Source organism: Sorex fumeus, unplaced genomic scaffold (genome assembly GCF_029834395.1).
Source record: "Sorex fumeus unplaced genomic scaffold, SorFum_2.1 ptg000128l, whole genome shotgun sequence".
Classification (NCBI taxonomy): Eukaryota; Metazoa; Chordata; class Mammalia; order Eulipotyphla; family Soricidae; genus Sorex; species Sorex fumeus.
The window spans coordinates 26,691,270-27,198,620 of NW_026606185.1; the positions used below are offsets into that span (position 1 = coordinate 26,691,270).

At 44.4% G+C, this 507,351-nt stretch overlaps 4 protein-coding genes and 1 pseudogene across 6 annotated transcripts; 2 read left to right on the plus strand and 3 right to left on the minus strand.

Moving 5' to 3' along the window:
* Positions 1 to 1,557: 1,557 nt before the first annotated feature.
* On the plus strand, positions 1,558 to 21,331 carry RMC1 (regulator of MON1-CCZ1). The gene is made up of 20 exons (XM_056137935.1): positions 1,558 to 1,724; positions 2,232 to 2,308; positions 5,077 to 5,161; positions 6,093 to 6,149; positions 6,861 to 6,947; positions 8,301 to 8,441; positions 8,918 to 9,021; positions 10,545 to 10,634; positions 11,211 to 11,316; positions 11,966 to 12,077; positions 14,599 to 14,643; positions 14,837 to 14,890; positions 16,849 to 16,977; positions 17,639 to 17,745; positions 19,362 to 19,481; positions 19,731 to 19,808; positions 20,191 to 20,295; positions 20,381 to 20,449; positions 20,539 to 20,764; positions 21,202 to 21,331. The coding sequence occupies exons 1-20, from the start codon at positions 1,623 to 1,625 to the stop codon at positions 21,279 to 21,281; spliced, it is 1,974 nt and encodes a 657-aa protein (XP_055993910.1). The 5' UTR covers positions 1,558 to 1,622; the 3' UTR covers positions 21,282 to 21,331.
* Positions 21,134 to 74,123, minus strand: NPC1 (NPC intracellular cholesterol transporter 1). Of its 2 annotated transcripts, none has more exons than XM_056137934.1 (25): positions 73,983 to 74,123; positions 61,568 to 61,690; positions 59,435 to 59,541; positions 56,837 to 57,012; positions 51,152 to 51,319; positions 49,468 to 49,717; positions 48,544 to 48,617; positions 47,751 to 48,121; positions 47,212 to 47,438; positions 44,847 to 44,947; positions 42,230 to 42,332; positions 38,348 to 38,537; positions 36,345 to 36,527; positions 35,557 to 35,671; positions 32,298 to 32,425; positions 32,048 to 32,191; positions 30,317 to 30,406; positions 29,735 to 29,925; positions 28,628 to 28,743; positions 26,701 to 26,830; positions 25,738 to 25,938; positions 24,624 to 24,855; positions 23,719 to 23,832; positions 22,616 to 22,778; positions 21,134 to 21,824 (listed from the first exon to the last, which is right to left on the minus strand). In XM_056137934.1, exons 1-25 carry the CDS (start codon positions 74,034 to 74,036, stop codon positions 21,742 to 21,744), a joined length of 3,834 nt encoding a protein of 1,277 aa, XP_055993909.1. In that variant the 5' UTR covers positions 74,037 to 74,123; the 3' UTR covers positions 21,134 to 21,741. The 2 variants fall into 2 exon arrangements, with proteins under 2 accessions (XP_055993909.1, XP_055993908.1); XM_056137933.1 differs by having other exon boundaries at positions 47,751 to 48,172.
* Positions 74,124 to 95,712: 21,589 nt separating this feature from the next.
* Positions 95,713 to 150,215, minus strand: ANKRD29 (ankyrin repeat domain 29). 2 transcript variants are annotated; one of them, XM_056138156.1, is made up of 10 exons: positions 150,082 to 150,215; positions 137,386 to 137,496; positions 133,282 to 133,380; positions 128,373 to 128,471; positions 125,067 to 125,165; positions 120,675 to 120,773; positions 109,824 to 109,922; positions 107,907 to 108,002; positions 103,234 to 103,332; positions 95,713 to 95,945 (listed from the first exon to the last, which is right to left on the minus strand). In XM_056138156.1, the coding sequence occupies exons 1-10, from the start codon at positions 150,100 to 150,102 to the stop codon at positions 95,862 to 95,864; spliced, it is 906 nt and encodes a 301-aa protein (XP_055994131.1). In that variant the 5' UTR covers positions 150,103 to 150,215; the 3' UTR covers positions 95,713 to 95,861. The 2 variants fall into 2 exon arrangements, with proteins under 2 accessions (XP_055994131.1, XP_055994132.1); XM_056138157.1 differs by lacking the exon at positions 150,082 to 150,215 and having other exon boundaries at positions 137,367 to 137,470.
* Positions 150,216 to 185,746: 35,531 nt separating this feature from the next.
* LAMA3 (laminin subunit alpha 3) lies at positions 185,747 to 456,210 on the plus strand. The gene is made up of 75 exons (XM_056138444.1): positions 185,747 to 186,022; positions 216,387 to 216,539; positions 261,813 to 261,930; positions 264,245 to 264,363; positions 266,173 to 266,343; positions 268,991 to 269,082; positions 272,614 to 272,729; positions 276,015 to 276,133; positions 287,272 to 287,362; positions 290,145 to 290,276; positions 291,337 to 291,399; positions 299,173 to 299,307; positions 305,230 to 305,367; positions 307,762 to 307,808; positions 309,092 to 309,191; positions 309,859 to 309,911; positions 310,122 to 310,227; positions 311,743 to 311,842; positions 314,806 to 314,962; positions 320,036 to 320,168; positions 322,764 to 322,906; positions 325,537 to 325,634; positions 326,048 to 326,201; positions 330,786 to 330,946; positions 334,319 to 334,427; positions 337,848 to 337,945; positions 339,419 to 339,563; positions 341,615 to 341,741; positions 341,823 to 341,962; positions 343,850 to 343,965; positions 345,180 to 345,391; positions 346,607 to 346,811; positions 360,895 to 361,039; positions 361,869 to 362,009; positions 363,396 to 363,557; positions 366,470 to 366,568; positions 368,880 to 368,963; positions 370,870 to 371,100; positions 374,977 to 375,090; positions 378,928 to 379,037; positions 382,132 to 382,212; positions 387,887 to 387,993; positions 395,837 to 395,887; positions 397,115 to 397,266; positions 397,680 to 397,790; positions 397,905 to 398,016; positions 398,235 to 398,402; positions 400,361 to 400,557; positions 403,129 to 403,245; positions 404,262 to 404,416; positions 404,680 to 404,821; positions 406,457 to 406,559; positions 408,387 to 408,503; positions 408,588 to 408,767; positions 409,613 to 409,755; positions 410,691 to 410,861; positions 412,714 to 412,865; positions 413,215 to 413,377; positions 414,344 to 414,477; positions 417,696 to 417,840; positions 420,856 to 420,975; positions 422,016 to 422,149; positions 428,675 to 428,792; positions 430,327 to 430,467; positions 433,041 to 433,180; positions 434,568 to 434,699; positions 435,692 to 435,845; positions 439,518 to 439,672; positions 443,839 to 444,022; positions 446,110 to 446,250; positions 448,780 to 448,939; positions 449,295 to 449,425; positions 453,204 to 453,297; positions 454,614 to 454,733; positions 455,675 to 456,210. Exons 1-75 carry the CDS (start codon positions 185,747 to 185,749, stop codon positions 455,818 to 455,820), a joined length of 9,984 nt encoding a protein of 3,327 aa, XP_055994419.1. The 3' UTR covers positions 455,821 to 456,210.
* On the minus strand, positions 404,975 to 405,111 carry LOC130045600 (uncharacterized; annotated as a pseudogene).
* Positions 456,211 to 507,351: the final 51,141 nt, after the last annotated feature.

Below are 507,351 nucleotides of genomic sequence, written 5' to 3' on the forward strand. Positions count from 1 at the left end.
TGAGGAATGTTGAGGTTCCCTTGGGAATTTTCTCCAGCTATTCCTATTCTCAACTGAAGGACCTGTACTGGGATAGTGAGGGAGATAGATGACCCTAACTGCTTCTTTTGGGGGGAGAGGATGGTGTGGGACATCCAGCCCTGCTCAGGGCTTACTCCTGGCTCCATGCTCTGGGATTCATCAGTCGCAGCAGAGCTCCGGGACCAGATGCAGTGCCAGGACTGAACTGGGGTCAGCTGCATGCAAGGTGAGCACCTGCCCTTGTGCTCTCTCTCCAACCGGAGTCCAGCATCTTCCCTGGTGAGCTGGAAGGCAAAGGTGACAGGTACCAGGGTAGGAGGCTGGAGCACGGCTTTGGTGGGGAGATCAGGGCAGATGTTTCACAGAAGTTGGTTTCCAGGTAGTTCGAGGCATCCAAGTAGAGGTAAGAAGCCTTTGGCTTGTAAATCTAAGAGACAGATTTGCACAGCATCAGTATCTGTGTCATTACAGCACAGATACTGATGCTGCCTGGGCCCCAAGCATCTAACTTGGGCCTTGCCCTTTTAGCTACCTCCCTGGCCCCAAATGATCTGAACTTCAAAGAGGCACTTTTAAATTTCTTTTCACTCGAGGAAAGAGATAAGTCTTTTTTTCTCCTACCTACAAATTTCCCAGTCTCCTTTCCTGTGGATGCAGAAACCCTAAGTGTGTTCTGGGTACTGCCCCATTCTCTCGCTTTCTCCATCACCTTTCCTGTAAGCCTTTCTCACTTCAATACAGGGAAGCTCCAGTTCACCCTTCCTCCTACCCCTGATCCTCCTCCTCCAGAGTACCTGGATTCCAGACTCGCGGGGCCTGTTTCTGCAGGTCCCTGGACGCCGCGGAACCCGGGTTGCGATCACTAGGCTGTCAAGATTAGAGTTCCAGATCCGTGGTACCTGTATCTGCGGGACCTGGGTCTGCAGGTCCCTAGGCTCCGCGGTACCTGGGTGTGCAGGCCCCTGGGCTCCGCAGTACCTTTGTAGCAGCACCAATGCTACAAAGATGTGCAAGCACCAGATCAGTACCAGATCTCTGGGCTCTGCGGGACCTGGGTTCCAGATCCCACACGGGGCCTGTGTCTGCAGGCCCCTGGACTCCAAGGTCCCTGGGTCTGCAGGTCCTTGGGCTCAGTCCACATTCGCACGGTTCTTCGGTGCAGAAGAGCCCGCACGTCCCGGCCGCTGCTCTTTTCCGAAGCGCCGGGCTCAGTCGTGCACGCTCGCACTCGACCATCCTCCGCTCTCCGCAGAGCCGCGCGGTTCCAGCCTTTCTTACTCCTTCCCAGAAGGCAAGGACGCGGGGCCGCAGGCTCGCAATACCCCATGCCATCCCCGGCCCCCACAACCTTGGGGCAGGCGCGCGGGGACTCGGCCGCCCGGATGAGACACAGCCCGGCGCCGTAGCCCAGTTAAGGGCCCGGAGCAGCCGCGCGCCACGTGACCCGGGTGGGCCCCACCCCGACGCCGTCGCCCAGTTAAGAGCCCCGAGCCGCGCGCCACGTGACCGGGTGGGCGTGGCACCCGGAAGCGGCCGGGGCGGCCGATCGCTGCGCCGGGCCGGGGCGCTGCTCGCGCGGCTGCTGCAGGCTGGTGGCCGTCATGGGCGAGGAGCATTACTACCTGGAGCTGTGCGAGCGGCCGGTGCAGTTCGAGAAGGCCAACCCGGTCAACTATGTCTTCTTCGACGAGGCCAACAAGCAGGTCGGCGCGGCCGGGCGCGCTTCCCCGCTGCCCAGGGTCACCCCGCGCCCGAACCGGGGCTCCCAGGCCTGCGGCCTCCGCAGACGGGCGCCGGCCCGGCCTCTGGGGGGTGCTGGGTGACCCCACGCTCCGGTGCCCCCGCCTGAGTGACGGCCAGGGTCGGGGCCGAGCCCAGTGCGTTTGCTTTCCTCCGCCCGGAGCCTTTTGTTTTCTCCTTTGTCGTTCCTTGCACTTGGCTTTGGGGGATTTAGACCTGGGACTTCGCCGTGCCGGTAGTTTGCAAGGGTGTGTGTGTTTAGGGGGGAAGGTGCAGTTGGAAACGGGGTGTGTTTGCTGCAGCCCCTTTTACAGCTCGCGCAACGGGCAGCCTTCGGTTCTCGTATTTCTTGACATTCGTGCGAGCACCAGGCACCTGCAGGTTGCAGGCACCTCCTGGGTGGCGTACACGATCCCGGTGTCCGGGGACTTTCAGAGCGGACCCGTTAACGTGGCTTCTCTTCCCTCCAGGTTTTTGCTGTTCGATCTGGCGGAGCTACCGGCGTGGTGGTTAAAGGTCCAGATGACAGGAACCCCATCTCCTTTAGGTAACTGTTGCCCTTTCAACAGGAAACCGAAGTGGGGGCTTTCAGTTTCTCTTTCAGAGGCGGGTTCCCCCCCACCCACTTTCCCTCTAAATTGTTGTTGATTTTGACTTTGGGTCATTCATTTGACATTCGTGCGAGCACCAGGCACCTGCAGGTTGCAGGCATCTCCTGGGTGGCGTACACGATCCCGGTGTCTGGGGACTTTCAGAGCGGACGCGGGGTTCCCCCCCTCCCCCACTTTCCCTCTAAATTGTTGTTGATTTTGACTTTGGGTCATTCATACCTAGTGGTGCTGAGAAGACTCCTGGCTCTGTGCTCAGGGAGCCACGCGAATGCGGCAAGAACCTGGGACACCTGCATGCAGGGCATGTGCTCCAGCCTGTTGAGCTCTCATAGGCCCTCAGAGGGGCTTTTAGAATTTTGGCCTTTTTCAAAATTTTTTTTTGGCAAATCTTTACTCTAAGAGATCTAAAGTACGTGTGTATAGGGAAGCAGACACCTGTTGTGGAATCCTGGTGGCACTTTCAGCATGAAATATGTGGTGTGGTCTCTTCCCCCCCCCCCCCCTTTGTTTTAATAAACCTAATGCACCAAAGTAGGACACCTACATCCTGGTACTTGAAATGAGCCAGTCAGTGTGTGGAGGTGGCTATTTCTGGTCTTGTGTCTGCCAAGGACTCTTTTTTCCTCGCTGGACTTTGCGAGCTTATGGTCAGTGTAGATGATACCATAAGTCCCGTGACTGCCAGAGAGGAGTGTATAGCGGGCTTCCTCAGTTCTGTGGTGACTGAAAGGCTTTTCATGGTTGGCTTGCAGCAGTAGGAAACTGAAGTAGAAAATGAGTCACACTTCCCCGTTTAGTCCTCTTTTGTCCAGCAAATCCTGCATGCTTCCGCTGTGCTAGGTAGGTGTCAGCCTGTGGAGGCTCTGGGGTGTTGCCTGGTGTTCCTTAGAGAACCCAGAGCTGTAGAAGGGAGATAGGTGAGTGGCTCGCACAGACTGCACATGGGGTCAGGCGTGTTGTGGGCACTTTGTAGAATGTGGGCTCATATTCTGCACCATTCACACATTCTCACATTCACACCAGCTCAGGTATGAGCTCTGCATGCGTGGGGCCCTGGTTTGATCTTTGGCACATCACCCTCATGCCCAGCATTGCCACATCACAGCTGGCACGTCAATCCCCCTACACCCAGCATTCCTAGAGACCCCTTAGCTCTGTTAGACCCTTGCCCAGGAAGACGGGAGGAGAGGAGGCAGCCTGTTCCACATTTGCTGCCCCAGCGGGATGAGCCTGGACGGCGAGAGAGGGAGTCCGTGCAGTGGGCAGGGCCCTGGCCTGGCATGTGGCTGACCTGGGTTACATCCCGGCACCACATAGCATCCCCTGGTCCCTCTGTGGAGTGATTCCTGAGTGCAGACCCAGGGTTGAGCCCTGAGCACTGCCAGCTGTGGTTCCCCTCCCCCTCCAAAAAAAAATGGAGAGGCAGTAAGAGGAGCAGTGAGAAAGCACAGGCTCTGTGCCACCCAACACCAGGTGTCTCGTGCAAGAAAGGGGAAGTGTTGGTCGGGTGGCCACTGGCGGGAGCCAGCTTAAACTTCCATGTTCCATTGCTGAATCGGGGTTTTGGCTTGTTAGTGAATGTTTGGGCCCCCACCTTGATCGTATCAGTGTCTGATCCGTCTCTTGTTGGCATTGCGGCTGGCTGAGTGAGGACCTATCAGAGATAGGGGGCCCTGTTCTGATTCCGGGAAGACGAGACAGGAGGCAGCATAGACTTGAATCACAGGGGCATACAGGAGGGGGTTCACTTGGCTCTTGACTCTGACCTGGTGGTCTATTGGGTATAAAAATATAGGTGAATGGGGGTGGGTCCACGTGGCTGGCCCCAGTTCGATCCCTGGTGAGCCAACCCCTCCTCCTCCGCAGCATGCCAGGAATGCCCCTGAGCTCAGAGTTAAGAGTAATCCCTGAGCACTGTTGGGTGTGGTTCAGCCCCTCTCTCTCCCAGCCCAGTTTCTGATAGCTTTGTTATAGTTTGCTCATTATTAGTGGCAGGTCGTTTGCACAGACAGTGGATGAGTTTTGGGCATGTGTGTATAACCATGAAAGCGTCACAATAAAGGATGCCTCCTAACCTGGAAGTGTCCTTGCACCCCTCTCTAAACCTTGAGGTGAGTGAGTGAGGCCCAGATGGGCTGGGCTGTGCCCTGCAGCCCAGAGAGAGAAGGGAGTGACATGTGCAGGTTTCTGCACCGTGACCACCAGGCTCAGGTGAATGAACATGCAGGAGGTCTTAGGCCTCATCTCTTGTCTATGAGGCCGCTTGTCATTTGTCCAACAGAGCCCAGACCTGTTGCCCATAGGGTTTGTCTTTTTTATTTTAGGGGTGGGCTGTTGAAGGTGCTCAGAGCTTACTCCTGGCTCTGCACTCAGAGATCCCTCCTGGCGGGACTCCAGGGTTGAACCTGGATCGGTCAAATCAAGGCCAGCACCCGGCCTGCCATACCGTTGCTCTGGTCCCTGGAGTTTGCCTTTGTGGTGGCGACTGAGAGGTTCAGAAACGGGATTTTAAACTCAGATGTGATCTTTCTGAATATTTAGCTTTTCCGTTTTTCCTTCTCATAAAGTGAAAGAAACTAGAATTCCATTAGACATCTTTTAATTGTCCTTGGTGTGGGCGGAGGTTGAGCCCAGGGCCTCACCAGTGGGAGGCGAGTGTTGCCTGGCCCACGAGCTTTCATTCTTACCATACTCTTTCTTAAAGGATGGAAGACAAAGGAGAAGTGAAGTGCATTAAGTTTTCCTTAGAAAATAAAATACTGGCTGTTCAGAGGACGTCAAAGACGGTGGTAAGACTCATCTTTAACTGTAATCTAAAGGAAAAGTCAATGAAAGTAAATGCATATATTTAAAAGTGAAAACAGGGGCTGAAGCCATAGCACAGTGAGTAGGGCGTTTTGCTTTGCGCACTGCCGACTGGGTTCGATTCCCAGCATCTCATATGGTCCCCCGAGCACCACCAGGAGTAATTCCTGAGTGCAGAGCCAGGAGTAACCCCTGAGCATCACCGGGTGTGACCCAAAATGCAAAAAATAAATTAATTAAAAAAAAAAACCGTGAAAACAGTTTCTTCCTGTGGCTCTGTATTTTGTCTTTTGGAGTTCTTTGTGAGACAGACATTTAGGGAATAATACCTTATGGCCCTAGTTCCTGTTTTTTTTTTTTTCTGGGGTGGAATCGAATCCAGAGCCTCACACATGCTCATCAAGTGCCCCAGGGATAAGCTACATCTTTATAATTTATTTGACTTAAACTGAAAAACAAAAGGAAACCCTCGGTTGCTAGCTGGCCTAGCACGTTTTGCGCTGCTTCCGTGAATTTGCCTCACCTGGTACTTGAGTCCTCTGAGTGCACTAATAAGGCACTCAGAGCTGCGGAGCTCGGCCTTGCTGGAGCATCCTGGGCTAGGCTCACGTTGCCCTCCGTAGAGAAAGCTGTGAGCGAAGAGAGGCAGAATCCTCTTTCCTTTCATCAGGATTGGTTACTCAAGTATAGGGGTAGCACTTAAACAAAACCAAACAATAAGACCTGTATCTTCTAACTACTGCTAGTCAGGAAAGGATGCGGGTAATACTTTGACTGTCTCCGGCTTTGTCAGTTTTTTTCTGCTTACTTTTTGAATCCACTCTTTCCTTTCTTCCCTTCCTCCTCGTTGGGTCCCAGAGGAGGTTGACGGGATGCTGCCTAATCCAGGCTTCTCTCTGGGCTTTTTTCTTTCAGGATTTTTCCAATTTCATTCCTGATAGTTCCCAGCAGGAGTACACGCAGGAGTGCAAGGTAGGGGCGGGTTGCTTTCCGGGGAACTGGTGTCACCTAGGCAGGCTGGGCTGAGGAACACGCTGGAGTGTTCCGGAATTTTGTACTGAGACAGGCTGCCCGTGGGCGCCGTGACTTTGCACGGTCTGACTGGTTGATTTTATTATATGTCTATTTGTGGGTGCCGGGGCAGGGAGGGCTCCCAGGTGGTGCTTAGGAGACCTCCAGGATAGTACTTGGCCAGTTGGCACAGCAGTTCAGTGCAAGGGCCCAGGAATACGATGCTGCTCGGGCCCGAGTTCTTGGGGACCTCCAGAGCCACACCTGGCAGTGTTTGCGGGGGCAGCTATGAGCTGGCATGCACCCTAACCTCTGTACAGTCTCTTAGCCCCAATTTTCACTGTTTTAAAGTAAAGGCTGTTATTATCTTTTGTGGGGGGTTCGTGGGATGTATTTGTTTGGGCCACACCCTCAGGTGCTAGGGGAGCCCTGGCTGGGTGGATGCTGGGGAGATGGCCCAGTGGTGCTGAGGAAACCCTGAGGTGCTGGGGGTGTGCCTGGACCTCCTGTCTGTTGACCTTGCATCCCAGCCTGGCCCTTTGAGCGATGTCCCAGCCCCAGTAATTAGACCTTTGGGTTCAGCCAATGTGTACCAGAGACCGTATTAAGCTGTTGAGCAGAGTTGTTCTTGAAGCATTCATTTTAAGAAAACGAACCTTTAATTCTCTTCAGACCAAGAATGCCAACATACTTGGATTCTGCTGGACCAGCTCTTCGGAAATTGTCTTCATAACAGATCAAGGAATAGAATTTTACCAGGTATATCTATCCTTCATCTTTGTTCCACTGTGATAGCAGTTTGTCAGCCTTTTAAATTTAGCAATAAGAAGATATATTGAAATTCTAGAGCTTTAATTTATTTCTTTTATGTTACAAGTAATACGTGGGGTTTTTTTTTGTTGTTGTTTTGTTTTGTTTGGGGGCCATACCCAGCGATGCTCAGGGCTTACTTCTGGTTCTGCTTAGGGATCATTCCTGGCCATGCTCAGGGAACTATTTGGGGTGCCAGGGATTGAACGCAGTCAGCCACATTCTGTTTTTTAATTTTTGCCATGCTATTTTCCACCATACCATTGGACAATCCCCTCCTCAATAATCTCACTGACACTTTTCTGTGTTTTCAAGAACAGCCATTAGGGTTGATACCGTCTGTGGTTGTGATTCACATTTGTAGCTCTGGCATCATTAAGATGCTGTGGTCTAGATCGTCTTGAAGTGTTTGAGAAACGTGTTAGAAAAGGGGCTCTAAATTTTGATTTTAGATTATATGCTAATAATGAGTGACTCCTGAACTCAGAGCTAGGGGTAGTCCCTGAGCACTGCCAGGTGTGGCTGGCCCCACCCCACCCCCCACCTCCAAAATATTTATCCTAATATAAGCCCAGGATGATTTTATTATATCTGAATTTCCTAAAAACCAGTGCCTTCTTAGTCTGATTTTCACACCAATTCTTTGGTGCTGTGTTCTATAAGTATTAATGTCTTGGCCGGGTGCTGTGTGCTGTGATTGTGTTTGTGTGTGTGTATGTGTGTGTGTATCACAGGGTCTGTAGAGTGTGCTGAAGTGTCTTGGTCATGCAGTGTGTGGTGTGCTTGAGAGTTCGTGTTGGAGAGGGGGAGCCCGGGACGGGAGCAGGAGGCCTGGGTTCCACGCTCAGGTCAGGTGCGGCCTCTCCCCCCACTCAGTGTGAACGGGGTCCAGGTGGGAACGCAGCTGAGCCTGGCACTGGCTGGTGAGTGTCGGGCAGGGCTGTGCTTTTGTTCTTCCCAGGAAGGACGAGGAGGCAGCTGCCCTGTGCTGTGTTGACTGTGGCTGACCGAGTGGAGGCCCAGAGGGACGGGAAGTGGCCGCTGCGGCACTGAGGGCAGAGCCAGCTTGTTCCTTCCCTCCCTCCCTTGCTGTCTTTCCCACCTTAGTGAGTGGGAGCAGGCCGAGAGTCGGGGCTGGTCAGCACTCAGGCCTGGGTGCAGAAGAGAGAGCTGAGTAACTGCCTCTGGTTTGAATGCACTGGATTTTTCCCTCTTTTTCTTGTTTTCTTCATTCACCACGTCTGTCCTTTGACTCTTTGCTCTTCTCCACTGAGGAGTCTTGTGTCTTGGTCTTGGCCCCAGGTGTTGCCAGAGAAGCGCAGTCTGAAGCTCCTGAAGAGCCAGAACATCAACGTGAACTGGTACATGTACTGCCCCGAGAGCGCAGTGATCCTGCTGTCCACCACAGTCCTCGGGAACGTGCTGCAGCCCTTTTACTTCCGGGTAAGAGCAGGTCTCCCTTGACAAAGTGCCCACTTAGGGCTGGAGCGATAGCACAGCCGGTAGGGCATTTGCCTTGCACGTGGCCGACCCGGGTTCCATTCCCAGCATCCCATATGGTTCCCCCCCCCCCCCCCCCCCCCCGCCAGCACCGCCAGGAGTAATTCCTGAGTGCAGAGCAGGAGTAACCCCTGTGCATTTCCAGGTAAGATGACCCCCCCCCCAAAAAAAAGCATAAATAAATAAAACAAAAATTGTGATTAACCCTCCCCAACAGCTACAATGTGTCTGGTCCTTCAAAGGGGCAGTTCCTCCAGCAAGCACATGGCCACTACTGACCACTAGAGGGCACCCTGCACCGTCCCAGGGGGCCACTGGCAGGGATAGGCGGCGTCTGTGTATGCCCTCGGTGATGGTACAGAGGGCAGGTGAACAAACACATCAGGAGATTTGACGACCTTCTCTCCCCCCCTACACAGGCTGGCACCATGTCAAAGCTGCCCAAGTTTGAGATTGAACTACCAGCTGCGCCCAAGTCGACTAAACTGAGCCTTTCGGAGAGAGACATGGCCATGGCAACAATGTATGTGTGCCTTTGGGGCGGGCTGCCCGCTGGATGTCGCTTGCTTGGGTAGTGGTGGTGCATTCAGTGTGTGCCCTGGAACCCACACCCATGTGAGGTCCCCCTTTCCTTGTGGTCCCTGGGTCTTAGCAGGACCTGTTGGTCTTCCTGACCTCCTCCTTCTGTGGCGAGCTTTGTGATCTAATTTACTGGGGTTTGGGGGCCACACCTGGTAGTGCTTGGTGCAGTGAGACCAGGGTCAGCTGTGTGCAAGGCAAGCACCTTAAACCCCTCTCATTTTTCTCTTACCCCACACCACCCCCTTCCCTATCATTTTCTCTCCCTCTCGCATTCTCGTCCTCTCTGACGCAGTCAGTGTGCCACCCTGGTTTTGACAGCAGATAAAATGAGAGCAGAGCAGCTGGTGGGAGGCAGCCCCCAACCCCCTTCTCTGCTCTCCCCTTCCCTGGGTGCTTGTAGCGACGGGACCGGCAGCATTCGTTAGACGAGACTCAAGGATGAAGTGTGATTATGTTTACCTGTAATTTTAATGAATATACTCGTGAGTACACTCCCATACAAAGCTTGGGAAGTACAGAAAATGGAGAAAAATATTAGTTGTCAGTGATAGCTCTTTTTTTTTTTTTCTTTTTGGGTCACACCTGGCAATGCACAGGCAGGGGGGTTATTCCTGGCTCCGCACTCAGGAATCACTCCTGGCGGCACTCAGGAGACCATATGGGACGCTGGGAATGGAACTCAGGTTGACCGCGTGCAAGGCAAACGCCCTACCCGCTGTGCTATTGCTCCAGCCCCGATCAGTGATAGCTCTTAACATCAGGTATCCAATGTTTGGAGACACACCAAAGTCTGCATTTTTCTTTTAAAATATTGTGACCAGATTATACTTGGCTTTGCATCCTCTGCTTGGTAATAATTTTTTTTTTTTAAGTTTACTGCCGACCCGAGTTCGATTCCTCTGCCCCTCTCGGAGAGCCCGGCAAGCTACTGAGAATATCTTGCCTGCATGGCAGAACCTGGCAAGCTACCCATGATGTATTTGATATGCCAAACACAGTAACAACAAAGTCTCCAATGGAGACATTATTGGGCCTGCTCGAGCAAATCGATGAACAAGGGGAGGACAGTGACAAAAGTTTACTACACTTGGGCCAGAGTGGTAGAACAGTGGGTAGGGCATTTGCCTTGCTGACCTGGGTTCAATCCCTGGCATCTCATAATGGTCCCCCAAGCACCACCAGGAGTAATTCCTGAGTGCAGAGCCAGGGGTAACCCCTTAGCATTGCCAGGTATGACCCCCAAAAGCAAAATAAATAAAGCTTATTGCACTTTGTTAGGTTTTTTTTTTTTTAAGTTTTTACGTCATACCTGGTGTGACACCTCTCCATCCCATGAGTACTTTTGCCGGTAGTGAAATACTGCAGTGAATATCTCCTAACTTAACTATGACCTTAAAATTCAGTGGGTTGAGTGGCAGAATTGCTGATGGCTGACTGTGACCTAGTTGTCTCTTCTCTGTCCAGATACGGGCAGCTCCATGTCCTCTTCCTGAGGCACCATTCTCGGACATCCAACAGCACAGGAGCGGAAGTGGTCCTCTATCACCTGCCACGGTATGTTTATAATGCTGCTTCCCTCTTTCTCTGGTTTCAAAACAGGGACTAAGGCAGTGGTTGAAATCAACCACAAGTGTGTGTGTGAGGGTGTGGCACGGAGGGTAGGTAAGATAGAGAAGTGACCAGTATGACAATAATAGCTGGAAATGAACTGAGTGTTAAAAGTAGGTAAAGGATATAGCCGATAATCTTTGAGTATCTGTATTGCAAACCATAATGTCCAAAAGGAGGGAGGGAGGGAGGAATGAAGGAAGGAAGAGGGAGAGAGAGAGAGAGGAGAGAGAAGAAAAGTGTCTGCCATAGAGGCAGGCTGAGGGGGGGGGATGGGAGGGAAACTGGGGATACTGGTGCTGGGAAATGTACACTGTTGGAGGGATGGGTGTTGGAACACTGTATGACTGAAATATAACTATGAACAGCTTTCTAAGGGTCTATCTCACAGTAATTCAATAAAAAAGTCTTAAAAAATAAGTAAAAATAGAAACTAAGCTTGTCAGTCTATACACATACATGCATGTGTGTGTGTATGTGTGTGTGTGTATTTTTTTTTTTAATCTTTCTCTGACCCTTCAGAGAAGGTACCTGTAAGAAGACGCACATATTAAAGTTGAATCGGACTGGGAAGTTTGCCCTAAACGTTGTGGATAACCTGGTGGTCGTTCATCATCAGGATACTGAGGTACCGGCTGTGGGTGGGTGTCTGGGCTGGGCCCAGTTAGCATTGCCCAAGTGAGCTGTCAAAATTGACACGATCTTTTGAATAAGGCCTAGAAAGTACTCTTTATGCTAAAAATTTTCATCTTCCAGATGGAAATGGATTTGATATGTTAAGTGGTGTGGGAAAAGCAGTGATTCTGTATCAGATGATTTAGGATAATACAAAACTATTTCAGAAGATTATAAATGAGTAGATTTTGAGTTTGGAACCCTGATCTGGTTGAATCAGCTAAGTTGAGAATCACAGCAGAGCCACTGTGTGTGTCCCATGAGCCTTCCCTCTATTCTTCTCTCTGTGAGGATGATGGTTTTAAGCCCCTAGCTGGGAAGAAAGCACTAGAACTGGCCCTGCTTTCTGGAGGGCGGGGGTAGCAGTGTCTAGTGAAGATGCTGTAACTTAAAGTGAGAACGATCCACTCCACCAGCGTGGCACTCTTCAGAAGACCTGTGTTAGGAGAGCCAGGAATATTTGGGAGAGTCAGCAAAAGTGTAAAAGCTAGTGGAGAGGTTACTAAGCACGTTCGTCTTCCAACGAGAACTTGCCTTAGGGATCTTGTGTCGCAGACCACCTGGCCATCTGTGACCTTTCCGCCTTCTCTCTCTCTCTTTAGACATCCGTGATATTTGATATCAAGCTCAGGGGCGAGTTTGATGGCACTGTTACTTTCCACCATCCAGTGCTTCCAGCGCGATCCATTCAGCCCTACCAGATCCCCATGGCAGGTAAAAAAGGAACCAAGTTCAAATTGCGACAGGCAGGAGTACGTGCAGAACTCGGAGATCTGTTAGCTTGTGGAAGGGGTGCTGGGTTGGTTGGTTTTTTTAAAAAGCTCCCACTGATTCTGTATTGTCCAGTTGTTGATTCTGTAACCAACAGTTATGTGGCGGAGAAAGGCACATTTGCAGGACTAATGCATCTTCTTTCGGAAAGGGGAGAAAGATTTCTATTTTCCCGAGCTTTAACATAGAGAGTTGTGATTGCTTAATGAAGTGGGGTGCTTTTGCAATTGTTGAATGAGTCCTTGACATTCTTTGTCCTGTCCATTTGACCGCGGGTGGCTGTTATTTTAACCTGGGATCGCTCTTCCTCATCTTTGGCCCACTTAGTGTCACGGGAGAAAGACTGCTTTCTGCCCTGACCAGAGTTAGTGCTTGAGGCTCTGGCTCTTAGGTTAGTCTTTGTCACTCCTTTTCCCTGAAGATGTGAGAGCAGAAGTTAGAGTCGAGGTCAGGATTTCAGAGGAGTGGAAGAAGAGACATCTGGGTCCTCTCTGCCTAGTGCAGTTGATTTCAAGGTAGAACTTAGTGTTTACCTCTCTTTTACTTTAATAATTTGGGGTGTTGGGGACTGTAGTCCAGAGCCTCATGCTCACAAAGCCTGCCCTGTTCCCCAGGGCCCCGTCCCCTAGCACCAGCTCTTAGACAGACAGACAGACAGACAGACAGGGTGAGTTAGTGCTGTTGCAGAGTGAAAATCATAGTGTGATGATACACACTGGGAACCCCAACAGCTTCTTAAATATATTTTTTTCTTTAACCTGTGTCCTGTGTCCTCCCGTTGTTCATCGATTTGCTCGAGCGGGCCCAGTAACGTCTCCATTGGAGACTTTGTTGTTACTGTGTTTTGGCATATCGAATACTTCTTAAATTTTTTAAAATTAATTTTTTGGGGGCTGGAGCAATAGCACAGCAGATAGGGCGTTTGCCTTGCATGTGGCTGGCCCGGGTTCGATTCCCAGCATCCCATATGGTCCCCTGAGCACCGCCAGGAGTAATTCCTGAGTGCAGAGCAAGGAGTAACACCTGTGCATTGCTGGGTATGACCCAGAAAAAGCAAAAAAATGAAATTCATTTTTATAAAGTTGTTCTTGATGATTTATCACATTCAGTATTCCAACATCAATCTGCCACCATTGCATCTTTCCACCACCATTATTTCCAAGTTTCCCAACCACCCCTCAAGCCTGCCTCTATAGCAGGCCCTGAAATAAGTATAAAATAAATATAAAAATATTTATTTTATATTGCTTGTTATAATTTTCTAAAAATGATCAAAAAGTGTTTCCTTAGAAGAAAGTGTGTGAATATTGTATTTCACCATGGGGTCATTAAGCCCCTGTGGAAGAGAGTACTAACATGTTGTTCCATGTTAAGCCTTGTATGTTTGTATTTTGTTAATCGAGATTAGTTGCCTTCTGCTATACATCCCACCCAGTGCGGTGAGCTACCCCTGGTATATCAATCAGATAGAGTTTGAGATGTCACGTGGACTGCACGCTCCAGGAATTCAAACATTTGGAATGGGCTAAGACAGCTGGAATTAAATTTTTAACTGGGTGTTAACTTTGGAGGCATGGGGTCCAGAAGCATCTCTGCAACTTGTTGATCTCTTTTGAGATTTATTTATCAATCTCTGGATCACGGCCAGTTAATGAGCTTATTTGGTGCCAAAGGCAGTTCATGGCATGACTGCTGAAGCTTCCAGAAGCACAGGGAGATGTGGGGAGGTCACCCATCCCTGAGTCCGTGAAAACCTGGAGATTTCAGTCACAAAACCCGAGAACCTGAGCTTTTCAACAGGTTTGTTTCTGAATGAGGCTCACCTGGAGCTTGGAGTACAGCCGTGAGCATGGCAGCGATTGTGGAGTGTGTGGAGGTTTTCGGCTGCCGGGGCTCTGATTGGGCGGGTGGTGGGCTCACCTGCCCCTCTTTGAGGTGCCCCGGCCAACTCAGCCGGATGAGGGGTCTGGAAGCATCTTTGCCCTCAACAGCTTCAGACCTGGCCTATAGCATTGGTGGGCTGGCCCTGCCAGCGTTCAGGTGCTTGTGAGTCTGTTACAAAGAAGATGCTGATCTTGGCTGATACTCAGCGAGAAGGCCACGCTGACCTGCTGGCCCAGTTTTGCTGGATTAGCTTGAGTGTAATTAGCAATTAGAAGCTTGTGACTAGAAACCTGTGGCTCACTATGGCGCCGCTGGGGAGGAAGGAGCAGGTTCCACAGGTGTTTGATAGGTCTTTTAAGTTTATGGGTTCTTTCAAGCGTCTACCGCCTGCAGCCAGGAGAGCGTTAAAATAATGGATGGTGTGGGGCCAGAGAGATGCTATAGTGGGTGAGGCACTTACCCTGCATGCTGCCCACCTGGGCTGGATCCTGAGTACCCCATATGGTCCCTGGACCAGGAGGACTGGCCCTACTGATGCGGCATCACTGTCCCTGTACCCTTGTGTTTCCTGCCCCTGCAGGCCCCGCTCCTGTGACCAGCCAGTCTCCAGTCCCGTGCAAGCTCTGTATCCTTGACATAGACCGGGATGCTGCGCATGCAGGGGCAATGCACTGCCCCAGAGCCCCATTGGGGGGTGCTGGGCGACCGCGGGGCAGTGGGGGGGAGGCCTCGTGGAGGGGACAGGGTTGGGCGGGCAGGGAGGCTGGACTGGTCCTGCGTCTTTGTCTGCTCCTGGAGTACTTTCCGATAGCACGTGGATTCTTCCTCCTGGATTGTCTTCCAGCCAGACATCATCATCAGTGCCAGCCAAGGTGGGTGCACGGGGACGCTGTGGCACTAGGGAGAGCAGGGCTGTGGGTGTGGAGGGACAGTTGGAGCCAGTGATGCTTTCAGGGTGAACCTGGGAGAAATGGCCTCTTCCTCCAGTCTTGGGAATGGGACTCCTTTCTACTTTATTTCATTTCATCTGGTGTGCCTAGATTTATATATGTATTTTTCCTTCTCTTCTTCTTTTTTTTTTTTTTTTTTTGTGGGAAATGGTGTCACCCAGCGGTGCCCAGGGGTTACTCCTGGCTCTGCACTCAGGAATTACTCCTGGTGGTGCTTGGGGGACCATATATGGTGCTAGGGATTGAACTGGATCAGCCGTGTGCAAGGCAAATGCCTTCCCCGCTGTACTATCGTTCCAGCCCTGTCTAGTGTGTCTTTTTTTTTTCTTTTGGGTCACACCCAGCAATGCACAGGGGTTACTCCTGGCTCTGCACTCAGGAATTACCCCTGGCGGTGCTCAGGGGACCACATGGGATGCTGGGAATCGAATCCAAGTTGGCCGCGTGCAAGGCAAACGCCCTACCCGTTGTGCTGCCGCTCCAGCCCCTGTCTAGTGTGTCTTATCCTGAATGTTGGTTTTGTTTTGTTTTGTTAATTTTTAATTCATCACCTTGAGATACAGAGTTACGGAGTTGCTCGTGATCTTCAGTCGTGCCGTGTACCAACACCTGTCCCTTCACCAATGTGTTTTCCTCTACCACCAAGTCTCCGTCTGAAGAGCCGGGCTCGCTGCACCAACCTCTCCACCTCCCCCCAAGTCCTTGCCCCACTTCTGTCGTTCAGGCCTAAAGCACACCTCACACGTTGGTTGTTTCTTCCCAGTAAATCTGCTATTTGTGTATTTCTATGAAAGAGCTTTTGGATTTTTTATGGTTTTTGGTTGGAGCGATAGCACAGTGGGTAGGGTGTTTGTCTTGCATGCGGCCAACCTGGCCGACCCAGGTTCAATTTCTTCACCCCTCGGAGAGCCTGGCAAGCTACCAAGAGTATCTTGCCCACACGGCAAAGCCTTGCAAGCTACCTGTGACGTATTTGATATGCCAAACACAGTAACAAGTGTCACAATGGAGACATTACTGGGCCCACTCAAGTAAATTGATGAACAACGGGAGGACAGTGACAGTGATGGTTTTTGGTTTGTGTACCACACCCAGCGATACTCAGGGGTTACTCTTGGTTGTGTGTTCAGGAATGACTCCTGGGTCAGGGGACTGTAAGGCAGGCACCCTTCTTGCTGTACTATAGCTTTACCCACCAGGAGAACTTTTTAAAATTTGTTTTGGATCACATCTGGCTGTGCTTAGGGCTACTCCTGGCTCAGTGCTCAGGAGGGACTCCTGGCAGTGCTTGGGGGAGCCATATTTGATGCCAGGGGTTGAACTGGGGTTGGCCACAGGCAAAGCCAGTGCCTTAACACCACTGTCCCATTGCTCAGAAAACTTTCTACATTAATCTAGCCAAGTTTACTTTCCTTGGCAGAGCCTGGCAAGCTCCCCGTGGCGTATTCCATATGCCAAAAACAGTAACAACAACTTGTCTCATTCCCCTGACCCTGAAAGAGCCTCCAATACAGCAGCGCTGGGAAGGACGAGTAAGGAGAGGCTGCTAAATTCTCAGGACAGGGATGAATGGAGACGTTACTGCTGCCTGCTTGAGCAAATGAACACCAGGATGACAGTGATACATTGATAGTTTACTTTCCTGTCATAGCAACTGAGATTCTCAAGGAGAAAAATGTGCTCTGAGGCTGTTGGCTTCAGTGCAGATGAGGAATGTACCACACAGAATAAGCCGGGTTGGTGGAGGTACTGGGGTGGGCAGGCTGGCTGCACTCTGTTTCCTCTGGAAACGCATGACTGTGCTTCCTAGATCCCTGTGTGCAGTTAAGGGGCACCTAGTTCTTCGTCATGCTATTACATTTATTGCCTCCTCTCTCTAGGGTATCTCTGGAACCTCCAAGTGAAACTTCAGCCCGTGGTGAACCTCTTGCCGGATAAAGGGCGACTCATGGACTTCCTCCTCCAGCGGAAGGAGTGCAAGATGGTCATCCTGTCTGTCTGTGCCCAGAGTATGTGGACGGCCCCAGGCCTGCGCTGCTCACACCTTTTACGGGAGAGGGGTCGCATTCTCACGCCTGGTCAATAGCATCTCACCTCGTTCCATACTCGATGAGTTGTTTAACCCACCACAAAGACTGTAGGTATAAAAACGTGGTAGAGAGACTACACATGGGCTGGCTTTGTGGCTGGGTCGTAGACCACTGCCTTATGCGTGTGAGGCTCTGGCTTCAGTTAGCCCCCAAACCCCTAGACTGTTAATAGGTGCTTCTTGATGAAAGCAAATGAGAACGTGGGCACAAGGAGGACAGTGGGCTACTATCCAACTTTGACGAGGTCAAGTGTTCTCCAGAGCACTTGCTGCATACGTCCCTGAGAATCTTCTCAGAGCCCCAAGACCTGTTTTTTTCCCTAGTGACCTGAGGAGGCTGGAGATTCTGTGCTTTGAATCTCTGATCTGTGACATTCTCTGCAGCTGGGGTTTGCTGACCACATGCTTTGTGTGCAGGAGGCCTGGGCTTGGTGCCCTGAGCACAGAAAGTACTCCCCGCGCCCTCTCTCGCAGTTGTTTATGAGCAGCTGGTCTGCACTGGCCACCAGGGGGCCAGCATTTCTCTGACAGCCACTTGTTGACAGAGGCCATTGACCTGGATGCACATTGATTCTTTTCAGTGTTGAGCGAGTCAGACAAAGCAACGTTGCCTGTAATAGCCACTGTTTTCGACAAACTCAACCAGGAGTATAAAAAGTACCTTGACGCCGAGCAGAGTTACACCTTGGTAAGTCCCAGGACTGTGGAGAGGGGTATCTGTGCCCTGAGCCCACGGCTGTGATGGTCGGTCTGCATGATTCTTAAAGAGAAGCACTGAGGTTCGGGCAGGCCACAGCCGGGAGCTGGATTCAGTCAGTCCCCGCATCCCGTTGCTTCCTGCTTTCATCTTTGTGATTTGTTTGATCTGTGTATTGAGCCCTGGCCTGCTTCTATTTTGCGGATCAAAGAAGTCCGTCTCTACCATGCACTGTGGTGCCGGCAGTGATGCAGCAGGTAGGGAATTAATCTTGATGCGGCCAACCTGGGTTCCATCCCGACCATCGCATATGGTTCCCCAGAAATAACCCCAGAGCACTGCTAGATGTAGCCCCCAAATCAACTCTGCATTGTTGTTTTTTGATTTTTGGTTTGTTTTGGCCCTCCCGCAGCCGTGCTTAGGGGACCGTGTGGCGAAGGACCCATGCCCAGGCTTCCTGCATGAGCTGGCCCTCTGTCATTATTTTATACCCCCGACTCCAAGGCAGAAACCAGACTTCGTAAATTGTAATTATCTTGCTGCATCCTCTTCCTTTTCTTTTAGGATGCAGTAAGCATAAAAATGAGACACTACTGGCAATGAGTCTGTCCCATCGGATAGTGATGGTTAACTGAGTAGCGAGTTCTTCATACAGTAGGATTTTTAAAAAATATTTTTTAAAAATTTTTATTTTTTGCTTTTTGGGTTATACCCAGCGATGCACAGGGGTTACTCCTGGTTCATGCACTCAGGAATTACTCCTGGCAGTACTCGGGGGACCATATGGGATGCTAAGATTCGAACCCTGGTCGGCCGCATGCAAGGTAAAAACCCTACCCGCTGTGCTATCACTACAGCCCCTACTGTAGGATTAAAAAAAAATTGATATGAAGGGCTGGAAAAAGTTTGTGAGCAGCTTCTGTCTTCTGAAGCTGGAAAGTTTAGAACAGGTAGAATCAATTGCTTCATTCCGAGATCTTAAGTTTTCTTAGGTTGAAAGCGGCTATCAACAGTAACTGAGAACCCAGAGCTGCACTTCCTTGCATTTTGCACCTCAAAGGGGACACTCTGTTCTGGGGCCTCCTCACAGCCCCGAAGCAGGAAGTGGTTTCTCTCCTGCCTGTTCTGGTCCTGGTCCGTCAGATTCTGTGAGCCTGTCCTAGTCGTGGGTGGGGTCCTCCACCAATCCACCCTGGGGCATCACTGGAAAAATGTAATTTCCCCAGGCTGTTCCTGCAGACTCTGCTGTCCAGATGACTTTATAAAGTTTCAGGGGAAAGAGTCAAGGGCTCAGCTTCTACTGAGAAGCCCTTGGGAGCCTTGCTAATCACCTAAAATGGCAGATCGACACTTATGTTGAATCAGGGCTTCACCGAACCAAGCTGCAAATAAGCGATTTTATTTTTATTAGATAAGAAAACATCACAGGATAATTCCATAAGAAAATTCTTTTTCACTTTTGAAAGGTTAGAAAAGTCTGAAGAGAAACCTATTTGGGGTTCAGAGCATGTAGGAATGGTCTTTATTATTATTATTATTTTTTTGGATGAACTGCCAAAGCCCCGTTACTCCGTGATGACCAGGATCCTGTTTGTCCTGTTACTCAGGCAGTTGAAGCAGGGCAGAGCCGGAGCAGTCCACTTCTCAGAAGGCCAGTGCGGACCCAAGCTGTGATCGATCAGTCGGACATGTACACCCACGTCCTGTCCGGGTTCACAGAGAAGAAGGTAGGTGGCTGCTCGGGGGCTTGTGGACCCAACAGTCTCCACAGACTCATAGGTTGGCACTCCTCAGGCCGTGAGAGCGAGGCGAGGATCAAGTGCTAATGAACCGTTTGCTTCTGCTTGGGCCCACACAGTCGTGACGGGTCTGTGTAGGAAAGCACAGAGGGATGGGTGGGCAGAGTCGCCCCAGAGCTGCCTTTACAGCTCTTGATGTTCCTTAGGCCTTTTTATTCCCCCACCCCTCCTCCGCAGGAGATGCCGCATAAATTTGTGATATCCGTGCTGATGGAGTACATCCGCTCTCTGAACCAGTTCCAGATTGCAGTACAGGTATCTTCTAATCAGACGCGACCATGGGAAATGCTCAGGGCATGCCTGACCCGGGACTCAGGGTGACTCTCCTAACGCTGCCGCCTTGATTTTTGATTTTTTTTTGGTGGGTCACACCTGGCAATGCACAGGGGTTACTCCTGGCTCTGCACTCAGGAATTACTCCTGGCGGTGCTCAGGGGACCATATGGGATGCTGGGAGTCGAACCTGGGTTAGTCACGTGCAAGGCAAACGCCCTACCTGCTGTGCTATCGCTCAGTCCCCTTATTCGCAAGAGTGAGCCCAGCCACAGGGAGTGGGAACCTGCCAGAAGGGCTGCTGAGCAGCACGGGGCATGGCAGGTCGTGCATGGGGACAGCCAGCTCTGCTTTGTGTCCTCAGCATTACCTGCATGAACTCGTGATCAAGACCCTGGTCCAGCACAACCTCTTCTACATGCTGCACCAGTTTCTGCAGTACCATGTCCTCAGCGACTCGAAGCCACTGGTAAGGGTCATCGGGATTTTCCGCCTCTGGGGATTAGGGGTGGAAGACTGGCATGAGCTGGACTGAAATAACTCTATCCTTTCAGGCCTGCCTGCTCTTATCCCTGGAAAGTTTTTATCCTCCCGCTCATCAGCTGTCTCTGGATATGTTGAAGGTAATGGATTCATTGAACTCTCCAACCTCACAGGAGGCCGCTCCTGCTGCAGCCTTTAACCCGGGCACTTCTCTCTCTCCTTCCTTTAGCGACTTTCCACGGCTAACGATGAGATTGTGGAAGTTCTGCTTTCCAAGCACCAAGTCTTAGCGGCCCTGCGGTTTATTCGGGGCATAGGTGGCCATGACAATATTTCCGCACGAAAATTTTTAGATGCTGCCAAGCAGACTGAAGACAATATGCTTTTCTATACTATCTTCCGGTTTTTCGAACAACGAAACCAGCGTTTGCGCGGGAGCCCTAATTTTACACCAGGTGAGACTCCAACCAGCCTTATCCGATTCTTAGTAAATTCAGGGTTCTCTTGGGGGCTGGTGGATGTTCTGAAATATGCAGTGGTGAAGGTGCCTCAGGGGCAGACACATGAGCTGGGTGTCCCTTTAGGAAGAATGGTGGCTGCCTATTCTCCAAAGTTAGGAGATCTAGGCACCTTCCTTCTTAGTGGGGACAGGTAACAGGTTTTTATAATTTTAGGGCTGTAACCTTTTACGCTTAGATTTTCTCTTCAATGGGGGGGTGGGAGAGTTTGTACCTGATCCATTCTGCACTGGTATGCATAGGACAAACAACTTGAGAGCTCAGGAAATAAAAGAAAATTCAGTAAAACCAGGGCACATACACTTGTATGAGCTACAGTGTTTATTTTCTTCTTGTACCCCCACCTAATGCATGAACTTTCTTTTCCTTCATAGGTGAACACTGTGAAGAACACGTTGCTTTTTTCAAACAGGTTTTTGGGGAACAAGCTCTGATGAGGCCTACAGCATTCTGAAATCGCTGTTTATAGAGATATATATATAAAAATGTACAAAGTTAATTTATTGCATCAATAAAGCTCTTTAAACTATAAAATGTTATCATAAAGCTTATCTACAATGTCCTCAAGTGTTACTGAAAATATGGTGTTGAACTTGTGATGGCTTACTCCTAAAAATGGAGAAACATTGCATTGATTGGCCTTCCAGCGGGGCCTGTGAGCGGGTCACAGCCGCATCCTGGTGTTCGGGAGTCACGTTTCAGTCCTGGAGAGCTGGAAGGCGCCTTAGTGTTCCGGGGTTCCTTCCAAATCTAGTAATACTGCTTCACAAGTCAAGTCTGTGTTCCTGAGTTTGAAAAGCACTACAGCCAACGCTGCTGCTGTCTGGTCACGTCCAGGCCTCGCTTGCCTTCGACAGTGGAGCTACTTACTGTCCAGTCTGCACACACAGTCCAGCGCCCCCGGCCTCCGAGGGCTAGAAGTTCAGGAGATGTTCTCGCTCTGTCCCTTTGTATCGTTCCCGAGTGGACAGACTTTTGGCTTTATTTACAGAAGGTCCTATGAGGGAGAGAAATAATTTGTACTGTAACAGAACTTCCCTATTTCCACGGTAAAAAAAACAAAACCAAAACCCACGATGCCCCCAAATTTATTTCAGTGTTTAGCTGGCAAAGCTATACATGAAGGAAATGATCACTGTTCCTCCCCTGCATGGTTTACGGAGGCTGAAGCAAGAGGTTCCCAGGCTCATATGGTGGAATTACCCCCTTGCCAGAATCACGCAACTTTTCCCTGGATATCCACCTTTTTTGGTGGCTGGGGATGCCATATTTGGCAGTGTTCGGGGGATCCTATGGGGTGCCAGGGATCAAACCCAGGTCGGCCACATGCAAACCAAACGCCTTCCCCACTGTCTTCCTGGAACTCTACCTTCTTTAGTGCAGCAAATACAGTACACACACCCCTCCCTGCATTGCGGTACCATCCTGCAGCACACGGGGGGGGGGGGGGGGGGGCAGGCAGTGTCTCACACCCTGGGGGGAGTCTTTGAGCTGAGGAGAAACAGCATTTTTGCAAGAACAGTGAAGGCAATAAAAGCATTTTGCTGACACTGCCAGGCCACGACGCCTTGTCACTGGTTTCTCAGCAGTGTGGGGCACCCCAGCTGACAAGTCAGAAAAATCCCGGACAGTTCACAGTGCCGAGCCTGAGTTCCCCAAGCTAGGATATTTTTTTTCTCCTCAAATTGCTTTACTATTTAAATGACATTAGTTCAAAGTCACTTCAAGTTAAAAAATTTTCCTTAGCAACGGGCACCCCTACCCTATCGTTCCTTCTAGAGTTCTTACCTATATAACTGAGTAAGACGGGCAGGAAAATTAGTCCATGAGTGGCTCCAAGCAAGACCATTGCTAAATACATCCTGAAGTAAAATATCTGGAAAATCTGAGATTTGGCAAAAGCTAATACTACAATTCCTCCAAATTTTGTTAGTGTGATTCCACTGAATACCTAAAAGAAGAGAGACGGTTGTTAAAAGCCAACTTTCTCAACTTGCTATAAAATCAAATACTTCTAACAGCATTTTTAATAGTCAAGGGTGAAAGTACTAAGAATGAACTCCTGCTCTCAGAATTACTGATAAGTATGATGCTTTATCTAAAATTTTTTTATTTACTGCATCTGAGCAGGAGAGAGCCAAGAATAAACGCTGTGTATTCTTCAGACATCCTGAGAAAATGCATCTATATCATCAGTTGAAAACGTTAAAACATTTCAAATATAAGTATGTCAAACTTAAAAAAGTGGCATCGTTCCTTTGTACGGTATCCCTCTATAGCAGTAAAGTAAGACCCTAGAGCTGAGGCAAGAGACCTCTAGATTTCAACTAGAAACTGTACTTGAGCTCTTGAGCCTAACAGCCTCCTTAATTTGGAGAGAGACCTTCTATACTATTTTTTGGGAAAAAAAAAAAGTTTTTTTTTTTTTTGGGCTTTTCTTGGGTCACATTCAGCAATGCTCAAGGGTTACTCCTGCTCTGCACTCAGGAATTACTCCTGGTGGTGCTCAGAGAATCATCTGAGATGTTGGGAATTGATCCCAGGTCAGCCACAAGCAAGGCAAGTGCCCTACCCATTGTACTATCGCTGCTGCCCTGTTTTGTTTCCGTATAACTATTGGGCCATTCCCAGTGGTGCTTTGGGCTATTCCAATGGTGCTGAGCACTGAACCTCAGGGCTCCAGCCCTCCGTCAGCTCTCTGATCCCTGAGGCCTTTATTTCACATGGGGAATGGCTTTTGTAAATTGAACTTCTCTGCTCTCCACTTCAGTCCTGTGATGGCCAGCAAACGCCTTCACCAGGTGCCCGTGGGGAATTCCAGGATGGGGTGGCGGGACAGCAGCTCTGCGGGGCCTGTGACGCGGCTGTCCCGGGCTGGCGGGGCTACTTACGGAGCTGCCCATGTGGGAGAGCGCCTCTTCTGCCCGCTCCACACGGCTGCCTCTCGCGCTCACGGTGAATGCTCTGGTGATGTGGCTGCAGAACTCCACGGAGATGCCACAACTCTGAAAGAGAGTGCGCTCTGTCCAGCTGCAGGTGACAGCTGCCACAGACACCCACAGACACCCGAGCACTGCTCCCAGCGGTGGATGTCAACCTGCGCCGGGAGAGTTGGGGACCCCTCTCGGTGGGTACTGACGCCCAATAGGCCAGTACCAGGGGAAGTTGCTGGAACTCTGAAGGTGACACTGCCCCACGACCCCCAACTTGGCCCATGGTAATTCCGGTATGGGCCGCACTATGCTCTGCTTGCATTGGGACCCCCAGTACCAATGCACCCCAGCTTCTCTTTGCTTCTCTTCTAGACGGGAGTACTTCAACTGTCCCCACCTGTGACCCCTTTTTGCCAAGTGTTTAGGTGTTGAAAGCAGGGATACAAACCAAACATGTACTGATAATAAGCCATAAACTCATTTCTAATAAACAATGCTTTTTCTAATACACAGTGGCAAAGCCGTCTTAGCTTGTCTATCTCTGGGGAATGAGCCCAGGCCTCCTGCATGCAAGCACGCGCTCAGCCAGTCAGCCCTGTCCAGGCCAAAACAAATCTTAAGAGTTACCTGCCCCCGTGCGAGGTTGGGACCCGCAGAAAGCTAATTCTAGGCCCTAATCCATTAGAAGTGCTTGTAGCCTTGTGGCAGGCAGAGGCCCAGGTCAGAGAGCCATGCCGGGGACAGCGAGTTTCCTAACTGCAACCCTCATGCTGCCCTGAGACGCCATGGCCGTGCAGCAAATGCCCCGGGTCCACCAGGGGTCCCAGGCTAACCTGGTCCTCGCACCTCCCCTGGGGACTCACCATCACCAGGTTGACCAGGGACACAGCATTGAGGCTGATGCCCCACAGCCACATAACACCAAACATGTTGATGAGGATCATGGCGATGGTGCTGCACATGATGACGGCGGCCCACAGCTCGCAGCCCAGGAGAACCATGGTCACCAAGAAGATGGCACCCAGGGACACGCTGAGGTTAAAGATGGTGTCATCCACGATGGTCAGGTACTGCTCGTAGAAGACATAGAACACACTGCGGGGAGGAGACAGGACCCCGTTAAAGCATGTCCTCACGTCGGGGCACTCCTCCTGGCCCCTACAGCCTTCCTGCTGGGTCTCACCGCTGACACCCACAGGAAGGGCCAGAAATGCTCCACATGGGTATTTTATACAGTGTCTGTCCCCAGGCCCAATCTGGGCCAACGCTACAGGCACTCAGGAAAAATATTCCAGACGTGTTGGGGGGTGGGGGGTGGGAAATAAAACGAAATCTGAATCTATCCTGAGTAATTTCCTCAGGCCAAACAGGGTCAGTGCATGCACGACTCGAGAAGAGAATGTTCTGATCTGCTCTTCTTGTGCTTTTGGTTTTTAACCTCTCTTCCCAAGAATCGGGGCACATCGTGTGAGAACTGACGCCACAGGAAGAACTGTGCTGATGAGCAGGTCGGGGCTCCCTTTAAAGCAGTATCTCAGGGGCTGGAGTGATAGCACAGCAGGTAGGACATTTGTCTTATATGCGGCTGACCCAGGTTTGATTCCCAGCATCCCATATGGTCCCCTGAGCACTGCCAGGAGTAATTCCTGAGTGCATGAGCCAGTAGTAACCCCTGTGCAATGCCGGGTGTGACCCCCCCCCAAAAAAAAAGCAGTATCTCAGAAATGGGGAAAGGGCTCCCACCCCCATCTCCTCATCTTTTCTGAGCTCACTAGCCCTATGCAGTATTGCCACTGTGCGGCCTCTTCTCCCTCACCTTCTAGCAATGAACGCACTGCCACCAGCAGCCAGGGACACCCCTCAATTACCTGCCAGGGATGTCAGCTGGATCCCTTCTGTGACGCCGAGGCCCGGCCTCCCACTCAGGAGACCCAGGAGAGCAGCCCGGCCGCCCCATGCCCTTTCATTTCTGCCCACCTGTACGGGAACACACGGTAATGACTCTCTTCCAGGCCCATGGTCCTGGTGATGTTAGCAGCGATGAGGCGGGCCTTGGTCATGGCATCAATGAAGTCAGCAGAGGTCTGGAGAACTGTGTGGTACGTCATGAAGTAGGTGGCTCCAACGCTGGTGTCGTTGCCAAGGATGTTCACTGCCGAACCATAAGCCGCGTGGCCCCTGGGGGGAAGACCCACGGGTGTCAGAGCAAGGGCGTGTCCTAGGCGGGGAGGTGCAGTCCAGTCCTCCGGGCCGTCTCCCCGGTCCCAGAAGGACCATGTCTTCCAAAAGCATTTAGAATCTGAATCCTCAAGGGTCAGTCAAGGGTCAAACTGTTTAAGCCTCGACTCAGGTGAGACCCAGAGGGAAACCTGAGTTGATCGGGGCTAGGGACGTGGCTCAGGGGTCAAGTGTGGGCCTCACACACAAGACCAATGCTTGACCCCTCACTCTCCCCAGAGCGTGTTTATGTGCATAAAAACCAATGATAAGAAAGGCACCCTGACTGGGAACAACGAGGGCCTCCCACTCTGCCTCCCTCCCACAGTCTCTGGTTGTGGTACGATGATTTCTAGAAGCCGGCTCTGTGGGTCATCTCCCATCTCCTAAGGTGTCAGAGACGGGTGCTGGCAGGCACAGGCTGGAGGTCACTGCCTGCAGGGAGGCCACACTGAGGGTGGTCACAGCAATGGGTGGGCTGTCCAGCAGGGCTGAGAGGCCCGTGAGCTCTGAGACAGGCAGGCTGGGGCTCATAGACAGGTGATGCCCAGACCCACCTGCCCCTCATGCCCAGACCCACCAGGGGCTTCCCGATTCCTTTAAGAGCCAGTGAGGGAGCGCACAGAAAGGGAAGGGCAAGAAGCCCAGGCTCAGACCACTGTGGTTGCCCAGAGGGATCGCAGGGGCGCCCCCTCCCCCGACCGCGGGCACCGAGGCACCTACCCTTTGCCGCACTTGGGGTTGGGGTTGTCGGAAAGGAACATGGGCAGGAACCTCATGAAGTCTCCTCCCTGGGGTCTCTGCTTGCCCTCCTGGGTCAGAGGTCTGCAGCGCAGGCAGGCCGGGTCCACCACTGAGAGACAGGGGGGCGGTGAGAAGTTTTAGCTTTCCTGTGCACGTTTTAGCTTTCAACATTTAGAAATGCTGACGGAGAAACAAGGGGCGTTATTTCCTTGTGAGACATCTATGTCTGGGGGCTGGAGCGATAGCAGAGCAGGTAGGGAGGTTGCCTTGCATGCGGCCAACCCGGGTTTGATCCCTGGCACCCCATATGGTCCCCCGAGCATTGCCAGGAGTAATTTTTTTTTTTTTTTTTTTGCTTTTTGGGTCACACCCAGCAATGCACAGGGGTTACTCCTGGATCATGCACTCAGGAATTACTCCTGGCGATGCTCAGGGGACCATATGGGATGCTGGGAATTGAACCTGGGTCGGCCGCGTGCAAGGCAAAGGCCCTCCCCACTGTGCTATTGCTCCAGCCCCCAGGAATAATTCTTGAGTGCAGAGCCAGGAGTAACCCCTGAGCATCTCTGGGTGTGACCCAAAAACCAAAAAGAAGAAGAAATCTTACACCTGGAAATGGAAAGGATAGTAGCAGGGGGCGGGTGCTTCCCTTGCACGCCACTGACCCGATTCAATCCCTGTGGTCCCATATATCATCCCTTATGGTCCCCCGAGCCCTGCCAGGAGTGATCCCTGACAGCAGAGCTAGGAGTAACCCCCAAGCACAGCTGGGTGTGGCCCCCAAACAGAAACACAAAACGCAAAGAACATAGAAAGGAATCTGACATCCATGTGATTCTCACAGTCAAATAAATATGGGACATTTTCTTTGCCTCAGATAAGCTGCACATACTTTCTTCCCCGAAGCAGGTCTCCTGTTTTATTTTTATGTTTAAATTTTATTTTAAGAGTTTGGGGGGAAATACGTGGTGGTGCTCAGTGCATGTTCCTGGTTCTGTGATCAGGCGTGAGCCTTGACAGTGCTTGCGGGGCCAGATGTGATGACATATGGGTGCCAGAAACAAACCAGGATCAGCTATTAGTATCCCTCCCCTGCTATGGCTGCAGCTCCAGGGTTCCTGTTTTGCTTTTAGCTTTTTAACCTGAGATTCTGTGATTTACAGTTCTGTCAGTACACACATAATTCCAGCACCACACCCATCACCAGAGTACCCACCTCCCTCTGGGTTTCCTGTTTTATTGTTGGTGTTTTGTTTGGGGGCCACATCCAGTGGTTTCCAGGCCTTCCTCTGGCTCTGCACTCAGGACTCTCTCCTGGCAGTGCTTGGAGAACCACATGGGATGCCTGGGATCGAACCCAGGTTGGCCGCATGCAAGTCAAACACCTTACCCGCTGTACTATTGCCCCAGCCCTTGGTTTCTTGTCTTCGCCATTACTTCACCCAGCAGAAGCAGAACTCAGGGTTTCCTTTCTTTATATTAAATCATCCGCTGGTTGCTTATTTATTTGCTGACTAAGCCACCTCCCCAGCTTACCTAGATTCCTTGTATTTAATCAAGGGAATTCTAGGACAACTTCAACATTCTTACAAACCACAGAAAAATACCGATAAATGAAGGACTGCATGATAATAAAAGCGTGTCTACAACAGGCTTAGGTCCAGGACCAGTCAAGAGAGGCAACCGGTGGTGGGGCGAATGAGGACCGGGCCCTGACTCGGCCTGGTTTGGCCTGAGAGAGAGAGAGGCACACGACGAGGGGCTGACCTAGGAGAGGGGCCGTGACAGGGTGATGGATCCGAGCAACGGAACCCAAATGGGCAAAAACCTCCAGGCTGGACTTTTGCGTGTGGACGCGAACTTCCTCTAGAAAAGGGAAAAGACATGCAGGAGAGAATGTGAGTACCTGAGGCGTTGCAGAACTGCTCGGTGTTGTTGTAGACGCGGCAGCAAGACGACTGTGGTTTAATCCAGTCAAAATAATCATCGATCCAGGACGAGGGGGCAAAGCCTATGCGGGTGCTGGAGAAAGGAGGGGGATGCGGTGACTTGTGGCACGGACAGGAAGCCTTCAGGTTCAGCTCTTTTTCTTGAAAGCTTCCCCTTCAGAACTTCTGCTTTGGTTTTAGGGGCCTTCCCAGCGGTGCTGGAAGCCACCAGGGCTGTACCTGGCAGTGCTCAGGGAGCCACGTGGGCGCTGGGGGTGGGGCTTGGGATCTCTCGCATGCCAGGCCAGACCTATGCCTAAGTGAACCCCTCGGCCCCTTTTTCCACATTTCAAACTGCCCCCAGCCAAAGTCAGATCACATTCATAACCGAAAGCCTTCAAAGTAGGACAGTTAATCCTCACAAAGGTTTTACTTGGGTCAAGTTGTACTAGGTAGACTTTTTTTTTTTTTTTACTTTTTGGGTCACACCCGGCAATGCTCAGGAGTTACTCCTGACTCATGCACTCAGGAATTACTCCTGGCAGTGCTCAGGGGACCATATGGGATGCTAGGTATCGAACCCGGGTCAGCTGCTTGCAGGGCAAAAAGTCCTACCCACTGTGCTATAGCTCCAGCTCCAACAGGCAGACTTTCTGTCGCCGCTGGTTTGGGGCCACGCCCAGAGGTACTCAAGACTTACTCCTGGAGCTGTGCTCAGGATTTCTCACTGGGGCTCCAGGGACCATGTGGGGTGCTAGGCATCGAATCCAGGTTGGCAGCATGCAAGGCAAATGCCCTGCTTGATGAACTTGCTCTGGCCCCTCAGCAAACTTTTTGATTGTTTTGGGGTCACACGCAGCAGTGCTTGGGGGACTTGTCCCAGCTCCTGGCAGGGGCTGAGGGATGCTGCACTGTTAACATAAAACCCAGGACTTCCACGAGCCAAGCTCAGGCTCTGGGATAGCCCCCCACCCCTCAGCAGAGATTCTGAAAGCAAATTTTTCAGGTAAGCTTATTTCCAGGGAGACACAGCCGGTGGCCCGAGTCCTCTGAGGGGCGCCTACAGGCTCCGGGTGGGCACTCACTAGTTGTCCATCTGTGCTGCGTTGAATATCTGCTGCACCAGGGAGTCGTTGTCACAGCCCATGCCCCCGCACACCATGTTCTGCCCCTTCAGGGAGGTGTAGTTGTGCCCTTCCTGCACGACGAAGTAGACAGGTGGGCCTGCGTGCAGGTACTGACTGAGCGACTTGAAGTAATCCACCACGTAGGAGTCCTGCAAGAGCCAACCACAGGCTGGACTGCATACACTGGGGTGCGGGGAGGTTCCAGCCCAACTCTGGGATTCTCAGACCAGCGAGTCCCACTCTCCCTGCTACAGCCTCCCCACAGCCCTCTCCCCTTCCCCGCCCCCCCCCCCCCCCCACCCTCGTGCTCCTCTGGCAGGTTCTACCAGGAGCAGAGCTGCACCCATCCAGGGAGAGAGGGCTCTGCATTCTACAGCTGGGTCTCAAACCGCCTTAGCCCACGGGGCAGTGCCTGGTGGCAATTCTCAGCACTTGTGTGTGCAAGGCGGCACCAGATCCACACACATAGACACAGGCACACTCAGAAACACTGACTCACCCCTGGCCACAGACACAGAAGGAGAGAAGAAAGCCACTTACATCTGGCATGGAGAGCGCCTGGTCCAGTCCGATCTCTACTTTGTTCAGGACGGCGACGCTGAAGGACAGAATGCCCACAAACACCGCGATCTGGAACAGAGGGTGCATTGGGCACAGTGAACGCCAAAAGTTCTCTCCAGGGGGCTTAAGAACACAGCACTTCAAAGGCACAGGAATGGGTGCTTGGCTAAACTGAAAACCGGGTTTAAATGATGCACCAAGGAAACAGGGAGTGTGCGGTGACAACTCCACCAAGAGTCAAGGTACCCCAATCCAAACGGCACTTCGGAAGCTGAGTGACTCTGAGGAAGTCATTTAACAACCTTTAATGTTTATTTCTATATCCCCCAAACAGGAAAAATAAAGACTGCTAACATCAAATAGTCTTGTGGACTTAAGGAGAAGAATCTAGGGATAATTCAGATTTGACTTATTTTGGGGTTTGTGCTCAGGCCTTACTCCTGACTTTGTGCTCATGGAGCACTCCTCATGGGGCTCGAGGAACAATATATGGTGCTGGGGATCAAACCGGAGTTGGCTACCTGCAAGATAAATGCCTTAATCCATGAACTGTCTTTCTGACTCTAGGGATGGTTCAGGTTTTAGCACAGAACCCAACAGCTAATACAATACCCAGTGGTATAGTCATTACCAGCAAATGAGGGTTTTTAGGTACTATTGGAAAATGATTTCTGTTCTTCATAGGGAAGTGACATGGTTACATACTTAAAACTTATTATAAGTATATTAGTAAGTACAAATATATTATAACTTATTATAACATAATGCACACTTAATAACTCATAGAGTGTGAGTTATAAGAAGTCCTTGCCTGGGGAAGGCAGCGGCCGGCTACAAGGGGTGTGATGAGGAGGTGGTAGTTCTAAAACCATCTGCGGTGGCTGTCATGGGAGCTGACAGTGGAGTCAGTGACTCAGACACCTGAACTGTGCCCGTGTCAGACTCTTGATTTTGATTGGTGGCCTCAGTCAAGTACGACTCAGGAGGAAGTGGGGCAAAGCATATCTTTATAGCTTCCCATATGCTAAATTATTTCAAAATAAAAACTGGCAGCAGAAAATCCTTACACTGATGCTAAGAACTAGCGAGAGGGGCTGGAGGCAGGGCAGCTTGGCATGTGGCATGTGCCCCCCACCACCACATAACCCCCCACAGGCACTGAGTGCCGTGACCCTAGAGGACCCCAGCACCGCCAGGAGACCCAGCTAGCCCCCCACTGTGCCCTTTCAGACCCAGGCACTCAATTGCTGGCTCCAATGGTCAAGAATCAGTGGTTGGGCCCTTGGGCCTCCTGAGCGCTGCTTGGATGCCCCCCAGAAGGCAACAAAACCACAGTGCGAGGGACCAGAACAAAAGTACACTGGGCAAGGTACTGGCCTTACCTGCAGCTGATCAAACCCAGATTTGATCCCCGGTACCCCCTAGAGCTCCCAAAGCACTGTCAGGAGTGATCCCTGAGCACAGAGCCAGGAGTAAGCCTGGAGCACTGCGGGGGGTGCCCCCGCCCCCACCAAACAGACAACCCACAGGGAAATAAGAACAAAACAATCCCTAGCTAGGAAAGGTCCGTATATTGGGACATGTCCGCCTTCGTGTTTTTGAGCTGCTAGCAGACAGCCTTCAGAGCCCGCTTCCCAGGAGCTGTCCGAGCTCCAAGACCTGCGGCGTGGAGACCCGAGAGCCTGGAAATGAGCAAGGAGACGCGCCTACCACAATGGGCCGCATCCAGTCCTTGAGCAGAAACGGGGCATAGGACTTTCTGAAGAACCGAAACAAGAAGCTCTCCGAGGCCTGCACGCTTGTGCCGTCGTCATCGGCAATGCTGGTGCAGCAGAGGATGTCCAGGCGGCCTTTCTGCGCAGACAGGAAGAGGGACCATGGTCACACCCTCCCGCACACCCTCTGGCGAGATGTTGGGCTCGAACCAAGAAAAACCCCCTGAATCCTGAGGGCCACTCACCTCCTGACGCTTAATGTCTAAGCCCAGGAGACTCACGAAGCAGCTGATCTGCAGGAGGAAGTCGATGAAGACCGCCATGCCGGCGAACAGCGAGAAGGTGTGCACGGCCGGCATCACCGACAGGGCCCCTGCGAGGAGAGGAAGCTGTGTACATGCCACACCCAGAGCGGACCCTGCAGATGGGTGTCACGCCACTCCTGGGTGTTTCCCAAAGTTCTGCTCCTTCGTGGCTCCAACCCCATCCTGCTCAACCCAGACTGTGGGCGAGCCCACGCCACTGCACGGCACTCGACAGGCTCAGCGGTCACATGAACGCATGCATAAACCTGAGGTCCTTTAGAACCGGTCATTTCTTTTCTTTTTTTTATTTTACTGGTCATTTCTTTTGTTCTAGTTTTTCAGGCCACTCCCGGTGATGCTGGGGACTGAGCCCCGGCCTCCTGCAGGCAGGGACTGCATGCTAGGCCCTGGAGTCATCTCCCTGGCTCCTGTGGGTCCCATCTTAGAAGCGGGCATACAGAACTGCAGACCAATGGAACAGGGTTGAATACACTGACATCTCCCCTCAATCATATGATCATCTAATCTTTGATAAAGGTGCAAGTACTGTGAAGTGGAGTAAGGAAAGCCTCTTTAACAAATTGTGCTGGCATCACTGGATGGCTACATGCAAAAAAATGGGCTCAGAACTCTGCCTAACACCGTGTACAAAAGTGAGATCAAAATGGATTAAAGACCTCAACATCAGACCAGAAACCATAAGGTACATTGAAGACAAAGTTGGCAAAACCCTCCATGACATTGAAGCTAATGGTATCTTCAAAGATGCCACGCCACTGTCTGAGCAAGTGAAAACAGAGATAGATAAATGGGACTATCTTAAACTTAGAAGCTTCTGCACCTCCAAAGAAACAGTGACCAAAATACAAAGACAGTCTACAGAATGGGAAAGGATATTCGCCGAATACACATCTGACAAGGGGTTGATATCCAGGATATACAAAATACTGGTTAAACTCCACAAGAAGAAAACATCCAACCCCATCCAAAAATGGGGCAATGAAATGAACAGAAACTTTCTCAAAGAAGAAATCTGAATGGCAAAAAAGCACATGAGAAAATGCTCTACATCATTAATCATCAGGGAGATGCAGATCAAAACCACAATGAGATACCATCTCACACCTCAGAGACTGGCCCACATTCAAAAGAACAAAAGCAACCGATGCTGGCGCGGATGTGGCGAGAAAGGGACACTCCTTCACTGTTGGTGGGAATGTCCACTGGTTCAGCCCTTCTGGAAAACAGTATGGACGATTCTCAAAAAATTAGAAATTGAGCTCCCATTTGACCCAGCAATACCACTCCTGGGAATATATCCCAGAGAGGCAAAAATGTATAGTCGAAGTGACATCTGCACTTGTTTGTTCATTGCAGCACTCTTTACAATAGCCAGAAACTGGAAGAAACCTGAATGCCCACGAACAGATGACTGGTTAAAGAAATTTTGGTACATCTATACAATGGAGTACTATGTAGCTCTTAGAAAAGATGAAGTCATGAAATTTACATACAAGTGGTACAACATGGAAAGTATCATGCTAAGCGAAATGAGTCAGAAAGAGAGGGATAGACATAGAAAGATTGCATTCATCTGGGGGATATAAAGTAACAAAATATGAGATTAATACCCAAGAATAGCTGAGATCAGCACCAGGAGGATTACTCCATAGCTTAGTGGCCAGTCGGGCATTCTAGAGGAAAGGGCAGCTCAGACAGAGAAGGGAACACCAAATAAAGGGTGTTTGGAGGATCCTCCCAGGAGGGGAGATGTATGTCGAAAGTGGACTATGGGCTGAACATGTTTGCCACTCAATGCCTCTTTTGCAGACCACAACACCCAAAAGGAGAGAGAGAACACAGGGGATTGCCCTGCCACAGAGGCAGGGGGGGATGGGGGGATGGGGGTGGGGGGGATATTATCCATGGTGGTGGAAAATGGGCACTGGTGGAGGGATGGGTATCTGATCATTGTATAATCAAACCCAAGCACAAAAAATTGTAAATATACAACTGTACCTCATGGTGTTTCACTAATAAAAAAAATTAAAAAAAAAAAAAGAAGCGGGCATACTTTACTTGGAGAGGGGCAGAAACTTCACATGCCACCGTCCCCAGAGCTCCCCTCTCCCCGCTGAGGGACTGCCAGTGAAAACACAAGGCTGTCTCAAATGCCGAGAGCTGGGCCTGTGGTCAGCAGTACCAGTTTGCCCACATTATGCCAGCCTATTTGGGGATTTAAAAAAAACAAATATGATTAAAAAATAGTAAGGACCAAGGACAGACACTTAACAATGAGATTCACGGCGTTATATGAGGAAAAACTGGACCTGGCAGCACAGGGCGGGCACCTCTGAAGATGGACCTTCCCACTCCTCTGGTCACAGTCCCCCACCCACACTGCCCATCCCCCAAGTGACCCGTCCTCAAGGTACAGCTGCAGTTGCCACTATCATCATCCTGTTTGGAGGGGAAGGAGGCAAGTGCGATCCTGCACCTGCATCTGTGGAGGAGCCCTAGGGACACGGGGCTTCCATGGCACAACCTGGCGACTGTGTGCGCTGAGAACCTGCGCCCTTGGCTACGACAGGGGCCATCTGTGGGCACCTGCATCGGGATAACCTCTGCAGGTGGTGTGGGGAGCAGTGTCCTGCCACTCAGGAAAGGGACACCTGGTGCCCAGCTTCGGTGTTGGGGCAGGACCGCTGCCCAGTAAGGTGCGAGGAGAATGACGTGGACACAGCCAGGGAGTGAGTGACCGGAGCTCTGTTAGTCAGACTGACTCTGTAGGACACTGGTTTATTTATTTACTTATTTTTGTGTGTGGTTTTTGGGCTACACCTGGAAATGCTCAGGGGTAACGTTATTCCTGGCTCTGCACTCAGGAGTCATTTCTGGTGGTGCTCAGGGAAGGAACCATTTGGGGTGCTGGGGATCAAACCTGGCTGCATGCAAGGCAAATACCTCACCCACTGTATGATCCCTCCAGGCCCTGCAGGACACTCTTTTAATATCTCCACACAGGAGCCAAAGCCAGGCCCAGGAGTCCTAGTGACCTAGAGCCTAGCTTCCTCACTGTCCTGAGAGACTGAGGAGGAAGACTTTTGTCACAGGACACTGAGAAGCATATCCCAACACCCTGGCCTGATTCCCAGTCTCAACAAACTGCGAGACCCACAGAACCCATAGAATCAATTACCTAAGAAAAAGGCGACCGTCTCTGAGAAGGAAGACAGGAACATGCTGGGGGCCACCTCTCCCAGGACCCTGCCCAGCTGCTGGTCCAGACTTTCTCCTTGAAGGCGTTCGTCTCTCTTGAAAAAAAAAAACAGCAATATTTAAAAACTCTCAATACCAATATCATTATTCTGTTTCTCTGCTACCTAGTGTTAAGTCAATAGTAAAGAAAAATTATTTGTAGCTTCCAGTTATTGTATATAAACTTGGTAGGGGACCCAAACCCTCCTGATTCAGATTATTTCTGAATTCCGGAGCGTAACACACACAAGGTGAGAAGTTCAAGGAAAGACTGAACCCTATTATCAGGAAAACACAGAACATGCGAGCTGCAGGTAGCTGGACATGAAACGATCCTTTCCGTCACTGAGTCCCCACAAAGTTAAGGATGAGGGTCTGAGATTCTTGTGAGAACCGAGTGTTCTCTACATCAGATAACCTTGTGGTGGCACCACTGATAAATCTTTCAATTTTTACACTATGATAAGAATTATTTTAACAACTGGGCTTAAAAATATTTTTCACAAATATATTAGTCCTTTACTTTTTTGCATACATGTTGCACATATTCAAAAATGAACTTCTCACTTTCTCTCTCTCCTCCCAGCCAGAAAGAGGTCTGAACCATGCCCAGGACTGGGTCAGTGGCACCAAAAATAGCAGAGGAGGAAACCTCGCCCTCCCACTCCCCGCCACCACGGAGCTCTGTGGAGCTTGGCCAGCTCCAAGCTCTGAATGATGAAAATGTACCTGGTAGGTCTGGACCAGAATGAAGATGTTGTCCACCCCAACGGCCAGTACCAGAAACGGGATCACTTCGATCACAATGAGGGTGAGGGGGATCCCCAGGAAACTGAAGATGCCCAGAGAGCAGGCGACGGAGCTCAGGACAATGAGGATGCCCGCGATGCCCAGGGAGATCTTAGAATCCACCTTAGAGAGAGAAGAGACGCAAACCATACTTTAAGGTGTTCTCAATCCTACCTATCACTAGAAGGGACTCATTTTGACATTGTTAAACGGGCAAGGCCAATCCAGAGTTAGAAGTATAATTCCCAGTTTGAGAAAAGACATAAAAAAAAAAAAAAGCCTACATATTCCCAAGCAATGAATCTCATGCTGAGAACAGCGCAGAGTCTTCTGCCCCCGCGCCTGGCTGTCCTCGCCGGGGCCCCTTGGAGGGAAGCGGGTTGAGTTTTCCTCCCCACCCCAACCAGGGCTCCCGCAGCTGAAGACCTCCAGAACCAGCCACCACCATGCTGAGACTACTCTCCGCACACATGAAGGTACCGGCAGAGGAACAAAGGCATGTGGGTCCCAGGACTGAGATCTCCAAGCCTACTCGGATCGGGGCTGAGCATCCTCCACCCAGATCCTCCAAATTCCAGTAGGCGGGGGTCACACCCACCACCTGGCCCCCTGGCGCCGTGTAATCCCATCAACGGCCAAGACTCAGAGACTACAAAACCCAGCTCCCGGAAGCGCGTGGCCATCTTATTATGACATTTTATTATCTTATTCCTACTTTGGACAAACTTGCAGGCTACCGAATGTAACCTGCCCACATGGCAGAGTCTGGCAAACTCCCTGTGGCGTACCCAATATGCCAAAGACCAGTAACAATGATGGGTCTCATTCTCCTAACTCTGAAAGAGCCTTGAATATGGCGGTTTTAAAAAAATCTCAGGGCTAGGACGAAGGAGACGTTACTGGGGCCTGCTCGAGGCAATCGACGAATAACAGGATGGTCGTGATCGTGAATCTCACGAGTTCACACTCTCTGTGGCAAGATATACTAGTTAGAAAAGACCAGGATACGAGGCTGGAGCAATAGTACAGCAGGTAGGGCATTTGCCTTGCACACAGCTGACCCGGGTTTGATCCCCAGCATCCATATGGTCAGCTCCCCAGGCACCACTAGGCGTGATTCCTCAATGCACAGCCAGGAGTAACCCCTGAGCATTGCTGGGTGTGACTCAAAAGAGGAAGAAAAAAAAAAAAAGAAAGACCAGGATAATGTAAGATAAAAATTAGATAACCTTTTAGTCGGGAAAGAACCAAAACTTCAGAAAAAAAATACATACAATTAAAATAGACATTTACTTGAAGGACTCGCTCAGGATGGGAGATGTGTGCTGAAAGTAGACTATGGACCAAACATGATGGCCACTTAGTACCCATACTGCGAACCATAACATCCAAAAGGAGACAGAGAGTAAAAGGAGTAAAAAGGAATGCCCTGTCACAGAGGCGGGGGTGGGGTGGGGGGTGGAGGTGGTGGGAGGGATACTGGGAACATTGTTGGTGGAGAATGGGCACTGGTGGAGGAATGGGTACTCAATCATTGTATGACTGAAATGTAATCACGAAAGTTTGTAAATTAGTAACTATCTCACAGTGACTCATTAAAAAAAATAAAATAAAAATAAAATAGACAAACACTGTCCTCCCGTTGTTCATTGAATTGCTCGAGCGGGCCCAGTAACGTCTCCATTTTGAGACTTGTTGTTACTGTGTTTGGCATATTGAATACATCATGGATAGCTTGCCAGGCTTTGTCGTGCAGGTGAGATACTCTCGGTAGATTGCCGGGCTCTCCGAGAGGGGTGGAGGAATCGAACCCGGGTTGGCCAGGCTGGCTGCGCGCAAGGCAAACGCAAAAATAATTAAAAAAAAATAAAACAGACATTTAAGTCAGCTTGGACATACTGGAAAAAGATTAAAAGGCGGCAAAAACACCAGCAGATGCTCACCAGCAGCCGCCTGCAGCTCTTGATGTGGCCCAGTGCTATGGAGATGTACAAAAACATGATGGCGTAGCTGATCACCACGGTGTAGACGTCGCTTTGGCTCTCGCGATTGAGCTCATCTTCAATGCTCCGTTCAGCAGTGAAAGAAATGGTCAGGTTCGGATGCTTGTAGTTTCTCACAAAATTAATGAACCTGAAGAGCAGACAGGCAAGATTTTGTGTTTTGAGTTGACACCGTTGACAAACAAGCCATGAGGTTCCCCTCACCTTCTGTGACTCCTATAATTCCTAAATGAAGCCTACATGTCAGATTCATCTATAGACTCAAATGTGATCCCTAAGAGAGCCCAAGATGATGTCTCTGTCGAAAGAGGATTCTGTGGGACTGCAGGTAACAGGCAAAACCTTCCTTTGCAAGAGAAGCCAAGCAGGAGAATTCACACTTCCTGATATCAGAATTAGTTACGATGAAATAACGGAAAATCGAGACTGTGTGGACCCTGCACATATACATGAAAAGAATAAAGAAATCTTTCTATCCAGAAATGTTTCTGCAGTCACCTAATTTTTAACGAGGGTGGCAAAACTATCAAATGGGAGTCTTTTCAACAAACTGTCTGGGACAAGTGAATAGTTGCTTGTGAAAACAAACAAAAAGAATTTGGGTCCATATTTCACATCATATAAAATATGAACGCAGAGGGTCCATATGCATTGTGCAGTCCTGATGGCTCTGCAGGTTAGGGACCCTGGCACCAAAACCAAGTGTGTGGGCACCACTTCCAGAGGGGTGACCCTTTGCAAGTCACATAGCTGCAACGTGCGGTACCCCTGTGAACATCATGACTATGTATGCAAGCGTTGAAACCTGCTCTCTGAGCCCTAGCTATTACAGCAGCAGCAGTGGGGGAACTTTAGGGGAGATGCCCAAGGGCTGCAGCACAAGCCGTGCAGGCGGGATCTCCAGGCCTAATCCCTGGCACTGCATGGTCTCCCTGAGCACCACTGGGAGTGAGCCCTGGGCACAGAGCTGAGAGTCATCCTAGTACACCAAAAACCAAAACCAAACCCCCCCCCCCAAAAAAAAAATTAGCTCAAGGTGACGGAGCAACAGTGCAGCAAACAGTGTGTTTGTCCTGTATGCGGCCAACCTGGGCTCAATCCCTGGCACCACCTAGGATCCTCCAGCCCATCACCGCGGGGTGTGGCTCCAAAACAAAAACAGGAACAATAAAAAATTAACTCAGTGGATCAAAGACATATATAAAAGCAAAAACTAAATTTTTTCAAACTACCATATAAGTAGAAGAGCTCTGTTACTGGATTAGGCAATTTCTCAACTATAATATAAAAATATGTATCAAAAAAGAATATCAATAAATTATTTTTAACCAACTTTGAATTTTTTATGTTTAAAGGATACATCGAAAAAGAAGGGGAAAACACCAAAACTCCACAACATACAAAAAACTCAAAATGGAAGAAATAAAAACACTGGCAAATGTCTTTTTTTTTGGGGGGGGGGGTGCGTGTGGGGGGCGTGTCACACCCAGCAGTGCTCAGGGCTTACTCCTGATTCTACATGCAGGAATCACTCCTGGCAGGCTCAAGGGACCATATGACAGAGATCGGAACCAGGTTGTCTGCATGCAAGGCAAGCTCTCTAACCACCGTACTATCACAGCCCTGTCATATTTTTTAAATTATTGAATTACATGAATATGAACATTAAGAATGTAAGTAATTCAATAATAAAAATACAAATAATGGATAAAAATGGGCAACTGACATGAAAAGGCGCTGCTCCAAAGACATTATACAGATGACCAAAAAGGTGAAAAAGATACGTAAAATGTTATCAAGGAAATGCAAATCAAAACTAAAATAACACTTTATACTCTCGCTAGAATGAAAGGATAACAAGTGAGGGTGAAGATGTGGAGAATTTTAAAGCCCTCTGACATTGCTGGAAGGAATGTAAAATGGGGCAGCAACTGGAAAAAAAAAGCCTGGCAGTTCCTCAAACAGCTTACCACCTTGACTCGGCAAATCTATCCCAGGTGTGTGCCCACAAGAAGTGAAAACACACGTTCACACAAACATCTGCATATGAAAGTTTAGAGTTGGGTTATTGAGAATAAACCAAACACAGAAACAACCCTAATGTGCATCAACCAATAAGCAAACATAATGTGGCATAACTGAAAACAGGAAGTATTAGTAAGCTTCTAGGGAAAAAAAGTGCTAATACACTCTTACTCAGGAACTCTGAAGGATTCGCCCCGTGAGAGAGGCCAGACACCAAGGCCGCAGATGAAGATGAAGCCTTTCCTGAAGCAGCCCAGAAGAGGAAGCAAAAGGCAGAGAGGGTGGGACTGTGTGGGGGTGTGGGAGGAAGGCCAAGAGCCAGGTGGGGAGACAGCTAAAGGACACGGGCTGCTTCTGAGGGAAAGAAAATGTTTTAATACGGGCCGGGGCGATAACACAGTGGGTAGGGTGTTTGCCTTACAAGCGGACAACATGGCCGACCCCAGTTCGATTCCGCCACCCCTCTCGGAGAGCCCGGCAAGCTACCGAGAGTATCTCGCCCGCATGGCAGAGCCTGGCAAGCTCCCCATGACATATTCGATATGCACAGTAAGAACAAAGTAACAACAAACACAGTAACAACAAAGTCTCCAATGGAGATGTTACTGGGACCACTTGAGCAAATCCATGAACAAAGGGAGGACACAGGACAGGACACAGGACTGGCCGGGGCGAAGGTTGCACATCTGTGAATAGTCTCAAAGCTCCTGAACTGTCCATTTCAAATGGGTGAACGGATTCAGAGTCTATCCTAAAAAAGGAGCATGAAAGAGACCCCCGGTCTCTTGGGTTCTCTCCTCTCTTTAGCTACAGCGACTCACTCTAGAATAGCCATTTCCCAGGGGATTTGCTGCTTCTTTTCCAGAGGCGCGAGATGAGCCAGGCATCTACCCAAACATGCTGACCCCGGTGGGTGTCGTTTGCTTCAGTCCAGAGAGCTCTTGTGAAAAGCCCTATTGTGCCAGGAATCCCTGGGGGAATCCCTGGGGGAAGGGGCCCGCAGGCAGCTCAGGCTGCGCCCATAGCTCACAGTGTGCTGCTCGAGTCCGGGAGCCAGCACCTCTGCTGGACCCAAGTGCTCTCTTCGTTGCTCCCTTCTCTTTTTGTTTTCGGTCACACCTGCTGATGCTCAGGGGTTACTCCTGACTCTGTACTAAGGAAATACTCCTGGTGCTGCTGTGGGACCTTCGTGGGTGCCAGGGAACAAACCCGGGTCGGTTGCATGTAAAGCAAGCTCCTGTTGCAGTTCTATGGCTCCAGCCCCCCTTTCTTCTTTTCATGAACACTTCCCTTCACTACTTAGGACAGGGAACATAATCTAGATACAAACATAGGCAGCCAAAGACGTAACTCCTGTTTTCTAAAAGATCTGGAGAATATTCATAGCTGGGACCCCTCCTCTAACACTTTTGATGACAGACAGGAAGACGGTGGTCCTGGCTGGTTTCCATGTCTTGATACTTGACCTATCTTTAGAGGCTATATAAGTTTTGCCGAAATAACCCCTTACATTCAGCCTGCTCCCCAAGTTTGCTGTTAAAAAATGCTCAAAAAAAAAACACATGTTCTTATATACATTTTTATATTTTCATGCAGGCATATCTGTTCAAGTAATGCCCATAGATTAAAATTATTTATGGTTTTTCTTCTTTTTCCCTCTAGACCACTAACTTCAGGTAGGAAAACTAACACAATTTAGATGTGGTGCTTGTCAGTTCTGAAGGTTTATGCGCTGTCTGCCGGCACCTAACTTCCTAGGAAGTATGGCAGGTGGTTCTGAGCCCATGAATGACTCACTCTCTTTCCCAGGCCTCAGTTCTCCGGAGCTTCTCTGTATCATTATAGTAATTATTGACAGGAAAGGTCATCACAAGGGCTGTAGCATTATTGTAGTTTTGATCTAAAAAACAAATCAGACATGAAAAATAAAATTACAAGCGTGTGAAAGTTAGGCAGGAGGAAATTACAAATACAGAAGGTGCCTGATTTCTCACAGGGGACAATTATCCTGGGCTCTGAGAACAAGAGAGGCCATTGAAACTGTGCCCATGCAGTCGGGTGCCTGAATAAAAAGCATTCTCCACGAAGACAGGCAGAGTTTTCATTCAGAGAGAAAGGCCAGTCGCCTTTACCAAGAGCAGTTGCAGGGTAAGTGTCAGTGAACATCTCTCCCCTTCCTCGGCCTCTGTTCTATTCTTAGCTCTCCCCATCCTGTGACCAGGTATGTGGACACATCCAAGCACACAACAGCAGATGAAGTCCCCTACTCTCATTAGATGAAGAATAACACACTTTGCCGCACTGTGTTTTTAGATGCAGATATGGAGATGGATCCATTTATGCACAAACTTCCTACTTTTTTCCTCCCATATATTTTCCGGTACAAATGAACCAATCTCTAGGTGGCTATTTTTGCAACCTTTTAATTATAAGCAAAATTACTACAAAATATCAACCTGCCATTTTTTTTTTAAATTTCTGGGTCACACCCGGCGGTGCACAGGGGTTACTCCTGGCTCATGCACTCAGAAATTACTCCTGGCAGTGCTCAGGGGACCATATGGGATACTGGGAATGAAACCTGGGTCAGCCGTGTGCAAGGCAAACACCCTACCCACTGTGCTATTGCTCCAACCCCCAACCTGCCATTTTTATTTATTTATTTATTTATTTTTTAATGTAGGAGTACTGCTATTTATTCAGCCACTGATTAGCTGATTGAATTGAACCTGCCATTTTTAATGTGAAAAATACACATGTGCAGAATTCCTTATAGCATAATCACTGAAGAAGCACATTTCTAATTTTGATGTGTTCTTCTGAACTGCCCTCCTAGGAGAACTATGCTATTTTCATTCCTTCGCTCAATCAAGTATTTCTTGAGGTTGAGTTTTGTGCCAGCCATTATTCCGGTATTATGGATGCATGGATGGCCATAAGAGAAGACCTCCTGTCTTTTGCAGCTTACGTTTTTGTGACTCAGTAATACTACATTAGTAGCTGGAGTCTCCATGTTTTCACCCGTGCTGTGTGGTTTCATTAAACCCTTAGAGCTTCACTAATCTGCTTAATAGAAAGATTGAGGTGAGATGCATTTCACTAATTAGGGTTAAGAATAACCATTTCCCCAACATGAGTAAGTCACAGAAACTCAGTCAACTGTGACATGACTTCAGTCTCCTTTGGGGTGTTTGTCCTTTTCCCCCCCAAGGCTCTTTACACATTAAAGAAATGCTGTCTTTTGTGTGCTAGCTTTTCCCCCCTCAGCTACTGAATGTCCCTTCAATTTGCTGAATACACCCCTGCAAAAAGTGAAATTCACTATTGTTTTCTTTTGTTGCTTTTGGGTTTTGCTTAGAAAGGTCTTCTCTACTTAAAATTCAGCTTTTCCAACATCCTCTTGCACTTTCTTCTAGTTCTTTGATAGCTCCACTTCTTTAATTTCATCTTTATACTCATCTGGAATTTAGGCTGAAGAATAAGGTTAGCAGCCAATTTTGATGGCTGTGTTACCTTACTAGTTACATCACCCTTCCCCCACAAATTACACATGGCATTTTATGGCAGGAGGCAGGGAATAATTTAAACACAGATCACAACTGACTTCCCCTTTCCCTGAGGAGGGACATCCATTTGGCCTCTTCACTGGGGTGGAGAAAAACCTGTTGAACTGCCCCTAACTAGGCTTCCTGTGGATCCTGATTCAAGCCATATTAATTAGGACTCATGCCACAATGCTGGATGCCACTCATGCCACCCAGTCCTTAGGGTGGGGATAACTCCACTCTGCCTCAGTGTTCCTATGTGCAAAGCAAAACTGCTTTAAGAGGGAATATACTAATGCTAAGGAGAATGTGGGATTCTCTGGAGAGAGAGAGGGGAGGGTGGCGAGAGGGAATTCATTGTAGTCCAGAAGGGCAGAGGCCAGCCCAAGGTGGAAGCGGCTCAGGGCTGGGACCCAGGTGAGCCCAGAGGGGCGTGAAGGTGACTGAGTTCTGACTCTTTGGCTCCCGGAGAAGAAAGCCACCTATTTGGTTTCTTTCCTCCCCTAGCTCACAGACACTCTCTTCTCCATGACAGACTCTGAGGACCCCGCGCTAGTGGGGGTTCTGCAAAGGGCTCCAAGGCTTTCTCCATGCCCTGAAACTGAACGGTGCAAGTGGATGACCCAACGGCAGGTGCTTTTCTGTGGCCAAGTCGTTAGCGGTCCACAGTTTCCCAGAGCATGACCAGAAAAGGCCGACACCGCCCACTTCCTCAGAAACTCAGAATCAAACCCAGCAACACCGGACATGGTGTTTGGGCGCCAGGGCACCACACCACTCATGAACTTTTTGCTATGACCCCGCACGCGGCTGCTAACAACAGAAGTGAGATTGAAGCACCAACAGCCCGTGCAAACCCCTCCACTCACCATCGTAGCCTCCCAGGACAAGCCAGGGGAACACCGGCCCGCCGAACGTCCCCAGACAAGGATCGTGGAGCACACTCGTGTCGTTCAGAGAGGCAGGAGCCCTGCCAAGTTCAGAAAACACCCGGTCAGAAGACGCCTCCTCGGACAGCAGCAGGCACGAAGCTCTGTTTGAAGCACAACGTGGGCGCCCTCGGGTTCCCCCGGGCGAACCATTGTCCGGCCCTCGGCTGGGGAGCTCAGAGGCGGGACGTGCAGGAGAATGTGTCCGACCTGCACAGAACCAGGCTCCTGAGCGAGGCAGAAGGTGCCTGGGATGAGGGAAATGAGGGTGCTCCGGGCAAAGGCCTGGGGAGAGCAAGTGGAAAGAGGCGAGGGAGGAGAGCAGGAGGAGGGTTTGGAGGTTTGCAGAATGAGCAGCCTGTTTCCAGAGCTCCAAGGGCAGCTGGGGGAGTGGAGAAGAGAAGGGTCCAGGGCTCTGCTAAGTCGTTTGGATGTGCATCCTTGCAGACACTAGGGACAGGGACAAAGAAGGTGCGAAGTGGGGATGAAAGGGAAGTGAGGAGGGCCCGGCCAGGGACAGCCAGGAGCATGGTGCAGAGAGACACACAACCGACGGGGGCAGGAGACAGCCTTTCGGGAGAGACATTAGCTACAGCTCTGCCGGCACTCACGGAGAGGGCTGAGGGGTCGGGTCCGCATAAGCAGAACCTCACAAGGTTCCCCTGTACACGAGCCTCTGCTGCCGAGGAAGAATGCAGGGACAGCGCCTGAGGGCTGAGAGAGAGGCAGACAGCACGGGTACGGGACCCAGTGGGCATGTGCTGACTGCAGCTCCACCGCTCAGATATGAAGGGGAGAGGCCAGGAAAGACTGAGGGGTGGCGGGGGGTGGGGGGTGCAACCGCCTGCACATGAGAACTGATGGCCGCGGGCCGCCCCTGTCTGAACCAAGAGCCCTGGCTCTCCTAGAATAAAGCTTGAGTCTCTGGCATCTCCCTCAACACCATCACTGGATCGACTTACTGTGTAAAACAAAAAAAAGTAAATCACTTTTCCCTTAAAGAGAAAAATTATAGGGCCTGGAGCAATAGTACAGCAGGTAGGGCGTTTGCTGAGTTTGATTCCCAGCATCCCACCTGGTCCCCCGAGCACCACCAGGAATAATTCCTGAGTGCAGAGCCAGTAGTAACCCCTGTGCACCGCCGGGTGTGACCGCCCCCCTCAAAAAAAAGAAAAATTATAGAGTTTAAATCTTTTTTTATCTTATACTGTTTTGGGCCCCAGCCTGCAGTGCTCCAGGGCTTACTCCTGGCTCTGTGCTCAGGGATCACTCCTGGCGGGGCTTGGGAGACCACATGTGGATGCCCGATTCACATCCACGGCAGCCTCATGCAAGGCAGGTGGCTTTACCATCTGGACTGTCCCCCCCAGCCCGTATTTCTAAGTATCTGATAGATTCCAAACTGGTCTGTATGGCGTGGTGCCCCTGCTGCCTGGACAATACATATTTGGGGGATCTGTGCCTGTCTACTTTTTACATTTGTAAAGTGCCCATAAAGTGCCTAAAATAAACACAGCCTGACCTAAGGGATAGCTCAGCAACTAAAACAGGCAGAACTGAGGGTCACGAATCCAGATGGGCAGATCCTGGCCTCCTGAGACGTGGCCAACTAGGCCGCATGCCCAGAGGTGGCTGCTCATTGGGGAAGAAATGGCCACAGTCCACCAGGCCGGACGTCAACTACCTTCCCTCAGCTGGCCTTGCCGGAGCAGGCGGCTCGGGGACTTAAGGACAGGCCTTCTGCTATGGGGACAAGCCGACAGGCCACTTCCCAGCTCAGCTTCTCTGACACATCCCAATGACACACGTGTCCCGCAGGGTGCAGCTTCAGTGGCCTGTGGCCAAGCTGACCTGAACCCCCCCTCCCACTCTTCAGTGGAACATGGAATAGCTGATTAACGACTCATATCCGGTTCACATTTGCCTCTGCAGGACCAGAGAAAGCTCTAGAGGCTTCTGTGACTCTTCTGCTGCACATGGAGACACAGTGGGCGGCAGGCCGGAGGCTGCATTCTCAACTCAGGGAGGAGTGAAAGTTGTTCCCTGGTTCCTGCCCTGTGCCTGGAACACCTTCCCCTGGGCTCCCAGAGGCTCCCTCTGCACCCCTCCCTGGGAGCAGGTCACCCCTCCATGGGCAGTGGTGCTTCCTCATCCGGCTTCACTTCCTCCAGGGCACCAGGGCACTCATGCCCACGGCTCTCACGTCTGACCCCCTCTGTCACCAGGACATGGGCTTCCCGAGCAGGGTCCCCCCGCGGACAATCCTGGGGTCGGCAAGCGCCCGAGCGCCAGCCCCGCCACGTACCGGACACAGTACAGGAAGTGCGTGTGATAGTCGGCGTACACGTAGAAGTCATCCTCTATCTTGCGGTCCAGCATGGCATGACTGTTCTGGAAGTAGTTCAGCACGCTCAGGATGGTGCAGTTCCGGTTATACGGGGAGAGAGGGGTCAGGCAGATATCCTGAAGCGTCACCGTCTTGTTGTTGTAGGTGGCAGTAATGTTTTCAATGGCTGTCTGCAGCTCAAGCACCTGGAAGATGGAAAAACCGTAAACCCAGAAACACATGATGACTTCTGTCAGATTCTTCTGCTCTGTGGGGGGTTTGGAGTCTGTTGGGGGAACGCCTTCTTAGGTGGGCCGGAGTGATGCTACAACAGGCAGAGCACTTTACTGCACATGGTTGCTCTGCTTCAATCTCTGGCACCCATTTGGTTGTCAGAGCACTGCCAGGAGGGATGCCTGAGCCCCGAGTCAGGCCTAAGCCCTGAGCACGAAACGTAAATAAGGAACTGTGTCAAAGGGGTCCCCTGGAATTGATTTCTATGAAAATAACCTGATTACCTGGTGCAAAATCTCTTTGTCCAGCGGAGGCCCAAAGGGCACGTCGGATCCCGAGGGATACGGCTCGTAAGTGTGCGTCTTGGTGTTGGGGGCCCGGATGATGAGCTGCTCCGTGCGGAAGAATGGCCCAAAGTGCGTGTCAAAGTACTGTTTCTCCTGGCGGGCCTGGCTGCTGGGGGCAGACCACAGCTCCACCGGGTTGGTGGTGATGCGCACAAACACCAGGCCCGAAGAGCACGCCCCGATGAAGGCCAGGGAGAAGAAGAGGACGACACCGGGGTTGCGGACACAGAAGGAGCCCCACTGGGTGAAGAGCTGCTTCAGACAGCCCTCGAAGGCCGCGCCCAGGGGGTCACAGCAGGACGCCTCCCCTGGAAGGGCGGGAGAGGAAGGGAGGGTGGAGGTTAAGAGCCAAGCCATTCCTGAAAGGCGGAACAGGGAGAGCGTTAGCCGCGGCCCCGCCCCCGGCCCCTGCTCACACTTCCTGGGCCCTTCGCCACCCACCACCACGTCTTCTGGAGGCCACATTCCCTCCACAACGCCCAGCGTCCCCCACCTCGAGTCCATGAGGCCCTGAAGCGAAGCTCTCTCAGTCTGCCCAAAGAAGCGGCTGCCACAGCGTCCTTTCCCACTGCCCCTCTCTTGGTGGCGGCAGCCCTAGCCCCGAGTTATTCCACTGCTAGTCACAGCCCGACAGACCCCAGACCTGCTCAGTCGCAACTGTGCCCATCCCCCCGCCCCCCACAGTGGGCTTCCTCAGGTCAGCACAGTCCCAGCCCAGAAGCACACTTACCTTTGTCGCTGGCGTTTACGGAGAATGCGATGTTGCTGTCGATAGGGGTGTACTCAGAGACAAAATAGCGTTTCCTGCAAGAGAAAAGCCCACTTCAGCATAAGGAGGCATCTGGGCAGCCCCACTGCAGCTCACTGCCTCCTCCCGCCGGCCGCCACTTCCCCCTAAGTTCCTTCACTCAAGGCCCCCAGCACCTCAGAGAGGCTCTTGGGGGTTCCTTGGTACCATGGGGTCTAAGCAGTGCCATGTCTGTGGGCCCCAGCGTTCAGCCATCTACTCCAGCTGGTCAAGGTCGCTAGGAGTGGCCACAAGGTCCCCGGAACACAGCACAGGAGGCTCACTGTTCACTGCAACTTCAATATAGTGCTCACTGGGGGATTTGTCGCTAGTTCCCCCAACGACTTACGCACCCCCTTAACAATGGATCGTCGCACTGTGCAGCCCTCAATTCTATTTAAATTTTTAACCTTTAAAAATCCAGTAAGCACTGTCCTGAAGGAGCAGTGAGCTAACCTGCAGGTGGAGAGCTGTCCTCTAACAGAAAGAACCAGGTTCCTTGCAGAAGCAGCTGGTTTCAGGGCTGGGGTAGGGCAAAAGCATGACCAAATCTGGAATTGTTTGTGATTCCAGAAACGAAAAATTGGCTTAAGAAAGACTGGCCAAAATTGGGAAAACATGAGCAACGAAATAAATGATGGGACTAGAAAAGGCCTGTGGAACTGAAAGGTACGTTCTATGGTCAAAGGACACCAGCACAAAGGCAGATGGTGCCCTGTAGTACACGTGGTCTGTTCCACAAAAGTCATGGGGGCGGGGGGATTGCAAGACTGTCCAAGTTCTCTGTTCTGTTCAACCATCTGCCAAACAAAAGTGGAAGTGTTACTTGGGTCGTTCTGCTCTGGAGGACAGACAAAACCGACTCACCTGTAGCACCACACAGCAAAAAACGCTCCAAAAAACACAAGCAAAAATGCCATGTAGGTGATCCACATGATGACATACATGGCATCCAGGCCCAAGATTCTCCAGGGAGGAGGCATGGGTGGGGGCTGGGGCTTCGGGCCACAAACGACTGAGCAGTCCTGGCAGCTGCACGGTGCCGTGACCTCATCCACAGGCTGGTCGCAGCCTTTGGTGGCATTGTTCATGGGCTCCATTCCGTGGATCGAAAGGTCTGAGGGGGAAAATCATGTTGAGTAGCTCAAGGAAAAACAAAGTCCTTATAAAACTGCATTCAGGGGCTGGAGCGATAGCACAGCAGGTAGGGTGTTTGCCTTGCACGCAGCCGACCCGGGTTTGATTCCCAGCATCCCATATGGTCCTCGAGCACTGCCAGGAGTCATTCCTGAGTGAAGAGCTAGGAGTAACCCCTGACCGTCTCTGAGTGTGAACCCCTGCCCCCCCCCCAAAAAATACCCTGCATTCAAATGCACAACAGGAAGTAAAGAAAGAATCAGAGGGAGAGCTCAGTGAGTAGGGGTCAGCGGCTTGAAGCACCTGTCCTGCAAGCCTCAGGCCGTGAGCTCACGTCCCAGTGCTGCTGTGTGGGACAAGCAGGACCAGAACACTTCCGACACCTGTCATCCCAGCGAAATTCCCAGCCAGTCCTCCACTGCCAGGCACGTGTGAGCAGCTGATGGGGTGGATGCCTTGTGAGCTGCAGGCGTGTAACCCCCAGTGAGCACCGTGAAGGACCGTGTCACCCGGGGAGCATGGCAACTGAGCTGCATGCTGCCCCAAGGACAAAGGGAATGGAAGCAGGGCGACGGGAGCAGCGGGGAAAGGACTGTTGGTTTCTCCCATAGAGGCTGAAACGACCCCAGTAACTTGGGCACAGGGTTTCACCACTGATATCCTAGTGCACCACATTCCAGAAAGAAACTTCCCATCATATCGAATCTTTACCGAAGAACTAGTCTAACACTACTATGGAGCTTCTGAAAAGGCTTTATTTTTAAGAAAAAAATATATTGGGGGGAGGGTGGTTAAAGCTTTTTAGGTTCTTAGAAACAGGTAAGTCTGTTCTTTATTTTTTATTTATTTATTTTTGCTTTTTGGGTCACATCCAGTGGTGCACAGGGGTTACTCCTGGTTCATGCACTCAGGAATTACTCCTGGCCATGCTCAGGGAACCATACAGGATGATGGGAATTGAACCCAGTTCGGCTGCGTGCAAGGCAAACTCCCTACCTGCTGTGCTATCACTCCAGTCCCGGTAAGTCTGTTCTTTAAAAAGAAAAAGAAAAAAATTAAGGGTTCACACCTGGCAGTGCTCAGGACTTATTCCTGGCTCTGCACTGAGGGATCACTACTGGTGGGACATACCAAGTGCCAGGGATCAGAGTGAGCCGCGTGCAAGGCCGGCGCATTCCCCACTGCACTAAGGTCTGGCCCACAAGGCCAATGTTTCAGTTAAGTGCCTGAAGACCTCCCTTCCTCCCCCTCCACTCCCACTGCCCTAACTGGCCAGGGGGAGGAAAAAGGCTCGCGTCACTTCTCTCCTGGAGGAAACTACTACTCTGCATTTCCTGATTTTTGTAATGCACTTGCCACTTCATGGACTTGAAAACGTCACCCACCCACCAAACCTGGGGCTCTGGATTCCTACCTGAGAAGACGGGCGTGATGGTGAAGGGCGCCTGCCCATTGTCCTTGTTGAACATGTACTCAATCCAGTTGGTGGCGTTGCAGGCTTCAGCCTCCTTCCCACACAGAAGCCCCAGGGCCTTGTCATTGCTTGAGGGGGCCTCCACATCCCGGCAGGCATTGTACATGGCTAGCGAAGAAAGAGAAGGTAAAGGGGGTAACACCATGCTGCCATCATTCATCGGGGGAGATCTACAGGAGGCCACTCAAAGGCCAGCTCCGAAACCCACATGCACAGCAATCAGAGGCCCCATCTGAGAGGCAGGAACTCAGCATGGGAATCAGAGAGGGCAGGAGCAGAGATCCCTCTGAACCAGCCTATCATTTTCCAAGTAACAGGCTAAGTCAAATTTCTAGTAATGGAGATTAAAAAAAAAAAACCCAAAAAACAGAAGACACATTATCATCCCCTGTGGTTCTCCCGCAGCTTGGGACTACTATCCCGGGTACAGAAGTGCAAACAAAAGTGGAGAAAAGGGAGGCTAACAATGTAGGTGAATCTTTAGTCAATGAACCTGCTCTAGAAGGCAGAAAGCTCTCAATGAGAGAAGAGGAAGTCTGGGTTCAGGGCAGAGGCCACATGTGAGGGGACCCTGTGTGAGCTCTGCGGCTCTGTGAGCACCAAGATGCCACGCTAAATGAAGAAAGGATCGACGCTGTGCTAATACAGAAGAAACAGGAATGAATACTTGTCATTTACCAGTCTCTGCTTGCTAGAAACTTCCCAGATCTCCTGAACTCTAAGGAGAAGCTTCTAAGTTTACTGTGGACCTTTACTCCAGAAAAGTTCAATCAGAGTGATAATTATTTTCTTTCTGCTGAGTAATCCTTTTAGCCTCACCACTGCTACTGAATCTCCAGTGTCCAAAACCAGGCTGGCAAGTGCCCTACCCTCTGTACCATCTTTCTGGCCCCCATTACTTCTGGAATAATTTCCTAATCTATAGAGCTCCGACATTCTCTGGGTAATACCTCACATTTTCCAGTTTACCATTTGGTTTTCAAAGACTTTTGTTGTTGATGTTAAGAATTTCAAACATATTAAAAACAGAGAGTAAAGAGCTCTCATTTACTTACCACCTAGCTACATTAGTCTTAACCATTTTACATTTGACTCAACATGAAAAAAACATAATGTACTACAGATACAGTTGAAGCATCCTGACGGTCCCCTGCAATGAATATCTACTAATAGTAAACACTGATTTTTTTTCAATATTTTTAAAATTTTATTTATTTTTTAAAATTTTTAAATTTTTATTAGTGAGACATCATGAGGTACAGTTGTAGACTTACAAATTTTTGTGCTTGGGTTTCAATTATACAATGATCAAGTACCCATCCCTCCACCAGTGCCTATTTTCCACCACCATGGATCCCAGTATCCCTCCCACTCCCCATCCCCCCATCCCCCCCGCCTCTGTGGCAGGGCATTCCCTTTTGTTCTCTCTCTCCTTTTGGGTGTTGAGTAACCACTGATTTTGATCGCTGACTTCTCTAGGCATTTTTATGTTCTTTCACGGGACTTTGTAAGCACTGTTTTAAAACTAATACATATTCCATGCATATTCTGCAACTTTAAGTCGATATATTTTTTAATTTTTAATTTTTATTTTAATGAATCACCGTGAGGCACAGTTACAGACTCACATACTTTTGTGCTTACGTTTCAGTTATACAATGATCGAGTACCCATCCCTCTACAAGTGCCCGTTCTCCACCACCAATGTTCCCAGTATTCACTCACCCACCCTGCCCCGCTGCCTCTGTGGCAGGCACATTCCCTTTTACTTTCTCTCTCCCTTTGGATGTTGTGGTTTGCAATACAGGTATTAAGTGGCCATCATGTTCAGTCTATAGTCCACCTTCAATACACATCTCTCATCCCGAGCGGGCCCTCAAGCATCCTTTCCTTGGTGTTCCCTTCTCTATCTGAGCTGCCTTTTCCCCCAGCATGTGAGGCTGGCTTCCCAGCCGTGGAGCTATCCTGCTGGTCCTTACCTCTACTATCTTTGGGTGTTAGTCTCCCATGAGTACAGTCCTTCTATGTCTGTCCCTCTCTTTCTGTTAAGTCAGTATTTTTAAATGACATAAATATAATTCATGTATTTTATTTTTGTTTTTTGGGCCACACCAGGGAGTGCTCAGTGCTTATTCCTGGCTCGGCACTCAGGAATCATTCCTGGCTCGGCACTCAGAATCACTCCTGGCACTCCTGGCATCAATCACCCAGGGATCCAGGGATCGAACATGGGTCAGCTGCATGCAAAACAAATGCCTTACCTGCTGTACTATGTCTCTGGCCCCAATTCACATATTTTAATGGCTTAATTATTACATGGGTTGGAGCGATAGCACAGAGGTAGGGTGTTTGCCTTATGCGTAGCCAGCCTGACCGAGCCAGGTTTGATTCCTCTGTCCCTCTTGGAGAGCCCGGCAAGCTACCGAGAGTATCTTGCCTGCCTGGCAAGCTACCCGTGATGTATTCAATCTGCCAAACACAGTCACAAGTCTCAAAATGGAGAAGTTACTGGGCCCGCTCGAGCAAATCGATGAACAAGGGGAGGACAGTGTGTATTTGTGTTTCAGATTGACTATAGCTTCTATAGACTGACATATCCTCTTCTTTATGATATTTAGTGTTCCCAATTTTGGGGGGAGGGGGATTATGGAAGGCCACACCTGGCGGTCTCAAGGCTTACTTCTGGGTCTGTGTTCCAGGATCATTCCTGGTAGGCTTGGAAAACCAGACAGGGTGCCAGGAATTAAACCCAGGTCGGTTGTGTGCAATGAAAATACCCTACCCACTGTACTACTGCTCCGTCTTAAGTATTTTAAATGTACTTCCATTTTCGGAGTAGCTGTGGTTTATAGGAAAAATGAGCAGAGTACAGTGGTCTCACTGTGCAGTGCTGACTGCTGCATGCATGTGAGGCCATCATCTTAAGTCTTGTATCATCTCTCTGGCCCCAAGGAAAAAAACTAAAAATTTTAAATGAGAAAAATTAAATGTGACATATTTAGAGTAAATCTTAATGTGTAAATTGTGGATTTTGAAAGATTGTGATGTAGCAATATGGATTCATCAACTGTAACAAGTCATCACTCTGTTGGGGACTGGGGAATGATCTGTAGATATGACCCCAAATCAAGAAACTATAATGGTGGAGAGTTCCTGAAACACTAGTAGAGGACTGGTGTAAACTATAAGCAGTGATTTCAACAGTATTATAAATTATGACACTTCAATGAAATTTCTTTCTTCTTAATATTATTTTGTCCCTTTTTGGGGAGGAGGGGGTTTTGGGGCCATACCTGGTAGTATTCCTGCTGGTCAAGGAACCATATATTACTAAGTATTGGAGACTGAACCAGGATTGATGGGATAAAAGACAATGGGATAAAAGACACCACCATGCCTCTGTCCCTGTCCTGAACTATCTCTCTAGATCCTGTACTTTTTGTTTTATGTTTTATAAACTTTAACAAATCACTGCCCACCATTATAACACCACAACTCTCGCAACTAGCGATCTATTAGCTTTTTTCCCTTATCAACACACACTTTAAGGTTCCTTCAGGTCTTTTCATGGCTAGAAAATTCATTTCCTTTCAGTGCTGATTATAACATTTTATTGTCTGGATGCATTCATTCACCTACTGAAGGTACCTGGCTATTTCCAAGTTTTGGCAATTATGAGTTTAATTACCCTAAATGTTTAACCCTAAATGTTTTGGGCTTCATCAGTGAATTGCCCCTTTTCTTCCTCCCAGAGAAGCTTACCATGCTCTTGCTAGCATCCCTGTCACTGTCTGTCACTGTCCTCCCGTTGTTCATCAATTTGCTCGAGCGGGCCCAGTAACAACTCCATTGTGAGACTTCTTGTTACTGTGTTTGGCATATTGAATACACTACGGGGAGCTTGCCAGGCTCTCTGAGAGGGGCGGAGGAATCAAACCTGGCTTGGCCGGGCAGCCAGCCCGCAAGGCAAATGCCCTACCACTGTGCTATCACTCCAGCCCACTAGCATCCCTAACTTAGTTAAAGCTTATCTTTAACTTTTCCTTTGTATTTTCTCTCTCTTCATCACAGTTCCCCAAGTCAGTCTTGATTACTTATAAGCCAAAACTTTCTGGTAATTCTGTGCTTTATATTTGAAGTGCTGTGTATTGGTACCTGCTTTTCTATTTCCCCTATAGCCTTTATATATTTTACTATAGAGCAATGCTCTTAAAATTTGGGAGCTAATTGACTCTGGGCATCCATCATAATTACTTGACTCAGGCTTCAGTTGTTGTAGTTCCTAACACCCCAAAAGGAAGGTCCTTCCATGGGACCGGAATGGACCAGGGGCAAGTGGCAAAGCTACCCTGGCATTGAAATGGGACAGTCTCGGACGCATATATGCACTGTCTTGATGCAAGCAGTTATGACTTAAGAGACAGGACCCCACGGGAAAGGACATGCTGAACCAGCTTTAGGACTTAGTCTGGGATTTATGGTAAAAGACTTGCTTGCTCTCAGAGCCCAGAGAACTAAGAGGTGCGATCTTTGTCTCTTACTGTGTTTATCCAAACAACTGCAAGTACTGATAACATAGACAACTAGAGGGAAAGATAAAAGCAATGCTGTCCTCCTTGGGAGATAAGAGTGCCTCCTTGAGTTAATCTTCCCAAGAGAATTTCCTTGTTTATCTATACAAGTGATCTATGTAAATTTCCAGATATTTTAGCTACGTAAATGATCAATCACACCTATGTTCTTACCTAAACCCCCCTTAAGACAGTCCTATAAGTATACTAGCAGCTCTGCATTAAACTGGCCATTTTCACCATCAGGTGGTGGTCCCCCCATCTCTCTGTCTCTCTGCTGGGAAGGCCTGAAAGGATGGGAGGTGGCACTGGGCCACCCAACGCACATGTGTTGAAGCAGCAGCACCCCAACATTATTTTGTGAACTCAGTTACTATAAACATCCAGGTACAGGTTGTGCGGTCAAAGATTTTCGACTCTTTGAGTATATACCAACAGAATGTGATGGCTACAGTATATGGCCTTTTCCTGAAAAACCGTTTCCCATGCCATGTTCCCTACAGCGTTTTGCTTTCACCAAGTAGTTTGATTTGGCTCCAACTTGGGAGTGCTGTTGGGATTTTACATGCTGGTCTTTCTAATGAATATAGAGCATCTTTTCATAAGTTTATTTATCATACATGCATTTCCCTTGGGTGTCCGGTTCAGGTCGACTGTGCTCTTTACATTTTTACTCTCTAGTTTTAAGTGTTATGTTCGTTATGTTTGTTATGTGTCACATTCTACACTTGTCTTCTCGTACTACAGAAGTCTGCAATTTTTCTCCATCACAAAATGACAATGAATGTTTTTGTATGTTTTCCTATTCACACACATTAAAAATTTCTCTATGACAAGTATCTCTAAGTGCAATTTACAAGGAAAAAGTATAAGTGACCTTCAACACACATTGTAAAATCATTTTTTGAATGACTTTTCAAATGCTTGCACTAAGTTACAGTTACCCAGTGATCTGGTGTATTAGCATCCCAACCACGCCACATCCTTACCCATATTTACACGTGCACAGAGGTGAGTATTGACATACATGATGAGGTTTTCAAAGTTTACTTACCATTGGCGAAACTCTCTCCGATATAGTACTGCAGCTCTATCACGTTCGTCTTTGTTTGGTTTGTAACAGGATCAACATAATCTCCAGTTGCAGTAACATTTAGAAACTGACTCTGTCGAGGGCTACATGTCAGCTCACAAAATAGGTTCATGAGGTTATAAAAGCAGGAAGGACATCTAAAGAAAAGTTAATTATATTCTGCATCAGCTTTATAAAACGGGATCAGCAAAAAGATGTCTTGAAAGAATTCAATGAGTATTTTAAATCTACGAAAGTGACAAATGAATTACCATGAGAATATATTAAGCCCAGCAATTCTAGACCTAAAATCGTATTAAAATACATAGATCTCTTTAAACACGACTCCCGTTACTAAGTGTCCAGAATTAACTTCATAAAAGGAACCATGTTCTCTAAATATGCTTTATAATCCACAGACATGCATCCTTTGTCTTAAGGGGCGCAGGAGAAGGACGATGGAAATGATTCTGATGAGAAGAAATGAAGATACACACTCAAAATTTCATCGTATAACCTACTGAAGGGAGGTCTTCCACACCCTAGATAATCCTTAGGTCTGCTCTGAAAAGGCTTTCCCTATAACTTGAGAAGAACAGCCTTGGCCTGTGTATCTCAGAAGTACACGAATTTTCATGAAAACCAGAACTGTCTCTGTCCCAGAATTCAAAGTTTAAGCTGTTAATGTTCACTGCTCAAGAGACTTCTCCTCTCTTTGGTTCCCTGTTATCTGCAAAAGCGTATTGCTTCATTACACTTGCAGTCTTGCAACACAATCAAATCAAGATGACACTGGCCTCTGCTCTGGTGCAGGGAACTGCACTGGACACAAAAAGGAGGAGGAAGATGGGGTTTCAGGTTCAGGAGCCTCCACTTTGCCAAAGGACTTTTAGGAGTCCCATGACTTACTGGGATAAAAACAGGAATGACAACCACACGGTACGAAGCAAAAAAATCACGCTTGGAGACACAGTTTTTATCACCTTTCATGAATTACAAATCTTCATAATCATCTCTCTGAGGGAAGGGGTTTGGAGTCAAACCCAGTAGCATTCCTGGCTGGGTACTCAAGGGGCCATGCTGTGCCAGGGACCAAATGCAGCCTCCTGCATGAAAAGCATGTGCAGTGTCCCGGAGGCACCTCCCCAGCCAACACCACCATCAAAGTCTGACCACAGCATTAGGCGCTTATTATTCGCTACTGTAGAACTTTGGTCCCTCTGATAACATGGCTATCGTTTGATGTTTATGTTCAAATGCCTCCTCTAGAGTAGGCGCTAAAAATGTATCTTGAGGGGCTGGAGCAAAAGAATAGCAGAGAGGCAGCTGCTTCACATGCAGCTGACCTGGGTTCGATCCCTGGCATTTCAGCTGGTCCCCTGAGTCCCATTAGGAATGATCTCTGAGCTCAGAGCCAAGAGTGATCTCTGAGCTCAAACCACTGCCAGGGCTTAATTAAAAAAAAAAAAATTGTACTTGAAGGCTGAAGAGAGAGTTTAATGGATGGGGTGTACACTCTGCAGGCAGGAGGTCTGGATTTGAGTTGCAGGACCACAGTCCCCAGGAGTGAGCCCCAAGCACAAAATTGGGAAGAGCTGCTGAGCTATACCACCAGATATAGCTCTGTACCTCTGCCCCGCCCCCACCTCCCAACAAACAATAAAACAAAAAGAAAAATGTATCTTTGTCTAGTGACTGCCATCTGGCTCCATGGTACATCCCAGTGGCCCTCTACAGAGTACACTGGCCCAAATTAAGGCATGACTTTTCAATCTATTACTCTGCTTTATGTTCCACTGAAAGAACGTCTGTGGGGTGGCTCTCCCACTCTGCAGCATTGATTTAAACTTCTGGTGAGCAGCAGAGTTCTCGCGTGGAGGCTGGCCTATGCTCCCTGCACAGAGAAGCTCTTCCTGCCCACTCAGCGTGTACAAGCCCCGCCACTTCAGGGAGAAATCACCCACTCTGTTCCAGATGCCACTCCTGTATTATCTGAGAATCGCCAGGTGAGCTTAGAGAAAAACATCTATTATGCGGCCCCTTTTCACTGCTCTGCCCTCGGAGAATAGACTGAACAGCCAAATGAAAGTTTTTGACAAAATGAGCCAACAAAACGAGCCAAGCTTGTGATTGGTGACCCATGGCCAGCTCAGCTGAGGATCAGGGTTCTGAAGCCACCATGCCACTGTGCAATGAGTGAGGAACCAGAAAAATGGAGATGACAAGGGCCGCGATGCAGAGAGATTACTGTGTGATGGAGGCTGGTCAGAGATGGCCGTAGGATCACCAGACTGTCTCCCTCATGGCAGAGAGCGCCGAGTCGCCCTGAAAGACCCTAATCCACAGGGCAGAGACCCCTCGGCAAAGGAGACATCTGAGAGGGAAACCAGGTTATCAACTGGAAGGCAACTAAGAAGAAAACTAAGTCTGATCACTGTTACTTTATCAGTGTTCTTTATCCTGGTGGCCAGAAGGTTGCTTTCTTAGAACCAAAATGACATTTTAAGGGACATCAAAATGTTACAGGGGCAACAGGTACCTAAAGCCCATTTCTCCTCTTGACTGCCTAGTGCAACTTACCTGGACAGGAACTGCAGAGGGAGCTGCAGGTTTTCTTTCAGTGTCTGAAGCTGCCGAACATCACAACAAAGACTGACATCGTTAAAAAAGAATCCGGGACACAGTTCCTGTTGGGTGGAAGGGCACAAATATCAGAGGAGCATGGCTAAATAAGGATAAACAGCTCAGAGAATTTCACTTATGAAGTCTCTTCTAGGTGCATTAGGGTAAGGTTTATTTGCAAAGTTTTTAGCTTTCTTTTTTAAAAAAGAAAAGTAAACTAGAAATTAGCAAGGAAGTGAAATGAATCAGAAAGAGAGGGACAGACATAAAATGACTGCACTCATTTGTGGAATATATAAAATATCATAATATGAGACTGACACCTAAGGACAGTAGAGACAAGGACCAGGAATATTGCTCCATAGTTGAAAGCCAGCCTTATGAGCTGGGGGAGAAGGCAGCTGGAATAGAGAAGGGATCACTAAGTCAATGATGGTTGGAGGGATCGGTCGGGATGGGAGATGTGCTGAAAGCAGATAAAGGACTAAACATAACGGCCTCTCATCTGTATTGCAAACCATAATGCCCATAAGTAGAGAGAGCGAGAAAGAGGGACCACTGTCTGCCATAGAAGCAGGGGGAGGGGCGGGAAGGAGGGGTGGCGAGGAGGTGGTGGAAGATGTACACTGGTGGAGGGATGGGTGTTCTATCACTGTATGATTGAAACTCAAACATGAAAGCTTTGAAAGTGTAGCTCAATTCAATTAAAAAAAAAGGAAAAAATAAAAAAGGAGGGACATTAGAGATAGTACATGTCTTTTTCTCTTATTTGGAAGCACAATTCCTTCCCCTGCCAATCATTTGACCACTTCTTAGGTTTTGTTTTTTGGTTTTGTTTTTTGGCTTGTTTAATTTCAACCAGAATACTACTAAATTTTCCTAGACAGTCCAGGGCAAGCCAAATATCTTCAATAATTCTGACAAAATTAGCAAGTCAGTCTTGAAGACCTACTCTTGCACCAACTTGATTTTGGACAGCTTAAGTGACTAATAAACAGCCTTTTCACCTGGAACTTTCTAGTTCTTTTCTAATCACCCTGTTTATCAGTGATGGTAAATGTGACAACTGAAAACAGAATCCTGGTGGCAAAGTTCATAGGTGCTTGGTGTAAAATGAAGGAATCGTTAAAATGAACACAGGACAAGGGAAACACACCTGCTCAGAGTCTGAGTTCACTCAAGTTCAAAAATCTAGGTTTAAAACCAAAAAATAAGTAAATAAACAAAATTTAGTCACCTATTTTTTTTTGGATGCACAGGGGTTACTCCTGGCTTTGCATTCAGGAATTACTCCTGGCGATGCTTGGGGGACCATATGGGAACTGGGAATCGAACCAAGGTCGGCCGTGTGCAAGGCAAACGTCCTACCCACTGTATTATTGCTCCAGTCCCCTTAGTCACTTATTTTAAAGAAGCTGAGGAGGGCGACATTTGAGGAACCAAATTAAGTCCCTGACAGGGGTGTGTTTACAGGAAACTATGAGGAAAGAATGAAGTCAACTCTTACAACATCTAAGCCTTTGGAGTTCTAGTATCTTCTCTGCCTATGTGTTGTGTGAGAATTTGGGGTAAGATTCAGGTCTATCAAAATGATCTCTCTTGTTATATGGGATACAAAGAAACCTCGGAGGGAAATATCAACTGCCAAAGGCAACAGATATGAAGAGCAGAAGTGGTGTCCAGCAGGAAGCTTGCCACCAGGCTAGGGGACAGGGATAAGTTAGGGAAGGGAACTCTAGGACAATGGGGGAGGGGAAAGGGTCTCTGTCGAGAGATACTGGGGACACTGGTGGAGGGTAGTGGACACTGGCGAAGGGATTTATACTGGAACATTATATACCTGAAAATCATGAGTGTCTTTAAAGAAGCTGAGGAGGGCGACATTTGAGGAACCAAATTAAGTCCCTGACAGGGGTGTAATTCATGATGTTTTAAATCTAAAAATAAGTTTTTTAATTAAAAAAAAAAACTTAGAAACATAAAAAAAGATTTTCAGCTCTACCTCCATCCCACAATTAACACTGAAATAATGATTACAGAGGCTCTCACGACCCGCATTTTGCATTCCCAAAGTCTAGGTCACAAACTTACCTGTACTAAGTCATATCCATCCTTTGGCAGTGGTTTTGGTGGCCCAGAATATTCACAATTGTACCTCTTGTCTCCAGATGCAATTCCACACTCTCCATACCACACACAAGCCTGTGCACGCACCTAAGGGAGCAACACAAAACTTGGTTGGCTAGGGCCTAACACCATTTGCAACAACAAAAAGTGCCTTTTACAGAACCTCCTAGTGGAGTGTGCAAGATGAACTGAAGAGCTGGAGGCATGACTGTAGCACTATAGCACTATTCTCCTGTTGTTCACCGATTTGCTCGAGTGGGAACCAGTAACATCTCCACTGTGAGACGTGTTACTGTGTTTGGCATATCGAATACGCCATGGGGAGCTTGCCAGGCTCTGCCATGAGAGCGAGATACTCTCGGCAGCTTGCCAGGCTCTCTGAGAGGGGCGGAGAAATCAAACCTGGGTCGGCCGTGTGCAAGGAAAATGCCCTACCCACTGTGCTATCGCTCCAGCCCAGGAGACATAACATTTTGAAAAACATTAATTAGAACAAACCAAACGTCTAACAAGGGCTTGTCAGGGAAGCAAGTAACTGAAATCACTCATCATTCCTACTTGCAGTTAGTCTGTTGGTTAAGAGAAAGCGACAATTCCAGGTACACATGAGTGCAGAGGAAAGCAAGTTGTTGGCACATGAGTTTGTGATTACTAAGACATCATTTGCACATACTCTGGCAGGAACCATTTACATTCTAGGTAATGAAAGAACATGTTTGTGTGTATTGAGGTGAACGGATACCCACATACCACCCAAACTACAATCCCCCGGTCAGGAGCAACACCTTCCCCGACACCAGCAAGAGAGCGAGGGGCACGCAAGCTGCAAGGAAATCGCCTCAGCGATCTCAAAAGGTTTAAACTTCTCAAGCAAAGATTTCTTAAGAGTCACTCACTCCCCACGTGAGAGTCACAAGGCCACAGTGACTTCAGAAGGGCGGAGGGCGTTGAAGGAAGCACTGTGACACCACAGCCACCAGTGCTGGGCGGGCCTGTGCGTCTGGCAGACATCCCTGTTGTCCCACAGGGAAACAAGATCCCCAGAGGCAACACCCACACCCACAATATCAGGCGGAAAAATCATCACAAAAATCAGAACAGAAGTGACACCATGAATTCTCACCAGGGGCATGATGACCCACACATACCCCATATATAGCCTCTGACAATTCACGAAGCCCTAAACTCATGGCAGGGAAAAAAAAATAGGCAGGAGGTTGGAGCAAGCAGATGGGAGAATCACTTGGGTAAATATGATTTTTTTCTGAATTCATTCTTCAGGTATAGTATCAATCATTCTTCATTGTGGCATCAGGATGTATAGCACTATTACTGTTTCATGCTCACAGGATTACTGCACCCAACCCACCATCCTTGTGCCCGGGTATCCTTCCTGCCCGCCCAGCTCTGTTGTCATTATCACAGGGCTTGTTTCCATTGGGCATTGTCTATTCCTTTGCTTTCTTTATATTCCACATATGCGTGATCACCCCGCATCTGCCTATTTCTCTGATTCACTTAGCCTGATGCCCTCCATTTCCAAACAAGTTGAAGCAAAATGCAAGATTCCATTTTTTTCTCATAGTTCAGTTAGTACTGCGTATGCATGCCACAATATCTTAATCCGCTTGTTTGCTGGTAGACACCCAGGCTGTTTCCCAACCTCAACTAAGGTAAATGATGCTGCAATGAACAGTCACCATACATATATGTGTACATATATCCTTAGACATTGATGATTCTGTGTTCTTGGGATGGATGCCCAAAAGCGGGATTTCTGGGTCGTTTTTAAAATTCAGATATTTTAAAACAAATGATGAGTTTTTTTCTTGAGCCATTTAAAGTCATATGTCTTGGTCACAAGAGAAGGAAATCATACAAATGAGGAAGCGGGAAGTGCCACACTACCACATCCTAAACCTTTGGCAAGAAGCTGCAAAGTTCTATAATTTTTGTATGAGAATGATCAAAATTATTTCCATAAACCTAGCAGTTCTAGAGACAATGACCCAAATTAAAGCTCACTATCTACTGAAATTTGAAAAAGTGGAAGCTGAGAAAAGGGGCAGGAATTGCTACTGAGATTGAGGTGCAACCTAAACTAGGACCCCTCCCTCAACCTCACAAAGATCTTCTGAAACAACAGAACAAGCAGGTCTCAGACCTTGGGGGACCCTGACAGATCACCCACAGGTGTGGGCAGAAGTCAGCCAACACACCGCAACTTTGGCACGACAGAGGCCGTCTGAAGCTAAATTCCTCTGCTCCCTCTTTGAGCATGAGACAAGGAAACAAAAAGTGCCCCAGACTGCCTGTACCTATTTACAAAGGTCATCCTTTACAACCAACGCCATTTAGCAGGTGCAAAGCTGTTCCCACCCACCAGGAGAGAGACTTCAGGTGGTGGGGGCGGGGTGCTGGTGCACAGACAACTGGAGGCAAGGATCAGGGTTCTGAGCCCCGGGATTCACGAGGACGCTAATAAACAGGTTTGTTGAGTCAACAACACCCTCAAGCACATTACTTAGACATGCTGAGCAGGGTTGTCTCAGTGACCTGCAGCTCAAAACTTCCAGTTCTGGGGTGATGATACAATCTGGAAACCTATGTACGCTATTAGAGCGTGTATCCCGGGGCTCAGACCCACCTGACCCATCACTTACTCCTGGCTGTGCCCAGGGGTCAGTCCTGGTGGAGCTCTGACCATATATGGTGCTGGGGATGTGGGGATGGACCCAGGACCATTTGTAAATAGGTACAGGCAGTCTGGGGCACTTTTTCACTTCTCCTCACAGTCTCCCACTGAAGCCTCCCATGTTGATGGGGAGGGTACAACTTTGGGCCTGTTTTACAGGTGCAGAAACAGAGCAATCTCGTTGCAGACACTTACTTCCGGTTGGACAGAACCAGCTGTAGAAGCCAGGTCCCTGCTGGGTCATGCTGAGGCGTAACAGCTGGTTCCGCTGCCCCTGATTCCCATGCGGGCCAAGGCATGCGCTCTCTTGCCTGTGCCCGTCTGGACAGAGGGGTGGGGGCGGGTCTGTGTCTTCTCCTGCTGCAGATCTCTGCAGATCTCCCCAGCTTTCCTCTTCTCCCCTCTTCTCAGAGAGCCAGTCCCTCCAGAGCCCCCCATCCCCAACCTCACCCTGCTCTGTGTGCGCCCACACACTGCTCTGACTTCCTTCTCTCCAATGACCCCCAACATCTCTCCACAACCCCAGGTGGCCGAGAGGAAACCCATGGTTCCACACCTCCTCTGCCCGTCCAACCGCCTCCTGCCCTGCAGAGCCAGCGGCCTCCCACCTGGTCACCCCTCATCTGGGTCTCTGAGGCTCTGCTGGCACCCCCGCCCCTGCCTCCCTGCAGGGTTTCTGCCAGCCTTGCTCCTTCATCACTCCCGGCTCGCCAAGGCCATTCTCCAGCTCAACCTCCCTCCTGCTCCTCAATGGACAACCCCCGCCACTGCCTCCAGTCCAGCCCCTCCTCCAGGCACCAGCTAACTATACCCCTGTGGTCTCCCTGGGTCCTCAGATCTGCGCGGCCAGCAGCCAGTGTCCACTGCTGGACGGACAAGGACATCGAGGGAGCTATAGGGGATCGTCCGAAGCCACTTCCGAGAAACAGCCTCGCTGGCTCAGAGCTGGAGCCCCAGCACCACACGGCACCCCGGAGTCAGGCTCAGCTCAAAATCCCGTGAAGACTTACAAATTTTTGTGCTTGGGTTTCAATTGTACAATGATCAAACACTCATCCCTCCACCAGTGCCCATTATCCACCACCACGGGTCCCAGTATCCCTCTCACCCCCCATCCCTCCCGTCCCACCCTGCCTCTGTGGCAGGGCATTCCCTTTTGTTCTCTCTCCTTTTGGATGTTGTGGTTTGCAAAAGAGGCATTGAGTGGCAATCATGTTTGGTCTATAGTCTACTTTCAGCATGCTTCTCCCATGCTGGGAGGATCCTCCCCACTCCCTTTATTTGATGCTCCTTTCTTTATCTGAGCTCCCTTTTCCCCTAGAGTGTGTGGCTGGCCTCCAAGCAACTGTACTTCATGGTGTTTCACTAACAAAAAAATTTTAAAAAAATGTAAATGATGGAGAATGGGCACTGGTGGAGGGATGGGTACTGGATCATTTTATAACTGAAACCCAAGCACAAAAAGTTGTAAGTCTACAACTGTACCTCATGGTGTTTCACTAATAAAAATTAAAAAAAAAAATGCCGTGAAGAACCTGGCCGGCGCCTCCCAATCATCAGAGCGAAGCACAAAGGAAAGGTCAGAATGCAACTCGAGACCTTGGCAATGGCAGAGTTGCACAAAATGACAGGGCACTGAGTGGTCCAGGGATTTCAGTGCTGGCCGCTCGCTTCCCTCTCTGAGCAAAGCTCATCCCGTGGATGTCTGCCAGTAAGGTGCCTGGCAGAGATCAGAGAAGTCCTATGCCCATTTGAAACCCACCAGGGGCTATGGCCAGCCAGCGTGTCACCTAACACCCACACTCGTCAGCCCTGACTGCTTATACTTTGCTTCTGTTCCACGATCCTCTGGGACTCGGAGTCACTGGGAACGTGCTCTCCATGGCCTGCGTCTCTTCCCTTAAGGCAGGAAGGGCCTCTGCACTTAGGTTCCGTGGTGCGAGTCCACGGAAAGGGTGCTGTCCAGCGGCAGCTCAGTACAGAAAATTTCTGTGCAACCTTCACCCTTCTACCTCCAAGCTCAGGCCTCGATGGGGAGTGCTTTGGGAACTGGCTACAGCTCATTTTTCAGAAAAAAAAAAATCCACTTAGTGTTGCCCTAGAAAACTATGTTAAAGCTAAGAAACAAAGCAATCCACCCCATCCAACCCCGCCCCAATACACACCTGAGGCTCTTACTCCCCTCACCTCTCAGCCCCCTCCCCAGCCCAGGGCAAGGGTACCCACTTTGGGAAACACTACTGGTCTCAACCCTGAGAAGTCAGCATGCCCACTACTTCTGCCGGGCCCTACCACCTAGTTTCTTCAACTGTGAGCTGCGACCTCGTATGTACGACTGGGGCAGGTGTCCCCAAAATTAATAGCACCAAGGTTTCTGGATGCACACCTACCAAATACTGCTTCAAAATCAACCGTGTAGAGCGCCTGCAGTATTCTGCAGTACTCGGTCATGCGGTGTGTCTTTTTAAATTTTAAAGAAAAATATCTTTTTTTTTTGGTTTTGGGGCCACACCTGGTAATGCTCAGTGGTTGCTCCTGGTGGTGCTTGAGGAACCATATGAGATATTGGGGATTGAACCTGGATCAGCCATATGCAAGGCAAGCGACCTCCCTACCCACTGGACTATCTAGCCCTCCGTGTTGCCTATCGTGGGCAAAAAGAACTGGGGAAAGGTTTAAGGCTGCCACAGAGAAACCATCCTTCGATTCTTCATCCTTCTAACCAGCCTCTCAAAGCTGCCACCACTAAGCCCAACTGAAATTCAACCAAGAATAACTGTAAATCACCATACCTCAATCAAAAAAATGTTAAAGCCCAACTCTGACTCCTTTCCCTTTTCACCTGGCAATTGCATCCTCCCAGGCCAGGTGAGCCATCTCCACACTCTTGAAAGGTAGCCCCAGGCACCATGAGCCTAGAGCTGGGGTGAGGGGGGCGGGAAGGGCAGGCTCACTGCTCAAGCCGGAAGGTGTCTTACACCCAAGATGGGCCATCTGTCTGCCACTCACACTTTACAGGTGCCCAGGTGGACCCTCCAGGATGGGGTGTTAGTCTCCTATTTGTTACTTTATGTTCCCCAGACGAATGCAATCTTTCTATGTCTATCCCTCTCTTTCTGAGTCATTTCGCTTAACATGATACTTTCCATGTAGTGCCACTTGTATGTAAATTTCATGACTTCATCTTTCAAAGAGTATTTCTTGCTTTTTGTCCGACTCCCTTTTAAGACCGTAAGCTCTGTAATTAGGGCAGAGCCCCTGTTATACTCTCTTTGAATTCTCTCTCCAAAGGGCCTCATCCCTCTGTGCACCAATTTAGAAACCACCAAAACTCAGGATGAGCTAAAGAAGTTCGATTAGGTTTTATGGAAATTCAAAGATGAAAACTGTTGGCTTTAGCTCAAAATTTAGTAGTTACAAGGCTAGACTGTCTCCACTTTTAAAGGATGGGTCATTAAGACGATTTCACAATGTGCTCCAGAGCTTAATTATTGGGCTGACGACTGCATGAGATCGTCTTTAAATGGTAACAAGAAGAGTTCGGAAAAGGTTCAAGAAATGCTTCTTCTGTGCTATGCATGTAGCAACCACAGCCACACCACACAATAGAGGCAAACTCCATCTTATCTGGAGAACCTATGACTATAGCAAGAGTCCTACACTCCAGGCTGCCTTTAGAAAATTCCGTCGAAGTATTAACTCATTCAAATCTCACTGAATATCAACTATACGCTAGACACAAGGCAATTTTTATGCTCACTGCCTCTTTTTTTCCCCTCAAACTCCCCATGTGTAGTATCACAGCATCATTTTAAAAGCCAAGTTCAGCATCTCACTCCTGACTGTTAGAACTCCAGCTGAATGTGTGCAGAGATGAATCCTCCAATTTTGACAACGCAGCCACTGTAACCTACACACGAGTCCATCTCTCTGGGCCCGAAAAAGAGTACAGGGGTTAAGGCACTTGCCTTCTTAGCGTGAGACTGATTCGGTTCAATCACCTGAACCACATGGTTCCCAGAGCACTGAAAGGAGCAACCCCATGAGCACAGAGCCTGGAGTAGCTCGCCCAGCACCACTGAACAGGCTTGCAGTGAATGGGGTAAAAATCACCCCCATATTCCCACCCCCAGCCCCTACCCACCTGTTCACATAGAACCAATGACCAACACTCCCACCTTTTTCAGTGATCGCCAGACCCGTCAAGTCACACCTCGCTCAGTGACCACTCTCAAGCCAAGGTCTCTATTCAGCGACCCCATCACAGGTGGGGTGCAGGTCCTGACCCCTAGCCTGTCCCTGTGCTGGCTAACCTGGCAGTCAGGACAATGCGCAGTGGGGTGGGGGAGTAGCTGTTTCCTTCTGTGGGCAGACCAGACCCTTCGAGCGGGCCTGGGCAGAGCGGGGGAGACTGGGCAGATGGCCTCCTAGAGACAGAAATTGCCAGACCTGCTGTACAGGCGGTGAACATGTCTCATGTCTACAGAGCCAAGGAGAATGTGTGTGCACACCAGGTTCATGGTTTCTGCCATACAGTTTTAGTTAGACGGGTTCTACCCACACTTGACATGGAACCCCTCTAACTCAGCTCTTTAAGCAACTGAACCAGGCCATATTATTGGCTAACATTACAGATTCCCGCACCCACGGTCTAAAAAGTAAACCAAAAGCCCAAAGACTAAAAACCATAGCAGCGGGTGGGCAGATGGATCGTGGACAGGACTTTTCCCTGTGGAATGAACACACAGCATGGCAAGTGAACTATGCTTCAGGCCAGCAGGCTCAACCACCTGAATATGGTACTGGTACTGGTGCTGGAGAACTGGAGAATCTCCGCATCAGAGCCAGGTAAAGGCTCCAAGTGAGAGGCCTTATTGGTCAAGGGGAACATCCACTGCAAGCCCCTTCAAGTTAGCTTTATAAATATAAATCTGAGGAATTTTTTTTTTATTTAAATAAATTAGGGCAGAGAAATCGGCTGCTACTACTAACCATGTGACCTTGGGACAAGTCTGCGCCTTAATATTCGTATCTTGAAACAGGAAAAACAAGCTTACACCTGTATTAAAGGGGTGTCGTAAGGTTAAATCAAGGTCAGAAGTGAAACAAATACAGAGTACTATAGAGCACTATGCAAAAACCAGGTAGCTCTTTACTTCATAGACTTGTAATCTAGAATGCCATTACTGAACAGCTTTGTTAAGATTCCTTTTCGCAAAATTCACCATTTCAAGACAGCGTAGAATGCTTTTCAGTGAGTTAGGCAACTTCTCCTATTTTCTCCAGTTTTCCCCTGGTTCACCTAGAATTGACCCACTCCCCGAAGCTCCGTTCAAAGCCAGACTGCCTGATAATATTTATCCTTATCATAATTACAGCACTTTTCTCTGACTGCCATTTTTTCATATATCCACCCTCCCACCAACTAGGAACAGATAGGACTGGTAACTACCAACGTTATATGTCAGGTTTTGTTTTGGAGCCATACCCAGAAGTGCTTGGGGCTTGCTCCTGCCTCTATGCTGAGGGATCACTACTGGCAGTGTTGGGGCCCAGATGTGGTGCTGCAGATTAAACTGGGGCCTCCCGGTTCTTTTAATCTACTCTATATCCTGTATGTGCCCAAAGCAATCACCATGTAGTTATAAAATTAGTGAATGACAGTAGTCTGAGTTCCTCCGTGAGCTATGGAAAAAGTTAGAAACACCCTCCCCCTGTACACAGTATACTTGCACCAGAGAATAGTTTTGTTTTAAATTTTCTTCAAACAAACACACTGTCCTCCCGTTGTTCATCGATTTGCTAGAGCGGGCCCAGTAACATCTCCATTGTGACAATTGTTACTGTGTTTGGCATATCCAACATGGCACGGGTAGCTTGCCAGGCTTTGCCGTGCGGGTAAGATATTCTCGGTTAGCTTGCTGGGCTCTCTGAGAGGAGCGGAGGAATCGAACCTGGGTCGGCCGGGCTGCCTGTGCGCAAGGCAAATGCCCTACCACTGTGCTGTCGCTCCAGCCCATAAATTTTCTTCATTAACTAAAATAAAATATAACTGCTACATCAATGGGGGGGGGGCATTTTCAGAGTTTACTGTGGAAGAAGCTAAGGAAGTTCTGAGGAGCAGCTTCCCATGCTGCAAACTCCAGTTTATGGGTTTATATACCATATGAAGGCTACAGAGGCACAGAGGGAAAATCTGAATAGCTGAAAGTAACAGAGCATTTGTCTTTGGTGTGGAGTCAGTAGCTCATGGCTGAACAAGAAAAATGTATTTTGAACCTGAGGTAGGAGTCATTCTAGATTCTCAGAAAGGCAAATAAGAGACAAGAAACTTCCGAAAATATTTTGGTCACCCAGCTGTTTGGCTGGTCTTAATGGCTACTGTGGGCAGCAGTCTTCAGAACGGTCTCATCCGTGAGGACCAGAATGCAACTGCAGCCCAACAGGGAAGGGCTTTCTTCTCCCTGGCTGACCCAAACTGCCAAATTGCCAAACTGCCTGGCAAACTCAACCCCCTCCCCACACATGCAATTTTATTACACACTTGCCAAAGCAAATATTCCAAAGATAGAAGAGGCATAGTTCAAGCACAGGAGAACCTGCTTGGCCAAGGCTGGCCATTGTTATCACCCAGAAACTCGTGGTGAATGTAATTCTGATCTCTTCTTTGGGGTGGGGGCCACAGCATATCCAGCAGTGCTGGGGGTGGGGGCAGACAGTGCCCAGAGCCCCTGCCTGGGCCTCCCACGTGCACTGCATGTGCTCCTGTCCTTTGAGCTACTCCCCCCAGTCAACCTCCACTAGCACCACCCCCTCACTTTTTTTTTTTTTGCCCCTCCCGTTGATCGTCGATTTGCTCGAGCGGGCCCAGTAACGTCTCCATTGGAGACTTTGTTGTTACTGTGTCTGGCATATCGAACACTCTCGGTAGCTTGCTGGGCTCTCCGAGAGGGGTGGAGGAATCGAACTCAGGTCGGCCATGTTGGCCGCTTGTAAGGCAAACGCCCTACCGCTGTGCTATCGCTCCAGCCACCCCCTCACTATAGCGCCCAAAATCATTTTAACACCCAGTGACCCGGGGAACTCAGGAGAGTGAGAGTGCTGGTCATACGGGAGACAGCAAAATATAGTTCTTACCCTCCAGGAGCCCTGCAACCCTGTAATTCAAGTATTTCTCTCTCTCTTTCTCTCCATAAGCATCTTAAAGTTGGTAACTGATTTTGACAGAAGAGACTGAGGCTGCAGGGAACTGGTTTGTTGGCGATTACTTTTGTCAAGGGTAAGAGCAGGCAGCCAAGATTTCCTCTTTGGAGGAAAGACAAGCTAGCTGGGGCAGCGGCACCATGGATGCCATGGGTGATGAGCACTGGAGGTGGGCCTTGGGAGATGGGTGAGGTGTTGATAGGAAAAATTTAATTTGGCGTCACAGCAGTGGGTGAAAGGGCAGGAAAGGGTGTGTGAGATCAAAGGTGGCCTATCAAAAATTGCCTCTGAGGTCAGATGATGTGTCATCATCCAAATGCCCCAGAAGCATCCATTTCATGAAGTGTGGAGAGGAGAGAGGGGGGGACCCAGGAAAGAGAGCCGGCACAGCCCAAGGGACCAGAGGGAGTCTTTGTTCTGGGGAATATGACAAACACTGAAAGAAGACAAAAGCCCATTCAGCAAGGAGTTTTCTTTCAGCCTACTCACTGGGATAAAATGAGACGACTTGTGTTGGTAACCTCTCATCACAGTTTCAAAGACTGAGGAAGGCAGAGAGATGACACCCATCCAGGGAGCCAAGGCTCTAATTTCAGGCATTCAATGCTCTCTGGCAGATCTGTGTAAACCTCCCTGATCTCCCCAGGAAATGCCACTTTAATGGTTTGATTTCTACCCAGACCTGTGTCCACACCAGTCAAAAAAGGGCTTATAAAAATTAGTCAGGAAATATGTATACGTGTGTGTGTATGCGTGCACATGTGCACTATTTCTCAAACAGCACACATGATTTGGATGACTGTAAGGTTTGAAAACCATGATGCTATTTCATCCCTTTCATCCCTTGTAAAAATTAAAAATGAAGAAAGGAAAAGATCCACCCCCCCCGCTTCCCCCAGTGTTTCTTAAACTTTACAAAAGACTGTAGTTATGCGACAGAACTTTATGAATGCCCTGACTGAACCCACTGGACCAGCAGGTTAGACACTCTCAAAGCAGGGGCTGGAGAGATAGTGTGGGAGTTAAGGCATTTGCCTTGCACGCAGTCAACCCCAATTCATTCCTGGCACTACATATGGTTCCCCAGCACTACCAGGAGTGATCCCTGAGGGCTGAGCCAGGAGTAAGCCCTGAGGATGGCTGGGTGTGCCTCCTTCCCTCCCCCTCCCCCAATAACTCCAAAAGCAGAACCTTCTCTCCCAATATAATTTTGATTATATTGATTAATGTTATATTTGATAATATTATAATATTAATTTTGAAAGGACAGCAGAAGTCTTTGCAGTTGAGATTTACGGGTCTCAGTGTTTCCAAGTGATTTTGCAAAGAGGCAAAGACCAACCCCTGGGCCTACACACAAAGTTCTAGAAGGAGAGGCATTTGCTGGCCACCCCTAACATATTACTTCAGGGTACAATGACAGAGACCAATCAAAGCTACTGAGCCGCAGGAAGCTGATCACAGCTGAAGCTGAAAAGGACCAGCAGAGAAACTTCAAGGCCCATTAAGCACTTTTATTCTTGAGAATTTACTACTGCGAGGAGGAACTCCGTACTTCGTGTTCTGTGATAACCCCAATCAATCTAGGAAGCTGCAGAGGGTAACATGTTTCTGTAGAGCTGCAGAGGGTAATATGCCCAAAGGTGCCAAGCGGGCTGCCCGGGGGTCCCCACTCCCATGCACCGCCCTGAAATCCTCTTTCCTGACTGCCCTCCCTCCTGCCCGGCGCCCTCGTCTGCGCTCAAGCTGGGGCTCCCCATACAGCGGGTGAGGAAGCCACAGCTCTTCTGAGGTCGTTGGGCATCGCTGTGAGCAGACACAGGTGCAGGGTTCCCTGGTCCAGGGACTCGCCCTCCCCGCTGGCACTGCCGCCGTGCTGGAGGCACCTGGGCCGGCTCCTCCATGCAGGTGTGGCCTCCGCAGCAGCCTCTGCACCTGCCTCGGGGTTGCCCGTCCCGGGCTTGGCACCCGACCCGGGCGGGTGTGTGGGTAGGGGCGAGGGCTCAGCGAACCGCAGTGTAGGGGAGCGGGTCACTGACCGCGCGGCCTCCCCCAGCAGCCAGTACCCAGCCCGAAAGGTTTCCTTGTTTACCTCCCCGCCCACTTTCACCTTTCGGGGGCACTCGAGAGATCGAATCTCCCAAACACTGACAAAGTGAGCCCGGCGAGCCAGGCAGCTCTATCAAAGAGGGTGGGATTCCCCCCCCCTTTTTTTTTATCAATTTCTTCCTCGCCCTCAACCCAGATCGCACATCCTAAGCCCAGAAACCGAGTGACCACCTCTGCAAAGCGACCCAGACCGGTCTCGCAGGCAGCCGGCAGCTGTCGCCGTCTCGCAGACCCCAGAGAAGAGCGGAGGACGGAGCGCGAACGCCGAGAGGCGGGGAGGGGGCCGCGGAGGGGCGGCCGTGCCCGCCCCGGAGGCCCGGAGCGCCCGGACACGACCCCACCGCCCGGCCCGGCTGATCCGGAGCCACTCACCTGCGCCACAGACAGCAGCAGCAGGAGGCCGACCGTGCGCCCGCGAGCGCTCATGCTGCAAACGACGGCGGAGCTCGGGCTCCCGGGCTGGACTGGTCCCGCAACCCGTCTGCCGGCGCAGGGGAACGCAGCAAACGCCAGCGGGCGAGACGGCTGCGCGCGCAGCTCACGGGGGCCGTGACGTCCTCGGCTCCTCCCTCTGATGGGCGGTGCCGCCGCTGGGACATTGGGCGGGGAGTGGGCGGGCCAATCGGGAGGGGCCAATCTGGGGCGGGGAGGGGCCAACGTGGGGCTTGGCGGAGCCCATACGGGGAGGGGCCAATCCGGGGAGGGGCGGGACCAACCCTCGGAGGGGCCAATCCGAAGCGGGGCGGAGCCGGGATGGGGCGGACAGGTGTGGGCGGGGCCAAGCGGGTCGGGTGCCAACCCTCCACCCCTCTCTTGGTCCTATTTCTGCAAGCCGCAGGTCTACGACCCCCCAGACGGCGTGGCGTGGGGCTAGGGGATCCCAGACCAGCGTAGCTTAATTTGTGAAACCCAGTCTTGAAGGATGTTGTTGGAGTTGTATCAATATTGAACTAAACTCTCCGCCTCGCCTTTTCTCTATTAGAGGCTGCGGGCAAAAATGTGTTAGCCAAAGTGCAAGGAGATTGTGCCCAATGACGGCAGCATTCAGCAGAATGCCTCGATGAGCACTCTGAGCAAGTTCTCCTCCCAGAGACAGTCACTTGAGAGGCATTCTAACCTGGGCACGCCTAGCGAAGCTTTAGGCGGTGCCGCCCAGTGGCCTGACTGTGTTGTGAGCGCGAGGGGAGGAGCGGTGCCCCAAACACCCGGTATTTCTTCAACTTCCCCGGAAAAGTGCTAGAATCGCACCACCTGCTGGAGGAGCCAAGTATGGCAGCGACCCTCGGAACCCCCCCCCTCCCCCCCCACGCAATCCTGGAAATGAGCTCAGGTGGAACCTGAGAACTTTGACATTTTTGTCTTATACATAAACAGAGCATCGCCAGTTTATACTGTATCAGGTACAAAACTTGTGAATAGTGAGAAGAATGCAGCACGTCTATATATTATAGAAAGCAGTAACTAAAGTGAAGCAAGACAATGCTAAGAAAGCGAATGAACAAATAAATCTTTAATTACTATAGTTAGAGATGATTAGAAAAATGGGGGTGGGGGAAACTACAGCAAGTCATGCTGAGTCCATTTTTAAGTTTTCAGTGGAGCTGAGCGATAAAGATAAAGGAGAAGCATCTTCTTTTTGGAACTCTGCACTGGTAATCTTTTTTGGTCTTGCTCTGATATGCATTTCTGGTTCCATTTCCCCTAGGATTTCAGGTTTTTGTTTTGTTTTGTTTTTAGCATTTCATTATATTTCTTTAAATATTTATTTATTTATTTTGAATACCCATCCCTCCACCAGTGACCATTTCCCACCACCATGGATCCCAGTATCCCTCCCACCCCCCATCCCCTCCATCCCACTCTGCCTCTGTGGCAGGGCATTCCCTTTTGTTCTCTCTCTCCTATTGGGTGTTGTGGTTTGTGAAAGAGTTAAGCCTGATTTTCAGGGAGAAACATTGGATGATTTACTTTCCATTGATCACTTTGTATATAAGGAGATGTCTTTGGAATAAAAGTCTTGGTTCCGCATGCCCGAGCTATGCTTGTAGAGGCTCATGGTCACTGGGGTTCCATCTGGAGAAGGCGGGATGCGGCACCTACCCCATCTGGGACTTCCCGGTGATCTCGGCTCTGTTTGGGACCTGGAGCATTCTCCTGGAGCTGTGGAGCCTCTCCGGTTTTTCTTCTTTGCTGCTGTGTGCTGTCTGGGATTTCAGTTTTTGAGATCCCTTAAAAGCATTTGTATTTCCACATTGAAGGTATAGAAATAAGGATCCCTCTCCAAAGAGTGGAGTCCTTTTCAATCAGAAGACTAAATATCCATGTGTAGCAACAATCAAACCCAGACAAAGGTAGGACCAGGGTGAACACTTAGGCAGTGGCTGACTCATTTACTGCCTGCCTCTCCCACGACTGTCAGCCTTGAGAAGTTCAGCTGGTTGGCTGAGCACTGAAACCCTAAAACACGCAGACTTCCTCTGTACCCTCAGTCCTAGATGGTTCATGATGACCTGGCCTCATCTGAGTGTGTGCTCTCTAGTCCTAGTGGTTCCACTGATGATAAAGTAGTTCTGAAACAGGGACCCCACTAGCTGGCATGATGGGGTCTCCCACCAGTTCTTCAGACTGTAGCTGATGATGCAACAGATTCAGCATAAAGTTTCTGCACCCATCAATGCCAGCTGAATCCAAGATGGCCTCTAGCGACAACCCGAAGACCCACTTTCCCTCATTATAATCTACTTGTAATAGCACATTAGTGACAGTTCACAATTGCCCTGGCAACCCTTCTAAAGCCTGGAAGAGAGAGAACCCAAGTTCATAGGGAGTAAAAAACCCTCCCTCTCTTCAGAAATACATAATTACTCCCCCTGATTTGCATACAATTGAAGATGATTATAAAACAAACAAAAAAACACTTCTACTGTGGACTGAGGAGATAGCTCAATAGGTAGAGAACAAGACTAATACTTGTGAGGCCCTGATTTTGCTCCCTGACACTGCTTGATTCTAGCACCAAAAGGTGTGGCCCATGTTACAAACACACACACACACACACACACACACACACACACACAAAGTCTGGGAGATGGCTCAACGGGCTGTAGCATGTTTTGCATGCAACATATTTTGAGTTCAATCTCCATACTGGCACTGCATGGTCTCCATCGGCTCCTGAGCACCACAATTGTGACCCTAAACCCCACAAATTAATAAAATATTCGATGTCAATATTTATATATGTGTAAAAATATGGTTTAAGCCTCTTTCAGCAGTTCTCAGGGCCTATTTCTGGCTCTGTGTTCAGAGTGACTCCTGGCAATACTTGAGAGACCATATGTGATACTGGGGATTCAAACCAGAACTGAAAGGCAAGTACCATAATTTCTGTATTTTCTCTCTGGCCCAGTGATAGCACAGCAAGTAGGGCGTTTGCCTTGCACGCAGCCTCGAACCAGAATTCGATTCCTCCACCCCGCTCAGAGAGCCTGGCAACCTACCGAGAGTATCTCGCCCACACAGCAAAGCCTGGCAAGCTACCCGTGACGTATTCATATGTCAAACACAGTAACAAGTCTCACAATGTTACTGGGCCCGCTCAACCAAATGGATGAACAAGGGAGGACAGTGCTACAGTGCTACCTATTTCATATATTATAAATGCCACTTAATATTGCCTAATATTAACAGACAAAACAAGGACATTAATTTCTTATATGTGTGTATCTTTATGAATGTGCTGAAATATGCTCCAGAAAACTTTCATGCATTTGAAAACATGCATGTGAATATATGGACTTTGAAATATAGTTGAGAACAAATAATGTACCATTTGCAGCATGCCTTTTACATTCAGCAGTATGCTTATACTAGTTCTACAGGATTCATTCCTTTTTGTATGTGTATGAAAAGCCCATAGCTTGTAGGTCCATGTTTCTCAACCATTTCTGTCTGGCGCACCTTTCTGACCTTACTAACATCCTCTGGCCCCTCTGACTTCAGCTGGTCTTCTGTTTACATGATTTTCACCTGTCGCTCTTTTGGATTATCCTGCTATCTGGTCCTCAGCTGAGAAATGCTGGTGGGGTACCTGCATCAGATCAGTACCTAAATCATTGAAACACAGCTCACAAACCAACAGCTATTTCAGAGTAATTGATTTCAGTTTGCATTTCAAGGCACTGGTAATACTGCATAAATCACCTTTCTTCTTCCATATGCTTCCTCACATTCCTGAGCTTGTCTGAATTTTATGAAGCTTTGCATTTTTTGTGACCTTTTCTTCTCTCATGCTCTTGCCTCACTGAAATCTAAAAGCAACTGAACATTTCCCTGAGGGAGAGAGAACACTGACCTAAGACAAAATTCTCTTTACTTAGCAGATGGATGGGTAATGCTCGAAATACTCATAGAAATAGTTTTGGAGCCATTGCATAACTTAATCAATTCTCTACCAGACAGTTTATCACTTTGTTGCAGGAAATAATGATGCAATAAAAATCTTTATCCCTAGGTCTTTGCAATCATATACACCTATAACTTTTGGAAAATTCATATAAGGTTGGATACAAAAATGTGAATTTTGGTAACTGACAATGCCCTTCAGAGAAATTGCAATACATGCTTTGGCTAACAACAGTTGGAAGTGACTGATTTCCATTTCCTGCCTACAATTATCTTTGTCATTCTGATATGTGAACAATGGCACCTGTGATGTTACTTATTTTATTTAGAAAAATATTATGATGTGGGGCCGGAGATATAATATAGCAGGTAGGGCATAGCTTTGCACATGACCAACCCCGGTTCAATCCCCAGCATCCCATCTAATCCCCCATGCACCACCAGGAATAATTTCTGGTTATTACACCAGAGCCAGGAGTAACCCCTGAATATTGCTGGGGGTGACCCCCAAACCAATGAATGCATGAATGCATATGTATATATACATATATATGAATGTATGCATGTATATATAAGATGCTTGGTATTTTAAGTGAGATTAAAAATATTATCATTTATTTATAAATTATTTGACTTCCTTTTTTGTGTTCTTCATTTTCTAGTAGATTTCCTTTTTTCCTGTTTATTTGTAAAAACTTTTTATTTATTAAGAAAATTAGGGGGGCTGGAGCAATAGCACAGCGGGTAGGGCATTTGCCTTGCATGTGGCTGACCCGGGTTTGATTCCCAGAATTCCATATGGTCCCCTGAGCACTTCCAGGGGTAATTCCTGAGTGCAGAGCCAGGAGTAACTCCTGTGCATCGCTGGGTGTGACCCAAAAAGCAAAAAAAGAAAAAAAGAAAAAAAAAGAAAATTAGGGGCCTGAGAGATAGTACGTGGGCAGGACACTTGCCTTGCACTTTGTCAACCTGGGTTTAATCCATGGCACCCTATCCCCCCCATACCCACCCCTGATCCCTGAGCACAAAGCTAGACATAAACCCTGAGCACAACTGGGTGTTGCACAAAAAACAAAACAAAACTATTAACTTGTTTGTTTAGCATATATGTTTGCAGATACTTTTACCAATTCACTACTAGTTTTTAGGATTTTGAAGGTTATTCCAAGTTTTCTTCAGCATTCCATTAAAATAAACTATAGTTTTAATGATTTTATAAAATTACTGATGCATATGAATTTTTTTTATTATATGTTATAACAAAAGGACTCAACTCCCTTCCTCCATAGAGCCTAAGGCAATCACACGCATACTGGAAATTCAGAAATTATTGTTTATTTGTGTGGTGCTGGATCCAATGACAACTCCTTTGGTCTCCTTTCACTAAACCTCTTAATAAGCACTCAAGACAGATGACCACACTCTTCCATAAGACATGTTTTTTTAACTCAGACTCCACTGGGTTACCTCATTGGTTGAGCATCAACTAGATCTCATCTAGACCTGAGCTTCTCAACCTTCCCTGAATCACCTGGAGACTTTTAAATTCATTATGTCTTTCTAATATTTCTGCTTATTTGGCTGAAAACCAGACAATTACCTCACATAATTATATGTGACAGTTTTATCAGAAAATCTCTGAGGATGGGACTCAGATTTTAGTATTAAGTCTGTTCAATTGATTTCAATGTGCAATAACTTTGAGAACCATTAATCTAGAACAGGGATGTGACTGGAGCAATACATTCATACCAGTATATTCTTACTTCAATGAAATAACTGACATATTCTAATATTGAAGGTCTTGGTTTTTCCTGCTGTCTCGGAAACTTCAGAGTCAGCAGTATTTCAACTAGGCAAAGGAAAGGCAATGCGCGACCACTTTACCAAAAGCTTGCCTAGTTTCTAACTTCAAGGTTTAAGTGCAAAACTAGAAAATGAACAAAGCTGTGCCTTTGGGGTGGTAGGATGTAATCAACTTCACCAAACCTGCCCTGAACCTGTGGCTGGTAGGTTCAGCACTTCACTTTGATTCCTTTTCCCCTTGCATGAATCAGATGGAAAATACTGAAGGCAGAGATGTCTGAACTAACAGAAGTGCGGATCTCATAGTCCTGGAGGCTGATAGCTCCAAATCCGGGTGCTGGCCAATTCCATTTCTAGTGCAAGTCCTTTTCCTGGCCTGCAGACAGTCTCCTTGTCACTGTGTACTCATGTGACCTTCCCTTGGTGCATTTGTGTGGAAATCTGTCTCTCCATCTCTCTGTTCTTGTATAATGCCACCTATACTACTTAAGTAAGGCCACACCTTATGATTTCATTTGACCTTAATTATATCCTTAAGCCAAATCTCTAGTCACATAGAGGCTTTGGGTCTCAACATAAGAATTTGGGAAAGGGAGAGGATACCTTTCATCATTAGCACCCCTTCTTTTGCTCAGGACTGCATTATGAGTTTAGTGAATCCTATACACCTTTGCTTTTGGTGGTCTCCTTCTGAACCAAAACCAAAAACACCACTGAGAATGATATTTGACAACTGCATTGCCATTAAGACAAAAATGATCCACACTGACTTCATTATATTATATATTTTTTATTATATTCGTTAGCACAGCGGATAGGATGTTTGCCTTGCATGTGGCCGACCGGGTCGACCCGAGTTCAATTCCTCCACCCCTCTCGGAGAGCCTGGCAAGCTACTGAAAGTATCTCGCCCACAAGCAAAGCCTGGCAAGCTACCTGTGACATATTCGATATGCCAAACACTGTAACAAGAAGTCTCACAATGTTACGGTGCCTGATCGAGCAAATCTATTTATTACTACTATGGTTTAGCTTTCTTTTAACAAAAATTGAAATTAGGGCTGGAGAGATAGTAAAGGGGTTAAGATATTTGCCTTATATGCAACTGATTCTGTTTCTGTCTCTGGCACCAATGGACTCTTGAGGACCAACAGCCATGGTCACAGAGCACAGAGCGGGAGTTAAGCCCTCAGAACCAAGGGGCATGATCCACATGCTCCCCCCTCGCCTCCATGCACTAAATTATTTTGGGTACTACTTTTATATTTATTTATTTATTTATTTATTTATTTATATTAGTGAAACACCATGAGGTACAGTTGTAGACTTACAAACTTTCATGCTTGGGTTTTAGTTATATGATGATGGAGTACCCATCCCTCTACCAATGCCCATTCTCCACCACCAATGATCCCAGTAGCTATCCCCGCCGCCCCACCTGCCCTGCCTTTGTGGCAGGGTATTCCCTTTTGCTCTCTCTTTCCTTTAGGGTGTTGTTGTTTGCAAAGAGTTATTGAGTGGCCATCATGTTCGGTCTGTAGTCTACTTTTAGCACGCATCTCGCATCCCGAGCGAATCCTCCAAACATCCTTTACTTGGTGCTCCCTTCTCTATCTGAGCTGCCTTTTCCCCCAGCATGTGCTGCCAACCTCTAAGTTGTGTAGCAGACCTCCTGGTACTTATCTCAACTATTCTTAGGTGTTCATCTCCCATTCTGTTACTTTTTATTCTCTTTCTGGCTCATTTCACTTAGCATGATACTTTCCATGTAGAACCACTTGTATATAAATTTCATGACTTCATCTTTTCTAATAGCTGCATAGTATTCCATTGTGTAGATGTACCAAAGTTTCTTTAACCAGTCATCTGTTCTTGGGCACTCGGGTTTTTTCCAAATTTTGTGAACAGTGCAGCAATGAACATACAAGTGCAGATGTCATTTCGACTGTACTTTTTTGCCTCTCTGGGATATATTCCCAGGAGTGGTATTGCTGGGTCAAATAGGAGCTCAATTTCTAATTTTTTGAGAATAGTCCATACTGTTTTCCAAAAGGGCTGAACCAGTCGGCATTCCCACCAGCAGTGAAGGAGGGTCCCTTTCTCGCCACATCCAGCCAACACTGGTTGCTTTTGTTCTTTTGAATGTGGGCCAGTTTCTGTGGTGTGAGATGATATCTAATTGTTGTTTTGATCTGCATCTCCCTGATGATTAGTGATGTGGAGCATTTTCTCATGTGCCTTTTAGCCATTCAGATTTCTTCTTTGAGAAAGTTTCTGTTCATTTCATCACCCCATTTTTTGATGGGGTTGGATGTTTTCTTCTTGTGGAGTTTAACCAGTGCTTTGTATATCCTTGATATCAACCCCTTATCAGATGGATATTGGGCAAATATACCTTCCCCAAGCTCCACATTTTAGTCAGCCCAATTTTATAAATATCTTCACTTTATTTCTTTTATTAAATTTTTTTTTGGTTTTGGGCCACACCCAGCAGTGCTCAGGGGTCACTCCTGGCGGTGCTCAAAGGACTATATTAAGTGTTGGGGATTGAACCTCAGTCATCTGTGTGCAAGGCAAACACCTTGTTATTGCTTTGGCCCCAGACATCTATCTCTGTTTTATTTGCTAATAAGCTACAACTCATGACTTCAGTGCCAGTGGTTAGGAAATAGGGGTCAGAAATAGGGGCATACTTGACCGGAATATAGTAAAACATTACTCACTCTAGAAAGGCACATGAGTAGGTGACTGCCCAGCCATGGGCTCTGGCATGACTTACACTGAGACGGGACGTGGAAATCACTGAAGCTTGGCAGCCAGTGCTCCCACTGGCATTCCCTTTTCTGGAGGACTCTCTCACATGACCATTTCTATGACCATTGGGGGGTTTTGTTTTTACCTACCTTTCTGAAACAGAGCCTGCATCTTCTGTAAATGGAAAAAAGTCCAACTGCAGGCAGTGGGAAACCACAGCATTTTCCTTTGTGAAAATTAGGAAAGGGAAGAATCCCAGTGAATGAGGACGCCAAAGATAGAAGATTTTCTTCTTGATTCCTCCATTTCCAGGCACTAATCACCAACAATCCTCTTCTCCTACTTCCCTATCTGCCACCAGTTTGTTATCTCTTCACCTCAGACTTGGTCTTAGACACATGCAACTTTTCCAAAGGATTTGGTTGGAACCCAGCTCTGGAGAAGGGCAAGGCCTTCCTTGCTCAGGGAATACAATTCGGTAGATCTATGGGACTCCCCCTCCCTACCTGCCTCTCTTAGCCTCTCCCACCCTTCCTCTCAGACCCAGAGAAGTAATTATCCTCCTCATCCCTACCTGCTGGTACTCAGGAAATGTTTCTTGTTCAGGGCTTGGGGGTGTCTCAGGTTGTGCTTAGGGGACCATGCGGTGCTGGAGATTCCACCCAGGCCTCCTGAACACAAAGCATGTGTTCCAACCCACAGAGCTCTCTCCCTAGCCTCTAGACAAGTAATGCTTTTTGTTGCCATAGTTAAAAAAAATTTGTTCTGTTGTCATATTAAAGCCTTTAGTTTCTGGCCATGTAAGAACTGAAGATCTTTAATTAACTCCTTCAATTATTCAAATATGGCCACTCATATTTTTAAATTATTTTAAAATATTGCTAAAAATAATGGTAAGGTCACTAGAAAATGAGTCTAAGGTTTTCCAGACCCACTAATGCATAAATTATTTAGCAGAGGACTAAGTATAGGTATGGATGCTGGAGAGAAAACCTCCTACTGACGTCTCTCATTGTTAAGTAGAGTAAATAGACAGGCCAGGTCTTCATGAATATGAAACCAATGATTCTAATTTTACCCAGAGTGCATATAACTTACATTGTATTTGTTTTTCTCCATATCTGGAAACAAAGATAAGTTCAGAAGCACGAGCTGACGTGGACACCGATGATAAATCCTCCAGGCCTGGTCTATTCACAGGTGGGTCTCAACATGGTTCACTCATATTTTTTTAGCATCTTTAGATGTAAAATTTTCTAAAACCAATTATTATCAAGCACTGATTAACATTTTTTCTCTTTTATCATGAGGTAGTAGTAAACTTTTCTCACAAGGGCACCCCCATTTCCTCATGCAAATCTTGTGTCTATAACATAAGATCATCAGCAGAGACAGACCATATTGATAATTGCCAAACTATTGGAAAATTCTGAGCAGTTTTATGAGTGGTTTCCAAATTCACTTCTAGAGATCACAACTATAATCATTTCCAGACAAATAGTTGAGGAACAGTTGAGTCCAAATAGACATTTACTTCCTTCTAAAAGTCTAGAATTTGGATTACTATTAGCTAAACTTGATGACTATGAAGCCAGTTCCCAACTAATGGGTGAGTGCCTGGAGAGATGATTTAATGGGTGGAGCACAGGCTTTGCATAAGGGAGGCCCGGGTTCAGTCTTTACCACCACTGGTCCTCCTAGCACGGAGGCATGAAAAGCCCTTAAGCACCAACAACTGTGGCCCAAATGCCAAAACCCAAACAAAACAAAAGGCTTGGGTGAATCTTCACTGAGTTTCATAAGATAACAGACAACACTGTTATCTTATCACAATGCACTGATAAAAGACTTAAGCTTGTCCTGTGAAAATCTGGGAAAGGAACAATCTTGGAAGCTTCAACCTGGTTTCTCTCTTTTCTTTGTTTCCCTTTTATTTGTAACATTTGGCTGGAAAATTTGTATTAACATTTCACTGCTACTTAGCCATGAATGTGACTGTCTGTAGAGTTCCAGTCTTCCTAGCAAATCACCGATTATTCCTGATAATTTTGGGAAGCCCTGGCACACCCTAATATAGTGCCTAGCTCTTTTTCTTGCTTGCTAGCTACAATTAATCGCAAACGATCATTAGCTTTCCTTCTAACTTTGGGGAATGTCTCTCAGGAAGTACTCGAGAGCCTTGAAGTTGCTCCCTGAGTGATACCCAACCTACCACACCTGACAGTGCAATGCTAGAGACAGATTGCAAAACTGTTTGGTCCTGAAGAGCTGAAGGATATCCGGGCCACCCAAGGTAACTTGAGGCCTCCAGGGCTGCCCCCGACTGTGCTACAGGAGAACTCAATGCCAGCATCTTCAGGGATCCTGAGCATAAGCCCCTGTCCCCTGTGCTATCTCCCTGGCCTATTTCTAAGTATTCTTTAAAAATTATCCATATTCTATATTTCCATATCCGTATTCTATATTGGCTGCTTCTCCAGGAAGTGAGCATAAAATGAAGCTCCCATAACCATGACACTGGACTCCGTGCCAGGCTGATTTTCACTCAGGGTGCCCCAGAGTGGGGTGTGTGAGAGCCCACCCTGCCCTAGGGGACCCAGCCCCGACAGCCAACCTCCACTACCCAACGGCGCCATGCTCCAGGCTGCTTTCCAGACCACGTGACACACCATAAAACACTTCCTACCCATTTTTCCATAAGTACCACACCATGTTTGATGGGGTTCAGTCATTAGGAAACAAATCACAGAGAGAAATATATGTATCTCCCTCTCAGAGAGTCCGGCAAGCTACAGAGAGTATCCCGCCTGCACAAGCAGAGCCTGGCAAGCTCCCTGTGGCGTATTCGATTTTCCAAAGACAGTAACGATAACAGGTCTCATTCTTCTGACCCTGAAAGAGCCTTCCAATCGTTGGGAAAGACGAGTGAGGAGAGGCTGCTATAATCTCAGGGCTGGAAGGAATAGAGACGTTACTGGCTAATGTCTTGGATAAATCGATGAACAACGGGATGACAGTGATACAGTGATTCTATATTTCACAAGTGTGACTCCATGGAGAGTCACTGTCCAAGTAATGACAGTCACTGACTATCAAGGGAAAGCCTGAAGACTGAGGACACCACCCATCCACTCTGTGATGTGGGTGTTTCTCTAAGCCTGGCCCCTCAGCTGTAAGAGGGCAGAGTAGCAGTGCCTGTCTTATAAGGCTGATGCAGGATAAGTGAGAGACGAGACCACAATTGTCAGTGTAAGGACAAACAAGCTGTTCCTGCTAGTGACAATCTGCGGACTCCTCAGCCCATCACTTGCTGGCACTCACCACTTAGAGCAGCAAAACTACTTAGTTGTGAGCTTAGGACCTCAGCTCTTTATCCCTATAGTACAGGACCAGTCCAAAATGAGGCATCTTTGCCTGGTTCCAAGCAGTCTAACATGTGGGGGTGCTCCTTTCCTCAGATGTTCGGAGATGTAGGTCTGTTGAGGTTGCAGAGGGAAGCTGCAGCAGAGAAAAAGCCAGAAGGGCCCTGGAGTTTTTTTTCCAGATGTCAGATATTCCTGCTGCAAATCACTGTTTCCAAACAAGGCCATCAGTGGTTTCCCAAGACCAAGCAATTGCAAAGGGTGGAAGAGGAGGAGTATTACAGATAATAGAAACAGAAATTAAGATATTCTCTCCCACCCACCAAAAGTTATGAAAGGTGATGCATATGTAAATTAAACGGTTGAGACTGTTGAAATTTTGTCAATTATACTTTAGTAAAATTTATTACCTTTATTTGGTGATAGTGGTGGGGTGCTGGGCCACACCTGGTGATGCTCAGGGCTTACTCCTGGCTCTGTGTTTAGGGATTACTCCAGGTGGGGTTTAGGGATTGAACTCAGATGAACTATGTGCAAGGTAAATGCCTTAACCCTCCAACCCCAAAGCAATTTTCTTCCCCCTCACCTCCTCACCTATGCTGGGGATTGAGCCCAGGGCTTCATATATGCAAGCATTTCTGGGCCAGAGAAGTAATGCAGTAGGTAGGGTGCTTGCCTAGTATGCAGCAGACACAGGTTCGATCCCCAGCACTCCATATGGTTCCCTGAGCCCTGCCAGGGGTGATCCCTGAGTACTACTGGTGCCACCACTGAAAATAAATAAAGTAAGCATTTCTATGTTCAGTGTCTTCAAGTGACACTGTGAGGAATTTTTACTGAATGAAAAATCTACAGTACCATTATAAAAGTTCGCTACAGTAGAAATAATGAAATTGGTCCGTCGGCCCCTCCCCTCCAGGTGGGTAGGGGGCGCCCAGCCGGGAAGTGCTCCTGCCCCCAAGCCGCGCCTCAGATTCCGGCCTGAAGACCAGTGGGGAAAGTGCCCGTCCAGCCTCGGGGGACCGCCCACCAGTCCTCGGCCCCTCCCCTCCAGGATCCTGGGTGGGAGTCGCCTGGGACAGGCTAGGGGCGTGGCCACCAGGAAAGGGGCATGGCCTCTTAAAAGTGGGCGTGGCCTTCTCCTCTCGGCGGGCGGCTGATAATGCGGCTGCAGTTATATCACTCATATCAAGCACCCAGGACTCTCATCCCACAACTTACCGCCTAATACCAACCCAAAATTTCCCACCTCTTCTACTACAATCCAACAACAGCCCACTCGCCTACTCAATTTCCAACAAAGACCTCTTTGAAAATAGCTGTAGAATCTCAGTACCAAATAGCACCTCCTCCAAAAGTTTCACTCAGTGTCGGTTATAAAACAAAGAATAACGCCTGACTGAGAAGAAGGTCAAACTCAGAAACGTAGAAGGGTGCCTACCATCGACAAAACCTTATCCAAAATCCTTTCCCACTATAAAAGGGAATAGTATAATCTGTGCCGGAGGGGAACCGAGGCCCATTGTTCGGCTGCAAAACTGAACGGCTCCTGGCAGTCTCTCCTCATTCAACCAGGTACAGCCTGCCCCCACGGCTTGGAACTCCCCCAGGGAATGCGCAGCTAGCTCGATCCCCTAGAATTGCCTGTTTTCTCCCTTGACCAGCGTGGGATCGGAACTGAGGCAACATCACATCCCGCAGCAACAAAAGCTGAACGGATCCGGGAACTCTCCTCACTCAACCAGAATAGTAACAGTGAACGTGAAGGACTAAAGCACACTGGTCACAATGGTAAAGCAACGCAAAAGCCCACCAAACTTTTTTATTGAAGAGGCTAGCCCAGAAGACACCAACAGTATTGTAGTGTTAGACAACCTCTCTGACAAGGAATTCAGAAGGGAACTACTTAGGATGCTTAGGGAACTAAAAGAAACAATGGAAAGCAATGCCAATAAAACACAAGAGGATTTGAAGGCAGAAATGAGAAGAATGCAATCGGAAATGTGGGACCTGAAAACCCTGGTAGGCGAATTGAAAACCTCAGTGGAAGGCCTCAGAAGCAGAGTAACAGCTGCTGAGAACAGAATCAGTGAGCTCGAAGATGAAGTTCAGAGACTCGCCAGAAAAGAGCAGAAAATGGAAAAGAGACTCACAGTTCGGGAACAGATGGCAAGAGAAGATTGTGATGAAGCCAAGAGGGGTAACATAAGAATTATTGGAGTCCCAGAGGGACAGGAAGAAAACCCTGATGAAGAAGAAACTGTCAAAGACATCATTGCTACAACATTTCCAGAGCTGAAAAAAACTTGTGACCACATTCAGGAGTCCCGAAGGGTACCAGCCAGAAGAAATCCGAACAAAAATACCCCAAGACACATCCTGATCAAAATGACCAAAACTTTAGACAGAGACAAAATTCTGAAAGCAGCAAGATCGAAGAAAGAAATCTCTTACAAAGGAGCATCCTTAAAATTCACAGCTGATTTTTCTGATGAAACCCTCAGGGCCTGAAAACAGTGGTGGGACATAGTGAAAAAACTCAATGAAATAAATGCCTCTCCAAAAATACTTTACCCAGCGAGACTCTCATTCATAATAGAAGGAACAACACACAGTTTCACAGGCAAACAACAGCTCAGGAACTTCATAGACTCAAGACCATGGCTACAAGTACAACTAAATGGGCTACTTTAAGACAGGACAGGCCCCTCAAATACACCTAATTTCAACAGAACAATGGGACAAAATCCCATAACAATAATCTCTCTCAGTGTCAATGGGCTAAACGCACCAATTAAAAGACACAGAGTGGCAGGTTAGATTAGAAAATTGAACCCAACATTCTGCTGCCTGCAAGAAACACCCCTTAATAGTCAAAGCAAACACAGACTCAGAGTCAAAGGCTGGAAAACAATCCTACAGGCAAACAGCTCCCATAAAAAAGCTGGGGTAGCCACCTTAATATCAGACCACATTGATTTCAGAGTGAAGAAGGTCATAAGAGACAGTGAAGGCCATTTCTTAGTGATCAAAGGATCTGTACAACAGGAAGAACTTACAATAATAAATGTATATGCACCTAATGAGAGACCAGCAAAGTACTTAAAACAACTACTCATAGATTTGGAAAAAGACATCAATAGCAACACAATACTAGTGGGAGACTTCAACACCGCTTTGTCACCTCTGGATAGATCAACCAGACTCAAACTTAGCAAGGACATACTTCATCTGAGAGAAACAATGGAAGAAAGGGACTTAGTAGATATATACAGGACACTTCATCCTCAAAAGGCTGAATACACATTCTTCTCAAGCGTACATGGAACATTCTCCAAGATAGACCACATGCTGAGCAACAAAACATACCTCCATAAAATTAAGAAGATAAAGATTGTATCAACAATCTTCTCAGACCACAATGCGCTTAAATTAGAAGTAAATCACACACAAAACAGAAAACTAAATCAAACACCTGGAAATTAAACAGTGCGCTATTGAACGAGTGGCTTAGACAGGAAATCAAAGAGGAAATCAAAAGATTCCTAGAAACGAATGAAAATGAGGACATGAGTTACCAAAACTTATGGGACACAGCAAAAGCTGTCTTAAGAGGAAAGTTTATAGCTCTACAAGCATTCCTCAGAAAGGAGGAGCGAGCCCACGTAAATAAACTAACCTCACAGCTTAAGAGCTTGGAGAAGGACCAACAAAAGGAGCACAACCCTAACAAGAGGAAGGAAATAATAAAACTCAGAGCAGAGATCAATGTGATGGAAACCCAAAAAACAATCCGAAAGATCAATGAAACCAAGAGCTGGTTCTTTGAGAAAATTAACAAGATCGATAAGCCTCTAGCAAAACTCACAAAGAAGGGGAGAGAGAAAACCCTAATAAACCGAATCAGAAATGAAAAGGGGGTAATTACAACAGAAACTACAGAAATTCAAAGGATCCTCAGGGAGTACTTTGAGAAGCTTTATGCCACGGAGCATCAAAACCTCGAAGAAATGGATGAATTCCTAGACTCCTACAGACTCCCAAGTTTGAACCAAGAAGACCTGGAATACCTAACAGACCTATCACCACCAAGGAAATTGAAATGGTAATAAAAAGTCTCCCCAAGCACAAAAGCCCTGGCCCGGATGGATTCACTAGTGAATTCTTCCAAATCTTTAAAGAAGACTTACTCCCAATCCTCTTTAAGCTTTTCCACGAAATTGAAATATCAAAAACACTTCTGAATAGTTTCTACGAAGCGAATATCACACTGATACCAAAAGCAGACAGAGATACCACAAAGAAAGAGAATTACAGGCCGATATCCCTGATGAACACAGATGCAATGATCATCAACAAACTACTAGCAAATAGAATCCAACTACTCATCAAAAAGATCATACACCATGACCAAGTAGGATTCATCCCAGGGATGCAAGGATGGTTTAACATTCGGAAATCAATCAACATAATCCATCATATCAACAAAAGAAAAGATAAAAGCATATGATCATATCAATAGATGCAGAGAAAGCATTTCACAAGATCCAGCACCCCTTTATGATGAAAACCCTAGCCAAAATGGGTATAGAGGGGACTTACCTCAACATAGTTAAAGCCATCTACCACAAGCCTACAGCAAGCATCATCCTCAATGGGGAAAAACTGAGAGCCTTCCCTCTAAGATCACGGACGAGACAAGGATGCCCACTCTCTCCACTGCTGTTCAATATAGTACTGGAAGTACTTGCAATAGCGATTAGGCAAGAAAAAGATATTAAGGGCATTCAGGTAGGAAAGGAAGAAATCAAGCTCTCACTATTCGCAGATGATATGATACTATACTTAGAGAACCCAATAACCTCCACCAAAAAACTTCTAGAAACAATAGACTCGTATAGTAAAGTTGCAGGCTATAAAATCAATACCCAAAAGTCCATGGCTTTCCTATACGCAAACAGTGAGAGAGAAGAAAGCGACATGAAAAAAACAATCCCGTTCACAATTGTGCCCCAGAAAATCAAGTACCTAGGAATCAGCTTAACTAAGGAAGTAAAGGACCTGTACAAAGAAAACTACAAAACTGCTCATGGGTCGGGAGACTTAACATTGTCAAAATGGCAATACTACCGAAAGCATTGTATAAATTCAATGCAATCCCTATAAGGATACCCATGACATTCTTCAAAGAAATGGAGCAAACACTCCTGAAATTTATACGGAACAATAAGCCCCCACGAATAGCTAAAGCAATTCTTGGGAAAAAGAAAATGGGAGGAATCAACCTCCCTAACTTCAAACTCTACTACAAAGCAGTAATAATTAAAACAGCATGGTACTGGAACAAAGGCAGAACTGCAGACCAATGGAATAGGGTTGAATACACTGACATCTCCCCTCAATAATATGATAATCTAATCTTTGATAAAGGTGCAAGAAATGTGAAGTGGAGTAAGGAAAGCCTCTTTAACAAATTGTGCTGGCATCACTGGACGGCTACATGCAAAAAAATGGGCTCAGAACTCTGCCTAACACCATGTACAAAAGTAAGATCAAAATGGATTAAAGACCTCAACATCAGACCAGACACCATAAGGTACATTGAAGACAAAGTTGGCAAAACCCTCCATGACATTGAGGCTAATGGTACTTTCAAAGATGCCACGCCACTGGCCGAGCAAGTAAAAACAGAGATAGATAAATGGGACTATCTTAAACTAAGAAGTTTCTGCACCTCCAAAGAAACAGTGACCAAAATACAAAGACAGTCTACAGAATGGGAAAGGATATTCACCGAATACACATCTGACAAGGGGTTGATATCAAGGATATACAAATTACTGGTTGAACTCCACAAGAAGAAAACATCCAACCCCATCAAATAATGGGGCAATGAAATGAACAGAAACTTTCTCAAAGAAGAAATACGAATGGCAAAAAAGCACATGAGAAAATGCTCTACATCATTAATCATCAGGGAGATGCAGATCAAAACCACAATCAGATACCATCTCACACCTCAGAGACTGGCCCACATTCAAAAGAACAAAAGCAACCAATGCTGGCGTGGATGTGGCGAGAAAGCGACACTCCTTCACTGTTGGTGGGAATGCCGACTAGTTCAGCCCTTTTGGAAAACAGTATGGACGTTTCTCAAAAAATTAGAAATTGAGCTCCCATTTGACCCAGCGATACCACTCCTGGGAATATACCCCAGAGAGGCAAAAATGTGTAGTCGAAGTGACATCTGCACTTGTTTGTTCATTGCAGCACTCTTTACAATAGCCAGAAACTGGAAGAAACCTGAGTGCCCAAGAACAGATGACTGGTTAAAGAAACTTTGGTACATCTACACAATGGAGTACTATGTAGCTGTTAGAAAAGATGAAGTCATGAAATTTACATACAAGTGGTACAATATGGAAAGTATCATGCTAAGCGAAGTGAGTCAGAAAGAGAGGGATAGACATAGAAAGATTGCATTCATCTGGGCGATATAAAGCAACAAAATATGAGATTAATACCCAAGAATAGCTGAGATCAACACCAGGAGGATTACTCCATAGCTTAGAGGCCAGCCGGGTATTCTAGGGGAAAGGGCAGTTCAGATAGAGAAGGGAGCACCAAACAAAAGGGTGTTTGGAGGATCCTCCCAGGAGGGGAAATGCATGTTGAAAGTAGACTATGGACTGAACATGTTTGCCACGCAATGCCTCTTTTGCAGACCACAACACCCAAAGGGAGAGAGAGAACAAAGGGGAATGCCCTGCCACAGAAGCAGGGTGGGGGGGGGGATATTATCCATGGTGGTGGAAAATGGGCACTGGTGGAGGGATGGGTATTTGATCATTGTATGACCGAAACCCAAGCACAAAGATTTGTAAATCTACAACTGTACCTCATGGTGCTTCACTAATAAAATTTAAAAAAAAAGAAATAATGAAATTATTGATCATTTATCATATAGATAATTAAAGATCTACTCATAATCTGAAATATAAAAATATTTACCAAGCCTGCTGAATTATTTACTCTAATATTCCTTGCTATTTGAAATCACACACAATTATCTTCATTTTAAAACAAATAGGGAAGGCAACATAGGCAAATTGGGTAGAATATTGATTTTATTTTGAACCATAACATGAAATATTTTCTTGAACAAATAGATGTAATTAAAAACTTTTGTAGTTAAGAGACAATTTAAATTTGAATTGCTCGTTCTAAACCTTAGAATGCACTGAATTGTGAATTAGAGTAATATAAAATCAGATTCATCTACCTATGTGCAAATGAAAATGAAATTCACTTCAAATAACAGATCTTTGTTTAGTTTTTGGTGAATGGTTAATATAATCTTTTTTGTCAGCATTAATATTGCAATCTCATCTAGGTCAATCTTGATCCTTCGATGCCAGAGCCCTTCTTATCTACAGTAAGATGGCTTCCACTAAATATCACTAAAGCTACTACATCAATTTTGTGGGTGGTGTTTTGTCCACACCTGGTTGTGCTCTGGGTCACTCCAAGTGTTGCTTTGGGGACTATGTGGGGTAAGAAATTGAACCAGGGTCAGTTATGTGCAAGGCAAGCATCTTAACTGTTTTACTCTCTCTCTAGCCCTGGATTCATTGTTCTTGTCTTAAACACTGATCAAGAACATTACCCACTCCAAACAGTCTAAGGAACAGGCCAAGGGCAACGTGTTTTAGTTAAAAACATTAAGTCTGTTGACTTCATCCTATTTTGTTTTTTAGAACTTTGCTATCAGTGCACACAGTACTGTTTAATTTGCATCAGTGACAAGCAACTATTTTTGGCATAATGGCTATTTAAGAGGAAAATACAATGCATTTAAGGCCACATTAGTTTCCTTTTCAAAATAAATCTAGCTTTATGAAATTTCCATTGGGGAAAATATGTGTTTGTACAACTTTGATGAAAGAGGAAAGTTAATGAGAAAATTGGCACTGCTTTTTTAGCTGCTAACATGTTTATATTGAAGTGTTTTGGTAATATGGATGGAGTTTTCCAGTTTTTTTAATCCTGCAATTAAGCTGCAGATTGTTGGCAATTTCTAGGCAGGCTGTAGGCTTCTGTGGGGGATTCTGAGTTGCTCATTACTGGCTTGTGGTATTGTTCAAAGTAAGTTGAATTTTGTTATACTGATTATATATTTAAGAGACTATCTTCTAATTTCAAAAATTATATTCCATTGTTTAGCCAAACAAAATTTAAAATGCCACTTCAAGTTGATTGAAAAATATATTTTGGGATTATAACATTCCATTATATCTATAACATGTCTTTACATAGAACATTATCTGGTGGGTTGGAGGGATAGTACAGCAGGTAAGGTGTTTATCTTGCATGTGATCATCCTGGGTTTGATTCTCGGCATCACATATGGTCCCCAAGCACCACCAGGAGTGATCCCTGAGCACAGAGACAGGACTAAGTCCTGATCTCAATACCCCCCCTCAAAAAAAAAACATTGAAAACCAGAGTATAACATGAATAAGATTAAAGCTATGTTTAAATAACAGAAATACTATTGAGATTTATTATGGTATATTACAGAGAAAAGGTTTAATTTTTATATGTGCAGTTAGGCACGACTGAGGCAATTAGACACCATTGATTATAAAGTACATTGACTATAGCTTTTGACAGCCAACGACCTACTCCTCAAAAAAAAAGAAAACCCAATGAAAAACCAGTTAAATAAACCACATATCTTTCTTGGAAACAGTTCAAGAACATGCACAGATGAATACTTATTAAATACTAGTAACAATCTCTATTATTATACTCCTCCATAAGTAATAGCAATACATTGGACTAGCATATATCATCATTTTATCCAGTGGCCTTAAACCACAGGATGGAGCAATGTGGTGTTGGTAGCCCAAGACTCCACAGCATATTAAACTTACTTGCTGTGTCAAGGGAAATGGATCCCCAGCAACAAAACCAAAATTACAGCTCAAGAGACAAGCCTAAAGTTTTGCAATTTAAAATTTCTAAATTTCCAAACTTGCCACACTTACAATATGGACTTTAGGTAAGAAAAATTTTACAGTTAAGGAAAAACTATGAAGATTAATTAACAAATAAGTAGTATGTCTTTCTTTGCAATAGTCCATCTTTGAAAAGCATATGCCAGTAAGTTATGTGTGGCTTTTTAATAAAAATTATAATTTATTTTATTTATTTGGGGTCTTCCAAATGGTGCTCTGGAGATCCTGTGTGGCCTTCCTTCATTCCTTCCTTCCTTTTGTTTTTTGGGTCACATCTGGTGGTGCTTGGGGGCTACTCCAAGTTGGTGCCAGGGGGAACCATCAGATACAAAGGACCAAACTTAAGGATCCAGCATGCAAAGCCTGTACTCCAGCCCTTGGATCTTTCTCCCAGGTACTTTAGTAAATTAACCCATCATTGATTCATAATAATCATGGCTATGCTCCTTGGATAAGAGAAAACATTTTACATTAGAATGACATACATATGTAAACAATAACAGAACTATATTCTAGCATACATTGAACACCAGAGCCAAAGTGCAGTGATTCACTGAAGGCCAGAGTTGCCTGTCTTTGTTTTTGTGTTTTGGTGATGCTCAGGGCTTACTCCGGGCTCTGCACTCAGGAATGACTTCTGGAAGGACTCAGGGAACATTGTGGGATGCAGGTGATCCATCCCAGGTTGGCCACATGCAAAGGCAAGTGCCCTACCAGCTGTACTATCACTCAGGTCCCCTGGAGTTTCCCTTTTTAAAAAGGAACAAACCATTCTGTCTCCCTGCTTAATACTGAAAAACTGATATCTTAGAGTTTAACTGAGAGCCCAGGTTCCTGCAGTTTAAGGAGCGTCTCTATGGACTCCAGGAATTCGGTGGGGTCCCAGTCCAGTGTGAAGAATCCTATTAGCTCTTCTTGGGACCCTCTTTACTTCGGAGGAGACCCAGTATTCGTTCATTTTTGGTTAGTTCTGCTGGAAGTTCATTGGCCTGGAAGAAGAGGAGAGAAACATTAGTGACTTCCAGGTCTGCATTGCTTCAGGGACTCCAGAGAGAGGCCCCTGACCCAATCCAGCTGCTCTTCAGTGCAGACCCCCTGCTGGACAACACATTTCCTAACTAAGCGGTAAATGCTCCTGACATCGCTAACTGCCATCTGCCACTTTCTTGTTATGAGCCCAGTGTGTGCGCTCATTTCCAGTATAGCACCAACTGTATGTAGAGGGGCTCAATAAATACTGATGACTTACATTTACCATATCAGACCTCTCTCTCCTATGGCCTTGAGACTCTGGTAATTTCTGATGAGAAGGTGAGTTAGAAAACAACCAGACTCTTCGAGATATGTGGGATGCTCAGCGTCAGGAGCCCCCCTCCCACTTTCCTCCTTCTGGTCACAGTGTGTCCTTTCCTATTCTAGCACCACCAAGAGACAGTCTTTCTGCCTTTATTTAATGTGCACACCCCGAATTTATGCAATAGGTACAATGAGCAATGGCTCTTAGAACTTTTTGGTCTCAGTACCTTTTGAATCTTAAAAAAACACTATTTTGATTTATCATTGGTTTACAGTACTATAAAAGTTGGGGAGTATCACTGCAACTTCCTGTACATCTTTACAGTCTTAAAATGTGCTGATGCTGTTTACAATAGCTAGAATCTGGAAAAAACTTGAGTGCCTGAGAACAGATGACTGGTTAAAGAAACTTTGGTTAACTACACAACGGAATACTATGCAGCTGTTAGAAAAGATGAAGTCATGAAATTTACATACAAGTGGTACTACATGGAAAGTATCATGCTAAGCAAAATGAGTCAGAAAGAGAGGGACAGACATAGAAAGATTGTATTCATCTGGGAAACATAAAGTAACATATACGAGACTAAGACCCAAGAATAGCCTAGATAAGTACCAGGAGGTTTACTCCATGGCTTGGAGGCCAGCCATACATGCTAGGGGACCAGCCGCACATGTTAGGGGAAAAGGCAGCCCAAATAGAGAAGGGAACACCAAATAAAGGGTGTTGGGAAGATCCTCCCAGGATGGGAGAAGCATGCTGAAAGTAAACTATAGACCAAACATGATTGTCACCCATTGCCTCTTTTGCAAACCACAACACCCAATAGGAGAGAGAGAACAAAAGGGAATGCCCTGCCACAGAGGCAGGGTGGGATGTGGGGGATGGGGGTGGGAGGGATACTGGGATCCGTGGTGGTGGGAAATGGGCACTGGTGGAGGGATGAGTATTTGATCATTGTATAATTGAAACCCAAGCACAAAAATTTGTAAGTCTACAACTGTACCTCATGATGTCTCACTAATAAAAATTAAAAAAAAAGAAAAATATGAGCATTCAGAAAACTTACATGAACTATACTAAAAAAATTGTTAAGGAGGACAAGTCTGAATTCAGCACATGTCTCAAAAATTCTTTGTCTTGTGAATCTTTTCCCTTTGCTTCTGTTGGCCAAAGGGCTATATCAACGTATTATATTGATATTAAATCTAGGTATAACATAGGTTTACATATGTGTAGGTCTGTTCAGTTATAAATTTTGTTCCTCCAGATAATAAGCTCTGCTAATTTTTAATTCTATCAATTTGCAGATTCTTGTATAGTTTGGATTCATCTCACTTATTTCTATATTAATGCAATTGATCCAAAAAAATGTGCTGATGATCCCAGTGAGCTCTCATCCCTCTTAATTTATTAGAGATGACATCAGAAAAATAATATCTACTAGCTCAGGGGATGCTGGGGATCAAACCCAGATCAGCCATGTGCAAGGCAAACTCCCTACCCTCTGTATTACTACTTGGGCCCAAGATGGATTACCTTCTTAAAAAAGGAAAAAAAAAGGGGGGCCCAGGTTCGATTCCCAGCATTCCATGATCCCCCAAGCACCTAACCCCTGTGCATCACTGGGTGTAACCCAAAAAGAAAAGAAGGAAAAGAAAAAAAAGCCTGAGGGCTACAGAGATAGTACAATGGGTAGGGCGCCTGCCATGTGGCCAACCAGAGTTTGATCCCCTGTATCCCATATGGTCCCTTGGGCCCACAAGAAGACCACCCCTGAGCACAGAGTCAGGAGTAAGACTTGAGCACTGCCTGGTGTGGTCCACAAACAAAAATAAAAGGAAAAACAACAACAAAAGAAAACCTGGGCCCGGGGACAGCTGAGTGGAAGAGCTTCTGCCTGCTATGATATCCAACATACCAGAACCAAGTACACGTCTGCATCATGACCAAAGTGTATGCATGCCCAGCCATATGCAACACCAGCTCGTTGCAACAAGGGGAAAGGAGAAAAAAACAAATAAGAAGGTATAAACTTATTAAAGGTAAATATAAATAACATTTGTAAAAAGAAAACACCCTACATTTTATTAATTCGGCATTAATTTATAAAGTAAAGTAAAGTAAAGTAAAGGCCCTCCTGTTGATCATCGATTTGCTCGAGCGGGCCCAGTAACGTCTCCATTGGAGACCTTGTTGTTACTGTGTCTGGCATATAGAATACCTCACGGGGAGCTGGCCAGGCTCTGCCGTGCGGGCAAGATACCCTCGGTAACTTACCGGGCTCTCCGAGAGGGGCGGAGGAATTGAACTCGGGTCGGCCATGTTGGCTGCGTGCAAGGCAAACGCCCTACCGCTGTGATATCGCTCCAGCCCATATATAATACTATATAAATTATATAATACTATATAAATTGGGGATATACTAGCTCTGTAGGTGCAGAAACCCCACACACTAAGCACTGTGTCCAAGTGCTATTCCTTTATCTCACAGAACCCCTTCCCTGTCATTGGTAACTATATTATTTTTCACAGAATTTAAAAGTGATTTTTGTTGTGATATGATAGTTCATTTGCCATGAGCACCATTTATCTTTCACATATGATAGAAATGAACTGATAACTGTCCTTCATTTCCTAATTTATTCACTGAGCATAAACATTAAGTTCCATCCAGGGTGTTACAAAGATCAGTATGTTATCTTTTAAATTTTTATTTAATAAATCGTTTTTTGTTTTCTGGGCTACACCTAGTTGTGCTCAAGGATTATTCCTGGTTCTGCGCTTGGGGATCATTCCTAGCAGTGCTCAGGGGACCCAACATGGTGCTGAGGACCAAATCCAGGTTGGCTGCATGCAAGGCAAGAGCAATACCCCTATTCTATCTCACCATCCCCATATGTGCAGCTTTTTGAATTAGAATTTACATGTCCTTTGAATAAATACTGCGGAGTGGTATTGCTGGTTTGCATAGAATTTACTTGTTTTAAGGAAACGTCACAATTTTATCATAAAGACTACTGTCACTGTCACTGTCCTCCCATTGTTCATCGATTTTCTCGAGCGGACCCAGTAATGTATCTATCAGAGACTTTGTTGTTACTGTGTTTGGCATATCGAATACATCACGGGTAGCTTGCCAGGCTTGCTGGGCTCTCTGAGAGGGGCAGAGGAATTGAACTTGGGTTGGCCATGTGTGCAAGGCAAACGCCCTACCGCTGTGCTATCGCTCCAGCCCTATAAAGACTACAAATTTACATTTCCACCACAGAGTTCTTTTTTTTCCACCTCCTCACCAACCATGTGAAATAAAGTTTTAAAACCCCCAAACTTAGTGAAAAGAATATCACTGATGGACAGTTTAGCATACTTCTATGAGGTGTTGTTTAAGAGGGCACTCAGAGGGCAGGGGTTATGGCACTTGGCCAACTGGATCCTAAGCACAGCCAGAATTTCCCCCCTCTGCTACACCCCCCAGGCCCAACACAGAACATTTCTAGGAACGGCCCAAGTCTCCTTCCATACACCCTGAAAGAAGACAATTGAATTCCTGTATCTGGGCCTGCATCTGATGCATTATGATGTCTTGGTCAAAGCAGATGAAGAAGATTCAGCCTCTAATAGGTAAGTAGAAGTAGAAGAGAGAACATTTTAGCAGCTTTTCCAAGTAGCTGTATGACTCTAAATATTCTCTCCAATATTGGCCCTGTGGTGGAATCTCTCGTATGCGTCTCCTTCCTCCCACGTTGGAGCCCACAGGCCTAACGCTTGAGTTTGCGCAGTTGTGCTCCTGACAAAGGGCCCGAGCCCCATCCAGTGTCTAAGGATGCGCAGAGAGTCACATGTTCTTTCTCAGTTACTGGTCCTTGGGGGACAGGTTTCCGGGCAGCTGGAGGATCCTCTAAAGTCAGGAAGAAAAGGGGCGCCAAGTATGCACCTCTACTCCCAAGCTTGCTGAGACGAGCTGCCTGTGGGACCAGCTTCACAAAGGCCAACATTACTTTCCTATTCAAAGAACGTTTGATTTTGGTTTTGGGGCCACAAACATCAGTGCTGAGGGACTATTCCTGGGGTCGCTCCTGGTGCTGCTGAGGAGGGGCATGACAGGGATCAAACCTGGGGCTCCCATGAGTAAAGCATGTGCTCAGTCCACCGAGTTCCCTCTCAGCCTCTTTTTTAATTTACTTTTTATTTTTAGTGAGACACCATGAGGTACAGTTGTAGATTTACAATTTTTTGTGCTTGGGTTTCGATTATACAATGATCAAATACCCATCCCTCGACCAGTGCCCATTTTCCACCACCATGGATAATATCCCTCCCACCCCCATTCCTCCCATCTCACCCTGCCTCTGTGGCAGGGCAATCCCTTGTGTTCTCTCTCTCCTTTTGAGTGTTGTGGTCTGCAAAAGAGGCTTTGAGTGGCAAACATGTTCAGTCCATAGTCTACTTTCAACATGCATCTCCCCTCCTGGGAGGATCCCTCTCAGCCTCTTAAAGTGACTTTATAATCTCAAACTACACTGTCACATTTGTGCCAAGCACATCCGAGTTCTGTGTGTTATCAGCATGGTTTTTCAGGCATGCTCTGATTCCTCCTCTGCCCTGGTTGGTTCCCCATGGATTCTCAGGTTGCTGAGTCTGTGAGGATGGTTGGTAGCCAGGTGGACCCCTACCCCTTCCAGAGCAGGACCACGGTCTGCATGGCACCCTGGCACCAGGCACTCCTGTCCCCCCAAAGCTTCTGGAAGACGATGTGCTCCAAGTCCTGTCAGGGATCCTGGGAACAGCCTAGTCTATGGTGTGGTGGTGACTGCGGTGGGCTCTGGTTACCCTCTGCACAGGCATATGAGTCCTGGGGCCCAAATGAGGGCCGGTGTTCCTGTTTGGAAGTCAATTCTGAGATGTCACTGGCCACCTTCTCCACTTTCCTGCAGAGAGTGCTCGTCACTCGGGCTTACGATTGCCCGTTTCATTGGCTTTACTGACCAGTGGCGAAAGCTGAGCCCCATGAAGGCAGATACTAGCGAATCTCATTCACCAATGTGGCACCCAGTAGGCATTCACTAAGCATCTGTGAAATGGGCAAATGAAGCTCAAGGATACCCACCCAAGAGGCCTAGGTGGCTGCTGGGACCCTGATGCCCTGCTTCTGGTGCTGCCTTTAAAGAGATGGGCTTCTATGCTGTGGCTGGTGACTGGGGGAATGGGGCTCCCTAAGAATCTGGAGATTTTCAGGTCCAAAGTTTAGAAATTGGTCATTGGAAATTTCCCATACTCATAAAGGCCAAGACACAAGATTGTATTTTTTTAAGTATCTCCAAGAAGATATGAACGTCTTCCCCTTGTTTTAGTTCAGTGCTGAATGGCTTTAGCAACAAATGTCAATCTCTTTAGGACATCTGTGTCCAAATTCTGAAGGTAAGAGAATAATTGTGAATAAACTAGGTTATCACATAGCCACATGACTGAATGGAAAACAAATCAAAATCCAAAGTATCAGAGAATGAGAGAAAGAGAGAAAGAGAGAGAGAGAGACAGAGACAGACAGAGGCAGACAGAGAGATAGAGACAGAGACATAGAGAAACAGAGATAGAGAGACAGAGGCAGAAATGCTATTTTTGAATGGCTGCAATCATAGAAATGGGAAATAATTTCCTATGTAAATGAAATGTAAAAGAGAGATGCTCTGCACTTCCTTAATTGTACATCTTACTGATTTAGTCTCTTGTGGGGGATTTTGTTGGCCAAGGATTTAAAACAGAGTTGGCCATGTGTAAGACAAGCACTCTAGCCTCTCCCCTTGCTGGCTTCTTTTCAAAATGTCAAGAAGCAGCAGTATTTGTTTTGTCACAAACTCTGACACAGTAGTAGATGTTTATAAAAATTCAAATGGTATATGCACATAAAATGAAAATAGCTTCTCAAATCTCTCCCTATTATGAAGTGCTCTTCCTTCTCCCTCTCCCAAAAGGCAGTCTCGTGTATTCTCAAGACTGTTCCCGATGATTCTCCTGTGTCTGATCTCAATGTCTGCCTGTTTATACAGACGCTGAACAGGGGGAAATACAATCACAATCATTTTTGCTATTACTATAAAGCATTGATCCACCTCCAAGTTTGTTCTAACTGCAAGTGAAGAATTCTTTTATTTTTCTCTATTTTGTTTTGTTTCAGGGCCATCCCTGACAGTGCTCAGGGATCACTCCGGGCAGGCTCAGGGGATTATACAGAGTGCTGGAGATTTACTTGGGGTAGCCTCGTGCAAAGCAAGTGCCCTACCCTCTATTACTATCTATCACTCTAGCCGGCCTCAGATGGATTCTACACTATAAAAATACAGATTGGCTTTGAAAAAGGACAGGTAGAACAAGTTCTGTTAACACAAGAACAAGAAGTTTTCCACATAGTCACAAAGAGAGCATAGGTCAATCCGTGAACATCTCCCATAAGCTGGACAGTCACAAATGGCCACAGCTTAGATACTTTGTTCATGATACAATATTCATAACCTGCCTCCCAACAACTGTCCCATGCCCCCTATGCCTGGGGTGGCATCACTATCAGCTGAAAACCGCCAATGGCACAGGCTTCCTTTGGGCTGGGAGCCACAAGCAATGCTCTGAGTGTGCAGTCTACTCCCTGCAGTTACTCAGCCGATTGGGCTGGACAGTCCAGTGTCTTGGTTCTAGCAAGAAGACCCTTCTAGGGCCCATGCTGGGGGCCTCCAAGTCTTCCCTTGGCAGTGATCAGGGGTTCATGTTGTGCTGGAGTTTGAACTTAGGTCCCTGACCACATAGGTTTCCAGTGGAATTCCCCTGGGACCGAGTGCAGCGCTCATTCCTAACTGACTCACAACCTTGCATGGCCTCACTATGCAGGAGCAGGAAGACGATTGTGAGCCAGAGAGGTACCTTGTCCACCAAGGAAGCCCTAGCCCCCATCTCTTTGCACTGTGACGAGACAGGTGAGATCATACCTTGTTCCTCAGGGCCGGGTCTGCCCCAGCTTCCAGGAGGAGAGCGACCGTTTTAATGTTCCCGCTGAGCACTGCCGCATGGAGAGCTGATGTCCCATTCTATAAGAAAACGACAGCGTGTCACTAAGAAAGGAGGGCTCTTCCAGCAGTGCACACTCAGCGTGCCTTCCCCCGAGATTGGCCTGAAAGGCGAGACTCTGTCTCAGCCTGACATGTCCTTGCTTCCCTTGTTAAGAGTCACCACAAAAGCACCTAACATGCTCTTCTTGGGCCGCTGTTCTTTTGCAAGTCAAGTAAGGGATCTTGCCCAGGTGCCGAGCTGCAGGGACAGCAGCCACGCTGGGTCAGAAATGCCTTTTCCAGTTAGGATAGAGAAGGGACCATGATGATGATAATGGTTGGAAATGATCACTCTGGATGAGAACTGAGTAAAGTGATATACATGATGACCTTTCAGTACCTGTATTGCAAACCATAATGCCCAGAAGGAAAAAGGAGGGGAGAGGGAAGGGAAAGAGGGGGGGGGGGTAAAGAGAGAGGGAGGGACAGAGGGAGGGAGAAGGGAAAGAGGGAGGAAGGGAGTGGGAGGGAGGAAGACACACATAGAGATGGAGAGAGAGGGAGAGAAAGAGGGAGAGAGAGAGACTGAGAGAGAAGATAAGTTCCCTCCATAGAGGCAGGCTGGGGGAGTTAGGGGAGCTGAAGGGAGAGAAACTGGGGACACTGGTGGTGAGAAACTACACTGGTGAAGGCACAGGTGTCGTAATGTTGTAAGACTGAAACCCAATCATGAACAACTTTATAACTGTGTATCTCATGATGACTCAATAAATAAAGAAAAGGGAAAAAAGAAACTCCTTTTCCAGGTAAGGTCAAGGAACAGTGTCTGTGCTCTGGGTTGAGGCACGTGTAGGGAGGCCGGAGCAGTGGCCGCTGAGACCACAGCCGACGGTTAGCAGACCTGGGCGGCAGGCAGAGAGCGGTGGGGTGGGGAAGCCCCACGGGCCCAGGGTCAGAAGAGCCTGGAGGACGGCGCTGAAAGGAAACGCACCTTACTGCAGGCATGTGCTGAACTAAGGGAAAGGTCAGGTGCGGAGTGTAGCCGGACTCTCGCAGGGGAGGAAGGGAACAGACTCCATGCAGGGAAGGGGGGGGGGGGCATTCCACAGCACCTGCTCCAAACGCCACACCTGAAGCTTCTACTATGTGTTAAGAACACATATAAGTCTGTCAAGGGCCGAAGAGTAGCTTCCTTTTTTTTTTTAAAAAAAAATTTTTATTAGTGAAACACCATGAGGTACAGTTGTAGACTTACAAATTTTTGTGCTTGAGTTTCAATTATACAATGATCAAATGCCCATCCCTCCACCAGTGCCCATTTTCCACCACCACGGGTCCCAGTATCCCTCCCACCCTCATACACCCCATCAAATTAAGTTAAAACAATTTTAAAAATCACTTTTTATTTTGTAAGAGTAGGCTAGTCTGAGGCAGGGCACTCGCCTTGCATGTGGTTATCTTGGGTTCAATACCCAGTGCTGATTCCCTGAGTGGCACTAGGAGTGATCCCTGAGTGCAGAGCCAGGAGGAAGCCCTGAGCACTGCCGGGTGTGCTACCCCTGCAAAGGAAATAACAACAAGCAAACAAAAAAGAATAAGCTATACTTAGAACATTTTAGCATTTCCCCACTTTTATTTTCCATTTTCCTTTCCTTCGTTTTTTAAAATTTTGCATTAAGCTGTACCCAAGAGCTATTCCTATCTATGTGCTTAGGGGACCAAGTGGTTTGTGGCTCAAACCTGGAGCTCCTGCATGCAAAATGTATTTTTTTGCCCCTCAGGGCATCTCCAAACCCTCCATATTTGTTTTTCAATGTATATAAACACATATGTCAATTGGCTAATTAAATAATATTTCATTTGCCAATATATCAACATCACCTAATTGCAACATTGTTAGGAGTTAAAGAAAGGAAAGAAAAAAACTAAGCCAGAGCAAGTGTAGCTTGAAGCCAGATTTGTTGGAAAGTCCATTTCTGCAGCTTGTACCTGCTATTCTGAGTCTACCTTCATGGTGGTTTCTATTTTACAAAGTTTTAGCAAGTGTGGTGCAGATGGTGAGGAACCAGCCGATTGGAAAGAGCAGCTCTGAATCAATGGCGGCAAGAACAGAGTCTAAAAATATCAGCTACAAGATAGCCAGAGAGCCTCTGCGGTGATTCAAGAGCCTTCATCTATATTAACCAGTCCCAAGTGCTCATCCTGAGAAGCTGCTGCACCAGATTCAGAAGAGGGGTGTGGCCTCTATTAAGGGGAGCAGAAGCGCACAGGCCAGGGGTACACACTACATACAATGCACAGGGCTCTTGAGCGTGACACTTGATTTCCTGGTCCTGGCAAGTGAAACTTAAAACAATTAAAAGAACTATCTTGCAGAGCCTGGCAAGCTACCCATGGCATACTCAATATGCCAAAAACAGTAACAAATGACCGTCCTCATTCCCCTGACCCTGAAAGAGCCCCCAATATACCATTGGGCTACATTAGCACGTGACAGGGACGGATGGAGACATTACTGGCGCCCGCTTGAGCAAATTGATAAACAAGGGGATGACAGTGATACAGTGACATGAAAATGTGAACTTCTGGAAAAGCATGTCCATAAAATAAAGCTTTATGGAAATGCAGCCATAGTATTTCTTGTTTTCTGTGGCTGTTGTCTGTTCAGCAGAGACAACAGAGGCTGCATGGCTGGCTGAGTCTAAAATAGTTACTGCTTCACTTCTTGCCCTGCTGAGACCACAAGTTGCCCCCCATGAGTGCCTCTCTAGCATGGCCATGGCCCCAGAGGCACACAGACCTATCTGGAACCCAGCAGCTTTTGGCAGAAATGTGAATGGCCTATGCATTAAGCTACGGTGCTGTGCCCCCCCACCCCCCCGGGAGGGAAAGGATGTTTGTCTCTTCCACCATTTTTGCCACCAGGGGCATGGTGGCCACTGCCTCAGAGCTTATCGGACAGCCAGGTATGAGCCGGTGGTAATGGGGCAACTGCGGCCTCATGGGACAGAGGGTGGAACCGGCACGTCCTTCTTGCCCTGCCAAGACCATGAGTTGCCCCCCATGAGCGGCTCTCTGGCATGGCTATGACCCTAGAGGCACACAAACCAATCTCGGAACAATTCAGCTCTTGGCAGATATCCCTCCAGACTTAATTAGTAAAATACCAGAAACCCAAAATCACATGGCCACTACTGTGGCTGCACCACATCATATGTTCTTTATAACCAGCAATAGAAAACAAATTATTTCACGATGCCTTTTCAGCAGGTTTGATTGTTGGAGGAAAATTCCAAATAATAATGGTGCATCTTTTGTCAAAATAATGAATGTAATCAAAGTTAGAGAGAGAGTTAAGTGGAAATCATCTGCCTCACAGGCACGGGGAGCGGTGGCATGGGGGGTATATTGGAGTTCTTGGTGGTAGAAAATATGCACTGGTGAAGGGATGGGTGTTTGATCATTGCATGATCGAGACTTAAACCTGAAAGCTTTGTAACTGTTTTCACAGTGATTCAATAAATAAATTTAAAAAAATAGTTACTGCTTCATCCTTTATGGAAAAAGATGGCCAGGTCCTGGCGTATACTCGAGTCATTTTAATCTGAAACGATGAAAGCACAAACAGGAGTGGTGGTGGTGGGTGCTATGGAAAGACAGGGGGTGCAGAGTCCTAGGTTTGATCCCTGCAGGTCTGTTCGACCACCAGGACTGCTGGTTGTGAGCCCCCTGCCCATGGTCCCAAGCATAGGGGGTTGCTGAACACAGAACCCTCAGACCAGATGCATCATAATCCCAGGTCCTCTGGGTCTTTTCTTTTCTTTTCTTTTCTTTTCTTTCTTTTTATTTCTCTTTCTTTCTTTCTTTTTTTAAATACAACGCATGCACAACAAAAAAAGAGCTTAGGAATTTCTCTGAAAGAATGAGCTCTTTGGAATGATTTTTTTTTTTAAATCTGGGTGTCTACATGTTGGAAAATTTTGGCTTTTTGGGTCACACCTGGTAATGCACACGGATTACTCCTGGCTCTGCACTTAGGAATTACTCCTGGTGGTGCTCAGGAGACCATATGGGATCCTGAAAATCGAACCCGGGTCAGCTGTGTGCAAGGCAAACGTCCTACCCACTGAACTATCGCTCCAGCCCCAATGTTGGAAGATTTTTTATTTCATCTAAGGTAACATTGTGGCTTTTTGTTCCAGATAATTAAGGAGTATTTTTCAGGCTTTTCTTGTGAAAGGAGGATTTCACAAATCCTCCATACATACATTAATATGCTAGACTGTGGTGTAGTGACTTGATCAACATTGCTAATGTTTTTCTGGAAAACCAGATACTAACAGGCTCTCGCTCACTTTGGTTTTTAGGCCACACCAGATGTGCTCAGGGATTACTCCTGGCTCTGTGCTCAGGGATCACTCCTGATGGGGTTCGGAGAACCATACACAATTCTGGGGAAAGAGCCTGGGTTGGCTGTGCTTTATCCCCTCTGTTATCTCTCTGGCCCTGGTTCACACTTTTTAATCACCTCCGCATCTTTCCCAGTGCCACCAGATTATGCATTTCCAACATCTCTGTTCTGCAGATCAATAAAGTTTCTCTTTGGGTCTTACCTTCAAAATACCGAGGGTGGGTGAGAATTTCAGCAATTCTTCTATGACATCACTATACCCTTTATTGGCTGCTTTCAGTAGTGCTGTTGTACCATCCTTAATAGAGGAGAAAAAAGCCAGTCATTAGTATCAGAGAGAGGCAGGGGAAAATAAAATGTTAGTTGAGAACTGGAACTGTTTCTCAGAAACAGGCAAAATGTGGAAATTCAAGCACAGATGTGCAACGTTTCTTAATCTTAGAACAGTTTAAGGAATGCTCAACAATTTAGAAAGAGAGGGAGGGAAGGAAAGTGCCTCCACAGAGCCATGAGGTGGCGGGGGTGGGGGAGGGAGGAAGAAAACTGGAGTCATTGATGGTGGGAAATGGACACTGGTGGAGGGATGAATGTTGGATCATTGTAAACTGAAACCCGTCATGAGCAGCTTTGTAACTGTGTTTCTCACGGTGACTCAATTAATGAAAAAAAATTTTAAAAATTAACATTTGAATATCTTCAAGGATTATATTCTTTAATTACATGCTTGCTCTTCAAAAAAAAAAAGGAATGCTCAACAGTTCTTCATAAAGTCTATCAGACAAAGTATGCAACTTATTATATAATCTTATGTTCTGTTCCTCCAATCTCTGAGAACACTGGGTAAGGGACAAAGAGAATTTCAAGAGCATATTTTTAGGACAAAGGTGAACCAAAGCACAATTCTCTGCATTCACGAGCCAGCAGAAATTGTTGACTTGTATTTACTATTTTTAAATTTTAAACATGCTTTTCCTTTTTGCCTTGCATACAAACTTGCACTGGGTCAGTTGCTGGAGGAGCCATGCACGGAAGAATGGGGAGGAGGCAGAGACTGGAATCTGTGAAGATAACCTCACATTTTAACATTTAGTGTCTTCATAGCAATTTTTTTTGCGGGGTGGGGGGGGGTGTTTGAGAGGAGACTGTTTTCAAATTCCTTTTGCTCCGACTTTAACACATCAATTGATGTCTTTGGAGTACACAGCTCCAATTTCTCCCACAGAAAAGGAAATGCCCTTTTAGGTGTATAGGTTCTACAGGTTTAGCTTGAATGAGGAAGAAAGAAAATAAGATTCAGGGATTTTTCTTTCGTGGTTTCACAGATTGTGGGCAGAAGAGGCAGTGTTAGGGGCCGGGTATCGAGGCCAGGTTGATGCGCTGTGCTCATTTCCCCATTCTGGCTCAAACTCCGTAAGTGCCTGGGAAGTCCCCTAAACCAGGGTAATAATACTAAGGGCAGGGAGGTCAAACCCACAAATAAAGCCAAGGGAGCCGGAGATGCCTCTGCCCCTGAGTTGAGTGCCTGCCTTCCATGCCCGAGACCCTGGCTTCCTTCCTCTCCCTGCATAAATATGAAAACAGGGTCAGAGCCTCATCCCAAGCTGCCCTCAGCTCTGCCTGGCCACAGGGTCCGGTGGGGTGAACAAGGCAGAGTTAGAGTAGAAGAGCAGAAGGGGAAGTGGCCGTTGGCTAGGGGATGTGGTTTGGGGTCTTGCAGCTCTGGGAAGCTGGGTAAGGTGTGGGGTGGGGGATCAACTGGGAGTCCTGGATGGCCCTAAATCCTAGTAACCTCATGCACCGAAGCCTAAATCCTAGTAACCTCATGCACCGAAGCCTGAAAACCCACAGAAAGCAAAACCCAGGCTGCTGGGAACCCATCCCCAGGGGCAGTGCGGGCCCTCCCCCCTGCCTCCCAGGCTTCTTGGGTTCACCCAGAAGTCAGCCCAGGTGGAGGAAGATCTCCAAGGAATTCATCTCTTTGTTTTTCACCCCTTAGAGGGACTGAGTGCAGTGCGTGGTAAGTTTCCACCGCTGCAGTGGTGGAGGATGGGGCCGGGAACCAAGTTTTCCTCCCACCTACTCAGCTCCCCCACCGTGCGCCTGGCTCCCACGCACTCACGTTCCGGGTGGCGTCCCGCTCGGCTCCCCGCAGCAGCATGACCCGCACCACCTCGCTGTGGCCCATCTGCGATGCGATCCACAGCGGCGCCGTCCCGTCCTGCGCGACAGCACACGCTTGCACCCCACGTGCACTGCTTCTGCGCTGCCGCCAGCAAACCCCAGGACCCGGCACCCCCTCACCCCAACAGGGATAGAGGAGAGCGAAGTGGAGGGTGCTCTTAACCCAAAGTACAGACTACTGGGGTGAATGCCACAGGCAAGGTCTGGCTTGTCTAACAGTCACCGCGACAAGCTGCTGCCACACACGGTGATGCCACACTGCTGGGTGGTGGTGGTGGTGGTGTGTGGGGGTGGGGTGGGGTGGGGGGGGAACACGTGGGGGCGAGTATAAACATTGACAGAGAAACCGAGCTTGACAAACCCAGGAGAATGCAGCCAGTCTTTCCCACTAGACTCAGAAAATCAGAGATTTCCCCCGCTGTTCTATTCTGGTGTCCAGAATTCCTAAGGCACCGGGTTTCCTGTTTCTTTTCAGGGTTTACTCAGACTGAAACCAGAAACAAGCCTGGTTAATGCACTATTCACCGAGTGACGATTCTGGGGACTAAGGCCACCTGGACCTTTCAGTTTGGCTTAACCTTCATGGCACAACTAGAAACTATGAAAAAGGAACAGTATTTTGCAAATGACCTGATAGTGAAAAGGAAAGTGCCTTAACCTCTGTGTTATCTCTTTGGGGCTGGAGAGAAAGTACAGGGGTCAAAGCACCTGCCTTGCAAGTGGCTGACCCAAATCTCCAGCACCATATATGGTTCCCCCCTTCCCCACTTCCAAGCCGCTGGCAGTGACCCCTGAGCACAGAGCCAGGAGTAAGCCCTGAGTACAGCCTACAGCCAGGTATGCGCCCCTATCCCTCAATCCTTCTCACCCAAATCAGAAAATTTTGAAGTGTTTTCAAGAGAATTTAGAATATTCTTCAGAAGAAGCAATCCTCTCTCAAATACACTATTGTATCAGCTGATTTTTCTAAGAAAGTTTATTTCTCCCACTGACCTTGTTATTTTCACAAGGCCCTGCCTTCTTCTAAAACTTAATTCAGAGGTATCTGCATATCTAGAAGGTGCCTGGGACAATGGCATGAAGTATCAGATCTCACCTGGTCACTGGGTTCACGGGAGCCCCAGGGAAAATGATGGTCCTGTATTTCCAAAGCCAGGGAATCTCTAACCCCCTACCACGGTGTCTTTACCTGCCTTTCTATGCCCAAGGGAAATCAAAACCTCTGTGCTCCCATTTGCAACCCAGGGTAAGCGACAGAGTCAAACCTGTGAGCTATAAGACTGAAAACGACAGTGAGCGATAGTGAGAGGTCACCACGAAGCCCAAGGTTTGGGACTCTCGCGGTCACTCTCACCAGAACATGCAGCTGGGTCTTTTGCATCAGCAGGAAGTGCTTCAATGGGCATTTTCCGGGTATTATTCTCCTTGTGACCTTTTCCCCAACGATGCTAGGCCATGAGGCTGAGAGGTTTGGGTCCAGAGAAGGAAGGATGCAAGAGAGTCCAGGGATGGAGGTGACGATGAGCCACAGCGTGGTTCTTGGCAGAAAGGCAATGAGAAAACTTGGGCAGGCTGGAAGAAGGGCCAAGAGGCCAGTAGGGAGTTGGGTCACACTGCACTGTTTTCCTCCATCTGGGTTTAACCTGGGTTGAGGGGAAACACCCAATAGAGTCCAGATGGGGAAGGGTTTTCTCTCGTGGCTGGAGAACAAGCCTCTTAGAGAAGCTCTGCTCTTGGCTGGGGCAGGAGCAAGAGAGAAAAAAATGGCCAGAGGCCAGGAAGATGGCTAAGGAGGGGAGCATACAGGCCTGGATCATTCCCTGGTAAGCACAGTCCCCAGAACACCATTGGGAGTGACCCCCGAACTGGGAGTAGTTCTTCCGCATGCCCTGCCTGCCGTGACCCAAAAACCATGAAGATGTAATGGAAAGTGTCTGGGCCACTGGGCCCAAGACATGCCCCAGACTCTCGGAGCCCACAAAGCACCCACAAAACATGTGGTGGTTTAGCTGTGAGGCCCTGGCAGTGTTGGGTCATGACAGCCGAGTCTGGGGGTGGCACAGAAGACATTGGCTTGGGGCTGGAACAATACTACAGCGGGTAGGGCATTTGCCTTGCATGTGGCCAACCCGGGTTCGATCCCTGGCATACCATATGGCCCAAGCATTTCCATGAGTAATTCCTGAGTGCAAAGACAGGAATAATCCCTGAGCATTGCTGGGTATGACCCCCCCAAAAAGAAAAAAAATTAAAAAAAAAGAAGACATTGGCTTTCTGAGCAGGGAGCCCGACAGGGTCACCTATGGGGTGGGAGTGGGGGTGTGTAGCGGCATCTCCCAGAACGTCAGTGCAGGATCCTGGGTACAAGGACTGGCCATAAGTACCCCAACCACAAGCCAGTGTCAGGGTGCAGTCTGGCCTCCAGAAACGTAAGACATGTTGGAGAGAAGGACGGGAAGGGAGGAAGAGGATCCAGACTAAGTTTAAGCTCTGTGGTAAACCAGGCAATAGGAGGTACAGGACCATTGAGTCAGATAAGATGGATGACTCATGGGCAGTGAGGCCCAAGATCAAGAGGATTTACTTCCGGAGGGTAAAGTTCACCTCCCACCACTGCCACTATCAAAGCAACACCAATCACCTGATCAGCCTGGCAGACCAGGGGCCCCGCCCATGGCGGTCCCTGAAGGAATGAAGTGATCTGAGCAGGTGGTGGAAGAGGAATGGCAGGGTCTGGGAGGATGTGGGCTCCAGAAGAGTAGTAGGAGGACGCAGCACCTCCGTGCCTTGGAAGGCACTTGGGGAAACAGGACAGAGGAAGTCTGAGGTTATCTCGCCTTACTGTATACTTTTAAAAGGGCCTCGAAGAAATGTTCTTAGATCTGAGAATATTTTTTGTTATCATGATACGTGATTAGTAATACCAATAATACCATAACTTGCATTTTTAGTTTCCAAAGTACTTATTTTATCCATCCCCAAATCTGTATGTGATGTACTATTTTTTTTGGCACATAGTAGGTATTCAGGAAACATTTCAGTGAATGGATCTGCTGATTACTCAAAAAGCAGTATTAATCATCTTTATTAAGATGGGTTATAGAGAATAGTACACTGGGTAGGGCATTTGCCTTTCACATGGCTGACTCAGGTTCAATCCCTGGCACTACATGTGGTCCCTAAGCACTGCCTGGAGTGAGATCCATGAGTGCAGACTCAGGAGTAATCCCTCTGGTGAACACTAAGTATAAACAGGTTCTGATGAGGCCCTGTTTATCTCCTGATTAAGGGCAACACTCTCCTGATAGATGCCCTTGATTATCTCCTTATTAAGGGTGTGGGCACCTTCATTAATGTTGGGCTCTCTCCTTCGGTCTGTCTGTGAGAGGCAGCATGCCAATGTATTGGTGTCTCTATAGCAACTCTTCCCTGTCCTGATGGGAGTGTGCGGGAGAGAGCACAGTCCACCAGCACTGCTGCTCTATTTACTAAGTGCAGATTCTATTCTAGGCCCTCCAGGTGCTCAGTGCTGGCTGACTGAGTGGATGGTTTCATCCTCCATGGAACACTTTGCACGCAGCATGCCTGGTTTCAATTTCCACCACAATTCCCCTGAGCAGCATCTGGAGCAAACCTCAGGAGCATTAAGTACCACTAGGTGTGGCCCCCGAATAAACAAAAAGAATTCCTAAATGGGGAGACAAGAATTAAAGTTACTTTAAATATTTTTAACATTGGTTGGAGTGATAGCACAGCAGGTAGGATGTTTGCCTTGCACACGGCCTACCCGGGTTCGATTCCTCCGTCCCTCTTGAGAGCCCAGCAAGCTACCAAGAGTATCCTGCCTGCATGGCAGAGCCTGGCATATTCGATATGCCAAAAAAGTAACAACAAGTCTCACAATGGAGACGTTACTGGTATCTGTTCAAGCAAATTGATGAACAATGGGAGGATAGTGCTACAGTGGTACATTACTTCAGTCTCCCCGTTTAGGATTCATCAGTCAATTATTAAGTATTTCCTTAGTCCATCGCAAGCAGAATCCCCAGGACCCATGGCATGTTTCTAGCATTCTGCTTGAGTCTACCTCAGAGCAGGAGAACATACAGACACGTCAGTGTGAGGACAGTAGAGTGCCAGAGCAAATGTAGGAAACAAATGGTGAGAGGATTTCTTTGACTGTGTGGGGGCTGAGGAGGCAGCTTCACCAACGGGGTGGTTATCTGAGCAGGGTCTTGAAGGAGGATTTGGATATAGCTTGGTGGGACAAATGAGGTGGGTGAGCCAGTCACAGTGATTGCAACTTGAATGGGCATGGCAGTGGGAAAGCTGACTGCAGCTGGAGGGATGTGCATGGCAGCCCCCAGAGGGGACCCAAGGGGGAGCCTGGTTGCACAGTTCCTCGTCTCCTCCAGCCCAGGATGTGGTAATTCCCTGACCCTGTGCCAAGCTGTCTTCACTGGGGCATCTTGGAGGGGGGCGGATTGAGTTTCCCTCCCCACTCCAAGAAGCACCCCGGCAGCCAAAAATCTCCAGAGCCCAACTGCCGCCATACTCAAAGCCACTATCCACATGCTCTCAGATGAGCCTCACCCAAGAGGGAACTGGCAGAAAAAAACTAGGTATGCGGGAACCTGCGATTGAGATCTCCAAGCCTGCTTGGATTGGGACTGCGCCTCCTCCCCCCAGCTCTCCAGTTTTCCAGTAGCTTGGCAGTCACACCCACAAACTTGCCCCCAGCGCTATGTAATCTCATCAATGGTCAAGATCCAGAGACGAAAAACTAAAGCTCCCAGAAGAGAGTGATGCAGAATTTCCTGGAGCGCATGGCCGCACTTGTGGCCGTGCAACCTCTCATATTCTTTTACCATTTACGTACCAATAGTAGCACACATAAGTTTGGTTTTAACATACTTGCTTGTATTCTCTAATATACGGGCTTAAATGGCTCCAGAATGAAATACAATAACCTTCACATACTTCCCTCTTATTGTGGTGGGAAGGTGCTTGGTGGTGGGATTGGTGTTTGAGTATTATACTTTATGAAAATAAAATATATAAAAATTGCAAAAAATTGCAGCCCAGGCTGCAGCGCCCACTCAGGGCTGGCTGTTCTCGCCATTATCTCCACCAGAGGGCAGGCAAGGAGAGGCAGTAAGAAAATTAGACAGGGTGGAAGGCAATGGTTGAGAACTGGTTTCCTATTCTCAACCATTGACAGCAACGAGGTGACCCACCTTATTGCATTTCCTCTGCACATGGAGGGCACCCAGGAAAGGTTGACTCCAGAAGGTGCCCCTGGGCTCAGGCACAGCACCTGTGAGGCATGGAAGGCTGCAGTGCATGGAGCTCAATGACTGGGAGCTAGAACAAGGCTCAGACAGAGCTTCCTGAGGTGGCAGGAGCGGGTGCTGGGAGGGGGATACTGGTGGAAAGTGTGGGCTGGAATGCTGGATCCATCCAACTCTGTCATGAATAGTATTGCAGTCACAGTGCATCAAATAATATTCAAATCAAATTGAGAAAGAAAAAGGAGATAGTATACCATGTAGGGCGTTTGTTTGCCTTGCATGTGGCTGGCGACCTGGGTTCGATCCTAATGGTCCCTCCATGAGCACTGCTGGGCATGGACCCCAAACAAAACAAAAATTAGAAAAAAAATTAAAAGGCAAAGAAAAAAGGAGTAATTCCAGTGGGAATATGGGTCGATGTTTCCCTCAAGGCAACAAGGGAAATGGGAAACAGCAGAGCTGTATATTGGTCTTCCATCATCAATGATAGACATGATTTTTTCATTGAATTGCATGGTGGTTTCAAATATTAGAACATTTCCAGAATTTTCAAACTATTAACTATATATTGCCTATAGGCATATTTTAAATTTTAATCTCATTTAAAAATGAAAGGGAATTAAAGAAAAGGAAAAAAATATTCTTTTAAGCCATAGAGACATCCCCGCCCCCCACTTCCATAGGCTCTGCATGTGTGTGCTCTGCATGGAGGAGGCCCAGGTTTGCAGAATCCCCTGAATATCACATCCAGGAATGACCCCTGAGCACCATGGGGGATGTCCCCCATACACGAGGGACAGAGACAGAGAGACAAAACATATTCCCTTAATTACTAAGCTGCTCGCCAGCCAGAAAACTAGGTGCGGCAGCTCAGCTGACTCTTACAGGCTTGCTGGGACTAGCATCCCATCCATGATCCTGAGCCAGGTGTCTGAGCCTTGTTCTAACTCCCAGTCATTGAGCTCCATGCACTGCCGCCTTCCATGCCTCACTGGTGCTGTGCCTGAGCCCAGGGGCACCTTCTGGAGTCAACCTTTCCTGGGTGCCCTCCATGTGCAGAAGAAATGCAATAAGGTGGGTCACCTCACTGCTGTCTGCCCCATTGCTAAGCACTCAAGAAACTGCAACAAGTTAGGGAATGGGGAAATTTGGCCATACCTGGCAGTGCTCAGTGCTTACTCCTGGCCCTGCACTCAGGGATCACTCCAGGTGATGCTTAGGGCTTACTCTTTTTTTTTCTTTTTTTCTTTTTTTTTGCTTTCTGTGTCACACCTGGCGATGTACAGGGGTTACTCCTGGCTCATGCACTCAGGAATCACTCCTGGTGGTTCTTGGGGGACCATATGGGATGCTGGGAATTGAACTCGGGTCGGCTGCGTGCAAGGCAAACACCCTACCCGCTGTGCTATGGCTCCAGCCCACCAAAATAATAATAATAATAATAATAATAATAATAATAATATCAGGGGCTGGAGGTGAGAGGACTCAACAGTATGTTTGCATGTGGGTGTCCAAGTTCCATCCTTGGGACCACTTGGTTCCTCAGCAAGAGTGACCTCAAGAGAGACCCCCTAGCACAGAGACAAGTGTGCCACTTTGCAACCCCCTCTCAAAAAAAAAAAAGGCAAGAAAGACCCAGAAAGTTGCACTGCTGTTCTTCTGCCCCCAAGGAATCCCTATTTTATAACTCACTATCGCAAAAGCACCAATTTCTTCTGAGCCGGCCTCTCCGCCTTCCAAACAATCCCAGCAGATAACAGCCATTGGGAGGGAATGTCACTTGCTCCCAGACCCGAGGCTGGTCCTCCCCACTCCCAGACCAGGTCACCCACTCTGACCACGTTTTTCTCACTGCCAATGGAGGAAGAGGCATGGTGTGCTGTGGCTACCATGGCAATGATGTTCATACTGTGAGTCACCATGGGCTGCTGCTTCACCATGAGATTCAACTTGGAGTTCGGAAGACCCAATGTACGCCACATTCTCCCTCCCCCTCCCTCCCTCACTCTCTTCCTCCCTCCCCCTTCCTTCCTTTCTCCCTCCCTACTTCCTCCCTTTCTTTCTCCCTCCTTCCTTTCTCTCTTTCTCATTCCTCCTTTCCTTCCTCCCTTCCTTCCTGTCTTCCTTCCTTCCCCTTTCTTCTATCCTTCCTTTCTCCATCCCTTCCTTCTCTCTCTCCCATCCTTCCTTTCCCTCACTCCATCTCTTCATCTCTTTCTCCTTCCTTCCTTCCTTCCTTCCTTCCTTCCTTCCTTCCTTCCTCCCTCTCTAGATCCCGTCTCTTTCCTTTCTTTCTTTCTTTCTTTCTTTCTTTCTTTCTTTCTTTCTTTCTTTCTCTTTCTCGTGGAAAGTAAGTGCGTTAACCCCTGTGCTATATCTCTGGTTCCTACTTTTTTTTTCAATAATGGGCCCACTCCCAGGAGTGCTTGGGGGGGACAAACAGTTCCAGGAATCGGACTCAAATCTCACACATGCTCGGCTTACGCTCTACCTCCTGGGCCATCTACTGACCCAAGAAATATTGGAAATATAAATGTAATCTTATATCAACTTATTTTTTTCCTGGAAAACAATACCTTAGCTACAGGTACAATATAACCTATTTTCTGTAGGATAACACTCTTTTGTCTTTCCTCAGGTAGCTTAGGTTTGTCAGGTCACACCCATCTAAGGACACTGAACTTGTATTATAAGCAATGTCCTTTCTGTGTGGACACAGGAAGACAGTTAATATTATGCTTTGTAATTTGGGAGTTGATTGACTCCGAATAATATTTACTCCTGGGCATATGATTTCTTGACTCAGTTGCCCTTAGTTCCTAGCACCCCAAAAGCAGGGTCCCGACAAGGGACTGAATGGACCCAGGGCAAGCTGTGAGCTACTCTGGCATCGAAATGGGCCAGGCCAAAGAGCCACAATACTGAACTATAAGTTGAGGGCATGGTCATGGACAAATGCTGTCATGATCCAAAAGTAAGTAACGATGAGACTAGGACCCTGCTGGAGCTAGGAAGATTAACCTGGCCTGAGGACTGCGGAATGTATAGTGAGATGTTCTCAGGAAGAACCAAACTAAATTTATATCTCTTACTGTGCTCATACAGAATGACATTGCTAGAAATATTAGAAGTAGATTTATTACAACTATTTAAGTAGATTACTAACTGAGGGAAGAACACACCCTTGTTGGGATCCCACCCTTGAGCGGATCTCCTAATAATCTGGAGTAATCTCTTTAGATGAGATTTTATCCTTAATCTCCTAGAGGAGTGGTAAGACCTCTCTTTGTTGATTTGTCAATATTCAACCCACCTTTATGTCACCGCCTTACATGATTGCTATATAAACTAAGACTGTAAGCTCGGAGAGGAGAGTCAGAAGCAAGAGAGCTCAGGCTCCAGAGATCCAGAGTCAGAGCCAGAAGGAGAGAGGTTCCAAGATTGGGGCCCAGGAGAGAAGGAGGCAGAGAAAGACAGGAGTGAAGAGGATTGGAATAAACTACTATTGATATAGACCGGTCTGGCCCTCGTTTCTTCTTCCGTCTGTCCTTGGCCAACAGCCGTTCTGATCCAGGCCACACACAGCGGCTCAGAAGCACCGAACGCAGGCAGTGAGACAGTGTCATCCAGTGAGACCGTGAACACACAACCTTCGGCGTGATAAGATTTTACAATTTTCTAGATTTGTCTAAGTGCTAACAATTCTTTCAGAAGGATGCGTAGTCTGGGAGCAGTACAGCTAGATGGCAGAGTTGCATCTAAAATTCAGGATTCCCAACCTCCAAGGCACTTTGCCCAACGCACTTCCTTTTCTCTCCCTTATGCAACTGGACTTTTATTTTTCTTTCCTCTTTTTGGTTTTTGGGAAATACCCAGTGGTGCTCAGGGGTTACTCCTGGCTCTGCACTCAGAAATTACTCCTGATGGTGCTTGTGGGGATGTATGGGATGCTGGGGATCAAACCCGGGTCAGCTGTATGGAAGGCAAACTCCCTCCCCACTGCAGTATCTCTCCAGCCCTGTCAACTGGCCTTCTAGACTGAAGAAGGCTCTGCCAATCCCTGTGACTGGGGAGACAGCTCAGCAGGTAGGAGTGCATGTTCTGCTTCACTCCAGGCCGTGCCTGAGCACCTCAAAGTGAGCCCGATACTGGCACCAGGTTCCAAGCACTGTCATGTGCCCAGCCCCAAACACAACACTTTCCATCAACCATGGTGTTTCTCGAGCTCTGCATCTTGTTAACGTGAAGGTGCCCACAGGGCAGACTGCCACACAGTGCAGTGAACCTAGTCTGGGGACACTTACTTTTAAGAAGTCAGCCGGACTTTAGAAAACTACTTTTGAGAGAATATATATATATATATTTATTTATATACATAAATTATGTGTATAATTTATAAATTATATATATTTATATATAGCACTATACCACTGTCCTCCTGTTGATCATCGATTTGCACGAGAGGACACCAGTAATGTCTCACAGCAAATTATGAGACTTGCTGTTACTGTTTTAGGCACATCAAACACATCATGAGTAGCTTGCCAGGCTTTGCTGTGTGGGCGAGATACTCTCTGTAGCTTGCTGGGCTCTCCGAGAGGGGCAGAGGAATCGAACCCGGTCAGCCACGTGCAAGGCAAATGCCCTACATTGTGCTATCGCTCCAAATCAGGGGCCAGGGGCTGTTCTTGACTCTGTGCTCAGGAGTTACCCCTGGCAATACTCAGGGGACCAAATGGGGAATGGGGAACTTGAACCAGGGTGGTCGCATGCAAGGCAAGCTCCTTAATCCCTGCACTACATCTCTCTGAACCCAATGATAATCTTACCTTAATCTGAAAAGTTCTGTCAAAAAATATTTGTCAAAGATAGAGTGCCTAGATAAAAAAAGGGAATTCTAATGCTTGATACTTGAAAGGCTTTTTTTTTTTTGGCCACATTTATAAATGTGGCTCGTATTAACCTTAAATTTTTATCTTTAAATATCAATGGATGGATTTGCCAGGTGTCAGTGAATGCTGTGATCATGTTGTAAATGTGAGAGGTGGAGGTGCAGGTGCTATAAATGATCCCAGTGCCATGGATGCCTTGCCTTTGTGGCTTGTGGGAAGAAGGGAGGGCAGAGCAATAGGGCAGCATGTGGCTGGAGGGATGGGGCAGGTAAGGCAACCTGCTCCCCCTCCCCCCCCCACTATTTACCCAGCCCCAGCAAGCTCACTCTCACTGGCGTGGTGCGGCCAGAATCTATTTGAACAGGAGGTGGCAGAGTGTGTACTTGACTTCAAACACCACGTCCTAGGGTTTTAAAGGTAGTGAAAGGTGATGTCAACTGGATTTTACAGGCTTTCCGGTGAGCCCCCAGCCAAGAACAGGAGAAAGTCTGGTCACTGATTAACGTTTCATCCTGGGGTTTAAGGAACACCTAGCTAGCTGGTTAGCTTCTGTGGATGCTACTGCGGCCGGGCCCACCCCCACCACTCCCTAAAGGTGAGCATTACCTGTCTTGGTTGGTTGACTTTTGCTCCTGAAGATAACAATAATCGAATAACATCCAAGTAACCCCCTTGAGCGGCCAGGAAGAGTGCAGTTGCTCCATCCTGACAGAGAAAAAAATTGGAAACGTGAAAAGGGGTCTTTCACATTGATTGTCAAAGACACCAACTATATTGGGCCTGAGAGATAGTACAGTGGTAAGGTGCTTGTTTTGCACACGGCTGACCCTGGTTCAATCCCTGGCACCGCCTATGATCCCCTGGGGCATAGTTTGGAGTAGCTCCTGACATCATCTGTGTAGCTCAAACTGCACCTCCTTCTCCCTTCACATTAGATTCGAATTATGTGCACATTTAACATAGGTTTCCATCCCCCAACCTCAAGAATAGCCAATATTTTATTTTTGAAGAAAGGTTCTAAAGCATCAGATTAAATCCGGCTTTGAGGTTAAGTTTAAAATAGTTTCATAAGGGTAAGTTGTAACATCTGCAATCACTGTTTTTCCACAGAGCCAGTCATTGTTTCTCTTGTCCACACTAACTGACTTCTTTCTCATTAGCTGCCTCCTCTTCTGTTGCATAATCTGGGCTCTCCCCCTTTTCAGGCAGATTAAAAGTACATACATTTAATAGGATTTTCTGTTTCAATCCTTTCGTCAAGTAAAAATTCAGTGTTGGTTAAAGGAATCAGCTTTAATAAAAAAGAACAAACACACTCAGATTCATTTTGTGAGTTCTTAAAAAGGTGAGAAAAAGTGTTATTTTATTACTAGGGTTCTTTCCTTTTCTTGTCTCCTTTAACCACATCTTTTCAACATGTAATTTTATCAAGTTTTAAGACCTAAGATGCTTTCAGAATACTGCCCAAGTAAGATTATTCAGTCATTTCCTTCTGACAACCCCAAAGACACCAACAATGCCTATAAATACAACTAACCAATTAGGAAGAAAAGTCCACGCAAGCTCTCATTTTCCAATTTTCTTATTCTTATTTTTATCAGGCAATGTCTTCCAGGAATCTCACTTTTCTTGACGGCGCTTTATCAGGGAATTTCAGTAAACTCATGGGTCAATGGAGAGCTGGGATCCCTCACTTCACACAGAGAACATTCACAGAACATGAGCTTCATTATTTTTAGCTCACAGTGGAAAACCCGGAGAACATCGTAGTGGAAAACGCTTAGCTAACCCAGCTAATTATCTTCCTTGTCACCAGGAACCCTATCCACCAAGAAACACCATCACTAACATACAAAGCAGAGTTCCTGCAAGTCTAACCAGGCAGAGGAGACTGATTTCCAGTGGGTGTGGGTTGGACTCCCCATGGAGCAATCATTAAAAGCTTAATATCAGCCCACAGAGCTTTCTAAGCAGATGTTCGAGACCCAGACAGTGTTTTCAGCTGCTCCTGTTTTTTTTTTTTTGTTTGTTTGTTTTTTTTCTTTTTGGGTCACACCCGGCAATGCACAGGGGTTTACTTCTTTCTGGCTCTGCACTCAGGAAATACCCCTGGTGGTACTCAGGGGACCATATGGGATGCTGGAAATAGAACCTGGGTCAGCCCTGTGCAAGTCAAACGCCCTACCCACTGTACTATCACTCCAGTCCCTTCAGCTGCTCCTTCTTCCACTGCCACAAAAAGCCTATCAGTTCTCAGTTGCTGATAACTTGGAGGAATTTTCTGAAATGGGTACTCATGAATTGGATTTACTTTACTGTGCATTACAAATTTCCATTTGAAGATGCTTTTAGGGATCACTAAGCAGGATCCCTTATAGCTCAACTATTTTTTTTTTCAACAAAAACACAGTTTTGATAAAGGTAAAAGTCAACATAAAATAGAAGTTTTAGTGCATAAAATTTATTGAGTCACTTTATAACAAGAATAAACTAAGGTAATGCGTCCCTCCAAACTCTAAATTTCTCTCTGCTACCCAGATGAGTCTTAGGGAGAGCTGTTTCTATCAGGGCAAAATCTACTCCACAGGAATTCCCACTCAGAAACTATACCCCTAAAACACAGAGTTAGAAACTAACATTACCTTAAAAAAATAAATTTTTAAAAATATCAAGTAATATTTTTTCAAAAAAATTTTTTTTGGCTTTTCCTATTCAATCTGTACAGACTTATACTAATTCATCATCTCAGGTATAGTTCACTCCACTTTTCATTTCATTTCATTTCATCATCCTGTTATTCGTTGATTGGCTCGAGCAGGCCCCAGTAACGTCTCTTTCATCCTAGCCCTGAGATTATATTCAAGGCTCTTTAGGAGAATGAGACCCATCATTGTTACTGGTATTTGGCATATTTGGTGCACCACGGGGAGTTTGCCAGACTCTGCCCTGTGGGCAGGCTATATTCGATAGCCTGCAAGTTTGTCCAGTTGTTCACTCCACTTAAAGCCAAAGAAATATCCAAGACCTTTAGAACTAAGTTTCCTAGACTCTGGAACAAGGAACAAAACTCTGGGCCTCTGATTCCTCCTAGCTGAGCTATCTCTCTGTCCCAAAGTGGCTTTATTTTTCTCCCCCCACCCTTTTTTTTGAACACTGAACCCTGAAATACTCCATGCTTATTATTGACTCTATGCTCAGAGGTTGCTCCTGGTGGTGCTCACGGTATCATATGCTGTGCTGTGCAAGTGCCTTACCCTTAGACGATCTCTTCAGCCAGTATTTTTTAAAGCTCCCTAAGGTGTTCTCATGGTTGGTCGGTTGGTCAGAGTTAATCATCACTCCTTGACCATTATCTAGTCATTTGGATATTCAACTGGTAATGCCGCAGGCTCAAAGGGTATTCCGAATTTTGAAGTGCAAAAGGTATTGCTAGTTGCTATATACTTCAAAGAAGTCTGTGATTTGTCAAACCCTGTAAACTGATTTGTCAAACCCTGTAAACTCCGGAAAGGATATTCAAATGGAAAAGTTCACACCTACACATCTCATTACTTGTCTTTGAGAGTCTAGTGCCCGAGGCATACATGCTCATGTCTAGTGGTAGGGCCTCTTGAGACCAAGGTTTCTAGATAATAGGAAGCAGGAATTCTTCTATTAACCAGGTGACTCTGTCAAGTCACTTCATCTCTCTAGATTTTATTTTCTTTCCTATTAAAATGGAACAATGTTTGCCATAAATCCTACAGAATTATAGTGACGCTCAATTGAAGTACAGCTGATCAAGCAAACCCTTGGGAAAAGTACTAATTGCCAATTAGCGGCAAACAGACTCACACCAGCAGTGGATGCTCTTCCAAAGTCAGTGGCATGCGGGTATTTCAGTGGTCTACATATGTGCCACCTCATTCAAATGACCCAATCTTCTCATTTTTATGCTTCCCCCTTTAAATGAATGCCACAACAGAATTTATTTTGTTTCCAGCATATGTGTACATTAGACTTATTATATTCTAAATAAATGGGACCTGAAAGGTAAATGGAGGAGTAAAGCTACTTGCCTTGAAGAAAGCCAACCCTCGTTCTATCCATGACATCCCATGTTTCCCTGACCCCTGTCAGAGTGGTGCCTGAGCAAAGAACCCGGAGTAAGCCCTGAGCACTGCTAGTATAACTCAAAAGCTCCCATCCCCCAAGAATGCATTATGTAATGTCTGAAGATTCTAATTGCCAAGGTATATAAAATATCTCAAGTGCAAAAGATTTTAACGGGTAGAATAAAGATGAGCACATAAAGTTAAATGATTTCTATATAGATTTTTTGGGGGGAAGCACGCCTGGTTGTGCTGAGGGCTTACCCCCGGCTTTGCACTCAGAAACCACTCCTGGCAGGACCTATTTTCCACACACCACAGGTGCTTATATCTATCTATATGTATATATGTATATATATATCTTCTCTCTATATATAATATATATATAATATATATATAATATATATATTATATATATATAGCACTGTAGCACTGTCCTCCCATTATTCATCAATTTTGCTTGAGCGGGTACTAGTGACGTTGTCTCCATTGTGAGACTTGCTGTTACCGTTTTTGGCATATCGAATATGCCACAGGGAGCTTTCCAGGCTCTGCCATGTGGGCGGGATAGTCTCGGTAGCTTGCTGGGCTCTCCAAGAGGGACGGAGGAATCGAACCCGGGTCGGCCACTTGCAAGGCAAATGCCCTACCTGCTGTGTTATCGCTCGAGCCATATGTGTGTGTATATGGAGGAATGATGATTAAGTATTTCCCTAACATTCTTTGATTGACTGATTGCTTATTTTTTGTTTTGGGTCAGTCAATAGTGCTCAGGGCTTACTCCTGGCTTGGTGTTCAGGGATCACTCCTGGAAGGGCTTGGGGGACCTATGAGGTGCGGAGGACAGGGTCATACCTCCAGTACTATCTCTCCAGCCCCTTTACCATCCTGTGGGAATGGTACTCACATAAAGTTGGTCGTGGATGTTGGCGCCATGCTTCAGCAGGGTCTCCACCACCTGCATGTGCCCATACTGGCTGGCAGCCAGCAAAGCGGTGCCCCCGTCCTAGACACAGGCAACATGAGACGCATCAGAAAGAGCACCCGCGCAACTCCCACCAAGCAGGAAATAACACAAAACAACCAACTCATTTCTTCTCCCTCATCCTTTCTATGTGTTCCCTGAAATCATGACGGAGTCAGTATCACCAACATTGTTATGTTGTATTCTTAAATATGTTGTATTCATGCTTGAATATGTTCTAGCTGCTTGACTAACTTTTGATTTATTTGGAAATCTCCCATCTTAAATGCAGAATTAGTTTCCCTTTCAAAGTAGGAAACAGAACAGAAAGTCTGGATTAATCAGTTCCACTTTCAAATGACTAGCAAGGTCCCCTGTGACTTCCAGTCAGAAACCCTCTTGACCGGGAGAGGAAGGGGCTTGTATGGAATAATTCTCTGGGACTGTTTTCATGGGGAAAGACCTGCATCCATTAGGAGAGCAGGTTCCTGTACTGGGAGATGGCCCAAAGGGCACGGGCTGTGCACACGGGCGCCCTGGGTTTGATACCTAGCATTACCAGGAGTGATCCCAGAGCACTGAGTGGGATACAGCTACCAAGCACTGCCAGGTGTGGCCTGCAAACAAAACAACATAGAAGAGATAACTCCAACATATTCCACGTACCTCTTACTATTCTACGTAGTACCTTCCTTGAACATAGGCCAATCAGTCTAGATCTCTTTCAACCTGCAGGCTAATCGACACAGGGCACTCTAAATAGAAGTGGGCTGGTGTGGAACAGGACACTCCTTTCTTCAATCGACTACGCTTTTATCTCCATGGCCTAAATTAAAATGAGCTTTGTGCCAACCATATCGTACTTGTGACTCATTGAATTTGTGGTCTACTGAAATCTATAATGATTTTTCTCAAGTGTTACAGCAGAAGCACTGTCTTTCCCCACTGAGGATTGTGATGTGGCTGGAACTGTGAAGTGGTGTATTGTAAGCTCATTGTAAAAAAAAAAGGGACATTAAAAAAATTTTTTTAATTGAATCACCATGAGATATACAGTTACAAAGTTGTACATGACTGGATTTCAGTCATACAATGTTCTAATGAAAAATGAAGTTAAGGTGATTTCTGAGTCTGAACATAGGATGCCGATTCAAAATGCCTCATTTCAGAATCCCATTCTCAGAGAGTCTGAGGGGTGAAAAACAGCCTTTGGACCAGTCATGTTAGGTGATAGTGCCATTCTTTGGAACCTCATTTGGAGTAAAAGCTCCCACACTACAAAAAAAAGTTCCTGGGCCCTCACACAGGCAGGTAAGATGTGGGGATATAACACCTGAATGAGTAAGACAGAGCACACTGTGTGTGTGGGGGGGGGGGGGGAGGCGAGCACTTAAGTTGTGTTTTGTGGGGAGTGGAAGAGACTGAAAGGCATCAGGAAATGGTTTAATAGTGCCAATGAGCATCAATGTGACCATGTTTTTTTCTGTCACTTTTCCCAGCCCTTTGCTTAATGAAGCAAGGTAACAGATAAAATATGAAGACTGTCATAGAAAAATGGCTATCTTTCCTTTTTAAACACACACTTTGGGGAGACAGATGTGATAACAGAACAACTGTTACTACAAAGTCATCTTTGATGGCAGGCTCACCCTAAAACTCAAAGCCTCCTGAAGTGTTCTTCTTTCCATGCAAAGCTCCGGGACACCTGCAGCTGACCTAATGGAAACGTGTGGGACTGCTCCCTCTGGCCCGTGTTCCATGGATCTCTGGAACAGCCCAAACTGGCTCAGGCACAAAGAATTTAAACCAGCGTTAACTTGTCACCCAAGAAAACTGAGGCAGTCATATGGTCACACATGATCATTCTGACTTGATTCAAAGCTTAATGTATAGAAGTTCCTACTAGTAGTTGCATCACTTTTATAATAAAAATAAAGAATAAATAGTACATGTACATGTATGTTTTGGATGATTGCATATTATACTCAGCATATTTGGGGCCATATGCAACTGTCCAATGGCAGATTTCAGAAAAGAGAGAAATCCTATCTGAAATTCAGATTTTGTAACAGAAAAAAAAAACCCCTGGGAGCTCCCTTGAGATCAAAATATCATATAAATGAATTAAGAAAACAAAAAAATTTCCACTGGAGCAATTTTTTCCTTAGTTCCTGAGAATTCCTAAGTATGCATCAACCAGGAATAAGAGAATAACTAGAAAGTGTTACAGCACGGACTGGAAAGGTAGTACAGAAGGTAAGGTACTTGCCTTCCATGCAGCATATCTGGGTTCGATCCCCAGTATCCCATATAGTTCCCCAAGCACTGCCAGGAGTAATTCCTGAGTGCAGAGCTCAGTAACTCCTGAGCATCTGGGTATGCCCCCCCCAAAAAAAAAGATATGGCAGTTCGAGTTCTTCTACTACCACACACTGTCATGTAAAATTATATTGTGAACACAAAGTTGATCTGTTTTCCATCTCAGTTTTCTTATCTATATGTTAAATTTGGAGAATTAATTACTTCCTTCGGGGAAGAATCATAGGTTGGGGCTGTAGCTCAGTGTAGAATTCATGCTTTGCATATGTGAAGTAGAGAGCAGTTAAAATATTCTGGGTTCAATTCTCGGCATAAAAATAATAAAAGGAAAATCCATGATTTCTTTACCAATCATATAAAATATAGTCATATGTTACATCTTTTAGGAGGATAGCTCAGAAAGTAAATGCCTGGTAAATCACCCTTTTTTAGAAACTCTCCAATTCACTAGGATTGGTTTAATACATCCGACATTCCTATCATCCCTGGTATTAACCTTAAAGCAGAAAAAAAGTACATGAAAACAAGAAAAATTAATAAACAGCTGCCAATGCAGTTCTCCTAAGAACAAAATTTAGTGCATCAGAATAGGAAGCTACTAGCACAAGAAAAAACTCTGAGTAATAATCCATAAAATTCCCCAATTGGGAGCACAGAGTAAAACTACCAAGTTTTGCCATGCCAGGGATCTAAGCCAGGCTCTAAATCATGCAAAGTGCCTGCTTTACTGCTGAGATCCAAAGCACCATGTTCTGAATAGAATCCCTAGGGTAACTCATGAATCGGAACAAGCAGCCTCATGAAACTCGTTGCATGGCCTGAAATCTTATTGAAAGAGAAGTACAAATTCACACTACACCTGAAGACAAATGGATTCTCATGGCATGGGAAATTTTACAACAGGGTGTGATGCCAAAAAAGTTGTCTTACTTTGGTTCTGCACTCAGTCGATGCTCCAAATTCAAAGAGAAAGCGCACAACGTCATTGTGGCCTTGCTGGGCTGCAAAAAACAGTGCGGTGGTCCCTGACTGGGAGAGGAAAGAAGGTTGGTAGTAAAAGAAATTGGTCATATTACACTAGGCTCAAACACTGCGAAAACAAAGCAAAATAACATCCTTGCAGAAAAGCCAGGAGAAAACAACATTTGAATTGATTCTATTTTGTGTTAGAAATGATAGAGTGAATGGAAAATTTTAGTCTTGGAATCATAGGATGAATGGTTAATGCACAAAAGATAGGTTACCCATCTTAATTCCCACAAATCATGAATGTAAATTTATATATGGCAAAGATGTAAGTAACTTCAGAATGACAGACTAGCGCCTTCAAGCCTTGTAGGCTTTCAAGCCTGGCTCACATGTCCAGTATCATATATGGTTCTCTGAGCCCCATAGGGCATTACTGAGCACAGAGCCAGGATTAGCACCTGAGAACCACCAGGTGTGGCCCAAATTACAACACCCCTCCCCTCAAAACAAAATAAAATAGGCTTTTTATTAGGTATTTTTTCCACATTTCTAATACTTTTTTTAACTTTACTTTTATAAAGGTATTCATAATAATTTATTACATTCAATATTCCAAACCAATCTCACCACCATTACATCTTTCCACCACCATTATTTTGAATTTTCCCACCACTACCCAAGTCTGCCCCAAAAGGCAGATCCTAAATAATTTATTTTGTATTGCTTGTTATAAATGATCCACTAAAAATGATCTGAAAAGCTTTCCTTAGAAGGAAGTGTGTGGAAATTGTTTTTATCTCACCTTGGAGCCATTAAGCCCTTGTATAAGAGATTACTAACATGTTGTTACAGGTTGAGCCTTGTGTGCTAATACATATGTATCTGATCGAGATAGGTTGCCTTCTATTTTATGCTCCATCAAATGTGGTGTGCTACTGTTGGTACATCAGTGGCACAAAGTATGAGATAAAGCTCCAGGAATTTTTAAATTTTTAATAGGGTGACAGAGTTGCAGTTAAATTTTTAATTGGATGGTGACTTTAGGGTCTGGAGGCATCTCTGCAGCTTGTGGCTCACTTCTGAGATTTATTTGTGAGTCTCTAGATCATGGGCTTTAATGAGCTTATATGCCACCAAAAGCATGACTGCCAGGCACGTGGAAGCACAGGGATATGGGGGGAGGGCGCCCATTCCCGACTCCATGCGAACCTGGAGATTTCAGCCACGAAACCCGCATTGTATAGGTGGTTTTGCCTAGCTACTTACAATCAGTATGCTTAGAGTAAGAGAGACTTTTGAAAGTGTTTTTTACAGAAGTGTGGTGTCCCTCAGAAACTCAGTCTCTTGTAACTCTAGAATCCCTTTGAATGTCATATACACCCAGGACTAAAATTCTTTTTGTGGGGTACTGAGTACTCCCAAGCAGTACTCAGGGGGCCCAAGGGCAATGCCAGTGATTCTTGGCCCAGCACATGAGGACCCAAGGATGCAGTGCTGCTCAGGACTGTGGGATGGGTTCCACGAGGGCCATACCCCATAATGCTTGGAGGCCTCCAAGTTCTATTCAGATACTTAGGGGGGCCGTGTGGATCAAATTGGGATCAGTTATAACCTCTGTGTGATGATGCCAGCCCCACAAAGTCTCAAATTTATTTACTGGAAATATAAACTTAATTATTTGAGAAATAATCATTTAAAAAATGAGACAGGTTTGGCTAAGCTATGATGTTTGGTAAGTTATGACTATTAAATTCATGTTCTTCTTATGATTTTCACTATTTATGAAGGGTTATGAAAGCCCCTTGCAAAGCCGAGGGGAATCTATATTCTTTTACTGCAAAACAAATGGATCTTTGTTCCAAAAGCACACTCCACAATGCCACAAAGGCACCCTCAGCTTCCAAAGAGATAAATCGAGACTGAGGCTTCCCTCTGTCTTAGCAGTTCTATCTAAAAACTTAATCAGACTGGATGTCTTAACTTAATCACTTGACTTGATCACTTGACTTCCCGTTAATCATCGATTTGCTTGAGTGGGCACCAGTAACATCTCTATTCGTCCCTGTCTCGTGCTAGTGTAGCCCAATGGCGTCTGTTCATTCTAGGAACACGAAGAACCTCAAACCAATCGTTTAGGGTCTTGACGAAGAAGTCTGACCATATTGTAGGTGGGCAGCCATGCGGTCTTTTGACGTCCTGTGGAATCCAGTTGGTAATGGCTCTAGTCCAGCGGTTGTCTCCAAATCTCATTATGTGTCCAGCCCATCTGATTTTCGACACCTTGGCAAAGGAGACAGCGTCCCTGATTCTTGACCATCGACGGATTCTTTCTCTCATTTGAGTGAAACGTGATACTCCAAGCATAGCTCTTTCGATTCATCCTTGGGAGACCTGAATAGCGTTCTATCCTATTTTCATAGGGCCCAGTTCTCTGACGTGTATGTTAATGCAGGAAGAACAGTGGAATTGGAGAGATGTGCCCAGAGCCGGAGGTTCTTCATCCTCTTAGCTATTTCTTCGACGCTCTTAAAAGTGTTCCAAGCCGCTCTCTTCCTCCTGTGCAACTCAGGTGCCAGGTCATTCGTCATGTTGATGTACACATAACTAGGTACACATAACTGTTGCATTTGGAGATGGTCGTTTCATTGAGAGCGAATGGAACGTCAGGAACAAGACTGTTTCTCATAAACATTATCTTCGTGAGATTCAGCTGCAGTCCGACCTTTCCACACTCATGGTCGAAGTCGGCCAGCATTTGTGCCATGTGGCTAATGTTAACTTAATAATTAATAAGATTGGTGTGGCTTCAGGAAATTCAGGGCACCAACAGGAACTCATTTGAACCACACTATTTACTTCTAAACTCAGCGTACTTTGGTTGTCAAGGGCCATTATGTTCAATAACTTTCATCTCTAAGAATATTAGCTGAGTAATTTGGGCCCAAATGAATAAAGAACCATTAAAAAAACATACACTGGCTGGAAATCAAACAAATGTTTCTTTTAACCTTCCAACTATTCTCTGTTGCTCTGAAGAGATATTTGTGCCTGTTGCTCTTGCTTTTCAGGACTTTTTTTTTTTTTTGGTAAACAAATTGTGGCTCATACTGCTTTTATTAGGAAAAAAGTCTTTTCTTAGAGTGTTAGTCTAAACAAAACAATGAGAGAAAAGAATAGAGCAAAATGTAAAAACTGGGGGAATGTGGAACTATAATTCTAAATGGCTCCACTTTCCTCCAAGAAAATTTCATGCTGAAATAAAAATAAAAACAGTGATCTGAGGTTATGGAAATTGCTCATGAGAATCTAAGAGAAAGCGTATTGGATTTGTTGCAGTTTCTATACTATTTCTCTTAATAGACCAGGCTTGCTAATTCAAGCAACCAAGAACTGTGCTCCAGATTTTAGCAGCCCAAGGTCATTCTCCCATGAACCACAGTCCAGGTGAAACCCCAAAGGGGAGATGGGAGGGACGTTCAGACGCTCCACGGAACTCAGGGACCGGCTTATGCCTGATGAGGCTCCATCAGGATGGATTGGTGGGCTGTGGTGGCTGGCATGGAAGATGGGGTACATTGCTTGATGAAAGGTTGGCAGATCAATTATTCTTCCTGAAACCACCACTACAGGCCTGTTCCTACTTAAGAGAAGCTCCAGAATGAACTGGAAAAATACATCAGTGGCTTGAGCTCATACTGTGCCTGTCGAAGGCCCAGGTTTGATCCCCAGCCATGCATGTGGGCAACCCTGGAGCACAGATGCAAAAGTAGCCCCTGAATTGGGTGTGAGGGGAGAGTTGGGAGAGAGGGAGAGAGGGAGTGAGAGGAAGAGAGACAGAGAGAGATAGGAGAGAGAAGAGAGGGAGAGAGGAAGAGAGTGAGGGAGAGAAGAGAGGGAGAGAGAGAGGGAGAGAGTGAGAAAGGGAGAAAGAGAGGGAGAGAGAGAGAAAGAGGGAGAGAGCAAGAGCGAGAGTGATTACAGCAGCAAGCCAAGAGCTGTAATCTGTCCTGGAGCTTGCCCCAGCATGACCAACTTGGGGCTGCAGCTGTGGGCTGGGAGGTGAGTCACTACAGGGTGACCTGTGGATGTGAATCCACACAGGCTAATTTATCACTCCCTGGAGAGGCTCAGACATAGAAAAGCCTTCCTCATCTGACTCCAGCCTCTGTCTTCCATTCTTTTTCTCCACAGATTCTCTGGTCAGATGGAACTGCTAAGACTGTTCATAACTGAAGGCAACATGGGAACAGGATCACATTTCTGCCCTCCATTCACCATGAGACTTGTAGGGGAAACAATGAATACGTGGTTAGAGAAGTCCCTTCCAACGTGGTTCAGACAGCTGGAGAGGTGAGCCTCACTCAAAGAGCACCTGAGAACGGAGTCAGGAGTCAGCCCCGAATACTGTAGAATCTGATCCTCCAAGTTGCCAAAAGTTCATAAATAATAATAGTAAAGCTAGAGAGAGCATTGCATACATTAGACCAGAATCATTCATCTGTATGTAACACCATCAATTTTCTGATTCTTGGACACAGTCAAGTCAAAATATGCAATAAGGCAACACAGCATCAGTGTCATATAGAGGAAAAACAGCAAGGACCACTCATCTTTTGGGGAGAAGATACACTTAGCGAAGCTCAGAGGTTACTCCTGGCTCTGCACTCAGAATTACTCCTGGCAGTGCAAGGGGGATCATAGAGGGTGCTGGGAATTGAACCTGGGTTGGCCATGTGCAAGGCAAGTCCCTCCCTGCTGTGCTATCTCCCCAGCCCCAAGGATCACTCATCTTTCTTACCAACTGATTCTTGTGAAAACTTGGCTGACTTTTACATCCCATTCATTGTGATGCAAGGCTAAAGTAACCTACCTCCCTCTGGAGATTGATGTCTGCACCCTGCAGCACGAGCTCCCTCACACAGCCGAAATGTCCTGCGTAGGAGGCGACCATGAGGAGTGTTGTGCCATGCTGATGGAAGAGACACAGGTGACAGTCAGGTGGAAGGGGGGGGGGGGGTATTCTGGAGAACAGCCTGAGTCTTTAGCTCTACTCAGGACACAGCCAAATGCCAAATTTCTGGTAGCAATTAAGGTGCCCATGAATGATCGTATATTGCAGACTAGCCAGGATAAAGCAAAGCAACAAACAGCTGTGATGGGAATCATCCATCACAAAAACTGTCTTCCCTTGCCTTTAGAAATGCAGTCCAAGTAAACCAGGATGATTGCATTTGACGGCTGTGGTGCAGTGTAATCATCTCATTTTATCATTCAGAGCAAATGATTTCTAAGCTAAAACACTATTACTAAAGGACACTAAATGGCCAAGTAGTCCTCAGTGGCTTTCTGAGTTTGGGTGTCTCTACTGTCAAACCCAGGTAAAGATTAAAGGCATCTTGAGGAAATGCGAGGCAACAGAAGAGTCAGGAGTCTGGGGTTCAAGTCTGTATTTGCCATCTACAGGGCAACTTAGGGCAAGCTGTGTCAGTGAAGGGGCTACCTGGTCTCATCTTTAGGAGGAAGGTTAGATGAGGTGATCACTTAAGGTGTCTGCCAGGTCACCCAGCATCTGAGGCATATCCACAGAAGTGGTCTCTCTCCCATAGAAAAGATACAGTTTTTCAGAGGGGTCTGAATTTTAACCTCAACCATTGACACTACATACTCAGCTTTTGAAGAGTGGTTGTCAAGAAAGAAAGACTGTTCCAATCAGAGGAAGGTTCATGGGAAAGAGTGGGAATTGACCCTCAGCTCACCACAGCTTCAGGATTCTGGAGGAAGACAGTAGACTTGAGGTCACTGATAGTATGTTCTGGATAGAGTTTATACCTACCTTCAAAGGCTGCAATGTGAGAAGTAATAAAAGACTCTGATTAAGTTTAATGAGAAAAAAAAAGAAAAAAATCCAGGAAGAATGCTTAGCCTAGTAATGGTAGATATTAATTTAGTAAATGTTACATGTTAAAATAATGGTATGATGGGGCTGGAGCACAGCAGGTAGGGTGTTTTCCCTGCACGCGGCAGACCCAGGTTTGATTCCGGCATCCCATATGGTTCCCCGGGCACTGCCAGGAGAGATTTCTGAGTTCATGAACCAGGAGTAACTCCTGTGCATCGCTGGGTGTGACCCCCCAAAAGCAAAAATAAATAAATAAAAAATGGTATGAAACTTCAATGAATGCTAACACTAGACTTGTATTGATTTCTGTGAATGACAATGCTGGTTTGAAGAAAGTCCTGTTTGCTCTATATAAAAGATAAATGTAGAGTCAAAGAAAAATCTGATAATGCCCTTCCTTATCTTTTCTACCCCATCTGACCACACTTGGTATTTTAATATAAGGCCCTTAGGAAGCTGGCTGTAAGTCCATTACTCAACTGAACATCTTCTTCCTTATTTTCTAGGATTGGTCAGTGACTTTGGAATTTATTCCTCTGGAATGTGAGCACTTTTCATTTTATTGCAAATTAAAAAATTCTTTATTAAAAGTCAACATGAATAATAAATTCTGAACATATCTCTTACACAAAAGGTGAAATTTCTTAAAAATCATGGCCAGGCTGGCCTCAAAATCATGAGCCGGAGGAAGTACAATTTAGTATACATTTAGTATAGATATTTGAAAAAAAAATTGGTTCCTCTGGCTTTTTTTGTTTATGCAGTGCCAGGGATCAAACACAAGTCTAATGCATGCAAGGCATGTACTTTGCCACTGAGCCACATCCTTGGTTCCTGGCTCATCTGTTTTCAAGTAAAAAAAAGACAAACAAGACAAATTACAAATTATTTTGGGAAAATCTACTAAAGTAATACATTTTATAATGTGTAAAATTATAAATCCAGTAACTTCTTTGTGGATTCTATTTTTATTTTATATACCTTATGGGTGTATTTTCATTTTACATCTACTTTCTCATAAAATGATCATATAAAAAAAAAGACAGAGTTTGGGAATAAAGCAAATAAGAGAATAAAGAAGTGGTATCTGTTGACGTATGCAACAATAGTTCCTTTACGCTCAAAACCCATTAGCTTGCTGGTTTTAATTCTCTAAAGATTAACCTCACATAGCTCTGTTGCTGGATATTAAAATATACCTCTTAGAACTAGCTGATCTGGAACAGAAGATACAATGGTATAATGAAGAGCATAACAAACCAAACAGCAACACACACACACACACTGATGCACGTAAAGAGGCTTTAAAAAGTTGTGCTATTGCACATCTTTGTGGCAAATGCGAGTTAGGGAGAGAAGCAAAGCCAAGAACTGTCGCAGCACAGGAAGACAGCATCAGTCTAGGGAGGAACAGCAGGAACATGATGTACTATTGCCGGTGGCAGAGAGAATATGCACTGTTCTTTTCCATGCTCTTTGTTGGAAGAGCCTGAAGCCAGTCACACGTGGGGTTGGCAAGCAGATCTCAGGAAAATCTTCCTCACCTACATCAGCTCTCACGAAAGCTGCAGCCTGGCATCAGTCACCACCGGAAGTGACTCCTCTGGACTCTGTTTAGAGCGGCACGTGGAGGAGGCAGAAACCCACCCAGAAAAATTCCAATGGCAACAGAGGCCTATGTTGCTTCTGGACTTCTTCCTGCTCACTACCAACCTTGGAGGTCCTTTCAAAACCAACGAGATGCTGGAAATGCATACTTGTTTCTTTGAGTAAAAGAATGATTCACCATTTTTGTTTTAAGCAAGGAAGAATGACCTAGAAACATATTATTATCTGGTCATGAAAGTCAAAATTTTGTGTAAGGGCCACACCCACTGATGTTGAGGGGCCTGGGAGCACTCCTGCAATACTGTCTGGGTGTGTGTCTGAAGTTCAGTGCTCATTCTCATTGGTGCTGGGGGGTGGAGTGGGGTGAACATGGGTGTGTGTGTGTGGGAGGGGGTCAGGGATTGAGCTCAAAGCAATGAACATGATTAGACAAAGGTTTCTACTTCTCAAGAAATAACTTTTGAAAATAATTTTGAAGGAATAATTTTTTCTAGGCAGTCCCCAGGGGTGCTTGTGGGGTTCATCCCAGCACTCAGGGCTATTCCTGGTACCTGGAGATTGAAGACTGCTGCCAGTGGTGCTTGGGGAACATGAAGGGCGGGGGGAACTGGGACTCCACAAGCAAAGGATGCACTCCATCCTTATGCACTTTCCACTGATTTCTCGAGCAAGAATTTTAATCAAAGTACTTACTGGACACTTGGACACAGAGTGTGAGTTCTGATATGCCAGGAGGGGTGTTAACAGGTTAGGTGACTTCTGGTGGGAAGGGAGTGCTGAGAAGATGCAGTGTGGGGTGCTATAGGGGTTGGGATAGAAAGTCCTGGGATGGTGAAAATTAAGAGAAGAGGGTCAAAGGGGTGCCTAATAAAGGTGGACTCTAGACAACAGGGGGGAAATGGGCTTCCTCGTGGTCAGGGGGAGGTCACCTTGAAAACTGGCATCTCCACTGCTGCTCAAGCCAGTGGGATACTTCTTCTGCCATCGGCCAGTGCAGACCCAGATGGCTGGTTACCAGATGCCTAAGACAGCACATTGGAGTGGGTCCTGGCAGAGAACTGACAGTCCAGTCAGACCAGAAGCATCAGGAGGAAGCTGGTAGAGATGATGGATAAACTGGGCTCTGGCTGTGGGGGGAAGACTACACACAGGGTAGGGCTGGGAGGAGAAAACAGAGGGGTTTCCCTTTCAGTCGGGGTCTGTAGCAGAGGGGAAGGGGGCGATGGGTTTCCCAGTGGATGGATGCCCTTCTGCCGGATGCTTGGATCCTTGCCAAAGCCAAGATGTTTGTAAGTTTGCCTTAATACCTGGGAGTGTTTGTTTAAATGAAACAAGCCAACACAAGACAAAGCAAAGAGGCAGTGTCAAGGAAGGTAGATTCAGCGAGGAGTTCTCAGGCCAAGGCTGGGGGTGGAGGGAGGTCAGGCGTGCTCTTGGCATGCATATACCGGGGCGGATCGGCCATACACTGTCCCTGCAGTCCACGTCCACGCGGCCACTGTTCAACAACAGCCTGAGCAGTGCCAGGTTTCCTCTCCGGGCTGCCCAGAAGGCGGCATTGGCAAGCGGCGTTTCCTTCTGCAGAAGCAAACGGAACAGCATCTTACAATGAGGCTTGGTTCAGGCCCACGGAGCCACCGGAAAAGGGGGATCTCCAGGGCGTCGCCACACCTCCATGGTGGTGTGGGAAGGGAGCTGTAAGCGAGACGCTTGGAGCCCTGGGTTCTGTTCTTGGTGCCTTATGCTCTGTGGGAGCCAAGCTGCTGCTTACACAGCGCCATTCAGACACAGTTTCCCACAGAGACCCCACTGGCCTGCCTGGGTCTTTGTTCGCCATTTCCTTTTTGCTTGAAATGAACTTCCCCACAGCCTTAAAGGCCAAGGTTCTGCTATACAGCTATTTCCTCTCGGAACCATTCCCAGTCTCTTCCCCTCGAAGAGGAAGCACTCACTCCTGATCCCTCCCAGGACGACCCCACACAGACCTGACACCTTCAACACTTTCTAGCCTGGTCCACCGGAGTGGGGAAAGACCTTCCTTCACCTCCCCCCAATTTTCTGGGCTTCAGTTATACCTGCCAGAGGTCTGAGTGGAAAAGAAAGAACTCAAGGGTGGGAGAGCTGCTATGCAACTTTGTATGGATCCTTTACTGCTGAGTTAACTAAACTTTTTGGCAGGTGCCAGGTATTGAACCCAGGATCTCATACAAGCAAGGCCAATGCTCTTCTGCTAATCCACAGCTAAGCCACACTCACCCCCGTGCAGAGATTTTTTTTTTTAAGCTTCATGTCAATGTGTGCAACCTACCATGTTAATGTGATGCCCTACCACACCCAGTAATGCAAGGAATGATGCTGGAAAAGGTCTCTAAGTGGAGAGGGGCAAAGCTGATTCCAGTGCAAGTTCCTTCTTTTATTTTTTTAAATTAATTAATTTTTAAATTTTTATTAGTGAAACACTATGAGGTACAGTTGTAGACTTACAAATTTTTGTGCTTGGGTTTCAGTTATACAATGATTGAGTATCCATCCCTCCACCTGTGCCCATTCCCCACCTCCAGTGCTCCCAGCAACCCTCCCCCCAACCCCCCATCCCACCCCACCCCTGTGGCAGGGCATTCCCTTTTTTTTTTTAAAGGAAAATAAATTTATTAAATTTAAATTAATGTGTTTATAATATAAAAAAACTTAGAGATGAACTGAAATCAAACATAGGATTATCACACAGAATACAAAGATGCTGTATGCATGTATGCGGTGGTATGCATATCATAGTATATATATAATTATTTTTAAAATTTTTAACATATTCAAACTGTTCATTGTACATTTTTATTTATTTATTTTTAATTAATTAATTAATTTATTCCCTTTTGTTTTATCTCTCCTTTTGGGTGCTGTGGTTTGCAAAAGAAGCATCGAGTGGCTATCATGTTCAGTCTATAATCTATTTTCAGCATGCATCTCTCATCCTGGGAGGGTCCTCCCAACACCCTTTACTTGGTGCTCCCTTCTCTATCTGAGCTCCCTTTTCCCCTAGCATGTGTGGCTGGCCTCCAAGCCATGGAGCAAAACTTCTGGTACTAATCTCGGCCACTCTTGGGTGTTAGTCTTTTATTTTGTTACTTTATGTTCCCCAGATGAATGCAATCTTTCTATGTCTATCCCTCTCTTTCTGACTTTCACTTAACGTGATACTTTCCATGTAGTATCACTTGTATGTAAATTTCATGACTTCGTCTTTTCTAACAGCTGCATAGTACTCCATTGTGTAGGTGTACCAAAGTTTCTTTAACCAGTCATCTGTTCTCGGGCACTTGGGTTTTTTCCAGATTTTGGCTATTGTGAATAGTGCAGCAATGAAGTTCCTTCTTTTAAAGAAATCAATTCGGTGGGGTTTCACAGGATGGCATGTGCCTGGGTCACATTCAGCGGTGCTCAGGTCTTACTCCTGGTTCTGTGCTTAGGGGTCACTCCTGGCTGTACTCAAGGAACCACATGTAGTGCCGGGAACTGAATCTGGGTCAGCTGCATGAGTGGTAAGTGCCTTACCTCCTGTACTATGTCTGTCACCTAAAAGAAATCAATTTAGATGTAGAGAGTCTACGGTGAGAGTGAAATGGAGGTGGGGGGGGTGCGTATTTTTGAACCAGACAAACCTGAGCCTTAACATCCCACCCTGGAATAGTGGGTCTCTGTTTACTATTGTTTTGGGGGAGCACCTCCCCGGCAGCAGCTCTCTTCAGGCTAGCCGTTCAGTGTACGTGCCCACGTATGTGATGCAGATGTGAGTCCTGTAGCACCAGGGACTACTGGGGCCACTTTGGTGGTGCTCAGGAGACCGTCTGATGCTAGGGATCGCAGGCAAGGTGACCTTATTCCCTGAACTATCTTGATGCCTCTCCTTTTCCTTTTGCTTAGATGAAAATTGCATTACCTGCCATGAAAATTATAATTGAGGAGCAAAAGTAAGCTACTTGGCCAATACATATCATGGATGCCAAATTTCTTCCCTCTATTGATTTTTTTACAATATTCAAATCAATAACAATATTGAATTCAAAGTATTTGGCTATACTAAGAAATTTTGCTGGCTTCAGGAAATTTCCTAATAGCAAAGTATTAAATAAAAACTTTTTTTTTGAGAATGGGCTAAAGCTCCACCGCAAACACCTAGCTGACCCCAAAAGCCTGTTGATGCTTTCAGTTTTGTAAGCATATGGCTAAGGAATTAAGCACAATACCTAAACTGACCTCTGCCACGCAAAACTGAAAATGGCAAGCTACCATTTCCGCTCCTCCAGAGTCCTCTGACCGACAAGCACAGAGGCAGCTGCGTTTGATGCTGAGACCATTTCATCTCGGAAGTCCTTGGGCCAATTCAAGACTTAGTGTTCTAGTGCATTCCAGGAGGAGAGGATGGTGAAGAGGCAGAGGAAAAGCAGATTACAAACATACTTTAAATAGCTTCTTGGCTCAGTTAGGAGAGGGGGAAAAATCCCCTCAAATGCCACTGTGTATCTGCTCTCCACGAAGGAGCAAATATGAGGCCTGAGTGTTCGCACCCACGGGCCATGAGGCATTCAGGATCTCAGCTTGGTCAGGGCTTTACCACCAGGCCAGGCCGTTATTATTAGCTGGTCTCGAAGCAGTGAGGGCAGATGGGTTTGACGTGTAATCATGATATAATGCCCTTGAATAAAGAGATTGCACGAGGCTAAAAATAAACCTGGGAGGGTAAAATCTGAGCAAGAATTTAATAGGAACCATGAAACAGCTCTGTTGGCTTTTCCTGGAAGAGGATAGCTTGGGGGGGTATAAATTACCATTTATTTTCAGTAATTGCGTTGTTTTGCTCTAAGCCTTTCAAAACCCACTTGCAAAGCACACTCTTTGTCATGAGAAGCCTCGAGGAGCTGTCCCAGCCTTTAAGCAGCCCCAGAGTTCCCCTCCTGCTCAAGTTAGACATTCCAGCACATTCTAGTAAAGGGCCTTTCTGAGAACAAGCAGATTTCGTTCTTCAAGAGTTTGATTTACTGGGAGGCAGAGGCACAGAGGAGACTGGAGAGGGCTGAGAGGGCGGAGCCCGAACCCTGTGGCTATTATTTCCCAGTTCTTAGACCTCAGGCAGGTCCCTGAGCTTCTCTCTGTTCCTATCATGCCTCATTCTGGAGTTGCTGGAAAATGAAATGGATAGAACATGGAGTAAGCATCCAAGAAATGCTGGCTGTCAATGAGTGGCCCTCACCAGTCTTAAAAATATGTGTGGGGCCAGCGAGAGAGAGAGAGAGAGAGAGAGAGAGAGAGAGAGAGAGAGAGTATAGGAGTTACGGCTCCTGCCTTGTCTACACTAACCCTGTTTGTGCTAACACTGCAAACAGTCTCCCGAGCACTGCCGGGAATCTCTCCAGAGCAGAGTCAGGAGCATCCCCAAGCATCCCTGGGTAAGTCCCAGCCCCTCCCACCACCCTTCCAAACACACCAGCCCCTCAACCAACCTGCACAGGCAAGTAATTTATGTGATCACTAGCGTGAGCTGAGGACAGTGATGCTGGTCAGGGTTAGGACTGCAGGGATAAGTTAACCATGGTCTTAATGACCCGGAAGGAAAATCAGTCTTGTCCAAAAGAAATAACAGGTGCTAGAGGAACCCAGAAGCTTGTGTGAGCAGCAACTAGCCAATCTGAAGCAGATGGTGGTGGGGTGGTAGTAAGGGTCCCGGGATGTGGGATGCTGCCCAGACTCCTGGGTGCAGGGATCACCTGGGCCATCCTGGAGTGTGTGGGGCCTGCATCCAGCAACACTTGGGGGACTATGGGTGCCAGGGATGGATCTAAATTGGCCACATGTTTACTTTTTCTGTCCTTTCTTCTGAACCTCAGAAGATTTGCTTGAGACAGATTTGGAAAGATAAGTCAGGGTCGAGGTTAGAGTACCCCTGCCAGTTGGGGGCATGTGAAACAAGGAACCAGCGTTCCAGGAACCTTCTACCCTGGAGGAAGGAGAGAGGGCCTGGAGGGGAGGGCGGGGAAGAGCCTGCAGGGAAGGAGGCAGGTGCTGGGCTGTGCTCTGGAGTCTGGGCCTGGCTTGGGCACGCAATGGGCATGGTCAGCTGGGGTTTGAAGCGGGAGGAGACATCACATCCAGAAAGACAGAATCGGTAATGGTACTCAGAGGGCATTGAGGCTCAGAGCCCCTTGGAGTGGGTGCCTACAAGGAGACTACTGCACAGGTAGGTCCTCTGAGCGAGGGTGATGTTATTAGGATGGAAGAATCGGACAGAACAGAGAAATTTAAGGTGCCAAAGTGGGCAGTCTGGGGGCAAGGATGTGTGTGGGAGGTCAGGAGGATTCCGTAGTGACGACGACGGGTCTCTGCCCTGCAAGCCTGCAGATTGTAAGCCCTCACAACATTCCTTCCTCTGGGGTCTGCACATCTGCCACTGCCTGGATCCCCAAGATGCACAGAACTGTGGGATGAAATCCTCCTGGGGCAGCCCATCAGCCTTTAAAGGAGGGTTGGAGAGGTAGTATAGTGGGTGTTTGCCTCACTTTCACCCTCAGCACCGCATAGGTCCCCAAGCCCATCAGGAGTGATTCCTGAGCACTGCCAGGTAGAACTTAAACCAACAGAATTCTTGAGAGAGAGAGAGAGAGAGAGAGAGAGAGAGAGAGAGAGAGAGAGAGAAAGAGAGAGAGAGAGAAAGAGAGAGAGAGAATGAATGCCTGCCACAGAGGCAGGTGGGGGTATAGGGTGTGGGAGGGAAACTGGGGACATTGGTGGTGGGATGGTGGGAAGTTGTACACTGGTGAAGGGACAGGTGTTGGAACATTATATGCTGAAACACAATCATCAACAACCTTGTAACTGTGTATCTCACTGTAATTCAAAAAATTAAAAAGAACTCCAAGAGGAAGGTATTTTTTGGGGTGATGTGTGTGTGTGTGGGTGTACCCAGCTGTGGTGTGATCATGCCTGTGGGGCTCAGAGATGATATGCAGTCCTGGAGATTGAACCCGAATCAGGTGCATGCAAGGAAAATAGCTTAAGCCTTACTCTCTCTGGCCCCTTAGTTCCATTTTCAAGGCAAGGACACCAAAGCGCAGATGTCAATGACTCCAGGCCACAGCACTAGGAAGACAGAGCCAAGGTTCACACCCAGGTCTGGAGGTTGAGGTGCGTGTGAAACGGCCTGTATGAAAGTCTCATTATAATAAATGTACAGCTAGACTTTATTTTCTTCTTCTCTCTTTTTCTTTTTTACTGCCAGAATTTTGGCTCTAATGATGTTCATAAACACAAGACCAGAAATTAAGTACAGGAAGTAATGAGAGCAGAAGCACAGCTGGTGAATTGCTACTTGTACAGAACTGGGATTCTAATTATTTTACTATTGACTTTTTTGTTTTGAGAGGAGTGCCAGGGATCAAACCCAAGGCTTAAGACATGCAAAGCACACGTTCTACCACTGACCCCATATCTCTAGTCCCTAGCACAGGAGCCCTGAAGGTCTCTGACAGGGTAGAGAGAACGAAACCATTGCTTTCAAAATGGATTTAGAGGTTGGAGAGAGTGCAGGGGCTAAGGTGCTTGCCTTGAAGGTGGCAGCCCCGGGTCCATACCAGCTCCTGCACAGACCCCCAGCACTGCTGGAAACAGCCTCCTCCTGCCACCAGGTATGGCCTCAAACCCTCCAAAATACAAATCAGATAGATTTAGAAAAATGTGAGCTTCGATTATTATTGTATTGGTATGTTTACTGATCTAATTGAGAGAATATTAGCTTTGCTCTGTAATGAGTTTTTCCAATGTCTGGGGTCACATTAAATAAGGAACTGACGGATTGAGAATCCTTGTACAGAGGATGCTCTTGGTGTGTTTCCGATTTAATTACACAGTGTCTAATTAAACAATGCTGGCCAGACAACAACGTCTAATTCATTGTCCCTCTTGGTGCAGTGGAGCCGAAGTTTTCACAGTGCTTCAAGAACATTAAAGCAACTTCAGGCTGGGGGTGTTGCTCATGGGGCCGCAACAGGCGAGGCTCGGTGCCAGCACTGCCCAGTGTGGTCCCAATCTGGCCCCTGCACAGCACTGGAGTTCCCACAGAAAACAGAAGTTTAGTCCTGATGTTGTCAGCACTGTTATATTTCCTAAGTGTTAGGGAAGGGCTGACAAGAAGCAGGAAGTTTTCCCAAGACAGCGGCTTAGAGACAGCCCATGTAGCACCAGCCTTTTCAAACTTGGCACTCAACACCACGTTCAAAGTGGCCATTATGTGCAGGACACACAGATCTACAGAGACAGGAAGTGGATGATGCGTTCTCAAAAGCTGGGAAGTCAGAGTGGCCGTTGGTGAGTGCCTGATTCCTTGTGGAAGTGACTAACATTCCACAGCTGATTGCACTGACGATTGGCACAGTCCCATAGAGAGACTAAAAGCCACTGAAATGAGCGCTTTAAATGCATAAACTATATCTCTCAATAAAGTTGTGAAAAAAAATAGAAATGACTTCGCTAATTTCGTTTCCTGGGACTCCCTCCAGGTAAGGTGGCAAGCTGGAGTCAATGACGCTCTCATTTATGTACTTTGAGAACAAGGAGGAAGCATTTGGTTTTCTATACATCTGCCTGACGAAGGCATGTGGAGCTTCTACCATTAAAATAGAATTGGGATGGAGAGGCATTATTTTTCAGGGTCAAACATGCTCAAGAAAGACAATGATGCCTCTAACTTTTTAGGAGTCACACCCAGAAGGGAGTGCGGGGGGGGGGGGGGGGGCACCCGGGCTACAGGCACAGCTGGGAGAAGGAGATGAGGTGCTGAGGACTGAATTCAGAGATTCACACGTGCGGGGCTACCCCTGAGCCATAGCCCCATGACTGTGTGGGTCAAGTGCTGAGTAGCTAAAATAGCCTCGAGAAACCTATGAACTTTATTCTACAAAGAGGCTCAGGCCTGAGCTTTGGAGTTTGCTTTAACTAGAAAAACAAGTTGCACGTGTGCTTCATTTCCCCCCGGAGAATCAATTAAGGACTGACAATTTTGAAAGAGGAAGTTTACTAAAGGCAAATCAGTACCAGTGAGAAGTGACTGGTGACAACATAATGGAGAATGGCAAAAAAGTACATGCCCGGGTCTGGGCAGCTCAAAGCAAATATGCTGTATGTGGCCTCTGAGTCACCAAGAATGGGCTGGACTGTTACTCTACCATGGAATTGGCCCATCGCTGGGCTTTTCAAACAAAGCTTTGGGGACCCAGGGTCTGGGAGTCTTTCGGAGACCAATGAAAATAAACAAGGTAGGGGCTAGAGAAATAATAGTACGCAGATAGGGCGTTCGCCTTGCATGTGGCTTCGATCCCTGGCACCTTAAATGGTCCCTGAGTTAGCCAGGCGTGATCCCTAAGCATAGGGCCAGGAGAAAGCCCTGGGCACTGCCGGGTGTGCCCAGACAAAAGAACAAAACAAATAAATAAGTAAATTTAAGACTCCAAAGATCAAAGTTAATAAATATATAATATCCACAAAGTGTATTATTCTGTCAACTTTATTAATTGCTAAATTTTAGTATTCACAAAATATTGATGACACAGAGAAATAATTTGTAGGTCTGATTTTTATTCTATACAAGAATTATGATAGATGACAGCTGCAGAAAAATGATGGGAAATGGAAATCAAATATTACTCATGGCTAAGCAATTTAGAATGCAGCATTATAAAAAAAATCCTTCTAAAGCATACAATAAAACCTCTTTCTCTCTCTCTTTCTCTCTATTTTTGGGCCCAACCCAGTGGTGCTGGAGGGAAGAGGAGGCAATTATGTGGTGCCATAGACTGAACCCAGGACTCCCATATACAAAGCCTGTGCTCCAGCCTTTTGAGCCATTTCCCCGGCACCTAAAAATCATTAATGACTGTGGGTACATTGAGATGTGCTTGCTCCGATGTTAGCTAGAACTAACACAGGCTTAGTTCACTGCTGTGTGTCTGTGTGTGCTCTGCTCTCCTTCCCTTTGGGCCTTCCTGCTGATCTTTTATTGTTGTGGGAGGGCACCAGACCTGGTGATGCTCAGAGAAAGTCCTAGCTCAGAGCTCCGGGATCGCTTCTGGTGGTGCCTGAGAGACTGTTTGTTGGTGCAGAGGTGTAAACTGGGGCTTGTTGCATGCAAAGCCTATGCTCCAGCATATGGAGCCACCAATCATGTCTGGCCTGCAGTCTCCCTTGATGGGAAAGGAGCCCCTCTTCCTCATTAACCTTTCATGGAGCTCTGCCCGTCTCTGTAGCACCCAGCTCAGCAGAGACTGTGCCTTCCCCTTATTAGTCCTAGGATGGAAATGGGGCCTGGCCTCCTCATTGGCCCTCCTTCTTCTCTTCCTGCTGGTACCCACCCATTCGGCAAAATAATCACTGCTCCTTCAATAGTCAGGTCCCTCAATACCTCTCTGCCTCACTCAAGGGAATTGCTGACTCTGGATCATTCTGTCTGGACTGAAAATCTAGCACCTTCCTTTCTCTCCAGCCTAAATTTCAACCCGGTCCTGGCCTTTACTTTACAAGACAACAGTATATAAACTCAACCTCACCACTTTTCTTCTTGCCTGAGTGGAGGAGGTTTTCCTCTACTCTACACTGAGCACTCACCTCTGCTCCTGAGCACTTGGTTGTACACCCTAGGCCTTCTCTGCTTAGCCTCGGTTCAAAAACTTTAATTGAGATATAACTTTATAAAATTCATCTTTTTATGGCAGTGTTTCTCAGCTGGGGCCATATGGCCACAAGTGGGGTTCCAAGATATACCAAAGGGGCCAAAGTGAATATTATGTAAATGGGGGTCCATGACATGAGACCAGAGTTAGGGCAGGAGAACCACAGGAAGGAAATCAGCTAGAAGTAGGCCATGGTGGGGTCAAGGTTGAGAAATGCAGTTTTAAAGCACACATGGTCTTCTTTATTGTTCTCTGGATGTCATACCACCATCACCAGCTTTTCCAGAATAGTTTTATCACCCCTTAAAAGAAACCTTTACCTATAAACAATCACTCCTCCTTGCCTTCCTCAGCTCCAGTCTCTGGCACCCACTGATTTGTTTTCAGTCTCCGTGGAGTTCTGAACATTTCAGAGAAATAGTTTGTATTAGGTGGTCTTTGTGGTATCATTCAATGAATGTGTTTTCAAGGTTATTCAGGTTGTAGTGAACATCCCTGTGTCATTCTTTTTTGGGGCTGAATGATATTCCATAGACTGGATCATTTATGTAAGGGACTGAAGTCTTCTGTTCCCCACTCCTGGTTTACTTCATATGTGGAAGGCCTAACTCCCAATATGATGTTATTGAGAGGCAACACCCTTTGGGGGCAGTTAGGTTAAATGAGGATATGAGGCCATAACCCATACTATGAGATTATTGCTCTTATAAGAAAGGGACACGGGGCTGGAGTGATAGCACAGCAGATAGGGCATTTGCCTAGCACACGGCCAACCCGGATTTGATTCCCAGCATCCCAAATGGTTCCCTGAGCACCACCAGGAGTAATTCCTGAGTGCAAAGCCAGGAGTAACCCCTGAGCATTGCCAGGTGTGACCCAAAATGCCAAAAAAAAAAAAAAAACAACACTAGAGCTTCCTCTTTCTCCCAGGCTGGGTACAAAGAGAAGGTCACTGTTCACAAATCTGGTAAAAGGCACCAGACACCAAGTCCACTGGCACCTGATCTTGGATGCCTAGGCTCTACAGCTGTGAGCAAGGCACGTTAAGCCAGTGTTTCTCAACCGGGGGCCGGGAGGTCCCCCAAGGACCACCAGGATATTCTAAAGGGCCACAGGTGAAAATTGGGCAAATGGAGGTGGCACAGTATGAGACTGGAGGGAACAGCAATCAGTACTGGAGGCCACAGGAAGGAAACAAGATCAGTCAGGAAGGGTTGAAATGCACTGCTTGGAGCTGACTATGGCTGCCAGGCTGACTCTTGAACCCGGCTCTGTCTTCAGTGGACAGCCAGAGAGCCTTGGTTCTAGTGACAGCACATAATTCTGGTTTATCTCACATGCCTCCGGATTTTTCAATGGATTGCTTTTTTTGTAGGGGGTGGGGAAGTCATGGTTTGGGTCACACCCAGCAGTGCTCAGAGATCACTCCTGGCAGGTCTGAAGGACTTATGGGGTGCTAGGGATTGAACCTGTGTTTGGCAAGAACACCTGACCCACTGGACTATTGCTCCAGCCCCTGGACTTCTCTCTTTTTTTTTTTATAAGGGCTGCTATGTGGGCCTCACGGTCTGTTCTCTGGCCAGTGATGCAATGTTGCTCTGTCCTATGGGATTTAGGGTCACCAGGGCTGTGGGGCACAGTGGTACTGGCGGACCAGGCACACAGTGCTCTTTGCCGAGCGCTCTCCCAGGCCCCGTGGGCCCAGTCTGAGTCTGCTCACTCCAATACTGCCTTGCAAGATTTGTCTTCCAATGACTTTGGTAATACCAATTGGGAAGTATAACATTGATCACAAATTGACTTTTATTTATCCATTTTTGATAATTCATTTGCCGTTTTTTGTTGTAGTAAGCAATATAAAGTAAATTTGCAACTGCCAGGGGGAAGGCTTGAGGGTGGGGTTGAAATTGGGACATTTGTGGAGGGAAGGTCATACTGGTGGTAGACTTGGTATTGGAATACTGAATGCCTAAAACAACTGTATTCTGAACAACGTTGTAATTCATGGTGTTACAATGAAACATTTTTAAAAATCACTTAACAGGGGCCAGACAGACAGGACAGAAGGCAGAGCACTTACCTTGCATGCAGCTGACCCGGATAAAATCCTGGACCCTTAATATGGTCCCCTGAGCACTGCCAGGAGTCATCCCTGAATGCAGAGCCAGGAGTAATCCCTGAGCACTGCTGGGAGTGGCCCCAAACCAAAGCCAAGAAATAAAAATATTTTGTCCTTAAAGTCCTCCTATTTTCCACTTTTGCGTAACCTCACTGGGCAATCACATTTATTCCCCTGGATTCAGTGACAGGCAACAATGCTCATTCCTGAACTTCACCTTTCTCTTCTTCCTGGACCACCCTCCAGGGCTCCATCTTAGCACTTAGTCAGCATCCCTACTTGGACTCCCAGCTGGCCTTCAACTTCTTATGTTCCAAACTGTTTTCTCTTTATTTCTCTGGCATTCCTCAACTCAGCAGTCCCTGAATTCTGTAGATAAAAAACTTGAAGTCATCTGAAATTTGTCAGCTTCCGTCCTTCCTTTCGTCCTTCACACAGAGACAGTGGCCTGGTAACACTTAACAGGATGGCCCTGGAACCCTCTCATTGGTGTCCCTTCTCCAAATGGTTAGCTAGAGACCTTCTAAATAACCCCAACGGCACCACGGACACAGCTGCCCTCATCAGCTGCCGCCCGGCATGGATCACACACACTCAGCTTCCCATTTTAACACCACGCACTTAGTAGTTCAGGAAGACGGCAGGGCATCTGCAAGTTTTCGTTTTCTTGTTTAAAAAAAGAAAAGTGCCAGCGAGGGGAAGAACAAACCAAATAAGCACCATCTCCAGGTTCTGCTGGTGAGTCAGAACACACACGTGATGCCCACGGTTCTCCGTCAGGCACATTCTAAAGGGCTCAAGACACTGTCCCTATTACTCTATTCAAAGACTTTTCAATCAGGACAGGTCGGCTAACTTCGCTTTCTTCCTAAAACGTGGGCTCAGAGGGAATGACTTTTACACTCGCAGTGCTCAGGGCTTACTCGGGGCTCCACAGTCAGGAATTACTCCTCGCGGTGCTCAGGGGACCACATGGGGTGCTGGGAATTGAACCCGGTTGGCCATGTGCAAGTCAAGCACCGTCCGAGCGGTACCCTCAAGGGGAATGACTTGAATAAACTCCTCTGAACACTGAAGCCTGGTCATCCATCCTGGCTCCCTTCATTGCCTGCTGGACACTCGCGCCTCAAGGCCCACCGAGTGCTTTGGGGAGGAGGCAGAGGCGGCGGTGCAGCAGGAATTGCGGGTACGAGGGTGCCGAGGATCAGGGGGAGGGCCGGCCGCAGCGCGGAGCCCCGCTTCTTCCCGCCCCCGCCCGCCGTTTCCCGGGCGACGCTGGGACTCGGGGATGCACCGCCCGGGGCGAAGGCCACGGCGCGCGCCCGCACTCACCTTGAAGGACATCTTGCACATGGCCGCGGCCAGCCGGCACGCCTGCCCGTCTGCCGCAGAGCGCCCGCGCTCGGTTGGGCCGCAGACACGGCGCGGGGAGGGGGCGGCGGGGCGGGGCCGGCTGGGGGTCCCGGGGCTCCCCGCACAGCAGCGGCGTCCGCGCCGCCCCCCCGCGCACACCCGGCTCCGCCCGCACGCGCCGACGCGCCCGCGCACACGGGCGCGCTACCCGGCTCCGCACACGGCCGGTTCCCGCGGCCACCGGCGCGCACCGCTCGCGCCCGCCGCCCGGCCCCGCACGCAGCTGCCCGCACCCGCAGCCACCCACGCGCGCCTCCCTGCGACAAAAGGCGATTTGTGTTTGTCCTTCTGCCCAGGGTTTTCTTTTCTTTCCCAAGAATCCAGGTATCTTTTCCTCCTGGGAGAACTGTGAAGTCAGCCCTTTGGTTGGACAATAAGTGAGATTTTTTTTTTTCCTTTTTGGAATTGAAAGGCAAGATTTGAAATAGATGCATTTCCCCATGCCCGCTCCCTTTATCAAGTTCCACCTCCCAGTCTCGGGGACACCCTCAGGTGTCAGAGGAGCTGTCCACCTCTGCATGCCCAGGGGTGGTTGAAGGAAAGTAGTCGTAGCCTTCTAGAAAAGTCCAATGCTGACCCTGAATGTGGCCTTCTTATTCCCTTACACCCAGTGTCCACCTGCTCCCTGTGACCATCTCATTCCCTGACACTCGCTGTCCACCTGCTCTCTGTGTGCTGCCTTCCCTACTCTCAATTATTGGTAATGAATTTAATTCAGAGGCTAAAAAATACAACAAACTAAAGCTCATGAGGAAAATACAAAGTATTTCCGTCATGGAAAACAGTGAATTTCTTTATACAAAACAATTTAAAAGTAAACATTCCAAAGTTGGATTAAGAATTTTAGGGTTTTCTCTTTCTAAATTTCAGCTTTTAGTCTAGAAGGACAATTTTCCTCTCTTGCTTTGGGTGGCTGTAAAAGAAAAATTTGAAGTTGCCACATGGCATTACTGTGTAAGATCAGGCAGAAAATTTCACTCTAGTCATTTTGCTAAACAAAAGGAGGAGAGGTAAAAGAGTATTTTTGAAGGCTATTTTTGTACCAGGAGGTGTCTTATTATAGGAATCCTATAGGGTAAGTAAGTTTTATGCCCCATTCTTCAGATAAAACAACTAAGGTTCTAAGATAAAATAATGTGCTCATTGGTGACTGGACTAGGCCGCAGTCTGCCTTCCAAACGTCTCTCCTTTCCACTCACCATCCCTGCCTTCACAGCTGTCTTTGGCTGTGTCTTTCTGGCTGGGCTGCTAATGGGATTCTTGTCAAAGTTGCAGGAGAGAATGTGTCACTCCATACACCTGGTTAACTGGTTAAGTTCATAAAAGGCCTCCAAACAGGAAAAGAAAAAAAAAAAGGTGATAATCAGGGCCAGGCAACTCCTAACATGGCCCATTGCAAACTTAATCATGACCCCGTCCTGCCACCTCCCAGGCCTTACACATGAAACTAAATGCCGATAGTAGTGGCCTCCCTGCCCAAATAAGTTCTCATTCTCCCAGCAGAGCATGTTTGTGCTTGTCCAGATTCTTCTTCTTGTCAGCCTCATCTCCCAGCCCCCAGACTTCCCATTCTCCTCATCCCTCTGCTCTTACCCAAATCCTAAGCTATTGGAATTACTCCCAGTTCAAGGCACCCGTCTGCACCGTGCCCTCAGCCACCTCTGTTCCAGGTTTGCTGAGACTTGACTTTAAGGTGCATTCTGCCCCACCTTCCTGAGGCCTTTCCGTGAGGTTTGACATTGCTCTTGACTTCTTTGACATTTTACTCCTCCAGCAGTGCTTACATTTGCCCAAACGACTTGTGTCATCTATGCCTTTTATTTTCTTTGGGAGAATTTTTAGGGAGGGAGACAGGGTAGGTGATCAATGGTAGTTAGCCATTGCTTTAGTGAAGAATCAGGGACCTATGTTGTCCCTAATTGCGTGGCCTGAAGTCCCATAGTCCTCTCCAAAGACATATGTGTTTGTCTTAAACAAGGCCGCCCATTCATTCCCACCGGGTGCAGACTAGAAAGTGTTCTGCACCGGCCCAGTTTATGCTCTGGCAGAAATTGCTCTAGACAGAACCATGAAGTAGGTCATGCCGGTCTACTGTTACTTCTCTCTCCTCTTTATGTCAAGAGGCCCCTTTGTCCCAATTAAGAGTGCCCTGGACAAGTCACCTGTGTACTTTATCACGTTCCCAGCCCACATTGCCCAGAGGGTTAGCCTATCTCTCCTTTCAGAATTTATGCAAGAGAGAGTAGCAGACACAACAGTCAGTTACATGCTCCAACATCCATCGCTTCCTCCGTCCCACTAGCAGAGAGACAGCATTGCTTCTCCCATGATGCTCCTTGGACTATAATTTTGGGAAGTGCTGTCTCTTTTTTCCAGTCTCTCTGACCTAGAATGATGTCTGCATCAGGTGTGGGCAATGATGACCTGTGAGTCATTAGAAGGAGGAATGCTGGGGGCTTCTGAGAAAGGCTTCCTTGCTTCTAAGAGAAGTACTCTCCCCATTTCACCCTCCTCAGTAGGAGATGGTCCTTCTTAGGGATGTGATGCCTAGAACTACTGCAATTGTCTTGGGACCATGAGGAGAGTTTTTCCTGGAAAGCAGCAGTGCAAACAGATGGTGTCAATTGGTGCTGCTCTACTCTTAGACTCTCATTCTTCATAGTCTTTCTTTTAGTTTCATAGAGTAACGAAAGTTGGGGGACCAGAGGGTCAGGAACTAACACCATTTGATGAATATTCATGATGTTCTGGCATTTTGAATGCTTGGCTGAATTACGTTCTCATTTCAAGCCTCTATTCTTGACAATGGAGCTGAGACTCTCATAAGTGGGGAACTAGCTTGTAATCGTAGAGATGGAAAGAGAGTGGTGTTTGAACCCGGGCGAATGTGAGAGCAAAACTCCTCTTTCCACCGTCATCTGACCAGGTTTGCATGTGTGTGTGTGCCTAGTACACTTAATAATGATATTTTCTGTCCTGTAACTTGTGATCTTAGAGTTACAAATAATACTCCTCAGAACAAATAAATGCTGACATGGTGCTAAAAGAATAACCCAAATAGGACTGTCATGCATCCACATGACAGTCATTGATTAGACTATTGTCCCCTTATCTGTGCTTTTCCTCACTGCAGTTTCTGTTACCCAGTGGTCAAGTGTGGTCCATAAGTGGGATCCAAGAGAGATAGTACAGCCGGTCAAGTGTGTACCCCTCCCCCCACACACACACACATCCAAAACAAACCAAAAATGTGATCCATAATCAGTATTTCAAACAACAGGTTACTCTGAGATTATGATTGCTTTATTATTATTATTCGGTCTATCAAATAAGAGGAGGCCAGAGGGCCCCTCCACTCCCTGAGGTTCTTGGTCAGCTGATCCAGCGGTTCAATGCAAGGGCCTAAGGATGCAATGCTACTTGGCCCTGAGTTGCCTGCAGTTACCCAGGTCACCTTGAAGGAGCCTGTAGACCTGTAGGCCACACCCAGTGGTGCTCTGCTCAGGGACCATGTGTTGCTGGGGATCTGACTGGGGTTGGCTGCAAGGCATGTTCCTTAACCTCTGTACTATTGCTCTCATCCCCTTGTTATTCTTTTCATCTTTTTCTATGCCTGATTGGTAATTTAGAAATTATCATGTATGCGTAGGAAAGAACAGTATAAATAGTTGGGTGCTATCCAAAATATAACAAGAAGAGAAAAAAGAACATATCTAAAAACATTGACAGTGCAATTTCTCAGAATTCTCTACTGCTAATTGGAGTGGGTTGACTGGTGCTGGGGGTGGGGATAGAGAGTAAAAGAAATCACCTAGGTAGGAAAAAAACAGATTTCTGGAGGAGTGCACGGGAGAGCAGAGAGTGCAGTGAGCACAGGGTCGGCTGGCGGCAGCGAGAGCTCACAGCAGAGGCAGAGCTACCTACCGGCTGCTGTTTTGCTGCGTGTGTCTTCAGATGCTGAGGGAGTGTCCAGTGTCAGGAATAAGATAGGGATGTTCTTCAAGACCAGCACCAGTGTGTGGTCAGCCAATCTGTGCAGTTACACCTAGGTATGATGGAGCATCCCTTCATACTCATTAGAGCGCTGCCTCTTAGTCTGAAGCCATTGCAGTTGTTTATTAATCACTTTTCATCAAGGCCTCCTAGTTCACCGTCCTGTACTATTGTTCTACACTTGCAGGGCTGCTACTCAAGGTCCACCACTGCTCTCTCTCCTCGCATCTCAGTTCACAGTTCTATTGATCAGGGCTCAGGGTCTGTTTGCTTGAAGGATAGACTAATCGTTTGCTTTGTTTCTTTAGATTTTGCCTCTGAGGGAAAATTATCTTTATTTTAAGGCATATAGTAATAACTTCCTAGAAATGGTGTATATTTTGTTTTTAACTTATCCCAATTAATCTGAGGACTCTCCTTTGTATTAAAATTGGGGTGGGGGGCTTGTCAGGTAGTTAGCTGAGTAGCTAGGGACACATGCACTTGAGTTTGAATACCCTGCATCCCGGTGATCTCCAGCACGCCTGGGCTCTAAAATTGACTCATCATGTTCATTTGCTTAAATATCACAGAGAGTAACTCCTGAGTACTGCATGGGAGTCCCTTTTCATAAAAGAAAAAAAATGCATACGATCTCCTGAGCATTACTAGGAGTAAAGCCTGAGCACAGAGTCATGAATAAGCCCTCATGAGCACAGCCATGAGCACAGCCCAGTGTGGACCCCCCCCCAACACACACACACACACACACACACACACACACACACACACACACACACACACACAAAAGGAGCCAGAGCAATTATACAGCAGGGAGGCCACTTGTCTTATGTGCAGCCAACCCGGATTCAATCCCTGGCATCCCATCTGGTCTCCTGAGCACCACCAGGAGTAATTCCTGAGTGCAGAGCCAGAAGTAACCCTCAGGCATCTCTGGGTGTGGCCCCCTCCCTACCCCCTATTGCAGGGAAAACTGACACTGTATAGGATAATGCACAATTTTCTCTGTAGCATTTTTTTTTTATTCTTCTTAGGGGCCCACATTGGGAGATGTGTGCAGTCAGCATGCAAGACATGTATTCCACCACCTCAACTATTTCTTTAACCCCAGAAATATCTTTACGGCAAACACATCAGTGGATTTCACAGGTCTGAGAACGTTCCTTCATGTAGGTGGACAACAACCTAATACCCAGAGAGTTTAAGGAAACTCAAAATTGGTGCCATTTAGCATATGCTGGTCTGGCTTCTAGGGGAAAGGGGCACTGTTGATTGGTGCTCTTCTTAAGCATGGCATCTCTCAGAGTCAGAGCATAGCCCAGCGTCATGTTGTTTTTCAGGCTGAAAATCTAGTGTATGTTTCTATGTGTCTGGAGTTCAGAGTAAGTTGTAAAATGAATATTTTTTGTGTATACATGTTCTGTGGTCTTATTTTATACTAGATGGTGGATACAAAGCAGTATTTCTTAATAAAGTTGACAATTACCTTCATATGAACTTTTTTTGGCAGGGGCACAAGTAACTCTGCTCAGGGCTTACTCCTGAGGGTGCTCAGGGAACTATGTTTAGGGCCATAGAATGAAACTAGGGTTGATGGGATGTAAGGTAAATGTCTTAACTCCCATACCATCTTTCTGGGCTATTCACTTAGAACTTTTAAATGATGTACATTAGAAACAGCACATTCAGACTGAAGAGATAGCATTGGTTAAAATACTAGAGGTTGGCTACGTGCAAGGCAAACGCCCTACTGCTCTGCTATAGTTTGGAGCCAAATGATGAGGTAGGGTTCACAGGCTGAAATTGACCAGCTCTATCTAGTTCCTGGTCATTTTTTAGACTTCTTGAGAAACACTAATATAGCTTGACTGGTAGGCCAAGGTTGGATTTGTAACATATCCTATCTCCTGAAATAGAATTGATAATACTAATAGTGACATCTCAGAGTCAGAGCTGTTAGTACGAGAGAAGGGCTCTCAAGTCATGAGCTGGACAAAGATCCACAGGACGTCATGAACAAATGAAAGATACAAATGACAAGAAGCGATGAGCAATAATGGAGGGAGAAACAATGATTTGTTAGATGGAAGAGAAGGTGCCTGAGAGAAGACGTTAAGGTAAAGCCACGTTGTGAACTGCTTTGGTGGTTTTCAAACTTTTAGAAGAAGACAAAAAGCTCTCAAGGAGTGTCGTGTCCTGATAAAGGAGTAACAGACCCCAGGTGTCCCCCGAGATGCCTGAAGAGAAGCAGTTTTGAGCGTCTGGCCTGCCCTCTTCACTCCTGACTTGACCACGGCGCCCATCTCATCTTAATTCCAGGACCCCAGGTGTCCCCCGAGATGCCTGAAGAGAAGCAGTTTTGAGCGTCTGCCCTGCCCTCTTCACTCCTGACCTGACCGCGGCGCCCATCTCATCTTAATTCCAGGTCAGCACAGCTGCCGGCTCGCGACCCTGGGACCTCCATCTTTCCCTGCAGGACCCCAGGTGTCCCCCGAGATGCCTGAAGAGAAGCAGTTTTGAGCGTCTGCCCTGCCCTCTTCACTCCTGACCGCGGCGCCCATCTCATCCCAAACCCAGGGTTCTGTAGAGGCATGGCCTCCTCAAAAGTGGGCGTGGCCTCAAAGTGGGCGTGGCTTAATTTCCGGTGGGGCCGCAGGTTGTTTTCCCATACTAAGGAACCTAGTCCCCAAGGAATCTAGTAACCCAACCTACTCAGCAATATGAAGAAACAAAGAAAATCTCCAACACAAGGGGAGAACAACGAAAACAATCTAGACCATTCTGTCAATACAGCTCACCTAAGGGACCTCTCTGACATAGAACTCAGATACGAAGTCATCAAGATGTTCAATCAACTCAATGAAACAGTCAGACAGACAGCCAGTAACACCACAGAAAAAATCGACAAATTACGAGAAGAAATGAGGGCAGAAATGTCACGATTAAAAGATTCCATAGATAAAATGAGAAACTCAGTTTCTTCTCTTAAAAATAGAATGACCACAGCTGAAGAGAGAATCAGTGAGCTGGAAGATCAGCTGCAACAAGCCAACACGCAACAACAAACAGTGGCAAGGGACCTCAAAACGGCTCTACAGAGAATCAGAGTCCTAGCAGATGATTCCAAGAGGAACAATATTAGAATCATGGGACTACCTGAACCTCAGGGAAACAATCCCAATGAAAAAAACATCGTCAAACAAATCATTGCTGAAAACTTCCCAGAGCTGCACAATGCAGCCATTCAGGTTCAAGGAGCCCGAAGGGTGCCAGCTAAAAGAGACCCCAACAAAAACACTCCAAGACATATCATAGTTAGAATGATCGATACTGCCGATAGAGACACAATACTGCAAGCAGCAAGAGCAAAGAAGGAAATCACATACAAAGGAGCATCCCTTAGATTCACAGCAGACCTATCAGAGGAAACCCTACAAGCCCGAAGGCAGTGGCGAGATATAGTCAAAAAACTCACGGAAATGAATGCTTCCCCAAGAATACTCTACCCGGCTAAACTCTCCCTCAAAATCGAAGGAACAGTACACTATTTTATAGACAAACAGCAGCTCAGGAACTTCATAGACTCAAAACCAAACCTAAAGCAAGGCCTAAAGGGGCTACTATAAGAAAAGACAAACCCTACAACCACAACACACCCGCACAGAAAGATGACACAAAACCCCATAACCATTCTCTCTCTCAATGTCAACGGTCTAAATTCACCAGTTAAGAGACACAGAGTGGCAAAATGGATACAGAGACAGAACCCAACATTCTGCTGCCTACAAGAAACTCACCTCAACAGCCAGAGCAAACACAGACTCAAAGTCAAAGGATGGAAAACAATCCTGCAAGCACACAACTCCCTCAAAAAAGCTGGGGTGGCCACACTAGTATCTGACAACATTAATTTCACCTTGAAAAAGATTAGAAGGGACAGTGAAGGCTATTTTCTCTTCATCAAGGGATACGTACAACAGGAAGAAATCACACTTAAATGTATACACACCTAATGAGGGAACAGCTAAATATTTAAAACAACTGCTAACAGATTTTAAGGAGGACATCACTACAAACACAATAGTACTTGGAGACTTCAACATCGCCTTATCACCTCTGGATAGATCAACAAGAACAAAACCCAGCAAGGAATTATTGGCTTTGAAAGAAGTAATAGAAGAGAAAGGGCTTATGGACTTATACAGGGCTTTACACCCCAAAAAGAAAGAATACACATTCTTCTCCAGCGTGTACGGAACATTTTCCAAAATAGACCATGTGCTAGAACACAAAACATACCTCAACAGAATCAAGAAGATAGAAATAGTATCAGCCATCTTTTCAGACCATGATGCACTGAGGATAGAAGTGAATCACACACAGACACGGAGAACCAAATCAAACACCTGGAAATTAAACAACTCGATGCTGAACAATGAGTGGGTCAGGAATGAAGTCAAGGATGAAATCAAAAGATACCTGGAAACAAATGAGAATGAAGACACAAACTACCAGAACTTATGGGATGCAGCGAAAGCTGTATTAAGGGGAAAATTTATAGCTCTGCAAGCCTATCTTAAGTTGATAGAAATGATGCACATAAACAATTTGACCTCACAGCTCAAGACCTTAGAAAAGGATCAACAGAAAGAGCCTAAATCAGGCAGAAGGAAAGAGATCATAAAACTTAGAGCAGAAATCAACAACATGGAAAACAAAGAAACAATCCGAAAGATCAATGAAACCAAGAGCTGGTTCTTCGAGAAAATAAATAAGATAGATAAACCACTAGCAACACTCACAAAGAAACAGAGAGAGAGAACCCTAATAAATCGAATCAGAAATAAGAATGGGGATATCACAACAGAAACTAAAGAAATTCAAGAGATTATCAGAGACTACTTTGAAAGTCTCTATGCCACGAAACACGAGAACCTGGAAGAAATGGATAAATTCCTGGATTCCTACCATCTCCCAAAGCTGAATCAAGAAGATATAGAGTACCTGAATAGACCTATTCACATCAAGGAAATTGAAACTGTAATCAAAAGTCTTCCCAAAAACAAAAGCCCAGGCCCAGACGGATTTACTAGCGAATTTTTCCAAACATTTAAAGAGGACCTATTGCCAATTCTTCTCAAGCTTTTCCAGGAAATTGAAAAAACAGAAACTCTCCCAAACAGCTTCTATGAAGCCCATATCTCTCTAATACCAAAAGGAAACAAAAACACCACAAGAAAAGAAAACTACAGGCCAATATCCCTGATGAACACGGATGCGAAGATTCTCAACAAAATACTAGCCAATAGAATACAACAACTCATCAAAAAGATCATACATCATGACCAAGTGGGATTCATCCCAGGGATGCAAGGATGGTTCAACATTCGGAAATCAATCAACATAATCCATCATATCAACAAAAGAAAAGATAAAAATCATATGATCATATCAATAGACGCAGAGAAAGCTTTTGACAAGATCCAGCACCCATTCATGATGAAAACCCTTGCCAAAATGGGGATAGAGGGGACTTTCCTCAATATAGTTAAAGCCATCTACCACAAACCTACAGCAAACATCATCCTCAATGGGGAAAAACTGAGACCCTTTCCCCTAAGGTCAGGGACGAGACAAGGATGCCCACTCTCTCCACTACTGTTCAATATAGTACTGGAAGTACTTGCAATAGCGATTAGGCAAGAAAAAGATATTAAGGGCATCCAGATAGGGAAAGAAGAAATTAAGCTCTCACTATTCGCAGATGACATGATACTATACTTAGAGAACCCTAAAACCTCTACCAAGAAACTCCTAGAAACAATAGGCTTGTATAGTAAAGTGGCAGGCTATAAAATCAATACCCAAAAATCCATGGCATTCCTATATGCAAATAGTGAAAGAGAAGCAAGTGACATCAAGAAAACAATCCCATTCACAATTGTGCCCCAGAAAATCAAGTATCTAGGAATCAGCTTAACTAAGGAAGTAAAGGACCTGTACAAAGAAAACTACAAAACGCTACTTCAGGAAATAAAAGAGGACACGAGGAAATGGAAAAATATCCCCTGTTCATGGATGGGGAGAATCAACATCATCAAAATGGCAATACTTCCCAAAGCACTGTACAAATTCAATGCAATCCCTATAAGGATACCCATGACATTCTTCAAAGAAATGGAGCAAACACTCCTGAAATTTATATGGAACAATAAGCCCCCACGAATAGCTAAAGCAATTCTTGGGAAAAAGAAAATGGAAGGAATCAACCTCCCTAACTTCAAACTCTACTACAAGGCAGTAATAATTAAAACAGCATGGTACTGGAACAAAAGCAGAGCTGCAGACCAATGGAACAGAGTTGAATATACTGACATTTCCTCCCAAACATATAATCATCTAATTTTTGATAAGGGGGCAAGAAAAGTGAAATGGAGCAGGGAAAGCCTCTTCAATAAACTGTGCTGGCAAAATTGGACGGCTACATGCAAAAAAGTGGGCTCAGATCTCTGCCTAACACCATGCACAAAAGTAAGATCAAAATGGATTTATGACCTCAACATCAGACCAGAATCCATAATGTTTATTGAAGACAAAGTCGGCAAAACTCTCCATGATATTGAAGCTAATGGTATCTTCAAAGATGTCACGCCACTAGCCAAGCAAGTGAAAACAGAGATAGACAAATGGGACTATCTTAAACTAAGAAGCTTCTGCACCTCAAAAGAAACATTGACCAAAATACAAAGACAGCCTACAGAATGGGAAAGGATATTCACCAAGTACACATCCGACAAGGGGTTGATATCAAGGATATACAAGGTACTGGTTAAACTCCACAAGAAGAAATCACCCAACCCCATCAAAAAATGGGGCGAGGAAATGAACAGAAACTTTCGCAAAGAAGAAATTCGACTGGCAAAAATGCACATGAGAAAATGCTCTACATCACTAATCATCAGAGAGATGCAGATCAAAACCACAATGAGATATCATTTCACACCACAGAGACTGGCCCACATCCACAAGAACAAAAGCAACCGGTGCTGGCGCGGATGTGGCGAGAAAGGGACCCTCCTTCACTGCTGGTGGGAATGCCGGCTGGTCCAACCCTTTTGGAAAACAGTATGGACGACTCTCAAAAAATTAGAATTTGATCTGCCATTTGACCCAGCTATAGCACTCCTGGGAATATATCCCAGAGATGCAAAAAGGTATAGTCGAAGTGACATCTGCAATTGTTTGTTCATTGCAGCACTCTTTACAATAGCCAGAATCTGGAAAAAACCTGAGTGCCCAAGAACAGATGACTGGTTAAAGAAACTTTGGTACATCATTTACACAATGGAGTACTATGTAGCTGTTAGAAAAGATGAAGTTATGAAATTTACATACATGTGGTACTACATGGAAAGTATCATGTTAAGCGAAATGAGTCAGAAAGAGCAGGATAGACACAGAAAGATTGCATTCATCTGGGGAACATAAAGCAACAAAAAGGGAGATTAACACCCAGGAATGGCTGAGATTAGTACCAGGAATTTTGCTCCATGAATGGAAGGCCAGCCACAGGCTCTAGGTGAAAAGGAAGCTCAGATAGAGAAGAGAGTACCAAATGAAGGGTGTTGTGAGGGCCCTCTCAGGGTGGGAGAAGCATGCTAAAAGTAGTCGATAGACCAAACATGATTGCCACTCAAAGCCTCTCTTGCAAAACACAGTACCCAAAAGAAGAGAGAGAGAACAAGGGGGAATACCCTGCCACAGAGGCAGGATGGGACGGGGAGGGGGGGGGGGATGAGGGTTGGGGGGGGATGCTGGGACCCGTGGGGATGGATGACGGGCACTGGTGGAGGGATGGGCACTTGATCATTGTATAACTGAAACCCAAGCACAAAATTTGTAAGCCTATAACTGTACCTCATGGTTTTTCACTAATAAAAAAAAAATAAAATAAAATACTAGAGCCATAAATGAACTCTTAAGCACTGCTAGGAGTGACCTCTAACAGGCAGTTATGGCCCCCAAACAAATAAAAAAAACTCCTCCCCACCAAAAACCCAAGTATTCGGGGCTGGAGCAATAGCACAGTGGTTAGGGCATTTGCCTTGCACACGGTCAACCTGGGTTCGATTCCCAGCATCCCATATGATCCCCCAAGCACCGCTAGGGGTAATTCCTGAGTGCAGAGCCAGGAGTAATCCCTGAGAATCGCCAGGTGAGACCCAAAAAAAGAAAAAAAAATCTTACAAATAGTTCTGAAATCTAAATATACAGTAACCTGGCAAACTACCATTAGAAAACAAAAGATAGCTTATAATGTCAAACTGAGAGCTTGTGTCAGCTATGTCAAAAGACAGCTTAAAACAAAACAAAAAAAGCCTTTATGTGGCGTTGTTTTTACTGTTTTCTTACTGGTATCTGGAGCACAGTTGACTTACATGTGGAGTTCAACCATATGAACAATCGATAAGCCTGGGAAAAAGGACTCTTCTCTTAAAATAGCCTGTAACCCAGGAGACAGGCTCTGGGTAGAAATTTCAGTCTTAGGAACTGTCATCCCCTAGTCAGATGCTTAGATTTGCCTACAGCATTTGATTCTCACTGCGTGGCTGGCATTCCTTTATAACTCTCTTGGCTTCCTCGGCTTCCAACATTTGTTTAAGTAGCGTCTGGGTTAGCGATTGGAAAGTACCCTCTCACTGATCTGCCCTTTGGGAATAAAAGCATCTCTTCTGGACGGTTCCTGAGGAGGTGAATCCCGACAGAAGCTGCCTGCAGCATAACACGGACTTAAGGCAAGGACTATCTTTTATGAAACACTGAGGGCCCTGAATGTGAAAACCTCATTTTATTAGGCAGTTGCTAAATCCATAAGAAGCAAAAATGTAGCCAACACATACACACAGACTTAGTTGGTCTTTCGAGTGCCAAACTATTTGCAAAGTTGGAACTTGTTCCGTTTAATCTTTACTTGTAACCATTTAAGAGAAGAAAAAAAAATGAGTTCAGTCCTTAGGGAACTTTGTCTAGGAGATTGCCTTGCAAGGGAATTCTCTCACAGCCTTACATGGGAGTAAGAGTGGATTAGAAATTGAATTGTCCTTGTGGAAAAAACAAGGACAAACCAATTATGTCCTGCATTTCCCTTCATTGGAAATGTAGAACATAATTGAAAGAAAAATTAAGTTTGATTCTCCAGGCCCTTGCTTGGAATGATAGAGTAATGTCACCAAATCATAGTTTAAAAACTGTCAAGTCTGACATTTGACAGGAGTCTCATTCTCCTCCTCCTCCTCCTTCTCCTCCTCCTCCTCCTCCTCCTCCTCCTCCTCCTTCTCCTCCTCCTCCTCCTCCTCCTCCTCTTCTTCTTCTTCTTCTTCTTCTTCTTCTTCTTCTTCTTCTTCTTCTTCTTCTTCTTCTTCTTCTTCTTCTTCTTCTTCTTCTCCTTCTCCTTCTCCTTCTCCTTCTCCTCCTCCTCCTCCTCCTCCTCCTCCTCCTCCTCCTCCTCCTCCTCCTCCTCCTCCTCCTTCTCCTTCTCCTCCTCCTCCTTCTCCTTCTCCTCCTCCTCCTCCTCCTCCTCCTCCTCCTTCTCCTCCTCCTCCTTCTGTGGAGGTTGTTGGGGCCCACACTTGTGGTGCTTGGGGAACTGCTCCTGGCTCTGCATTCAGTGGCCACTCCTGGGGACCATAGGTGGTGCTGGGAATTAAACCTGAGTCAGCCACATGGAAGACAAGCGCCCTTCCCACTGTACTCTCTTCGACCCGGAATCCTCATTGTTTCCATGAGTCTGTGTGAATTCTGAGAGGTCTTTGGTGGGCTTCTTTGTTTAAAAAAATTTTTTTAATGAATCACCATGAGATACAGTTACAGACATAGAAACTCTCATGCTTATAGTTCATTCCTAGAATGATTGAGTACCCGTCCCTCCACCAGTGCCCATTCTCCACCACCAATGTTTTTAGTAGCCCCCCCCCCCCACAATCCATTCTGCCCCCTCCCCCAGCCTCTGTGGCAGGGCATTCCCTTTTATACTCTCTCCTTTAGGGTATTGTGTTCTGCAATAAAGGTATTAAGTGGCCATCATGTTCAGTCTATAGTCTACTTTAGCAAACATCTTCCATCCTGAGTGGTTCCTCCAAGCATCCTTTACTTGGTGGTCTCTTTTCTATCTGAGCTGCCTTTTCCCTCAGATGTGAGGCTGGCTTCCAAGCTGTGGAGCAATCCTGTTTCTTATCTCTACTATCCTTGGGTGTTAGTCTCCCATTTTGTTACTTTATATTCCACAAATGAGTGCAGCCTTCCTGTGTCTGTCCCTCTCTGACTCATTTCACTTAGCATGATACTCTCCACATTAATCCACTTATATGCAAATTTTATGGCTCCATCTTTTCTAACAGCTGCACAGTATTCCATTGTGTAGATTTATCTTGGTGGGCTTCTAACAGCTGATGGGTAAGAGAGAGGTCTATGGTTAGGCACAGAGGAAAGATAGTGATAGATGCCAAACCCATGAAGTCAGAGATCTTGTCACGCTCATTCTTTTCTCAGCACCAGTGTTAAGTCCAGCCCAGTGTATTGTAGGTACACAGTGGATATTTTTGACTGAATGAGTGAATGCTCACAGATGAGCTGAGGATCCATGAACTTCTTTGATTGGAACTCAGTCTCTGATGATAGAGATTTGGAGTCTGATTGCAGGCTTCTCTTATTCAGATTCCAAGCCAAGGTGCCTATTCATTTGGAAGAGTGGCTTAAGGGGGCAGACAATGCTAAAGAACATTATCCTGCTTTTGCGTGAAGGCCTGTAGAAAAATCACCATGATTTTACTAAAAGCAAACACTTCCCACACCTACTTCCCCCCAAAGATCTCTTACAATTAGTCCTGACTTGGCTGGCTGGTACCTGGGGGGCCTGGAAAAACCATGGTTGTGAGGGAGGCAGGCCACTAGAAGGTTGCTTGTAGGAGGTATCCCCTAGACTTCCCACTTCCCCATAGGTGTGACCAAAACTAAGTATGGGTCTGCTCATGGGCAATGGTGACCTTATTGCCTTTTATGTGGGGCTGAGATTCTAGTGGAATGGGTTGAAGGAAATAATGGGGAGAAATACAGGTGATTTGGTGGGAAGAGAAATGTCAACAGAAGCTTCACGCAGAGGCACCATTAAGAACAACTTCTAGATAGAATGGTTTTTATGACACCTGTCTGCAATCTGGCATTGTTATTCTTATACCATGGTGCATGGTGAAGTACCAATCTCAGGCTGGGCCCTGTCCTCAATTCTTGCCTATGCAAGTCTGGTCAGAATTGGGATGCAGGCATCTGGGGCCAATAATTCTGGTCTAGTCCTGCAGTGAACAGGGGCAAGGTGGGGGTTGTGGGGAATGGTAGATTCAGGTAGTTGTCAATAGAGAGTGAGGAAGCCTGGAGGATGGGCCTGCCCCAGGACCTGGGATGAATGGAGGTTGATGGGTGGAATAGATCTACCCTCTAAAAGGTCAGGAAATTAAGGCTTCTCTAGGACTCAGAGAAGGGCCTTTGAAATGCTGGGGTCAAAGGTAGGTAGCAAGTAGTGGGCTACAGTCAATAGAGGAAGTCAGTAGGGAGAGACCAAAATATAATCAGTAAGAACTGATATTTATTTAGCTTTCGTTTTTATTGAATAAAATAGTAAACTCAGCACTCAGTGTTTATTCTTGACTCTGTACTTAGGGGTTACTCCTGGCTTTGCTAGGGATTGAAATGGGTTGGTCATAGGCAAGGCAAATGCCTTCACTTCTACGTTATCTCTCCAGCCCCTAAGGACTGGTATTTGACAACAGGATAAAGAAGCACCTAGACTTGAGAAACCAGGGTCGTCGGCAGACCTGAGACAGAAATGCAGACATGATGGGCCTAGAGCTGATTCACAGTTGGAAGGATTCTCTGTGATGGCACTTTGTTAGATTTTTAATGACAGCTTTATTCTATAATCACAAATCTGATCCTATGGGTAATGCTTTTTAGATGAAGAGATTGAGACTTAAGTGAGTAAATTACTTGTCTGAAGTTGCACACTTATAGAAGCTAAGAAGCTAGGAGATGGAAAAGCAGGACTTGAACCCACAGTTGTAACTCTATTCTGTGGGCTTTATACCCTGAGTGCATGGAGATACTATATAGACACTGCACGGGAGGAGCTTGTCCTGAGTGTAGGGGCAAAAGGAAGGAAAAATGCTGGTGAGCACCAAAGAGGGTTGTCCAACCCTGTCCTCTAGTTTTCTTTTCCCAGTTAAGGGATCTGAAACTTAGAGAGTCTAAGTGACTTATTACAATCACACCGGAAGGAGGCAACAGCCCGACTACTGGGACTAAACAGAGCAAAATTATCAGCAAGCCTGTCTGAAACAGATGTACCATAGGGAAGGAATGGGTCATTCAGAATGTAACACCTGTCAGATCTCCTTCATCCGAAGTCTGATATAGTAAAGGTCCTCTGGGATAGAGAGCAATTTTGAAGATACTCAGTTCAAAAGGTCTGACTTCCTATCCAAAGTGTAAGGAGTGGCGTGGCTTTCACCTGATATAACCCAGGGGTGCATATGTTCTTCTCAACTCATGAGTCATGGATTTAGTTCTTGCATTGAGTTCAACACCTTCCCCCCATCTTTCTGCTCAAAGGCAGCTGAGTCAATAGGTGCTATTCTGCAGAGAGAGAAAGCTAATTTTAACCTTAGCATCTGTGTCATTTCTTTTGAGCGCTCCAAACTTGGGTATAATTACTCATACCAGTCAAGAGAATTAGGCAGGTTCTTTCATGTCCTTTTCAAAATGCTTATAAAAATTGACATAATATTTTTTTGTATGTACAGTTGGCTGAATGGTACAGATTAGTGTAATTTTAGAGCATTGTAAGATTAGGCGATATCAAATATCGATCAATCAACGAATGCCCACTCTGGGTTTCATAAAGTTTATTTCTGAGGCTGAAAATCATTTAGACCAATGATTCTTTAACTGTGAAGAAAGATAATTTGTTGGCAAATATTTTGCGATGTACACTAAAACTAGGCTATGAGTGAAAGGAATAAATAATTGAATGTCATGGCAATATCAAGTGGCTAAGAAAGTTTATAAACATTGAATTTTTATGGTTTCTCACTATAGCAACGGCTCATGAGCTGGCAAGGGCCAAAGGAGTACAGTTTGAGTACGACTGATTTATATATAGCAGGACCCATTAAAACCATCTCAGCAACTGAAAATCTAGCTTTTGATCCATTTTCTTGTCTTTTTCCTTTCTTTCTCTCTCCCTCTCTCATTCCCTCTTCCTTCCATCTGTCCTCCCTCCCTCCTTACCTTTCCCCCTTCCTTTCTTTTCTTTCATTGGGAAAGGAAAGGATGGGGAGTGAATGTTGCTTTCTGACTGTTAAGAGGTAACAGGGATCAAACTCACATTTATACAAGGCATGGAGTCACATCCCTGAATCCATGATGCTTTTACTTTTTTCTCTTTTTTTAAATTTTATTGAATCACCATGAGATAGTTACAAGCTTTCATGTTTGGGTTACAATCACACAATTATCAAACAATCATCCCTCCACCAGTGCACATTCCCCACCACCAATATCCCCGGTATACTCCCCCTTTCCCACCCTCCCCCTGCCTCCATGGCAGACATTATTCCCCATAATCTCTCTCTACTTTTGGTCATTATGGTTTGCAATACAGACCCTGAGAGGTTATCATGTTGGTCCTTTATCTACTTTCTGCACACATCTCCCATCCCGACTGATTCCTTCAGCCATCTTTTTCTTAGTGATCCCTTCTCTATTCCAGCTGCCTTCTCTCCTTTGCTCATGGGCAGGTTTCCAGATATGGGGCAATCTATCTGCCCTGTGTATCTGCTATGCTTAGGTGTCAGCCTCATGTTATGTTGTTTATACTCCACAAATGAGTGCAGTTCTTCTATGTCATGTCTTTCTGACTCATTTCACTTAGCATGATACTCTCCATGTCTATCCATTTATAAGCAAAGTTCATGATTTCATCTCTCCTGACAGCTGCATAGTATTCCATTATGTAGATGTACCAAAGTTTCTTTAATGATGCTTTTACTTTTATATTTTCATTTTTATTCTTTATCTTTTGGCCACACCCAGTGATTCTTGGGGGCTATTCCCAGTTTGGTGCTAGGAGTCATTCCCAGTGGTACTCAGGGGACCATACAGTTCTAGGGATCAAAACTGGTGCTCCTGCATAGAAAGCAAGCACTACAACCCTTTGGGTTATCTTCCCAGTCCCAGTGCTTTTTATTTTATTTTAAAATTATATTTATGGGACCTGAATGATAGTGTAGCATACAAGGTGCTTGTCTTGCATTCAGCTGACCCTAAGCATTGTGAGGTGTGGCCCAAAACATATATATATATATATATATATATAGAGAGAGAGAGAGAGAGAGAGAGAGAGAGAGAGAGAGAGCATGTATTTTATGCCAAACACAGTTACAAGTCTCACAATGTTACTGGGCCCGCTCAAGCAAATTGATGAACAACAGGAGGACTGTGACAGTGACAGTGTGACAGTATATGTATATACATATACATACAATTGTATGTACATGCATATATTATGTATATATATGTATGTGTATATATCTATTGTTTATATATATACAATTGCCTCAACAGCCCATATATATATATATTTCAGTGATTCATATATATATATTCATATATATATATATATATATATATATATAGAGGCTGGTGAGGCAATTGTGCATGGCTGACTCGGGTTTGGTCCCTGATACTTCATAGGGTTCCCTGAGCCCCACCAGGAGTGATCCTTAAGTGCAGAGCTAGGAATAAGCCATAAGCCCTAAATAACCCCTGAGCACTATCTGGACTGTCTGGTATGACTCATGCCCTCACCCCCATTTATTTTTACTTAGACATTGGTGGATTTTTTCATCATTGTTTTGGTAGAAGGCCTCCCAAGAAATGCTCTGGAGTCCCGGGTGCCATCCCAATAGCACTTGGCTTGTTGTGTGAGCCAGATGAATCAGTGCAATGAGATGCTGCTTATTTCACCCCTTGGGTCCAGTGGTTCTGGGAGTCACTTGAGCCGTAACTGGTGTACTGGAGGGGGTCTTTGGTGTTGGGGGCTGAATTCAAGGTCTAGTGTAGACAAGACATGAACTTCAACTTCTTGAACTGTCTCCCAATCCCAGGGTAAGCCACACTTTTCCCAGCTGAGAGATCATGGAGGAATGCTTCCTTCAAAGACTAATGCATAAAAGTTTCAGAAAGAAATAGAAAATACAACCTAAAGCTGAGGGCAAATGGACCAAGGTTGTGCTAGAAATGTCAGAGCACCAACAGTCAAAAACCTATTTTCAGAGAGAAGCTATGATTTTCAAGAAAGTTGCAGATGAGTCTCTAACTGGTATTCACATAGATTGAATGAAGAAGTCTATTTTTATACAATTGTCCTTTGGCACTGTTCTTGGTGCTGTGGCAGAAAACACATTCACATGAATTTTTGCTTTTCTTTAACTTGGAATGAAGTTAGTAGCACATTTGACAAGAGCAAAAAGCCAGGGCATAACACTCATGGGATCAAATTTTTCTTTTCCCCAGACACTTACTCAGGATAAAAAGCCAGAAAAGAAAAAGATAAAAGAAGGAAAGATAAATTTAATTCATGTTAATGTCATTAAGCACACAGTAAAATGTTCTATATGCAAAAGTCAAATTCAATTTGAGAAGTATCTAGAAGTAATTATGTACTAGCTTTTCTTAGAGAGCATATGTATATTTTACTTATAAAGCTAATAACTCAAGGCATTTAGAGGCTGTCTATGGTAGTTAATATCTCTTTTTTTTCTTTTTTTGGGTTCCTCCTGGCTCTGCACTCAGGAGTTTCTCCTGACAGTACTCGGGGGACTGTATGGGATGCTGGCGATTGAACCTGGGTCAGCCACGTGCAATGCAAATGCCCTCTCTGCTTTACTATCTCTCTGGCCTGGTAGTTAACGTTTCTCAGCTAATACAGATGAATAAGAAGAGAGAAGACAGTATTGAGATGAATAAGAAGAGAGAAGACTGAGTGTTAGAGTTACACAGTGATTACTTCAAAGTCAGTGACGTTACACAACACCTTTTGTGATTAAGTAAACCAGCTGTAAGTTCTGCTGGCCTTAGCCTGAGGCCTTGTGCAGATTCTTTCCTCTGAGGGCATTAGTGGACTGTAAAGCCCCCACGACTGCAGCCATGGAGAGAGCTTAAAGGGCTACTTTGCATGCTTTGTTTATTGCATGCAGGAAGCCCAATTTGTTCTTCCATACCACATGGTTCCCTGAATACCGTTAGGAGCAATCCCTCAACAGAGCTGGAAGTAGGGGTCCCAAAACAAACAGAAAAGAGCAAACTCTTTTACTTACATATCTATATTCTAAGATTCTTTATAAATTCTTCTTGGGACTGGAAAGATGGCAAGAGGTCTTCTTTGCATATTCAGAATCTCTGTTTGATTCCCAATACCACATGCCCTGCCCTCCTCTCCCCTCCAACCCCTGCCTCGATGGGTAGAGTCCTGGAGGGCCCTCGGCACTGCCCAATATAGGTACTGCATCAATGAGTCTGACCAGCACTGCATCCCATATAAGCTCTCTCTCTGCATAAATCATGTATGTATACATAGGTAATTTATAGGTATATATATGCTATCTGTTGTCGCATGTTCCGAGGAAATGGCATGATGTGATTGATGCCTTCTTGTCTCGGTCAGACCAATGATGTCGTACTTGATCTTGAAACAGTTATGTGTACCTAGGTCTAGAAGTCAACATGACAAATGACCTGGCACCTGAGTTGTGCAGGAGAAAGAGAGCGGCTTGGAATGCCTTCAAGAGTGTTGAAGAGGTTGAAGAACCTCTGGCTCCAGGCACATCTCTTTGATTCGACTGTTCTTCCTGCATTAACATATGCCTCAGAGACCTGGGCCCTACAAAAACAGGATGAGAAAGCTATTCGGGTCTCCCAAAGAGGAATTGAAAGAGCTATGCTTGGAGTATCATGTTTCACTCAAATGAGAGAAAGAATCCGGAGTTCCGACCTCTGTTGAAGGTCAAGAATCAGGGACGCTGTCTCTTTTGCCAAGGCATCAAAACTCAAATGGGCTGGACATGTAATGAGATTTGGAGATGACCGCTGAACTAGAGCTGTTACTGACTGGATTCCACGGGATGTCAAAAGGCCACGTGGCCGCCCACCTACAAGATAATCAGACTTCTTTGTCAAGACCCTGAACCATCGGTTTGAGGCTCTTCGTGTTCCTAGAATAAACAGATGCCATTGGGCTACACTAGCACGCAACAGGGACAAATGGAGACGTTACTGGTGCCTGCTCGAGCAAATCAATGATTAAAGGGAAGTCAAATGATCAAGTCAAGTGATCATATATGCTATCTATATTATATATAAATATATCTATATTATATATAAATATAAAATAAGATTTATAAGTATATCTTATTTATGTAGCATGGTTTCCTTATAGCATAGAACAAGCTTGCTAGAGAGAGAATTCTAAGATAAGTGCTTCTCAAATCTCTGCTCATATCTTGCTTGTTAAAGTCTTGTTTGCCAAAGCAAGTCACATGATCAAACTTGAACTATGTGGAAAGGAGTTAGATAAGGGCTGGGATTATGAGGAGCAAGACTATTAAGAGCCTCCAGTGTAATAGTCTTCATTATAGAACAAACACTAGTGTTCTTTTTGGGGGGCTACTTCCAAATGGTGCTCAAGTAAAGCAGGGGCCTCTGCCGTCAGTTTTTAGCCAACTGGGCTAGATGGTTAAATAAGGGCCTGAAGATGCATTGCTGATCAGACCCAGCAGTTTGGGGGACCACAAGGATCATCCCAGCAGTGCCCAGGGGAAATTTTAAATAAATAAATATTTAAATGAATAAATACATTTAAAATAAATATTTAAAAGTGATATAAGTGCAAATTCTATTTCTTGTGAGTAAAGTGGAATTAGATTATGTGGAAAATCTAGCTTATCTTTGAGATCTTTGAGAGCACCAGTATTTGAGGTTGTTTTGAATAGTTTGTGGAGCTATAAAAACTCACCTGATTAGACTGACTTAGCCAATTGATCAATTCATAAATATTCATGAGCCCTAGGAAGTCATTGTGTGAAGTCATATAGAACCATATTATTCTGGCATTCAGGTACATGCAAAGGGGTTGGAAAACATATAGAGTAAAAATAATGTTAACATTCCTCTCAATGTATGTTGGGCTTCTTCCAGTGGAATATAACAGTGACAAATTGGAACATACAATATATAAAGTAGTGGGCTGGGTAAATAGATCAAAGGACAGGAGTAAACACTTTATATGTGGGAACCTTAGGTTCAAGTTCCAGCATTTCAAGGTCTTCCCTCTTACCCCAGCACTACTTGGAGCAACCCCTGAGCACTGCCAGGTAAGCCCCAAAACTCTTAATCTTGCTTTGCCCCAAAGAAGCTTTAAACATATGTTATAAAAATTGATGTAGTTGGAAAAACTTGGAAAAACCCACTAAAAATCCATGTTTGAGCATGTAGATTTAACTGCTCCTGAATAGTTGCATGAGTTTTGTCACGGTAGGAAACACTGGCCCCATGAATCAAGAGAAGCAGGGAAATCAGTCATTTAGAGAAAGGAGTTTTCTCAAACCTGATTCTTTGTCTTTGAAAAGCAGGTACCTTGGAAGTAAATTTGCCAGCATCTGCCTGGCTCTCCTTTGTATTGTAGCACTGTAGCACTGTCCTCCCATTGTTCATCAATTTGCTTGAGCGGGCACCAGCAATGTCTCCATTGTGAGACTTGTTGTTACTATTTTTGGCATATAGAATATGTCATGGGGAGCTTGCCAGGCTCTGCCATGTGGGTAGAATACTCTCGGTAGCTTGCCGGGCTCTCCGAGAAGGATGGAGGAATCAAACCCGGGTTGGCTGCATGCAAGGCAAACACCCTACATGCTGTGCTATCACTCCAGCCTTCTCTTTAGTAAGTAATAAAATAAATTACTAAAGATGTGTTTATCAGGCTGTATTAAACTGGTTTGGGAGGAGATGCTAACTGACTAATTGTGCTAATAATGGAGGATGTGATGGCATTTGCAGAATCAAATTCCCCCATATATGAGATCTGAAGAGCAAGAAAGAAAGAACACTGAAAGAACACTGATTCAGATCTTGCCCTTATTTATACTCATCACTTTTCTAGACTGTGAATAAAAATTAATTAAACTTGATGCAAGCTACTGAGAGTATCTCACCCACACGGTAAAGCCTGGCAAGCTCCCCGTGACATGTTCAATATGCCAAACACAGTAACAACAAGTCTCACAATGGAGACCTTACTGGGCCCGCTCGAGCAAATTGATGAACAACGGGAGGACAGGACAGGACAGGACAGTGCATAAACCAAAAAGAACTCTCAGACTAGTAAGTAGGTAGATCTAGATTCTACAAGATGAACAAGACTAGTAGACTGTGCCAGCACAGTTTAAGGGGCCAACTATGAAGAAAGTTTGACAAGAAGATGCCAAGGAAAATTTGGAAGAATAACTTGGAGTTAAACTTGGCGCTAAGGTAGAGAAGGGCACATATGGCAGAGCACAGAGCCAGGTACAAGATCATGGAGTTACCCCGAGAAAATGGGGTATCGTTAGGTAAGTCTGGATCTAGGGAAGCGAAGGGATAGGGTAGAAAGGTAGGCTCAACTTAACTTATGAACCACTCTATTAAAGAATTTATATTTTATTATGAGTAGTAAAGAATATTAAATAGTGTTAAACAGAATAGAGACATGATTAAATATGTTTTAGGGATACCCCAACATAGTTTACTGTAGTGATGAAAATGTGATGTAGGGTTTCTGTTCAGTATGATAACCGCTGACCACTTCTGCCTGTTGAATGTTTGAAATGTAGCCAGTGTGACTGAGGAACTAGATTTTTATTTTTAAACTTAGATTTAGATGGCCATGTGCTTCTTGGCTACTGTATTGTACATCTCAGCTCTAGAAAAATTTCTCTGGCATCAGTGTGGAGGATAGACTGAAGAAGTTAGAAGACTGAAGGGTTTTTAGTAGACGTGTAACACTTTAAGTAGGAAATATGTGGTTTCAAATTAAGGCTGGGTCTGTGGGAATGTAGTTGAGGCATGAACATGAGAGCTACTTAGGAAGTGAAATGCACAGGATTTGGTTTCTTCTTTGATATAAAAGGGCTTTCCTGAGCATAAGTAGCAGATAGGTACTCACAAGTAGGGACAAGTAGTACACTTAGGAGGAAGAACACATATCTAGGGACTTCGGGGCAATCAAGTTTCAACTGACATAGGAGGCAATGGGGAGTTGTGTAACACTTGATGTGGCATATCATGCTGCTCAGCGATTCATGGATGAGATAGAATGTAAAGGAGACACAAACCAGTAGGGATGCTGCGCTTGACATGGTGGATGGTGAGATGTACAAAATAGAAATACCAACATGGTAGATATGTGGACAAATTCATGCAAATAGTAATCAATGATAATACAATAAATGTAAGAGATTGTGGGAAGAGAATTCATCTATTCTACCCTACTAGAGGGAAGGAATGGGAAAAGCAAATTGATGATTGTTAAGCACCTGTGAATTAAGTGCTATGGTAGATATTTGCACAAAAATATTACCTTGGGATATTAGATCAATTGATATTATAACCAATGTTAATGAATTGGCCAAGAAGAGGGCTTATGTATTGTAGAGTTTCACGATCAATTTTAAATACAAATTATATACCAATAAGATTAATTTTTTTCTGTGTATTTTTGTTGGAGGGAATGAGGAAAGCAAATTAAGGGTGTACAGGCAGTGGTATTAAAAGGGTAAAAATTGTTTACATTGTTTATTTGAATGTCGATGAACAATTTTAAGAAAATTCTTCTATTAGGGACAGTTTCAAGGTTTCAATAGATAGTTTCAATAGACTGGTATTATTATTATTATTAGTTTTTTGCCGACCCACATAAATAGTTAAAGAACTTTGTCCTTCAGAAGCAATGGGAAAATACTTTTAAGAATTCTAAGCATAAAAGAGTGCACACTGTAGATACAAGTTTAACCAAGCAAGTGTTTGATGTTATTAGTTCAGCTCAACTTAAGTAAATCCAATTCAATATTCTAACAGAATCTGAAAATAAAACAACAAGCTTAAGTTTTGAGATGGAAGCTGTCTGTCAGGACTGATGACCCAAATGCTAGCTTTGTTTTAGAACGATAGTTAAATAGTGTTTAACTTCTTACTTGTCATTGAGTGTTTGATTATGAGACTCTTCTTTCTGCTCTCATATACATCAGAATGCTACAACAATAATAACATTAACTCCACCTGCCATATGAGTTAAGGTGACACTAGTTGCTTTAACAGATAATCCTTCAAACCTCTGTCACTTAATTCAATGTAAATGTATTTTTCATTTCTGTAAACATTACAGTGCCATTCTGTGTGGAGTGATCTCCACATGCACCTGAACTTTTCCTATCTGTGAATCACCATCCTCTAGGGCCTTGGAGTCCTTTGCCTCCAGGCAAAAAATGATATAAAACAGGAAGAATCATACAAGAAGTTTTTCCGGACAACTTATTATTGGTTCAAAAAACCCTACTCAGGTGCAAGTACAGTGGGAAATATATTCCCAGGTCAGGCAGCTGCTTCTAAAGCAGCTTGTATCTCTTACTGTGTTCACACAAAATAACTAATATTAAGAAGTAAAGTTAAGACAACAATTAAGATCTTAATTAAGTTATTGGACTAAGGAGAAGAGGAACACCCCTAGGTGGTGTTTCCACCCTTGAACCTGATGGGCGGTCAGGAAGGGCTTTCTTATGTTGATTTTGCTATGGAACTGGGTGTAGTGTGGGCCCAGAGTGCTGGGGAAATTGGAGAGAGATGAAAGAGTTGGAGAGATGAGAGAGAGAGAGAGAGCAGGGAAGAAAAATGGGGTGCAGAGGGACTAGCAAGGGGGAAAAGGGAAGAAGAATGTAGGAGAAGGATACAGGAGCAGGTGCGTGGAGAGAGAGAGAGCCCAGGCTGCGAGATGGAGCATGGAGAGATGAACGGGAGAGACAGGAGGAGACAGGAATGAGGGGTAGTGTGAGACTGGAATGGGGAGCTCAGAGAGACTGGAAAAGGTGCGTGGGGAAAACGGAATAAATGGCAGCTGATCAATCAACCGACTTGGGCCTCGTTTTCTCCTCCGTCTGCCCCATGTCCTGGGCAGACCAGGCTGGAAAAGCGGCCCGCCCCCTCCCACTACTCCCCCCAGCCCGGGCAGCAAGGGGGAGAGCCGTCGGGACCCTCCAGCTGCCCGGAGATTAAACATCCAGCCCCTGCTAACTACATATTTTTAACCTTGTCGGTAGTGATGCCTCTTAATAGTTTTAGAGCCTCAGAGTCAGGATTCAAATTCTTAAATATAGGCTAGTCAAAAGGGGAAAGTGTGAAAAACTAGACAAAAAGATATCTTAGAGGCTGCTTTTAAGTGTTCACTCAAAATCAACGATTAACCTTCATGTCAAGAGAATAATACTCCATTTCATCTCCAGTATCCTTGAGCATATATAGTTATTGATCCAATAACTCACAACTTTTTTTAAATTTTACTCATCCATGAAGTGAGAATAATGTCTTCTGCCCACTTACCTTTCAGAACAGCTCTGGGCTGACATAACAATGTTTATTCCAGAGGAAGGTACTGTTACCTAAGTGGAGGTTTTCTTTTCTCCTAGTGTGATTGCTTGTGTTAACACACATACCTGGGGTAGGGGCAGGGAGGGAGGACTCCTTTTTAATAGCAAGTGTATAAAATCAACTGCTCTACCTTTCTGCATATTTCACATAAAGGCCAAACTGGAGTGTGTAAAACAAGAGCGGGAAGGTAATGTCATGCGATTGGAATGTGAATTCTTTCTAGGGTCTTTGGCAGAATGACCAGGGAGTGCCCTAATGGGAGGTGCTAAATGTCCAGGTTCCAGTGAAAGCTAGAAGCTGCTTGTGGTGAATAAAAAAAAAACACTGGGTTCAGGGAATTCTGCACTGTTTTGGCAACCACAGGGGATTAGGAACCCAGAAGGTGAACCAGACTCAGGACATGTCTGCCAACGGAGTATTACTTTTCTTTACAAGGAGTCATTGAATCTATGGGTCGGGGCAGGGCTGACCATACTTCAAGCAAGACACTGAAAGTAAACTGGCTGTCATCCCTGAGGGTGCAAAGCTGGCTTTTGGATACTGTTTCATGATCATGAGGACTTGGGCAGGTCCTTTAATCTTGACTTACGATTTATGAATACAAATAAGGTGGTATTAGACTTGTGTTTTCCAATGTTCAGAAGGCTAGGAGCAAGTTTCAGCTTTCCAAAAACTAATAGTAACATTGCTGGCAGTAGGGTTTCATACCTGCTATGTTCCATCACTGTATTCTTCCCTGGAGTATCTGCTTCCTCCGTAGTTACAATTGTTTTCGTCTGCCCCTCCATCTCCCCAGCCTCCTGCCATAGTAAGACCAGTTCTCATGTTCTATTGCTTTTGGTTATTTGTGATTCCCTTATTAGAAACATTTCCTTGATTCAGAGTTCACAAGGTATGCCAAGGGAAAACACTGCTTTATTTTGGACTGATGTAAAACTCAGTGTTAATAATTTCATATTTATACCTTCTATAATAACTTGGGGAATATTAGAAAATATAATTAGTAAATTCTTTCAGAGTTAAAAAGTAGTAAGATGCACATCATTTTTAATTAAAACATTTTAATGATAATCAGTTGTATGAAATTGCCATCATAGTATGGTTGGGTTGTAAAGGATACCCTCAGTTTTAGATTTTCAGTGAAACTACCTATTGACCAATATTACTTTATACATTGTCTACTTTCTTTTGGTTTTCAAAAAGGTGGCATTACCTGTTGATGAGAGTGGAAATGCTTCCTCCCCTAACTTCTGCAACCCCCCAGCCCCTAACACACCTGTTTGTATTCTTTTCATTACCATTGGTGACCAACATACTGCCCTTGGTGTAGAATGGCAACATTGATTTCTCTGTAAGTGATGATGGAAGGGGGAAAGTGTAACTTACTCCTTAAGTGAAAACATGCCACTGTCAAGTTGTCATTTAACAATATACTTTAGCACATTTTTTATTTTATTTTTTTGTTCACCATTTAATATTTCAACACCAATTCCACCACCATTACAGCTTCCCACCACCATATTTCTAATATTTCCACCCTGACCCCCAAACCCTGTGCCCAAGCAGGACTTAAGTAATTTATTTTGTATTGCTGGTTATGACTAATCAGTTAAAAATGATACAAAAAACTTTCCTTAAATTAAAGTGTGTGAAGATCGATGTATTTTACCCTGGAGCCATTAAGTCCTTATATAAGAGATAATTAACATAGTGTAAAAGGTTGAGCCTTGTGTCTGTCTGTCTGTCTATCTATCTATCTATCTATCCATTCATCCTCCAGAGATTGGTTGCCTTCTGCTTTCACTTAATCACTTAACTTCCCGTTAGTCGTCGAGTTGCTCGAGCGGGCGCCAGTAACGTCTCCATTTGTCCCTGTCGCGTGCTAGTGTAGCCCAATGGCATCTGTTCGCTCTGGGAACATGAAGAGCCTCAAACCGATCGTTCATGATCTTGACGAAGAAGTCTGACCATCTGGTAGGTGGGCGGCCACGCGGTCTCTTGACATCCCGTGGAATCCAATCAGTAACAGCTCTAGTCCAACGGTCGTCTTTAAATCTCATTACGTGACCAGCCCATCTGATTTTCGACACCTTGGCAAATGAGACAGCGTCCCTGATCCTTGATCGTCGACGGATGTCAGAACTCTGGATTCTTTCTCTCATTTGAGTGAAACGTGATATTCCAAGCATAGCTCTTTCTATTCTTCTTTGGGAGACCTGAATAGCGTTCTCATCTTGTTTGCGTAGGGCCCAGGTCTCTGAGGCATATGTTAATGCAGGAAGGCCATGGATGTGGCCTATGCGCTCAAGCCTTCTGCTTTATACCCTATCAAATGTGGTATGCTACTCTTGTTACATCAGTGGTGTAGAGTATGGCATGTCGCTCCAGTCATTCTAAATTTTTTAATAAGCTGAGGTTACTTAAATCTATTTTTTTAAACTGGATGGATCCGGAGTCATTTCTATGGCCTGTCACTCTGAATTGTTCTCTTCTGAGAGATTTATTTGTGCATCTCTGGATCATGGCCGTTAATGAGCTTATGTGGTGCCAGAGGCAGTTTGTGGACATGACTGCCAGGCTACTGGAAACACAGGAAGATGGGGGAGGTTGCCCATTTCCGACTCGGTGTAAGCCTGGAGATTGCAGTTGCAAGTCCTGCATACCTGAGTTTTCCAGCAGATTCACTCATGGATGAGGTTCTTCCAAGCTTGTGGAATTTGGCTGTGAGCATGGCGGCAATTGAGTTCTGGGGGTTTTCAGTTTGGGGCTCTGTTGAGTTGGGGAGGGGGAACTCACATGCCCTTCCAGGTTTCCTGGGATGAGACAGCCTGTCATGGGATCTGGAGGCATCTTTATGGCATGCCACTGTGTTGCTCTCTTCTGAGAAATTTATTTTAACAACATACTTTATAGAAAAATGAGCAGGTTCCAGAATTTTTGATCCTAGTTCATATTCTTAGGAAGATTTGGGAGGACAGATTTTTTTTTTTTTGAAACTGCCTTTTAAGGGAGGGAAGAGAAAAGGCTGGAGGAGCGAAACTGTACTTGAAATTAAAGGCGCATAGAACATGTGCCTGAACTTAAAGGCGCATCCATCTTGTACTTACAGTTTGCCAATCTCTGTGCTAAAGGGACATTATGACCTTTGATTCTGCCCTTGGGAGACCCAGTGAGTTTATTACCTAGGAACTTGACTCACAAAATTCTTTTCAACAATGACATGACAAGTTACATTTCCATCTTAAGATCTCAAGGACATAGCTATGCATGAATCACTTCTGAAGCACTGGGAGTCCAGCCAAACACCAAATTCACCTGTGTTCACTTGGGTTTGTTTATGCCCAACTATGCGTGCTTATTGCAGACCCCTGCCCACCCCCCAGTCTCAGTTAATAGCTCCTCTTTCCTCTTGTGCTCAGGAAAATTCTGCAGGCTTCACACCTTAGATGGACTTCCCCCAAATGCCTTTCTCTGGCCTTTAAGTTCTCTAGCATTTTAAGTTCATGAGCAGAGAATCATAAGTCCTGGATCATTATTTCTAGATGAATAATATGGAGAAGTCATTAACATTTTTTCCAGCATTATCTTTTTTACAGTAAAACAGTCCCATTTTGCCTTAAAAGCACAAATGTTACTTATACTCGGTGCTTTAGCGTTTAAAGACTTGCTCAGATATTCCTTCCTGTGGACTCCAAAGCAGACTTTCTTTCTTCCCAAGTCTTTTTTTCTTCTTCTTTTTGGGTCACACCCAGCTATGCACAGGGGTTTCTCCTGGTTCGTGCACTCAGGTATTACTACTGGCGGTGCTCGGGGAACCATATGGGATCCTGGGAATTGAACCTGGGTTGGCCATGTGCAAAGCAGATGCCCTACCTGCTGTGCTATCACTCCAGCCTCTCCCCGCCCGCCAAGTGTTTTTATTCTCATCTCATCTCTGTTCTTATGTCATCTCTGAAATCTAGAACTCTGGAAGATAGATACTGTCTAGGTATTTTCTACTTATACATAAACTTTCTGTCCATTTGTTTTGAAACCACATTCATCAGTGTTCAGGTGCTATCACTCCACTTCTGTGCCTCGAGGTCACTCATGACGGTGCTCTGGGTTGGGATGGACATTGACTCTCCTGCATAGGAAGCATGTGCTCAGTCCCTCAAGCTCACTCTCTGGCCCCTGATACATAGTCTCTCCAGATACAACGTTACCAGCAAACTTTAGCTTTAGTTTTGTGTTGGTTTTAATTACCTTTCAAGCTATTCTCAGTGGACAAGCACATGTATTAGATTTTCGCATCACAAAAGTGATTTTTAAAATTTATTTTCATTTTTAATATTTGCTTGAGCGGGCCCAGTAACATCTCCATTGTGAGACTTGTTGTTACTGTGTTTGGCATATTGAATACATCATGGGTAGCTTGCCAAGCTTTGCCGTGCGGACAAGATACTCTCAGTAGCTTGCCAGGCTCTCTGAGAGGGGTGGAGGAATCGAACCTGGCTCGGCCAGGTTGGCGCGTGCAAGGCAAACGCCCTACCGCTGTGCTATTGCTCCAGCCCAGTAAAAAAGTTAAATAAAAAAAATTGAAGTCTGCATAAAACTTCATTCAACACCCAACTTTTATAATATTTATTAATTTAATATATAATATTGGGGAAAATAGTAGAAGAAGAAATGAAGATGATAGAAAAGACTTTCAATAGTACAAAAATAATAGATTTGTCTAATATTACTGAGATACTAAAGTTTAAAGTTTTGGGATTATACCTTAGTAATTTCTTCTTCCTGCCGTACTCTGCAGTTCTCAAAAGACCATGCAGTGCCTGGGATCAAACCTAGCCATTTCTCTGACACTGAGTTTTCCCCATTGAGCACTCCACAAATCTCTGGTAAGGACATATTTAAATTTTCGTATATTTGCTATGCACTAATTTTTTTTTTTTTTTTTTGCTTTTTGGGTCACACCCGGCGATGCTCAGGGGTTACTCCTGGCTCATGCACTCAGGAATTGCCCCTGGCGGTGCTCAGGGGACCATATGGGGTGCTGGGAATTGAACCTGTGTCGGTCATGTTGGCTGCGTGCAAGGCAAACGCCCTACCCGCTGTGCTATTGCTCCAGCCCACTATGCACTAATTTTTAAAAGCAATATTGAAAATACAGCAGAGGTGTCAAATTGATTATTTCATAGCTTAACATGTAAAACTCTAGGGTCTGGAGCAATAGCACAGTGGGTAGGGTGTTTGCCTTGCATGCGGCTGACCTAGGTTCAATTCCCAGTATCCTATATGGTCCCCTGAGTACCGCTAGGAGTAATTCCTGAGTGCATGAGTCAGGAGTAACACCTGTGCACTGCCGGGTGTGACTCCCCCCCAAATGTAGAACTCTATTACACATAAATTATAATGCTCAGCACAAAACATTTTAGAAATGGTTAGTATCAGAGCAAGATGATTGCAGTTTCTGAAAGTCATATTAGATAATTTTACAGGATAGAGAATTCCTGGCAGGAGGTTTTTAGCTTTAAGAATTAGAGATTCTGGCATTGTAGTCTACCTAGATTGGAGAGTTTATGCCAAGAAATTTAATATTTATTTATTTCATAGTAGTGTTAATGCTGCCCATCCTGTGCCTCCCTTTATTCCCTTTTCCTCTCTATAAAGTCATTTTCAAACTTAAAAAATTTTTTCATTTGAAGCACCTATAGCTAGCAGTAGTTTCATAATCTCAATATTCTAACATCTAACATTATAACATCTAAAATCACACTGTTGTTGGATTGTGTAAGTTATCTATAGGACATCAGTCCTTTGTTAGTGTCTTCTGTGCAAAAGACCACATTTAAATTGTTATGTTACTTTTTGGTTTTATGTGATAGTTTTTTTTGCAGTGTTAAAGCTTTTAAAGTTGGTGGTAATATTATACCCCCAAACATAAGCATTTATGCCTATGCCTATTATTATCTCAATAAAAACGTTTTAAACATTTGATATAATTTTATTTATTCTTGCTTTTGTTTTTCTTGCTAATGGAGTTGCATCCTCAAAAATTTCTCTGAGGTCCTGTGTACCACCTACATTTTCCAAGTACTTTGTGGATTGGAGTTTAATTTTCAAGTCTTTAATTCATCTTGAGTTAAATTTTTGTGTTTACTGTTAAATAGTGATCTAATTTTTTTTTTTAAATATGGTTGTCCAGTTTTTCCAGCACCATTGTTGAAATGTTCATTTTCCCCTTGAATGGCCTTAGCTTCTTTGTCATACACTAGATGTTCACATATGTATATGGATTTAATTCTGAACTCTCTATTCTATTTCACTGCTCTCTGTGCTTGTTTTGTTCCAAGATGGTACTGTGTTAATTATTATTGCTTTGTAATATAGTTTGAGGTCAGAGAGTTTGTTGAATTTTTTTCTTCTTTTGTCTCAGAATAGTTTTGACTCTGTGATCTTTGGATTTTCATAGAAATTTTAGAATTGCTTGTTATATTTATCCTTCAAATAATTGTGTGTCTAAAAGCACTTTCGAACTTTTAAAAAATCTTTCTCTCAGGCTTCTTTGATTTAACTGGCTAGAACCCACTACCTCAGGCAAAATTATGGAGCACTGGAAATTTATTCAATTGTATTAAAATATGAAAGTCTTATTAGGGCAAAGCAATATGGATTTCTTAGTGGAAAAAATTAAAGTTATAGAACCACACAAAAAAAGAAATAAACAAGAAATTCCCTCTTTATATCTCATCAATCCACTCTTGAATACCCTTTGTATAGTTTTCAAAATTTGCATCTACTTGTTACACATGCACACAAACATACATGCAGGTATAATTTTTGTATTTATACATTCTTATTCTGAAATTTTTTCTAATAAAAGCTACATTAAGATATAATGAACACATTATAAGTTCAGTTTTAATGTGCCCAAGATTATGTGTTTTAGCATGATTACTATATATATATATATTTGGTTTCAGGTGGCCACACCTGTTGATGCTCAGAGGTTACTCTTGGCTCATTCCTGGTGGTACTCAGGGGGTCATATGGGATGCCAGGAATAGAACCCTGACTGATCACATGCATGGCAAGTGCTTCACCTATTGTACCATCTCTCTGACTCCAACTCAATTACAAAATAATACAACTATCACTAATATTGAATTCAAGTATCTAAAAAGAATTCTGAAAAATATCCGTAAATTCATTTATAGTTACACTCCTTACAGTATGTGGCCTTTGCATCTGGTTTCTTGACCAAGTATAATGTTTCTGATGCTCATATATGTTGTAGCATGTTCAGAATCTCATTCTCTTGCATGACTAAATGATATTCTATGATATAAATATGCCACATTTTAAAAATCCACTCAGCAGTTGGTGAGCATCGGCTCATTCTCTTTTGTCTGTCATGAACCATGCTACTAACACTAATGAATAAATTGTTGTGTGGACACATGTATTCAAGTCACAAATATATACTTAAGATTGCAGTTTCTGGATCACATAATAACATCATGCTTAAATTTTTGAGGAACGCCAAAATGTTTCCAAAATGTCTGCACCATGCTAGTTTTTTCCCCCCCAGCAATATATAAATGTTCCACTTTCCCTTACACCTTTACCAGCACTTCCTAGTATGTCTTTTTAAAATTATAGTTATCCCAATTGGTGTGAAGTGGTGTCTCATAAGTCCTTTGATTTCCATTTCCCTGATGTCTAATAATGGAGATATTTCCATATGCCTTGTGGCCATTATTGTATCTTCTTTGAAAGTATATATGCTATGTATATATCTTTTTTGAAGTGTTTTTTCAAATCCATCATCCCCCCCATCCATCAGTTTTTTCCCTCCTTCATTTAATTTTATTATGAATGCACGTATTCCTTTCCCCCTTTATTTGCGGAGAACAAAGAGATGATCAGATCTACAATATTTCCAGAATTTAATAAACGCCAAGAGACAGTTCCCTCTCCTTCCAACGCTACCATTTTTGCCCCCAGCTCAATCTGGGCCCAAGAACGGTGACTCTGCCACCCTCAAAGCCATTCCTCAAAGCTGCAGTCCGACTTCCTTGTGTCACTTCTGTTCTTGGTCGATACCCTCCAGTGGACTCGGTCAGAGCGAGGAGGGGGTCTCTCATAACACAGGATTCATCTTCAGCTCCCCGACCCCGGGGAGCGGGAGAATCCTCTGACCTGAGGTTCCTGGGAACGTTCAACTAATCTGCCCGGCTCAGACTGCAAAATGGACACAACTGGGTGCCCAAAGCGTTTGCTCCGGTTCCCTTTACACTGTACCGCGGGCTGCCCGTGCGCGCGCTCCCCGGGAACTCCAGGAGCTCCCCGGGTCCCCGGCCCGTCGGTGGCTGCCGCGCTGTCGGGACCTGTTTTGGGACCCTTGAGACTGGTCTGGAAACCCCTAAGGTCTCGGAGGCATGCCAAGCAGTCAGTCGCCTGGCCGTCGCGCCGCCAGGGACCCCCCCCAGCCAGCGTCCCGCCTGCTTTCCCGAATGCGCAGCGCGGGCTGCTAGTCCCGGACCGGCTCGGGACCTGACTCCGGTGGCGCCGGTGGGGAGGTGGGTGGGGACGGGGGCGGGTCCCCAGCCGCGGCCCGGAGGGTGGGAACCCAGCACGCCTTCCCCGGCGGCTGCCCGTCGGCCCGGCACTGTCAGTTCCTGCTCGACCGCTGCCCACTCCGGCCGCGGCGGCTTCCCGGGCACCTGGGGGCGGAGAGCCGGGCGGGCCGCCGGGCGCTGCCGAGGGTCGCGCGGGCCGGACCCGGGCAGCTGGGGACAGGGGGCCCTCGGCGGGGCGCCGCGGGATGGAGACTGCCTCGCGCGCTCGGGGCCGGGCACGGCGGCGTGTCGCGCTGCTGCTCCTGCCGCCGCTGCTGCTGCTGTTGCTGCCGCACGTCGTGTGCCCGGCTGCGGCCCCGCGCAGCCTGCTGCCGCCTTACTTCAACCTGGCCCAGGCCGCCCGGATTTGGGCCACCGCCACCTGCGGGGAGCGGGAATCGGGCGGCGCGCGGCCCCGGCCCGAGCTCTTCTGCAAGCTGGTCGGGGGCCCCACGGTGCCAGGCAGCGGCCACGCCATCCAGGTGAGGTCCCCGAGAGGGGCAGGGGGGCGTGGTGGACTCCGTCTGCGCCGATCGATTGCCGGGGGCCGGGAGGGGACCCCCTGCTGGCTCCCGTTCCGGCGCCCACGGAAGGAACGGCCACGGGTAACCGGGCGAGGCTTGGGCCAGCAGGGGAGAAAGTAGGCAGCGGCGGGTGGCGGTGGTGGGACTCGAGTCCCATCTGGTCTCGGTACCCTGGCCAGGCTCTGAGCACCCCAGGCGTCCTTTGAAAACCTCCCTTCTCTGTAGAGGGTTCGGAGCAGTGGCCAGCAGTTCCGTGGCATCTTTTGAGAGGGAGTTCTTGTAACTGCTATCACACTGAGGTCCCCCGTCCCCTTCCAGAGCTACCCTTTGCCCCAGTGTCTTAAGTGCCATGGTCCAGCCAGTCTTGGTCCAGCCAATCTTAGACTGGCGCAGTGAGATCTGATCTTTGGCGCAGTGAGATCTGATATGAACAGAGACAGAGACGGGTCAGGCTCCCCGTCCAGCAGAGGAGCACTGCAGCACTGTCCTCCCGTTCATCGATTTGCTCGAGCGGGTCCAGCAACCTCTCCATTGTGAGACTTGTTGTTACTGTGATTGGCACATGGAATTCATCACGGGGAGCTTGCCAGGCTTTCCCTTGCAGGCGAGATACTCTCGGTAGCTTGCCAGTCTCTCTGAGAGGGGTGGAGGAATTGAACCCAGCTTGGCCCAGCGGGTTGGCTGCGTGTAAGGCAAATTCCCTACCGCTGTGCTATCGCTCCAGCGGCAGCAGAGAAGCACCTGGTTCAAACGCTGGTGTCCCTGGTGCGGCCTCAGCACCTGCAGGTGTACCAGAGTCTGACAGCCGTCTCACAGCCTCGTGGGGAGGGGGACGTGGATCAGGGCAGCAGGTGGTGACAGGGTGTGTCCACTTCATGAGGTGGTTACAGTCTTTGAACTCAGTCCTGACTCTAGACCTCCCCCCGCCCCACCGTTTGGTCTCCAGGGTTCCTGCTAGGGGCGACCCCTAAGCACTAAGCACTAAGCCCCTGGACACCGCTCAAAATCCAAACCCAAAAAGAAAAAAAAATCAAAACCAGAACAACCCAGATTCTCTTTACAGGAACCCTCCCTTTCTCACTGGAAGTATTGGGAGGATTAGGGGGAGTGTGGCCAGGAAAGGGTTCTGAAGGAAAAGATTTAAAAACATTTTTTTTAAGATACCAGAATTTACAAAATTGTTCATGATTGAGTTTCAGGCATACAATATTCCAACACCAATCCCATCACCATTGTCAACTTTCCACCACAAATGTCCTGAGTTTCTCTCCTCCCTTCCCCCTCTATGAAGGTACTTTATTATTATTATTATTATTATTTTTAGCTCTGTAGTTTACAGTACTGTTACTGATAGAGTTTCATGTATCATACTTTACTAATTTTTAGCACCACCTCTTCCTCCAGAGTCATCACTTCCTACCTAAGACTTATTCTCAAATTCTTAGTTTTTGTTGTCTTCTCAAGGGAAAAAATTTTATTGGGAGTCGTAGTCAGTATCTTAGAAATCTTTTTGATGGTGTACTTCAATAAGCAACAAACTGTTGAACATACAGTGCCAATATGTGCTTCTTTATTTCTAAATCATGTAAATATATGTAGCATATAAATATAAAACACATGTTTTACTTAATATACTGTGTACTATTAAATACAAAAGTAAAATGAGCAAGGTATACTATGAACAAGAATGTATGTTTAATATTCTTGAACCATCCCAAATAATTGTGCTTTTTCTGTTTTATCTGTGATTGTGATAACTACTTATAAATACACAAAAAATACCACTGTGATTGTTTGCATATTTTTGATAAGCTTAGTTTGGCACTTACATTACAATTAAAATTGGTTCTTTGTTAACAGCAGAATTTAATGGTTGTCATCATTGAATACAAGTAAAGCCCTATAAAATATTTAGATTCAATGGGAAAATGGCAATCACTACAAGTTCCAGAACCAGTTCTGTAATTTAATGACTCCAGTGCAAAATGAAAACATGGGGTCTCCTTTGATAAAAAAATTAGTAAGAGTTTTAAGTTAGATATGCAGAGCATTAAACTGAGGTCTCATGCTGCTTGAGGTTTTGCAATCATGGGACTCAAATTTCTGCTCCATTCTTTAGTTAGTCTAACATTTTTTAAGGTAGTGATTTGGCCAATAAGTGTTTGCTTTTGAAGTGGCATTTAGTCACGTTCCTGGTAGAAAGGTATTGCATTTGAATGTTTTAAACTATAGATTCAAAACCTACTCCAAGTCTTCTTTTGGAATATTAAAATTAAAAGTCTGTCTCCATATTTTAAAACTATGCAATTACAACAGGTTTTAGAGTAACACAGTTCCATCTTCTCAACAGCAGCAGAAGAAACCTTTGCATACTCTGAGTTTTCAAAATGCTCTTTCCAAGGAATATATATATATATATATATATATATATATATATAATTGCTGGGTTTGTGGCTTTATTTTTTTTTAATTTTTATTTATTTATTTATTTTTAAGTTTTTATTAAAAGGTAAAGGCCCTCCCGTTGATCGTCGATTTGCTCGAGCGGGCCCAGTAACGTCTCCATTGGAGACTTTGTTGTTACTGTGTCTGGCATATCGAATACTTTCGGTAGCTTGCCGGGCTCTCCGAGAGGGGCCGAGGAATCGAACTCGGGTCGGCCATGTTGGCCGCTTGTAAGGCGAACGCCCTACCCGCTGTGCTATCACTCCAGTGGTACAGTTGTAGACTTACAAATTTTTGTGCTTGGGTTTCAGTTATACAATGATCAAGTACCCATCCCTCCACCAGTGCCCATTTTCACCACCACAGGTCCCAGTATCCCTCCCACCCCCCAAGGAATATATTTTTTAAGGGTAGTATTTACGTATCCACACAGCATTAAAACAACACCTTTGCATTGATGGAGAGTAAATAGCTTTGTCATAATCTACCCAGGAACATGTTACTGTTACCTTCTTCCCATCCAAGAGAAACTCAGAAAGCTTGAAAAGTTTTTGGAAAAAAAAAGTAACTCATTCTTTAATTTGAAAGTTCCATTAGGTGTTTTATCATAAGCACTTGTGATAATCCAAAGAATTGATTATCTTGTGTAATCGAAAGAATTTCATGGGGCTGAGAAGAGAATCCAGAGGGTAAGGTGCTTTCCTTGCATGCAAGCAGCCTGGGTTTAATTTTGGGACCACATATGGTCCTTAGAGCATCACCCAGAGTGATCCCTGAGCATAGAGCTAGGAGTAAGCCCTGAGCACCACAGAGCAAACAAAGTTTGTATTGGGTTGTGGAACCAATATGAAAAATCAACTGACTAGCAAACCAACAAAAAGAATGTCATGGCTGCTCTTCATTTCAGTACAAGTTTGTGACTGGTCTACTCTTGGGGAGAATAGGAACCAGGTGTCTGCTAAGCAAGGCACACGCTGGCTTCATGAGCCAGTGGAACTATGGACTATGACCCACTGACTGACTGACCCCCAAGAAATTGGTGTTCAGATTAATAAAGTGGATTTTTTTTCACTTTTAAGTCACATAAATATAAGTCAACATTTCATTATTCAATTGTTGTATATCTGGAAGCTGGATTGCTCAGCCTTTGAAATTTAGAACTGTTCTAATGGGGAAAGCAGATGAAAGGAGAAGGAAGGTATCAAAGAAATTTTTCAGTTGCCTCCTTGTTCCCAGATTGGCTGAAGAATGGGGCAACCCTCATTCTCAACTGGTATTTTTATTATGTGTTCACAGGTGGATACACTATTTTGGAGCCCCCGCCCCCAGCCAATGTCATGTTTCTCCTTGTAACTTATTTCCAATAGGTCAGTAAGCCTGGAGTCCCAGTCCTAGTCTGAGTAGAAAGTGGGTTGCTTCTTACGTTGAAAACCCAGGGTTTCTTCTTGACCAGGTAATAACCTGCAGAAAAAAAAAAACCCTGTGATCTAGGGTTAGATTTTACTCTTCTGCTGAAAATAAAAGGTAAGCAAAAGCTCTCCCGTGTTGTGCTTTCTGCCTGCATAATCAGTGGAGGGAAGGTGCTGATAGATGATCTTATCAGCTGTCACCTAAATGAAGGGTATAGAAGTCAGGACAGAGAGGGTGAGTCCCAGATGCTGGACAAGACCTTCAGACAGACCAGGAGTAGACTACAGTATCTGGACTTGCCTTGCAGAAAAGTGAAGGGGGGAGTGGGAGGGCAGGAGAAGGAAAGAAATTATGATTCATAAATTGATTGTATCTCACCCTTGACCATCTCTACTCTGTTCTTGTACAACTAAAGACAGGAACTGGGGGAGTGCACACACACACACAAAAAATAGCTCTGTTTCTTCCAGCTTTCTAAAATCAAGTTTCTGGGGCCAGCCAGAGTTTAAAATTTCAGGCCAAAAGGATTTTGCAAAACAGAACAAAACAAATCTACAAAAGTGAATAAATGTCCTGTCTTAGAATAAAACTTGGGTTTCTGGTAGTGATTGTAGAAGGAGAGTACTGGTACTTTTGAAATATAGCATGCGCCAACAGGCTTAGTGTTTAAAATGTCGGAATTTTGTTTGTTGTGTGAAAATGTTGACTGTGGTTTCTCTGGACCCCATTAAGTCAGATTTTATATCCTTGTTGGTGTTCCTCAGTCATTAAGTTTTGGGTGTCTGAGAGCTGTGATTCAGGGATTCTGACTAGCTGGTTAGCAGCTCTGGCCTGGGGGCTTAACAGAAAGTCTGAAACAGTACAGGAACTAGGAAAATATTCAGTGAAAGGAGAGTCGAATGAAGATAATAATTAAAGGCTATAAAGAAGTTAATGTAAAGAGTAATATAAAAATGTACTTTTTTTGTAAATTAAAAATGTGTATTTTTCCCCCACTGTCTCATTTTTCTGGCCTCGCTGAGACCAGCAGTGCCCAAGGATCACTCTGGAAGTACTCGGGGGACTATATGGAGTGCTGGGGATTAAGTCCCAGTGAGCCATGTGTCAGTGCCTTCCCCACTGTGCTGTCGCTTCAGCCCGTGGTCATCTTTATTCTCCAGTTCTCTCCTTTAAAGTTGAGACTTTAGTCTGCTGCTGTTTTTCTTCTGAATGAAGCATGTCCTTAAACTTAGGTGGGTTTTTGTTTTGTTTTGTTTTGTTTTGCTTTGCATGGCAAAGCCTGGAAAGCTACCTGTGATGTACTTGATATGCCAAAAACAGTAACAACAAGTCTCACAATGGAGACGTTACTGGTGCCTGCTCGAGCAAATCGATGAACAATGGGAGGACAGTGCAGTGCTACAGTGCTTGTTTTGCACAGCGGGTAGGGTGTTTGCCTTGCACGTGACCGACCCGGGTTCAATTCCTCCACCCCTCTCGGAGAGCCCGGCAAGCTACCAAGAGTATCTCGCCCGCGCGGCAAAGCCTGGCAAGCTCCGCGATGTATTCCATATGCCAAAAACAGTAACAACAAGTCTCACAGTTTGTTGTGAGACGTTACCGGTGCCCGATCAAGCAAATAGATGAACAACAGGAGGACAGTGCTACAGTGCTACTTTCCCCCCATAAGTAAGATATGCAAATTCAGATGTGTGGAAGTTACTACAACTAAAGTGTGTCATACTTTGTCCTTTAATTTTATTTATTTTATTTTATTTTAGTTAATTAGGGCTGGAGCGATAGCACAGCGGTAGGGCGTTTGCCTTGCACGCAGCCAACATGGCCGACCTGAGTTCGATTCCTCCGCCCTTCTCAGAGAGCCCGGCAAGCTACTGAGAGTATCTTGCCCGCATGGCAGAGCCTGGCAAGCTCCCCGTGACGTATTCGATATGCCAAACACAGTAACAACAAAGTCTCCAATGGAGATGTTACTGGGCCCGCTTGAGCAAATCGATGATCAATGGGAGGGCCTTTACTTACTTTAGTTAATTGATATATTTTTCTTTTTGGGTCACATCTGGCAATGCACAGGGGTTACTCCTGGCTCATGCACTCAGGAGTTACTCCTGGCGGTGCTCAGGGGACCATATGGGATGTTGGGAATCAAACCTGGGTCGGTTGTGAATAAGGCAAACACCCTGCCTGCTGTACCATCACTCCAGTCCCTGTCCTTTAATTTTAAATGTTTACTCACCTATGGACTGTAAAGGGTTTCTTCTCCCCTCCCTCCCTCCCTCCCTCCCTCCCTCCCTCCCTCCCTTCCTTCTTCCTTCCTTCCTTCCTTCCTTCCTTCCTTCCTAGGCTCAGGGCTTACTCCTGGCTCTGTGCTCAGGAGTCATTCCTGATTCATCTCAGGGGACCTTATGGGATGCTGAGGATCAAACCTGGGTTAACTGTGTGGAAAACAAGCAACCACACTCAGCACTATCTCTGCTTCCCCTATAGGTATTATTTCCTCTTAAGACATCTGATAGAGATAATGACAAAATAAAAGTGAAGGGCCCTGTCAAAAGTTAAACTTTGTATTTGGTTTTAGTTTATTGTCAATGTAATCTCAAGAAATGGAAAATGCATTCAGGTATCTGGGCTTTTTGAAAGTTTATGGTAGACCACTTTGTTTTCTGTGTTGCTGTTGTAAATGTTGTTGTTGTTGTTGTTTTGGGGCCATTCCCAGATGTACTTGATGTCAGAGTGCCCCACTGGTGACTTATGTGAAGCAAGGAGGAGAGAAAGACAGTCACTTTCTCCTCATCTGCCTTTGCCACCCGGGACCCAGGGTTACTGGGATCTTGTCTCACCTCACAGAAAAGCATTTCAGAAGTAGACAAACAGTGAAGTAAAACAGATTTTATTTGAAGGTTTTGAAGAGAAAGAGGAAGAGAAAATAGGAGAGAGTGGAGAGTAACATGCTGAAGTGAGAACCTGAGCTTCTCCAAGGGCAGAGGGAGCCCCTACACACATCCCAGCATTAGACATGAAAGCATGAAAGTACGTATATCAAGAGAGATGTGGGTGCCACATGCGCTTGGCCACATGGCATAAGTAGCACATGGGCTCGGGCAGTGTATGTGCGGCCTTTCTTTGTTCAAGGTGGCTTTTATATGGATTTTCCAACCTGCCCTCATATGGGACTGCTATCTAGGTATTAGTCTGTTGCTAAGGAGGTTACAAAGGGTGGGATAGGGTTGGGTTGGTGGTGGTCTTCTTTGAAATTCCTTTCTTGGCCTTTTGTTTCTTCGGAGCTTCTCTGGGTCTGTTACTGTAAATAGGTGAGGGTCTTATCAGGCCTTAGTTTCTGTTTTTTTTGTATTTTCTGCAAGGTCGGCCTTTGCCATTGTCTTGGGAGGGGGCCTTCCCTATCTGCCTGCCTACCTACATCATACTTAGGCTTATTTCTGGCAGTGCTTGCGGGACCATGTGCAGCACCTGGGATCAAACAGGAATCAGCTACATGCAAGGCAAGCACCCCAAACCCTGGGCTCTCTCTCCTAGGCCACTTTCTTTTTATGGAAGACTGACATCAGAAGCTGATTTTGATTATTTAAATAAATCCAAGGAGGGTTTTCAGACTGGGAATGTACCTCTCCCTGTGCCCTGCCTTCTGTCTTCAAAGTGTGAACCTCTCAAGGAGGTTTTTTGCATATGACAAAGGGTTAGAGTGAAAGAAATATTCAGAGTTCATCTTGCAGGGTGAGAGCACTGTAAGGAGAGTGCTACTGCTGGGTCCTTCCCCAGGAACTGCTCAACCCAGGCAGTGCACCAAGGGCACTCCTATTTTTCATTTCACTGTATACTAGTGCCAATTTTTAGGCTTGATGTGTGATTTGGTAGCGTATCTCTTTGGGTCTGGAAGTGCTGAGTAAATGTTCTACTGGCTCCTTGCTTTACATCATTTCTGCATCTGAGTCACCTCACAGGAACTCAGCTTATGCACCACCTTCCTCAGACGCTTCAGACAGTGAGGAAACTTGTCTTTATCAAACACAGGATCTTAATTTTGTTTGTGGGGTTCAACACAGTTTTCTATGTTCTTTCACTGCACTTCGATATGTTTCTAGGACTGTGCGTTGCCCTAAGTGATATCAACAGAGCAATGCACGCTCACAGGTGGTCTGAGACTGAGAGGGACTTGGTCCCTGCAGGCCACAGAGCAGTCCCCACTGTGCGTGACTTGGATGAATGGCCATAATCAGGAAACACAGCTCCGCTAAGCCTCTGTTTATAGAACTATTGTGAAAGGGAACCATTTGTTCACTTTAGCAAGTGTCTTTTCCTTTGTGAAACTGGCATGAAATTTTGAATGAGGGCTGGGAAAGTGTAGACATTTACTATGTCCATTGACATACTAATGAGAAGAATAATTTTGAAACCTCAGACAAATGACCGTGGTCAACAATTTCAGGTTGAATGATTCTTATTTCATCATGATTTTCCTCATACTTGTTCTGTGTTTGAAGACATAGAACATGCTTTTATTTCCACAAAACCTGAAAGCTTGGTGAGAGTCAAGCTTCCTCACCAGCTAAGAGCTAAGGTTCCGCACAACAGAGTCTTAGTAATTTTAATCTATTCCATAGCAATTACAGAGGGATGGATCTCATGGACTTTCTGGGCTGTTGGTAAATTGTTAGAACTGGGAATATTCATATGTAGCTTGATCTGGACTTAACTCTGGGCTCTGTGCTCAGAGGTCCTTCCTGGCAATGATTGGGGGGAGGGGCTATCATATATGGTGCTGGGAATCAAACCCTGGTCAGCTGTGTACAAGCCAAATACCTTACCCACTATACCAGTGCTCTGGCCAACAATTTGTTTAATGGGGCATAGACACTCTTAAGTAAGAGTCCTAATGTTATGAGCTATTAAAACAATTCAATTCAATGGTCATTTAAAATACATAAGCAAAAATAATCTCCTTTGCCTCTCCCTCCTTTTCCTTTTCTTTCTTCTCATCCTCCTCCCGCTTGTTGTTCATGGGAGTTACTCTTGCCATTAGTTTGCTCAATCCCAAGGCTCTTATCGGGGTTTCGCTAGCGCCCCACTTTAGGGCAGTGCTCAGTGACCATCAGGGCTACTCCGGGCAGTGTTTGGGGAGACACAAACTGAGGATTAAGCTTGGGACCTGGGTTATGCAAGGCATGAGCTCTAACCCTTCAATTTTGCTCCCTGGACTTTCAGTAAAACTTCTATTAGTGAATGTACTATATATTATATTTGGAGAATATTTAGTTTTCAAAATTATTTTAAAATTTGGTTATTTTATTTTTATAAACTTGTTCACCAATAATTTATTGCATTCAATATTCCAAGGTGTAATCCCATCACCATTACACCTTCCTACCACCATATTTTGATTTTTCTGCCAACCCTAAAGCCTGCCCCCAAAGAGGAACCTAAATAATTTATTTGTATTGCTTGTTATGAATAGTCCACTAAAAATGATCCAAAATTTTTTTCTTAGAGGAAAATGTGTGAAGATTGTTGAATCTCACCCTGGAGCCATTAAGCCCTTGTGGAAGAGATTACTAACATGTTGTTAAAGTTGAGCCTTGAGCTTATATATATATATATATATATTTTCATTGTTCATCAATTTGCTCGAGCGGGCCCAGTAATGTCTCCATTTTTTTGAGACTTGTTACTGTGTTTGGCATACTGAATACATCATGGGTAGCTTGCCAGGCTCTGCCGTGCAGGCGAGATAGCTTGCCAGGCTCTCAGAGAGGGGCGGAGGAATCGAACCCGGCTCAGCCAGGCTGGCTGCGTGCAAGGCAATTGCCCTACCGCTGTGCTATATATATGTATGTGTATATATATATATATATGTATATATATATATATATATTTGTGGGCTGGAGCGATAGCACAGCGGTAGGGCATTTGCCTTGCATGCAGCCAATATGGCCAACCCGAGTTCGATTCCACCGCCCCTCTTGGAGAGCCCGGCAAGGTACTGAGAGTATCTCGCCCGCATGGCAAAGCCTGGCAAGCTTCCCATGACGTATTCAATATGCCAAACACAGTAACAACAAGTCTCACGATGGAGGTGTTACTGGGCCTGCTGGAGCAAATCGATAAACAACGGGAGGACCATGGCTGTGACCGTGACATATATATTTGTATGTGTTTGTGTGTATATATATGTATTTGTGTGTATGTATGTGTGTATATGTATTTGTGTGTATGTGTGTGTATATGTATATGTATACATATATATTGAGATTGGTTGCCACTGCTTTATACTCCATCAAATGTGGTGTGCTGTTCTTGGTACATCAGTGATGTAGAGTAGGAGATGTTGTATGGTCATGAATGCAGCCATGTGTGGAGCATATTTGACATGCTAAAAAGGTCTCAGACAGAAAGAATTTGTCTTTCATATAGTCTTCTATAGTATAGTCGTATTAGATTGTCTGAGCACTATGTCAGCAACTAGTTTAGATGTTATTTGTTTCTGTAGGATCACACTTTTTATCAGCTCCCATAATATTTTGGTGTGGAGATATGAGTTTCAGGTTAATTTGGTAGAAATATTACATTGTCCTAGGAATTCCTTGTGGCTGGGCTCTTGGCCAGCCAGCAAGGTGGGGCTGAAATCCAGCCTGGGCAGAGGCAGGGAGCCTGTTTCTGCTGCATGAAAAAGAGCTGAATGAGCTAGCAGGGCTCTGAGTAGCTCACCCCATGCCAACAGGGTGGAACCTGCCCCCCGGGAAAGGCAACTCCTTGTGTCCTGCCTGGCTTCAGATATTTTAAAAAAATGCTCTGTCATCAGTGGGGTCTGAGTCTAGCTGCTAAAAAAACAAGCGGGGCCATCTGGGTTTGAATTCCGTTGTCTTTGCATCTCCTGACCGTGAGAAACTGAGGAAAGAAATCACTCTCCATTGTTTCCGATCTCCACCCTGACCTGTACATGCTATACATGTTCAACAGTGGCACCAAGTAAAGGGATCAGGGGTTAGAATGATGGGTAAGGAAGATGGCCTGACCTTGCCACCTCACTCACACGCCACACACCAGTGCTTGGTGCAGCCTTAAAGCATCTCAACAGACTGACTTTTCAGTCCCCATAGTGATCTGGGAAGGAATCTTGGGAGAGACTATACTGCACAGATGAAGCCACCAAAGCTCTGAGGCAGGATGTGATTTGCCTAAGAACCCAGCACATGTGTGGGGAGACCAGGTCCTCTGACTGCAGACTTTGTCTCCTGCTGCTCGGGGCCTGAAGCGCTGTCAAGGGAATTTCTTCTAGAAATCCTGGGCAAGGTCTCAGCGCCTCTGCACCCCACTCATCTTGCGACCTTTGCTCCTGAGGGCAGGCCAGCTTTCCTGCCTGGTCTGTCTCCCCTGAGGCAGCTGGGTGCAGACGCTCTGGCAGCTTTCTGAAGAACTGTTCAAAGGGCCACACCATCACAGAGTTTCCCCCTCTAGCAACACCCTGCTGGAAGTGCTGTTTGACCAAATAAATACCTGCCTTTCAACAGCTGCTGTCTGGCACTCAGGTGTGGCCCCAGGAGGGGAATTTCAAAGAAGAGGTGTCTGAGGTAGTGGGGAAGGCAGGCGCCGCCCAGGACTGAGTATCAGTAGCTGCAGCAGACAGGGGTGACCTTTCCCTCACAGCATTCAGAGGAAGTGTGCCTGACCCCCACCCCACCACGCCCCACAAACAGACCTTGGTTTTAGACTTGACTTTAGCGACACCCTGGCAATGCTCAGAGAAGAATGTGGTTGAGCACTGAACTTGGGACCTTTGTTGTCATGGCATGTGCTCCAGCTCTTTGAGGTCTCTCCCTGGCTCCTGGGAAGCCTTGGAAGAAAATCCTAGTGAAGATTAGCATAAATTAGTTGAATTTTTAAAAAATACTTTGGGTCAATTTAGTGGACACTATTACCTGGAGGGGAAAAAAGGAATGGAGAGAGATAGTATAGGTGCTAATGTGCTCACCTTGCATGTGGCTGACTCGGGTTTGATTCCCAAGCAGCACCAAAAGTGATTCCTAAGTGCAGAGCCAGGGCTAAGCCTTGGGCACCACCAGGTGAGGCTCAAAATACAGAGAGAGAGAGATAGAGAGAAAGAGAGAGAGAGAGGAGAGAGAGATAGAGAGAGACAGAGAGAGACAGAGAGAAAGAGAAGAGAGGAACAGAAAGTGAGAAAAAGAGAGAGAGATAGACAGAAAGAGAAAGGAAATTCTATAACCTTAAAGAACAAATAATAGCAAATGAATCACTTGGTCTCTCTGAGCACCAAGCTGGTTTTTAAGTAGCTCTTTTCACCCCACCCGTGTCATGGTCACCCTCATCCTGCTCCATCCCACTTGCTTGCCTTTGTTCTGGCATCTTGGTTTCCTCTGGTGCTTACACATGGCAACCATTGCTGTAGCTTAGAGTACTGTAGCCCAAGCAAATCTCAGTAGAGCTGCTTCATCCACCACCAGGAAGATGGGGCTGAGGGGTACCAGAATCGGCAGACATGTTTGTCACCAACAGTTCTCCATCTTCACTAAAAACAAGACAAAAGGCTTCTATAAAATGTTGGGCTCAAGACTTGCCATCGACTCTGGAAGAAAACTGTCCGCTAAAGTGTGGAGTGCTGTGAATAGTTCCTAAAGAGGGGATGGGAAATTGGTCTCCATTACTCTTGTATGTGACTGTTTAGATCCAATCATGCAAGGGCAGAGCTTTTGATGGGCAGGGGCAGATTGCCTGCCCACACCATACCCTGTCCATGGCCTTGCATGCCCCCCCGTGAGTCTGTGGCGGTTTCCTGGGAGGGGAGTTGCATTCACGGAGCCATGTCCTTCCCCGCACCATGGTGTTTCTGCACCCCCAGCTCCTGAAATTGTGTTAGATCTCCAGTGGAGACTCCACATAGACTTCTAACTCGGGTGCTGGACTCTCTTCCTCTGACTCAGTACTTCTTTACTGTCGCCTCTGTTCTTGCCCACAATTCTCTGGCTCATAAAAAAAACAGGAGGCTTTTGTTGGGGATCTCTGGGAGTGAGATCATTCCCCTCTGTCTCTACCTTGCAGGGAGTAGAACTCAGACTTGTTCCTTCTGTCTCTTGACTGCCACATTCCAGTCGTGAATTGAGTCTGGGTTGTCACTTTCAATGGGGCTCTTTGTCATCATTGACCTGCCACATCTGGAAGCTTGGAGGGGCTGGGAGAATATCTTCTGTGGATGATCTTGCATTTAGATTCATACCACAGGAGAAAAGAACATGCCTGCATATGTTCAGACACATGTTTGTATGTAATAGTCATCCCCTTCTCTGTTTAACCAATAGTTATCGACATCCACTCGGACCCAGGCATAAGGGATGGAGAATTAAAAAGGGCTTGGAGTGGAGTGCTGAATAAAGCAGAGAAGGTCCCCAGCCCACATGGTGCTAAATTTCTGTGGGGACACTGGAAACAGCCAGAAAGCACAGAGCCTCAATGTAGATGGCCACTGAAAACAGAGGATTGGGTGGTAGAGATAAACGAAGAAAGCTTCTAGAGGTTGACTGGCTGGAAAGGTATCTCTAAGGTGGAAGTGTTGTTGGCTCAATAGGAAGCTGGTGCCATGGGGGTTGCAGGCAGAGGGACCCTGGGGTGGGAACAGATTCCTAGCACTCTGGATGCTACATAGTTTGAAGGCTACCCCTGAATTTCCTCTCCAGAGTTCAGAAACAGTTTTTTAAAAATTTCTACTTATTTTTGTATGCATTTGGATCTTCTTGGTCCTTGAAGGAACATGGGTGACTGGTGCACTTTAGAAAGGCAGGAATTAGGACAATGGGGAAGCAAAGCACTGGAAGGTCTGATTATTTATTTTGTTGGTTTTGGGGCCACTCTTAGCAACGCTCAGGGGTCACTTCTGACTCTGCATTTAGGGATCACTTTTGGTGGTGCCCTGGGGTACCATATGGAAGCTGTGGATCAAACCTGGAGGTCTAGAGATTAACTTGGAGATGAAAGGAATCACTGAGAGGGAAAAGCTTGGTCTGAGGGTGGGATCAGGTTAAGCTTAGCTTATCTCCATGAAGACAGTATCTGGCCCTTAGCAGGATGATGCTGATGGCTGAAAGAATCAGAGGAAACCTCTTTGTGAATCTTGGCTTTGGGATACAGCTCTTAAAAGGAGGTGTTTTGGGTCTGGGCTCTTGAGTGGACAGGCCTAGATGTGACCAGGTACATCTCACAAACATGAGTTTGCTTTAAATCAGACCACTCATGTGGAACTATAGCACCACATAACTCATGATAACCAGTGAGAGGCAGCACTGTGTGCAGGAAGCAAGAACATAGGGTGAAGGCAAATGACACGCATACGGAGGTTTTTGATGCTAATACAAATCATTCATGCTAAACATTTGCAAGTATCTTGAAAATATATTTCGCTAGTCTTATAATTCTTGTTTTGAGTATATGTTTTCTAAATAAACTCTATAGTATTAGTCTTAAAAAAGAAAATAGGGTGAAGGAAGAGGATTGTACAGAAACCATTACAAATCTGTATTTTATATTTCACACACGAGAGAGAAAATTTTGTATCAATCTCTTTTCTTCTTACTGACTTTACATAGCATGATACCCTCTAGTTCCATTTATGTAGTGGCAAATTGTGTGATTTCATCTTTTTTTTTTTTAACAACTATATAGCATTCGATTGTGTCTATACACTACAACATCTTTTGAGGGAAGCAGACAGTCCAGTGGTAGATAGGTGGGTGTAATGATGTAAGTAAGTATGGAATATCATTCACAATATTATAAACAATGGTGCCTTAATAAAAATGGAAAAATAATATAAAGTATATATAACTTTAAAAATATACTTTAAAACATCAGAAGAACTTTCTTAGGTTCTTTCAAGAAGGAACCAGTTGGTACTAGAACCCCAAATGAGGTTATATAGTGTCATAATTAAAAGTATGGGCTCTGGAATCAATTGGGCATTCTTTGAAAGGGTCCTTTTCTGAGGCTGTGGCCTTGAGTGAGCAATTTAGCTTTTTTGAACCTTGGCTTCATTGCCTGTGATTTGGGGAATATCAAAACCTTTTAGTTTATAGGGTTATTCTGAGGAGGACACGTAGTAAACCACATATACTTGGAATATTGTATTGAATAAAATGTTAACCCCAAATTAGGAAACCTATTGCATTAAAATGTCAAAATAGCAAAACACTGATAAAAGTAGCTGGATGGGATAGGGTAGGATGGGATATAATCTATGGGGCACCTAGATTAAGAGAAAGAGCATGGTTGCTTGAGAAATCTATTTGGATGGATTAAAATAAGAGAGGAGAAGTATGTGGTGGCTGAAAGAATGACCCTCACTTTCCTTCTCTCCTGAGACTTGGCCATGATGGGGAGGGGCAGGGAAGACCGACACCCGAGATAGTTTTGTAGTGGGGCAAGTTCTCCTCCCTTCAGTGGTCGGAGGCCTGAGTGAAGCTTGGGTGGCTCTTCCTGGCCAGTGGAGGCAAATGACCTCGTGTTGGGAGTAGAGAGCGGATTCTGGGTCAACCTTGAGGACTAGTACAAGGAGTTTCCATCTTTTCTAACAGCTAATGGCACTTAGTACCTATATTGCAAACCATAACACCTAAAAGGAGAGAAAGAGTAAAAGGGAACGTGCCTGCCGCAGAGGCAGGGGTGTGGGGGTGGAGGAGGAAGAGAGGGTGGCGGGAGGGACACTGGGAACATTGGTGGTGGAGAACGGGCACTGGTGGAGGGATAAGTATTCAATCATTGTATGACTAAAACGTCATCATGAAAGTTTGTAAGTCTAACTGTATCTCATGGTGGTTCATTAAAAAATAATAATAATAAAAAGAACAAGTAGTTTTCATCTCATGGAAGAAACAAGTGATTTCTAGTGAGCTTAAAGACAAAAGTATCAGTCTGCAATTTTCTGCTGTTTGTGAGTTCAACATGTGACATCAAAGAGAAAGTTACACACACACACACACACACACATTTCTTTCTCTGGGTACATCTCTGGGATAACACTTCTTCCCCCTTTCAAATGAACTTAGTACTTTGTAGTTTGTTTTCTGAAGTAAGTAACTATTTTTAAGTTTAGTAGCATTTTAGTTTATTAGCTAAATGAGCTAATATTAAGTGACTCCCCCATGCCAGAGAACTTTCTAACTAGAGAACAGATGCTGTCCCTGCACTCATGACACTTGCAACACTAGAGATGATAGTGAAATAAAGCAGAGAGAAGAAATTCCTGCTTGAAGTTAAGAGAAGGTTAAGGGCAGCGTTGCCGAGATGAAGTGGCCAGAGAAGACCCCGGGGAAAGGGACTTAGGTCTGGGAAGAACATGCTCTTAGGAGAGAGAGCTGCAAGAGTGAAAGGCTTGAGGCAGGGACTTACTGGGGTTAAGAATCAACAGAGGGTGAGAAGGAAAGTAGAGTTGTTTATCTCCTCAAGGACTTGGGCCAGTCAGGGGCAGGCTAAAATCCAGAGAAGTGTTGTAGGGATAGATGCCAAGGAGCAGTATCATTAGGTCATATGGGAGGGACTTCCTGACTCTTATTTTTTTGAGACATCTCCATATTGCACTCCACAGAGGCAGACGCTGTTCCCACCGACAGTGGAGGAGGGTTCCTTTCTGACTATGACCGCGCCAACACTGCCTATTTTTAGGTTTTTTAATATGTGCTGTTCTCACGGGTGTGAGATAGTGATGGACGTGGTATTGGAATTTTTAAAAAATGAAAATAAAGCTCCAATGGGGGTGGGGGAGATCCCAGGGAGTGTGTGTTAGGGATGAAATGGTATATTCAAAACCTCCGAGCAGGTTCAAGCACAGACTTCAGTGTGTGTGTGTGTGTGTGTGTGTGTGTGTGTGTGTGTGTGTGTCTGTGTCTGTGTGTGTCTGTGTCTGTGTCTGTGTGTATGTACATGTGTACCCATACATTTGAAGTGTAGAGGACTTGTTCATAGCCTTGGGAGCCAAGGCAGGTGGTGGGAGTAGATGCAGGAGGTGCCTGAATTAGGCAGTTGAGTACCAGAGCTCCTGTCCTAACCAACCCAATGACATGCTCTGTGCCTCTGAGAAGAGCGCATGCTGCAGCATGGTCTTTGCAAAGGAGCAGCTCCTGGTGTGGAACGGCACTGTGCAGGGCCTTCACCTCAGGCTCCAGCTGGCTTGCCCTCGGGCACTTGAGACGGTGCCTGTAGTCACATAACTTCAAGCACCTTCTTCAAGCCAGGAGGAGGAGGGTTCCTGGCAGCAGGAACGTGGTGATAACGGAGCTGTTGATGGGTGAGCTGGCTATGTCTGGCTCATCCTGCTTGGTTTTAGTCTCAGTTTCTGGCAGGCAGCCTACCCTTCACACTGGGTCGCTTTGCACATCTGGTGGAGGGTAGGTGTTTGGAAAATCACATAGTGTTATTGCAGTGCAACCTCATGCTCTGTCCAAATCTAGACAGGGCTCTTGGATGTGGCTCAGAGAGCAGCAGGATCAAGCTGGAAAGTGATCCGGACCCCGAGGAACATCCCCAGACCCACGTGTGGCCTTTGCTTCCTGCAAACCCTGACTATGTGGTTCATAGCAAGGCACTTTGCCTCTTTGAGTCTCCCCTTCTCAGTCATTAAGCTTTTGAATCCTTTGATAAAATACCCAAGAGTGCTGAGAAAATTAAGCTGTGTGAGCTGTGCCTCTCCTTTAGCACACCCTTTTCCTCCTTTGATGCCAGCACCCTCTGTGGGACTCTCCACATTGGAAGCAACACAGATGATGCTGAATCAATGTGTGGATGTTCAAATAATAAAAGATGAATTATGTTAGAGCACATCATATAATCATATCATCAACCTCAACTTCTAGTAGTATGAAGATGGGGAGTGAGGGGAGGTGGCCCAGCAGTGCAAGACCCCGGTTCCAACTCCAGCACCACGGAGCTCTATAGCCCTATAGCTCTATAGCCCTAGCCCCACCCTCTGCTGCCCAGCACCACCAGGTATGGTCCTGGAGGCCACCAGGCGTTAACTTGGGCTCAGAATACCCAGGAGTGGCCCCTGGGACCACTACTTTTAGGACCTGTAAAACTAATAAGATGGGATCCATTTTGAGAAATGCTAGGTTAGGTGATTTCCTCCTTGTCCGAGTGCGGCAGGGGCACATTAGTAGATTTTTGCATGCTTATGGGCCATGGTAAATAAAGCAGCATAACTTGAACGCATGCACAAGAGGAAAAGATGCTCTCGGGACATGGAAGCCTGAGGTGTATGAGTCTAGAACCTTCTCCAGGCTAGGATGTCACTAAGTACTGTTGCCATTGAAGGGAAACTTGAATTCAGTTGCCGAGAAAGCAGGGAAGTCTTTCAATCAAGGAGAATCATCAAAACATTAGGACCTTGGGGAGACTCTGTTTCCATCCTTCTGAGAAAGTGGAGATTGGTCTGGGCCTCTGGGGAAATACTGTCTTACTCTGGGACTCCTTGCTCCTTTCCTTCTAGCACCTTCTTACATTCGCTGTTTCCCCTATGACTAGACTCAGCCTGGACACAATTCAGGGCTTGATTCCCTTGTCCTGTATATATTTTATTATTGTTTTTGGAGGGGGGTGCGTCCCAAGTGTGCCAGGAGATCCAGTGTGCCACTGGTGATTCTCAGCCAGCTGGGTCATCAGTTCATTGCAACAGCCTGAGGCTGGATCTGATGTTGCTCGGGTCTTATAGTGCCAGGACCCCTGGGCCACCCAGCAGTGCTGGGGCCTCCAGCTGCATGCAGCAGTACTCAGGGGAGCATGTGGTGTGGGGCATTGAACCTGGATCAATGTGGTACTACCTCCTGGCCCCTGTCCTGTGTTTCTCTTTTGGGGGGTTGCCTCCCCAGCAGTACTCAGGGGTCTCAGGGATCACTTCCGGTAATACTTGGCCAACTGAACTGGGAGGCTCATTGTGACACTGTGAGGATGTGGAGCTGCTTTGTCATGCCCTGCCCAGACTCTCCATGGTTATCCTGAGTACTCAGGGGCCTTCAGGGCTACTCACTCCTGGTAGTGCTCAGCAGGTGATGGTGGCGCTGGGATTAGAACCTGGGTTGAAACGTTCTTCTCAACTGCTGCTCTCGCTCCACAGGGCCTATCCTGGAAGTCTTTCAGCGTCTCATCTCTCACTGCAATAGCATGTGATATAAAAGATCAGCACTGGTCTTTTGCACAGATGAATAAAACATTAAAAGCAGATATAAGAACACTTATTTTCTTTCTGTGCTCTTCTTTCACTTCATCATACTGTTTTAAAATTTTTATGATTACTTAGAAAATGAGACTTCAGGCTCAGAGTGGGTTATAGATTATTCATAACCTTAGGTTTATGACATGCTTTTATCATTGGTTCTTGCAGGGTCTGTTTAAATGTGTATGGGAATGGATGTGTTTTAACTAGTATAACAAGCATTTGTGAACTTGTTACTGAAGTAAAAAAAGTCAGAGCCCTGATAATTACATGTCTAACCATATAGTTTCCACCCGCACTGTTCCTGTTTTCCACTCTCTGGGGTAATTATCATACATAATTTTCCATGAATTATTCATTTGTTTTCCTTTAAAAGTAATTTTTATTATAGCACAGCAGTAGGGCGTTTGCCTTGCACGCAGCCAACATGGCCGACCCGAGTTCGATTCCTCCGCCCCTCTCGGAGAGCCCGGCAAGCTACCGAGAGTATTTGATATGCCAGACACAGTAACAACAAAGTCTCCAATGGAGACGTTACTGGGCCCGCTCGAGCAAATCGACGATCAACGGGAGGGCCTTTACTTAAAATGCAAATGCTTTTAAATTTGATTGCCTTAACTTTATATAAATATCCTTTTTCTCATTTTATATTTCCCAGAAAGGCCCATATCAGTCCATGTTGTTGTAGATATTTATTTATTCATTGATGTTTATATATTCATTTGTTGTGTGGTATGTGTGTTCATTCTTTCATATTTCTGTGGTTGGGTATTAACTTCGTTCCCAGGATTTTTCTCTTGCAAACAGTGTAGCTATAAGCATTCTTGAACTTAATGCCAACAAGTCTTACAGAAGTTTCTTTTTCTGAACTTGAGGGTCATAAAATGCAGAATTTTTCCTTTTACTTTAGGAAGCAATACTGCAAAATTAAGTTCCAAAGGTTTTGCACCAATTCATATTCCTACCACTTCCTTCCATGCTGATACTTGTCATCTTCAAACTCTAAACTCGAACAGGTGTCAAGCCGCAGTTGCTGTGCTTTACCTTTGTTATTAATCAGGTTGTCTGGGAACATTTCTTCCAAAGCTAATTATATGCCATGTGTATTTTCTCTTCTGTAGAATGCTGCTCCTACTTTGGTCACTGTTCTGCTATTGAACTATTTATATTTCCTCTTCTGTAGAATGCCTGCTTCTACTTTGGTTAATATTCTTCTATTGAACTATTTATACATATCAATTTGTAGATGCTAAATATGTATCTCTGATGAGAATTTTTGGTTGATTTTGTTCTTTGTTCAAGTGATTTTTGTGTAAACCAAACACCACCAAACTTAGTGGTTTAAAACAGCATTTTTTTCTCCTCTTGAGGCCTTTGCCATGCCTGAATGGCACTTCTGTTACAACAAAGCAAATAAGTCTGTCTGAATTCAAGGAGAGAGACTAGCTTCCAAGACAAATAGCCTCTACCTCTTGATGGTGAAGTGCACACAGAGAGAAAAGGACTGGATGGCAGCTGCTATGGGTGGCTTCTGAATATTTTTCATTTGTAACTTTTCTTCCTGCTTAAGATGCCTTTGATGAACCAACATTATTTTAATATCGCCAAATCTATTATTTTGTAGTCAGTGTTTTCTGAATTGTGCTTAATAAGAATCCTTCATTACTCCAGATTCTAAAAAAAATTTATATTTATGAGATTTTTTTTAAAGTATTTTTTTTCTGAAGTCAGTTATATAATTCATCTGTGGTTGATTTTTGCTTTTGATTTGAGACAGCATCAAATTTACACTGGGTCTATACATCATTATTCTCATTCCTGCTGCACTGACATTCCACCTTTGTTATAAATTAGCTTCCCAAGATGCGTGGGTTTCTTTCTGAGTTCTCTGCCTCACAGGTTTGTTTGTCTGATCTTGCTCTGTCTTGGTTATAATAACCCCATAACACATTTGGACCTTTAAAGGGCAAGTTGTCTTCTCTCTGGTCTTCTTCAGCAATGTCCTATATTTTCTTGGTCCTTTATTATTTCATATAAGTCACTGTTACTGTCCTCCCGTTGTTCATCGATTTGCTCGAGAGGGCCCAGTAACGTTGTGAGATTTGTTACTGTGTTTGGCATATCGAATCTGTCACGGGTAGCTTGCCAGGCTTTGCCATGCAGGCGAGATGCCGGGCTCTCCGAAAGGGGTGGAGGAATCGAACTTGGGTCAGCCATGTTGGCTGCGTGCAAGGCAAATGCCCTACCTGCTGTGCTATCACTCCAGCCCATTTCATATAAGTAATGGAATTAACTTACGTTCGAAGAGAACTTTCATTAAGATTTTTATTGGAGCTCTATTAACTTTATAGATCAACCTGGGGGAAGAGTAACACAATTTTTATAATATCTTCTATCCAAGAGAATGGTATCTCTCCATTTATTTGGAATAAAAAAGTTCTCCAATAGAATTTTTATTTGTCAATTTTTTCAGATATACGTGCCGTCCTCTAAAACAAATATAAATTTTTTTTCCTTTGCTAGTTGTTAGCTACTTTTGAACAGAAATGCAATGACCTTGTATATTAATCTTATATTTAGACATCTTGCCAAACTTTCCTAGTAGTTCTAATTTTTCCCAGTAGATTCATTTGAGCTTTTAATATCATCTTTTCATCTACGAATGTTATCAGTTTTATTTTCTCCAGTCCAAGTTTCATGTTTGTTTTTTGTCATACTTAGTCAAAATCCTTTTTGTTTCTTACCTAGATTTCATTTTCAGTTTTTATTGAAGACAAAGGTGAAGCAGAAGTGACTGAAATTTATAGAGAGATAAGCCCCTTCTTCCCAATTTTTGTGCATTCACACATAACAACATCTATAGGAAGCTGTTGTTACAGAAAAATGAGTGTAGAATTCTTTGGAAGATACTAAGGAGAAAAAAGAGCTTGTCCTAATGAGCTGTGGTCTGGGAAGGCCCATGGATTATTTTCTCTTCTGCATCACAAATCATATTTTGAAAACTGGTACCAGTCATTTCATTAAAGTCTTTTTATTGAATTACTTTTTTTTTTATTTGAAACTCTTTTTTTTTATAATTTATTTCTTTATTGAATCACTGTAGGAAAAGTTACAGAGCTTTCGGGTTTAGGTCTCAGTCATATAAATATCAAACACATTTCCCTTTACCAATACTTATTTTTAATCACGAACCCCAATAGAACCCCACCTCCCACCCCTCCCAATTCCTGTGAGGCAGATTAGTTCTAGTTAATATTCTATCTACTTTGGCTAGATACATTGTTTCGATAGAAGATGCACAATTATTGTTTAGAGTTTACGAACCCCCCCCCCCCCCCAATCAGACATGCTGAAACAGCGTTGTGAAATGATTTGCTTTCTACAACTTGGTTTAAGAATAAAATGATGTCCCACGCGGTTTTGGATTTCTGCTATTTTACTTATTAACCCTGGAAGAATTTCTATTAAAAGTTAGATAGTTAAGAGATTGGTTTCTGTGCTCTGGAGTCGTGACCGTGCCGGAGAGCCGCTCATGGGGGGCAGCTGGCGACCTCGGTCGGGCGTGAAGGACGGCCCATTACGCCCCCCTTCCCATGAGGTCCCTGCCGCTCCCACCACCCCCGGCTCAAACCTGCTGTCCACAAGGCTCCCGTGCGGCCGCTATCTTTCTTTCCAGAGAGGAGCAGGCGAGCGGGTCAACACCCTTTCCCCTCCAGGCAGGCGTGCTGGCGCGGTTTAACACATAGTCCATTTGCTTTTCTGCTCCAAGCGGGTGGCTCTCTGTGCTAAGTCCTTGTGCCTCCGGGGCCGTGGCCGTGCCGGAGAGCCGCTCGTGGGGGGCAGCTGGCAACCTCGGTCGGGCGTGAAGGACGGCCCATTATGCCCCCCTTCCCATGAGGTCCCTGCCGCTCCCACCACCCCCGGTTCAGACCTGCTGTCCACAAGGCTCCCGTGCGGCCGCCATCTTTCTTTTCTTGAATTACTTTTTTTATTGCATTAAAAATCATAGCATGAGGTTGTCATCTCTCAAGGCCCCCTTTTTTGTTATTTGTTTTATTTAAATTTAAAAATTGAATTACTGCGAGATACACAGTCACGAAGTTGTTCATGATTGGGTTTCAATCATACAATGTTTCAACACCTTTCCCTTTACCAGTGTAAATTTCCCACCACCAATGTCCTCAGTTTCCTTTTCAATACCCCACCCCCCGAATCTGCTTCTATGACAGGCCCTTCCCTTCTCTCTCTCTCTCTCTCTGTCTCTGTCTGTCTCTCTCTCTCTCCTTTGGGGCATTATGGTTTGCAAACATGAAAAGTTATCATGTTTGTCCCTTTACCTAATTTAAGCACTCAATTCTTGTCTAGAGAGATCATTTCCAACTTTCATTGTCATTGTGGTCCCTTTTCCATCTTAACTGTTCTCCTCCCACTCCTAACGCCACTTGTGATAAGCTTCTAATTGTGGACCAGTCCTCTTAGCCCTTGTTTCTACGTCCTTGGGTATTAGTCTCATACTATCTATATTTTTTATATCCCACAAATGAGTGTGATCATTCTATGTCAGTTCCTCTCTTTCTGACACATTTCACTAGCATGATACTTTCCATGTCCATCTATTTATAAGTGAATTTCATAACTTCATTTTATGGTGGCTGCATAGTATTCCATTGTGTTCATTTACCATAGTTTCTTTATCCAGTCATCTGTTTTTTAAAATTTTTTTGATTTTATAAAGTAGTTCACAATATTTGATTACATTTAATATTCATATACCAACCCCACCACCATTACACCTTCCTACCACCATATTTCAAATGTTTCCATCTGGAACCCCAACCCCTGTCCCAAAGCAGAACCGAAGATAATTTATTTTGTATTGTTTGTTATGAAAAGCTGCTGAAAATGCTACAAAAATTTTTCTTAAAGGAAAGAGTGTGACCCATGAATGGCCAAGATTAATACCAGGAATTTTGCTCCATGGCTTGGAGGCCAGCCACACATGCTAGGGGAAAAGGGAGCTCAGATAGAGAAGGGAGCACCAAATAAAGGGTGTTGGGAGGATCCTCCCAGGATGGGAGAAGTATGCTGAAAGTAGACTATAGACCAAACATGATTGCCACTCATTGCCTCTTTTGCAAACCACAACACCCAATAGGAGAGAGAGAACAAAAGGGAATGCCCTGACATAGAGGCGGCTGGATTGGGGGGGGGGGGATGAGGGGGTGGGAGGGATACTGTGATCCGTGGTGGTGGGAAATGGGCACTGATGGAGGGATGGGTATTTGATCATTGTATAACTGAAACCCAAGCACAAAAATTTGTAAGTCTACAAATGTACCTCATGGTGTCTCACTAATAAAATTTTTTTTAAAAAAGGAAAGAGCGTGAGACTGTTGTATTTCACTGTGGGACCATTAAGCCCTTCTATAAGAGATCACTAACATATTGTTAAAGGTTGAGACTTGTGTGCGTGTATATATATATATATATATGTATATATATATATGTTAAAAAATTTACCTCTGAGATTGGTTGCCTCCTACTTTGAATCCCATCATATGTGGTGCTGTGCTCTTGGAGTATGGGTGATGTGAGTTATGAGTTGTCACATGACCGCAAATGTGGCTCTACAGTCCAGGAATAGGTTCACTCGTGGGTGAGGCTTGGCCCGAGCACACGGAAAGCGGCTGTGAACGTGGCAGTGGCTGAGTTCTGGAGGTTTTCTGTTGCAGGGGCTAGGTCCCTTGGAGTGAGGAGGGGTCTCATCTACCCCCCCTACAGAGCGCCCTGAATGAGACAACCTGGCATGAGGTCCGGCAGCATAATTATGGCGAATGTAATGTTTTGCTCCCTGGGAGAGAAGGACATGTGACTCTGAGTGGTGGCTGATGACGAGATTATCTGGCGCCAGCCAGAGGTGGTTTATGGGCACTGTCATCAGTACTTGGGCATTTGGGTTGTTTCCAGATTCTGGCTATTGTAAATAATGCTTTAATGAACATGGAAGTGCAGATAGCGTTTCTTGTGTGTTTTTGGGTCCCTGGGTATACCCCCAGAAGTGATATTGCTGGGTCATATGGAAGCTCAACTTCTAGTTTTTTGAAGAATACCCATATTGTTTACTAAAAAGGCTGAACTAGCCAGCATTCCCACCTGCAGTAAACGAGGGTCCCTTTCTCTCTGCATTCATGTCAGCACTGGTTGTTCTTGTTCTTTTTGATGTGTGGCAGTCTTGGTGATGTGAAATGATATCTCATTGTTGTTTTGATTCGAATCTCCCTGATTATTAGGAATGCAAACCATTTTTTACATGCCTTTTGGCCATTTATATTTCTGCTTTAAGGAAATTTTTGTTCATTTCTTCTTCCTATTTTTTGATGGAGTTGGATTTTTTTGGCCTTATATAACTTTGCTATTAAAATCACTTATCTATTGGCTATCGGGTAAATAAATTTTCTCATTTTTGTGAGTTGTCTTTGTATCATGGTCACTATTTCCTTTGAGGTGCAGAAGCTTTTTAGTTTAATGTTGTCCCATTTGTTAATCTTTGCTTCCACTTTCTTGGTCAGTGGTGTTTCAACTTGAGGATAAGGCCCTATTTCTTAATGGCAACACCATACTTTCAGAAACTAACCTATACTTGGCTTCTCTGAGAAGGTTCTTTAACACCACATCTACCAATCCATAGAGAACACAGCCATATACATTTAAATCTCCAGAAACACTTCAGGAAAAAAATGAATAGAATTTTAGAATGGGGGATTAGAACCTCATCTTAGCATTCTCAGGGCCACTCTTATCACTGTCCCCAGGAGTGACTACTGGTGATGCTTAGGGACCTGTGGTGCAAGGAATCCAACTAGAATTGGCTGTATGCAAGGCAAGTCTTTCCTGTCCCCTGAATAGTTTTTTTGACATTTAAACACATTCCTGGTGCTTTTTGTGGGTAGAAACATGTAGGGCTCCTCCTTATGATGTATGGTGTTCACAGAATCACGGGTGTTGGGATAGAATCCAGGACTCTTGCTTGCAAAGCATGTTCCCAGGCCTTTTGAGCAACCTTCTTGGTCCCTTGTGATTTTTTTTAACATCCAAACCCATAGTCTGACTTTTTTTTTCACGATGTGATTGAATTCTTCATTATTTAAGTTGATGTGCAGTAAAAATGACATTTGAGAGATAGTATAAAAATCACTGAAAATTCCAGAAAATAAATGAAAGGAAAAAGGAGGAAAGTTTTAATAAAAATATATGAATAAAAATTCTCACTCTGACCAGTTAAGAATTACTTAAAGAAGTCAGAGGTGATGTAAGGACAGTGGCTGAAGTCTTGGCAGCTTTGGTGTTGTTGGTGTGCAGTAACTTTGCCTGTCAATACCATATACTTTAACACTATGAAGACCATGTCACCCAGACTATAATAAAAGTGTTATGAAAAATATAAAAATTATGGGAAACAAAAATCTAAATTTCTAGAATAAAATTTTTATTTATTTTTGAAATAGAAAGTAGATGTTTCTTATATTTTTTATTAACTTAAAAAATTATGGACTCTTTGTTAGAACTTATTTTATGTAGTAAAATAAAGTAACTCCTAGACGTAAAAAGCCATAACGTCTGCCATTACTGGTTTGTTAATTTACTCTCCATAGGCTCATTGCTGTTAAGTAATTTTTTTTTCTTTCATGACATGAGCGGGAGGTTTGGTTTACCTTTCTTTACTTGGGCAAAGTTCAACAAAAGGAATGTATCTTTAGCTTATTATATCAGCCAACCTTCTAAAAACCAGTGTTGACACTAACCTGGGTAACTATGATACTGTCTGCTCCTTAAGATTATTCTTTTTTTACTTATTATATTGTATTATTTATTTTATTATTAATTAATTTATTTTAATTTTGGGGCTACATCCAGTGGTGCTCAGGGCTTACTCCTGGCTCTGTGCTCAGGAATCACTTCTGGTGGAACTCAGGGAACCATATGTTCTACAAATGCGAAGTGCATGGTACCCAGTGCATATTGTATGCTCCATAAGTTTGCTCTAATCATTAATATTGTTACATTAAAACGTAAAAGCACTATAGCAACATACAAATCATCATTTGTATTCTCACATCAACACCAGGGAGATGGAGAGAAATGTAAGTCCTAATGTCTGCAGTCTTGGAACAGCTTTGTTTCTAAGGAAGTGTAAATATCCTAAACTTTGAGGCATATTAATTTAAGTTTCTCTACCCAATAATTAAACTGGTTTAATGTTCTCTAGGAAAACAATAGGGAAAGTAAAGATCACAGGCAAATGGCAAAAGTACTCATAAATGTTTAGATGTACTAGTTAGGTCGATACCAATTATATTCCTCCTTGTAGCAGTAGCATTTTATAGAAAGAATCCAACATTTCTGAAAAATTGCAAATGGGGTTATTCCCTTATTGAGCCTTTATAATGTCGTAAGCAGTTTGCTGGGCTAAAGAACTATGCACAGTGCAGTGAAGAACAGATAGGAGAGTTTCTGACCCCCAAGGTGCTGCTCCCAAGTTACATAAATTTCCATATATAATGCCAAGAAAGTTAGTTGTAGGTAAAAAGATCAGTGCATGTGAAAGAATCCTTAGTTACATACAAGTCAGAAGTTCTCAAACTCATTTGGCCTACGGCCCCATTTTCAGAAGAAGAAAATTGCAGAGCACCCTGCTGAAACCTTCCTTAAGTGAACAAATAGAATATGCCCCCAATTACACTTGAGGCTATTCTTACCCTCCCTGGTTATTTGCAAGAAAGGTAACTGTTAACTGTCCCTGGGGGCTGGAGGGAAGGAGTGTGTGCCATATTATCCACTTTGTGAAATGCTGTAGAGATGAAAATATTTGGTCACACATTTGGTTACCCACCAGGATCACATTTACCTTTAAACATCAGAGACTTAATTTTCTCTCTCTCTCTTTCTTTCTTTCTTTCTTTCTTTCTTTCTTTCTTTCTTTCTTTCCTTCCTTCCTTCCTTCCTTTCTTTCTTTTAATTTTTATTAGTGAAACACCATCAGTTGTAGACTTACAAATTTTTCTTCTTGGGTTTCAGTTATACAATGATCAAGTACCCATCCCTTCACCAGTGCCCATTTTCCACCACCACGGGTCCCAATATCCCTCCTACCCTCCATACCGCCCCCCCCCCCCCCCATCCCACACTACCTCTGTGGCAGGGCATTCCATTTTGTTCTCTCTCTCCTTTTGGGTGTTGTGGTTTGCAAAAGAGGCATTGAGTGGCAATCATGTTTGGTCTATAGTCTCCTTTCAGCATGCTTCTTCCATCCTGGGAGGATCCTCCCAACTCCCTTTATTTGGTGCTCCCTTCTCTATCTGAGCTCCCTTTTCCCCTAGCATGTGTGGCTGGCCTCCAAGCCATGGAGCAAAATTCCTGGTACTAACAGAGACTTAATTTTCAAGATAAGTTCTGAAATTATGGGCGACAGAGCTGTCCTTTGTCAGAGTCACCCCTTTCAGACGAGATTGTGAGAATGGGTTTGCTTGTTCTGGTCACCCTCCCATGCCATGGTTATGTCTCAGATAATTAAATTTGTGAGCAGAGTAGTTCAGTATGTGAGGTCCACTGCTGGCTCAGTAGGATCCTTTGATCCACTTAAAATATATTCAGTAGGGGCTGGAGCGATAGCACAGCGGGTAGGGCGTTTGCCTTGCATGTGGTCGACTTGGGTTCAATCCCTGGCATCCCATATGGTCCCTCCAGCACCACCAGGAGTAATTCCTGAGTGCAGAGCCAGGAGTGACACCTGAGCATTGCTGGGTGTGACCCAAAAAGAAAAAAAATACACTCAGAATTTAAGAAAGATTTGTGTGTGGTTTTTAAGATGGTGATGGCATTTCAAAAATATCACAAGAAACTGCATCCCACAAAAGAGGAATTGAGTAAAAAATTAGAGATTATAGCATTGTAGCACTGTCCTCCCATTGTTTATCAATTTGCTCGAGCGGGCACCAGTAGCATCTCCATTGTGAGACTTGTTTTTACTGTTTTTGGCATATCAAATATGCCACAGGGAGCTTGCCAGGCTCTGCTGTGCAGATGAGATACTCTCGGTAGCTTGCCGGGCTCCCTGAGAGAGATGGAGGAATCGAATCCGGGTTGGCCATGAGCAAGGCAAATGCCCTACCCGATGTGCTATCGCTCCAGTCCTAGAGATTATAATACCAAATAAATACCCACTGCAGGTGAAAATGGGTTCATCCCCCTTCACCTACTGAAGTCACTGCCAGTTTCTCACTCTAGTGTCCCTCGTCCAGCCACATGTCCCCTCTGACTTTCAGGTCTTGCCTTTTGTTTTGTAGAATGTTGAAATAACCAGCTGGCTGCTGCCAGCTCCTCCAGCTGTAACAAACTGTTTGCTGCTCGCTGCTACTCACGAGGCCTAAGTTTTACCATTTGTACTGGGCCTTTTCTGAGCCCACCTATGATGGGCTCTGTACCTCTACTCTAGCCCACTTCCATTAAGAAGCTTTAAATCCTCAACGCCTCCACTAGGGTATGGCCAGAGAGTCTTCTCGGACCCCAGTCCTGGCACAGAATTTTCCCAGAGAAGCTTAGAAGAGTGAAAAGGAATTGTGGAAGAAAGATAGCTTTGCATGTTCAGTAAGATTCTTGTAAAGGGTACTTCAGCAGCAGCCCGCTTTAGTAGATGGGTTCTTCTTAGCCTTCTCTTCATTGTGGTGCTCTGGGTTTCAGTGGCTGAGCCCGAGATGGCACCTGGCAGGTTGTGGTACAGGGCTATGGAGAGCACTCACTGCTCTGTGAACACAAGGCAGGGCTCTGCCGCTGAGCCACACCCCTGTGACCCCACCTCTGTGCCCTTCATTTTTTTTTTGTTATGCCTTAGATTGAACCCAGAGCCTCACATATGTGAAAGTACACAAATCCTGTCACACTGAGTCACATCCCCTACTCACAACCACGGGCTCATCTTGAAGTGTTAACTAGGACAAGAAAACAGAGAAAAAGTGGAAGATAAATAGACTCTGTGTCCTAGAAACATGATGAGCAGAGATGTAAATTGTGACATGGTTTAAGATGAAGTTGAAACAGGAGACCATCTTACTACTGCCTGAAGACTCTGTTAGGATTAATGGCAACAGCTGCCACCTCTAAGCTATATGGCATTGTTCTTTGGTTACATCTTTTATAAAATTGACCAGAAAAAGTTATCTGAAAATAAAAAATAACAACCTCTCCCTCCCCCAGGGCCAGTTCTGTGACTACTGCAACTCTGAGGACCCCAGGAAAGCACATCCAGCCAGCAATGCAATCGATGGCTCTGAAAGTTGGTGGCAGAGCCCTCCCCTGTCCTCAGGCACAATGTACAACCAAGTCAATGTCACCTTGGACCTCGGGCAGGTAAGTCACACCCACACCTGGAATGGGTCTGTTTTAACTTCTCATATAGCAGCAATTATTATTTTTTTAAAAAGACCAACAAAAATTTTAATTCACTAATTACTATGGAGCCTATTATACTAATATTTGTACCCTTCACATACCTAACAAGTGCCTGACCTGAGGCAGACACCCAAAGTTGGCTACTCAATGGCTTTGAAATAGCTGGGAAAAAAAAAATCTCACTGGCAAAGACGTTCCTTAGCAATTATTTCTAATTGCAGTAAACCACACCTGGCACAGTGTTACCCTCTTAGCGATCTTTTCAGTGTCAGGTTGAGTGGTGTTATGAGCATTCTCAGGGCTGGGCATCCGTGTCTAGCCCTATTTCATCTTGCAAAACTGACAGTGTCCCCATGGAAATTTAACTCCAGTTCCTCTACTCCACACCCCTTGCAGCCACATTTTTCCCTCTGCCTGCATAAATTTGGTGGCTCTGGACCCCCATATCAGTGGATTGAACAGTATTTGTGATTGCTTTATTTCACTAAGTATCATGTCCAATTCACATTGCTGCAGGTGTCATGGTTTCCTTCCCTTTTAAGGCTGAACAATATTTTGCTATACGTCCAGACCACATTTTATTAACCTGAGCACATGTCAGTTGACAAAGATTGCTTCCACTTTTTATTTTGCTATTGTGAATAATGCTACTATAACTATGCGTGGAAATGGCAAAGGTATTTTTTGGTGGGTTAAGTCCCTGTTAAGCACCCCCCCCCCCCCACTGCCCCAGAGCCAAACAATGCTCAGGAAATTGTGGTGGGGAACCTCCACCCATGATTTTCAGCCAACTGGGCTGTCATCCCGGGGAAAGGGCCCAGGATGCTATGCTGCTTGGTCCTGTGATGCTGAGGATGCGAGGTCACCTGGCGATAGTGCTGGCCTCCTCCACACTGCACCCGACAATGCTCGGGAAAACACGAGGTGCTGAGAACCAAGCCCTGGGTCAGGCACAGTCTCGCTGTTTTCCTTGTTTACCTTCTGGTGCTCAAAGGTGTTTTGATAATATCTCTTTCCTGGAAATCCTGGCTGCATGAACACTGACATCCATAGTCTGTGGCCATTTTGGGCGCAGTTCATCCATTGAGGAGGCTGACTTTGGCCTGAGCCTCCCGTGTCTGGTTGAGATAGCCTGAGGGTTCCTGCTTCCTGGTGTGCACACACTGTGTAGCCACTCATGTGGACAGCACTGCGGGGATGTCGTGTAGCTCCTGTGATGTGGCGGCATCATACAACCAAGGTGAAAGGATTTTGCAGGTATGTCTAAGGTCACAATTCAGTTGGTAAAAAGAAAGATTATTCCAGGACAACCCTTTTACTTTTATTTATTTTTTAATTTAATTTTTATAAAGTTGTTCATGATGATTTATTACATTCAGTATTCCAACACCATTCCCATCACTGTGGTACATTTCCACCACCATTATTTCCTAGTTTCCAACCACCACCCAAGCCTGCCACAAGGCCCTAAATAATTTATTTTGTATTGCTTGTTATGAGTACTTCTTGTAAAATGATAAAAAAAAATTTCCTTAGAAAAAAGTGTGTGAAGATTGTTGTATCTTACCTTGGAGCAACTGAACCCTTGTATAAGAGATTACTAACATGTTGTTATGGGTTAAGCCTTGAACCTTAATATTTCCTTAATTGAGATTGGTTGCTTTCTACTTTTATATTCCATTCAATGTGGTGTGCTACTCCTGGTATATCAGTGATGTAAAGTTTTAGATGTTGCTCCAGGAATTCTAAAATTTTGAATGGGGTGATAGAGCTGGAGTTAAAGTTTTAACTGGATGGTGACTTCGGAGGCTGGAAGCATCTCTGCAGCTTGTTGATCTCCTTCAAGATTTATTTATGTGTAGCAGTTGTGTTTAATGTCATTAAAAAGAAATAAAAGTTATTGTCAGTGAAAAAAAAATTTATTTATGAGTCTTTGGATCATGGCCAGCTAATAAGCTTACATGGCACTAGAGGCAGTTCATGGGTGTAACTGCCAGGCTCCCGGAAGAACAAGGGGGATGGGAGAGCCTGAAGATTTCGGTCACAAAACCTGCACTGGATACCTGAGTTTTTCAACAAATTCATTCCTGGATTAAGCTGATCCTGAGTCTATGGAGTCTAGCCATGAACATGGTGACGAGTGAGTTCTGGAGGTTTTCAGCTGCTGGGGTTCTGTTTGTGTGGATGGTGTGCTCATCCGCCCTCCTCTGAGGTGCCCCGGATGAGACTCAGCCTAGCATGGGGTCTAGAGGCTTCTCTGCAGCTTGTTGATCTCCTTTGAGACTTATTTATGATTATCTGTCCTCACTGGGGCCCCTTGGAGGGGAGCGGGTTGAGTTTCCCTCCCCGCCCCGACCAGGGCTCTGGCAGCCAAAGACCTCCAGAACCAGCCACCACCATGCTGAGACTACTCTCCACACACATGAAGGTACGGGCAGAGGAACAAAGGCATGCGGGTCCCGGGGCTGAGATCTCCAACCCTGTTCGGATTGGGGTTGAGCATCCCCCACCCAGATCCTCCAAATTCCAGTAGGCAGGGGTCACACCCATCAACTGGCCCCCTGGTGCCGTGTAATCCCATCAACGGCCAAGACCCAGAGACTATAAAACCCAGCTCCCGGAAGAGACACCTTATTATCTCATTCTTACTTTGGACAAAATGGCAGGCTACTGAATGTAACCTGCCCACACGGCAGAGTCTGGCAAACTCCCTGTGGTGTACCCAATATGCCATATACCAGTAACAATGATGGGTCTCATTCTCCTAAACCTGGAAGAGCTTTTAATATGGCACTTTTTTTAAAAAATCTCAGGGCTAGGACAAAGGAGACATTACTGCGGCCTGCTCGAGGCAATCGACTAACAACAGGATGGTTGTGATCGTGATCGTGATCTTTTTTTTTAATTTATTAAATGTATCAATGAGGGGAGGGGGCAGACTCCCAAGAGGTGCTTAGCAGTAACTCTTGGCTATCCAGTCCAGCAGTCAGATGCAAAGGCCTGAGGAGATGGTGCTATTCAGGCCCTGAAATGCTGGGAATTCCCTGGGTCACACCGGTGGTGCTGGGGGCACCGTGTGACACCAGTTATGGAGCCTGGATAGGACACATGCCAGGTGTGCTCCCTAACTGCTGTGTTCTCCCCTGGCCTTCCAGGCCACTTATTTTAATTAGGTGTCTCTTCAAAGGGGCTGGGGCCTATACAAGGAAGAGATTTAAAGTGCCATCAGTTTTCTGTTGATCATGGAGGGGAAAGCTGCCATGTTTGAAAACTGTCTCTGCAGATGGCCACATGGCAAGGAACTAGGCGCTGATTCTAGGGCATTATAGCAGCCCCAGCCAAGAGTCAGTGAACGAAGTAGGAACCTCAGATCTCCAACAGCAAGATCTTCTGTGTTCCTCCAACCTGAGTGCAGTTATAAGCAGGTCTTTTTAGGTATCCAGTGAATACTTGTATTATAGCCTTGACTCATAACCTATAGAAGTTCAAGGCAGAGATGTTGTTTTAAGCCTATAACAATTTGATAAGCAGTAATATAAAATGAATGCACTTTAGACTTGGAAATACTTCGTATCTGTTGCATCCCATTTCTTCAACAAATATTTGTTATGTACTTTCTATGTGCTAGGCATTGTCCTAGGAATTTGGCATACACAAGAGAACAAAAAAATTGGAAATTCTTTCCCTCATGTCACTTATATTTTAGTGCAGGAGACAGACAGCAAGATATATATTGTAGCACTGTAGCACTGTCCTCCCATTGTTCATTGATTTGCTCAAGCGGGCCCAATAACGTCTCCATTGTGAGACTTGTTGTTATGGTGTTTGGCATATTGAATATATCATGGGTAGCTTGCCAGGCTTTGCCATGCAGGCGAAATAATCTCAGTAGCTTGCCAAGCTCTCTGAGAGGGGCAGAGGAATCGAACCCGGCTTGGCTAGGCTGGCGGCTTGTAAAGGCAAATGCCCTACTGCTGTGCTATCGCTCCATCCCAAGATTATATATATATGTATATATATTATATATATATGTATATATATTATATATATATATCACTGTCATCCTCTTATTCATTGATTTACTCAAGCGGGTGCCAGTAACGTCTCTATTTGTCCCAGTCCTGAGATTTTAGCAGCCTCTCCTTACTCGTCCTTCCCAATGCTGCTGTATTGGAGGCTCTTTCAGGGTCAGGCCCGTTATTGTTACTGTTTTTGGCATATCGAGTATACCACAGGTAGCTTGCCAGACTCTGTCTGCCATGTGGGCAGGATACTCTTGGTAGCTTGCCGGGCTCTCCAAGAAGAAATACTCTGTGTGTGTGTGTGTGTGTGTGTGTGTGTGTGGTGGCAATTGGGTTATAGAGGTTTTTGGCTGTTGGGGCTCTGTTTGGACTGGTGGTGGTTCCCTGCCCTCTTCTGGGGTGCCCTGAGGGCGGGGAGCCACACCTGCCCAAACAGAGCCCCAACAGCCAAAAACCTCTATAACCCAATTGCCACTATATATCTTAATATATATACAAAGGTAGAGGCCCTCCCGTTGATCGTCGATTTGCTCGAGCGGGCCCAGTAATGTCTCCATTGGAGACTTTGTTGTTACTGTGTCTGGCATATCCAATACTCTCGGTAGCTTGCCGGGCTCTCCGAGAGGGGCGGAGGAATCGAACTCGGGTCGGCCATGTTGGCCGCTTGTAAGGCGAACGCCCTACCCGCTGTGCTATCGCAGCCAATATATAATATGATTATAGTCATAGGAAAAAAATAATATGGGCCCAGAAATACAGTATAGGGGTCAAGACACATGCATTGCATGCAACTAACCCTAGTCAGATCTATGGCACCACATGTCCTCCTGAGCATTGTGGGGTGCAGGTCTGAATACTGCAGGAGGACTCAAACAGCCCTAGGTCCTCAGACTCTCACATTGAACCATTTAAAGGCCAAGCATTTCTGGGAGGGACCCTTGAGTGTCTTGACCACTGCTTGGAAATTCTCCACCTCCCCCACACCCCACCCCAAGAAAATGAAAAGGCAGATTAGGGTAAGAGGAGTATGAGTTTCATATACCAGGGTGTTAGCAGTTTCAGTTTGTATGGTCAGAGAGGTCTCACTCAGGGGCAGACAGTGGAGTATCTGTCGTCCAGACAGAGGGAACAGCCCCGAAAAGGTCCTGACTGGGGACTTGCTTGGAAAGTACCTTTTGGAAATAGCATCAAGGCTCTAGTGACTGGAATAGAGGGGGAAGGGAGAGGTGCTGGGAGTGAATATTAGAGGGGAAACAGATAGAACCAGGGAAAGGAGGGTCCACATGCCAAGATGAGGACTTAGGCTTTTAAGTGAAACAAAAACCTTTACAAAATTTCAGACTAAGGGGTTCTATCTTCTGATTTAGACATATTTGTATTTTGAAACATACCTGGGGGTGCTCAGGTCTTACTGTAAGTAAGTAAGGTCTTACTCAGATCTTATAGGTTCTGCACTCAGGGACCACTCCTGGCAGGGTTCAGCAAATCATAAGTGGTGCTGAGGATCAAATCTGGGTCAGCCGTATGCCAAGCAAGCACTTTACCATATCTTCAGCCCCTAATTTCTATTTAAAGGACATTTTCTGCTTTTAAATTTGGGATTATGGAGGCACGAAGGGTAGAAGTCAATTAGGAGGCTATCACACTAATTCACTAGACGCTGGTGGTGGCAATGAAGGTGAGCGATTGGGTTCTGGTTCCATTTAAAAGCTAGAGCTGCTGTCATTTCCCAGTGAATCGAATGTGGCATGTGGGAAAAGATGACCCCGCAAGGACTCCCAAGACTTTTGGTCTGAAGAGCAGGACAGCTATTTGTGGAGATGCTGAAGACTGTGGGAAGAGCAGGCTCAAGGGAGGGTGTGGGAGGAATTACTTGGGACTGGCTAAAAGGGAAATACTGTTTGGACAAATTTTATTTGGCCCAAGTAGAGATGTGAGTAGGCACTTGGAGATAAGAGTCTGGAATGTGTTCTCAGCTGGAGATGGACACTTGTTGTACATTGATACTAATCCTCTTTGGGATTCTTTAGCTTCTTGAATTTGTAGGTTTTTACCTGTTTATTAGAAAATATTAAGTTTTCCTTCCTTCCTTCCTTCCTTTCTTCCTTCCTTCCTTCCTTCCTTCATTCCTTCCTTCCTTCTCTTTTTCCTTTTTCTCTTCCCTTACTTCTTTTCCCCCTTCTTCCCTTTCTCTCTTCCTTCTCCAATTTTATTGAGTTATAATTGATACTAAATATTATCTATATTTATACAATGTGACGATCTGATATTTGTATGCTTTATGAAATGATTGCTAGGATCAGATTAATGAGTGTGTGTTGTGTAGTGAGAGCTCTCAATTTTCCACTCTTTTAGAAAATTTCAGATACACACAGTAGTATTATTATCAGTAATCCTCTTGATGTGCTTGATTTTAAGAACATATCATATTATAGCTGAACATTTAGATCCTTTGATCAGAATCTCCAATTTCTTTCTTTGCCCCTTCCAACCCTCCCCACTCTCTCCCTCCCCACTAGTCCCTGTAACCACCAATCATGTTGAAAAGAGTTCACCCTTTTTCTTTGTTTGTTTTGACCTGTGCTGGGCTGTGCTCAGAGGTTACTCCTGGCAAGGCAAAGGGGAACCATATTTGATAGCATCCAGAAGGGTGCGTGCAAGACAATCACCTTACTTGCTATACTATCTTTATAAATATTTTTTTATTGAATCACTGTGAGATACACCCTTACAAAGCTGTTCATGATTGGATTTCAGTCATACAGTGTTCCAAAACCCATCCCTCCACCAGGGACGTTTCCCAGCACCAGTGTCCCCAGGTTCCCTCCCATCACCTCCCACCCCCCACTCCCTGCCTGCCTCTGTGGCAGGTACTTTTCTTCTCTCTCTCTCTCTCTCTCTCTCTCTCTCTCTCTCTCTCTCTCCTTTTGAGCATTGGGGTTTGCAGTATTGATATCGAAAGTTTATCAAGAAAATCCCTTTACCTACTTTTAGCCCTCAGATCTTGTCCAGCATAATCATTCCCAGCTATTATTGTCATACTGGTTTCTTCTCTATCTTACCTACCCTCAGCCCCACTCAGCCCTCCACACACTTGTGATTCCAACCATTGACCAGACCTCCTAACATCCTAACCCCTGTTTTCCCTGGCCATGGGTATTAGTCTTCTACTATATATAATATATATATATTCCACAAATGAATGCAGTCATTTTATATCTGTCCTTCTCCTTCTGGTTCACTTCCTTCAACATGATTCTCTCCATGTCCATCCATATATAGGCAAATTTCATGACTTTATTTTTTTCTAACAGCTGCATAATATTCCATTGTGTAGATGTGCTATAGTTTCTTTATCCATTGGTGTGTTCTTGGGCACTCAGGTTGTTTCCAGATTCTGGCTATGGTGAATAGTGCTGCAATGAATATAGGAGTGCAGATGGTGTTTCTGCTGTGTGTTTTTGGGCCCATAGGGTGTAGTCCCAGAAGTGGTATTGCTGGGTCAAATGGGAGCTCAATTTCTGTTTTTGAGGAACATCCATATTGCTTTCCAAAAAGGCTGGACCAGTTGGCATTCCTACCAACAGTGAAGGAGAGTCCCTTTCTCCCCACATCCACACCAACACTGGTTGCTTTTGTTCTTTTGGATGTGTGCCAGACTCTGTGATGTGAGATGATATCTCATTGTTGCTTTGATCTGCATCTCCCTAATGATTAGTGATCTAGAGCGTTTTTTCATTGTGCCTTTTGGCCATTCGAATTTCTTCTTTGAGAAAGTTGCTGTTCATTTTATTGCCTCATTTTCTGATGAGATTGGATTTTTTTCTTGTAGAGTTCCAACTAGTGTCTTGTATATCCTCTATATTAATCAGAAGGGTATTGGATGAATATCCTTTCCCATTCCATAGGCTGTTTTTATCCTGGTCACTGTTTCTTTTGAGGTGCAGAAGTTCTTAGTTTAAGATAGTTTCATTTGTTTATCTTTGATTCCATTTGCTTGGCATTTCATCTTTGAAGATACCTATAGCTTCAATATTGTGGAGGGTTTTGCTGACCTTTTCTTCAATGTACTTTATGGATTCTAGTCTGATGTTGAGGTCTTTAATCCATTTTTATCTGACTTTTGTGCATGATGTTAGGTAAAGTCCTGAGTCTGTTTTTGTTTTTGTTTTGCACATAGATGTCCAGTTTTGCTAGTACCTTGCTCCACTTGATATCTCTTGCTCCCTTATCAAAGATTAAATGATCATATATTTAAGGGTGTCACTGTACTATCTTATGGTCTGAGTTCAACTACTTTTCCCCAGATTGTGCATAAAATTGAGTTCATATAGACTATGGTTTTATGTGTCTGCCCTATTATACTTAGTGTATGGGATACCAGGGATCAACGCCAGGTTGGCTGCATGCAAGGCAAATACCATACTTCCTGTACTATTGCTCCAGCTCCCCTAAATATATAGACATAAAAATACTACCTTTTAAAAGTACCCTTCTGATGTACTGAAAATGCATATTTGAGACAGTTTAGTAAAATAAAAATTAATATAAGAACAATCTAGTGATCAGCAGATCAGATATTTGCCATGGACTCCAGCTTCATGAAGACCCTGAGGAGGCTGCCTGTGTGGTGCTGAGCGTCTGGGTCCCGAGGTCAGTCTTGTTCACTCTGCGTGAGCATCTGGTGCTTATTCAATGTGTGGCTTTGGGCAACACCTTACATTGCTTTCTGCCTCAGATATCACGTGAAGTGGTAAGAGTGATTACCTCATGGGGTTGCTGTGAGGCTTTCGTGAGTAAATCACTTAAGTAAAATTCTGTAGGCAAGTTGTTTTTAAACCAATTTCTCTTTAATGAAGCAAAGTGAACTTTAACTAATATTCAGTATAACAAAGTACAGACTACAGGGGAAAAAAATCACTGCATGCAATACTGTAGAATCTACAGTAAAAATCTAGCCCAGGAAAAGCAGCAAGCATCACGTCATTATGGAGATGTTTCCTTTTTTGTGTGGGAGGCGGGAGCCTTAACACTGCATGATCTGTCTGATTAGGGTTGTGTTTTATGTTCCATTGGCAGGCGTCTGTATTTTCTTCTCTTTGCTGTATTCAGCCATGAAAATGTCGCTGAGAGATTAGATTTCATCAGTAATAGACATCTAAAGACTTTAGACTTAGAAAAACATGAATTTTGATGTGTGGGTAGGAATAATATTAGTGGCTTGTTACCCCCAAATTTCTCTTTTTCACCTCCTGAAAACTCAAATTTGATTTAGATGAGCTGGAGTCCTTTTGACCGCTTATATGTTCATGAAAGGGTCATTTTCCCATTTCTTTCAAAACTACCTAATTGGTGGTCTTTATTCTTCTTATTTATTTTGGCCAACAGAGTCTGAAAATTGAAAATGTGACCTTCAGAACTTGGTCTTGCAAAGCAGCTTTTTCACCAGATGGCAGCCCTGCCAATTGCTGTGATTCACCAGAGGCATTGGTTTGATTTTACCTTAGTCATCAGCTTCAGGCTATAGGAGTACAGCCCTACAGGAAACCTTAATCTCTTCCCATGAAGTAAAATGAATTTTTACATTTTAAGCAAATTACATCCAGTTTCAATTATCTCTGTGAGATGGGGCTGCTAGTTTCAGCCTGGACTTTGCTGAGGCGTGGTGGTTGAAGATCTGCTGTGAGGCAGAGAGACGCAGTGCCAACCTACATCTGCTCCTGGTTTTCCTGCCCGCTTGTCTTACTTCCTGATTCACCTAACATTTTGTCTCAAAGTTGACTTTATGGAGAACTCAAACTTTGGGAAGAAAAGAAACATATACTAAGCCCCTGAAACCGTTCTAAGTATTCTAACAAGAAAAGGTAAAGGTAAAGGCCCTCCCGTTGATCATCGATTTTGCTCGAGCGGGCCCAGTAACGTCTCCATTGGAGACTTTGTTGTTACTGTGTCTGGCATATCGGATACTCTCGGTAGCTTGCCGGGCTCTCCGAGAGGGGCGGAGGAATCGAACTCGGGTCGGCCATGTTGGCCGCGTGCAAGGCAAACGCCCTACCTGCTGTGCTATCGCTCCAGCCCCTAACAAGAAAATTATATACAAATTTTAAAAAGTATAATATGTAGGTAAAGGTAAAGGTAAAGGCCCTCCCGTTGATCGTCGATTAGGAATTTCAGAAAATTTGAAGACTCTAAAAGTAGATACAGTGGTAGAAATAGCAGTAGAATGTTTTAAATTTTAAAAATTGGTCACAGAAGATATTGCCCATTTCTCTCTCTCTAACTTTTCCTAATTCAGCACAGATCATGAATTCCTGAGGGGCCGGACATAAATACAAGATCTAATTCTCTGAGGATTGAGGAGTAGCCTCCTAGGATCCATCCAACCTCCTGACTTTCAACTTCCATGAGATATTTGTAGATATATCAAAACATTCTTTATGAGCCTGTTCAGTTCTGACTCAAAGAGGAAATTTTTGGCTAGTTTCAGTTCTTCTTAGACTATAGGGCTTTGGAGGTCAGATTAGTTTGAAGGATGCCTAATGTACAGGGCCACCGAAGAGTTTTTAACCCAGTCTGTTCCTGGTGGTCACAGTGTAATAAAGAAAGGAGATGACTGACATTTGAGGTAATCTTCTGGATTCCTAAGAAATTCTCTCAACTATAATCTCAGGAGATCAGGGTCTATGTTGGTTTTTTTGTTGTTGCTCAATACATGACATTTATGCTCCCATGTCTTATGCAGTGTTTGACATATAATAAATGCTCTTTAAATATTTGCTGAGTGAATATATATTGAATCAAGGATGATGGAGTATCTGTCTAATCTCCCCACCCAATTCCCATGGAGACTTGTTGCTGTAGCACAAATCTCTTAAGGCGGGGGGGTATTTTTAACTCTCTAATTAATTGCTTTCACTTATGACTCTTTGTCATTTAAATATCTTGTAGCAATAACACAATTAGAAGATACAGATTTTATTCTGTACAAATTTATAATAACTAAATACATTTACTAGTGAACATATAATCATGAGACTCAATCTTTGAAAGCAAATGACTTATTAATGGATAGAAAAATAGGAACCAGCACAATTCTTTGTGCTACTGGAGATGCAATTTTAGCTTTTATGATTCATGGTAACCTAAAAGTTATCTCTTGAAAAAGTCGTTTACTTTTGAAATCCCTTTTAAGGAATTTATTATTAGGAAGAAGCTAGCATTCTGAATTTTTTAAATGCATGAAATAATTAAGGAAGCTCCTAGATTCAGCACAAGGGACTAGATCCCTGAGATATTGAATTTGTTTCATTCACTGAGCCACTCTCCCAGAGAATATTGATACTCAATGTTAATAAATAGTTCTTTGCACAGTATGTCTATCTTTAAATCTTTACACACACTATAGAAAACAGTATTTGGAAAAAAGTTTCTGACCTAAAATCTCTGGTCAAGATGGCCAGAGATTATAATTTTTATTTATAAAATGTAATGAATTTTTATAGTTTTTTCCTCAGAGGATATATTTTTCCATTATCTACTTCCTCAAGCCATAAAATTGACTTCCTCCTTTACCATGTATTAGTTAGGATTACCACTTAATAATATAATGGGAGACTAACACCCAGGAGTGACCGAGATTAGCACCAGGAATTTTGCTCCATGACTTGGAGGCCAGTCACATGCTAGGGGAAAAGGAAGCTCAGATAGAGAAGGGAGCACCAAATAAAGGGTGTTGGGAGGATCCTCCCAGGATGGGAGAAGCATGCTGAAAGTAGACTATAGACCAAACATGATTGCCACTCAATGCCTTTCTTGTAAACCACAGAACCCAAAAGGAGAGAGAGAGAACAAAAGGGAATGACCTGCCACAGAGGCAGGGTGGGGTGGGGGGGATGGTGGGGGGGGAGGGATGCTGGGACCCGTGGTGGTGGAGGGATGGGTACTTGATCATTGTATAACTGAAACCCAAGCACAAAAATTTATAAGTCTATAACTGTACCTCGTGGTGTTTCACTAATAAAAAAAAAGATTATCACTTAATATTGTATTGAAACAGATATATCCTGGCTCTAGTGACTAAAACCAATGAAACTCCCCTCATTCGTGCAATATATTGATTAAACACAGCTGATCCCAGCTAAAAAGTACCTCTCCAAATAATGGTTCGAAGATTAAGTCTTTCCATGTATTGGCTCCACTCTCCCCAGCGCATGGTATTAAAGGTCCCTAGAGCCCTAAGTTCCTATTCACCACCAGCAGGAAGGAGAAAAGAATCTGAAGATAGTGAGTGGGTTCTTATGGGCAAAGTGAAGTGGTACAGCCTTATTCTGGAAATTCTTACTCTGTGGGCTAAAATTCAGTGCCAGGGGGCTGGAGCAATAGCACAGCGGGTGGGGCATTTGCCTTGCACACGGCCGACCGGGTTTGATTCCCAGCATATCATATGGTCCCCCGAGCACCGCCAGGAGTAATTCCTGACTACGTGAACCAGGAGTAACCCCTGTGCATTGCCAGGTGTGACCGAAAAAGACAAAAAGAAAACAAACAAAATAAAAAATAAAATTCAGTGCCAGGTCTCTCTCTCTCACTGCAGAGTCTATACCACATTAATTAATTCTGTGTCACCCCTTTGCCTGGAGCTGTAGTCTCTGTGCTGCCCAGGGAGAGGAGTAAGCTGACTAATCAGCAACCCAGAGCCTTCACTTGTGCCTTCAGCCTCTGTTTCTTTCCCCAGCTCTGTAGTCTGCAATGCCTGCCCTGGTGAGAGCTCTTATACCATGGAAAATGGCAAATCATAGCTACTTCTTTCAGTGAGCTGGGGTGTGTGCCCTTCCCTTATGAGTCTCTTCCACATTCCTTCCTTTCCCTTTACCTCCCCCTTTTACCTTATCAGTCTTTATATCTTGTTCCTTCGTATTCTGGGGTCTTGTTCCTCGTTTCCACTGAAGCTACTTTACCCTAATTTGGCCCTTGAAGGTCTTCCTGGGATCAGACCACAAGTCTTTCACTTATCTCCCAGCCTTTGCTTTCAGCTCTCCATGTTTTTCAGTCAGCCTGAGAGGAATAGAATCACTAACAGTGAGATGAGAAGTTTGAGGAGCAACTGAGACTAGCAGTTTCCTGTGAGTCCTACTTTCTCGTTGTGGTGCCAGAATGAGACACAATTTTTCTTCCATTTTTCTTTTCCTTTTTTCTTAAAATTTTTAATACAAATTTTTTAATTAATTTATTTTTAAGACATTGAATCACCAGGAGATACACAGTTACAAAGTTGCTCATGATTGTGTTTCAGTCATACAATGTTCCAACACCTGTCCCTTCACCAGTGTACATTTTCCACCACCAATGTTCCCAGTTTCTCTCCTATACTCCTCCCTGCTTTTATGGTAGGTCTTTGTTTCTTTCTATTCTTTCTTTCTTTCTTTCTCTCTTTCTTTCTTTCTTTCTTTCTTTCTTTCTTTCTTTCTTTCTTTCTTTCTTTCTTTCTCCTTCTCCTTTCTTCTTCCTCTTTTTCTTGGTCATGTCATTCTTCCTGATTATGGTCTTTTGGTGGCTCCCAGTGATTTTCAGAATAATGCCAAAGGTTCTATAAGCTCCCTCACAGTCTAGCACCTGACTTTCTGACAGCCTCCTCCACTTTCTACCGAGAGTCTATACCACATTAACTAATTCTGTGTCACTCCTTTGGTGCTATTCACAGCTTTCAGGATACCATCCTTCCTGTTCTTCTTTGTCTTCTTTATTCTCCAGACACCTCAGGTATCACCTGCTAGAAACCTTCCCAGGTTGCCTGTTTCTCTCCTGCTTGTTTCTGCTTCTTCTGAGGCTCTTACCATGCTAGGTACTGTGAAGGCTTGATGCATGGTGTTTCATCATTAAGATGAAAGACTGTTCATATAATATTCTTTTTATTCCTGGGACTGAAAGGTCCTGGAACTTATGATGTTCTTAATACATTTGGAAGTAAATGAAAAGGAAAATGTCAATACTGTACTTTTTGTATTATCTGACATGATTATATAACTTGCATAAATATGAACAGTTCTGCTTTATTATTTTTCCAACATCTACATTTGCTAGTTTCCACAGAACCACAAATATAGAAGAAAAAGCAGCAATTGAGTTAACTATGTTTTTTTCCACAATGTTCAGTGGGGTCTAGGCAGACAATATAAATCCAAGAAGCAGAAACAAGCATAGAAGTTGTGGCAGGAATTAACATGTGTCTTCTGGAATTTTCTCCTAAACTCTCTATAGGTAGATGTTAATATAACAAAGGCATAAGCTGAAGTCAGCTTTTACTCTGACACTGGCTGCTTCCTAGAGTTAAGGCCATTGTTCTATGGTCAGCAGGAACTCTCATCCAAAAGAGAGATACCAGGGTTTGTATCCATAGGAAACCTGCTGTCCAGGAGAGGCCTTAGAGGTAGGAAGTACCCCAGATGCCCAATAAAGTCCAGTGGTGGCTTTTTTTTTTTTGCCTCTCATAGAACTAGAGGCTGACAGATACATGGAACTTGAGACTATCAGGATCATGGCTCTTGATGATGAAAGAAAAATGAACAAAAAATAAAACCTTTGGTACCTTCTAGAAAATGTGAGCCCCACTTCTCTGAAAGTTTGCAAAGTGGTTAAAAAGACAGAGGTGAGGGCTGGAGCAATAGTACAGCAGGTAAGGTGTTTGTCTTGCATGCGGCCGACCCGGGTTCGATTCCCAGAATGTCATATGGTCCCCCAAGCACTGCCAGGAGTAATTCCTGAGTGCAAAGCCAGGAGTAACCCCTGTGCATCGCCGAGTGTGACCCAAAAATCCCCCCCCCAAAGACAGAGGTGAATGGCATGTCTTAACACCACAGTGAGTTGTGGGAATTGATTAGGAAAGAAAGTCTCTCTCTCTCTCTTTCTCTTTCTCGCTCTCCCTCCTCCTCTCTCCTTGAGAAGGACCCAGACTGGGTGCCCTCTAGGGGTGGTCAAGGTGGAGGAAGGCTGAGGGATAATGCCAGAGTAGGGTGGGGGCAGGGCTTGTTGGTGAGAAGTGGGGGAGAAACACACTCCCTCTGACTGGAGATGCTATGAACAAGTATGTCAACATGCTTTGACACTCAGACACCTCTAGACAGACGTGGAGCATTCCTGTAATTACTTGGAGATTTTTTTTGGGGGGTGGGTGGGTGAAGTGGGTTTTTGGTCATACCCAGCAGTACTCGTTGGCTATTCATAGCTCTGTGCTGAGGAGTGACTCCTGGTGGTGCTTAGGCAACCATATGTGGGGTCAGAAATTGAAACAGGGTGTGCCGCACGCATACCCCTTAACCCCTGTACTATCTCTCAGACCCTACTTGCAAAAATATTTAATAATCTTCCTACCCCACCTCCACCCAACTCTCCCTCTCTCTCCCTCTCTCTCTAACTCTCTCTCTCTCTCTCTCTCTCTCTCTCTCTCTCTCTCTCTCTCTCTCAGGCTTCCAGTGAACTTAAATGCCTTACCTCTTCTAAGTGGCTGGATTATCTATAAACACTTCCCCACTAAAGTTCCAGAGACCCAGCAGTGTCTGTGGAAGATGTTACATATTCACAGAATGTTTACATTATAAAAATTCTATTTATCCTTGTCATAGAACTATTCCATCTAGAAATTTATCCTAGGGAAATAATGAGATAATGAGACAAATGTTCAAAATGTTTGAACAAGTATATACTGGGGAGCATCATTCATAATGATATCAAGTGAGAGGCAGTCTGATGCCCAGTAAAAGGCGATTGATATATCCATGAATTAATTAGAAACCACTCAAACGATACCACAGAGGGGCTTTGTTGACATGACATATGTGTTTGCTATATTTTATTTTATTTGGGAACCTCCCAAGCAGTGCTCAGGTGACTCTTCTTGAAATTCTTTGGCCAAGTAGGCCAGGGGTCCAGCATGAGAGCCCGAGGATGCAGTGCTGCTCGAGCCCTTCAGTGCTGGGGGTCACACCCGGGCCACTCCCCTGGTGCCCAGGAGTCCCATGCTTGGGGGGAAAATGAAGTGCTGGGGAATCAAACCAGGCTTACTCTAGTCATATGTCTTAACTCCTGTGCAACTCTCTGGTCCCTCTTTGTTATACTTTAAAGAAAAATATGAATTTATGTGTCGCTAAATAAAGTATATATAACTTTATATAGTTTGATAAAGATTTAGGACCAGAGAGCTAGTACAGGAATACATTTCTTTACGTGTTGCATATGGTCCTCTAAGTCAGGAGTAAACCTTGAGCACTGCCAGGTGTGACCCAAAGAAAGAAACACCACATTAAAAATAAAATCATGGTAAGATGGGGTTATCTTTGCAAAGAAAGTACAATCTTATAGACAAAAATAAAGGAGTTAAGAAAGAAAAAAATCAAAGTTGCTGATTGTGTCTTTTTCTTTTTTTCATAGATGGGGGAATTATTGGGGATTTCTGCTTTCTTTTTGGAAATCCCATTTACACTGTAACTCAGATGGCTTGGCTCTGAATTATTTAAGTGCAAATCTGGCTTCATCACTTTCTAGCTGTTTGTTTGACACTGGGCCCTTTTGTTAGTGCTTCGATTTTCACCATGGGAAATTTGGGAACGTTAAATGTCAATCTTAAAGTGTGGTGGTGAGGAATCAATAGGCAATGTAGAAATAGCCCATAGAATGCTGTCACACACTTTCTAAGAACCCAATGCATGTTATCTATTATATAAGCATCTCCCCCAATTAACACGTTACTCCCAGAGTTAGAAAGGCAATAAAACAAATTGGGGCTTCCTTCTTCCCTTTGGGAGAAAAGACTTGTGCAACTAGGAGGCCAGCTCTGGTTGGATCTGCACCTGGCATCATTTCATGCAGCTCATACTGTCTGCATAAAATTTAAAAAAATTGGAGGGGGGTGTTTGTGTTATACCGGTAGTACTCAGTGCTGGCTCTATGCTGGTCCCAGATTCTTGATCTCTTGCGAGGCTGCCTCAGTGCTCTGCTTCCTGGCAAGCCCATGTTTCTCTGATTACCCTCTTCTGGACTGTTTGGCTATTTGTGACAGAAGTAGACAGTGGCTGTGGTATCATCAAAGCACTGGATAAGAAGGAGTTGGAGCTGGTCAGCTCTCCAAGTCTTTCCAGACGGGGAAGTGAATGTTATCTCCCGTTCCTCACCCACCCATTTTAATCAATGAGGGAGGAATAGCTTCAGCTCTGTTTGTTTCAATTGGCCATTTAATTTTTTGGTGTGTGTGTGTGGGTGCATACCCAGTGTTTGAGGGTGTTCCTACCTTGGGATCTAGGCAGTACTGGGGAATCCATCCTAGGCCTTCTGCTTGCAGAGTCTATACTCCAGCCTTTGAAGCTCTCTCCCCAACCCTAGGGCCTGTAAAGCTTCATAGCAAAAGATTGCTTCATGGTAACAATGTGCCCTTGAAAAGGAAAGGAGAATATTTTGTGGACCATGCGTGTGGGTACACTGGTGTATGTGTTGTAAGTTGAAAGTATTTTTTTTTTATCAATACTTTTTAAAAGGGCTGGAGCGATAGCACAGCAGGTAGGGCATTTGCCTTGCAAATCTGGCCAACCCAAGTTTGATTCCTTTGCCCCTCCCAGAGAGCCTGGTAAGCTACTGAGGGTATTTCTCCTGCATGGCAAAGCCTGGCAAGCTACCTGTGACGTATTCGATATGCCAAACACAGTAACAAGTCTCACAATGGAGACATTACTGGGCCTGCTGGAGTAAATCGATGAACAACGGGACAACAGTGCTACAGTGCTACTTTTTAAAATATATGGCCAAAATCCAACATAGAATTTTGACAATCATTTAATACAGTTTAATAAGAAAAACAAAAGAATTGTTCAGTACAAAAGAAGAAGTAAAGGAACAACTAATCCCAGTGGGATTGAACTGTTGATGAAAGACTGACTTGGGTCAAACTTTCCAGGTGCCCTCCAGACCCTCAGTAGAATCTTCTGTGTCTTATCCTGGGCTGATGTTGGCCTACCAGAGATCTCTTAATGCCAACAGAGTCAGAAAAATGTTTGGTAATTGGAAATATATTTTTTTAAATTCCTTAGTTAAATCTTGAAAACCATTTTATATGTTTCTTCCCTTGTGAAACTTATAGGATTTCAGGCATATTTGGACCTTAAATCATGGCCATTTCCCTATTGCTATTAATGGCAAGCATGTATAAGGAGAAACTGCATCTCACAGATTCTTGACAACGGTTCCAGGGAGCTAGAGTGAAATAGACTGTCTCAGGGGAGGTTTGGGGGCCTGGCGCCTGCCTCCTCTCTGCTGCCGCTGTCTGCCCCACCTCCACCCCCCATTTCTGCCCGTTGAGCCAGCTTATATCCATGGCTGACTGTCCATTTTGAAACCTCCAAACCACCCCTTACTCTTTTCTTTCCCAGGTGCCATTCCTGTGGTTGTCATCTCTTTGGTAAAGATTTAGGGCCAGAGAGCTAGTACTTTTTTCTCTTTTCCTTCTTTCATTGCGTTCCTTGCCTTTGGTGAAAAAGACAAATCCAGCTAAATCACTGCCTTTTGTGTGGTCCTGCCAGTGTTCAGATGGGAGGTTCCTGGCAGCCTCTCCCAGTCCTTATGTTGGGCAATTGGCTGTGAGTTGCTACTCAGGGCACCCCGGAACACTAGCCCAGCAGGTCCTGGTGCTGAGGTCCCTGTGCTGAGCCATTGGGGGTTCGGTGGTCCTCCCACCTCAGCCCCCTGCAGCCTCCTCCATTAGGGACGAGGTCTTCCGCCCCCCCTTGCCCCCAAGGCTCCCTTTGTCTGGGCGCCCTGATGCTAGGGATGCTGCATGTCCCTCGACTCTGGCTCAAGAGCCGGCCAGCTGCTATTTGCTCTGCTCTCTGGCTCTTCAAGTGCAAGCATAAACATTCTACACGTTTGGAATTCCCCGCTAGGTGCCTCTTGCGTGGCGGGCTGCGTCCCATATGTTCTGAGCCCCCGGAGGCGATGCGTTTGTCTGTTTACCTTGAGAGTTTCTCAACACCCTGGAATAACCAGCAGGGAACATTTGCTTCTCTCCCTCGCCTCTCGCAGTTGTCCTCGCCCCGCCGGCTCCTGCATCCCTCGCATCATCTGTCACTAGCACGGGGTGTCGTCCGGGGAGTGTCTGCAAATGGAGGGGGCTGGCCAGGGCTTGGGACCCGCGGCTGGGAGGGGCAGGGGCAGCTGCTTTTTGCTCCCCCGGCACACTTGTCAGTGTGGCTGGTCCAAAGAGCACAGCAGCTGAGGGTCCCGGCTGGCAGTGAGCCTCTCCTGCCGGATAGCAGTGCCTGGCTTGCCTGCTGAGAGGAGGGGCAGATTCTATGAGAGCAGGGAGCCCGCCTGAAGGGCAGTTGTCTTTGCAAATTCCTATGTTTGGGTCATTAGGATTGCTCCAACACTGCTGGCTGGGCCTGGTGGTTTCAGTTCAGGGATGGTCCTGAAGGAACCTGTTGTTTAGAACATGGCGACTGGACACTGGGCCTGGGCTGCCCTCTTACCCCTGTTAGTTGCTGCAGTGTTTGCAGAAAACCCTTTTTAAACTTGCTTTTTGGGTGGATGCCTCAAAGCAGTGCTCTGGGAGCCTGTGGGTCACTCGCATGGGTATCTGGCCTGATGGTTTGGTGCTTGGGTCTGGCCCTGAGGTGCTGCTCAGGTTCCGTGGTGCCAGGGGCCACTGGGACCACACGCTGGCAGTGCAGGGGTGGGGCTTGAGGTGCCGTCTGGGATTGAGTGCTCTCGGGGTGAGACATGTGCCCCTGGCCCTGAGCTATCCTGCCCGTCCCTCCAAACTCAATTTTCGTCTCTGCAGTCAGCCTTCAGCTCAGCTCTGGCTGCTGTCCTCGCCCTCTCCTTCCTTTGTACCCCTGTGCCACTCCAAGTACTGCTGCTCTACCCCGGCCCTGCCTCTCCCTGGATCCTGCTCACTTGCAGCCCAGTAGCTCTTGTTGTGGCTGCACAAAGTATGGCCTTGGAGGGGCTGTGCTTGAGAGCCTCGCGGGGCTGGTCTGGGGGTTCAGGGAAAGTTCCCAGGGCATTGGAGCCTCCTCTTCCTGCCCCTGGGAGGGCCGCCTAAATATTAATAGCTGAGAAGTACTCTCTAGACTAGTGCTCCTCCAGCTCTCCATGAAAGAACACTGACTTTTAGTTTGCTGTTGATTTCATTCTTTTAGGGCACACCTGGCTTTGCTCGAGGTTTGCTCCTGGCTCTGTGCTCAGGGATCACTCCTGATAGTGCTCAGGGAACCTTATGTGGTGTTGGGATCAAACTTGGGTGGTCAGCTGCATGCAAGGCAAGTGCCCTCTCCCTGTGCTATCTCTCAGGTCTACATCCAGTACTTTTCCTTTCAAGAATTATTACTACCAGTTGTGTCTTCTCCTTGGAAAAACCCCTTCTCTTTCCTTAGCCGACTCTTCTCTGGCTCAGGTTTTGTGCAGTTTAAGATCGTATCTCTATGTCCACTCAGGACCTAGCATTTTCCTGCTGCCCTTTATCCCTTCTGTTCTGAGCAGGGCTGGAAGCCAATGACCTTCCTGAAACCTCACCTTAAGGTTTAGCTGTTGAGAGACTCAAAGTGACAAAAGAGCATGCAATATGTGTGCATGTATGTGTGAGGATGTGGGATGGAGAGAGGTAAAGAGGGGAAGAGAGAGCGTCTTTGAATTATGACTACAAAGTAAGGAGTTGCATTCTGTTCCCTTATCTAGCCCCCGCATCCAGGAGGCTGTCTGGTGCATAAAAATAATTCAGTGAGTGTTTCATGCATGCTTGAATGAGCTTACAGAGTTCCTTACATAAATCTGCCCGACTTACACATATTCCTCACTTACCAGACCTCTATACATATGCAATAGATAGTCAAATATTTATCACTTGGAACTTGGAATGTCGTAGAAGCATAATGGAAAGCTTGGACTTTGATCATTATATTTGGAGAGTAATGTGAATGTTTGAAAATGAGGTGGTAGGATGACATCATGTCACTCTTTCCCTTGAAGATAAGCTCATAAGTCTTAGACTATTTACCACACCTGATTCACAAGACAGCTGTTTTAGGACTAAAACCCTTAATTTTATGGCAGATATGGCATGAATTTATGGTGGACATTCTGTGCTAGAAAGGTTCTAAACCTTTCAAGGATTCTCACTGAATTCCCCTACAACGCTACCAGGTAGGTTTCCATTCCTTAGAAGAGGAGAATGAAGCTCAGATGTTAGCTAGACTTGGGTGCCACTCTCACAGTTCTGGTCAACCCACTAGGGTTTGATCAGGTAACCTGACTACAGTACTGATGCTTCATCTCTCCGTGCTCCCTTCCTTGACACTCTCATGGCACAGTGGATCTTTGGCCACACCTGATGTCCCTCTCAGGACATCAGGCATTCCTACATTAAGATTTGTTTGACAAATGCATTTGGCTCCCTGACATGGTGGTGTTTCTTTGGGAACATTAGATGATTAAAAAAAAAACATGGACACTGGGACCCTCTCCCTATGTCTCTGCCTCTACATCTCCCCCCATTTTGTTTTTGAAACCACACTTGGCAGTGTTCAGGCCTCATTCCTGGTTCTGTGCTCAGGGATCACTCCTGGTGGGTCTCAGTGGAACATCCATGGTGCTGGGAATTGACTGTGTGCAATGCAGGAGACTTAATCCCCACCCCCTCTCTCCATGCCCCCATCTTTCTCTTGAAGTTGACTTCTGGAAGGAGATGGATGTTTCTGCCACGTGGGGACATAATACTTCTGGCCCGTATATACTGCATAGACTTCTTCACTCAGGATTCAGATTTCGTCTCCGTGGATAGTTTTCTTTTTGCTGCTTAGTGTAAAATTGGTTTCTTTAAAAAATTTAATTTCAAATTCAATTTGACTTCAATTCCCTTGCTATTTTCTTTACCTCCTTTAGGATTTAAGGTTCTTAATCCCTCCTCACTCTTTCTGTTTCCTTTTTTATTTTATTTTATTTTGTAAAAGTGAGATGTAGATGAATACCCATAATGGATTGATGGCATGCTAAAATACAATCAGTGTTTTCATTTCAGTAATAAAGTTACTGCCACTTAGAATAAGCTGTCAGGATGTATTCTACCCGTATTCTTGTCTGAGGTCTGAAGGAAGGATTTGTATATTTTCATAATTTTTTAATTATTTGATGGTGTTAAATAGCATGTTAGAGATGCATATGGTGCAGTTTCATAGCACACATGGAAGCTTGTCAGCTGGCTCTGGCTCTGTTTGAAATTTCGAAGTGGATTGCTATAGAGAAGCTCAGTATTGGGCAGAATGATGATGCAGTTCATGCAGAGCATGCAGAGCTACCGTTGTTTCTTTATAATGCCTAATGGACAAAGGCTGCGTTTACTCAACCATTTTCTTTCCAAACCAGATTTGAAGGCCCAGTGATGTAGTTCAGTGGTAGAGCTACATTCTTTGTATGTGTGAGGTCTGGAGTTCAATATCTGGCTCCTCCCCCCTCCATATCACAGGGTACAGGCCCTGGCACCCCCTTCAGCACCACCACCCACCACAACAACCATACCAACAACAAAAACCAAAGTTGATATGTATTCTATAGAACAAACATATCTTTTTAATTATGAGACCTCATTAGCTATTGTACCAGTTCATGCCCAGATTTCATTTTTCATCTCCAATGTTTCCAGTGACAGTGGGATGGTGATATGTGCGTTGATAGCTGTGAGCGCAGGGTTGTTTACAGATGCATAGGGATTCATCCTCCGCATTCATATCCTGACTCATAACACCTCCTGCAGGCATTCTTTCAAAAGACCCCATTCCCACCCACGTTGCACCTCTTCTCAGCCATTCTCTATCCTCTTGTTAAGAACTTATTGCTTACTTCGGAGAACAATCGCAACTTCATAAGGTGCATTCCATGCTGAATTTCTTGCCCAACATACTGATGGACTTGGACAAATATATTGTCATTTTCCTACTTGAAGATCCTTATTTTGTCTTGTAAACTTGCCTGCAGTCAGGGCATGGAACAGCTCTATAGGTTGCTGCAGGAGGAACTGGGTCAGGTTTCTGTAGAGACAGTACATCAGATGTGGGCATCACAAATCACAAATCATCCCATTATTCGTCGATTGCCTCGAGCAGGCCCCAGTAACGTCTCCTTCATCCTAGCCCTGAGATTATATTCAAGGCTCTTTAGGAGAATGAGACCCATCATTGTTACTGGTATTTGGCATATTGGGTATGCCACGGGGAGTTTTCCAGACTCTGCCGTGAGATGTGGGCATAAAGTCATGCAAACTGTACAGCAGGACCCTCGCCAGCCCCTGGGTTCCTTTCTACTGGGTAAAGCTACTGATGGGCTAATATCCTTAAGAGAAGTCACACCTTGACTCAACATTCACTCGACCCAAGGTTTCCACAGAAGGAGACACTGCTGTCTGTATGTTCCTGATGGAACAAAGGATATGCATTAGGGACTGGATCTGTGCTTCTAAGCTTGACATGTACCTGAACCTATAGCAGTAGCAGTTGCTACTGCTCCCACTGAATTTGAGGTTTCAGAATGACAGTTGTGGAATCTGCATTTTCACATGCTCTCAAGGACTTTGGAGGCATGCCTGAGAATATCTTTTTTTTTTTTTGCTTTTTGGGTCACACCCCGGTGATACTCAGGGGTTACTACTGGCTCTGCACTCAGAAATAACTCCTAGCAGTGCTCAGGAGGCCTTATGGGGTGCCGGGGATCAAACCCAGGTTGGCTGCATGCAAGGCAAATGCACTGTGCTATCACTCCAGCCCCAACAGTGTCATTTTGTCCCCCTGCCTTGGTCAGCTGTGGTCAGCTGTCAGAAACTGAGCACAGCTGCAGCCACCTAGTATCATCCTCTGTGGCACAGGTGGGGTGGACAATGAAAGAGAGACCCCAGCTCGTCTGAAATCTCCACTTGGACCAGCACTGATTTCTGACATAGTGAGTTCAGTGGACCAAAATGGCCAGTTTTTGGGGGTCCTTTCAGTACCAGCAGCTCTGCACAATCCTAGCTCTTGGGATTTCCACTTCCTTCTCTTCTGGGCCTCAGGGCCAGAGCCTGCTCTCAATAGATACCTGAGTGAGATGCAAATTTATTGTCTTAGATGTATGGATTCACATAGATCAAGGTCTATCACTGAATTTTGGTCATTGTCACTAGTGCAACCAGACTGTCCCAAAGGACACAGATTTGGTTCTAATCAAGTGGGACTGTTTAGAGCCCTGGTCTTAGTTGTAGAAGATTTTTTAATTTGAGTCTTTGGAAAGACTCAAATTGAAGTCTGAAAGTGAAGGGAGAAAAAATAAGGAGTTCTTTTTACAACTCCTTGCACAGAGTTGTAAAAACTTAAAAACTTAGATTCTAACTGGGCTGCAGTCATGAGGTACTCCCCAGGGGCCATCCTTGGCTCTTGGTGCTCCCCTGCACAAGCGGTCTTATGAGGTGGCCATTTCTGGGCTGAGCTTATGAAAGGCGATTGCCAGCTTGAAAAACACCCCAGGGAAGGAAGGAGTGTGATCACAAGGTCATGGTGGACCGAGGCAGGCAGCAGGAGCTGAATGAAGCCATCTGAATGATTGTTTTCAAGCTCCAAGCATTTTCCCAAATTTGGGTGAGTTTATTGCCTGGAGACCATCGGCGGAGCTGATGTGGAAGCAGCCCTGCATGTGAGGCAGTGAATATTCTGACTTCTCTCAGCCAATAGGAATGAGTTAAAACACACACACACACACACACACACACACACACACACACACACACACTCCAGAAAAACCTTAATTACTGACTTCTATAAGAAGAAAAACGATCCCTTCCATGGTGTCTGTGCTCCCTTGTTTTGTGTTCCTAAAGCTCACCAGCCTTGCCTCCCTCCTGGTGCTGGCTTGGAGCCAGGAGAAGGAGGCTCTGGCCATTTGCAGGAGTTCCTTGGGATTTTTTCCAAATCACCAAAATGATAGTAGTACATATTTGGTGATGACTAAGGACTCTCATGTAGCTTTATTGTGCTCTGTCTCCCTGGGAAGGAATTGTTAGAGAATTTTAGAGCTGTGGGCCCTACTTGAAAAATAGAAGCTTATAACCAACTTTTGCTTTTTTTTTTAATTGACCACATCTTACAGTGCTCAGGGCTCACTCCTGTCTCTGTGCTCAGGGCTCACTCCTATCTCTGTGCTCAGGGATCACTCTTGGACTCAGGGAGCCATATGTGGTGCTGGGTATCAAACCCAGGTGAGTTGCAAGGAAGCCAAGCTCCCCACTGCTTTACTACTGTCCCTGTCCCTTGCTTCATTTTCATATTTGCCTTCATCCTAGGTCCCCACTCTTCCCCACCTCCTGCATCATAAGCATCTGTTCTACTATTTTTGTCCTCTAATGTGAAGCAGGTTTGTGCCCTTTCGTGCCACGTGCCTGGACAGAGCCCTGGCATCCTGTTCTCAGGGCATTGATGCATATATTCGCTCCCCCAGCCCAGGTGCTGGATGGCCACCGCTGTTTCTGGCCACATGTCAGGGGCACCATCTGTCCCCTCTTCCTGCTTCTGCCTGCAGAGACTTGTGACTGCCTCCCCGCTCCTAAACCTCATCTGTGTTCACCATCGACAGACACAGCTGGCACCTCCAATGTAATGCCAGCCTCACCAGAAATAATGACACTATTTTGCCCCTATGGCTGTGGCTCCTTTGATTCTCTCTTGGACCAGAGCCAAGCCAGGCAGAGGAATGCATTTTTAATTGGGTTCTTAAAATAACTCCAGCTTTAAGTAACTTATGATTCTCTTTGCAGGCAAGAGTAATGAGTGTCCAAAAGATGTATGGATTCACATAGATCATGCAGCTCAGAAAGAGCTAAACCCCCAACCTTGCTGAGACCTTGCTCATGAAATATGAAGAAGGGCTGCTCTCTGTGAAGTGCTCACTCGGGTTCAAGGTCTATCTCTATGTGCATAAAGATCTGTGTGTATATATGTATGATAAGTGTTTGTATGTATAAAAGATAACTTACATAAATATATGATAACATCTGGTATGATATCTTCTATACCATGTGCCTTATACTTGTTGGTTCATCTAGCTTTTTCTTTCTCATCAAGGCACCAGAATTTGCACAGTTATTCATGGTTGAATTTCAGGCATTCAATGTCCAAACACCAATCCCACCACCATCATTGACTTCCCTTCACCAATCCAAGCCCCCATGTTCCCTCCCACCCCACAGCTTGCCTCTCACACAGGCACATTTTAAAGTTTGGTTACTGTAGTTTAGATCTCAGATTATTATTATTATTATTATTATTATTATTATTATTATTATTTGCTTTTTGGATCACACCTGGCGATGCTCAGGGGTTACTCCTGGCTCTGAACTTAAGGAATTACCCCTCGTGGTCTTGAAGGACCATATGGTATGCCGGGAATCGAGCCCAGGTCAGCCGCCTGCAAGGCAAACACCTTACCTGCTGTACTATCACTCCAGCCCCATCTGATTCTTTCTTATTGGTGCTGGGGTCCAGGCATCTCTGGCCCCCATATTTATGCAGTTTATGTGATGAAGCTTCATCATATATCTATAAATGTATTTACTCTCTTCTGAGAGCTGTGGGGTTGGTGTTTGTACAGCCATTTGTGAAGTGATCCTTCTCACTGATTATCAGTGAATATCTCAGTGAATATCAGTAAATATTCTCGCTGAATATCATCTCAGGGGACGTCATAAATATTTATGGGATGTAAAGGTATGCAGCAGATATTTAAAGCTCACATGTGCATGTGTATCAGGGGAAATATTACCAAAAAGAAGAATCTCCTAAGCAGTATCTCAAAAACACATTTAGGGGCACCTGCCATCTTTCCAGCAGAGAACTAGCCCAGCAAAATGACCCAGCAAAGAAATATCTCAAAAAAAATACCACCAAAGCTTCCCAGGCAGATTGCTTCAGGCTGAGAACTCTGGGGTTTTCTCAGAATGGATCAGTCAGATTACTCTTTCTGCTGGAAGGCACAGCTTCCCATGGCCACACCTGACCCCCTCCTACATAGAAGCATCCCAGCTCCACAACTGAACCTTCATCAAACTGCTAAGCCACAAAATTATTCCAGGTCTATAGTTCCTGAATCTCAAATTTTCATAGTACTCTCAGTCTGCATATTTGATGGGAGAATCACATAAAGCCCACCAAGCTCAATGAGCCTAAACTATAACCCAGAAGTCTCGACTAGCACAACCCACACAGCAGGTCCTCAGACAGTGACTTAACTAAAATCACTGTGTGGTACATCAACTCTCATAAACTGGCTATTGTCCATCTAAGGTCTGAGAATTCTATTTGCCTTTGGTTTGAACAAACAATATGCAGTAAACTGTCTGTGGCTGCGAGGGGGAAGATTGGGGTGGTGGGTGGAAAACTGGGGACATTGGTAGAGCGAAGAGCACACTGCTGGTGGGATTGGTGTTGGAACATTTAAGGTCTGAAACAACTATAATGTGAACGGCTTGGTAAATCATGGCGTTATAATAAAATGGTAGTGAAAAAAAGTCATTTGGGGGTCAGGGGACCAGAGAAATAATACAGGCTTAAGGCACTTGTCTTGTGTGCAGCTGATGCGTTTGACCCATCTGATCACATGATTCCCCCAACAGCAGTGGAGGTGCCTGCTCACTGCTGCAGTGAGTCCTAGTGCACAGTATCCTTGGATCCTAGCACTGACCTGTTGGCCCAGCTGGCTGAAAATTGCTCAGAGAGGCCCTGGGGTCTCCTGGGCATTAATTGGGATACCCTCCTCCCCATAGTCCAACAAAACATTTAATCCCTTTTGTAGTTGAAATCATTGCCATATTTGATATTTGCAGATGGGATGGCCTAAACCTTCCCCTCTGTGTAGTCTTTGGGGCACAGTGAAAAACACATCCAGAGTTGAGGGAAGACTTCAGGAAGAGATGTAGGAATGGGTGGGGTGGGTTGAGGGGGGAGGGAACAGAGATGACCCTCAGGAAATTCTAAGGAGGAAGGGGGAGCTCTACTCACCCTGTTCCTTATCACCCTGTATCACATCACCCTGCACCCCATTACCCTACACTTTATTATCCTACACCCCATCACTTTGTACCCCATCACCCAACACCTGCATCATCCTATACTCCCATAGTCCTGCACCACACCACCCTATACCCCATCATAGTACACCCACATTACCCCATGCTCACATCACCCTATAGCCAATCACAGTTACACCCACATCGACCTGTGTCCTGTTGCTGTACACCCCCATAACCATATATCCCATTACCATACATCCCACCACCCTCTATTTCCATCACCCCACATCCCATCACCCTTTACCCATTACATAATGCCCCATCACCCTACATCACTACTACCCTGCACCCCATCACCCTATATCTCTATTATCTTACATCTGTTACTCTGTACCCCACAATCCTGCACTCCATCATCCTGAACTGTAATCCCACACACCCATAACCCTACACCATCACTCTGCACCCCCATCACCCTACACCATCACTCTACACTCTCATGACCCTAAACCATCACCCTACACCCCATCATCCATCCTGTCCCCCATTACCCTATACCCCTTTACCACACTGCCATCACTCTGCACCCCAATCTGTCATCCTGCACCCCCACACCCTCCCTTCTGTGGTGCCTCAATCTGGATGCCACCCATCTTCAGACACCCAGATCTCTGTCTTTCCGTGGGTGGGCCCTGCCCTGCTTCCTGTCCCAAGCCACACCCCTTCTGCAACAGCATCAATCCCTGCCCTGCCAATGTCTTACCTGAACCTGACTTGCAGGAGCAAACATGGGGGCTGGAGAAGAGGCACCTGCCACTCTCCTCACTCACTGCCACCTTGCTGAGTGGGCACAATGCGCACCTGGCTCTCCTGGTAACCGTCACCCTGCAGCCCACCCACCCTTCCTTTGTCTCCCAGTGACCTTCCCTCACCCCAGTCTGCACGGTTTGTGTTGGGTCCCCGGGGTCTTTGCTTCTCTCTGTTCCACAAGTTGGACCAGGAGGAGACTAAAAAATACTTGGAGGCACCAGAGCATTTAGGAGGGAACAACTGGGACTGAGGGTTCCACTGGGGACAAACCTGTTCTTTCATTTTTTTTTCTCTTTGATTTTTGGTAGGGCCATACCTGGTGGTGCTCAGGGGCTATTTTTGGCTCTTTTCAGAGATCATATGTGGTACTTGGGGGGAGCTGAACCAAGGTAGTAGTTCCTCAGCCCCATACAAATCAGGAGTCTTGCCTCTTGTCCTATATCTCTGTCCCAGATGAACTTTTACTTTTTTTTTCTGCTTTTTTGGGTCACACCCAGCGATGCGCAAAGGTCACTCCTCGCTCTGCACTCAGGAATTTTCCCTGGCGGTGCTCAGGGGACCATATGGGATGCTGGGAATCGAACCCAGGTTGGCTGCGTGCAAGGCAAATGCTCTACCCACTGTACTATCACTCCAGCCCCTGTACTATCACTCCAGCCCCCCAGATGAACTTTTTTCTCTTAAATTTTTATTAGTGAAACACCATGAGGTACAGTTGTAGACTAACAAATTTTTGTGCTTGGGTTTCAGTTATACAATGATCAAGTACCCCTCCCTCCACCAGTGCACATTCTCAACCCCCACCAATCCCAGTATCCCTCCCACCCCCCATCCCCCATCCCACCCTGCCTCTGTAGCAAGGCACTCCCTTTTGTTCTCTCTCTCCTTTTGGGTGCTGTGGTTTGCAAAAGAGGCATTGGGTGGCAATCATGTTCGGTCTATAGTGTACTTTCAGCATGCATCTCCCATCTGGGAGGATCTCCCCAACACCCTTGATTTGGTGCTCCCTTCTCTATATGAGCTGCCTTTACCCCTAGAGTGTGCAGCTGGGCTCCAAGCCATGGAGTGAACCTCCTGGTATTTATGACAGCTATTCTTGGGGGTTAGTCTTAGAACTTTATGTTCCCCAGATGAATGCAATCTTTCTATGTCTGTCTCTCTCTTTCTGGCTTATTTCGCTTAGCATGATATTTTCCATATAGTACCACTTGTGTGTAAATTTCATGACTTCATTTTTCCTAACAGCTACATAGTACTCCATTGTGTAGATGTACCAAAGTTTCTTTAACCAGTCATCTGTTCTCGGGCACTCAGGTCTTTTCCAGATTCTAGCTGTTGTAAACAGTGCTGCAATGAACAAACAGGTGCAGATGTTGCTTCGACTATACTTTTTTGTCTCTCCAGGGTATATTCCCAGGAGTGGTATTGCTGGGTCAAGTGGGAGCTCTATTTCTAGTTTTTTGAGAATCGTCCATACTGTTTTCCAAAAGGGCTGAAACAGTCGGCATTCCCACCAGCAGTGAAGGAGGGTCCCTTTCTCGCCATATCCGCGCCAGCACTGGTGCTTTTGTTCTTCTGGATGTGGGCAGTTTCTGTGGTGTGAAATGATATCTCATTGTTGTTTTGATCTGCATCTCCCTGATGATTAATGATGTAGAGCATTTTCTCATGTGCCTTTTTTGCCATTCGGATTTCTTCTTTGAGAAAGTTTCTGTTCATTTCGTCACCCCATTTTTTGATGGGGTTGGATGTTTTCTTCTTGTGGAGTTCAACCAGTACTTTGTATATCCTTGATATCAACCCCTTGTTGGATGAGTATTCGGCAAATATCCTTTCCCATTCTGTAGACTGTTTTTGTAATTTGGTCACTGTTTCTTTTGAGGTGCAGAAGCTTCTTAGTTTAAGATAGTCCCATTTGTCTATCTCTGTTTTCACTTGTTTGGCCAGGCATGACACCAGATGAACTTTTTATCACCTGAAAGTGCACCTATGAGCCCTTTCTATCTGGGCCTGTGACATTGTTTTCATCTTTTGTGAGGATGTGCTTATTGCGTTTTGCAAAAAGTTTGTAAATAAGGCTACTAAAATGAAATTTAATTTCCCTCAATCTACATCTGTCTTAGTAAAATAAAAAAAGTTTCCTGACTGAATATGGATTAGTAGTGGATTGCATGCCTTTCATGTGGATCTGATACCTGGAATTGCCAAAAAAAAATCTATAAATTAGATCATTAGATAAGTGTTAGAATTGGATATTGGCCACAAAGGAAATTTAATTATTTGATTTCATATTCTAGGACCAATGACTTGCATAGTTGTATTTGTATTATTTATTTTAACTATTTCTACTTTATTTAAACAGTGGTTTGCAAAGCTGCTCATAATAGAGTTGTTTTGGACATTCAGTGTTCCAACACCATTGCTACCACCAGTGTGGCCTTCCCTCCACCATTGTCCCCAGTTTCCCGCTCCCCCTGCCTCGCATGCTCCCTTAGCATGCACAAAATAATTGATTCTATATTGCTTGTTACAACTAAGCCACTAATAGAATTATCAAGAAATACTTCAGGGGCTGGAGAGATAGCACAGCGGGTAGGGCGTTTGCCTTGCACGCAGCCGACCCGGGTTCGATTCCCAGCATCCCATATGGTCCCCTGACCACCACCAAATACATAAAGCTGGATATTTAATTAAAGGGCCCTCTCTTCCAAAAAAAAAAAAAAAAGAAATACTTCAGTGAAAAAAAAATTGTGAAAATTGTTATATCTCATCAAGTCCTTGTCTGAGGATTTACTAAGCTGATTGATGCTGATTAAGCCTTCTGTTTTTTTTTTTTTTTAATTGAGTGGATCTGGCTCCTATGTTACTTTCCCATCTACTTTAGTGTACTCCTGGGCTCTCAGTATTGTGGCATTTGCAGTTTCATGCTCCAAGATCTCTAAGATCTGGGCAATGAGTTTACATGGCTGTAGTTGTGAGATGTGGGTGTGGCTATTAGAGCTTCTGGAAGTATGGAAGTGGGGGTAGGGGAAGACTGCCCACCCCCACTCCAAGAAGACCCCAGAATTTTTATCCTGAACACTGGGGTAGCCAGAATTGTCATCAGTTTGGTGTCTCTGCAGAGAATAGTAATGAAGCAGTGGAGTTGGGCCATTGGCATGACAACAGCTGTGGGTTGTGAGTGTGACTGTGGGGACTCAGCCCATCCCCTTTCCGAGGGCACCCCAGACTTTTCAGCCAGATTACCAGTGTACCAGTAAATTTTATCCACTTGCATCTCTCCTGAGATTACTTATCTAAGCTATAATTTATTTGGGCTCCTATGCAGTGCTCAGGGGCCTGGTGGCTACAACTAGCAGTGCCCTGGGGCCACCAGAGCTACTCCCAGTGGTGTTTGGGGACCATGTGGTGCTGGAGATTAAATTCAGGGCTTCCACAAGTGAGGTGTTTGCTCCAGTGCTTGAAGTTATCTCTTGGCTCCTGCACTTGTATTTGTCTATGAAGAGTGGGAACATTTATAATTCAGTTCATGAGAAAATAAATGTTTCCAAATACATCTCCTTGGATTACTTATTAATGACAGAGACAAAAGACTACTTTGTAATGGGGAAATCTGGTCACCATCTTAGGCGAACAATCCAACACACTGTCCTTGATAACAAGACAGCCTGGTGTCCTGTGCCCCTGGCATGATGCCACAAAAGGGACATGTCACACAAGAGGGACTTCTGCCAAATACTCTGAATCAGAGCCTGAGAAAATCATTAATTAGGTTGTGGGGCTTGGGGAGAGAGTATAGCAGCTGGACTGCAGGCTTTTGACCTGGGTTTGATCTCTGGCACCCCATGGCCTCCCTGAGCACTTCTGGTTGTGCCGGATTTGGACTCTGGAGGTGCCCCAATCACTGCTGGGTGGCCCAGGGGATTGGCCTGGTTGAGGGGGGGAAAGAGAGAGAGAGAAAGAGAGAGAGAGGAGAGAAGAGAGACAGAGATAGATATACAGAGAGAGGTAGAGGGAGAGACAGAGAGAGACAGAGAATTTAGGGAGAATTAAGGTTGTGGAACATTCTATAATACAAAGGACCTGGACTCCAGTTGTTAATGTCAGGAATGAGGATAAGCAGCATGCAGGACTGTTATAAGGAATAGAAGGGAGGATAAAGACTTCTACTGATCTTTAATTGGCTTTAGGGGTGGAAAAATCCAACACGCATTAGGAGAATCAAGGAAATATATGGAGAGTGGGTTAGATAAATTTTCAGATAAATGATTACATTCCTCAAACATGAAAATTTGTGTATGACGGAGAATGAGCTGTCTTGGGAAATACCCGATAACATATTTCTTAGTGAAGCAGACTGAAATCCCAACCTTAATTCCATGGATTCAATGAAACATCCTTGTATATGTTCACAGAGAGAGAATGTAAACACGGCAGCATTAATTTTGGTGGATGTCATTGAAGAATATGGCTATTCATTGTACTACTCTGAAATTCCTGATGTTTGAATATTAGACAAAATTCAAAAATTACAAAAAATAGACTAGAAAATGTTGCTTGTGGAATAATATGTATTAAATTGCAAAGTTTTATAGTAGACTAATTTCACACTTTACCTACAAAGTTTTATAGTAGACTAATTTCACAATTTTCAAAGTTATTTTTTAATGTCAGTGGTCCCACCGAGCCAGCCTGGAGTCAAACCTGGAATCTTCTGATCCGTAGTCAGATGTGTTATCCATTGCACCAGCTACCGAGAGTATCTTGCGTGCACAGCAAAACCTGGCAAGCTACCCGTGTTGTATGCGATATGCCATATTTAACATGCCAAACACAGTAACAACAAGTGTCCCAATGGAGATGCTACTGGGCCTGCTGGAGCAAATCAATGAACAACGGGAGGACAGTGCTACAGTGCTATTTTTTAAATTAAAGGTTATATAACATAGTTACAATAGCATTTATGTTTATGGTTTTGATGTACAAAGTTACTGCACCTCACCACCACCAAAGTGCTCAAGACCCTCCACCACTGTCCTTGTGTCACCTCTTGCCTGCCTCTTACTCTCTCAACACCCACACCATTCCCCCCACTCCTTGGTAATCTGAATTCTGTAATCCAAGGCCAATTTGATTTTGTGTATGAAGATTTGTGTCTCTCTACTAGAGGTAAATAAGATCATTGTCTATCTTTCCCTGCTTTTCTTCATTTAACAGGAAACTCTCCTCTTTCATCCAAGTTGCAGCTAATGGCAAGTCTTACTCTTTTCTTATGACTATATAATATTCCATTTTGCATATTTTTAATTTTTTTTTGTTGTATTTATTTATTGAATCACTGTGGGAAAATTTACAAAGCTTTCAGGTTTAAGTCTCGGTCATACAATGATCAAACACCCTTCCCTTCACCGTACTTATTTTTCACTACCAAGAACCCCAATATACTCCCCTCCCACCCCTCCCGATGCCTGTGAGGCAGATGATTTCTACTTAACTCTCTCTCTCTACTTTGATTACATTCATCATTTTGACAAAAGATGCACCACTATTGTTTAGAATTTCACCCAACAATCAGAACTGCTGAAAAGGCATTGTGAAATAATGTTTGTTTTCTATAGCTGGTTATGAGAACCATATGATGTCGCATGGCCGCGATAGCGATTGTGGATTTCTGATATTTTACTAATTAAGTCTGGAGGGACTTCTGCCAAGAGCCAGATAATTACAAGATTGATTTCTGTGCATCTGGTGCTATGGCCGTGCCGGAAAGCCGCTCGTAAGGGGCAACTTGTGACCTCGGTAGGGTGTGAAGGATGAGCCAGTAGCGCCCCCCATCCCATGAGGCTGCAGTTGCCCTGTCACCACCGGCTCATACGTGGCTTTCCAATAAGCTCTGAGGCAGTGGCCACCTTGCTGCGGGGCAGGGGGGAAGGCAGAAGGGAGTGACACCCTTTCCCTCCAGAGGCATGGCACCATAGTTTAATGCATAGTCCATTCACTTTTCTGCCACAAGCTGCCGGGCTCTGGATTAAGTCCTTGTGCCTCTGGAGCCATGGCCGTGCCAGAGAGCCACTCGCATTTTGCATATTAAACCAAACCTTCTTTGACATTTGGGTTGTTCATATCCTGGCTATTGTACTATGGCTATTGTAAGTTACTGCAATAAACATAGCCATTCATATATTTTTGAAATAATGTTTTTGTTTATGGGAAGTAATTGTCAAGGAGTGGAATCAGTAGGTCACATGGAAGCCTCATTCTAAGTTTTTTGAGACATCTCCATACTGCTTTCCATAGAGGCTTAAATAGATGATACTTCTGCCAACAGTGAATAAGATTTCCTTTCTCACCATATCCCTTCCAACACTGGTTGTTTCTAGTTGTTTTAAATTATGCCATTTTCACATGAGATAATTTATCAATGTCATTTTGATTTGCATTTTTATGGTAATAAGTGACGATGAACATTTTTTCCTATGCCTATTAGTCGTCCATCTTCCTCCTACAGCAAAGTGTATATCTTCTCTCCCAATGTTTTGTTGTTGATCTTTTATGACTGTTTTATATGTCTTGTATATTAGCCCTTTATTTGGTAAATATTGTGTGCAAGTATTTTCTTCCACTCAGCAGGGTGCCTTTATTTTTAAATCACAGTTTATTTTGACAAGCAAAAGATTTTTTATTTGATGTAGTCTTATTTTTGTTTTAAAATTTTCTGATGGAAAATTAAAATCACTGAAAACAATTCCGAGGTCTATAGAGAGAGTTCTGCCTATGTTTTATAGGAGAGTTCTATAGGAGTTCTATAGGTATGTTATGACTATGTTTTCCTAAATGTAATTTGATGCATTATGGTCTAATTTTAAGATATTTAATCTACTTTAAATTAATTTTTGTCTGTGCTGTGAGATGTGGAACCAGCTTCCTTCCTTCCTTTTCTTTCCTCCTTCCCACCCTCCCTCCTTTTTTTCTTTCTCTTTCCTTCTTTCTTTCTTTCTTCCTTCTTTCTTTCTTTCTTTCTTTCTTTTTTTCCTTCTTTCTTTCTTTTCTTCTTTCCATACTTTGGATGAGTGTGTTATTTTTTTGAGTATTAAGCTAATTTTGAATGTGACATTTGCTTAGTATTTTGCAATTTCTCACATCATGCTTACTAATTTTGTTTCAATACAACATATATTAAATGCGTACTCCGAAGATACAGAAATGATTCACTTGAGCACTTGATCACTTGACTTCCCGTTAATCGGCGATTTGCTTGAGTGGGCGCCAGTAACGTCTCCATTTGTCCCTGTCGCGTGCTAGTGTAGTACAATAGCGTCTGTTCGTTCTAGGAACACGAAGAGCCTCAAACCGATCGTTCATGATCTTGATGAAGAAGTCTGAGCATCTGGTAGGTGGGCAACCACGCAGTCTTTTGACATCCCGTGGAATCCAGTCAGTAACAGCTCTAGTCCAGTGGTCGTCTTTAAATCTCATTACGCGACCAGCCCATCTGATTTTTGACACCTTGGCAAAGGAGACAGCGTCCCTGATCCCTGATTCTTGATCGTCGACGGAGGTCGAAACTCCGGATTCTTTCTCTCATTTGAGTGAAACGTGATATTCCAAGCATAGCTCTTTCAATTCCTCTTTGGGAGACCCGAATAGTTCTCATCCTGATTGCGTAGGGCCCAGGTCTCTGAGGCGTATGTTAATGCAGGTAGAACAGTGAAATCAAAGAGATGTTCCCAGAGCCAGAGGTTCCTCATCCTCTTAGGTATTACAGAAATGCACAGAAATGATTAAGATACAAATATGTGATAATATAGTGAGAATAATAGATTAAAACAAGTTTATACCACAGACTGTGATAGGTATTTTAAATGATGGAGATTAAAATGGGTATGGAGTAGATCTACTTCACCATCTACCTAACAAGTAGCTTTTATAATAACTTTCTGTTATTATCTTATGGCCAAAAAAATAGTCTCAGAGTTTGGTACCAGAGTTATATGGCTGGTGGGACACAAGGAATTGGATCTATTACTTTAGCTCTGAACCCCCAAGCAGACAGACCCCTTGAAATTAGACTGTCTCTGTGCTTTCCATCTGCCTTTCTTCTGAACTTGGTGGCAATTACACAAAGTAAATTTTTCAAAATTTAGCTTTTTTGAAATATTTTTCCCTGGAGTGACATTGCATTATAACATTATATATTTGCAGAAGTGCACAATTTTAAGACAATAACCATATATAATGCTTCAACCCCCCACTAAAAGTAGTTCCATTTTCACCACACAGTTGACCTTTCTACTCAGCTTACTCACCAGCCCCCCAACCTATTTTATTTTCTAAGAAACCACTAATTTGCTCTTCTAATCTGTGAGTTTATTTTTGTTTTAGTTTGTCTTTTCCCCCTACAAGTTAATCTTTGTCTTAACATTTTTAGTGTGTGTATATGTATTAACATGTAAGTGAAATTATACTTTTTCTTTCTCTGTATGGAGAAATGGTAGAATTTCATCTTTGCGTTTGCTCTGGAAGCTCAAGGGCTACTCCCAGCGTCATGATCAGGAGTTATCCTGGTGGTGCACAAGAGATCTTGTGGTGCTGGGGTTCAAACCCAGGTTCCTGCATGCAAAGCATATACCCTGTCAGATATTTCTCCAGTCCCATTTTGTTTTATTTATAACTGAATAGTATCCCACTGACTACACAACTTTCACATATTCACACATCTTTCCATTCATAACATTCATTGAATATCCACTCTATGCAATATGAGAAAGCCCTGAAATGGACAGATGCTGGGTTGTGGGAATTTTAATACTGACACTGCAACATGAAGGGCCTTTGGGAAAGAGATAAGGACCAGATGGTGCTAAATCATTTACTTCTTTTTTTTTTTTTTTTTTTAAATCATTTAACTGACTCACCTTAAAGGCTTTTGAAGTCAAAATGTCTCACACTCCAATCTTTGTGGTTATTATCTGCTCCTTTGAAGTGGTAATTAAATGGCCACTCCTATATCTATCTAAATGATCAATAACAAATGGAAGCCACATTTTGCCCCTTCTGAAAACATATGGAGAAAATAGTACATCTCTTCATCCTTTTTGGTCAGTTTTCCTCCATGTCTTTTGCTCCCAAATATGATTTATCTGAAAAGGCACAATTTGTCTTTGCTTTTCTTCCTCTGATGACCCTAGCCTGGTGTTTTCTAGTTTCATAAAGGACCTCTTTAGATGCTCACACTGCGTTCCTGAGTGCCTTGAAGCGTTTTGAATGATCAAAGAACAAATTGACAAGAGTTTAACAGATGGTGCCATTTAAAAGACACATGAATTTAAATTACATCAAACTGAGGAGAATAAATCTGCCCATACCTGCTGGTCTAGTGCGCGTGTGCCAGGCTGTGAAGCCCCTTTGGGAGGGACTCCCTCTGCCACTGGCAGAGTTGCTGGGCTGCAGAGCTGGGCAGTCAGCTTCGATCAGATACAAGTGATCTGGCGGTGCCAGTGACTGAGAGATCAGAGAGTGCTAGGGTGACAAAGCATTCAGTGAAACAAAGGCTTCCTTCCAATGGCAGGGCACACCAGTGTGTACTGAGGAAACTTAGAAACAACTTCCCAAAATAAAACTAGGAGGAAAGTGTTTTCATGAAATTTTCTGTCCGGTGGGCACTGAGAGATGACTTGTTGGGTGCAGCGGGCACACAGAGTGAGGCAGAGTGGGTGCAGGACCCATAGCAAGTAGGCCACCCCACCGACTCTCTACCTGTGCTTCAGCTCAGCTCAGGATTTCTCACTGCTGGGCTGCTGAGCAGGATGAAGAGAGAATAAAAGGGGGAGGGGTTGTCTCTGAGCCAAGGAGGTCATTTCGTTTATTAGGATTTTCAGTAGCAGAAAGTGCCATGTAGGCAAATTAGGGCATTCAAAAAACTTAAGATGTATCATAACACAGAACTCCACCCCTGCATTCCTTAAAATGAACTCTTGGTATATTTGTAAATAATGATGCTTGGCGCTTCTGCTACAGTTACTTCCCGCAGGATGGGACAAGTCAAATATTAAGTACCTATTAGACTCTGTAGCATGGCCAAGACCAGGCAGTAGAAATTGTTTGGACTCAGAGTTTTTATAGCTGCAAGATCAGAGCCTGTTACTTAACCCTCGCTGAGTCAAACATTTCTCATCTGCAAAGTTAAGGAAACCCCACTTTTTATTGTGATGTGTATATGTGAGTGAGACTGTTTATGGAATGATTAGCATGGAGCCTGGAATATGGTCAACAAAATTCATGCATTATTAAATAAATGGGTTCAGGAGAGTATGGAGTTACAATGTTGTAGGATTTTGACAAAGAAGTTCAGACTTCTTTGGATTACTCCTGTATGTTTAATTTCTAAAGCATCCTTACATGATTCTGGTCTGAGAAAGATGTGGTTTTAAAGTAAATGTATTATGGGGTATGGTGTCACCAGCAGGTCAATCTGTACCTGTGAGGTGAGTGCATCAGCAGCCTGATGGTGCTTTCAGACTTCCAGATACCCCAAAATTGCTGCTGTACCTTTGGCCAGACCCTAACAACTTGGGGCCAAGTTTACCAAGAAAGTAAGCGGCCAAAAATTAGGTATGTGGGAGACACACCCACAAACCACCTCCGGCTCAGCTATATAATTGGAGGCAAGGCCTCTCTGGCTCCTGATCAAACTGCTTAACGGCCATGATCCAAGAAACTCAGAAACAAATCTTGGAACCCAGTGACTTTTGGCAGAAATGCGTCTGGTCCCCACAGTAGGTTACTCGCACCAGGCCACCCCAGGGGGAAAAGGGTGCTGTACCTCTGCGTAATCCTCCTTGGCAGCTGGGTGGATGTCATCCTCCAGAGGCCATTGGACAGTCAAGTTTGGGCCCACAGTGACGAGACACTTGGGGCCTCACGGGATGGGGGTGGAGCTGGCCCTTTACTCCCCACCCCAACAAGACCCCAAGTCACCACCCACGAACGTCCTCTCTGGCTCCTGATCAAGTGATTAATGGCCATGATCCAAGAGACTCAGAAACAAATCTCGGAACCCGGCGGCTTTTGGCAGTAATGTGTCCAGTCCCCGCAGTAGGTTACTGGCACCGGACCACCCCAGGTGGGAATAGGTTTATCCTCTAGAGGCCATTGGACAGTCAGGTTTGGGCCCACAGTGACAAGACACTCGGGGCCTCACTGGATGGGGGTGGAACTGGCCCTTTCCTCCCCTCCCCAACAAGATCCTGGGTTGCCGCCCACAAATAGCCTCTCTGGCTCCTGATCAAGCTGCTTAACGGCCATGATCCCAGAGACTCAGAAACAAATCTCGGAACCCAGCAGGTTTTGGCAGAAATCCCTCCAGATTTAATTGTTAAAATTTTGGAATTCCAAAATCGCGTGGCCACCACCACAACATCATATGTTATTCATAATTAGCAATAGAAAACAAATTGTCTACGGTTGTCTTTTCGGCAGATCTGAGTGTTGGGGTAAAATCCCAAATAATAATGGTGGGTCTTGGTGTCAAAATATTGAATGTAATCAAAGTAGATCTCTGCTCAGATTGGGACTGGGCCTTCTCCACCCAGATCCCCCATCTTCCAGTAGGTAGGTGTCACACCCATCAGCTGCTGCTGGTGCCAGGTTGGTCCCATCAATGGCCAAGACCCAGAGACTATAAAATCCAGCTCCCAGAAGAGAACAGTGCAGTCTCCTGCCCCCGCGCCTGGCTGCCGGGTGTCCTCACCAGGGCCCCTTGGAGGGGGGCGGGTTGAGTCCCTCCCTCCCCCCGAGCAGAGCGCCAGCAGCCAAAGACCTCCAGAACCAGCCACAGTCATCCTGAGACTACTCTCCACACATCCAGACAAGCTTCATGCATGAAGGAACCGGCAGAGGAAAACCCAGGCATGCGGGTCCTGGTGCTGAGATCTCCAAGCCTGCTCGGATCGGGACTGGGCCTTCTCCACTCAGATCCCTCATCTTCCAGTAGGTAGGCATCACACCCACCAGCTGCCACTGGTGCCAGGTTGGCCCCATCACCGGCCAAGACCCAGACACTATAAAACCCAGCTCCCGGAAGTGCATGGCCGCATTTGTGGCCGTGTGACATCTTACTACCTTGTTCTTACTTTGGAGAACCTGGCAGGTTACCAAAAGTATCCTGCCCGCATGACAGAGTCTGGCAAACTTCCCGTGTCATACTCAATATGCCAAATACCAATAACAATGATGGGTCTCATTCTCCTAACCCTGAAAGAGCATTGAATATAGCTCTTTTAAAATCTCAGGGCTAGGAAAAAGGAGACGTTACTGGTGCCTGCTCAAGGCAATCAACGAACAACAGGATGATCGTGATCGTAAATCAAAGTAGAGAGAGAGAGTAATATGGAAATCATCTGCCCCATAGGTAGAGGGAAGGTGTGGGATGGGAGGTATACTGGGGATTTTGGTGGTGGAAAAATGGACACTGGTGAAGGGATGGGTGTTTCATCATTGTATGACAGAGACTTAAACCCAAAATCTTTGTAACTGCTCTCACGGTGATTCAATAAATAAGTAAAGTAAAGTAAAGTAAAGGCCCTCCCATTGTTCATCGATTTGCTCGAGCGGGCCCAGTAACATCTCCATTGGAGATTTTGTTGTTACTGTGTTTGGCATATCGAATACATCACGGGTGGCTTGCCAGACTCTGCCGTGCGGGCGAGATACTCTCGGTAGCTTGCCGGGCTCTCCGAGAGGGGCGGAGGAATCGAACTCGGGTTGGCCATGTTGGCTGCGTGCAAGGCAAACACCCTACTGCTGTGCTATCGCTCCAGCCCAATTCAATAAATAAATTTGTAAAAAAGAAAAAAGTAATGTGGAGTTCATGCTCAATTTAATCCGCCTAATCAATGGCTGAATAAATAGCAATACTCCTACATTAAAATAAAAAAAAGTAAAATAAAGTCAATGTATTTGTTCTGATTTTACAAACTGAGAGTTCTTATATTTCCTGTGAACTCCTTTGCTACATAATAATTGCATGTATTACGTGGAAACATATTTCTCCTATTTTCAGAAAACACTGTTTTTACAAAGCACCTAATTAGTGTGATTTCATGAGGTTGGATCATTTTTTTTCCAAGTGTGGGTGCACTGTCTGGGAGTTTTGATATGAGACAAAGAAGTTTGGGTTTTGTTTGTTTGTTTTAGTGTTTGGACAGAAATTTAGGTTTTCAGTAGTTGGCACGAGGACTCTTCTTGCTGCAGGACCAAAATCCCAAGACTTCTTAGACACAGGAGATCCCAATGACCAAAACACCAGAGGTTCCCATGTAGTTGAGAATCTGGGCTCCTCTGGACCTTTTAGGAGATACTTAAGCTTTGAATTCTCCCATTTTTCCATTGCAGATTTATGTGAAGTCAGATTTTCTCCAGTTGCTTCAGGGCGAACAGCGTGATCATAGTGGACTGAATGCAGAAACAGATAGGGGTGTCCAGCTGTCTTTTATTAAGGCAGACATTTAGAGAGATTCTTAGATAGGAGTGAATGTGTTTGTGGCAGTATGGCTCTAGGAATAAAGAGATTTATTTTTTTAATTTAATTAAAGAACCATGATTTATAAAGTTATGGATAATTGACTGATATAATATTCTGGCACCAACCCCACCATTGGTATCAGTATCTTTCCACCAGTGTCTCCTAGTCCCCCACCCCAGCCTGTCCTCTTGACAGCCACTTTTTAAAGTTCAGTGGTGATCTCATGTTTTCAATATTGTCGATTCTGTGGTTTGGATATATAGCTATTACCCCCGTCCCACAACACACACACATTACCAGTGTACCCGAGGCCTCTGACCTCTGCACCCCCATTACATCCCTTTCTTGTATTCTTCCATTCCCCTTTTGGTTTCTTTCCTTCTCTGTCCTTTCTATACTCTGAAATCAAGGGTGATCTAGGCACACCCCTTTACCACATTGCCTTCCTGTATCCAGTTATTCTATGTAAAACAAAATCACCATTCTTACTAATATTCCCCTCATCCTCCTCTTTCTTTGTTGTTTTGTCATTGTTGTAACTTTTAGGAGTTGCATTCTTGTTGTGGTGCCAGGGATTACAGATAGCAGTGCTGCCATAATCGCACTTGGCATGTGGGAAGGTGTTTGGGGTCACACTTAAGGCCTCATGCTCTACCACACAGCCACATGCCTAAGCTCGCCTCGCTACAAATAATAGACTTGGAGTAGTATAGAATTTTTCATAAAAATGTTGTGTTTGTTTTCACATAATAAGATTATTTTATTGAAGATACTTCAGTAGTATATATCTCTCAAAACTTCTCAGCTATAATTTTATATTATATATAGTACATATTGATATACATGATTAAAATAAATTAAAACATATTTAGGGTCTTAATAATTTAAAGATATGTAAAGGAGTCTTAAGGCCAAAATATTTGCAAAATATTGTTTTAGTGATTTTCATCTCTAGTAGCAAGTTTAGAACATTTATATTAGTAGTTCTCACAATTTAAAAAAAAAGAATTTTACTATACTGTCTTGTTTATGAAAAATAAAAGGTGATTCCTCCCCACCCATGAGCAAATTATTCAAATGGCCCCTCTGGGCTGGCTTTTCATGCTGGCAGAGACTCCTTCTAGAAGTGGCTGTTGAATCTATGACCTGGAGTCTGGCAAAATAGGGGGCTGGTGGGAGGAGGGAGAGGATATGATCATGGATCTAGTTCTTGCTCAATTGTAGATTTGATTAACTCCTGTATTCACTGCCATGCCAGACTCCTTGGGAAATAAATCTATGAACTTTAGAATTCAAAATTCAAGTCAGATTAAGTTTTTGATTTTTGAGGCCACTCCTGGCAGTGCTCAGGACTTATTCCTGGCTCTGCACTCAGGGATCATTACTGATGTTGTTCAGGGGAACCATATGTGGTACCAGGGATCAACTGGGGTCAGCCATTTGCAAGATGAGTACCTTCTCCATTGCACTCTCTTTGCAGCCCCAGCTTAAGTTTGGAGAGAAAAGGGATAGAAGTTAACTCAAGGACTCCTGGGGGATACCAGAAGAGACTGTTTGGGTCCAACAGTAGGAGGGTGAAGAGAGCAGGACCAAAGTCCAATTCATACCCCTTCGATTTTTCCTTGTCCTGGACATGGGCAAAAGGATATGAGGGTGAACCAGAAAATTCACCAGAGAGTACAGCTGGAGTAGAGAAGGCAATGGCACAGAGGAAGGAGGCGCCCCCTCTCCCCACACCCACAAGCTGCTGTCAGGTGTCACTTATGCAACTACTGGTGCTCCAAGACTGGGGATGGAAACTACACCACTCTGGGTTGCAGAGGACGCTCTTGATTTTTGGTTCTGGAAGGTCATAGCACACAGTGACTGTGACTAGACATCATAATCTCCAAATGGACAGATTTTAAGATGCTTTGAAGGCTGATGATATAAGGGCCTAATATATTAAATTATGACATAAATTAATAATGTACAGTTTAGGTTAAGAAAAAATGATTGGTGTGTGTGTGTGTGTGTGTGTGTGTGTGTGTTAGGGTGGAAGGTGGAGCCACAGCTGGCAATACTTGGGGATTATTTCTAACTTTGTGCTCAGGAATAACTCCTGATAATGCTTGAAGGTGCTGGGTATTGAACTGGGGTGGGCCTTGTGCAAGGAAAATGCTTTAACCCCAGTATTGCCTCTCAAACCCAACTCTTTTTTTCCCTTCAATTTTTGATGGCCAAACCCAGCAGTGCTTAGAGAACCATGCAGTGCTAGGGATTGAACCTGGACCTCCTACAGGCAAATTATGCACTCAACTTATTGAGCTCTCACTCCAATCATCATATATGGGTTTTGAATGTGGTAAACTTGAGAGGCTGCACCCAGGTGAGGATGTCCATTGTGCAAATATAAATAGGATGAGGGTCTTGGGGGAATGTCTGGCTAGATATGAGGCCTTGAGAATGAGCAGTTCTCTCTTATAAGGTTGGTTGAAGCTATGGAGAGATGGAGAGGGCTTAATTTTGATTGGGATACAATTGACATATAACATTGTATTAATTTATTGACATATAACATTGTATTAACTTAAGGTATATATCACGATGATTTCATGTTTGTGTATATTGAGAAATAATTATTGCCACAATGAGTTTCATTAACAACCGTTGCTGGATGTTTAATTTTTCCTTGTGAGAGCAATTTTATGATTTATATTTTCTTACTAACTTTGAAATAAACAGTACAGCACCTTGAACTCTAGTCAGCAGCAGTGCCATTAACTATAGTCCCCATACTCTACATGAGCACTTTAATAACTGTATCTGTTTTCCTTTTCCAGCTCTTCCACGTGGCATATATTTTAATCAAATTTGCAAATTCTCCTCGCCCTGATCTTTGGGTTTTGGAACGATCTGTTGATTTTGGAAGCACCTACTCACCTTGGCAATATTTTGCCCGTAAGTAATCTTGCTGCATCTTTTTTTATTGAATCACCATGAGATACTGTTACAAAGCTTTCATGTTTGAGTTTCAGTCATACAATGACCGAACATCCATCCCTCCACGAGTGCACTCTTTCTACCACCAATGTCCTCAGTATCCCTTGCCCCCTATCCCACTCCACCCCTGACTCTATAGCAGACAATTTCCCCCATACTCTCTACTTTTGGTCATTATGGTTTAATCTTGCTGCATCTTGAGGTGCTGTCAAGATGTTGGATTTGTTTAGAAATTGAGTCTCTCAGTGTGGCTTACTTAAGAACTTTGCCATTTTAATTTTTTATGTCTCCTTAGAACATCCCCATTTCTCAAGCTTGAATGCTAATTTCTAAGGATACTCTATGTAGAACTGAGGTTGAAATGTCTATGCAAATAACAGCCTGCTCTTAGGGACGGGGCTGTTGGGATGTGGGGAGGGTGAGAAGGGTGGAAGCAATGGGCTTTAGCTCTTGCTATCTTTCTTATGTGAAGACTTAGGGGCCACGTGCCATCTTTATGAAGTCTGGCTTGTACATTACTTATTTCACTGAAGAAAAATGTAATGGTTGTTGAACTCTCTGATGCATTTCAATGGACTAGCATTTTGCTTACTGAGTTTTCCGCAACATCTTTAACATAAACTTGCCAAATGAAGAATGAAGACTTAAAACCACATTCCTAAGTGTTGCTGCTGAAAATCAAGGTCCCTGAAATGGGTTGGTAGTTTACCTTTTGTCTTAAAGTTTTAAAGGTATCTACCTGTCCCTTTTATTTATTTATTTTTTGGGGAGGTATATCTTTTTTTCCTTTGGTTTTTTTGAAAGTAAAATATATATTATTTTGAGGGTTTTTGAAGATGTGAAGGGGGAGAGTGTAAAATCTTATCACGCTGAAGGTTGTGTGTTCACGGGCTCACTGGACGGCACTGTCTCACCGCCTGCGTTCGGTGCTCTTGAGCCGCTGTGTGTGGCCAGGATCGGAACGGCTGTTGGCCAAGGGCAGACGGAAGAAGAAACGAGGGCCAGGCCGGTCTATATCAATAGTAGTTTATTCCAATTCTCTTCACTCCTGCCTCCTTATCTCCTGGGCCCCAATCCTGGAACCTCTCTCCTTCTGGCTCTGACTCTGGATCTCTGGAGCCTGAGCTCTCTTGCTTCTGACTCTTCTCTCCAAGCTTACATCTTAGTTTATATAGCAGTCACATAAGGCAGTGACATAAAGGTGGGTTGAATACTGACGAATCAACAAAGAGAGGTAAGACCACTCCTCCAGGAGATTAACTCAAGGATAAAATCTCATCTACAGAGATTACTTCAGATTATTAGGAGATCCGCTAAAGGGTGGGATCCCAACAAGGGTGTGTTCTTCCCTCAGTTAGTAATCTACTTAAATAGTTGTAATAAATCTACTTCTAATATTTCTAGCAATGTCATTCTGTATGAGCACAGTAAGAGATATAAATTTAGTTTGGTTCTTCCTGAGAACATCTCACATACATTCCACAGTCCTCAGGTCAGGTTAATCTTCCTAGCTCCAGCAGGGTCCTATTCTCCTCGTTACTTACTTTTGGATCATGACAGCATTTGTCCATGATCATGCCCTCAACTTATAGTTGAGTATCGTGGCTCTTTGGCCTGGCCCATTTTGATGCCAGGGTAGCTCACTGCTTGCCCTGGGTCCATTCAGTCCCTCGTCGGGACCCTGCTTTTGGGGTGCTAGGAACTAAGGGCAACTGAATCAAGAAATCAGATGCCCAGGAGTAAATATTATTCGGAGTCAATCAACTCCCAAGTTACAAAGCATAATATTAACTGTCTTCCTGTGTTCACACAGAAAGGACATTGCTTACAATACAAGTTCAGTGTCCTTAGATGGGTGTGACCTGACAAACCTAAGCTACCTGAGGAAGGACAAAAGAGTGTTATTCTACAGAAGAGAATGAGAGAGAGAGAGAGAGAGAGAGAGAGAGAGAGAGAGAGAGAGAGAGTGTAATGTGCTCAAGAGAGAACATGGGCTTCTCTAACTGCAGAGAGAGCCCCTAGACATATTCCAGCATTAGTCACGAAAGCATGGAAGTATACATCTCAAGAGGGGAGATGAGGATGTCACATGTGCTCGGACACTGCATGTGCTCAGCCATGTGGATGCAAGCAGCACATGGGCTCGGGCAGCATATGCGCTGGTGGGGGGTGGTGGGGGGTATATTTTTTAAAAAGAAATTTAAGGTCTTAAGAGACATACAACAAGATGATGCTATTTTTAATTTATAATTTTAAAATGGTTTCTTCCCAGATTCTAGATTAGACTGTTTAGAACAATTTGGGCAGGAGGCAAATATGGCCATCACCAGAGATGATGATGTACTTTGTACTACTGAGTATTCTCGGATTGTGCCTTTAGAAAATGGTGAGGTAAGTCGGAAGAAATTAAAAGTGAGAAATAAGATTCAAATGAAGTTCTCCTTTGATCAACATCTCCCAATTGTTTTTAAACTTAAACTTCCCAAAAACTCCATTTTAATGATTGCTTCTATTAGTTAGACTTAACTGGAATTTGTTAAGATTCTTTGTGTGTGTGTGTGTGTGTGTGTGTGTGTGTGTGTGTGTGCACGCGCGTTATAGCCTCACATTCACTATGGAAAAAAATAGTGAACATGAGTCTATAAAACTTTTCCTCATTGTAGAGCTTGTACTTTCCAGAAGATCTAACAATTAAAGATGGAAACCTTTGCTTGTAACTAAATGGTAAAGGAACTCAACGAAGACTCCCAGAATGCATGGGGTTGGAAATTTCTGTTTCAGCCTTTAATTCTGCCCAGAAAGTGAGGGTGTGTGGTTGTGGACTTGAACTCTCCTTTCTGGAGGTCTATTTAGAAAGCAAATTTCAGTGCTGGAAATGAAGACTACCCTTTCTGCTTCACCTGTGCATTATCTAGTGTGAAAGTGAGGAAATGGGGATTAGGTGACAGGACATCTCTTATAGTGGGTGGACACACTTCCGTTGGGGAGAAATGAACTATTGTCTTTAGTAATTGCATCTGGTTCTTAAGAAGTAAGCCAGGAAGGGTAGGGAAACAGGTAGGGGAAAATAGAGGATAATCCATGGAAATTGTGAAACTCTAGTGCGCATGAAATGAATGGCATTATGGGTGATGAATAAATAAATGTTTTCCAAGCATGTTGGTCTCCCATTGTTTAGGCTGCTTGCTCTCTCTTGGGCAGCTCTAGTTAGTGTCTCCCAGTGATTTTGGCATAGTTCATGTCACACATGGCTGGTTGTTGGATTTTATTTTTGTTTTGTTTTGTTTTTGCTTTTTGGGTCATACCTGGTGATACCAGAGTCAGGAGTAACCCCATAGTCAGGGTTGACCCTGACTCTGCACTCAGGATTTACTCCTGGTGGTGCTCAGGAGACCATATGGGATGCCAGGGATCGAACTCAGGTCAACCGTGTGCAAGGCAAGTGCCCTGTCCACTGTACTATTGTTCTGGGCCCCCAACATGGTTGGGACTTAGAATTTCATTTCCTCAAATTTGAAAACAAAACCTGGGTTTTGTGTAGATTTCCTTCCCATTCCCCACCTCGTCATTCTCAACTTTATATTTAGAAATATCCTTTTCAACATCATTGAGATTACTTTAGCTTTTAGTGCTCAGATTACTTTAGCGTTTCTTTGATGCTGTTTGACAATAATCTCTTTCCTGGGACTGGAGAGCTAATACATCAGACAGGGAACTTGCCTTGAATGCAGCCTGTTCAAGTTCATCCTTGGTACCCCATATGGTCCCCGAAGCCCCACCAGGAGTGATCCCAAAGTGCAGAGTCAGAAGTAAGCCCAGAGCACTGACAGTTGTCATGCTGGCAAAATAACAAAACAAAATAACAATAGCAGCAAAAAAAACCCCAAAAAGCCTTATATTTGTAGATATTACTGTTTTCTATTATTAGGGTCCCACATCCACACTGATAGAAAAAAGAGTTTGAAATAAAATGATAATGTCAGAAACCCCAGACTTAGGGACTAGTTGCCAGAATTTGGAGGGAAGACAGAATTAGCAATAATGTTTTTAGACACAAACAAGATCCAAGACCACCTACAAACATCCAATGATTTAAAGAAACCAAGCGCTTAGGGGCATTGTTTCTAGTTACTTGCAGCTAAATTTTGATGAAAGGATTTTGCTTTCTTTTGTGCATATGTGTTTTTGTGGTTATTTTAGGTTGTGGTGTCCTTGATAAATGGCCGTCCAGGTGCAAAAAATTTTACCTTCTCTCACACTCTGAGGGAATTCACCAAAGCCACAAACATCCGCCTGCGTTTTCTCCGAACCAACACGCTTCTTGGACACCTCATCTCCAAAGCACAGAGGGACCCAACTGTCACCCGGCGGGTGAGTCCTGGTGCTCAGTGCCAGGAAGCACTTTGGCAATTTTGTTCTTTTGGTTTTTGCTTATCGCATTAATTGCCTTGAACTCTTTCAAGTCAACTTGAATCTCCTATGCCAGTTATGGTGTAGGGGGTTGGGTGCTTTCCTCTGAAATACCAGGTACAATTCAGGAGTCTCATGGTTGGAGGAAAACCACTATATTCCAAGAAGATGAAAAAACAAAAGATGATAAACTGACATTAGTCCATTTCTCCAAAGAATTATCAAGTCTCAAGGGCTTAGCAAAATAAAGCTTCATTTTCTGCTCATGTCACAAAGAAATGTGGGTCAGCAGATGGTGAGACTCCACACAGTCATTTAGGGAACCAGATTCTTCTGTCTAAGGCCCAACTGTCTTGTTGGGTCTGAGTCTGTTCTGGATCCCGGTGAGGAGACGGGGGCAGAGAAGGTAGAGCATGTGCCCGTGTTCCTAACCACACTTGCCTTAGCAGGAACTGGGGAGCAGCCTGCTGAGGGCAGGGGGTGCTACAGTGCCACCCGGTGAAGAAGAGCAAATGTAGATTTTGGTGAGCATAGAAACTGCTGTGCTGTGCATACAACCTGAACATCTTTCACTCAGTGTCAGGACACTATCTCCTGCCAACAGCACTTCTCAGCAGAATAAATACTGGTATGGCTTGGTGCTCCCCTCCCACTCCCTAAAATTATAATTGCACCTTCCCAAAGACAGCAGGAAATCAGAAAACAATAAACCCTATTGTTGCACCCATAAAGTTCAGTCCTTGGTGAAGGGCAGGAGCAGAGGGTGAGACTGGGAGATGCCACATTCTGTGTGCCTACAGGGTTTGGTTTCTTGTCTTGGTTATATCAGAGTCTGGAAAAGGAAGAGGGAGAGAAAAATAAGTTTGGAGCATTTTCCAGCAAGCATAATCCTCTTGGACAGTGGCTTTCTGTCTTTGCTGCTCCTTTAAGTTCTTGGGAGCTGCTGTAGGTGGGGATTACATGGGATCTGAGGGTGGAATTTACAGGGGAGAATGGGACTTTCTGATAAACTCTCTGCAGATTGTTTCCATTACTCCAGGTGGTTTGGAGTCTTGCCACAAATGTACCTCACCACCTTTCCCCCTCTAATTGTCTTTGTGGGAGTTGTAAGATTTGTGTTCATAAGTATATTTCGTAGCTAGATGGAGACTTTTATGGAGTGCCCCACAGTAATAATCCTGGACACCTCCCACCCATCCACCCACCCACCCACACACACACATGTGCGAGCACACGCGCACCTACACACACACACACACACACACATGCTCACAAACAATATCTAGGATGCATCTATGGATGAAAGAATTGAACCCCAGCCTTCTTGTTATCATATCCTTGTGTGCTGCTGGAGTGAATCTATTCTGAGTGTGCTGCTTATTTGTTGTGGCTCCTCTTAACACCATAGAGACTCTTGTATGGCAATCTGCCCCCAAGGCTTTGCTAAATGGTCTCAAAAAGCTCTCCAATACAGAATTTTCCCATATGAACAAGAGGCACGGCCAATGCCCTCAGACCAATCTACCAGGAAATTATTACCAGGAAAATGGGACATTTTAATATATTTTAAAAAATCAGAGCAGAACACTGACATAGACTAAATAGAGTACATCATGATGACTAAACACTAAGGAAAGACTCCTAAGCCCTCCTGGAATTTAAGGACTGCTCCACTGGCATTCTCCCCACTGGTAGTGTGCCCTCAACTAAGGAGGATTATTCTTCAACCCCAAAAACTCCTCATGGAATCCTGGACATCTGTTGCCAAGCCTTATAAGAAGTTGAGGAGGGGGCATATGTGCCACCCATTGTCTCTAGCAAAGAGGCTTTTCCAGATCAGAGCCTTGTCAATGAGCTGGCTTGTCCATGTTTGTGACCTGGTGTAGGGACTGGTCCCAGGCTGGGATCAAGCTCCCTCTGGCCTTTGGGGCTTTGGCCTCTGCCTCATTAACTCTGAGCAGGCACAACTTGAAGCACTGGGGCCGCTGCAAGTGTAGCTACTGTACCTGAACTGATTTCAAATAGTGTCTTCCCTCCCAGAATCTGAATCTAGTAGGCACAGAAATTTTGTGTATTTTTGGTACACAGCTAGGTTCCATGTATGAAATCTAGACTTTTAAACACTAAACTGGAAGCACTTAATTCCTTTCCAGGAAACTTTAGAATGTGATTCTTTTCCGAGGCAATTCCTGCAGGGTCAGGGAGATATGACAGCAGGTAGTGCATTTGCCTTGCCTTACCTGGATTTAATCTCCAATGTCATATATGGTCCCCTGAATCTTCCAGGAGTGATTCCTGGGTACAGAGAAAGGAGTAACCCCTGCGTACCACCAGAGGTGGCCCCAAAACCTAAATAAAATAATAAAATAAAATAAATAATGAAAAACACACTCCTTTGGCAGTGTGATATTAAATTTAATTGGAGAATATGTTTGTTTCTTTTGTAAGACAAATTGCATCTAGATGTGTTGAGAAGTTGTGTGGCATCAGACTGAAGAGAAATGGATGAGAAGGAAGTAGGGTGAGCACAGAGATGAGTGAAAGATTAGTAGTAAAGAGAAGTGTGCGTTGTTGTGTGGTAAAAATGAACATGTTTTTGTTGGATTAGTATTATTACAGCATAAAGGACATCAGCATTGGTGGGAGGTGTGTTTGCAACGGCCATGCTGAGGTGTGCAGCGCAAACAATCCTGAAAAACAGTAAGTGCACTGTTCAGATTTTTTAACATTTTGCTATGAATAAGTCTAATTGTTTCAATGAGGGTTTGTATCCTATTAAATATTTCTTAGTCCCTGCCCTTAACAGGAATGTCTCAAGGTCAACAAAGCATTGATGTGTGTGCCTTCCCTACTTCGACTCCACCCATTTTTCCTCTGGTCCCCAACCAGTCTATTGCAGACATAGACAATGTATTACATCATATGGCTGAGCCAGGATGAATCCCCCAAACCCTGGAACCCATTAACATTTGAGTAGAGTTAGCAAGAGAAATAGAACTTATTTCTGACTTCCCTTATTTGGTGGGGTCAAAAATGTCCACTTAAAGCTCTTATTTTATTTTTATGCCAGAAAGTGCACATAATACAAAGTTTATATGCACACAACACAAATGAACATAATATAATTGTAACCATTGGTCAGTGGTAGTGTTTCAAGCTCAGCATGTTGTTTATATTCCCATTGTACAGTCTCCAGATTACTTTTCATCAGTCCCACATTCTCCTTCCCTCAGTCCTTGGAAATCTCCACACTACTTTCATCTCTGAATCTGGTTACTCTTAGGTACCTATTGTCAGTGGAGTCACAGAATATTTGTCTTTCTATGATGAATTCATTTCACTGAGTCTGACGTCCTCGGGTTTTGTCATGTTGTAGCATGTGTCAGAATTTCCTTCCACCTAAAGGCTGAATAATATGTCAAGATAAAAATCCATATTTGGCTGATCCATTCATCTGTTGATAGACACTAGTTTACTGCCACCTTTTGGTTGTTGTGAAGAATGATGCTAAGAACCTGGGCAAACTCATTTTTGTTTTTTATTGAGATATTTCACATAAAATGATACATGGATCTTAAGTATTACATATTTGGCAATTAATTACTCTTGCACTAATTACCACTAAAAAAGGGATACATTTGAGGACTCGAAGTTGATAGATACTAGGTACAGGAATCATTTTCTCTCAGTGTATTTTTTTTTTAACTCTCCCCACTCCCTGTTAGTAGCACTTGTCCAAGCAAATTTGACTTTTAATCAGAAATTCTACTTCCTTCCAATATTGTGCCATTTTCAGGCTTGAGCATTGAGTTAGCTTCATGTTCAGGTGGAGGGACCAGCTGCCAATGTCTGCTGTATGCTTTGTGTCTCCAGCAATGATCCACAATTCCATCACCCATTCAGGGATTCGGGCTGTCTGAGTGGCAATGTGAGTCCCCAAGGTGACTAATTTCAGTCAGCAGGGACTTGTTCATGATTCAGCCTTTATAACCAGGAAGCCTCTGGAGTGTAGGGCCCTAGAAGTCTAGAAGTCAGGTCAGTGGGGTCCTGAGTTTGAGAAGGAACCATGTGGGAGAAATCAGGGTGCTCTGTCTGCTGTCCTTGAGTCTGAAAATGGTACCATATTGGAAGGAAGTAGAATTTCTGGGCGAGGGACTGAACTTCCTACTTGGAAGGACCGCCAAGTTTTTCTTTCTTTCTTTCTTTCTTTCTTTCTTTCTTTCTTTCTTTCTTTCTTTTTTTTTTTTTTTTTTTGCTTTTTTTGGGCCACACCCGGTAATGCACAGGAGTTACTCCTGGATCTGCACTCAGGAATTACTCCTGATGGTAATTGGGGGACCATGTGGGATGCTGGGAATCAAACCCAGGTCAGCCACTTGCAAGGCAAACATCCTACCTGCTGTGCTATTGCTCCAGCCCCAGGACCACCAAGTCTTACTGACCTTGTGGGGTTCTGTACCAAGCAGTTAATTTATCATTTGTTTTTTGGAGAGGGTGGGCCACACTTTTGGTGTTCTGAGGTTACTTAGGGTCACTGCTGACAGTGTTCAGGGGACAAGATGTGGTCTCTGGGATGGAACCAGGGTCAGCTGCATGCAAGGCAAGTTTATGACCTGCTACACTGTCTCTCCAGCCCCTGTAGTGAGTAATATCTGTGTGCACTGATCCTATCTTGATGTCTGGGCAACAGATTCAGAACAAGTTCCTTGCCTCTTCCTGCCTGATGACTGGCTTCTACAAGCTGATTTGCACAAATGATTTATGGAGGCATTCATAAGTAGAAGAAAAGCCTTATGTGGAAGGGTAATGTAGGGAGCCTTGCTAATGTAGGGAGCCAAGGTTATATAATCACACTTCTTCCTTGCTAACCAAACCGAATCCACAGTGGCAGAAAAAAGCTTTAACCAGGCACGCAGCCTTGCTGCCTTTGTGCATAGGACCCTGGGCCGATCACAGAGATGCCTCTGAACTTCCAAGCTGTCAACTCCAAGAGTGAAACTGCTCAGTTTCTTATTTCACTGAGCTCTCAATCTAAACAATAGACAGTGGCTTAAGAGAAGCTGAGGATCCTGGAGCCAGATAAGAAGTTTCCTGCGCACGGAGTGAAAGAGCTTTCTTGAAAAGGATTTCCTAGTCAACAGCCGCTCAACATGGTCCTATAGCAGATGCAGAGCTGAGGTGTCTGTGTTAGCCATTAGCCTAGGGAGGATGAAGTCAGAAACAACAATTATTTGAGGGCACTCATATAATTTTAAAATATTCAGTGTTTTAAATTGTTTTGCTGTGCTCAATTTTAATCTCCTGAGAGAATTAAATAGCTGGACTTCAAGCCATCTTTTCTAAATCTTTAATCTGATGTATACCAAATGTTTTGCTGGCTGAAAGGGTGCCCCTTAGAGAAGCCCATTTGGTCTCCAGCTGTTCTGGTTTCCTACTTAAATTTATGAATTATTTCACCTGGCAGCTGTGTTGGGTGGGAGAGGAATGACCCTCTCTCCGGGCACCCAGTGAAATACAGCAGCCCCTCTCTCTCAGAGGGTTGAGCCAATACCCAGGAGCACAATTGAGGGCCCCACATTCTTAGATGACAGGTTTGAATCTTCTCTCAAGCACAGATGAATGGGTGTTCAGAGCTGGCTTTCTAATCTGGTGCCATGACTATAACAATTTCATTTGACTTTGAGAGTTTGGGAGCTGATAGATAATCCTTTGAAACAATGTTTAGATTTAAACCCCTTTGCCTTGCTGAGTAATCTCAGCTTTGGGCCCTGTATAGTGCTGTTGTCTCTTGGTTTTATTGATTCTCTACTTGATCCTAGGTTGAGGGCAAGAGACCTGAGCTCGCAGGGCTAACTAATCCAGATTTGTGGTGCCTACATGTCAGCACTTGCTTGCTCATGCATTTGTTTTTTGTAATACAAAGTGGTAGGGAAGACAGGGTTAGAACTTTGGAGTGTCTATTAGCATTACTTGACCTTTGGTAAGTGTTTTAATATCTGCAGATCTTAATGTTTTATCCATAGAATAGAATGAGATGTTGGAGAGGGGGAGACCTTGGAATAACAGATGCAAAATGCCTTGTTCTCTCAATGATTCAACAAGAAATGGTATGGGAGGGACCATTCATATAAATGGCATGGGGTTTCTGTGTTCATGGGTCAGCTTTTCACAGAGGAGCTGGTCTGAATGGAAGCTCTTGCAGTAAAATCATGTGCCTCACGCCCTCGCCAGGTTTCGGTGTGAATGTCAGCACCACACATGCGGGGAGACTTGTGATCACTGTTGTGCGGGGTATAATCAGAGGCCCTGGCAACCCGCCATGCAGGAGGACGCCCACGAGTGTGAAGGTGAGTGCAGTGGGAAGGGCGCTGGGCACGGGGCCCTCATCTCCACTCATCCCCTTTCTGCCACAGGACTGCCACTGTGTCTGCTGTGTTCAGAGAGAGGGTGGCTTGTGCCAGGCGTTGGCTCGCAGGTCTGTTGGTCATTCACACAAAACTCGAAGACAGGAGGTGCAGGTGACCCCACTAAGTTCACAGGAGACCAGAGCTGACAGGAGTCATTCATGCATCCTGAACTTGCACTGTGTGCAGGGGTTGGGTTGGGTGCTCCAGCTGTGGACCTCTCCTTTAGCACCTGAAGGCCTGATGCAACCCTATTCAGTTAGAAATCTTTCCTGTTCCTTAGGTGTGACACTGAAAAAGAATCACAATTACTTTGGCGCCTGAGGTCAACTTGTCCAAATATGTTTTTTGCAGTACTGGGTGATCTTGTGGGCTGACAATGTCAGTCACAAGCATATCCTGTCAAGAGTTCCAGAGTGCTTTGAGAGATGTTAATGTTCTCAGCCCATAGCCAAGACTCAGGCTCCTCTGGGCCCAGGGATGTCACTGGATGACCCTTATCACTTTAGAATGAAGCCAAGGGCTTCCTTCTCTGTGACTCACCATTCTTCACCCCTGACAAAGGGAAGCTCATTGTCAAGGGTCATTTCTTCCATTACTTTCAGACTCAGGGTTAGGATAACTGGATTCTGCGTCATCACAGGCACACCAAGTTTAGAATTTGGTCAGTTTTCCTTACTGATAGAATCGTTAGTGGATGACATACTTTATTCCAGTACATATAAACAATGTTAAAAATTCTCCTTTCTTAAATTTTTAACTTATCGATTGTGTAAAATGGTAAATAGGAGCTCAGGTGATAGAATGTGCACAGGGCACTGATTTTGATACCTGGCAGCACATGGCTCAGCCAGGTAAGGCCCAGGTAGGTCCCACATGCTATTAGCCAGGAAACCACTGGCCTCTGCTGGGTTGAACCCTTGTCCCCAGAACTGGCAGGTGTGGACCCTAATAAGTGAAAAAAAATCTAATAGGCAATTTTAATAAGTAGATAAAACTTTTTAAAATGGCATATGGAAATCAGACAAATCCACTAGTTAAGTGCTTTCTAAATTCTACTTGCATTGCAATAATTTGAAATAAACAGACTTCTTAAGAATCAACCAATGCAGAAACATAAATGCTTTTCATTTAAGGCACTGCTGATGAAATGAAAATGAGAAAGTGTTCAGTCCATTAAGAATAGAGTGACGGGGGACTGGAGTGATAGTACAGTGGGTAGGGTGTTTGTCTTGCATGCGGCCGACCCGGGTTCGATTCCCAGCATCCCATATAGTCCCCTGAGCACTGCCAGGATTAATTCCTGAGTGCAAAGCCAAGAGGTAACCCTTGTGCATTGCTGGGTGTGACCCAAAAAGCAAAAAAAAAAAAAAAGAATAGAGGGACGGACTATTGGGATGGAGATATAGTACAGGGGTGAAGATATTTACCTTGCATAGGGCCAACCTGGCTTCAATCCCGGCACCACATATGGTTCCCTGCACATGCAATCCTCTGAGTGATTCCTGAGCACAGAACCAGGAATAATCCCTGACACCACCAGGTACGACCTAAAACACAAAAATAATGAAATATAAGAAGCAATAGGATAAATTGTTTAATTTCTAATTAAGTTGTCTTCTCTTATTTATTTAGTTAGGTACTTGCATAAAATATAGAGTATGTTTGTATGCCTTGGAAAAATTTGCATAGGTGGAATTTGATTAATATATTCTGACTAAGGAAAAATAAATTTTATTTACATTAAATCTTTTATTTTGGCAATGATTAAAATTCCAAATGGATTAATATTATATTTCCTAATAACATTTGAAGTACTTATAACCAGGAAATTATTTAAGAAGTAAAATTAGCAATAATTTTATATCTGAATGCCACTAGTAAGTAATATTTCATCAGATATCTTTGTGTACTTTTCATATATACTTTAAATATTTGAGATTATAATATCTCTAGGGCTGGAGCGATAGCACAGCAGTAGGGTGTTTGCCTTGCACGCAGACAACATGGCCGACCCGAGTTTGATTCCTCCACCCCTCTCGGAGAGCCCGGCAAGCTACCGAGAGTATCTTGCCTGCATGGCGGAGCCTGGCAAGCTACCCGTGATGTATTCGATATGCCAAACACAGTAACAACAAAGTCTCCAATGGAGATGTTACTGGGCCCGCTCAAGCAAATCGATGAACAACGGGAGAACAGTGAACAGTGACAATATCTCTATATAATTTTTTATTTGTTTTATTTGGGGACCACACCTAGTGGTGCTCAGAGCTTATTCCTGGCTCTGTGGTTAGGGATTTCTCCTGGCAGAACTCATATGGGGTTCTGGGGATTGAATCTGGGTCAGCTGTATGTGAGGCAAGCATCCTACCTGCTCTACTATCTTTCTAGTCCCATCTCTCTATATAATTTTATGTCATAATCCTTTTTACCTACTAGTTCATATATTCTCCTATATTCTTAAGGACACTTTGAAATCCATTTCGATGGCACACAGACTATTTTAATGTCATTCTATCAGATCTTATTAATTTCATGTAAAACATGAGCAGCCAATAGTCAAGAAAATATTATTTGCTAAACCATTTCCTGTAATTAGACATGAAGATCACTTCTAGTTCATTGATATCCTAAATAGTGCCGAGATAAAAAGTCTAGAGTTTTGATTGAGAGAGTAGGTTTTGAAATCCATCACAGACATTTAAGGATTCTCTCTGTGTTTCTTATGCAATGTGGCTAATATGAGTGCTTCCCTTAGCCTGTCTACACCCAGCCTTCCCAGTGGGCAATAGGGATAATAGGACTTACCTTCGAGAGTTGTTGTGCAGGTTAGTGGAGATTTGGCATGTAAAAGACTTCTTTTGCAGCATATAAAAAATCAGTTATTCTTATTATTATTAATAATAGTAGTAGAAATATTCTTTTAGTACATGACATTTGATTGGCATTTTGACTTATCTTGTTGTAATTATGTTTCTTTAAAAAAGAAGTAGCAAATGAAATAAAATATCAAATGAAATGCCACTGAATATCAAATAAAAAGATTAAATTACATATTGTCACCAGCTGATTTTTACATCAAAGATCCCTAATATTTTCCTTTATGTCCCTGGTATGCCTGAATAGACTTTATTGTAACTCAGTGAGAAATGTTACTATCTGGGGAATTTACTAAATGTCTCATTGTAATGATGAACTACTAATAGCGTTCTTTTTTTTTTTTTTTAGCATGTAACTGCCATGGCCATGCCAGAGACTGTTACTATGACCCAAATGTTGAAAGGCTCCAGACAAGCTTGAATTCCCAGGGCATTTATGCAGGTGGAGGAGTCTGCATTGACTGTCAGGTGAGGCAGCTATTTAATTCAAAATGGGAGTATCATTGGGAAAAATGAGCAGTCAGTAAGGCTTAATCCAAAATGACGTCAAGAAAGTTTGATGCAATTGTTTTCTGAAATATTTTTTCACTTTTGTACACAAAAGCATAGAGTGATAATATTAAGAGCAGATGAAAAGATCTGATATTACAAAGAGCACTAATAGAGATAGAGACATTTCATTCTGATAGAAGGGGGGTAAATATACCCGGGAGACAGAGCAAAATAATAATAGAAAAAAGGAGTAAATCCAAAGATGATAATTTAAAAAGGCCAATAAAATGAACAAACTCAAAACTTCACTGATCAGAAAAAAAGAAAAATTACCAAGATTATATACAAAAGTAGGTTTATTACTGAGTAGCCATCAGCATTAAAAATCAATCTATAGAATAATAAAAATAGAAGTATCGTTAAATTACTATTAGATAATTCTAATACATATTTTATGATAAAGCTCTTAGCAAACTAGGAATAGAAGTGGGTTTCTGCAATCTGATAAAGTGTGTTATGAAAAGTGTTCAATAACATGGCATTAGGGGTAAGATGTTGAATTGTTTCCTTAGTAAGATTAGAAATAAGGCAAGGGTTCTGGCTTTTTACCTTTTCTGTTAAGTAGTTGCCTAGAGGCTCTAACAATTACAATAAAGCAGGAAAAGTAAATAAAAGGTAAACAAAAGTAAATTTAAAGATTGGGAAAACAGAAATGGGGATATGGTTCGAAAGCAAGGAGCCCACGCGCGATTCTTTTGAGTCATCTTCAATACCTGCCACAACATGGTCTTCTCAGCTGGGTGCCTCCCCTGAGCACCATGCTGGGAGTAGTTACAGTAGGCCAGAAAACTGAAACAGAAACAAAAATATTGGAACAAAAGAACAACCCCATCTATTTATAGATGATGTGACTGCTTATGTAGAAAACTTTAAGAAATATACAAAACAACTACTAGAACCAGATGATTTAATTAAATTGCATGATGCAAAGATAATATAAAAATTAATTTTGTATATGAATATCAACATCAAACAATAAGAAAACAAAACTCAATTTAAAACATAAGTTGAGTTGTATCATAGAATATAAAATACTTAGAAATATATTTGGCAAAAAACTTGCAAGTCATCCTCACTAAAGGTAAAAATCATTGCCAAGATGTTTTGCCAAGATAAAAATAGCTAAATAAATGGAAGATATAACTTATTTATGAATTATAATATTCAATATTATTAAGATTTCAGTTATTCTCAGATTGATCTCAAGATTTAATGTAGGTGGGGTAAAAATTGACAAGTGAATTCTAAAATTTGTAAGACTGTGTAAACCTGACATGTCCATGGCCTTCCAGAGGAAGCAAAATAAAACTGAAGATAGTCTTACTGTAAGAATACAAAATTACAGTTTTGGTAGCTGGAGCGATAGCACAGCGGGTAGGGAGTTTGTCTTGCATGCGGCCAACCCAGGTTCGATTCCCATCATCCCATATGGTCCCCTGAGCACCGCCAGCAGTAATTCCTGAGTGCAAAAACAGGAGTAACTCCTGAGCATTTCCAGGTGTGACCCCAAAAAGAAAAAAAATTACAGTATTCAAAATAGTGTGATATCAACATAAGGAAAGAAAACCAGAACTAAATAACAGACTAGGGAGTGTAAAAACAGATCCACACTTTTGTGGGAATTTATTTGACTTTTGTTAAAATAACAAAGTATCTAGGAGACAAGGGGAGAAATTTCTTTAACAAGTTTTTTGGGAAGAATTAAATGTATTTCTATGGGAAGATAATTCTTGACTCTACCTCAATCATACCCAAAAACAAAACTGAAGGGATCTGACCTATCGTGAAACTCCAAAGCATTACAGAAAAGAATAAAGGAGAATGTGTTTGCAATTTGGAAGATGAGTGAGATTTACTTAGGTCATAGAAAACAGTAAGCATGAAAAATGGACAAATTAGACTTCACCAAAATGAAAAACATCTGTTCACAAAAGATTCTATTAAGAAAATGAATAGACGAGTTACAGATGGAGAAAAATTATTCTCAAAACATAAATCTGACAAATGGTTGACTTCAAGGATGTATAAAGAATACCCACATTCAATAATGAAAGAACAAATAACCCAATAAAAATTGCAAAATATTTGAACTGTATTAAAAGTACAGTGTACTTCTATAAACTACTACTCTACAGAAGTAGATAGCTGGATGTCAAATGTGCCTACAAAAAGGGCTTACCATTGTTATAGAATTAACCTGAAAATCACAACATTTAACCCCAATTTTGGTGACCATGTGAAGTAATCACCTCAGTCATGTGTTAGTATGTAAGTTAAAGATGGTACAGCCTCTTCGGGGAAACGTCTGAAAATATTTTTTTTAAATAAAATTAAGCATGTATCTATCTATGACTCACAAATTTCATCCTTAAGACTTGGCCCTGAGAAACGAAAGTATATGGTCTTAATTAATTAATTGTATGTAAGTAGGTGCTATGATTTACAAAGGTGTCCATTGTAGAGTTTCAGGCATACAATGTTCTAATTCCAGTCACATCACCAGTGTCAGTTTCCTTTCAGCAATATCCCCAGGTTCCCTCCAACTCCCAAAGCCCGCCTCCTTAACAGGAACAATTTAAGTTTAATTGTTGTAGTTTGGGTTCCATGTTTAAAGTACTGTTGGCTCTGTGGTTTCCATAGATGCATATACCACACTTTGGCACCACCCATTTATCCTCTTCATTTCTCTCCTTCCCTAACCTTTCATTTCTGCAATATAGAGCCAATAGTTTTCTCACCTTTGAAACCTTCCATTCTCTTATATTATTCTGTGTACCACAGATAAGTGAAAACATTGGGTATTTGTTCTTCTACTGACTTGCTTCACTTAACATGATTTCCTCCAATTCCATTCAAGTTGCAGTGAATTGCACACTTCCATCATTTCTTGCAGCTGCAAGGTATTCCAATGTATATGTCTACTATACCTCCGCTCCTCTCGGAGAGCCCGGCAAGCTAACGAGAGTATTTGATATGCCAGACACAGTAACAACAAAGTCTCCAATGGAGACGTTACTGGGCCCGCTCGAGCAAATCGACGATCAACAGGAGGGCCTTTTATCCATAGTGTTAGAGAGTGGCCTGAGAGAGTTCATGTCTACTATATTTACATTATTCATTCATCTATTATTGAACATGTAGGTTGATTCCACAATCTAGTTCTTGTGATAAGTGCTACATTGAAAAGAGGTGTGCATATGTCCTTTGGAGGTAGATACAGAGAAATGTAATCACTGGGTTATATGGAAGTTCTATTCTTAGATTTTTGAGAAATCTCTGTACTGTTTCCATAACAGTTGAACTAGACAACATTCACACCAGCAGTGGATAAAAGTTCCTTTTTAAACCACACCTCTGCCAACACAGCTTATTTTCTAGAAATTTTCCTATGTGCCATTCTCAGCGGTATAAGATGATATCTCATTATTGTTTGGATTTAGATTTTCCTGATAATTAGTGATAATGAACACTTTTTTATGTGTCTTCAGGCCATTTGTAAGTCTTCTTTGGAAAAGTGCCTATTCATTTTCTCCATCAAGTGTTTTGATTTGAGTTTTTGGATTTTTATGTTATTGATCTTTGTAAGTGCTTTGTATAATTTGGATATTAATCCTTTATTTAACATGCAAATATTTTCTCCTATTCAGTAGTGTGCCTTTTAGTTTTAGCCATGTTTCTTTTGCTGCACAGAAAAGTTTTAATTTAATGTAATTAAATTTGATTATTTTGTTTCTGTTAGCTTTGCCTATGTAATCATATCATTGAAAACACCTTTGAGGAGCAAATCATATCATTGAAAACACCTTTGAGGAGCACCTTGGAGCATTTTACCTTTGTTTTTCATAATGTATTTTATGGATTCTGGTCCAGTCTTACAGTTTGGTAGACTTTGAATTGAGATTTTTGTGAGATATAGATTCAACTTCCTTTTATTTTGGCTATCCAGTTTTCCCAGTGTGATTTGTTCAAGAGGCTATCTTTGCTTCATGTAATCTGCTCCTTTGATGTAAATTTATGTTCCATAGATTTGGGGGTTCTCATCTCACTGATCAGAGAGTCTATCCTTATTCTAGTTCCAAGCCATTTTGTAAATCACAATGTCAAAAAAGGAACATATAACATACATCAATGGGATCATTTAAATGAAATTTATGAAAACTAGTATATAGGTAAAAATCAGAACTGTGGTTGACTAATAGATGGTGCTAGGGATTAACTGGGGAGGATCATAGGGACACTTCCGTGATAGTATTGTTCTATATTTCAATACAGATTTGAATTTCACATGTATCTGTATTGGATATTCACTAGGTGAATATACAATGAAAAGGTTTGCACTTCTATAAGTTTTACGCCAAAAGGGTTAAAATGAAGTAAATGCTGTATTCAAGTTATTATAAGTATGCAAAGTTTTAGGGGAAAATAACTGAAATTTCAAATTTATTTGGAAAATCATAAAAAATAAGCTGAGTTAGTGTATTGGTTGAGGAATGAGTAGAGGGATAAAAATGTTAACTATGTAGGTGGTACATTTACCATAAACTTTAAAATTTCTAATAAAACCTTCAGAGGAAAGAGCAATGTAATAAGGCAAGGAGCACAACAGTTTGGATTGACTCCTTGATTTCTTTCTCTTTGATGAAGTGTTATTGATTAAAGTTCAGATTACCTATGGAAATAATGTTATTATTTTTTAATTATTTAAATTTTTAATTGAATAATGGTGATATAGACCCTTACAAAGCTGTTCCTGATTGGGTTTCAGTCATACAGTGCTCCAACACCCATGTACCCTGGGGACCCAAAAACACATAACAGAAACACCATCTGCATTCCTATGCAGCACTATTCACCATAGCCAGTATCTGGAAACAATCTGAGAGCCCAAGGACAGAGCCCAAGGATGAAGAAACTATGGCACATCTACACAATGGAATAATATGTGGCTGTTAGGAAAATGAAGTCATGAAATTTGCCTTTAATGGATGGACATGGAGAGTATCATGCTAAGTGAAATGAGTTAGAAGGAGAGGAACATATATAGAATAACTGCATTCATTTGCGGTATATAGAAATAATATTTTGAAAGTACTTTGTCATCATCAGTACAGAGAGTCTTTGAGTTCTTTTGTAGAGAACTAAGTCTTAAGCTTGCTCCCTCACTGGTTATGTCCTTGTTGTATTCAATTGTTAGTCTGAACAATTTCCAAGTTGTTTGTCTCCACTCTGCCTCCACCTGCTGCATGAACACAATCAAGATCCATACAGAGGTGGGGTGGGGTGGGGAAGTGGGGGGTGGGAGGGATACTGGGATCAGTGGTGGTGAATAATGGGCACTGGTGGAGGGATGGGTATTCGATCATTGTATGACTGAAACCCAAGCACAAAAATGTGTAAGTCTACAACTGTACCTCATGGTGTTTCACTAATAAAAAAATTAATTAATTAAAAAAAAGATACACACAGAGATTGATGCTGGAAAATGTGCACTGGTGAAGGGATGGGTGTTTCAACACTGTATGACTGAAACCACGCACGAACAGCTTTGTAATGGTCTATCTCATGGTGATTCAAATGAAAAAAAAAACTTGAAAAGAAAAAAGAAACATACAGAGGAAATGTGTTTTTATCTCCTCCTGCTACAAATCGCACAAATAGATGGAAAAGATATCAAACAATAAAAAGAGAATCCACAATAACATGAAAAATAAGAGTGGCATCAATAGAAATCAAGGGAGGGAATAAGAAGAGACAGATGGGAAGCCATGGAGGTGGGCAGGGCTATTTTGATGGTGTATCTAAGTGGTATAGCTAAATGACCAACCACAGAGTCAACAACACTGACTGTGAAGATGGCAGGCTTGGGATGGGGGGGCTGGAGGCAACCTGGGAACTCTTGAGGAGGGAAGTTGATGGTGGGATGTTGTATGTTTAAAACTCAACTATAAATAAGTTTGTAAATTGTGATACTTTACTAAAATCAAATACTTCAAAAAAATTTAAAAAGCTAGAAAGTAGAAGCATATCAAGGCAGGAAAGTACTGTTTGTGGTTATTGAATGATTAGAGATAGTCTAAGAGGCAACTGGTTATTTAACTTCGGTACTGCAAAACAAGAGGAGAAAGAAGTTCTCTCTGTCGTTATCTCTTCAATATCAGGGGAGTAATCCAAGTATGAGGGCCCCACCCTCATGATCTGATTTCCTCCCAGAGCTCACATGGTGATACATGACATAGGCATCAACACATGAGGTGTGGTGGAAACAAACATTAAAGTCAGAGCATGGGCCACCTGGATGTCTCCAGGCAGTTCTCTGTAGTGCTTGAATGAAGAAATAGAGAATGAAGAAATAGCAGCCATTGGCTCTGGGATGATGACTGGATTTAGAGTCCACATAGGGAAGCTGGTCCTGGTGCTTTTAGGTGGCCAGTAAGCCAACAGAAAAGGAATCAGATTTTTAGTCTCTGGGGCAAGTGGTTTTCAGAGATATTCTTATGTGATATTGCTTTTATTTTTATTTCTTGGGTTTACTGTGTTAAGTATAGATGTGTGATAGTTTAACAGGTAGCCACTTTCTTTAATTTCTCATGTAAGACCTCAAAGGATGGAAGAATGAGTCAGGGAGCATTACAGCAGAAAGGACAATATAGCAAAGAGTCTGGAGAGCGAGCTGGAGGTGTTGGGATGGAAACTTAGGTAGGAGGCTTCCTGATAGAGTGAGGCCATGGCAAATTGGAGGGGGGCAGGTTATCCCAGTTCTGCCCAAACAGAACCCCTAGCAGCTGCTTGCTCCCAAAATTCAAATTCACGGCTATGCCCCTGGCTGTCCTCCATCATCTCGCAACAGACTTCACTGAGATATTAATATGCTGAAAATTTGTGTATGTAGGTTCTGTGTCTGAAATCTCCGGACTTTCTGGGTTCTGGATGGGCTACTTTCCCCCACCTCTCTGTACTTCTGGAAGCCCTGATAGTCACAGTCACACCCCAAAGCCACCACTCGTTTAAGGGGGGGAAAAAGCCACTCCAGCTGTAACTCCTTGAACATGATGACCTCTTAGTACCCATATTGCAAACCATAATGCACAAAGGGGGGGGGGGGGAGAGAGAGAGAGAGAGAGAGAGGGAGAGAGAGAGAGGCAGGCTGGGGGTGGGGTGGGTGGTGATGGGAGGGAAACTGGGAAACTGGTGGTGGAAAATATACCCTGAGATGGGTGTTGGAACATTGTATGACTGAATACCAATATGAATAGTTTTGTAATGGTCTATCTCACAGTGATCCAATTTAAAAAGGGAGGGGGGGAAAGTGAGGCCACGGGGTAGATGATTGGTGGCTTCCTAATAGCTTTTAAATAATTTTTAGAACAATTTTGTGACTTATTATCATAAATGTTTCTTTTATATACCTATTTCATATAGATATATGTATACCAGAGTCACATTTTAAAAAAGTCAGTGGAAAAAGATTAAGGAACTCTGGTCTAGCTGGTAGTCTCTACGTGTTCGGCCACAGCCCAGGTACAACCCTGGTTTCATCAGAAAATGAACCCATCCATAAAAGGCATGGTGAGACTAAGAAAAAGGCAGAATTCTCTCAGTTAATTAAGGGAGAAGCTTCCAGGAGCAAAGGAACTTACTGACGAGGCTTAATCGTGGTTGGCTGCAATATGAGTCATTTTTGGCACCAGTTCCCCTCACCCCACACCCCCGTCTCAGTTTTTCTAGAGGCTTTAGTTGTAGTCTGTGTGTACAATCACCTATAGCCTCAGAAACATGTCACACTTTCTAGGCTGCATCTTTGGAGCAGAATTTGGAAAAGTTCATTTTCAAAGCCTCTGACTATCCCGGGCTCAGGCTGGTAGGTCACTCCCAACAGTCCCATTCATTTATTTTTTTAGTTGAATCACAATGAGATACAGCTACAAAGTTGTTCATGATGAGGTTTTCAGTCTTATAATGTTGCAGTCAGTCCTATTCTTTTGATTGCCTCTGTCAACACCATGCACTTCTGAGATTCTCAGAAACTGGAAGCCAGCATTGTGGGTGTGGCAAAGGAATTGATGGAGAGTGAGAAGTGGAGAGCTGGAGTTTAGCTGATGGCTGTAAGTAGTTTGGAAAGTTCTGCTGGGAGGAATTGGGACCTGAGGATTTTCAGGCAGAGCCTGGGTTTCAGGTGAGCAGCCCACAGCATGCCTCTCTGGGTGTGTCCAGAGAAGAGTACCAGAGAGGCTGCCTCAACTCTCCAAATCTTCCCCGCCTAGAGTCAGCACACACACTACTCTCTGGCTGTGGTAACTGAGGTGTTGTCATGTTAAATACTTTGCAAAGGAAATTCCAAGAACCATCCTGCACTGAGATTGATTCTCGCAGTACCTGTAGTATAAAAATGCCAGAACCACCACCACCTTTGGGGCTCCTTTGGGCCTTGGTCCAAACATAGCCATACCTCTTTTCAATAAAGTGCAGTCTTGAGGGGTGTTGCATGTCCTAGAGAATCACTGGATGTTTGAAGGCTGATGCTTCATGACTGAAGTTTGTGGAAGAGGAGAAAGCTGGGGTGCATGCTTCAAGAGAATTTGTCCTCATTCTCTACTCCAAAGGAGGCAAATCACGGAGCCAAGGTTAACCTGTTGTCTTGTGGGTACAATAAGTAACAGTGGCAATGAGAAGGGTTGAGAGGTTAATTGGTAGTCAGCGGAAGAAAAGGTAAACTTCTGCTGCCTTTTTATTCACCCCAAATGATTTTTCATGTAAATATGAAGTTGGAGAAGTGGCCAGTGTGGATTTAGACCTCAGAGCTTAAAGTGAATTCAGATTTTAGCCCACAGACCAGAAGTGGGCAGTAAATAAAAGTCTGTCATTAATAAAAATAATCTAAAATGGGGTACCGGACATAGAAAGGGTCTTTGTTCTCCCCTTTGTGTTTCTCTGCAGACCCTTTTTTGGGTCAAAGTGTGTGTGTGTGTGTGTGTGTGTGTGTGTGTGTGTGTGTGTGTGTGTGTTTAGCTTCCTATTTCTTTCCTTTCATTAATGAAAGAACACTGCCTTCTTAATTGTTTCCAAATCGGAGAGCAAGGGGCAGAATTAAGCTGGGGCCCTGGTGTATGGTTCTTGGAAACTGTTGATGCATGTTGGGTAATTGAATTTTGTGGCAATTACAAGGATTAACCATGAAGTATAAAAAGCCCTCTAGTACTGTGTCTTAAATGAGCTCTGTGTATGAGATTCACGCCTGCATTTTCCATTCATGTAACAGAAATGTTTGGGAAATGGTTTTATGACTGAACTACAGATAAAATTAGAACTTCAAGTGAAGAGGTTCTGTATATGTAATTTCTTCCAAAACTGAGCAGATAAAAATGCATATATGGCCTTTATTTCCTGGGTTAAACCTAACTGTGATTTATTATCCATTCATCAGTTCTTCTAAATAGGACTTTGAGGATTCATCCTCTTGAGGTTTTTTTGTTTGTTTGTTCACTCTATATCAGGTGCTTCATTAGGCAAGTTCTATAGCAAAGGGAAAAATTTTGTCTAGTTTATAGAACTTAACCCCTTTTCCTCTTCTGCCAGGAAAATCTCTAGTGCCACATTTAAGTCAGTATCTTGGATAAATAGTGAAAATGCAAGATCAAGATCAACCTTTGTTTTGTTGCTAGTTGTGGGGGCCACACCAACATTGAAAGTTAGGGGTAAGATGTCAAGGGCCATATCTGGTGTGCCCAGGGCTCATTGGATGCAAAAATCAAATCCAAGGCCTTTCACATGTAAAGTATGTAGTCTGCTACTTGATTCACACTGCTGTCCCCAATGTTTAATATCTAACCCCCAGTCTCCACCCCAAGCAGAGCTTAGGGCCAAGGGGGGGCCTCTCTTGTGTTATTCAGCCCACTGTGCCAGTTGGTTTAATGCCGGGGCCTGGAATGTGGTGTTGTTCAGCCCTGGCATGCGGAGGGCCACAGGAGTCACACCTGACAGTACTTGAAATCCTTATGGTTCCAGACGTCAGACTTGGGTCCTTGCTCATGCAATTCAGGTGCCCATAACTCTGATCTATAGCTCTAGCTCCTGAATGCTTAATATTTTCAATAACTGAATTTGTGTGTGACAGAATTATTTCCATGATGAATATCAGAATATAAGAAAAACTTTGGTACATTTACACAATGGAATGCTATGCAGCTGTTAGGAAAGATGAAGTCATGAAATTTGCTTATAAGTGGATGGTCATGGAGAGTATCATCCTAAATGAAATGAGTCAGAGAGAGGGACAGACATAGAATGATGCACTCATTTGTGGAATATAAAATAACATTCCACATTCCAAAGGGCTGGAGCGATAGCACAGCGGGTAGGGCGTTCGCCTAACAAGCGGCCAACATGGCCGACCCGAGTTCGATTCCTCCGCCCCTCTTGGAGAGCCTGGCAAGCTACCGAGAGTATTCGATATGCCAGACACAATAACAACAAAATCTCCAATGGAGACGTTACTGGGCCCACTCAAGCAAATCGACAATCAACGGGAGGGCCTTTACCTTTACCTTTACCTTAAAATAACATAATATGAGACTAACACCCAAGGACAGTAGAGACAAGGGACAGGAAGATTGCTCCACAGTTGGAAACCTGCCTCATGAGCTGGGGAGAAGGCAGCTGGGGTAGAGAAGGGATCACTAAGTCAATGATGGTTGGAGAATCACTCGGGATGGATAATATGTACTGAAAGTAGATAAAGGACCAAACATGATGGCCTCTCAGTATCTGTATTGCAAACCATAATGCCCAAAAGTAGAGAGAGAGTAAGAGATAAATTGTCTGCCATAGAGGCAGGGGGAAGGGTGGGATGGATGGAGCAGGGGGGAGGGATACTGGGGACATTGGTGGTGGAAAATGTACACTGGTGGAAGGATGGGTGTTCGATCATTGTATGACTGAAACTCAAACATGAAAGCTTTGTAACTGTATCTCACTGTGATTCAATTAAAAAAAAAGCATCTCCAGTGCCCTTCCCCCAAAGCATTTTTTTAAAATTTATTTCTTTTTTATTCTTTCAGCACAATACAGCTGGCATAAACTGTGAGAAATGTGCTAAGGGCTATTATCGCCCATATGGTGTCCCAGTCGATGCCCCCCACGGCTGTATCCGTAAGTTACATCACAACTTGGTGGGTCTCAGATAATGCATACTCCTTTAGGGAGGCTCTCAGGCCAAATTCTGATGGGAAGATAGATCCCTTGTCCTTGCTACAGTTGATTGATTCTACTCTTTACTTGTATAATCTCAGGCAGTTACAATTTCTACAAGGCTCAGATTTCTTCTATATTATAATATGGTCCCCATGATTAACTGAAATTTCATCACAACCACCTAGGAAAATAGTTACTCTTGGACTTGTCATATACTAGACTTGAAATAAATATTATTCATTCTTGGTTGTTTTGACATTTTTTCATGATTGACAATAATTTCAGATGTTATCAGAATTAGCATCAAGATACGATAGTAGTGATTTCATAAAGATTTAATAAAGGTCTTAAATTTAAAATAACTCTGATTTATTAGGCACCACATATAGATTGCTCAAATATTTTCACAAATGTTTCATTTAATTGCTACAACAAACCGAGGACATTTTGATTCTCCTTTTTAGATATGGAGAAGCCAAAGAGTCTGATAAATGAAATATTTTGATCGAGGTAGCAAAAACCACTATTTGATAGGGTACAAGATATGGTTCATTTCTATTTGACTTCACACCACATCTTTCAGACAGAAAAGTAACCTTGCTGTTTCCCTGCAAGATGATTAGTTCCAGATCAGATCATGGACCTTGCTCTCCTGATGTAACTCACAGTTCTTTTAGTGCTCTGCGTGTCACAGTTGGAAAGCAATTCCAGCCCTGCTGTTGGCCTCCGTGCTCACTAATTCCTCACACTTACTTGCCATATAAATTAACACTGAGGGCATCAAAGTCCCTAAAAAGCCTCTGTTAAGTATATTATAAGTTGTTAATATATGTTCCTGCTTCTTCTTCTTTCACATCCTTCCATGAATGATGTCCATCATCTTCTGTGCCCAAAAGAATAGGCAAAGTAGATAGGCCACTTCAACAGAGTCGCACCTGGCTAGGAATCTGAACTCTCCACTTTCCTCGATTCTTGTTACTAATATGATTTCAAATAACTACTAGTGGTGTTGCTTTCAGAATCCACAGGGTTCATAGGTTCTAAACAAATTAAACTGAGAACATCAGGAGAAGCAGGCTGAAGAAATGCTCGAGACTTCTAGCTTCCTTTATCTCCAGAATCTTCAGAAACCATGAATTCAACTGAGCTAGGACAGTATATTCTCTGGCAGGTGAAAAGAAGCGGCCAAGTTCGAGGTCACTAAACTTAAGTATGGCTCTTCAAAATGCAAACCTGACATTTATGTTGATTGCAGGAACTTCAATAAGCTCTGTTACATATATACCTTATTCGAGGTGAGGGTGCAAATCTTACTATGGTGTCCACAGATTACATATCCATGTTTAGGCACCCCACACTTGTGCCCTTTATGACAGCTCTGTCGTGATCATACCTATGTGGAAATTCACAGTTGGCCTGTGCCCAGGAGAGACAGTTCCAGGCAGCTCCAACAGGAGCTACAAGCACCCACTGACTCAGCCCTCCCACAGCAGTTTGTGCAGGCTCTGCTTCTGGCCTGGGGCTTTGGCAGTGCTCAAGGTAATGAGAAGCATTCCTGAGCATTTCTCCCAATGGCTCTGAATTAAAGCTTCACCCTGATGACCCATGAGATTCCATGTGACCCACCTACCAAGGCAAAAATAGAAGACGGACTGTGTGTGCCCTGGCAAGGATGACTGCAGACCTGTGACAAAACAGCCACTAGGAGCATTAGGACATATGTGCCTTATTATTTTTATTTATTTTATTAACTATTAAGACACCTTGATTTATGTCTTTTGTACCTGAGTTTCAGGAGCTCAGTGTTCTAGCATCAATCCCACCACCAATGTAGACTTCCCTCCACCAGTGTCCCCAGCTTCCCTCCTCTCCCCCAGCCTGCCTCCTTTACAGGCACATTTTAAAGTTTGATTGTTGTAGTTTGGATCTTATCTTGCAATATTGTTGTCTCTGTAGTTTATACATATATCTCTATTAAAATACTACATATGTTCACACATATACCTACACTACACCTCTATGCCAGCAATATGCTTGAGATCCCTGGAACCTACCCCTGTTACCTTCCATCCATCTCTTCTTACTCCCTCACCTCAGTTTCTTTTCTTTCCTGTCCTTTTCATTTCTATGATGTAGGGTCAAGGACAAACTGAGTACCCTCCCCCACTCCCCACCTTTGAAACCATGCATTCCCTCCTCCTGTTATTCCATCTACAATAAATTACTGAAGTCACTGAGGTTTTGTCCTTTTCCTGGCTCGCTTCAGTTAACAGGATAATCTCCAGTTCCTCCCAAGTTGCAGTGAATTGCATGATCTCATCCTCCCTGGCAACTGTATACTATTCCATTGTGTACATCTATCTGGAGTGATAGCACAGGGGTAGGGCGTTTGCCTTGCACGAAGCCAGCCTGGCCGAGTCAGGTTTGATTCCTCTGCCCCTCTCGGAGAGCCTGGCAAGCTACTGAGAGTATTCAATATGCCAAACACAGTAACAAGAAGTCTCACAATGGAGATGTTACTGGACCCGCTTGAGCAAATCGATGAACAACATCGATTGGAGGACAGGACAGGACATCTATCATCCAGTCCTCTGTTTGGGCCACCTAGATCAACTCCATATCTTAACTGTTGTGCTGAGTGTTGTCATGTGTATGTGCATGTCCTTTTGAATGAATGTTTTTGTGTTCTGGAGGTAAAATGTGCCTCAGTAAATGCAGCGAAAACTGGCTTTTCTCTCAGCTTGCAGCTGTAACCCTGAGCACGCTGAGGACTGTGAGCAGGGCTCGGGCCGCTGCACCTGCAAGCCAAATTTCAGCGGAGACAACTGTGAGAAGTGTGCTACTGGATACTACCGTTACCCTGCATGCTTGAGTAAGTCCCCTGTGGAGTGACAGGTCTGTCTTCTTGGCACACAGCTGGCCTGAGTGCCTGGAGCCCTGGCAGATAAGGCTGGCATGGGGTGGAGGGGTGGTTCCTAACATACTGAAGTGGGGCCAGGAAGGTTCCTAGTCAGGTGCACCCTATTGAAGATGGCCCTTTCCTCTGCCTACTCTTTTAGGCACAAGAAAGCAATGGAAATAATTTATGGGATTATGTGAAAGAAAGAGAAGACGCAGGGACACATTTTAACATCTTAATGTCCTAGTTTAGAGGATAACTTATATAACCACCTTATTTTTAAAGAAACCAATTTTTAAGCCCAAACCTGGTAACATTAAGTCGGGTTAGTTGATTTAAAATGTGTGATGTGTTTGATTTAAAAAATCTGTAGTTACTATATCAAGACTGGGTAGAAATTACATGTGCCTTTTTAATGGAAAAAAAACAAAAGGAAACCTGAAATAATTTTATGACAAAGTTTTTGGGAAAGAAGCCTGAAAGAAAACAGTTTTAGAAAATGAATCACCTTTACATTAGAAAAAAAACAAACAATCACAGTGTTAAAGAAAATGAGCTCAGACTGATGCTCCAAGCATCAATCTCTGTTAATATAAAAATCAGAGTGTTGTCTCACTCACTAGATAAAGTTTTTCAGATAAAAATCTTGGCCTTTCTTTAAGTCAGTCTCCACATGCTGCTTTCCCCCAGGGACAGCAGGCTTCCTTCTAGTTAGTAGCAATTTAAAGTTTCTGGAGCGATAGCACAGGGGTTAGGACGTTTGCCTTGCACATGACCCACCCAGGCTCTATTCCTCTGTCCCACTCAGAGAGCCCCGCAAGCTACCGAGAGTATTCTGCCCGCACGACAGAGCCTGGCAAGCTAGCCATGGTGTATTCAATATGACAAAAACAGTAACAGCAAGTCTCACAATTCGTTGTGAAATGTTACTGGTGCCCGCTTGAGCAAATCGATGAACAATGGGAGGACAGTGGACAGTGGACTTTATGGTTTCCTTAGGCCCTATTTTGTAATAAACTAGTTTTCTCCCTAGGAATTCCCATCGCATCTATTTCTACTCCAAATCCAGAAGATCCCATAGCTGGAGATATAAAAGGCAAGTATTCTCTCTTTTGGTTTTACTCCAGTATAAATTTATGTTTCGTATTCTTCCCCTGTTTCCTGTGAACATGGCTATGTCCAAGTACAAGTCCTCTTTGGTAGAGAATTTGGGGGGCCTCCTACTTAAGCTCTTCACCCCATGCCGTTCTCTTCTCCAGTTCTTCCTTTCCAGTGGCAGTGACTGATTCAAGACAGTAAACAGAACTGAGATGGATTTATCACTAGCTTGCTCAGACACCTTCAGTGGCTCTCAGTTGCCTAGTGTCATACTTGGGCTCTCCAAAAAGAGACCCTGAGAAAAGAAATTGAGAGCATGCAACATGTTTGGGGAGCGGGGGGTGGTATATGCATTGAGCCAAAGAGAGAGTGTGCATGGTGTGACTATAGAAAGAGGGCAAGAGAGGGGAATGGATGAGCCCTGAGGCCCTCATCAGCCACACCAAAGGCCCAGACTCTTATCCTGGAGAAGCCAGAGTGATGGAGACCTTTGCACAGAGAATGAGATGACATTAGGATCTTTGTGGCCACTATGTTTAAAACCACTTGTTAGGGGAAAAGAAAGGAATCAGAAAGTGATTACAGCAGTGTACAAGGAAGAGACCAGGGTTGCTTTCCTTAGGAAATGTCAGAAGAGACAACAGGAAGTGGACAGACAGATTATAGAACCAGTTGGAAGGTAGAACCAGCAGTACTTAGGGGCAGGGGGAGGGCATTGCTGGACTAGAAGTGGAGAAAGAGGGTGGAGTGACAGCAAGGCTTTCTGAAGGACCAAGCAAGAAAGACCTTGTCATTTATGGAGCAGAGCATGACTGAGAAGGAAGAGATGGTGGCCTGCGTATATTAGTGAGCATTTTTTTCTGATGGTTCATTTGTTTCTTTTTGAAATAAGAATCAAAGTGGTGGCAGAAAGTGACGATAGAGAGGAAGCCTTGGTGTGTGGGAGAGACCACGAGAGTGGCTGGACTTGAGGGCTCGGTTATAAAGCCATCCCTTTTTCTTTTCTGTGCCATGATATATTTATTAGCTTGAACCCTCCCCAGGACGAGGCCAGCAGCTATGTGTCACTTGGGAGTAGTGGTCCTACTAGACTTGATTTCCAACCCCACAGAACCTTCTGTGGTATCCTGCCCATAATAGGCACCAGCAAGTGCTTCCGTAAATGTTTGTTCATTGACAGGAAAGCAAGTCAGTTTTTGAGCCCTGATGACAATACACATGTCTGGTTTTCTTCCACAAGAATGTTTTAGATCTCAAACTTACAGTCTGTTTATAGTCATAGCTTTGTTTTTCAGTTCTCTGTTCTCCAGCAGACTAGTGGTGACTTAAGGAAAAGAAGTCTGATTGAACTTGAAGGAAAATTCAGACATCTGTTACAAAATATTAGGGAAGCCTTAGAACATAGCCTCAAGGAAAAGAACTTTCAATTAGTGGGCTAGATTTATTTGGGAATTTGTATACACAGATAATCCACTTCAATTTGGTCTTCTATTAATGAATTTTCAAAACACACAATGTGGGGCCTAACCCCTGGTAGTGAACATTAAAAACACAAACATCTCTACTGCCAGAAGAGAGACAGCAGTGGATAATACCATATACCCTCTCATGCCTGAGGATTTGGGGGTTGAGGCCACACATAGCAGTTCTCTGTCACCACTTAGGATTTTGATGCTTTAACATTTATTTAGTTCTCTCAGCTTTCATTTTTTTCTACAATATATTTTTTAATCAGAGTCATGCTTTAGGAGCTCTTCCTTTTACAAAATATATTCCTCCATGTATCCAAGATCTTAATCTAGATTTCCAGGTGTGATGCCCAGGCTTGTATTCTGAATGTGTTTTACTGGTGATTTTGATAGATGTCTCACCTTAGGAAACACTTCTCTACCTGTAGAACTTTTTAGCTAGCATTTGCCCTGAAAAGGAATATTAGCAGTTGCCCTGCAAACAGTATCTTTGGCTTTGTGGGCAGAGTTGCCAACAGTATATTTTGCTTATACATATAGCATGTAAGTAGCCAGAGACAATATGTAATAAATGAGCTGTGCTATGTACCAATAAAGCTGTGTTTGTGAAAACAGACATGGATTTGACCCTCAGGCCATAGTTTACAGATGTTGGAGTTGTGTCACGATCTCTGGGTTTGGGAGTCCACACTTAGTCAAGGCGTTGCATTGGGTGATTTTAATGAGTTGCCAAGATCGACCATCACCATGCAAGAAAATCTGCATGCTTGATTCCAAACACTGAAGAGTGAAAGAAAAAAAACAGAACTTTTTTTTATAGATAAGAATGTTTTTTATTCTATTTCAAAACCCTGAATAGTAATAGGATTTTTGAAGTGATCATTTATAGCCACCTAAAGTTTTTGGTGTATTTTTTTATGAAGTAAAAGCATAAATAGATATATCTTCCAGGATTCTCTTCTACAGTGACAACATACTCACATATTCTGGAAGGCATTAGGCTTCTAAACACTTTAATTTCTCTAATTTCAGACTAAGAGCAATGACAAGCAAGTGAACTATTGCCAGATGATTTTAGAAAGCTATTTTAAGAGACTAATAAAATCTTGGGATGAAAAATGATAATGAGATATTACTGCACACCCACAAGAATGGCCCACTTCAAAAATTTCAGAAGTGACTAATGCTTTCAGGGATGTGGGGAAAAGGGAGCCCTATCTACTGTTCATGGGACTTAAATCTGGTTCTGTCTCTATATAAGACAGTATGGAGACGTCTCAAAAAATTAATAACTGAGCAATTCTACTTTTTATTATCCACTGCAATATACCAAGGGTATTTGGGTCAGGTGTTGGTGATTTGGGGTTAGGGATAAGAAGAGACCTAGAGACAATGGCAGAATGATGTTGACATTCTGGTGGCTGGTGTGGTGCAATGACCATGTATTCCTAAAACAGTTACCCACTGTAAATCATGTTGCCTAAAAGAAAAAAAGAAATCTTGGGATTACTAGGCAAAGATCCTGAAGATCTGGATGCCTTAAGGAGACTTGCCAAGTACCATGAGGTGTTGGTTCTCCCAATCATTTGTAAGGAAGACTTGCTATTGACGGTGTGCCTGAGGAGGTCACTGGGGCTGGGGAAAAGCTACATCTAAGAGAGGCTGGGTGACAGCCTGGGGGAATGCGCTCCTGTTCCTCCCCAAGCTAGGCTGTTTACCTGCCTGGCAGAGTGAGGCAGTCACAGTTGCCTCAGGAACTCAGACAGGGCTTGGAGATGGATGAGCAAATTCTGGAATCTTGGTTTAGAGAAAGAATAGAATTCAAGAAACAATGTTTACCAAAGAGATTTGTAGCCATGGATATTTTTACCAAAGAGATTTGTGGTCATGGATATTTAGCATAGTCTTCATTTGTTAAACGTTTATGAAGTTGCCTGTATGTACTGGGCAAGGCCACTACCAGCTGCATTGTCCTTGCTTCTTGGGAGCTCCTGGTCCTGTGGGTAGCACACAGGTGAGCAGTGAATAGTGATGGCAGGAGTTGATGCTATGTCTGGGAAAAAGAAAGCCCTGGGAGCTTGCAGGACTTTCTGACATGCTTTATTTTGCCCCATGCTGAGAGAAGACCTGGGGCAGGAGATGCCAAGGAACCTTGGAGCTGAGTCAGGAGAGCAAAGGATCAGGACTAGACTGAAAGGGGTTGTCAGGTCCAGAGGTGCAGGTTGCAGTGCACAGTTGCACCTCATCTAAGAGGCCACTGTAACCAGGGGTCACCAGGGGGCACATGGCTTACTTGTATATGTGTGATGCCAAGTTTCCAGGCAGTGACAGGAAGGCGGGTTGAGAAAAGGATACTATTTTCTAGGTGTGAGATGCTGTGTGGGTTCTTGGTAGCTGAGAAGCTTTGAGGGTGGGAGGCTCCTCATGTCACACATTGGAGGGACTTTGAAGTGTGTCTTAAAGGCTTTGGGTCACCATTGAGGGTCTTAAATTGGGAAGTGATGTGACTGGCATTTTGGGAAGACCACTCTTGACACCAGAATAAAGAATAAATTGGAAGGGACAAGATGGGAAGCCAACAGCCTTGTAGTGAGATTAAGAATAATCCTGCCCATGAGGCTGAGGCTCTGAAGGGAGATGGGGGGACGCTGGGAGAGAGGAAGATGCAAGGGAGCCCACAGAGAGAAAGTGAGCTGGGCGCGGTATAGGGAGATGAGGGCGAGAAGCAGGGCCACCGAGGCTTCTGGCTCTGCTGCTGTGTGGGAGCTGTTTGTTAGATAAAGACGAGGAACAGTTGGAAAATAAATCTTGTAACTAGAGTGTTTTTCTTCCTAATTTTTATTTTGGCACACTGTGTGATTTATCGATATGGTTTATCGATAGTTTTAGGCACGCAGTGTTCCAGCTCCACATCTACCACCAAGTGTCAGCATCTCTCCACCAATGGCTCAACAAAGGACATTTTAAGTGCACAGGCACTATATGGTTTTAGTTTATAGGATTTTTTAGAGCTCAGCACCAACATAAGGCCCAACTTTGTTACTGAATCCCAACCGTTGGTTTAACACGAAGACCATAACTCACCATTTCCTTCCCATAAAGCCCATGGCATTGTGACCTTGTGTGGTAGCTTGCAAGGGAGGGGCTGGGGGCATGGTCAGAAAAATACTCATGCAAGTCGTGGTTCCATGGCATCTCTTGTGATAAATGTGTCCTCAGACACATACAAGGTCACTGATCAAGATAGACCTATGATCAAGTTAGAGATTATGCAAACTGTAAAGTTATTCTCATTGGTCTGATCTCTTAACTATTGCATTGGAAAAATAGATGTACAATCTTGGTATTAATGTTTTATCTAAAGAGTAAAATAGTAAAGGCCTGTTGTCTCATTCTTCATAAGATTTTGAAAATGTGGAGAAGTGATCAAGTTAGTCAGTCTCTACTCACCACCACAGTGGTTTATAAGGCATTTGTATCAATTCAGTGTGTTTTAAAATAAAAGTCTTTAGAAAACAAACAAAAAAGTAAAATACTAAAGGCTTAAGGAAAATGAGCACAGAGTGGACTTAGGCTAACTTTCCAAATGTTCTACAAAACCCTATTTTAAAAATCTTTGGTGGGGGGAGTGCAGTTAGGGCAGAGAAGGGACCACTATGACAATAATAGTTGGAAATGATCACTCTGGACAAGGAGGTAAAGTGATATGCACGATATATTCTTTTAGTAACAGGACTGCAAACCAAAGTTCCTAGAAGGAGAGAGAGAGAGAGAGAGAGAGAGAGAGAGAGAGAGAGAGAGAGAGAGAGAGAGAAGAAAAGTGTCTGCCATGGAGAGAGGCTGGAAGGCTGGGTCAGGGGGAAGTGGGGTCAAAACTGGGGACATTGGTGCGGGAAACGTACTCTGGTGAAGGGACAGGTATTGGAACATTGACTGAAATTCAGTCACAGTTACATCTCTGTAACTGTGTGATTCAATAAAACTGTATGATTCATGGTGATTCAGTAACAAAAATAAAACATAATCTTTCCAAGGAGCACCTTCCTTCCCTTGTAAAGTAGGTGGATACAACTGAGTCTTTGGGTCTTTCTGGATCTTCCTTCTGGGAACAGATTGTACATTTAGGTGCTAATGCTTTTGCTAGGAATGTAGCTGCTTTACTAACAAATAAAACTGGACTTTGAGGGCTGGAGGAAGCTCAGAGTGCTGAGTGCCTCCTGTGTCTGCAGAGGACCTGGCTTTGGTCCTGGCCCCACTGCTGTCAGGCACTGAATCTTGCTCACTGTTGTCAGTACCCCTATGGGTCCAGAAGTCAGGCAGCCCAAAGAAGTGAGGAGCTGCTGAACAGTCTGACATGCTTTGTTTTTCCCTATTCATCATTGGGGGACTCCTCTTAGAGAGAACAGTGTCAAGGACATGCTGCATCTCCCAAATGAGTGAGCAGTCATATATGATGGCGCCCAAGGACTCCGTCCCTCCTTGAGCCTCAAAGTTGGGCACAAAGGCATGTGAGTTGAATGTACCCCAGGGCACAGAAGATGAGTATAGCCTTGAACACAGAGCTGAGAGTAGCTCCTGAGCACCCAAGTATGCCCCCCAAATGATCAAACTAAAAAGGAAACATGGATGTTTTAAAGATGCAATTATATAAGGACTCCATGGTGAGCTACAACACTCTTCACACCCTTTCCTCTAGGATCTAGCTTTTCTAGGATCATTTTTAGCGGATTATTCATAAGAAGCAATATGAAATAAAGTACTTAGTATGAGCTTTGGGTGCAGGTTTGGGTGGTAATGGGAAAATTAAAAATAATGGTGGTGGGATGGTGTAATGGTGTCAGGATTGGTGTTGGAATATTGAATGTAATAAGTTATTGTGAAAAACTTTTAAAAATTAATAAAAATAAAGATGCAATTTGAATTTATATATGTATATGAATGTAAGACATGTCTAAACATGACTTTTAAAATCAATTTTTAGTATAGATTTAGAATAATAGGGAGAACATGCATGGGTTTTAGAACCTAGGCAGACAGGAGTTCAAATGTGATCAATGTTTTTGAGTACCTTTTTCCTCAGCTGAAAAAATCTTACCCATATTTGTGCATTCATAGTGAAGCCAAACATGAACCCTGTTTTTATATGTACATAAATATGGATGATACTATATATGTATATGTATGTTTGGTTTGTGGACCATATTCCAGGCTGTTCAGGGTTTACTCATGACTCTGCACTTAGGGGTCACTCCTGGAAGGGATCAGGGACCATTTGTGGTGCTGAGGATTGGACCTGAGTGGGCTGCCTGCAAGGCAAGTACCTCCACTATACTGTTTCTCCAGCATTGAGTTTTGTATTACTGAGAATATTTGTTGAGGAGTAAGTGTGATGGCAGTTGGAGGAGCAGGCCCTGAGATAAACGGTTTCAATCTGATGTATTTCACTCAGCCTTGCTAAGATGTTATCTATCATCCAGAACCTAATGGACTAAAGCAATGTGGATTGCTTCTAATCTGTGTTGTTTGTCCAGGTTGGCTTTGGGTGGACTTGCTGGAGGGTTTTCAGGCATAGCTGAGCTTCTCCATGAGCTTTGACCAGCAGTTATCTCCCACACTGGTCTTGGGGGTCCCAGAGGATGAGCATGGAACCCCCAAAGCCTTTTGTGACTTGGCTCAGATATTTCAAAACACATTCCAGTGATCCAAAGGAGTCATAAGGCCGGTGTGTGATTTCATCAATGAAAAGGTGAAAGGCACGCAGCTGAGGCAGAGTCAGGTACAGGGATGGGAGGAGCTGGCTTGTACAGTCAGGGAAGACTTCCCAAGGAGGAGTTAGCTTTGAACTTGTCCTGTGTGCGGGGGAGACCTCGGCCTGGAGAATCAGGGGAAGCACCCCAAAGCCACATCTGATACACTGAAGTCACGCTAGACTCTTTCCTTCTGAAATATGGAAGTTAGAAATAAGCTTAATTTAAGATTATCTTTAGATAACAAATCTAGAAAATTGACGTTTTGCTGAACAAGACCTAAACTGAGGGGAAAATTTTGTTTTCCCAAAGACAGAGAGTCCAAGATTGTAGCTGTTTGACCCAATTGAACCCAGCCTAGATATTTCCTCCTGGCAGCCCCAGCTTTTCTGGAGTATTGGTTTTATTTCTTCTAAGGATGTTGTCTTGTGGGACAGAAAGGCCTGTGAGCCTTAGGTGCCTCGTCACCTGTGTTTTCACAGCAGGTGTGAGGGGGAGGGAGACAGTGACCAGGGGGAGAGGTCAGGACCCGCCTGACTGTTCTGTCCTTCCTAGGCTGTGACTGTGAGCTGGAAGGAGTGCTCCCAGAGATCTGCGATGCCCAAGGAAGATGCCTGTGCCGCCCTGGGGTGGAGGGCCCTCGGTGTGATGCCTGTCGCTTGGGCGCCTATTCCTTCCCCATCTGCCAAGGTAAGTGGGCACAGGCCGTTTGGTGCTTTGTGGAGACTCTTGTCCTGAGTAGCAGCCTGCAGCTGCGGTTCCATGTGTGAGCCTCTGACCTGTGTGCCTATGCTGCATGACTGCTCTTCTCCTGGCCCCATCACCTTCCTCCTCCCTGGTTGAAGGGCAGGAGGCTCTGGAACCTGCTGCCTGAGGGCCGACCCTGGCCCTGAGAGCAGATGGTTACTACCAGAGTTAGTAATCGGCCTGGCAGGACCAGCCTCAGAGAAGAAGAATCCGTGTGTGGTGTGTTGGGAGAGTGAGCAAATGAATGAATGAGTCTCTCGGAGTGCCGTTCCCTTACCTTCTCCACCTAAAGCCGTATTTCCTGCAGGGTGCTGCTTCAGATTTGAGCCACGAGGATGGAGAGAGTTCACTAGGCCCCAACATTTTCTTTGAGATGGTTCTCTCCTCTGACTTTAGACTTTGGGGGACAGCTTTTGGCACCTCTTTAAAATTAGCCTTGAGATAGTAGACATAGGACCAGGAAGATTGCTCCATGGCTTGGAAGCTGGCCTCACATGCTGGGGGTAAAGGCAGATCAAATAGAGAAGGGGACCACCATGTAAAGGAAGCTTGAAGGGCTCACTTAGGATGGGAGATGTGTGCTGAAAGTAGACTATAGACTGAACATGATGACCACTTAATACCTGTATTACAAACCTTAACACCCAAAAGGAGAAAGAGTAAAAGGGAATGTGCCTGCCACAGAGGTGGGGGATGAATGAGGGGGTGGATGGGGTGGTGGTGGTGGGAGGGATACTGGGAACATTGATGGTGGAGAATGAGCACTGGTGGAGGGATGGGTATTTGATCATTGTATTACTGAAATGTAAGCATGAAAGTTTCTAAGTCTGTGGTAATTCATTAAAAAATAAAAATGAATAAATAAATAAAATTAGCCTTGGAAGGGGCAGTGTCCAGGTGAACTGCTGAGGCTTTGACTCACTGGAATATGAATTTGGCCTAGCGTCACTGTCTGAACGAGCATTTTCATTTCTCTTTATTTATTTTTTTAAGATGAAGTTGATTACTTGAGTGTATTTTAGAATCCGGTCAATGTGGCCCCAAATGGTACATTTGGCAGTCTGGTATACTCAGGCCAAAAAAATATTATTATGGATCTGCTCTGTATTGCGTTAAGGATTGGAAAGATCTTGAAAACAACTTTTTTTTTTAAAAAAAAAAACCTTTTACGTTGTTCTTGCCAACTGCAGTCCTGCATTCATGGTTTGTATTAACTTAATTTAATACAGACTTCTCTAAGTTACAATGCCTTATTCTTCTCATTTTAATTTCAACGCACTCAAGTGCCCTGTGGTTCTTTCTTGTAGGTATAAATCAAGTCACAGATGAGAAGCCAGATTGGAGAACTGACCCTTTGTATTGATGACTTGTATTTTTGTTTGGTGTTTGGTTTAGTTTTTTACCTTTCACCACGGGATACATCTACACTTGGTTAAATTGTTCATTTGGGAACTTGCTTTTCTTTCACTCCTCTCCTCTGCCACTTGGTTTTTCTTTTCTTCTCCTCCTACCCTTCATTTCCACCTTCCTCCTAAGTTCTTCTTTTCCTCCTCTTCCTCTTCTCTCCATCTTCTTCCTTTCTATTTATGGTGCATCTTTCTAGTCATTGACTAAGGGTTATGTGGGCAGGAATGTGGACTCAGGTGGTCCTCCTGTGCTCGTGAACAGAAAGCACCTGAGGACAGCTGCCAGCCTCACCCTCCCCAGGCTCCCAACTGTTCCCAGTGGAGTTTGCTGGATCTTTGAGTTGTACTGAAGATCTCTCATGGAAATACTCTATGAGTATGTTTCCAGCAAGAGCTTACCCTTCTACTTGTCATCATAGTGGGTCAAATCAGGCAAACTAGCCAAGAGGAGCAGACAAGTCTAAAGGCTGCTGCAGGGCAAATGTCTGAGATGCTCCCTGCTGAACCTTCTGGGACTTTCCAAGGGGAAACAGCCCCCAAGGCTGGGAATGCCTTGTCACCAAGTTTTGTGAGAATATGCCTTGAACTGGCAATTTATGTTTTGGGGTTGTTTGTGTGATAATTGCCTCTCACTGCCCCAGGGTCTAATGGACAGTTGGAAGGGGGGGCAAGTAGTAGCCTTGGATGCAGCTGGGGGAACTTTCCTTGTGTTTACATAAAGAAGGTAGATTTCCGAAAAAGGGGGGGATAATAATAAAATAATAAAATAAAATTAACATTCAGAATAGAATAAAAAAAGTAATGTGGAGTTCATGCTCAATTCAATCAGCTTAATTAATGGCTGAATAAATAGCAGTACTCCTACATTATTTAAAAAAAAAGAAAAAAGAAAAGAAGGTAGATTTCAGGAAAGTGATTTTTTTTTCCCAAAAAGGGATTGGTAGGCGAATTTGCTTGGGAACCTCTGGTTTAAATACTGAGAGGGTCAGAGAAATTGTGCAGCCAGTAAGATGTTGCCTTGCATTCAGCTGACCTGGGTTTAATGCCCCGAACCCTGTATGTTTTCCCAAGTGCACCAGGAGTGAGCCCTGAGCACAGCCAGGTATGGTCCAAAAACAAACAAACAAACAAACAAACAAGCAAACAAAGAAAAAACCATTCCTCCCACCAAAAGAAGAAGAACAACAACACTGATGTCTTCTTGGAAAAAGACTCAGAATGTTCTTAAATTGATCAGTTTATCCCAAGCCCAGTTTACTAGTTTCCTTGCAGGTAAATAGTATCCATACTCTGGAACTGAATACGGGCTTGGTGGCACTGACTTGGGAAGGTAACTTCTTTTCCAACAGAAAGTAAAGCTCCAAAGCCAGGGTGATACAAACCCCCCTGAAACAATAAGCTTGGCCTGCCTGATTGTTCCCATGTGCGTTGTCCTGTGAGCTTACTGACAGAAAGGTGTGTGGGGCGGGGAGAGGCCTTCTCATGTCCACCCATCTGTAGCAGTAGTGTGGGTTTGCATGAGAGGGTGTCGAGAGTCTATGCAGGGGCTGGAAAGGATTCTCTGGTTTAAATACTGAGAGGGTCAGAGAAATTGTGCAGCCAGTAAGATGCTGCATCTTACCTGTAGAGGATTCTCTCAGATAGATACTGGGCATGTGCCAGGGCCAGGAAGGCAGAGATGAGCACGTGGTACAAGCTACCTTCCTTCTGGGAACTTCCTGTCAACATTTCACTGGTGGGGGAGCAAGTGTTTCAGAGCAAAAACAATGAGGAGTAGATGGGAATGGCTCAAATCCCCAATCCAAAGGACCTGGGCCAGAACAAGGAACAGGATAACAGTATTTGTAGAGTCGAGTGGCATTTCCAAGAGGGAGGAAAGGGCTGCCAATATTGGGGCTCGGGTTTGGGGGTTGGCAACTTTCACTGATCGCTGGATTGAAAATGGCATTGCAGTGCCAGATTGAATAACTAATGTACCATTTTAAAACAAACACTCACTTTAAAAAAGTCTCTGGGTCTTTGTTCTCCTCTCCCCATGTCTCTGGTCACACCCTGGGGCCACAGGGGTCAGTGTTGAGGTCCTTCCTGGGGCTGGCAGAGCTGGCCTTGTCGAGCTCCCACCTCTCTGCATTCACTTTTCCAAGCAGGGAGTAGAAATGGCAGACGAGCTTATGGCGACCAAGATTCTCCAGACAAAGATAGCACCGTGTGTGTGTGTGTGTGTGTGTGTGTGTGTGTGTGTGTGTGTGTATGTATGTGTCTGTGTGTGTGCACGCGCGTGCACATGTGCATGCGTGCACATGTGTGCATGTGTGTGTGTGTTTGTGTGTGTGTTTAGAGAGAGGTTTATTTTAAGGACTTGACTTATGCAGCTGTGGGGATTAATGAGTCTAAAATCTGTAGAGCCAGCTGGCAGACAGAAGGCCCAGGAAGGATTGGTGCTATAGCATGAGTCCAAAATCTATCTGGTGGCAGAATTCTTTCTTCCTCAGGGATTTCAGTCTTTTTTTCAACTGATGGGACGAGGCCCAGGTTCATGGAGGCAACCCCCATCTGATCTACACCAGGTGAACTAGCTAAGATACATCTGTGGAAATACTGGCCCAGGAATATCTAGACAGGTGAGCCCTGGTACCCAACCAAGTTGGCAATTATAATTCTGTAGATCACAGGAACATTTCCCCAGGAATCAGTGTCTTGGTGGGAACTTGATCTCTACAGACAGACCTTGGGGAACACAGGCCCTGAAAGGACATGACTAGACTGGGGAGATAGCTAAAGGGCTGGAGTTGGATCTCCAGCCTGCCTGGCCTCCTGCACTGCTGGGTCCAATTGTTGTCCCATCCAACCTGTCACCTGCAGTGGCTCCTGGGTCCCCTGAGCAATGCTTGGCAGGTTACCCCCTGTCCCTGCCCTCCTGCCCAAAGAAAGGAGATTGACTAGGACAGCAGCAAATCTGCATCCTGCCCTGCTGTCTGCCAAGAGAGATCAGGACCTAATGACAAGAGGCATGAGACATGTGTCTTCATCCCTGGATTTAGTCTCCATGGGAGAAAGGGGGTTGCTTCTTACTAGGGCTGTAATTCTCTAGCCTGTCTTCTGTATGGGATCAGAACAAGTTTTTCATAAGCATCACTAGGTAATGACTAAGCATCATCTAGTCACAGTGCCATCGAACATTCAGTCAAAAGCCGCTAGTTGGATGGGTGAGAAATGGGAGGTTTGGGTAGGTGGCAAACTCCTAAGTCTGCACCTACCTAACTGTCCCTCTCAAAACTAGTCTTGGGCAATTTATAAGTGAGAAAGCTACCTCAGTTCTCTTTCGTTGGAGAGAGTTTATGACTTCAGTCACAACTTGGGTGTATGCTATCATGATCATTTTCACCAAAAGCATAATCAGACAGATTCATCACACATGGATCTGAGCTGAGTCCTGTGAGAAGAAAGAAATGGCTCAGTTTCATTCCTGTTGGTGCTCTGCCTCTGAGGCTTGGTAATGGTGTGTGTGTTTGTGTGTGTGTGTGTGTGTGTGTGTGAGAGAGAGAGAGAGAGAGAGAGAGAGAGAGAGAGAGAAAGAGAAAGAGAGAGAGAGATTCCAAAGGCACCTGGAAATAAATGCCAGAATTGGCATTAAGCTTCATGAGTCCTTTCTTTTCCAAGTCTTTAACTAGTGTGGAATTTTTACAACCTTGCGAACAATTAACTGTTGATAATTGGTTCATTTTACTGGATATAATAAAATGTGAGGGGCTAGAGCAATAGCACAGCGGGTAGGGCATTTGCCTTGCAAGTGGTTGACCCGGGTTCGATTTCCAGTATCCTGTATGGTCCCCTGAGCACCACTAGGGGTGATTCCTAAGTGCAGAGCCAGGAGTAACCCCTGGGCATTGCCGGGTATGACCCAAAAAGCAAAAAAATAAAAAATAAAATAAAATAAAATGTGAAAGCCAGAGGTATTAACCCATTGATTTCCCATAAATGTGGCATGGGATTGTGTACAGAGTACCTCCCCCAAAGTTGGATAATCACAATTATAATGAAACTAATGGTGAATACTTCCTCTGTGTTCATGGCAACCAGGTCAAGGGTGAAAGTGTGATAACATTCAGGAAGCAGATACTATCATTAGCTCCAGTTTCCAGAACAGAAAACAGGCTCAAAGACACAAACAGCTTGCCCATGATTTCATTCAACTAAGTGACAGTGCTGGTACCTGAATCCAGATGTGCCTGCCTTAGACACCAAACCCCTTTTCAATAAGAAAGGCCTAATAAGATATCCTGATCTAATCAGTGATGAAACTGTACTTTCAGGTTCAGCTTCTGTGTTTTTAATTAATTTATTCACCTCTTTCGGAGCTGGGATGGGACAGGGCCTCCCACTTATCTCTCACAGGGCTTCTGCGGTGTGGGAAGCTGCCCCGTCCCTTCGGGCTCTAACCCAGGTTCTTCTCTCCCAGACTGCCAGTGCTCAGCCCTCGGCTCCTACCAGACTCCCTGCGACCCAGTGAGCGGCCAGTGTGCCTGCCTTCCGGGGGTCACGGGGCGACGCTGTGACCGGTGTCTCTCAGGAGCCTTTGACTTCCCTGACTGCCAAGGTAGGCAAGACCTCAGAGTGCTAGGGGCCAGGCACCCATGTGTGTATGTGTGTGTGTGGTGGGGGAGGGGTGGCAGTCACCTATAACACATTTGACCCTCGTTTGCCTGCTAGCTCTCCACTTTAATCCCATGGAAAATGGATCAGACACCCTCCTCCCAAAACACAGAAGGGGGTTTATTCTTTCCCCGCACACCATTAGTCTTTATTTTATTATTTTTTTTCTTTATTGAGTTTCCATGCTTTACAACACTTTTCATGACAGTTTTCGGCCTACATCATTCCAACCCCACCCCATCCCCAGAGTACCACTTCCTTTCACCAATGTCCTAACTGTCTCTTCCATCCACCGCCTATTCAACCCTCCAATGTAGGGATTGGACCAAATCTCCTATTCTGTTGCCTCTAGCCACTCCCTGACCGTGTATCCTTGGATGTCACATATGAGAGAGACCAGCCTTCACTATCCCCTTTTTGGATTTAAACCCTTCTGGGTTTCGGGAGGAGGCTGTCTGATCCATTTTCAATGGATTAAGAATGTATTAAGGTGAATTCTGACTGACTTCACTCAGTATGACCCTCCAGCTCCTTCCATATAGTGACAAATTGCATGATTTCAAAGGATTTCCTCTCATAGAAATTCAGCTCCCCTCTTTTCTATGTGGGGTTCCTGATCCACATGTCTACTTTCTATGAATAGCAGGATGGCAAAGCTGATCCCTTTTAGCTAAACAGTTTGTTTCTTGTCCCCCTGCTTCTCTCTTTGCAGCGTTCTTAGCTCTGATACTGGCTGCACTGTGGCTCCTGCCCCCAGCTGCTCTGGGGACCTTTGCTGGAGTCCTGTGTCCCTCTTGCTGTTGACAATGGCAATTGTGACATGATACACCAGCATAGGAGTGAGGGAAAGGGGGTGAATTAGAAACTATTAGGCTAAGAAAGAAATAAACTGAGGCTTAAATAGTGGTGGAGGCTGTGACTGGAGCTCATCCTTCCACTGACCTGAGTGAGAGGGACAGAGTCATTTTATGACTGAGTCTTAGGATGTCTGAGGAATCACCCTCTGAGCCGTGCATGCATCCTGCAGTCTCCAAGGCAGATTGCCCTGTGGATGCCTTGCAAAGGCCCCTTTCTCTTCACAGAAGAGATGCTTGCAGAATGCTGCCCACGCACAGCATGGCTTTCTCTGCAGGGCCTCTTATTCAGAGTCTCCTGAAGACAAAACCAGGCTTGCTCACCGTGGAAGGAGCCGACAGTTGAAGGGGGCTGCCCCCTTTGGAAAGGTCCGAAGGTCCCTATGAGGCTCTCTGTGTGGGTCAGCTCTGCCTGGGGTGAGGAATGGAAGGAAAGAGTGTGGTTGCACAGGCAGTGAATGGCCACGGCATTTCCCCAGAGCTTGGCGACAATGCTGTCAGCCTAGAGAGGAGCAAAGATGGGCTTTGCCAAACCCAGACCACAGTGAGCTGGAAGGCTGTGTGGACCACTCATGAAGAGAAAGGTGAAGATTCACAGTACAAAGAAAGAGAAAAGAGGGGGCAGGAATCAAGGGGAAAGCTGAAACAAACAAAAAGCAAAAAGTTCAAGGAACAACTTGTAAGAAAACAGGATATTATGTGTATATTTAAGTTCTCCAACAAACCAGGTTTAGGAGAGGCTCAGCTAACCCTCTTCATTTAATGCCATAGAAAAACAATTGAGATTTTGCAAATCTGTTTATTGAAGGCAATGTACTGGGTTTATAATATTATATGGAGTAAGGCGGCAAAGAAAATTAGTCAACTGCAGAAAAACTTTAGTACAGATGAAGTATCAGGGTGCTGTTATGAATATGTCTTGATTAGCTAAAAGAAAAGCACATTTACAATTTAAGTGTATAACTGAAATTCTTGGTACAATGTTGCCCTCTTCTGGACAAACCTAAAGATACACAAAGTTTTAGAATCTACCATTTTTTTCTTCATTTTTAGATTTTTAGTAGTAGGCAGGGAACAGAGTTGCTCTGTGGCAAAGGGATAACGTTTTTGTGTGGCAAAGAGATTACGATCCATGAAGGTTATTCAAGGTGACGTCTCCTAAAGTATGTGCTAAGACTTTGCCACCAGCTATCAAAAACATGTAAATGCAAGGTCACAGGAATGACTCAGTGGACAAGCTTTATATGCAGGTGGCCCTGGTTCTGTCTCTGGAGCCTCACTGGTCTCCTGATTACTGCCGGGAGTGACCCATGAGCACAGAGCTGGGAGTAGCCTCTGAGCACTTCTGAATGTGACTGCAAACGCCAAAACAAAATAAATGTGGATTCACTATTTTAAAAACACATAAAGCTTAAAAAACTTGAAACATCAAAACAAGCCAAGTGATGTGGCAAGTATTTAAAATGTTTCTAAACCATTCACAGACTCCAACAGTGCCTGTGACCCCGCGGGTACCCTCGACTCGAACATGGTAAGTAAGGCATGGGGGAAGTTGCCGTTCTAACCATTTTCCCTGTGCTTACCAAAGATTCACACGTTTGGGAGCTTCCAGAAATTAAAAATAAATGAAGTGAAGCCACAAGGCCGAGTTTCTTAAAGAATCTTTGTTCTTTCTTTTTCAAATTCAATGCGTATTATTGTGTATTTGGAGGGTGGAAGGGGAAGATTTATTTAAACTGCTCATTCTAGAGTCCTAGGATTTAATTCTTATTGGCACATAACCTTAATACATAATTAAGAGACAATCCCCCACAAAAGGCCAACATGCACGAAATAAAACTGTGTGCAAAGTCATTGCAACTGAGTTGGGTGGCATTAGTCCAAGTACATGGCTTTGTTATTCTGATGAGTTTTCTAAGCACTATCAAGGGTGGATGCAAGAGGAGAAGGGAAGTAATTGGGGAGCAGGGTTCAGGGGTCTCAGGTATATTGGTGATGTGGGAGAGTAGTATTGCTATATATCCACAGCACAGACTGAACGACACTGAGAACATAAGATCGAAACTGAACCACTGAACTTTGAAATGTGCCGGTCAGCCACTGAACTTTGAAATGTGCCTGTCAAGGGGGCAAGAGCAGGGGGAATGGGAGGGAGCATGGGTACAGTGGTGGAGGGAAGTTGACACTGGTTGGTGGGATTGGTGTCTAAATATTGCATGCCTAAGACTCATCTATCAAAGACTGTAAATGATGGCTCTTTAAAAGAATTTTTAAAATGTAAATGCTGTTGAATCTGGCAAAAACAAACACATAAGAAATGGTCTTCTTAACCGTAGAAACCAGAGCTGCCGACATCGGGCACCGACTGGATGGCGGACAGGGGTGGGAGCACCCCGCACCCACATTCTGAGGCTTGATCATGTTGGAATAAGACAGTGACTTGTCTGTTATAAAAACAGGTTCAGACACATATTTCCTACTGATTCTCCACTGTTACATATTTTTAGGTGCACTGTACAGTGCAGGCAATAACCGGTTTAACAGATCATGATGATGTTATTTAAAGAGTGGCTCAGATTTTTGTCTTTTTTTCTAAACATTTCTATTTTATGTGAACAATAAGTATAGATTATGTATATCATAAGTGAATAGCCAGACAGAATGATCACACCATTGAATCTGCCCAGTATACTCTTATTCCCTCTGAATATATCTAGTTTACTTAAAATATATTTCTAGGGAAGGATTTGTTCTGAGCATATGTTTGGGTCTTAAGCCTGAAAGTGTCAAATGTAAGCTTGATTTCTTTCACAGGGCTATTGCCAGTGTAAGCTTCACGTCGAAGGTCCTTCATGTAGCATCTGCAAACCATTATATTGGAACTTGGTCAAAGACAACCCCAGTGGGTGCTCAGGTAAAGTTTCTTCCAGGCCATAATTTGTGCAAATGTAATGTCTTAATCCTATGTCAGTGCCTAGATCCACGAAATGCTATTTCATCAGTTCAATTTCTCAGAGATTCTGTGTAAATATTTTGACAGTTTGCTCCCTGTGTTGGCAGAACTGCCATTTCACAGTCTCAGCAGGGGATTTATACCGTTTCCATATGTATTTTGTTGTTTGCCAAAGCTGTTTTTTGATACATGGTTTTAACTGCCTGTCTTAATGTCTTCTCTTTTTGACTGAGTTTTATTTTTGTTTTACACCTGCACTGAAGCCAAGATAGGAACCATCAAACCCTGAGCTATAGGTGGCCTCGCAGAACAAATAGCCTGACGTGGAGCACGTGTGCGGACACTCAGCATTGGCCATGACCCTGGTGCTCAAGAGTCATAGAACAATGCCAGGATGCTGCAGTGAGGGGGGCTGACCAGGTGTTTCTGTCCACCCATGAAAGCTATCCAGTCAATTAGACATCACCTCATGACAGCAACTTGAAAGTTCAGTTTCAAACTGGAGATCCCTGGAAGGCAGCGTGCTGGAAAGGGGCGGGGCATGTAGTTTTGCTGGTGTGCCTCGTTTTCAGTCCCAGAGGACTTTGAGTGGAGCGCTCGGTCCAAGGATGCTCTTGTCTCTTCACAGCATGCCAGTGCCACGCAGCCGGAACAGCGAGCGGAATCGGAGAGTGCGGACAGGTACCAGGGTCCTGCGGGAATGTCACAGCAGTTGGAGGTGGGATTTTGTGCAGTGAGCCAGCATGTTTGTGCCATGGGACTGTTCCTGGGGGTCTGAGCGACTGTTCTTAGAGCCTGGCTGCATTCCTGCAGCAAGCCAGTGTTGCATCTTGAGGATCAGGGGAGTTCTAGAACCTTACCGAGTCTGTCTTGTGGCTCATTGCTCCACAGCAAGATGGGGACTGTCGCTGCAAGTTCCACGTGAGCGGTGACGCCTGTGACACGTGTGAGGACGGCTACTTCGCCTTGGCCAAGGACAGCTACTTTGGGTGTCGAGGTGAGTCTCTGCAGTGAGTCCTGAGAGGAGCAGCAGTGCTGCTGGACAGAGTAGGTCAGAGCAGCTGTGGGCGTGTCCAAGCCGACTGCCTCACTACATTCAAACCCTGATGCAAGCACGCTGCAGCACACAACGTCACAGGTTGCCAGTGGGGATACTTCCCGTTCCTTCCCCCTTTGGTGCACTTTTGGCTTAATATGATAAAACACAATTGGAATGGAGCAGGGCAAAGAGCTGTCATAAATAATGTTAAGATGATGTTTTCTTCTTTCTTATTTGGGGAGGCTTCTTGAACAGGCTCAGGAGCTGGGAGGAGGAGGGGCAGGCATTGGTAATTCTCAGCCACTGGGACCACTAGATTAGCAAAGAGACCTTTCAGCTGAGATGCTACTTGACCCCACAGTGATGTGGATCCCTGCCTATGTGGCGGTTCCGGGGGCCTCCAAGGCCACCCCTGGCAATGGTCAGGAATCGAATCCAGGCAGGGCTCATGCCCAACATGGCCCTCATTGCTGTCTCCTGGCTCCAAGACAGTCTATTTCTCTTTAAAAAAAAAAAAAGAATTATTAAAGAACCATGATTTTCAAAGTCATTGTTAGTTGAGTTTTAGATTTAATATTCTAACATCGATCCCACCACCAGTGTCAACTTCCCTCTACTAGTGTCCCGAAATTCCTTCCCACTCCCACCCCCTTTCCCCTTCCCCGCCTCAGCTGCCCCCTTTACAGGCACCTTTTAATGTTTGGTTGTTGTAGTTTGGGTGTCTTCTATTTTATCCAAAATGCTCACACCAGGTTTCTTTTTCTTTTTCTTTTTTTTAAATTTATTGGATCACTGTGAGATACAGTTACAAACTTGCATGATTACACTTCATTTGAACAATGGTCTAGCACCCATCCCTCCACTAGTGCACATTTTCCACCACCTTTGTTCCCAGTGTCCCACCCGCCACCTCCATCCTACCCCACTCCCTGTCTCTGTGATAGATACAGTCTTTCTTACTCTCTCTAATTTTGGGCATTGTGATTTGTGAAACAGATACTAAGAGGTCATTGTGTTTGGTCCTTGGTCTACTTTTAGCACATATCTCCCAACATGGGCGATCCCGCCGACCATCATTTACTTAGTGCTCCCCTCTCTGTCCTAACTGCCTTTCCCCCAGCACGTGGGACAGGCTTCCAAACCATGGTAACACCAGGTTTCTTGAGATAATCAAATGTTCAGTAAGAGAGTTGCGGGAGAGCTTGCTGGGGTCACTCTGGTTGGGTGACAGTCGCCGGCACCCTGGTGAGCCTTGCACAGCCTGTCCATGGTACATATTATGGCATAGCTATGGTCAACTCTGGGGCCCTGTTCCCTTAGATTTCATAGTCATTTTAGAGCTGGCCTACATGTCCAGTGTATGACTTCTGGAGAGACATGCTGTCTCGGACTGGAGATTGCTCTGCTTGTCAGATACAGGCAGACACACCTGCACAGTGACCCAGCTTCTGAGTCCCCCATCCTGCCTTTCAGGGTGTCAGTGTGATATTGGTGGTGCCATCACCCCCGTGTGCAGCGGGTCCTCCGGAAAGTGCCAGTGCCGTGAGCACGTTGTGGGGAAGACCTGCCGGCGGTGAGTCCTGGGGAATCCCTTCCAGAATCGATAGCAGGGAACCTCTTTCCTGTGCAAGGGAGGAGCATCCTCGGAGAGAGACTTGTGAAGGGCCTGTGGTATCAGGATGCTGTCAGTGAGTGTCATCAAGGTGGGAGGGGACAGTGCCTAGAGAACCTGGTCCAGGCGCATTCCACAAACCAGCGTCCTTCAGTCTTTCTATAGCTACAACTGTCACCTTGTCCTGGCTCCTGGCCCATAACCTGGCAGTTATCATCCAGATACACACTGGTGATTTTCAGTCTTTCTATACCTGTGGACTAGCAGTGGTTCGTGGACCAGTGGCTGAAGACCACTGGCATAAAAAAAATAATAGAACAGCAGCAATAACAACAAAATAGTACAGTTGACAGGTTACAGTCTGGAAAGTTGCCACAAATCCCAAGAGCCAGGTGGGCGAATGCAGAGCCTGCTGCAGGAACTGGGCTGCGTGGCTGACCCTCTTTGAGAATGTCATGTTGTGAGACTGGGGAGAGAGCTTCAGTGTAGGGCATACCTGCAGGTGTAAGACCCCAAGCTTGGTCCCCAGCACAACACTCAGCCATTCATATCTCCACCTGGGTTTCGTTCCCAGACTTGTGTCTCTGGGGGTGACTCTTGAGAAACAAAATGTGCAAAGCCACAACATGGGGGAGTCCAGCAGCCAGATGGGCCACAGGGCCCACGGGGTTCAGGTCCTGTTTCTCCTGTAAACCTGGGAGTGAGGATGTAGATGTTGCTGGGCAATGCTTATGAGAAAAGCATAGTGGGACAAACCCAGAAGCAGAAGAAGCACCCTGTTCTTGCACAGAGCCAATGAGCAGGAACTGAAGAGCATGGGAGCAGTCAGATCCCGGGGGGCAAGGGAGACAGTGTGGTCTTCACTGTGATGACATATTTACTGATTCCTACAGTTGGCCTGGGACTGTGTGGGTCCCCCCTACATGCAGAGTGTAAAGTTCGGGGAGTGGTGAATGGAGCTCAGTGCTGAAAATGTGTCCCTTTCCTCACGACAGCATGTCTCCTCTAGCATGCTTTACTATGAAAACATACGACACAATCATTAGCACTGTAGCACTGTCCTCCCATTGTTCATTGATTTGCTCGAGCGGGCACCAGTAAAATCTCCATCGTGAGACTTGTTGTTACTGTTTTTGGTGTATTGAATACGCCACGGGTAGTTTGCCAGGCTCTGCCATGCGGGTGTGATACTCTCACTAGCTTGCTGGGCTCTCCGAGAGAGACGGAGGAATTGAACCCAGGTCAGCTGTGTGCAAGGCAAACGCCCTACCCACTGTGCTATCACTCCAGCCCAAAACACAATACATTGTCACTGTCCTCCCATTGTTCATAGATTTGCTTGAGTGGGCACAGTACCATTGTGAGACTTGTTGTTACTGTGTTTGGCATATCGAACATCATGGGTAGCTTTCCAAGCTTTACCGTGTGGGCAAGATACTCTCGGTAACTTGCCGGGCTCTCCGAGAGGGGCAGAAGAATCAAACTAGGGTCAACCAGGTCCGCCGCTTGCAAGGCAAATGCCCTATTCGCTGTGCTCTCACTCCAGCCCACAGCACAATACATTAAACATAAAAATTCATCTTCATGGCTGCTTATCTTCTTGAAGAAGGCCAGTCCATTTGCAGGTTATGAGTAGCTAAGTTCCGGGGAAGTCAGGTCGTGTAGGAGTTTTCAGCTGTTTGGGGATTGTACCCAGAAACCTGTGTGTCTTCCACAGTAAATAGGAGCTTTTGCATTATACATGATCCGTGCATAATATTCCCTCAGCAGAGGGAGAGTAAGAAGCTGATTTCTTTCTTTTTTTAAAATTTTTATTAGTGAAACACCATGTACTACAGTTGTAGACTTACGATTTTTTGTGCTCGGGTTTCAGTTATACAATGATTGAGTACCCATCCCTCCACCAGTGCCCATTCTCCACCTCCAGTGCTCTCAGTATCCTCCCACCCCTCTCCAACCTGCCCTCCTACCTCATGAACATGTCCCACCCCTGGTTTCTTTGGCATCCCCAGGGGGTTCTGAGGCTTCTGGAACTTGCTCCCAGCAATGTTCAAAGGATCATGTTGTGCTGTGATCAACATCATGTTGATCATGTTGTGACCAAACCCAGGGCTCCTGCTTGCAATGCCCTGTGAACTACTTGACCCCAACCGCTTGCCTTTAGCCCCTTTGTACTCTTGTGCTGTTAACATGAGTTTTTCCACAATTCAACCAGCTCAGGTTGTTCTTTTTCCAGCTAGGCTTGTCACTGGCTAATTCTCACATTGAAATAATATAGCAGAATATGATTTGAATTCTCTACCCTGGAGCAAAAATATTGACACTGTAAACTGGTCAAGACATAATTTATATTATTTTGTAATGTGTCTTTTGCTTTTAAATGGAATTAAGAGGATAGCAAAGCACTGCAAAATGCCACGGCATCTTCTCGCCAGCAGTTGCAGGTTGGTTGTGTCCTCTTGGACTAATATCCTGCCAAATGTTTTTAGATAGTATTGTCTGAGCATTTTCAGTCTCTATTTTGCCAATTTGGAAACCACTCACTTTGTTTTCATAGTAAGTCTTGTGATAATACACTGATACATATTCACTATAAATTTTTAATTGAGCATATAAAGTCAAAAAGGCAAAGGAACAGTCTTCATTTCACCACTTAGAGGTAACTCCTTTTCATATTTTTTCTAGACCTTTGCTAGATGGACTTTCTCATTTTGCTGCTTAAAATAAGAAGGTGTTGGGGTGTTTAATATGAATTTTTATGTGAGTGAAAGCAATACCATAGCAAAAATGTTTGGGGGCCCCTGTAATTTTTCTCTATCAGTTTGGTGGGAATTCTTTTCTGCAGACTTGGATGGGATTAGAGTATATTCAAGTATCAGCAAACCTAACCTGCTGTAGTCACATTTCCATTTCATGTGTGAAAGACCTGAAAACAATTACTATTTCCCGGATCTGCATCATATGAAGTATGAGATTGAAGATGGCAGCACCCCGAATGGAAGAGAGCTTCGGTTTGGCTTCGATCCCCTGGAGTTCCCTGGGTTCAGCTGGAGAGGTTATGCTCAGATGACCTCATTTCAGGTATGTCTCCTACAGGAAGTGGTTTCAGGGTAGAAACACCCACACACTTAGCCACACATACTCTGAGAGTCCCCAGAGACAAGCCATCCCTGCCCTGACTGCAGGATTACTGAGACTCAGAATAGGGTTGCATTTTAACAGATGAGCACATTGAGTGTATTTTATAGTTTAGTGGTACTTTTATTTGGCAAAAAATTAAGGTATTAAAGAAAAACGGTTATTGCTGAGACTTTTTGTAAGAAGTGGGAAAGTTCTTAAAAAGGATCAGGCTTTATTTTATTTTATTTTTAAATTATATTTTATTTTTATAAAGTAGTTCACAATATTTGATTACATTTAATATTCACACACCAATCTCACCACCATTACACCTTCCCACCACCATATTTTGGATGTTTTCATCCCAAGTCCCAACCCCTGCCCCCAAAGCATAACTGAAATCATTTATTTTGTATTGTTTGTCATGAATAATCTGCTAAAAATTATCCAAAAAAGGTTTCTTATAGGAAAGTGTGTGAATAATGTTGTATTTCACCCAGGAGCCATTAAGTCCTTCTAGAAGAGATTACTAAAGCATGTTTTTAAAGTTGAGCCTTGTGTGCTTATATCTATATCTGTATAAATATATTTCCCCTAACGGTGGTTGCCTTTTACTTTAAACCCCATCAAATGTGATGTGCTATTCTTGGAATATTAGTGGTGTTAAGTAATAGGAATAGGTACACTCATAGGTGAGGCTCATCTGAGCATGTGGAGAGCAACTGTGAGCCTGGTGGTAATTGAGTTCTGGAAGTTTTTGGCTGCTGGGGCTGGCTCCACTGGAGTGGGGAGGGGCCTCCCCCCCACACACACCTCCGGGTTGCCCCGAATGAAACAGCCTGGCATGGGTTCTGGAGGCTTGATTTTCTTTTAACCCGAGAGACATTTTTTTCTTTAAAGTCACTGTGGAAAATAAAAATGAGCTGACTACAATAAATTTTTTTTTAAATTTTTATTAATGAAACACCATGAGATACAGTTGTAGACTTATAAATTTTTGTTCTTGGGTTTCAGTTATACAATGATCAAGTACCCATCCCTCCACCAGTGCCCATTCTCCACCACAAATGATCCCAGTATCCCTCCCATCCCCCCATCCTCCCATCCCATCCCGCCTCTGTGGCAGGGCATTCCCTTTTGTTCTCTCTTTTCTTTTGGGTGCTGAGGTTTGCAAAAGAGGCATTGAGTGGCAGTCATGATGGGTCTATGGTCTACTTTCAGCATGCATCTCCCATCCTGGGAGGATCCTCCCAACACCCTTTACTTGGTATTCCCTTCTCTATCTGAATTGCCTTTTCCTCTAGCATGTGCAGCTGGCCTTCAAGCCATGGAGTGAACCTCCTGGTTTTTATCTCGACTATTCTTTAATGTTAGTCTTCTATTTTGTGACTTTATATTCACCAGATGAATGCAATCTTCCTGTGTCTTTCTCTTTCTGACTCATTTCTCTTAGCATGATACTTTCCATGTAGTACCATTTGTATGTAAATTTCATGACTTCATCTTTTCTAACAGCTGCATAGTACTCCATTATATAGATGTACCAAACTTTCTTTAACTAGTCATCTATTCTTGGGCACTCGGGTTTTATCCAGATTTTGGCTATTGTGAATAGTGCAGTAATGAACATAGAAGTGCAGATGTCATTTCAACTATACTTTTTTACATATACCTTATATAAAGACCAAACATGATTGCCACTTAATGCCTCTTTTGCAAACCTCAGCACCCAATATATCTTTTTTTATATATTTTATATATATCTGTATCTATCTATCTATCTATCTATCTATCTATCTATCTATATATATCCTGGGAATATATCTCTCCGGGATATTTTCCCAGAAGTTGTATTGCTGGGTCAAATGGGAGCTCAATTTCTAATTTTTTGAGAATTGTCCATATTATTTTCCAAAAGGGCTGAACCAGTCAGCATTCCCACCAGCAGTGAAGGAGAGTCCCTATATGCGCCAACACCTGTTGCTTTTGTTCTTTTGGATGTGGGCTCTGTGGTGTGAGATGATATCTCATAGTTGTTTTGATATGCATCTCCCTGATGATTAGTGACGGAGAGCATTTTCTCATGTGCTTTATAGCCATTCGGATTTCTTCTTTGAGAAAGTTTCTGTTCATTTCATCACCCCATTTTTTGATGAGGTTGGATGTTTTCTTCTTATGGAGTTCAACCAGTGCTTTGCATATCCTTGATATCAACCCCTTATCATACGGGTATTAGGTGAATATCCTTTCCCATTCTTTAGATTGTCTTTGTATTCTGGTCACTGTATTATAATAAAAATTTTGATTGATGCTTTTTCAACTCTGGATAACTATATGAATAGAAAGTAAAATAAATGAGGAGTGTTAGCTGTTGCTATTTAATTTCCCTTTCCTGTCTTTCTCTTTTCCTTTATCCTTCTCTCTGACTCTGTCAGTTTTGTATTGGAGTGAGTAGGGAAGTATATACACTATTTGTTTACTTTTAGAACTTATATTCATAATGAAAAATATCTCCCAGCTTTTAGTAGTTTTTTAGTAGTTTCTTAGAATTTCTCTTGGAGATTGGTTTCTTGAAACTTTTATCCTGTGTAAAAGTTCACAGTCGAAGAAAACAGAATGATGACCATGATGACCCAGTACTTGCCTTTAGCCAAGTCTGAACCAGTCCCTGCTATTTTTAGCTCCATCCACCTTTAGAGAAACTGTGACAAGGCAGGTGATCTGGGAGCCTCCATTGATTCCAAAGGTGCTTCTTGCCTGGTCAGAATTTCCATACAGTCTGCCTTTCCTGAACAGTGCATAAGACCCAAAGATGTCATTCTTTCCATTTTTTTCAAAATTAGAAAAATTAAAAACATTTAAAATTAAATTGCCATAACATAGTTTCAAAGCTGTTCCTTATTAAGTTTCAGTCATACAATGTTCCAACACCCATCCCTTCACCAGTGTATGCTTCCCACCACCAAAGTCCCCAGTTTCCCTCCTGCCCCATCCCCTGCACCCCCAGACTGCTTCTATGGCAGATACTTTTCTCTCAAGACACCCACTCTTTTCTCCTCCCCAAACACAGCAATTCCATTTCTTGAGTTTGATGACTTTCCTCCATTCAGAAAAAAAGCACTGGATGCCACTATTTATATGGAGCTGAAAAATCGAGCCCAATCAAGATGTATGTATCAATCTCTTGGCTTTGTAGACACACCTGGCAGTGCTCAGAGCTCACTTATGGCTCTGCATTCAGAGGTCACTCCTGGTAGGCCCAGGAGACAATGTGAGGTGCTGGGGATTGAACCTGGGCCGGCTCCATGCAAGGCAAGCATCATACCCACTGCACTGTCCCTCTGGCCCTAAAATTTATGTATCTATATTTTCACAGATTTTTACAGTGGGAATGAGTAGCTGGTTAAAATAAAGGAATTAATTTTTTTAATTTTATTTTTATAAGTTGTTCACATTAATTGATTATATTCAATATTTTAACACCAATCCCTCTACCATTACACCTTCTTATCACCATTACTTCTAATTTTCCCACCACTATTCAAGTCTGCCTGCCAGGGGCAGTTGCTAGATAACTTATTCTCTATTCCTTATTATGAATATCATGAAAGGTCGCATGGCTGCAAAAGTGGCTGCGTGCTTCTGGAAAGGAATTAATTTCTAATGGTGGATTGTTCCTGAGTACTTTTAGCCAGAGGACCTTGAATCTATTACTTTATATATTACTTTCAGATATATTTTTGCATTTTCGTTTTCCAAGATGCAGTATATAAGAGAGGAATCCTGTCCGATTGAGAGAGCTGGCTGGGCTTCCTCAGTGGGGGCAGCTGAAGCTCCTTCCCTCAGAGCCAAGTATTCTGACCAGTCAGGCTGTGTTACACTAATGTGTCATTCAACAAAGTCCCCTTCATGTTATTAACCAGAAGTTCTGGGAAGACACCAAAAAGAAACACTTATTTTGGAATTTCCAAGCTTCATGAATTATCCTTGGACCAGAGATAGAGCTGGACCTAGTTTACAATTTAGATGAAAATAGTCTTCTTTTCCCTGTAAGATTATGGGCTCAGTAGCATACAGAGTATATTATGGAGTACCAGGGGCTGGGCTGAGTTGTGGTGGTGGGTCTATAGTGGTGGGACCACTCCCTCACTTGTCAGAAAGCCCATATTCTACAAGCCTAGCGATTGAGATCAATTTCACAGGCATATTTTAGTTTTTAGTCATATCTCTACTTTTATCTCTCATGAGTATTGGGAGGGGGGTATCTTAGACCTTCCTTAGTCCTTTTCTAGGACCACTTTGAACTCTAGCATGTGAAATGGACACTGGTGGCGGTCTACTCAGGGGTCATGTTGGTGTTAAATAATGAACTTTCCTCTCCTCTTCTGCCTTCTTAGTTCTCATAGCCAGTGGTGGTTGCTTCTGCTACTGTGACTATTCCCTAAGCTAGGTCATCTAAAGTCCCCCTCTGTCTGCCTGCTAACAAAAAAGGCCAAAAGAGCATCTGTGGCTGAGAGAGTGCATTTTTACTGCAACTATAACTGTAAGTGCTTTAAATATATTGTTAGGCTTGTAATGCCAATTTCCACAGTTAGTTATTTGGTACTCATTGGGTAGGGGAGAGAGAGAGAGAGAGAGAGAGAGAGAGAGAGAGAGAGAGAGAGAGAGAGAGAGAGAGAGAAGAATATGTGTGTTTGTGTGTGTGTCTGTGTGTCTGTGTGTGTGCATACAAGCCTGGCAGTAACCTGAATGAAGCGACTATTTGGCCAGTGTTTTTTTTTTTTTTTTTGGTTCACACCCAGAGGTAACCAGGAGTTATTCCTGGCTCTGCATTCAGGAATAACTCCTAGAAGTGCTTGAGGGACCATGTGAGATGCTGGGGATTGAACCCAGGTTGGCCGCATGCAAGGCAAACACCCTATCCATAGTCTCAGGCTCGCATTTATTTTGTTTTTTTAATTTTTATTAGTGACACTAGCATTTCTTTTAACCAGTGGTCTCTGTTACAACATATGGCTTCTTGGTATTTTTCAGAATGAAGTAAGGATCCAGTTGAATGTAGGGGAATCAAGTCTTTCCTTGTTTCGTATTATTCTGAGATATGCTAACCCTGGCACTCAAGCAGCATCTGGCCATGTAATTATTTATCCAGCCTCATCTACAGAAGGTAGGCGAAATTTCCATTCTCTTCTGGATTAAGAAATGATGAACAAGTAAAATGTTTGCTCCATTTTTTACAAAGTTTACTTCTTTAGAAGACAGCCTGGTATCTGACTGCATCAGGATGAGGTTCTGAGGACCCTGGACTTTGCTACCTTTTCAGACTCTAAGCTTATGCTTACTGAAACCTTTTAATCAAATCCATCATTAACCATTATTAAGAAATAATAGCCATATTGAAATCTATACCTTTTCTGAAAACATAATATCACCCCAGGGTCATGCTAAGTGAAAGGTTATTCATAGCCAACTGGGTACCATCTCAGTTGTGTTGAGAGACTTGGCCCACTGCCCTAACTTCTTACATTGTTTCAGATAGTTCAAGGAGAAAAGGGTGAAGATAAGGATGTTTAAGATCAATTTGATAAATCCAGAAGAGGGCTCCAGATGGGACTGTGCCAGCCTTGTTCAGGGATGAGGACTGGGCCATCAGAGAAGCTCTGGGGAGACAGATGGTGCCACAGTCAGAGACCCAGAGGTTCATTGGCTGTTGAAACCTCATTGGTTTCTCCCACTCCTTGGACATAGACGCTGCCAAGAGAAGTCTGATTTAACATCAAGCTTTAAGCTCATTCCTTAAGCATCCATAGCTGAGTTGACTAGTTGGGGGAGAATTGATGCCCTCACATTGGTTGGCCAAGCTTGGGTGTCTAGAGTCTGATTAATAACCAAGAGGAAGAAGTAGCAGCCTTCCATATCACTTATAGCACACTAGGGCATCCATCCAATCCTGTGATAAGAACCTCGTGAACTGCAGAAGTTGAAGAGGGAAACAGCAGAGAAGTGTAGTGGATTCCCTAAGTAGACACCTGACTGGTATTTGTAGGCAAGTCCCAAGTGTCAGATTCCTTCTGAGATCTGACTGCCTCATAGGTGACTGCCATTGCTGTTTTGTGCTTTGTAATTGGAAGAAGTTGGGCTACCCTTTGGTTTCTTTTCTAACCCTCTGGAAAAACTTTCTAAGATCCCCCTATCGAGGTCTGGATCTAAATTGTGTTTCTACTGTCCTCGGGTATAACTATCAGGTTGTACAGCAATACAAGTATATGATCTTTGTTCCTCCCAAATACCAATGACCAGGCTGTACCATATTCTATTCTCCTATTTTCTTCTGTCTTATCCTTCACATTCTCAGCATCAGGAAGCAAAAGTCATGCTGCTCTGCTTACTTCTCCATCCCTGGGCCTCACAGATACTGCAAAACACAAGTATTTGGAGTAAATATCTTTCTGCAACAGTTTTTGTGTGTCTGAGTCTTCTAGAAAAGATCAACTACTTAGTGTAGAAGAAAACTTATTGCCTTTTGAAAACAAAGAAAATCCCCATCTATTTTCTTGTTTCAAGATCAACAAGTATTCTTTTCACCCCTCATTTTATTTATTTATTTATTTATATTGAGTCACCATGAAACACACAGTTAAAAGCTGTTCATGCTCAGATCTCAGTCATACAATGTTCCAACACTCATCCCTCCACCAGTATACATTTCTCACTACCAATGACTCCAATTTCCTCCCTCACCCCTCCCCCAGCCTCTATGACAAGCACTTCTCTTCTCTCTCTTTCTTTCTCTTTCTCTCTCTCTCCTTTTGCGTATTATGGTTTGCTATATTGAGAGGTTATCATGTTTGTTCCTTTACCTACTTTCAGCATGAAGTTCTTATCTAGAGTAATTCAAACTGCCTTCTCCTCCAGCACCCGAGGCAGGCTTCCAACTGTGGACCAATCCTCCTGGCTCATGTTTCTACAGTCCTTGGGTATTAGTCTCATGCTCTGTTTTCTCTTAAGTCCCACAAATGAGTGCACTCATTCTATGCCTGACCCTCTCCTTCTGACTTGTTTCACTAAGCATGATACTCTCCATGTTCATTTATAAATGAATTTTGTGACTTCATTTTTCCCTAACAACTGTGTAGTATTCCATTGTGTAGATGCACCATAGTTTCTTTATCCTGTCCTCTGTTCTCAAGAACTTGGGTTGTTTTCAGATTCTGGTTACTGTGAATAGAGCTGCAATGAATATAGAAGTAGAGATGGCAGTTCTGCTGTATGTTTTTGCTCCCCCCGGGTCTATTCTTAGAAGTGGTATTGCTGGGTTATATGGGAGCTCAATTTCTAGTTTTTGAAGAATACCTTATTGTTTTCCAAAAAGGCTTCAATGAGTATTCTTAAGTAGCAATTGCTATTTCAAATTATATATTAGCAAGGAAAGAAAATAGTTTAATTTTTAAATTAGCACATTATACAAAGAATGTTTCTAAGCAGTTTACATGTCTTAATATATGAGTCATTTAAAATTTTACAAAAATCATTCACAATCCCTGCCTAGTTAGTTACTGCTCTTATCATTTTCTTCCTAATTTTCTTATACATATGTATATGCATACTGGCAACTAAAAATAGGATAAGCAAATAGTATCGGAACTATGGCCAGTAGTATTAACCATGTTAGTTTTTTCAGATGTAAAAATATCTGAATATCTAAAATTGTAACCTGAACATTTTGACAAATGTTTTAAGCTGTCCTTTTTATTTCTGATAGGTGATGCTCAAAGCAAAGGGATCGTCTTCCTGCCAAGTAAGGAACCAGCCTTTGTTACCGTTCCTGGAAATGGTTTTGTAGACCCATTTTCAATTGCACCAGGAACATGGTTTGCTTGTATCAAGGCAGAGGGAGTTCTTCTGGTAAGAGATAATTCTGAGTGAACAACTTCACAGGATTTCTCCTCCCCTTAGAGAGAGTCCCATCTCCCATGACCCACAGTGAACATAACATACTAAAATTAGACCCAGAGAGATAGACCAGGGCTTAAGACATTTGCCTTGCATGTAGACAACTTTGGTTTGGTCCCTGGTACTGCATATGGTCCCCTAAGAACCACAAGTCCATGAGAAGTGATTCCAGAGCACAGAGCTTGGAACAGCCCCATGAGCACTGCCAGTATGACCAAACACCCTCCCCAAAGATAAAAATTTTGAGTAGTTCCCATTTTGACACCAAAGCATAAGTTGACACTTGCCTCTCGATAACACAGAAACCAACTTAAAATATCTCTTATGTGCTTTCAAATAGAAGACTCCAAACTCATAATAACAAATAATGACTTGAAGTTATTAAAAGAAATGTAAGAGCTTAATAAGCATGTTTCCCTGTGCTACTGCCCATCTATGGGATTTTTCATCAAGAATCAGATGAGCAGATTTAAAAAATCCACCTCTCTGGGAGTTTTTCAGAGGGAATCAGTATAAAAACAGGAGGGTTTCTGAAGCTTTTCCCATTTGAGACCCCTCCAGTCTAAGGTATGCAACACAGGCGAGCACTGCCAGAAATCTCTCAGCTTTAGCATGCATTTTGATGTTTAATTCTTTTGTTTCGTGTTTACAACCTTTTTACGGCGGTCAGATATTTTGACTGTCTGCTTGAGATCCCCATGTTCAGTTACATGCCTCAGAGCTAGGAGCTAGGGGAGACGGATGTTAGTATCAGTATCATTCTTGGTGGGGGAAAGAGAAAGGAGAGATTGGCAGACTCAGCACTTCCCTGCTTCTTCTACCTATATAGGGTAGTAGTCAGCAGATGGACTGCCTTAGACAGAGACCACTTAGAGGGGGAGGCTGTGTTCTTGAACACTAGCAACCGCCAGAGTAGCCATGGGGAACTGGAGAGATGAAACCTGTTCTCTGCTCTACCTCTATTTATTGTCTCTTTCAGAGCACAGCAAGGTCCTTTTGAAAGGAGACCTTTCATGCCACTTGGTGTTGTGCATTTTGAAAGATAAACCTTTCTCTTCTAGCATATCCCATTTGATTGTTGATACTTGCAAATGTTAGGTAAGACCCTTATCTCCCACTCTGCCTCAGTGGCTCCTTCCTGACAATAGAGAATTCTTCTAGTCCTCTGCCAATATGAGATTGCACACAGATAGAACATGAAGGTTCATGCTCTCATTTCATTTTCCCTTGCATCTTTGCTGCCTTATAAACATATAAGACTATTTCACAAATGCTATAAATGAGGAAGAAGAAAATGCCGTCAATACCAATAACAATCCAAAGTTAGAATGAGAGAATGAAGAAACTCCTTATGAAGATTTCTTCTTAGGCAGGGAAGATGCTTAGTGACATTCGCTCAGAGTGACTGTGTTGTAATTCATATGTATGACTCCACATGATATACAGTTCATCTAAAAGTATTTTGTTGAGCCTGTGTATCAGCCTTTACTGTTTCAGGGATCCATGGAATTACAAAGTAAAGAGAAGATATGTTCCAATCTATAGAACATTACCAGGAGAATAGTCTTTTTGAAATTGAAATGCATGTGTGGGCAAAAAAGATGGTACAGCCGATTAGGGAATTGCCTTGCATGATTCCCACCTGGGTTCAATCTCCAGCACTGTATATGATCCTCTGAGGCCCTGAACACTGCTAGGTGTGACTGCACAACAAAAAACAAAAGTAAAAAGAAAGGAAGGAAGGGAGGGAAGAGGGAAGGAAGGAAGAAAGAAAGGAAAATTCACTTGGGAATAAGCCCACCGCATTGGATCTCTGAGCCCCTGGGGTTGGCATGTCCTCCTTTTTTCTCTTCCATCCATTTCTCATCTTGACAGATGGAGGGCTCTGAAGAGAGAACAAGCCTTATGGTTCATGCATGAGTCTCTTCACAGTAGTGGCAAACATCCCTCCCTTCTTCCCCCTCTAGAGAGTCAGGGTTGCCAGGCTCGCCTGCAGCTGTCAATCACTGTGTCTCAGAAGCCCAGAGCTCTGCTCTTTCCTGAAGAGCTGTTTAGTTGCATTTATGTTGTGGGCTTCATTTTGGCACAATCCATGGAACATGTTCTTCCTTTCCTCTGCTAGGACAGGCAGTAGGCCAGCTTCAGCCTGTGATTCACCAGAGTCACAAAACATCATCTCTTGTATACCAGCCCAGGTGAGGGATCCCTGGGTGAGGAAAAAAAGGCCAGGAGGCATGAACTACAAAATTCAGGTTCTCGTCCTGGTCAAGGCAACATTTTATTGACTAGAAATTCATTATTTTGTTTGCAAGTTTGTACTTATCATTTTTGAAGATGTAAGTCACTCAGCTACTGAGATTTGAGATGGCCCCTCCTTCACCTGGGGTGTTTGTCACCAACTATCAATCACTTATGTTGAGTTGCTTTGTGTGTTCTGTCCTGTCGAGTCAGGGATCAGAAAAAGCAGTTAGTGCGGAGAGGTTAACTTCACCTGGTTCGTGTTCCCTAAATAGATTTAACTTAGTATTCAAGCATGGCCACCATGTAGATGTATAATTTTCTCTTCGGTTCTTACTTGCTAGGACTACCTGGTACTGCTGCCTCGGGACTACTATGATGCACCATCCTTGCAGCTGCCCGTCACAGAGCCATGTGCTGATGTCGGAGGCCCCGGGGAGAAGTGAGTATGGCAGCGGGTGCACCAGTGTACCATGGGGACCTGGGAGTTAGGAGTAGCAGGGTATGATCACTTGTGACAGGGCTGCTGTCTTTAAGACTCACCAGGCCCTTTTTTTCTCAGCAGCTGGTGACTAATGAATCTGACCCCTTAGTGCAGAGACAAGCTGCTGCTCGACCAAGCAGTTCTCTCCAGTCATGCGTCCAGGCAGGCAAGAGTGAAAATAGAACTCGGCCTCCCCACCTTTGCTTCCTTCTTCCCTCATGCCGATGAAAATCTACCAGTTCTGCTAGTAAGCAGTCAGGAGGAGTTTAGTGAAGGAAGAGAGAGTGGGTGGAACAGATAAGTCCTCGGGAATGAACTTAGGAGCTGATGTTTTTGTGCTCTGAGGTAACTGCTATATTTTATTGTTGAAGTTGCGTGCTCTACCAGCATTTGCCTGTGACCCGATTTTCTTGTGCTGCGGCGTGTGAGGCCAGGCACTTCCTGCTCGACGGCGAGCTGAAGCCCCTGACAATGAGGCAGCCCAGCCCTGCACACCCTGTCATGGCCGAACTTCACGGGAGAGAGGTGGGGGTCACCTTTTACTTCCTGACAGTGCTGTTATGGTCCCTGTCTGTGTCTGCTGAAAACCCTCAGCCAGAGTTGTTTCTGACATACAGTCTGGAAGATGTTCTCAGAGGTATCATTCAAGGTGCCTGTGCTCTCTGAATTTGGGGTTGGGGGTATCTCCTACAGCCCAGTGGTAAGGTTAGTCTTCCAGTACTTCCTGGAACATGGGCCACCACAAAAGTCTTTCTTTTCTATCCCCTTAGAAGGGAATTTAGCAAGGAGCTTCTGGTTCTACCTGACTCAGAGCAAGAGAGCTCTAGAAACTCTACAGTTACCCTAAAAGGACAAAATGCTCTCTGACTTAGTAACCCCTGAGGCAAGGAGTTTGTAATTGAATTCCTTGAGCTAAAAATTTGGAACTGCTATACTTACCGGCTGCTCCCTCCTAGCTCAGAGAACAGGTCTTGGCTTTTTCTCCTAGGAGTTTTATTGAGTTTGAAAACCACTGAAGATTATGCTAATTGATGATCTGAGTTAGAGCACTGTTCATCTATGAGACCAGTAAGAACATACAATGCAACACCTCAACCCTGAAATGAAATTTGCCTCACAATATTTCCGTTCTTAATTTTCTGTAATGTTGGGGCTGGAAATAGTACAGCAATTGTGTGTGATCCCTGGCATTACATATGGTCTCCTGAGCACCTCCAGGAGTGATCCGAGAGTACAGAGCCAGGAGTGGGCCCTCAGCACTGCTAGGTGTGGCTCAAAAAACAACAGAAAATAAAATCAAAATTTCTACAGTGTTCTCTGTTATCCCCTTTGATGAAAAATCTTAATTAGGGGGGGCAGTAAATTTACAGAATAGAAAAATATATGGTATTAATTCTTAATAAGCTTTTGTTTATATACCATTCTATACACTACAGTTTGGCATCAGGGTAGTATTACAGAATTTAAAGGGAAATGCTTAAATTTAGTCATGATTTTATTGGTTTTTATTTTATCATTCCCTATAAATTGTATAACAAATAGAAAAACATACTGATACTTAAGGAAGGATCTTATATCTTCTCTTCTAATATTAAAAGTTCACTAACTCATACCTCACTGATTCTATATGTATACATACATCTATTCATACACACAAACACACACACATATATACATATACACATACATACACATACACAGACATACACATGCACACACACATACACACACATCTTATCTGCATGTTTCCTAATTAACAGAAAATAGAGCTGAGAATCAGAAGGGTCAGCCTCAGGGAACTCATGCCAGTGATTCATCAGGAGATGTTCTTGCCTAATATAGCTCAGAGCCACAGCACTCCAAATGCTGAGCAGGGCCCTGTTTGCATGATACATAAAACTAAGTCCTGGCCTGTCCAGTTTTATATAGCAGTCTTAGTACTATTTTATCAGAAAGTTTACAGATTAGGACTGTCTAATATAGCAACCACTAGTCCCAAGTGTCTATATAAATTTATGTTCATAAAATGTATATAAAACTAGAAATTCTATTCTCCCATTGCATTAGCCTGTGGGTGCCTTAAAGTCAGTCCATGGTCATGAGGCTACATCTTTGGCCTTTGGTACCCAAATTCTAATTTCTTATAAGGAAACCAAGGTGGAGGATTGCCACTATTTTGTTTTCTAACCTTTCATGACTTGAAGGAGCCCCTCCCCAAGTGGATTCCCCAAGATTTTCTCAAACAATTCCACTTCTCCCTATATGTCCTCACTGTCCAACATGCTGCAGCTTCCACAGAAATTTCTGCATAGGCTCTTAACCAGTTCACCCTAATCATCCCTTGTCCATTGCATCTTCCTATCTAGACTCCCTACTGGTCAGCAACATCTCAGCGTCACCCACTTTCTTATCTCCCTCACACATATACAGCCTAAACATTGCAATGATGTCATTTTCATTGGCCATTAAGGCTAACCACCTTATCTTTTAATTTTATATCCTGTCTCTTTCTTTTCCTCACCAATGCGACCTGCCCTCACCCTTTTGGGCTTTCATTATGTACAACCTTACTGCACTGTCTGCGGGAGGGACAGAGGCCTCTCCTCAGGGCCTGATAATTGTTCCTTATCTTCCAGTCAAGTTGTCACTTTTTTCAGGATGAATTTTATTCCCTTCTTACCTTCCTGACAAACTCAAGTACTACGTTAGGTGTCCCCATAGTGATTTTATATTTCATTCACAGCCTTTGTCCCATGTGTAATTTCACATTGCATCTGCCTGACTGTTTAACTAAAGCCTTTTCTTTTTTTGCTTTTTGGGTCACACCCAGTGATGCTCAGGAGTTACTCCTGGTTCTTCACTCTGGAATTACTCCTGGCGGTGCTTGGGGGACCATATGGGATGCTGGGAATAGAACCCAGGTCGGCCGCGTGCAAGGCAAGCACCCTACCTGCTGTGCTATCACTCCAGCCCCTGACTAAAAGCCTTTCTGAGGGCAGAGACCAAGTTCAACTTGTTTCCCATTATGTGCTCACCATCTTGCAGATGGACTGTCCTGGAGGAGGGTTTTGATAAGTATATGTTGGCATACAATTTTGAATCCTTCCATTGACATCACAAATATTTTATTCCTCTTATTTTTGCGTAAATAACAGATTTGACACACCAACTTTGGTCTTTATCCTCAAACCCTTATAACTCAGTGAGGGGAATTCTGTGCCATAAAACAGTAGAACATTTCTCCAGATCGATAGTGCTTCCATTAAAATCCATTCTTTAAAGATAAATAACTGGTAATAGCAAACAGTAAAGTTTCTGTTGACCATCTTTTATGCATCTTATCTGAATTTCTCAAAACCCTTCCAACAACTCTCCCAAAAGTCAATCCAGTGAACTCAGAGTGAAAATAATTACAGAATTTTGTAATAGAGTGCTGTGGTAGAACTGGAAGCCAAAATAACTTCTGGGGAAAAAAACTGAATCTCTCACATGCCTTTGTGTGCTTTGTGAGAGGAAGGTAGGTAAGTCTTTCTTGGGAGATGCCCAGGGGAGAAATGCTAGTAATAACTTCCCCAGGTGGACAATGATAGCACTGTATTTCACTCTTTAACACAGTGGAAAAGTGGTGTGGATAGCCCACATTTATTTTTCCTCAGGAAAGTCTATTATTTAACTGAGAGAAATATTACTGTGGAAAATAGCAGATTATGGTTCAGGGATGTTCAGAAGAAATGGTAAATGTGGATATCCTGAAGGCAAAAGACTGGATCATTTTAATGAAACATGCTAAAGCTTGGCTGGATTTCACCTTGTGAGCAGAAGTGGGTTAAACTGTCAAGAAACTCAGTTCTAAAATGGGCAAAGATATTAAATATGCATATACAATTGGAGCTGGCATTTCCACTTCTAGGGCTCTCACAGAAATACTAGCATGAGAATTCTATATTGTAAAGAAGATTAGAGGCCACATAGGTTTCCATCTATAGGGCATTAATGGGCCAGGAAGATGGCTCAAAGAGATGGATCAAGCGCTTTAAATGTGGGGCCTTGGGGTTTAATTCCTGGTATGGTCCTCTGACCACCAGCATAGTATCCTAAGCACCACCAGAAATGCCCTCCCCAACCCCACCAATTAGGATATTCATTAAGTAAATAATTCTAGTTTTGTGTTGCGCAATGGTGGGCAATCGTTAGGAAAATGAAGTATAATTGAAGGTACTGATGTAGACACATGAAATACTGATGTGTTTCATTCAGTTCTTAAAGTGCTGCACGTGTTGATTCACTGGATTCTCCTATTACTCTGAATAGGTGAGCACTATTGCTTTACTCATTCTTACACAAGAAGCTCCATGGAAATGTAAGTATTGGTTCAGGATGGCACAGCTGGAGGCAGAGGGCTCCTCAGTACTCAGTGTGACCAAGATAGGTTTTCTCCTCTGTCAAGGACCAAATTGTTAATTTTTTGATGGTTCTGGCCATAGGCACACTGGCATAGAGGCTTAGCTGTGCTGAAGGTGCATAACATCCATGGTACATTTGTCTTTTTAAAAAGATAGTGCAAAGAGACACATTTCAGACAGAGAAAATGGTTTAGAAGTAGGAAAGCACATCTTGTAAGTCCCTGTCCCCACAGTGGATACATGTGGGGACTCTCCCCTTATTTGCAGTCACAGAATTTAACCTTTCTTTTTAAAAAAAAATTAGCGCAATTAGAGAGCCTCAGGGCACATTTTCTTTTTTCTGATGTCTCACTGGGATCTCCTTTTTTACTTCAGACTTTACAGTATCTTTTCCCTTGAGAAACAAGGCAGATATACCTGTTTGCTTTGTAGAATGAAACCCTGTAAGTTATTAGTGTTGTCAGTTAAATGAAAGTACATGACTCCCATTTTCACTTGAATGGAATGTACTAGTCCATCATGATGGGATTCCCAGTTTAACAGAGCATCCTTTTCCTTATCTGGCATCCCTCCCTGAAAAGTCACTTTCCACTATGAGGGCAGCTGCAGCTCTTAACAGCGCCTGCTGTGGCCACTGCTGCCTGTGTACATGCAGCCAGGGCTTTGGTCCTCAGGTGATCGTCTGTCTGTGCTGATTCTCTGACAGGTGGAGCTCCACCTGCAGCTCTGGGTCCCACAGGTTGACCGCTATGTGGTCGTGGTTGAATATGCCACAGAAGCAAACCAACCAACGGTGGCTGATGTGGATGTGGAGAGCTCTGGCTCTGTCGTGGCAGGTCAGGTGACCATCTACAGCTGCAAATACAGGTAATTCAGTTCTGAGCCAGCCGGTGGTGGGAGAAGGGCAGGGATGGCATCGGTTCCTCAGTAAGTGAACGACCTGGAGTTCTGCTGAGGGAATTTTATTCATTTGTTTATGTATTTATTTATTTTTGATCCTTCATATTTCTGCAATGTTGGAATACTTACTGTTTTTTTAAAATTTTAGCATCCTGATTTTCAATGCTGTTAATGTGATGGTTTCTTTGATAGAGCATTCCAACACTCTCCACCATTATCCTCCCCTCTCCCCCCAACCTTCCCCTGAGCCCCACTATGGTGCTCTCATTTCTGTATGCCAGTTGGTATGGAAAGTTGTTTCCCTTTTGAGTCTGATCTTGAAAACAAGCAAGTGACTGGTTATATGCAATACAGTGAAACTTTTCTATGCGCAGTCTTTACAGTGTGGCATTTTGGGGGCTGGAGTGATAGTACACTGACCCGGGTTTTACCCCAAGCACCACCATATGGTCCCTGGAGTTTGCCCCGAGTAATGACTGAGTGCAGAGCCAGGAGTAGTCCTGAGTACTGTCAGATGTGGCCACAAAACAAAGCATACCAGAAAAAAAACACAAACCAAATCATAGGTTGCATTTTATCAAAAAGGTGTATGTTCTGCTGGCAGTTGGACTTAGACCTACCTGACGCAACCCAGGCTTCTAATTTTCTTGGTATCAGCCGAGTGTGGGACTCTGAATGCAGTGCTGTCACTGCTGACATTGTATGGCATGTGCAGAAAGACTTGTTCTTGATAATGCCAGTAGGTGCCTTCCATATAAAGCCTTCAGAGCTGAGGATAATTAATGTTTGATCATTATGTGAAAAATAATTTGACAAAGGATTTTAAAATTCATGGGGATGAAATTCATCACTTACAAAAGCTCTAACTGACAAGGATTTATTTTAAAATTTGTTTTCTTTGCATAATATTTCAAGATACATGCAAGAAATATTCTGAGTATGCTTTAATTAAAGAATGAGGGCATGGAGTGTTTCTACGTGGAATTAATTGTAGAGTAAATGGCACTAGAAGTCAGAGGCTCTTGAGACAGCAGGTGGGAATTTACAAACAATCCGCTCCAGTTTGGGCCACGGCCTTGGGCATGGCATCATATTGTATTTACTTTTGCCTTGCTCTTTGTCAGACCCAAGATGACCCAAAGAACTTGGGCATGTTATCTGTTTTGCAACTAAATGGTTTTACGCAGACTTACTTTTAGAAAAAGATGAAAGCATCTGTGAAAGAATTTCTCAAAAAGTCTAAGCAGTCTTTGTCTCTTGGGGTGATGATTTAAAACAAAGAATATAATTGTATTTAGACTTTCAACAAGAGCATCAGATAGGCCAGACAAAGTCCTGACAATGTTCCATCTTTATGTGAAAGCACTGATTGCAGATGTTGGCGAGATCAGCAATCAATGGAATGTATGCTCTCAGGCAGGGGTCACCATGCCACCTGAGTTTCCTTGGACACAGCATCTGGACAGGCTTCTTCACACACATCTGTTCAACTTGCAAACTCCTTCCACCTTCCTTTATCACAGGGTGTGAGCCGCACTCTTGGGCTACCAAGTAGAGAGGGTTGAGGGACTGGTGGAAATGTTCTTTTTTTCTGCACACCGATGATGATCAGGGGTTATTCCTGACTCTGTACTCAGGAATCACTCCTGGCGGTGCTCAGGGAACCATATGGGATGCTGGGAATCGAACCCAGGTTGGTCGCGTGCAAGGCAAACACCTTACCTGCTGTGCTATCACTCCAGCTCCCTGGAAATGTTCTTAAGGGCCTGGAAAAGGTTGAGAGAATCAAGCTCAAACAGGAGAGTGCTTTCAACACAGGAAAAAGGAAAACTGTCCCTCCAGTGTTCTATAAGCATCATTTCATGGCTTTTGTGTGAATGGCATGATATTCAGCAGGTCATCATGATTCTGGACATGATAATACCAGAGTTCTCATTTTCCAGCCTCTATCATTAGAATTCCAACGCAGGATTCTATTAAATTAGGAGTCATTGTCACTCTAAGTTAACTGCTCTCAGGAAAGTCTCATGATCTTGTTTTCAATTGTTAAGATAGTTTCCCTCCCCCCCTTATTTTTCTTTGTCATGTGAATAACTGAAAAGAAACAGCCAAGTCCAAAATTCTGGTGCAATGGGAAAGTAATAGATCCATGAAAATCTAATTCAAATGGCAGGAAATTTCCCCCTGGCAACTTTTTCCGCTGAGGCTTAAAACCTTTCTCTACATCTCTCAAGTGAATTATATATATATATATAAATATATATATATATATATATATAATAAGTAGAAAAGTAGCCATGCTGGTAGATTGCCACTTTTAGCGCTGAGAAATCTAATCTGCTTCCACAAGTGATTAAAATGATTGAATTAAGCCATCTTTTATTTTTAGCCTATGCTTAATAATAATTTATTAAAGGAAAAGGGTAAACTAAATCTAAGAGAATCATATAGTGCACCTAACTCCCAGGATTATGCTGAATCCAAAAGAAATACATTTTCATTGACACACACACAAACACATGTGTGCACGCACATGCACACATAGTCAAAGAGAAGCAAAACGAACTGTTTACTGAGTTTCTAATGCCTATCATAGCCTGTTCTTGGTTCTTTAAAGACAATGTCATTTTAATCCTTACCAAGAATGTCACAGCATAAATTATTTCAACAATTTCCAAGAAATGGTCTTTCTATTTTCGGTGAGTTGCTAGTTTCAGATTACATTTCTATCAGGAGAGATGTAATGCGTACAACAGGGAATCAGTCTAAAATAATCCTCCAGAAACACTGCCTCTGTGGGCTGGTTTCCCCCACTAGATGGTCAGAAATGATGACCTTCGAAGTGTCCCTGATCCCGGTATTTCATCAGATGTGATGGAGGGACGGAGTCGAAAAGGATGAGAGAAGTGAGGAAGGATGAGAGGAGCAGCTTAACTCTCCAGAGGAAAACTCAGATTTCCTCCCAACAAGTGTGGCAGCCACACTTATTAACTGGGGCTGGGAGAGATGTCATGAAGCCCAGGGCTGCTTTCGCCACCAGTGGTACGGGCTCTGCACTGGTTGTGGAGCAGGCTGTGTCTTAGTGTAGACCTTCCCACTCCCGGCAGTGAGGAGGCCTCTTTGTAATGCATCGGTGGAGAGTAAACAAGGTGAGAATTGCAGTGTGGGTCTCATGGACAGCTGTGGATCTCCTTCCCCTTAAACTCATGGTAAAGGCCAGATCACAGGTGTTCAGCAGGTTATGAACAGAAGAAGCTGGGTGCACGTGGTACCCACTGGGAGGAAGGGCGCATGGGGACTCAGGAAGTGGGACTGAGACCACTCTGCTTGCTCCTGCAGCATCGTCTGCCGCAGTGCTGTGACTGACAGCCAGCGCCGCCTGGCCGTGTATGACCTGCTGGCAGATGCGGACATTCACCTCAAAGCACACGGGGCCCAGTTCCTTCTGGTATGTGTCAGTCTTGTCTACTGTATTTCAGAAGCTTTTTGTTGATTTCTGTCTTCTAAAAAGCTTATTAAAGTATTGGCTGAGTTTGCATTTCAGCTACGAAACCAACCCTGTGAACACTTGCCAGTTTCCGCATGCATTATCTTCCCATCCACAAATCTCACTCTTCTCTCCATTTGCTCAAGCCTTTTTTTATTTTACAAGGCCCCATAGAGGTTTAGTCGTCAAATTTGAACATATCTCAAAAAGTTCTATTTCAGTCATTGGTTACTTTGTTTGTGAATGGAATAGCTTTGCATTGTATTCTCTGGTTCATTATTGCAGATGTGGACAATTGCCATATTCCATTTATTTTCTTCGTGTTCTTACAATTTTATTGTGTCTATAGCTTCTTGGCACAATCCTTCAGAAGGTTAAAGATTGTCATCATCTTGTGTTTTTTATTCATACTTCATAGCTCTTCTATTTCAAAGTGAGTATTATTCTGTAGCACCATAGCACTGCAGCACTGTCCTCCCATTGTTCATCAATTTGTTCAAGCACGCACCAGTAACGTCTCCATTGTGAGACTTGTTGTTACTGTTTTTGGCATATCGAACACGCCATGGGTAGCCTGACAGCCTCTGCTATGTGGGCGGGATATTCTCGGTAGCTTGCTGGGATCTCCGAGAGGGATGGAGGAATCGAATCCGGGTAGGCTGCATGCAAGGCAAATAGCCTACTGGCTGTGCTACCGCTCCAGTCCATTATTCTGTAAATCAGATAAACAAGTTTTCTAATTTGTCCCAAAGTAGAGCATTTCCTGGGCTGGAAAGAGCTCAGTAGGCTGGCTACCTGCATTGAAAGCAGGAGACCTGGTTGGTTTCTTTTTTAAAAAAATCCTGACACCATATGGTCCCCCAAGAATTGCCTGGAGTGAGCCCTAAGTACAGGTTGGGAGTAGTCACTGAATACTGCCTGGTGTGACCCTAAAACCAAAACCAAAACCTATGAATGCATTCCTGAGCTGAAATAGCATAATGTGAAGAAACAATTACCATTCAGTTACAGGGAAAATTATTTTGAGCATTCTCAGGCTTGCCCTCAAATAAATCCCAAATCATAACACATATTGGGCTGGAACGATAGCACTTGCACACGGCCAACATGGCCGACCCAGGTTCGATTCCTCTGCCCCTCTTGAAAAGCCTGGCAAGTTACCGAGAGTATCCTGCCCACACGGCAGAGCCTGGCAAGCTACCTGTGACATATTCAATATGCCAAAAATAGTAACAACAACTCTCACAATTTGCTGTGAGACGTTACTGGTGCCCACTAGAGCAAATCAATGAACAACGGGGAGGACAATGCTACAGTGACAGTGCATAACACTAATAACACATAAAGTCTAAAATAATATCACACAATGAGAGCAGGAATGGTATATAAACCCACAGCCTGTAGGAAGAATTTCCTGGGGAAAGAACTTTGGGGCTACTCTCCATAATTGGGGTGCACTATACCAAGAGCAAGTGCTTCTTATTTCACTTTTGTCAGGAAAGCAAAAATCCTCTTTGGATTTTTGGATTCCATTTGGTGGAGAAGGCAGGTACTAAGGTAGGTTTTTAGTGAAAGTGAACTTTAACAAAGCAGGGGATGCATAGTAATAAGTAAAAGTATCAAGTTTGGCAAATGTATAAATGAATAGGAACCAGACTACAAAGAGGTGGTCAAATACACTGACCGAGAAGTCCAGTGACTTCTCGGGGAATGTAGGATGAGAGATGAAGCAACTTCCTACTCGTTTCACACTCTGGGAAGTGCCAGACCCACCTTTTTAATGGGCTAAACATTCGTGCTTGACATAATTAAAAACAGTGACCTTTCTGTTAAGAAGCACCTGGAATGCAGCTTTTTAACAATTATTACATGAAGTATGTAATGACGTAAGACTTTCTCTTTAAAATGACCACTTTCTTTTTAAACATAATAATTCAAGTAAAGTTTAACCTCCTCATTTTTGTAAATTATAATGGAGCCGTAGCTTTGTCTTTTTAAGTATCAGTTTATTCTTTCTGAAACAGCCAAATGTCATTCAGATTCAAGGGTGCTGGGCAGGAAGTTTCCTGAACACAGGGTATTACCCGGTTTGGACTGGCTGACTCCCTGGGTCTCCATGCCTGGCATTGTAGTAGTTGTTTAGTCAGACAAATTTTTGTGGTCACTGAAGCATGTGTGAGTTAATGATGTAGCTTTGATTGAAAATGAAATCTTGAAATCTATGGATAAGCTAATGAATGACTGGACCACACCCAGCAGTGCTCAGGGGCTACTCCAGGCTCTGTGGTCCTCAGGGGACCATGCAGTGCCAATGTCAGGGACTTAGCCAAGGTTGGCCGTCATGAGGCAGCACCTTAACCCACTCTTCAGCCTCATGATCAGTTTTCTTAAACTAACTCTGGAGACTGGTTCGTCACAAAATTCGAATTTTCCTATGCTGTGAGGTATCTCTTAGAAAAAGGGTGATTTCTAGCTGGAACAGTCTCTGTCTCACATGTCCCTCCCCTCTGCCGAAGGCTCACCAAAGGCTCTGGAGAATCAGCCTTGGACTAGAGCAGGAGACACAAACTAACAAGGAGAATGGTCACCAAAAATCACAGACATTTATTTTAAACTTTCTCATGATTATATTTGTATACTAATTCTAAGAGCAATTTAGACAGTGATCCTGTTTAACAATAAAAAGGATTTTTTTTTCACATTAACTGCCTTTGGTTATTTATCACTTTGTTTTATTTTTGGGTTTTGGGCCAGCCCCAGCATTGGTCAAGGCTTACCTCTTGCTCTGTGCTAAGGAGTCACTTTAGGCGGTGCCCAGGGGACCATATGGGATGCCTGGGACTGAACCTAGGTCTGTGATATGCAAAGAAAGCATCCTTTCTGCTGTACTATGATTCTGCCTCCCCCACCCTATTGTTTACCAGTTTTTAAAAAACAATTAGAAGTCTTCTCAGGTTGAAGTCTGCTCAACAGCTTTTAAATTATTTACTGGAGGCATTGTGACTTACAGTACTGCTTATTACAAGGTTTCACACCATGTACAGCTCTAACATCACACACTCTGCCAGAGCATCTGCTTCCTTTCACCATTGTCTTGGGGCCAGTCCCATCCACTCCTTTGGTAAGCTCAGTTCTTGTGAGTACTCAAATCAGTACTCAGGTCTTTGGATATTTGTTATTCCTGGTTGTGCTGCTTTGGAGCCCACATCTGAGAGGGACTATTCTGTATCTCTCCCTCTTCTCCTGGATGACTTCACTCAGCATGATATTCTCAGGTTCCATCCATGTAGTGTCAGCAGTACTTTAAAGAGTTGTATTTGACCTTTCCACTGGTTTTGCTGATATGCTGAGGTACTTTTTTGCTTTATATTTGCTCAACAGCATCAGATTTGTCTCATCCCCATTGAAGAATTCTCAACCGAATATTTAAGCCCTCAAGTCAAATGCATTGCCAGTTATGGACAAGTTGCTAATCAAAGGTAACCTATTTCCTTCCTTTCTCCCTTGTTTGTATGGAGTGATACTGCCATTTGGACAGGTCTGCGACTTTAGAATTCACTTCAGTGGCCAAGAGGCTAAATGCTGGTGATGGATTTAGCAAATAAAACCCCACCTAATAATTTATCCCAGCCACTTTCACAGAACTGACACAGTAATATCTGATGGGAAGTGGTTAAGCCTCACCTTCCAAAGCAATTATTCTGAATTCGATTCTGAACCCTTGCAAAGACTTTGTTCTACTCTTTTAATCTCTGTGTCTGAGATTCTTAATAAAAAATAAGATGAAAGTAATGAACTACATCACAACTACATTAGGAGACTTAATCAATGCGTGTTGGGATTTCGTTAGGGTTATTTTGACATAGATTGAAAAATAAATTACAGGCACTGTCCCAAAATATGTTGCATATATTTAGGACTATGAAACCAACCAAGGCAATAAAATCTAGTTGTTTCTTGAAGAAATGGTGCATATTTTTCTCTTTATTTTTATGTAGAGTTACGTGAACATTTAACTTATTCTTATTCTTATTCTCTAGTTCTCACTCTCAGAGAATCCGGCAGGCTACCTGGATACCTACCTGGTATCCTGGATACCAGGATACCTCAGAGTATCCTGCCCACATGTATATGCCTGACTGGGAACACCTGTAAAGGTGATTAGAGGCTGCCCCAAAAGCCTCCATCCCTCTTGGAGAGCCTGACAAGCTACTGAGAGTATCTCGCCCGCACGGCAGAGCCTGGCAAGCTACCCATGGCATACTCGATATACCAAAAACAGTAACAATGATAGTCTTCATTCCCTTGACCCTGAAAGAGCCCCCAGTATGCAATCAGGTTACACTAGCACATGACAGGGATGAATGGAGACATTACTGGCGCCTGCTCAAGCAAATCGATGAACAACGGGATGATGGTGATAGTAATGTGAACATTTATGCTTAAAGTGAATCATGTTTCATTTCCCTGACTTAATTAAACAATACATTTTATTTCAGTGATGGGAAGTTGCAATCAGTTTTGATCTAGCTTCACTTTCCCTCAAAATTAAGATTGTTTCCAGCTGGAGCTCTCCAGATGGAGCAGTGGCTGATACACACTTGACCATAGTTGCTGTGTCTAAAGACCTCCACTATGTGACTCCCTTGGACCCTTTGGAGACTCACACAACCTCATGCTCAACATCTATTTTCTCCCCAGTGGATAGTTCTTCCACTTTGTGGTTATATTAAAATACCCTTTCTGGGGCTGGAGCAATAGCACAGTGGGTAGGGTGTTTGCCTTGCACATAGCTGACCCAGGTTCTATTCCCAGCATGCCATATGGTCCCCTGAGCACCTCCAGGAGTAACTTCTGAGTGCAGAGCCAGGAAATAACCACTGTGCATCACTGGGTGTGACCCAAAAAGAAAAAAAAATACCCCTTCTTTGTCTTCTTTTTTTTTTTCTCAGTGCTGCTTGTGTCTTGCTGGCCCCTGAAACCCCTCCAACAGCTTTAATTTTTAACGTTCTGAGTGGTGAGTCTTCACCGCCCCTGCCCCAGGATCCTGCACCTGCTGCTGATGTTGTTACTGGAGTGACCTTACAGGCCCCTCAGGTAGGACATCTGACTTGACATCCAGGGAGCATGTCGCTTCTAGATGGGAGGTTCTCACAGTGTGCATCTCGTCCACACTGGAAGCATCCCCTGAAACTACCTAGAAATGCAAATTCCCAAGCTAAATGAAAATCTCTGGAAGTGAGGTCCAAGGATTATTTTTTTTTTCAACCTCAACCTGATGGAGCAATAGCAGTAGGGCGTTTGCCTTGTGCGCAGCCGGCCCAGCGAGCTGGGTTCTATTCCTCTGCCCCTCTCGAAGAGCCCGGCAAGCTACCAAGAGTATCTTGCCTGCACAGAAAAGCCTGGCAAGCTACCCGTGACGTATTCAATATGCCAAACACAGCAATGACAAGTCTCTCGATGGAGACGTTACTGTGCCCACTCGAGCAAGTTGATGAACAACGGGAGGACCGTGACCTCAACCTGCCTTGGGATTCATGCCCCTGGCCTATGAGCACCTCTCTTTTCATCTCTGGAGAATCCAATTATGAGGTGTCTAGATAATTCTTATTGATTACCACCCTTTCTACTCTCTTTACCTCCTGTGTTTTTCTTCACTCAGTCATTGGGCAACCTATAAGGCCTATCTTATGATGCCTCATACTTTATAGGTTACCAAGCAATAATTCCCTCTCATGTTAGATAGTAAACACTATTGCAGTGGCTGCTGTTGGTGGTTTAAAAATAATTTTTGGGGATCCCCAGTTGTACCAGTCCAAGACCAGGAGAAAATGCTCAATAAATGTTTATTGATTAATCATCTTTAGATTAAAAAGACAAATTCTCGTGTGGGAATGCAGTTTCACTCTAAACTGTAAATAAAATTGTAGTACCTATACAGCTAGCTCTGATGACAGGATATTCTTGTAATCTTAGGTGTATGGTGGCAGTTCCCATTTGTTGAGTTAGGAAATTTACAGGCACCAGGGATGTAGCTAAATTGACGAGCACTTGTCTTGCATGCCTTAGGCCCTGGGTTTAATCTTCAACACTGAAAAAAATGGTAAGTAAGAAAGAAAAGAATAGAAAAGAAAATTAACAATATCTCAAGGGGACTATTTAATGAAACTTCATAAAGAAAAGCTCGCCTGAGAATCACAGGTTGAAATGAATTAAAATTCAGACAATAGAGTTTTACCCTGGTTTTGCTATCGAATTAGTGTATGACCTTTAGTAAATTACTTCTCCTGAGTCACAGTTCTCATTTGAAAGCTGATGACAATCTCTTACTGTAGCGGCTAGGATGTTTGAAAAGAAACTCTTCTGGGGAGAGCAGGACTGACTAAGCTTAAGTGGAAGGCACATCTTTCTTCTGATTTTCATTATAGTGTGGGGTTTCCTGTAGCAGGGGCTAGACTTTATATAGTCTGAACGTCCTGCACATGAAAGGGATGAGCTAGGCTCTCTTACTGGCTCACTCAGATGCAGGGCAAAGGGAGGTGATGGGATTTGAAAACTGTCAGTTGTTGAACACCACAAATGGAGTTGAACTCTAATGTGACCACAACAAATCATGCTTAAATTTGTGCACACGCTTGGACAGCCTATGGCCAATCATATTATCCATGTATGTTGGGTACGTACTGGAAGTGCAATTGCTCTGTTGACTTTTAAACACTGCCAAAGCAATTGTACTGAATCACACTGCCTCCAGGGACACTTGTGGTTGGGCCATAGGCTGTTTATTTCAGGGCCATTTATTTGTCTTGTTTTCAGTGTTTCTAAGGACAAACAAAGCATCTAACAGCACCTGTGAAAGCTATGTGTGAATGTAGCTTTTACTTCACTTGGGTAAATACTTGGGATGTTTTGATGATACTTGGGAGGGGAGCTAGGGGGTGCACCCTACCTGGTGGTATTCAGGGGCAGTTGCTAGTGGTGTTTGGAAGAACGTGCAGTGCTAAGGATCAAGTTGGAGCTGGTTGCATGCAAGGCAAGTGCCTAAATCTTGGACCATCTTGATTTTTAACCTCCAAACACCCCATAATTCTAATTCTTTATAGTACTTCAGCTAGAGGGATTTGCCTCCTCTCACTTTTTATTCCTAGAGTCAAATGACCATAAAAGAACTTGTACCTCGCCCGGGCCGATATGTCTTTGTCATCCATTTTTGTCAACCTGAACACCCCACGTTTGCTGCTCAAGTATTTGTGGATGGAGGGCACCTGCGACCAGGTATGCCCCTGGAACAGCTGTGTGGCTGCCTGCTGCTTATTCTTGCTGAGGTGTAACAGCAATCCCTCTCTCTGCTTCCAGGGATCTTCCGTGCCTCTTTTTGTCCTCATGTACTGGGCTGCCAGGACCAAGTGATCGCGGAAAATCAAATTGAATTTGATGTCTCAGAACCTGAGGTGGCTGTGACGGTGAAGATTCCAGAAGGAAAGTCCCTAGTGTTGGTGCGTCAACTTGTGCTATAGCTCCTTGTCCATATGGCTACCCTGGTGGGCTCTCTCCATGCCTGGATCATGACAATAATTCCATGAACTGGAATCCATGTCATATTTATAGAATAATGGTTAAATGGCAGCCTCCTTTAAAAAACAAAATGGGTGACAGTGAGAATCAAGGGAAATCCAAATAGTAGATATAATTAGAAAGAGTAAGTGCTGGGTCTGGGAAGACAGTCAAGGTGTTGGGGTGCCAGGATCCTGGTACTACATCACAGCCTGTCCGATCATTGCCAGGGCAGTCCTGTGGGCTCCGGGTGGTGACCTGTGGTGACCCTGGTCATTCTTGGACTTTGCATCGAACCATCACTCAATTGGCTGAGTATCACTAGGAGTATCCTCCAGAGTTCCTGAGCACCATTTGGAAGCTCTCTCTTTCTCTCTCTCTCTCTCTCTCTCTCTCTCTCTCTCTCTCACACACACACACACACACACTAGCAAAAGAAGAAAGAATAACTTTTCTGGAGATTCTCTGGTCACTGTTTCATTCCCCATTGGACTCTTCTCTCTTAGGACCATTTAACATCTAGATTCCAGAAAGGGTGGGAGCTTTCCCAGCTATTTTGGGTGCTTTTTTACTTTCTCTAGTTATTTTCTGTTAGGGAATGGGGGTCTTCCCATGTGCTGCCCAGGGTACCCAGGTGACGTTCCTGACGAGTCTTGGCCATCCAGGCCAGCAGTTCCATGCAAGATGCTCTCGCCTGAGTCTTGAGGCAGGTCACAGGCCCTGTGGTGGTAGGAATTGTCTGGGCCACCCCAGGGATGATCAGGAACCTCTAGTCCAGCATTGCAGCAATACTTTGGGGAACCAAGTGATGCTGGGGAGTCAAACCTAGGTAGGAATGTCCCTTAACCACTGTACTATCTCTCAGCATCTGGTGATATTCATCATGACTTCTCATTCCCCATGCCCCCATATGTTGGCATTCCCTGGGGAGGGACACTGAGCATGGTGCTCTCTCATTTCCTTCTGGTTCATATCACCTGAACTTGGGTGTTTCTGCCCCTGTGGGAGTCCATCTGTGAGACCTCTGGCATCTGCTTAACTTTGGGTGCAGTGTGCGGCCATCTCCAGTCAGTCTCTGTAAACAGATTCCACAAGTTCCTTACACCTAGCTGGTCCCTTTTCAGCCATAAGCATGCCCTGCCTTGCTCAAGGCCTCAGAGCCTGGACACATGATTTAACTGCTGCCTTAGAGCCAACTAGAGCTCCAGGAAGATTTGCAATGGCCTCCTCCTCCAAGGAAGAGGTCTTTATGCATACTGTTGACCTATACTTGCAACTCTTGGGCACATGGGCATACCTGATTGAACTGAATAATGTGAAGGTGCTAGACTTGCTGGTGAGTTATATATGAAGGAGTGGTTGATAAAGAAATAGTAAATTGTCTTCTGCATTTGTTTCTAGCAGAGTCTGGTTTCTATGGTACAGAGAATGAGCAGGGTCTGATTACCCCTGATAGAGCATCCGATATGATGAGGCAAACATCAGCGGCCAGACCCTTAAGGCTCCTTTTGGTCCTGCTGTTTCAGTTCTCTCCTCTCAGAAAATACAGCCAGCACCGGGGCTCCAGTACCTCAGGTCTACCACAAAGCCTTTGCCATCTTAAATAGTCCTTTGGGAACACATTTTCTCTGGAGTCTGCATCCATTTTTTGTCCCCTCCCTGGGAACATGAGTTGCACCTTTAATACTGGCTTAAGGTTTTTCTTTTGTTCTGCATAAATCCTCTTGCATTTAGCCCTGGGCTTAAAGATAAGGAAGGTGGATCTCAGGGATGAGAACTATAGTGTGTCCTGTTAGAAATCCTAAGTCAAACCGATGGGATGCTTTTAGGTCCGCATCCTGGTGGTGCCTGCGGAAAAATATGACTACCAAATCCTTCACAAGAAATCCTTGAACAAGTCATCTGAGTTTATCACCAACTGTGGAAGAAACAGCTTTTATATTGAGTAAGTATTGTTTTATGGATGGGGCCCCAGGTGCATAGAAATCCCCCACGTTTACTACCCAGGGTAGGAGTGGAGGAGGGAATGCCTCTGAGGGCCTCTTCTTCCTGGGCACCCCAAGGAGCAGCAAGGAATCACAGGGAGGGGCTGGGTGGAGGGGGGGGGTCCTTCTCAGTGCGCATGAGTCTCCCACCCAGCACACCCTCCATGTGCACCTGAGCAAGATGACCCTCCTCAGCCACTCCCAGGCTGCTCAGGGCAGGTGCTTCCTCTTCCTTTTGGCTGCTTCCTGCTGCTTCATTGAAATTCCTGAAAGATGCCCCACAAATTCCACCTACTGGAAAGGATCTGAGCCTTCTGCTCACTCTCTCCCATCTGAGTGAGCAGTGGGATCACCAGACAATAAACACCTCCAGCCTTTGCTCCTCAGGCCCTGCCTGCCCTCAAATCTAGGATGCCCTGAAGGTTGTCTCCTTCACTATTCCCTGCAGCCACCCCCCTACACACACACACACACACACACACACACACACACACACACACACACACACACCTGTCTTGAGAAGCCCAGAGAGTCCAGGGGCCTGTGTGAAGAGAAAATGCCAGGAGGAAAGACTCAGATGTCCAGAAATCCAGCAACTGAGAGTCCAAGTGGCCATTTCAGCCCTCCAGAGCAGTTGCCTCGGGGGGAGGGGGGGAGGTGTTACTTATTCCAGAAGCTTCTTTTCCTTATCCATGAAATAGATGTTTGGTTGGGTGGTTATGAGATTCTGAGTGTGTGTGTGTGTGTGTGTGTGCGTGTGTGTGTGTTTATAGGTAGGGAAGGCTTCTAGAACACAACATTAAATAAGTCTGAGTAGTTTGCCTCCTCATTGTCACTGTTATTGGTATATTAACATCCATTTAATTACTTTCTTTTTTAATAACCAACCAAATAATTGAGATATAAGGCCCCATATTATACAAATCATCTTATTAGTAAATTTTCATTCCTTCATTCTAGCCACAAAGGTCCTCCCTGGTCCTGGGATGTGTCCAGGGACGGGTGGGTGGGTGGAAAGGCTGTGAGGCACAGATGGGTTGTCGGGGCTGGCTGGTAATCAGAACCTCCACCCCTCACCCATCACTGCCTGGTGGAATGAAAAGAGAAAAAAGATTGGGGCCCTCTCTGGACAGTCCAGCTAGGAGGACAGCGGGCCTCATTTCTGTCTCCACAGCCCGCACACAGCCTCCCAGTTTTGCAAGAATTCTGCCACGTCCTTGGTGGCCCTTTACCACAATGGTGCACTGCCTTGTGGGTGTCACCTGGCTGGAACCATTGGCCATCACTGCAGCCCGGAGGGTGGACAGTGCCCGTGCAGGCCCGGCGTCACTGGGCGGCAGTGCAGCCGCTGTCAGATGGGCTACTTTGGATTCCCACACTGCAAACGTGAGTGTGACTTCAGGCCATGAGGCGGGGCTCGGGCTTTCCCGGGGAAGGTTTTCTCAAACATCTCTGTGCTGGAGCCCCTGTGCTAGGGGCTCCTGTGAAGACGCAGGTTCTGGGTTCAGGAGGCTGGGGGGCTGGCTGGGAGTGTGCATTTCTGACCCGCGTCCAGCTGGTGGTTGTGCTACTGGCCCAGAAGCCAAACTCCAATTTGTGAGGCTCTAGAGGAAAACGGTGCATTTGCAAATTCGTCGTGACGCAGGCTCTCGGAGTAGCAGGCATGTGTGCATGGCAGTAAGCTAGAGAATGCTGGCAAGCTAAGTCCCTTCCATTTTTGCACCCTCACTGGAGAGGGGAGGCAACCACGGACACGTGAGCGTACCGCTTGCTGCACAGGACATCTTCAGAGCTCCAGGAACCATCCCGGGACCTGAGACCCAAGGACATCTCCAAGCACATGGCAGCATGAGGGTGTGGGGCAAACATTTCCCACATGGAAGGGGACTCTAGAGAGCAGATGTGGGAAACATCTGGCCATGGGTTGTATTATGCCCACAAAATGGTGTAGCTGTGGTACATAGCAGGACAAATATGGATGCTTTTGGCATTTGCCTGAAGCCTGCCTGCCTGTACTATAAGGCACACAAAGGATGCTACAAATACCCAGATAGTCCCGGGCAGAATAAAGGCTCCCCAAACCCAGCAGTGGTAGACACAGTTGTTGTCTGCCCTGACCCTCGGCTCAGTGCAGTGTGTGTATGGGGTGGGCGGGGGGGGGGGGGAGACGTGGGGCCACTTTGGAAGCCTGCAAGCAGCTGTCTGTACAGCCTCAGCCTGCTAGTTAAAGCAGCATGGTCTCTCCTTCAAATTTCTCTTAGATTTATTCTAAAAATATTAGCAGAAGTCATCAGGGTACATCCCGAGAGCTAGCAACGGGGCAGAGGGACAGAGAAAGCAGGTTCCTAGTTCCCACTGAGCACGTCACTGGACGTGGACCCCCCGGGTCCTGTTCCTCACTCAGCACTCACACACCACGTCAGCCATGAACCTTTGTTTAAATGGTTTTGTCTCTGGGAATGGCCCTTCCTAGAGCGAGCCCAGGCCCCAGGAATGCCGTGGTGAATGGAAAGCAAGATAGTCCCTTTGGGAGCTTCTGGAAATTCTGCCAGAGGTCGGGCAGCCTCTGATCTTGCCATTGGTTCTCTCTCCCGTGGCCAGCGTGCAGCTGTGGAGGGCGCCTCTGTGAGGAGACCACCGGAAGGTGCCTGTGCCCGCCCCGCACGCTCAGGCCCCAGTGTGAGGTGTGCGAGCCCAACTCCTTCAGCTTCCATCCTCTCACCGGCTGTGAAAGCTGCAACTGTTCCCGGATGGGCACCCTGGGGACCGGCAGCCCCGAGTGTGACAGCCAGCATGGGCAGTGCAGGTAAGCTTGGGGATGGCTCGCTGGGCCTGCGCTGGGAGGGAAGGTGCTCCCTGCCTACTCCCTGCTTACATACTTCCCATTGGCAGAGGTCCAGGGGAGGACCTCCTGTGTTCCCCTCAGGAGGAGCTTCTGGCCCAGAATTGGGGCATGTGTGGGGTGATTGTCTCCCCCATTGTCGATGTTCAGCAGAGCCTGTGTGACCAGATGGCCATCCTGAGGCTGCACTGCATCAGTGTCATTGCATGGTTTTGTAGGGACAATGTGTGATACAGGCTGAAGTCTAACTCAAGTGGCTGAGCAGAAAAGGGCTCTGGGAACCCCTTAGTGTGTCGTTATTATTGTTAGGGGCTCCATGCATAGGACCTGAGAAGCCAGAAACACACTAGGGAGCCTGCCTGGGGGTGGAGCTTCTCTTACAGGTAGGCAAAGCTTCTGGAACACAACATTAAATAAGTCTGAGTAGTAGTTCCCAAAGAAACTGTCTTACTTTCCAACCACTAGGTGCTGAATGCACCTAAGGGCCCCTTGCTCTAAGTTATTCGCACCAAGCTACTAAGTGAGGAGAAGATGCCAGACCAGCTTGGGTAGGTGCCTCCTGGTTAGGATGTTGGATTTACTGGGCCTGATAGTTTAGGTAATATGGTCATAGGCTGTTAAAATTTATAATATTGATGTACAAATTTACTGCACCACACCACTATACAGTGTCCACGATCCTCTGTGCCTATATCACCTTTGTTCCAGTTTTCATTCCCCTCCACCCTTACTTATTAATAAATTTGTAAGTTGGGGCTGGCAAGATAGTATGGAAAGCAAGGGTGCTTTCCTTGACATGGGTTTGATCCCCAGCACCCCATATGGTTCTGTGAGGCTTCCCAGAGTGATTCCTGAGCACAGACCCAGAATAAACCCTGTGCGCAGCTGGGTGTGACCCCAAAACTGCACAAAAGAGACCCCTCCTCCCCCCAAAAATTCCCAAATTCTGTAACCCAAGTTGAATTATTCAGTACTGTCTACGCCCTTATTTCTTTCCACAGCTGAGTCACTGGGTGCTTTTGTGGTACTGGGGATCAAACCCAGGCCCTAACACATGCAGGCAGGTGCTCTATTGTTGAACCAATTCTCTGAGCCTTCCAGGGTAGCAACAGCAATTTATATTGTCTCACAGTTCTAAAGAGTATAAGTTCAAAATTAAGGTGTTGACAGGGTCACACTCTCTCTGGAAGTTCTTGGAGAGATTCCTCTCTGTGTCTTTCTGTGATGCTGGGAACCCGTGGCCTATTAGCTGCATTCCTCTAGTTCCTGTGCTATTATGGCATGGCTTCTCCCTGCGTGTCTCTGTTTTCACATACAACTCTCCTCTATGTGTGTGTCTGTTTCTCTTCGGTCCTTCCACAGACACCAGCCACTGGATTTGAGTCTACTTCACCCAAAAGGACCTCACCTGAACTTGGTTTTATCTGATAACACTCCATTTCCAAATAAGATGACATTCTTAGATATAGAGGGTTGGAACGTGAACATATCTTTTGGGGGCACCAACTCTCACGCTGTAGCAGCAGTGTTTGCTTTTCTGAAGTGAGGGCCCTCAAACTCACCTTTGATTGTTGCCTGATGCCTGACAACGCCTTTGTACTCCCGGAACCTTGGAAGGAAGCTGAGTGAGAACTTGAGTCATGAAACATTCCAAAGCCCTAAAACCACAGGCATGAGTCCCCCCTGAATCACCTCAGAGCTTCATTCCTCACAAACAAGAAATCTGAATGGAAGGTTACATGCACAGAGAATTTTATTGTGATACCAGACTTTTCACTGCAACAATTGAGCATATATTTTTGGTTGGGTTCTCTGTATTGATGGCCCAGAAGTCAGGCACTTAATGCATTTATTTTTTTTATTTTAATCTTTTATTTTAATGAATCAGCATGAGATATAGTTACAGACTTACAAATTTTCATGATTACGGTTTGATCAAACAATGTTTGAATACCAATCCCTCCACCAGTGCCCATTCTCCACCACCAATGTTCCCACCAATGCATTCTTAGTGCATTTCCGAAGGTGCCTTTGTGCTGAATGCACCTAGGGGACACTTGGTCTAACTTATTCCCACCAAGCCACTGGTGTACAAGAACAGCACTTAGCGTGCATATTCCTACCAGGCCCACAGGAATGCCAGAGCACAGAGAAATGAATAGACTAAGCCCAGATGGTTGTGGCTGGAGAAGATGGAGAAGTAGAAAGAAGTAAGAACCTAAGTGTGTCCCACATGGCTCAGGCAACTTCATAGAAATAAGAAAGAGGCTATGTGTGATTTAGTGACATCATTATTGCTCTCAATTGGCTTCTTGATAGAAAATAGCTTCCTCTTGGTTTCAACCCTGGTCCCCAAAGTAGCTGGACAAATGCCAGAACGTCTTAGATTGGCCCATCATGTGCTCGTGCTGCTTGATTTCAGCTGTGCTGCCTTCCAGCATCTTCTGGAATGGTTAACCTTCCAGCATTCTCTCCTCATTGCCATAACTCCCACCACTTCTTTGCTTTTCTTCTGTCCTTTCATTCATGCATGGGTGGCCTCTATCCCCGCCAAGCTCTCCTGTGCTTTCCTGCTGTGCTTTCATCTTATCGCTTTCTACCTCTAATTTGAGGAGTTTGAGGACATCAAATACCTCTCAATTATTTTCTATCATTTTTCTGTGACTTCTCACCTCTTCCTTTGTTCTGCATTGGATCCATACTCCTCCCTTCCTTAAAAACCACTTTTTTAAAAAATTGGAATGAAGTTGATTGTCATAAATATTTGACACCAGAGCACAGAGTACCTGTAAATAAATTGTGTGGATTTTCATGAACAAATCCAGAGGGAGAGATAAGGACAACAGAATATTCTCCCTGTGAAGCTGGGAGGGAATCATTGACCAGGTCTGCCATCCAGGGCTTGAGAAGAGACAGTCATTAGAGAATTAGGAAGACAGTAGAAAGGTTATCAGTCAAGCCAGTCTGCTGCTACCAGAATATTTCAGTGGCTTCTCAGTAGAAAACATTTTAAAACAAAAATTCTTTACAGCTCCTTAGAATATAACAAAGGGGACCAGAGGGTTAGGACAGGAGTTAGAAAAGAAAATATAGAGTATTGTAGAAAGGGAAGTATATTTGATTGAAAAGAATTGATTTTAAAGGCTAAGGAAGACAGGGGCCAGGAAGATTGGTCAATGGTTGGAAATTACCAGTCCATTGGTAATGGATTACCAATCCATTGGTAATTGGGGGTGGAGAGTAGTTAAGATAGAGGAGAGTTCAATATGACAACAATAGTTGGAAATGATCACTCTGGATAAGAACTGAGTGTTTAAAGTAGGTAAAGAAATATACATAACCTTTCAGCATCTATATTGCAAACCATAATACCTAAAATGAGAGAGAAAAAGTGTGTGGGGGGGGAGAGGGAGACAGAGAGAGACAGAGGGAGGGGTGGGGAGGGAAGGAGAGGAGAGGAGAGGAGAGGAGAGGAGAGGAGAGGAGAGGAGAGGAGAAGAGAGGAGAGGAGAGGAGAGGAGAGGAGAGGAGAGGAGAGGAGAGGAGAGGAGAGGAGAGGAGAGTTGAGGAGAGGAGAGGAGAGGTGCCTGCCATATAGGCAGGCTTGGGTAAGGGTGGGGGTTGGAGAGTTGAGAGGGAAACTGGGGACACTGGCACTGGGAAATTACACTGGTGGAGACATGGGTGTTGGAACATTGTATGACTGAAACCCAGTCATGAATAGCTTTGCAATGCTATTTATTTGCAATAAATAAATAACTAACTGGTTATAGGGATTGGAACTTAGGACCTGAACAAGGTCAATTCAGGGCACCACACAATCTCCTGAGCATCACTGAGTATGACCCCAGCTCTTCCCCTGCGGTGGCCCGGGTCTCCTCAGACCCTTGCATAGAATTGATGGCCCAGCTGGTGAGAATCACTGATAAGATCCCTGGGCCTCCTGAGTATCACTTGCGAACGCCCCTTCTCCCAATAATATATTTTTAAAACAAAGGGTATAAAAAATCATTTGTTATCCTCATGTGGAATTTGTATGCACTGTCCTTCAGCAGAAGCCAAGTTTGACAACTAAGCACGGGCAACTAAGTAGAGGGGAAGCCTTTCATTCAAGGATAGTGCAGCAAGAATCTGAAAAAATCAGTTTGAGTTTCCTTGTGAACAGCAGAATAAGCAGTTCATAACCGTAATAAATATTCATGATTCATCTCTTTGGAAAAATGTAAAAGAGCAGGAAAGGAAGCTAAAGGGGGGTCCGTAGGAGACCTGGCTGAATTTGGGGCTCAGGATGCTCTTCTGGTCGAAGTCATGGCTGCAGGGAAATTATATTTTTTATTTTAGTTTTTATTAGTGAAACACCATGAGGTACAGTTGTGAACTTACAAATTTTTGTGCTTGGGTTTCAGTTATACAATGATCGAGTACCCATCCCTCCACCAGTGCCCATTCTCCACCACCAAAGATCCCAGTATCCCTCCCAATTCCCATCCCCCTTATCCCACCCCACCTCTGTGGCAGGGCATTCTCTTTTGTTCTTTCTCTCCTTTTGGGTTCTGTGGTTTGCAAAAGAGGCACTGAGTGGCAATCATGTTCGGTCTATAGTCTACTTTCAGCATGCATCTCCCATCCTGGGTGTATCTTCCCAACACCCTTTGCTTAGTTCTCTGCAGGGAGATTCTTAAGTACAGGAGACCAACAGAGCCCCTGAGTGTGATTGCAAATAAAACCATAATGAGTCACAGAATAAAGGCAAGGAAGTACAACAACGTCTTTCATCCTCCCATCCTCCCATAACAACTGCTGCAGATTTCTTTTGAAAGTAGGACGTCCAAGTGAGGAGTTGGGACCAGAGTACTGGGAGACAATGCAGAGGGAAGAGTGAGTGAGTGAAGGCCTCCCAGAGAAGGTAGGCACCTCCGAGAGAAAATCATGCTGGAGGGGCACTTGTGATGAGTCACAAGTGGCAGTGGAACCAAGGGGAGGGAAAGGCAGTTTCAGACTGGAAGAGAAGTAGAATTTACTGTCTAAGAACTAATTTGATAATTTTATTTTATTTTTTTGGACCATACTCAGTGGTTCTCAGGGTTTGCTCTTGACTCTGTGCTCAGAGGTCACTCCTGGTGGGGCTTCAGGAACTATTTTCAGTGCCAGAGATAGTGTGCGAGGCAAGGACCTTACCTGCTCCTTACCTGATGTACAATCTCTCTAGCCCAAGATGGTTAGGTTAGTTTTTAAAAGGAAGTAGTTGGTTTAGCAGAACAAATTGCTGCAAACAGGACCTCACAGTTTCTCGTTGTTGCTGCATGAGGAAAATCCCAGAATGCAATGTTGGAAAGATATCACTTTAGATGTCAGCAATAATGGGTGAATTTACATAATATTTTAGGTAAAAATTGTAAAGAGCAATTCTTAGCAAACCTTCACTAGTCATGACAATTTAGTAGCTCTCAGAAAAGTCCTAACCCAAGACCAAGGCATATTACAGAGATTTGCTCAACCAAGAGAAGTGGAATCTCCTTGCTCTCTCTCACACTCTAACTAAGATGTTGAAATAAAATGCATCTTGACATTCCCAAAGAGATTGTATTAACCTAATGGTATGACCCACGTCTCCATGATCAAAGTCTATTTGTCACAAAATGCCTCTTGGCAGAAAACGTAAGAAAACCTTTCAGTTTATTATGTGACTCTGAATTGCACAAATTGCCGTGGTAATTCCAGTTTCACTCTGAAAAGACTTTTGGTTTCTTGGAAAGATTATTCCTTTGGAAAATAATAAATTGAAGAATGTTTTTATTCCCTCCAAATATCTTCTAGAGGAAAAAAAGAACATGCCTAGATGAGCCTGAAGTTATATAAAGAGAAAAAAAATCAATAATACATAGAGCTTTCTTTTTCAGTAAAAGGAAAAACACACCATTTCCAAATTATATGACAGACTCTCTTGCAATGGTACAAGTTGCTACAAATCACAAAACTTAGAAATAGAAATTTTTCACATTTTATTTGAATATTGATAACTTGAAATTTGTAAGTATCTTTTAAAAATAAAGTCAAACTACAAATATTCATCTTCAAATTAGTTGCATAATGTAATTCTAGAAATCCAAACTTTTCGCTATTTACTTTATTGAAGTTGATACAGGAGTTTCAGAGCCAATTTGAACTGGATTATATTGAAGCCACAAATCTGAGCTCTTGACTCACCTCCCTAGTGTAATAAATAGGGGAGTCTGGATCCGGGTTAGTCATATTTTCTTCCAGGGCCTCTGATTTTTAATCTATAAAAGAAATTGGTAAAAATCATAGCTGGGAGGCAGGGGATAACTCAGCTGTTGAGCACAAGCCTTGTAAGTATGAGGCTGATGAGTTGAGCACCACCCACAAGTTCACGTGTAATCCCAGCAGCTGTTCTATTTGGGATGTCCAGCACCATAACACAAGTGCATGATCTCAGGTACATCACACCATCTGTATTACCCAGAGTGTCTCCTAGTGATACCCACACTGAAAGAGTGTGTGAGCACTGCAGTCTGTGAAAGACCTCCAGTGAGCACCAAGTGTTTGGATACCACAACCCTGAGTGCATGACCCACTGTCATTGCAGAAACAATTACCAAGGAAAAGAAATGAAAAAAAATTTTTAGGCTAAGAAAAATTGACCAAAATTTCAACTTGCAACACAAAACAATGATTTAATGCATATAATAGCAGTGAAAATATACATTTGCATTTGCTTTGAACCATAGAGAATGTATCTTATTCGTTTTTTTTTTGTTTTTTGCTTTTTGGGTCACACCTGGCAATGCTCAGGGGTTACTCCCGGCTCTGCACTCAGGAATTACTCTGGGCAATATTAAGGGGGGCCTTATGGGATGCTGCAATTGAACCCGGGTTTGCCGAATGCAAGGCAATTGCCCTACCCATTGTGCTATTGCTCCAGCCCCAGAATGTATCTGAATCTTAGAACAATCACAAAGACTACTTATCCTCAAAAGACTTCATCCAGCAGTTCCCGATACAAAGAAGCTATGGATGGTTGCTTTTAAAATGAACACTTTCAAGCTATATTAAAATTATTTAAAGGGGATGGCAGTCCAGCTGGATATCCAGTGAAGCCACGTGCCTGTACAAATGTGCCATTTTCAGGAGAGCAGTAGCAAAGGGAAATCTTTTCTTGGGTCATCTCTATTTCAGTCAACACAGATTTGCCAAATGTTTGTGTTAAACAGAAAACTGAAATAGCAGAGAAGGTCATTGGCTTGGCATTCTTAGGATGGAAGCACTCCCAGCTTGTCTTAGTCCATGAGCTGTAACAAGCAGAAAGAAAGGCCATTCCTTTGATGCACATCAGAGTGCTAGGAAAGGTGGATTCCAAGGATCACGGGCACAAGCAATCAGAGAGCAGAGCAGAGAGAACTCAGAGTTCTCACCATCTCTCTTCATCGTTGGAGACACAGTATCTTTCCCTTACTGTTCTTGGCAGAGGTACCCAAACTTACTTGGCGGATTGTCCTCTATGCAGAGACAAAATCCTTTGGCCACCCATGGAAATCTTACCTCTTTAAGTGAACAAGTACCCAATGCACCTAAGGCTACTACCGCACACCTGGATCATTCCAACACCTGTATAGGTGGTAGCACATACTTTTTGGGTGATACTCTGAGAGATGTTCTTTTTTCTATTTTGCTGGCTTACTCACCCACCTCTTTCTGCCCTCAGATCCAAAAGATGTGGAGTGTGAGTTTGCATAAGGTTAGATCTTGCCATTATGTGGGTGACCCCAGTAGGTTACTTCTCTGTGTACCTCATTTCTTCCTCTGTAAAATAACACACCTGGAGAACCTATCTCATTTTAGAGGATAAACTGTCCCATGTTTTTGTTGTTGTTGTTGTTGTTATTGTTTGCTTTTTGGGTCACACCCAGCATTGCACAGGGGTTACTCCTGGTTCTGCACTCAAGAATTACTCCTGACGTGCTGGGGGGACCATATGGAATGCTGGGAATCGAACCCGGGTTGGCCGCGTGCAAGGCAAACACCCTACCCGCAGTGCTATCTCTCCAGCCCCTGTCCCATGTTTTGTCCCCCTAAAATTGCCCTTTCCCATTTCTGCCAGTTTCAGAAGAACAGCAGCAAAGGGAAAGCGTGTCTTGGGCGTTTCTTGGGTCATCTCTATCCGAGTCAACACAGTAAGGTCTCGCAGACTCACCACATCTTCTTACGATTCTCAGACTGGCATCTTCAGCCCTGATCCTCCATGGCCTGTTTATCCTATCTTTGTTGAAAATCAGTTCTACCTTGGCTTTACTTGACTGGCCTTGGATAAGTCCCCTAACCTCTTCAGGCTCCTCTGTATAATCTGCTTTATAAGGCTCAGATTTTCGAAGACCCCTTACAACTCCAAATTCTACAATTTTGATCCTATATTGAAAACTATGACATCCCTGCATTACAAATTATTTCTCTCCTTGAATTAATAATATATATGAACATGGCCGACCCGAGTTCGATTCCTCTGCCCCTCTCGGAGAGCCCGGCAAGCTACCGAGAGTATTCGATATGCCAGACACAGTAACAACAAAGTCTCCAATGGAGACGTTACTGGGTCCGCTCGAGCAAATCGATGATCAACGGGAGGGCCTTTACTTTACTTTATATGAACATATGTGCATATATACTGGCTTTAAAATTTCTATTTTTCCTAAATTTTCTCACAAACACATGGAACTTTTGGGGGGTGTGGGGGAAATTGAACCACACCTGGATGTGCTCAGGGTTTACTCTTGGCTCTGCACTCAAGAATCACCCCTGGCAGTGCTCAGAGAACCATATGAGATGCTATGGATCAAATCCAGTCAGAAGCTTGCGAGACAAGTATGCAACTTCTTTTACTCCATCCACTTCCTACATGTATTTATGGGGTTATCTTCTTTCTTCATTTTATTTTTAACCAGAATGAAATATTGCTCTCAGATCCTTGCAAGTTGTCACCATTTTGGCCTTGGTTCTTTTTTATAACTCAAACTGTGGTTTCTTTTTTCTTTTTTTTTTTTTAGTCACTATGAAATTTGTTACTGATGATTAGGTTTCAGGCATACAATATCAAAATGTAGTTTCTAAACTCCATTCCAGTTTGAGGATTGTGCTCCCATGCAGAAGGCTCACAGCTCACTTCCTCACCTCACTCACACTTATCATTTTATATAAAGACTGACTTCCTGTGTCTACCTGGGCTTCTCACTTCCCTCAAATTTCGGACTTGTTTTTCTCACTTTCTCTTCTTTGCATATTTTACCGTTGTCTGCTTCCTTTCCTCCTCTTCTGTTATCCTTGAATTTCTGTCACCACCCCATATCCATACACCACAACACATATCCCTCGAGAATTGTACATTGAAAATACAAACTCAAAATAGGCATGCAAGCTTTAATCAGTCTACAGAGATTCCCTTTATCTCCCTACCTTAAGCAATTGTAAAGCTCAGGTAGCCTCCCCTCTTCCATGCTAACCAAACTTTCCTTATTTCCGTCCTGTTCCTCAGTGAAACTGTGTCAAGGTCAAGTTGGATTTATTCTCTTTTGTCTCCTCCCTCCTGGTCTGCCTGAATATGTATCTAGAAGGTACCTAGTACTTGCTGAATGAACAAGTCACGCCGTAACTTAGGCTTTGGATTCTAGAATAAAATGGGGCTTGGTGCATGTTGAAAAGGATCCTTTCTGTTTTCTTCTTTTTTGTTTCTAGAAAAAGAAAAAAGAAAAAGGATCCTCAGCATAGAGTGCATCCAAACACCCAATTTTCTTTTTTTACTGAGATGTGGTGAGCCACATATGTGCAGAGCTCACACACTTGGCCCATTGTCTTGGAGGTGACTTCCCCTGCGTGAGTCTCCGTTGTTCTGTCCCATGCAGCAGCAGCTGCCTTTGCAATATGAGTATCTCCTGGTGTAGCAGAACACCAGGGTCTGGCTGACTGTGGGGAGGTGCTCATAGCTATTCAGTCTCACTCTAAACAGGAATTTCCTTTTCCATCCCCCTTTTGTCATGGCCCCACCCTGAACTCCTTTGGTCCTTGCTCTTTGCACTTGATGGCTGTGCAGATTGCTCTAAGTATGACACTGCTCAGGATTCCAGACGCTGTTCCTTATGTTCAGGGAAGCCCTTGTGGGTTGGACCTACCATCGTCCTCGGGGTCAGCTCGTAGGCTACTGATCTTATCCCTTGTGCAGCTTTGTGCCTTTGACATCACTTTCATGCATTCAGTGGCTGTGGAAATGCCGGTGGAGGCTCACAACCTTATCTCACGTCACTGACATGCGCAACCTAGCTCTCCCTGCCACCACATAATCTCACACACATCCTGAAATCAACAGGTAGACAAGGGATGATCGTGCTGCTGTTTCTTCTTGTCTCAACAAGCAGCTGCCCTCCCTGGAAAATTGTCTTGTTCCTCTTTTCCATTGACTTGAAAGAAAAGAAAAAAATCCCAGAGACTCTCCCACTTGCTTGTCCTCACCTGCATGCTCCAGATCTGGGTCTCCAAAGACCACTCTTGGCTTTGTCTGCCAGTGGCATTCAGTGTGGGACCTGCTCCTTGAAAAATGACAACAATTCACCCTGGGACAGAGGTGCAGCAGGTCTCTTTAGAGCAAGGGACCAGAATTAGACACTCAGTGACAATAACACTGTCCCTTTGCAGAATTCACCCCCCCCCCCCCCGCCCCACTCCAGGTGAGAGATGTGGAAGCTGACGACCTAGGTCAGCCCTTCCTGTGCTTCCACTTCTTATCCAAGTTCTCTGTCTGATGGATTTGTTCGGGCCGGGGCTGTCTGTGCTCTCTTCCTTCTATCAGAGTTTTTGGCAGTGCACATTCACGCTCCCTCCAGAAATGGATTGACCTGTGAGTTGTCATTTTGGGCCGGATTGTCTGATTGCACTTAGTCTGAGATTTGAGATTTACAGGAAGAAAAGTCTAGCTGGATCAGTGGCCCAGGGCCACTCTGATAATGGGTGGAAGTGTGTGTGTGTGTGTGTGTGTGTGTGTGTGTGCGCATGCGCACACGTTTGCGTGTGTGTGTCTGTGCGTGTATGTGTATACGTGTGTGTGTGTGTGTGTGTGTGTGTGTGTGTGTGTGTGTGTAGACAGAGAAAATACCCAAGACAGGGGTAATGTGAGTGGGTGGTGGGTGCTTAGTACCTTTCTGAGAAGGTACTTAGATACCTTTCATTATTTTTTTTTTTGGTTCAATGCTCAGGCCTGGTGACATGCTGCTGGAATATTCAAATATTCCAACTTCCTAAATGCTATTAAAATGCATTTTCCAATTTTTCTTTCAACCCTCAAAGGAGGATTTACATGTAGATCTCCTCAGACTGCAACTGTGAAACTCAGGCACCCACTTTCTCTTCCTTACCCTCCTTGAGCACTCATCCAGTTTTGGGCTTTATTTGGGATTTCTTTTTCCCCCCCTTGGTCCCCCCGACCCTAGTAAGGGGGTGGGAGGTCAGAGCAGTGTTTGGGGGCTCAGAGGCCAATCCTGGGAATACTCAGCTCTATTTGAGGGTTCAGCACTTGTTCCAGAGATGCAGCGCTGCTCCATCCAGCATTACTGGGGGTCTCCAGGCCACACCATGCAGCTGGGCGCCCACGTTAGGGCCTTGGAGCTCTCTCCAGCCAGCCCCTTGCCTTTCTCACTTTCTAGGCTGCTTCTCTGGATCTCTCCCTAACTCGTTTCCACTGCAGGTCCTTCTCTCTGGCCTCCTTCCCTCCTCCTCTCCTTCTCCCTCTTCTCCCCCTCTTTCTTTCCTCTCCTCCCCCTTCTCCTGCTCTTCTATCCTCCTCTTTTTTCTTCCCCTCTTCTCCTTGACATCCTCCTCTTCTCCCCCTCCCTCCTCTCCTCCTGCTCCTCTCCACTTCTCCTCTCTTTTTCCCCTCCTTCTACCCTTTCTTTCTTCCCGTCCTCTTCCTCTTCTCGTCTCTTCTCTCCTCCCTCCATCTCCCCTCTCCCCTATTCCTCCTCCCCTCTCCTTCTCTCCTTTTCCTCTCCCCTTTTATGTATTGGGATCCGTGGTGGTGGGAAATGGGCACTGGTGGAGGGATGGGTATTTGATCATTGTATAATTGAAACCCAAGCACAAAAATTTGTAAGTCTACAACTGTACCCCATGATGTCTCACTAATAAAATTTTTTAAAAAATGAATATCACCTCTCTCGCCACCTGTGTTTGGTGGTCTCGGGCCACTTCCTCCACCCGGGACAGCCAATGACAATGGGTGGATGAAGGAGGAAACGAGGGCCAGACTGGTTGGTATCAGCTGATGTTTATTCCAATCTCCTCTCCATTCTCCTCTTATTCTACTCAATCATCCTCCATCCTGCCCCCCCATCACCACCGATTCTCCTAGATTCTCCTCTTCCTTCTTCTTCTTGATCCTTCTCTTCCCAATTCTCCTTGATTCTCCTTGATCCTCCTCCCCTCCTATACAAACCTAGTTATATCCCAAATCTTGAGGGTTTGGGGTAGCAGTTACACATAGGTGTGGTCATACCATCAACAAACGTAAAGTCCTTCCCTCAAGGGAAGTTTCTCCTAGGACAAATTCTTATTCAGCAGGATGACCCACCTAAGGTGAAATACCACCTAGGGTTGTTGTTTCTTAGTCCAGCAACCATTTAAACATTCATATTAATTCTACTTCATAATATTGGTCATTTTTTATGGACAAAGTAAGAGATACAGTAACTTTATAGGGTGGCTCCCCTGGGGACATCTCGCTATAGATCTCAGACTACAGTGCTCAGGCCAGATTAGTCTTTCTTAACTCTAGCAGGGTCCTAGTCCCATTGTTTCTCTTTGGGCCATTACAGAATTTGTCCATGACTGTGCTCTTAACTTATAAGTAGGTATTATGATGCTTGGCCTGGCTGATTTTGATGTCAGGATAGCTCACCTCTTGCCCTGGGTCCATCCAGTCCCTTGTTGGGACCCTGCTTTAGGGGGTGCTAGGAACTAAGGGCAACTGAGGCTTAAGTTGAGAAAAGATGCTGAGGAGTGAATATTATTCGGAGTCAATTAACTCCCTAGCATTAATTCCCATGGCTGTAATGATAGCACAATGGGTAGGGCATTTGCCTTGAATACGGCCGACCCAGGATCGATTCCTCTGTCCCTCTCAGAGAGCCCGGCAAACTACCGAGAGTATCCCACCCGCAGGGCAGAGCCTGGCAAGCTCTCCACGGCGTATTTGGTATGCCAAAAACAGTAACAACAAGTCTCACAATGGAGATGTTACTGGTGCCCGCTCCTGCAAATCGATGAACAATGGGAGGACAGTGCTACAGTGCTACAATTAGCTGCCATGTTACAAAAACATAGTATTTACTGTCTTCCTGTGTCTACACAAAAAGGATTTTGTTCTAAAGTAACTATGTGAAGGACATAAGGACAAGAGAAAAGTAATAGTACACTTACAAATACAAGTCCAGTGTCCTTGAAGGATCTGACCTTACAAATCAACAGAGTCTAATTAGAGGAAAAAGGTGATTCGCTGGCTGGGGAAGCAGAGCACAAAGAAGAGGTTACAGATAAACACAGAGGAATGGGAGTGCCTCGGGAGCACTGTGATGGGTGTAACCCTATAAACCTAAGCTCCCTGTGGCCAGGGAGAAAGGACAAACCAATGTTATCCTACACCCTTTCTCCTCCTTGCCTCCTCCCCTTCTCTCCTCTTCTCCTCCACCACAGTCCTAGAATTCATTCCATAACTAGAGCTAGAAAACCGGAATTCTTCTTGCTGCCTCTTCTATGCCACAACTTTTCAAATCTTCCCAGTCTCGCCCCATATAGTTTGTCATTCTATCCCTAAGATCTTTGCCATAGTTCCAGCAGCCTGCTCTGAATTGGCACAGCCTTCTCTATCCCTCCAGCCACACAGACTTTGCCCTTGAAGAGCTCTGCAGGAGCACAGTAGCAGGGAGCCAGTAAGGGTACAGGCCGTGTGTGTCCAAAGATGATGATAACTTTGCTTCCCCTTTTTGTGGCCTAGGTGCAAGCCCAGGGTCACAGGGCGGCAGTGTGACCGGTGTGCTGCAGGGTTTTACCGTTTCCCGGAGTGCCTTCCCTGCAGGTGCAGCAAGGATGGCTCATTGCCGGAGGTCTGTGACCCAGACACCGGAGCTTGCCTCTGCAAGGTAAGACCACCTGCAATGCCAGGCACATCAGGCACTTTGGAGGGGATGTTTGTGTTTTGGAGGGTGTGGGGTGAGTGCAGCTTGGGACAAATCTATGCTCAGAATACTCCTTGATCTGTGCTCAGGAGTCATTCCTGATGATGCTCTTGGATTTCTATGAGTGGACCAAACCAGCGTTGTGCGAAAACAGTGGTATAGCACTGGGTTATAACCCCTGTGCTATCTCTCCATCATGGTGAGGAAATTCTTCACGTTGAGTCAACATATAGAATCATGTGGGAAATGAGACTGACCATGAGAGAATCCTGTAATGTGTATGGCACAGTAAATTAGTCTCTAATTTCATTTGATAGACATATTTAGATTAGAAGAACTCATTCCCCCCTCTCCCCCACTGATCCTTTGAGGAGGCCACTGACACCCTTAAGGATCAGATGTCTGACCCAGACAGATTCAGGTGGTTCCTGGCCACTTTGGGTCCATTGTCTCTGCTTCAAGGTGCTCTCCCACGTGGTTTGAGAGTCCCAAATCCCTGTGGACATTTTGGGACAGTAGCTGAGAGGATGAATATTTCTCCCATGTTGTGGATCCTTCTGATTTCTTTACTTTCAAGATGCCCAGGGGCATCTTATGAAAATGTGGAGACTTCCTTTTGGGTGTGGTATTTAAACTAGAGTATAAAGGTTTAGAGACTGTGTATCTTTCAGTGCTTAGATATATTGCCCACCTGACATTTTGAGTAGGAATTTTGTTTGTGCAAGAATGACAAACAAAATTTTGTCATGTCCTGGGTGGACATGACCTCTCATTTTGTATTTCCCATCAATAGGAAAATGTGGAAGGTCCAGAATGCAGTGTATGTCGAAAAGGATCTTTCCATTTGGACCCATCAAATCCCAAGGGCTGTACCAGCTGCTTTTGTTTTAGAGTAACTGATCTCTGTCAGAGTACACATAGGAGAAGAACTAAGGTATGTAGGAAATTTGCCTTTTTGTTTAGTGCCTCTAAAAGAGGAAGCAGTGGATTGGCATGAAACTTGAACAGTTGTGAAATCTACAAAGCAATCTAACAGAATTATAGATTCTATAGAATTATATAATTATAGAATCTATAATATAGAATCATAGAATCTTCGTCGATTACTTTGTAGATCTATAGAATTATTGAATCTATAATTCTTTGTAGATTACTTTGTTAGTGTTAATAGGTGGTTCTACACCCCTTTCCCACCTCTCCACCACCACCATTTGTTTCTTTCTCCAACTCAGTGTCCCCAACTCAGTCCTGAGCTCTGTCCAATCCTGTCTGCCAAGACGAGGCCCAAAATTCCACAGCCAAGCCCAGAAGAAACATTTCTTCAACTCTCCCTACAGAACAACTCACCAGGCCCCAGAGCCCCAGAGTGCTTCCTTTGTTTTGCATACTCTGGTGCTATTACCACTCATAAATTATACCAGACTTCAACTCTAAAGTCTGTTCATGATCTGCCTTCTACTAGCTTGGAAACCCCCTGATACAGCCTCAGTATCTGGAGCTTGATCCAGGGGCTTAGTAGATGCTCAGTTAATGCTCAATAAATAAACAGGCTTTGTTGTTTTCTTTTATATCTTCTTTTCTTCTTTTTGCTTTATTTTCCCTCTTATCTACTTTACCACATCTTTTGTGGGGGCTGCTTTTTAAATGAACTTCATGAAATAAAAACTTTCATTGCTTCTTCATTCCATCAACAAGGAATCTCAAGATTGCTTTCTTAATATCTTATAACCAGCAAATATTTGAGAAAATATATATATTATTTCTATATATTTTCTATATATACTACATATATAGCATATAGCACCCCCTAAAAGAAATTTAGGCTCATAGTGGAAATTTTTATTTTTTAGTTTGTAAATCCAATCTTGTGACTTCTTTCTTATTCTCAGGAAAACCTAGAAGCAGTTTTTCCTAATTTGAGTCTTGTCAGCTCCTCCTTTTACTTCCCTTCTTAATTTAATTCCTAGCTTCCTCTGCAATCAAGGAAACATTAGGTAGGATCCTCCATGGAGAGAAAAACATTGATCACAGGACGCTATAGTCTGAGTCACATTTTTCTCTAAGAGGTGCTCACCATTAAAACGTGCCCATTTATTTGGGTATTATGTGGGCATTTGGTGCATACTGCATGTAAAGAGCTTAGATGTGTAGTAGGAGACAAATGAATCCCAAATGGGTCCCTACCCAGGAGCCCCTAGTTGCAGTGGCTCAGACTGGGGCAACCCGGGTCCAGACTCCAGGGCAAGCAGAGTGGCGCCCCTCAGTTTCCCCTTCACCAGACATGCCACAGTGTGTTTCCTCTCTACATTTTCTGCTCCAGTTTGTGGATATGATGGGCTGGCACCTGGAGACAGTGGACAGGGGTCACATTCCAGTGTCCTTCAACCCGGGCAGCCGCAGTGTGGTCGCCGACCTGCAGGAGCTGCCGGCAACAGAGCACAGTGCCTTCTGGGTGGCACCGCCTTCCTACCTAGGGGACAAGGTAAGATTGGCCCTGCCCTGCCTGAGGATCAGGTACAGGGCTGCTGGAGGGCAACACTGGTGAGTTCTGGTTCCTAAAATGGAAGAAATCAGGTAACTACAAAAAGCAGTAAGAATGCTGTCCCTGGAGTGAGGTGGGCTGCAACTGACTGGAGCCTCCCAACCTTGTCCTGGTCAGCTCCTCAGAAAAGGGGACCACACACCTGGTTTTGTTCTATTTTCACTCACTGACAACATTTTTTTCCTCCAGGGAAGTCACCCTTTAAATCTTACCAGTTGCAAATGGTACCTATGTGCCTTTAATGCCAGGTCAGGTATTCTTTGTTTTAAAGCAGAGGAGAGGCTCCTTTCAGGGAAACAAAAGCTGAAAAGTGACTCAGGGGCTTATTAAAAGTAGCACCAGTACCTAGGGCAGTTCAACTTTTCTTTAGCAGAATCTGGTGCTTTCCATGAGATGCTTCTTGCGGAACTAAGAAGCTAGTTGCTGTATTAACTGTTTATGCCAGAGCCTGGCCAGTAACAGTTAATTAGGAGGATACAAGTGTGGGGCCCTGGAGAAATATCTTCAGGTGATCTATGCATCTGAGGCCTCCGAGAGAGCTTTCAAGAAGGAGCTCATTTCACTAGGCCCAGCTCCAGCAATTCCATATTTTCACCTACAGAATGACTAAAAATATTAGAGCCTGGCCCACCTCGACTCTCCAATCCCATCTTCTTGTTGGGGGACTGTGGGTTTTGTCCTCCGAGTTTGGAAACGCTGCTTCCCCTTCATCTCACACTCCTCTTGATCTTTGCGTAGCTCGCCCATATGCTGGTCATCTACTGCTTGAGTAACAAATCACACCCAAACCTTGCAGCTTACAGAGGTAATGATGTGATACAGCTTGTGTGGATCAGAAGTCTGGGGTTAGACATCAGGATCTGTCAGGAGGTTACAGGCAGGAAGGCAACTACAGCTGTGGTCATCTTCTCTTGGTTTCTTTAGCCCCGTTCTCTGCTGGCTTTCGACTGAGGCCTCAGTTGCTCAGTGTAAGGGACTCTATTAACTGCAAAAGGGGTCTCCTGGTATGGAAGCTGAGAGAAAGAGAGAGAAAGAGAGACAGCCAGACAGAGACAGAGAGACAGAATTAGAGACGGAGACAGAGTTCAAAATCACAATCTTTTTATAAATAACTTTTGGAAATTATATATCATCATCTCTGATATATACTATTCATTAAAAGCCAGAAACTAAGTTCACCCCATATTAATGGGGAAAAGAATTAAGCTCCCCTTTTTGAAGGCAGTAGAACAAAAGAATATATGGAGGTATGTGTGTGTGTGTGTGTGTGTGTGCGCGCGCGCACGTGCACATGCATGTGTGTGTATGCACATGCACATATGTGTATGTTTATAATGTATTTGTTATGTAGAAGTTTATTCGATAAATTCTCTATGCCCATCAAAAATAAACCATCTAAAGCTGGGATTCCTGGGATGGAGCAATAGGGCATTTGCCTTGCAAGTGGCCAACCCAGGTTCGATTCCCAACATACCATGTGGTCCCCTGAGAACCACCAGGGGTATTTCCTGAGTGCAGAGCCAGGAGTAACTCCTGTACATCACCAGGTGTGACCCAAAAAGCAAAAAATAAAAATAAAAAAAACTGGGATTCTGCCATCTTCCCTTGGCTTCCTGGAAGGCCCAGGCAGGTCTCTGCCATTTCCTAGCTAGAAGGAAGGAGTATGTAGACATATTTTTAAAATTCCCTTAGGAACTAGAGAGATACAGTGTTTAGAGTGCTTGACTTGCACCAGTTCAGCCCCTGACCACATATGACCCCCTCTGGGAGCATCACCAGGCATAGTCCTGAGCACAGGGTAAGGACTAAGCCCTGAGCACAGCCAAGTTGGCCCAAATACAAATAGTACAAATTAATTAATTGAAATCCCTTTATCCCAGCACAAACTCAACACTTCACCTCAGTACGTTGATTCATTGGAGTGTTTCTAGGTTCCAAGATTCAGAGCCATGAAGCTTCATTGTATTGATTGTTGGGGGTAGGGGGTGGGGGGTGGGAAGAAGGACACCAATGGACTGGGAGCCCAGAAGAACCTCTGCTTCTCCCCTGCTCTTATTACTGCCCTCTCCTGCCTGCAGTGAGGTGATGCTTTTTCATCTCCCCAGGGGGCATCCTTTCAATGGATTATTGTTTGGGCGGGTGGGGGTGGGGAGAGGGTCACATCCAGCTATGCTTAGAACTTCCTCTTTCTGTGCTCAGGGGACCATGTAGGGTGCCTGGGATCAAACCCTGATTGTCCACGTGAAAGGTAAATACCCTACACGCTGTCCTGTCACTCCAGCCCTCCTCTTCTGGATAGGTTTTGGGAGGTGGCAGCACCAATGGTGAAGTCACTAGGAGAAAAGTGACCATTCACAGTCTTTGTGCTAGGTGAACAGTACCCAAGGTGGGTCCATCTTTCCAGTGGACACACGGCCATGTTCCAGGAGATAGGGTTAGGGGAAATTTTTTTAAAAATCTGTTTTTAAAGTTTTGTTTTGTGAGGTATTAACTCAGTCTTCTGAGTTGAATAAGAAACAGATGGCCCAGATTTCTCAGAGCAGCTGTGGATTAGATGAACATTTCAAATTAGTCCTCTCCTAGACTGAAAAGATCCCATTCATTTCTGTGTGGTCATTGTTCTTCTTTGTCAATGAACCACCTTCCTGTAAAACTCAATCCCTTTCATGCTAAGTATTTGAAATGTTATCAAATGGCGCAAAGCAAAAAGTTTAAAAACTTTCAGCTGCACCTTGCAAGGACAAGCCTGGTTAACAGGCCGATCACGGAGCTTTTGCCACCCTTTGTCATGGTTCTCGTTGCCATAACCTTTGTAAATGCTTGTGCTATTGATCCTGTTCATTTGATTTTAGGTTTCCTCATATGGTGGGTACCTCACCTACCAAATCAAGTCTTTTGGCCTCCCTGGCGACATGATTCTTCTGGAGAAGGAACCAGATGTTCAGCTCATGGTTAGTACCAGAACATCAGCCACGCACTAGGGAGTGGTGGTCGCAGTTGGGTATGATCCACTTTTAGAGCTTTGGGATAAGATGTTGCATCATATTTAGTTTATGTCCTTTCCAATTTTTGCAGAAAGTGGAAGGAAATCTTAGAGCATGTGCCCTAACTCTACCCCTCACACGAATCTTAACCCTAACCCCAAGTGTAACCTCCGCAGCATCCTCTGTCTCTGACTGCTCGGACCCAAGTAATTTCTCTTTGCTCCCTCCCAGAGGAGTCAATTGTGTCTCACTTTGGCTTCTCAAATATGACAACTCATGGTATAAAAACTCCTTCCTGATGTTTCTATATTTCAGTTTAACCTTATGCATGTCTTTATGCAGTAAAGTAGTTTCGTTTAGGAAGTATGAGAGAGGGGAGGGGGGAATCCCCTAAGGTAATATAAAGCAGTTATACCCCCCAGGTTGGTATGTGGGGTAGTTCAAAGAGGAAAGCTCTGACATATGCTCTCAGCCCGTCCTGTGTGTGAGACTCAGGGGCAGGTCACACATCAGCCATGTGATCTCTGGCCTCAAAAACAAGAGTGGAATCTAAGTGGGGGTGGGGATGAGAGATATATGCAAGCAGTCATGATCCACCAACAGCACATATCTGAGACAGATGTTTCCAGACAGTTCCGTGGAGACTGCCTGTCGAGAGGCACTCAAAGAGCTTTATGGAAGGGTCTAGCTTTGCCCCAGCCCTTCCCACGCTTATGAGAAAAGCGCCCTTTGAGGGGCAGGAAACAAGGTGAACAGAGGTGATGTGGGGGGTGGTGGGCATCCTCCAGGTGTGTCTAGTCTAATCCAAATGCTCTCTCCTGTGTGCAGACTCAGGGAAATAAATCCTGGCGGTAGGAAGGAGGAGGCTTAAGATTTTGGCAGGGAAATTTGCCAGCTGCAGACTGGGGAGGAGTCATTCTAGGTGTTTTGGAGTGTAAAAATGATGTCTGTGTATTGTGTGCCAGGCAAAGAAGCCAGAGCTCTAGTGTAGAACATTCTTTAAATACCCCCCAATTCATGGCAAAGTTCCTGGAACTTAGGTAGGGCCCCATCGCCAGAACGTGACCATTTCTGGTTTAGGTGCTCAGAGTACTGGGATGCAATCCCAGCTTGTTGGCAAAGAATCTTTTGAATATTTGATGAGAGTGTTTCATGCTGGGAGATATTTGGGTTCACGTAGTGCTGTGCTGCTGTTTGTAATACTGGCACCTAGAGTTATTGATGTGTTATTTTAAAAGTCAAAGTCAAGCACCCGATATTTTAGAGTTATCATCTAAAGGGGTGGGAAGGAGGATGCTTTCAATAAAATGACTGTCCTTACTGTGCTGGGTTTCGGCATCATATTTTGCAGCACATGTCAAGGTCAGACATTAGCTTACCTGGGTTTTATTGCCAAAAGCGATTGGAATTCATGGAGAAGTGATGACCATTTTCCCCCCCCTAATTTGACCTTCCAACATGGAAAATAAATAGGCTCATGGGACATTTACTCTGCTGCTTTGTTCTGAGCCACTGTAATGAGAGTCGACGGGGCATAGTTTTCAGATTAAGGCTTTTAATGATTTGTGATTACACTCTTTCTGAAATACCAGCTCTGATGAAAGAAGCCTCTTTAGGAGAGCTGGTACTCAAGGGCTGGTACATCAGAAATGGTGATGCTTTTGTGCTTTCTTAAGGGGAAAGAGGTGCTAACATGGGGATTGACCTTCACATTAGGTCCTGTTTGGAGTTCCTCGAAAGCCACCAAGAAACTAAAACAGCAGAAGTGTAAGGTTCTGGATGGACTTGTCTGTGCACACCAATGGCCTTGTGTTTGCTATCTGTAGTAGTGTAGGGCTATGGCAATGGAGGATGAGGAGGGCTCATTCCCTCTGCACGTGCCAGCTCTGGCCTCTGTGGTCCCACGGGCTGCAGGCCAGGCTGACCACCCTCTTCTCTCACCCACCCCATCTGCTCCTGCAGGCGGTCAGGGCAATGGCCCCTCATATATTTGCTCCAACGCGTGGTTTTAAAAAGAATTCATCTTTTCAGCAACGTTCAAGCTAAACCAGAATTTCCCCAGTTTCCTGTTTCCTAAAATAACTGTGTGAGGCAGTCTTTTTCTTTTATCCTTACTTCAGTGTTACTAATCTATTTGCCAGTCAGTTCTTTTTTGCAAGTATTTACTAGAACCAGACTTTTAATGGAATGGGTTTTCATAGGAGTTTGCTCCTAGATATTATGAGTCCAAGAACAGCCTCCCCCGAACACTAACACTTTCCTGATTCTCTTGGGACAGGGTCAGCACGTGTCCATTATCTACGAGGACCCAAACAGTCCCCGGCCCGATCGACTGTATCAGGGGCGTGTGCAGCTGGTAGAGGTAAAGGGAAAATGCTCAGAAAAAACCTCTTGATCCTCATCATTCTCTGCTTTCCTTCTTCCAAGCTATCCTGGCATTTTAAAGCTACTTTTATGTATCAAAAAGTTTTTTATATAAATGTTATACCAACTGAAATATAGATTATCTAAACTATACAGTTCCATTCTCATATGACCTTGTTTTAAAGACTGGAGAGATAGGTCAGCAGGCAGGAAGTTTACCTTACATGAGACCAGCAAGCAGTTGGATCCCCAGCTCCACCTGTGGCCCCCAGTCCTGCCAGAAGTGATCCCTGAATGCAGAGCCAGGGAGCCAGGAGTAAACCCTGAGCACAGCTGGTTTGCATCCACACCTCCTCCACAAACAAAGAAACTTTGTACTGTCTTTAAGGCACTCACTCAGTGCTGTCTCTGCTATTTTGTGAATTATTCTCCTCTTTTAAACTTTGAGATTGAAAATGCTGGGATATGTCTCCCTCTCATACTTAGGCCTCCCTCAGCGCCTGGAATTTAGTGTGCATCCAACAAATGCTTGGGTTGAACAGAGAGAAAAAAAGCACCCCAATATCTAACAAGAAATCAGAGTAATCTAAGTGAATGGAGAGTACCTCGAATCCTAACACACCATCTCTAGCTACTCGGTTACTGCCATTCCTGGAAAGTTCCATTTGTATTATTAATTATGTCTGATAGTTTGAATTAAATAAATTTATTTATAAATAAATAAGATATGACACACTGTCAAAGAAGGACTGCTAGGGCTCCCGCGCTGTGGTGGGGCCTGCTGTAGTTTCTTGAACTCCTGCTCCAGTGTTGTGAGAAAAGAATTATGGGTTGGGGTGCCAGGTGTTCAGCGTGACCTGCCCTGTTCGGAAGGCTGAAGTCCCATTAGAGATCTCTTCTCAACATCGTCTTGCTCTGTGCTGAAGGTCCTACCACAGCAAGGGTGTCCCTGACCCCCATCTGTCTGGGAGCTGTCCTCCCGCCCTGTGTTGATCAGGCACTATGGATGCTCCTGAGATTTACCCAGAGGTTGGGGCCGATTTGGCTGTGATCAAATGATCTGTGCAAAAGACATGGGACTCTTTTAAATATGAAATTCTATCAGTAACATCATGAAGTGGACCCGTGAGCAGACACCCAACAAACTCTCATATCTTAGTGCTCAGAAGTGCCATTGGAATATTACTCAGCCTTGAAAGAGGTGTCAGCCCTGTGACATGTAGTAACATGACTGAAACTCAAGGGCGCCGAGCTGAACGAAACAAGTCATGTCCCACAAGACATATATTGTGTAATTACAAGATATTTAAAGCAGTAAAATTCACAGAAGCGAAAAGTAGAATGGTTTCTAGGGTGAGGGCAAGGAATAAATTGGAGAGCTTAATGGGCTTAACAGAAATTTCAGTTCTGTAAGAGAGGTCAAGTTCTAGACTAGACATAAATAGTCTAGATGGTAGTCTAGATGGTCACTGTCCACTGTCATTGTCCTCCGGTTGTTCATTGATTTGCTTGAGCGGGCACCAGTAACGTCTCCATTGTGAGACTTGTTACTGTTTTTGGCATATCAAATATGTCACGGGTAGCTTGCCAGGCTCTGCCGTGCAGGCAGGATATTCTCTGTAGCTTGCTTCTGAGAGGGGTGGAGGAATCAAACCCAGGTCGGCTGCATGCAAGGCAAACGCCCTACCCACTGTGCTATCACTCCAGACCCCAGTCTAGATGGTCCAGATTCATATTGTACAATATTGGTATGGTTGAAAGGGCCATTCTGTGCACTCTTGCCTTCTCCCCAGCCCTCCTTATGCCTTTCAAATGTCTGTTCTGTGACTTGGTTTCTATATCTCTGAAGTCCCTGGACGTGAGCTCGCCAAAGGCAGTCCTTACCGCTCTGCTTCCCGCTGCAGGGGAACTTCAGACACGCCAGCAGCGGAGCCCCCGTGTCCAGGGCAGAGCTGATGACGCTGCTGTCTAGACTGCAAGGCTTGCGCCTTCGAGGCCTCTACTTCACAGAGACGCAGCGGCTCACCCTGGGCGAGGTGGGGCTGGAGGAAGCTTCTGACACAGGAAGTGGACGTCGAGCGCATCAAGTGGAGAAGTGCGCCTGTCCCCCTAACTTCCAGGGTGACTCATGCCAGGTGCGACGTCCCTCCAGCTGGGAAAATTCCCCCCAGGGAAGTCCCAGCTGCTGCTCGGAGCTGCTGGGGATGGGCTGGGGGCTCCTGCTCTGTTCTTTGCACGTGTTTCTGTTGGCCTAGAGTAACACTGGCCCCCCTGCAGGGAGTAGATACAGAAAAGAAATCCCAGGGTGGCAAACGCCTTTTCCCAGACTTGGCATTTAATATATGTACATATATCTTTTCCCTCTAGTTTTATTGTAAGAATACAAATACCAACTACAGAAAACTGTAAAAATTGTTGTTGTAAGAATACAACAACAACACCATCACTGGTGTTAAGCCACTTCTTATGCATTCCCTAAGACTTCTGGTCCAATCAGTAGCTCAGCCTGGGTGGGGTCAACGCTTTGGGTCAGCCACTCCTCCCGTCAAGTGCCCAGCTCTCCGGGACTCCTGTCTTGGGACAGTCAGTCCTCAGGTGCCCGCTGGCAACTCAGAGCTGGATTAAAACGCGCAGCTCCAGGGAAGGAGTAGAACCTCGGGATTACCACCCTCCCGCCCAGGGCGTGTTCTCCGCATGACTCAGCCTGTGATTTACAGCTGCTCTAATGGGCCAGTGCCGTCTGCGGGGTGAGGCCGCGGAAGGTGCTGCGTGCCCCACCTCGCAGGAATTACAGAGCGGTGCGCTGCTGGGGAGACTGTTAGGTGTGCTCGCGCACAGGCTGACTCATGCATGAAGCTTACAGGTGGGGCCTCCCGCCGCAGACAGCCTGCCTGCCCTGAGTCAGGCGGGCCCCGGGTGCTGAGCAGGAAGGGCAGCTATAAGTACGGAGGCAAAGGTGAGTGAGCAGCCTGCAGGACGCCCAGGGACCGCGATGCCCCCCGCAGTGAGGTGGTCAACCTGGCACTTCACGGCCTGGCTGTGGGTCCTGGGGGCCACCTTGGGCCAGTGTTTAGGAACCAGTTCACAGCAGCAGAGGCTGGCCTTTCTCCCACACCCCGGCCAAAACCGTCTGCAAGCAAGTTTTGTGGAATTTAAACCCAGACAGGTAACTTCCCTTTTAAACTGTGGTTGGCATTGGGATTGGGCACCCAGCTTTGTCACTTTCCAGTTTGAGGGTCCAATATGTAATGGGTGGGCTGGGGGACAGGCCCTGGGCTCCCCTCCTGTCCCAGTGACTGATGTGTTTGTTACGATGCCTGTCAGAATTGCTCTCCTGAGTGTTAACCACAGCCCAGTAAGCATCAGCCCACCTGAAAATGCCCAGACAGCTGAGAGTTTGCTTGTGGGCTGGGAATGGGATCTGAAACTTTGTGTCCTTTCAGGAATAGCCTGAGTCCCTTGGGACATAAATATACATGCCTGCAAACTTCCAAATTTTACTTGGAAGAAAAGTTAAGATGCAGGATTAGTGAAATATGTGTTTAGGAAAAGAGATGAGATCTAATGTTTGTGCTTCAATTTGCTAGGCATTAACCTCCTAAATTCTGCTTTCTCCTTTTGAACATCCTGGATGTTACATATACACTCAAAGAGAATTAGATCCTGATACTCTAACATAACTTTAGAAATCTGATGTAGTTGTATCATTAATTGTCTGACAAAAATTTATTAGAAACTTTATCAGGAAGCATAATCTGGTTAGAAAGTTATTGTTTACAAAATTCCTTTACTGAAATAATGTATTAGGATATAATCATCTCTATTTAGATAAGTTTCCCATATAACAGAAATATTTGAACTAAATTTTATGTAAAGTATCGTTCAGGTATGCTTTAAAGAAATTAGAAAGTCATTGTATTTCAGTAACTGAGAGATATTCTGAGTCGCACAATGCACACTCTTGCAGAATACTTTTTTTCTAATCAAAAGCAAGTTAAGATGGATGATTTAACTTTCATCCTTCCCACAAAACACATAAGTCTTTCCCTTAAAGCTTATGTTGTTATAACAAACAAGACGTATATTTATGTGTTTGGAGAATTGTCCTTTACCCAAAATGACTATTTTATAAGCATGGAATATGATCTGTGGTGATAATGATAAGGTTCTTGTCAATTATTGGTAAGGATTATTAATTTGTAGATGTGATTATACCATCATTGGCAGAATCTTGTTTAAAGAATCTCTCAGACAGGCTTTCAGCAAAAGAACATTCCTTTCATACTTTGCTTCTCCTTTAGACAAGCCTATTCACATAACAACACAAAGTAATCTATTTTTTTGCAGTATATTCCTTTGCCTAAACAAGGTTTTTTAATAGTTGAAAAACAGATAGGAAACTATAGTCTTGTTATTGTGTTTTATCCAAAGCCATTGGTAACTTTGGGAGATGCTAACTGAGCTGCCAGTGGTGGGGATATTCACCCCCAGAATATGCAGAATATCCTCTTTCTCCAGCTCTATTCAGTTTGATTGTTCTCTCCCCTACCTAACAAGCAGAGGCCTTTCTGGCCAGCCATGAATGAATGAGATAGTTTCTTTCAAGATTTCCCTTGACTATAGCTTCAGTGTTACAGATACAAGTGCTACTTAAAGAGGATTGGATGAAATATTCTAATTTCTATTGAAAATTTTTCTCTGATACTCTAAAGATAGGACAGATAGGATATCAATGAGAGAAACTAGAGCTAACATCTGATTTAAATCAGCATACTGATTCACTCTGTTAAAATAAAGGAAATTTCCATAATTTTCTTTTAAAGACATAGAACTAAGTACTTTTAATGGGTGGATTCAGGTAAGAATGCTTTTTTAGGGCTGGAGCGAGAGCACAGCGGGTAGGACCTTTGCCTTGCACGTGACTGACCCAGGTTCGATTCCTAGCATCCCATATGGTCCCCTGAACACCACCAGGAGTAATTCCTGAGTGCAGAGCCAGGAATAACCACTGTGCATGGCCAGGTGTAACATTCCCCCCCCAAAAAAGAATGCTTTTTTATTTTCTAATTGGTGGCTTTCTTTATTAAAATGTTTTTTTTAAAAATACCATTTTGGACCTGGAGAGATAGTACAGTGGGTAAAGCTTTTTCCTTGCATACAGCCAACCTGGGTTCAATTCCTGGCACACCATATGGTACCCTGAGCCCTGCCAGAGTGATCCCTGAGTGTAGAGCCAGGGGTAAGCCCTGAGCACAGCTGAGTATGGTCCCCAAACAAAACTGAACAAAAAAAAAATCCCAACCAGTTTATTCAAAGAAAACCATCATTCTTTTCATCCACATGGAAAAGGAATGTGGTAACACTAAAAGAATAGGTAGAGAACAGAAATACTAAAAGTAGTGTAGAACAAGAGAACAAGGTCATTTCAGGAGAATCCCTTAAGCCCACCCAGTCTTTGTGTGTTCAGTCAGGACCAAATGTTCCTGGAAAGTTCTTAATGATAACTCAAGCACCTTCCTCTACCCTGCTGCTCGTATGATGTGGGTGGCAGTAAAGGGATTCCACCGGGCTTTGCCACAGAGATAGGAATGAAATCTCCTTTCCCTTCTGTATTGCCTCCCCAACTAGCCTGATTTGGAGAGGACATGGCTACCAAAGAGAATTTGACCTTGAGGAGACTAACTTAGAGGTCCTCCTGCTAAGGACAAAGGGACTGAGTCTCATCCTTCTCACCCCTCCAATCTTTCACTTACCCACAAATAAATGTCATGAGAAGAGCGTCAGCCCTCCACACTTCCCCTCTCCCTGCACACACTTCTCTCTAAGGCTCAAATACCTACCGTACCCCATTGTGGCTTACCCTGTAAGCAAGTGCACCAGGCTAGTGTGTGAAACTCAACATCCACACATCAAATGGAAAGAACATAGTTTAAATGCTTAATAGATGGTCATTTGCTTTGGATAGTAATTTTCTTCCTTCCTGTTGACTAAAGTCTTTTATTGAAAAATAGGGTTGCAGCCCTGGATACTATTGGGATAACGGTGGCTTGTATACTGGACGCTGCGTTCCCTGCAGTTGCAACGGACACTCAAACCGATGCCAGGATGGTTCAGGAATATGTATTGTGAGTAACTGATGCAACCAGCAGCCACCTGGGTCTCCCCCCACCCTGTTAATTGGCGCCCCCCACCCTGAGATGTCAGATGTTCTACCAAACTCCTGATAGGTTTGGTATAATAAATGCTTTGTAAATATAGGAGGCTGCGGCATTATGAGACTGAGTTCTTTAATATTCCACTTTTCCCTTCATTTAACATGCACCTTCAGAGATGAACACATATCTGAAAATTGAATGGCAAGGTTTCTAAATCTCTGCTACATTAAATCACATGAATGGGTGGATCCTCAGATTGAATTCTTGCCAGGCCATAATACATTAGGATCCTTGCATTGGACCCACGTTGGTTGGGGTGTCAGGATGTTGTGGAAGGGGGTCAGGGTTGCTATCCGATGAGCCACTGCTCCAGGAAACAACTGGGGAGAAGGAGAAGCAAAAGACTTCCTTGATTTCTTATCACTGGAAAGCTATTTTCTTTTGGAATATTTTAGAAAATATCCCACAGAAAATTATGTCCTCCTGAAATTGTTCTTTTGCATCCTGAAATAGAACATTTTAAAACTTCTACTATAATCCTCTATTTTTTCAGAGCCCCTCTCCTTGGGGGCCAGAGATCCCCCTAGTTAGACGGAAAATTGCCAGTTCTTAGGCAAGAAAAGAACATCCGGACCCCAGGAAACACTAAGCCCTTAGTATTGCCGTGCTCTTTGGAAATTCATTCTGGCACAATTTCTCTGGCATTGTGTAATGCAACTAAAGTGCATCTCAACTATTTCCCTTCTTTGACTATATGAAGCCAGTTCAGTGTGTCCCAGGGAACTGCTTCACTTACAAGATAGGACAGGCTGGGACAGGAAACTGCTAGAAAGAGCCCGACAGAATATTCTGTAGGATTTTAACCTTATAAGTTCAAAAATAAGAGAAAACATTGAGAAAATTTTTTTCAGCTTATAAATATTCATACATAACCTGTGCTTCATACTTTATGTTGTGTGTAACACAGGTAGATTCTCTAAAGAAAAAACAAGTATTTATCTGTCACTGAACCATTGCTAGATGTCTAGTCCACTTTGTAAAAGCTGCCAGAGATCAAAAAGAATTTTTTCTGTAGTGCATTTACGCTGTGAATGGATTACCAGTGAGTCATAATTCATGTATTTTTATCAGTCAAAAAGATTTTTCCCCCATTTTCTTTGTCATGCTGTCTTCACTTTTCCCCAATGGCTGTGTGCCACCTTCTAGAAGGATCTCATTCAGGAAACTCTTACTGAGCATTTGATCATGAGGGAGAGATAGAGCTCAGTGCTGGGGTTAAAGCCAGCAGATAAAATATTTACTCTCAGGAGACTTGTCATGTCAGGAATGGACGGGCACACATACAGAGTCATGCACCACACAAAACACATACAATGTTCGCATACACACATGTACACACACAGCCCACACACTTGCACACATAGAGGTTTGGAACCTGTGTCCTCACTCATCTCAATGCTCTCTCACAAGGCCTGAGTGTGGATGCAGCTTTCAAATGTGGTCATGGGTGGGAGCCAGGTTGTTACCCTCCTTCTCCCAGGCAGTGATGAGGAACCCAGGCATCTTTCCCTCTCAGATGGGCAATGCCTCCACGAAAAGGGCCTCTGCCCCTCAAGGTGCAAAGTCCTTTTCCAAAATCTGGAATCTTCACAACATGTGCAAATTTCCACATCGTCTCAGTATGAACTTTGAAGTTGGAAGTGAGAATAATAGCCCAACTCCTTGCCAGGAAAGTGCTGTGTATGCAGTGGTGTGGGCAGGAACAGAAGGGGATATGCCCGGTGTCAGCTGGGGAAGCTGGAGATTGGGGGTGCCCTCAATCTACTCCACTCAGCCTCTGCCTTCACCCCAGCCCACTTTCTCCCCAGCCTTCCTTTTCTCATCAGCCCCCATCCTTTTGCCCTTTACAGAAACCTTTCTTCCCCACCCACTCAGTTCCCTGTGCTTGTGTCCCTCACACGCCTGCCTTGGAGTGATTACTCTAGAACTCATGGCTGAGGGAGGCTTCTCCTGGAGCTATTGACAGTGGGATATTCACATTCTTCAACTGATCTCAGAGCCTCCCACCAGAACACAAATTGCTTTTCTTGCATGTTCACACTGCGGTCTTGCGGGACTAAGGTTCTGTGCCCATGGACCCTCTTCCTGGAGTACCCTCCCCTCACTTCTCCACCCTGCTAATTCCTCCCCTCACTTCTCTGTCCTACTAATTCCTCTCCTCTTTCCTCCATTATGGCCTCCAGAAGATTTCCCCTGAAGTTCTAGAAGGGTCCATGGGCCCTTCTGTTGTCCTTAGAGTGTGCCAAAAAACTCTGGCCATCATATTTTCTGTGTATCTAATGTGTATATTCACAGGATTCAGTGATCTCTCTTTGTACACAAGTACAGCATAGTTGGGCATCAAACGGAGGTAGGATAACATATCTATCCACCTACCCAGCGTCCATCTGTCCATCCATCCATCCATCTTTTTATCAACTCACCCATATACATGCATCCATTCATCTGTCCTTGCATCTGTCTGTCTCTCCATCTGTGTGTCCGTTCATCCACCCATCCGTTAAATCTGGCCATTCATTCACCCATCTATACATTGATTCATTCATTTACAACAAACCTTGACAGCTGCCTATTGGGGCCCACACACAGCAGCATGGCTTTACCCCAGTATCCAGGCCACAGAGAAAATCACTCACAATGACATTTTTTGGAAGGAGGAAGGATTGGAGCAAGGATGAGCTCTCCAGTGATCATGGGATCAATACTAACATGGGAGTACCATTCTCCTTTAAAGATCTATCTTGTTTCCTGAAATTATTACTAATTATTTGTGTTTGTAGGATACATCTTCATCTGGAAAAATGTTTTTAATTAGTATATTAGTGAATTGCTTGGATCTCAATTATTCAGAAGTTTTCAAAGGATGATGTGCTAAGCATAAGCAGGCAGATGACAGACTTTGCCACTCAGAGCTGACCCCCTACTCACTTGTGATCCAGAGCACAGTGTTTTTTCCAGTCTGGCACTAGGAATTATTTAAAAACTTAATAGTCATCAGAGCTTCCCTCTCAAGCACCAATTCTGCATACAGAGGTAAATATTACATAACCCAATTTAAAAATTATCCTTGTCACAGTCCATATAATTAACCCAGAGTATCACTGCACTTTCAGATTCCCATCACATGGGAGTTTTCCTGACTATTTTTGTGCATTTAGGTCTCTGATGATAATATAAAAACAAGACGGGTTACATTAGGCTAAAAATTCCACAAAATTGACAAACTCTGCCAGGTTTTATCTCAGTGGACTTCTCGGTTGCAAAGCATCTTAACCCTTTACTGAAGAACAAATTTAATTAGGCATTTAATTTGATATGTAACTTATTGGATTACATAAACAAAAAGCTTAGCTAAAAATTCTTTTTTGCTGCTTTAGACCATTGGAATAAAGTCAAATAATTTTAACATCTAAGATGCAACTTTTTATTATTTTAATAAACATCATGGGTTAAAAATATTTCCATCTTATTGTTTTTCAGCATAACATTGTAAGTGACTTCTGAAGTAAAATCAAGTTCATTTTCACAGAAGCTTTTTTAAGGAAAAGACAGAAGGGAGATATGTTATTATTCACTTAAAAAAATCCTCCGGAGCTAGGGAAGGGCATTTGCAGCTCTTTGTTTTCTAGCACCTTGCAGATTCAGAGGACTTGAGTTTTAAGTGTGTAAGTAATTAAAGTCACAGTGGCCTTGAGAGTAGTCAATATCAACAGGCCACTATTAATTGCACTGTTCATCTGTCCCAAGAACTGCCAACATAACACCGCTGGTGACCACTGTGAGCGCTGCAGAGACGGTTACTACGGGAGCGCTGTGCACGGGTCCTGTCAGGCCTGCCCGTGTCCTCACTCAAACAGGTACGGTGGAACCTGGATATAATCCAGAGACATAGAGTGGTTTGGGGATGGCCTAGAATGGGGAAGGGTTAATGGGAAGTGACTGTTATAGGTATGGGCGTCTTGGGAAACAATGAAAATGCTCCAGTTGATTGTGTTAATGTGTGCACAATTCTTTAAATACCCCCAACCTTATTTAAATATGCTAAAAGTCATTTAAATATGCTAAAAAGTCATAATTCACTTTATGTGGGTGAATTATATGCTGTATGAATTCCATCTTAATAATAAAGCAATTTGATGAAAGTGAAACCCAAAAACATAAAACAAAACATTTTTTCCAAATGGCCCACTCATTGGTTTCCCCTTTTTCTTTGGCTATGCATTCAATGGTCAAGGAATTAATAATCCAACACTCATTATTGAGCTAGAATTTGCTGATGAAAATGAAGTTCAGAAACTGGTGAAGACTAATCTCAGGAAGTTTGACTTGGAAAATGAGGTGTGGGGAAGGAGTTGTTACACAGAATAAAGATGTGTTTGATGCTTTTATTAAGTTAATAAGTTGTATCCCTTCAGCTAGAGGTGAGGTTGCCTGGATGGTGAGGTGCTACTTTAGAGAACATGATGGAGGGCTTCCTCTGTTCACTGGGGGAAGGATCCATGAATAAGAAGATGGAGTAAGTCATGACAAGCTCTTAGCAATGGGGTCCCAGACAAAGGAAGAGCAGGGGATAACTCAATTCTGATGACATGTAGATAGAGAGTAAGGATGCGAGAGCAGTTTCAGTGTGGTGGGGGGAGTGTCTTGGGGCAGCAAGGTACCTGCAGAACCTCATAAGCCCTTGGAAGGTATTTGCAATTTATTCTCACTGTGAGGGGGGACCTTCAGGGGAGCTCTGAACCATGGACACAAAATCTGCATTGTCATTCAGACTCCAGAATGTCCAGTAGGTCCTGTGGGTAGAAGGATGGACTTTTCTCTCTCTCTCTCTCTCTCTTTCTTTCTTTCTTTCTTTCTTTCTTTCTTTCTTTCGTTCTTTCTTTTTTTCTTTCCTTCTTTCGTTCTTTCTTTCTTTCTTTCTTTCTTTTTATTTATTTCAAAGAATCACAGTGAGATACACAGTTACAAAGTTGTTCATGATTAGTTTTCAGTCATACAGTGTTCTAACACCAGTCCCTTCACCAGTGTACATTTCCCACCACCAGTGTTCCCAGTTTCCCTCCTGGAACCCCACCACCACCACCACCCTGCCTCTACAACAGACATTTTCTGGGTGCCCGGCCCCACCTCTCTCTTTCCTTTCAGGTATTGTGCTTTGCAATATAGGTTCTGGAAGGTTATCATCTATGTCTCTTTACGACCTTTCAGCACTCAGGTCTTGTCCAGAGTAATCATTTCCAGCTATCTTGTCACAGTGATCTCTTCTCTATCCTAACTATCCTAACTACCTTTCACTGTCCCCCTCCCTTTTATTATTGAATAACCGTGAGCAACAATTACAAAGCTTTCATGTTTGAGTTTCAGTCATACAATGATTGAACAACCATCCCTCCACTGGTGTATATTTTCCACCACCAATGTCCCCAGTATTCCTCAAACCCCCACCCCCACCCCCACATCCCTCCCATCCCCCTGCCTCTATGGCAGTTTCCCTTTTACTCTCTCTCTACTTATGGGCATTATGGTTTGATGGCCTTTTCTTTTCTGGGCTTTTTGTCTCTGGGCTTGGCACCTTGTTCACCATGGTGCATCATTCTTGCTCATAATGTTTACTGTGGAGCAAGCAAAACAGAGCAAGTTACTATGCAAGCAAAAGATGGTGTGAAAATGAGAAGATACTAATGAAGCATCCATTGTGCACAGGCTCAGGAACCAGGGTAGAACTCTGATTGTTCATTGGTACAGTGTCCTAGAAGTTGCCCTAAAAATCACCAGCTGTCACCTGGCCTTTCTGGGGATTCATATTTTGAAACTTGTACCCTGCTTTACCATCCATACATTTGATACTCCTTCAACCTGCCCAGTCCTGCAGCTTTATTTGGAAAAGATTTATCACTTGACTCTTGCCCAGACTTGTATGAACAGAAGCTAGAGAGTTGAAAGCAGCAAGATTTCCAAAGTGCTTTAGAAACAGCTTTCCACTTTGGTTGCAAAGAGCATTGTTATTATCAAGGTCAGCTTCCAGCTTCCACAGTGTGAAGTAACAAGCAGTTCCTCTGATTTATCAGTAAAACCCCATTTTTATCTAATTCTTCCAGCAGTGTTTGTACTGCTGATAGATTTCTAACTGTGTCTTGAGGGGTCATTCTGTGTCCGTCAAGAGAAGTTTCCCCAGTAAGAATTCTCTTAGCCTGAAGGATCAATGGAACTAGACTCCCTGGTATTTTTGTCACTGTATTACTCGATGGACACTGAGACATTTCTCAGGGCAACATCAGGGCTTTTCATGATATCTTTACTTACTGATTTGAAAGCTTTCTCAAAATAGAGGCCAGCTTAGAACTCTAAAGGAAGGGAATCGAATTCCACAACTTGATTTGGAGAACATAAAAATCCCCAATGACTGATGATTGAGTGACAGAAATACCTTGGGAGTTCAGCATTCTCTTATCTTAGTCTCTCCTGGGGCTTAGAATGGGGCTTCCTCTTTCCCCACTTTTCCCAGAAGTCACTGTGCCCAGGAGAAAAGAACTAGAATAAACAAGGAGAGAAAAATTTTGGAGAACCAGAGTTCTCTGTTCTTTTTTTTTTCTGCCTAGACTTGTTTTATTCCTTCCTTGTTATTCCTGGAAAAATGCTGTTGTAATCAACTCTTCCAAAACGAGCTGCTTTGCTTTGTCTTAAGGGAAAGAACATATTTCACTATGCCACAGATAAAACAAAATAAAAACCTCCAAATCCTTATTCACCAAAATTTGCCCAATGTCAGCTGAAATAATGCATCATTATAACAACACAACGGGCAAAATTTTCTTGACACAGAAAATAGCCAGACCTCCAGTTTCATTTTTACTTAATGCAAGCCAATTCTTGGTGGCAACAAATAAAGAGAATAAAACCATTGCTTTCTGTTATGACTATGTTTGTTTGCTTGTTTGTTTTCTCTTCTAGTTTTGCCACCGGCTGTGTTGTGACTGGGGGAAATGTGAGGTGCTCCTGCAAACCTGGATACACGGGAACACAGTGTGAAAGGTGGGTGTGCCCCCTCCAGGTGGGTGGGTTCCTTAGGCAGATAGTCCAGGCATGTGCTAATAGGTGGGGCGCTGATGGTGGTGGCTCTGAGTCAGGCTGTTGGTTTCCAGGATGAAGGTGGAGAAAAGATCTCGAGAAAATTGTGAGCCTGCTCATTCAATACTTTATGGTCTTTCTTCACTTCCATGTCTTGTATACGTTTCAAAACTTGATTATGAGGCCCAACATTTTATAGATCTTTCTACTCACTAACATATTCCCTACAGAGCCCTTATATCCCTATGGGAATTTCTGCATACCCACCCAAACATCTTGACATAATCCTTCTCCACATCCCTGGACGCCCCATGGTGCCGCCACCCCCTATACTTATGATGCAACTGTACACAGTCCTACATATTCTCAGATAACCACAACACTAGATATTTGCCACCCCACTGCCTCACACACACCCTCTCTATCCCCACAGGATATTATGAACACTTGAAGGATAATCTGTGTCTTATTCATTTCTGAATCCCTAGTGCCCAGAATGATTTTGTTGTATAACAGATGTTTAGTAATGCTTGCAAAGAGAAGAATAACTATTGCAAAATGCGATGGATGTACTTGACTCGAAAGGGAGAGCCAAGCTTTAGTTATTTTTGATGATCTTGTGCACGCAGGATGTTGCCAAGGATTGTGAAAACTGAAATTAAATTCTTAATGATATTGCTTGAACTATAGCACACACTTATTTGGAAAAATGACAACATAGTAAATGAATCACATGACAACATACTTTTCACGTTATATGTAAGAATAAGATCCATATATACTAGCAAAAAAATAATACAAGTAGCTAGGAACAAATGAGGCCTCCCTACCCATGTTGTAAACTCTATAGGTAATCCTATGCATGACCATTTACCTCTTGAAAACCACTGTTAAAATCTTGTTTTGTGTTCTTACAGATCATTTTTATGTACATGATTTTTTTTCATGGGCTGGAGTGAAAGCACAGTGGGTAGGGTGTTTGCCTTGCACGCAGCCGACCTGGGTTCAATTCCTCTGTCCCTGTCGGAGAGTCTGGCAAGCTACCGAGAGTATCCCGCCCAAATGGCAGAGCATGGCAAGTTCCCCGTGGCATATTTGATATGCCAAAAACAGTAACAGCAAGTCTCACAATGGAGACTTTAGTGGTGCCGTTCAAGCAAATGGATGAACAGCGGGAGGACAGTGCTACAATGCTACAGAATTTTTTCTTAAAAACAAATCAATTTCTGTATACTTTCTGCTTCCATTTTTTTCTTATCTAACAATACTCTGATCACATCATGTCAGGACGAAAAGTTCCATAATCTCCTGCTATTGATCTTGACTATAGTTCTCTATTCAAAGTTCCACGAAAATCAAGTCCTTACAGCTATTTGTGTACAGAGCTCATAAAGATATAATTAGAGAAGTAGTGGATTTTTGTGCTTTTGATACATTTTTGTCAGTTGTATCTCTACATTCCCACGAGGAGCAGAAAACCAAATGCCTGCCACCACTGGATACTAAAAGCTGACAGATTTTATTTGCTTTTGTATTCATTGTATTTTACTAATCCATCCTCTGCAATGCTTGGGGGATCGTGCAGTATCAGGGGTTGAACTTGGCCTCCTGCATGCAAAGAATGTGCTCAACCTGCGGCCTTCTACCCTCACTGAAGAGGTATTTAAAATAGCTATAAATCTGAGATGGAAAAATTATATCTTTTTTATTCTGCTTTATTGAGGTAACACTACATCACAACATTATATATTTAAGGTTGCAGTGCATCAGTCTAAATCAATGTCTATATATTATATCTATTTCACCACTAAAAGCCTCCTGACTATGCTCAGGGAAACATATTCAGTAAGTACTAGGATCTAATCCAGGTAAGGCAAGCACCTTACCCACTGTGCTATCTCTCTGGCCTCTAAGCTGTATTTTATAGTACAGTATCCAGAGTGGGATTATCTGAAACACTTCAGACGAGCTAGGATTTAGGGAGGTCTGAGGGAGGTCGCTAAATCAGTGGATCAAGAACGTGGAAGCAAAGGACAGTACAACTAGGAAATGATGGCAAGAAGGTCAACATGGGGCTGGATCCATAGTATAGAGTGTAGGGTACTTGCCTTGGATGTAGCTGATCAGTTTTCAATTTCCAATATCACATAAGGTCCCCTGTGCACCACCAGGAGTAACTTCTGAGTGCAGAGCCAGGCGTAACCCCTGAGCACCACCTGGTATGTGACCCCCTGTCCCTCGAAAATAAAAGCAAAATATTTAAAAAAATTTTAAAAAGAGGAAGGCTAATATACTAGAACAGTGATTCCCAAAGTGGCAGTACCTCTTCTGGGGCACTGGGATCATAGTGGACGGTGCAGTTGGGAGTGTTTTCTGTTCACTTACATAAAGAAGGTGGATTTCTCCAGGGCCACTAAGTGACATTTTTTTTTCCTGAAAAGGGGATAATAGGTCATCTAGTTGAGAACCTCTACAGTGGATACCTATTGCAAGTGGAAGGGGATTTTTTTGGAGGAGGGGATTTCCATTGGCTTTTATAACCCTTTCCCCCTCATCCCAGCCCCCAATTCTGATGACAGCCAGTCTCATTAGTTGTTGTAGCTCTGTCGTCTGTGGAGTCAGGGTCTCATCCATGCAGGCATATGTCCTGTCACTGAGCCTCATCCCTGCCCCAAATCAGAAAGTTTTCCTTCACTCAACATTGTGTTTAATGAGTATAGAGGAACCTGTTATTCCTTGTAATCAGTAACTAACTCTTTGCAAGAGTAAAACAAAAGTAGAACCAGACTTCCTAGATATTTTGTTGACTTTACAAGTATGTTGTAATTGTGTACCTTTCGAATGGAAAGTTTAGATAGAGGTGACACATCTCAATCAAATGGAACTTATACATGTTTTATTAATTAATTTTTTTCCCTACAATATTATTGTTATACCTGCAGTGCTGCTACACATGTCCACTATCAGACTACCAAGATCCCACTGTCATTATCTCAAGGGTCCCTACAGCCCCCAGCACCCTAAGATCCCAGTTATTATAGACTGCTTTGTTTCATAGAATATAAGGCCAGTCACATAAAAGGCAAGTTCAGGGTCCAGAGAGATGATGTACAAGTGTTAACTCTCTCTCTCTCCCTCCCTCCCTCCCTCCCTCTCTCTCTCTCTCTCTCTCTCTCTCTCTCTCTCTCTCTCTCTCCCTCTATCTCTATATATCTCTGGACATTATGGGCTAAATTAAACTATTAGTACATTACCAAACTATTGAGTAGATTTAAATAAGCCTCCTCAGTTTAGTTATCTTCTTGAAACTTAGGGGATGTGTGTTTTCTACTTCCTGTTTAGTTTTTTTTTTAATTCTTATGATACTTATTGCTATAAATTTGCCTCTAAACCTCTAAATACAAGTCTGGCTATATCACATGAGTTTATTTTATTTTACTTTTTATTAAGACATCGTAATTCGCAAGGTTTTTCAATGTAGAGATTTAGGCATATAATATTCCAACACCAATCCCACCCCCAGTGTTAGTTTCCCAAGTACAGCAGGTAAGACAATTGCCTTGCATATGGATAACCTGGGTTTAGCTGAACCCCATATAGTCCCCAGAGCACCACTAGGAGTCATGGAGTGATACCTGACAGCAGAGTCCGGAGTAATTCCTGAACATTGCTGGGTGTGGCCCCCAAACAAATAAAAATAGAGTTCCCATTTACTTTCTCAAGTGTGTGGGGGGAGGGGTGGGGGGAGAAGGACAGAGAGAGAGAGAATATTGGCTATCTCTTACTGAGTGTCTATTATGTGCAGACATTGTAACTAGATTCTTTAGTATATTTTCTATTATATCCATTGACCAAAACACTACACTAAGTTCAATTATTTATTTATTTTCTGTTATACCTATCTGGTACCTAAAATGTACCCAACCTGTACCCAAGCTCTGCTCTCCCAGGTGCTTGTGATAACATCAGTGAGCACAACAACCAAGACCTCTGTACCCACTTGGAGCTTATATTTTCATGGAAGATGAAAACACTGAAGTTTGATGTATTACAGCAGCAGCCCAGAAACAATCTAGTCTGTGGTGAAATCCAGCCAGATTTCTTGAGGGTTGGAGTTTGCGCTTTTCCTGGTGGTCCTTGGGGCTTATTTCTGCTCTGTGCTTATGGATCACTCCTAGTGGTGCTGGTGCACCACATTTTTTTCTTTGAAGAAATTGTCCATACTGCATACCACATCCAAGGGAAGCACCTTAACCTCTGTATTATCTCTCCATTCCCAGCCAGACCATCTTCACTCAAAACCTGTGCCTTTTGCACAGTTCTTTGGTGTAGAGCTTAAGTTTCCTTTGATGCATAAGTTTCCTTTGATACATACCCACACACCCTTGACTGATGATAAACTACCATGAGCATTGATTTCACGACAATTTGGTGGGTGTGTGTAATGGTGGGGGAAGAGTGTTAGTAGAACTTTGCTAATGGATTCAAATATTTTAATTCACATTCCTATTCTAGAAACAGTAAAATGTGTTTTTACAAGAATCCCAGAATGAAGGAAATATGATCTTTGGTTCTGATTCTGATTTTGTGCCCCCCCCCCCCACTCCACCCCACCAGCAGTGCTCAGGAGGCCCAGGGGATCGTTCAGTACGAGGATCTGAGGGCTAAGGTTTCAGACACTGAAGTGCTGACTATTCCCCCAGCCACCCTGGCAGTGCTTGGGCATCTTCAGGACTGCACATGGTTGCTGCCTGGGTCACCGTACAGTGCTGGTGATCAAACTTCACTCCTGTGCAATTTCTCCAGTCCCTGCTCTTTTAACTTGTAGGTAATAAAGTGAGTTGTTATCTCCAAAATTATCTAGGATAGGGAAGGCCCAAGGCAGCAGCTGGACTGCTCTCACTATGTTCAGTACTGAGCAATTAGTACAAATAGGAGTTGAGTACAATAGGAGTGATTGATAAAATGTCCCGTTAGGCAAGAATTTTAAATTATGGATCTTACTTTACATTTTTTCTTTGAATGAATTGTCTGTAAATCAAAACATTTTAAACTGTGATATCTTCAGGAATGTAAATCTCTCTCGCTTGCTTGCTCTTTTGGAGGGGGTCTTCCAAACAGACAGTACCTTTGGGGGTGAGGGGGACATCACTTCTGGCTGTACTTGAACTAGCTGTGTGACCTGAAGTTTCAGCACTAAGGCCAGTGACGGGATGGTACCTGGTGACAAAGTGCTGGGGACTTTGCAGTGTGAGGATGGCGCCTAGTACATGCATGACATATGCTCCAGTCGTTTGAATTCTTTACCTTGCTCAGGAACATTACCTTCACATGAAATTCACTCTCCCCTGATTTCCATGTGGTCAAACCACTGGCTCCTATGATTTCTTTTCACTTTCCTGTTGTTTTGAGGGTAATTGTTATAGGTAGATCTCTCATACTGGGTGTCAGAGAGAAAAGGAGCTGAACTTCTGTGCTCATAAGTTCTCCTTCAAGCCATTAGTATCTGTCTTGAAACTATGCCTGTGGAATGATGGCAGTACCTCCCCATAGAGTTACAGTACCAAAAATAGAGAGCTAAAGCTTGAGAAAATTGAGTGAGAAATAATTTTTTTTTTGCTTTCCGTGTTTTCTATAGGTGTGCACCAGGATATTTTGGGAATCCCCAGAAATTTGGAGGTAGCTGCAAACCATGTAATTGCAATAGCAATGGCCAGTTGGGCAGTTGTGACCCCATAACAGGAGGTAAGGTTGGCTCATATCTCAGTTGACCTGTAAAACTGGTATAAAGTAGCAGGCAAGGAACCAGCAAACATTTCAGCAAGCCTAATACATAATTCTAGATAACTGTTTGCCCTTTGTTTTGACAACCCTGGGAATATTTAGGTAGTATTGAAAGTTTTGGTGATAACTCTCTTGGATGCTTTTTTTTCCTTTTTTTATAGAAATTCGTTTTAAAACTCAGCTTATTATACAAAATACCCCCGGGCCCTATTCTGATGTATTTTCTTTTAAGCTCTCCATTTGACATTCTAAGTTTATTTTATATCAGCTCTCTTCATGTGCATAGCTGAAGAATTGAAGCGTACTTTGTGTAAGAGCAATAGATGTTCTGGGATGTGGGTGGTATAATTGTGATGAATTTTACATGGCAGGGAGAAAAAGACAATGGTGGGAGTCAATATGGGTTCATTAGGAACCAACTGGGAAGGAACAGGTAGATTCTTCTCTTCCTTGACAGAGAATATTAAAGTGATTTGTCAGGAAAATGCCACTAATAATGTGTGATATCAAACGCTTAGATCAAATATCTCATTTATAGTTATGACAAGGAAAAGAGCTAAACCCTGGGTGTGGGATTAGAATAAATCAGGTGACTGTTCCCAAAGGAATGCAGAGTAAATGGATTATCTTCAGTCTAGAAGACTGAGTCTGCTATCAAGCCTTGGGACTTTATCCTCAGCTCCATTTTCTTCAAATTTTTCCATGTGAATTGGAAAGATAAAATACATTGCCACCTCAAAATCAGATCACACCCACCTGGGATACTCAGCCGATGCTTCCTCCATTTGACACAGAATATAAAAAGACCTGAACTACTTGCCATGGTGGACAGTTTCCAAGCGGACAAAATTATGTTGGGGATAATCATGTGGTCCTCTAGTGGAATGGGAAAATAATTTGTATGGGCTAGCTGAACTGTGAGTTAGTAGCAAGAGTAGTGAAAAGAGCTTAGGTTTCAGTCAGCAGTAAGTTGGGCATAGCTCCAGAGAATGTCTCTGCCTCTAAGATATCTCTTATGTCCCTGGGCTCTGGTGTCAACACCAGGTGTCTGCTGCTCCCTGGAAGGCTGTCCTGCAAGTTCTGCAAGGGCTGGTGCCTGTAGGACACAGTAGACAAGGTTTGTTCAGAAATTGTGTGAGGGCTGGAAAGGACATGGAACCAGGTCCCATAAGGAAAGACTAGCACATCAGGACGGCAAGACTGGATTTGAAAGTCTGGTGGAGGGAGGTAGTTCTTGTCCCATGCGGCCTGAAAGAAGCTCTAAAACAGGAGCGGCAACCTCTTGTGGGAAACTAAGGAAGGGAGATCTATTTTTTTTAAAATTTTTATTAGTGAAACATCATGAGGTACAGTTGTAGACTTACAAATTTTTGTGCTTGGGTTTCAATTATACAATGATCAAGTACCCATCCCTCCACCAGTGCCCATTTTCCACCACTACGGATCCCAGTATCCCTCCCACCCCCCATCCCCCTAGTCCCACCCTGCCTCTGTGGCAGGCCATTCCCTTTGGTTCTCTCTCTCCTTTTGGGTGCTGTGGTTTGCAAAAGAGGCATTGAGTGGGAATCATGTTCGGTCTATAGTCTACTTTCAGCATGCTTCTCCCATCCTTGGAGGATCCTCCCAAACCCCTTTATTTGGTGCTCCCTTCTCTATCTGAGCTGCCTTTTCCCCTAGCATGTGTGGCTGGCCTCCAAGCCATGGAGTGAACCTCCTGGTACTTCTCTCAGCTATTCTTGGGTGTTAGTCTCCTATTTTGTAACTTTATGTTCCCTAGATGAATGCAATCTTTGCACCATTTTTTTGGAAGAATGTCATGGGTATCGTTATAGGAATTGCATTGAATTTGTACAATGCTTTGGGAAGTATCGCCATTTTGACAATGTTAATTCTCCCGATCCATGAACAGGAGATATGTTTTCATTTTCTCATGTCCTCTTTTGTTTCCTGAAGTAGATTTTGTAATTGTCTTTGTACAGGTCCTTTACTTCCTTAGTTAAGCTGATTCCTAGGTACTTGATTTTCTGGGGCACAATTGTGAACGGGATTGTTTTTGTTTTTCATGTCACTTTCTTCTCTCACTGTTTGCGTATAGGAAAGCCATGGACTTTTGGGTATAGATTTTACAGCCTGCCACTTTACTATACAAGTCTATTGTTTCTAGGAGTTTCTTGGTAGAGGTTATAGGGTTCTTTAAGTATAGTATCATATCATCTACGAATAGTGAGAGCTTGATTTCTTCCTTTCCTACCTCAATTCCCTTAATATCTTTTTCTTGCCTAAATGCTATGCAAGTACTTCCAGTACTATATTGAACAGCAGTGAAGAGAGTGGGCATCCTTGTCTCGTCCCTGATCTTAGAGGGAAGGCTCTCAGTTTTTCCCCATTGAGGGTGATGTTTGCTGTAGGCTTGTGGCAGATGGCTTTAACTGTATTGAGGAAAGTCTCCTCTATACCCATTTTGGCAAGGGTTTTCATCATAAGCGGGTGCTGGATCTTGTCAAATGCTTTCTCTGCATCTACTGATATGATCATGTGATTTTTATCTTTTCTTTTGTTGATATGATGGATTATGTTGGTAGATTTTCGAATGTTAAACCATCCTTGCATCCCTGGGATGAATCCTACTTGGTCATGGTGTATGATCTTTTTGATGAGTCATTGGATTCTATTAGCTAATAGTTTGTTGAGGATCTTTGCGTCTGTGTTCATCAGGGATATCGGCCTGTAATTCTCCTTCTTTGTGGTATCTCTGTCTGCTTTTGGTATCAGGGTGATATTTTCATTGTAGAAACTCTTTGGAAGTATTTTTGATATTTCAATTTCGTGGAAAAGCTTAAAGAGAATTGGGAGTAAGTCCTCTTTAAAGATTTGGAAGAATTCACTAGTGAATCCATCTGGGCCAGGACTTTTGTGCTTGGGGAGACTTTTTATTACCATTTCAATTTCCTTGATGGTGATAGGACTGTTCAGGTTTTCCAGGTCCTCTTGGTTCAGCCTTGGGAGTCTATAGGAATCTAGGAATTTATCCATTTCCTTGAGGTTTTCATGTTCCATGGCATAAAGCTTCTCAAAGTACTCCCTGAGGATCCTTTGAATTTCTGTAGTTTCTGTTGCAGTGACCGCTTTTCATTTCTGATTCAGCTTATTAGGGTTTTCTCTCTTCCTTTCTTTGTGAGTTTTGCTAGAGGCTTATCAATCTTGTTTATTTTCTCGAAGAACAAGCTCCTTAGTTTCATTGATCTTTTGGATTGTTTTTTGGGTTTCCATCTCGTTCATCTCTGCTCTGAGTTTTATTATTTCCACCCTCCTGTTAGGATTGGGCTTCTTTTGTTGGTCCTTCTCCAAGCTCTTAAGCTGTGAGTTTAGGTTACTTATGTGGGCTCGCTCCTCCTTCCTGAGGAATGCTTGTAGAGCTAATAAACTTCCCTCTTAACACAGCTTTTGCTGTGTCCCATAAGTTTTGGTAACTCGTGTCTCATTTTCATTTGTTTCCAGGAATCTTTTGATTTCCCCTTTGATTTCCTTTCTAAGCCACTTGTTGTCCAATAGTGAACTCTTTAATTTCCAGGTGTTTGATTTAGTTTTCTGTTTTTGTGTGTGTTTTACTTCTAATTTCAGCACATTATGGTCTGAGAAGATTGTTGATACAATCTGTATATTCTTAATTTTATGGAGGTATGTTTTGTGGCTCAGATGTGATCTATTTTGGAGAATGTTCCATGCACGCTTGAGAAGAATGTGTATTCAGCGTTTTGAGGATGAAGTGTCCTATATATATTTACTAAGTCCCTTTCTTCCATTTTTTCCCTCAGATGAAGTATGTCCTTGCTAAGCTTGAGTCTGGTTGATCTATCAAGAGGTGATAAAGCAGTGTTGAAGTCTCCCACTAGTATTATACTGCTATCAATGTCTCTTTCTCCAAGTCTATGAGTAGTTGTTTAAGTACTTTGCTGGTCCCTCATTAGGTGCATATACATTTAGTATTGTAAGTTCTTCCTGTTGTACAGATCCCTTGATCAGTAAGAAATGGCCTTCACTGTCTCTTGTGACCTTCTTCAGTCTGAAATCAGTGTGGTCTGATATGAGGATGGCTACCCCAGCTTTTTTATGGGAGCTGTTTGCCTGTAGGATTTTTTCCAGCCTTTGACTCTGAGCCTGTGTTTGCTTTGACTATTGAGATGTGTTTCTTGCAGGCAGCAGAATGTTGGGTTCAATTTTTTAATCCATTCTGCCACTCTGTGTCTTTTAATTGGTGCGTTTAGCCCATTGACATTGAGAGAGATTATTGTTATTGGGTTTTGTCCCATTTTTCTGTTGAAATTTGGCGTATTTGAGGGGCCTGTCTTGTCTTAAAGTAGCCTATTTAGTTGTTCTTATAACCATGGTTTGGAGTCTATGAAATTCCTGAGCTGTTGTTTGTCTGTGAAACTGTATGTTATTCCTTCTATTATGAATGAGAGTCTTGCTGGGTAAAGTATTTTTGGTGAGGCATTTATTTCATTGAGTTTTCTCACTACATCCCACCACTGTTTTTGGGTCATGAGGGTTTCACCAGACAAATCAGCTGTGAATCTTAAGGATGCTCCTTTATAGGAAATTTCTTTCTTTGATTGTGCTGCTTTCAGAATTTTGTCTCATCAGGGTTTTCTTCCTGTCCCTCTGGAACTCCAATAATTCTTATGTTACCCCTCTTGACTTCATCACAATCTTCTCTTGCCATCTGTTCCTGAATTGTGAGTCTCTTTTCCATTTTCTGCTCTTTTCTGGAGAGTCTCTGAACTTCATCTTCGAGCTCACTGATTCTGTTCTCAGCAGCTGTTACTCTGCTGCTGAGGTCTTCCACTGAGTTTTTCAATTCGCCTACCAGGTTTTTCAGGTCTGACATTTCCGTTTGCGTTTTCCTCATTTCTACCTTCAAATCCTCTTGTCTTTTATTGGCACTGTTTTCCATTGTTTCTTTTAGCTCCCTAAGCATCCTCAGTAGCTCCCTTCAAAATTCCTTGTCAGATAGGTTGTCTAGCACTTCATTACTGTTGGTGTCTTCTGGGCTAGACTCTTCAATAAGAAAGCTTGGTGGGCTTTTGCGTTGTTTTACCATTGTGACCAGTGTGGTTTAGACCACCACACTCTCTGTTACTATTCTGCTTGAGATGCAGAATGAATTGAGATAGGCTTAATGAATTATTGGCTAATGTGTTTCTGGTGGTTAAGATAACCTAGTGAAAGTACCATGTAAGAGGGTAACTTATGGTTTCTATGGGATATGTAGTGGGAGAATAACTCAGGAAGAATAACTCACAGCCGTGGCTCCAGGAAGGGGCCCTGACGCCGGGCGGCGGGTGGATACCTGATGAATGAGGAGAGAGTGCCCAGAGTGGTTCAGCTTTGTTTTCGCATGGTGTGCCTCAATTCCCGTCCCCCGCAGACCAAGGGTGAAAACTGGTTGTTCTCAGGGGATCTGGTTAGCCGCACAGGCCTGGGAAGGGGCCCTGCTGCCAGGCGGGTACCTGATGAATGAGCAGAGGGAGATATGTTTGAAGGAAGACGTGTGACATGTTGACAGAGGAAAAGGAGTGCTCCCTGAAGAACATGCCTTCTGCTGGAAGCTTCAGTTTGCACACAGCTTAGTCAGAAAATGATTATCTTTCTCAACCCCACCCTGTTACAAATAAGTAATCTGGATTGCACATGGCAGCTCTTTGGTCCAAATATGGAAGATAATGCTCAAATACATAAAACTTTGTCTTTTTTTCATTCTTCTTGTACTAATTAATAGTGTACAAATTATCTGGTGGTCAAAACTCAAACCCGTTTGAAAAACTGCACTGATAAAATGGTCACACATATTGATCAGTGTACAGTTGAAACCTAAGCACAAAAATTTGTAAATCTATAACTGTACCTCATGGTGTTTCACTAACAAAAATTTTTTTAAAAATGTAAATGATGGAGAATGGGCATTGGTGGAGGGATGGGTACTGGATCATTGTATAACTGAAACCCAAGCACAAAAATTTGTAAGTCTACAACTGTACCTCGTGGTGTTTCACTAATAAAAAATGTTTAAAAAATGATCACACACATAAGCCAAGTCTTCATAGGCCAAGTGAGAGAATGATGGAAATATAACCAGATAAAACCAGAGTCTGGGCAGTAAGGCATTTATGATTTAACTGAGGAAATGAAAGTGACACAAAAGAATGCACCAAAGAAATATTAAAAAAGAGGAATAAAAGAAACTATGGTTTGTGTCCAGAAGAGAGAGAGAAAGAGAGAGAGAAAGAGAGAGAGGAGAAGAAGAAGAAGAAGAAGAAGAAGAAGAAGAAGAAGAAGAAGAAGAAGAAGAAGAAGAAGAAGAAGAAGAAAAAGGAGGAGGAGGAGGAGGAGGAGGAGGAAGGAGGAGGAGGAGGAGGAGGAAGAGGAAGAAGAAAGAAGAAGAAGAAGAAGAAGAAGAAGAAGAAGAAGAAGAAGAAGAAGAAGAAGAAGAAGAAGAAGGAGGAGGAGGAGGAGGAGGAGGAGGAGGAGGAGGAGGAGGAGGAGGACGAGGACGAGGACGAGGACGAGGACGAGGACGAGGACGAGGCCTGCCACAGACATAGAGACATAAAGGCAGGCTGGGGGAGGGAGGGTAGGGGGAAATGGGTCACTGGTTGTAGGAAATGGACACTGGCGGAGGGATGGGTGTTGGATCATTGTATGACTGAAACCCCATCATGAGCAGCTTTGTAACTATGTATCTCATTGTGACTCAATCAAAAAAATTAAACTTAAAAAAGAAATCATGATTTGATGTATGATATCAAAATATAGGTAAGTATGTATAAAGAAACATTGCTTATCTTTGAGTGGTAAGATCAAGGTTGATGTTTCTATCAAAATAAATGTGGGGGCCAGAGATGTAACTCAGGGGAAGAGCATCTGCTTTGTATGAATGAGTCCCTAGGTTAAATCCCTAACACTCCACCAAAAAAATAAAACTAATATGGTTTAAAAGTATAAACACACAAAGTGTAGTGTTGAGAAGAAAAAGTACAAAAACTTCCTTGGGGAGCGTCAAGGAAAATTTTAAGCTTAACATTTTTCTATTGCAATATCAAGATTATTTTCTTGAGGTATGTGAGAGTGTAGGGGTGTCTGGTCTGGGGGCAGGGGTTAGCAGGTAAGAGAATTATGTACTAGGAGAGAAAGAAAAGAAGTGGAAGTAGTAAAGAATAACTAGTGTGCTTTCCAGACTAGCCAGGAACCACAAAATTGGCCTGATATGTGCTAGCTGGAGGTGTGTGTCTCTCTCAGTGCCTTCCGCCCTGCTGTGTTACTTAACTCCCCGCCATCTGCAGACCATTAAGTCACAGGACAATAGGGACTTTTGCCTTGCACTCTTTGTCTATTTTGCACCTGCAAAGTGCCATCGCACGCAGGGGCTGCTTTGTGGTGTTCCACAAGTCTTTATAAAATGTCTCTGAGTGATACGGGAAGAGACAGTTTCTAGGAAGCTATCAAAGGAAGAAAGCCTTAACATGAATGAGAAAAGTTTTAATTTGATCAGAATGTCATGGCCCTTTATTTAGAAGTAACTGTGTTTACAATCAGGGAGGCTCCAAGGGAAGTACCTGCATCTGGGGAGATAAAGCTGCCTGGGCAGGGCCGGGGAGAGGGAGAGAACTGGGCAGGGACAGTGGTACAGAGGCATGAGGGACTGGCTTTACCTCCCCTACCTGCCTTTCCCCAAAGCCAAGTTATATAGCAGATGAAAAGTAAGTTGAGTAACAATATTTTCTTTGATTCTTATTTCTCGTTTCAGAGTGCATAAACCAAGAACCCAAAGATAGTGGTCCTGGAGAAGAATGTGATGGTGAGCAAAGAAAGCCCCTATCTGTACCCAGAGTGTGGAGCAGAGGTTGTGTGAGCTCCAAGCTACCTGTGCAGGGCTTAGGGTGGGACAACAATGGTGGGAGAAGATTACCTGGGGCATGTCCAGCCTCTGACACATACAAGCTACAAGATCTTGGCAGTTGACTTCACTTCTCTGAGCCTTGGCTTCCACATTTGGAAAATGGCATAACACCAGTCCTACCCTCAAAAAAATAATTATAATTCGGCATAAAGATAATTATAAGTCTCTTATCAAGATGCCTTGTAAATAGCAAGCACTCAGAAAATAAAAACTACTTTAAAAAAATTTATTAGTGAATCACCGTGAGGTGTACAGTTACTTAAAAACTTTCGTGCTTGTGTTTCAGTCATACAATGATTGAGTACCCATCCCTCCACCAGTGGCCCATTTTTCACCACCAATGGTCCCAGCATCCCTCTCACCACCCCCACCCCATCCCCTCCACCCCACCCCCCCTCTGTGGCAGCACATTCCCTTTTGTTCTCTCTCTCCTTTTGGTTGTTGTGGTTTGCAATAGAGTTATTAAGTGGCCATCATGTTCAGTTTATAGTCTACTTTCAGCCTGCATCTCCCATTCCTAGTGGGCCCTCCTAGCACCCTTTACTTGGTGGTCCCTTCTCTACCTGAGCTGCCTAATAAAGGCTATTTTTTAAAAATTATTTTCCCCACCTACAAAACAAAAGACCAAACAATTACCATTTCACCCCCTCCACTCCAGTTTTATTGAGATATAATGGGTACATAACCTGGTATTAAAGCATTTAACATATTGCTTTTATATATATGTATGTTGTGAAATGATTACGACCATAAGTTTCCTTAGCATCTATCACTTCACATAGTTATTGTTATGATTTTACTTAAGATGAACACTTTTAGGATTATTCTCTGGCAACACTAAGTGTTTGACACAGCCCTGTTAACTATAGTAAATATGGCAGATACTCCATCTGCGGGACTTCTCTTATGAATGCGTATTGACTTTTTGACCCCCATTCCTGTCAGGCATTAGTTCTTTTTAAAACAGTCCAAGGCTCTCCCTTCCCCAGAATCAATATACCTCCCTGAGAAACCCAGGATGGCACTTTTCCCCAAGGGGCTCCACCGACCCGGGCCCAACAGCCCCCCAGCAATGCATTCACTTGCTTTAGCTCACAGCCTTTGCCTTTGCTGCGGCCCCTACAGACTGTGACAGCTGTGTGATGACACTCCTCAATGACCTGGCCAGAATGAGTGATGAGCTTCGCCTGGTCAAATCCCAGCTGCAGGGGCTGAGTGCCAGTGCTGACACTCTAGAGCAGATGAGGCTCTTGGAGACCCGGACTAAGGATCTGAGGGTAAGTCCTCTGTGGGTCCAGCACATGCCCGGCCCAGGATTCAGCAGAAGTTGGTTCTTCATGTGCGTGTTCCACACTCGGGGCCGGTGTGATGATAGTGTGGGAGGCAAAGTCCTTGACTTGCCTGCAACCTAAATCTGGTTCATGTTTGTTCCTGTCACCACGTATGGTTCCTGAGTATAGTCAAGGGTCACTCCTGAGCTCAGAGCTGTGAATGAGCTCTCAGAACCTTGGTAAAAAAAGCCAAACAACAGACAATCAAAGAATCACATATTTTTCCCTGCAGAATTAACATTGAACTTGCTAAATGACTCATTTCTTATCATTATCAGGTTTCCGAAGATCATTGAACTTATTCCAGATGTCCATTCTAAAGTGTCAAAAGTGACATTCTCTCTGTATTTGACTTTCAGGACCAGTTGGTCAGCTATCGTTCTACCATTTCAAATCATGGTTTGAAAGTGGACGGCCTAGAAAAAGAACTGAGTAATTTGAATCGTGAATTTGAGACTGTGCAAGAAAAGGTAATGTATTAGATCAGTATCATTAACCTATTTTATTTTTTTGCTTTCAAGATTCTGTGAGTTTCTTTCCTAATCAACTTAATTTGTTGGTAATCAATTCATTTTTTTTAACAGGTTCAAATAAATTCCAGAAAAGCACAAACACTAAATAACAACATTGACCAGACAATGCAAAGTGCCAAAGAACTGGACTCCAAGCTTAAAACTGTCATAAGCAACGTGCACAGTAAGAGTTACTCAGTCTGATTATGGATTTATAGTATATAATTTGTATTATATAACCTTTCATATCCTGAAACAATTTTTCTTTATGAGTTCAGCATTGTGAAAAAGATTCTGTAGTGATACTGAGAAATTAATAGGAACCCTTGTAAAAATTTGTCCATGTTTTAATTAAGTTCTCTCCTGGAGCCCAAGATTAACAAACTACACCATGTTCTCTAGTTCTTTTGAAGCAAGTCTCTGGGACCGATGGAGAAGGCAACAATGTGCCTACAGGAGATTTCTCCAGACAGTTGGCAGAAGCGGAACGGATGATGAGAGAAATGAGGAGTCGAGACTTTGGAAAGTCCCTGAGAGAAGCAGAAACTGCAAAGAGAGAGTCTCAACTCTGTAAGGATGCTCTGTATTCTTGCCTCCAGTCCTTTCTAGCTGTTTGAAATATACTGTGTCCAGCAGAGTCTGGGTTCCTAGGTATAGGTGGAAGATCTCATCCTTGTGTTCTGAGGGAAGCATCAGTTGGTAAAAATGGGTGGTCTTCAGAGTTCACCAAGAAGCTATCTACTGAAACAACTTACCATCATGCAGAACAGGTTCTTCTCAGACCCTACCTACTGATTCTTCTTTTTCCCCTTTTTAACTGAAATTTCATTGAGTCAGCACCTCATCTTTCTCTATTTTTAATGGCCACCTTACCACCATATGAATTGCTAAACCATAAATTGACATTAGGGCTATAGTTATTAAAATGTGTGTATATTGGGCTGGAGCGATAGCACAGCGGGTAGGGCGTTCGCCTTACAAGCGGCCAACATGGCCAACCCGAGTTCGATTCCTCCGCCCCTCTCGGAGAGCCCGGCAAGCTACCGAGAGTATTCGATATGCCAGACACAGTAACAACAAAGTCTCCAATGGAGACGTTACTGGGCCCACTCGAGCAAATCGACGATCAACGGGAGGGCCTTTACCTTTACCTTTACTGAGTCTGTGAAAATTTGATTAGGGAAAATCCTTCATAGCTCTAAACTATGGGAAATAATTAGTTTGGTGCATATTTCTTTTTTAAAAAATTTTTTATTTAATCACTGTGAGATAGATAGACCATTACAAAGCTGTTCGTGATTGGATTTCATTCATACAGTATTCCAACACCCATCCCTCCACCAGTACATTTCCCAACACCAGTGTCCCCAGGTTTTCTCCCATCACCTCCACTCTCCACCCACTACCTCCTACCTCTATGGCAGGCAAGTTTCCTTTCTCTCTCTCTCTCTCTCTCTCTCTCTCTCTCTCTCTCTCTCTCTCTTTCTCTCTCTCTCTCTCTCTCTCTCTCTCTCTCTCTCTCTCTCTCTCTTCCCCTCCTCCTTTTGGGCATTGTGGTTTGCAATATTTATACTGAAAGATTATCAAGAATATCCCTTACCTACTTTTAACCCTCAGAACTTTTCCAGTGTGATCATTCCCAGCTATTATAGTCATAGCTATCTCTTCTCTATCTTACCTACCCTTAGCCGCCCCCCCCCTACACACACACACTTGTGGTTAGATCCAACCACTGACCAGTCCTCTTAATTCCTTTTTTCCCTGGCCATGGACATTATTCTTCACTACATATATTCTTAATATGAATTTGGTACATATTTCTTCAAATACTGATCTTTAGTGAAATGTCAGACTGGAGCAATAGCACAGCAGGCAGAGCATTTGCCTTGCATACAGCCAACCCGGGTTCGATTCCTCTGACCTTCTCGCAGAGCCCAGCAAGCTACTGCGAGTATCCTGCCCTCATGGCAGAGCCTGGCAAGCTCCTTGTGGTGAATTCGATATGCCAAAAGCAGTAACAACAAGTCTCACAGTGGAGACGTTACTGGTGCCCGCTCGAGCAAAATGATGAACAACGGGAAGAGAGTCCTACACTGAAATGTCTCTCAGTGGTTATTATACACAAAATGTCTGTTTTATTGTAGCATTTGCATTGCTTAAATGTAATATTGGTCTTGGTTTTTAACACTAAAGAAACAATATTAGAGGAGAAGTAGGCTAGGCTTTATACCCTCAGATTAGTCTGAGTTGCAAGGATGACTAATCATGCAAGCCTGGCTTCTCCCAATTTCTCAGGGCCTTGATTTCCCATTCTGATACATGAGCATGGTAACGACTGTTTCTGTGGAAGTTAATTGAGAAAGTTTGTAGTGGCCATCACAGGTACTTTGTAAATGCTAGCTTCTTTCCTGTTTTCCTTGCATATTAAAAGAAAACCATGCACTGGGTAGAAACCCAGCACTCCTTCTGTAGTCTTTCTGGCAGCTTCATGCACTCCCCTCTCAAGTGGAAACCAAACTGTCTTACAGTGCTGAATCAAATCAGGAGCTGGCTGGAAAGCCACCAGGGGGAGAACAGTGGCCTGGTCAAGAGTATCCACGATTCTTTAAACGAATACGAAGGCAAAGTGAGTGACCTGCATGCCATGGTACAGGAAGCAACAGCCCAAGCCAAGAAGGCCAGCAGCCTCAACCAGGAAAATGAGAGGGCTCTGGAGTCCATCCGGGTGAGTTTATAGTTAGGAGCTGCATGCTTTCACTAGTGACAGGGAGTGGGAGGGGGAATCTTTAAAGGGACATGGCCAGGTACCCACCTGGACATCAGACCTACTCAAACAGGAAAGGCATATTACCTGCAAAAACCAAAACCATCCCTACACCTTAGCGGCCACAGAGACTTCTGAACATAAAGCACCAAGAAAGCAGAGAAAAGTGCTTTACCCACCTCCTGCCTGAAGTAGAAATAGAGGAACGGTGCCGCCAAGTAAATAAGAAATTAAACTGATTGCTGTCGTTGATTCACAGCAACATAGATGATATCTGTTTAATAACGGACTTCTGGTGTCAGCTGTGTAAACCTCATTACCATAATGACTAAAGGCATTTCCAGCCAGTCTCTCTTTTGTAAGAGACACATGACAATGAGCAGCAGTTTTCAACCAGAGGCCATATGGGCCCCTAGCATGTTCTAAGGGGGGGCACGCATGAAAATGTGTGGGTGACAGGGGCATGGTATGAGAGTAGGGGTTCACTGTTAGTCCTGGGGGCCAGATGGAGAAAAAACGTCTGCAGGAAGCCCCTATGGGAAACAGTTTGAGATGCCCTGCTGTAAAGAAGAGTCAGCAGCTCTGATAGGACTTAGAGATCAAGTTCTGTACCTGTCTGCAGTCAGGGGTGAACTCTGTAAGCTAAACCAGTAAAAACGCGAAGGGGTTTAAAATGACAAGAAAGTAAAAGTGGAATAATAGAACTGCCACACCTCCACTCACCCCAAAGAAGGACTTGGTGAAAAGAAAATGAAAGATACTCTAGATGACGGACTGGAGCAATAGCACAGCGGATAGGGCATTTGTCTTGCACATGACCGACCCAGGTTCGAATCCTCTGTCCGTCTTGGAGAGCCTGGCAAGCTACTGCAAGTATCCTGCCCACATGGTAGAGCTTGGCAAGCTCCCCGTGGCATATTCGATATGCCAAAAACAGTAACAACAAGTCTCACAATGGAAACGTTACTGGTGCCTGCTTGAGCGAACTGATGAACAACCGGATGACAGTGCTACTCTAGATGATGGCAATTCTCACAGCTGCTGAAGCTTCTTCTGGTGATAATGCTTCAGGTGAAGTCACTAATTATGCCAGAGAGGGAACAGGACCCAATTTTCTGAGTCTCTGAACTCTGGCAGCCCCTGCCTGGACTCAGTGATTTGCATTTTGTGGTCTATAGCTTCTCCCCTCATTCTCTGTCCTCACAGTCATCTGTAGGTCTCAGAGTCATCTGTAAGTCTCAGAGCTCGGACTTAGCTGTGGACTCTGAGTGTGTGGGACACAGGTTGGGGGCTGCGGCCCCCCGTGACATTTCCGTCACCTGCCAGTTTGTAACCTTGTTCTTGGTGCTCCTGTTTGAAAATAGCCCGTTTAATTTGCGCTCTTCTGTAACTCAGTAGTGAGGCGCTCACAGGTATCTGCATGACCTGGCAGCCTGCTTATGGGTGGGAGAGCCAGGCAGCTCTTCAGCACTTTGCCGCAGGACAGATGCATGGTCTAAAGCACAGAATGTAAAGGATGGCACTTAAAGGGCCGCAGAAAGGCCCTGTGTCTCCTGCAGGCGGGCTCTGGGTCCTGGGAGCTTGCCTGGTGGAAGCGCCCTCTCCTCCCTGCACAGTTGCCGAATAGTCTGGCTGAGGTTGGGTGCTTGGTGAATTCAGTGACAATCCTTCATTCTGATCCACAAACCAGAGCTGAATTCTGAATTTGCCATTGACCCCAGGGTAGAAAATTTCTTCCACGGTGATAACTACTGGATTGGGTTTCTGGTTTTTTTGTTTTTTTTTTTCTGAAGCAGGGTACTTTTTATTGAATGAAGCTTACTGAGAAAGATGCAAGGGAAGAGAAGGAAAGGAATAATAAGTTCAAGGTTAAACCTAAGCTTGAAAGAGCAAGCAGGCTAAGAGACATAGGGATAAGCAAGTGGGATATGTGTTCAAGAGAGAACAAGGGTTCAAAAAGCAAGCCTGATTTTTTTCAACATGATAAAACTGCATATTTATTTTCAGTCATGTGTACAGTTTGCTACCAGCCTACTAAAGAAGCTTGTTTTAATTCATTTTTGGATGGCAAATATGTAATTTCTGTATGCCACCATCATGTATTTGCAGGGTCTCATATTAGTCATTTTCAGTGATTAAACAGTGTCACACTGCTAACACGGCTGAAGATAAATATTTTACTTAACATCCTGAAAACATATTTTGTAAATAGAATGTGCTTCTATACATATACAAAATATACATAAGTAGTTTAATAGCCTTTAAAGTATTTTTTAAATACTCAGATTAGAAAAGGAGCCCTTATGCTATTGATAACTGCTGTTTCATTGGCATACATTTTGAGCTAACTATGGCCTCTTAATACAACTACATAGAGAACTGATTGCCCTGCATTGTAGCTGTCTTGGCAGTCTTTTGAGTTCAGGAGAATATTCTAACTCTGAAATGACTCGTGTGCTGTGATACAGTAAATCTACCTGTGCCTTCTGATTATGTATCTTGGACCTCATGTCTTCCTTTTATTCTCTCCAGAGAAAAGTTAAAGAAATGGATTCCCTGCAAAGTGATTTCACCAAGTATATCACGAATGCCGATGCGTCCTTGCAGCAAACCAGAGTGGTCCTGCAGCAAATGGGGAGAAGCCAGGAGGTAGGGACTCAATGTGTTCTCTAGAAAAGTGGAATTCAGATGCTACTGAGAAGCACTCTAAGATGGAATGAACTATATTTTTCCTACATACATACATTTATTGAAATGGAAGGAAATGGTGCACACAGATATTTACTGCAGTGCTGCCATAGGAGAGGGTAGAATGATGTGTCTGCTGTATGTCTATCTGCATTGCCTAATTTGTCTGCAGTCAGCATATGTTACTTTCGTGATTTTATATATATATGTATATATTTGTATATATAATGCAGTTATTTACTTAATAGAGCAACAAGCTTATCTTTACTAGCAGGAGAATTGGGGGGTTGCTCAAAGAATGGCATTTCTTAGAAAACCATTCTGTGTTTTATTTTGTTCACTTGGTGTTTTGACTATGCCCAGAGGTGCTCAGGAGCTACTCCTGTTGGGAGTTACTGCCAACAATTCTCAGGGGATCAAGCAATGCCAGGCATCAAACTCAGGCCTCCTAAATGCAAAGATGTGCTTCAGCCCTTTAAGCATCTCGCTGGCCCTCATTGGACATTTTAAAAATACTTTTGGTGATGGGGACTGAGGAATAGTACAGCGGGTAGGGCATTTGCCTTGCACATGGCTCACCCAGGTTGATCTCTAGCAACCCATAGTGGTCTCCTAAGCCTGCCAGGAGTGATCCTGGAGCCCAGAACTAGGAGCAAGTCCTGAGCATTGCTGGGTGTGGCCCCGCCAAAAAAAATACTTTGATGATTGCTATTTCTAAGCTAGAACATGATTTGGTTTAGTACAACTTTATGCTGATAACCGTGTTTGTAGAACATGCATCAAAAGATAGTGCCCACCGTAAGGGAAGTGCTGTAAAACTGGGGAAAATACTATCAGTATCACCATCTGAAACACCTAAGAATTAATTAGGTTTCTCAAACAATTACCTGTTCGTTGCCTTGTGAAAATGTGTTGCTTCTGACGATAGAGTATGCACTCCTAAATTTATACTCTCTCTGTTTACTTGGGGAAAACAGGACTATGAAAAGTTAGCTGCCTCTTTAAACAAAGCAAGGCTTGAACTGAGTGACAGAGTGAGAGAACTTTCCAAAGCTGCCAGCAAAACATCCCTGGTGGTAGAGGCAGAAAAACACGCACAGTCCTTGCAAGAACTGGCAAAGCAGCTGGAGGAGTAAGTGTGGGGAGCTCTGCCTACACCCTGCGGGGCCAAGTTCCCAGGACATGTGGCCCCAGGACGGGGGGCGGGGGGGGGGCAGGAGGTGGGGCCGATCTCCAAATGTGAGAACAATAGGAGGTACGTTTGCAACCATCCTTGGCCCAGAGCTGCAGTACCCACAACCTCTGGTTTTCGTTTGATGAGAGAATTGGGGACTCCAGCAGGGCCCTAGCTGCAACCAGAGCAGGTTGCCGGTGTCTCACCCACCTGTCTTCCAGGATCAAGAGGAACGTCAGCGGGGATGAACTGGTGCGTGGTGCCGTGGATGCTGCCACTGCCTACGACAACATCCTCAAAGCCATCAAGGCTGCCGAGGATGCCGCCAACAGAGCCAGCAGTGCCTCGGAGGGGGCCCTCCAGGTGGGCCCATCTGCTGTTTCCCCATTTGCCATCTCCCTGTCTGCAGAGAGCTGGGATTCCTTTTTCTGGATGCACAGGAAATGAAAAAAAGATCATTCTATCACTATTTTTTATATGACTTGAATTTTATTTTATCTTTATTTTATTTTTTTATTTTGTGCCCCACGCATGAAGCAGCTTTGGCCACCAACCCAGGCATCAAGCTAGGATGAACAAAGGACTGCTTTCCCCCTGACAGATATAAGAGCAACATCACCGATGAGATGTCTCTTTGCCTATTGCCAGGGGTCTGAATTTTAATTTTTGCGAGGGGGAGCACACCCAGCTGTGCCGAGTGCTGCCTCCTGGCTCTCTGCTCACTCCTGAGTGATCAGACCACATGGGGTGCTGGGAGCAAACTTGGATCAGCCGCATGCTAGGCAATTTGTGCTCTCCATTTCCAGAATTTTAATTTCTTATATTTAGTTTTTCTATTTGAGCACCATAGTTTACAGTACTGCTCACTGTAGAGTTTCATGCACATAGCATTCCAGCACTACACCCTTCCCCAGAGTGCCCACTTGCCATCACTTTTATCTCAGACAAAAGCCCGCTGCTGGACCACCACTTCTTGTACAGTCTACTGCAGCTTGCTCTAGCCATGAATCATTTATATATTTAATTAATAGTTTGATATATATAGCACAGTTTAAGAAATATTTCTAAAAATATGTTTATAATTTTATAATGACTATAGATATTGATAAATATTATAATTTGCTTCTTTATGATTTTATGCTGTAAATTCATTATTTTATCACTTACCAAGGAAGAGAGAATTTTCTGTAAGACCCTTGATAACCACTTTTCTCTGGTTACTTGGTCTTCTGCTTGTCATGAGTGTGGAGTCCTCTGGAATCTTCTAACTCCTTGTAATGTCCTTATCTAACAATGAAAACAATATTAAATATCAAAGAGTCAGGGGTTGGTCTTCTTAAAAGTCTGAAGATTTTCATTTCACCAAGATTCAAAACCTAATGTCAACACAGACCTCCTCTGTGAGTAGGAGAGTATTATAGCAGAGTCTGTGGGGAGACAAGACAGGGTCACCCACTACCAGCAGGTCACCAAGAAAGGATTACCAATCCTGACTGTGTTTTTTTGTTGTTTTGGGTTTTTTTTTTTGCTTTTTGGGTCACACCCAGCGATGCACAGGGGGTACTCTTGGTTCAGGCACTCAGGAATTACTCCTGGCTGTGCTCGGGGGACCCTATGGGATGCTGGGAATTGAACCCAGGTCAGGCCGCATGCAAGGCAAACACCCTACACGCTGTGCTATCACTCCAGCCCAATCCTGACTGTGTTTTGAAGCAGTCTTGATAGTTTCCTATCATTTACCATTTTTGTTATAAATTTTAATTATAATTTAGATTACATGTTGATAATAATATTGACATTCATGGTCTTGGCGTAAATAGTTACCTCACCTCACCACCACCAGAGTGCCTACCAGCCCCTCAGGAATCATCTTTTTAAACAACCCCCTCAAATTTGAACCTCACACACCAAAGACTAAAGAGTAGGATGGAAATATTACCAGATATTTTCTAAGGTCATCCAACTACATGAATAAGGCTGATAATGTTTTGCTTTCAGACACTGACAAATGAAGATCTTCCTAGAAAAGCTAAAACCCTGAGTTCTGACAGTGATACACTGTTAAAGGAAGCCAAGATAACACAGAAGAAGCTAGAACAAGGTAATCAGGGGCTGGGGATGACAGAAAGGAATCAATGGGGTTGTCAAGGGTTGAAAATGGGCTATGGAACCAGGAGGGCAAAATTGCTCTTCTTAAATCTTGTTATTGAAACAGATGTTACTTTGCTAATCCATGTGTGTTTGTTTTTTATGGAAGTGATGTTTCCTCCCAATAGTCAACATGTACTAAATTAGCATCTCATGACTGTAAATAAATCATGAATGTAATTGACCTGTATGGCTATTTAATTTAATCTTAGTGTTATCATGGCATTGGGAAGCCACATCAATTAGAGGTCAGTGCAGTAAAGGTTTGTTATTAAAAGTCAAGATAATATTAGTTTCAGGCCATAGGGGAAACTTAAGTTCTAAAATCTTGGCAACCAAAAGTAGCAAAACCCTCTGCTACTATGGAACATGAAAAAAAATGGGGCATAAGTCTTATCTTGGGAAATTTCTCATTTAATTATTTGAACTAAACAGTCTCAGTCTCACCACATTCTGTACTTTGTAATTGCTCTTGGTCGTCTCTGGTTTCCATTAGTCACGACCGAGCGGACCTCTGGGTCACAGGCCTTCTTCTGCTTCTTAGTTCCCATCAGGGGGATTAGATACCTCTATTAGTAAAATTTTTCTTTTTCATTTTAATCTTATTTCATTGGTTTGGGGGCCATACTTGACTTAGGGCTTACTTTTGACTCTGTGTTCAGAAATCACTTCTGCCTGGGCTTGAGGGATCATATGTAGTGCCAGAGATCGAGCCTATGTCAGCTTCATGCAAGTCAAGTGACTTTACCCCTGTCCTATCTCTCTTATCCTTGTTTTATGTTTTAAAAGCACATGCATGAAAAATAAACATTAAAAACATGAGTTAGCATGCAATCACTTGATTCCTTAGAAAACTTTGATAACTTAGATGGTCTGGTAGGACATCTGCACACTGTGCAGAATTTGAGCTGAAAGGTGGGGATCTGTTTAAGTAGAGCTAGGATGCTAAGCTATATTGCAGCTTAAACCAGGTCTGTGTTATTACTTAATCCATCTGCCATCAGTTTTGTCTTAAGAGTTTTCATTCTCATTTTCTATGACCCCCAAAGAGGTTGTGTTACCAGAAATGTCTATGAACTCTCTTCCTTTTACCCAAATGTCCTTAATTGTGTTATTTGGAAATCAATAGACACACATACTTTATGTGCATGTTTGTGTGGCTGATGCTCACGCACCACCACACCTTTCTCATACTCTAACTAAATGCATTCGAGAGCCCGGCAAGCTACCGAGAGTCTCTCGCCTGCATGGCAGAGCCTGGCAAGCTCCCCATGACATATTCGATATACCAAACACAGTAACAACAAAGTCTCCAATGGAGACGTTACTGGGCCTGCTCGAGCAAATCGATGATCAACGGGAGGGCCTTTACTTTACTTTACTTACATTTAGTAAGTACGTATGCAGAAATATTAAGCCCTGGATAGTGTCAGATACAGCTCCATATGCTTGGTCAAAGCAGTGAGCTAGGCTAACACACCCTTTCCTGCTCTGAGCAGAGACTTCTGACTTGAATAGAATGAAAGATGAGCATTCTCTGGTTATTAAGCCACTTCCTTTCTCCACGTGCATGTCAGGGAGGTTAAAGGCTCTGATGAGGTCTTGACCTTTATAATGGGGGACCCTAGAACTGAAACCTAGGCACACACAGTGAACATTGCCAGGGATGATCCTTAAGACACAAGTCTTGTCAATATTTTGCAGTAATGATTATATCAGAGCCTCCTGTACCAATGGGAAAAAACCCACAGGGTAATTTATTCTTGGTATTTTATTTTAGAAATCAGTCCCGCTCTCAACAACCTACACCAAACTCTGAACAGCGTGACAATTCAGAAGGAACTGATAGAAACCAACCTTACAGCCATCCGTGATGATCTCCGTGGGATACAGAGAGGTTGGCATCTCCTGAACCTGCTGGTTTGACATATTTTGCCAGCCTTTTCGGAGTCTTATCCATCCCTGTTTGTGTATGTTTTAGATGACATTGATGACATGATCAATAATGCAAAGAGCATGGTCAGAAATGCCAATGACATCACAGATGAGGTTCTAGATGGGCTCAACCCCATTCAGACAGACCTGGAAAGAATGAAAGACACCTACGGGACAGCACAGAGTGAAGACTTCAACAAGGCCCTCACTGATGCAGACAACTCCGGTATCAGACATTCTGTAGACAGGATATGTTATCCATTTGGGCAGGAAGGTTTTTTTAAATTTTTATTAGTGAAACACCATGAGGTACAGTTGTAGATTTACAAATTTTTGTGCTTGGGTTTCAGTTATACAATGATCTGCATCCATCCCTCCACCAGTGCCCATTCTCTACCTCCACTAATCCCAGTATCCCTCCCACTCCCCATCCCCCTATCCCACCCTGCCTCTCTAGCAGGGCACTCCCATTTGTTCTCTCTTTCCTTTTGGGTGCTGTGGTTTGCAAAAGAGGCATTGAGTGGCAATCATGTTCGGTCTATAGTCTACTTTCAGCATGCTTCTCTCATCCTGGGAGGATCTTCCCAACACCCTTTATTTGGTGCTTTGGGCAGGAAGTTTTATATTAATTTTAATTCTTCTTGTGTAAATTCTGATTTCATAAATTAAAATGTTAAGAGAAAAAATGTCATAATACACTGAGAGTCTAGGTTTTCCTATTAATTAGAATCCATTATAACTTTTCTTGTAATCCATTAGCATTGCTATTGATTTTCCCTCAGATAGTAGAAGTCTATGTCTCTGGATTTAAATCTTGATATTGAATTATTACTGGTATGAAGCATCAGAAAATAAAGACTTATTTTTTGCTATTGTGGTTGAGAAAGAGGATACTTAGATTGCAGAATAAAATCCACCAGGTATTTAGAAAAGATTTTACTTGATTCTCAGTTATCCTGTACATTTGGAACACAAATACACCATTTGACAAACATTGTCAATAAAAATATCTATTTTTAACCTTTTCTCAACTCACAATGATAGATTTCTCTTTGATAATCTCACACACAGTAAAGAAGCTAACCAACAAGCTGCCTGATCTTTTGAGCAAGATTGAAAGTATCAACCAACAGCTGTTGCCTCTGGGCAACATCTCTGACAATGTGGATAGGATTCGAGAGCTAATCCAGCAGGCCCGAGATGCTGCCAACAAGGTGGGCATGTGCATACATTGCCAGGGAGCAAGACGGTTCCCTGATAAGTCATCACATTCATCAGAAAGGGAAAATGCTCAGTTTCTTGCCTTTATTCTTTATTGACTTACAATGTGGACATTCCATGTCCCCAACACTTCTTCATCCCCTAAATGACCCAGGATGTCAGGACTCTTAACCAGTTTCCTGTCCACAAACTTTCTGCAAGCAGGAAAAAGGGTTATCCCCTGTGCCCAGTGGGGAAGATGTTCATACATGTGAAGAAAGAGTTCTATGATTAGAGAATGTTTAGGTGATATTACACAGGGCCTGCTCCCTCAGTGTAACTTGTGAGTTGTAGACACCACCTCTCCTGAGGATGGACACATTCACACAGATGGTGCTGAACATGAGTTACAACAAGGTTTTCTCACTGGGCGCTGATGCATCAGCTTTTTTTTCATTTGAACCTGCTATTATTTACTTGAATTCCTGACTCTTCTTCAACTCTTAAAGTTGGTTTTATCCTCAAATATTTTTCCCAGCCACCTCTATTCCCCTCAGGGAAGTGCTTGGTGGGGAGAGCTGAAATGGTCGGAATCCAAGTCATCTTCGCAGAGCCATCATGGTTGATTTCTCAGCTCATTATTATTTCCTTTTACCTCAAATCTGCATTTACTTCTAGGGAAGGGAGTTCAAAGCATTCCTCAATCCTTCCCTGCCACCCGTCCCAAATTGATAAATAGGAAGAACTAGAATACTTTATTACCCAGTTCCCAGAGCAGTTGTATGAGTTTACAATCCACCTCTAGGAAATAGTCACATTAATTTGTTCCTTAGAGTACCTTTGGAAAGGCTGATACCTCATTGAAAGGAGTAGCCACAGAGACATAAACTTGGAGCAAATGCACCTTCGTCTTCTTAAGTGTTTGATGCCATGACTTCATTTCTGGCAGGTTGCTGTTCCCATGAGGTTCAATGGTAAATCCGGGGTTGAAGTCCGGCTGCCCAGTGACCTGGAAGATATGAAAGGATACACATCTCTTTCTTTGTTTCTTCAAAGACCCGAACCCAAAGAAAATGGGGGCACGGAGAATATGTTTGTCATGTACCTTGGAAATAAAGATGTAAGTATAGCTTAGGCATTTCTTTTGTTTTCAAAATATGGGTTTTGAAGTGTCTGATACAGTGATGCCATAGCAGAGGAAAACCCATCAACATGCCCACACCACCCTTGAAGACACCTCCTGTCAATTGTGACTGCTTATCTGCTGTAAGATCTAGAGGTCTTACCCGACGGGCTCTACATGTGAGCATGTGGGTGTACACCTGAGTATGTACACATGCAGGGATTAAGATGAGCACAGCCCGGGCAGCAGTATGGCAGCTTCATGGAAATAAACAATGGCTTGTTCTCATAGAACAGAGATTCTCTCCTCTTCCTGCCCTAGGGCAGCATTTTCCTCAGGTCTGGAGGTGGGGTGAAGGAGAGTCTGTGGATGAGCCTGGTATCAATGAAGCCCCTTCTGCCTAAATAATAAGAACTTCAATTTCCCTGTCTCTTCATAATTCTAAAATTTCAATCACTACCACTGTAGGCACTTTTGAATGATTTAGTTTAGCTCTTCTTTATTTTCAAGAACACTTCTATTTTATTTTATTTTATTTTATTTTTTACTTTTTGGGTCACACCCGGCGTTGCACAGGGGTTACTCTTAACTCATGCACTCAGGGATTACTCCTGGTGGTTCTTGGGGGACCATATGGGATGCTGGAAATCGAACCCGGGTAGGCCGCATGCAAGGCAAATGCCCTACCCACTGTGCTATCACTCCAGCCCCCACACTTCTATTTTAGAGTACAGCTCATCACTAGCTGGGTTAGGATACAATGATTGGACATGGAATGTCAACATTATTATTTCTCACCCTTTCGTGCTTCAAGGTGTTGGTACTTTATGCTTATGCTCACATGATTTAGGTTTTATATAATGACAAAATATACATTGCTTTATACCAAACACCTACTGAGTGCCACGTCCTGCATTTAAAATAGACACTTATTTTTTATGTATTTAATGTCCACTTAAATGATTAAAATGGTAAATTTTATACAATATATAAATTACCACAGTTGAAAACAAATTATGCCTGCCTTTGGAAGTTCACATTCTAATAGGGAAGGAAAATATATATGAAATTAACCGTGATCATATACGGTTATGCAATAGAAGTGTGTACAGTATGCTAAGAGAACATTCTATAGGAAGAACAAAAATGACTTAGCTCCTTTATCAGATTTAAATATAATAGAGGGGCTGGAACAATAGTACAGAAGGTAGGGCATTTACCTTGCACGCAGCCAATCCGGGTTCAATCTCAGGCATCTCCTGTGATCCCCTGAGCACCACCAGGAGTAATTCCTAGGTGCAGAACCAGGAGTAACCCCTGAGCATCACCAAGTGTGAACCCCAAAATCTATATCTTTACCTGTCTATCTATATCTATATCTTTATCTATGTATAAAGAAGGTCTGAGTCCATATCTAGCGTAGGGCCACTCCCTGCAATGTTCTGGGGCCATGAGGGACAGACATGGTGATACTGGAGAGGAGAGTGGACATGCAGAAGATATAACCCAGACCTCAGACCTGCCGGCATGTGCTCTTACCATTTGAGTCATATCCCCAGAATCTTTATGGCAGAGGCTTGGTAGCTTTTTGCAGATTAAGTCAATGGGGGGTGAGGGAGGCAAGGGAGAATTGAGAATAAAAGAGTGTTCTATGGTGAGCAAAACCAGCTGAGATATTAATTATATGCTCTATTTATAATACTGTGTACAAGGATGCACCTCATTTATTTTGTCTGCCTGAGTATTATTGATCTTCAACTCACTCTTTAGTAATTGGAAGCATACTCGCATGGAATGAGAGTTTGAGAGAAGTATGTGAAGCATTCTAAGGTGGGCTTCATGTCTCCAGTCTTCCAGGGACTACATTGGCATGGCAGTTATCAAGGGCCAACTCACATGCATCTACAACCTGGGAGATCATGAGGCTGAACTCCAGGTGGACCAGATCTTAACCAAGAGCGAAACCCAGGAGGCTGTTATGGACCGAGTGAAATTTCAGAGGTACAAATTATACTGATTGGTGCTCTTTGTTTTTGGCTTTGTTTTGTGATCAGAGCTACAGTACTTGGAGGGATTATACCTGACTCTGCTCAGGAGTGACCTCTGGTAGTGCTTGGGGGACCATTTCTGTTGCTAGGCATCAAACCAACATCAGCTGCATTCAAGGCACATTGCCTCCTGTTCTATTTCTCCAGCTCCAACTGTTGCCCTTTGTTAATCTATCCATGCCTATGGAACTTCTATTGTGTATCTTGGCTTTGATGTTTCCATATAATATATGAAAAAATATATTTCATATAATTTTTTCAGTTTTTTACATAACTTTATTATCCAATTTATGTTTAAACAGAATTTACCAGTTTGCAAGGCTTAATTACACCAAAAAAGCCACATCCAGTAAATCGGAAAGTCCTCAATTCTATGATATGGAGAGTGGAAACAGCAAAACACTCCTGAATTTGGATCCTGAAAATGTTGTATTTTATGTTGGAGGTTACCCACCTGATTTTAGAGTAAGTGAAGATACATAAGTTTCAATTTGTTACAATACTATTAGCCAGGGCTGGAGCCATAGCACAGCAGTAGGGCATTTGCCTTACAAGCGACCAACATGACCTGAGTTCAATTCCTCCGCCCCTCTCGGAGAACCCCGGCAAGCTACCGAGAGTATCTCGCCCGCATGGCAGAGCCTGGCAAGCTACCCATGACGTATTCGATATGCCAAACACAGTAACAACAAGTCTCATGATGGAGACGTTACTGGGCCCGCTCGAGCAAATCGATGAACAACGGGAGGACCATGACCGTGGACCGTGACTATTAGCCAGATATAAAATGGATTTAACTGTGTTCTTGGTGCTTATCTCGTGACAATAAGTTAACATTTATATAGCACTTCTTTTGTCTTCTGGGCTGGAGCGATAGCACAGCGGTAGGGCGTTCGCCTTACAAGCAGCCAACATGGCCGACCCGAGTTCGATTCCTCCGCCCCTCTCGGAGAGCCCGGCAAGCTACCGAGAGTATTCGATATGCCAAACACAGTAACAACAAAGTCTCCAATGGAGACATTACTGGGCCCGCTCGAGCAAATCGACGATTAATGGGAGGGCCTTTACCTTTACCTTTTACCTATCTTTTGTCTAGTCATTTGGCTTAAGTGTATAAATTAAAATAAGGAGAATGAACATTCCCATTTCACAGAGAGAAACATAGAGACAGAGATAGAGACAAAAAGCAACAGAGAACAACAGAGAGAGAGATAGAGAGACAGAGAGATACTGGATAACTTTCTCAAGCTCATAAAGCTAGTAATTAGTAAAGTTAGGACATTAGGCTGGGTCTGCATCTATATCCTTAAACCCTATGCCACGCTGATGGTTAAAAGTAATAGATTTTAGTTGGTTGACCACCTGTTTTTTGGTCAACCTGCCTGTTATCCTCTGCTCAGTTAGTGGAAAACTTATTTGTTTGTTTTTCAGCTTCCCAATAGAATAAGATTCCCTCCGTACAAAGGTTGTATTGAACTAGATGACCTAAATGAAAATGTGATCAGTTTGTACAATTTCAAATCAGCGTTCAATCTCAACACAACTGAAGTGGAGCCCTGTAGACGGTAAATAAAACCTGAAAACAAGTGTTTCTGTCACTGATTTTGGTGACCTGCATGTATATTACATATAATAAGTTGGTTAGATGTTGATGCTTTTTTGCTGCTTTGGAGGGCAGGTTCTTAAATTATGCTTGGGCACAACTATATTAGTTCTCTTAATTATAATCCTGGCAATCATTTCCTCATTTGTATAAAATGTGTTTTTTTTTAAAAAAAATCAAATTCTTGGTTTAAAAATCATTAGTAAGTTTTTTGGTGCCTTCTACTGTAAAACTATTTGCTCAGTATAAGGTAATGATTTATTTAGATCCCAAATTAGACATTAACTATAAATTTCAAAAAAGCAGTGGTCTATGAGTACCTGGTTTTCTAGGAACTTGAATATTTGAGCTTCCTGAAAACTACTGTTTCAAAATCCTGACCTTCTCTATAGTTAAAAAGTTTTGGAATATTCCAATATAGGACAGAACATAAAATTTTTCTTTAAATTAGTAATTTATCTTTACAGAGGCCTTCTGAGCATTAGTTGGGGGATGTAGGGCCACTCCTGGTTATTCCTGGCCGAGGGCAGCAGTTTGACATACAGACCCAGGGAAGAACCACGGTATAGGCCTTGTGGTGCCGTGGATGACCCAGGCTGCTCCTGCTGTGCTCAGGGGACATCAGGCGCCAAAGGTGTCTCATGAGATCATGATCTCAGAGATCATTAGGACTATATCCAGAAAAACTCAGGGGCTGTGTGCTGTGGCAGATTGAACCCTTGTACTATTTCCCTGGTCCCAAATTATTTTTTTTTCCCTTTATTTTATTTTATTTTTTTTAAAGTTGTAGATTTACAATTTTTTGTGCTTTGGTTTCAATTATACAATGATCAGATACCCATCCCTCCACCAGTGCCCATTTTCCACCACCATGGATAATATCCCTCCCACCCCCATCCCCCCATCCCCCCTGTCTCTGTGGCAGGGCAATCCCCTGTGTTCTCTCTCTCCTTTTGGGTGTTGTGGTCTGCAAAAGAGGCATTGAGTGGCAAACATGTTCAGTCCATAGTCTACTTTCGACATGCATCTCCCCTCCTGGGAGGATCCTCCAAACATCCTTTATTTGGTGCTCCCTTCTCTATCTGAACAGCCCTTTCCTCTAGGATACCCGGCTGGCCTCTAAGTTATGGAGTAATCCTCCTGGTGCTGATATCAGCTATTCTTGGGTATTAATCTCATACTTTGTTACTTTATATCCCCCAGATGAATGCAATCTTTCTATGTCTATCCCTCTCTTTCTGACTCATTTCGCTTAGCATGATACTTTCCATATTGTACCACTTGTATGTAAATTTCATGACTTCATCTTTTCTAAGAGCTACATAGTACTCCATTGTGTAGATGTACCAAAGTTTCTTTAACCAGTCATCTGTTCTTGGGCATTCAGGTTTCTTCCAGTTTCTGGCTAAGTCCCAAATTATTAATTTAATATCACTTGAGATCTTCAGGTTTTAGTTCTTAGATTCCTAAATAAACATTCCATAGTGTCTTGAATATTGTCTTTTTCTTTTCCTCCTCCTCCCCTTCTTCCTCCCCTTCCTCCTCTTCCTCCTCCTCCTCCTCCTTCTCTTCTTCTTCTTCTCCTCCTCCTTCTCCTTCTCCTTCTCCTTCTCCTTCTCCTCCTTCTCCTTCTCCTTCTCCTTCTCCTCCTCCTCCTCCTCCTCCTCCTCCTCCTCCTCCTCCTCCTCCTCCTCCTCCTTCTTCTTCTTCTTCTTCTTCTTCTTCTTCTTCTTCTTCTTCTTCTTCTTCTTCTTCTTCTTCTTCTTCTTCTTCTTTGTCTTCTTTGTCTTCTTCATCATCTTCTTCTCCTTCTTCTCCTCCTCCTTGTCCTCCACCTCCTCCTTCTCCTTCTCCTTCTTCATTCCCCCTCCTCCTTCTCCTGCTTCTGTACTAAGCATTTATATTTAAGATAAAGGTTACAGGAACACCACTAAATCAGTCCTATTTAAAAAAGAGATTGACACTCTTTTATCTAGAGATAATCTATTGAAACACCTGAAACTTTATAAGGAGGAACTCAAGTCAAATAAAAAGCATTTCCTTCTAAAGTGGGTGAATTATTCATGAATAGGGAGGAAACAGCTGGTACCTTGGAGATGGCCTGGCTTGTCTTGTCTTTTCTTGTCCTTTTAGTCATGTGAACTCAATCAACACTCCTATGTTTGGCATTGTTTCTGTGCATCTTCCCCAAGTCCAGCGAGTCTCCTTGAATTCTCTTCCAATTCTTTAAGCAAACAATCTGCCCTGAGATTTTATTTCAGCTGCTGAATTTAATGAGACCAGATCACTCAATAAGGGGGCAAATGGCCTGCTGATTTTTTTCTTTTTTTATTCTTCCTGCTGTAGAGTGCAGTCACCTCTTTCATTGAAATAATCTTTCCATAGGTTCTTCACTGACTACTCAATCAAGAGAATGGAAAAGGGGGAAGAGAACTTTTTTACTAACTCACTGATATTGGCTATAATAATGTCTACTCAACTAGAGACATAGTATGGTTAAAATAGCTTGGAGTGAGCAAGGAGGTAGTCTAATGTAGTAGTGGTGGACTTGCCACAGGATGTTATAGTTTTTTCTATTTGTAGCTTCCATCTTGAAGAAAAATTAGCCATTTTTGCGCTTTCATAGAACAGACTATGTGATTTCACAGTTTTTGTGACTGACTTTGTATAGCACAATGCTTTGCATTCTAGTATGGATCTGGCCTTTAGATATTTTAGACATTTAGAAGTTACTTTGCAAGAAGACTTTGCCACATGGTGCTACTCTTTGAAATACTGGGATCCTCTATGGAGCCAGAAGCAACCTGGAGATTTGCTTAAAGAATATTGTCTTTTTCTTTTTTGAAGTGCCAGTGATCAAACCCAAGGCCTCACACATATACACCATGTGTTCAGCCGTGAGTTCTACCACGGAGCCACATCCCTGACTTCTTGAATAATTATCTTTTTAGAATTGAAGTTTGATTATCATAGAGTAAAGGAGTCTTTCCAAGCAAAATAGCTAGCTGTTTTGACATGTTTAATATGTTTCCTCCTCTTTAATAAAATCATGACAACTGTACTGTATATGTAGCATATGATTTTTTTCTGATTTCACATAGAATCTCATGTTAATTAACTGTCATTCACGTGGCAGTTCTTTGCTGCAATGTTCTAACTTACAGTGATTGATCTTAACAGGAGAAAGGAAGAGTCAGACAAAAATTATTTTGAAGGTACAGGTTATGCTCGAGTTCCAACTCAACCAAATGCTCCTTTCCCAACCTTCGGACAGACAATTCAAACCACCGTGGACAGAGGGTTGCTGTTCTTTGCAGAGAACCAGGTAATCTATAAGAAGCATCCAAATGTCCACTCAGTTGAGTAATGTAGGGGCTTCTTGATTTAAAAAACAAAACAAACAAAAACAATTAACGAGGGTTGAAAAACGAGGTGCAGTTGTTATTTACATTCTTCCCTTGGTTCAATTTTATTTCTTTGGCCATGGGAATGAATGCTTGTTTTCATGAAAAAAGTACCCATATTTGAGAACATGCTACCTCCCACTTTTTCTCCCTGTTGTCATTGTCATGTTTTATTATTCAAAAGACTATTGATTGTCTGAAAATTTAATTGTTCTGCCCCAAAGCCCATGAATACTCCTAGAATTTCTGAGAGTTGGACTGTTTGATGCACTCTGTTTCTTGGCTCACTCTGTCCAGGCCATGTGGCATTGCATCTTTATCAATCTGACCCTTGTCTTCCCAAAACATAGAATCCTATTTTGTTTTATTTTTTTATTAGTGAATCACCGTGAGGTACAGTTATAGACTTACAAACTTTCATGCTTTTGTCGAAAGTAGACTATGGACTGAACATGTTTGCCACTCAATGCCTCTTTTGCAGACCACAACACCCAAAAGGGGAAAGAGAACACAGGAGATTGCCCTGCCACAGAGGCAGGGGGGGATGGGGGGATGGGGGTGGGGGATATTATCCATGGTGGTGGAAAATGGGCACTGGTGGAGGGATGGGTATCTGATCATTGTATAATCGAAACCCAAGCACAAAAAATTGTAAATCTACAACTGTACCTCATGGTATTTCACTAATTAAAAAAAAAACTTTCATGCTTGTGTTTCAGTCATACAATGGTCGAGTACCCATCCCTCCGCCAGTGCTCATTTTCCACCACCAATGGTCCCAGCATCCCTCCCACCACCCCCGCCCTGTCCCCTCCACCCCACCCCACTTCTGTGTCAGGGCATTACCTTTTGCTCTCTCTAACTCTCTCATGTTGTGGTTTGCAGTAGAGGTATTAAGAGGTCATCATGTTCGGTCTATAGTCTACTTTCAGCACACCCTAGCAGGCCCTCCTAGCACCCTTTACTTGGTGGTGAGCTGCCTTTCCCCCCAGCATGCAAGACCGGCTTCTAAGCACACAGAATCCTATTTCCAAGCATAGACACCCCCTATGTATATGAGCTTAGAAAACTCTGCAGTGATACTCTGCAAGGAATTATTAGTCTATCGCTGGTAGGAGGGCCTGGGGCTGACAGCATCCAAGAACAGGGGCATCTGTGGTTACTCCATAGGTAGTGCTCCAGGAGAAAGGTGGATCAGTCCATAGATTCTCAGATCTGAGGATGTGAGATTGATACAGAGCATGAGATTTTACCAGACCCTTCCACCTGCAGGGTAGAGATACTAACCTCGTTCAGTTCCCCTCTTAGGCAATAATTTATGTAGATTGAGGTCTTCCAGACTGTTCCAAGGCTGAGTCAGTTCTCATGGGTTGGAAGGGTCACAGCATGCCCGAAAAATATACAGAGCTAAGTCATACTGCACCTGTGACTTCTTCTGAGAAAGGCGACTGTTTTTCAAAAGCAGGTCTTCTTAAGACCTCAAGTTGAAGTTCTTGGGGACTAAGGGTAAGTCCTGCTAACATTAGAAGAAAACACATGAAGTTTCCTAGATAATCAGATAAGAGAAAATTCATCTAGTGTCCTGCTTAGTAAGATGGCTCTTACTCTCAGGCAGTAAAGCCGTTCCCTTGTTTTTGAATGTGATGCCCTTTCCAAGACCAAGGCATTGGACCCAGACAAGGGGTAATTTTTTTCTTTTAGATCAGTTTCTGGCAGAATTCTCAGAGATATGAGCCTTTCATAATTAGGGAATTGTTTGAGAGCAAAGCTCAATCCCTCCTTAGATGTTACTCAGCACATTTTTCCAAAGGTAAATGGCTGGTTTAAGTATGTGCCTTTCATTGGTGATTTTCAAGAACTGATTCCTAGACCAATTCCTGTCCTCAGTCATAACACGATTAAAAACCACAAGACTTTCCACTTGGGAGATACCACACATTGCCAACCCTTCAAGACTTCATATTTTGGAGGGGAAGGGAAAAATTAAAGCATTGTCCATTTAATGAGCTTACAACAATGGTAATGAGTAGTGTAGGAGAAAGTCTGAGGTGAAATGTGGATGTATAAAAAAGAAGACTGTTCATAGCAAAAAAATGAGGAGAGGGGTGGGCTTGCACCTTCCTTTTCCTAAGACCACTTTGGTTGGGAGTGGAAGTGAGTTTGAGCAAGACAGGGTGGGCATTTGGAGGGCAGTGAGTTACTGCCATGTCCTCAGCTGAAGGAGCAGTGGAAGAAATAATGGCATGACTGGAACTGGTGGGATGGAAGAGTGAAGGAAATCTCAAGAATGACAACCCATGGGGTTGTGGCTTATTTAACAAGGTGATTCAAAGTGAGGGAGTGAGAAAGGAGAGAGCAGCGGACAGGTGGAGAAAGAGGCAGGTTGGCTGGCAAGAGGAATAACACCCTGAAGTTTTATTTGAGATTCTGCATTTGAGGTACCTGTGAGCCATGCAAGCAAATTCACGGGCATTCCTGAATTGGTGCTAGTGAGTGTGATGGCGAGGAGAGAGATGATTGGGAGGAGGATTCTATGCAGGAACCCCAAGCAAGGCTCCAGACTTAAATATCAGTAGGAGCCAGACATAGGATTATGCCTGGAAGCAATTAGAGGGAAAAATCAGAGTTTAAGTAGGACTATGCGTTTCTTCACAAATAGCAGTATGCCATGCTTTTCTCTGAAAGATAGCAGTGCTATTTTTCAAATACTGATTAAAGGCTATAATGAAATAATTTATTTCGCTGTGTCAGCTACGGGACATAAAGTTTAACGTATTGTATTTAGCAATTTTACCTGTCCCAGGTGTTGAATATTTCAGCACTATAGTCCCTTTTAACTGAAGAAGTGGTCAAGGCTGAGAGTAACCCTGAGTTTCAAGACACCAGTCTTGCTTCAGTGGAGCCCTTTGCTAACTGTCGTTGTTTCTGTGCTCTAGGATCGCTTCATCTCTCTAAATATAGAAGATGGTGTTCTCGTGGTTCGGTACAAACTGAATTCAGAGTTGCCTGAAGAGAGAGGATTCAAAGACATCATAAATGATGGAAAAGATCATTCGGTATAGCCTTGCAATCTGTTTCTGACTGTTAAATGTCCTTAGTCCTTTTAAATAGTCTCCAAACACTACTACTAGGTAACAGTGAGTTGGTAACTGACAGACACATGCTTTTACACTTTGCGAATTTGGGGTCCGACAAAAGAAACCCTTCAACTCTGATCACAGAACTGAGTTACCAAGGAGGGGAACGGGGAGGATGGGAGAGGGGGCTCAGTGGAACAGTGGTGGAGGGCTAGTGGTGCTTTGGTAGTTGATGGGGTAAAATTGTTACCCTAAAGCATATAAAGCATTTAAACATTCACAATCTTGAAAATCTATGTTGCTTAGTAAAAAATAAAAGAAATGGAAAGATAATACAGCTAAGATGCTTATCTGTGTCTTACAATTTTGCATACCATTAACCTGGGTTTGATCCCCAGCACCACCCATGGTTCCCCAAGCCCCATTAGGAGTAAACCCTGGGCAGATGTGATCCAATCTTCACTAATTATTATTAATCCCCAATAATTAATCAATATTAATCTACTGATTAATAGATTAATCAATTAGATAATTTGGTCATAGAGTACATGGCATATATATGAATTATATGATGATTAATTTCAAGTGCAAACATTTGTACTAAGATGATTTACTGTATATGTGTATACATATACAGTGTATATATATGTATATATATACATATACAGTATGTATATGCATACATGCTTTGTTTTTGTTTGGGGGTCATACTTCATGGTGCTCAAAGGCTACTCCTGGGCCATAGCTTGAGGGTCTCTCCTGACAGTGCTCAGAGGATCATATGATGCTAGGGATCAAACCTGGGTCCCCTACATGCAAAGTATTTGCTCTAGCACATTGAACTATTTCTCCACCCCTGTGTTGTATTTTTATCCAAAAGAACTATGGTTCAGAGTCTTCCTGTATATAAATAAATCTGAAGGATATATAATAGCCTAGATATGTAGTATCCCAGAAGCACTGTAAACAGGAAGCTTTTCTTTCCCATGACATGCTGAGTCCTCTTTTGTTTATTTCAGATCCTCATCAAAATTGGAAAACTCCAAAAACTTATGTGGATAAATGTGAATACTAATAATGTTAAAATTGAAGCTGATATATTCGATTTCAGCACTTACTACCTGGGAGGAATTCCAATTGCTATCAGGGAAAGGTAAGAACATGTGGTGTCTAAAATAAAGAAGAAGGAGATTGCCCCTGGTAGAATTCATGATTCCAACTGATTAGTCTACATATTTTAAGGTCTGCAACAACCCCCCAAACTGTAGGAGTTTACTTTCTCAATATTAGCTGTATTAGTCAGCAGAATAAAATAGACTCTAATTCAGGATACGGGCACTGACCATTTAGAAGGAGGGAACTTCAGGCCACCCCCGTTGTCATTTGGGGAGGAAAGAAGACATGAGAAAGCTATTGGTGCTGACAGTGCTGCTATGAGCAATGGAGGCTATGACCCTGGAGTCCTATAGGAGGAGAGTGGTATAGCAGGCAGTCCCTGGCCTGGCTGGCAGCACTGGGCTCACTGCCTTCAGAAACATCTTTAGGAAGGGAAGCCATATCTGTATTCCCTGGCCTCCTTCAGGCCATCACCCAATAGGACAAGAGCACAGCTATTTCTTGGATTAATGAGTACATGAATGAATGAAGTCTGTTTGAAAGGAAGTACAGTCTCTTCTGCATGCAGAATGAAATCACCTCTTTGGCAATGTATGCAAAAATAGTTTTTACATTTGGTGGATTTGTATCTTCCAAAAAGGCTTTTAGAATGCAGATGATGTGTGGAAAGAAGACTCCCCTGTGGGTTAGTACAGCCTCATGTGGAAGCTTAAAACACTCCCAAGACATTTGATTATAATTGCTTCTATAGGAGAGCTTAGGCTAGTTAACACATTTTCTCATTTGTAATCCAGCTTAAATAAGTGCTAGGTGTGATTTTGGGTGCCATGTGAAGGTAATCTTTGTCCTGGAGTCCTTATACATGTAGACGTTGGTTCCCACCTTAATACGAAAGAACTAATCTTTGTTTTAAAGTTGACTCAGAAGACTTGGCTGCACAAAAAGCTTGGCATATTGTTGAGAGGTGAATATCTTTATTCCAAGATTATTTGAACTGGAAAAGAGTTGGCAGATTATGGCTTTTAATTTTAATGAAGACATTTCATTTTAATGAAGAAATTGGGAACCAAAGAGGTTATCTTAGTCGTGACATACATATTGATAGCAATTTGATCATGTTGTGTACTATCAATTTAGCTAGTTGTGAATGTTTAATCATACAAATTTTATTCCATTGTATGGCATTGTGTAGAGGAACTTAAGGGAATCCACATAACTGTATATCCCTGAAGTTCTCAGCAGATCATCCCACAAGAACTCACGGTATCTCATGACAGCTGGTGGTATGGCAGGAGTTTGGAGCAGTGATGAACAGGAAATATATTCTAGTGTAGAGGAAGAAGGAGCAGTGCATGAAGAATGCCAGGATGGGGGACTCAGACACTGAGGGCCCAGGGACAGAATCTGAAGCATTGGAAGGCACCAAGAAGGTGGACTCTTCCATCCTGGCCTCTGTTCTGGGACAGAGAGTCAGACTCATTCTAGTATAAACATCCTTAGCGGGGTCTTAAGTCCCTCTAGCTTCTGTCACACACCGACCATAGCTCCTGGAGCTATTATTTCCCGGCAGCATGACCTGGGGCAGGTCACCCACCCTTCGCAGCCTCCTTGTTGCACCCCTAACATGGGCAGAGCAGCTTCCTCTCTGGAAGGTGAATATGAGGCTTTAGAATGAGTAAAGGAGTAAGCACCTGATTCCATAATTGCAGCAGTACGAGCTCAACAACTATAAGCCTGAGATGGTTATTATAAGAACAAAAAAACCCTGGCACAAAATAGGTGCTCTCCATCCATTAGCACCTCTTTTTACCTGCCACTTTTTCTTCCTCCAACTTATGCTTCATGGAAAGAAGAATCAGAGGGTGGTGGTGTGCATCCCTTGGTCTTCCACCTTCTCATGCTTGTGGATCGACTCTGTTCTGAGGACTTGTGGTTGAAAATCATTGGAAACAAGTTGAAGCCCAAGAAAGAGTAGATGTCAATGATGTAAATGATAGATAGTATGTAAGCTCCATGTGGCTCGGGGACCCACAGCTCTCTCTTGGCACCTGCTTTGGATGGTCTCAGGCCACTCACCCACCTGAGACGGCCAATGCCATGGGTGGATGAAGGAGGAAATGAGGACCAAGCTGGTTGGTGATCAGTTGTTTATTCCATTCTCTCTATGTGCCTGTTCCAGTCTCACTAAGTTCCCCATTCTAATCTCACACTTCCCCTCATTCCTATCTCTTCCTGTTTCTCCTGCTCATCTCTCCAGGCTCCATCTCACAGCCTAGTCTCCTGGAGCAGCTATCTAGTCTCTCACCAACTCCCAGCATTGGGGGTAGCCACCACACCCCACCAGGTAGCACAATTAATATATGAAAGCCCTTCTTCTGCTCATGGGCAAAATACCACTTAGGGGTGTTTCCTCCTTTCCTTAGTCCAATAACTTAATTAACATCTTAATTCTACATCTTACTATTATTTTGTATGGACACAGTAAGAAATACATTAAGTTTGTAGGATGGTTCTCCTGGGGACATTTCGCTATAGATCTCAGACTACAGTGCTCAGGCCATATTAATCTTTCCTAACCCTAGCAGAGTCCTAATCCAGCTATTACTTTTTGGATCATGACAGAATTTGTCCATGACCATGCTCTTAACTTATAGTTAAGGATTATGGCACATTGGCCTGGCCCATTTTGATACCAGGGTAGCTCACAGTTTACCCTGGGTCCATCCAGTCCCTCATCGAGACCCAACTTTTGGGATGCTAGGAAGTAAGGGAAACTGAGACTTAAGTCAAGAGAACACGTGCCCAGGAGTGAATATCACTCAGAGACAATTCCCAAGTTACAAAAGCATAGCATTAACTGTCTTCCTGCATCTATGCAAAAAGGACATTGCTCTGAATTAACTATGCAAAGGACTTAAGGAGAAGAGAAAAGCAATAGTTACAAGTTAACAGAATCTGGTTAGGAGATAAAGGTGATTCACTGGTTGGGAAGCAGAGCACAAAGAAAGACGTTACAAATAAACACAAAGAAATGGGAGCACTGTGATGGGAGTAACCCAATCAACCTAAGCTCCCTGTGGACAAACTAATGTTATCCTACACTATAGGAATTATTATGACCTTTCTTCTTTTTTTTCCCCCTTTATTTTATTTTATTTTTTTTTAAAGTGATAGCACAGCGGTAGGGCGTTCGCCTTACAAGCGGCCAACATGGCCGACCCGAGTTCGATTCCTCCGCCCCTCTCGGAGAGCCCGGCAAGCTACCGAGAGTATTTGATATGCCAAACACAGTAACAACAAAGTCTCCAATGGAGACGTTACTGGGCCCGCTCGAGCAAATCGACGATCAACGGGAGGGCCTTTACCTTTACCTTTACCTTTAAAGTTGTAGATTTACAATTTTTTGTGCTTTGGTTTCAATTATACAATGATCAGATACCCATCCCTCCACCAGTGCCCATTTTCCACCACCATGGATAATATCCCTCCCACCCCCATCCCCCCATCCCCCCTGTCTCTGTGGCAGGGCAATCCCCTGTGTTCTCTCTCTCCTTTTGGGTGTTGTGGTCTGCAAAAGAGGCATTGAGTGGCAAACATGTTCAGTCCATAGTCTACTTTCGACATGCATCTCCCCTCCTGGGAGGATCCTCCAAACATCCTTTATTTGGTGCTCCCTTCTCTATCTGAACTGCCCTTTCCTCTGGGATACCCGGCTGGCCTCTAAGTTATGGAGTAATCCTCCTGGTGCTGATCTCAGCTATTCTTGGGTATTAATCTCATACTTTGTTACTTTATATCCCCCAGATGAATGCAATCTTTCTATGTCTATCCCTCTCTTTCTGACTCATTTCGCTTAGCATGATACTTTCCATACTGTACCACTTGTATGTAAATTTCATGACTTCATCTTTTCTAACAGCTACATAGTACTCCATTGTGTAGATGTACCAAAGTTTCTTTAACCAGTCATCTGTTCTTGGGCATTCAGGTTTCTTCCAGTTTCTGGCTATTGTAAAGAGTGCTGCAATGAACAAACAAGTGCAGATGTCACTTCGACTATACATTTTTGCCTCTCTGGGATATATTCCCAGGAGTGGTATTGCTGGGTCAAATGGGAGCTCAATTTCTAATTTTTTGAGAATCGTCCAGACTGTTTTCCAGAAGGGCTGAACCAGTGGACATTCCCACCAACAGTGAAGGAGTGTCCCTTTCTCGCCACATCCACGCCAGCATCGGTTGCTTTTGTTCTTTTGAATGTGGGCCAGTCTCTGAGGTGTGAGATGGTATCTCATTGTGGTTTTGATCTGCATCTCCCTGATGATTAATGATGTAGAGCATTTTCTCATGTGCTTTTTTGCCATTCGGATTTCTTCTTTGAGAAAGTTTCTGTTCATTTCATTGCCCCATTTTTGGATGGGGTTGGATGTTTTCTTCTTGTGGAGTTTAACCAGTATTTTGTATATCCTGGATATCAACCCCTTGTCAGATGTGTATTCGGTGAATATCCTTTCCCATTCTGTAGACTGTCTTTGTATTTTGGTCACTGTTTCTTTGGAGGTGCAGAAGCTTCTTAGTTTAAGATAGTCCCATTTATCTATCTCTGTTTTCACTTGCTCGGCCAGTGGCGTGGCATCTTTGAAGATACCATTAGCTTCAATGTCATGGAGGGTTTTGCCAACTTTATCTTCAATGTACCTTATGGTTTCTGGTCTGATGTTGAGGTATGACCTTTCTTCTCTCGAGAAAACAAGCCAGTTTTATGACATAGCCAAATTGTGCTGAGTACAGGTGAGGATTCTTCTTCTGTAATAAAACTTGACTAGAGGCATAGGAACTGCAGCTGAACTATTTTTAATGAATTGGACGAAAAATGAACACAGACACCTTTTCATTTAGAAAAGAGAACTGTTGCCGTAGAGATTTAGAATTTGTGTTTTTCCAAGCTCATCATTTGGTTAAGAAACAAAAATATTGAGGGTGGGGCTAGGAGGTATGGCAGAGAGATGGTTCAAGTAGTAGAGAATATACCTAGAGTATGTGAGGCCCTGAGTTCAGTTCCAACATCCTTCTGTTACTCTCCTCGTACTCCTCAGTGTAGCTCATTGGCCCCTGAATTCCACTGAACATGAGGACCTGGCTCTCCCATGAGGGACCCTGGGCACCCAGCACTGCTACTTGTGGCCCTTAGGAAAATAAAAAGGATCCACAAATATTTTCCCCAGTTATAATCAGTCCACGTGTCGTCATGTTTCATGTGACTTTAATAAAAAAGAGATCTAAAAGTCAAATCAAAGGGGAAATACAAAGGCAGTAGAAAGAGCTGCCTTTGAAGTCCTTGTTACAGTGATTCCACTAGCCTGGGGTTAGTTACTGACCCTGGAACCTCGCATGAAGTGCTTGCTCTGTGCCAGGCACCATTCAATTGTCTTACCCATATTAGCCATTGAAACTCACAAGCAGACCAATGAAACAGACTGACATAGTTTCTTTGGATAAAGGAGGAAACAGAAGCAGAAAAGTTAACTTGCATGGAAGACAACTGACCTCAGATAGACTATGGAGCCCATACTTCAGGGCAGTGAATCCCAGTGGTCACCTGTGGGCCCCAGGATATTCCAAGGGACAACAGGTGAAATTTGTGAAAGTGGTAGGGGACCATAAGGAAGGGAACATTCTGGTAGGATGTGGGACACAGGAAGGAAACAGGCCAGAAGGGGTCGGTCAAGGAAAGGTTGAGACTCACGGCTCAAAGGCCACACTTTGCTTCTCAGAAACAACTCCAAAGCATCAGGGTCATCACCACCATGCGTGGGTGCAGGCATGCATCCTGCTTCCTTGTAGCGAGTCACCACTTCCTCCTTGCCCAGGTTAGACACTTGAAAGGTGGCAGATACAGTACCTGAGACCCCCAATCCTATTTTGCATAATTCCAGCCTGGCACCAACTAAATACCAAGCTACGTTTTTCATCATTGTATAGGAACAAAAAGTTATCCTTTATTTCTTCTGAGTTTACAGTGCTTACCTTAAAAGTGCACAGAGAGAACAGGGATATTTTACGGCACACTCCTAACATGGACAGATCCCTGAGTCCAAGCCCTGGCAACAGTATGCCCCTTCCATACCAGCACCACACACACACCACACCCACTGAGACAAACCCCCAAAAAATGACAAAATTTGTTTCAGAGCATTCCTTGCCCATTTATTTCAGTTATTTATATATGTATATAATATTCATAGTAAATTAACTTATTAATATGCTTCCTACTTACCTTGACTCCAGATTGTGTGTGTTCTGTGGTTTTATACTTAGGAACACCAGCCATTCCTCTGTCAACATTGTGGAAGTTGTTTCTAAGGCTGAGAATGTAGAATAATAGGGAGGAAGTAGATTTTTCCAGAATCCCAAAAATAGCATCATGAAAAGCCTGTGAGGACAGATAACTGCAAATCCCTCCCGTGTTCCTGGGTGCAGAGTGATAGAGAGTACTGTTCCCACCCAATTCACAGGCATGCCTGACGTGGGATATCTCTTCCCTGTTTTTGTCTCTTCCAATCAGATTCAATATCTCCACACCTGCATTCCGAGGCTGCATGAAAAATCTGAAGAAAACAAGTGGTGTCGTGAGGTTGAATGATACTGTGGGCGTAACCAAAAAATGCTCGGAAGACTGGCAGGTAATATACAATTCAAAACCTTACAAAGGAAATTTCCTAGCCAGCCTGTTCTGGGTGTTCATTAATTACCATGTCGACTTTTGACTTTCCACCAAAGTGTTGCAGTGAACCACCAAATATACACTCCCTGTGTACTTGTAAGATTCCAAACCTCTTTACATTTGCTTACAAAATGTGTTGGGAAGTAGGCATAACATCTATATATACAAAAACCTCACAGGTAATTGGTAAATTATCATACAGAAAAGCAAACTCTGTTTCTTCTGAGGCTACTTTATTTTTAAAATTGAATCACCATGAGATCACTGTATCACTATATCACTGTCATCCTGTTGTTCATGGATTTGCTCGAGTGGGCGCCAGTAATGTCTCCATTCTTCCCTGCAGAGTAGCCTAATGACATACTGGGGGCTCTTTCAAGGTCAGGAGAATGAGGACCGTCATTGTTAGTGATTTGGGCATATCGGGTATGATACGGGTAGCTTGCCAAGCTCTGCTGTATGGGCGGGATACTCTAGGTAGCTTGCCAGGCTCTCTGAGAGGAGATTCTGCATCGCTCTCTTCCAGGAGCTTTGTTTTATAGTCTCTGGATCTTGGCCATTAATGGGATTACATGGCACCAGGGAAAGTTTGTGGGTGTGGCTGCCAAGCTACTGGAAAACTGGGGATATAGGTGGAAGAGGCCCAGTGATGATCCAAGCAGGCTTGGAGATCTCAGCCCTGGATCCCACATACCTGTGTTCCTCTGCCAGTTCCTTCATGCATGAGGCTCGTTCAAGCATGTGGAGAGTGGCCTTAAGTATGGCTGTGGCTGGGTTCTGGAGGTTTTGGGCTGCAGTGGCTCTGCTTGGGGTGGGGAGGGAAACTCAACCCGTCCCCCTTTGAGGGGGTCCAGGTGAAGACAGCCTGGCACGGGAGTAGGAAATTCTGCCACACCGTGAGATACAGTTACAAAGCTTTTATGATTGAGTTTCAGTCATACAATGCTCGAAAACTCATCCCTCCACCAGTGTACATTTTCCACCACCAATGTCCCCAGTATCCCTCCCTCCACCCCCACCCCATCCTACACCCTGCCTCTGTGGCAGACAATTTCCTTCTTACTCTCTTTCTACTTTGGGGCATTATGGTTTGCAATGCAGCTACTGAGAGGTCATCATGTTTGGTCCTTTGTGTACTTTCAGCACACATCTCCCATCCCAAGTGATCCCTCCAACCATCATCGACTTAGTGTTCCCTTCTCTATCCCAGCTGCCTTCTCCCCTAGCTCATGAGGCAGGCTTCCAACCATGGACCAGTCTTCCTGGCCTTTGTCTCTAAGGTCCTTGGGTGTTAGTATCATATTATGTTATTTTATATTCCACAAATGAGTGCAGTCATTCTATTTCTGTCCCTCTCTTTCTGACTTCTGAGGCTACTTGAATATGTTGAGGTGAATGGACACAGAGTAAAGTACCAGATTACAGCCATGAGGTATTATTGCAGATTATAGCCATGAGTAATGGCAGGTGTTTATTTCATGTTTGTGTTGCAGCTCGTGCGATCTGCCTCATTCTCCAGGGGAGGACAACTGAGTTTCACCAATCTGGACTACCCATTGCCCAACTACTACCAGGCCTCCTTTGGATTTCAGACCTTTCAACCCAGTGGAATTTTATTAAATCACCAGACAAGAGTATGTATGAACCATTGCATATCACCGGAAAAGGGTATTTATGAACCATTGCAATAAATGTTAAGTGTAATTTAAACTGGACTCAAAGTTTGATGTCAAAAAAGCAATAGAGATATCTCAAAGGTGAATTTATTGGGCACTTATCAGCACAAGGTAAGTAGTACTGTATATTATCCTAGTGCTGGAAAATTTTTCATTCTCCTAGGGTAGGTCCTTAAGGAAGTCATATTTAGAGAGTGCATTATAGTTTATAGAATTGAATTTGTCTATGTTTAGAGCAGCAATAACTAGTTTGACAATATTTATATCTGGCAACTGGGAGAAATTAAGTTCACTTTCTCTTTTTTTTTGTACATCAGAGCCACAAAATTCCCTTTAGTAAGGAAATATATTCACTATAACTTGAGAGCATTTGGTTAACATAGTTCTGTAAGCATAGAAGTCAAATAACGCTTGTAAGTTCTCTTGTGGAACGAATGAGGTTTTATTTAATTTATTTATTCATTTATTTGCTTTTTGGGTCACACCCGGTGATGCACAGGGGTTACTCCTGGCTCTGCGCTCAGGAATCACCCCTGGCGGTGCTCAGGGGACCATATGGGATGCTGGGAATCGAACCCGGGTCAGCTGCGTGCAAGGCAAATGCCCTACCCGCTGTGCTATTGCTCCACAAATGAGGTTTTAAAACAGATGTACTACACTATCATTCTCAAGTCTATTTCTTTATTTTTAAACATTTTTTTATTGAAAAACTATGAGATAGACCCTTACAAAGCTGTTTATGATTAGGTTTCTGTCATATAATATTCCAACACCCATCCCTCCACCAGTGTACAATTCCCAGCACAAATTTCCCTCTCATCACCCACACCTCTCTACCCCCCACCCCCCAACCTGCATCTATGGCAAATGCTTTTCTTCTTCTTCTTTCTCTCTCTTCCTCTTTCACTCTCTCTATCTCCTCTTGGGCATTGTGATTTTCACTGTTGATACTGAAAGATTATTAGATAATGAACGGATATCAATATCGCTTTACCTACTTTCAACACTCAGTTCTTGTCTAGCTTGATCATTCCCTGCTATTATTGTCATACTGGTCTCTTCTCTATCCTATCTATCCTCCATCCCACTCACACTTGTGGTTGATTCCAACCATTGAGCAGTCCTCCTAGCCTCTATTTTCCCTGGCCATGGATATTAGTCTTCCACTATGTATTTTTATATACTACAAATGAATGCAGTCATTCTGTATCTGTCCCTCTCCTTCTGTCAAGTCTATTCCTTTAGGACTGTCTGCACTAGAAGCATCTCCTGTCTGCTGAACCGAGAAAAGCAGCTGCCTCTGCAGTTGTGTTGCATGAGAGCACCTCTCCTTTCTAGATGTGACTGCTCATTGGCTGTTCATGCTCTTTTCTTTAAAAATTAAGCCTGAGGAAGCACATGTCAACATTTCATTTATGAGAGTGACTCTTCTGTCAAAGCAGACTGTGTTGACCTAACTCATTTGACACTCAACACTGTTTCCTCTACCAAGTATAAAGAGACACTTGGTACAAAATGGTCAAAAGCAGACAAAAGAATTGGCTGCGCAAAAGATGCCATCAACTCCAGACAATGGTGAGCCCTTGAGGAGTTGAACATTTCCCTCAACTCCTCTGTGAGCTAGCTGAGTTATACATTCCAATGAGCATTCTCCTGTCTGGGTGACAATACTGCCAAATGGAAAAAATAAGTTGAAGTAAAATAAAATAGTCTACAGTCAAGAATTCAAATGGCCAAAAGGTACATGAAAGTGCTCTTCATCACAAATCATCAGGGAGATGATTTTGATCTCAAAATAACAATGGGATATTATCTCATACCACAGAGACTGGCACATAGCCAAAAGTACAAAAGCAACCAGTGTTGGTGCGGATGTGAGGAGAAAGGGATTCTCCTTTATTGTTTGTAGGAATGCTGACTCATCCAGCCTTTTTGGAAAACAATATGGACATTTTTTAAAAAAACTAGAAACTGAGTTCCCATTTGACCCAGCAATACCACTTCTGGGAATATACCCTGGGGACCAAAAAACACACAGCAGAAATGCCATCTGCACTCCTATATTTATTGCAGCAGTATAATCTGTTTTATATAATTTACCAAGAAATTAAATTATTCATGTATTTGGACCCATAAAATGCTTTTGACAAGTTCATCAGTGCTAAAGTAATTTACCACAGATATTCATGTTCATAAACATGGAATCAAAATATTCAAACTCATGGGACCCGAGAAGATAGTACAGCAGGAGGGTGCTTGCCTTGCATGCGGTTGACCAGAGTTCCTCCCTCCCATATGGTCCCATGAGCACTGTCAGGCGTAATTCTTAAGTGCAGAGCTAGGAGTAATTCCTAAGCATCTCTGGGTATGGTCTCAAGGCAGAAATAAGATATGCAAATACAATCTTTTGATCAAAAGTGCAAGAAAACATGAGAGAAAGGAAATGCATTTTGATTATAAAGTTATAATTGACTCATGAACTGTAGACATGAATTTCTTGCATTGACGGGTCTCTCATTTGCTTATTTCAGTCGAGTAGTCTGCAGGTCACCTTGGAAGATGGTCATATTGAGCTGAGCACCAGGGACAGCAGCAGCCCACTTCTCAAATCTCCACAGACCTACATGGACGGGTTATTGCACTATGTGACTGTGATTAGCGACAACTCTGGGTGAGCAGGCTGGCTCTTTGTTTAATGACATTTTTCTCAAGTCTTTTGAAAAAAATGTTTGGTTTTGGTGCTGACGCTATTTTACAAGTCTTGGCCTTCTTCCTGTTTCCCTTTTAAGTTCTGAATGAAAATATAATGGTGTGTACAGTGGATAGATGACTAAATTTAAGTAAATTTAAAATATTTGTAGTTATCACTACACAGTAATGAGAAGGAAAGAGCCACATGATTAAAACAATGTAGACAAACCTCACTACACAATGCTGAGTGAAATAAGCATCCCATTGGCAAAGCCTTCAGGGACTGACCATATTACAGCAGGAAGGGTGCTTGCCTTGCCCAGACCCAACCAAAGTTTGAGCCTCCGCTTTAAAGATGGTCCCCTAAGCCATTCCAGGAGTGACCCTTGAGTACAAAGCCATGAGTAAGCCCTGAGTACTGCAAAAATGTGCCCTCTCCCCAACACCCACCCCCCACACACACACACTCACACACATTAAAAAAAAAAGGACTTAAGTGAGTCCAGAGAAATAATACAGAGATTCAAGCATGTGCTTTGCATATGCCCAATCCTGGTCCAATCCCTGGTACTACATATAGACCCCTAAGCCCCACCGGGAGTGATCCTTGAGCACAAAGCCAGGAGTAAGCCCTGAACACCATCAAGGGTGGTCCAAAAACCAAATAGAAACACACCCAAAGAAAGGGCTTCAGTTCTTCTGATTTCATTTACACAAAGCTCAAAAGCTTGGCAAATGAGCCTGTTCTTCAGAATTTAGTCAAGTGGAGGGGAAAGAAGAGGTGGATTCAGTGGAGCCACTCCAGAAAGGGGAGGAAGCTAAATGTGGTGAGAGAACCCAGGAAATAGCTCCTGGGATGCCAGCAGGCTCTGCTTCTTTCAGTGATGCAGTTTTTTTAGGTGTGAGTCTAGTTACACTGCACAAACCACAGAGCCACATACTTAGAGTATTCTGAGTTAAAATATTGCATGGGGAGCCAAGGGGAAAAGCTCAACTGCCAGGGGTGTGTGCAGAAGACCCCAGTCCAAAGGTTGCACTTCCCGTCAGTGCTGTGCACTATGGATCTGGAGACCCCTGAGCAGCACTGGGTGACCCTGATGGGTCCCATCACCACAGGACCTCACTCACACACCCCCATGCCCAGTTGTCTGACTACTCAGATCCTTCAAGTCCTTCTTGGGAGCAATCCCCTGCCTGCCTGAAAAAAGAAGAAAACATAAAAGAAAGGAAATGTGCTTTAAAAGTTAGCCTGTGTGTCAGGCTGTGTAGTTCAGAGGCACTGAGTCTGAAGAGAGTAGAGGCTGGCCACAGGGGAAGCCCCTCTGACCCACAGTTCTCACAGCCATGTCGTTTCCCTCCTCTTCCAGGCTCAGGCTTCTCATTGACGACCAGGCCCTGAGAAGCAGCCAAAGGCTGCAGGGCTTCTCCAACTCCCTGCAGTCTCTGCGTCTGGGTGGGAGTCATTTTGAGGGGTGCATCAGCAACGTCTTGGTCCAGAGGTACGTGTCCTTTCTGGGTATGGGGGGGAGGTGGGCATCTGTCCAGACAGAGGGTGTTGCACTGGTCAGGTTCATGGAGGATGACTTGACCTCTGGGCTTCAGGGCGGGAGGGCGCCCACACCACCTATGTACCCAGCATCCTCTCTGACGTGACAGTCATTAACTACCACCACCCAGAACATGTATGCCCTGCTGCCCTAGTGGCAAGAGGGCTGATGAAACCAGTTTTCAGACACTGGCTCTGGCGTCGTGTCTCCTCCTAATCAAGCTGTGCCATGGTATTGCAAGGACTCTCCCCAGTTTTGAAGACCAAGGATGTGCATGGAGAGATGCAGGGCCAGGCAATGGTAGAACCCAGCCAACATGATTTTTCTGGAGGAAACTGAGTCTAGGGCTGTCTTGCCAATGCTTTGATGCTCTTTCCTACGAGCTCATAGATAAAACCCTCCCCAAAGTAGAGCAAGGTCCCCACCTGGCTGTGAGCCTCGGTCAGCCTGAGTGGCCATCCAGACTCAGCAACAGTTGTGAGATAAAGCAGCCTTGTAAGATTTTTCTACTCAGATGAGTAAGAAAAATCAACTCAGTCAGCATCATCATAGATCACTCAGTGCCCATGTCTTTCCTCTCTGCCTATACCATTTCTGTGTATCCCTCTGACACCCATTCCGAAGAAAGCATGGTAGTATTTGGGTTCAGTCACAGTCCTGATTATTTGGGTGTGCTTGGTGCTGGTGTTTTATGGAATGCTGCTCTAGTGCTGGGGCTTTAGGGATGTTGATAAAAAAATATATATGCTATTCATAAAATATGCTAGTTGGCAGTGAGCTCCTCCTCCTCTAGATAGAGTGCTGGGTGGGAGATGGAAACCTTCCCAGAGAGCAGGACTCAAAACGGGCATCTTTAAAACTCTTCATCTTCCTCTGTAGTCTGCTGACACAGAGGACAGCACTGACACAAAGTGACAGCTTCTCCTTTCCTGCTTTCTGCCCAGGTTGTCACAGAGTCCCACTGTTTTAGATTTTGTCAGTAAATCTACCAAGAGAGAGGTGTCACTGGGAGGCTGTGATTTAAACAAACCACCTTTCCTGATGCTGCTCAAAGGTTCCACAAAGTTTACCAAGGCCAAGACATTCAACAGAGATCAGGTAAGTATAGAAACCTCACTCTGGGATTTGCTCCTCCACGGGAGACTGCCTGGGAGAAAACCCGCCTAGAGGGAGTTAAATCCAGGGGCAGGAGGAGGGAGGCTGGTACGTGCAGTCCCATGATAGTCTGCGCCCCTGTGACATGGAGTTGCTAGGTCAGCAGCAGTTGGAGCGCTCTGAAATGTCAAAGCCGTTCTCTTTCTAACTTTTGATTCTGTATCTTACTGAAAGCTTGGTCATTTTTGCAGCCAGGGAACAAGTAGAATTTAACTTATAATTCTCATATCTGTAGTTGTCTTCTTATCTAATAATTCAGCCTTGGGTACAGTGGTTGACCCCAGAATGGGGTGTGAGAGGGCCTTCCCCTCCGCCTTGCCTCTTCTGATCATCATCCCCATTGATCTTGACCTCGGTGGCACACAAGGAACTCCTAGAGAGCTTTAAACTTTGATTTCAGGTTGCTTCTCACCAATTAAGTCAGATGCTCTGAAATAGGTGGGTCCAGAGAGCTGTGGTTTATATGGTCTCCAGGGGATTCTAAAGCACCCAAGAGGGGTTGACAGCAGATGCAGCTCCTTATTGGGGGGAGTGGAAGCATCTTCACAAATTGAACACAGAGTTCAGACTGAAGGAACCTGTGAGTAAAAGTCATGGTTGAGGATGAAGGTGATTGCTCTGCTTGCTCTACCTGAGTCAGCAGAGTGACCTCCTTTGCCTGAGGTCACAGTGAATGTGATTCATGGATGTGCTGGTATCGGACTAAGTTCTTTAAGTGGTTGTCTTACTAAGTCCACAGTAACCTTGTGAGATAAGTACTGTTACTCATCACATCTTACAGAGCAGGTGGTCTGGAGCTCAGAAAGGTCAGTGCTGTGTCCAGACTCCAACAACTGGGAGTTGGAGTGTAAACTGGACCAGCATCCAGGTGCTCTTCTTAATACCCCATATTCCTTGGCTGCTCTCTTCCATGCAAGTCTCTAAGTTCAACAGAATCACATGAATTAATTCTACCTCCCAAAGCCCAGTAGTAGGGCAGGGCACAAAACTCTTGGTATGTACAGAGAGTGGGAGTCAGGCTTACTGAGCTTGTCTTCGGCTTCAGGACTTAACAAGGTGTCCCCCCTCAATGATTTAACCCCTTGAACAATGATTTATCTCTCTCCATGCACCTGTTTTCTGCAAAATAAATGGAGCAAGATCCCAGCAAGAGCTCCTGGTGGTGGTGTGAGGGTGAAAGGAGAGAATAAGCACAGATCTTAGGAAAGTGCCCAGCACCCAGAAAGCAAGCAGCAACTTTAAGCACTTATTATTCACCCAGCTAGGCTCATGCTTGCTGCAGGGGGTGCTACAGATATTGCCCGCCTGAGAGCCACTGCTTTTATTCTGGAGGAGATGATGGCTGATGGGGTGGGAAGAACAGCTGGGCGGAGATGGGAGATAGTTCCCTCTGCGCAGCAGAAGCCTATCCTAGGCAGGATGTAGATGCGCCTTGGACCTTGCAGATGCAAGACGCTGTATTTCCTCTTTGATCTGCACACGTCTTCATTCTCTTTCTTTCAGTCCTCATCACACCCATCTGAGAGCAGGATAAAATGCAGCACAGGTCAGGAAATGGAGCCTCAGTGAGGTCAAAGACCACCTGCTAAGGGGCACCTGTCAGTCACTGCTAGCATCAGAATTGAGACTGGGGGCGGGAAGGATGTGCTCCTAGAACCAGGCCTTTGGAAGCCTGGAAAGCTTGGGGAGTGGGGAAAGGGGGTAGAGAGAGGAGATTGGGGTGGGTAAGGGGGGAATCATGCCCTGAAGTCAGCCCTGACAAGCCTCTATGTCCTGGTAGGGGGTTGCCCCTCTGCTACTGTCAACATGAAGTTACTGGAAGGACTCCTTAAAGCTGCATCAATATTACTCAATGCAGGGGAGGGCGATCCCCAAGTGCTAAAATTTCAGAGCAAAGATGTGGCTCCGAAAATGAGCACTTGTCTTGCATGTATGAAGCTCCAGACTTGGCCCTGGAACTGCCCCTAGTTGCTTAGAGTGCTGGGAGACCCCTGAATTGGCAGAATGGTTCGATTTAGTGGAGTTGTGGTAATGAGAGGGCAACATGGCAGGGGCTGCATGGGTGGAGGCGCAAGCTCAGGGCTCCACACACAGGGGTGAAGGGAAGGAGCAAGCTGATGTGAGAGAGATAGGGGAGGCCATGCGAGAGGTAGGGGAGGCCTTGTCTGCAATAAGCAAGACCTGGGTCTGGGTACTAGGACAGAAGGATCTGGAAGAAGGTGCAGGAAGATCTGACGATGAAAAGAGCCCATGAAAACTTCATCTCGCTCTTCCCACTCTTAAAACACACACAGGAGAATTTTTCAGTGAGGGTGGGAATCACAGGCAAGAAGCTCCAGAGGCTTCGGGTTTGGGTGAGATTTTTAGCAGCTCACTAAGCTTTCTGAACAATTGCACTCAACCATCTGCCAGCCCAGAATGTTTTCAGTCCCAGGCTGAGCCCCGGGTTCAGTCAGCAGTTACGAATCAAACCCAGTCTTGAAGGACTGTGAATTTGTTAGGAAGTCTGTCCCTCCAAGCTCCAGAAAAATGGAACTGCAGTACAATTAAGTTGCATAATGCCTAACATGAGAAAGGGAGAGAGAGAGAGAGAGAGAGAGAGAGAGAGAGAGAGAGAGAGAGAGAGAGAGAGAGATGCCTACCACAGAAGGAGGCTGGGGTGGGGGGTGGCTTGAAGGGATGGGAGGGAAACTGTTGCTGGATCACTGCACTGATGGAGAAATACAATCATGAACAATTTTGTGGTGCTCTATCTCACGGTGATTCAATTAAAAAAGGAAAAAAAAAGAAAACTGCAAACTGCTTGAAGAGTCCAAGCCCCTGTCCCGCATGTATGTAGTAACAGATGCTTCTGGGCTGGCGGGGCTTGAGGTCTGGCCCATCTGCTGGTTCTGGAACACCCACCCCTGCCTGGCATTGTGCAGACTGCAGTCCCAGCTCTGCTGCTTTCTCTCTTGAAGGAAAGGCCTCCCCAAGGCTGCAGCTCTGGAGGCTCATAGGCTGGGTCAAGGCGAGCAGCCCAGAGCAGAATGAATCCATGCCCTTAACTCTGGTGAAAAGAGACCCCTGCAGAGTTCGGTGCCCATGGAGGAGATTTAGCACATCATCAAAATCTGGGGTCTGCAGGAAAGAAAAAGAAGGCAAGCGCTAGGGAGACTCATGTTCCCCTCGCACCCTGCCCTTTTCCTGTTCATGCTCTGCACTGATTGTGGGTGGAGCTTGTTGAGAAGCCCAGCCGACTTCTACAAGGTGCTAGCAATAGAGACACTCTGTGTGCACGTCCCACACCTTCTCTTTCCCACCATCTTCCATTCAGTCCCCCATGGCAGAAGGCCAGCGAGTGACCCCTGGGGACATGTGAGTTGGGCCTCTGTATTGCTCCATCTGGCCGTGCAGGCCTGGGTGCCCCTGGCTTTGGGCTGGTTCTCTCGGGAAAGAAAGTGGCTCTGTGTCAGGGGGGAAGCAGCATGCATCCTCCCCAAGGATGAAGCCCTCACTACTGGCTTCATCCCTTTGGAGGGAAAGTGAAGAGCAAGCCGGGCACTTAGCCAGGGCTGCCTCCTGCCTTCCCCTGACAATTGGCTGTCCTGATTTCGCTTCTCTCCCCTCTCACAGCTGTTACAGGATATGCCAGCGGCCACCCCAAGGAGAAGAGCAGCGATGAGGAGAGAAGCTCAGACCTGCCCATCGTCTCCTGGGGCACTCAGATTTGGGGACAGCCCTACCAGTCACATGCGATTCACACTGCCCCCGGAGCTGCAGAACCCCAGGTAGGACTGCATCTCCCTGCCTGGCGCCAGCTCCCAGCCCTGCTCTGCAATACCTCGTGGGTACGGCATGCCACCCGTTCCCTCCTGCCATAGCTCCCCCACCCTTGTGAAGAGAGGTACAGGGCAGCGCTGCAAATACCATCCCCCTCAATGGTCAGCTCTGCTCCAGCTAAGAATGGATGGAGTTCTGAAAACAAGGCTGATTGGTCTCTCCAATGCTACTCCTGTTTCTATGATCAATCACCTCTCTCCTCTTGTGCCCTATACTTTAAAGAAATCATTGGTTAGGAAGATTCTGCACTGGATAGATCATTTTTATTTTATTTTGTGTTTTGTTTTGAGCCATACCCAGTGGTGCTCAGGGCTTACTTGTGGCTCTGTGACCACCATTGGAGGGGCTTGGAGGACCATCTGGGCTACCAGAGATCAAATCCAAGTTGATCACATGCAAGGCAAGTGCCCTGCCTGCTGTACTATAGCTCTGCCACTCGATAGATCATTTAGGGGGAAATCATTCTTTTAGGCAGACTGCATACTGCTTAGGTCATCTCTGAGAATCCACTTGGACTTTGTGTGCCAACAAATAGCATCTCTTGGAGGGGCTAGGGGTGGGGGGGTCGATAGCCGAGTTCTGAGCTTCCAGGTGTTTTGAAGGAGTCATAAATTTAAAGGTGCCCATGTTTTCTTTCAGCATGTCCTGCAGAGGTGACACTGCGCAGGGGTCCAAATGACCTGACTTGAAGGCCTGTGTTCAAGTCCTCTGGGAGACAGCTGTCAGGATAAGAGTGGTGCACAAGAAAAAGGTCTTAGAGTAGGGGGCATCTAGCTGGGAGAGGTTTGAGAAAAAAAGGGGGAGGGAAAGGAGGGTGAGTAGAGCCTCAGCGAGACCCCAAGGGAGGCAGACTACAGGGACCTTCCCCCCAGCAACCACCACCAGGAAAGTTTCATGTTGGGTATAACAGGTGAGACCGAGGGCTGGAAGCTGCAGCATGCAGAGTAGGTGCAAGGATGTGGCAGGGGGGCCTCAGGGTCCACTGGACCAATGAAGCAAGTTCTCTTTTACTGGGGATCCCCGAGGGATGCGCAGGAGTCTGCTGATTCTTAGCCATCCTGGCCTGAGATGAAGCGTCAGGCCTGAGGATGTGGCAATGGTCACTGCTCGGGTCCTGCAGGGTTGCAGGCCATACCCAGCATGACTCTGAGTCGCTCCCAGCTGTGCGCTGGGGAATCGCTCCTGGGTGCAGCTTGCAGAGCGTATGCTGCAGCTCTCTCCCAAATCTGAACAGTAAACAGTATGGATCCTTTCCTGGGATTTTGTAGCTCGAGAATTTTATTTTACTTTAATTGGGGAGAGGGAGGGTAGCTACACCCGGCAGTACTGAGGGCTTGCCACTGACTCTGCCCAGGGATCACTCTAGCAGTGCTCAGGGAACATTATATGGACATTATATGGTGCTGAGTCAGCCATGGGAAAGGAAAGCGCCTTAATGCTGAACTATGTCTCTAACTCTGAAAAGTACAGTGTTTAAAGGGAAAGTAAAACTACCCAATCATTAATAAGTATAATTGTTTTATATATATATATATATATATATATATATATATATATATATAAAGAATACTTTGGCACTGTAGCACTGTCCTCCCATTGTTCATCAATTTGCTCGAGTGGGCACCAGTAATGTCTCACAACTTGTTGTTTTTGGCATATCAAATACGTCACGGGGAGCTTGCCAGGCTTTGCCATGTGAGCTGGATACTCTCAGTAGCTTGCTAAGCTCTCCAAGAGGGGTGGAGGAATAGAACCCGGGTCGGCTACATGCAAAGCAAACACCCTACCCGCTGTGCTATTGCTCCAGCCCTATATAAAGGAAAATGACAAAAAAAAGTTTAATAATATCCTGTATACCTCCTGTATACATGGGAGAAACCTGGTAGTAAATATAATTTTTGGCCATACTCAGCAGGGTTCAGGGGCCACACTCTGCAGTGCTGAGGGAACATACGGTGCCAGGTTTGACCACAGGGTTCCTGCACACTCCCCAGCCCTTTGAACCATCTCTTCAGCCCCAGTAAATATCATTTTTAATTAAATTTTATATTATATTTTAAAATCTCCATTAAAATATCTCTATCTTGGCTCTTGGATGAATGTGTAAGTGAATTTTTATGCCTTGCCATACCCACTTAAACTCCAGCAAGGAAGGTAGCTACACTTTCACATGCTCAGATGTGAATTTTCTGTTGCCTTTGGGGGGCGGGGGGAAGGGGGGTTAGCCAGCTAGCATTTTCTGAAAGAAAGTTGCTTTAGGAAAAAATTCTGGAAAGCAAATGTCAAGTCTGATCATCAAGCCCACATATGTACTTTAATTCTGCAGCAATTCTGATACCCTCCTTAATTAGCTATCCCAGATTCTCAAAACCTACACACACACACACACACACACACACACACACACACACATACACCACACACATGTACCCAGAGAAATATTGAGCTGTGTCACCATCTGGATGGTTTAATTTAACAAACATAGATTTCCTTTTCATTTTGAGGAATGTTACCCTCAAGGAAATTTACTAATCTGGGGAATTAAAGTGCATCTCCATGTTTAATCAGTCTCACAATATTAAAAAGAAAAGAGAAGAAACTAATTTTTCCTTTCCACTTCTGATTTTGTCTCCAAATTTTCCAGTTATTATTTAATTCAATGCAATAACTGTTTCTTGAGTGCCTGCTGTCTACTGGGCATTGGGAGTACAGCTTTGACAAGGATAGACCAGTTCCTGTCTTCCGTGTGATATACATTTTGATGCAAACCTCAAGGAGCATGTGATGGTTCCCTTGTCTTCCCCTTTTCCCACTGCACTTTCAGGCATCCCTCTCAGTGTGCACATGCACCATAAATAATGCAGAGAACGTAGCATCTGTCATTGCATTCCCAGCATGTTACACACTCATTAAAAAATTGTTTGGTGGCTGCATAAATAGAAGGAATGTTGAATTAATCATGGATAGAGGGATATATGGATAAATGGATGGGTGGATGAATGGATAAATTGATGGATAGATGAATAAATGGATTTATGGATATATGGATATGTGCATGGATGGATATATGGATGGGTGGATGGATATATAGATCAGTGAATGGATAAATGGATATACGAATGGATGGATGGATGGATGGATGGATGGATGGACGGATTGATATATGGAGGAAGGGAGGGAGGGAAGGATGGGTATGAGCTTTCAGATAAAGCAAAGCTTGCTTAGTCCAAAGTGCATGGACATTCAGTAACTCTTTGAATCAGTGTTTGCCTTCACTTCCTGCTTTTACTGCAAGATTCTTGTCCAATTATTGTTCCAACATAGGTGGGATGTTAGACTCCTAAAAAAGTAAAGGTGTAGGAGGGGGAATCTATATTTCTGTGCCTCTATGTTAAGACTGTCTTACAGAAATCAAATGCTTATTTAATACTTAATTCAAATTCTATTTTTTAAAAATCCTTATAATTCAAATTGTCCCCTATCTTCCCACAGTTTCCCTCTGATACAAAGTAAAATGTGTGTTCACAGGGTTTAAAAAGTAAAAGCCATTGCATGAAATAAGTCAGTCTCAAAAAGGCAAATACTATATGATTCCACTTAGATGAGGCACTTAGAGAAATCAGATTTATAGAGACAGAAAATAGCATGATGGTTGCACGGGATTTAGAGGTGCTAAAATGGAGTGTTCAGTTGGGCAAGGAGCTTCACTTTTGCAAGTTGAAAGACTTCTGGGAAGTGGCTGCACAATTAGGAATAGACCATCTGTTTAAGATGGTACCAGGACTGTTCATTTCACCTTGTTGTTTGTTACTGTGTCATCTTCCTGCCTGCCATGCTCTGGTTCTTCTCCCACTAGTAAGGTGGCCACAGAGCATGCTCGTCTTCTCAAACTCAGTCTGGAGATTATACAAAAAAAACTTTCAATATCACATATGTTCAAACTCCCCAGAGAAATGGATCATTAATCAAAACTCACCCTTATTTATTTTTTGAATAAAGGAGGGTCGGGGACTTTGCTCGTCACCCTCTTTCCCAACACTAATGGTTCCAGAAACGTGTACCCCCCCTCTCCCCCATTTCCTTCTTTGCCTCCTGCCTTCTCCTCCCCACACAGGTGGCAGTTTGCTGTGGATGTGCAGATGGTGTCCCCCAGAGGACTGGTGTTCTCCACGGGCACCGCAGATGCCCACGTGGCTCTCTATCTCTCGAAAGGACGTCTGGTCTTTGTGCGGGGAACTGATGGGAAAAGGCTGAGGCTCAAAAGCAAAGAGAAGTACAACGATGGGAAGTGGCACACGGTAAGATGGAGAGGGTGGAAAACCAGAAGGGTAGCACAGAGGCTAAGGTGCCTGCCTTGCATGCAGCTGACCCTGGTTCGATCGCTGGTGATCCTTATGATTCTACGAGCTTTGCTAGGAGTAACTCCTGAGCACAGAACTAGAAGTAAATTCTGAGCACCACCCGCACGCACTCCCCCCACAAAAAAAATGGATGGAGAAGATGGGGATTCTGCATCTTCCAAAAGAAGAATGGAGAGCTCTTGAGACCCCCACCATGATGGGCTTCACTGTCCTAAATGCCATCCTAATGCCACATCAGCTGCCTGCACTGCTATCCCTGGCCTTTCAATGATTGCCCTATGCTGCCCCATGCCTCTTACCTGTTATGACTGCTGTTTTTAGGACCAGTTTTCTCCTGAGGATGATTTTCTCATGTCTGGCCTGGATTCTGTGTCCTTAGATCTCTTGGAAAAACCCGCAGACCTAACACTTAATTCTTGCCTAAAGGCAACCCTGAAATACAACTTGAAGCCAAAAGGAATTTTTTTCCTGATGAGGGAACTAGAACTCAGATTATATTCAGTCATTCAGGCTATTTAATGAGCTGTCAACTTGGAGCTGAAATACAGAAATTAGCCAATGTAACGGCAGATGCTGGTCCAGGACTTTGAGCAAAGGCTGAAACAAGGCTTGAAAGTGGCTAGGGAAGGAGGCAGATAAATGGGGGTCATGAAGGAAAATCTTCTCTAGGCGGAGTTGAACAGAGTGCTCAGGGGAGAGGGAACAGTGACCTCTAGGACCAGAGGTAGGTTAGCTAGGGGAACAGAAAAGATAAGGGACTCAAAAGTGATGGGCCCAAATCATGAAAGCCTGATCTCAGTTTGAAGGCCTGTCTCAGTCTCTGGGTTTTAGTCTTAGTGGGTCTGAAGTTTCTGGGAGTCATACTCAGAAAGTAGAACTGCATGAACAGATTTATACTTTCAAAGTTCTCTTGAGTCAAAGAGACTAGAAGAGGGTAAGAACTGAAGCAGAGAAACCAGGTGAATGTCTTGCCTTGGATTCAAGGTCCCCAGGGGAGATGGATGGAGGGCAGAACCAGGGGGATATGGAAACCTGTGGAGTATCAGTGAAAGAGGAACCAGTACTGTGGTCTCTGTTTTGCACCAGCAACTGGCCAATACTGGGGCTTTTCCTGAGACTGGAAATAAGGGGAGCAGGCAGGCTATAGGATAGTTCTGAGCTGGGGATCAGTAGGAGTTCTGTTTAGATTGTTCTACAACCATGTGTTGTCAGAAATCAGAATTTCAAACCCCTGAGTCTCAGACCATAGAGAGCAGACATCATCCTCTATGTATAATTTAGAGGATATAAATTGGGAAGTTACTAGCCATGAGATAGCAGGTAACATTAGAGCCCAGGATCCCAACTTTGATTTCTATTTGTTTTGTTTTGGTTTGAGAGGTAACATTTGGCAGTGCTCAGGGCTTACTCCTGGCTCTGTACTCCGGGATCATTCTAGGTGGTGATTAGAATACCATATGGGGGGCTGGGGATCGAATCTGGGTTCACGGTGTACAAGGGAAGTGTTTTACCTGCTATACTATATATATAATACATATTATAGATTATAATATATTATATATGTATATTCTCTGACCCCAAGGGATTCTACATTTTAGTAAAGAGATTTATAGTACTTGTTTCCCTTATTAGAAGGCGCTACTCAGCACCCCAAGCCTTCCTCTAGGAGATCTCTACACAAGAGATCTCACCCTTTGTTGTTGGGGTCAGGGATGTATTTTGTTTGTTCTTCCCTTGAGTCTTCTATTGATTATCTTTTGTTTAAGTTTCCTGACCAACTATATCTTTTAATTAATTTACTTTTCCAACTTTTTGTCAGTTTACTTTTAAGCTCTCTCTGTTCAGTGTCTAACATAATCTCATAAAATGGTGCTGATGATGAAAATCCTAGGGAGAAAAATACCTTTTTTTTACTTTTTAAGGCTATTTGAAGGAACAGAAAGACATGGGGTTTCAATGCCCTGAGGTCACTAAGATAACACATCCAAGGGAAGAAACTGGAGAATTTATTCTTTCCGTTCAAGGTGGTGTTTGGGCAAGACGGAGTCAAAGGACAGCTAGTTGTGGATGGACTGAAGACCCGGGAGGGGAGTTTCCCTGGAAATTCCACTGTCAGCCTCAGCTCATCAATTTACCTGGGATCACCTCCTTCAGGAAAGCTAAAGGTAAATGGTCATGCTTTAAGTTTCAGATAAACAATTCTTTCTCTTTACCTTATAATCATAATTACATGATATTCAATAATATCAAAATACTCCTCTTACAAGAATGTAAACATAGATTTGGGGTCAGAGGCAGAGAGTTTTGGTAAAGTTTTCCAAACTTTAGCATTTGTACAGCTCTCACCCTCTTTGTTATATTTGGGTATTTATTTAATAGTAAATCAGTTACTTTTTAATTAGGATTTGTTTGGAACAGATCTTTTCCCCTTTCTTATAAATGGAAATGTAATACCCTTTACTTTAAAGAGTAAGTAGCCATATGAATAAAGATATAAAAATTAAAATGCCAATGACCTATACTTTCTTGATTTGGAGGAAAAAGAGAGTGGCAAGTGGTCAAGTATAGTGCTTTTCAACAGGGTGCCATGCGGTCCCTTGTAGGCCCCCACATGTTCCAAGGGATTCACATGTGAAAATTGCATGAGTTGGGCTGAGCAGTATATAAGACTAGCATATAGGATGGAGGTCCACAGGAAGGAAATGAGACTAGAAATGGGCCAAAATTGGGAGAGATAAATTATATTAAATGAATTTATATTGCATAATATAAGAGGTATTTATTTGTCCCCAAGCTGGAGGGGTGTGTCCCGAGACTTGTCAAGTCCATGGACCCTGACCGGCCTGCCCATCCAGGGGCTCTGAGTGCCCGCCCCTGCCACTCCCTCCTCTCACTGGGCACCCCCCATAGCTCCGCCTACTTACACCAAACACTCTCATCAGCTCTTGAGGCCTTTCCCTGGCTGGTGGATGGTCTTTGCTGTCAGTAGAGAAGAAAGAGCTACAACTGAAATCTGGGCCAGAAAAGGATGCAATGAAAACAGGTCATTGCCACAAGCCTGGATTGCAGCTGGTCAGAGTGATTCACCCTTGGCTAGGGGACTCTGGGGGGACCCAGTTTGCTCACTAGAGTTTTCTACTGGGAGTTTGGGCCAAAACCCCAGAGCATTATTTTTCTCTTATATAAAATAACCCAGTAATGTCTCCATTATGATGGGTCTCATTCTCCTAAAGAGCCGTGAATATAATCTCAGGGCTAGGATGAAAGAGACGTTACTGGGGCCTGCTCGAGGCAATCGACGATTAACAGGATGATGAAATGAAATGAAAAAAAATAATAAAATAACATTCTTCAGTTACGGAAATATTTTTCATATAATACATAAAAATAATATTTGTTTTATATCATTTCAAATCATAAATTGCATGTGGCATTGTGTGAGTGTGCATGTAACAGTAATTACTCATGAGGACCTTAATGTCAGTGTTAGTTTTTCTGTGCTTGTCTCCCTGTCACAGAAACCAGCATCAGGTAGCCATTCAAGTGCACCATTTGATTGAGGGTTCTTTTTTCTGCTCTATACCCCAACTGGGCTGGAGCAATAGCACAGCGGGTAAGGCGTCTGCCTTGCACACAGCCAACATGGCCGACCCGAGTTCGATTCCTCCGCCCCTCTCGGAGAGCCCGGCAAGCTACCGAGAGTATTCAATATGCCAGACACAGTAACAACAAAGTCTCCAATGGAGATGTTACTGGGCCCGCTCGAGCAAATCGATGATCAACGGGAGGGCCTTTACTTTACTTATACCCCAACTACCCCCAGCAGTGCTTGACAGGGCCATGTGGTGGTTTGGACTCAGCAGTGTCTAGGGGTTATTCATGTCTATGTGCTTACAAGTGAACCCTGGCAGTACTTGGGGGTCCCCTTGAAGTGCCAAGGATAGAATCAGGGTCAACAGAAGCAGCTGCGTGCAGGTGCTTTACCTGCTATACCATCTCCTTTCAGTTTGAGATCACAGGTCGCTGTGCTCAGGGGTCACTCCTGCAGAGTTTCAGGGGCCATATGTGACTTCCTGTGAACTCCTGAGGCCCCTGAGGCCTGGACTCTAGATGAGTCGCCCCCATTTCAGGAGCTTCAGGCGGGCCCCAGGCCCCATGTACACTCCCTGGAGTTATGCCCCATGCCTTGATTTAATGACAGTGCCGTGAGGTGATGGAGTACAATGAACCAACCAAGGCAGGAGTTTTGTTGACAGTTTCTTACTTTGGAAAGGTTCCAGCCTCTTTTTTGTTTTTTCATTCAGCTGCCTACATTAAGTGATCACACAGGCTCAGGAAACTCTTAAGAACTGGATTTTACCTGCAAAGAGACAGTGAATCTGTGAACTATGAGGTAGAACTTTGCCGTGGCAGTTCTGCCTGGGGCCAGGTCTCCACCTGTTCTTCAACACTCACTAGTGCCCCCCCTCCCACCCCACACCACGTTGTTATGGTGGATCTGAAGACTGTGGCCACCCACCAGATAGCGGTCCAGGTCCTCTTGGCACTGCCGGTAGGGAACCATCAGGTCCAACTGACTCCTTGAAGCAGGAAGGAACAGGTCTTGCCCATGTCCTCAGGTGCCTTTGCCTGGCCTCAGTGAGCCACTGCTGGGTGTGCCAGTACTGATGTTTGCCATCTCTTGTTGTTTGCAGGGCCTCCCTGCCATCAGCTTTGTGGGATGCCTGAAGAACTTTCAACTCAATTTGCAACCCCTGGCTAGCCCTTCTGCAAGCGTGGGGGTGTCTCCCTGCTTCGATGGATCCGTGGAGAAAGGCATTTATTTCTCCCAGGAAGGAGGCCTTGTGGTCCTAGGTAAGAAGCAGCTGAGAGCAGTCTGTGTCTTGTGGGATTTCCCAGAGTGGGCAATTTCACCCCCTGGGGGTACCAGAATGACTTGTGTGTGGGGGTGCTGGAGGGGGGAGTGATTGTAGTGACCTCAGTGTAGTCAGTCATCACTTCTGTCTGTTCTTCACAGAAGGGATATTTCTGACTGGGATACAGAGTCCTTTTTGTTTGTTTGTTTGTTTGTTTTTTGCCTGAAAATAGTGTAGATAGTGAGTTTGGAAACATTTGTTTGTCTGAAGAGCATACATCTTCTCCACCCCTCCACCCCCTAATGGTGATGTTTAACTGCTTGCTCTTGGTTCTTCTTCTCTCTTTTTGAAAGCTAATCCGGTGTCCCTGGGACCAGAATTTAAGCTTGTCTTCAGCATTCGCCCAAGAAGCCTCACTGGAATCCTCATACTCATCGGGACCCAGACAGGGAAGCACCTGTGTGTGTATATGGATGGAGGGAAGGTGAGTGGAGGCCAATACCTGGGCAGATGGGCAGGGGTTTACATGAGGGCTGAGTCTACTGTGGGACCAGGGCAGGTGATATGATAGCATGTGTATTCCAAAGGTCCCAGTGCTGGATTTGTCTACTTATTTCCTCTAGCATGAAGTTTGGTCATTAGGGTTTTTGTTCTTCACCTGCGAAATTGCAAATAAGCTTGACTGTCTCCCAGGTCCACTTCTGATTTATAGGAACCCTAGGAAGTTATTTTATCTCTTTTAAATTTGGTTTCCTTATCTTTAAAATGTTGGTAATCCTGGGTTGGGGAGATAGCACAGCAGATAAGTCATTGCCTTGTACATGGTCTACCTGGGTTCAATCCCCAGTATCCCTAATGGTCCCCCGAGATCCTCCCTGAAGACCCAGGAGTAAGCCCTGAGAAAAGTTGGGTAGGACCCAAAAGCCAAAAAAAAAAAAAGAAAAAGAAAAAAGAAAACATTAAATGTAGGTGATCCTTCTTAGATATCTGGCTTTTGTCAAGATGGTAGAAGCAGCCATAGACAACTCCTCCTTCATTACTATATGTCCCCTCTTCCCTTCTGTCCTTGTCATATCTGTGCTCAGGGTGCACTTCTGTGCATGGAGAAGATCCTCTGCCAGCTGTCTATTCCTGTATCCTGGACCCTGTGTCCACTAAACCAGTTCTACTTTCTCTCAGCCTCCACTTTCACCTTTCACATATCACAAATCTTTCTGGCCTGAAACAAAGGGGGTCACACAGTCTCCCTCAGGCTCTGTTTGACTTCCCATGTCTTGTTTAGTGGTTGCCTCTGTGGCTCCAGCCCAACCCTTATTCATAGATGCAACCAATTGCTTATCTTTCCCACCCAAGAAGGGCTTTCCTTCTCAAAACTTCTCTTTAAAAACCAACTTCTTCCAAGAAGCTTCCTTTCCTGAGGTCCCAAGACCAAGATGGTTACTGAATCCACTTATTTTACCTCAAATCTCCTCCCCTAGTTTAGTAAATGAAAATATGGGAATCCCAGAAGAGAAAAAATTGCCCAAAGCCTTTGCTGATGGGCAGCAATCTAAGAATTCTGGCACCCTGAGAGAGGCTGAATTTTAAGGGCAGGGACGTCAGGGAGTGGTTTCAATGAGAAATAATCACAGACCCATGATATAAAATCAAGACCTGGTAACCTTTTAACAGCAGTGACTTCCTTGCAGATCCATGGGTGGGTCTGGCTGTTTGGGGAAGGAGATGAGGGCAGGCAAATGTTGGGTTGCATGGAATGTTTATTCTTCATGCTCCAGGGAAAAGGGTGACAGCCAGGAGTCATCCTCTCTTATCTTGCAGGATTCTCACTTTTTCCTGGTTTTAATGTTTATCATTTTAGGTAAGATGGTGTTAATAATAATGTAAATGTTTATATTTTTGATGTACAAATCTACTGCACCTTCACCACCACCAAGTGCCTGAGACCCTCCAGCAATGTCCTTATGCCACTTCTATTTCACCCAGAGGGTTGTCAGCACTGAATACTGTCACTGTCACTGTCCTCCCATTCTTCATTGATTTTGTCGAGCAGGCCCAGTAACGTCTCCATTGTGAGACTTTGTTGTTACTGTATTTGGCATATCGAATACGTCATAGGGAGCTTCCCAGGCTTTGCCATGCAGGCGGGATACTCTCGGTAGCTTGCCGGGCTCTCTAAGAGAAGCGGAGGAATCGAACTCAGGTCGGCCATGTTGGCTGCTTGCAAGACAGATGCCCTACCCGCTGTGCTGTCGCCCCAGCCTAGCACTGAATACATGTTTTTGTTTTTGTCAGCACTCAATACTTGTCCCTTTTGCTTCCTCTATATACCACAAAGAGTGATATCATCTGGTATTTGTCTTTTTCCCTCTGACTTGTTTCACTTAACGTGATACCTTCTAGTTCTTCCAACATTGCTACAACCTGTGTGATTGTGTACATTCTATGGCTAGATAGTATTCCACTGTGTACCTATACCACAACTTTTATATCCACTCACCCATTGTTATTCATCTGGGTTGTTTCCGTATCCTGGCGATCTTTATGCTTAGCTTTGTAATGAACATAGGTGTGCATATTTTTGAAGTAATGTTTTGGAGGTAGATGCCAAGAAGTGGAATCGCTGGGTCAGAGGGAAGATCTAGTCTCACTTTTTTGAAGAATCTCCATACTATTTTCCATGGAGACTTAACCAGTTGGCAGCCCCAACAACAGTCACCAGTTTCCTTTTTCACTACATCCTTGTCAACACTGGGTGTTTCCAGTCCATTTGATATCTCCATTCTCCCTGGTGTGAGATGATGTCTCATTGCTGTTTTAATTTGCATTTCCCTGATCATAAGCCATTTGTACATCCTTTCAGGGACATTCTATTCTACTCATATCCTCTTCCCATTTTTTATGAGTTATTAATTTTTTTCTTGTTGAACTTAGAGAATGCTTTATGTACCTGGTTGTTAGTCATTTATCTGATATTTGATGTGCAGATACTTTCGCTCATTCGTAATAGGCATCCTTTTAAGGACTCTCATTTTCAGGCACAGCAGTCAGTAAGGTCCCTCCCTTGGAGCATGTAGAGGTGGTACCTTCCTTGGAGCTTACCCAGTATGGATTCATGCTCTGAGATGCTTTATTTGCATATTAAGTCTCCAACCTACATGTGAGTGTTATTATTAAAATGAGAGGGAAGTGCTCAACCAATAACACAGTGGATAGAGCTGACCTTGCCTTATACATATCTGATGCAGGTTCAATCCCCAACACTCCATAGGGTCTCCTGAGCCCACCAGCAGTAAGCCCTGAGCATCACTGTGGGGTAGCCCAAAAGCAAACAAATAAAATGAGAGGGAAAGGCAGTCAAGGGTCAATATCAGGCTTCATTTCCTCACTAGAAGGTTCTTGGTTCTTTCGGTCAAGTTTCTCTCTGGTATCCTCCTGACTCTGTCTGCCTCTCTTACACATGCCACTCTGAGAGACAACAAGCGCAGAAGAGCAGGCTCTGTGGTGCCAGTGGGTGGCCTGGGGGCATGGGTCCTGACCACAGTCCCCATCCTGCCAAACATCATGCTCTTCAGCTCAGGTTTGGGGTCAAGGGCACTTCTGGGCTCCCTGCTGGCTCCGGCATTGTTTAGCTCAAACACTGCCCGAGAAGAAGCTTCTCTGTCTATCTAGTGCCAATGAAATATAAATAATTTATAGACAGGCTTATTTTAGTCCTCTTATCTCACTCACCTTTGACAGCCCTTGGAGAATACTGGCCTACAGAGTAAGATGCAGGATCCTTCACAATGCAATCAGCTTATTAAACTCCTTGAATGTGAACCCCTCCATAAAGTCAAGTGGTCACGTAATTATTATATTTGGCTGGCTCCTGCCACAACTGCAAGCCTATATTTGCCTTCCAAATATCACAGGTCCTTCTAAGCAGAGTCACGGTCACATATTAATAGCTCCAGAAGCTCCTCTGTGCTAATTGGTAGCCTCCCAGTCGAGCCAGGCAGAGGTGGGCTTCAGGTTAGGAGGAAAGGGCTCATTTCCACTGGCAGCAGCCCAGATGGGACTCTGGGTTTACAATCAGCTGGCCCACAAGGGAGGCATCAGGTTCCTGCCAAGCGCTGGACCCTGAATGACATCTGATGCTGGGGGAAGGGCCTAGAGCTGAAGGTTCCCAGACTGTCAGGGGTTGGATGGTTAGGAGAAAGAGAAGGTGGCGAGGGAAGTTGGCTTCATCCACCTTTCTAGAGGAAAATTCACGTGTGTTCCAGGTCATGGCCTCAGTGGAGAGTGAAGCAGGTGGCATTTCGACGTCAGTCACACCAAAGCAGTCTCTGTGTGATGGACAGTGGCACTCAGTGACAGGTATGTCTGTCGGCCTGTTGTCCACCCATTCAGCGTCCTTCTTTCCATCTGGACTATCTCAAACACAGTCTTGTTTTGTCATCCATTAACATCCAACCCAGGCCAGTCTCCCAAATTAGTGTCTTTTCATCTCTCTCCCAGGAAACTGAAAAAATTTGATTATTTTCAAGGTAAATGCAACACTGTAATTTAGAATTTGGCCCTAAAGTCAAAGAAAACAGAGACCAGTTCTGGGTTCCACCTTTGCATGTGTGACCTTGAGCCATCTACTTGATGGCTCTTGACCTTGTGTCTCCCCATCTGCACAAATGCACCTCCCAGGGCAGAGGAAATTAAATGGGATATGGATTTAAATGAACTGCATTTTATGCATCCCATGTAAACAGCTTAATAGTGTATGCTACATGGTAAGTTTTCAGTATTTGCTCTTACTATTTGCTCTTAATATTATTAAGATTCACGGTTGGTTTTATTATAACAAATATTTAACATTAATGCAAACCATTTAGACAGACTGCTGGGTGGAAAATAACCTTCCAAATTGAATTTTCTGTTTTATAAATAATAGACATTAGTTTAAAAATAAGTAAAGGCCCTCCCGTTGATCGTCGATTTGCTCGAGCGGGCCCAGTAACGTCTCCATTGGAGACTTTGTTGTTACTGTGTCTGGCATATCGAATACTCTCGGTAGCTTGCCGGACTCTCCGAGAGGGGCAGAGGAATCGAACTCGGGTCGGCCATGTTGGCCGCTTGTAAGGCGAACGCCCTACCCGCTGTGCTATCGCTCCATCCCAGTTTATAATATATTAGCTAAAATACCTTTTGTGAGTGGTTTTTTTTCTGAGCTAATTTAAAAGTCAGTGGTATCTCAGTTAGCCGAGATTGTTAATATAAAAGAAATTTTGTTTTGAGGGTCAAAAGTGACTGTCTTTGGAGTCAGTTTTCCGAGAAGCCAAAAGCATGTGGGGTAAGCATCATTGGTAGAAAGAGGAGACCAGGACTTCAATCCCAGTTCATTCACTGCATTCTAAACCCACTCCATCAGCTCCTCAGTGGTTGAGAGTCTTGTCTGAGAAACTGGAGGGATAATACCTGCCTTGCTGATTCACTTAAGGGTTAAATTCAATCCTGTATCTGGGAAGCACATAACCACCACCTGGTATTTAGTAACTAGTTCAGTTATGTCTTGGCTAGCCAGGCTCCTGTGAATGGTACTCCTCTAGATCTGATAGGAAGGAGTTCAGAGAAAGTCGGAAGTGACACACAAGTGTAGACATGAACATGTAGGAGTATTGTCCCTGATCCTTTTCTTGCAGTCACCATAAAACAACACATCCTGCATTTGGAACTGGACTCAGACAACAGCTACACAGCAGGCCGTCTTCCATTCCCACCTGCCAGCACTCAGGAGCCGTTGCACATCGGAGGTGTCCCAGGTAAGCCTGTTCGCCTTCTGCTTTCACATGTTTCCTCATGTCAACTTTCGCTTGTCCATCTTACCTTGACAGTAAGCCTGTGGGTTATTATCAGGGCAGCCACTGGCTGGCCAGTAAAGTCTGCACATGGACTCGCTCACTGGCCAGCAGCAGTCCGTGTCAGGGATAGTCCTGGCCCTATTCCTTCTCTTTGCCCTTCCCCCAAGGTTCTAATTTATAAGTCTCCTGGAAGAGACTGCTTTAATTTAGAAACCTGAGATAAGAAGCCAGGAATCAGGAGAGGGGCAGAAAAATTGGTCTTTCCTCTCCAGGCATTGCATTTGACTGGTGCATTGTTAAGCGTGGTGGCACCAGAATGGGAGAATCGGACAGGTCATTGGAGGTGACAGGTTACATAGAGACAAGTTCAAGACTGGAATTTTTTTTTTTTTTTGCTTTTTGGGTCACACCTGGCGATACCCAGGGGTTACTCCTGGCTTTGCACTCAGGAATTATTCCTGGTGGTGCTCAGGGGACCATATGGGATGCTGGGGGTTGAACCCGGGTTGGCTGCGTGCAAGGCAAATGCCCTACTCGCTGTGCTATTGCTCTAGCCCCTCAAGACTGGAATTTTATCTGAAAAGAGAATTGTCATTTTTCATAAGCTGGATGTTAATTCTGTAGATCTTCCATGACACATAAGAGGCACTAGAATTCATACTTATTCTCAGTGACTCAAGCTATAGAATTCCTTCTTTTGGAAAAGCTCAAGGGTCACCTTTGTGCTGATTTATTACAGCAGGTGGCATTTCAGATGCCTGCTGGAGAAAAGAAAATGACTGGATAAGCTGAAACTCGGGGGTCCCTTTATTTGAAAATAAATCAACCTATTTTTTTTAAGTAAGGTGCATTCATTTGACAGCATGAATTGCCTGTTGAATGCCTCTTCTTTTCTCTTTCAGCCAATTTGCAGACCCTGAAGATACCAATGTGGAAATCATTTTTCGGCTGTCTGAAGAATATTCAAGTCAACCACACTCCTGTCCCTGTCACTGAGGCCCTGGAAGTACAGGGAACTGTCAGTCTGAATGGCTGCCCTGACCATTGACGGGAACCTTCAGAAGAGCAAGGGGATTTGCCTTCACTAGCACTGATGTCCCAGGCACTCTCTCGTCCCACTCAGGACCATTCTTGACTTAAGTCACCATCCAGACCGGTTTCAGTGCAAATCTGATTTCTAATTCCAACCACATCTAACCATAATTTTGGCATTCAGTGCTAGATATGTATTTTATATAAAAATTCCATTGCTTGAAGATGATGAACAAGTTTTCACATGCTTTTGGTAATATTATTTTCCACTAAAAAATTAAATGTCTTTTAAGGAACATTATTTTCCATTTATCAAAAAATATATCTATAAAAGCACTTTAAAAATATGAAAGTTTTACATATATCAAGGGGTTATAATTTATGGGGTTAAATAAAATGCAGTGTGCTCTTTATAATGTGTTTTTAGCCTAAAAATTAATGGGTTTGATGGTCATTGTTAATTATATTGATTCTTGTACTGTTCAATGTCACACCTGCTCCATATTTTCACCAAATAATATTTCAGCAAGGATGGGGAAGGTGTTATGTGTGGTCAGTGTTAGATTCACAGTCAGGTGTAAGAAGTAAGTTCTTCCCTGATCAAATGTTGGGGTCCTGGCCAGTCAACCCCAGCACACTGGAGTACAGTTCCCCTGGTCACCAGTCACTCCCTATAGGAGAGGGCGTGGAAGCGGAGAAAACTCTGCCCTGGCCCTCCACGCACCCGCAGACTCCCGTCACCACCGAGAAAGAACCACGCAGAGCGGGGAAAGCTGGGGTCAATCAGCAATGCACTTATTAGCTCTCACACAGGGGCTTTTATACATACATTTTAGGGGGCAATCCACGTGTATCACATTTACCTTGTCAGGCTCAATACAGGTGTTACATGTATTGTAATATACATGTAGCATATAGATGATTTACATCTCCTGCTCTCAGGGCCAGGTGTATTAGCTCAGGCAGATGGTAACTATTACATCCCTCATCCTCAACCAGAGTGCCTGCGTGTGTGGAGTGCTGGAGCAAGCCCCTGTGCCCCTGTAAACAGGGCCAGCTCTTTCTTTCAGGGGCAGGGGATTTTGTCAAAGTCTCAGGCCAGCTACTGAGATCCCAAGAAACAAAGGGCAGTCAAATTGGGGATATACAGCATATTCACAAAATGGTAAGTAACAAACCCTCTCAGTGAACTTATACTCCCGCTTAACTTCCCATATAAGCAATCCATTATCAAGCAAATCTAATTATGATCAATTTCTTGAAAAACCTCCCTGGCTGAGGTACTGGGATATTTATGCATATTGTAATCAAAGGTTGGAAAGGTGCACTACCAGAAGTCTGGGAGAATGAGGCCTTGTTTTTAGTTTTACCTACAAAATAATGAACCATGTATTAATTCAGCGTTATTGTCCAGCACACTCTCTGGAAAACAGAGAACTGTATAAACATTTAAAAAAAAAACATTTTTAGGGGCTGGAACAATAGTACAGCAGGTAGGGCGTTTGCCTTGCACACAGTCGACCCGGGTTAGATCACCAGCATCCCATATGGTCCCCTGAGCATCACCAGGTGTGACCCAAAAGCAAAAAATAAATAAATAAAAATTAAAAAATCTATGCAGGATGTTATCAGAATAAAAATAACAACAAATAATTCCAAAATTTGAATATTACCATCCTCTCTGGTATCCTGATACAGATGTTCCCTCCACCTTTACTGCTGAACCACAATCCCTTCAACTCAGGACTCTCCTATGACCCTCACTGTGCAGCCCTATGGCTGTGTTTTTTGTAAGACCCACCTCTGTACAAACATGCGCTGTTCTCCTGGAATGACAAGGTCTTCTTCTCATTAGGTATTCAACAAGAACTGGCTGGGAGAGCCTTACTTAACAGAATCCCTAAGTCACTGGTTTTGGAAATATTTATTGGTATCCAAGTGAATACCAATAAATATTTGGTGGGGATGTGTTTAGAGTGGAAGAGAATAGACTTTGTATGTGTGAGCCCTGGGTTAGGTTCCTAGGTTCAAGGAACCCCCTGAGAACCACTGGTTGTGGCCCCCCACAAGAATGGTGGTAACAAATACATGGAAGTGAAAGGAAAGTAAGTGTCCAATGGGCAGGGGTGGAGGGATATAGGCATTTTGATAGTTGGCATGGTGTGGTAACATTTTACCCTAAAGCAAACATATTAATACCTATATAATAATACCTATATAAAGTATATAGGTAAACATGCTACCTCAATAAATTACTTGTGTTTATACACATGTAAATATATATGTGCATATTACCTTAACTTGTGTGTGTGTTCACGTATACTCTACTAGGTAATCACCCAGAAACTGAGTCTGCATGAAGAACATGTGTCTGGCATATCGAATACTCTCGGTAGCTTGCTGGGCTCTCCGAGAGGGGCGGAGGAATCGAACTCGGGTCGGCCATGTTGGCCGCTTGTAAGGCGAACGCCCTACCCGCTGTGCTATCGCTCCAGCCCTAAATTAACAATAATCGCATCCCTTGGTATGCCAACAATATCTCCCAAATAATACCAAATTGTAACCTTCTTACAATAATGCTATGCCAAGGATGCAGGGCTGCTTGAGTCTCATAGGGACCATCCAGGTCATCCGGAAGTGCTGTAGGGTTGAGTGGTGCTTTGGGTAACCCCTGAGCATCACTGGGTCTGACGCCAAAAAAAGTCATTAAAAAAAAACTTTGGGTCACACCTGGTGGTGCTGAGGGCCTATTTGTGGCTCTCTGCTCAAGAGAGATTCATGGTGGTGTCAGGAATCAAGCCAGGGTCAGCAGAATCCAAGGAAAACCCCTTGACCCTGTTCTATCTCTCTGGCTGTACTATAACTCTGGCCTTCCAGCAGAGAACTCTAAAAATCAGCTTTCCCGACCTGAATGATGTTAGAACTTGTCATAGGAAATGACAAAAATTCATGCCTCTTATACCTTGGTTTGCAAAATATAATTCCTCAGCATGATAATCCAACATAATATCTACATGCCTGGAAAGCAGAGATACATTTTGAAATAGCCCTGTTGATCGCCTGCAGGACTGAGTAAATTATTCTTCTAAGCTGGGCTTCACATTTTAAGAGAAGGAATACTATTTCCTGGAAATGTCTCCTCCCCTTTTGCTCATAAAGTTATCTATGATTCCAGATTACTTTGTTGCCAGAAGGTTTTGATCTCCATTAATTTTGAATGAGTGGTTTATCTTTCTCTACACTGAGTTCCTGATAAAATTGGAGCTTGAAATTTCAGAGAGTAAAGAAACTGAGTTTTCTGGAGCACGTTAGTCTCCCTGAGTGAACATAGGGGTGCAGCACATATACACTATGTTCTCTTTTGCTCAAAAACCCTTGTGAGTTCGTGAGTAATTTGAATTAGTTCATACTCAGGAGACAGTTTGGCATGCACCTTTTCAAAACCAAGCCTCAGTAGGCATTACCATCCTACAGGAAATACACTTCCTCAGAAGTAAAGTCTATATTCTGGAAAATTAGTGTCAGCAATGTACCATTCAATGGCAGAGCTGTCAATAGAGAATGTGGTCCCTGCTATACTGCTTCTGCAATGTCCTTGGGAAGAGGGGGCCTTTGACAGAGGCTGAAGTGTCTCATGGTATCTCAGGTTGCCTCCTAGGCCAAAAAGTCTAGATGCTGCTGTAACAGTTCCCGAACAAAAACAAAACAAAACAAAAAAAAACCAGAGAGCATGAGGTTTTGTCTCATGCTTCCCCTGGTCCCTACAATCTACCTCTTCCCACTTTCCCATAAGAGGAAAGTACCACCTGCCATCAGGAAAAAATATATACTTTGAAAAATGACTTGTGGGAGCTGGGAAGATTGTACAGCAAATATGGTACTTCCCTTCATGTGTTTCACTGGGTTCGATATCCACATGACCCCATATGGACCCCCCAGCCCCACTATGAGTGATCCCTGATTCCAGAGCTAAAAGTCTTGAGCACTGTCAACTGGGCCCCAAAATGAAACAAAACAGAACCTCGGGAGCCTATTTTCTGGGTTAGAAGTCCTTGTAGCCTGCGAGAGGATGCTTGAAAAGGTGGAGAGTGTCGGGGCTGGAGCGATAGCACAGCGTTTAGGGTGTTTGCCTTGCATGCAGCAAACCCAGGTTCGATTTCCAGTATCCCATATGGTCGTCCCCCAAGCACCGCCAGGAGTAATTCCTGAGTGCATGAGCCAGGAGTAACCCCTGTGCATCGCCGGGTATGACCCCAAAAAAAAGCAAAAAAAAAAAAAAGGTGGAGAGTGTCAAGGTCACCGTGAGCTGTGAGGGACAACTGAAGAGGACTCAGCAGTTTTTGAGGTACAGTTTAGGTGAGGGGAGGTGTGCCAGCCTTTCCCCAGTTTCACTGACATATAGCTCTGTGTACATTGACAGTGTACAGTGTCATGATCTATTTGCCATTTTTTCATTTTGATTTCATCATCCTGTTATTTGTCGATTGCCTCGAGCAGGCCCCAGTAACGTCTCTTTCATCCTAGCCCTGAGATTATATTCAAGGCTCTTTAGGAGAATGAGACCCATCATTGTTACTGGTATTTGGCATATTTGGTACGCCACAGGGAGTTTGCCAGACTCTGCCCTGTGGGCAGGCTACATTCGATAGCCTGCAAGTTTGTCCAAAGTAGGAATGAGATAATAAGATGTCATAAAAAGATGTCCTATGTTGCCATATGCTGTGGAATTAACTTAAAAGTTCTCATCAAGAGAAAAAAAATATGTCTCATCTTTTGTATCTATGTGAGATGATGGATGATAATGAAACTTGTAATCACCATCATTTAGGCAGGTTTCACATAATTAACTCTGACTCACCTAATGAACACTTGAGATAGGTGCAGGAATCAAGACAAAATTGAGGATGGATTTTTTTTTCTAGTTTCATTTTCCAAGTACCAAGCATTGAGTGACTTCACCCTCCTCAGTTTACAGACTGATTGAGTTAGCCTGTCCAGTGGCTCTTAAATGTCGGGTGCAGAAGTAACTTGGAAGTTCTTTCCAATGTAGATATAATTTCTGTGCCCCGCTTAGAAGTCTGGTTGTGGGTGGAGTCAGCAATTGTCATTTTTATAACAGCGCAGATGGTTCTTTTGTGTGTGTGATTGTTTATTTTGTTTTTAAGCTACTTCCAGCAGTGCTCAGAGAAGAGGCTTTCTGATGTGCACAGGAGACCATGCAGTACAGGATAGAACCTGGCTCTTCTGGGATACAAGGGCAAATGCTCAGCCTGTTGAGCTATTTCTCTAGACTCCTGCCCAGATGATTTTAATGCATAGTCAGGATCCAGAGTCTCTGATGCTAGGGAGTCCTGGGATGTATCATTTTCAGTTCCTCAGAGGCCACCGAAGTTCTTTTGAACTTTGGTGCATGTTTTCTTGTATACCACTTTGATTTTTTTAAAAAATGTACAGTCTTAAATTAAAGAATGCTCTTAAGTATTATGTGGGGAGGGCAATGCAAAGGATGAGGGAATGAGCCCATAGATCATAATAGAATCATTATCCCACACCCCTAGACCCAGAATTATCTGATACTCCTGCTAGGAATTTCACTCATCAACAAGTCAGTCTGGGGAGTGGGATGGGCACTTCAGACTGGTTGATGCACATGTGTTGTCCTACTCTAGCTGTGATTGGTTAGCAAAGGGCACAAGGGACCGGGAGCTTTCACTGGCTCCCGTGGATTTAACAGTGAACTCTTAAGACCACACACACACGCACACGCACACGCACACGCACGCCCATCGCACTAGATTTCTCGAGTGGTCCTCAGCAAGTGGGTGTTCCAGATAAGGGCAAACACAGAGAACAGCAGGGGTGTGGAGGGCGAGTGTGGAGTATTCTGAGTGTGCCCATCACTATGATTCAATCACAGAAAGTGGAAGAATACTAATTTAAATGCTGACCTGAGAGAAGGCATGTGGTAAGGACCACTACAATCCTCTGTCTAAAAATCAACAACTGACTCTGACCTGGGCAGTCACTCCCTTGCTGATTATCTAGCACACAGGATGTGTTTGGAGCTGTTGAAATAACTCCTAGGGTCTAACTTGTTTCCACTGCCAGATCCTTTAAAGATTCCTCCTGCCCTTGACTTACCATGAGCTGACCTTTCTCTAGTTCAGGAAAGAGCTGTTGACCCCCTGACCCTTGTCTGATCTTCCCCAGGCTTTCCTGCCAGCTCTAGGCAGCCTTTGCAATGCATTGGAAAAGTTTCAAGAAGCTACTGGCCAGTAAAGTGTCTCATTTAACTTGGGGGCATTGAAAACCTCCAACCAGAGCACTTCAGTGCTCAGAAAATGTAAGCAATCGGTGACATACAAAGCCAGGTTCAATGACTTCCCTGACAGGGCTTTCCATCCACCATGTGGACCCTTGGCTATGGAAGAGAGGGGGAGAAAAACAAAAAAGAGCAAGTGGGAGGGTTAGTGAAGGGAAGTGGTAGAGATTCCACATGGAAAGATTATGGCATTGGAAATAAAATAAAACCCCTAAATATCGGAACCTGAACTGCTCTGCGCAAAGACCAGAAGAGGCTGACCTACAGAGAAAGCTGTCTGCTGATGTGACTATTTTCAGGGCTAATTGTCCACATTGCAGTTGTACTGTCAGTTGTTACACCAAACAACTTCCTTGCTCTGAAGACATTGCAGAATAATTACAAGTTGGATGAAGCCCTGGGTCGGGTCAAAAGAAAAGAAAATTTGAAAACACAGACATCTAATTATTGTTGAGGGCTGCTGTTCTCCGACCTTAGACTTCACTTTCTCCTTTTGATACTTTCCTTTATATACTCACCAAAATGCAGAGAAATCTAAACTAAAGCACTAGCTACGTACCCAGAAAAATGTGAGGCAGGCTCCCTGAGCTGCTTTTGTTTTGATTCTTCCTGTTAAATTCTTTCATGTAAATTGCTTCCTCCTTCTGCCTAGGAGATAATAAATATTCATTAAAGGAAAGAGAAAGAAATTACACAAATGGGAGATGAACTAAAATGTAAAGTTATCCAAACTTCAGTCTCACTAGCATCACATATTACTCAAGGTTAATGGGAAATTGAATCATTTACAATCAATGGAAGACTTTCCAAAAAGACTAGGCTACTCATTTATTGGTGAAAACTAAGGAAATTACTGACTCTTCTGGTTGCAAAGTTTCCCCAGGAAAATGGAATCCTCTCAACCTATGGATCCATAAAATGATACCATTGCCTTTAAGCAAAGCATCTCATTAGGTAGCACTACACTGTAGCACTGTCGTCCCATTGTTCATCGATTTGCTCGAGTGGGCACCAGTAATGTCTCACAACAAGTTACTATGAGACTTGTTGTTACTGTTTTTGGCATATCGAATATGTCACGGGGAGCTTGCCAGGCTTTGATATGCAGGTGAGATACTCTCAGTAGCTTGCTGGGCTCTCTGAGAGGGACGCAGGAATCGAACCCGGTCAGCTACGTGCAAGGCAAATATCCTACCCACTGTGCTATCGATCCAGCCCATCTCATTAGGTATTTAAAATAATTTTAAAGAAAATAAAGAAAGTTCTGGTTACATTTGGAAACTACTTCCAACTAGGAAATACTGGGGTTGAAGGAACACATCTGCCCTTCTTCATTCAATTCCCTAAAACAACCCTCAAACCTCTGTAATCAGAGCTCATGATCTAACCAAGAAGAAACGTGTGGCCTGTGGCCATAATTTTGCAGGTGCCAGGCATAGTGCCTATATAACTGCCCTCAGCCTCAACAATGATCCCAATTCCTTATAGCAGAGGTGAAGACTCTTCAGTCTTTCAGAGTAAACCCCAAAGTTACACATCCAGTCCTGGCTGTGCAGCCCACACTATTCGGATGCTTGGGGGCTGGGGGCGGGAAGGAGTTTTCCCTCCCTTCCAGGATTAATTAATCCCTAGATATAACCAAGTCTCACACAGAGCAAACCACAGATCTAAAGCCCAACTCTCTGACTTTTATACAATCTTAGTCTCCCAATGCCAGGTGCCCCTGTGAACCCTGATCAACTAAAATAACTCAAACTCACCAATTCCAAGCCTGTTTTCCTGCCACACCTATTCTTTGGCAAATTGCCAATTTTCGTCTTCTTGCTCTTATGCTTCTGTTTCCTGAGCAACCTGATGCTTCCTACCTCCCATGCCTATGGTCCCCTCAGAGGATCTGTGAGTATTATATGCTATAATTTTGGTGCAATTTCAGCGGATCGGACTGACCTTAGGTTCCTGTAGATGGTCATAAAATTAACATGCCAACCACCAGATGCCTTTGATGTTACTGCTCTTAAATCACAGCACACATAGGTACATCTCTGCAGGCTGAGTCTTCCCGTAGAATTAGTAGCAGTCATGGGTTCAACAGGTTCCAATAGCAGCGACCGCCATGACTGAGATAGCAAAACCCAAGGCACCTAAGATTTCCTGGTATCTGATTGGTTACTCACTATGCAAAAAAGGGTTTGTAGGAATGACCAAGAAACTATAGAAATATAGGGCTGGAGCGATAGCACAGCGGGTAGGGCGTTCGCCTTACAAGCGGCCAACATGGCCGACCCGAGTTCGATTCCTCCGCCCCTCTCGGAGAGCCCGGCAAACTACCGAGAGTATCTCGCCCGCACAGCAGAGCCTGGCAAGCTCCCCGTGACGTATTCGATATGCCAGACACAGTAACAACAAAAAGTCTCCAATGGAGACGTTACTGGGCCCGCTCGAGCAAATCGACGATCAACGGGAGGGCCTTTTTACTTTAGGAATGACCAATCGAATCACATATGTAAATGAGACACCAATGCCTCTCAGAGGTCTTGATTATCTGACCTCTCCCTCTCATTTCCCTCATAACAATGCAGGTGGTCTCCTGATGTGTTGGCCTCACGGTACCTAAATAATAAGACAAGCATCATAATACAGACTCCCAGGGGTGCCCCTGCACAAATCAAGGAAGTAGAGGTGCAACAAGGAAACATGGCCTTTTGTCTATTAATAGGATTGGTGTGTGTGGGAAGCCAAGAGCCCTCTCATAGACCCTGGCTGTGGTTCCCATGTTAGGAACTGCTTGGGACAGACATAGGTGACAGTCTCCCAGGGCTTCCTGACCTCAGTGGATGCCTGATCTATAGCCACATAACATCAGGCTGACAGTTATCTTATCTGGCCTTATCTATAGTAACTTCCAGGATGCATCTACTGCCCTAAGACCCTTTGATATACAAATGTAAAGCTCAGGATGCACCTACTGCCATAAGACCCTTTGATGTACAAATGTTTACCTTGAATGTTAGGTAAAGCTCTTGTTGCTGACCTTACCATGTATGGTTATATTGCTTCTGCTCCTGACTGGGTTGCCCTGACCCTATATAAACAGCCTGTAGCCCCCAATAAAGTTCTGTCCCTTTTTCTCTCTGTTTCTAAACTGTACTCTGTCTCTTGTGTCTTGTGTTCATTTGGTCAGTCCTTCCCTGCACCTACGGATCCTAGGGCCACCTCCGTGGGCTGGAGAGTGGTTTTGCGGGCCCCCCGCAGGTGTGCTCAGAGGAAAATTAAGATCTTTGAGAATAGAGGTAGTCTAATGGATCCCTCCAAGGCTCATGAACCACTTCTCTATTTCTCTGTTTCATGGCATTGTGAATGAGGATGGGGCAGGAGGAGTCCCAGGGTATTCCAGGGTCCTTCCTTTGCACATGCATTCAAAAGGAATTAGAATACATAGACCCCTGGTTCAAAGTCTCATTTTCCCTCTGATGGGGAGTCCCACTGACTTCCTCCATTTATCATGCTGCTAGGTGTTCCCCCTTATCTGCCTTTGGGGTGATACCCCACTGGTCCACATTGAAAATAATGATTAATCACCACAATAATTAACTTCTACCTCTCTATCCCCCAAGTTCACACTAACACATGATTGCGCATTTCCTGGAAGCTGCTCTTAACATCACCTTTATGAGAACAGCTAGTATGTGGGTGAGGTAGGACCTGAGGGCTTCATTACAGCTTTAATCCTACCCATCCTCTCTATCTCCAAGTGATGTCTGTACTCGGAGAGAAAGACACCGTGTAACACTCTAAAATCCAAGCACTAAAATGCCGCTGGAACCCATATCTTCTTTCAAAGGCATCTTAGTCACCCACAAGAGAGCCAGCTTTCAGCAGTTTGAGTCACACAGTTAATAAGGCCTTGCTGTCCAAAGACACTGTGAGTAGCTTTCATTATTTGTACCTAACTGACTGGGAGATCATCTCCCAGGGACTATAGAGAGGCACCTGGTACAATCAGGCCCACCTAACCCAATTTTACACATCTAGGACTTCCAAAGAGAAGTGCATATAGCAGCAGGTTGAAAAAGTATTGGTGTCATTAATCTTTTTACATCAAACTGCTTCTCCAGTAGGTGGTGGTGGCAATTCTGTTGCTGGGGGGGAGGGGGGGAGGGGAGGAGGAAACAGTCTCGGGTTTTCCTGAGCGTCACCTCTGCACACACACTTTCTTCAGGGCTGAACCCTAGACTTAGCATATTCAGCTGCCAGCTTCATATCCCCATTAGAGATCAACTTGACTCCTTGAGCAGAGTGTACTCAGATCTTCACCCAAAGCTAGTCATCTCCCAAATGTCCTCATTCCAGTAAATAGATCAAGCAAAACCCTATGAGTCATCTTTGGTCTCTTAAGTCAGTCCATTCTTCCTCCTAATATATGCTCAATTCTGTCCCCCGAGTCAGGCCATCAATCTTTCTGCTGGACTCTAACCAGGCTGCCCGCCTCCATTGTAGCTATCTTATAAATCATTCGCCCACTGCCTCCAGTTTGTTGTTGTTGTTTTAATGTATTAAACATCACATCTGTCAAGAGATTTCTTTATTAAGAAATAACTGTTAGGGAAACTGGTTACAATGAATATATTAAAATTATTTCAAACGAGTATTGAGAAAGCATTATGCTTTTTAGGAAATAGGGGAATTCAAGAAATTTAGGATAAATAATGGATTGAATGAAACTTTCTAGTCATTCAATTATCATGCTGCCTTTTTATTAATGGTTTCATTCCAAAAAGAGATAGTCTTCAATGTCATGAAAGGGTCTGTCTACATTTTCCTCCATGGACCTTATGGATTCAGGTCTGACGTTGCGGATTTTAATCTATTTTTATCTGACTTTTGTGCATGGTGTTAGAGGTATGAGTTCACATTTTTATGTGAATCTGCTTACTTTTCCCAGAATCATTGTTAAAGAGGCTTTCCTTGCACCACTTCATATTTCTTGCTCCTTTATCAAAGATTAAGTGATCGTATATTTGAGGGTATGTGTCAGAATATTCAACTCTATTCCCCTGATATGCTGGTCTGCCTTTTTTCCAGTACCATGCTGTTTTAATTGTTATCTGCTTTGTAGTACAGTTTGAAGTAGAACTTCACAAGAAAAAAAAAACACCCAACCTCATCCAAAAAATGGGAGAAGAAATAAACAGAAACTTCCTCAAAGAAGAAATTCAAATGACCAAAAGGCACATGAAAAAATGCGCTAGATCATTAAGCATCAGGAGGATGATGTAAATCAAAACAACAATGAGATATCATCTCACATCACAAAGACTGGCACACATTAAAAAAAAAAAAAAGAACGACCAGTGCTGGCGTGGATGTGGGGAGAAAGGAACTCCCTTTCATTGTTGGTGGGAATGCTAACTGGTCCAGCCATTTTGGAAAACAATATGGACATTCCTCAAAAAAATAAAAATTGAGCTCCCATTTGACCCTCAATACCACTTCTGGGAATATACCCTGGAGGTCCAAACATACAGCAGAAATGCCTGGCAAGCTACAAGTGATGTATTCGATATGCCAAACACAGTAACAACAAAGTCTCCAATGGAGATTGTTACTGGGCTCGCTCGAGCATATTGATGAACATCGGGAGGACAGTGACAGATGTCTGTTTTTAGATGGTTCTTTTAACAATTTCTATAATGCCAAATACAATGCCTGTAAGTCTGACCCCACTGGCCTTCACCCCAAGAAAGGTCAGGATTTATACTCTCAGAATGTGTTGTCAAGTGTCCTCGAAATGTTAGTGCCTTTCTGCATAATGAGTTGGAAAAGCTTTTATAATTCAGGGCACCTCCCCAAAATAACTGAGCTTGTCAACCTGTTACCTTTCCAAGGTTTCCAAGCGCTTATTAGAGGCTCTGGTTTCTGCCTTTAGCCTAATTTTTTATAACATTTCAATAGTCCCAGCAAAATGGCAGGTCGTTCTGCTTTCCATTTCTTCATTCTAAAATGCAGTGTTTACAAAGCACTGCCAACATGTACCTGGCGCCCTGCATGGAAAATTCCTGTGGATTTCTCACTTTCTAGAACACCTCTATTGAGACCCACGAGGGTCCCTCTTCCCTGCCCCACTCAGCACCCAGTATGCAGCCTTCCATGTCTTCCCTCTCCCTGAATGTTCTCTGATCCTCAGGCCTCAAAATAAAATATCCGTTCTGGTCTTGCTATGGCTAAGGATGTGTTCAACTGCAAGCAACAGAAAACAAGATTTTCCTAAGGGTGTTCAAAGAGACACTGAACCAGGAAGGTGGCTAAAGTGGCAGAGCACATTCCTAGCACATGCAGGGCCTTCAGCTTGCTACCCAGCCCCGCCTCAGCACCACCTACCGGGGAGGAACTCTGCACTAAAGAAAGCAAGAGCCAGGTGATTCCTCTTACATGAGCCATCTTTGTGAGGTTTTGGATGCTTTGATTTTGTTCCTCAATGATATCATCCAGGCTCAGCCCTTCAGCGGTCTCTGCTCTGTCAGACTTTGATCTCCACATTTGTTTTATGATCTCAAAAAGCCTGTTGCCAGATCACAAGACTCATCCATTTTGCGTGAGGAAGAGAAGAGCGGGAGGGAGCAAAAGGTTTTTCTTTCTGTACTGCTCAGGCACAGAGGGCAGCGACAGAGACCCCTGGAACCTCACAAGGGTCTAGTGTACTTCCTATGGTCTGCTGCGGGCGGGAAGGTGGGGGTGGGGGGGGGTTGAAGACTGAGATCGGCTATGTTTCTCGCTGGGGTGGGAGATGGCTGCTCTCAGGATCAAGGAAACCTTTTATGCCTTCTGAGCACACTGGTTTGTTTTTTTTTTTTTAATTTTTATTAGTGAAACACCATGAGGGGTACAGTTGTAGACTTACAAATTTTGGTGTTTGGGTTTCAGTTATATAGTGATCGAGTACCCATAACTCCACCAGTGCCCATTCTCCACTACCAATGATCCCAGTATCCCTCCCACCCCCCATTCCCACCCCGCCTCTGTGGCAGGGCATTCCCTTTTGTTCTCTCTCTCTTTTTGTGTGCTGTGGTTTGCAAAAGAGGCATTGAGTGGAAATCATGTTCAGTCTATGCATCTCCCATCCTGGGAGGATCCTCCCAACACTTTTCTTTGGTGCTCCCCTCTCTATCTGAGCTGCCTTGTCCCCTAGCGTGTGCGGCTGGCCTCCAAGCCATGGAGTAAACCTCCTGGTACTTATCTCGGCAGTTTTTGGGTGTTAGTCTCCTATTTTGTTACTTTATGTTCCCCAGATGAGTGTCATCTTTCTATGTCTGTCCCTCTCTTTCGACTCACTTCGCTTATCATGATACTTTCCATGTAATACTACTTGAGATGGTATAAGAGGTGAGGAATCTGCACAGTGTCTAACATCTTCCTACCCCTTGAATTTCTGAAATGCCATCTATTCCCATCCTATATCCTATATTGCCATAGCAAGCATCCAGGAGGCTTTGTGTGCATATTCTTTCCCTGTCTATTTCCTGTCTCTCCCACTAGACAAGTAGAAGACCTCACCAGTTTCTTCTTGGTGCATCCACATGCCTTAGTGAGGTGCAGTCTGTGGTGTGGGAGAGTGGTCTGAGAAGGAATCCTCAGTCCGCAAACTCTATCTTCCAGGTGAACAGTTCTGGCATTCTTGCCTGCATAACTGTTTCTTTGGTTGCATGAGTAATATTCTTACTGCCTTTATGTTTGGATACCATACCTACTTGTGCTTAGACCTACTCCTAGCTCATAATTTGGGGATCTGGTGGTGTTCAGGGGACCAGGCTATGCTGGGAATTGAACCTGGGTCTCCCATATGCATAGCCTGGGCTCCAGCCCTATGAGCCTTCTCCTTGGATAGCTTCTGCCATTCTTATGACCAGTTGATGGTCATACATCAAGTTACTTTGCCTAAATTTATGTATTTAATACTCACGACTCTTCTGTGTGATCCAAAATCATATCCCTATTCAACAAGTGGGGGAAACTGAGATTCGGAGAGTTGAACACTTGTGAAGGTGTCACAACGAGTGAGCGCAGAGCTTGTTTTGAGCTCTGGTATTGGTACACAAGGTCTAAGCACCATCACTGCAGGGAGTTAGCAGCTGCCGACCTCATTCTTTCCAACCACTTGTGTGTTCAGGGCAGCTATGAGAGTGACCATATGAGATTTTCTTACTGATTGGGTCCAGCACAACTGATGCACCAATGCAGCCTTGTCCGCATGCCTCAGTGAAGTACAGTCTGCCATGAAGGAGAGTGGTCTGAGAAGAAATCCTCGGTCAGCAAACTCTATCCTCCACGTGAACAGTTCTGGCCTTCTTGCCTGCATGCACATAGATACATGTGTATGCATCACCTGTTGCCTCCGACCTCTATTATAAGAGGAATCTTGTCCCCACAGAAATGTCCATGTCCACACCCCAGAATTTATGAATGTTACCTTTCCTGGAAAAAGGGACTGTGAAGATGTGATTAAATTAAAAACCCTGAGTTGGAGAGCGAATCCTTGGTTTTTCAGGAATTCATTCTTACTGCATACATCCTTAAGCAAAGAGTTCTTCCTAACTGTAGCCAGAATGAGCTGCAATGACAGAAGGTCAGAGAGCTATTACATTGCCAGCTTTTAAGATAGGGGCATGGGGGGCCAGAGTGATAGCACAGTGGGTAGGGCATTTGCCTTGCACGTGGCTGACCTGGATTCAATTCCTGGCTTCCCATATGGCCCCCCAAGCACCGCCAGGAGTAATCCTTGAGTGCAGAGCCAGGAATAACCCCTGAGTATCACTGAGTATGACCCCAAAAAGCAAAATAAATAAATAAAATTTAAAAAAGAAAAGATTGGGGCAAGGACCATGAGCCACAGAAGGCAGGTGGTTTTGAGGAATGACAGTGAGGAACATCTCTTCTGCATAGTGCCTCCAGAGAAAATAGGTGCTGGGAGCTTTATTTTAATCTATATTTATAATAAAATCATAATTAACAAATGAAACCATTCAACTAAAAGAGAACAAAAGATTTAAATAGACACTTCTAAATAACTACAAAATAACCAGTGAAAACACAAAGAGATATTTGATGCCTTTTATCATTAGAGAATTTTAAAATGACAGTTGTTCTGCATATATATTAGAATGACTAAAATGATAATACCAAGTGTTGTCAAGAATGTGAAGCACTGAAAATGGTTGTGAATTGCTGGTGGGCCTTCAGGAAATGATTTTTTGAGTCTTCTCATAAATATGCATTTACCACATGGCCTTGTTATCTCACCCTTAGGTCCTTACCTACGAGAAATGACAGCATATATATATACATACAAGATGTTTGCTGAAGCTTTGTTCATAAGGTCCTAAAACTGGAAAAAAATGTCCACTGACAGATAAATAGATAAAAACATTGTGGAATATTCAGATAGTGATAGTGATATGAATTTGCAGTAAAAGAAAATGGATTCCTGATATATCCACAACCACAAATGACTCAGACACACTCTGTGGAAGAAAAAGAAGCCATCTGCAGAGCCCATGCTGTATGACTCCATCCATGTGAAAGTCAAGAAAAGTTTGACTACAGGGTGAAGGAAGATTGACACTGAGGTGCAGTTGTAGCATTGCAAGCATACAACTGTTTTTTTTTTCTATCTCAGAACTGCAGGCACATCTGATTTTATTGTACTTCACTCTGTTAGAGTTTGTCTCTACTACATATTTAAAGTATCTAAGTTGCTTTTTCCTCACATATATTTTAAGTTTATTGTTTTTAGATTCGTAACTGTTTTGTTAAAATTTGTATTGCAGTATTATAGTTGAAGTCATTATTTTACGGTTGCTCAGCTGCCACACCAGTGTGACAAGGTCCCTCCACCATTGTCCTATGTTCTCTTCCCCCTTCCACCTTTTATTCTCCTCAATTTCCAATTCTATTTCTCCTGAGCTTTTTTTTTTTATACTCAGAATTATCTGATTCCTTTCTTTGTTTCCTTATACTCCACATAAGAGCAAGATAATCTAGTATTTATCTTTTACTTTCTGGTTCACTTCACTTGGCATGACACCCTCCAATTCATCCAAGTTGCAGCAAACTGATACAGAAAAGATTTAATCTTTTCTTATAGCTGAGCAGTATTCCATTATACATATTCACCACAATTTCTTTTTCCAATTGTTGGGCACTTGGGTTTTTTCCAGATGTTGGCTATTGTAAAAATGCTGAAATGTACACTCTCCAAGTGTACATATGTCCTTTCAAATCAATGCTTCTGTGTTCTGGAAATAGATCCCCAGGAGAGGAATCACTAGGTTATGTGGAAGTTCCATTCATAATCTTTTGGATGCATCCTAATTATTCTCCTAAGAAGCTGAACCAATCAATATACACACCAGCAGTGAATAATGTTCTTTTTTCACCACATCCCAGACAGCACTTCTGATTTCCAGTCTTTTTGATGTAGACCTTTCATGATAATGAGTTGCGATGTCATTGTCAGTTTGAGTTGATCATCCCTGAAAGCATTGATGGTGAACATTTTTCGTAACACTCTTTCTCTTTTATTATATTACCAAGCAGTGGGGGAGGAGGGGCAGGAAGCAGAAAACTAGAGGAGACACAGGACATTGTGAGGGAGAACACACACACACACACACACACACACACACACACACACACACAGTAATGGAGAACTTTAGCTACTTTGGTGGTGGTGAAGGTTCAGTAACTGTGTATATTAAAACCTGAAGCACTAACACTCTAGTAACCATGCTACATAAACTGCAAAAAAATAAGTAAATAAAAATTAAATCAGAACTTGATTTTAGTATCATGGACTGCAAGTTGGACTTCCAATCTATAGAACTATTAGCGATATGGTTATGTTATAGTGTAGAGTTACTCCACATTTATGGTAACCTGTAGTTCACCAGGATTCTAAGGACCTACTTTCCAGGATTCCAGTGACCTAGACCCATGTTCTGATCTCAAGTGCCATTTATAATGGCACCCAGATTAAGACAATGGGTACACATTTCCTGACCTTTGCATGTATACCCCACACCACCCTACCTTTATACTTAATCATCATGATTTTGAAATTGTTTCAGGAGGTAGTTAGAAGCTTCAAGGCATAGTTGTACCCAAGCTTTAGGCATATTTGTAATAAAGTTCATCCTTTCTCAGTTAATAATTAACATACAGTTAGCTTCTGGTGAGGTGATTTACGATTTGTGTGATTATTTTAAATTACAGCTTGTATTGATTAATTGTTATTTCTAATTTTTGGCAGCATGGTTTATGCTAATTGGAAGGAACTCAATGCCTTTTTAAAAAGCATTATTTGAATAAAATTAAGTCTAGCTAATTTAATTGAGCCAGGGTCTTTTGAAAATGTGCTAGTCTTATATTGCCTGATGATAAAATTGATATTACAAAGGAAAGAACATTGCCAGTATTTTATCCAGGCTGTCACTGGTACTGGAATGATCACCATCATCAAAGTGTGCTGCACAGGAAGTTTTGCAGGTTCCCCAAGTGTGTATGTATGCAATGCATCGTGGTTCGACTATTCCTTCCTCCAATTTTCAAACCAGCAAATATATGTCCATGCAGCTCTCAAGGTGATCCCTGGAACCCAAGTGATCCCCCAAACCTAGCCTGAACCAGGCAGTTGTGCGGCATGAATTGCCTGCAATTACCACAGATCTGGGGAATGAAACCCCACGAGAGCCTTAGCCGCATCACTGACCTTCTAAGGCTTCATCTTTCCCATTAAGTACGTGTTATTCTGCCAAAGTCGGAAGCACTCAGGGTGTGTTCCTCCAGCAGGGTTAGTGACACAGGGCTGTTGGAAGACCACTGAGCTGGGAAGCCCTGGCCTGGCTCAGAAACTCTCTGTGCACCAGACATTTCTACAAATAGTTCCCAGTCAGTAGCTGTGCTCCAGGCTGAGGCTTCTGTGATGCTGTCGGAATTTTGCAATTGCATCTCTGAGCATGCAGTGAGTGGACAGCTGTCTGCAGGCTCATGCTGGCTGACAGTGGCTCTGCATTCGCAAACAGAAAGAGCTATTTTAGGGGAGCCCCCACCTAACCAAGGTGGCTTCGTCCCTCAATACAGTGAAAATAGATCTCTGGAAAATGTGGGCTCCAACGAGCTTGGATGATGACAAAGCAAATGTCTCAGCCATCCTATCCTTGTACCCCAATCAGTGGCAGGCTACAGAGACCTAGCACCTTTGCCCCTCAAACCTCTCACAAATCCCCGGTGACTGATTGAGCAAGGTGAGAAGCCAAGAGCCCCATAGTCTGAAATGCTCTGCCCCCCCCCCCCCCAACACACCAGTGAGGGTCAGAATGAGAAGTAGGCTGTATAGAACAGTGTGTGCTAAGGGGGGAGGAGAGAGAAAGGGAGGGGAGACAACTCCAGAAGTGGGAGCATTCAGGTAAAGTTCATCAGTGCTCCCTCTCTCTGTGTTTCAAAACTCCCAGGACCTGTAACCACCTCATCTTCTGTGGAGCCTAGGATTACTCTGGGTGATACTTGGTCCAGCAGAGCAGGCCTGCTGGATTCGGGCCCCTGGTGGTCTTGCTTTTCACTTCAGCTTTAATTCCTGTCCCAGTCGGCTTCTGCTGCTCCCCAGCTTCTCTCTGTGCCCCAATCTCTGCCTGCTGACAGTAGAGCACTGATGGGCAGATAAAGAAGAAAGGGCACCCAGCTGAGAGGCAAACCTCTCAGAGGAAAGACAGGGCCTCTGTCCCAGCAAACTGACCCTTGCCAGCCATATGGCTCCTACCGCAGGCCTACACAAGCACCCCTCTCCAGCTCATCCTCACCCCTTGGCAATGACTTTGCCCTTTCACCTCCCGGCAGGCTCTGCTGATGTCCCTCCCCGCGAGTGCCTTCCTGTCCACACTCCCCGAACTCTAAAGTCACACCCATTCATCTGCGTCCTCTCACCCTCTGCAAATCTTCCATGGATTGTCAAAAATAAAGCAGCCTTTCCTTCCGTTCACTTACTCTCCGATTTTCTTGGGGGGTGTGGGATGAGGCAGCATTTTTCAAGAATTACTCCTGACTCTGCTCAGGAATCATTCCTGGAGAGGTTGGGGGGATCACTTGGGTTCCAGGGATCATACTCAGGTGCAAGGTCAGTGCCCTACCCGCCATAGTACCTCTCCAAGTTCTTCAAATTCTTAGCACACATCCATGAGCTATCAAAGGCACTTCTCTCCCATCTCTCACTGGGGAAGAGTGAGGCCCTTGCAGCTCTCTGGGCAGGAGGGACATGTCTCTGATCAGACCTGGGCCTGGTCTCTCTCAGAAAAGAGCTGGACCACACCCGGCCAGCCTGTGGGTCTCCGTGCTGGTGACAGATCAAAAATAGGCACTCTCCTGGCTGCCTAAACACCCCACCCACACCCTGCTAGGAGCTGCTTACAAATGCTTTCTCTAATAACTTGTACCTTTCACCATCAGAACTCTGAAAAAAGTTATTTCATTTCAGAAGAATGGTCACATCCCTGAAACACACTGTTCAGAACTTTTAAGTACGACCATCAGGGCATGGGCCTGACCCTGGTTCGACCTGTGCATCGCAGAGCAGCACCTCTGGGTGTGGCCCCATGGTCAGGGCCACTACAGGATTCAAAAGCACCACATGTGCCCATGAGTTGTCAGAGTTAATAAATAAAGCAGCCTTTCCTTCCATTCACTTACTCTCCAATTTTCTTGGGAGGTGTGGGATGAGGGAGCAATTTTCCGGACTTACTCCTGACTCTGTGCTCAGGAATCTTTCCTGGAGAGGTTTGGGGATCACGTGGGTTCCAGGGATCAAACCTGGGTGCAAGGTGAACTCACCCTGCTGGGGTTGGCCTGGAGTGGCAGAACTGGGAAACCAACCCCCTAAAGCAACAGAGCTGACTTCGAAGTAAACATAAGTTTAAAGTAGGAGGTTTCTGTTCTAGAAAGTGAGAATTTGAGCAGAAATGGAGCAGAAGAACAAGGAAGAGCAAGAATATATAGACACCCTGGAGCTCTAGCTGTGCAGGACAGGTGAACCCACCAGCTAGGACCTTGGGGTCCCCCTGGAAAGGGCCTGGGAAACAAGAGTGGGGAGCAAGTGCACTTGCTTCCAGAAGTTTCTGCTTCCCCTTCTCCATCCCACAGGTCCTGCTTCCTCAGCTCCCAGCGCTCCCTGTTCTCTTCACACTCTGCTCTCCAGGAAAGAAAAATTTATCCTCATGGTTGTGAAATTATTGATCCCACTTCACTTGTTAAGTCAGCCAGGAGATCCATTTTAACAGAAGAGGCATAACTCATTCTTAGAAATAACGCTCAGACTGTCTCATTAAATGCAAAGAAATGAAAGAAGAGCGTTCTGAGCTGCTTAAGCCAGTGTTAAGTAGTGAATCTGCCTGTATCTCTTATGTGGAGAAAACAGATCAAAATAAAACAAAAACCAAAAGAACTCAAACACATTGCTTTACTTAGCAAGCTCTCACTGTTTACCAGCCGAATTAACTGCTTCTAGTTGGGGCTCCTATACCTGTCTGACATGTGCCATATTTTCGTAGGATGCTGGGATAAAAGCCAGGACCTCATACAGGCAAAATGCTTCTGCCGTGCAACATCCCTGGACCCTCATTTTATGCTTTCTATTCTCTCTACTTCCCATAGGGAGAGGAGACATACCAGCTCCAGCTCCCATGGTTCCTGATACAGCTCCAATCTTCACACAGAGCCAGATACTTCACTTGAGTGAAGGTAGGAATAACCGAAGAACCACAACAGTTTTTTCCTCTGGAAACACCTCTGAAGCAGAGAAAAAGGATACTGCTTACTTTTCCATCTAAGAGTCAATGTACCATTGTCAGACTCCTTGGGGAAAATCCAAAACCTACCACACAGCAGCTGCCCTGCTTCAGTTTCCTCCTCTCAAAAACAGAGATTACAGGGACTGAAGTGGGTTCTTGTGGTAGAGCAGAGGCCTTGCATGTGTGATGCTGCAAATTCTACCCCTGACAGGATATGGTCCCCTGAACATTACGGGCATGGCCCTACTGACTCCTGAGCACTGCCCAGTGTGGTCTCCAGAACTGGCAGCAACAATGTGGAGATAACATTAGTACTTTTCCCTTGAGTACAGTGAAGTGTGAAAGAGTCCATAATAGAGTCCCTAGAGTGGTCTCCACCAGGTAGGCTGAACCATGTGAGAATCGCTTATTAGTATTCTCATGTGATTTGATTTTTGGTACCTGTTGTGTCCCACGCAGCTTACTTGAACTTCAGTCGGAGAGAGGGAATGAGACCTGAAGACGGGGTGGGGAGAACTGTATGAAACATACGGTGACTCTATTCCAAAGCTCATTTTCTTTTATAGTATGTAGTGAATACTCCGTGGGAAAGCCAAGAGTTATAAGTTGAGCGAGCTATGTTATCTGTTATTCTGCTGTGCAGCTGCGTATGCGGGCAGTTCGTTGAACTCTCTCAGGAATGAGAATGTGGCTCCCAGCCTGGCCAAGGCGGATCAGGTGCAGCCTTCCCTTTGGCCCCCCTTAACAGGGTCAGCTGCCAGGGAATGGCGCTCCCACACGCCCAGTTTTTCCCCTGCTTATTCCCTTCTCAGGGAAAACAAGCAGGGGCTACCAAGGCCAGTCCCCTAACAGGTACCCATATAGCAGAAATTTGGTAAATAGTCAGGCTGAGCATCGGTTACAGTTGGACAAATGCAAAGCTCAAAATCCTATTTCCCCTGCATGCACACCACAGATGCCATGTGCATCTAATTTAATCCGTGGACTCTGAGTCCTGGGGCAGGCACGAAGGGGAGGAAGCTCACCAAAGAGAACCTTGAAACGCTGATTTCACTCCTAGTTTCCTCCTCTGCCCTGCATTGAAGACTGTGTTGGTTGTGTCATTCTCTGAAACAGAACACATAGTATTGGAATTTTCACCAGACTTTTTGTTTGTTTGTTTATTTTGGTTTTGTTTTGTTTTTGCCATACCCTATAGTTCTCAGGGCTTACTCGTAGCTCTGCACTCAGGGGTCACTCCCAGCGGGGCTTTAGGGACCATAGTGCCAGAGACCGAACCCAGGTTGGCTATATGCAAGGCAAGTGCCCTGCCCACTGAACTATCACTCCAGCACCTCACCAGATTCCTTTAAATAACTAACTCACATTTCTCATTTCTTTTAACTAGGAGCATTTGATCTTGAAGTAGGCAGAGTGAAAATTTAAATGTATTCATGCCTTTTAATTTGACTGGCCTTAATCTGAATTCTCAAGAAGTGAATATTCTCCAAAGAAATATTTGACTACCCTCAACCAAATGAAACTTGAACATTATATGGTTATTTGGCGTTTGAAAGTCACATCAGACTGTTTGGGGGCTTCTTCTGGCTCTGTGTGCCAGAGATTTAAGCTGGGGTTGGCAGGATGTAAGGCCTTACCCCTTGTACTATCTGTTAGACCCAGACTAGTTGACCCAGACTACTTGAATGTTAATGCTATTTACATTAGAGAAATGAGAGAAAGTAAAAAATATTCTGAAGGTGATGGAATCTATAGGAAATTGTCTTTAATTGTGTATTTCCAAAGCAAATAATGAGTTTCAGACAAATTTTTGAAAGCTAATAGAGTGTAAAATTTGTATGACATAACATTTCAGAGTAAGTTACGGTATAAGATAAATACTGATTTACGTAACAAAGAAAATATTTTTGAAAGCAAATTTCTCAGGTTTTTTCTGCTTTGGTTTTTGGGCTGCACACCACAGTGCTCAGGGTTTACTCCTCTGTACTCAGGAATCACCTCTGGCAGTTCTTAAAAGACCATGTTAGATGCTGGCGCAGTCCCATGTAAGGCAAATATCCTGCCTTACTATAGCTCTGGCCCTTTCAGCTTTTCTTATAATCTGAACTAAGTCTGAGATAAGGAAAAGCCCTGAATAACGATTGCAATGACTACATATAATCTTATGGAAGATTATGTAATCCCAGATATGCATACCATGGCAGAGCTCAGCAAGCTCCCTGTGGCATATTTGATATGCCAAAAACAGTAATAATAACAGGTATCATTCCCCTGACCTCGAGTCTCCAGTATAGCACCACTGGACGAGTAAGGAGAGGCTGCTAAAATCTCAGGGCTTGGACAAATGGAGACGTTACTGGTGCCCGCTTGAGTAACTCGATGAACAACAGAATGACAGTGATACAGTGAAGATATGGATACAAGATGTGAATGAAGTCCATTGTGTTTTGCATAAGCATACCTGATTGTTCCAACACTGCTTGTTAAAGACTTTCTTCCACTGCATCGCCTGGCATCTCTACCACCAGCATTTGCATTCTTTGTCAAAAATCAGCTTCACTTTCCTCCGCCCAAGCTGGGTGCTTCCTGGCATTCACGGATCAGCAGTGAGATGGCCATTTAGAGAGACTCTCCTTCAGGCCCTGTGAGATTTCCTCCTTGAGTAGCTTTGAAATCTCCAGGATGTGGTCTGAGAATCCAGCTGCTGTGGTCTCCTCCCACCCCCCCACCAATCCACCCAGTCCCCAGCCCAGACTTGCAGCCACTTCTCTTTTTCTCACAGTCTGCTGGTAGTTCTCTGTTTTGCCCGCTCTGTGCTGTGACCTGGAAACTCTCTAAGACAATCTTATACTCATATAGCCTGTTTCCGGTCCCTTGAAGGAAATTCTTTATTGCCTGATATCTAGCTGTATTTCACTTTACTTGACATATTTTATTTGTCCTCAGTGTGCAGCGATTCCATTTTGGTCAGAAACCCAAAAAAAATTTTTTTTTTGTTTTTGACACACCTGGCTGTACTCAGAGCGTAGTCCTGGTCCTGTGCTCAGGGATCATTATTGGCAAGGATCAGGGGTCTATACATGGTGCTGGGATCAAATGGGGTCAGCTGTAGGCAAGGCAAGTACCTTATCTGCTGTACTATCTCTCTGACCCAGAAACAAAATTCTTAACCATTTTGAGTCTCTGAACTTTAAACCCAAGTGGTTAGTTTTTCTAAGTCTCAGAGATGCTATTCTCCCAAAGTCACTCTATGATAATATTTAGGATTATTGTTTGACTGCTGTTTAGAATATCTCAGATGTAACGACTGTAATGGCATTTGTTATGGATGGTACTCAAAACAAACATGGGTAGTAGTCACGTTCATTGGTATAGTTCTCTAAGATACTAATAAAATGTTAACAATATTATTACGGAGTTGCCCTTAAGATCTCCCATGTAGGGCCTGGAGAGATAATATAGGGGATAAGGCACTTAGCTTGCATGCACCTGTCCAATCTCCACCACCCCATACCACTCTCCAAACCCTACCAGGAGTGATCCCTGAGCACAGGGCCAGGAGTAAGCCCTGATCACATCCGGGTGTGGCCCCAAATACAAAACTAAAAAAATGATTTCCCACTATAAATTAGGCATTCTGCTAAGCTGTGAATACAATAATAAGCATTACCCTTGAGCTGGTGTTCTGATGAGAGAGTATCTACAACTGGGAGGAAGCATGCACCTTTGCAAGAGAACAACTGGTCCTTGAGAGTTCCCAAACCAAGAGAGAAAGATGGGAGAGAGAGTGTGACTAGCAGAGAAAGACTCCATGTAAAGCAGCATCTGCAAATGGCAATATCCTTCTGTTGGTGGCAGGATTTGATGATGATTTTAATAATAAGTTATGTTTATTGAGCTGTCAAAAGATATCAGTCACCTCTTTTTGTTTCCTCATGTAATTCCCAGAACAATTCTATGAAGGGTAAGTGTTGTTATCTTCTTTATTATGGATACAAAGCAACCAAGTTCCAAGCCCAAGGCCATGCCTATTGCTCTGGTCCAAAGGCAAACTTGGCTAACCTCAGGCTTTGACCACATGGTCAGCTCTTTACTTTCTTTTTTGGTTCTATCATATTTGTTAGCAGAAGACAGTCTTTTTGAAAAAATGTGCCACATAATATGTAAAGTGCATACAAGTAATTTGTCCCCTGCTAGCTCTTTTTTTCTCTTAAAGGTTTCTGCTGACAATTCTCCTTGATGTTTCTTTCCTCTGTATTGAAAAAAAAAAGCTACTCTATCTTTTTTAAAAAATATTTAATTTATTTAATTGAATCACTGTGAGATAGCACAGCGGATAGGGCGTTTGCCTTACATGCAGCCGATCAGGGTTCGATTCCTCTGCCCCTCTTGGAGTGCCCGGCAAGCTACTGAGAGTATCTCGCCTGCATGGCAAAGCCTGGCAAGCTCTCTGTAATGTATTCAATACAATTTGTTGTGAGATGTTACTGGTGCCCGCTCGAGCAAAATCGATGAACAACGGGAGGACAGTGCTACAGTGCTACACTGTGAGATAAACCCTTACAAAGCTATTCATTATTAGTTTCAATCATACAGCATTCCAACACCCATCCCTCCACCAGTGCACATTTCCCAGATCATTGTCACCAGTTTCCCCTCCCATCAACCCTCATGCCACTTCCAGCCTGCCTCTATAGCAAAACACTTCTCTCTCTCTCTCTCTCTCTCTCTCTCTCTCTCTCTCTCTCTCTCTCTCTCTCTCTCCTCTAACTTTAACTGAGTAGTAGGTCCCCTCTACTTCTTCTCTAACTGTCTTGCTAAAATTACCAATGTTGTCTCTTTACATCAGTTTTTCCTTCTCAACCGTGCTCCTGCTCTAGGAAACACTAGTCTAAGCTTGAGAGAGTTAGGCCTTTCACAGACCTCTAGAATTTTTATTAAAGGCTTGAGTTTCCATCGAATAATATAAATTGTTTTAAAAACCTTTATTTCCTTACTTGAGCTTCAATGATGTGTGTATGTGTGTTAGCCTCACACATGTGAGATACTTACTCTACCACTGAGCCATATCCCTGACACTGATACATCAACTTTTTAATGTGCTTTATGGGAGTCACGCCCCATAGTGGTTTGGACTGGGGATGATCAGTCTTGTGATGCAGGCTGATGGCTTGGTGCTGGTGCCTGGGGCTGCCACGCTCAGACTCAGCAGTGTTTGGGGACCACCAAGATCACACTTAGCAGTATTTGGGAACCATAAGGACCACACCCAGCAGAGCTTAGAAGCCAAAAGAGCTAATGGTGCACAGATGTGGGACGGCAAGAGGGGAATATGCCACATCAGGGATGGAACTCAGGTTTTCTAACAGGTGCTCACCTCTTGAACTATCTTTCAATCTTTATGTGACAGCTCTTTATTAAGAGCAGTTATGAATAAAATAACAGAATATCATGTAACATGAAACTATTGTGTCTCTGGTGGGAACGGTGTATAGACAATAAGGAAATAATAAACTATAATGGCCAAATGAAAACTATGAACACCAATACTTAGAAGGGTCAGAGTTTATTTACATGCTTTAATACACTTATTTACATGCTTTAATACACTTGTGATTACATAGGCATATATAGAGTTAAAAGATGTGTCATGAAAGCCCACAGAACTGCTTTATGTGTAAGAGAACAATTAGAATGAACCAAGATTTTCATCCACTGATAAACTGTAGTATAATTGTACAATAAAACACAACTAAGTGACACCAAAAACTATAGCACTATCCTTCTGTTGTTCATCAATTTGCTCGAGTGGGCACCAATAGCACCTCCATTGTGAGACTTGTTGTTACTGTTTGTTTGTTATTTTTAATAGATTTTTATTAGTGAAATACCATGAGGTACAGTTGTAGCTTTACAAATTTTTGTGGTTGTAGATTTACAAATTTTTGTGCTTGGGTTTCAGTTATATAATAATCAAATACTTAGCCCTCCACCAGTGCCCATTCTCCACCACCCAGTATCCCAGTATCCCTCCCACCCCCCGTCACTCCCACCCTGCCTCTGTGGCACGGCATTGCCTTTTGTTCTCTCTCTCCGTTTGGGTGCTGTGGTTTGCAAAAGAGGCACTGAGTGGCAATCATGTTTGGTCTAAAGTCTACTTTCAGCATGCATCTCCCATCCAGGGAGGATCCTCCCAACACCCTTTATTTGGTCCTCCCTTCTCTATCTGAGCTGCCTTTTCTCCTAGCATGTGTAGCTGCCTCCATGCCATGGAGTAAACCTCCTGCTACTTAACTCTGCTATTCTTGGGTGTTAGTCTCCTATTTTGTTACTTTATGTTCCCCAGATGAATGCACTCTTCCTTTGTCTGTCCCTCTCTTTCTGACTCTTTCTGACTCATTTCATTTAGCATGAAATTTTCCATGTTGTTACTGTTCCATGTTGTTACTGTTCGAAGTATCGAATATACCACGGGGAGCTTGCCAGGCTCTGCCATGCAGGCAGGATACTCTTGGTAGCTTGCCAGGCTTTCTGAGACGATCAGAGAAATCCAACTGAGGTTGGCCTTGTGCAAGGCAAATGCCCTACCCACTGTGCTAGTGCTCCAGCCCAACACCAAAAGCAATAAACTATATCTATGCTCCAACTGCCATAAATCTCAACATGATCTTGTTGAGTCAAAGAAGTCAAGTGTACATATTACAATACTTCATTTATATGAAGTTCTTGAAAAGGAAAGCTACCTGGACTGGAGAAAAGGTTCAGTGATAAAGGGCTTGATTTGCTTGGGGCCAGCCATAACTCCATTCTCATGCAGCATATGGCCTCCTCAGGCATCGCCAAAGGTGATCCTAATCATACAGTCACAAGGTCCAAGCAGAGCTGGATGTAACTCCAAAACAAAACTCAAAAAAGTTTTAAAAAACAAAGAAAATGGAAACTAGCTTATAATGACAGAAGAGATAAGTTGTTGTGTGAGAAAGGATTGGGATGTGGAGGAGTAAGGAACAGGGATGACAAAGGAGTAGGATGAATCTTTGGGGGTTTGGGATATGATCACTGCCTTGATTTATTGTGAAATGAATTTGATGATATACAAATATGTCAAAACTTATCAGATAGGACATATTTCATATCTGTCACAAGTTTAATATCAGAATGCATCAGTAAAGTTTTTAAAAGATGAAGATAAAAAAAATATACCTAAATGATACTTTCAACCTTCAGTCCATGACCCTGGTAAAAATGACTTCTGCTAACATACTTCTTAGTCAAAGAGGCAACATCTCCTTTACTTCTGAGTTTAAGCTACATATTAAGTAAATGTTATTTTTTAAATCATAGTTATGGTCTATTAACTGGTAATTAACTCATGGTAATTAATTCATGGTATGGTAATTAACTCATAGGAAATGTTTAATGTGTATGTAACAATGATACTTCATGGTTAGTAAAAATAAATAAAATATTTACTAACCAAAAATCTTTTTAAATGTTATTTTCCAGTAAGTTCTTTTAAGAAGTAAATCTTTAAAGTACTCCACATGGCAAGGCATGTCTTCCTTTTAAAAGACACAGAAAAAAACTGAAAAGAACAGTTTTGTAAGGTCTATCTGGCCAGGGGTTTTGAGAATAGTGCTCTAGCTAATGGCATGGAATCTGACTTCCTTTGGGAGTTGTCTATTTAGAAATGTTGAGCAAAGCAAAACTAAAATGGTTGGGGAAATGCTTGCCTTTGGAAGGAAAGTCATGTAGTTTTGTACTAGAAAGGAAGCAATTTAATTCACATAATCACAAATGAATTAAAAAGTGATACTCAAAAGCTGCTATAACACAAAATATTTGGTTGCTGCAATTTTAATTTTCACTGCTGAATTCAATTCACAAAACAATAATAAATATATTTAACATCTGTTATGTGTCAATGATGTGGTAATTATCTTTAAGACTGTTACCCATTAGAAAATATTGAAAGTGTCAATGAAAGCTTTTTTTTAAGAAGTCTTAATCATTTGGACACAGAATATATCTAGGGACCAAGGATGTGATTCAACAGCAAAGCTTTTGACCCATATACTTAAGATCTGGGTTTGACATAAAGTAACAAAATAGGAAACTAACACCCAAGAATTGCTGAGATAAGTACCAGGAGGTTTACTCCATGGCTTGGAGGCCAGCTGCACACGCTAGGGGGAAAGGCAGCTCAGATAGAGAAAGGAGGACCAAATAAAGGGTGTTGGGAGGATCCTCCCAGGATGGGAGATGCATGCTGAAAGTAGACTATAGACCAAACATGATTGCCACTCAATGCCTCTTTTTTTAAATTTTTAATAGTGAGACATCATGAGGTACAATTACAGACTTACACATTTTTGTGCTTGGGTTTCAATTATACAATGATCAAATACCCAACCCTCCACCAGTGCCCATTTCCCACCACCACGGATCCCAGTATCCCTCCTCAATGCCTCTTTTACAAACCACAGCACCCGAAAGGAGAGAGAGAGAAAAAAGGAAATGCCCTGCCACAGAGGCAGGTTGGAATGGGGGGGGGGGGGGCGTTGGGAGGGATACTGGGATCAGTGGTGGTGGAGAATGGGCACTGGTGGAGGGATGGGTACTCAATCATTGTATATCTGAAACCCAAGCACCAAAATTTGTAAGTTTATAACTGTACCTCATGGTGTTTCACTAATAAAATTTTAAAAAAAAGATCTGGGTTTGATACCCATGTTTAAAATTAAGAGGGAAAGGAAAGAACATATATGAGATTATATAAATATAAGTAGATATAAGTAATCTTTCAAGTGGCAAACAAATGGAAAAGGGTATCAGTCAATATGTCTCCTTGTCCATGACATGTTGTACAAACTGTTGTGACCATTATCCTTACATAAAATATTATGGATTAAGGATTATGGCTAAAGGTCACTATATCATTTCCTAGGTGAAATGATAGTCCAGTGTTATTTAACATGAATAACGTAGACTGTTTAGTTAACTAGGTTCAACAATGGGGCATGTGTACTTGGATGTTCTTTTCCTAGAGATAAAATACCATGCTCATCTGTTCATTAAGCGAATAGTTAACCAAGTTCCTGCATCATCCTGAGTGTGTGCAATGGCAAACACAACACAACTGGTCTCTGCCCTCCTGCTGGCAGAGGGTAGATCCAAAAATGAATAAATAATTGCATATTGCAATCCATTCAAAAGGATGTGTGGTGATGAGGTGAGAGAAAAATGCTGAAATTCCAGTCCTTTCCTGGAAACAACAAAGGCATTGCTCCACTGCCCCCTAATTGTAGCAGCTTTTCTGTATTTTCGAATTAGTAGTAATTATGTGCACTTGACATTTCTGTGCTTGGAATGTAGCAACCTGCCTGACAAGCCTGGCCTGCTCCTCCCTCTGCAGAACTGTTGGGCAACCAGCAGGCAGGCAGGCAGGCAGGCCAAACTGAAGTGCGGCACACACTTGGAGACAGCAGCCAACTGGCTTTTAAGCCAGAAAGGCGGTGCTCCTGGGTCCTCACCGCAGTACAGAAAAGGCTGCCTGAGCTGTGCCAGCCTTGTTTGATCTGACTTATGCTTAAGGGTGAATCACAGTTCTGTAGCAAAGTTGGGGGAAAGGAAGGAAAGTTTCACTGCACCAGCGATTGAATTCTGCCCATACATGTGGTCCCCTGTTGTCTTCAGTGTCATTGGAAAAACACAATCCCATTACTAACCAAGAACGGTTTCACATTCTTTATTGCTCCTAAGAATTCCCCAAGGGAGGGGGAAGTTGTTTGTTTTGTGTGTGTGTGTGTGTGTGTGTGTGTGAGAGAGAGAGAGAGAGAGAGAGAGAGAGAGAGAGAGAGAGAGAGAGAGAGAGAGAGAGAGAGAGACTTTATGGACCAGGATGATAGGAGGAACCATCTATCATTTCGTGTTTTTATCATACTTTTCATCACACTGGTTAAGTTCATCTTTGATGCTAAAATATTGCTGCCAACTGAGGACAACATACAAGGTCTTTTCATGAAATTGACAAGAAATGTAATGGAAAGGAATGCTTCCTACAACAAAACAATGGACTAGACAACAACAAATGAGGACAAATCCTTGGACTTTGCAAAACTGAGATTACTAAGTCATGGGGGAAGGTGGGAGGGGAGGAGGAAAGAGGTAGATTAGAGATGATATAAGGACAGAAGTGTTGGCTCTGGAGTACTTTGGTGGTGGTGAGGGGTAGTTCTTTGTCATTGATATCATGAAAGTTAACATAATCATGCCACTTGGAGGAAAGAAAGAGAAAGAAAGAAAGGAAGGAAGGAAGGAAGGAAGGAAGGAAGGAAGGAAGGAAGGAAGGAAGGAAGGAAGGGAAAGAAAGATAGAAAGAGGGATGAAGGGAGAGAGGAAGGGAGGGAGGGGGAAAGACGGAGGGAGGAAGGAAGGAAGGAAGGAAGGAAGGAAGGAAGGAAGGAAGGAAGGAAGGGAGGGAGGGAGGGAGGGAGAAAGGGCGGAAGCTTTGAGAGTTTTCATAAGCATCTTATGAAAGATGCATCCATCATGGTTTTCATAAAACATGACAATGCTCAGTGTCATTCTTTAAATCTCTGCTAACATTTGAACTAATACAGATGTTATAGTACTTCATGATGTCATTGGGTTAAAAGACTTTAATTAACATCAGGTTGGTAATAAATATCTACTATAATTTAAAATATACAAAGAGCAGGCATGCAATCTATCAATAAATGACTATCACATTTGTAATGACTAATTTTATGAAGTATGTGGCTCTTTTCTGAAACAAAATATTTTAATAGACATATACACAGAGTCTTTGTACTTTTATTTGCTTGAGAATATGTAAAAATGATCCAAAGGCACCTGTAATTTCAACAGAAAAAAGTATAAAGAACAAAGTGTGACCCAACTGTGAGCTTTAGTATCTTATCTTCTGCTCTCTTTGAGTTACTGTGATTGAAATATCAGGTCAAAGTTTCCTTTTCACTTTTTAACTTTCCTTTTTACAGGTCAAAGTATCCATTACTGGGGCCGGAGTGATAGCACAACAGGTGGGGCATTTTCCTTGCACGCAGCCAACCCAGGTTCGATTTCCAGCATCCCATATGGTCCCCTGAGCACCGCCAGGAGTAATACCTGAGTGCGTGAACCAGGAGTAACCCCTGTGCATCACCGGGTGTGGCCCAAAAAAGCAAAAAATAAAAACAATAATAACAAAATATGCATTACTGAATACTTAAGTAATGTCACAATTAGCAATACTATTTTGGAGCATTATTTAGAGACATTGCATGCTATGAACTAAAAACCATTTTTAAAATGATATATTTACTTTTGGAAATATAATGGGAAATGCACCAGGATCGACAGCAGAAGGTCTGAGATTCGTATTGCATCCACAGTCAACCCAAAGTTTCATGTGAATCTTCAGTGAAGTGCTCCAGTTAACAAAACTTTAAATTTCTTACAGCTTTGGCTGGAGAAGTTTATTTTGGAAAGCACTTAAAATGATCAGACACACTAAACTCCCAAACTCTTAAAGGCCATTTCAATAAAATAGCAAGAAATAGAGGAAAGCTATAAACAGAGGGAAACAATCTGTGCAAAGTGTGATCTATTATTTTCGTGATCAGCCCTTGGATAGTTAGACCAAAGAAACAGAAAGAAAAACGCACATCTATCTTGAGAACTAGCAGTTCATGTTTGTGGAATGATTTTCACTTGTATCCAGTGAAATATATAAGAAAATCGTAGAGACAAAACAGATATGTACTAGCCACTACTACTGGTAGGCAGCAGAATTGGTAGAGGAAACCAATCTGCAGCTCTCAACTCTGTGGGATCCTGTGGGTGTTGCTCAGAGATGCTTTACACTTAGAGAATGTGTTAGGAACTTAAAACAGAAAACCAGGAGACTTTTCTGTACTTGACTAGGAATCTAGGGGAACAGTGAAACCCAGGGGCCTTTGTGAGCTTAATTGAACATCCTGTGCCACCCTCTCCCTGACCCCAAACTCACATTCTCAGTTGCTGAAGCTTATCCCCAAATGCCGATTTAATGCCACTTACATTTCTCAAGAAATATCTTCAGTTAACTCTGTTTCAAGGCTTTAAAAAAGCCTCATCACTATGCAACCAGTGTTGGCACACGTAGCCCTGCTATGTCGTGGGTGACTGTTTCTGCTGCTTACGATGCTCAGCAAATGGAAAAATGGTGGCAGCGAAGGCTATGAAGTGGCTGATTTAATTGGCTTCAACCTCAGCTGCATCGACTCTGCAGCACACAGATACCTGGACACCTCCCCACACCCCACCCCCCGCCCAAAGCCCACCCGGTCTCAGAAACACTGAGTTCATGGGTCTGGGAAGCAGCCTGGATGGAAGGAATTTTTCCCTTTCTCTAAAAATATCTATTCACAACAGGGTGCAAACTTTTCTTTAATGTTTACAACTTATATAACTATAGTTACAGTATTTTTTAAAAATAGAACATTGGCATTGGGTGTATAGTTTCAGGCCATTTTTTCATGCAATCTCTGCATGAAATTCACTGCAAAGAAGATACAGCACTATTTCATCATCACAAAGATCACCTTTTATTACTTCCTTGGAAAGTCACCTACCCCTCCTCCCTACCATTCTGACAAATGTTAATCTAGTCGTCAAATCTCTTATTTTGTCAGTTCAGGAATGTCATATTAATGAAATTATACAGTGTGTGACCTTTTGAAATTGACTTTTTCATTTGGCATAATCTTCTTGAGGTCCCTCTACACTGTTATTTATATTCATAGTTCCTTCCTTTCTATTGCTTTGTATTTCATGATTAGCGCGTTCCAGAATTTAACTATTCACCTATTGCAGGACATTTGGGTGGCTTACAGTTTGAGTCTCTTACAAATAAATCTTCCACGAGTACTTGGCTGACGGCTTATGGATATAAGTTTTCATTTTCTATGTCTATATGGACATAGTGTGTGTGTGTGTGTGTGTTAGGAATATATTTTTTTAATTTCTCAGATGGGGTCAGAAGGAACACTGCAGAGGTAAAACACAGATTTCTAATTCTTGTCTTCAAGTGTTCTGAATCAATAGAACTGAGGTTTGAGAACTAGCACTGTGTGTGTGTGCGTGCACACACACAAACATACACACATACACATACACATACACACACACACACCAGCACCACCAGGAATGCCCCTATGCTACAGTAAAAGGAAAAGATTTGTTTTAAAGTGTTGCCCAATGATTCTTACATGCAGCCAAATTGGGGGAGCATTACTCTGTGTCTGCAACTTAGCTATTGCACCCATGCTAACATTAAAGCAGATCTGTGTGGCCAGGACCAGCTAGTTAAGATGCCTGGTGCCTTCTATTCAAAGACAGGGAACAGGAAGTGTTATCTGGACCTGTGGGCTGTTTACCTGTATTCAACGCAGGGTGGGATGGTTGTCTCAGAAGGTAATTCTGGAATTGTGGATCAAGTACCTTTTGCTTTAAAATGAGAGAGAGAAAGGGAGAGAGAGAGAGGAGACAGTACAGGCGTTAAGGCACATGGCAAGTCAGGAGTGGCCCTAGAACCCCCTAAGCACTGCCAGAAGATCCGGTATTCCCTTCATCACAGCGCTAGAGCAGCACTGCATCCTCTGGTCTGCATCCTCTGTCTCCTGAGCACTGCTTGGGAGGTGCCCTCAATAAATGAGTAAATAAGTAAGTGAATAAAATGGGGTGTGTATGTGTGGTGCTAATTTCTAGTTTCCTAAACCCAGAGTATTGAATCAGAACTTTCGAGAACAGGGCACAGAAAGCTGCACATATAGTTCAGGAGCTTCCTATGTGCTTGTATATGTGAACTCTTTCTTACATTTTTCCTTTCCTACAAAGGGGCCATCTTGGGCCAGAGTGATAGTACAGCAGGTAGAGAGTTTGACTTGCACACAGCTAAGCTAGGTTCAATTCCCAGCACTCCCTATGGTTCCCCAAGCCCGTCAGGAATTCTCATGAACATGTGGAAACCCACCCTCCCCCCCACAATATGTCCCCAAAACAAAGGGACACTCTTTCCACTGCAAGTTTTACTTCCAATGCACAAGTAACTGACCTCCTGTTAAGAACTTGCTTTCAAAAGGAATCTCCTGCAGACAATTTGGAACCTAGAAACTATTCTACAGGGAGGTGGGGCAGAGAGTTATGAAGGTGTTTTCGTACTCCCAAAACAGTCTTCTAGAAGCTGTTCTCACAGATAATCACACCTCTGTGCTGAGGAGAAATTGTGTTTAGTCATCAGTAAAGATATCATGGGTGTGGATAAAGCGGTGGAGGAGGAATTCTTACATTTGTTCCACTCGCGACCCCTTTTTGTTTGAGAAACATTTACATGATCACAGTGGATATAAAAAATAGATATACACATCAAACACTTATTAATAATAAGTCAGAAACTTACTTTGTTTTTTAGGTAACCCCGTGATTCTCAGGGGCTCTCCTGACTTCTGTGCTCAGGGGTCGTTCTTGGTGGTGCTGTGTGTGGAGGTGGGGGTTATGCAAACCCAAGCCTCCTGCACACAGAACATGTACTCAGTCCATTGTATTCTCTCTCTGACCACAAAAGGTAAAGGTAAAAGCCCTCCCGTTGATCGTCGATTTGCTCGATCGGGCCCAGTAAAGTCTCCATTGGAGACTTTGTTGTTCCTGTGTCTGGCATATCGAATACTCTCGGTAGCTTGCCGGGCTCTCCGAGAGGGGCGGAGGAATCGACCTCGGGTCGGCCATGTTGGCCGCTTGTAAGGCGAACGTCCTACCCGCTGTGCTATCGCTCCAGCCCTGACCACAAAAATGTATTTAAATATATTTTGTTTTCCAATACCCACTATGTAAGAAGCTAGGCAATAGCAGAGTTTATCCCTTCTGTGTCTGAGGTGCTGGGTTTGGTTAGTGACCTTTAGCCCAGTACCCTGTGCCTAGCCTTGGTCCGAGGGCACTGCCAGGCAGAGTTCCACTGGGCCCAACGCTGCTGGGAGTGCCTCCTGCTGAAAACTAATAATAGTAATTATTGTTATTAATAATAATAACAATAAGCTATGTGCTATGCCTCTACGCTTATCCTGATAACAATTAACAAGGAATTATCAGTCTGTTTTGTAGAAGCAGGTTCAGCCATTTGCCCTGGATCATAAAGCCACTAGATGACAGAACTGTATTTCTTTCTTTCTTTCTTTCTTTCTTTTGGCTTTTTTGGGTCACACCTAGCGATGCACAGGGGTTACTCCTGGCTTTGTACTCAGGAATTAGTCCTGGAGGTGCTTAGGGGATGGTATGGGACACTGGGAATCAAACCCAAGTCGGCCGCGTGCAAGGCAAATGCCCTACCTGCTGTACTATTGCTCCAGCCCCGACAGAACTATTTTTCTTTCTGAAATTCTCCCCTTAATTTTGTTTTTGGGAGACTCCAAACTTTTAGTTTTCACTGTTTCTTAGAAAATCCAATTAAACTTCACGTTTAAAAGAGTGATATAAATATCTGAAGACATTTCCATGGCCTTGAATAGTCAAAGCCGCGGTTCTTTGTGCCATAGGAGTAAATGCTGCTGGGGGTGGTGCTTCTCCCTTCTCTGTGCCACAGAAATAGGAAATGAGAAACTGGACCCAGTCTGAGTGTGAAGCTCTCGGAAGCACTGAAGTGGTAAACTGTGGTCAGTGTTAAAAATTGCTTGCATCCTGCTACTCAGGATCCTGCAGAACAAGCCACACCCTTTTAGTAAACACTTGCAGTCCCAACCCCTTCTCTGCAGCCACCTTCTCACAGCTGGTTCAAGTGAAAGCCTTTTTGTTTTCTAGTTTCTTCCACAATCATCTTGGATGATTGCCTCATTTCTCTGAGCAGCTTTGACATAATTGATGTTTTCATAACAAGCCTGGTCTCGCTGTTCATTAATTCCTGGTTGCCCACCACTTCAGGTCTGTGAGCCGCAGGTAGGCGCAGTTCTGTGGACAGGTTGGAGTGATGAAATGGTTTCCTTCTTGGCCTTTTCCAGGATCTAAGTCCAAATCAAAGGCTTCCTTCAAGGTCTTTTTCACTTTCAGGAATCAAAGCGGGGCTTATTTCTATGAAAGCGAGCCAAGCTCTGCTAGAGGAAAGTGCCTGAGGTAAAGCTTGAGGCGCAAAGCTCTATTGGAGAGTGGAGGTGGGTAGGACAAGGGAGTCAGAAGACATTGGGAGCAAATGTAGGGGAACTTACACAGAGCACCTCAAAATCAGGCCTAAAAGCTCAGCAAACTAGGACTCTGGATAGGCTGAATGGAATCAGCACATTTCCACACTGGCAGTCAAGGGGAAGGAAGGGAGGGTTAATCTGCTGGTTCCCTGGACTTCCAAACTCTCATTGGTCTAAAATGGTCCCAAGGGATTCAACTCTCCATTCTGAGTGTTTATTGCCCCCTCTGAGCAGTTTTGGGCAGACACCCTTTGTCTGATACAGGCGTGATGATAGTGGGTGTCTGTGTTCATCCACAGTTCCTAGGTTCTTCAATATTTTCAAGAATGGAAACATTGAGTAATAAAGATGCTCAGACTTAGAGTTAGCAAATAGAAACATTTATTGGAAAGTAAGTAAAGAAACTCCCCCCACAGGGGAAGAACCTAGGATAGGCCTAGATATAGCTTGTTTTGTGAGGTTTTCATAGGAAAATTGAGTCTTTGTATTACTTATCAAGCAAAGTATGAAAGGATTTCTATCTGTTTCCCAGAGAGGCCTTGTTAATTCAGGGCCCATCTGTATTGTTGAGACCAACACCCTGTATATATTGGGGTCTTTTAAACTACTTGACTACCTCCCGGGTATTTTCCCGTATCTCTTGGTCTCCTGTGAGGCCAAGAGCTGAGGGAGAATTGATGGTCTTGGGGAAGTGGTCTGGGAGGTAGACTTACATCAGCTACAAGGAGATGCAAGGAGGAAATGAGGCTTCCTCTTTCAATATCATGGCATGGGGTCAGAGGGTGCCACACCAGCCTCCAAGTGTTGGGAAGAGCCAGAACCTTCTGCAGATCTTAGATCTCCTCAGAGGCCCTGGACCTCTGTCAGTAGCGAGGGAGGGGAGGCAGACGGAGCCAGGCCCAGAACTTGGGTGCAGTGCTCTCCCCTTCCCAGTGATGCATGACGGTCCAGGTGGCTCAGATGCTTACCAGAAATCTTCCCTGCAGCTTTCCCAAGCCAGCAAAGAGTTTACTGGGTGCACATCAAAAAGTTTTCAGAGTCTGAACAATGTGGCTCCTGGAACAAGTAGTGAGAGCTGCAGCCTCGGGCAGCAAAACGGAGGCAAATAGGTCGTGGGAGCAGGAAAGAGGAGGAAGGAGGAAGGGAGGCACAGGAATGAGGATTGGGTTTGGCACCCAGGGCTTGGCACATGCAAAGTTCATATGACCCTCCCTCTCCTTAGGCAGTGCATCTGACAGCCTAGTGTCACTGATTTCCCGGAGAATATACACCATTAGACACACCTTCAAAACAGCAGAGTTGGGGATGGATGCTTGCTGTGACTTGAATGAGGTCCCTCCCCTCACTTTATATGATGAATTCCTAACCTCCCAGTACCTCAGAATGGGACATTATTTGGAGATAAGGTCTTGCAGAGGTCATCAAGTTAAGAACTAACCGACAATAGGACTGCTCTTGTCCTATCAGGAGAGAAAATCTGGATGCACCCCAGAAGTAGGAGACCACGTACAGGTCAAGGAGAGAGACCAGACTCTTCCCTCACAGTCACCAGAAGCCACCCGTCCTGCTGAGTCTCCAAGGAGGACTTTCAAACTGTGAGATGATCCAGTGGAAGAGCCTAAGACAGACAGGGTGTAGGACTTTTCTCTGGGAGCCCTGGCAGGTGACTATAATGCTGGAGGGCCAAAGAGAGAAAAAGAGAGATTCACCAGTTTGCTTTGCTCTGTGGGTTGGAGCCATAGCACAGCGGGTAGGGCTTTTGCCTTGCATGCAGCCGACCCAGGTTCGATTCCTCCACAAGCTACTGAGAGTATCCCGCCTGCACGGCAGATTCTGGCAAGCTCCCTGTGGTATATTCGATATGCCAAAAACAGTAACGATGAGTCTCACAATGGAGAAGTTACTGGTGCCCGCTCAAGCAAATCGATGAATAACGGGAGGACAGTGCTACAGTGCTGTGCTCCATAGCTTGCTGGGACTGAAGTTCCTTATCTCACCTGGCAGAGCTGACCTCATGGCACACATGAGACCTGTCCTAACACGCAGGCCTCACTGCTCCCAGAGGCACCTGGAACTTGGTTTGATGCTTTCCTCTTTGCCATCTTGAGATACTTAGACCTTGTTTTTGAAAGCAAGGAATCCCACATTTTAATTATGTCCTAGACTCAGAAAGCTGTTTCTCTCATCTGGTTATCATAGCAACCCTCTGAAATAAACAGAGACCTGATCGTTGTTTCTATTTGCTGATGATGAAACTGAAATTGAACAAAATTAAGCAAATTAAATCAAGATCAACAGAATGACACAGGCTCAGATCAAGAGCAGAGGTTACAGATGCAACGATGTCTCTGCTCCATCCATGTTTGCAGATTCTGTAACTAGAGCTCATCGAAATATCTAGAAAATGAGGAGGTCAACTTTTGCTTGAACATCTTGCTTTCACTCATTTATCTTGACTGACACTTTAACATACCAGGCATGGCATCTTCTGAAAGGCCCTTGTCCCTACCCCCTTAATTAAGATGTTCCTCTACCAATCTCAGTTGAAAATACCATCATTTTTGATCCTGTTTAGCTTACTTTTTTTTTATTTTTTATTTTTTTTCTTATTTATTTATTGAATCACTGTGGGAAAGGTTACAAAGCTTTCAGGTTTATGTCTCAGTCATGCAAATATCAAACACATTTCCTTTTACCAATACTTATTTTTTACCATGAAGAACCCCAATAAAACCCCACCCCCCACCCCTCCCCGTCCCTGTGAGGCAGATGAATTCTAGTTAACACTCTATCTGCTTTGATTAGATTCATTGTTTCAATAAAAGATTCACCACTATTATTTAGAGTTTACCCCCCCCCCAAATCAGACATGCTGAAAAAGCATTGTGAAGTGATTTGCTTTCTACAGCTGGGTTCAAGAATTAAATGTTGGTTTTGGATTTCTGCTATTTTACCTATTGACCCTGGAAGTATTTCTACTGAAAGTCAGATAGTTAAGAAATTGGTTTCTGTGTTCTGGAGTCGTGGCCGTGCTGGAGAGCCGCTCGCGGGGGGACCGGTGGCCTCGGTAGGGCGTGAAGGGCGGAGCGAAACGCCCCCCTTCCCATGAGGTTTTAGTCGCCCCCACACTCCCGGCTCATACCTGCTGTCTACAAGGCTCCCATGTGGCCGCCATCTTTCTTTCCAGAGAGGAGAGTGTTTAGCTTACTTTTTTGTATGTTTTGTTAGATATAGCACTGTAGCACTGTCCTACAGTGTTCATCGATTTGCTCGAGCAGGCACCAGAAATGTCTCACAACAAATTGTGAGACTTGTTATTACTGTTTGGGGCATATTAAATACATCACTGGGAGCTTGCAAGGCTCTACTGTGAGGGTGAGATACTCTCAGTAGCTTGTCGGGCTCTCCGAGAGGGGCAGAAGAATCAAACCTGGGTCAGCTGTGTGCAAGGCAAACGCCCTACCTGCTCTGCTATCACTCCAGCCTTTGTTAGACATAGTTAAAAAAAAAGTGTTTTTTTTTAAATTCACACAGAACTGTTTTAAGTTTCCCAGATGAGTAGGGGAGACATAGGGAGAGGTGTAGAAGTAGAAACACAGATTTTACACAGAGGTGAGGGGCTTGTTTATGAGAGATCAATTCCTTTTCAGAAAGGTAAAGTCAGGAAGATTGCCCTGGATTTGTGAAGCAGTTGTTCAGTTGTTCTCTGGCCTGGTTTAGGAATGAAGAAATAGTCCCCGAGGAGCCTGGGCATCCAAGCCCCGCCTGAGGATGTAAACAGCATCCTCATTTCCCCTCTCTCACCTCACAGTCTCTTCTTGTGTTCACTGTTTTTGTCTCAGAGGAGATGGCAGGATGTGGAGGGTGAGGTGAAGTGAAGAAATGTGTATATTTTTAGTCTTGACCTGGCTGACTGTTCCGAGACTTCTTTTACAACCAAATTTAAAAATAAGTGTCGAGAGTTAGGACTGAAGTGATTTCGTTGTGTCCACATCCTTCCTGCCTCCCTACGGAGGGTATGTATGATTCCCCTCTACAAGTGTTTCTTTTGACCCCGGATATATAAATCACTAGAGGATGAAATGCAGAGAACTTAAGATGGTATTATTAGAAGACTGTTTTACCGACAATGGCTTAATCTATAAAAGCCTTATTTTTGAAACCTACACACATTTTACAGCTGCTCAGATCCAAAGAAATAAAATTAATTCACCATCAAAATCATACATTGAGAGATGCCTTCCATGCATTTATTCTTGCAGTAGTTCTGAACCATATACTGAGGGTAAGAAATCAAGTCCAGAGATGGAAAGATGAACAACAGTTATTCCGCTTTCCAGGATCTTCCTTCTAGGCAGTTCTGTCTCCTAGGGCTGCCTGATGTTTGTTTGCTTACATTAGAATCGCCTGGGCTTCTTAAGAAAACTCGGGTGTCTGGGTTTCTTTCTGGTCTTAGCAAATCAGATCAGACGTGAGATCAAATATTTGCATGTCCTCAAAGACCCTTCTAACTGTGAGAGGTATTGTGTGTGGTATGATATGCAGATGATCAAAATTAGTGTGAGTGGTATTCTTATTTTCAATAAGACATGATGGTGATCAAATGAAACTAATGAATGAGAGAGTGGTTTTACTCTAACCAACAACACTTACACAGTGGACGATGAGATCAATGTGTAAACCTCACTCTAATTTTTCTGCATGATATTGGGAAAATTATCCATAGTCTGTGTACAGTTGATGCTTGAACAACATGAGTTATGGGCCACCTATACCAGGATATTTTTCTATCTGCAATTCTCTTTTATAGATCATCCAACAAGGGGTGTGGGCTCATTGAATTGTAGATGCAAAACCTTTGATCTGTAAATTATATTGGGGATATTTGACTTGCAGGGCTTGATATTCTAACCCCTGCATTTCTTCAAGGAGCAATTTATTTGTGAACTTGATATAAGCCCAACCTCACTAGGTTACCTAGATAATTAGGTGGAGCAACACATTGTCAAATTTCATGCCAGCATTGGGCATGCCACGACAGTGAAGGGCTGTACCAGTCTATGGGCACTCCTTATGATTTATTTTATAGTAAATTGTTTTCTACTCCTTACATATTTGAAACAAAAACTTGAGAGAATGAACTCATTTTTCCACTATTCGAACCTTGTGGTTTAGAACTATTTTTTATAGAACACTCACATTTAGGGGGCAGAGACCACAGCCAGTCTGCCCTTCTCTTCCTCCCACACCCCCAAAAAGAAAAACCCCACCAACATTATTGTTTTTCAAGGTATGATTTTTCATACTGTGAAATACATGTTTTATGTATACAATTATTTGACTTTCTGGTATGTTTACAGAGTTGTAAGCTATCACAGATATATAATTTTAAACTCTCTTCAAGATAAGGGCTGGAGTGATAGCACAGCGGTAGGGCATTTGCCTTGCACACGGTCGGCCTGCGTTCGATTCCTCCGCCCCTCTCGGAAAGCCTGGCAAGCTACTGAGAGTATCTCACCAGCACAGCAAAGCCTGGCAAGCTACCTGTGACGTATTCAATATGCCAAACACAGTAACAACAAGTCTCACAATAGAGACATTACTGGGCCCACTCGAGCAAATTGATGAACAACAGGAGGACAGTGCTGGGACAGTGCTTCAAGATAAGTATTTAATTTCTCTTGCTGTGTATATGTGTGTCATCTCACTAGATAAGCAATCTTGATCTATAGAGTTTGTTAAAAACAAATATACAACATTTTTATGTACAATAGTGGGCAATTCCTCCTTCATGTGTTTTGGGAGAAAGCAAATGCTTTCTTTCATCTTTCTTTTCTCAGCTCTACCCAGTGGTGCTAAAATATTCTTGGCTGATCAGCTGTGGATCACTGCTACTAGGACACTGCAGTGCCAGGAATTACTGGGGCTACATCAGTGGTGCTCAGGGATATCCAGTGTCACACCTGGCAGTGCTGAGGGTACCATATGTGCTGGGTTCAAACCAGGTTTGGCCATCTGCTAGGCATGCACTACTATATCTCCAGTGCCCTCTTTTTTTGATACTAATTTTTCATATTTTTTATTAAGATAAATTTTTATCCTTTTAGGAGCAATAGCACAGCAGTAGGGCATTTGTCTTACGTGTGGCCGACCCGACTGACCCAGGTTCAATTCCTCCATCCCTCTCGGAGAGCACGGCAAGCTACTGAGAGTATCTCACCCACACAGCAAAGCCTGGCAAGCTACCCGTGACATATTCAATATGCCAAACACAGTAACAACAAGTCTCACAATGGAGACATTACTGGGCCCGCTCAAGCAAATCGATGAACAACGGGAGAAAAGTGACAGTGACAGTGATAGGTAAGGCAATTTTTATTTCTACATTTGAAGTAAGATATCAATTTTCTATGTAATTATTCTTTTAAAAATGCTCCTATTTAAGCACCATGATTTACAAATTGATAATGGCAGGGTTTTATGCATAAAACATCCCAACACCACACTCCCCCCCCCCCCAAAGTGTCAACTTCCCTCACCATTGTCCCAGTGTCCCTGACCATCCTCCCTGTAGTGATCCGTTTCCTACTAAAAACCAATTCTTAGTTTCTGTTGCCTCCGAGTATTTGTTGTTTCCTTAGCATGTTTGTTTATGTACAACATATGAGAGAGATCATTCTGTCTGTGTTCCTTCTCACTAACTTCGCTCAACATGATATTATGCTGATCCATCCACATAACAGCAAGTGGTATGACTTCATCTCTTGTAGCTGAGTAGTATTCCATTGTGTATATGTAGCACAAGTTTCTTTATCCCAATCATCTGGTTTTGGATACTTGGGTTATTTTCAGATTTGGAAATATTCACTCTTGTGAATAGTGCTGCAATAAGCATAGGAGTACAAATATCTTCTCTGACTAGTTTTTGAGCTCTTAGGGTAAATGCCAAGTAGTGGAATTGCTGGATCATATTCCTTTCTAATACCATGCACAAAAGTAAAATCAAAATGGATTAAAAACTGTGCTGTCAGATCAGAATCCATAAATGATACTGAGGAAAACATAAGCATAAACTTTCATGATCTTGAATCTAGAGACATCGTCAATGATTCAATGACACTGGCCAAGCAAATGAAAGCAAAGATAAACAAATGGGACTGCATAAAACAAAGAAGTTTCTATACTATAAAAAAAATGGTAACCAGAATAAGTTATCCCACAGACTGGGAGAAAATGCTAGCCCACCACTTATCTGACAAAGAGTTAATAAACAAGATACATAAGGCACTGGTAGAACTTAACAAGAAAAAACAACCAACCCCAGCAAAATTGTGGCAAAGAGATGAACAGAAACTTCCTCAAAGAAGAGATACAAATGTCCAAAAGATATATGAAAAAGTACATTCTCTGCACTAATCACCATCAGGGAAAGGCAAATCAAAACGAGGTAACACCTCACACCAGAGAGACTGGCACAACTACAAGAAACAAAAGCAACCAGTGTTTGCATGGGTAAAGAGGGACCCTCATTCATTGCTGATGGGAGTGTCAACTGGTTCCACCATTTTCCCTTCCATATTTTCAGTTCCTCTTCTTGTTCTGGTATTGTATTCAAATTTAATTCACCCCATCTTTCTTCCTTTCAGCAAAGTGTCACTTTTAACAAAGATAAACAAGAGCTGACTATAAATATGTTTATACACAGGACATAGAAGTGTGTTTTTTTAAAAAAAAAAAAACATTCACACCAGGGACAAGAGAGATAGTTCAGTGAGTACTTGCCTTGAAGAGGCTGATCCAGGTTCAGTTCCCAGCATGGCATATGGTATCTCAGCACCACCAGGAGTGATCCCTACTCACTGAGCCAGGAGTAATCTCTGAGCATAGCCAGAGATAGCCGCAACCCTCCCCGCACAGCAAACGTTCATGCCAATATGATTGAATTCCTTGTCTTACCTCTCTTCAGGAAATGCCCCAAATGTATTTATGAATGATTAAAGCTGAAGCCATTCAGATTCAAATGAAGATACCTAAAATTGGGACATTTTTACTTGATCTTTTTGTACATTCTGAAGAAAATTTGTACTTCTCCCTCAGGCTGCATTCATAACCGCAAACACGTATTGTTTGTATTAGAAACGGTCTAAGCTAATTATCTCCATATGATGCATCTGGTTATTTAATTGCACAGATTTTCTTTTCCTTTCACTGGATATTTCAAGATGAAACTGTTGACAGGGAAATATATGAACAGAAGGATCCACTGACTTTAGACAACTAATTGCATGGAAGCAGGTATCTTGCGATTGCAACTTAGAAACCACACTCGTATGCCTTTTATTTCATTTATTTATTGCCTTAAGCATTACTGATTATTTGGGCTGGGGTGATAAAACAGCATGCAGGGCACTTGCCTAGCATGTGACCAACCTGGGTTTGATTCCTGGCATCTCTATGGTCCCCTGAGCACCACCAGGAGTAATTCTTGAGCACAGAACCAGGAGTAACCCCTCAGCATCACGAGATATACCCTCCCCTCTCAAAAAAATAAGATGCTGATGATCATAGATGGGGAAACTGAGGTTGAAAGGTTACAGTTGCTGCAATGTTAATGTACTGCTGAACCAGAATTCTAATCTATGATTTGGACTCTTGGCCCAGTCCCAGTCCTCCTTTCCTACTTTCAACCCTCCTCCTGGGAGCTCACCTCATCAGATAGATTTTATTTATTTAATAAATAAATTATAATAAATAAATACAGAATCTCTTGCCCCCACACGAGGCTGTCTTCACCAGGCCCATCAGGGGGTGGGGTGGGTTGAGTTTCCCTCCCCACCCTAAGCAGAACCCCAGCAGCCAAAAACCAGAACCCAGAACCCAGCCACAGCCATGCTCAAGGCCATTCTCCACACCCTCGGACGAGCCTCACACATGAAGGAACCAGCAGAGGAACCCAGATCACCAAGTCTCCGTCCCTCTAGGAGAGGCTGGCAAGCTACCAAGAATATCCCGCCAACATGGCAGAGCCTGGCAAGCTACCAATGATGTATTCGATATGCCAAAAACAATAACAACTAACAGGCCTCGTTCCCCTGACCCTGAAAGAGCCTCCAATATAGCTGTTGGGAAAGACGAGTAAGGAGAGGCTGCTAAAATCTCAGGGCTAGGACGAATGAAGATGTTACTGGCGTCCGCTAGAGCAAACCGATAAACAATGGCAAGACAGTGCTATGACAGTGCAGTGCTATTTATTTTTGTGGGGAATGGGGCCACACCCCATGGTGCTCAGGGGTTATCCTGGCTCTTCACTCAAGGAATCCTAGCAATATTCAGGGGAACTTATGGGATACTGGGGATAGAACTATGATTGGCCGTGTGCAAGGCAAACATCCTACCAGTTGTGCTATCACTCTGGCCACCTCATCATATGACTTTTAAATGAGTATGAGTACCTTCTGCATGTGATGAAGAATCCTCAGGATTTTGATTGTAATACTTGGAAACACATGCCAATATTGTTGCTAATTCCACTCATATAGACACACGTATGTGGTGAGGTGAACAGAAAGGTTTTCTTCCTGCAGTCAGGGAAGAAAGAAGTCTGGTTCTTAGAGAGAAAAACTGGGACAGTGACATTTGTTGTTAGTTATTATAAAGATGTATTCTATCTTTGCATGATCCAGCTGGGATTTTAGTAAGCAATAGGATAGTGCTCCACAAATGGAAGGATAAACAAATATTTGATTTAGATACAAAAGAGAATTCCACATATAGATTAATTCTCTAACAAGATGAGTTTGATTTGTAGATACTCCAGGAAAACAACAACCATCACCACACAAAGTGAAAAATCTCACACATTTGCACACATTTCCCTTCCTTCCTTCATCCCAGGGGCTTGAGCTCATCTGCTTCCATTCCTGGGAACTCAACAGATGCAGACATTGACACCAGAGTAAACAGTCCCCTCCACATGGCAATAGCCAGGGGACAAAAAGAGAAGTTGAAAACATTCACTTTAAGCAGCTACAAATAGGCACTCATGAGAAAGGCCGAGGGACAATAATGTCTGTAAGGAGGTGGGTGGATGGCAGATCAGTCCAATGGAAGGAGGCAGGACTTAAGGAAGGGATATCAAAAGAAATGGGAGTGTGGAAGGAAAGACAGACAGAGAGCAGAGAGAGAGAGAGAGAGAGAGAGAGAGAGAGAGAGAGAGAGAGCCATGAAAGGATGGAATTCCCAAAGACATAACAGTCATGGAGCTGGATACGTCTCCAGCGCTTGCTCCCCTGGGGAGGGAGGGACATGGCTGCAGGAGTGACACAATGCCTTTGCCCCCACCCAGTCTTGTGCTGGAATCTATACAACAGAACCATAAATTCTAGTAACACTCTGCTTAAACCCTTATTGTGTCCTATCGGGGATTCAGCTGGGGAAAGGCAGATGAGAGGTAGCCAGTCCTTGCTGAGGGCATGGTGCTGCTCCATGGTACCAACATGGTGTCAAAAAGCCTAACAACACCATCGGTGACATCAAAGATCAGAGGAAGAACCAGGCCAGTCCCAGGTACTCTCCGTAGAGGCCGGCGAGTGACCTGTAGTGGGACTTTATCAGCTCTCCGCATGACTTGCCTTCTAAATGAAAGCAGTGAAATGAACCTTCCCCAAGGTCAGGAGGGTCACAGGGCTGGATTTAATGACAGAGCTAGCCAACGTGAAAAGGTGGTGACACGGATCTCACTCTCCTCTGCTATTGAATCCCAGATATTCTGGGCACCTGTTTTTATTTCAGTTGACTGATAATCAAACAGATACACTAAGGCATGATTTTTAGCATTACTTAAAAACCTTTTTTGTCTTGGAGCCACCCCTGGTTGTACTCTGGGCTCGTTCCTGGCTCTGCTCTCAGTGCTCATGCACTCAGGGGTCATATACAATGCCAGAAATGGAACCTGGATTGGCTACATAAAAGTCAAGCCCTTTACCTGCTGTACTATACTATGGTCCGTTAAAAAAGTTGTTTTGCTTTGTTTTAAATAGAATCTAAGTATAACACATTAGACTTTTTTTGAGATAATATAGCATATGGTTTATCTATATGTATGGACTCTCGGAGAGCCCAGCAAGCTACCGAGAGTATCCTGCCCACATGGCAGAGCTTGGCAAACTCCCCGTGGCATATTCGATATACCAAAAACAGTAACAACAAGTCTCGCAGTGGAGACGTTACTCTCTCGAGATGGTGCTCGCTCGAGCAAATTGATGAACAACAGGAGAAAAGGGCTACAGTGCTATTTGGCATGAAATTTCAGAAACTCAAAACATGTTTTGGAGGACAGGGGAGAGGATAATTTTTTTTTAAATTTTTTTTTATTAGTGAAACACCATGAAGTACAGTTGTAGATTTACAATTTCTTTGTGCTTGGGTTTCGATTATACAATGATCAGATACCCATCCCTCCACCAGTACCCATTTTCCACCACCATGGATAATATCCCCCACCCCCATCCCCCCATTCCCCCCTGCCTCTGTGGCAGGGCAATCCCCTGTGTTCTCTCTCTCCTTTTGGGTGTTGTGGTCTGCAAAAGAGGCATTGAGTGGCAAACATGTTCAGTCCATAGTCTACTTTTGACATGCATGGGAGAGGATAATTTAATTGGTCTCTTTGTCATATCTAGTCCTTTCCTACATATAGTCCTGGAATTTACTGGCCAAGGAGTTTGGAACTGAGCCCAGCTGGATTCTGGGGCAGGTTCTTATTGTCTTGATCCAATGATTATGAGCCCCACCCAGCCTCTTGGAACCATATGGATGGATGCTACGAGCCCCTGACCACAACCAGCTGAGCTAAAGCCAGTGAGAGCCATTTCGGTGACGTTTGGTTAAACTTGGGAGGAGCAGTGTCTTGAGTGGAGTGTGAAGTGGGAGCACCTAGATCTTTGGGGAGCAGGAGAGGAGAACTAGCTGGGAATAGAGCTTCCAGACTCCCAGGTGCCAAACATCTGAACTAAGCGGTGGAGAAATGGGGACCTGGGCATAGTTTTGCAGCTCCAACTCTGCCGATTCTGCCTCATTTTAGGAACCCCCCTTTGAGAATGAGTAAAATTGCTCTTCTGAATCAGAGTAAGGGAGTCAGGATTTTTTTTTTCTGGTTACTTTCAACCAAGACACCTTATAAATTACTGTGCAAGGGGTAACACATAAGATTAAAACTTTATACTGATAATTTGGATTTTTAGTTTCATCATGAAATCAGAAGCAGTACCACCAAATACACGCAAGAAGCATGTAAAAGGAAATAGGTTTTCTCCTTCACCAGAGAGCTGTCCTGCACCCTCCCCTCCCCCCTGCAGAAGAAACACTTAGATATTTCATCCTTTGAGACTGGAGCTGAGTGCACTGCAGACTGCGCTCGCTTTGCAGAGATGCTGCATGAGCTCATGATTTCAAGTGCATAGAATTCTGATGTGTCTGTCATCTAGATTTTTTCTTTTGTATGTAATATACGTCATGACCTCTTAAACAGCCATTATTACCTCCCATTGTTATCTACTGAAGAAAACACCATCAAGGTTTTGTTCCCCCACCTGCTAGGTGAACCCTGGGTGCTGCCCCATTACTGGTCCCTGCGTTGTCTCATTTCAGGATGGTGGGGTCTGTTTTGATTCCTTTTATGCATCCCTCATCACTGAGCAAATCTTTGAAAACATCTATTCATGCTACTGCTGATTATCTAATTTTTTTGGTATCTGGTTAAGTCCAATTTGGTACATGTTTGCTGTACATTATATAGCAGCATTGTCCTTTATCCATTTCAACCCTCCCCTTTCTGAGGATGGGGTGCTGGGCACTTGAATTGGACCTTGCCCTAACCGTTAAACAGTTAAATATCACTAGGTCTGCATATCTGATTCTTCCAGGTTCTTAAGCCAGCACTAATCTCCCAAGAATTGTTTGCTTTTCTAATCCCTACTTCCATGCTCTCCTACAGAGCCAGGTACAACTTCTTAACTTGCAGATGGTGCCTTCAATTCCTTAGCCCCGCCCCACCGCTCTCATTGATAGGGCAACTGAGAATGGGCGTGGTTTCCTTCTGTTGGGGGGGGGAGTACAGGCTGGTTGCTAAGCTTGCTATTTCTCTCCTGACCCCCCGCCCCCTGCCCTTGTTGACTAGATTGTAGTTTTTTAGACCCATGGGGGTGGAGGGTTCCACAGATCCAAAGTTCAGGCAGTTTGTGAGCATCAGACATATTGTTAGCTCCTGTTACCACTGGGAACGTGTAGCCAAGATCCCCTCTCTGGAAAAAGCCCTCTATGAGTTTCAGAGCTAGTACAGCAACCACTGCTGCTATAGAGAGCCCCGACCCACAAAACATGCACAAATATAAATGCGGTAAGGAGCACGTGCATATCTCTTTCACTTAGGTTTGGGCAGTTATGGAAAACTCCATGGAACCTTCAAGTCCCTACATCTAGTCCCAGGCCTCAGAAATGCTTATCTTTTGCATAATGTTCTAAGACAAAAGATTATAGCCTCTGGATGTCTTGCAAGTCAGTGGCAATTGCTGATATTTGCGACCAATGCTTCAACCTAAGAGGGTTTGTTGTATTCCAGTTGTGAGAATCTTCTCTATGACATTTCTGTTTTTATCTGTGACTCCACCTGTACTCAAGAATTAGCATAGTTTTGTAACAATTACACTAGGTAAGGTAAAAAGGTAAAGGCCCTCCCCGTTGATCGTCGATTTACTCGAGCGGGCCCAGTAATGTCTCCATTGGAGACTTTGTTGTTACTGTGTCTGGCATATCCAATACTCTCGGTAGCTTGCCGGGCTAGAGAACAAATCTGTGACAGGAATTCTCCTTACTCTTGTTCCTAGCTGTGAATGTTCAAACTAATGTAAAACTCCAGATATTGTTGTAAGGGAGACACAAATCACAGAATAATCTTCAGCATCTCATATAAAACAAAGTTATTTTATAATATTTTTCTGTGACAGTATTTTTCTTGATTCCATTGTGGTACTTAAAATGCATAAGCTATCTCTAAACTTTATGATCACTCTAATTTAAAAATCCTATTGTAAATGCTCCAGCAGAGAACTTTGCCTCCCTCCCTCCCTTTTTTTGATTTGTTTTAGTATCAGGCCATACCTGGTGGTGTGCAG

Bases quoted from the DNA above. Each gene is read 5' to 3' on its own strand.
- LAMA3 (XM_056138444.1), top strand. From the start codon at position 185,747: ATGGAGACTGCCTCGCGCGCTCGGGGCCGGGCACGGCGGCGTGTCGCG. The intron at 346,812-360,894 runs GTAAGCTTGGGG...TTTGTGGCCTAG, and splicing joins AGCCAGCATGGGCAGTGCAG to GTGCAAGCCCAGGGTCACAG. The intron at 398,017-398,234 runs GTAAGAGTTACT...CATGTTCTCTAG, and splicing joins TGTCATAAGCAACGTGCACA to TTCTTTTGAAGCAAGTCTCT.
- NPC1 (XM_056137933.1), bottom strand. From the start codon at position 74,036: ATGAGCGCTCGCGGGCGCACGGTCGGCCTCCTGCTGCTGCTGTCTGTG. The intron at 32,426-35,556 runs GTAATTGATTCT...CTCTCCTCGCAG, and splicing joins GACGGTCGCCTTTTTCTTAG to GGGCCCTGTCGGTGATGCCG. The intron at 32,192-32,297 runs GTGAGTGGCCCT...CTGTCTGCGCAG, and splicing joins TAGACATTAAGCGTCAGGAG to AAAGGCCGCCTGGACATCCT.
- RMC1 (XM_056137935.1), top strand. From the start codon at position 1,623: ATGGGCGAGGAGCATTACTACCTGGAGCTGTGCGAGCGGCCGGTGCAG. The intron at 9,022-10,544 runs GTATGTGTGCCT...TTCTCTGTCCAG, and splicing joins GACATGGCCATGGCAACAAT to ATACGGGCAGCTCCATGTCC. The intron at 11,317-11,965 runs GTACCGGCTGTG...CTCTCTCTTTAG, and splicing joins TTCATCATCAGGATACTGAG to ACATCCGTGATATTTGATAT.
- ANKRD29 (XM_056138156.1), bottom strand. From the start codon at position 150,102: ATGTGCAAGATGTCCTTCAAG. The intron at 133,381-137,385 runs GTATGGCCGATC...CTCTTCCATCAG, and splicing joins ACGTGGACTGCAGGGACAGT to CATGGCACAACACTCCTCAT. The intron at 95,946-103,233 runs GTATGATCTCAC...CTCTTCTTCCAG, and splicing joins ACCCGGCCCTGAGGAACAAG to GCCAATGAACTTCCAGCAGA.